Source organism: Cinclus cinclus, chromosome 7, assembly GCF_963662255.1.
Source record: "Cinclus cinclus chromosome 7, bCinCin1.1, whole genome shotgun sequence".
NCBI classification, from domain to species: Eukaryota; Metazoa; Chordata; class Aves; order Passeriformes; family Cinclidae; genus Cinclus; species Cinclus cinclus.
In genome coordinates, this window is record NC_085052.1 from 27,076,220 (window position 1) to 27,610,335 (window position 534,116).

Genomic DNA, 534,116 nt, shown 5'->3' on the forward strand with positions numbered 1-534,116 from the left:
CTTGAACATCAGAGCTGAGCAGTGCAGTCCTGGAAGTGTCATTCTGGGAGAGGGAGATGTTGTCTGAAGCTTACCATAAACACACTAGGGAAAAACCACCTGTCACCTCCTCGTGGGATTAAAATTATTGATTGGTTTCTCCTTATCTTGTGCCATGCTTGACTCACTTACTCAGCAAGAATTTTCCAGCTGAGCTTTCCAGCTTGGAGCAGGTCTCGAGCTGGGAGCTGCTGGGACGGATGAGGAAACTCAGGTGAGCCTGCTGGAGATTGCCCTGGGATCCCATAGGATCGGTGCTTGTATCTTGCAGTGGTTTTGGGGCAGTTCAATCAGTGGGATGATGAGAAGTGTGAGTGTGTGTGATGCTGATGTGCTTCAGGCTGGAGCTGGGATAGTTCTGGACAGCTCACGGTGCCTGGCAGCCAATGCCACGCTGGGGGGATAAAGAGGGCAGGAAGGAAAGCTGTATCATTAGATTTGTTGTCACCAGAATATTTGCTCTGTGAAATTCAGCCCTGACCATGAGTGCTGATAAGAGAGGTCACCTGGAGCAAGTCTAAGTGACCACTTGGCTCTCTCCTGATGTCGTTTTTCACTGCAACCTTTTCAGGACCATAAGTGCTCATTCCAGCCGATGTTTCTTGCAGGTTGATTGTTTCCAGGGCACATTCCCTGGAATATGAGGAAAAGGAGGCAGGAGCTTTACCAGAGGGGGCAAATGTTAGGAAAATCAGACGCTCTGTCTCATTCTTGCCTTTCTAATCACAGGATAATCACAGACTCTCAGACTGGTGCGGGTTGGGAGGGACCTTGAAGCTGAGATTCCTAACTGATGTTTATTATGGTAACAGTGTTATCTTCTGACACCCTCTGAGCTTCAGCATCTCCTTCAGCCACTAAGAGAACACAGGACCTGGTGAAATATTGTGGGGTTTATTCCCAGATCTCTTCAGAAGGGTGAGCAAAGTGTCTTGGGAAGCACAGGGTCGGGAATTTGGGCGCTCTCCCTGTCTTGTCAGGGGGTGATTGCTGCCAGTAGGAGATAACATTTTTGTCAACGATTTAAGCTGAAAAGTAAATCTCCATTTCCCATCCTTCTCGGTGCTGCTGCAATCTCTGACACTGGGATGGGGGACACAGACAGGTCTCTGAGGGTGGGATGTGAGCTCTGGGTGGGATGTGCCCCTCGCTGGGATGTCCCACTGGCTCCTTTCTGCACCCACAGTGCCCCCACCATGCGTGGAAAGAAGTCCAGGTGCTCCTTCTCCCGGCTGGAGGTGATCCTGATCGTGTGCCTGGTGCTGATGATCGCCCTGACCGTGGTGCTCCTGGTCCTGCACTTCTTCAACAAAGACACCGATGGCAAGTGGAGCTATCCCAGCCCCTCCAAGCCCAGGGGGTGCCCAGGGCAGGATTTAAATTAGAGGGGAACAGGTGGAGGTCTCCAGGCCACTGCTGAGCTGTCACCACCACCTCTGCTCGTGGTCCTTTCATCCAACCGCAGCAGCAGGAGCAGGGACCCCCAGAGCAGCAGCTCTCTGGGCATGGATGCACAGCCTTGGGGATGGCTGAGGTTGGCTTCAGGGATCCATCCATTCCTTCCATCCTCCCTTCCCTCTCTCTGCCTTCTCAGGACCCCCTGCTCCCAGGATTTGACCTAGGGGCTTTACAAGCCCTTCACACCCCGCTGATGCCTCCAACCCCATTCCCAGGCACAGGGCACGAGGGTGTAGGGAGCTGGACTCAACATCTCATCAGTGGGACCTTCCAACTTCTAGATTTGGGTCTCAGATTGGATGTCGTTCACATTTGAGGCTCAAAACTTCATGTTTTTAGAATTTTGCCCAGGTGATTTTCCTCTGTGTCAGAGCTCTTGGGGGGGAGGGAGGGGGGAGAGGAGGAGGAGGAGGAGTTCTAAGAGGGTGACCCAGTTGGCTGGTGTCATTTTAAATGACAGAAATGGCATCAGTCTGTGGCCAGTGTGTTTCCCTTCTCCTCTGTTTCAACTGATACCCCAGGAAAGGCCAGGCTGAGAAGATGGAGCATCCCCTGATCCTAAAGCCCTGCCTTGGGCACCAGCAGCTGCCTGGGGAGGGCTCTGGGAACAGAGCAAGCACACAGAAATATTTCATATCTTCCCACAGCGTTGTCTCAGCCTCCAGTGATTTGTGGCTTTGAGATTTCCTGAGATGCAGATAACCTTTCTGACTCATTATGATTTGGTAGCACTCAATGGCTTTTCTTCCATGGGTTTGTCCCGCCTGGAAGGATTTCTGCACCTTCCTGGTGGCTGGGCTGAGACATGATCTCCTTTGGGAGAACTTTTCCTCACCATTTGCCTGGAAATCACTGCTCAGAACTGCTTTTCCCTTCTCGGATCTTCAGTTGGATCTGCTGTGATTTTCTCTGGGGAGGACCAGGGCACCAGCACTGGACACAGGATGTGTTGGATGTGCCCTTCTCTCTTCCCTAGTGCTCCTGACACACCATCCCTCTTTTCTTGACACTGCTGAGCTGAATTTTCTGTGTGAAACAACACTGGGATCTGGTTCCCAGTTCTCTTTGGCCTCTTTTGTCCCTGGTTCTGCTCGTTCATGCCCAATGATCTGCCATTTGTTGTTCTTACAGAGTCCACCAACAACATAGTAGAAGAGGCAAAGTACTTGGTGGGTGTTGGCAGAGCTGACTGCACTGGGCCTGTGGCACAAGTCCCTCTGGTGAGCTGGGGGAATTCCTCATGGGGTTGGTGAAATACTGATTTTTACATCCTTTGTGAGTACTTTTTTTGTACGATTTCTGGTCTAGAGCCTCTGCCTTGCCAAATGTGTGTCACTTTTGAATACAAATTGAAATTTTTCTGGGGTTTGGAGCAAGGTGGGCTGGTGGGAGGTGTCCCTGCCCATGGCAGAGGGATGGAAGGAGATGGCCCTTTCCAAGGGGCCCCTTGAGATGGCCCCTTGAGGCCCCTTCCAAGCCCAACCATTCCATGAGCTGCAGCTCAGAGCTGCTGAATGTGTCCTCCCACCCTTGGGAACTTCTACCCAGGAATATGCACACAGAGGAGTAAGTGGCTCAGTATTTATGATGGAACATCTCTCTTGCAGATGGGATATGCCAACCCTGAGCAGGTGGGTGGGGGGCTCCTCTCACGCCTCTACAGCCGAGCATTCATCGTGGCAGACCCCCAGGACTCCAAACGGGTCGTGTTCGTCAGCGCCGACATTGGAATGGTGTCCCAGAGACTGAGGCTGGAGGTAAGGGGCTGCAAAGGAGGGGCTGACTGCTTGCTTCCTTTGGGATTTCCTCGGGGTGATGCTGTGTCTCTGCTGGAGAAGTGCTTTGGACACCTCAGCAAATGAGGCTGGACTTTGCTCACTCTTCTCTTAGTGGAAGAGTTTCCAGGAGTTCACTGGAACCACAAAAGCATTATCATGGTGCCTCTAATGCAGCAGAGGAGGGAGGGAGGTGCTGGAGAGCTGTGGATCATCCTGGGATTATCTGGGATTCACTTCAGGTTGGATATAAAGGTCTTTTACCAGATATTCCAATTGTGAGGCTCTTTCCAAGCTGACAGCTACAAACACCTCATTGTGCCAGGAAGAAAGAGAAGAGTGAGGATGGGGGATGGATGGTTGGGGTTTTTGCAAGGGCTGGGCACAAATCCCCTTAGCCTTTGTGTAGGAGAAAGGGTTTTTAGGAGTATCTCATTACCCTCAGGTGCTGCAGCAGCTGCGGAGCAAGTACGGGGATCTGTACAGGCAGGACAACGTCATCCTCAGCGGCACCCACACGCACTCCGGCCCCGGAGGGTACTTCCAGTACACCCTGTTCTGGATCACCAGCAAGGGGCTCATCAGGCCAGCCCTCAACTCCATCGTGAATGGCATTGTGAAGGTCGGTGTCACCCTGTTCAATGTGTTCAGCTCTGGCTGAGGTGTTCAGGGTGGCACCTCCGCATGGCACAGCCTGGAACGCCCTTTGGGGTGGGCTCGTGTTTGCCAGTGAAAGCAGCTCAAAAAAGCAGGAGCTTTGAATCCTTTCTTCAGAGGCAGCTGTTGGTAGTTCACAAATGTTGTCATAGTTTTCTGGAATTTTAGATGAGTTCAGAAAAAGTCCCAAACCAACAAGCACTCCCGAACTCCAAGGAAGGGTTGGGGGAATGGACAGGAAGGGAAAGAAAGAGTTTTCCAGATGACCTCCCATGTGCCTTACAGACTGATACTCCCTGTCTTGCTGCTTTGCAGAGCATAGATATTGCCCATGAGAACATGAAGAAAGGAAGGCTCTTTATAAACAGGGGCACAGTAGAAAACAGCCAGATCAACCGGAGCCCCTTCTCCTACCTCGAGAACCCAGAGTCCGAGCGGAACAGGTAAAACCTCCCCAGGAAGGAGAAAATATTAACTGCTTGAAAAGGGCTTGAAAGCTGTAGTTGCCCTCTCCAAGCACAAGGAGTTGGTCAAGGATGTGAGCTTGTGCTTTATTTAACAAATTAAGAGTCAGAGGGCTTTAAAGTACTGTCCTTGGTGCACAAATCTGTGTTATATCCACTCCCTGGAGGAGCAGTGCCTGAGCACAGTGACAGCCACAGCTCTTCCCTCACCTTCCCAGCTGGTTTCAGATGCTTCTCTAAGGCTTTGCTGTGTGCTGGTAGCACCTGGAATGACCTTTTCACATCCTTGTTCAGCCTAGTGGGGATTTAACCTGCCAGAACAGTGCAGAGCACAGCCACAGCCCTGACTCTGACAGGATTTCCCTGCCTTGTTCCCATCCAGGTATTCATCTAACACGGATAAAGAAATGGTGGTGCTGAAGATGGTAGATGAGGATGGACATGAGCTAGGCCTTATCAGGTACTGACCACCAGAGCAGCAGGCTCTTCTCCACACCCTCATTACTTTTTGTAAGAGCGAAGGTGTTCCATTTTACCCCCTTTTTTACATCACTGGCTCCTCCTTGCTCCTTTGAATATAAAAATCCCTGCAAAATAGAATTCCCTGGGTTACTGCAAGAGTCAGTTCAAGTCTGAAGGAGCTCTTGGTGGCCCTGGTGTCAACAGTGAGAAATTCTTGTGACCTCAAGGCTTGGATTGTTACAGCCAAGAGCCCCCCTGGTTAGGAAGGGAAGGATGGGAATCCTGTGCTCTTGTTAACCCATCCCTAAGCACCACGAGTCTGTGCGTGTGTGTTCTCCCAAAGAAAATTCCCACAAATACATAAGATTGAACGGGTCAATTGCTGCTGCATGGAGTGAGCAGAGCATTTTCTGAGTGTGCCTTGTGACCCCTCCCCAGCTGGTTTGCCGTGCACCCGGTGAGCATGAACAACTCCAACCACCTGGTGAACAGTGACAACGTGGGCTACGCCTCCTACCTGTTCGAGCAGGAGAAGAACAAGGGGATGCTCCCCGGAGAGGTGGGAGTGCCCAAAGGAACGGGTGAAACAGGGCTGGGACAGCAGGGCAAACAGAAACACAAGGATGGAGGTGGAGGCTTTGATTTATTTCCTTTTTCCTCTACAGAAGGGAAATTGGAAGGCGTGTTCTCGACTTTCCAAGTTAGTCATCAGTGGCGGTTTTTCAGACTTGAGGAATAACTCACTTTTATTTTGATTAAAATCTGGAGCGGTTGTGGTTGCCCCATCCCTGCAAGTGTTCAAGCCTTGAACAACCTGAGAAGTGTCCCTGCAGTTAGCTCAAATAGTTCTCACCCTGTAAATTGGTCCTGGAAGGAAAAAAATCCTGTACCAAGGTGCTCCAATGACCCATAAACATCTGATCAGCAACATGAGAAGCTGGGGACACACTGGGAAGACCTGAGGTGGAACAGGGGGAGGAGGAACCACTGTCTGCGCACCAAGGTGGTGCGAAGCTCTCCCTAAAATAGCATTGTGTGCACCCAGTTCTTCCCTGCTCTTCCTTGGGATGTGCCTACATTCCCAATCTAGTGCTCCCAGTGACTTTGGGAATAAACCAGATTTTATTGGTGATCACAACAACGTTCCTCTGACCTTGGCAGGGATCCTTTGTGGCTGCCTTTGCCTCATCCAACCTGGGAGATGTGTCCCCCAACACACGGGGACCCTTCTGTGCCAACACGGGTGACTCGTGTGACAACCCCCAGAGCAGCTGTCCCATCGGAGGGGTGAGTGTGACCCCCCTGCCCCACCTTCTGCAGGGCCACCGTGCATGGAGAGGGCACTAAAATAAAATATCACCTCTCTTTGGACTATCCTGGATGCCACTCCCAGGAATTAACTGCGCTTTGTCCCTCACACACCCAATTTTCTGGTCATTCACCCCAAATTTAGTAACCTTGTGCCTAATTTTGATGTGGCCTGCAAGAAGCCCTCAGCTCCCACAGTCTGACCACCACTTAACAGTGCCTGATGCTCTCCATAATCACTGAGCACCAAACAAATTTCCCAACAGGCAGCCATGTGCATGGCCAAGGGTCCCGGGAATGACATGTTTGAGAGCACCAGGATTATAGGGCAAAATATCTACTTGAAAGCAAAGGTAAGGGATACCCTGCTTTCTGAGAGTGTGTGAGTGCTGCTAGCAATTCATGGTCATTTGAGCAACTTGATGAACCTTGTGGATCCCTTCCCTCTGGATATTCTGTATTCTATATTCCATATCCTTTCTCCTATATTCCATATTCTATCTATCTTATACCTGTTTTAGTGAATGTTTGTAGGTTTAAATTACTCTAAAGTTCCTTGGTTTGGTTTTTAATGGGTGAAGGAGCTCTGCAACCGGCTGGTGATGTCTTTGTCCACTGGAATTAAGAGGACCTCAGAGCCTGGGATTTGTTAGGCTTAGGACAGCGTAGGAAATCTTAATGGCATTGAAAAATTTCCTCAGGTGTAATACATCTGATTAGAAACCTGAATTTAGACTGGACAACTCATACTTTTATTTAGATACACCATTGCAGGTGCTGTCCTTTGAAAGTGTTGGCTTGGGGTTTTGGTCACTGGAATATAAGGAGGATGTGCCATCTTATCTTCTCCCCCTCCCTCCCATTCATCTCAAAGGCATCATGATGGGGAAAATCCTCCTGGAAGAGCTCAGAGACACCATCACTCATCACTTGTGTGCCAGTTTGGCATCCCATTCCCAAACTGACACAAATGTGAGGTAAAATGTGTGGCTCAAGCCCCCACAGAGGATGCTCCCCTTGCTCTGCTTGGCCCTAAGGGTTCCCCTTTGTCACCTGTGGGCTCTAAAGCCAACCTGGGCTGAATTTGCTGGTTCCCCTCCTGTGTGATGTGAGTGCAGTGAGTGCAAGGAGAGCTTTGGCAGCATTACAGGGACAGAAGCTTGTAGGAACTGGAGGAAGAGCAGGAGGCTTGGTGGTGGCTTTGTCTTGAGTCACTGTTTCAGAGGCTGTGCCCTCCAGTCACTCCAGGCTGGTCATGCCTCTGTCCCCAGCCAAGAGTGCTGGTGTGTGCATCAAACACAGGGGGAAAATTCTGCTTTTATCTTTAACACCTCAGGATCCTGCCCTTCAAAGGCTCAGTTCCCTCAGTGCCGTCACTTCCTTCCAGGAATGTCATTAAACCTGAATAACTTCTGCCACCCTTCCCTTGTACCAACCCAGGAATGAGGCTGGAAAACCATTCCCTGGAGGGCTGAGTGTGTGTAGTAGATACCTTCACCTGTCAGGGGTGCAGTAAATACAGGGTAGAGTCCCAGCATTTCGAGGCAGTGAGCAGAGCAAAGTGCTTCTTTCTCACAGAAAACATTTTTGCTGCTTGGTCTAAAGATGTGAGAAGGGCTGAGAGGTGGCAACCAGGAGAAGGAAGTTACCACACTGCTGAAATAGGGGCATGTTTCAGCTGTGAAAGAAAAGTGTCCTCCTGCCCCGAGATGGGGAGAGCTTGCACAACTTGGGGCATGCAGGGTGACAGAAACAAAGGGACTTGGGAATACAGAATTGCATTAGTGCCTGGAAGAGACCCCGGGAAGGTGGGATGAGGAAATATCCACACGGCTGTTCCTCAGCGAAGCTGGGCTCCTGACCTCTTGTCCCTCAAGCATTTTTCCCACCTCGTGTGTCCCTTAGGAGCTGTATGAAAAAGCCTCCCAGGAGGTGACAGGACCCCTGATCTCAGCCCACCAGTGGGTGAACATGAGTGATGTGTCCGTGGAGCTGAATGCCACACGCACGGTGAGAGCAGGAGGAAATGTCCTGTTCCTGCAGCAGCACCTGCCACGATGAGGGAAATGGGTTTTCTCTCTTTTTCCTTTTCTTCTCCCCTTCTGATTTAGGTCAAAACCTGTAAACCAGCCCTGGGGCACAGCTTTGCTGCGGGGACTATTGATGGAGTGGGGGCTTTCAACTTCACCCAAGGTAATTTGGGGGCAGATCCCAATGTGGCTTTGTACCAAGAGGGAGGGCATGGGGTATCCCCCAGAGAGACTGAAACCCCTGGAGTCACCTCACAGCATCCACAGGGATGGTTTTTAGGAAGGTGGAGGAAATCCCCTTGCTGGTTTGTCTATGTCCCTTTGGGAAAAGTATATGGCCATGCCTTGGAGAAAGGAGAGCAAGGGATGGGATGGGATGGGATGGGATGGGATGGGATGGGATGGGATGGGATGGGATGGGATGGGATGGGATGGGATGGGATGGGATGGGATGGGATGGGATGGGATGGGATGGGATGGGGAACAGGAAAAAGAAAGGCTTGGTTTGGGACTCTCCTGCTCATTTGTTCTTGTTACCTGAAGGCTGCCAGGATGGGGCTGAGCTGGGCTGAAGCTCAACTCTTCAAGCCACCCCAGGAAAGGGAGGTGGTCAGAGCCCACTGAGGAATATCCTGTCCCAGGGAGCAGGGAGTGCCTGTCTGAGAGCTGCTGGGGCAGCTGAGGAACAGTGTTAAAATACGTTTCCCCCTCTAGGCTCAGTAGAAGGGGACCCATTTTGGGATCAAATCCGGGATCAGCTGCTGGGAGAGCCATCAAACGAAACCAAAGCCTGCCACAAACCCAAGCCCATCCTCTTCAGCACGGGTGAGGTAAGGACACAGCTGTGTGTGCCTGGGGAGTGCAGGGATCACTGAGCTGGGCTGGGATCACTGATCCAAATCCCTCATGGGTTTGTCTGGGGGCTACAGGCAATGTCTGTGATGTCTGGTGAAGAGCAAGGAGGGAGCTCAAGCTGCATGGGCTCTGCAGAGCTGCTGCTCCATTGATCCCAGCCCATGGGACTGGGCATGGCTTGGACTTTGCACTTTCTGAGCTCTCCCCAAATCCTGCTTTTACAACTCTGCTTGGAAATTGCTGCCCCTTTTCCCACCTGATGCTCCCTTGGCACTGAGGCAAAAGTGCTGCTGCCCTGCAGAGGGATCATGTCCAGGGTTCTTTAGAGCATTTAGGCCAGGCCATCTGGATAAGGAAATTCATTGTTATTCCTTTCACCAGCCTCCTTTGAAGCTTCCTTGCTGTCACTTTGTGTTCAGTCAGCTCCTCACCTCAGCTCTCCCCAAAAAAGAGGCCGCAGCTCCTCCCAGCCTTCCTCCTCCATGCAGGATGGTGTTACTGAGAGTAAATCACGCTTTATTCTTATGGCTTTAGCACATCTTAGGGATGCTCTGGCAGGCCCCCTGCTTCTGGTGTGCTTCACAAGCTTTTGCCATTCATGTTTTTGCCCCAAGCAAATTCCTCCTCAGGAAAAAAAACCAACCTTTTCTGGCTTACTGGAATGGGATTTTTTTTCTCCTTATCAGTCCCAATTCTGTCCTTTTTCCATGCAGGTGAGGGGTTTCTGGGTGCTACCCTGACTTTCTTTACCTTTACTTTGACTAAAACTGTCTCTCTGGCAACACCTCATTTAGGTTTTTTTTTTTGTTTGTTTGTTTTTTGTTTTTTTTTTTTTTTTTGCCTTACCCATCCTATCTATCTGTGCTTTATGTGACTCTTATGGTCAGACATCATATGAAGGTAAAACACTTTCTTGTGTGTTTCACAAATAAATTAACTTCAATTTACAAATAAATTCACATATTAAATGTACTTGCCTGGTTGATTACTGTAGGAAGGCAAACACCTCAGCTATTTTTTTTTTCTCCTAAACCAGAATATTTATCTGCACTTTTTTCTCCCCCTCAGATGACTTGGCCCCACCCCTGGCACCCCGACATCGTGGATGTGCAGATCGCTGCCATTGGATCCCTGGCAATCCTTGCTGTCCCCGGGGAGTTCACGTGTGTATTCCCTGGGTCTTGCTCTATTTATTGCACCCAGTTTTCATTCAAACCCCCTGGAGCAGTTATGCCTGCAAGGTAGAAAGGGGGGGTAGGGTCAAAAACTGTCCCAGAAATCAACCTGAGAACGACTGAGATGCACATAGGCTTCCTGCATAATTTTGGTTGTAACAAAATGCAGTTTCAAGGAATCCAAAGGAATTTGTTAACTTTGATTCTGTTTTTGGCACCATGGACACCATAATGATGAATTGCACTGACTGTTGGTGATGCAGTGATGCAAATTTAAATTGGATAATGATTTATCTCTGCTACCTTTATTTCTACCCTGCACTGGGTAGAAATTTCCAGCCCCGCCCTGGCGGCGGTGATGGGTGTGAAATGTTTTGAGGTGTTTTGGTTGAATTTGTGCATTGAGGCTTTAAGGGATGTTGGGCAGTGCTGGAGCTACTGTGGGAATTTCTGGTGGGTGCTGCAAATCCAGCCAGCAATTCCTGCTAAAGCTGGATCCTGCTAAGTAGGATCCCTACTCTCAACAACTCCAGGGGGTCGGGCTGTGCTCCAGGGAACAGGGACAGGACAAGGGGAAACGGCCTCAAGCTGTGCCAGGGGAGGCTCAGGTTGGACAGCAGGAGGAATTTCTCCATGGAAAGGGTGCTCAGGCCTTGGCAGGGGCTGCCCAGGGAGCTTTGGAGTGCCCATCCCTGGAGGTGTCCAAGGAAGGGCTGGACGTGGCACTCAGTGCTCTGGGCTGGGGACAAGGTGGGGATCCCAGCTTGGGCTCCGTGGGCTGGGAGGGCTTTTCCAGCCTCGAGGATCCTGGGGTTCTGTGATTCTGGAGCCTGACTTTGTTCCCTCCATGCCCTAGGACCATGTCTGGACGCAGGCTGAGGGAAGCTGTTAAAAGTGTGAGTTGCTGAGCACGTCTAGAACTTCTCTTTTCTTGAGCCTCCTGGTTTTCCCCTCCTCTCCTCCCAGCTGGGCTCATGGGGCTTGTGTCCCACAGATGTTTCCTTCTCCCATTTTCTTCAGACAGATTTTCCATCTGTTTCCTGACAAGCAGGAGAAATTAATATCCTCCACAAAACACCAGCTGATCGGGTTTCAAGCCATTAAGCCAATTCCACAGGGATTCAGGCACAACTGATGCCAGCAGGAGTTTGACTCTGGGATGGAGGGGTTCAGCTCCTTAATCCCTACCAGGATTTTGCAATATGAGAAAAACTTAAAAAAAAAAAAAGTACTTTTTCCATTTGATTGACACATTCTGGCTGCAGCCTAAATAAAATCCCAATCCCAGATGCTGTCTCCACAATTCACTGGGCCTTTCTCACATTTATATCCCTAATTTTTTAGGAGTATACAGACATCAGCTTCCAAAACCCCCTAGATTTGCTGACATGTGAGGTCATTTGTCCTCTTTTTCTTTGGGGAGTGAATATGAGGCCTTAAAAAAGGCAGATTGCGCTTGTAGGTTTGCATTCCTGAACATCCAGCCCTCCTTCCACCATAACTTTGTATTCTGTCCTGGATGATAATAATACTAATAATACAAATAATACACAGACTACTACTACTAATAATAATAATACCACCAACTAGTAGAACAGTAATAACAATATTAATATAATAATAATAATAATAATAATAATAATAATAATAATAATAACAACAGTATCAGTAATAACAACAGTATAGTGGTGTATTAAGGAATTGTTTCAAGGTAAGGGTTTTATTTCCTTCCTTAGGAATTTGATTCCCATGGGACACGAGGGATGAACGTTGTTATTGCAGGTCTGTGCAACGTCTACACCCACTACATCACCACCTATGAGGAATACCAGGTAAATGTTAAAACTGGGGATTGAATCTGAGTTCAGCTGTTGGCTCTTCATGTGAAATGATGTGTGTTTAGAGGTCTTCTCCTTTGCCACAAAAACAGGCAGGGAGAACTGTGAAGGAAGGTTGGAAGAACTGGGGCTGGAAGGATCCCACCCCAAAAAGTTGGAGGGGGAGGCATCAAGAGCCTTTAAAAGAGGGTAAAAACTGTTCTAACTGGAAGAGCAAACAGGCCCTCCCTGTTTGCAACAGGTTGGGGAATGAGGAGTAACCTGAAATTGCAGCAGAAATATGACGGCGAGTTGTTGGGGCTGTCTCCTTATCAGAAAGGGAGCAAATAACCCCAGTGCTGATCTTGACCTGGGTGGGATGGGATGTACAAACCACTCAGGAGCCCTCCCAGCCCTCCTCTCCCGAATTTGTCCTTTCCAGGTTCAACGATACGAGGCTGCCTCGACCATTTATGGGCCACACACCCTTTCTGCTTACATCCAGCTGTACAGGGGCCTGGCCAAGGCTATTGCTCTGGTAAGCAGCATTTCCTACCTGCTACAGGCTGCTGGGGACATCTAAATCCTGTGCAGTGCTCGTGGCTGCTCCTCACTGAGGCCACCCAGCTGCTGCCCTCCCTCTTCACAATCCACCTTGAGAAACACTACATGGTATGAAAATAATTCCTGTAATGGGGATCTGACACCACTTGAGAAATTCCAGGGGTTTTGTAGCTCTAAGTGTAGGAAATCCGTACCTCCAGCATTTCAGCACAGCCTGAAGTTGCTTCTTTCCTACCAAAAAGAAAAAAAAACTCGGTTGTGTTTTTGGTGTACCTGGTGATGCCCATTATCTCCGTGACTGTGTGAATGGGCAGGAGCGGTGGGCAGGAATATCCTGGGTTATCCTGAGGCTGCATTTAGGAGACCCCAGCAACAGGGCAGCAGGGGTCCTGCAGGGATTGCTCCTGCAGGCAGGGCACAGATGGAGATCCTCTGCTTTGGTTTCACGCTCACTTCATTATTCCTACAATCTGGGCAAGCAGAGGGTGGGAGGCAGAGCCAGAGCAGCGCTGTGGTTCCACAGGGAATTCTGGCTGTCCACGTGGATGTTTAACGAGCACATCTTCCCTCTCCCAGAATGCCACTGAGGAGCTGCCCCGTGGTCCAGAGCCCCCACTTTTCAAGGTGACCAACCTGACCCTGCTGCCTTCTCTCGGCGCAGAGAAGGCGCCGGCCAACAAAACCTTTGGGGATGTGCTGAACGAAGTGAGACAAGAGTATCGAGAGGTGAGAGCTTCAGGGAGTCCCTAAAACCTGTTTGAGAAATTGCCTTTAAATTCTTCTCCCTCACCCCACGAGTCTGTGGTGCCCACAGACCAAGCAGGTCTCATCTCTCTGGTGGGCATGGTTGAGAAAGCAGGGACAGAGCAGTCCCATGCCTATGCCACTGTACTGAGTGGGAATGAAATGGGTGAATAAAGGGGAAAATAAAAGCCCTTCATTCAGCACAAAGCAGATTTCCCCTTCTGCTTCAAAACAAAATAGCAGTTGCTTAAGTAGGCAAATATTGTACAGTGAGTTTTTGCAAACAGCAGTTAGGTCACCTTTGATGCCTCTGCTGTGGAATGGAAACGAAATTAAATAAAAATATCAGAAATGGTTCTGTTTTCAATGCTCAGTATTTAGATAACATGTTCAGAGCAAGGGCTTTCACCTCATTGCTGTCTCCTTATCCCTGCAGTAAGACAGGGAGGCACTCTGAAAAATCTCCCTTATTTCCTCTGTTTTTTTATGTGAAGTGGTGAAGTTTATCCAGGGCAAGTGGAATGGCAAGGCCCAGAGCAGCAGTTCAAAGCACAGATTGTCCCCTTGTTGCAACAAGTGAAATCATATATAATTTAAAACAAGAGCAACAACAAACCAAGCACAATAAAACAACACAGAACCAACCCACCCCTAAATACATCAAATGACCTCTTCAAAGGATGCTCTTAATGTGCTGCTCAGCCTTTAATACAAATCTCAATTTCCACCCCCCAGAAAGAAGTTGCTGAAGTGACTTTTGTGGGTGCAAACCCCAGGAACTCTGCGGAGAATGCGGTAAATGCGATGGAATGATGCTGGAATTGGGGTGCTTGGGATTAATTGATGTTTGGGTAGGATTTTTTCTTTGCTGGAAGACCAGAGGAAGATGTGTGCTTTGGGAATTCACACCACCAGAAAGCTTTTGGGGCAAATAAGTGAATTTGGGCTGTTTGTGATCTCTTTATATTATCGAAGTTGAACCTTATTAGGTGTTAGACTAGGTTGGTTTTCAGGGCAAACCTGGTCTCTAATTTCCATCCTACCACCCTGGTGCTTTATTGTAATAATAAAAAAAAAGAAATTAGAAAAGCACTTAATTAATTCCATCACTCACCTTGCATAGACATTGTCACTGCCCATTCTCTTCCTACAGATAAGTTCTTTGCATCATTTATCAGCTTAAATTTGTGCTTTGGCAGTAAAACACAGCACTTTTGCCAGCAATTCCCACATTTGCCAGTAAAGCATGAGGAAGCACAGTCCCTATCCAGTTTAAAGTGCCACGGAAGGTGGGGCACTGCCTGTAACTTCAGTGTCTGCCTAACTCTGGTATTTTTATTCCAGACTGAGCATAACTTCTTGACAGTGGAGAAATACTCCAACATTTCCAGCAGCTGGCGTGTGGTGCTGAACGACGCCTCCTGGGACACCAGGTGGGTGCCCTGAGCCATTTCCCTGTCCCCCAGAATCCAGGGAGTCATTCCAGTCTAACCTGAAGGGCTTCACTCCAGAGCTCCCAAGCCCAGGCTAGTCTTGGCCCAGCAGGTGATCCTCTTCAGGGAAGGATCAGTTCGTATTTGGGGGGTTAATTTGGCAAAACTGTTGTTCCCCTTGGCTCCAGAATCTGGAATGGAGGTTTGTGAATTTGGGAAAGGGAGGAGGAAGGGCAGGGATTACAGAAGGTTTGTGGTCCAGCTTGCTCCTAGCCCATATCCATCCATCTGGCACACCGTGGGGATGAATAAGATGCCAAAGAGAAAACAGGAGGGACTCACACAGAAAACTGGCCAGATGTGCTGTGCAGCACAGACAGACAACAATTTTTTAAAGTTTGGAAGAAAGAAAAGTTAAGTGTGGAAATGTCAGCCTGCAGGAAAAATACCCACAAAGCAGCAAGGCTGGTGACACTTTTCAGAGCCTTAGGTGCCATCAGCTTCCCAAGAAGGGATCCCTCAAAGCCAGCTGAAAAAAACCCTCGTGTCCAGATGATTTGTGGGGTTTTGAGGCTGAGCATTCTCTGTAGAGTTTTGGGGTTGAGCAGAAAGGCTTTTGCACGAGGAGTCTGTAAAAGAAAATGGGCTTTTGATGTGGAAGTGGCTGCCAGAAGCCTTGAGCTCAGTAATTACAGACTTTTTTTGTGATTTAAGTGAATATTCACCCTCTTGCTTTAGCTCTGCCCCTGCACAGGGACACTTAAAATAACACCTGGGAGTGTCTTCACCTCATTGTGCATAGCGAGCTCCACTGAAACCTGGATTTCCTTTGCTGACTGCAGTTTTGGGCCTGTTTTTCCAGGTTTTACTGGAGCAAAGGATCGGGTGGCCAGAGCAACGTGACCATTGAGTGGCACATCCCAGCTGGCACAGAGCCGGGCGTGTACCGGCTCCGCTACTTCGGGCACTACAAGAAGAGGGTGTTCCCCCTGAGAACCATCACCCTCCCGTTTGAGGGCTCCTCCTCAGCCTTCCAAATCACAACTCCATAGGTCACCCCATGCCCTAAAGGAATGGGCAGCAGGTTCGGTGTCTGGGATGTGCAGGGGTTGGACTTGGATGATTTCTGTGGCTCCCCTCCAACTCCAGCTGATCCCATGATGTTCTGGGAGGGGTTTTTGTGGCTCTGGATGTCACTGCTGCCCCTTGAGATATTCCTTTGATGCACAGAGCTTGGCATCCTGGAAAGTTTTGGCCTTTCCCTGCAGCTGAGTCCCTTCATGGATCCTCAGTCAAGTGGTTCGTGTCCTGGCCAGGCCTGTTTTCAACTGATTCTTATCGTAATAATGATGTAAATTCTTCTTTAGTCATTAAACCTGTGCCTCTTGATGGAGAATAGGCTCTCCCAGAGGGAATTAGATAGAAATCACTAAGGACTGACTTTATGAGCTAAAGCTGTGGGTGAGGCAGCTCTGAACAGACCCCAGCCTGCTTTGTTGGGGCATCAGGAAAGACCCGGGAGGCTCTGGCTGGATGAAGGAAGGGCCACCCAGAGTCACCTGCAGCTGGGTCACCAGGAGGGTTTGTGGTCCCTCTGGAGTTCCCTCTGGAGAACACTGGAGTTCATCCAAGCACAGAATGAAGATACTATTGCAGGGTACAAGGACAGTGCCCAAACCCATTGGCTGAAAGGATTTCGCCACAAAACAGTCCCCAGGAATGTAGAGGATCTTCCCAGGAAGGTTGCAGAGCTACCTGGGCAAAGCCACGACCACCCTGACCCAGTGCTGGTGGCAGGTCCCTCCTGAGCTTCCTCCACCAGCACTGCCATGGGCTGCCATAGGTGGGGACAGCTCCACAGTCCCTAAATCTCTTCTGCCCTATGTAAGATGTAGAACCAGGGACCACAGGGAGAAGAAAATATATTTTGGGTCTGGATTTAGGATTCTTGTAGGGCCTGTCAGCTAAACAACTGTAAATGTTTAATAATGTGTACCAATTTTGTATGCAATCTCCTTAATTCTTCAGAGAATCATCAATCAGATAATTCTGCCTCTCTTTAAAATCAGTAGGAGAGGATGAATTATTCATTTCCAACCAGCTGCAATCAGTCTCAGAGATCCCCATCCGGAGGAGCTCAAAGCAGTCACAATATTAAGTCAGGAAAAAGAGAGAGCTTTGAAAGAACATCACTGGGAGTCAAATCCCTGGAGATGCTCCTGATGTCCTCTCCTAAAAACTCCCCCAGCCACCCCACTAACAGTGGGACTTTTTTTCAGTAGGACATGTTTAGGACATGTAGGATGTGTTTAGGTAAGCCAAGCTGAATTGCACAAAAAAAATTTTACCCTCTAAACCATGAACATCTGACCCCAAAAGAGAGTTTTTAGGAAGCATGGGAGAGGAAGTGTTGAAATCCAGAATTAGGATAGCTGGAGAGTACCTTGTTCCCCAGTGCAGGTCCCCTTGTGAAACACCTCGTGTTTATTTGGCTGTCACCAGCGGGCAGGATTTTAAATTTAGGGGTTTTGGGATTTTCATCATATTTTGAGTGCCGAAAATTCTCTGGGAGAGAATCCCTTGGTTTTATTTGCTCTGGAACAGCATCGTGACTGTTGGCAGGCAGCAACCAGCAGCCCTTCTCTGCTTCTCTGCACGCTTTTTTTGGGATGCTGTGCCTGGATCCAGCAGCCACTAGGTGCCAGTGCTGTTTTACACGAGAACAAGCTCGAGCCAAAGCCTAGAAAAAGAGAATTTTTCAGGAATTTGGGCACCTCGCCAGCTTTTAAATATAGCACTCACTACTCCTCACAGTTGCTTGTCCCTCTCCGGGGCTGCTGCCTCTCAACTTGGAGCCATTTGTGCCCTGCTCGGGAGAAGGGCAGAATTCCACCTTTGTTTTATTTTTGTTGGTGTGGGATATAAACTGCACAGGCTGAGCTCCTGTGCAGGACTCGAGCACGCCACAGCCTCCCTCCTGCACATCCTGTCCCTTCCCAGTTTACCAGCAGAATTAGGAGATGCTAATTTGGGATCTGACCCGAGGTGCTGGGGGAGAGGGGAGAATCCTCTGCTGTCTCAGGGCTTTGGTGCAGGATTTGGGATTTGTTGGATCCTGGGGCTTTTTCCAGCGTCCCACAGAGGGTATTTGTGTGCAGCCTACCTGCAGCTCTCTGGTTTTTAACATCTCCACAAATGGGGTCGGATATACACAAGGTGGGGCTGGGGACTAAGGAATGTCACTCTTCCAATGTTTATTCCTTAAGCAATCCCAGATCTGGGTGGGTGCAATCCTGTGGATAGCGGGAGCCAGGCCATGATGAGTCTCTGGGTATGGAGAGGACTTTGAGGTGTCCAGGGAGAGAGCAGCCCACCCCAAACATCTCCAAAGGACAGGGGCTGTCTAAGCCCCTACCAGCACTTAAAAAAGGACAGCTGAGAACTGGAATTTTATCCAAGACTGAGATTTTGGGGGACACAACAAAGAAGAAGAAGAAGAAGAAGAAGAAGAAGAAGAAGAAACGATCATCCATCCCATCAGAGAACCACGAGTAGCACCCGGGCCAGGCTGACCCCCAGTCAGTGACCAGCAGGGACTGGTGACCCTTGACTGGGATGTCACCTTCAAAGGTCATTTGGTTTGGTTTTTTTTTTCCCCAAAAAGGGGAAATCCAGGTAGGGATATGATGGAGCAATGAGATGAGATGGTCCCTGGGAGATGTAGCTGGGAAAAGGGAGCCATGCAAGCTCCAAGGTGAAGCAGATCCCTTTCAAAGTCACATTATTCTCTGGACTAGGGGGGCTCCAGTGGGACATGAGAGTTTCCCTGCCAGATGTTCCAGGGTCAGGCCAGATCCAAACACAGAGTTGTGTCACTCTCAGAGATGTTTTATTCTCACTCTGCACCTCAGATGAGAGGTCCTGTGCTGTACAGACCTCCCGGAAAGTGGTGGCTGGAAGAAGGGAGATGGAAAATGCAGTTTTTGTACCCCCTGCCTTGCCAGCAGCCAAAGATGTGATCATCTGCTGATTTTTCTGGGCATTGATCTCATCACTTAAACCTTGGACTGGTCTTAGGCTCATTGCTGGAGGGTGGATATGGTTTTTGGCTTTGTCTTGCTCTCCACTGGGAACCCACATCTTTACAAATGGGATATTATGTTTTCTTTAAGTTGGGCTGTGGGCTTGAGATGCCTTGGAAAATCATCCTTGCTTTCCAAAACTGACCAGCCGGCTGGTGCTGACCAAAGAGAGAATCTCAGTTGTGCTGGAGGGAAATATTACAGCACAACAGCAAATTCTCCATTGCCCTGGTTTCAGAGGAAATGAAAGCAGGACATTGGGAAAAGTTAATGAGGGAAAATAATAGAGCTGGTGGAGCTGCCGGAGCCTGGAATACAGCTGACCTCTTTGGAAGAAAAATGTCAAGCTATTTTGGCAAAATCTGTTTTGGACTGGCAGGGAGGCCTTGGCTTGAGTTATCAGTAGCAAGGTACCAGAGCTTCCCCCTTTTCTTGGACTCAGGATCTCTCTGGAAAGGTGCAAAGCCAGAACCCCTCAACCCAGGAATTGCTGTTTCTCAGTCATTTAACTATGATGGTCCTCCAAGGAGGAAGGTGTCATCTTAAAAAAGATTTACCTATCAGTGACCTGACAACAGGCTCTTCTCAAGGTGGGGGCCAATCTCTCACAGCCCTAAATCATGGATCTTCCCATTTACCCCTTACTTTTGCATGGTGTTGTCTCACTTTCGATACAACCTCCCAAAAAGTCTCCACAGGGATCAGGTAAAGAACAATTACCACTGTAATAAAGTCACAGCAAACCCAATTCCTGTAGCACTGACAGGTAAATACTTAGTGACCAAAGAGGTGCCTGGGAAAAGAGGCCAAGAACCCCTGATTTTTCACTCAGAAGTGCAGAAGTAAAAAGCTGCTGATTTTCTGCTGCGTGTGCTTGGCGAAGTTCACCAAAGTGCATGTGGAAAATCCTCCTGGACAGCCTGTGATCCTGCCAGTGTGACCTGGGATCGATGCCTCCAGAGCAAAGTGTGCTCCTGTTTACCAGAGATGTAAAAAAGGACTGCCGCTTGTGTTTAAAAAGTTTTAATGATATTTCAAAGTCCAGTGAATGTCCTCGGATTACTCTAAAATCACACAGTTGCTTCACAGAATTTTGTCCTGGTTCTAATTTCTGATGGATGATTGAGATGCCATTTCTCCCTTCATTCCCTTTAAACATATATGATTGTCCTCCAGTAAATGGAAATTGTGATTTTTTTTGCTACACTTCACAGTGTTAAAACTCTATACAAACCTTGTACTACTCGTACAAAAATAAGTGCTTCATGCACACATTTTTAATACTGCTTCTTGCCCTTTGCTTTGACATCTTTCTGAACTTATATAAATAGCTGAAAAAGCAGACTAAACTTACTGAACGTGGAAAGTGAGAAACACTTCCTGCCAACGGTTTGAGAGACTCTCCTGGCTATCTTCCTCGTTGGCAAACACCACTCAAAGACAGATACAGAAGAGAAAAAAAAAAAAAAGCCACAAAATCCGTAACACTCTCGGTTATTTGGCCCTCTGTGATCAGCTTTGTCCTTTGCTGCGAAGCCAAATGTGACCAGCAGCACCCACAGAGGGTTTGTAATACCTTTAGGGTCACCCTAAAGAGCTACTTTATAAATAGGAGGGGTCTAACAGGACCTCAGACTGTACAGCTTATGGGGTTTGTTCCATTCCGCGGGAAACTGAGTCAGAAGAGGAAACACTTGGTTCCTGCAGTCGCAACCTTGTCACTGACCCTCGTGCCTTGCACAGCTTGGGGGATGCACAGGAGAAGCTCCCCTTTGGAATGGCTTCTACTCTGCCACATCACAGCACCTAAGCCAGGTGAAAAATCTGGGGCCAGATCTGCTGGGTGTTTATCAACCCAGCTGTGAATTCTTCCTCCCAAAAGGGTTTTTTTGGTCCTAGACTGAATAAATTCAAGTTTTCTTAGTGTGCATCACTGCACAGGATTTATGATGTAGGATTCATGTGTTTGCTGTAGTTATCCAGCACTGGATTCCTCCTGTATCTCCATAGCATCACTACTCCTGCCTCGATCCCATGGCAAAAACCAGTGGATAATGCCCCTGCTGTACACCAAAGGATGCTCCCAGCATCCCCAAAGGGTTCAAACACAACACCAACTCTGGTGCTCTCCAAAGTAAGAGCTGCCTTTACTGTTGGCGTGAGCTCTCTTCCAGTAAATTAGTTTTTGCTGGAATCAGAGCAGGCAGCAGCCTTGATATATTGTGTAAAGGCAGGCAGGACTCTTTCCAACCTGGGAAAATGTTCTTTGGATATAATTTTATTCCTGTTGAAGTGCCTGCTATTACTAGGCCATGTCTGTGAGCTCTCATGCTCTAATTAAGTCAAGAATTGGCCTTAATGAATAACACTTTTCTGCTCCTCAGGCTTAAAAGTTTCCTTATTTTTCAGTGAATGTGCCGTTCGATGGGAAGCACATGAAAATACACCGGTATTTGCTGATTTTTTGGATCTGCCTGGGAGGAAGCAAAGTAAGAGGGAAAACTCTGCTGAATTCTTGTGCCCTGCTTTAAAAGTAAAATTAGCACAGAAACCTGTTAAAAATTATCCTCTTGGGCTGGGCAAAAACGTGTAGGATAAATTATTTTTTGCCTTGGCAAAGAAGAATTTCAAAGAGCGTTGAGGTGCCCCATGCTGGTGGCACGGTGGGGATCAGGGGCAGGGAGAGGCAAACCCCCGTGGCCAAGGGGCACCTCTGCTCTGCCTGGCCTGGGAAACTTTGGGGTGGATACAGGAGAATTCCTGGTGCATGGAGGGGTTTTCTGAACCACCCCATCCTTCCCCAGTCCTGGTCACAGCAGCCACGGGACCAACAGTTTTCAGCACAGGTTGTTGCTTGTAAACACACACACAATAGGTGTATAAATATATATACATATAAAAAAAATATATATATATATACACCTGAGAACCTCTCATTTCCCGGGCTGAGCTTTTCCTTTCTAGTGTGAAAATCTGATTTTGCATGATTTTTAAAAATTTCTCTTTCGTCCCCCCTGCTCCTTATCACCTTAACATCCCGTTACAAAACTGAAGACCTACGAGAAACTCCAAGTAAAATGAACCTCAGGCCACAGATTAGCTTAAAATCATGAGGGTGTTGAATTACCAGACTGAGATTGTTTTTTCTTTTCCTTTCTGCCTGTGCTGGGTTTGAGGGAATTTGGTTAAAAGGCTCCGTAGCCGTCACTCCGTGCAGCGACAGCGAAGGCAGGATAGGCTTCGTAGGTCGCATACGTGGCCAAATCTTGTCCCATTGTCACTGCTTGCTTCAGCTGAGTGGCTGTGACAGTGGCAGCTGCGTTGGCAATGGTGTATCCTGAAGGAGAAGAAGAAGGAAACCCCATGGATTAATGAACATGCCTTCAAAACTCACCATTGCCCGGTAGGTTTTGATGGGACAATTTCCACTTGGGACGACTTGGGCAGCAGTGAGCTTGTTAGTGGGAGTAATGTAAATAAATTGAACCATTCATAGGAAAACAAAAGCATTTCCTCACCTGTGATTTGTTAATCACGGTGCTGGAAAAACAGCCCTCTCTGTTGAATATTTTTTCCTCAGGTTTTGATTTTTTTTCTGAGCTAATGGTGCTACAGACAAGTCCCTCCCCCATATGGCAAGAGGAGGGCAAGGAAACAACCTCAAGTAGGGGAAATTTGGCAGGATTCTTGGAGCAAATATAGCTCTGATCCCTTCATAGCCAAAATACAGACAGTTCAGGACAGCCATGGTAGGGAAACTCCCTCCATGCAACAGTAGGGAGAAAATATTTAGGAGATGGGAATTTTTTTTGTTTGTTTTTTTTTTTTCTCATCAGTTTCTAATGGAAAATGTGGTTTCAACACTTCCAAATTTTCCATGGGAAGATGTAAGCATTGCTATTTCAGAATGAATCACTGGGAAAACAGCATCATTTGGGGCTGGTTCCTCTGAAGGCAAGGCATAGCAGCTTGTCAACCAGACCGCAGTGTTTTGTTGTAAAAGAATCAGGAGTTAAGACAAAGCCTAAATTTGAGAAGAGCAGCTGGGGTATCCATCTGATCTGCTGGACAAGGCTCTGCTGTCAAAATACATCTCCCAGGACCCTGTCTGACCAGGTGGGCAATGGGATCAAGTCAAGGTCAGCCAGAGCCAAGGTCCTCTTGGTGGGGGAATGGGAATGTTGGGCAACAGGGAGCACACGTTGCCTCACTGGAGGTGTCACTTTGGGGAAAAAACATGAGGAATTCCTTACAATTTGAGTATTGTGGCTCTCCAGAGTATTTTCTCTGCACCAGCAAAGCCAGGTGCAAGATCTCAAGCAGGAATTGAGAAATCTGGGACTTAAGACATGTCTGCTGCCATCGGGAGAGAAATGAGCTGCAAGCTGGGCAAGGTCTGAGCTGAGCTTTAGCAAGCCCTGACCCAGGACCGGTGTGTTCTGCAAGCAGCAACTTCAGTGCATGTCCATCTGCCAAGCTCCCAAGACAAATAAATAAGGGTGGATGAAAGAAAAGGAGAGATGCTAATTAAGCAGTAAGTGGGGGCTGGATTCAATAAAGAGCCCATTTGGTTTCCACGCTGCGGAAGCTGCACAAGCCCAGACAAATTGATTTTTCTGTGGCTTTTGCGGACTCCTGTGGCAGGAAGCCGGATAGATGTTTTTGCTATTTTTTAATTTTTTTTTCTCTATTTTTTTTAATCCATCCTTGGGACGCTCCAAACAACTCAGTAGTACTGACTAATGCATTCCTCATGTGCAGCTTGGCACATGGTGCTGCCTCTCCATCAGATCTACTGTCATGCTGGAGAGCACGGCAAATGTAATTCCTGTGTTTTCCATGATTTCCCAAGCTGTTTTGGGCAGCTGGAAGAGCTATTGAGTACAAATTCTCAGACTGGGAGAAAAAGCTTCCATGGGGGTGTGAGAGCTGGGATCAGATCCAAACTTTCATGGCTGCGTCATTTCTTTGGCAAGTGAAATCCTAAGTGTTGGTTCACAAGGAGCTGGGGGCTCTGAATTCATCAGCCATGTGTCCTTGCAGGGAGGATGGTCACCTCCATCCTGGTCACATCAGGGCAAGGGAGGGGATTCACCCCAGCTCTGGCACTGGGGACACCAGCTTTGCATCCTGTGTCGTTTCTTGGGCTCCCAGTTGAAGGAGGCATTCACAAACTGGGAGGAGTGGAGGGGACATGTGGAGCCAGGATGGGCCTGTGGATGCTGGGATTCTCTGCCCTTGGACACTGCTCCAACTCCCTTGGACATGGTCCCAGCTTTGGCATTGACCTGAGGGGTCAGGGTTGGAGCAGAGCCCCCCACCTCAGTGCCCCCAGCCTGAGTTGCTCTGGGGTATGGACACAGAAATTTGGGCAGTCCTGGGATAGAGATAAACTGGCACAGGGTGCCCAGAGAAGCTGTGACTGCCCTTGGATTCCTGGAAGTATCTGTGCCCAGGTTGGATGGGTCTTGGAGCAGCCTGTGGTAGTGGAAGGTGTCCCTGCCCATGACAGGGGGCAGAATTATGTGATCTTTAGGGTCCCTCCCAACCCAAAGCAGTCTGGAATTCTCTAATAAAGATGCCAGACACACAAGTAACATGAAACACTGTTGGGGAGCACAGCCAGGCCAGTCCTCAGTGGCCAAAACCCACTTGAAGAATGAAGTCATTCTTCACACCCACAAAGAACCAGCAGGAAAATGGCATTCCAGGAGCCCTTTGCTGCACAGACATGGCCATACCTGGAAAAGCTGGCGCTGCAGGAGGCACCTCTGCCCCCTCCACGGGGATGCCCAGGGTCTGCAGGGTGTATTCTGCTGCGTAGGTCTTGGCCTCGTCGATGTAGGCGCTGAGCTTGGGCGGTGTGAAGGGGTGTCTGTGAGGACAGCACAAAGTTAGCTGGCTTTGCTTTCCCCAGGGCTTTCCTGCGAGATGCTGTGATCCACTTAGAGCTGGCACCATCCCACAGAGCAAATGGAAGCACTGCTTCCCTGTGCTGGTGCATTAACAGAGCTGCTCTCCTCCGAGTGGTCTGGTCCCTCGCTGAGGTTATCGACCCTGGCTCTCATGCTGGACACCACGTCCTTGCAGAGTTTGTTGTGCGTTTTCCATTTAAAACAAAACAAAACAAAACAAAACAAAAAACCCTACTGCATTTTTTCTTTACACTGCCCAGTCTGGGTTTTTCTTTAAAATGCACAGCGAACAGTGGTTTAGGTAAAAAAATGTTTAGAATCATATTAGGAGCTGAAATATCAGCATGTTCCTTCAATTTCTCCACAAGAGCTATCATTTACTTTCTTTTTGTACAAAAAAAAGCACTCTTTTGCCTGATTATGTCTGGCTTTCTGTAATGTTTGCACCAGCAGAGAGAGCACCAAGTATGGCAGACAGCAGTTAATTATACTTTGTGGATGTTTTCCTCCCTGTATTTTTTTTAGAAAAGTATTTATATATATAATTATATAAACATATATGATACATAAATATACATTTAATAAATATTCTAAAATATATTTAATATATTTTTTTAAAATTAAAGGAAATGGAGATCTGTGTGCTTGGGACATTGAGGACAGCTGTTAGGTAAAACATAATTTAAAAAAAACCACCTAAGCCTCAGAAACCTTCCACTAATGACGTACATGGTGGGGCTCTGGCTGGCAAGGGCAGGGATGGTGATTTTGTAGAGGAAGAGCTGTCTTTGATCCTGGCCGATGGCAGAGTGGAGCTGGTACACAGGCTGTCCCCAGTTGTTTTTCTGGCAGATTTCTTCTAAGATCTAGAAGTAAAAAAACAACAAACCTGCATTTGTGCTGGGGTTAATTGCTGTGCAGAAGCCTCCTCACCTAGCTCCAGCCCCTGTGCTGAGCAGCTGCCTTCCCTCAAAGGGTTTTCAAGGAGTCCTGGCAGCTTCCTCAAAGCTTAGCAAAAAATACAAAATGAATGGCAGATAGGACACTGCACTCACCTTGAAGTGTAAGATTCATCTAAATGCTTTACACTTTAAGATCTGATTAATTCCTGAAATTATTCCCTGTTCAGTTGGGCATCTGAGTCCTTTTGCTGATTAGATTATTTCAGAGTGGTTTTCTTTGAATTCTCCTCAGAAGCTCTGTCTCATGGACTTCTGTTTCAGAGGACTAAAGAAACTCGGGTTGCATTCATCTTCTGTGCTCTGCTGCCTCCCTGGCTTAGTGGGTTATAGAGCACGAGAAGTCCAAATAGGCTTCTTTGAAAAAAGAAAAAAGGTTGTGTTTCCATCCAATTAATTCCACGGGCTTCAGCAGGCAATTGCAGCTTTTGAAATGCTGAACCATGTTGCCCTCTGCCTTGGCACAGCTGGTCCCCTGGTAATTGGGAATTGCTGTCCAGAAACACTCCTGCTTTGGCTTGGGATTTGAGGGTTTTTAACCCACTGGCTGTGTGCTGTCCCAGCTGGCATTGGTCACCTTCCATTAAACCAGGTGGCTCTGACCTGGCCTTGAGCATTTCCAGGGATGGGGCAGCCACAGATTCTCTGAAAAACCTGTGCCAGAGCCTCATCCCCATCACAGCTGAGAATTTCCTCCCAAAATTCTATCTCTCCCTGCCCCCTGCCAGGGGTAAGCCATTCCCTGTGTCCTGTCACTCCAGACCCTTGTAAAGTCTCTCTCCATCTTTCTTGCAGCCCTTTCAGGCACTTCAAGGCCACAGTTAGGTCACCCTGAAGTCTTGCTGTGGCTGCCTCATTTACAGCTTACATTCAAATGGATTTAAGACTAAAAGGTAAAATTTAAACCTCGGTGCTGCTTTCAGTTTTGCCACCAGAGCTCCAGCTGAAGTTTAGCATCTTCCAGTATAAAATGCTTCATTATATAGTTCACGTTTCAATTACAATAGTTCATTTTTTCACTGTGGCAATACTTGTTACCTGCTGTCCCAACTCCTTCATACATTGGTTTATAAAAATGAATTTCAGCTGCCCTAAGGCCCTGCAGAACCATTCCAGGGATTTCACACCTCTAGTGGAAGGTGCCCCTACCCATGGCACGAGTTGGTACTAGATGAGCTTTAAGGTCCCTTCCAACCCAAACCATTCTTTGATTCTGTGGTTTGCTGACAAAATAGAGTAAGGGGACTTTTTCAATAGGGAAAAAATCCCACTGGCCAGTTTTCTGGGAGAAAACAAGGATGTTTTAATAAACTTTGGCAAACTGGAGGCTGTGGCAATGGAAGTGTCAAAAGGCAAAGTCATGCTTCAAAATTCAGGGTGCAGTTGGTTTCTTGTGTCACTCTGCCCAATATAAGGACAAAAGAGTTGCTGTCAGAGCTGGATGTTCAGAAACTCAGGGAATTCATTCTGGATTTCTCCTCAGCCCTCACCCATCCATCTGCATCAACTTGCACAAAAAACCCCAAAGAAACCAAAATCAAAAGCCCCCCTGAGCCAGCAGTTTCTGTGCTAGGCTGGGTTATGTCAACACTTCTGCCATAAATGGTTTGAAAATATGCATTATTTTTCTATACATGTGCACTGTTCCCTGGTTGTGGGAAATGGATTTGCAGAGGGTTCGTAGGGCCTGACAGAAGGCTCACACAGTATGCATCTGTATGCAAACCTGGAGATAAGAAATGGTGATTTGGAAATGCCATGGAATAGGCTGAGAGAGAAATGGAGCTAGAAAAATGTTTCAAAGGATGGCTTTGCAAATAAGACTAGATACTTTGGAGAAATGGAACTATGAAAGATGCATTGTAGTAGAACCCACGAGGGGTGATTTTAGATGATTGGCTTTAAGGAATTTTACAGCATGATGTGACAAAAGCTGATAGGCCAAGAAACGCTTACAATGTATTGTAATTAGGAAATAGTTGGCTTCTGATTGTGATGGCGTGAATTATAACATCTGTATTGTCTCACCACTCATATGACATGGAAAATGGAATAAAAGTTTCTTAAAACACGTCTCAGTTGCCCCAACTCTGGGTCAGAAAAGGGCAAAACCCGACAAATTGGTGCCCCGTAATGTAAAGCAAATAACAAATAACTGTCCAACTTGTCAAAAAGCCCCAAAATGATTTTTAAAGTACCGCTATTTGATGACACATAAATCATCACCGGTGAAGCCCCAGGTGATGCATTTTATGCATCAAACCCATGGTGGCTGGGAGTTCCTTGATCCGCAGAGCTTTTATGGCACGACAGCCACGCCCTGGCACTCATGATGATCTTAAAGATCTTCTCCATGCCCAACCATTCCATGATTCCACAAGGCAGCTGGGCATTGCAAGACGCAACTGGTGCCACTGGTTTCTTTGAGGCACAAGAATTTATTTACACAGATGGGGTGAGGAGCCTGCTTTCCCAGCACGACCCTTGGGATACGGACGCTCTCTTTAGCGCACGTACCTGAGGGGCGAGTTTGATCCCCTGGGGCTTTAGCGTGGCGTGGTTCATGGGGGTGAGCTCCATCCCTGGCAGGAGGTCGTAGAGCTTTTCCTCTCCCCTCTTGTCTCCCTTGAGGTGGTATCCACGCCCCAGGCTCGGGAACGCCAGGTAGCCGCGGCCTCCCAGGCCTCGGACGCCTGCAGCCCCTACAGGTACATTCATGTAAATTTCTAGGAATGTAAGAAGGCATTAAACTGAATCAAATCACGGGAAAAAGGACCCTGATTCTTGCTGAAATGGAAAAGTTAGCCCCGCTTGCTGGGAGGATTGGGAAGCAGGCGGGCAGGAGGTCCCAGGTGTGATAACACAGGCTCAACACTGATGCCCTTTCTTGGATAGGTGAGGGGTTTTGGGGGAAAACTGCTTCTTTCTGCCCATTTTTTCTACATTCTCTGGTCAGTTTTGACTTCAGGACAGCTTTTTACAGAGCTTCGTAGCTGGAGGGCAGAGCAGGAACAGCTGGCATCTTTTGTTACCCACCAGCGTAATTTCACCTTGAAGAATTCACAGCCTACACAATTTCATCCCTCTATGAACAAAAATCCTTTTTGGTTTTGCCCCATTACACTTCCACTTTTTATCAGGGAACCCTGCTTGGGAGTCTGGGGAGGCCGTGAGGCAAATTATCACATCTGCTCCTTTCCCAGTGCAACCTTTAGAGGAGGTGGTTCACCTGTGTGGAGAAAAACCTTGAGGAACAAGGGGTATTCCTGCTGCCCTGTCTCCTTCCTCGTGAAGGGACAAAAACTGGCCATCATGATCCTTGCCAGGCCTACCAGGGTGCCACTCAGGGTCCCAGCCTGCTGTGGGACTTGGCTTGGGGACACAAGGCATCATCTTCAGAAGGCAGATCATATTTCTTTGAGTTATTTCTTTGCTAGCCCCAAATTTACATCCCAGCTGACCAAATGATGTCTGTATTGACATTTAATTTGGGGGTACTTGAGTGTGGGGATTTGATTTGGCTCCCAGCAGGGTCACCCAAGAGTTTTCAGAAATACTCTCCTTTATTCATAGATTGAATTGATTGAATTAATTATTATTAAGTTAAAAATCCCCCAAAAGGGGGCCTGTACCTCCCAGAGCACAGAATGGCTTGTTTGATTCCCTACCGTGCACCAGGGCAATGTGACTTCCTTGGAAAACTCAAGGGAGTTTTCCCTTTCCCAAAACTGGCTTTGGGTCAGAAAACACCAGGACTGGTAAATTTTTCCCTTCAACTTTCCTAGCAAAGAGTAGCGGTGGTGGCAGCTGGGAAAGGAAAAGTGTTTTATTTGGTCTTCCCTGCTGGGGCAAAACCAGAAGGATTCATGGGTTATTTACGCTGGACTGAGGGCAATCTAGAAGTCCCTTCCAGGAAAACGTTGTTGTTGTTGTTGTTTTTTTTTCAGCTGGAAGATGTCTTTGGGAAAGACAGAGCCTAAACCCCGTGTTTTCCCATCCCTTCCTGAGTGGGATCCAGGAGCTGGGGCCAAGCCAATATCCCCGACACAACATCCCTGCCCGATGCCCGGAGGAGACGCCTGGGGCGAGAGGAATTACCTCGGACGGAGGGGGGCCGGAGGAGGCTCCTGCTGCCGAGCCCCTTGGCGGCAGGGAAGTGCAGGTTGGGGATGGCCGCGTAGGCCTGGGGTGCGTAGAACACCGGGGCGCCCAGGTAGGCGGTGGAGGGGTCGTACAGGTGGCCCAAGGTGTAGGTGTAGTCGCCCTGCAGCACCGGGGCCCTGCCGCCCGTGCCACGCGTGTACCTCACGTAGCTGTCCTTGTCCACCGGCTTGGCCAGCGTCACCTCGATCGGGGACCCGTCCAGGACCTTGGTGGTGGGGAGAGAGCGCGGCACAAGCACGGGGGTAAGCGGTCAAAGCGCTTGATGGAAACCCCACCTATGGAGGAGCTGCCCCCCGTGTCCTAACAGGATGCGAAGCTGGAGGAAACCACCCCAAAAAAGCCCCGAACCTCTCTCGCACAGGGGGAAGGGATGGGTGAAGGCTTAACCTGGGAGCACCCAGCCCTGTCCCCAGGTGGGAGAGGCTCCTTCAGCAAAGCCTTCAAAAAGCTTCACTTCCCTGCAAAGCCAGCGAGATTCCGTGTGCTCCCGTGGAGAACAGCAGTGGCACTAAAAATAGGAGCGGGGTTAGCACCTCTTTGGGAGAAGCTCCGGATTTACAGTGAATTACATGCAGTGCAAGAAGGGCTAAATTCAGCAGCCTCCTCGCAAATCCGTATCTGAATTTGGAGCAGATGTTTGGGCTGACCTCGTTTGTCCCAGTTTGCCATTCACACGCTGCCCTGACAGTGTTTTTGTTGGCAGTCTGGAACAAGGATGTGAGTGTGAGCCAGGGGGGATCGTAACCCCTCCTTTCCTAGTTCTTCTTTCAGCTTTTCCTGTTTTTTTTCTTTTGGTTTTTTTTTTTCATCTGAGCAGTGAGCTAGAGCCAGGCAAACACTTAGCACAAATACAAGGAGCCAAAATGAATCGTTTGTGTACAACAGAGCTGCTGAAAAACAAATTCAGGAGTATAAAAGCAACCAGCAAAGAGAAAATGGGGATAACACCTCCAGGAGGGTTTTGGAGCTAATAAACCAGGTGGTTTTGTATAATATTCTGTACCCTAGGTGGTTTTGTATAATATTCTGTACCCTAAGCCCCAGGAATTAATATTTACAGCAGCTTTACCTTCCCATTCAAGGCTTTCATGGCCTCCACTGCGTGTTCTCTTTTATTAAAGTGCACAAAGGCATAGTCTCTAATTTTCTTTACTCTCTCCACTGCACCTGTGGAAAACATTGGAATATTATTGGGAAATGGGGATTAGTCAGAAAACAGAGATCTGAAAGAGTGGTTCTGTCAGGTTATCAGCCCCTGGAAAGCAAAGGCTGAGCAAGGGTAGAAGAACAAGAGGTCAGTGTCCCTTCACCTCTTTGGGTATGTATTCCACAGGAAAATCAATATACAATGACTGTAGCATTTCAAGGCAAACTAGAAGGTTTTGGGATCAGGCACCAGTAAGACTCCCATTAAACTGGAGCAGTTTGCTCCTGTCCAAACCATTCTGTTGGACACGACCTTGGGTGTTGTCTCTCCCTTCTGTGACAGACCCATGTGATCCCCATCTCCCTGCTTTTGTATGTGCATTGGAGGCAGCAAAAGTTGATGTCTTTGCCATAAAACAAGGAGGTGTTTCTCCTCGACAGCTAGCTCAGGATGTTCAGGAAGAATGAGCAGCCAGCCCTGCTGAGGACAGAGCAGCCCAGTGCACTGGGATGGGCTGGGACTGATGGGGCAGCAGGTCTCTCCCTAAAAAACAGCCTCTCCCTAGGAAACAACGTTTCCTATGGCAGTGGGGCTTCCCTGGATGCCCCAATTCACCTGGACACAGCCCCAGTCAGGTTCTGCAGCTGAGGGTTGACCCTCCTGGGATTTGGCTTGGGCAGGAGAATCTTTCTTCCAGCCTGAATCTTTCTTACATTCAATTTATCCGAAGTAATTCAAATGTAAATGACTTCTTGTTCTTCTTTCCTAAGTCCATCCCCCACAGTTTTTCCTCTCCCTTGTCAGCTGCTCTGCTGCCAGGAACTGGTACTCTGCACTGAGGAGTCTGTCTCCAAAATAACCCCACCAGTCCTGTTCCCCAAGGCCAAAACCTTCAGCCATTTCTTTAATTCCTCATTCTCCCTGCTCCTGTGTCTTGGGAAGCACAATATCAGCCAGACCAGATTCTTATAAAACCCCCAAAATATCCTTTGAAAACATGTCTAAGGGATGCTGAGCAACTCTTCTGTTGGCTTCTTACCTCCTAAAGCTGAGCAGGTGTACAGGGAAATATCACATTGCCACAAAAAGCACTTACTTAGAAAAATGCAGGAGGAAACAAATTTTTTTGGTGTTCAGGGGGAGTCATTAGGAGCTGCAGAGGGCTAAATGAGCCTGTCCCAGCCTACTGCCCAAGCAGGCTGCATGTTTTGAAATGACACAGGGATGGTAAAATAGCAATTTGTGTCCTTCTGGGGCAGAGGATGATTTTCCTGAATTTATGGGAGTTATATGCTGATGCTTTGTTTACAAGTGGAAGCTTTAATGAACTTGTTGTGTTTTGAATATCCCCCTTCTGCCTCCCAGAGAATATTCCAGGACACCAATCCTGAGCCAAAAATTCTACTCTTCCCTTCTTCTGCCTCAGCTGGGCCAAGCAATGTGATACCCACCCTTGGGTCATCTCCATGAAGAACCCATCCATGGGACATTAAAGAGGGAACATTGTCCCTCCAGCACACTGGGACAGCACAATCTTCCTGCTGGGAACTCTACCAGGCAGGAGGAATTTCGTTGGGATTCCTAGGGAGCAAGGGCAGGGCTTTTCAGAGGGACAGCTCTACAAAAGTCACCAGGCTGTGAATTTGGCACAGATTTAAGGGGTGCTACTTGTACTATATCCCAGCTTGAGGAGCACAAGCAGCATTCCTGGTCCTGTCTGTGGAGCCCTCAGAGATGTGGGAATTGCTGTGTCATGAGGACCTCTGGATAATTTCTTATTGGATGACTTGTTGATGTCAAAACAGCTTCTTAATGCCCTGGATCCAAGGTAATTTCAGCTAAGTAGTGCTGAAATGTGGCTCAATGAGTGAGGCAGAGAACCATGGCTGGTCAATGAATCACTTCAGATCCTTGCTGCCCTTTTTTGATCTCACTAAAACTGAAGTTTTTCCCCCCAAAGCTGGAAGTTTTGCTGCTCTAATGCACCCATTCCTGAATTTATCCACCAAAATAAAAGCTGTCCATTAAAAAAAAATCCAACATGAACACGGAAACGATAAAAGGAAAATGAAAGATGGTGCAGAACTTCTGTTGTTATAGTGGAACACTTCTTAGGAGCAAAGCAGATGACTGTTACCAAAGTGTCAAAAGGCCACAAATGTGTTTCTGGGGAGTGGGAGCTTGTTCAAAGCTCGGGAGCAAAACTGGGTAAATAAAAGAAGGAAACAGTTCAGAGAGATGGATAATATAAATTTAACTCAGGGGTAAAATGGGGTCTGCAACAGCTCGATGGTAGCTAAAAGTATGAGCCAGAAATGCTGGAAGGACACAAGGAAAACTCATGAAGATCCTTGCATTTCAGTCTAGTCCAGAAAAAGGCATGGGCAGAGCAGAAATGAGAAGTTAGTGGAAGAAAAATGAAGCTCTGCAGCGTATTTTAAAAAATTAATAGAAGGAAGCTAACAGGAGTGAGATGAAAGGAGATTTCACATTGCCAGGCATCAGTTCCTAATGCCTAATGGACTGTGTGGCTTGCAGAGAAATGGGTTATTTTTTACTTTGTTGGTTTTGGGTGGAATTTCCTAAAGCTGGAACAACTCAGAAGTAAAATCTCCTTCGAAAGCCAGCAGGATTTTTATTCCCAACTAATCTCCCTGCTTTTCTTGAAAAATCTCACCCTAAGTGCATGTAAGATATGCCACAAAGGAATATTGAATTAAATGGAAAGCACTAATTATTCACCAGTTTACACGAGGACTGGGGGGAATGTATGAAAATGAGTTCAGAATTTAGATAGATCAGATAAAAAGGAGTTGTATTAAACCACTCTATTTTTATCACCATCCCTTGCCACAGAAGAATGCTGAAGTCACCCAGCTGCTCTTGTTAAGAAAGACTAAATGATTCTGAAGCATTTTGATGACACAGGACATCCCCATGCAGCATTCTGAGTCTCTTCCAGTTGCCAATCATCCTCCTTCGTGGTGGCGGTAGCTGGGAATTAAGCAGCCCTTATTGGGATGGCATTTTGGGTGGGAGCCTTCAGCCTCATGACAATTTTTGTGGCATTTCACACGAACATTCCACAGCAGAAACCCAGCTATTTCCATCTCTTGTGGCATTTTAGGAACGCAGAAATATTTCCATTTGCAGCTCTTGTTTAGGTGGCACTGCACCAGCGGGCTCCTACCTGGTTTGATGCTGTTGAACTCCTTCTCTATGGTCTCCTCGGTGGTTGAGAGCATGAGGTTCCTCACGTAGAGGATTTTCACTGAGGACATGGTGTCCTCATCCACCTCCACCTCTGGCTCTGCCCAGTCCACGGCGATGGGGTGTCCCCACAGCTGGATCCTTCCTTTAAGGGAATGGCCATGGTCAGTGCTGGGGGGCTTTGCTTCCTCTCACTCCTGCTCACACTCTAGTACACAACAGAGCAAGCCAAATTCTACAAATGTGACCCACAAAAAGCCTAAAAGCCTTCCTAGCTCAAAGCTAGGTCACACTCAGAATGGCCTCCTGCAAATACCTTTGGAGCTTCCAGATCTGAAAGAAGTGAAAATATAGAATAATTCACTTTAAGCCTGCATTTCCTGGAGTGCTCCCTTATGGGAAGTATTTTAATGCAATTGTAAAAACCCCTTTTGGCCAGCAAAGATTCGTTCCTTCAATACCAGAGCAGGGATCCTGAAATCCCAGCAGGATGGAACGAAACAGCAAAAGCAAGGATGCCTCTTTGTGTGTGTTTGATTTTGTTTGGGTGAAGCTGCAGCAGAAGAAAGGAGGGACACAAAAAGTTCCAATGCATCAAACAGGGTGTGGATGTGGAGGATAAACCCAGGGGTTCTGTATACACTGGGCTGAGCTGCTGAGGGGCAGGGAAGAAAAAGAGCAAATAAATCACATTGCTGAATGCTGATGGTGCAGTTGGGTTGCTGTCCCCACTCCTTGAGGCTCAGCTCCAGATTCAAAGGCACCTGATGCTGAGGCTTTCACTGAACTCGAGGGGAATTGTCAGAAGTCTGTATTTCTTTCTGTCTGGATGCATGTGTTTTACCAAGGTTACCATTTTAGATTTGTCATAAAATTTTGGTTAAGTCGGATTTACAGTTCTGTTGAGCTTATAGAAAATTTTATTGAATCGTTTCAGAGGTGTTAAATTGGTGAATCTATCAAGAACTGCTAGAGTTGATTAGATACTATTATTGATAATAAACCACTATTAGATATTGCTATGAATAATAATCCATTTAGACCTAAATTGTGGAGACAGTCTGAAGCTGAGATTGGCAAGGGGGTTTATTCTGTTGTGACTCAACCCTTGGAATTCTTTACTTTTTCCCTCCTCACCCTTTTGCCTCCCTGGTCTTCACATGAATCATTCTAGATTGCTTTAATCTGATATTTCTTAGCCTGCTTTGTCTGTATAGTAGGTAATAGAGTGACCCTTGCCATCAAACCCTGTCGTGCTTTCACAAATTTATATTAAACCTGCTTTTGCCCAGACCTTGCTGGTGATTCTTTAAGTGACCTAAACCACACATTTGCAGCTGCAGGTACAAAGAAAATCCTGCAAAATACTCTCTGCCATATCTAAAAAGGGATCTCTGCTTGGACAACCCATTGAAGAAGGGGTGGGAGCTCCAAAATGAGAGGGTGAGGATAGAATTTGAAGGCTTATTGGAAGCGTAAATGATCAAACTACATGGAAAGGTGCTGTTCCCTTGTGTGCTGTGTGCTTGAAACTTCAGAAGACTCTGGCTCCTGCTCAGGCCTTTGGAATTCCCTAAACTGTTTACTGAGATGCCCCTAAACTGGAAATGCCTCATGCATGGCACATGTCTGCTCAGGGCTCTGAGTTCCTTCCATCTGTCTCGCTGTCTTTGCCCAGGATTTCAAGTGCTCTGCCTGCTCCTGACCTCCTTTTCCACATAAAAACCATGGAAAAATCATGCTGAAGCACAGAATGTGCTCCCACCATTAGGGAGATGCTTAAACTTGAAGAATAAAATGCAGAATGAAAGGAAAATTGTCAGTGTGACATATCTCCCAACCAAAAAGCAATTCAGTGTTTAAAATCAGGCTCATTTTTTTACACAATAAGAAAAGAGAGAATTCAAGTGACAGGGTATTCCATGTATAAAACAGGTGAAAGAAGGCTGGTGGTTATGAACAAATCTCAAACCCCAAGGTTTGTTGGATGCTTTCACCAGCCAGTGAGCTTTGTTCAACAAAGCAGTGCAGGAGCATAAGAAAGCAAGAGAGAATTGGTGAAATCCCTGCAAATGCACTTAAGTGACTTCTTCACCTAATACCTGCTAAACCTCTCTCTCCTTCACAATGGCCGTTGGCTGTCTCCCAGTGCTGAATTTCATAGATTTACTCTAAAGCAATTCCTCACTCCAAGCTTTTTGGCCAAAATAGCAATTTTCAGTCCATGCTCCAGCCTGAATCTGCTCTTGGATGCTTTCCTAAGTGCCTCTCCCTGAGAGGCCATAAATGAGTCTCTATTTTATGTTTAACCCAAGACAAGCACAGGACCAAGCAGAACTACGTGGATACACACAGCTAAATCCATCTGGCTGGATTTTTAATAAACCCAGGCTCCTGAAGGACGACCACAGTTCATCAGCACGGTGCTGCAGCAGGAGCTGCAGTGGATCCCACACCCCATGGTGTGTTGGGGGACCTCCAGGCTCTGGGTGTCTCTAGCAGAAAACTGCTGTCTGAGGGCAGAAAACCCAGCCACACTCACTTCCTTGGATTCCTGGGTCCCCTGGTGATGCCACCACATGGTGACCCCTCCCCATCCCTGCTAACCTGGGAGCAGCTTCCTCCTGGCCATGGCTGCTGCCCGGTGGCTCTCGTACTCCACGAAAGCAAAGCCCCTGTTTTTGGTTTTGTCGGCTGCACTGGGGTAGACGATGACATCCACGACGCCATCCGTGACCTTCTTCATCTCTGCTAGGATTTCCTCCCTCTTCTTGGTTTTGGGGATGCCCCCCACAAACAGGCGGCAGTTGTCCACGCTGGCACAGACCCCCAGGAGTCTCCCGTTCCTGAAACCACAGAGCTGCTTTGTCAGGAGTCAGGAAACCAGTCTGCCAGTCAGGAGTCAGGAGCCAAGAGAGGGCAAGGTTAAAGCAAAGCCCATCTTCTGTCCCAAAACACAAGGCCAAACACAAGACCTTGGTGCCAACTGTTCTTTGGGATATTCCAGTGGCCTTGCTCGGTGCAAAAGCTGCCACTCTGCTAAATCTGACATCTAAGTCAGGCAGAACAGCTGAAATAAAGAATTGAGGGAGAAACCAAAGCCAAACGGTGCTTTTTCTACTTGAGATTCTCCCTTTCCCTGCCAGCAGGCGACTGCGCCCCCCAACCCAGGTGTCTGTGCTGTCACCAGTGGCTTGTGGCTTCCCAGTCACCTCCTGACTGAAGTTTTGGGGAAAGAAAATCCCTTGTCATGGATAGGCACCACTTGAGGACTCACCAATCCTAACTTTTGTGCAGACCCCAAAATAAAAACTTCCTTTTTTCACCTCTTTGGGAGCAAAGTATCTCTTATGGTCCTGGAGAAGTGCAAAACTTCTTTAGAGGAGTCCTTGGAACCAGGGAAGGAAGTGGAGGAGGTGTGGGTGGATGAAGCCTGATCCTTAAGACCTTCCAACCTCTGCTACAAATGACAGCTCTAAGATCTCTGTGTGCCTTGATCTACTCAAAGAAGTTCACAACCCTTTTTTTTCCTCTCTTTTTTTTTTTGTAATTAAAAAAGCCATCATGGTTTATCCCAAAAGGTTTTTAAGCAAAGGCATCAACTCATCCCACTTTGAACTGGCAAAAAAACATTTACTGTGGTGGAAATCCAACCAACACGTATTGATGGGCCCATCTGTTGTTGATTTCTGGGTGTTTTGTTCCCAATTTTTAGTCACAAACACGAGAGCTTTTTCTGTCCCTCTCTATTAGGAAATGTCACTGTTGTGCCAATTGGTTTCCATCCTATTTCACCATTTTTTTGCAATTGCTCCATCTCCCAGAGCATATCTGCACAACCTGTCACGAGGGAGACTGTGAATAGAATAAATCAACAACAAACAACCTGAGAGGAGCATAATAAACAGTGCTGGTTAGGGGAAAGTTAATTTGATCCAAAGCAGAATATTTTTTTCCAATGTTCAGATAATTTTTTTTTTTTGAGGAATAAATTTCCTGTGAAAAATAATGGCTTTAATGAGCAGTGACTACACAGGGAGACAGGAGGAGATTTCCCCTCAAAACACAGGGATCTAAATAACCTTGCTCTGGGCTGCCAGGAAAAATATCCCTTACATGCCAAAACAGACTGATATATATCATTTAAAGCTGCTTTGAAGGTGTTTGCCCAGCTTACCTGATTTCATAATTATTGAGTGTCTTTATTGCATTCTTGGCCTCCTGTTTATTGGAGAAGGTCACAAAGGCATAGCCCCTGTTGTTGCCATTGAAGTCCATCATCATCCTCATCTCATAGATTTTGCCAATCTGCCAAGTGAGAGATTTGTGAGCGAGGTGGGAGTGGTTTGGACTGGGATTTTAAAGCCCACTCAGTTCCAGTTCCATGGGAAGAGACATTCCATTGACCAGACTGCTCCAAGTCCTGCCCAGCCCGGCCTTGGAATCAGCTCAGTTCAGCCCTGAAATGCAGCTCTGACCATCAATAACTGACCAGCTGCCACCAAGCCTCACCTTTTCACAGAGGGGAATAAGTTCATCCTCAAAGAGGTCTCGGGGCAGTTTCCCAATGAAGATCTCACAGCCCCTCTCTGGTGGAGGGCCATCCCAGCCTGGTGGTGGTCCCCCATATTTCCTCTGCCCATTTTCCTGCCGTGGAGAAGAAAAGAAAGGTTCAGCTATTGATTTTTAAATGTGGATCAAAACAACTCAGTCTCTGGGAATGACCCTTGGGGCAGACACCCTCCATCCCTTCAGCTCCTCATGGATTCAGCAGGGATAACGCAGGGTCCTGCTGCCAAGGCTGGGATACTTCTGAAGTCCCAGTGCAGACAGCCAGGTAAGTCCCTGGAAAATGGAAATCCTCCTGGCTCTGGCAGGGGAATCTCCATGGGCTGTGTGTTAGCTGTGGGCTGGGTAGTGGAACACTTGCAAAATCTGTAACTTCTCTCGATTTTCGTCCAATCTGAGGATGACACCTGCCCACACAGGAGGTTCCTTCCTTCCTTCCTTCCTTCCTTCCTTCCTTCCTTCCTTCCTTCCTTCCTTCCTTCCTTCCTTCCTTCCTTCCTTCCTTCCTTCCTTCCTTCCTTCCTTCCTTCCTCCCTCCCTCCCTCCCTCCCTCCCTCCCTCCCTCCCTCTTCTGTCTCCCTCTTCTGTCTCCCTCTTCTGTCTCTCCAGAGGAGAGGTGCTGGTGCTCCAGTAATTTTTCCATTTTTGGCTCCCTGACCTTTTTTTTTAGTCATTTCCCATTCTGGGATTATTCCAGGAAAGCAAATGCCTTGTACAGATGATTTAAGAGGAATGTAAACAAACAGAGATCCTTACCAGAAAACAGAAATATATCACAAACCCTTTTAGTTTTCTCAAGCCTAGAACAGGCCCTGATTTATCCATTCTCATTTCTGGTTTTCCAATGTTTTCAGCAGTGATGGAGTCCTGGGGACATTTGATTTTATGTCTGAGCTGGTGTGTGAGGGGGACACAGCAAGAAATAAACCCTTTCCTCAATTTCCAGTGGCTTTGCTCATGGTTAGAAGGCAGCCCATGGCATGAGGCTGGAATGAGATGAGCTTTAAGGAACCTCCCAACCCCTACAGCTCCAAAAAAGCCACAGTAAATCTAAGACACACAGAAGTCCCTTATCTCATGGGTCATATAGAGCAGAAAGGCTCCTCAAGGGCACCAAACTCAGCTCCTGGCCTGGTCCTGGAATGTGCTTTTTTACCCAGGAATCTCAGGTTGTGCTTGGGGCTGTTGTGCCCTCTAGTGCCATGCAATACAAGGCAAAGTTCACAGCCTCCACCTGCCTAAAATCCAGTGTTACCAGTTCCTTCCTGCAGAATGCAAGGCCGGTCATGGCAGTGCCCAGTGCTTTCCAAGGCTGAGCTTGTTTTGGTCGTGGTAGCCAAGAAAGGCTTTCTCAGGTGGGTTTGAAGGTCATGCCCAGGCTCCACCTGCCCTAACCTTGGGAGGTTTGGATCTTGGAGACCTTGGAGCCTAAACTGGGAGCAAACCTTGGAGCAGGTGAGGCACCTGCCTCCCATATAGCTGTGCAAGGATCTGCACAAAAGGTGACGTGCTGGACTCCCCAGCTCATCCCTCTCCTGAAACTTTGCTCTGTGGGTTTTTGGTTTTCAGACACCAATCCCAACCTTTCCCAACATTTAACAGTGCTCAGAGTTGTCGTTCCCCACCTTTATTTGTAATTTCCCATTGAGCAAGGAATTCCTTGAGGAATAAAGTCCTGCTTTGGGAAAGAAATTGTAGTGATGGTCAGCACCGATGTGAGAGAGAAACAGGGAAAAAAATAAAGAGCAAGGAATGATTCAGGAGCATGGATTCGCTGCTCACGCCCCCAGAGAAGCTTCAGGATGAAGCTGGATGCTACACAAAAGGACGTGAGTGTGAATTCCTACCTGGATCAAATTATATCCCGTTCGCTGAATTAACGCACGGAGGGCGGCTTCTTTCTGTGTGCCGGTCAATCCATCCCCGGATTTGTGATTTGATTCCATTGGGAATGATTATCAGCAAAAAATCAGGTTAATTAGGGGTGCTCACTGCAATCAAATTTAAGATAAATTAAATCAATTAATATGGCTGGGAGGAGAAAGTCCACCCTTCTGAGAAAATTTACAGGGTTGCTCTTCCTAAATCAGTTATTTTGGAAATAAAACCAAAACAGAACAGCAGAGACCATGGAAAAAGCAGAAATATCCTCCTTGCTGAATGGAAATAAATAGTATTTAAACCCGTAGTCAGATCCTAGGGAGATGCAGAGGGAATTTGTAGACTTTTGGTGGTGTCTCAGGAGGAAAAAATATGTAAGTGCCTTAATTCTGCGCGGAGTACACAACAACAAGTCCTTTAGGCCTGTGTGATGCTGATGCTGGGAAGGCAACCTTGTACCAGCCATGTCCAGCACTCTCTGAGAAACAGGACCTAGCTCCAAATTTGGCCTATTTTTATTTTTGAAAATAAAGAACTGCAGATCTTAGCCCAGCTCAGGGCTGGAACAACCTTGGGTTCAGACATTTTGATTCAGACCTGCAGGTTTAGGTCATGGCTGATTGAAGATTCTTTGGTTTGGTTTGGGTTTGGGCTGAAAACATCATAAAACTGAAATCTGAATCTGACCTGGGCTACACCCTGGGAAAGGGACGTTTACAACATGGATTCACCACTGGTGATTCCCTGTTTATCCTGGATGCTGAGCTTTGAGCTTGTCCAAAATCTGTTTATGTGCTCCAGGCATAAAAACAGGGTCTGTAGGTGCAAGGCTGAGCTTGAAGCCTCAGGCTGATGCTGAGCAGCAGCCAGAGCAAACCCAGTTTCCTCCTCAGGTCCTTGTAGAGCTGGGGTCCAGTGAGACCAAGGACTCCATGCAGGAAAATGCTAAATTGTGTCATCCAACATGGTCGTTATTGCCTAGAATTCCATTTTGTCATAGAAAGGTGGAGGCAAGGAAAGGTGGTGCCTCCCAGGCTTGCCTGGAGAGTAAACAGGGCCAAAAGGGGCTGGGAAGGGTGGGCTGGGGGTGAGGGGGATGAGGCACTCTGGGACAGGATGGTGGTGGGGATGCTGGGCAGAAGGGAAATCCAGAGCAGTAGGAAGGTGCAAGGAAGGTGGAGTGCTGTGCCTGCACCCTGAGCTACTGCCAGATTTTCGGGAGGAGAACCTAAACAATCCCCTTGGTGTGCACAGGGGGAGCACTGCACGTAAAGAAATGCAGGCAAAGAAGTGCAATCTATCCGGTTACGGCTGACTTTCTGAGCGTGTCATGAATCTGCAGAAATAACAGAAAAAGCCTTTTTCCAGGACCCAGCTTTTAACACCGACTCCTTTTTATCGGCTGCTTTTCTGATTTTTATCTTTTCTTTTCTGCAGTTCACTTCGAGAGGAGCCAGGGCTTGGGGCAGCCCACTTTGTCTTTGGCCATCACCTGCCCTGTGCTCCTATGCCTTTGTGCCCTGGAAGTCTAAACCAGCTGCTTTCCATTTTAAATGGATTATTCCCAGTAGCAAAAATGGGGCACGAGCCCAGGTATTTGGAGGATCTAGGTCTCTTGTCACTCAGGCTCTGCCACACCGAGATCCAGAGCCGGTGACTCAAACACTGGCAAACAGGGACACATACCTCTGAAATGCCAGGTTTTGGAGCTGTTTAATGCAGAGGTTGGTGAGGCTCTTCTGAGTTTATTTTACTTTTTCCCTGTGCTCCCAGGTTCACCAGTGGTTTAATTACTACCAATGTGCAGGGGGTGGGACATAGATTATCCAATGTAACAGCTCTCTCCTGTCCCTAATTCCCAAATGAGTGTTTTCTCCAGCAGTTACTGGTTTGTTTTGCCCTTCTGAGGGCAGTAACAAAACCCTGTCGATGTTTGTGGTGTCTGTGCCCTGCTGCCTCCTCCGGACCTGGCGGTCAGCAGGCATGGGGCAGGATTAGCACACTGCTGTGCAAAAACCACTTGGAGCCTTTCCCAGGCTGCTTCAGAAAGAAAAAGTGAGTGTTAAAAAACCCAAACCAAACCAAAAAAAAAAAAAAAAAAAACAAACAAAAAAAAAAAAAAAAAAACCAAACAAAAAAAAAACCCTAGTTAAAACCCAGATTGGTTTTGCATCCTCCCCTGCCTGGGCAGAGACACCCCATACCCACCCTATAGGGGAAAACTCTGTCGCACTGCAAATCTGGCCCCTTATATTCTGCTTTGGGAGCATGCTGGTCTCACCAGGGAATTGAGGGATCAGATTGCAGTTCTCGGTGGGTTAGTGGGTGGGTGGATGCCTGCAGGGCTGCTGCTGTGGATGTGCTTGCACGTGGATCCTTTTGGGGCCACGCACCCTCTCCTGCAGGGAGGAGGGATTTCCAGGAAGGTCTCTCTCCCTCCCGGGGATGATTTCACGCTGAGCAGTGAGCACAAGCCTCGGGGCTGGATGGATGGGAACAGAGCATCTCCCTGGCTGATGCATTTCCAGCGGCAGCAATATCCCTCTCTGCCTTCTGCCTTATTAGATAAGACAGCCGAGCTCTTCGGGGCTCTTCACATAAGGCATCCTGCAAAGATTTCAGGCTCTAGACCAGCATGTCTAGACAATGGTGCACTCCAGGATATGCTGAAGCAATCCACTCGGAATTAGGGAGCAAGAGCATTCAAGGTTGCAATGAAGTTTTAATCACAGCCTGCTGCAGAACCCGGGGTGAGGGGAGCGTTGTTAACAAAGATCTGGCTTTAATCTGTGCCCGGTGCTTCCACACATTCCTGCCTTTGCAGACAGCCCAGCCTGACCCATGGAAACAACCCTGCCCCATGGAAGAGGTGCAGGATGCCCATCTTCAGGGGTGCCCTGGCTCACGTGGAGCTGTGGAGCTGGTCCTGCTGGAAGTGGGGTCCAGCTGGAGACCCCCACCCCAGAGTAGCACTGGCCCCTGCAAGTGCCCAGTCCTGATTCCAAAGGAATCTGCAGGCCCCCACTCCCAATTCCAAAGGAGGCCAGGACTCCTTTGGAACTGAACCCACAGGTGGACAGCCCTGTGCACCATCCATGGTTCGGTAGCCCCAGCTCCGAGCAGTCAACTCACGCCTACTAATTACCAGCCCAGTCACTCACAGGTTATTTATAAACTGAAGAGCTTTCCTCCATCAGTGGGAGGAAGCAGCAGCCCTTCTTTTCTTTGAGGTATAAATCCCAACACAACAAATCCCAAGCCCAGGACATCAGGCTTCCCACCCTGCAGTTTTCCAAGCACTTTTTCTCTCCCTCCTTCCTTCCTGCCTCCCTTGAACCCAGGACATCTAAACACCTTTCCTGGGGCAGGGCACTTTTCCACCTCTGCCACCCAAGGGTCCATCCCATGGAATCACAGAATCATTTAATCTGGAAAAGCCCTCTCAGATCATCTAGTCTTACCATCAACCCACCACCAAACCACGTCCCCAGGTGCCACACCCATTTGTCCATCAGTGCATCCAGATATTTCCAGGGTACTCATCATGGGGAGATGTTTAATTTCTGAAACTTGTGGAATTCCAGCCCTTTCTCCATTTTGCAGGCACCAGCCCCAGCCCTTCCAGCAGTGCCAGCGTGCTGGGATATTTTTTTTTTATCTTAAGGGAGAATTCCTGCCACCCAGAGAAAACACAATTACTTTCTCTCTTTCTCTCTCCTTCTTTGTTCCCCGAGCCAGGAATCAATTAGCAAATCCACCCTCACAGGGGAAAACCCCCCTTCCGTGGCTGCTGATGGAAAATGTGAATGACTGCAGCAAATTCAGGCAGTGCTTTCAGCACTGCTTAAAAAAAGAATCAACCCAGCCACACTAAATAGAAGAAATAGATCTGGAATTCAACCAATTTTGGGGATTTGCCCTTAAAATGGATTGTCATTAACAAGGGCCACCACTCAAAAAATAAAAGGATAAAAGAAAGGAGAGGGGGAAGCTGCATTTTGTTCAGAAATTTAAATTGAAATTAACACCTTTGGAAGTGCAAACTATGCGTATTTCCTATTTCATCCTCAATTTTTGATAAAATTTTGATAATAGCACCAACTTATCATGGTCACAGCATCAAGAAAAGGAAGGTTCTGCTTTTACCTTGTAGCACAGTATCGCCGGGTCTGCTTTTCTTCTCTCCACCTACATTTATTTTAGATTTCTGCTGAAATTCTAAGGCAAGAAAAGGTCCTTTTATACCTTGCAAGCCCACATCAACAAGAAACAAACCTATCATGATACCACCTCTCCATGACTAACGTGGATCCCTCACACCTACTACAGCACATCCTCTGGCTTGGTTCCATCCATCCATCCAGGAACAAGATGAATCCAGAAGATTTTACCCCAGAAACAGCAGAAAAAAGTTGCTTCACTTTTGGGTTATTTGGAAAAGGAGTCTCTTTACTCAAGAGATGTCTCCCATGCTATGGTTTTTGCTGAAGGGGAGTTTGAGGGCAGAGCCTGCCCCTGTGCAGACTTTTTGGGGAGAGTTGGTTCCTGGTTCCATGGAGGAGATAACAAACCCATGTTTATCCCACAGGATCAATACAGACCTGACTGTGCTGAGCCACTTGGACACATGTAATTAAGGTCATTTTGTTTGGTATCTCCTCAGTGCCACTGCTCCTCCTGAAGAATAACAACCTTTGGAAAGACTGGGTAATGATATTCACTCTTTCCCCTAAAACAACTCAAAACCTATTTTCCTCTAGGTTATTGATGTTTTGGGGATTTTTTTTTTCCTTCCCTCCAGGCTCCAAGCAATACATATTCCTTTCTATACATCCATAAACACCAGGTATGCTTCATTTTCTTCCCCAAAACTCGTGCAGCCTTGTGAGCTGCCCCGGTTCCTCACTGAGGGACGGAGTCCGATTGAGCAACGCCGCACGAGGCTTTCATCCCTTGGCTTCCCAGCCTGGGGGGTTGTTTTCCAGATCCAGTGGCTCCACACAAAATGGGAACTCACAGACATTTGCAGGAAGACAGGGCAAATTCAGAGCAGCATGAAGGCGCTGCAGCGCATGAGCCTGGAGAAAACATTTCATGCCTAACCCGCCAAGTTCTTTGGGAATCAGCTTGTCCCTTTGGAATCCCTCTTGGGCACAGCTTTTGCAGCTCTGTTGCCAAATGCATACAAAATGCCCCCAAAAAGCCACTCTGTGATGATGAGCCCGTCCTTCCCTAATGTTTAATTTGCATCCCCATGTTCTGGACACTTTGAAACCATCCTTCCTTCCCTGCCTGCTCCCACCCAAAACTCCTGTTCCACCGGGGGAACGAGCTTGCTAGGAGCATTCTGTGCTAGGCAGAAACTATCCTGGCTAGTAGGAAGGGATTAGGGAGAACTGAGGGGGTTTTAGGAGCAGCTATTGCCTTTGTTATGGAGACGGATCTCTGGCAAAGAGGAGGGACACAAAGTCGGCTGGAAAGGTCTCTAATGATTAAGCCTCAGAAAGTTGCGCTTTAACAAATCCACAGAGAATTATGGCAGGGAAAATCCCTCCTCCCCCTCCACCTTGTCTGGCCTCGTTTTTCGGGCAAGGAGGACAAGCAGAAAACCCCCTCTTTCCATGGCTTTGCCAGGTAGAAACCATGCCAAGGTCCCTGAGGAGCCCTTCCGTGCCCACCCAGCCCATCCCAAACTCAACACCAGCAGTGTGGGGCTGTGTGGGGCCAGCCTGGGGGTCCTGGTCCCCCAGTCCAGCCCTGCTGGAGCGGGGCAGCTCTGGGGTGTGAGCCTGATGCTGGGACGCTGTTGGAGCAGGAGGCTCTCGATGGACCTGCTCCTTCCCAACCCCACCACCAGCCCCTATTTCACACAGCCGTTCCCACACCCCCAAACCTCCCAGCCAGCAGCAGCTTCCTACCTGAGCAGTTTTGGAGGTGGCCCCCCGGGAAAGAGGGCTCCTTGCTTGTGGGGAGTTTGCGACGTGTCACTGCGGTTATTCCCTAATCATCATATCAAACTCCAAAGGTTCAGCAGCCCCGGGCTGCTTTACAGTCCCACGGGTTAAACTTTAACCTGCCCTATCTGCCAGCTCCCCGCAGGCCTTTGACCAGATAGCTGCCTCAGACAGCACCCTCCGGGCCCAGCTTGCCTTAAATTAATGCAGGGCACCAAAGGCAGATCCCAGTTTAAGGGCTGGGATGGTTCTGACACCGGTTTGCCCCGTGCTGAGGCCTTTCCCTGGTTCTGCAGCTCTTCCCAGCAGAGATGCCGGGAGAAGGGACACAGCCTCGTGACACTCTTGGGCTTTACAAGAGGTTTGGGTTTGCTGGGGGATGATGCCAGGACTGATAAATCCCTTTTGGTGGAAAAATTCCTCTTGGTGGCCTAAGCAAAGCAGTGGGTTTGCAGAAATTGCTGCAAAAGAAGTTATCCAAGCAAAGACTCACAGTGAGGATAAGTTTTGGGGAGGGTTTGTTGCGCCCAGAATAGGCTGTGAATAAATCCAGCAGCTACAAATCTCTGCAATGGGTGGCTCCCAGGTGGGGCAGCCTCTGAGTCTGTGGTCCTTGTGCCTCATCTGGCGATGCAACAGCTGAACTGAATGTTTGGCTCTTTCCAAAATCCTTCTGAACCCTCACAGGAATGAAATGGGGTATCACAGGACTTTAGCAGAGGGATTTCATGGGATAATAGAATTGTTAAGTTTTGGAAAAGACCTTTATAATCATCAAGTCAAACCAGCACCACCACCATGCTCACCACTAAACCGTTTTTCTGCTATGATGTGCAAGTTTAGGATCCCAGCATCGGGATCCATCCCTGGAATTGCATCCTGCTGTGGCTGTCTTTGACCTCAGAGCTGGGGGCATGGTTTGCCATCCCAGAGCTGACCCCCACCACATAGATACAGTCCCGGGCTTCATTTGCAGCCCTGTTAAATGAAGCATTTATAATTAGGTGCTGCTGACGCTTCAGGTTTGGAAAAGTGCCATGCCTGTGTTTGCTCAGCTTTAAAAGCATGAGGTATCCCTGAGGGGGGAGATGACAAGACCTGGATCCCTCATGGAGAGCAGCATCTCACTCCCTCCTCCCTGTCAGCATCCTCTGTCTCACCAAGGTGCTGCTTCCATTTCCCGGCCCAAACATGGGATTGCTCCCAAGGAAACATCTGCCGTCTGGTATCCACCTTCCTGCACAAATCAGGGGCTCAAATTCAGGTTTCAAAGAATATAAAACCCCCAAACAAGCCCTTCCCAACCAGTTATGAGCTCCTCTCCCTGAGCACAGCTTGGGATCTGTTGCTTCTCCTGATCTCCAGGGCGGAGCTCGGGAATGAGAGGCAGATGTAACAGTGGATTTTTGCCTTGTCAAAGGGATTCTTCTGCCTTTAGCACGCCATCCTATCCTGTCCTAAGGGACTGGTGGGATTAGATCACTGCGACACACTGGATTTCAGACTGAAGGCTCCCAGCACTTCTGGCTGCACAGGAAAATGAGCTGAAATCATTCAGTGACCAATGAAATGCCTCTGCCCTGGAATTGTGACAGTGGGAGGAGAAAACCAGCTCCATAAAATCGAGAGTCACACACCTTCATGGGCCCAGCACTAAAAAGAACAACGAAAAAGTCTCTCTGGGGGAAATGTGAGGTGTTACCTGAGTGCAGGTAATGGGAACTCTGATGATCTGTCAGCAAGAGGGGATGAAATGCCGGTGGCCATGGCATGGAAATAGGGCACTTTGGGATGGAAAGCCCCTTTTTGGGATAGAAACCAGCTGTGGATTGACCCACAGGTGTAAGGGAAGTATGATAACAGATATGGGCATGGAAAGCCATTCTGATGCCACAGGGTTTGGAATTTCATCATCATTTTTTGAGGTTGTGCAGGAAGGGCAGCTGAGATGCTTTCCTTCCCTGTCTTCCTCTCTCTGCTGCAGATTTTGCTGAGAAGAGGAGAAGTGATCAAAGAGGAGATGTGATTTGTGCTCACGTTTCCTTGAAAGCCTCTCAAGAGGCAGAGTGGAGCAGCCCCAAGAGCAGCAGAACATAATTGTTTCCTTCTCCACAATCACAGCATCAGTGATCTGCCTCCTCCAGGGTTTGCCTCAGCCTGCCAGGTGAGATTAGAGAAAAGCACTTGCAGCTCAGGAAAAATGACACTTGAGTGGTTGTTACCCCTTTGGGTTATTTATTTACTGCCACAAACCTCCTGATCTCCAGCTTTCCCTGGAAGTGCTGCGTGAAGTTTTCCAGGATGTCCAGCAAGGGGTTTATGGCAAATCTCTGTGCCAAGCCCTGCTGGGGATCAGCAGCTGTCCTTTAACATAGCAGTAAAGCCAATAAAAATAACCTTGGTGTCAGGAGGAGCAGGATCAGAGCCCAGCCTTGGAAAAACATGAAAATGGTGATGTTGAGAGCATCTCCTGAGTGCTGTGTTTGCTGGTGGAGACACCCTGGTCAGACAGGGTGATCTGGGTGTGTGGATGCTCTGGTTGGTGACGTTTCCACTGCAGGGACTGCTGAAAGTTGGGGAAGAAATTGGATGTCACCAGAAAACTTTGAATTTTCCCAAGTCAGCTACAGATTTAGAGGGATGTGTATCAGTTATTGGGGAGGGTTTTGTGTGTGTGCAAAGAGAGATTGTTAAACACCATTGCAGTTCATTATAGCTCTCTAAACATTACAGTTCTCCCTTTCCCCCCCTGAATAAATCTGCATGCTGCAATGTTACTGTGCTCTGTAATTAGGAACAATTCAGTTGAAGTCTTAGTGCTTTCCAAAAACAATCCTTTGCTTCAGCAGCCTGACTCACACCCTGCTAGAGAGCTGCTGCTAGGCTGAGAAGGAATTTATAGTGGAGCAAACAGCCTGTGTGCATTTGTATTTAGTGACAGGAAAACCACTTGGTCCTAATTCCAAAACCAATATTAGGTGAAAAAAGAAAAAAAAATTAAAAATGGGCACAAGTGAGGTTTTTGCACCCCTCTTCCTCAAGCTTGGGACTCCCCAGACGCTCGAGTTGCCAGTTTTTCCTTGTTGTGACTGAGACATTTTGGGTTTGTTTGTGCCATGGAGAAGCAGCAGTTGTGTCCAAAGGCTGCTGCCAAAGAAAACAGAATTAATTATAAAAGTTTTGTGTGCCTGTGGCTTCAAGATAAATCTGTGGTCGTAAGTATTCCTTTGATTTAAGATAGTTTGATATGACCTGTGTTTGTGTAAGGCTGATGTTGGGACATGGATCAAATATTGACACTCTGCTGCTCCATAAATGTTCTGCTGTGAGCCCAATGACTTTTGTAAAGCTGTGGTTACAACTCCTTCAGTCTCGGGTGTTTCTCCAATTGCTCTGGATAACAACAGTGTAACTAGTGGGTGTGCAATTCCATCCTTATTCCATAGTGCAATGCCAGCCTGAATTATCACGGCACAGGAACAGGGTCCTGCACCTGCACACAGGAAAGTGGGAGCCAGCAAGCTGAGAAAATGCCCTCATTCCTCATTTGTCTGCTCAATATTGGCTCCTAAAACCCGTGTCCAAAAATAATTGCGAAGAATTGGAGCTGGTGGCAACAGCTTTCCTGCAAACGTGTTCCACATGAGAAGAGTTTGAATCCTGTCCCTGCTGGTGTGTTCTTCCCTTTGGCAAAAAAACTCTTCAAAAGGCATCATCAGACCCAAATACTTGGGAAGTTACATTCCAATATTTTCAGTTCTGCTGACAATTTCCCAACCTGCTTCCTGACTTCTGTCTGTGCAGTTTCTTCATATTAAGACTGTGACCTCCACCTGGTCTCAGGAAAAAACAGGGGCATCATGGGCCTAAAAATACCAGGTGCTTTAGAAATAAGTTGCAAATTTATAAAGCAAAGTCTTCCCATTAAGTATGAAGGCAAAGCCTTGAAGTCACAGGTGTTAAGATTTATGTAGTGCGGCTTAAAAAAAAAATCCTTTCTGCAAAATATTACAGAACCCCAGACTGGTTTGGGTTGGAAAGGACCCTAAAGCTCATCTTGTTCCACAGGCAGGGATGCCTTCCACTCTCCTAGGCTTCTCCAAACCCCATCCAACCTGGCCTTGGGCACTTCCAGCTCTTATTTCTCCTCTAAGTGCATTCAAAAAATTAGAATGTTCTGATAGTAATGGTTTACACTGAACAGAAGTGAAAAGCAGTAATTGGATTTACTGTGCAAATCACTGACAGTAAGTCCTCTAATGCTATTAGGACTCCTTAAAATAATAAACCTCTCTCCCAGCTGAAACCAAAGCTCCCAAGGCAAATGATTACACTTAAAAGCCAGATTATTATTGTTATTGTTATTGTTATTTTGCAGCACCTTTTTGTGGCTTCTGTGTGTGCAGGAGAAAAACCTTGGGCTTTTATCCTTTTTCTTTCTGTTTCAGGACAAATAAGTGGGATGGGAAAGACAAGGACTCACACAGGTCTTTGTTTGTTTTGGAAGGATGCCCTGCACAAGGGTGGCACAAACTCAGTATGCCCTAGCCTGCCTGGCTGCCTACAGCATAAATCCTGATAGATATATTTAATATATCCTACCTGGAAAGGGACAGCTGCTAGGGAGAAGGAAATACCCCAGTGATTGGGTGCAGGTGTAAAGAAAATGGGGTCAAGGCCACTGGTCCAGTTTGTTGGTGGGGGCAAGTGGGGGAGGTAGGAAAAGTGGTATTGATCTGGGGATATAAGGGCACTGATAAGAGAAATGGGAGCAATTTGCATGAGGAACTGGGCGAGTCTGGGCAGGAGAGATAGACAGGAATGAGGCTTTATTTTTGTATATAAATGTGCTTTTAACAAAATTAAAGAGGTGTTATTGGGCCTTGCAGATTTTTCCTCTGCTGGGAGTCCAGGGAGGAAAATAAGATTTTTTTCCAAGCAGCAGGTTGGGACTTGTAAGCCAGGCCTAACCACTAAGCTGAGTCTTTTACCTCTTCTGAGCTTTGGCCACCTGGGGAGGCAAGAGCAAATAGTTTGTGACTTGTTTCCTTCCATGTAGCTTTTGCTTTATTTAACTTGTGTTTTTCATAAAAGCACATTTCATACCTCCTGTGTCAGCCTGGTGGATGCAAGCATTGTGGAATATTTCCCACTTCACTAAGTTTAAAGGGTGGTTGTGTGCTCATGACTCACTGTACCTTTCTAATGTGCAATAACTTTCTTCTGAAAAATGATTCTAAGCACATTGAATCCAGGTGTGTTTTATCATCTTGTGGGATGGCAGAAAAGCACTTGGGACATCCTGCTATTATTAGGGTGAGTACAGAAGTTTATAAAACTGGTACAGAAGCTTTACAAGGGATTCAGGGAAGAAATAATGGCTGGGATCGACTTTGATATCCTGAGTGGGCTTTGTAAGTTTATGAATTAATTGAAAAATTAAATCACAGAAGGGTTGAGTTGGAAAGGATCTTAAAGTTCATCTAGTGCCACCCCCTGCCATGGGCAGGGACACCTTCCACTATCCCAGGCTGCTCCAAGCCCCAAAGTCCAACCTGGCCTTGGACACTTCCAGGGATCCAGGAGCAGCCACAGCTTCTCTGGGCACCCTGTGCCAGGACCTGCCCACCCTCCCAGGGAACAATTCCTTCCCAATATGTGATATAAACATGCCCTCTTATGTCACTTAAAAGCTATTTCTTGTCCTGTTACTCCATGCCCTTGTCAGAAGTCCCTGTCCCTGACTTTCCCTGAGTCAAGAAAAGCAAGTCAGGGTTAACTTTGTTCTTGCTCAGGCAGAGGTGCCATGGAGAAGATCAGGAATGTATGGCCTTGTCCCAAATCACCTCAGGGATGAAGTGTGGGAGGGTGGCTATGGGAAACTGCACAAGGAATTAAAAAAGGCTCCTGTGACCAGAACCTTGAGAAACAATCACTGGGTTCTGAGCATTCTTGGGAAAGTCCTGAGTTGGGAATGGGTGACCAGCTCCTCCAGCTCGTAGGTACAGGAAGAATTACTCACCTACACAAACTGCAGAGGTGCCAAAGTGGGTGCTAAGTGACCCACTGCCCCCCTAAATACAGACTGCTCATGGTGGAGACTTCCACACCTCTGCTTCAGCAGCCTCAAAGTGCTCAGAACCCAAATTAGTGCTGGCCAGGGGCTGGACGTCTTAAAATATTTCCCTAAACCTTGTTCTTTTCCCTGTCTCCGTTCCCCAGTGGGTTGGTGGGTGGTCTGTTTGCTGGCTTTGGGTTTGCTCATGGGTGGCCTTGAGCTGGAAGGGTCGGGGCTGTCATGACAGGGGCTGGTGCAGAGCTGGGATTTGGGGTCGGGGGCCTTGCTGTATCCCGGCTCTGAGGCTCATTTCTCCTTTGGGAGGCTACAAAAAGTAGCTCAGGCTTGAATCATGAGGCTTGGCCCCTCTGCCTGGGCTGAACGTGAACTTCCCTGAGGGTTTGGGTTTGGATCCAGCCAGCGAAATCCTGCTGCTGGAGTTCAGGGAGGTTGCCAAGCTGTCCTAAATTCAGGTGGGTGGTGGAGCTGGATCTTCCCCCCATGAGGCCAAATGTGAACAAAAAAGGGTCTGTGATGCAGGGCAGTGGTGTTTGGTTTGGGATATGTGACTCCTAACCACAAACAGAGTCAATATTTAATAGAAAAGAATGGTAAAATAGTAAAAATAGTAGTTTAAGCAGACTTCGACATAAGTGTAAGGGGTATCTTTTGTCCTTTCAAGTGTTAATTTTATTTTTATTAGTTTTTAAATTAATCTGGGACCCTGGCAGTTTTTGGGGTGTTTCAGTTTGCTGCTCCAAAGGAGCTCTGCCAGCACCATCTTCCAAGCTGCCCTGCAGAGTGAGGGATGGGGGGAATACACTGATTTTGATTGAATGTTTTTAAACAAACCCTTTTCAGCTTGGCCAGACTTGAACCTTCAAATGTTTCCATGTCTTCTGAAAGCCATGTTTCTTTAAATAAAAACTCACACCACCATTCCAGTGGAGAATCCCAGATGGGTTTGGGTGGGAAGGGACCTTAAAGCTCATCCAGTTCCATCCCCTTCCATGGGCAGGGACACCTTCCACTGTCCCAGGCTGCTCCAAGCCCCAAAGTCCAACCTGGCCTTGGACACTTCCAGGGATCCGGGGACAGCCACAGCTTCTCTGGGCACCCTGTACCAGGGCCTGCCCACCCTCACAGCCAGGAATTCCTTCTCAGTCTTTCAGATAAGCTCTGGTGTGGGTGGTGTTGGAGGCACCTTCTCTTTTCTGCGTGATCCTTGCTCTTCCCATCACATCAGATTCCTGCTGCAGATGGGATGGCTTGGGATGGTCTTGCTGGACAAACTAAATTATATAAAAATGCCATCCACCCTCGGAGGTTTCCTGCCCTCAGCACTGCCACCAGCCTGGGCTCAACTTGCCCTGATGTTCTGTCATTTTTTCCAAAGTGTTCCAGCTCTGGCAAGGTGTCATTTTCCCACTGGGAAAAGTGGCTTCTCAGCTTTCTGCTGGAGCTGTCACAAAGAAGATGTCCACCCTTCCTGGAAAACCTTGATAGCAGCACTCAGGTCATCTTCTGCTTTTATTTCCCCTCCCTTGAAAGCAGCCAAACTTCTCCAAAGCTTCATGCAGCTTGAAATTGCTGAAGCCTCTCCAGCACCCGACAACAAATTACAACTGTGAGATAACACACAGCCCTGGGCATTAGCTAGAAATGTCACATTCCAAATATTTAAATTGCTGATTTGTATGTTTGGGAGGAAAAAAAAAACAAAAAAAACCAACCTCCAGATGCCGTGCAATGCATGTATAAATCCTGAATTGTAAATAAATATCCTCCCTGGGAGCTCAGATTTTTTTGGCAGTTTATCAAGCAGTGAGGTTTATGTGGGAATACATTCAGCTGGACTAGAAAGCAATCAGAATATCTCTGGGATTTTGGAGTGGGATGGGGCTCCTTGAGCTGGGCAGGCCTCTTCTAATATTGGTGTCCATGAAAATTGAGAATTGAGAGCATCCAAAGGGACCTCTGGAAGGGAGAGGAGCCAACTTGCATGGAGCAAACTCAAGTTTTTGTCCCATTCATGGCCTGTAAGAGCCAAATCTGTTGTGAGAAGGTCACAGATGAATGAGAGCTGCTTCTCCAGCCTTGGCAGAGAATTCCTGCTGCCCAAGCTTTAGGCCTTTGGACAGCGGCACTGCATTCCCAAGGAGGATGGTTGGTACCTCTGGGATTGCTCAAATAACTCCTTGAAAAGATCAAATGGGGATGCACACAGCGATGCTTCCCAGGCTTCTAACTGAGACAGATGTGACAGAACTTCTCATGCTGGAGGAAAATAAAAATATATCTTTAAAATATCAAGAATCTAGTTAGAATAGGAAAAATGCCTCACACAGACCTGAAGACAGGTTGGACTCTGCTTTGTGCATCTTGGAAATTCCTTTTCACAGGTTCTGACTTCAGTGAAGAGGGGCATGGAGAGGTTTTGTCCCCAGCCTTGAGCAGTTACACGAGGCTGGCTGTAAAACCCCTCCGGGTGAGCTGCCAGCAGCTTTTCCAGGAACACCAGGCTTTGGGACCAGCCCTGCCTATGGGAATGAGCTTGGAAGGCAGGAAAACAAAGTCACTAAAAAATACAGCTGGCTCTGTCACTTTGGTGTTTCCTTTCTTCACCAACACAGCTTTACCTGGGTGGCAAACAGGGACTCTGAAGAGCAATTATCCCTTATTTCCCTTTCCAAAGTGACTGGAATTGTCCCTTGATGGATAAGGTGGTTCCTGGCAGCAGAGCGTGCTTACCTGGCTGTTCCCAGGCTCCAACATGGGGAGCAGGTGATGCAGAAAATGCTCCAGTGCAGAACAAACCAAGCAGAGGAGAATATTAATTTAGATTTTTCCAAAAGGCAGCTGGTTTTGTTGGTTTTGCTCACTGGGTTATGCAGATGCTCCCTTGGTGTTAGGGATTTCTGATGGAGCTGGTGCTTTCAGCTGTGACAGAAGGTATAAAAAAGGTCATAAATACAGCTTTGACTTCAGGTAAACAATAATAAAATATCCCCAAAAGACAGACAAAACTGCTCCTAAAGCCAGCTTGCAGCAATTTCATACTCTATATATGCAAGAGGTTTCAGTAACAGTTCAGTAGCATCAAGAATTCTTCATTTTTCACTGTAAGTATTTCCTAGATTAAAAAATAAAACTCCGGACAATTCCCCAACTCTGTGTAGCCCTGATGGATTTGTACCTCCTGGGATGAATTGAATTGTTATTCACCTGAAATACTTCAGGCTTTACTGCCACAATTAATGTTGACTGAATTTTTTAGCTGTAACTTCCATGGTGTCTTTGCAAACTGGTGAAGTTTCCATTATTTCTCCTCCCCCCAGGACAGTATGAACATGTGGTGAGCAGAACAGGGTGTCACTCCTTACCAAAAAAAGGATTTAATAATGAAAATTCCATTTTTAAGGAACCTAAACCTGAACACCTGTGTTGGGAGAGTTTGTAGGAGCTGAAGATCATCTTGGGATGGTTTCTCTGCTCAGTAGCTTCCAAAGGCAAAAGTCATGGAGGCTGAATGTTGCTTGGGGTTTTAAACTGAAAAATGCATTTAGAAAGAAGAGAGTCCTCGAGGGAATCGAGGTAAAAATAACTGCCAAACGAGGCAAAACTGAGGAGGAAAAGAACATTGATATTCAGTATATTCATTTCTCATGGAGCCTGACGTTAACGCCTCTGCTGGGAAATTACATTATTGTTAAAATGCTGTGGAAATCCAAATAAAGGCTGGGAAGCTACAGGATGTTCTCAGAGGATGCAAGCTTCGCTGGAAGAAAATGAAATAAACAGTTCAGCTCCAACACCTAAATATTGATATAAAGATGTAAAAGTTGAGGAGGCTTCACAGACCAGCACGTGATGGGGATATCCCAGGGCACTGGGCAGGCTTGGAAAGTCAAATATTCTCTCTCCCTGTGAAGCAGTTGGAGTTTGTGTGGTGTCCTAGAAAAGCAGGATGTGAGCCAAGGAATAAAGGAATAGCAACCAAAATAAGAGAATTAGTGACTGGGTTGCGCAGGAGTCGGGCTGCAGCAGCACAGCGAGGAATGGGGTTTAAAAATAGCCTTGCTGATGGGTGCAAAGGCCCCTGGAAGAGCAGCCCTGAGCAGTGGGGGATCCCCATCCTCGGGGATGCCCCCAGACCCTGCTGGGGCCCCTTTCCCTGCTGGGATGGCTGGGAGATGCCAGGGCAGAGTGAGCACGCGTGCTGCCACTTCAGGAGAGCGGCTCCTGGGAGGATCTTCAGGGCAGACAGCGCAGGGCAAGAGCCACTCGTGGGGAAAATCTCCCTGGATTCACTCCCTGAGTTCACGGCTGCTTCCCCCGCGGTCACTCAGGGCTCACATTCCCCTACGGATCCCATGGAGCCGCTCCTGGCCCGGGCCCAGCTCACCCTCGGAGTTGCTCCTGCTCCACGTTCCCTGTGCAGCAAACCAGAATGGGGACCTTTTCCAGCTGCTTTGTCACCCTCCTGATTTTCCAGAGCCGCTTTTGTCATGCCAAGAGTTTCTTGCTGGCGGTTGTGTCGTCACCTCCAAGCTCTGCATCCGAAGGCAGGGCACGAGGATGGAAAAATGGGCTCTGCCTCAAATCCCACTGCCCTAAGAACCCCACAGCCACAGCCTGGCTGCTCTTGGAGCTGATCCAAAGTGAATTTGGAGGGTGCTGAGGAGGAGCAGCCTTTAGTGGCATCGCCTTCCCAAGATAACCATCAGTTGTCACCCAATTTTGGCACCGGACACGACAGCGAGGAGCAGGAAGCTTTTTACATCGGTCACGGATGAGATGCTGAGCATTTTCCAGGAGCATTTCTGTCTGGGAATAGCCAGTGGAAGGCTGCATGGATTTGTGGCTGGCCAGGTGGCTGCCACAGCTGTGCTGTGCTGCTGGATGTCACCCCCTGCCACCGCTGCCATCAGGGGGAAAAGGGGTGGCAAGGATTTGTTCCATGGCTGCAGAGGGGAAATGTTCTGGGGGATGAGTTTTCCTGAAAGGTGGAAGCATTTTTATCATTGATTTGCAACTACCTAGTTTTTTTTTAATATATATTTTTAAAAATGCATAACAATATACACGTGTATATATAAATGTGTAATAACAAAATGTAAAATTTAAAATGTATAGTAATAAATGTATAATGTATAAAATGTATAATAATAGCATATTTCAAAAAACATAGAGAAAGTTCAGAAAAACCTAGATGTGTAATAAGATCATGTGGTGGGATATGACAAAAAAGGAAGTATTTACATGCAATCATCTGTTTATGAGTCTGGCAGAAAGTGATTTTTTTTTTAATGGAGTTGTGACAAAACTCTCCTTTTCTGTTCACATTCACCATTTTTCAAAAATCACCCTGTGCTGAGTGGGAGGGAGGATACAGCCTTAAGAACCACAAATGCAGAGAGGGAAATTCTTCAGGGATAGCAGAGAGGGGGAAAAAAAACCCAGCAGGAATTCAGGCATAGATGTTGAGAGTGTCTAAATTTGGATGCTGGGTTTTTGCAGCCCCAACAGGTCCCACTTGTGTGGTTTATTTTTTTCCCCCCTCTTTATTAAAAAGAAAACTCTTTGCCATCCGTGGTTGGAGGGTCCAGTTGTGGAAGTGCCTCCAAGGGGAGAGTTAATAATATTTATCTAAAACATGCCAGAGCCCACGTGGACTCTGGGAGATTTGGCTAGATAAAACCAGTATAAAATCCCTGCTATCCTGGGAGTTGCTGGAGGAGCTTTTTTTCCCACCAGCCTCTGATGTGAGCAGTTGTGGTGACAGCATGGATGTGACGATACCCTTGTAGTCAAAGGAATATTTTTAGCTTCCTCATTTTCCTTAAGGAAAATGACATCCTGCTTGCAACATTCAGAGGATTATTTTAACTTATATCAATAGGGGAAGAAGTTGAAGCTGTGGGACCATTTCCAGAGCACTACCATAAGCAGCATTGAGGAAAAAATGCCAAAAAGAAAGGGGAGAATATAAGGAAATATTTTCAGCTTACTGCTGCAAGTAAAACATTTAATGTGGGATATTATGGTATTTAACATAATCCTAGAATGGTTTGGGTTGGAAGGAGCCTTAAAGCTTCCACTATCCCAGGCTTCTCCAATCCCTGTCCAGCCTGGCCTTGGACACTTCCAGGGATCCAGGGGCAGCCACAGCTTCTCTGGGCACCCTGTGCCAGGGCCTGCCCACCCTCCCAGGGAACAATTTCTTGCCAATATCCCATCCATCCCTGCCCTGCGGCAGTGGGAAGCCATTCCCTGTGTCCTGTCCCTCCATCCCTTGTCCCCAGTCCCTCTCCATCTCTCCTGGAGCCCCTTTAGGCTCTGGAAGGGGCTCTGAGCTCTCCCTGGAGCCTTCTCTTCTCCAGGTGAACACCCCCAGCTCTGCCAGCCTGGCTCCAGAGCAGAGGGGCTCCATGAACTCATGAAATTTCACAAGCAAAAACTCCTAGATTTGGGTGATTAGAATAATTTCCTCTGACTTACTGCACGTGCAGTGTTATTGTGCTGGAAGGTTTGATGGATTGTAATTAACAGCAGAGAATAAATTCAACCCAGTTTCCCCAGTGGCAGTGGGGTTAGAACTGGATGATCTTTAAGGTCTCCCTTCCAACCCAAATCATTCTGGGATCCTGTGGAAATGCCTCAGCAGCCTCACCCAAAGCTTTCTGCGCTCCAAGGAGTGGTGGATTTCTTGCACACTTCAGTAGCTGCAGGGTGCATAGGACACACAGCACAGACATCCTCACACTGCTTGTGCCCTAAGCCAACTCCAAGGCACTTTTTGAAGGTGTTAACCGGCAAGAAATCCTGTGCCAAGCTCAGAAGGAGCTCAGCACACTGGCTGCTCCATGGCATCATCTCCAAAGGGATCGGGAAGGGTGATTTTTAATATAAATATCATTGTTCCCCTTTAGGGAGTTACTCTGTGAAGAAACAGCTCATATCTGTTAGTAAAGTAGACACTGAGGAGGTGACACAATTTATTAAATTACCTAGTGAAACAGGAACTAAAATGATCACCAAAGAAGGTAACAACACAGAATTAATCCTTCCTTTTTGTGGCCTTACAATGACCTCCCACTGAAATCTTTCGTGCCCATAAGGCAGCTCCATCCCTTGGTAAGCTGCCTTGAGACTTCAGCTGATGTTAAGAGACTGGGGGGGGGGGGGGTGGGGGGGTGGGGAATAGGTTCAGACTTCAGCTACTATTGAAATAAGTCGCAAATAATGAATATTTTCTTTTTTAACATGGTGGGGATTACTGCCTTCCTCCAGCTCCTCCAGCTCACACAGAACTACAACCTCAAGTCCACTCTGCTGCTGCTTCAGAGGCTCTTTGCTTGCAAAAGTGAGTTTGACAGAGAGAATGGAATGGTGGGGGTTGCAGAGGTGGAGTAAAAGGCAGGGTATTGATTTTATAAAAATCCAGCATCACCTTTGGTACTCTGTTAAAGTTACACCAAGGGAGAGCTGGCACGGTTTCCAGCAGGATAATTACAGCCCCAGCCTGAGTAATGTCTGCGTGCTTCAGGCTTGCAGAGCGAGCTGGGATGAGAAATGCAGGCGCTGAGCCTTCCTGGGTTCAATAGCTGGCATATTTTACATATCTGCTGGCTGTAAACTGTTTTCTATAGTGCCTCATAACAGAGGAGCCGTGGGGAGCCAGGAGAACGAGCCCTGGCTGAAGCCGAGAGGTTATTTCCAGCAGCACTTCGTGTTTCACCCCCTCGGAGCATTCACCCTCCAATTTGCAGTCGTGGGAAGGGAGGGGCTCAATCCTTCAGGACATTCTGGGGCCCCTTCCTTATGGATGGGATCGTGCCCTTCCCTTGGATCAACTCCCAGGCTCTCATTGGGCAGGCTTTAAAGCTAAAAATGTGCACTAATGAAAGGGGGGGCAGGCACTGAGCTCTCCTCTGTGGTGACCAGCGACAAGACCCAAGGGAATGGCCTGAAGTTTTATCAGGGGAGGTTTAGGTTGGCTATCAGAACAAGGTTTTTCATCCAGAGGGTGCTTGGGCACAGGAACAGGCTCCTCACATCACCAGCCTGACAGAATTCAAGAAGGATTTGGACAGCACTCTGTCCAAAGACACGTGGTGTGATTCTTGGGGTTGTCCAGTGCAGTGCCAGGAGTTGAATTTGGTGATCCTTGTGATAGCCTCTCAGGATATCCTATGATTCTATAATGAAAAAGTTCTAAAGCCTACACAAAATAAGACCGAGAAAGAAAACCAATCCACAGGTTATGGGGTCACCGTGCCAAAAAGATTTTTCCATACTGTATTGCTTCTCCCACTAGCACCTTTCTCTTTATCATCTTTATTCTTGGCTATATGTCATGAAATTGTTTATGATTGTGGCACTAACAGTTTTGGTTGTGAGTTATGATAACCACGAGATAACATATTTGGATATGAGAATGAGGGGGCTGTAAAGCACTTCCCAGCACTTATAGGAGCTGCCCGGGCTCCAGCCATCTCATCCTCACCAATAACTGCGACCGTCCCTAGATTAACAGGGCGATGTTAACGCCGGGGAGGGTTGGGGTGGGTTTATCCCTAAAAAAGCCGGGACTGTCCGGAGCTCAGCCCGGGGGGCGATGCTGGGGCGGAGTCGCTGCTTGGGTCAGCTCCAGGATCTCCCTCTGTGCCTCTCGATCCACGGGGTGCGAGACACAAATTCCCCTGCTTTCCCGACCTGGGCTCAGTCAGTCTGCGTCTCCCGCTGAGTGCCCCGCTGAGTTTCCCTGCTCCTGGCCGGGCTCTCCGGACATCCTGGTGAGCACAGAGAGGAGAGGGATGTCGCTGCTCCCGTGCCTCGGGGGCGCGCAGTGTCCTTGTCCCTCGGCTTCCAGCCGCTCCTCCTGCTGGCCCCGGGCTTCCCTCGGGCGCTGCCTGTGTGCCAGCCGGGGAGAAGAGCGGGATGTGTGCAGGCTCCCAGCCGGGACAGGGATGCTGCACATCCTGTGGGATGTAGGGGCTGCTGTGCTGCCGGAGCCCCATCCCGCTGTTCCCTGCCGCTCCTGGCTCTCTCGGGCTCCTTGCAGAGGCTTCTCAGGGCCGTGCTGGCGCTTGTTTGCCGGCTGTTTTATCTCTGTGCTTATCTCCAGATGAAGCCGCGGCTGCCTGGGGTTGCACCCGGACCCTGCGCTGGGAGAGTTTCGGGAAGGGCCGATGGATGCGGAGCGCGGCTTTGGCTCGGTGCGGGGGACACGGGGGAGGCTGTGACCCCTCAGGATTCCAGAGCCTCTTGCTCTGCGATTTTGACCTCCCAGGAGCTGACTTTGAAGCTGCAGCAGTTGCTGGTTGTGAAATGGTGACGCTCCTTGTGACTCGCGGAGCTGTCAGCGAGCTTATGGAGCGGGGGCACCAGCTGCTCTTAGTGCCATCTACACACTATATGTTAAAGAAATAGATCGATGTAGCCTTTAATCTAGACCCAAAGTAGATTACCGGGTGTCTTTTCCCTTCTGTGCCTCCCAAGCAGCCGGGATATTAATAATGCCCACGTGCTGAACTCCAACCCCAGAGTGCCAGGGTGGGGAGGCAGCCTGGATCCTGTTTCTGCTGTTCTCTGCTCCAGAGACTGGATTTCCTATAAGCAAAAGCTCTTCTCAAAAGAGAGTTATAGCCCAGTATCTCCAGTTGGGGTCTGGTAATGTGGTGAGGGCTGGGGAGACTCAGAGTTTTGGGGCTGAGGGCAAGAGCGTAGCTTGAAATTCACAGAAAATACAGAATTATCCTTAACTCACAGCATCCTTGGAATTTCCTCTCTGTACTGCTGGCCCCTGAGCAGCAAAACAACCCAAACCAAAAGTGGTGCTCCTAGGGTAAAAACATGGAATTACACAGTTCCAATTAAAGAAGTACTCAGCTGGTTTTTATAAAACTCTGGGGAAAGTTGCATCCTTCTTCTCCTGCATGTGAGATTGTTGTAGGACAAAAACCTGTATTTTGGAGCAGTCAGGTGGCTGCTGCTTGATAGAGATGTCTCTGCTTCCCTCATTCAGGAAGGCCAGAGGTTTGGGAATGGCAGCAGCTTGGTCAACATGAGTTTCCCTAGGGATTTGAAACTGCCTCAGGTGTTGAATAAAGGGCATCCTCCTTTCCTGACTGGGTGTCCTGGCAGAAAGGCCACAAGCCTTTATATTTAAATAGACAGAGGACTCTCACATCCATAATTACATCTATAAACAGAAAAGAAAGATTTTTGTTGATATGAGAACACAAAACTGCCACAGGTGATCACATTTTGAGGAAAAGGTTCCTCTATCACATAAACGTGGATGAACGTGATGGTTGTGCAGCTGAAATTGTTAAATGAATAATACAAACCCATTCTGTCTCATTCCCAGGGGAGTATTTTTATCCCTACATTAAGATACTCTTCACCCCAATTTTGTTTCTACACAAATTAATATTCTCCTGGGAAAAACACAGTCTGTAAAATCAGTGATGAAAAACAACAACCAACCCACTGCCCTACACATATGCAAAGAACTAAGAAAACCCTGAGAATTTGCCCAATGAAAATAAAAATCCCAAAATGAAGCTTTGAAGCACCTCAGAATTAAAACACACCAGGATATTATCATTCTGCCTTTAAAATGAACAAACTACCTAAAGCTGCTCCTCTCTGTGGAGCAAAAGGTTCTCAAGTCCATAATTAAAAACACAAATAGAAAATAAGGAACTGTACTGATAAGAGACTTTTTCTTCCTTCCCTACCAAAGAGGTTTTTTTTAAAAAAAACAAACCTCACCTCCAAAATCATAATTTGCCTTAAAAATAGAGATTAGGGAGTTACCACTCTACCATGAACCCTCCAATGTGGAAGAAGCAGCTACAGGTCCAACTGCTCTGTGACTCCAAGACCTGGTTGTCTTGAACCATCAGTATTTATTTAATTTAATTAAACGCTTCATTAAAACCTTAATTGCAAAACATGGCAGGATGAATAACTGTGCTCGACACCTACGTGGGATGAAGGTTTCCCATCCCCAAGGGATTTGCCCACCTTCATCTTCCTCAAAGCCAACTGAAGTTGCTCTAACTTTATTCCCAGCCAGGTGTGAGGGATCCTGGTTTTCCTCCTCCTGAAGCCAAGGGAAGGCACCAGAAGCCCGAGGTGAGAATCGAGGGTGGTTCCTGCATTTTCTGTTTCCACCCGAGGCCACACGTGCTCTATCCAGGCGTTTTCCACCCTGAGCCTTTCTCTTTCCCTCTGGCTGCTTTGGCAGACATTCCTTCTCACTACTGATGGTTTTCTGCTACTCATTCAAGGCACTTTGACAAGAGAAATACAGAATTGCTTTCCAGGCTGTCTCTGGGACAGGTTCCGTGGTGCCAGAGAGACAGGCAGATTCCTCCCCAGGAGCCAGCTGTGCTTGATCCCAAGGGGAGCCACCCCCCCAGAGTCTTTTCCTTCTCTGATGATTTTTTCCCTCCTTTGGCTGGAGGGAGATGTTATTGTGTTGTGGGCTGGAATTTTCTCTGTCTCACCAATGATTTTGGTCCTGGTTTTCTCCAGCTGCGACTGTCAGGGTCGGTCACCACCCTTGTGTGACCCGAGGTTAAGGCTCGGGGACTTGGGGGGAGTGGTGTTATCCCACCTAAGAGCTCGCCCTTTTCCTCCACGTGCTTCCCAGCTGGTCTTTCAGAGCCAGCCAACCATTCCTACCATTCCAACAGGACGGACCCGACAGATCAGGCCCAGAGCAGTACCATTAGGATGGGAATTCTTTATTTGGGATCCGTGGCGAATCACAGACTGGTCTCAACGAGCCACGGCCAGGCGTATGGATGCCACTCGGTGCCCTCGGCGGGATCCTGGAGTACCATCAAAACCCCGATCCCTGGCGTGTGTCCCTGTGCCGCTCTCTGGGGATGCTGTGCCCGTTTGGTCCCGAGCCGCTCGGGCTGTGCCCGGGTGCAGGAGCCGCGGCACGCCCGGAGCAGCCTGCGGAGCAAGGAGAGCCGCTGCCGGGATCCCGGGGGCTCCGGTCCTCCGGGGGCGGCTGGGGCTGTGCCGGGGAGCGGCACCGGGAGCTCTGTCTGCGTCTCCCGATCCACGAACAGCGGGGCGCGCCGCTCCCGGGCCGGGCTCTCGGTCTGGGTGTCTCGATCCGTGCGCTCGGCAGCATCCGAGCGCTCGGGCGTCGGGGGCTCTGTCTGGGTGAGCCGGTGGACCACGGGCGGCTCCGTCTCGGTCGAGGTGGGCGTCGGGGATGTGGAGGGCACCGCCGGGGATCTCTCCGGCGCGGCCTTGCCCGAGCAAGCCACGCAGCTCCTCAGGCGGCGGCACTGCCCGCGGGCGGCGGTGTTGGCCGGCGGCGGCAGCGGGACGGGGCTGCACCCGCGGGAGCGCTGCCCCGGGCCCCGCACCAGCCTGCTCGAGCTGGGGCGGCTCCCAGCGCCCTTGGAGCTCTGCTGGAGGCGGGAATGCAGCGAGGACCTGTCCCCACGGCCGGGCGGAGCCGGGCTCTGGGGCTGCAGCACCTGGAGGTGAGAGGAGAAAGAGACGCGGGAGGCGTGGGATGGAGACGGCTGAGTCGGGGCGATGCCGGCCCCATCCCCGCCGGTCCCTCCAGCCCCATCTTTCAGCAAGAGCCTCTCGGACGGCTGAGGGCCGAGCGTGCCCTTCTCCATGGGCTTTCTCTGTCAGCTATCCCGGCGAGCCGCAGCCTCCGGAGCGCGGTGCCCTGCGCTGCTGGAGGGCACAGCACGGCATGCTCCTTAAACAGCCCCGGGACCCGCAGTGCCACACGGGCCCTGGTGCGTCTCAAGGCGTCACGTTGTGTCACAGTGGCCCCATGACAACCCGAGGCACGGGTGTCACAGTGGCACCCGTGACACCCGGGCACCGCCAGCCCCCTCTGTGACACAGCCCCGGGCAGGGGCAGGACCGGGCAGGGGCAGGCCCTGCGTTCCGCTCCTGGACGCTTTGTCCCGATGGGAGCGTGCGGGGATCCCACCGCATCCCGGACAGCGGAGCGGGGGCGCTCCCGCGGCTGTTTGAGCATCCCCGTTCCGTTCCCGAGCTCCCGGGAAGGGCCGGACTGTCCCGAAATCTCCGCCCTGCTCTGCTCGGTCATGCTGCCCACGAGGTGGCGCTCTCTGCCTGCTAATAAGGCCCAATGAACTCATTTAATAATTGTTAATTAGCTCCCCCTCCCACCCCAGGACTGCCTGAGCCCTTGGCCGCAGGGATGCTTCCAGTGTGAGGACGGGACAGCTCCGAGCTCGGGGGTTTCCAGCCACACGTGAAAGGCTGGAGGCACAGACACAAGAGTGCAACAACACCCCACCACCCCCACCTCCTTAAAAGACAGAAACGCTGCTAACTGATTTTTCAAACTTTAATTTAATACTCCATCGACACAGCCTTGTCCTCCAGCTCAGTTGCTTTGCTCTCCCTTTCCTCTGCCCTAGCAGACCAGGGAGTCTGTCCCTAAAGGCGTGGCACAAGATTCCATGGGTTGGGACGTGGACCCTGCGTGGGTCCTGGGTGCCCGAGTGCCCAAGGCCTGGCTGTGGGGGGTGGGAAAAACCCCCTCCCCTTCAGCAAGGGACTCCTGAAATCCTTCCTTGGAAACAAGACTGGTTTGGGAGAGAAACGTGATAGAGGAGCTGATGGTGCCCTTTGCCAGCCGGCATTAAAAATTCATGCGCGTGATGGGCTCTTCCAAATAAGTCCAGGAAGGATGAGTTCCTCCCTGCCAGGACATGCTGGCAAAGCACTCCGACTGCCTCCCCGCTCAGGTGCCGCCAGGGCCCCGATGTCTGTGCCCGGGGACGGGCTCTGCACCCTCAGGGTGTGGGGCACAGGCTATCCGTGCACGTTGGGACGAGGGACACCGCGTGTCTGGAAAGCTGCGTGTCCCACAGGAGGGTGAGGGTTGTGCTGGGGGGTGACCTGGAGGGTGGGGAGCAAGGAAACCTGGTGGGAAGGGGTGTGGATGCAGGTAGCCGAGAGGGTGGATGTGGGGACGGATGCTGGGTGGGATGTGCGGTGTCCAGGCCGTGAGGTAATACACGGGATAATCTGGACAGGGAAGGATGGAGGGAGGTGTGCAAGGTGCCCAGGTTCCATGCCAAGGTGGGGTACCCAGGAGGGACCAGCAGAGGAGTGCTGAGGGTAACGCAGCCTGGAAAGTGGGGAGAGGAGAGAGGTGGGACGCCGAGCTCCTTGGGAGAGACGGGATGGGATGCAGAGCTCCCGGGATGGAGAGCCGCGGTGCTGAGTTCCCGAAGCGGGGGGAATGGGATGCTGTGCTCCCGGAGGGCGGGAGGCGGGCCGGGATGCTGAACTGCTGGGGATGCTGAGCAGCCGGGGATGCTGAGCAGACAGGGATGCTGAGCAGCCGGGGATGCTGAGCAGCCGGGGATGCTGAGCAGCCGGGGGCCGGGCCGGGCGGGCCGGGGGGCGGCTCCACGTGGCTCATTAGCAGGAGGCAATTTAATATTTATGAAGTGTTCTTGTTTGAATCCCAAGTCTTCGGCTCCAGTTACAAGGAGCTGCGTCACCCTGCGATCACATGGTAATTGTTGCTATTTCCAGGATCCCAGCCTCGCAGAGTAGCACAAGAGCTCTTTCCCCTTTTCTTGTCCTTTTTCCCCCTCCGCCTTTTCCCTTGTTCGCCGCTGTTTTCGGGGCGGTTTTTGCTGTCCCCTCGGCCGGCTCGGCGCTGGCCGGCGGGCGCGGGGCGATGCCGGGGCCGCTGCTGTGAGCCGGGGCGGGCGCAGCCGCTCCCCCGCCCCTGCCCTGCCCTGACCGGGAGCCGCTCCATGAGAGCGGGACCGGCCCGGCTCCCCCAAAATGACCGAGCTGGAAGGGGACTTCACCAAGCTGCTGCTGCTGAAGGAGGAGCGGATCAAGGAGCTGGAGCGGCGCCTGGGGGAGAAGGACGAGGAGATCCAGGAGCTGCGGCGGCGGCTGCACAAATGCCAGTCCGTGCTGCCGGCCCCCAGCCCGCACATCGGGCCCCGCACCACCCGGGCGCAGGGCATCTCGGCCGAGCCGCAGACTTACCGCTCCTTCCACGACCTCCGCCAGGCTTTCCGCAAGTTCACCAAGGCCGAGAGGTAGGGATGGCACCCCCCTTTTTTTTTTCCCCCCGCTCCCGCGAACCCAGTTCCCGAACCGGGACGCCTCGTCCTCCCCGCCTGGGATCGCCGGCGCGGATCGTGCCCGGGGCTTGGAGCGGTTCCGAGCCGCCGGGAAGGAGCCCTGCGGGGGATCGGACAGCCGGGACCTCCATCCCTCCCTCGCTTCGCTCTTTCCTTCCCCGCCGCGGCTCCGCTGCGGCTCCCGGGGGATGCTCGGCCGGAGCGCGGGGGGGCGGCGGTGCCTCCCCGGCGCTGGGAAAAGTTTGCGGCGCGGCCGGGAAGTTGTTCGGTGGCTGCTCGAGAGCCGCCAGCACCCCCGGCAGCCCCGTTCCCGGGGCAGGCGCTTACCCCTCGCCCCGGCCCCTCTTTCCCCACCCCGTGCTCCCCAAAAACGAGCCCACCCGTGCTTTGCCTCCTGTTATCCCGGTGGGACTCGCTGATCCTGGAGGACTTTTTCCACATTAATGATTCCATGATTCCGTTTCCCTGTGCTGCTGTCAGGCACCAATAGAGAGGTTTTTTTTGGGGGGAGTATGGGGTCTGCATCACCCAACCCAGGGTCTCGGGGTTATCCTTCTTCCATACACGTGTGGTAAAACTGGGGGGCATGTGCTGGCTGCTGGGGAGGCTGATGCGATGAAGTTGTGTGTGGCCACAGTGGTGACCCTACTTTGGGCAGAGGCTGTGGCTGGTGCTTCTCGAGCAAGGCATGGCCTCGTGTCCTCTGTGCGGAGTGATTTATTTCAGTGGAGCCATTCCCCACGGGATCTGTGTGAGGGTGTGCATCCACAGCTCTTGCCTCAGCCCACTCCCCAAATGTGCCCAGACCAAACTCCAGCCCTTTCCTCCTCACCTGTCCCCCGCCTCTTGTTAACGAGACTATTGCTCAGAGGAGGAGAACTTGGCTTTGGGCTTTTTTTATTCATTATTATTCTTTTCCCTACCTGTGGTGATTAGTAAAGCAAGCTGCTGTGCCCAGGGAGGTGTGTGAGTGCGAGCTGAGTGTGTCCATTCATCCTTCCTTCCCGGGGGCAGCACATCCCTTTGCGTCCCCTGCCCAAGGCAGAGGCCAGGTGTTGTGGGTGGAGAAGAAACCACGTCCAACTTTTCCTTTTGCTGTTGGTTTTTTTTTTTGGAGGCAGTGATCATCCCGAGCCTCATCTACCATGGGGAAGGTGACAGTGACCTGGTACCTGTGGTGAGGGCAGGGACCCAGCATCCCCACCCTGTGTAATCACTTATTTAGAAGTTGTTAAACCTGCTCATGGCTCTAGCGAGGTTTAGTCCTGGCCTGAGGCTTTCCCGTGCTGTTCCCAGTTTGGGCTGGCAGGCCAGCTGCAGGAAAAGCTGTGCCCATGTGATGCAGTGAAGATCGTTTTTCCCATCCTGCATCATTCCCATCATGTGCAGATGATGTTTCAGTGGGTAGGAAAAACTCCTGGTGGAGCCTGCGGGCAGTTCTAGGCTGGAACTCCATCCCCTGGCATCCCCCCATGCCTCAGCCTCGCTCGTGGTAGCCATGACAATGGTAACCAAGCCAGTCTGGGATTGCTTTTGGGTTTTAATTCTTAATTATTCCTTTAATTCTGCTTAATTCTTCTCCCGTCTCGTTGCTGGGAGAGCGGCGGGTGGCTCCATGGTGTGCTGAGCACGCCGCACCCACAACCTCCCTTTTCCCCCCGTTTTCACCCCAAATCCATCCCCACCATGGGCCAGATCAAGGTGTGCTTTCAATGGGCAGCGTCTGGGTCCTTGGTGCAGCTCCAGGGTGCTGTTCTGGGATCAGGGAGCAAAGGGCTGTGCAGCGAGGCCTGTGCCAAGAGCATGACGAGCTTTTCCTGCTCCCGATGCCGGCCCGAGGCAGGAATGGCTCTGCCTCGTGCCAGCTCCCCTCGGTGTGCCCGGGGCTTTCTCTGGCTCTGGCATCTCAGAACTGCTGACAGCACTCGGCTGATTTATTTATGGGGGAGCTCACGTACCTCCAACAGCCTGTGCTCCTGGGACAGCAGCAGCATCCCAGCTCTCCATCCCACAGGTCCTCAGCTCCCTGGGAGGCTGAGGATGGGGAACACCTCTTTTCCAAAACCCACAGACAACTTCCAGACCATAAAACTCCCAAGACGATGTTCAGTCCCGCTTGTTTTCAACTGCACACCAACAGAAACCTTTTTACCTGGGATCAACCTCCAAAGACTTTCTCATCTGTGAAGATAAAGATGCAGTTATTGACAATATAATTGGATTTATTTATTGTGTGTAATATACTCCAACATGTAAAACTGTCAAGGAGTTGAAAGCAGCAAACTGTGGGATGACAGGAACTCAAACAAGGATAAATCCCAGCTGAAAGCCGAGAATGGAGTTGGTTTAAATATGTTGTGCCTCTTGTGATGCACCCCTGTCATGTACAGAGAGGCTTGCAGAGATCCAAAGAACGGGGATGTGTAAACAGAAAGGTGGTGAAAGATGTGTTACCTTTGGTCTGGAAGTGTACTTTTATGCTGTTGCTCCTTCTGATAACACGAAAATATACATTTCAATGGCAGAAAGCATTGCTGGGTCGCTGGCCAGGTGCATAGAGCTATCCATGTAACTATATCCAACCTGTAAATTAGATTTTCTTTCAAAATAGCCGCTTTCTGTGCCTGTCTTCAAAATAATTCCTGCCTTTAGTTCCTTGATCCATTCTTGCCAGCAGAGATTTGGGTTGAGAGCGGAGCCACTCTTCTTGTAAATGATTCCTTAATTTATTTACGGTCAGTGAGTTTTGATTCAGTTTTTACCCACAGCCAGTGAGTGTTTCGGATCACACAAAGCCTCAGGGCTGTCTGATCCAACACCTGCCAGTCCCTTATGGCAACACAAAGAAGGAAAAACAGTTTGTCCCTGTTTTTCCTGGCAGGGTGGGAGCCATCCGTGGATGATGCAGCAACCCAGGCACTTTGCTAAAGTGATGCCCAGTTGCTAAGCAAAAGCACTGCAGATGATCGATGATGCAAAAAGTAAATGCTGAGGTGTGGCAAAGCCAGGGCTAAGAGCTGGATGAGCCCTGCACACAGGGGTGCTCACCTGTGGTTCCCCAGCACCCAGAGATGCTCTGTGCCCTGGGAGCGATCAGCCTGAGCCCTTATCCCACCTCCAAGTCATCCTCCCTGGAAATTCCAGCGGCGGCCTGCCTTAATTCCGAGGTGCAATGTCTAGTTCCATCTAAGCCCTGCTTATGTGGGGTGAGAAGCCTCCTTCAACCCGGGGGATGGTGCAAAATGACTTTGGGAACTCTGGAATATTTTTGGAATAGCCACTGAATCTTTGCTGAAGCCCTGGCCCTGCAGGCAGTTCCACATTTTGTGTGTGGTTATATTCTAAGCTCCCCAAATCCAGCTTAGACCATGCCATCCCTGGGCTTTTCCATGCCTGTTTCAGTCTGACACAGTGCTGTAGGCTCAGCCTCAGCATCATTTAAGACAGGTGAGTTTTCCCCACCCTGTCCCCAGTAGTTTACCTGTCCTTCTTGGCTCCCTAGCTCTTTCTGCAACTTTTAAATGGATTTCCCCCACCTTTTAACGCATTTTCCTCCCTTTTAAACTTTATTTCAGGAAACATTTGCCACAAGATGGCAGTGGGGGTCTAGCATTTAAGGTGAGGTATTGGGGTGTGTTGTGTTTTCAGCCTCCCAGTCCTGGACCAGTCCTCCTGCCTGTGGTTTTCCAGATAAAATCAGGCATGAATCCTTGTTTCTTCTGCTTCCACCTTCCCTGAGGTGTTGGGGGATACTTTGATGAGGGTGTGTTCACCCAAGGTGTTTAAAGTCAGGATGAAAGGCTTTGGGTCATACTGGGGATGGAGGATTGGAGTGGATCCTCTTGATTTTATGCCGCAAAACCTGGGATAAGCTGGTGTTTGCTGATGGCCGTGGCAGGATCAATCCATCTCTGGGGTTTGGGTGTTGCTCAGGCCAGGACCAGCCATGCCCGGGGTAAAAACCGGCCAGCCTGGGAGGTCTGCAGTCCAAAACTCAAGGCAAAGTCACCTTCAGAGCTGGACTGGGGCTGCCCCAGGCTAAAGCAGAGATGTCCTGCACAGCCCTGCAATTCTCCATCACTTTCCCCCCCATAACACCTTTGTCTCACATCTCCACCACCCCTGGAGCTGCTCTGTTGATGGCCTCCAGCCCCCTGAGCATGGCAAGAGGGACCTTCCCCCTCCCTGGAGCCGAGTCCTTCCTCCCTCAGCCCCTTTCTGGGAACCGAGCTGCCTGCCTGAGTTAATTTAGCCATGATCTCATCAGCTGCCAGCCACTAAAGCGATATCGATCCTGCGCTCAGCCTGCCCGTGAAAAACAACCCAGCTGCTTCCCCACTACCTGGAACCACCCTCCCTCGGGGCCTGGGCAGCCTGGAAAAGGAGCTTTTGCCTCATTTTTTTACTGATGGGAGACCAGACCTGTGGCCAGTGTGTGACACTTCAACCTTTAAGCTGAAGAAGGACAGTTTGGGACTGTCCTCGTGCAATATTTGACACCACTCAGCAGCTGTATCTGAAATAGTTCAAACAGGGAGCTTTTGCTGGATCTGAGTCTGCTGTTTCCCTCTGTAAGGGTCAGCATCGCTTTGCAAAGCTCAAAGGAAGGATAGCAGTGATTTTGCCATTAATTATGAACCTAAAAACACCTCTCTTTCTCATTTACCCATCCTCAGTCCGGTCCATCTGCTCCTGATGCGCTGCAACAGCAAACTCCTTGGATGCTTCATCCCTTGGTGATCCCCACCAAAGATCAGAAGGATTTTATTAGCTGGAATTATATTGGCAGAGGAGGAATTAACACTGTTCTCATTGCTTGTTGTGTTGGGAGTGTGTGGCTGCTCCAAGGGAAGGAAATACTGAGAGAAGTTTGAGAAGAGTTGTTTAATTTTGGGGAGAGCTGGAAAATATTCCAAAGGGAGTGATGGAAGTGGGAGATGGACTCTTTGCTTGGTCCTCTCTGCTTATTTGGATGGAGCAACTTGTGGCATGAAGCAGTGGAGGGTATTGAGTGAAGATGGGGGGGACAAGGGGGTTGTCACTGCAGGGAGAGGTGTGACATCAGCCCCTCGAGAAGTCCAAGGTCAGACAAATAAGCACAGAAGGGCTTTAGAAAGGGAGAGAAGCAACTGTTTATGGTTAATCAATGGAAATAATTTCCTGTCTTTTAATTTTTAATGGGCTGAACTCATTGCTCCCCCCTTCCCGGGGCATCACTTCCCTTTGGTTTATAGGAGACCTGAAAACCGAGCCAGGATGGGGGGAAATTTGGCTCCCAAAGGGCATCAAATGGTGCCTTTCCACTGGGTACAGCTTGGCGTCTGTCTGTCTGTCACCAGCAGCCCTGGTCACCCAATCCACCTTTTCCATCACATCCCTTTGGTGCTTCCTCATGGGCACAGCGGCATCACCGCCAGGGCAGCACAGCAAGAGCAGCTAAACTCAGCTTGCCCTTTCACCTCCTCCAAAAATAGCACAAAACAGGTACTAGTTTATATATAAACATCTGATTTTTTTTTAAAAATGATTAATTTATATATAAATATGATTTTTTTAAAATTGATTATTTGACGTGATCCCTGATCCCAGTGAAAAAAGGAAGGGCAAGCTGGCAGGATTATAATTTTTCCAGGTGGTTCGGGATGAAAACTTGGGTTCTTTGTCTTTGCTGTGTGTTTCTCAGGTCTGGCCCGAGGAAGGGCACACACATCCCAAGACTGCCCTCAGCAGGAGCAGGAAAGGCCGGGCTGGGCAGGGATTGAGGCAGTGCCCATCCCTGGCTGACGCAGGCTCCGTCCCAGCGGCGTCATCCCAAATTCTTCCATGGGCCTATTTTTAAATGCCTCAAGTCAAGAGAGGTTTTTGGAGCCTCCCTTGGGGCACCAAACCACAGGCCCAGAGATTTCAGGGCAGCTGCCAAATCCCCATGTCCCCCACCTTCCCTCTGCCTGGAGCTCTGCTTCCCAATCCCTGAAAACCTGGTTACATGTGAATTCTAAACCTCAGCTGTGCTCCCAGGCAAGGCCACCAGAAAGTGCTTTTCCCCCCTGGATCTTCGGTGTGAGTGGATTTATAAAAATATAAAAAGCTGGGAACCAGGATTGTGTTGTTTTTCTGCAGCAGCTTGTGGACATCTCTTGGTTTGGAGGAGAGAAAGGGTCCTGTGTTCCTCTTGCTGCCACATTTTTAAAAGTGGCACTTGGATGTGGTGGTGTAAAACTGCTTGGTCTCACGCTTCATTTGGCCTCTTTTATAATTTCTGTCAGATTCTTTAAAATAATTTTTGTCAGTATTTTTGTATCCTTTCCCTCAGAATTTTGGTGTCACTTTTGTCAGAATTGTTCTGTCATTTTTGTCAGGATCATCCCTCATGATGGAAAAGGTAATTCTCCAGTGAAAATCCCCCCGGGTGGTGAAGTCTTATCAGAGTAAAATGGGACAGAAAGGACTAAAATAAAACTCTGGGTGCTTCTTTCCTAATGAGAAACTTCAGGAAAAAGCCTTCCCAAGGTTTCCACTTGGTTGTGGAGTTGCTGCAGGTCCTGGAAAATCTCTGACAGAGCTTGGCAAGGAGCTTCCTGAGGAGCTTTCCCCTCTGCCATGACCTCCTGAGTGGAAAAGATGAGGATTGCTTTTTTTTTTTTTTCCAAACAGATTTTTTTTCTGTGTCCTGCTCAGGGGTGTTCTTGGAGCATTTTTGTTCTGTTAGTAATAAAACCCTGTAGTCATAAATGAGAAAGAAGATGTTAAAAAAGGAGGGAGGGAGGCTAAGCTCAGGCCCAAGGGTAGTGGCAGGAGCTGGGATAATCCCGGGGATCCACAAGGATATATGATTGAAATAATTTTAAATGGAAAATTCAGTTTTTTGGATTTAATTCATGTTGGGGGCTGAGCCTGAGTGTTGTGGGAATTGCTACAGGAGAGGGGGAAAAGCTCTCCAGTAATGGGATCAATTCTCTTCTGTTTGACTCAAAGGAGTGTAAATAGATTTGGCAGCGATTTTCTTGGTGATTCCTGGTTTTGAGACATTTTAAGGTGTAAAATGGGGTGAAAGCATCCAACTCGTAGCAGTCAATCAATGACAGACTGGTGGGGTGATGGAACACTCAAACAGCAGCTACAGGGGGAGAAAACAAAGAATTATTTAACATAAAATTCCCAGAAGGAGACTGTGCAGGTGGGAAGCTGGTTCAGGAGAAATATCTTAATATTTGGGGTTTCTGGCACAAAGTTTGCACTAAAGGAGGCTGTGGTTGATTGATTGATTGATTGATTGCAGCAAGCACAGCAGGATGGGAATTCTGAGTTGTTTTCATTTGCATTTTAATCTTTCTTGGGAGTTTCTGTAAAATTCTCCCAGGATTTCAAGTGACCAATTAGTATAAAAATTCTGCTTAAAAAAAAAAAAAAAAAAGAAATTCTATTGAGCTGTTTGTAGTATGGGACCAGATCCAAAATCTCAGAATTCCACTTTCTATTTATGTATCTGCACTGTATTGCCAATATTGAACTTTTTAAAACTCTTTAATCCTTCCATTTCTGAGGAGCTGTGCTCTGTGTTATTTTTCCTGTAGTGTGTGGAAGTGGGAAGGATACCTGGGAGTAATTCCTTGAGACCCCAAAGAACTCCACCCAAATCCTCTGAGTGGCTCAACATGGAATACTGGTGCCTGCAATTACTAAGCCAAAATTCAACTTTTAAGGCCTGGAATTGGTGGGAATAGCAGGAAGTTGTCCCTTAAAAATGCCTCCCAGAGGTGGATTCCAGCTTGGCTATTTGTAATGAATCTTGGAAATGACTGTGGAGCAGGAAAGATGCAGGGAGAGACATCTGGGCACTTGATAGACTTCCTAAAAATGTATCTTTTAAAAAAATCAGGAAGCTGGAAGGAATAAATACATCCAGTGTCCGCTCTTGCTCCAGCCCATGGTATTTTTGTTTTGACATTCAAAAGAAAATAAATCCAAACTTGTAAAAATACAGAAAGGTTCTGAAGGTTTGGAAAGGCAGAATGGAGAAAAGCTGGGAAGGAGCTCTCTGGGAAGGTGGGAAAAACATTGGCAAGTTGCTTCATCTGGGATAATTTGGCAGCACCAGGGCTGTATCTCCAAGGTGGTTTTGCTTCCCATCTGCCAGCCCACCCAAACCAGTCAGGGATTCTGCTTTTTCTGCATTTGATGTTTACCCTTTTAATAAAGCCTTGGGGGCATTTCTGATGCCATTTCAGCCTGCATGGAGGCAGGAAAAACAAAATCCCCAAACCAACTCGTAGAGGGAAAATTTTCATGGAATGACACTGAGAGTGTATTTTATCAATAGACAGCAGCCACCTCCTTGGCTGCTTTATTTCTCTCTTCTCTGTAGTTCAGAAAAGGACTGTTCAATGTTTAAAAAAAATAAAATACTAAAATGAAAGCAGCATAAAAGCTGGTGGTTTGTGGGATTTTTTTTTCTCCCTCCATTGATTTTCATGCTACTTTATGGAATCTGTGTCAAGTAAAGGGTGAAATCTCTGCTTTCCCTTTCATCCCATAATGCAAGGCTGGGCTCTCCCTGCCAGGAGCACAGTTCTCACTTTGATCTGCAGGTTTATCACCACATGTCCCATCCAGGGAAAAGGCTGCAGTGCCTTTTGGGAAGCACGGACTGGAGCAGTTGGTCTCCCCTGCAGAAACCCTGACATTTTAAATTTTCTTCCCCATATTTCTCAGCACTGCTGGGGCAGAGGGACTTGAAGATGGATTGAGATTTATCCCTCCCCTCCATGACATTAAAATAACCACTTAAAAATAGAAGAATTTCAAAGTGTTTTATCTTTTGATAGGAGGACGCTCGTGGCAACTTCAACCAGAAACTTGTTCTTCCATGGGAAGATGCTGGAAAAATATAGGCTGAGCTGGTGTGGGTATTATGAATATTAAATTTTTTATTCCATTATTCTATATGTTTGGAGGCAGAAAAGCAAAAAAGGAAGTGGAAATGATATTGTGGATCAACTGAAGGCTGGCTTTAGGGAAATTTTGGGGTCTGATTAATCTCTCCTGAGTCTGTGCAGTCAAATCCATCCTAAAGCATCAGTTGCAGAGACTGTTTGATTTTGGGACAATTGTGTCTCACATGTGCAGCTCCTCCTGCTGCTGCTGCTCATTAGATTGGGCCCTAAATTGTAGTTTCTACTCTGAGATTAAAAGCAGGTACAGCTGATTCCCATCTTTTATGTTGGGCTGGTTGATTTCTATTTTGGGGAACCTTCTCCTTCTCCTCCTCCTCCTTCTCCTTCTTCTTTTTTTTCTTCTTTTTCTCCTTCTTTTCTTCTTCTTCTTTTTCTCCTTCTTTTCTTCTTCTTCTTTTTCTCCTTCTTCTCTTCTTCTTCTCCTCCTTCTCCTCCTCTTCTTTCTCCTTCTCCTTCTCCTTCGTTTTGTTGCCAAATATTCAGTAGCTAAAAATCAACCCTCTTTTAAAAGCTTTAAATCAAATGGAAAACACAGGGGGGAGCTTCCCATGGAATGATGTCACGAATCTCCCCAGCCAGCATTTCTGTGATGGCTCCTGCCCCGGCAGCACATGAAAAAGTCCACTGGAGCTGCTTTCCCCTACAGTGACTCCTTTCCTGACCCTGCTCCGAGCCTCCGATTCCCTGGGAACTGGAAGCAGCAGCTCCTTGCGTGGGTGTTGTGCTCATTCTGTTCCCATTGTGAGGGAGAACACGGAGCTGATAAATCCCTGCATCCCTATTCCAGCCTGCAGGAAGTTGGGCTGTAAATCCGGAGCCTAACCCTGGCTTGGGGAAGGAGATTTCAAATAACATTTGTGGCCACTTTAGAGCCCTTCTGGTGGGGCTGGGAGGTGCTGGGTGGCAGAGGAGGAATGGGACGTGCTTCACCTCCTAAATGGGAGTCTCAGGAGGTCAGCAGAGCTGGCTTTGCTCATCCAGCCCCATTTGCAGATGGAGGTTTTGTTTTCACTGCTGCATTTCTATCATTAATAAAATCACCCCCTTCCCATCCCAGCTCAAAGCAGCCTTTTAATTGCATTGCATGGCTGCAAATCCTTTTTTTCAGCCCAATTTGCAGGTGTTTTAATAAAACTTGCTAAGCTCATTGCACAAGATCTGTTTTCCACAGGGCCCTATGGATTGCTATTTGTGGTCTCACCTTAATTTTCCCAGTAATTAAATGGAGGCTCACACATCCCAAAGGATATGCAGGTTTTGATGTCAGGCTGACACAATTACCTGTGGGATTTAGTTTACCTGCTAAAATCCTGGTGGAGTGTTCGCTTTTCCCTGGCTCTCCAAAATGTGTTTTTTTCTTTTTATATTCCAGAAGTCAGCACAGATCTAGAGCAAACTCAGGGACCCTCTGGCCCACCTTTTGTTGAAAATTAAAAAAACCCCGGTATGTAAAGACCTGAACCACTGTATTTTCTAGTATTTTGGTTGTCAGTATTAATGTCCTGCTCTATGTTTTATCTGTTCAGGTGCTGACCCATAAGATCATTTTTTTATCCAGGGATTTGCCCAGTATTTTCCTTCCTAAGGCAGCTGTGACCATGAGTTTACTGCCCCATCATGTGACTCTTCTTGTCCCCTTCAATTAATGGAATGAAGTAGGATTTGGGCAATTTTAGTGTGATGTTGGTGGGCTGGAGGTTTTTCTTTCCAGCCCATGCTGCCTCAGCCAGGCTGTGCTAACACTTCCATTTAATTATACAAAATTATTCCTTATTTTATTTTGTTTTGTTTTGTTTTAACTCCTTTCCTCTCAGTCTGAGGTGCCTGGCCCTGGGAGCAGGGGTGGTTTTTCCTGGAAAACACCAGGATTGCCACGAGTCTCTTACTGAGGACATTAGGATGTTCTGGTGAGGTTTCTTCTGCCCTTTTCTCTCTGCTGGTCTCATCCCAAGTGCTTGTCTCCCCTTCAGTCCACATCCTAGGGGGCAGATTTAAGGAACAGGATTTGAGAGAAAAGCTGAGGTGCTGCTCCTGCCTACAGCAAAAACTGCTCGAGCCTGATACTCCCCTAGTGAAACTATGAAGGGAATGATTTCCAAGTGTGGGGGAAGCATTTTCCACTGACATTATCTCCGTTTAGCCTTCAGACCCAACACAAGGATAATGGGATAATTACAGCCCAATTTGATGTGCTCAGGCATCGCTTTCACTACAGACAAATGTTCCTGGATAAAGGAAATGTCATCCCATTACTGGCTGATCTTTAAAACCTCGAGTTGCTCACTCACTTTTGCCTTCCCAAATCCAGTTTCCACACGTACACATCCCCAGCCATATCCAGGGTAGTGACTGTGTTCATCAGGTCAATAAAGCAGGCCTGGACACTCAAAGAAATGAGAATTTACTGGTCTCTGACCAATAAAGGTGTCCAGGAGGTTAAACACAGATTTGTCTTTTTAAGTGGGCTTCCATTCAGGAGCACTGGAGGGAAAACCAGGCTGGAAATGAGGAATGGTGCAGGTTTGTTTGGGACTTGGAGCTTTGGCATCTCCCCAGTAAGATCAAGCCCTGTGTGGAATTTTATTGCGCTGCACAACTCCCTTATAGGAGGGGGAAGCCTGGGAGCTCGGGCTCTGCTCCCAGGGAACAGGGACAGGATGAGGAAATGGCCCCAAGTTGCTCCAGAGGGGGTTTAGATGGGATATCAGGGAAAATTCCTTCACCAAAAGGTTGGTCAGGCCTTGGGAGGGGCTGCCCAGGGAAGTGGTGGAGTCACAGCCCTGGGAGTGTTCCAAAAGTCTGCATGTGGAAGCTGGGAACACGAGTTAGAGGTGGCCTTGGCAGTGCTGGGGAATAGTTGGACTTGATCTCAGAGGGGTTTTCCAACCTTTAGGATTCTTTGTGGAGCATGAGCCACCAAGCCTTAAAAACCCCACCATGATGGTAAAAGAATTGTCAAACCTGGGCTTCTTCTCCCGCTTTTTCTGCGTCGCCAACCTCTCCCTAATTTTTCAGTTCAAAAGAGCTTGGCAAAGTAGTTGGCGGTGCAAGAAAAGAAAGGGTTTGGAACCATGTGGGAGGACCAGGGCTGGATTGGGTCTTGTCAGAGCATTAATTTAAATTCAGCGTAAGGCTGTGCTGACAGATGGACTTCATGCCACCTCCCTCCTGGCTGTGGCTTCTGGGAGGGAAAGGAGATCTGGGAGAAAATTGCAGCTTTAACACTTGGATTATTTCAGCTTTATCTTCCACGTGGCTGGAAATATTTGATGCTTAAGGCAGTAACAGAGCCATGCCTTGGGGTAAAGCCCTGACAAAATGCAGGGGACAACCCTCAGCTTAATGCTGGGAAGTGGTTAAAAAAAGCTCCCAAAAACTTATGCCTCAGTTGCCAGGGAATAGAGAGAGGGAAAAGCTGCAGGGCTGCACAGCCCCCCGGCTTTCCTGGGAATGAAAAAACTCTTTCAGCTTTGCCTTCCCACCCTCTGCCCTCGTAAAGGGCCTCACAGAGCAGAGATCTTTATCCAGAAAGTTTGAATCAGGGTTGTACAGGCAGTGGTGGTGCCCTGTGGGTAACCACAGCACCCTCCAGGAGCTGCCCATGGAGCTGGAGGTCACCCTGGGGAGGCTGAAAGGGATTTTTATAGGAGAAACCCCGGGGAAGGATTCCTGGGGGGAGGCTGCCAAACCCCCAAACCCAGTGGAAAGGAGGGGAGAAGCCTCTCCTGTGTGCTGGCACGCAGGGCTTGGCCGTGGAAAATATCTTGGCACAGCTCTTTGGGACTGGAGGGGGTGTGGGGTGGCTGCGCTGGCAGCAGAGACTCCAGAGGGGGAAAATTTGGGGATAAACATACTTGGGCAGGAAAAAGCTGTGTGGTTTGGGGGTTTTAGAGCATAAATCTGCTCAGCTGGGGTGGTGATGGGTGCTGGAGGTGGCACTGCTAACCTGGAGCTGCAGGTGGAGGTGTGGGTGAGCCGCCCTTTCCCAGGGATTTCGTGCACCTGGATATTTGTCCTTGTTCAGAATAGGTGCCTCAGTTTTCACGTGAATTTACCCATCTTCCAGTCCTTATAAAGCCTTTTGCTGCTCCTCCAAAATTGCCACTTGATACTGAACATTTAATCAGTTATAGCATCGATATAATGTAAAATAAGATTTTTATTCTGTTTTTTTTCCCATAAGCCCATTCTGCCCTTGACAAATACGAGCTCCCAGGTATTTGTTTACCTTCTTCAGCACCATCTCCAGCTGCATCCTTTGCCACAGGGGGATTTTAACACTCTGAAAAAGCAGTTCAGCTTCAGCCCTCAGGAGTTACAGCTCCTTCTTGGCCTCTGGCTGTATCCTGTCCTTTGAGTTCATGGTTTCCTACTCACACACCGGGCAAACTTCACTCTCTGGGTGTGTGTGGGGCTGTTTCTTTACCAAGGCCCCACTAAAGCAGAGGATGGAGGTGGAAAGGCTCTTCCCAGCAGGAGGGGAGCTCCAGCCTGGCTTTTCTGGCAGTCTACAGGTGGGGTGGACCGTGTTTTTTGGATACCCATTTTAAGGTTGTAGGGACCTAAACCCAGCACTCTGATTGCCAGGAGGGCAAATCGTGGCAGACATTATAGAGGAGGAATGTCTGTGCCTTGCACTGTTCTCCTTTCCAACACATTCCATCAGGGAGCTGAAATGAAAGGAAAAGGTGTTTTTTTTCCTCCCCCCCCCCCAGATTCCTTTGATGTCACTGGCATCCCCTATAAATCAAGTGCTGGACGTGGGGAGATTTAAAAGAGGATATTTTTTATGGTGGCTAAATGCAACCCATTCCCATTTTCCCTGCTGTGATCCCCGGGATAAAGCAGAGCTTGGCCTGGTGGGGCAGGGCTTGGCTCTGCCTGACAGGTCCAGTCGCTGGCACTGATTGCCAGCATCTCCTTCGGAAGAGCTCCAGGCCATAAATAATTAATACCTGCTGAATTATTCACGCTGGACCTGCAGCAGATGAATGCAGCGAGATGACCAGGCTGAGAATGAGTAATTATGTTAATTAACCCGTGCAGCTCACTGGAGTTGCAGTTACCTTCATCCTTCTTTCGGGCTGCTGCAATTTTTCAGGAACAGAAATGAGATGAAATGAAACAAACTGAAGCTGCACTTAGAAGAGATGGGTTAAACCGTGTGGTTTCAATGATCAGCAGACGAGCTGTGCTCTAATTCAGATGGATTTATGTTCCAGCAACCCTCTGTTCCTTAAGGGGGAAAACAGGTACATTTTTTAAAGCTTTAATCACTACTCTCTGCAAGAACTTGAAGATGTTTCTGCAGATTTAGTAGTGTGATGTGCCAGTCTCTTGTTTTTATTTCCTGTGTCTTGCTGAAGAGGAAGAAAAGTTAGAGGTAAAAATAAAAAATATTTAAAACCCATTAGTGTAATGAAATGAATCCTAATAATGCTCTACAAATTGAAAGCTTAATTTTGCAAACACATCAGTTGCCATTCAGTGGCCAGCAAAACCTGAGTTCATGTTGAAAAGCTTTTCTGGCAAAAAGCAAAAAAAGAATTTAGTTACAAGTGGAGAATATTTCCATTTCCCCATTGCTCTTGTGTTGATAATAAGCATTGCTGTGCACTGTGAATAATTAGATGAACCCTATTGGAATTGGGTTAATGAGAGAGAAGTTTAAGGAAGGCCTGAGATTTTTCCCAAGCTGACATGGAAAGGATCTGCTTTGAACTCTGCCTCTCATCAAGGAATTATCCAGGTGATGTGAATTCTCCACTGAAAAGCTCCAAACCTGCTCCAGCTGTGAGGGTTTTGATAAAACCTTTAAATAGGAGAAGTGTGGGGGAAGAGGGGTGTAGAGTCTGTGGTTTCTCCTCTTTTTCTACGAGCAGAGATGACAGTGTGGCTCTTCGATGTTTTGGGGTTCCCACCTCCAATTTCATCTCCTGGTAGGAATTTTATACTACTAAAGAATTGGGTACTAGGAGGTTTCACCTGAGGATTGATTTATTTTCCTGAATTGCTTAATCTGCTTGGGTTTGGTTTGCCTTTTAAAAACTTTATTTACTACCTGTCCTGGTTATTCCCTCCAAAAATACAGAGACACTTGAGGGACAAAAAGCATATTTACTTAAATTCCCTATTCTATTGGGGCTCCTGGGTTGATTATTTTTCCCATAATTTACCCCTCCGTGCTCAGCATTTGGTGTTCTGGTGCCCAATCAATACTGATCCTGCCTGGAAATTGTATTCATGGTTTTTAAAATCAGCGTTTGCTTGTAAAGCTTGACTTTATCTGTAGATCTGAGCAGTTTTGCAAGTCAGGGTTTGTTGTAGGGGTTTGGGGAGGTGATGGATTAACTGCAATTGCAGTGAAATATTTGTGGTATTAGCATGAGCTGTTTAAGTTTAATCGACTTTTCTGGGAGTTTGCAAGAAAATATGAATGGAGAGTAGACAGAGCCAGACTCCTGAAAATGGGATAACTTAGAATTCAAAGAAATGAGACAAAATGTGGAAACGTGCCCCCTTTATTTTTTTAGATTGGCCATTAATACTAAAAAAAAAAAAAAAATGGGGATGTTTGGGTCTGTGTGTCCTGAATTTTGTGTGTGCTCAGAGTGGTTGGGAGTTGAGCCAGGAATGGGTGCAAATCAATGCTTTAATGTCCATTACTGCATCGAATCATTGATTCCAACTTGCAACAGATCCATCTTTTGCATCTCTTTGAGGGGGAACAAATACATAGTATTGTTTACCATACCACAGGAATGGTAAAGAAAACCCATCCAAAACGTCGTGTCTGCAGGCAGAGTTGTTATAGCTCCAAAATAATTTGTTTATTGGGCAAAATGAATATTAAGCAGAAACAGGCTGTGAGACTGATTGCAGTAAGGGACCTACAGACAGTGCTGTGGGTTTATAAATGCTGGCTTTATATAAATAAGCCCCTTAAGATGCCACGTGTTCACTTTTTGGGGAGTTATAATGGGTAACTCGAGAAAAAGTTGTGGTAGCCCCTTTCAGGGAAACCGAATAGATCAATGTGTTAAAGCCAGGCTTGAGCAATAGTGTTGCTAACTTTTTTACTGCCATGACTGGTTTTGACTGTTATATTTCATTTGGATTGCTTTGGTTTTTTTATTTTATTTTTTTTTATGTATTCGGTAGTATTTCTGGTTTGGTTTTTTCTTCTTCTTTTTTTTTTTTTTTTTTTGGGGGGGGGGTGGTTTCTCGTGGCGGTGTCTCCCGCCCAAGTGCTTGGTGCGAGGCTGCAGCAGGAGTAGGGCAGCAGAGGGCGGCCGTACTCCTTGTGTTCGTGCTCCCTCCTCCCGAGAGAAACGGGGATAAAAAGTAGGGGAAAAGGGAAGAATGTGGGGAATGCTGTGCCTGGCCGAGCTGCCGGCCATGTAAGGGAGCAGAGCCGGCCGGCACCCACTGGGGAGGTGGCACAGGAGCCGCGTCATGCCCAAAGCATCAGCTGCGAACTCTGCCTGTGCTGACAGCCCTGGCTCGGAAGCAAGAGGAGAAAGGGAAACAGCGGGTGCAAAAGCAAAAATCAAGCGGTTTTTGTGTGTGGAGAGGGAGCAGGGCTGCTTTGGAAGCGGGCGCTCCTGCTCAGGGAGCAGGGATCTGGAATGCGTTGCCTTCCTGCTGCACAGTGCAGGGTTTGTGCCTCGGAGCGATGCTGATCCTTCCCGATGTGCAGGAGATGGGTTTGGACACTGGGCTTTGTGTGCTGGGATTGCAGGAACTCGGGAAGGGGGAAAGGGCCCTGTTGCTTGAGGCAGGTTGCTCAAGGAAAGCAGAGGTGATGAAGCTGCAATACAAACTGTTCTTGCAGAGAAATCATCTGATGCCAGCACAGGAGGGACCTGGAGCTGCTGGAGTGAGTCCAGGGGAGCCACCAGGATGATCGGACAGATGGAGCAGCTGTGCTGGCAGAGCTAGGATTGTACAGCCTGGAGACGAGAAGCTTTGGGGTGACCCAGTTCTGGCCTTCCAGGGCCTAAAGGGGCTACAGGGAAGAGTGAGAGAGATTTGGGACAATGTACAGAGGGACAGGACACAGGGAATGGCTTCCCACTGCCAGAGGGTAGAGTTAGATGCGATATTGGGATGGAGTTGTTTCCTGGGAGGGTGGGCAGGCCCTGGCACAGGGTGCCCAGAGAAGCTGTGTGGCTGTCCCTGGAAGTGTCCAAGGCCAGGTTAGACTTTGGGACTTGGAGCAGTCTGGGATAGTGGAAGGTGTCCCTGCCCATGGCAGATGTGGCACTGGATGGATGGGCTTTAACATTCCTTTGAACCCAAACCCTTCTGTGATTATATAAAAGATCAATACCAGCCTAGGAATCATGCTTTTCTTGACCACAGATAAACAGACTCAAACCACTTTGCCTTTGCAGCAGCATTGCTTCCAGGAGGTTTTTTTTTTTTTCCGTTTAGGTTTGAGGGAGCTCCCAGTAGTTGGTAACACAATTCCCAGAAGTGGCAATTGTGCTGTTTTCCACACAAACGAAAGACTGGGAGCTGGTGGGGAAGAGATGCACATTGGAACCTTCCTGGCATGTTTGAATACTCTGCCATGGAGAGGGGTTAAGGTCAGAGGAAAAGCAGCTGGGAATGGAACTAGAGTGAGGAAAACCAGGGCAGGTGAGGAGGTAGAGCAGTGCCAGCCAGGAGGGAGCCCTGCAACTCAGCCAGGGGTTTGGCTGCTGCTCTGCAGCAGAAATGGAGGAAAGGTGAGGATAAAAGCTCTGCCCATCCCCTGACTCACCCAGGGCACTCAGCTGAGTGATGTTGGCAGTGCTGAGGAAATCAGGCGAGTGCTGGTCTCTAATGCTCTGATGAGTAGAGCAATCAGTCCCTGTAAACACTGACAGAGAAAACGGTGAATATAAACATTTTACACACTCTGAGCCCAACTTGATGGAGTTCCCCCAAGCATAAATAAGAAATCACTGTAGAAGTCAGTGGAGCGCTGTAAAACCTTTGTGAGGCCTGATGTGAGCCCTGTTTGCAGATTGTGCCTGGATGATTCATGGATATTTCCTTGGTACTGTAACAAGCCAGGCCCTCTGTGGGGTGCAGCCATTGATTCTGAGTCTTAAATGATCACAGGGCTTAGCTCCTGTGGACAGAGCTTTTCGGGAAATGTTCGCGGAGAGGAAGGGTTTAACATTGCTGGAATTGTGGCCACAAACACCTGTAGATCCCTAAATAAGAATCTGGTGCTACAGTGGAATATTTGCAGTTGCTCAGGACATGCAAATGTCAAGGACTTCAGGATAAATTCTAGCACAAATTTTATTTTCAAAAAGGAAGGCAGCTCTCAGTGCAACTTTAAACACCAGCCTGTTCTCCAGGCACGTAAACCCCGGATTTAAATATGTGGTTTGTTTATTATTATAAATACATGAAACAGCCAAATAATATTTTTTAATAACCAGAGGAATTAAACAGATTGTATAAAGAGACAGAGCACTTGTTCTCAATGCATCATGAAATAATGATGCATTGGTAACATAGTGGTTATTTTCATATCGGGGAGCGGAATTTGTGTTTGTTTCTAAACCAATTTCAAATACAGATGAATTGTTTTGAAGGCTGGATAAATCAACCCAACAGACCAAGGCAATTATGGGAGGTGAGTGGTGCATTACTGGTGAGGAGAGATAAGAAACACTGCAGGGTCTGAAAGGGTGAGCAGAGGGAGCACCTGGAATTGCAAATGCTTGGGGCTGCTGAGAGGTTTGTCACCGTGAAACCCCTGAAGTGGAGGAATCAAACAGCCTCAAAATGAGGCTGGCAAAATGAGCTGCTATCAATTAATATTTGGGGGAGGTGGGGAATGAGCCTCTTGCTGTTCTCACCTTCCTGAGGATTTTGCTTTCCACCTCTTGCAGCCAGAGCACTGTGACTAAAACAATGAGCAAGGTGCACAAGGCAGTGCTGGTCAGAGAGGAGAAAAGCTGAAACTGAGGAGTTCAGCTGTGATTGTGTCGTGTTTTAAAAGGAAGCAGTGAAGAATTGCAGCTGTCTCGAGGAACAAATCTAATTTTTGGTGAGCCCAAGTTTTTCCCAGCATCTGACAAGAACCAGTACTCTGGCAGAGTTGGGATTGTTCAGCCTGGAGAGGTGAAGCTTTGGAGTGACCTCACTGTGACCTTCTAATGCTTGAAGGAGCTACAGGAAGCATGGAGAGAGACTCTTTACAAGGGATGGAGGGACAGGACACAGGGAATGGCTTCCCACTGCCGCAGGGCAGGGATGGATGGGATATTGGCAAGAAATTGTTCCCTGGGAGGGTGGGCAGGCCCTGGCACAGGGTGCCCAGAGAAGCTGTGGCTGCCCCTGGATCCCTGGAAGTGTCCAAGGCCAGGCTGGATTTTGGGGCTTGGAGCAGCCTGGGATAGTGGAATGTGTCCCAGTCCACGGCAGAGGGTGAAATGAGCTGTGATTTAAGGTTCCTTCCCACCCAAACCCTTCTGTGTTTCCAGGGGTGCCCTAGGAGCTGTTGTTGCTTGTTGGAGTCCCACATAAAGACAAGCCAAGAGGTGATTTTGTGTGGAAAAGGTGTAGAACAGATGCAATCCCAGGAGGAATGCATGAGGAGCAGTGAAGGTCACAGGGTCACTGAGTATGGGCTGTCCCCAGTGGTTCAGCTCTGGCTGGTGAGAAGTGGAAGGAAGCTGGCCTGGCTATCCCAGCCATCCCCCTGTGGAAATCAGCCCCAGCACATGGCTCCCACCTTCCTTTAACTGTTTTAACTTCCCCAAGTCCAACAGAGATGTGTGTGGGAGCAGAAGGAACCTGTTTTCCCAGCAACATCAACTGAGTTGATGTTTTTTTACAGACTTTACCTCCGTTGCATCCTGGATCTTGTGGCTCCATGACTAAATCTGCTGCCTTACATTTCATTTAATTGGTCCCTGGGTTCATTTACTGGCTGCTTATGGCTGAAAGCAAGAGGAAAACTGCATTTTCCAGAGCCTGCCTTGTCTGAATGCTGCTTTTGCTCTACATAGTCAGTGCCCCAGGACTGCTGGGAGAAGCAGAGCATGGGCAGTGTCTAATTGTGGTAACTGCGAAGAGCACTGTGTGTTTATTTTGGCATCTTGCAGAATGAGTTTCTGCTTAATCCGAGCCTAAGGAGACTTCCTAAGGCAGCTGAATCGTTTAGTAGTTGTTTCTGGCTTAATTCAGCCCAGAGGAAGAAGTGTTTTAGCTCTGCTTGTGTGTCTGATCGTGCTGGGCAGTCCAGCTTTTCCTGGAAAATGGGAAAAATGAACCAGTCACTTGAGGTGTGTCTGGACAGGAGGGATCAGGATCGTGGCACTGGTTCCTGCGGGAGGGATTGGAACTGTGTGCATGGTCCTCCCTGGAGAAAGCCTGGCCCCAAGGATGTCATTCAGGCTGAGGATGTGAAAAGTGCTCCCAGGAATCTCATAGCATTCCCTTAGCCCTGAAGGGCTGCGGGGACACACAGCTACCATGTGTACCCAGCTGGGGGGATGAGCTGCTGAAAAGCCAATGTTCTGTGGACTCAAGGGAGAAAAACTTCCTGCTTTTGGAAGGTTTTTGGAAGGCAGAGGTTTCTGTAGACATGTGGAGAGAGATGGTGGGAATAGGGTCTTGTTAGTGGGGAAAAGAGGTCAGAGGCTGGTTTTAGTTGCTCTGATGGAAGGAACAAGCTTTGACGGGCTTGTTGGTCTTCTGACTACCTAGAATGATTTTTTTTTTTTTTTTTGGTGCCATTTTTCTGTAGAACTTGTAATGAGATGAGTGATACTCGTGTTGTTTCAGCTCTGTAGCCCGTCCAGCAGGAAGTGCAACCCAGGCTTTGCTCCAGCCTGGTAAAAAAAAATGTGGGGAGGGAGATCGCTCACCTTGTACTTACAGGAAGTGCTTTGTGCCATCTCCTCCTACCAGGCCAAGAGCCCACAAAGGAGAATTTAAATCTTCAGTGTGATGTGACGTGTTTGAAACCACTGTGTTCCTGGAGAATCCTCTGCTATTCCATGCTCCCAATGTTTCCTCCTTCAGCTTTGCATGGCACAAACATTAATTTTGGTGCTCTGTGTGTCCCTAATGTGATATAAAAAGCTAAATGCATTACAACTGCAGAACAGCACAGTGTTATTTTTTTTCCTTCGGCTTCTTCTGCAGTGAGAAATTTTTTGGTTCCATTAATAAGCCTTGTGGTATTTTTCTTTTCCTTCTCTTGCACTCTACCCCAGATTCATCCTGGGAGGATTTCCTAGGCAGGCTGGAATGGCTGCATGCTCTTCACACCTCTCTGTTTCTTACTGAGCATGACAAGAACTGATACCCTAAAGGAAAGTCATCAGGATAATCCAGTTTAGATGTTGATTCCAGCACACAGGAATCAATGGGGTTTGAATGACAGTGCTCAGAGCTGGATATCTCCATCCCTTTGTGGGGAGGAACAAATGGCTTTCAGTTTTGTTTTAGAGGCTCTGGAAAGGACCAAAACAGGGAGGAGGAACATCCAGTGTCATAACAAAATAGCTCTTGTTTTCTTAGAGAGAAAAAAGGCTGAAGCACTCCCCAGATATTCAATTCCTGTTCCTTGGTCTTAGCGAGGCTGCTTTGACACAGTAACTTCAGCTTCATCTCCATCCCTGGGGGCTGAATTAGTTCCCAGGTGGCCCCTTTAAAACTGTAGGGACCTGTGGCCCCAGAAGGAGCGGTCAGAAGCACTTCGGGGCAAAAGGAATAGCCAGATGTGCCTTAGGGAGGAGTTGGGTGTGCCCATGTTTCAGTAGGTGGCACTCTTTGCTCTGCCTTAGGGACTGCTGTGGGTTTGGGGGACGTGGTGGAATAGCAGGTGGCATTCCATGGATGAGATGTGGCGAGTCTCAGGTGTGACTACACCTCCAGGTGCTTTCTGCAAGGGTTCAGCTGCTGTGTTGCCTTCCTCGAAATTTTCCTTTATTTTTGTTGTTCCTTCTCAACCTAAGGCTGTTTCTGTGACTGTGCAGGTAAGGAAGGAATTTGATTGTGTGTCAGTGGAGGGCAGAGCCCTGCAGGTCACACACCTCTCCCAACCTGCATGAAACCCCCACCAGCAGGATAATCCATCACAAAATCCAGCTGGTTCAACTTCCTGCCACGGGCTGATCTGCTCCTGCAGATATTTTTGGAAAAGAGTAGAGTGGATTAGGCAGGGAACAAACACCACATCCAGGAGGAGGAAAATGTTTATGTATGTGATCAGTGGTGCATGTCCAGCCTTTGTCTGTGCTGTCCTGGCTGGCTGGAGCAAGGTGACATTTGCCCATCAGGGACTGCGCCAGCTCCCTGGGCCTTGTCTAGGGAATCCAGGGAGGTGTTTGCAGGATAGACAGTGTTCAAATACGGTGTCAGCTTGGAAAATGGCAGCTGAGTGGGTGCATTTGGTGACAGATGATCCCTGAAAAGGTTCAGAAGCAGAAGCTATCAAAACCCCGGAGCTGTGCAGAGAGGAAATATTGTGAGTGCAGCAGAGAAGAAAAACATCCCTGTTCTGTGTGATTCCCACCAGCCAGCCCTGGTGTGCCGTGCTATCTGTGCTATGGGACAGATGTCTGCAGATGATTTTTGTTTGTTTGTTTGTGGTTTTTTTTTTGTTTGTTTGTTTTTTTTTTTTTTTCCCCACTTGACATCCAGGCATGCTCTGGCAGTGGAGGGAGCAGGGAAAGGTTTTGGGAAGTTCATAGCCAAAGGTTTCCTTAAACTGTGAACAGCTTCACCCTGTCTTCCCAACACCAAGCCAGTTGGTGCATTCCTGCCATTCTTCTCCCCAAAGCTGTTTCTTTCCATTCCCTGGATCGAGCAGACAAAGCAGCTGTTCTGTTGAGCTTGAGATTTTTTTTTTTTTAACTGGGAGCTTTAAATTGAAAGGAATAGGACCAAAGGATTTATTTTTATTGGAGTGGGATGGTACCTTGGGATCCCTGAGATCACACACCAGGATCTGTGCTGGCTGCATGGTTTATGTGCTCTGGTTCCTTTGGGAGAGCAGGGAATAGCCAGAAACTGGCAAGTGTCGGCTGCCTTCCCGCGGCAGAGCTCTGCTGTAGGTTTGTGAAGCCCTTTGGGCTGCTTTGGCCTCATCTTTAACCCAGGGAACACCAGCCTTGGACTTGACAGCTACAGGTTATGGTCCCAAATCTAAACCTGGGCCATAAAAGTCTCTCTTGAGACCCCCAAAGGGTCTCATGAAAATCTGTTTCCCACTTGGAAATAAATATATATTTTAGATACACTCAGCTAAATTCCTTGACAGCTTTATGTGCCATAATTTCCTCATGGTTTTCTGTGGATCCTTTCTGTTCTGGAGCACTTGTTGTCTTAGTCTGGAGCTGTGCCCCTCTCATAGAAACAAAGTAATGTTATTTTACTGCTTGTCACTGATAAATTATGCACCGGTTTTCCTCAGGGCTGAGATTCTTTTGAAGCCTGGTGGGCTTCAGGTAACTGTATCACTTCTTCCAGCTGCAGACTTCACTTCTGCAGGGGAGGAAAGCAATAAAACTTAGTGTGTCAGCGGAATGCTGTTAAAATATTTTATTTATCACTGATTCCCAGTTTGCAGGCAGCAGGAATGCATCTGTTTAATGCCTGTTGTCTTTAAAATGGAAATGTTCAGCAGATATTTGGTACTTTTGTTCCCAGTAAATTATATGAGATAGAAATAGGGGGAATAGACAGTAAAAAATACTGTTTGGACTTAAACCCGTGGAAACAACCAGGGGACTTTGCTTTGTGCCTGGCACAAATATATCAAGGGGACTGAAAACTGAAGAGTTTTGCATAACCCAATTTCCCCTTTTCATGTGTGTCTCGAAAAATACAGCATCAAATGCACCAAGAACCTGCAAAACCTCGTGTCTGTGAGCAGAGGCCAGGCCCTTTTCAGCAGCAGCATGGAGCAGTTCTAATTTCTCATCTGTTCTTTTTTATAAATTTATTTTATAAAGACCAGCTGCAGGTTGAAAGCTGGAGCCAGCAATGGGGGGGGGGGGGGGGGTAAGGCCAAGTCCCATAAGCAGGAGCTCAGTCCCATAAGCAGGGGCTGGATGTTTGGCACTCCCAGCTCATGCCTGGCATGGGAGGTCCAGACACAAACACATAGGTGCCACCCACCTCCACAAAACATATTAAGGGCTGCATCCTCCTCTTCCCCAAATCCTTCCCAAAGAGGGAACAGAAGCAGCTGCTGAAAACCTCTGAGCATGAAACTGTGCCTGGTGCCCCAGTGCTGCAGCAGCTGGTGTGAGGTTCCTGCCTCCAGCTGTGCTCTGGGGCTTTTATTGCTACAGGTGGGGTGATTTTATCAGGACCCCCCCAAAACAGCTCACAGTCTCCTGTTTCATCCCCGTGACCCAAGGCTGTGCTCTCAGGGCGAGCATCGCTGGTCCATCAGAGCCTGGCAAACGGCAGAACCCAGAACCATTTGGCACTGAGGGCTCAGCTGCTGTGGCTCATTTGTTTGATTTTGTTATTTCTGTGCTGCAGCCCCGTGGGCTGTATGGCAGAGGTAGAGCTACACAGAAAACCTGAGTGCACGGAGCAAAACCTCGTGCTCTGGGGAAGTCAGATCAGGTTTGGTAAGGCAGAAACTTAACTTGAGCTTTCACGTGGGTATTTGGGCCAGGCAGAAAATCTCTCAGATTTTAAGTTAGGGGTTTTTTTCGGCTTTTTTTTTTTTTTTTTTAAGTGCTTTGAAAGCCAGATGCCCTGCCTCCAGGCTTTTCTAGTGCAGACAGACTTGACCGATATTCCCATGAAAATCTGGGTTTTTGGAGCCCGGAGCTTGCTGAGGCTTGAGGAGGAGCCATGCCAAACGCTAGCTTGTGCTTCCACTCGGAGAAGACGACAAAAGCCGGCTCTTTAAAAGCAAAGTAAAAGGGGGATAAGTTCTTTAAGGAGAAGCGGCACCTTGACTGGAGCAGAGGGGACGGAGGGAGAGGAGCGGGGCCACGCCGGCAACGGGACGGGAGGGGAGGTGCGCGGTTCGGACCTGTGTGTTGGCAGACGGCCGGGAGCGCAGGCACCGGGAGCTGCTCCCGGCCGGTCCCCTCCCTGTTCGGCAGCCCGCGGGGCGTGGGCGGCGCGGGGCGCGGCGGGGCCGGCGGGAGGGAGCGGGGCGAGCATGTGCATCCTCCCCGCCGCCCCTGCCTCCCTCCCGCCGCCCGCCCGCCTCTCCTTCCTCCCCGCCGCGGGTGTGTTGTGTGTGTGTGCGTGTGTGTGTGTCTCGGCTCCCTCGCTAGCCCGGCCTGACGCAGGCGGATCCACATCGTCCGTGACAACACCCCGGCTCCGGAGCGCCGTGCCGGGGGTCCGGCTGCGGCGGCCCCGCGGGGCCGGGCCGAGCCCAGGGGGGCGGCGGGGGCCGGGGTGGCCCGAGCGCGGGGAGGCGGCCCCGTGGGGGGAAAGTTGCCGGGAGCGGCGAGGGGCGAGTACGGCGGCAGGACCATGGGCACTTTGCGGGATTTACAGTACGCGCTGCAGGAGAAGATCGAGGAGCTGCGGCAGCGGGATGCGCTCATCGACGAGCTGGAGCTGGAGTTGGACCAGAAGGACGAACTGATCCAGAAGCTGCAGAACGAGCTGGACAAGTACCGCTCGGTGATCCGGCCCGCCACGCAGCAGGCGCAGCAGCAGAGCGCCGGCACCTTGCAGGGCGAGCAGCGGACCAAGCGCCAGGCGATCTCGGCCGAGCCCACCGCTTTCGATATCCAGGATCTCAGCCACGTCACCCTCCCCTTCTACCCCAAGAGCCCGCAGTAAGCAGGGGGTCACCCCGCCGCTCAGCCTCCCCTCTCCCGCTCCATCCCCGGCATCGCCGCCGCCCGCCGGGCAGGGACCGGAGCGGAGCTCGGAGCGCGGCATTCCCGCATCCTCCCCGGGTGGCCCCGCGGGGTGGGAAAGTTGCGAGTGCCAGGCTTGCGGGGGTGAAGAGCTGCGGGAGTGAGCGCCGAGGTGCCAGCAGAGGGGGACCGGGGCGTCCCCCGTCCCGGCTGCGGGGAGACCCGGCCGCCCCATCCCGACGGGGCCACGGGGGGATCGCTGCTGCCGGCGGGTCGAACCGGATCGTGTTGTGGGCATGGAGGCTTTCTCACCTCGAGGGTTGCTCTGGGACCCCGCAGGGAGGTATTCCCAGCTGGGAAAGTTGGAGCCCGGCGGGATGGGGTGCGCGGCTCTCCGGGCACAGGTTTGGCGCTTTGGGGAGCGGGGAGCTTATTGCAGTGTCCTGGTGCGCCGGAGGGCGTGCGGGGGGGGGGGAGGGCAGGGAAAGTTGCGGGGATCCTCAGGTGCCGGCGCGCCGGGGGATGCGCTGCCCCGGTTTCACACCTGCCGCAGATTAGGCAAATTAGAGCATCTTTATGGGGAAACGGAGCCCTCGCGGGAGCGAGATCGCTCTCCCTCGCTCAGTGCCTTTTCCTGGCCAATAAATCGCCGTGCCTTTTGGTTCAGCGCTCCTCAAGGGATAAAAAAGGAGGAGGGAAGAGGTGATGAGCGGATGCTCGCCGCGCCGGGCTCCATGTGCGGGGCCGGGGCGCGACCTCCCCGTCGATGGGCAAACCCGCCTCCCCTCCGCGGCCGGCATCTTCCTCATGGAATTATAACCGGGAGCGCTGGCGGATCCCCGGAGCCATCCCGGTAGTGGCGAGCGTGTGGGCTCCGGGATGCGGGCACCCAGCGGAGCCCCGCGGGGGGACTGGGCGGGCGGCGCGGGTGACGGTGCCCGGGCGGGGGTGCCCGGGGCACAGGGACCGTGCCCGGGCAGGGGTGGCGGGGCTCGGGGACCCTGCCGGGGCTGGCCCCGCTCCCCGCGCAGCCTCAGCCCTTTCTCGCCGCCATGGCGGGGCCCCGCCGTCTCCAGGCAACTGCCCGCCCTCAGGGCGGCCGCCATGGCCGGGCCGGGCTGGACCGCCCGTGCCCCTCATACTACCCCACCGCTTCCCATTCCCACAGTCCCCTTCCCGCCTCTCCTCCCCTATTCCCACCGCCACAGATATTTTGCCCTTTTAAGGCGCCTGGCCGCGCGTCCTAAAGGACGTCAGGGGAGGAACGGCGGTGGCGCGGGAAATGGCTCCCCACAGCCCCCAGAAGGAATCGAACAGCCCCCAGAGTGCCCGCCGGGGGCTGTCAGCTGAGGGGAGGCGGCGGTGGATGGGGCCAGGCGGGCCTGTGCAATCCCTGGGGTGTGAGAAGACATCCCACGGTGTTAACTTCTTCTGCGAAAGCAAAGCCCGAACGCCTTGGTTTCCTTCTCGTGTCCTTGCCCCTCGGCGCTCTGCACGTGCAAATGGAGCTCCCAGAACTCCGGGAAGCGCCACAGGTTTCAGCGGAGCCAGTCCACGGCCTCGGTGAAATATGCGGGAAGCCTGGCGAAGCCTTGGATTAATATTTTCCAGCTGGAATTTTTAAATTGTTCCTTGTGTCAATGCAGCCCTGCAGTCTGGTGTGGGGTGTAACACTCCTCTGAGGGGGTGTTTCATATCGATCATCCATGGCCAGTACTCCTAATACTATTTACAGTATTGAAGTCAACTTGTGGCTGCAGGTTGTAGTTGCTCAGGTGGGAATTTCCAGGGGTTTGCAGCAGCCTGGGATAGTGGAAGGTGTCCCTGCCCAAGGCAGGAGGCTGGAATGAGATCTGTATTAGGGTCCCTTCAACCCAAACAGGTCTGTGATTACAAGAAAGGATCCTTGCTAATGGTTTCAGGAGTGTGCGTGGCTCTGGGAAGTGTTGAGTGCTCTTGTGTCAGCCCTAGGAGCCCAGAGCCCAAGATAACTCTTGGTGGTGAGGACCTGGAAATAACAAAATCTGCAAAGAAGGGTTGCATTTTTTCCCCTGTTCACACTGAACCTGGGTGACTCTTGAGGTATTGGCACCCAACGTTTGGTTTTGTCAAGCCACCGGGAAGTGTTCAAAAGGCAGGTGGATGTGGCACTTGGGGATGTTGGTTAGTGGTGGCCTTGGCAGTGGTAGAACAGTTGGACTTGATGATTTTAGTGGTGTTTTCCAACCAAAATGATTCTAAAGTAGTGTCTGGGAGTGGTTTTTTTGTAGTTAGGTGGTGCTGGTTTTGCTCTCCTGCTCTGGCAGAGGTGGCTGGAGATGGTAGGATCAACGTAGCAGTAGATCACAGTAGGTCACAGTAGATACTTGAGGGTCTGTTCTGGTGGAGGCTGTTGTGATGCCACATAGAAGATGCTTGGTTATTGTGGTTGAACTCTGAATGAGTGTAAGACAGCTGGAGAAGGACTTGAGACAGGACACCAGGAATGGCTTCCCACTGCCAGAGGACAGGGTCAGATGGGATATTGGGAAGGAATTGTTCCCTGTGAGGGTGGGCAGGCCCTGGCACAGGGTGCCCAGAGAAGCTGTGGCTGCCTCTGGATCCCTGGAAGCATCCAAGGCCAGGATGGACATTAGGGCTTGGAGCAGCCTGGGACAGTGGAAGGTGTCCCTGTCCATGGCAGGGGGTGGCACTGGATGGGCTTTAAAATCCCTTCCAACCCAAACCATTCTGGAGTTCTATGAATGGCTGTCAAAGTGCGAAAGTAAATTTAGTTGCCTTGTGTGGACAAATTCTGTTAAATCTGCAGGATCTTCCCTTACACACCCTCCTCCCCATTTAGGATGCATATGGTTAAATAAAATTGCTTTTTTAGAGCTGCAAGAGTTTGAGTTGCTGTTGCAGGGTTGGGCTTGTTTTGCCTCTACAATGATTTTAAAAGTGAAGCAGGACTTTATGAGCTGTCATGGGGAGTTAAAATCCATGTAAGGACACATCCAGCTATTTTCTTCTGAGTTACGAGTGAGAGGAATTGGGCTTTAGCATCTTTATCAGTCTCCCTGTTCAAGTAACTTAGAAGCCAGTTATTTAAAGTAAGTGGCTTTTTTCTTCCCGCCCCTCTCAAAGGAAATAACTTGCAAGAAGTGACTGAGTAAGAGGGCACGGGCTGGGGAGGAAGCTTGATGGTTTTCCATGGCAGAAAAAATGCTGTGACAGATCTTTCTCTCCTCTTCATCATCCCAAATTGCTGCTCGTGTTTGTTTTTCCACACCTTTGACCTCTTGAAGGGTATATCCTGGCTGCTAACAGCCTGTCAGCACAGAGGGAATACGGGAGACAGAATTTGTGCCAAACTGCCATTGCAGTTAACATTGTACAGAGCAGCCAAGCAAAGAGAAGCCTTTTCAACCAGCAAGCTGCAACTCTTCCCTCTCCCTGCCTCGTTCTTGCCATGGGAAAACACCCAGGACTTTAATTTTAACAGCCTGCTTTGTTCAGGGATCAGCAACGGCTGTTTGCCTTTTTGGAAGGCTGTGTAATCAGCATGTTTTCTTTTCCAGAAGGGAATAAAAAAAGAAACATAGAAGTAGAACATAGAACAAAGCACGGAGCTTGTGAGTGTGAAGGGCCTGATCTCTTGGCTGAGGTGGTACAAGCTCTGTTGTTAACAGAGACAGCAGCAAAGTGCTGTGTCATTTGTAAGAAATGTTGAGTAAAACAAAAAATAACTTGGTTTGGGGAGTTATCAGACTTCTGGGGAGTCTGCCAAAATCCCAGAGACTCGTTTCTGAGGGGAGGAGCAGCCTGTGAGTTGTATTTAAGAGGTCTCGTTTAAGAAATATAAAATGTTTGGTTGTATAGCCTTAGGGAAAGTACAGCATCCATACAAGAGATTTAACAAAATCCCTGCAATAGCCAGATTGGTTCTTTGAAGGCAAATGTGCACATCCTCTGGAGGCTAGAGGCGTACTTTAAATGATCATAATAGTAATGAAACGCCCAGAAATACTTGAAAAGCACTTTGTATTTAGGGTGCTGGCATGAAATGCTCTTCTGGTGTTTGTCAGTATGCTGCAGTACCCAGGAGCCATTCCTCTAAATACCCCTGAAACCACCCAAACCCCTCAACCCTCCACCCTGTCCTCTTCCTACAGGAATTTGAAGGATGGCTGGTACATAATGAAACCACAGGGAACTAACTGGTGGTTGAGATGATGGGGGGAGGAACTGAGGCACGCTCCTGCAGTAATGGTTTCCTGGAATGTGGGGGAGGAGCTGGGATGGTGGCAGCCTCTTAAGTCCTGTTGCTTTCTGGTGAAGCATCTTGCCCTGAGCAGTCAGTGGAGATGGATGTAATGGTGCAACCTTAATTTTTTTTTTTTTTAGTTTTTTTTTTTTTTGTGTGTCAATCCCCTCTGATGTGTCCAGTGAGCAATTAATTGAACTGCATTTATCATTTGTTGTGAGAGCTGTTAAATGCTGTGGTTGCTTTTATGGGCTCTAATGTCGAATTTATCTGAATATGGTTTAAGCTGATGCTCGATGGACAAAAATCCATTAATGTCAGTGGGGTTTTTCGGTGCGTTTGAAGGGTCAGAATTTTATTGCAATGTGTTGAGCAGTGCTGGGACACCACGGGTGGGGGAGGACCCTTGGTGCTCTGCAGGGATGAGGTTTTGCTGTGAGGGATGATGCTCTCTCTCTGACAGAGCTGTGAACACAGGCAGGGTAGTGCTGGAGCAAGGCAGCCGAGCGTGATTTTCCCATGTTTTGACAGGTCTGGCTCGGCTGTGATGGGGCTCCCCTCTGTGCGCTGGCTGGCTCGTGTGACTCACGCTCAGAGCGGCTTTAATGCCTTGGGAAGTGACAAGGGGACATTGTGACAGCTCAGCTCCTTGAGTAATACATTACAACCCTCTGAGGTTTGGGTTACTTGCAGTAGTGAGGGGTGGCTGTGTGGTGTTAGGCTGTTAAGCACAGAACTACGGTTTTTCTCTGCTGAGGCAGTGTTTTGGGTCATCTCTCAACACGCTTGTTCAGGCTGGTGATGTTTATGCTGAGTGTAAACTCCAGAGGGGTTTGACTCAAAGGAAGATGAAAAACAAATCTCCCAATAAAGCTATTAAAGCCACGTAGTTGTTTTGTCATCTTCTGTCTGGCTCTTGCTGAGACGAGTTTAATTGCAAGATAAAACATCACTGCAATGTCAGTTGTCCTTAGTTCTGTTCAACAAGCAACACAGACTTTCCTGAGTTTTTCTGCTGCTTTTGAAGATTAATTTTAGCAGTGTGGTGTCTGTAAACTGTGTTTTAAAGCAAAGTAGTTCTGTTCAGAAACTGCAGTGACATTTTCTTGGTGGTTATATGCAAAACAACACTGTTCAGCAAGTACAGTAACTCCGAGCTCGCTAACAGCTGGTAATTAACATAGATTCTTTTTTTAATTGTAGTACAGCTCCATACTTTCATTTTTTGCAGGATTAACTTTTTTCCTTTTATCTCTACTACTGGAATAATTATCTATACTTGTCTGAGCTGTGTTACATTCATCCTTAGCTGTACTAACGCTGTAGGTGGAGAGTTTTAAAGTGCTTCAACACAAAATGAGGTCCTCAGACATGATTTCCTTCTCTCCAGACTCTGTGAAAGGATTCCTGAGCTTCAGCATCCCATGTTCCTAAACACAGGATGTGTCTTGTTTCTTAAATTAATTAATAATAATAATAATAATAATAAAGCCAGGTCAGAGTTCTGAAGCTGAGCAGAGAGGGATGTAGTAGCACAGAATGTAGCCTGGCCAGCTGCCTCTGGAAGGAGAGGGGAACTCTGTGAGTCCTGAACTTGCTGAGCACCAGATGGAAAATAGGAGTCAAGGGGAAAATTTCTTTAGAGAGTTAAAAAGGACACAGTGGATTGTTACATATCAGTTTCTGTGGTTATCCTGCTTGAACTAGATGCTGTAGGGTGATAAGAATTACTGAATACAAACATCTTTCTGTGGAAAGGGGTCCAGGAAAGCTGAACTGGAGATGGAGGTGGGTTACTCACTGCCAGCAGTGATGGCCTTTGTTGCTTGTGCTGCTGGTCGTTGCTTTTGGCTTTTCACGGCTTTTCTGGATGCATATGCGTCCAGATGAAGTGTAAATATTTCTGTAAATGTTCTTCATCTGCTGCTTTGTCATTTCTAGAGGGTAAGTGGGGCAGAGAAGTGCCTGACATTCGAGTTTTGTGTAGCTTGTCTTTGTTTTGAAGGGCAGGGAGAACAGGAAAAATCAAAAGTATCTATTGCTATATTGGAGCCTAAACCAAACCATGACGATAATACCTTTCTCCTCTCAGCATCTACAGAAAGTGGTTTGGTCTAAGTCTGCAATCATTTGGGTATGTTCTATATATCCTGACATCCTGAACGCTTGGAATTGCATTCAGGTGCCTTGGAAAAGCTGCTAAAGCCCCTGCCTGACAGGGTTTGTGTCAGGGGAAGCTCCAGCGCATCATGCTCCGAGCAGGAGCACAGGACCAGCGTTTTGCAAGGCTCTTGCAGCCACTGGTTTCCTTGGAAACCAGAGCCTGAGCAGGGAGAGCCAAACTTCAACACCCGTGCCTTCTTTCCAAGTCGAAAATGGGCTGTCAGACTTTTAGAAGTCTCTGGTCTTTGGGCTGTGTTTGGGGCTTGTTCATTAGGAGGAAACTTGAAGTAGGGTATCAGTGAAAAAAAGCTCCTTGTCACGCTGCAACAATTCCGGTCTGGGGAGGTGCTTCTTTCCCGAAATTCCATCCTTTGGTTCGGTCTATGAACACATTTATTGGAGGTGTTTCCTGTCAAACACCCCAGCTGTGTCAGGGAACCTTCACAGCAGCTCTCTGACTTGGGCTTGATGTGGATTTACAAGCTGCCCAGCCCAGGCCAGCTTGTTTTGTGCAGTTAATGTTCTGTGAGGTGGTGGCTTCGGGTGATGTGAACAAAGAGGAGAAATCATAACAGAGTTGCCCGGGTTGATGGAAAATGAAATGGCAGTCTTGTAAGTGCATGCATATTTTGTGTTGAATGTGAAGAGGAAAAAAAAATATATAATGACCTATATGTGTATTTAAGCACATGTAGGAGAGTATTGCATTCATGCAAATACACTTTTATTAGGAGGGAAAACAGTCAGGTTTTAATGTCAGTGCAGTAGAGGCAATTTTGTACAGAACCAGCGGGGCTGTGGGAATGCATCTTGGTCTAGTGGAAGGCGTCACTGCCCATGACCGAGGTGATTTTAAAGGTCCCTTCAAATCCCAAGGTGGAAATGCTGTTGGTTTCTGTGACCACGGAGTATCATTGAGATTCAGGAGCAGAGGAGTAAATAACATGGGTGTGATGGAAATGGAGATCCACTGTTCCCTGCCCCCAGTGGAAGTGGGTCCCTCGGATGTGTCAATGCTTGTTAGGATTTAAACTGCCTACTTGATGTCATTTGTGTGCAGAGATCCGGCGGCTGAGGGGAATTCATTACTGCTCTTGGAGTCCACAGGCTAAATGAGGAAAATAACCTTCTTGGTGGGTGATATTTCTGGTGAATAGAGGAAATCAATGGCCCTGGGACTGCCAGCAGCACATCAGGGCAGTGGCCAAGCACTTCAGGAAGGTGTAGATAAAGCAAATGTGATGCAAATAGTGCCACTCAGCTGTACCTTAAAGCTCGCTGGAAACCTGGCTTCAGCTATAGAGACGCTTTCAAAATCAGGCTCTTGAACTCGGGAGAAATTCCTTTAGGTGAAATGGAAGATCAGGCATCCTGGAAATACAGAGTTAGCCTCCCGGTCTTTGCCTTGAAATTGCAGTATTGCCTAAATTAGTAAAGGTAGGGGGTTTGTGTGAAGCTTAAGGGTGGACATGGTCAGCTGGAGGAGATACATGTCCTGCACCAGATTCTGTGTTTTGTGGTGCGGAGCACTATCCTCTTCTCCCTTTTCTTCTGAGCCATTGGTTACTTCCCTGGGTGTCTTGTTCCTGCTCTTCCTTCTGCCCAAGGTTTTTCTTTCTTCCTATGGATGCTGCTTATTCTCTTCCCTGACAATCCTAAAGCTCTTCATCTACACAGTTGTCCCATCCAGTGGGGTCCTAGACTTTACATCTCTTTTAAAAATCAGCCTCGTTTCCTGTGTGCATCCAGAAGCAGAGAGCCTCCAGTGAATGGAGCACAAGATACCACAAGAAGCTGGATTTTCCTGTCAGTCCAGCTTTTCTGGTGTGCCTTTTCTGTGCAGCTTTTCTGCTCTTCATCTGCCCCACCAGTGATCAGGCAGGGACTGTGCAAGAAATTGGGAGTGGATGGAGCTGGGACAGCTGACCCTGATTGCCCAGTGAGGATTGCATAGGGTGGGACCCAGGATGGATTCCATTTCCTGGGAATGGCTGAACACACACCTGCCCATGGAAAACACAGAATGAATTTACTGTGGCTTTGTTCTACCTGTTGAACTGCCTTTAAATCAACCCATGAGTTTTTTCACTTTTGCCCTTCTGATTGTCTCCCTCATCCCAGCTGGGGAGAGGGCTGTGAGTGTGTGGTGGTGCTGGGATTCCATCTCCATCAGGAATGTCTCAAAGTGTCTGTACCTCCAAAGGGATTGGGACCCAAGGATAGGTCCAAGAGCAGGAACATCTTGAGGCATCAGCAGCTGTGCATGAGGCCATGGATAGGCTCACGGCACAGCAAGTTCATTCCTGGAGGGACTGTGGCTCCTAGAGAAGGCCATGCTGGAACAGGAGCACCTCAGAGTAAGTGTGGCTGTGGAGAAATACACAGGTAAATTCCTGGAGAGACTGGCTGATGGATAAGGTTCCAGCTGGAGCAGGTAGATCCCTAAGGGTGTCTGGATGGTCCAAGCAGGAGTAAGGGGAGGAGTTCACTGCAATGTTCAACGTCACAGTCCGGTCCAAAGGGGCAGGGGTGGAGACAGTAATGGATACACCCTTAAGTAGTTGTATCCCGGGATTTTATGTCACAGGAATTACTGCAGTAGGAATCCTTGGCTGGGAGCAGGGGGAAGGCTTCCCTGCAGTGGCAGTCCCTTCAGTGGCAGCAACTTTGAGCTGTATTGTCATAATGTCCCTCTGCACGCCCTGTGCTGCCTCGGTGACGTCCTTCGTGCCCTGCCCCAGCTCCAGAGGCTTCATGTTAGTGTTTGGCATTGCTTGTCAGCTCTTCGTGTGGCCCAAACAACAGCCAGGTCTCACTGGTGGGGAATATCCAAACCAAGAGTGGGATAAATCTGTTAGAAATGTGGGAGCATGCGTGTGCCTTCGTACACCGCTCGTGTCCGAGTCCTGGAACACAGCTGTGCATCCCAACTTGGCGGGTTATCTACAAACTAACTGGGGTCTGTGTGTAATATCTATTGTTTCTCCTCCTGCCTCCTTGCACATTTAAGTCCTGTTCAGACAGCGATTGCACAAAGGGGAGAACATCTCCTGCTCATCAGATCCGTGATTGCTCTCTGTTGTCCCGGTGGAAGCCCGGCTCTGTGAAGCACAGGAGGGAAACGAAGTGTGGAGAGGAGAAGGCTTTTCTCCATTAGCACTGTGCCCAAACACTCGACTGGGATACCAGGATAGAGCATATTGGGAGAGAGTAAGGCAGGCAGATCCTCCTGTTTTCCCTGACCTTCCATTGTTTGAGGGCACAGCTGGGAGGAAGCCAGAGCTGCTTGAAGTTGGACTGCGATTGAAGTGTCCCTGCTCCTGCTTGGAGGAGGAATGCAGCCGGGACAGCCATGCTTGCACACATTCTGGTGACACTCTGCTGCTTTGTAAGTGACTCTGAGAGGTGTCTCAGAATCACAGCTGTCTTGGCAGGAAGGCTCCTGTGTGTGGCCTTTTTCTGGATCAGTTCTGTGTGGATGCCGTAGGGCAGTCTGGATTCCCAAGGGAACGCTAGCTATCCATCTCATCACCCTCCATTCACACTCTGCTGCGTTTGTTACTGTGCCTGCAGGAGGGTTTCCAGCAGGCACAGCAAGCTGGGATACCTGAGCACAGTGACTGCCAGGACGTTTGTGTTCCGTGTGCTACTGCTATTTGTTGGGATCTGGCACTGGAAAAAGTGACTTTGTGCTCTGTGAGGTGACAGCCCTGACCTCTGCCTGCTTCACCTTCTGTTTTGCAAGTGCTGTTATCTTCTCATCAATCACCCTGCCAGGTGCTTTTTGTCTTGTCCGTGACTAGGAACAAATTATTCCTTCCTTCATAAATCCTCAAGTTTTTCCCCTTAGGAGTTTTGCAAGGATGAGTGTTGGCGTGATCTAGGTAGGCAAAGCAGCTCCAAAAATGAGAGCATCAATCAAATCTCAGCTCTTTGGGTTTGTGCCATTATTCTTGCACAGACAAAACAGGTGTTAGGAATCTTTTCAAATGGTTTCTTAATTTGAAAGCCAAAAAAAAAAAACACCCCTCAAAACTCACTAGTGTGGTGCTAAGAGCATCACTTGGGATGTACAAATCTGGGTTAAGCATTATCTCACTGTTTGCAGCTACAAATGGAGAAACTTCCATAGGTATTGAGGCTGTTTGATTATGCCAAACACTTGGGACACCTGCTGGAAACATGGTAGAGGCAGGGACATGAGTCCATGTCACTCACATGTCACCTCTGGAGCACAGTTGCTCTCCACCTTCTCCTTGCTTTAACTGAAATTCCAGCTGTGAGCCATAAAGGACTTTTTCAGTGGCAGGTTTATTCTATATCCGCATGTTTTTTCAATGTTTCACACCACAAAAGGTTCTTGCTGTGCTCTGTGGTGGGCAAGTGTTATAAGCTGGAGTCACATTGTTTAAGCTGGCTGGGCACAAACATTTGGGCTGTAGGGTTCTGAAGGAGATTCCTGCTTAATAAATACAGCTGAGTAACATTCAGATGATTGTGGCAGTGTTGTTATTGATGGAAAATTCATGAATATGTAGCAACTAAAAGGTAAAGCTCAGTGAAGCTGTGCTGGCAGGGTGCAGAATTTGGAAGGGTGACTTGGGACAGCTGCCTTGGGCATTGGGGCAAAGCAGAAGCTCAGATTAACTGTGGAAAATATGGATGCTTGTGGAATGTACCCAGAATGGAATCTTAACAGGGATTTGGAGTTTTAATATATGCTGGAGGAGCCTTCTGAGGCTTAGGTGCTTCCTGGGGAGCCTTCAGCTCCATTACCTATCCTGATTTCCTTGGTCAGCAGCTGAAATATTTTGTGACTTTGCTCATACTGAAGAAATTATATATCATGGGGAGATAATATTCCATGCTTATTCCAAGCTTCTTAATGGAATTTTTATCAGTTCCACGGAAGAATAGGATGCACAAAAAAGCTGCCTGGCTGTCAGGTTGTTTGCTCTGTGGCTTCTTTAGAGCTGCCTTGGCTTTCTCCGTGTGGCTTCCCAGTTAAATGGTGAGAGCAACCATCCCATCCTAAATTGCAAGTGTCTGCAGCCACCAGGTGACATCAAATCCCTTGGACACTGAGGGACAGGCAGGGTGGGACTGCAGGATGCGGGCCCTGACCATCCTTTGCTGATGCTTCAGACCCACTGCTGGCACATCTCTCACTGCTCAACACCTGCCTTTTTTTTTTTCTTTCCACCAATATCTGCTTGTTTCAAACCTGTCTTGTGCTCAGAATACCTAAAAGCTGGGTTTTTTTCTTAATGTGTTTGGGTTGGGGAGCCTGAGATTGCTCAGCCACAGCTACTTGGTGCCCTGACACCATTTTCTCTGGGATTGCTTTGTCGACTCAAGTGCACTTTGCTGCAATACAAACATTGAGGATAAAAGGCAGCCACCTCAGCAAATCAGTGTGAAAGCACTGCAGGAGAAGTGTAGATGTGTATTTTGGTGTTTTGGTCTTTTTTAGAGTCAAGACCTCTCCTTCTGCCCCTGGCCTGTGTGTTTTAAGGAGTATCTGAGGTGCAAAGAGGGCTTTTAAAAGTTAAATCAGTTGTCTGTTTGTGGACTCATCTGAAGGGTAAATCAGATGCTGCATTGACAGGTGAGTCAATGAGATTTGAGTGAATCTGGGGAAAAAAAAAAAATCAGTCATGGATCCTTTGAAACCTCTCCTGGGAGAAAAGCCAGGGAGAGTTGGGGATTCAGCCTGGAAAAGAAGGCTCTGGATGGACTTAGAGCCCCTTCCAGTGCCTGAAGACGTGCCAAGACAGTTGGAGAAGGACTGGGGACAAGGGATGGAGGGCCAGGACAGAGGGAATAGCTTCCCACTGCCAGAGGGCAGGGATAGATGGGATATTGGGAAGGAATTGTTCCCTGTGAGGTTGGGCAGGTCCTGGCACAGGGTGCCCAGAGAAGCTGTGGCTGCCCCTGGATCTCTGGCAGTGTCCAAGGCCAGACTGGTTGGGGTTTGGAGCAGCCTGGAATAGTGGAAGGTGTCTCTGCCCATGGCAGGGGGTGGAATGAAATGGGCGTTAAGGTCCCTTCCCACCCAAACCATTCTGGGGTTCTATGGTCCCACTCTAATTTTCGTAATGAAACAAATTTTCCTCTACATGCTGCAGGTGTCCCTACAGGTGTGCAGTCCTATTAAAAAAACACAAAAAAAACCCCAAAACACCTTGAAAATGCTCTGGAGGGTTATAACGCTTTTTTAAACAAGAATCTCAAAATGCCCAATCTTGTTTTTGATTAGTGTCCATGAAGGCTTTTCTGTGCAGCAGCCTCTGCTCTGAATGCAGCTTGTTGAGAAACCTCTCTTTTAGCAGCAGCTGGGTTGTGTGGAATGAAAGAATTAATTTACCTGGTGTGGAATGAAATAATTAATTAGCCTGTGGCCAGCCTGGAAGAGCAGCCACATGATGTGTCCTGTGTGATTTATCAGGGGCTTGATTCCTGGCCAGGCATGGCTGACCTGAGCTCCTTTGTGTAAGGCTAAGGTGAAAAGCTCCTTCTTTCTGTTGGGGCTTTAGGAGAAAACTGAATTTTCATACCCAAGACTCAGGAGAGTGGTCACACGCACATAGTGGCAGAAATTTCTGCTGAGGAACAAAAGCAAATTCCTCATCAGAGAATGCAATCAAGTGGTGATGCTGCAGCTGGTTCCTTGCAGCCTCTGCAGGCAGACAAAATAGCAATGTAGTAGAGAGAAAATGTTTGCTGAGTTAACTGGGCTATATTTAGGTGCCAAATAAACAGATTTCTGCTTTTGACCCTCCCCCTCACACCCTCAAAACTGCTTCTTGGGCTGTCTGCAAATGTCTTGGCTGTTGGTGGTTTCTGTTCCCTGCAAGAATGATGGGGAGCAGTAGGGGAGGGACATCTGTCCCAGCTGAACATGGAAAAGGTGAGTGCTGGGCACACAGTCCCCATCTCCATCCTTGTTCCCTTCCCAGTGCTTCCTTAGCACTGTCTGCACAGGCTGGCTGAGCTACAAAACCCTGAACCCCCCAAACTCTTCTCCATGGGGGCCCTTGGGAATTGCATGGAATTCAACCAGGCTGGGTGCTGGTGCTGCCCCTGAGTCAGGGCAAACCCTGGGATCAATCCAGGCTGGGGATGAGCAGCTGGAGAAGGACCTGGGGGTGCTGTGGGTGAGAGCTGGGACCCAGAACCCTCCCGTGCCCTGAGCTGAGCCCCAGTGTGGGCAGCAGGGGAGGGGGGGATTCTGCCCCTGTGCTCAGGTGAGAACCCACCTGCAGAGCTGCCCCAGCCCTGGGGCCCAGCACAGGAGGGACCTGGAGCTGCTGGACAGAGCCCAGAGGAGGCTCCAGGATGATCAGAGGGATGGAGCAGCTCTGCTGGGAGGAAAGGCTGGGACAGCTGGGATTGTTCAGCCTGGAAAGGAGAAGCTTTGGGGTGACCCAGTTGTGGCCTAGACACATGGAGAGGGTCTTCAGAAGTGTTGGAGTGATAAGAGGGAATGGCTTCCCACTGCCAGAGGGCAGGGTCAGATGGGATGTTGGCAAGGACTTGTTCCTTGGGAGGGTGGGCAGGCCCTGGCACAGGGTGCCCGGAGAAGCTGTGGCTGCCCCTGGATCCCTGGAAGTGTCCAAGGCCAGGCAGGACTTTGGGGCTTGGAGCCACCTGGGATAGTGGAAGGCGTCCCTGCCCGTGGCAGGGGAGGCACTGGATGAGCTTTAAGGTCTCTTCCAACATGACCTGTTCTGGAATTCTGTGACTGCTGTGGCCTTTTTAATCCATATAAAGCAGGAGCTGAAAAACCAGCATCTTCCCTTCCATGCTGCATTTTGCATCCCACTTTCCCCTTGCAGCAGGCTCTTTTCCTGGCACTGCTGTTGGGACTGATTGTACAGTTAGCCCTTTATTCGTGTGTGCATAAATTTGACTTCTTTTAAAGGAAGCAGCTCCTGTAATCGCCTTGCCAGAACAGATTAGGAGAGGGAGTGTGCAGATCACAACACTCCTCTGCTGCCTTTGACGATGAGAATTTCTTCAGTCTGCTTGAAGTGCTGCTTGCAGCCTCAGGGGTGGCCAGAGAGCAGTAGGAAGTTCATTTATTCCTTTATTTTCTCCTCTTCAGACATGCTTATGCTGTTCATGGTTTTTTGCCTCCTAATTTATGACAGGTTGGGGAGTTGAGGGCACCCAGTGTTGTATCCGAGGAGGAGAGACTCGTGGTCAGCACAAGGTTTGCTCTGCCCATCTCTTCAGGCTTTGATCTGTCTGGCTTTCAGTGCTGATGAGTTCTTCTATCCCAGAGAATGCCTTAACTATAATTGCTTCATAAGCATGAGCACTTGGTGATTAGAAATTACTTTTCGTTCCTGATTAAATAGCAAGGCGCAGTCTTTAACAAAAACAGGACACTTAAAGTTCCAGTTTTCTCATTTAAGGGACATTGATTTTCACAGGCCAAAAGCTTTTCTCAAATTTCCACCTGAAGAACAAATGTTAATGCAGATATAGGTTAATGACGGGTTTGTTTAAGGCTTTATTTTCCCAGTAACCCGAGAGTAAATCAAACAGCAGTCTTTAAAATTGGGTTTATGTCTGTTAGAGGTGTGTTAATGTCATGAAGAGTTTGGAATGGTTAAAGCTCAGGTTAGAAACTTTTAAGTGTTTGTTTTTTTGTGTGTGTGTGTGTTTTTTGGTTTTTTTTTGTTTTTTTTTTCTCTAAATCTAAAGACTTTGTGGAGCCCAGCTTGATTGCTGGGGGACAGAGCTGGTCACTTGAGGTTTCTGCTGCTGAGCTTCCAGCTTGCAGTGCTGGACATGTCTGTCCAGAAAATGGAATTAGAACACCTTCAGTGAATAATTCTGCATGGCACTTCTTTGTCCTGCCTTTACAGACTTCTCTGAGCTGCTCTGGGGGAGAATATAATAAGCAGCCTCGGGAGATCCCTTGCTCTGTTTTTGGTTGTGTTCTTTCTCTCAGCCACCCACCAACCCACAGTGGAGGTCATCAAACACAAAATACCATCAAGAATTCAGGTTCCTATGCAGGTCCAGCTGAGGAATGCCTGCTGTACTGTGCTTGCAGTGCAAGGCACAGCATTCAGCTGGGAATGCTGTGATTGGGATGGGCTTCAATGGGATTTCTGTGTTTCCTCCTTGGTTTGCTGTGCTCCTGGGGGCCTGCCTGGGCTTTGTGCAGTGCCAGCAGCTCCACAGGTACTGTTACCTCGGATTTAAACTGTCTGCCCCATCTTGCTGTGCCATAATCACCACTCTGACCACTAAAAACCTGTTTATTTAAGTGGATATATAAGTGGATAAAGATTAAACCAGTCTGCTGCTTCTCACAGAACTGAGGGGGGTTTGAGCACTGGCAGCTCTTGAATCCTTGTCTGACCTCATGTGAAATTCATGTGGAAGTAGTACCAGTCCCTCAGGACATCATTCCAGTACAGGAAGATGGCAGGGATATGTCTGAAGGCAACGTTTTTTGTCCAGGTTAAGCCTCTTAAACCTTGTTTAAAACATTCCTCAGCCCCAACCCCCTTTGCTGTTCCTGGCAGCTTTTCTCCCTGCCCACAAGATAATGCCAGGCTTTTTCCTGGTGTGACAGCCAAGCAGGATTTATGGCTGTGGCTTATCCAAACAACCTGTAAAAGTGTTATAGGGTGTTTAAAAAATAATAGTTGTTATAATTCAAGTGAGGAACAAACACTTGCATTCTCCTCTGTGTACGCAGACATTAACAGAGAATGGAGGGGGGAAGAGATGTTGTTGGGAGAAATTTCTTTTTCTCTCTGAAAGGGGCTGTTTAAATGAAATATTCTGTTTTAATAACACGGAGATGTTAAGGCTCTGCCGACTGCACACAATTTACTTGACCTTTATAAATAGAACAGCCTTGTCTCTCTATTGGAAAACAAACAAACAAAAAAACCCCCACCCTGAATGCAGCATGCAGATTTATTAACCAGCACAGAGAAGAGTTGTTAGATTTTATTCCTTGAGCGGGAATGCAAATTGTCCAAGTAGGATTTGGAGAGAATAGCACCACATACACCAGCTTTTTGGGATGATTGCCAAAAAAAGAGAAAGAGGTAGATCCATGAAACTGGCAGGTGGAAAGCCCCAGGATGAACACTGACCCACACAGGGCTGCTTTTCTTTGGGTTTGAGTATTCCATTTAGCTCTGGCTGCTGTTGCTATTTGGGAGAACAGATTTAAAAAAAAATAAATTCAGATTTTAAAAAAGAATGGTCAAAGTTGTGCTGTTTTCTCCCTGACTTGAAAGGCTGGAATGTTAGTTTCCTTAAACTCACTAAAGGAAGGCGTGTTTTCCAAGAATTCCAGTGCCAGTTAATTTCATTGTTTAGTGTTTAACACAGGCTTGGGCTGATCTTTCCAATCACTTGTGCTCCTGAATATATATTAGCATTTATGTCAAACCACTTGTTCCTGCTTCGGACTTTAAAAAAGAATTGTTATCTTTTAAATGCACTTAAATTTCAAATGACGTTTTTTGGGCCTGTTGGGATTAAACTGGCTCTGAATTACTTCAGTTCCCTGCAGTAGTTCCTGTTTCCTCCACAGAAATAACTGCTCCTTGGCAGGCACGTTTTCTCCATCTCTTTTTAGCTCTTTCTGTGTATTCCTTAATGTAAATATTTCCTCAACGCAGTCTGCAGAGCATGGAACAGACTCAGAACGTGGAAGGGTTGTAGCAGTGCTTTTCAGAAAGTGAACAAGGTTTCTGTACTAGTCCTGTGAAATATTTGGGACAGAGGGAAAGGACTGTTTCCCTACAAACCCACATGTGCTGTATTGGAAGAAACACAATTTCTATCTCCTTGTGATGCACTGATGTCCTGTTATGCTATTTTTGTGGGTTTTTTTCCCTTCATTATCATGGAATCACTGAAGGGTTTGGGTGGGAAGGGACATCAAAGCCCATCTCATTCGACCCATGCCATGGCAGGGACACCTTCCACTGTCCCAGGCTGCTCCAAGCCCCAAAGTCCAGCCTGGCCTTGGACACTTCCAGGGATCCAGGGGCAGCCACAGCTTCTCTGGGCACCCTGTGCCAGGGCCTGCCCACCCTCTCAGGGAAGGATTTCTTCCCAGTATCCCACCAAATCTGCTGCAAGGCACATCTGCTATTTCCCTCCTCTTTTCCTCCTCTGCCACATTAAACCCTTGGGGTCCTTCTGGCTCCTTGCAGCTTCTTTCCAACTATTTCTCCTGGTCTGGGGCTCAGCTTTCTTATCTATTTTGGCTGATATTTGTTCAACTGCCCCATGGGAGCAGTGAAATAGCAAGGGGCAGGGGAAGCAGGAGGAGAGAAAGCGTTTGGGAGGATGGTGGAAGGAAAGGAAAGAGAAATTCATGGTGCTCTGCACCAGCAGTGTCAAATGAGGCACTCGGACAGAAAAGGAAGATGAGCCAGAGTTGCTGCAATGGGAGCAAGCATTTTGGAGTTGGGAGATGGTGTGGGAAGGTGATGAGATATGAGGGTGGTGGAAGAGGGGAGAGTTAAGTGCAGGATAGTAATGCAAGGGAAGGAAAGCAATCTCAGTAGTACATTATGGGAGCACATTTTGTTTTCTGCTCATGTGATGCAGATAAAAGTAACTTAATTCTCTGCCCTCCTCTGGCGTATTGTTTCTGTCACAGTTCTTAGCCTTGAGATGTTGTTCTTCTCTGTGGTGCCCTATTTGGAATTTTCCTATGAACCAAAAGTTTTCTGTTGAGGACCTGGACAGCAGCGTGGCAGCACATTTGAACTGTAAATTTTGGGCTTTTTTGGCTTGCTGAGGAAGACAGACGAGCCATATTCCTTAATGCCTGTTACTGTCTGTCCTCCAGAAACAAGTGCTGCTCCTGTTTCCCCTTGAAATGGCCCTGCTTGGAAAGGGGAGAGCTTTCCCTTGGGAAAACCTCAGTGGATCCCATGCTGGCATTCTGGCTTGGCAGGCTGTAACACCAGGAGGTCACAGGCACTCCTAAAAGACCACAGTGAGCGATCTCCATAACTTGCTCAGGGTTTGGAATGTGAACCCTTTGACAAACAGCTCAGGGAGCTGGGAAAGGGGTTCAGGCTGGAGAAAAGGAGGCTCAGGGGGGACCTTGTGGCTCTGCACAACTCCCTGACAGGAGGGGACAGCCAGGGGGGCTCGGGCTGTGCTCCAGGGAACAGGGACAGGACAAGGGGAAACGGCCTCAAGCTGTGCCAGGGGAGGCTCAGGTTGGACAGCAGGAGGAATTTCTCCATGGAAAGGGTGCTCAGGCCTTGGCAGGGGCTGCCCAGGGAGCTTTGGAGTGCCCATCCCTGGAGGTGTCCAAGGAAGGGCTGGACGTGGCACTCAGTGCTCTGGGCTGGGGACAAGGTGGGGATCAGGCACAGCTTGGGCTGGATGACCCTGGAGAGGGCTTTTCCAGCCTAACTGGTTCTGTGATTTTCCCAGTCTCCATGCCATTCCTTAGCTGTCCTTAAGCAGCACCTTTTGTATTGCTGCATCCTTATTTTACCTCTGTATGTCTATTCCCATTAGGATTCTTGGAGGACAAGAGATGCCATGAATGTGAGGTTACTGCTTGTTCAAAAATATCCTCCCATTTGCCAGAAATAAGACGTTTTCCCTTCAGTACCTTTCCACTCTGAAATTCCTGGAAACATTCAGTGCCTCTGGAGGAGAGTTATTTTGATCAAAGAAAAGGGCTGTTTCCTAAATTCTTTAAATTCAGAGCTCTTCATAATTCCCTTGCTTTCTATCAGAATTTGGTGCCTTCTTTCTCCTAGAACATTTGTCACTATTATTCTTCAAAACAATTCCTTTAAGTTCTCTCTGTCTTGTGTTTATATATGGCTGGGTGATTGCAGGTATCCCTGGAGTTTTTCTCATATAGTTTATGGGAATTAGGGAAATTTCTCCAACCCACCACCAATTTCCCCCTGTAGATCGTTCTTTACTATCTGAGATTTTATGAAGACCTTGAAAGCCCTGAGACCGGAGCTTTCCATGCCTGGGGTTGTGTTTTTTTGTGTTGTGATTTTTTTTTTAATAATTTTTAATTTTTTTTTTTTTTGTGAGAGGATTTCTATGGAGGTGTTTGCCTTGTGCTGCTCTCATTCCTGTTGTGCTGGACATCCCTGCTGTGGCATCTCCCCTCCATGAGGACAGTGATGAGGACTGTGTCCTCCTGCTTCAGAGTTTGGGTTCTTTTTCTGGTTATAGCCAAAGGCAACATCACAACCATGGGATTCTTAGTGGAATTCCTAAAACAAGATGAGCAAGAGCATTTCCAAGCAAAAGCCTTGTTTTGTTTTAGTACCACAGAGCCGTTTGGGCTGGAAAAGCCCTCCCAGCCCACGGAGCCCAAGCTGGGATCCCCACCTTGTCCCCAGCCCAGAGCACTGAGTGCCACGTCCAGCCCTTCCTTGGACACCTCCAGGGATGGGCACTCCAAAGCTCCCTGGGCAGCCCCTGCCAAGGCCTGAGCACCCTTTCCATGGAGAAATTCCTCCTGCTGTCCAACCTGAGCCTCCCCTGGCACAGCTTGAGGCCGTTTCCCCTTGTCCTGTCCCTGTTCTCTGGATTCCTGTCAGGGAGTTGTGGAGAGCAGTTGTTGTTGGCATATTCTTCAAAACTCAGCGGAATTGTCACAGTCAATGCTCATTCAAGTCGAAATAGGAATGAGAAAATATTTGGAATGTGCCAACCTCTCCCCCACTTGCCTTTGAGCAGAAGGAAGGCAGCAGCAGCACTGCCCTGTTCCCATCCCCATCCTCCTGCTTTTCCACAGATACGTCCTGAGCTTCCTGCTGCTGGTCTTTCTCCAGTTAAATGCTATCAAGTTGTGTGGCTGCTCAGAGTTCATCTTGCCTGCCACAAGGTGCTTGTCCTGCTCTAATCTGGTTTATTGGCAGGCTAGACAGAGCCTGCAGGATGTGCTCCCACAGCTGTATCCTGGAGTGACCCTTCTGGGAGGAGGCACATTTTGCCCTTCCATCCCCCCCAGCTTCTCCTTGGTGCTTGGCAGTGGGGAATTATTTAGGTAGTGCCACACATTTTGCAAATATTTATGTCCCAAAGCCTGCTTGTAAATGTCAGGCCTCCCGCTGACTTGTGAAGTAGGAAGAAATAGCTCTCCCTAAAATCCCTGAGAATATTTATTGGAAGACTGAGGCTCTAAGCACTGTCTGCATTCCACTGCCACACACCTATGGCATTTCAGCTAGGGACTTCTACAGGCTGGAGAGAGCTGATGGAACTTCTCTGGTGATAGTCCCATCCATCACACGTGCTGGGTGAATCAGAGTGAGGGATGTGAAATCTCTGTTGCTTTTCTCCCCTCCCCATCCATCACAATTCCTGTGAATCTCCCTCCTGAACTTTCACTGGAACACCTCTCTATCTCCTTGGCTGTGACAGCATTCCCAGCAGATGTGTTTATATCAGGGAGGAGCAAAATGCTTTTTCAGAGCACATCCATCTCTCCTGGCCCACGGTGCATTTGGAGGAGCTCCTGACGTGTTCTCAGCCTCTAATCCAGGAGAGCAGAGTGAGCTGTCTCTGCTCAGAGGATCCCTAATTGGATTTCTGCATCTATGTAAATTAGGTTATCATCCCCTTGGCAGATTTCCTGCCTATTGTACCAGGGTGAAGCCATCTCTGCGGTGGCCATCAATAATTCCTTCTCCAGGGAATGGGTGCAGCTCACTGTCCATGCCTTCATTTATCCCCAGGGAGCCACACAGACCTCCAAAGGCACTGATAAAGTTGGGAGAACTGTTGGAGTTGCCATTTAGCTGCACTGCTCATCCCTGCCTTCAGTCAGGGGTCACTGCATGGAGCTGCCAGGACTGGAAGCCCACATGGATAATGGTTTGATGGATGGAAAAACTCCTGCATTTCAACTCCATGGTTCTTTTCAAGATGGAGTGTCGTGACCTTCAGGATGTGTTGTCTGGGTCTCTGTGACTCCATCTTGCTCGCCGAGCTCCTTCTGGAGGAGTTTGGGTTGTTTCTGGGTCCCTGAGTGTGGAGACATATGGGGACATATGTTTTCTCTGCTATTTTTGTAGGTGCAAGAAGCCTCCAGCACAGCTGTGCTGGATGTGAGCGCTGAAACTGTGAAATGCACGGGGTAACACCCTTCAAAAATCTGCTTGGTTTTAGTCAGGCAGCCCTGAGAGACATCCATCCCCCTTCACCATCACTTTGCTGCATGTTCTGGAAGAATTTCTCCATGGAAAGGGTGCTCAGGCCTTGGCAGGGGCTGCCCAGGGAGCTTTGGAGTGCCCATCCCTGGAGGTGTCCAAGGAAGGGCTGGACGTGGCACTCAGTGCTCTGGGCTGGGGACAAGGTGGGGATCACAGTTTGGACTGGATGGCCTTAGAGATCTTTTCCAATCTGGACGCTTCTCTGATTTTGTGTTTTCACCTCTCATTAGCTGCCCAAAGCTGCTGCTGTTTGCTTCAGGTAATCAGGGAGCTGCTTAATCCTGCTCGGAGGGCTTGGTAGTGGTTTCTCAAAATGCAGCTCATGTGGGAGTTCCTTGGAGCTGTCAGAGAGTGCAGGAGGAGGCAAACTGTGCTGGCAAGAGCCAACTTCTTCTTCTGCCTGATCTTGCCAACATTTCTGGTGTCTAAAGCTGGGGCTTTGTAGGATGCAAATTAAGAGCCTAAAAAAGGGCGGTAAATTAAGATCTGTGGGGTGAGACACATTAAAATGCAAGTTAACCAAATCTTGCCTACAGTATTTTTATACCAACAACAATTTTCAGCGTAGGTGAAAGGGGATTTGAATATTTTTTTTTTTGCTAAAATGATTTTTCTTTTTAAATGTTGAGTGCCAGAATATGATATAATGAACAGCAGTGTACTGATATATTTAGAAATCCTAAGTGGAGCTGTCTGAGCAAGATTCTCTGCAGAGCAGTTTGATTCTGCAACTCTAAGTTGTACTGAAGTGCAGGAAAACCTGGAAATGTGGAAGGTGCTTTTCTGGCTTACAGGTTTAGGTCAGGGCAGAATTGCCTAACCTCTTTTTAAATTGGCAGTTTGGTTAAAAATCTTAGTGGACTCCTGTGAAGAACATTCTTCCATCCAGCTATTTAGGAGCAGCCTCGCTGAAGATGCTTAAGATCCTGCTCAGAAATTTCCTCTAAAACCCGAAGATGGGCTGTGGGTTGTGAGTTGTGGGAAAAGGAAGCACTGTAATGAAAATCCAAGAGTGTATTTAAAGGCCTTCATGTTACTCAGTCCCAGACTTGAATCCTACTCTTATTTCCAGTTATTGAGACAAAAATAGCTCTCTGGAGTTATATTTAAAATTCCCTTGAAGGAACATCTAAAGTGGGCTTTATCCAGAGCCAAAACAAACAGCTAATTCAGAGTTATCAGCTGTTAATGGCATTAGAGTCCAAACAAGCCCCAGACCTTACCCATAGGTCCGAGCTTTTCTCTCCTGCCCTGCTCCTCACAGTGAGCCATGAAAAGATCCTTTTGTTCCCTTGCAGATTTTAGGATCTGAAGGCATTATCCAGCCTCCAGGAAGTGCCCTGTGCTAGAGGTTTGCTCCTGCTCCGGGAGCTTTGGCACTAAAGGCACTCATGGAGAACCCTCCACCTCGCCTTGGCACCAAGAATTTCACTTTAGTTGCAAAAGCAGCTTTGCTGAAGGGTGCGGGCTTCAAGCTGGTGATTGAGGGATTAAATAATCATCCTGGAAGTTCTGTTTCCTACCTCTGGTTATTAGATGGGAACTTAGGAGCTGACAACAATCCATAACCCAGCGTGCTGGGCAGAGAGAAGTGCCAGGAACTGGTTTGGACTGCTATCTCTTGATGATGCTTATTCTGGTATCACTGGAGGCTTTGTGGTTCTCAGCTGCCAGTTTGGAACCTCTGGATGTGTGGTCAGGCCACAGATGAGTTATGTAGATATTTCAATGTAAGGGGGACACTGAGCTGTTGGAGCAACTCCTGAAATTGCTGAGGGGACTGGAGCAGCTTCCTTCTGGAACCAGACTGGGAGAGCTGGGAGTGCTCAGCCTGGGGAAGGGAAGGTTGTGTGGAGACCTCACAGCTCCTTGCAGGGTCTGAAGGGATTCAGGGAAGCTGGAGAGGGACCCTGCATCAGGAACTGGAGTGCCAGGACAAGGGGGAGTGGGTTCTGGGAATGCCAGAGAGGAAATTCAGGTTCCACAGATAGAATAAACTCTTCCCTGGGAGGGTGGAGATGCCTGGCACAGAGAAGCTGTGGCTGCCCCTGGGATCCCTGGAAGTGTCTGAGGCCAGTCTGGATGGGGCTTGGAGCAGCCTGGGATAGTGGAAGATGTTTGGGACAGCTCAAAGGGGGTGGAGAGAGGTGATTTTAACGTCCTTTCCAACCCAAACCACTTGGGATTCTATTCCAGAGCAGAGCCGAGCGTGTGTTTTAGTCTTGCCTACTCTTTGTACTATACAAGGGCTTAAAACAGAGTTAGCAGCTCTACAAATACAAAATTTGAGCAAAAAGCTTCCCCAACCTTGCTGGAAACTTGCAGCCTTTGCTTTTTGCCATTTGGAATGGACATCCCCTTTGTAAACCGAGGTGTGTCTGGGGACAGCTTAAAACAAAATATCTGTCTGATGCTTGTTGCCGTGTCATGTGTTCGTATCCTGCTGGATAGTTTCAGGGAAGCTGGAGCAGGAGCAATCCTTGGCTGTGTTTTCCCTTTTTAAGGAAGGTTGTTTTTTTTATTTTCTTTTTCCATGGCCACATTTTGTAGAAGTAAACACTTTTAAACATTTCACAGTGTGGATTTTAAACAGACGTTTGTTGTAGGGAATTGGCTGGATTCTTGTGTCCCATGTCAGATTTGGGAGCAAAGGCTGCAGTTTTTGTTTTTTTTTTTTAATTTTATTTTCCATACTTATCTCTGACATCAGCTTAATTCCTTGGACAGGGATATGTAAGGTTCCAAAATATAGTGCTTTTGGGCATGAGTTTCTACAAATAATTTGGATTTTTACAACAGCGATGACCCAGCCCAAAAGGTGCCACTGATTGTAGTAGCTTTGGAGCAGGGTTTATTGTGTGAGTAAAGGAGTCCTCCCAGGGCCCTGCATTTTGACTGCTGTAAACTTGAGGTGTCTCTGTCTACTTGGTCAAGTTCCTGTGGATGTTTCCCTCCTAAATATGGAGATTTAGGTTATTAGTAGTATTTGTTAATTCCTGATGGGTGAAACTCCTGAAAAAAATACTCCTTCCTCCCATTAGTATTGACATATTGAAAAGTTTTGCTTGAAAGTTTGAGATGGAGACAGCTAAAGAAATGGTCTTGCTTATTTTTTTCACGCCAGCGTGTGCTTTTTCTTCCCTTTTTGTGCAGGCATCTTCCAGCCTGTCCAACCAGTACATTGCTTTTCATTTTCCTTACTGGTAGTTTCAAATGGTTTTGCTGCAAAGCTGTGGTGCTGAACACCCTAGAATTCAGAATTGTGTCACTAATCCTTGAATTTAACTCTTAATTTCTTCTGTTTTTCCTTATCCACCTCTGTTTAATCAGCTCTCGCCAGCAGCAGATTTCCAGGGGAATGATTCCTGGGTAGCTCCCCTTGACCCTGAGGTTCCTGCAGGCTCCATTGCAAACTGGGGCTTCACCAGTACAGGCTGTGGTGGGAGGATTTGGTTTCTGGAAGCCTCCCTGGAGGGGTCTGTCAGAAGTTTTTCTATCTGCTCCTAAATTCTTCCCTTCCTTAAAGCCAGTAAGTGGCTTTTCACATTGAAATAAGCCCTTTTGGGATGAAGAATAACTTTGTATTCTAATATTTACTGTACATGCCAGAAGGGACAAACCCAGTGTAGGGAACACAGCTTTTGTTGCTTTGAGGGAAGAGCCTGGGTTGAGCATTTATTGTGCTCCTTGGAAAATGGGAATTCCTGTCGAGGTAACAACAGACTGTGCTGCAGGGTTGGGTATTTTACTGTGCATTGCAAAGCACCATGGATTAATTCGGGCTGCAGAGCATCCCAGAAAGGATTGGGGTGGAAGGGACCTTAAAGCCCACCCAGTGCCACCCCTGCCATGGGCAGGAACACCTTCCACTTGGAGCCAGTGTGCTCCAAGCCCTGTCCAACCTGGCCTTGGATGCTTCCAGGGATTCAGGGGCAGTCACACCTTTTCTGGGAATTCTATTCCAGCCCCTCCTCACCCTCCCAGGAAACAATTCCTTCCCAATATCCCATCTAACCCTGCCCTCTGGCAGTGGGAAGCCATCCCCCCTTGTCTTGTCCCTTCATCTCTTGTCCCAAATCCCTCTCCAGCTCTCCTGGAGACATTTTAGGCACTGGCAGGGGCTTTGAGGTCTCCCTGGAGCCCTTCCTTCTCCAGGCTGAACAATCCCAGCTGTCCCAGCCTTTCTTCCCAGCAGAGCTGCTCCATCCCTCTGATCATCCTGGAGCCTCCTCTGGGCTCTGTCCAGCAGCTCCAGGTCCCTCCTGTGCTGGGCCCCAGGGCTGGGGCAGCTCTGCAGGTGGGGTCTCACCTGAGCACAGGGGCACAGGGGCAGAATCCCCCCTCTCTCAAGCTCCCCACACTGCTAGGGATGCATTTCCGGAGTTTTGTTTCCCATCTGCTACAAACCAGCATTTTTATTTATCTCCGGCGTTTGTGCCAATGGATGTTCATAGCAGGGTTTGAAATTCAGCATTTTATGGCCACTGCAAACCTCTAACGTAAGGCTTTCCACAGCTCAACACAGCTTCTGTTTGCTGGGACTGAAAACTAAATTTCTTTGTCTTGTTGGGGATGCTGGTGGCTGGCTGTGGTCGGGCTGGGGGAGCAGAGCACGCCCAGTACAGCACTGGAGGTGTGTGCATGGACACCCCTCTGTGTGCTTTGCTCCTGAGAGGCAGCACCACCAGGTTTTTATGCATTAAGTGTATTTGTAGGCAACTTGTTAAGGTTCTTTTTGCATGACTTCTGCAAATTCAAATGCAATTAGCTTCTTCCTCCTGTTGCCTTATTAATTACCGTGATGGACCTAAACTGATTTGGGACAGGATGTATCACAGAGGATTGTGCCCTCTTTTTAAACTCTTCATCAAGTCTCCAGCACATTTGGTCATTAATCTTTCAGGAAAACAGGGATGGCTTGGTGCCAGGCTGCTTGCTCTGGAGAGGAAAGATGGCAATAACTGCTTTCTACTCTGAGTGACCCTCTGAAGGCAGAGACATTCACTCCAGTGCTAAGTAAATATTCATGGAAATCCTCCTCCTTCAGACAGCTCATTTAGAAACAGTCCTTCTGCCTTACAAATATTGTAGGTTACTTTGTTTGTGTGTTGTTCCTATTAGAAACCTGAACCAGAAAGTACAGAAGAAATTCTGGTGGAAAATACGACGTAATGGAACAGCTTTATCTTGTTTAAAGCACTTACAATGGCAAGAGTGTGATTTCCAACCATTTGAAATACTTTTTATGCTGTATTATTGGGTAGATTCTTGTATTCATATGTGTGGGATAGCTGCTATTTTGAAATTATTGTGATGATTAAGGAATGGCTTGGTTTGGAGAAGCATTTGTTGTGGAATAATTGGGAACTAGGAGTTAATTCATGTGCTCCGAGGTTCATGTGTTTCTGGGCTGGTGACAAGGTGTGGATTGAGCACAGGTTGGACTTGATGGTTTGGGAGGGCTTTTCTCACCTGGGATTGTACATAAGAAAAAACACACACACACAAAAAAAGCCTATTTATCTGAAATGGCACCTGTGAATTACAGGGAAATAAAAGCTAATAATAATAATAATAAAATAATATTGAAGTTGCTGAAGGCCTGGCATGTGCGAGTGTGTGGGACTGGCAAGCCACAATGCATGAATAATTTTTCTGAATTATTAAGAATGACGAATATTCTCTCGCAGGGAACAATAGAGGAGCTCTGCTTGTAGCTCTGACATTGTATTTTTAGCACCAACTCATTTTCAAGTATATCAAACTCAGCTTTTTTTCTTACTTGACTCTAAAAGATGGATGGAATATTTCCTGCTGGAAGGGTTTGGAGCTCCCAAACTATGGAGGGTGGTTTAATCTGTGGTGGGAGGGGTGGAAGGAGATGATTTTTAAGGTTATTTCCAACCCAAAGCAGTCTGGGATTCTGTGAAATGCTCTCATATGTAAGCAGCTGGTTTTCAAGGCAGTTTTGCTCCTCCAGCAAGCCCTGTTTAAGGGCAGCTGGAGGTGCTTTTCTCCCAGGCTTTGTAGTCAAAGTCTCATCTTAACCAATTATCCCTACTAATAAAGCCTATTTTGCTCACATTCAAGCATGACTGAGTTATTATCCAGCCCTTTCCATGTGGCTATTTAATTTTAGGATGCTCAGATGTGGCAGAGATGAAGCTGTGTTTCATTGATGTCCCAGCCAGCGTGTTTTCCTTCATGATGGTGTATTTTGTGGGGTGGTTAAAAGGGTTTGGATGACTTGGAGACCCCTGAGCTTGCTCTGATATTCCTGTGTTGAGGACAGTGACTGAATTAGGTGGTTCGGATGTTTTCTTACCCACCTGAGATAATATTACATTAATATTGATAATAATATAATATTGATAATATTACTAAGCTCTTGAATTCCCTAGATTTATTCATGTTGGCTCTGTTTCACTGGTCTTCCCCCCAGCTGGAATCATAAAGGCTGAAAAAGACCTTTAAGCTCATTGAGGCCAACTAAGTTTTCCTGTTCCTTCGCTGCTGTTTGGACCGAATTTCTCAACTCCTTCTCAAATCCTTTCACATGTTCAGTTCCAGTAAGGAGAGCATTTTTTGTGCTGAGGATCTCTGCATCCAGAGGGAAGTTTGACTTGGGCCAGGAATTCCCCACAGTCTTTTTTGGGTACTATTGCAGCAACTCCACTTGAAAGCTTGACTTTATCAAGGAGAAATGAAGTAAATTTGGAGCCTTGGAATGAAATAAATACCTGGAATTGGAGTGCAGGTTGCCACAATGAACACAAAAGCTTTAATTAGGCTTTCTTTGGTGGGCAGTTAGGCAACACTAATAAAGAGCTCGTTGTTAAGAGGATTTGGGGTGGCTGAGACCAGAAGAGCAGTCAAGAGCTGAATGGGGGCACAGCAGGGAAAGCATCCTCTGGTTTGGCACAGGAGGTGGGATGAGGAAATGGGACAGCACCTGGTCAGCCTTACAAATCCCCAGCTTTGCTGGAAGGAAGGCATCCCCCAGGTGCAGGCTTTCCTGGGGGTCCTTCTTTGCACCCAGGAAGGGCTGGAGTGGCAGTCAGGGATTGGTGTGAAGGCAGATTCTGACTCTCAGGAGTGGTTTTGTGGCACCTCCTCCTTGGGCAGGCTGGTCCTGTCCCCTCCTGCCCTTCAGCAGGGTCACTTCTGGTAGCCTCTGGTGTCCAGTGGAATGAGCAGTGTTCAAATAGCCTCGAAACCCTCAAAGGAATAAAAAGAATCTTAAACATCACCGAGCTGGTTCTGCGGTGGGTAGAACCCTGAGAAGCTTCTAACCCTGTGCCAGGACTGTGATATCCCCAAGGCTGGGCTGGTTTGGGTCTCCTCAAGTCCCACTCTGGCTCTTTGTCAAGAAGACATGACCCCTTAAAGTGTTTTTCTTTGAAAACTTTGCTTCCTATTCATCTTTCCCTTAGCTAAACCCCTCCTGACTGCCCAGGCTCTGCAGAGAGCTGCTGGCTGTGAACAGCTCAGCCCCCAGGGTGAGGAATGAAGGAGCTGCTGTCCAGCTTGGAGGTGTTTTAGGAGCTTTAGTTTTGGTCTAGATCAGGATTTAAAATTCTCAGTTGTCCGCCTGCACAAGTGGACACTTTAGAAATTTTGTGCCAAATGTCTCCTGTAGTGATTATAATATAAATACTCAGAGAATCTGTGCAGTGTTACCATTTGGTGTGCTCCAGTTTGTGTAGTTAATAGGAAATATAATAAACGAAGTTATAAATCTGTTACCTTCTTGTTTGTGCTCCCTTTCAGTTTTGTGTATGGAAGATATTCCAAGTAGCTGTGTTATTGTAGATGTGAAACTTGTAGCTAAAAGAGGATTTTGCAGCTCCACAAGATCTATTTTTATTTCAGTGCTGGATGTATCTAAAGCTTATTTACAAAAAATATTTGCAAGCTCACATCTCTGTAATTTTTTTCTTTGACTTGTCTGCACATTTTTAGGGAACACACTAATTTTTTTTTTTAAATTTATTTGTGCCCCAGGTCCAAGGAGCTAATAAAGGAAGCAATCCTTGACAATGACTTCATGAAGAACCTGGAATTGTCCCAGATCCAGGAGATTGTGGATTGTATGTACCCCGTGGAGTATGGCAAGGACAGCTGCATCATCAAGGAGGGAGATGTGGGTTCTCTGGTCTACGTCATGGAAGGTAGGGTTAGGAAAAATCTTATTTATTCCTTTTTTTCAACACTTAAGAGACAAAAACTTTCATGGGAAAAACGGTTTCAGAGAAAGAGGCTGTCTAAATATGGTTGCTTAAAAATTGTGTGGACTGCTTTTGCCTGGAAAATTATGCCTGGATTTGCATGCCTGCCTGGCTAGAGAAAGGATGTGAAAGCTGTTAACCCTGCATTGGAATAAACCTTCCCTAAGCAGAGCTCCTGCACTTGGAGGCAATGGTTTGCTGGATAAATGAGGATTTTAACAGAAGGAATGATGATATGGAGATCAGAAGTGGCCGTGGAACAGGGAGAACATGGTCACAGCCTCCTCCCAGGTGTAAATGTTGGTGGTACAGCACATGGGGCTGTCCACAGGAGCTGTGCTTGGGAGGATGGAAAATGGTGCTGGTGCATCACCTGTGCTGGAGCACATCTGCTTTGTCACAGGATGTACTGGGCTTCTCAGGGAACACCAGAGCAGGGTGGGCTCACCTTTGGAAACATCTTCTAACAGATGTTGCCAATGCCCTGCCTTTCCAAATCCCAGCTCCTTGTGCTTGGCATCGTCTTCTTTCCAGGTTCTCTCACTCTCCACGTGTTAAATTGAGCATATTTCGTGTATATTTGTGCTTTTTATTTTTAAGGAAGTGAGTGTCAGCTGTCAGAGCTACTGAGCTGGAGCAAACCTTATGTGCATCCAGCATCCCTGTCCTCAGAGTGGCTGATGCTGAGGGAAATATCCCTGTTTTCCTTCCTGATGTGATTTGGTACCACAGTGTATAAATGCGTATCAAATTCTTCTTGCTCCTCACCAGAACTGTCTGGTGTACTCAAACATTTTGGCCAGATAACACCTAAGGAGAGTGGAGGTTTTTCACTTGCCCGTCTATATTTTAATATCTTAAATCATTCTTTTAAACAAAAATCTTTCCAAGGCAGTAAGCCATCCTTTAAACAAGTTTTCTTGCCAAATTCCTCATGCTGTATAGTTGCAAATACTCCTCACTGGTTTCCAGTCAGGAAAACAACTTGAAGCTTCTGTCCTTTTAAGGTTAAGTCCTTTCTCAAGGCGCAGGTTTAATTCCTCTGGTTTTTCACAGTTCTGAATTTTGCACATTGAAATGTTTTTTTTCTGTAAATTATGTGTTTCCACTCCCAGCACTGCATGGAAGGATTCAAGGTTTTCAGCCCTCTGAATACAGAGACTACTTTGAGGTGCAGAATCTGTTCTGTTGATGATAAAAAACTGCTTTAAAATAATCCTTGAATAATATTTTCTTCCTAGTGGAAACGTGGAGGATTTGCACTGTGCAGTTCTGTGCTTGCTTCCCAAATTCCCCCCATACCAAAGGTTTGCTCATAGGGTGTTTGCTGCCTGGTTGCTTTTGGGATGTTGTGCTCAATGCTGTCCCTTGAAAAAGCCCCTAAGAACAGGACATGTCAGGGTGTGTTTATCTCCTGCTCAGCCTCTTCCCACTCCCTGGAGAGGATTTCGGTGGGGAATTAGGGGCAGAACTGTTTCCAGCATGGTTTGGGGTACTGAGCACACCTTGGTACTCAGATAACCCTTTACTGCTGATAGATTTTATTGTATTTATGGTTATTATTTATCAGATGGCCATATGGTGATGAGTATGCAACAAATGTGTGTCAAAAACAAATTTTGTGATTTTTTGTTTTGGGCACTTGAGGTTTTCCATGTTCTCCTGGCAGCCCTGTGTGTGTGAGGGCATGACTTGGCTCTTCCCTTGGCTTTGTAACTTAATTTAAGATTATTTAGATAGCTCCCTAAATATGCATAATGCTTTGTAAACCCAATTATGGAGAGTTTATAGTCTATGTTTAGACATAATGCAATGAGTGATGATGAAGTCCTGGAAATGGGAGAGGACATTATCAAATAGGTTGGGCTATAGTTATGAGAGCTCATTTTGTGAGCCTCATTCTGTGTCCTCTCAATTATTAACACAATAAACCCAAATAAAAACTCTGTTCTTTGCAAAACTCACTTGAGAGACCCATCTTTAAGTATTACTTAAGAGGTGTTTTTCTCAAAAATCAAATAAATGCCATCCTCCTTCAATTAATTCCTTTTTCATTACCTTCTTGGGCTCTTGCTCTTCTTTGAGCTTTTTGAGTCTAAAAAACTAGAGTTTTGCTTCAGGAGCTAAACTTGAAATTTCTCAGCGAGTGGAATCCTGAATTTAGAGCTTCTTTGCTTTTAATAAATCTAATAAGCTTTTTATTTGTATTCTGGGGTGACTTTAGCCACAGTATGTGTCTTGCTGACCACATTCCCACCTCTAGAGATATGAGGGCCCCTGATTCAGGCTTTCAGGTGCTGGCCCCACCACATCCTATTCTTTAAAACACTATTTCTCTGGCTTCACCCTGCCTGTGCTGTTCCTCCAGCTCTCTGAGAACATTCTTTGATTCCCTTGTGTTCAAAAAGTAGGAAGAAACCCCTTCAACTGTTCCTTACTAACTGAAATGGGTCAAGAGATGCCCTAAACCTTGAGCAACACCAAAAAATTTCCTTTACAGCTGTGCTTTGAAGGTGGGAATGAATGTATTTGTGATGTGACAAGTATCCATCAGGGGCTGAAATTGCTGGCAGCATTAAACATCCCTGCTGTGCCCACCTCCAGCAGGCATATTCCTCCAGACTGTGAGACTGGCAATGAAAAGGGGGATGAGTGATGCTCTGCCTTAAACTACTCCACATTGGAACTCTCAGCTCTGCTGGGGAAACAATTGTGAGAGGAAAAGTAACTTATTTATTGGATATATTCCCTTTCCTGGGAGAAATTTTGCTGCTCTGAGAGTGGTTCAGCAGATTATTTGTCTTCAAACTGAGTGTTTTTAGAGCCAAAAAAAAGTTCTTGTTAATTAATCACAAATGAGTCTGCTACCTCCATTTATTTTTCATGAAGGGAAAAAACCTAAACATTTTCCAAGCGTTAGTTTTGCAGGTTTGCATTTGCTGACTTCACAACATTCCTAAAATTTTGCTAAAAACACTTTTTATATGGCAGCCTGGAGAGGTATTTTCAGAGAGCTCCACCTCAGGTCTGGGTGGTGTTGACAGGCTGGAGCTGTGTGTGGGTGGTTAATAATAATTAATGATATTAAAGGATAAATGTGATGTTCCACCTCCGACTCCAAATGTTTCCTCTGGCTGAGCCAGTCAGCTGCAGGCTGTCAGGTTGGATTAGGGCAGGAAGATCCTGTGGAGAAATCAGGTGACAAGGTCCAGGTTTGAGGCTCTCCTGGGAATAAACAGATATTTTTTTTTTTTTAGGAAATGTAGTAATAGGTGTAAAGAGTCCTCCCTTGAGAGTGGGTGCCATTCCCGTGAAGCATGGAAGAAACAATTCAGTGACCCAGGGGGAAGGGGGAATTCCTTGGATTAGCTTGTTTGTGGCTCATGGTTTTGTACTGGCAGTGGGTGCTGCAAATGAATTCTGAGGCTGCACCTCTGCGCACACCTGGAGAACCCCAGGGAAGACAAACCCCTGTGTGCTTCTGCTTCTACAGGCATGAAAAGGGTAGAAGCAGCTTTTTAAGGACCATGCTGAGAACCAGCCTACACTTCCCCCAGCCCCTGTTCCAGTAGTTTTCCCTGTCCTCTTAAATTTCCTTTTATTTTTGTCTTCAGTTGTGGGGATTTGTCTTTTATTTTTAAAGGTGACTTAGTCCCTTGCTTCCTTCTCAGTAGCTCCTCCAAAGGAAGGATGTAATTGTGATTTCCCACGGGAATGTGAGTTTCTGGGAGTCTTGGGAAGCAGTGAATTCCTAGAAGCTGCGGGGTCTGCCACGGCATGGAGCTGGGTGGGATAAGGGAAGACAAACAAATTACATAGACAAATGGGAGGCCATGGCAGCCCTTCCATGGGGCCTCAGAGGGGTGAAATGCTCCTCTGGGAGGCTCCAGGGGTTTTTCCTGTTGAATCCAAAGCAACATGGATGTTGTCTGTGTTCCCCCAGCCATCACCTCGCTGCCTTCTGCCTGCACAGCCTCTGCCCCAAGGATTCACCCTCAGTGTGATGGCACTGACACTTCTCCCTTTCCACATCTCCCTTTTCCCTCCTGTTGGCTTTTCCTACCTGGCCAGTCCCCTGCTTTCTCCCCAGGGTCACTGCAGGCTCTCGGATGCTCCGTGCAGTCATCCCCAGTGCTGTGTTCAGTCTTTGTGTCACCTCCCTCTGACCCTTCTTTCCTCTCTTTTTATGGCTCTGGTTACAAGGACTAATTCCCTGGTAGGGTCTTGTGAGTCAGATCCTGCTCTTTTCAGGGAAAGGGCTTGGTGGGACTGATACTTTGAAGTGAAAAAATTGCAGAGAGCACAGACCTGTTTTGGATTTAAGGAGCATAAATGATCCTATAAATAAATAAGGATAATATAAATAAGGAGCATAAATGATCCGAGGGTTGGAGCAGCTCTGCCAGGAGAGCTGGGGGTGGTGACCTGGAGAAGAGAAGGTTCCAGGGAGACCTGTGCCTGAAGGGGCTCCAGGAGAGCTGGAGAGGGAGTTGGGACAGGACACAGGGAATGGCTTCCCACTGCCAGGGGGAAGGGATAGATGGGATATTGGGAGGGAATTGCTCCCTGGGAGGGTGGGGAGGCCCTGGCACAGGGTGTGACTGAACTCTGTGTGTGCCTAGGGTGTTCTGGGTCACTGGCATGTTCTGGCATCACATGGGGAGAGATGGAGCTGAGCCCCTGCAGGTTGGATTTTCCTGGCTGCACAGTGTGGTGTGTCCTGTGTGCCAAAATACTGTCCTTGCTAGGCTTCCTCTGGGAAAGTCCTTCCTTTCTGGTGTAGGACCAGCCAGTTTTGAATGCTTTTATCTAGTATATTCCTGATAATGTTGCTAATTCCCATTTCTCTGCATCTTCCAGGGGCACTGTGCAGGGTAATAACAACAGCATCCATTGCAGTTGGGGGTTTTCCAACACAATTGAGGCTGTTCTGCCTCTCAGAGCAGGTGTTTTGGATCCCCCCTGAGCCTCCAAAGCTCCTCTGGAAGGGGTCTGGATCTGCTGTCCCAAGCAGATATCCAGGACAGCATCTCTTTGCACGGGTGCTGGCTCTGGAGATTGGTGGGGAGCATTTGCTCAGTGTCCAGAGGAGCTCGGTGTGGCAAGGAATCAATTAGAAATTACAGCAACGTGGGAATTTCTGCACAATGAATCACTGTCCTCCAAGGAGCCTGTCTTTCCCAGAACTTCCCATGGGGTTTGGGAAAATGTCCTGGGAGATGTGGCAGCAGCGTCTTTGCTCTCCTCTTCCATGCTTTCATCTGCTTTTGTACTATTCATTTTTGTTTCCTTCATCCTGGTATTAGAGGGTTGGGCAGGAGTCAGGGTCTTTTCCTCTGCTTCTCTCTGGAATCCTGCAGGCTTCATGGATTTCCTACCTCTTGGAGAAATTGGGTTGTCCTGCCATATCCGAGGCAATGGAATGAAAATCTTCTACTTATCAGCTTGTTATTTTAATTTTATGGTGTCTTAATAATTAACTCTTCCAAGAGTATTATTTACCCTTATTAGTGATGGAGAATTAAACATCTCTTGTACTTATTTCATGAAATGTTCATGAGATGAAATGGGATATGAAAGGATGATTGGGCTCATGACAGATGTGGTTTGATATTGTGGATACAGCAGTTATTTTTAAAGCTGCAGAACTAAAACTTAGCACTTAAAATACGATAAGAAATAATGGTGAAGCCATCACTTTTCAGCAAGGAAAACATAACCTTTGATTAACTGAGCCAATATTTGGTAGAGAGGAGAAGAAAATGGAATCCAAACTGGGACTGATGACTTCAGACTTCCCGAATTTGTGAAGGTGTTGCCAGACTAGCAGGGGACAGGAGGGACTGGAGAGTATTTGATGATTTATACAGATGTAAATCCCCCAAACAGATAAGTGTGGTGTGTCTGTCCTCAGCCAAGCCCTGCTGCCAGCACAAATCCCCATTGGAATTGGAAGAGAGGGGCCTGCTGGCAGGTTCTTCTGCAGGGCTGTAGAAGTTTGAGTGTCGAGCTGACCTGAGAATTCCTTTCATTCTCCTAGTGAATGCTTGGCTTTCTTTGGGATCGGCTCCCATTCACAGTGATTTATTCCTCTTGCCATCTAATCATTACCTGAGCCTCTCTGAGTCTTTCTGCAGTGTGGTACTGACACAAAACTTGGGCAGCCTTGGCAAAAGCTGAAAGAATTCATCGCTGGGGAGGAGTACGCTGAGTTTATCAAACAGATAAATTATTCTGTAAATGCTTTCCTACAACCTGGTTCATCCCCAGGCTGCCAGATATCCATCTTCCCCTCTCCAGGGAAAACAGTGGATAGGTGTAGCCTCTTCTAAAACAGTTCCTACTGGATGACAAATGTAATTATAGAAGATTTGTCCTCCACATAAGATCATAGCTGATGTGCCATTTATTTTGTACTGCTCAGCAGTTATGCAAAGTTTGCTTTGTGGTCAAGGGGGTTTTATTTACCATAGAAATTGGGACGATAAAGCCCCATTCATTTTATTAATAATAGCTGATGGAAAAGGAGGCACAAATGCCTTTCTTGTCCCCCCCACTGTTCTGTGACTCCCTTTTGTTGTGGCTCCCACAAGTGAAATGTGAAATAAAAGGACTTTTCAGCCCAGCAGTGAACATGGAGGAGCCTGGATCCTGACCTTTGGCTGTGCCACTTCAACTCCAGGGCTCTGTAACTCAGGCTGTGCGTGCAGATAGAAAAATTCCGGTGTTAGAATGCAAACTGTCATTAAAGGACCAGCAAAGGGAAGGCTCCCTTTGGGTGGGCTCCACTGGCTTTGGATTCCTTGTTTGCTTGGAAAACTCATCTACAAAAATAATCAGACCATGGGAGCCCTGTGCCCTTTGTTCCTGCTCTTGGCTGTGGGGAGAGAGCTCAAAATCACCAATTTTGGGAAGGGGATGGAGAGAGAGGCGGGGTCAGAATTGCACAAATACAGAATAGCCTGAGCTGGAAGGATCCCATCAGGATCAGCTCCTGATTCGTCTGGAGTCCTGCAGTTTCCTTATCCCAAAGAGTTGTCAAGCAGTGTCTTCATCATTGCTATTCCAGGCAGGAATGGGTGAAATGGGGGAAACCATTCCCCTTGGTCCTAGGGAGCTTGTCCATGTTCCTTAAAACACTTCACCTTGGTTGAACATCTCTTCACCCCAGGGGAAGCTCTTGAGAACATTTTTTCCCATTTTCTTCTTCATTGAGGTTTCTTCTCCTTTTTATTGGCGGGAAAAACCTCCCATGGATTTTTGTGGCCAAGGCTTTGTGCAGCACAGAAGTTTGACAGAGAAAGGTCTGAGGATAAATCCAAACAAAAGGATAAAACCGGGAGGGATGGGGGGAGATGTTTGCATTGCATTATTTGGCAAAGTTGTCTGATTTTTCCTGTGCTTTGATGTGTGGGGGTCCTGATCTGCAACTTCTTTGCAGCCCTGGCAGATGGGTTCGGGGAAAAATGAGAATTCTGCTCTTAGGAAACAAATCAAAATGCCAGATCAATGTTTGCACTGTATTTATCTAAAATAATGGAAATTACAGTGTATCCCAGCAGCTGCTGCTCCTTGCACATCCAGGCACAGATGATAATTAAATGCAATCAGAACACGTTGGATTTAAGATGGAAAAACTAATAAAAATAAGATGTTTGCCATCCTTGTGCTAAATGTTTTCATAACCTCTCGGTTCTGACTGCAAAAGCTATTTTCTGGAGCTACCAGGACATGAAATAACAGTGGGTGAGCTTTCTCATATTCTAAGTATGCAGCAGTAGGGACTGGAGATGCTGCAGATCTGGAAAAGCAATAATCCTGGGGTAGTTCTGCAGCCCCATCCTTCCAGTGGAGCTCCACAGGGGACTCTCTATCACTGCTGGGACTCTGTAAACTCTTATCTTGGAGTAGGAGGTAACTTGAAGTCACTTTCTGCCTGGACTGTGGGGCTTTTTTTAATTTTTACTGGTAGTGATGTGTAACTTCACAGGCTTCCTAAAGTTAATTTTATTTTGTGTTGTTTGTTGTTCTTCTGCTCCTAGCTTTTTCCTCTCATTACTTTTTTTTGCGGGGGATGGAGAGGTCCAGGAGCTTTTAAAAAGTCATTGTTTATAACTGTGTGAAATCTGACTTAAATGAGGGGTTTTTTTTCCCCAGAGTTTTCAGCCCTAAACACTGTGTTCTATTGCCCTGTTATCTTGTTACAGTTTCTCCCCTCAGAAAAGGGAAGTCCAGTTGTAATGTGGATTAAAGATGTGCAGTGGGGAATGAGGAACTGGCTATGGCAAAGCCCTGCTGCCTCAGGATCATGGGACAAGTCAGGGTGGGAGGGACATCTGGTGCCACATCCCTGCTCCAGCAGGGTCATCCCAGAGCACTTGGCAGAGGATTGTATCCATTGAAAACTCAATAATGTAGGAATTTACTGCAGGCATCCCTGCAAAAAATATTCCTAAGGATTATGGAACCATTTGTGCCCCAAACCTGTAATCCATGGTGGGGGGGGGGGGGGAACAAGATGAGCTTTAAAGTCTCTCCCAACCCAAAATTTAGGATATATTTGGCAGAAATAAGATGAAAAACTGACATCACCGCTGAAATGTAAGTTTTCCAGTAATCCCTGGAGATTTGCAGTAACCCATGGGGTAAAAATTCCATATTGCCTGAGGAAAATCTCCAAGTGTCAGGTCCCAGGATAGAGTTTTTTTTACAGCCGGCTGGTCAACATGTCCTGAAATGAGAACCAGCTCCAGAGATCTCTATTTAACACTGCTCTCCTGTGTTCAAATTTGGACTGAATAATACCATGGAAGATAATTTTTCGGTAAAGCAAGGAATGTTTTTGTTCCCAGTTGGTACAAGATAAGAGAAGGAGATGTCCTTGGGAATGTTCATCTGGAGGGAACAAGTGGACCTGCTGCAATGATGAATGAAAAGAAAGGAAGTTTATTTTCTGCTTTCCACCAGCAGCCTCTGCTTATTATAATTTGTCAGCTCTCTCCAGGACATTGTTTTCCTTCTTGGAAAAAACAGGCCTTTTTCACAGGCCCCACTTGGCTGAACATATTTAACACTGCTGAACTTACTTTGCTCATCATTGCTGTTGGGAGGATCATTTATTTCCTGCTCTTGTGCTCTGTCAACTGGAACAAAAAGCATTTGGGTTTCTTCAGGAGTTTTGGGAAGATCAAGGGACTGGGGAATGTTGAGAAGTTGCAACAGCTTCTTGGGCTGCTTTGTCTTTTAAATTTTAATGGTAATCTCAGTTTCCTGTCTTACTTTGGCAAATCCTAGATCCCAGGGCTGGGAGGGATTCTAAAGAACATCTCATTCCCTGCCAGGGGCAGGGACACCTACCCCTTGCCCAGGTTGCTCCAACCTGCCCTTGAACATTTCCAGGCAAGCTTCTGATTTAGCTGACAAAAAAAAAAAGCAGGGCTGGAGCTCTTTCTCTGTCTTCCTGGTCCTCAGATTTGCTTCCCAGTTCCGCAGCCGGGTGATTTCCATGTGTTAGCATTCCGAGCCAGGTCCTTGGGTGACACAAACCAGCACAGCCCCATCTGTCACCGAGCTGCTGTCTCCATGCTCCGTTTAATGTTGTTATTTACCAGAGGAAGATGAGCAGTAAGTGAAACCTTTCCTTCATGCTCTGGCCTCAAACAAGGCGTCTGAAAAACAGAATGAGAGCTGGGGCCAAAGCAGAACATAAAATCTCACAGTAAATGAAGGCTGATGGGAGGCAATGGAGTGTGGAATGGTATATGGATGTGGGGACTTCCACCGAGGACTGTTCAGTGCTGATCAGGCCAAGGCAGGGAAGAGTATGGGAAGGGACCTCAAAGGGACATCTTCCACTATCCCAGGTGGCTCCAAGCCCCAAAGTCCAGCCTGGCCTTGGATGCTTCCAGGGATCCAGGGGCAGCCACAGCTTCTCTGGGCACCCTGTGCCAGGGCCTGCCCACCCTCCCAGGGAACAATTCCTTCCGAATATCCCATCCATCCCTGCCCTCTGGCAGTGGGAAGCCATTCCCTGTGTTCTGTCCCTTCATCTCTTGTCCATAGTCTCTCTCTTCATCTTTCTTGTTGGCTCCTTCAGGCACTGGAAGGCCACAATTGGGTCGCTCCAAAGCTTCTCCTCTCCAGGCTGAACAATCCCAGCTGTCCCAGCCTTTCCTCCCAGCAGAGCTGCTCCATCCCTCTGATCATCCTGGAGCCTCCTCTGGGCTCTGTCCAGCAGCTCCAGGTCCCTCCTGTGCTGGGCCCCATGGAATGGATAAATCCCATTCTTTAGGGTTACCGATCTCTAAATAGGTTAAGGGTTAAAAACTCTCTCTGGTCTTTTGTTCCCCCTGAGTAAGTGATGGAAATGATCTGTTTTTTAACACAGTTTTAATTTTCTCAACCCTACAAGTCAGAATTGGCACTTGGGAGGCGTTTCCAGAACTGTGCATTGTGCTGCAGTGCACAGCAAGAAGAGGTGCTGGGGATTTATTTCCCTGTCTGGAGATGAGTTATAAGTACATTCACCACATTATGCAGATCAGCTGTCAGACTGTGGGATATCTGCATCAGGAATGGCTCTGATGCCAGAATAGAAATCAGGGAATATTCACTCCAATATTACAAATTAGTGATTTTAAGAGCTCCATAAGGAGTAGAAAGAATGAGTGCTTTTAAAAGCTAATAATAAACAAGTTAATGCAGTGACAGTGCTGTGGGAGTGACGAGCATCAGTGTTAAGGTTTCTGAGAGTCCTGTCAGACTGATTTGGATTGTCCTGTGTTTATTCAGGATGTTATTCCCCATAATGGAGAGGTCCCGGCACAGAGAAGTTGTGTATTCCCAATCCCTGGAAGTGTCCAAGGCCAGTCTGGACAAGGCCTTAAAGCTCATCCAGTTCCACCTTCTGCCCTGGACAGGGACAGCTTCCACCACAGCAGGCTGCTCTGTATTATGCAGAAAGGGAATAGGGAATGGAAATATGCCAAGGGTGAAGGGATTTCTTCCATTTAGGAATTAGGATGCACCAGCAGACCCAAACAAGCAACAAGTCCTAAGAGAAAAAAAATATTTTCCTTTTTTTTTTTTTTTTTCCCCAGCGGTGAAAGACAGGATACAAATTTGACATAAACAATTCCTTAGGAAATGTAGACAGTTTTACATTTCAAGTATGATTCCCTTCCTAAGGGAATGTGTAATTTTATTAATTTGATTTAGCTGTTTCCTTCCATGGCATTTGTTCTGTCAGCTTTGCTATATACAGGATATTTGGAATATATCCCTGGTGGCCTGGGAGACCTTGTGCCCCTTCATCCCTGGATGTCCTTCCTGATCCCTGGAAAACTTTGAAGCATGGAAAAGGTACCTGTTAAAGAACCAGAAGGATTCACTGAATCTTGGTGTGCATTAAAAGCTACCATGTTTCTTTTGAAAGAAATGCTTCCCCAACATCCCCGCTCTGGTTCAGCCTAGTGATTACCACAAAAACCTGGCCAGAACAGGTTGGGAGCAGCTGCAAACGGAACTGTTCAACATCACAGATTCATATCAGGCTCTAATGAGGCAAAAATTAGCTCTCCCCATGGCAGATGATTGCTAATGTGCTGGAATATTGCTGCTGCTGCTGTCTCCAGCCTGCTTGTAATTCTAACATCATCCTCTCACATGGGCTGCACTGGGAACTGGGAGAACGCCCTGGTGGGGCTCAAGTTCTTCAGGACACCAATGTCAGTCAGAGAAGAGAGAACTGGGTTTGTTAAATGGCTGAGTTTTTCCAAAATCAGGTACTGCTACCTCGTGTCACATCTCCAGTGGTTCAATCCAATTCCCTTAGTGTTTTAACAGGGAAACCTTGCACCTTTTCTGTGCCTGATGGTGATCTGGGTACAAAGGTTTGCTGGAATGCCTTGGTGCTGCCTGGAGAAATGGACACCCCAGCTCCTCCTCAGGGCCTTCCATCACAAACACAGCCTGAAAACTGGTCTTTGCTGGGAGAAAACAACACCTAAATTTATTATCTGGTGAAGAAATTAAACTTGAATGATTTGTTTGTTAATGAAGGTGATTAAAACAAAGTGTCTCAGCTTTTTCCTTGCTTGTTCTCTGGTGGGATGTTCAGGTAGAACATCTGGCTGGGAAAGCCTCAAGTCATCCAGCAGGGAAGCTGAGTGATTTTTCCTCCAGCTCATATTAGATAGGGCTAAAAGTCCCAGTTGTAGGGAGTCTGAAGAGTTGCTGATGGAGTATTGAGAACACTTCCACCCCTCAGGCCCCACATCCCCTTGGCTGTCTAATGGCATCATAAAAAACCAAAAGGACACAACTGGGACATAAGGATCTTCCTGGTAAATGGGAACATGAACACTGCTTGTTACACTCTTGGACAGAAATGGCTCACTATGTTCCTTTTTTTTACAGAACTTTCACCTTTCTGTGTGTGATTTAGGACTTGGGATTAAAACTTCATCCAGAGCTAAGGGCCACTTCTGGAAGCATAAGAAGTACTTGCCTCTTGTCTTTGCTGTGGGAAGTTCAGCTGGAGGGACTCTGCTAGTTAAAAATATTGATAATAAATCAAGGCTAAGTGAATTTGAAATTCCAGATGTGCCAGGCTCCTGTCCTGGAGCAAGTCTGGGTGGAAGCACCTCCAGAACCTCTGCTCTTTGGTTAAATGATTTTTCTGTGTCTTTGACAAGATCTGTTTTTCACTTGCAGCTTTCCTGAATGACCTCCTGATCAGTTTGGCACACAGTCCTTCCTGTGTGGTTTGTCTTGGTCTCAATCCCAAATTTCTTGATGTTTTTGGGATCTGCTTTGTTAAGGACTTTCCCCATACAACAACCCAAGTACTGTGTGTGGAAATGAAATGCTTGTAGCTGATAAAATGAGGGGGTTTTTGTGGTGTTTACCAAAGTTAGACCTAATTCTTACAAGGGAAGAGCAGCCAGATTCTGTTGTTGACAAGCTTTAACCGAGGTCCTGCAGGGGATTTTTTTTCCAATCCTTCCTATTTTCTTCCTTCTGTCATTGTTACAAGTCACCCCCTGAGCTGTTGTTGCTAAGCTGCCCTAAGAATTTGCATTCCCAGGCAGTCTGAAACTCTCCTACTCTCAAGCAAAACCTCAGCAAGAAGCAATTCCATAACCTAAAATATGGGCTGAAAACAGCCACTGGTGTGCTTGGCCTATAATTTGTGCCAGGGAACAACTCCAGAGGAATCCATTTTTGAGGATGTGCGGAATTCTCCCCTCAGCTCTCCTGTGCAGGTTAATAACCTCAAAAATCGTTTCGTTTCACAGCCACCACTGCCAAGGATCCCAGGGTGGGCAGGGGAAGGGAATACTGGCCTCAGTAAAAGGCAGTTTAGGTTTGTCTTTCAAAAAATATCGATTCCTGCACTGTGGGAACCTGGGGAATGGAGTAACAGTGTGTGGGATTTGTGTCTCAGTGAATGGGGGAAACTGATCAGCAAACAGATAAAGCCATTGAGGAAAAGCAGCACAGACAGACAGAAAGGGTTTTATTGACTACTGGAATGGAATGGCAGAGTGGTTGTGCTAATAAAGTTATTTTACCTGCTTGGGGCACAAATGAAGGCAGGGTTTGGAGGAGGAGAAGTTTCCCTGTTAGAGGAAGCATGGGGATATGGAGTCTGTGCTCCATGTGGATGCCCAGCCTTGGGATGAGCTGTAAACCTGCCCAAACCATGGAGTAAACCCTGAGCAGGATGAAAGAGGAGCACTCAGTGCTGTGAACAAGCCAATTATTACCTGGACAAGCAGGTTGAGGCTGAGTCTCCAAGGCAGAGTCTGACAGGATTTGGCAGAGTGACAAAATCTGAGGAATTATATGGGGTTTTTTTGTGGGTCTCCCCAGCACTCTCAGCCTGGAAAAGCACAGCATATTCCTAAAGAGCCAGGTTACACCTCCAAAGGAACAAAACAAACCCCAATTGTCCTGGTTGGGAAGCGACATTTATTTTTAGAAGCCCCCAGGTTCCATGCAGACATTAATGATGAATTAATCTGCTCAGGTGATCAGTATTCAAAGCAGCTGTTCCCAGTAGGCTGCACACCAACAATGAGTCAGTGCCTCCCTTTGTTGAATATTCCAAAGTGTATTCATATTGGGCAATTCCATAATCATCAGTAATCCAGGTTAAAAACCATCCCGTTTGTTTTGGTGTGCTTTACAGACTGAACCCTGTGGAAGGGATCAGTGGCTAAAGGTTTTTTTTTTTTTTGCACTTCCAAGTCTTACTTGCTTGGAAAGAAATCCCATTTTCTGCTCTGGACTTGTACTCCATTATCTTCGCTTCCTTTTCTGTGTGATGGAATGTGGGCCAGGTGGTGTTTAAAGGACATTTGGGTGCTGGAACACCCCTCTGACTGTGTCATGCTTTTCTCCTTCATCCTTCCTTCCTTCCTTCCCAATCCATTCCCTCATGGCTTTGCACCTGCCGGGTCTCACCTGGGGAGCAGCTCCTGAGGAGATGCAGGTTCTGGTTTTCCATAGCGTAGATGCCAGTATCTGCCTCCCTTTTTGGATACACCAATATTTCACATGATTGCTGTTCCAAGCTCGGGGAGATCGCTCAGCACCTCATTTATTTTGGATCCAGTCAGCCATCCCTTCCTCAGATGAATTACATTTGCCCACAGGAGTCCCTTTTCCTTCAACCTGAAAATATTTTCTGTCATTCTTGATCTGCTTCATAATTTTCAGTGGGTCAGGAAACAACCCTTTCATTTAGAGGGAGAAAATACAGGTGCAGAAAGACATTTTCTCTTTTCCCAGCTATTTGTAGGTGATACAGGAGACTGGCTTTGAAAATATTGTCAAGCTTAAAAATGCCTCCATCTTTCATGTGTAGGAAAGAAAACCTGTCTGTGACCTTTTAAGTGCCTTTGTTTACTTTTTGGAAGGTACTTCAAAGAAAAAGCAAGATTTAAGAGAAATTTGCTACTTAATGGGTCGATAAAGTATCCGATAAGGTGAGACTGCTGCTTTCCCAGCCCAAAATAAATCAGCACACACCAGCCTTGCACCTGAAAAGCTCTGGAGAGCAGCTATGAAAAAATATGACTTGGTGGGTGATTGTTCTGGGCTGTCTGGTGACGTCCCCAAGTCATGACTGTGTCCTTCCAAGCACGGCAGCCACGTCACTGCTGTGATTCATCCCAGAGCCTCCAATGTTTCTGGCTAACATGGGCATGGTTTGTTTTCACGACATCAGTGCAATTTGTAGAGGTGTTTAATAGCTGATTCAGTTCTGATTTGGCAGCAATTGCAGCCTTTCAGACGTTTAGGATAGCTGGGTTTATGTCCTTTCAACAAAAAAACACCCTGAACAATACCAACCCCCAAAAACTTGTGGTAAGAACATTTCTGAGCTGTTGTTTTTAAATGGATTTGTGTATTGAATATGATCTAGCAGAGAATCTGTGCTTTGCTCGTGTGTGATGGAGATAAAGCAGTCAGACATTATTGGGCTGTTTATTATGGGTTTGTTTTTCTGGAAGATGCTCGTTTTCAGCTTCTCAGAAAACACGGCCTCCTCTCTTGCGTATTAACTGAAACTGAGTGGATTTTGCTGCCAGCAGAGAGGCTGCTGAGCTGCCTGCAGGTCTGGGGGGAAGGAATGGCAAACATCTCATCCTTGTGGAGATCACATTGGCTGGAGGTCCTTGAGGAGGGCAGAGGAAGCTGAGATCATGTTTGTACAATGAAGTCCTTATCCCCTTTCTTCTTTATCGCTCTAAAATACCTGTGACTTTGGAAGCATCATCTGGAGAAAATACTTGGCTACTGATCTGGACATGAGGCAAGAAGGTCATCATTCCTGCCAAACAGCTTCTCAGCATCCCTCAGAAAGGGAGGAGCTGGAGTTTCCTGCAGCACTTTGCACATGTGTCATGTCTGGAGAGCTTGATTGCATCTGCAGGCCATGCTGGGCATCTCTGAGCTCTGGGGAATGGCTGGGGCTGCATAGTTGCACACCCCAAACATGTAGAACTCACTGCCCCTGGATCTCTGGAATTGTTCAAGGCCAGGCTAGACAGGGCTTGGAGCAGCCTAGGATATAGTGGAAGGTGTCCCTGCAGGGCTGGGGTGAGGATGGACTTTAAAGTCTCTTCCAACCCAAACCATTCTGGGATTTTCTCCTAATTGTATCATTCTGTACCAGGTTGGTAAAAAGTGTCTGGAATTTGGAAGGAGGGGTGTCAGGAATGCATTTGGGGTAAGCAGCCAGAGTACAGTCAGAAGTCGCCAGAGTGGATGTGCTGAGTTCATCAGCAGTGCTGGGCAGCTGGAAAACCTTGGCTTTGCCAGGAATGAAATCCACACCTTAGTACAGGAGCAGAGCAAGGAGCTCTCTGATCTTGCTGATTCTGCCTACCTCTATTTTAACCTCCCTGCCATTTCTCTGAGTTATCCCAAGTGCTGATGGAACCAGGCCTTGTCACCTGAAGTTGTGCTTGGGACACTTGTGCCAGGTGGCTTTGCTGCACTCAGGGACAAGTGTGGGGTTTGGATCATCCTCACACTGCCGTGGATAAGACCTCCTGTGTTAAATCGTATTTCACACTGTACTTGTGAAACCTCAGAGTTTTGATCTGGTCAAACTTTGAGGCCAAGGCATCCAAGGAACAATTTCTCCTTCCCTCCTGCCGTTCCCAGCAGCTCTTTGGCACACCAGCTGTTATCCCCTGAGCCAGCCAGCCCTTAGCATGCAAGGCCAGCAGTTGTGGCTGGAAATTGGTGTGTTCTTCACTCCTCACAGCACTCAAGACAATGATCTCATCAAGCTCAGGGAGGATGGATGAGGCAGTGTGGAGAGATGGAGGCCAAAATAGCATCTTCATCCTGACAGACACTCTGGAGTGGACTTGATAACCCTGGAGTGGGGAGAGCAGGGAGCCGAGCAGCTGGAGAGCTGCACTGCAGAGGCTTTGTGCTGATGGAAGTCTCACCCATTTCAGACTTACTTGGAGTGAAATGAGAGCCTTGCTAACTGCCTAAAGTGTTCGTGTGAGAGTTGCACGGAAATTCCCTGTGTGGGGCCCAGAGACAGTTCTGTGATTGGGACAAACCCCAGGAGAACCAGGGCATGGCCCCAGCCTTACACTGCACCTTCACACCAGGTGTCTGGTGAAGCTTCCCATTAAATATTTAGTTCCTGATTATTTTGTAAAGCAGGCCTTTTAAAATTTCTGCCATCATGATTTGAACCAGGTTACTCAGGTTTTTGTCTGGTCTGACACCTCTTCTAATGAATTTTTTGTTGTAACTCAGTGTCCATGTGGTGAGTTTCATTGTATTTGCACTAAGCTGCTGATATTTGCATTTGAATTGATTTTCCGGGTCTGTCCAAACTTTCTAATTTTCAATTTCCCAATTCTTTTGCAGTAAGAGCTAGTCAGATGAATAAAAGATGAAAAATTTCCTGGCTGTTCTGTACCCTTACAGATACAGCATTTCTAAGCAAAGAAAAGTCAGCAGTGCTTTTGCACTTTCATTTTTGCTCTTCAAATAACTCCAGAGTCCAGAAATGACAGGACAGGGCACAAAGTAGGGTCCAGTACTGAAGACAGCTGGAGTAGCTAAGGAAAATCAGGAATTTGGGGGCAAGGATGACACTTCTGTCTGTGTATCAGCCTGAGATGTTGTGTCCCACACAAATCTGAGTCAAACAACCTCTGTTTCTCTAAGTTCCGGAGGGTTTGAATGACAAAGCTCCTTTTGTTCCGTTCCATTTTGATCCGGTCAAACTTGGAGGAGGAAAGCCAAGGGAAGATATTGGTTGTGCTGAGTGAAAACGTTTGTGCCAGACTGCTCTGGGTGCTTGGAGCTTTGCTCAGTAGCTGGATGCTCCAAGCAGGTATTTTGGTAATCTGTAGGAGATGTGATTGTTTAATTGAAGAAACGAGACTGCAACACATCCTGGGGGATAAGAGAGGCTGTGCTGCCATTCTTCCCTCACAAGGAAAGGCTGAGGGAGCTGGGGCTGTCCAGCCTGGAGAGGAGCCCCAGCTGAGAGGGGCCCTCAGCCCTGGGTGTCCCTGTGTGCAGGGAGGGCTCCGAGCAGGGCCCGGGCTCTGCTGCGGGGGCCCAGCAATGGCACCAGAGCCACGGGCAGGGACTGAGCCCAGCAATTCCCCCTGCACAGGAGGCACAACTTCTTCCCTGGGCACTGCCCAGCCCTGAACAGATTGCCCACAGAGGCTCTGGGCTCTCCTCCCTGGGGCTGTTCCAGAGCTGTGTGCACACAATGCTGTGCCCTGGGCTCTGGGATGGCCCTGCTGGAGCACGGACGTGACACCAGATGCCCACGGAGCTCCCTCCAGCCTGAGCCATCCTGGGATCCTGTGACTGTGTTTGTGCCTAGGCTTTGCCAGCTCAGCAGCACTGGGAATTTCTAGGAAATCCAGCCCAGCAGTCAGTAATTGAGGTAGTTAAGGAGCAGTAATGGGGTCTCCAGTGGCCAGAGGGGCTGTTTGGTGGTGGAGTTTTATGGATATGTCTCCCTCAAAGCTCCCATTACTTCTTGCATTGTTTTCCTTCATTCCAAATAACTTCTCATCTGACTTCCTTAAGTAAATGTGGGTTGATTTAATCGCCTCTTCCCTGTGTCCACCTTCTGCACCAACTGAGGTTACCTGTTGCAGTCCAATTAAGTCCAGGATTTTAGAGCCTGTGCCTCCTCCTATTTGGTTCTGCTGAGGCAAAGCTCAGTAATTCACAACCTAGTAGCTTCTTTTCCTTTAATGGAAGATTTAATTTGGAAATTAGGGAATGATTCTTCCCCCAAAGGGTAGTGGGGCACTGAAGAGCTTCCCCAGGGAATGGGCACAGCCCTGAGGCTGCCAGAGCTCCAGGAGCATTTGGACACTGCTCCCAGGGATGCCCAGGGTGGGATTGTTGGGGTGTCTGGCCAGGAGTGGGATTGGATGATCCTTGGGGATCCCTTCTAGTGCAGGATATTCTGTATTCTATAACCAAAAGAAAGCACAGGAATGAACAGAGAGAGACTCTGTATCCTCACTTGACTCCTAAAAAAAGCTTTTGGATCCTCAGGTTCTGATTATTCTGTTACTGTGGCTGCAGGTTTTTTCTCCTTGAAAACTGGTTTCCTATCAGTAAATTTTATTTCCCCAGTGGATTTGCTTTTTCTAGGCTCTGGAATTTTTGAAAGGTGTGATTCCATGCAGCATGGATGGAACATCCTTTTTACCTCTCCAGTTACCTTGTCCTGGAAAATTGGAGGGGACCTTGATGCACATCAAACAGTGCCTGCGTTTTTGGATTTCATCTTTGGCATTTGGATTTTGCCCAGGCATAAATGGAATAACCTTTGGGCTACGAGTGGTTTTCTGTGTGAAATGAAAGCAGGCTCATTTTCCACAGGACCTAAAATCATTTCCCCACGAGTTCTAATTAAGCAGTGTTTGCACTTGAAATCAGGACTGTTTATAGGAAATTAATGTTTTCAAATGTGATTAAAAAGCAAATAGTTGAATATAATCTCTGCAAACTAATGAAAAAGAATAAAGCAGAATGGTTTAAACCAGCTTTGTTTACACTCCAGAATCACTCTGTGTGCACATTCACTGCTGGCTACACTTTTCCAAATCTAATTGCTCCTTTTTTTCCTCCTGGAATAGCTGATAATCAGTTTTACGTGTGAAGAAAAATAGTGGTTTAAAAAAACAAAAAAACAACAAAACCAAAATGTTTTATTTGAAAGAAGAGTATCACCATGATGTGTTTTAAGGGAAGCTGAGTGATTCCCACTTCTCCTGAAGCTCAGCCAGCTGCCTGAATCTCCATCCTGGCACTTGTCTTATTGGGGTTAATGTTCCAAGACCTCGCAAAGGAGCTCTGCTGTTTCACTCCCTCATTTTTTTCCCTTCCTGGAACAGAAGGAGCAGCACTTGGGCCTCTTGCAAAGTGAAACCAGAGCCCTGCTGCTCTCCTGCAGTTGATACTTTTGTTTGTGGAAGGGGTCACAGACCTCCAGTGTTTTCTGTGTTCCTCATCCCTCTGGTTTTTTTGCACCTCCTGACAAAGGCCAAGCCTCAAATCTGAGGTGGACAGGGCAAATGAGCTTAATGGATCAGATTTTTAGGGGAATCTGAGGCACATAATTATGTCTTTATTATCTTAGATTTATTTAGTGGAGTGTGCAACTCTCTCTGTCCTTGGGAGTGAGGTTTATGGTTGCTGGAAAAGGCAAGAACAATCCTTGAGTGATACTAGTTACAGCAGGGTTTCCTTGCTGAGAGTTCATTTTCCTCCATGAAAGGAGCTTTAATTCTCTCTCTTTGAAACCAATCTGCACTTGATGCCTTTTACTGGAAAAAGGGAAGCAGCCAGCAGTGGGAAGAGGATATAGCTCCAGTGGTAATACAGAGAAAATGGACTTTTTTGGGGGAAACTGGCAGATAGTTCAGTTTTCTTCTAGAATTGAATAAAGCAGGAAACACCCCAGCAAAATGCTGCAGATCCCCTGCAATTCTTACAATAAAAGTGACCATCTGTGAGCTGTAAGGTTTCATAACACTAAATAATTAACTCAAGCAAATTAGCTCAAATTCTCATTCATCAGAACAACAGGGAAGAAAAGGGTTATTGAAAAAATCCTAAAATCAGTATTTTCCAGCATCCTTAGAGCAGGGGCATATTGTGAATTTGTTTGCTTTGATGTTTTTTATAAGCACAAAAATATTTTATAAGCACAAAAAAAAAAATCCCTAAGTTTCCAAGCTCTGAAGGAAAAGTTGTTTTCATCTCTTGCTTGTCTGCGGTGTGTGTGCCAGGTCATCAGGCACTGCTCTTCTCATCACCTCACTGAGTCAAATCCTTTCTGAAAAGGTTTCCTTGCACTCAGTTTTGACTGGGCTAATTCTCTCCTCCTCAGGATGTCTCTGTATTTCCTTCTGACTGCTGAGCACAAGAAATGGCACATGAGAGAGAGTCACTGTGGGATGCAGGCAGCAGCCAGAGAACTCCATCCTGTTGGGATGTGCAGATCACAGAATTCCAGACCTGTATGGGTGGGAAGGGACTTAAATCCCATCCAGTGCCATCCCCCTTCCATGGGCACGAGCACCTTCCACTATCCCAGGCTGCTCCAAGCCCAGTCCTTGGACACTTCCAGGGATCCAGGGGCAGCCACAGCTTCTCTGGGCACCCTGTGCCAGGGCCTGCCCACCCTCCCAGGGAACAATTCTTTCCCAAAATCCCATCCATCCCTGCCCTCTGGCAGTGGGAAGCCATTCCCTGTGTCCTGGCACCATGTCCCTTGTCCAAAGTCTCCATGTTTTGTGTAGCTCCTTCAGGCACTGGAAGGCCACAGCTGGGTCACCCCAGCAGTTCTCCTCTCCAGGGTGAACAATCAGGACTATTGCAAGGCCAGGTTGGACAGGGCTTGGTGCAGCCTGGGGTATTGGAAGGTGTCCTTGCCCATGGCAGGGACATGACTGGATGGGCTTTCAGGTCCCTTCCCACCCAAACCAATCTGGGATTTCCTCTGCCTGTTCTTCATTAACCAGTAACCTCTAAGTGCAAGTTGGAAAAAGGAAAATATAATTAAAAAAAACAATAAAAACAAGCAAATATTTGTTTTTCCAGAGTTACAGGAGTGTTGGGATGTGTGTGGCAGAGAGAGCAACAGCCAGGATTGGGTTGTAGGAGCAGGGGAAACTTGGCTGAAGGGTGTGCAGGAAGGATGGCTGCTGCCCACAGAGGAGAGGCAGCCTGGGGAGATGACTTTTGTCAGCAGGCAGTTCCTGCTGGGATGGCTATGGCTGCTCTGGAATTCCTGTAGCCTCCTGGACTGAGGCAGCCCCAGTGCCTGCCACAGTGATGTTTCCCAGAGCCCTGAGACTTGTTTGAACAGAGCAGGAGTATTTCCTGTGGGATTGATCTGGGAATGCTCAGACAGCAAGGGGGCTGCTCTGCTTGGAGGTTTGCAGTCCTTCTGTTGGTTTAGAGGGGGAAAATGAGGAGGAGCTGGACACAATCAAGCTGTGCCTGTGCTTTTCCTTCCCGCTGCTACTGCCCAGCCCAGGCGTCATTTTTGGCAGCACCACTTCTGATTACCTTCCTATAATTCACAATAACTAATTGCTATCAGGAAAAATAATATTGGTGAAAAGGAGGCAGCTCTTCTGTTAAAAAACTCACAGGGGTTGCTCTGCTTCCAGTTCAGAAGAGTCAGAAACCCTTCAGGAATTGTGGCACTTCAGGTGATCATTGTGTCTGGATTGCACCCAATGGCAGCTTTAATTTCCTTGGATTTCTGCTTACCCCGAGTATTAAACAGCACGAGATTTTGGATGTTTGCAAGGGGGATTTGACTTTGGAATTTCCTTTATGGCTTTTCCTGTCTTGGAGGTCTGTTGATCTTTTTTTTGGTGGGTGCAGAGCTTTGCACACCAGGCCTGGCAGTTGTGTTTGGTTTCTGACTGGGGGTCGAGGTAGCCATGGAGAAATGATGTGAGCACTGTATGGTCCCTTTTTGCCCTCCTTTTCCTGGCTAAGAAGCTTTCTGTTGTGCTGTCAGGATAAGAGATGTCCTGTTTCAGTGGTGGAATTGTTTGCTCTTGGTTTATGCAGCACTTCTAGGGATAAATATTAAAAATGTCATTTTTTTCCACTGCTGCTGTGTACCACTTCATGAAATCGATGAAGTTCATCTTTCCCAGTGTCATCTTCTAACTAGGTATTAAACTGCTGTGTAGTACTGGAATGTTACGGGGTTGCTAAGATGCTGTATTTTTAGAAATTCATGCTTATATCTTCCTGTGTGACAGGGGACTGCTGCTAATACCAGAAATGAAGAACCCAGCCCAATGTTTTTATTTGCACTGTGAAAGTAATGGCAATGTTTTGAGAGATGATTGCTTTTTCCCAAGGAGCTCTTTCCTGAGCCATCCTGACTCTAAACGCAGCTGTTGGGAAGAAAGGAGCCCTATCCCACTTCAAACCAGAGCAGTGGGAGCACTGTGAGAGCTCCTTGGGAAACGCTGATTTGTTTAGAACAGAGGCTCTGCAGGAGTTGGGGAGTGGCAAACAGAAGCCTCTTGCTGGTCCTCGTCAGCCGGGGATGGGGGAACTCCCATCTCCTTTGTGTCTGCGGGGTCTTCTCAGGCCCAGAGTGCAGGCAATTCCCAGCTGGAGCTGTCACAAGAGCTCCATCTGCTGCAGGAGCTGTTGCTGCTGGTGGCCTCCAGCTGGGACATCAGCTCTGCTTTATTCTGGTATGTAGCAGGAGCTGTGGGCATGGCTGGAGGAGCTGGGGAGGTAAAACCACCTGGCCTGCTGTGGCTCATCCAGCTGCTCCAGGTGCCCCTCTCCCTACAAAAGGCTGCTCTCACCAGGAAAGGCTATCCCTGGGAGAGCCTCCAACCCTTCAAAGATGGCATTCCAGCAGAGATCAACCACCCATTGAAGATCCTCAGGCCGTTGGAGGCCCGCCATCATGCCAGGAACCTCTTCTGCCTCTGATGGCCTCCAAACCTCCGATCCCACCCTGGATTTGAGCCTCCCTCCTTCCAACAGCCTCCCTTCCCTGGGAACCCCCATCCCTGCAGTGCCTGTAAACAGGCTCCATTTCCACAGAGAGCCCCCAGCCCCTCAAAGCCTGCAAAGATGCTTCGTTCCCTCCAAGTGCCTTCCCCCCACTCAGAACATCGCTCCTGGGAGCCTCTGTTCCTCCAGGAGTCTCAGGAAGTCCTGTGGGCCTGTAAAACATGAGGGGCCATGGACAGCTCTTCCTGCTGTCTTGGAGATCAACAACAACAGGGGGATCGACACCACTGGTGCACCCCTGATGAACATGGATGTTCCCAGGGAAAGCTGGGAAGCAGGAATGGGAGCCCAGCCCGATCCAGGGAAGCATTCCCAGGAGCAGGTGGCAGAAGAACAAGTGTCCTGCAGCCACCGGTGTCCACCCCGGGACTCCCAGGAAGCTGCGGCTGAGCCAGCCGGGAACAGCCTGAGCTTGGTGGAGGAGATGAACCCCGGGAGACCAGGGAAGTTCACCCATCTCCAGGAGACTGCCCCAAGAAGGGCACTGGGCTCCAGGAGAATGTTTGTGATGACAGGTGAGGACTTGTAAGTAGGATTAGCGTTAAATAAATTAGGATTTCTGCACAGAGCTGAGTGTTCCTACTGCTCTGGGTTTGACTGGGATAGGGTTCCTTTCTCCCCAGGAAGTGGCTCAGCGCTGGGTTTGGATTCAGACTGGGAATTCTGTAGGTAACAGCTGGAAGGTTTGGTTGCTGCTGAGCAGGCCTTGGGGACTCTACTTGGGGCAGTTAATGTCCCCTTCTGTGCCAGCGTGGAGGTGACAGAGAGGTGGACAGGCCTCTGTCCAGACTGACCAGAGGGATATTCCAGCCTATAGAACTCCCTGCTGAGTCTGGAAGGTGGGCAAGCTGGGGACAGGAGAGGGCGTTCACTGCAGGGATGGGCTGGGCAGGTGTCGATGGTCACCTCACAAACAGGGAACAGAGACAAGGCTGGGGTGTTTAACGCATTCTTGGCCTCCATCTTCAACACCCATTCCTCCATTCCCAGTGGAAAACATGGATTGTCCTGTGGGAAACTGCAGAGTCCTTGAGAGGGCAAGCCCCGCTCAGCAGCAACCAAACCATCCGTGTGTGATCCACAGCACTGGATGCACAGCGCTGGCAGGATATTTTTCAGTCACAGAATCCACTTCAGCCTGTCCCCACGATCTGCAGTTCCCAGCCAGAGGTTAGGAAAGCAGCGGGTAAAGGGCAGAGTGCTTGTGTTCCCTTGCTGTCCCTCTGGGCCCTGGATGCAGAGATTTGCTGTGACAAGCCCAGCTAGTTTATTCAGTATGTGTGTATTGCTGTTAGGATGAATTTTAGCTGGATTTTAGCCTTGGTTCTTGCCTGGCTCAGAGAGCTCTCTCTCCTGTTTGGGGTGAGTTGGGAGTTACACAAAACGGTTAAGACAGGATGGGAAATGTTTAATAGTCTCCAAAGCAGTACAGGTTTCTGCTCTTCTTGCTGTCTTTTTCCACCCACAAAGTGAGGTTTTGGTAAAAGTCTGCAAAGTAGCAGCTGCCTAGAAATGGGTGAGTTCAGGTAGCCTGGAGGTCTGCAGACCTTGAGGGAATGGAGGCTGTGGGAGAGGCAGAGGCTTTCTGCAGGATCTGCAGCTGCTTCCAGGGTCAGGCAGGATGGATGTGGCTGTTCCACAGTGTTGGGAGAGCTCTGTAGAGGAGATGTTTCCAAAGGTTTCCATGTTTACCTGGACTGGAGGTTCTGTGTCCATAGTGGGGCTCCATGGCCAGTGTTGCATGTCACTCCACCGAATTCCAGGGTGGCTCAGGCTGGAGGGAGCTCCGTGGGCATCTGGTGTCACGTCCGTGCTCCAGCAGGGCCATCCCAGAGCCCAGGGCACAGCATTGTGTGCACACAGCTCTGGAACAGCCCCAGGGAGGAGAGCCCAGAGCCTCTGTGGGCAATCTGTTCAGGGCTGGGCAGTGCCCAGGGAAGAAGTTGTGCCTCCTGTGCAGGGGGAATTGCTGGGCTCAGTCCCTGCCCGTGGCTCTGGTGCCATTGCTGGGCCCCCGCAGCAGAGCCCGGGCCCTGCTCGGAGCCCTCCCTGCACACAGGGACACCCAGGGCTGAGGGCCCCTCTCAGCTGGGGCTCCTCTCCAGGCTGGACAGCCCCAGCTCCCTCAGCCTTTCCTGGGCACCGAGATGCTCCAGGCCCTTCCTCAGCGCCGCAGCCTCCGCTGGCCCCGCTCCAGGAGCTCCTGTCCCCGCTGTGCTGAGGAGCCCAGACTGTCTGGTTTGGGAGCAAGGCACTCCACTTCTAGTTGTAGCCCCAGGATTAACCTCCTCTTTCTATTTCTTTCAATTGCTGAGTTATTACCAGACTTCAGGAGCTGGACTTCATTTTTATCGACCTTACTTAGCCTAAGCCAGGCCTGAATCCCCAGAGGACACAGTAAATATCAAACTCGGGGTCGTTCAGAGTAAGCCTTGCTTTGCCTCGTGCTTGGATGGGCTAGCTCAGCCTGTCCTAAATCTGTTCCAGTTTGTGTAAATATTTGCAGCCAGACCTCCCCTTCCACCCACTGCAATCCTGTGTCTCTCTAATATGTGTCACCTTCGACTCTGTCTGCTGATCCCTGTTGGTTTTTCTGATATTTAAAAGCTCAGCTGGAGCAGAGTGACCTTCAGGCAGCACCACTCAGGGATGACCTTCCTTACACTTCCCTTTCTACTTGCAGCAAAGAGAAGTTTATAATCTGTTTTTTTTGTTTTTTTGTTTTTGTGTGTTTGTGTCAGGAGATCTTTTCAGGAAGAATCCTGCAGATTACAATTCTGAGAAGGATATTATTAGATTTTTGAACAGCAAGAAATTTACTTTAAATCTGAGAGCAAATAAAATATAAGGTTCTGCTCTGGACCTCACTTTCAGTAGCCCAGGGCAGTGGTGGAATTGCCATCCCTGGAGGGATGTACATATTCCCAGTGCCTCTCTCCCAGTCCTGTTTAAAGAATTGTAGATTAAGAAAAAAAATCCCCAAACCTTAACCATTATCGTGAAGTGTTTCAGAAAGGTGGAAAAAGCTTAATTCAGGATAAACATTTGTTGTACAATAAAGTTTCAGCACCAAGTGGTATAAAAATGCCTTTTGGAGCCTGTTAAAACGAGGAGTGGTGTTTCCCATCAGAAACAACATTTTGATTAAACATTCTCTGATCTGGTGCTGTGATGCTACACTTCCCATGCTTAGTTCTAAAAAGGTTAAAGGAAACATCAAGAGCAAAATTCTCCTTTTTTTGTCCCTCTTTTGTAAAGAAGAACTACTGTAAGTACAGTAGGCTCTGACACACAGCCAGTTTGAAATACCTTGTTCTTGTTTAGGTCTCGTTTCTAGCTAAATACATTTATCACAAGACATGAAGTATTCCCCAAGTGACTCTTGCTCTTAAAATACTCTTCAGCAAAGGTCAGCTTAGCCTCTCACAGCATCATTTTAGAGGAGAACATGACCATGCATTTTTCAGCTTGTCTTCCCAAATCCATCTGGAAGCCTCTCCAAGCAGATCATCGGCTGAACATGTGAAAATATGTCCCAAGTTTCCCTGAGGATTTTAACTGAGGCACTGAAACAGGGAAAAAAATTTTGACTTGGTCTACAGCTGATAGAAATGAGCCTGGATTCCTTGGCTCCAGCCCAGCTCCTTGGATTTATCCTAGCTGCGGATGCAGAGGATGTGGAGGAAGTTATTTCACTGAATTGACTGTTTTGTCAAAAAGATTAACCTGAAACATTTCCACCATTTCAGAGCAAATCTCTGTTGCCAGCACTGGAAAGGGTTTCATTCATCAGGACATGATTAATGAGGGCTGGCAGCTCCACACAGGAATTAGGATTTTTTTTTTTGGGTACAAATCTGATATGATTGAAGTTGGGCTGAGTTGTTTTGTAGGCACATTTTGGAAGCTGAGAGCACTTTGAGTAACTAATTCCTTCAGCTGGAGATTGCCTCTTGTAATTTATGATGGGGCAGGTTTAACCTGAGCATTTTTATGGATTGCGCTGCAAAGTACATAAATGCAACGTAATAGATTGAAAAAGCTGTGGAGCTGCAGGATGGGTGAGGGTGTGTTGGGAATATGAATAATGGACCAGATAGTCCTTAAGGTCCCTTCCCACTCAAACCGTCCTGGAATTCCATGATCAGTGGAATCAAAAACCTTACAGCAAAACAGAAATACACCATTTGAGTTAAACAGGAAAATTCAATTCATCAATTTCCTTTTCTGCTTTTTGGGGCCTTTTTTCCCCCTGTAATGTTTAATGGTTCTGGATGGTTTTCATTCAACAATAAGTGCAGGGAGAATTGATTTTGCTTCATTTATGTAGCAGGAGCTGTTTGTTCATATGATTCTTTCATGTGCTTTCTGGAATACCATATGTGCTGCTGCAAGCCAGCAAGAAGTGCAGGGATTTTAGCTGTGTAAAAAAGATTTGAAGATATCTCATCTGTATCTCAGCACTTAAAAAGGAATTGTTTAAATGTACAGGTTAGAAATACGTATTTTCTGTCTGTAATTGATTTCCTCTTGACATGTGCCCATTTGTCAGCTGAAAGGGAGAATTTTTATTCCTGTTAGCAGGAATCAGTCCAGACTTGGTGCTGTCTCTGTCAAGCACTGAGTGGGAGGGGAATGGGGACACAGTTTGTGAAATGTCACGGGTGTAAACACATCCTCCTGAGCCTCAGGCACAGGAGCAGCCAGCACATGGATTTTCTTCAGGCAGGGGGAGGCTGGCAGGTACTTCTGATAGAATTATCCAACCAGAAGAGTGTTTTCAATCCAGAGAGGCCAAAACATGGCAATATTTTCTTAAATTTGTAGCCGTGTCTGGTTTATCTTGATCATTTAGCCGCAGTTTGTCCTCCTGAATGTAATGCTTGTGTCTTCTGACCCTCCACGAAGTGCTTTAAATTCAGGCTTTTGCTGGCTTCTTCAACTTTGTCTCGTTTGACTCTTTCCTTGCTCTTACTTTAAACTTCTGAAGTTTTTTTTTTGCAAGCCCAGAGGGCTCAGTGAGGCTGCTCAGGGTGGGTTGAGAAGGTGCTCATTTTACAAAGAAAAGAGCTGCTGGTTATTTGTTTTACCTGTCAGCAAACAAAATGCAGGTAGAAGAACTGAGTTGTCTTAGCCTCTGCTGAGAGCTGGAATACAAGGAATTTTACAGGCAAAGAGTGGAGAAGCTGACCTGGTTTCACTGCAGAATAAAATTGGAAAGCACAGAGGAAAAAGCAACAGAAGTTGGAGGCTCACATCTCCAAAAGCCACCAAGCAGATTGCAGCACGAGAGTTTAGATTTGTTAAGGATTGTCTGAGGCTCTGGGAATTGTCCCTGCTTTAGACATTTGATATTTCTCTCAATATCATGTTAATGAAGCTGGGAAAGTGCCCTTTTTAAGGCTACTTTTCTTCAGAAGGTCTAAATAAAAGTCACCATCTGCTACCAAATCACTGCAGAAAAACAAGTCTCCCTCTAATCTCAATTCCTCTCTAAGCCTTGAGGTCGTGCTGGTAATTGCTGACATTCCCAGAGCTCCTGTGTAAATTTTACCGTAATTTCACCAAAAGTTGTCCCAAATTCTTTGCCATGAGAAGCTGGGAAGGTGTTTGAGGAGTTCAGCAGTGGGGGCACAGAGTGCTTTTATCTAAGGAATTCCCTTTTAAAAGCTGAGCAGAGGAATAAACTATTTTTCTGGGAGCAGGAATAATATGGCAGTTGTAGAGCTGGGGCATCACAGGCGTTCCAGGCTTCCTGATGGAGTTTGTTACCATTTTCTGGAGCTCCTCTGCACTTTGGATTTTGGTGATGTCAAATCTCTCAGCCACTGCCTTGGAGCATATTGAAACCCATCTTGGCTTGGGTTTTGACACAATTTTTCAGTATTTCCTGGTGTCTGCTGACCTTTCTCAGGGCTGCTTGGAATGGGAAGTCAATCCTGTCCTTCTCTGTAAGAAAATTAAATGGTTGTTTGCCTTAACTGGCAGGAATTTGCAACTGGCACCGGGAGCCTGCCCGCTGCACACAGATGATTTTTGCTGCTTCCCTGCTGGAAAACAACTGGGTAACTGTCATCTCCTTAAACTCCTCTGTAATTTGGAGAGCTGCTGTGCCAGCTGCCAAAGCCTGACTGGTGGTTTTAATGGAATACTCTTTCCCTGGCATCCAGATTGATGCAGAAACAGGGCAGCAACCACGGCACAAAAACACAGAAGTATGAAAGGAAAGCTTTGTCCACTGATGAGGCTTCAGAAGGTAAAACCACAGTGTTTCCGCTGTAAAAATCACATTTTGGATGAGTTTTTTGGCTGTTTTCTGAGCCAGTTGCACATCCATAGGTAACAGCAGGGCAGCTGTGGTGAGGAGACTGTTTGAAGGGAGCAGAAGGAATAACTGTGATGTGTCTGATATCGCTGAAACACGGTGGGATGACTGCAGGAAGGGTGCTGGAGCTCATGGAGATGACACATCCCATTGCTCTTTCAAAGCAATGTTTATTAGTGCTGGAGAAAGGGAAGGGACAGGCCCTGGGAGTCTCAGAGTGGGCCCTGTGTGGGGTGCAGACAGTTCTGTGGGATGTGGGAGAGGGAATCGTCGGCACTTTGGGGTGGTGGGAAGGGGCCGCTGAGCTCTGAGAAAATCCACGGCAGCGTAGAGGTTTTCCTTTTGTTAATTTTAGATTCTGTGTCTGTGTTTGCAGTCCTGAAGTTTCCTTTTTTATGTTTCACTCGAACTGGGAGTGATTCAGAGTTGCTGATGAGCTTAGATTGAAGGAGGCTTTAGAAATAATGAGGGATTTCCCCCCCTGTCCTTGCTAGGAGGTTTTTCTGTTGTGCCAAACTGCTGGGGTGGCCTGAGGAAAGGCTTGGACTCCCAGTATCTCCAGTGTCTGTCATCCATCCTGGACAAGGGGAAGAAAAATTTCTTCATCCCTCCAATCCTAGTACATCTCTGGTCCTTATGGTCACTAATTAGTGGAAAGCCAAATAAGGATCAGCCAAGTCAAGCAAGGTGAGGTGGATTTCCATCCCTTGCTCCCTGGGTTCTTGCTCCAGGCACAACCAGAGCAGGGATGTTTGGAGAGACTCTGGGCTCTCCATCCCAGGGGTTTTCCAGGGTTTAACAGCTCAAAGCCAGTCCAGGTGAGGTGGTATAGAAAGGAGAGTTTTGGAGCAGGGGTAGGGGAAAAACCCTGGAGTGCTGTTTTGGGAAGCACCTGCCAGCTGAAGGGCTCCATTTCCTGCTTCCTCCCCAAACTCCTTTGGAAGTTGGGATCCAGACATGGACTGGGATAAGAATAAGACATCACTGGTGGTTCACCCCATGGGGAATGCTGCAGTAGCTGGATAACCCCTACAAAAGTAAATATGGCTGTATTATATTTCAGGGTTTCTTGGGAATGTATTATGTGAGACAGGAAAAAATTACGTTCGGCAGGGTGGGAATTTTTTCCATGTCTCCTTTGTTGACATTTCTTCCAAAGTTTGGGTACTGCTATGATCAGCAGTTTCCTATGGGAAAAAATGGGAACAGAACATGGCTCTGGCATAAGAAAGAAAAATAAAGAAGAAGAAGAAGAAGAACTGCCTTATTTGTTACTTAATGCCTACGAAAGTGATTAATGAGTGAGTACAAATCCAGAAAATATATGTTCTGGAGCCTCCAAACTTACTGCAGACTGATTTAGGAATTCAGTGTTGTAGTTTCCATGCCAGAAATCAAATATTCCACAGGAGTTTCGTCCCTGAGCTGAATTTACTGAGCACAATGTATTAAAAAGCTCAAGTCCAAGCATTATCTCACTCTCTGAGAAAAAAAGCCTCCTATTCTCATTCCGTGTCTCCAAGGACCCCTTGCTTCAGTTAATTTTTAAGGTCACTGAGATTAATTCATTTGCATTCCCAGTCAAAAATGCCATAAATTGTTTGATCAAACCCTGCTTTTTTATTTTTTGTCGGTCTTCCCACTCGTTTTATGTAATCTCAATTTGGTATTTTTGGAAATCAGGCCTGCCTGGCCGTGTCTTGCACTGATATCATCTCACGGTGGAAGTCTCCAGGGATTCAGGGTCTCAGAAACCCAAACAGGCAGAGCCAGTTTGTCCCTAAAGGAACAATTTTCATGTAGGGAGTGTCCCTATTTCCCTAGATGTTACAGATTTTGATTCTAATTACCAGTCTTGGAGAAAGGCATTTAGGAATATTTCCTGTTGATCTCCGTGTCACCATCCATTTCCCAGCAAAATGTGTGTTTTCCTGCAAACCTCAAAGACTGGGATTGGAAAACAGTTGCTTTAATAATGGCTTTGCCCAGCACTGCCTGAAATACTATTGTAAATAGTGTTGGTGTAACAAATTTTGTGAGGAGAAAAAATTTCCTCAGAGGTCTGCAGTTGGAACAGGGCAGCTAATAGTAAAGTTTATGGAAGTATGGAATCGTGGAGTGGTTTGGGTTGAGAGGGACCTTAAGCTCACCCAGTTGCAGCCATAGGCAGGGACACCTCCCATGGACCAGGTTGTTCCTGGTCCAGCCTGGCCTTGGACACTTCCAGGGATCCAGGGGCAGCCACAGCTTCTCTGGGCACCCTGTGCCAGGGCCTGCCCACCCTCCCAGGGAACAATTCCTTCCCAATATCCCATCCATCCCTGCCCTCTGGCAGTGGGAACAATTCCCTGTGTCCTAGCACTCAAGGTCCTCATCCACAGTTCCTCTTTATCTTCCTTGTAGGCTCCCTTCAGGCACTCCTTTCTCCTCTTTGTTTGGTATCCTAAAAACCTCATCCTGGGAGGAACAATCCCCAGGAGTTCCAGGTGTGGGTAATTGTGGAAATGCAATTACAGAGGCAGAGAAAAGCAGGACTGAGCTGCTCAGGGTTGCTGCCAGCTGCTGGAACCATGGAAATCACCCCAGGAAATCAACCCCTCCTCTGCAGAAAGGCAGCAGGAGCACAACCTGGTGCTGAATAAGGGCTGAACTCCTCAGTTCTCTGCCTCACACAGTGAAGGACAGGTTGGAGAGCTGGGTTACAAACCCCAGGGACTGGGATATATTTAGGAATAGTGGTTTTGGTGTGGCAGTCAGGAGACAATGGTTCATTCTGTCTTTTGTTTTGATGATGGAGGACTTGTCTGCAGTGGGAGCTGGCTGAGTGCGGGCTCTGCTCCTCCCCTGTGGCCTCTGGCTCTTGGCTATTTTCTTTTATTACTTCTGGAGAGAAAAATCACAGTGGCTTTTTCAGTCAGAGTGAGGGCAGAACTCACTGCAGCCTTTCAGGGCCTGGAAAAACAGCGGTGGCACTTCTTATATAGGCACAGAGAGACAGGACAAAGTTTGAACTACAGAGGGGAGATTCGGGGGAGATACTGGGAAGGAATTGTTCCCAGTGAGGAATTGCTCCCTGTGAGGCCCTGGCACAGGGTGCCCAGAGAAGCTGTGGCTTCCCCTGGATCCCTGGAAATGTCCAAGGCCAGGCTGGACCAGGAACAACCTGGGATAGTGGAAGGTGTCCCTGCCCATGGCAGGGATCCCAAACCAGTGTGGGATTCTGTGTCTGCAGATCCCAGAAGTGGCAGCAGAGCCCCACCCCAAAAGCTTACACCCAAATCCGGTGTAATTAGGAATTAAAGGCAATTTCCTGCTAGGGACACTGAGGCAGTGACTGCTGGAAGTGCCCAGGACCCACTTCCCAGATGCCAGGCTTGTTTTGCAAGCTGTGGAAGGAGCTCGGTTGCCTTGGGCCATCCCTTCCCCAAGCACTGTCACAGCAAACACGGCTGCTCTAATTGCTGGGGCTCAGCTACCTCTTGTTTCTCCATTAAAGTTTAATAGCAGTGTGATTTAAGCAGGAATTCACCATGGATGTCTCAGCTGTCCTTCCCTCCTCTGGTTTTATATGGAATTTTTTCCATGACTTGTCCAGGGGAAGAACAGTTTGACTGCAATGTGAATCCAGACAAATTTTGGCAGGCGGCTCTGTGAAAAGGGCATTTGAAAACCTGGAAGCCTTTAGGTATGCAGCTCTTTAAAGTGATGGAATACGTTGAGTAACAACTTCTACTTTGTGGTTTCTTGGCTTGCTCGTTTTTGGTTTTTTTTTCTTTAAGAAATGATAGATTTTATTGTGCTGTGCATTTATCTTGGTGAATTCTTTTGTCCTTAGTTGGCATATTTCTAAATCTTGCTTTTCTTCTTATATTACATATGGAAGAATTCTCAGTTAGGAAGCAGGGCTATATATGGAATATACTCACCAAAAGGAAAATAAACCCAAACTGAAAATCCTTTGTTGAAAGTTTAAAGTCTGGATCCAAGGGAAACACAGCAGTTTCTGTATGAAGGGACTGCTATAATGTGAATGTTATAATAAATATAATAAAACATACACATCTGTGGTCGCCTGGAGGATTTCTGCTGCAGAGGAACTCTAATGACAGACAGATGTTTTACCACAAGTTCTTTCAGATCTGGTTCAAAAGCTGAGTTTCCATTGTTGCTTCTCCTTCCCTGAACCAACAGAAATGTGTTTTATCGTGGTGCCAAAACTGGTTGCAAAGGCTGCTGGCAGTTCCCAGGAATCAGATCCCATTTTGCTCCTTGCCTTTGGCAGTGACCTGTAGACTTGCCATGGTATTTTTCACTGCCATAAAAGGATTTTTCATATTTTTTTATATAATCCCCTCATAACTCCTCCTTTAAAGGGTGTGTGAAATTGGATCTTTTAAATTAATGTGTGGGGTTTTCATCCAGCAGAGGTGCAGATGGCAGTATCAGACTGCAGCTGAGGGTGTGAGTAGAACCACAGGATATCCTGACCTGGGAGGGACCCTCAGGGATCATCCTCATCCCAACAATCCCACCCTGTGCATCCCTGGCAGTGCTGTCCAAACCCTCCTGGAGCTCTGGCAGCCTCGGGGCTGTGCCCATTCCCTGGGGAGCCCGGGCAGTGCCCAGCACCCTCTGGGAGAGGGAAGAACCTTGCCCTGATCTCCAGCCTAAACCCTGCCCTGGCACAGCTCCACAAGCAGAGAGAACTCGTTTGTAAAGTCCTTGTAAAGCTGGAGAAACAGAGCAAAAATGCAGTGGCTCATTAAAATCCAGCACTGGGATTGTTGGGTTTTATCAGGGCAGTGTTTCCCACCTGGGATGAATTCGCTGGGAGATGCTACAGGAGGAATAAAAGAAACTGGCTGTTCTCGCAGCCGTGATTTTGTGGCTGCTTATGCAATCTGAGACCTTCAGTGCAGAATCAATTATGAAGAAAAAAACCAGGCACCAGGCAAGGCAAACATTATTGCTTTAGAGCTGTTTCATTATGGATCGATGGCCCAATGTCTCTGCTGTCATCCTTTTCCTCCTCATACCCTGCTCCGATGAACATGGGGAAATCCAGGAAGATTCCTTGTTCCTAAACGTTCCATCCCTGCTGGCATGCTGGAATTTGCCTGGTTAAATTTGGTTTATAATTAAAATACAAGATTTTTCAATGGAGTTTTGTGCCATATTGTAGAATTTTGTTTTTAAATAACAAAAGCACCGTTGCGCTTTCGTGGAGCTCTAGCTCTGTTCGTTATTTGGGAATAATTCCAGATATTGGGCTGTTACCTAAACCTTCAGGGAGGAAGACTCAAGGGCAGAGTATTGTGTCCCACATCTGGATGGCTAAAGTGATTTTACTTTAATTTGCGTGGATGATTTTATTTTTGACATTTCAACCAGCAGAATTGTTTCTGTCAAAGCCTCTCTGAGGATCGAAAATCTTTACCAAGGAGATTGTGTGGAATTGTTTTGACTGGAGGTTCTCAGGGAAAAGCTCAAATATTTTGGCTTGTTATTTCCAAGGGTTGGTTTTGAGATAGCTGCCCTCACCTTTTGGGTTTGGCTTTTATTTCACTGGGAATCTCTTAATACAAAATGACTTTCAAAAGGAATGTAAAGCTGGGTTAAGAGGCTCAGATTTCTAGAAATGTCCATTGATCCTTTAGATGGCCAAAGAGGAAATTGATTGGGGAAGGCGCCAGAGAGACCCTTTCAATATTGGAAGGTTTTAAGAAGTCTCCTGCTGGGTGTTTGCAGAAGGGGACATGCTGAAAATCAGATTAATTTGTGAAGTCTTGGCATGAGCAGAGTGTGGCACAGCGGAGCACCTTGGGACTTGCCTGGTTTTCCCTACTTCTTGATGCCTTCAAGGCTTTTGGTGATTTATTCAGAATTCTAACTCCATCCTTCTCCAGCCTGTTGTTTTTCACTTTTGTGGCATGCTTGGAATGTCTTGTTGTTTTAATAAATTGCCTAAGCGCAAAAACAAGCCCTGCTTGGGTATTTCTGTTATCATTTCTCTGTGCTTCAGCAGACACTTGCTTTAGTCCAAAAAATATGAGGTAATTGGCAAATACATTGAGATGCTACAGGAAGTGTTTATTTGTATGATAGATACAAATGGTTTGGACAATTTGGTTCCTCATCGTGGTGGTAGGAAATGATATCCTCGCATCTTATTGAAATAATTCAATACAGTTTGCCAAAGGAGGTGTGGATGAGTCTCCCCTGCGAAGGTATTGACGTCTTTAATGCGCCTTTATGGTTCTAAGAATGAAGCAGACAGGGAGAAAAACCCTCTCTTTAGTGTGTTTTGCATTCTGTGGAGGTAATTGAAAGAGTTGGAGAACTCTGGTTTTCATTAGAAGGGAAAGAAATTCCAATTTATTGAATCATTTCTGTTTGCAGGTTTATGAAATAGCTTATTTGTTCAGGCAAATGCCAAGAGGCATCTGCAGCTCTGATAACCTGAGACATTAACTCTGCACAGACATTATTTTTGCTTACAGTCAGGAGAATAGAAAGTTGACAGGGAAATAATGTGTTTTAATGAAGTATTCATCACTTCTCCCCATTTTTCATCATTAAAACATCCATTTCAATTTAGAAATGGACCTGGGAAGTCATGAAATCTCTCATGCAGAACAGATGGTTTACAGTGCAGATTCAAGCTGTTCCTAAACATCAGTCTGTGTATTTTAAGCAATTAACTGCTTTTTCTGGAGGTACAATGGGTCAATTCCTTTTTTCTTTTGGAATGGCAGAGGTGAGTTTACCAGAGTGATTAAGCTCATATTTTGTTTTCAACCAGCTAAATGAAGCTTATATTTAAAATACTACATTTGATTAAAAACAAGGGGTATTATTTTGGTAGATTTTGGGGTAGGTCAGAAGGATTTTGGGGCATTTCTGTGGTTCTCTTTTCCTAACTAACGAGGGTTTCTTGAGGTTCCTTTGTGGGCCACAGTCACAATGGAGTTTTCAATCCAAGTCCCGTGTTTTTCTGGATGAGATTATCTTCCTGCTTCCTCTGGAGGTGGGAGGACAGGGTATGATTGCACAGTGTTTCTGTGCTGGTGTTAATTAGCTCGTTAATTTGTTGGGATGCTCGTTGTGGTTGCATTTAACATATGGCTGTGTTTGGCAGAGATGTGACCTGGAGAAGCTGGTGTGTATGTGTATCTTTATTATATATATTTATATTTATTGCCTTTTTATTCATCTCATCTGATGGAGCATTTGAGGGTCACTAATGAGATTTTATGAGGTACATGGAGAGGGAATTTTAAATGGGCCACGAGCGACAGGAGAAGGAGGAATGATTTTAAACAGAGGGCAGGGATAGATGGGATGTTGGGAAGGAATTGTTCCCTGGGAGGGTGGGCAGGCCCTGGCACAGGGTGCCCAGAGAAGCTGTGGCTGCCCCTGGATCCCTGGAAATGTCTCAAGTCCCAAAGCAAGGACTGCCTACAGAAGGTGTGATTTTCATGGAACTGGAGCAGGTGCCAGCTATTGGATTTGCTCCTGATTGGAGCTTTTAGAGGGGGGGATTCCTTTTCCCTTTGTGTGCTTGCTGTGATCCAACACATACCCTGGGAAACACTCAGCAGTGCATTTCATTCTCCAAGATAATCCTTTCAGGAGCATTCCTAAACTTTCCTGTGAGACTTTAGGGCTTCCTAATAATATAGAATCACGGGTTCATTGGAGGGTTGCAAGGGACCTTAAATACCCTTGAATCCCACCCCTGCTGTGGACAGGGACACTTTCCACTATCCCAGGGTGCTCCAAGCCCCAGTGTCCAACCTGGCCTTGGACACTTCCAGGGATTCAGGGGCAGGCACAACTTCTCTGGGCACCCTGTGCCAGGGCCTGCCCACCCTCCCAGGGAACAATTCCTTCCCAATATCCCATCTGACCCTGCCCTCTGGCAGTGGGAAGCCATTCCCTGTGTCCTGGCGCTCCAGGTCCTTGTGAAAAATTCCTCTCCAGTCTTCGTGTAAACCCCCTTTAGGTACTGGAGGGATCTGAGATGCCTGGGATCTGCTTGGAATCTTTTACAGTTGTGAGATCTTTACATCTTTGATCCGTGACACCTTTTAAATTTGCCACACTGCAGGACTGGCTTCACTTGATGTGTGGGTGAATATCACTGCATCCAGTGTGGGATTTGGCCCAAGATGGATAAAGTCCTGTATTTTGGGAGTGCTGGGGATCAGCTTCCAGGTTACAAAGGTTTACATGGTGGATGCTGCAGCCAGAGCGATTTCAAAGCTTCCAACTCTGCACATTTTTTAATTGAAAATCTGCAGAGGTACTTTGTATTCCATGTCCATCAGCTCCAAGGAGATTAAATATGTTTTTTGAGTATTGCAGAGAGTGTGACCTCACTGGATTGCAGGATCTTTCTCGGGTGCAGTATTGAACAGGGTGATGCCTTCACTGCAGGCCAGGAGCACTTTCCTGTGGATTAACCATGGATAAACCATGGATAGATGCTGGTGCTGTGCTCTCCCATTGTCTGTGCAGGATCAGCCCTGGGAGTTGACATGGAGCTCATAAAGGAAGTTGTCTCAACATCCAACTCTTCCCAGAGAACCCCAACAGCTCCCTGTGAAACCCAAAGTTTAGGCAGGCTGGCATCTTTGTACCCTAGAAAAGCCAATATTTCACATGGTTTATTAGCCTTTTCTCTTTTCCCAGCACTGCTCCTGTCTGACAGGCTCCAAATCCAAGGGATTTCAAAGGGTTTCTGCCAGCATCTCCCTCAGCAGTGTCCCCCAGGCATGGCCAGGGTGGGGGCTCCAAAAGGGGGCTGCTCCCTGTGCTTCTCTTCTTTCCTCTCAGAACCCCAAACATTTCCATTCCTGCTTACCAGAATTGACAGCTGAATAGGTTAATAAATTTTGAAAAGTATATTAAATGAGGTTTTGTGTTTGGGCCAGAGCTGTGGGACCTGTGATGAACGAAATTAAAAACATTAGGGAGCTCTGATCACAATTATGAAATGGTGAATTATGAATGGAATTATGAAATGGTTGGGGTTGGAAGGGCCTTAAAGGTCACCTTCCATCTCCTGCTGTGGGCAGGGATGCCACTCACTGAATCAGGTGGCTCCAAGCCCCATCCAACATGGCTGTGGACACTTCCAGGGAAAAGGCATCCACAACCTTTCTGGACAACATCTTAAGAGCAGTACTTGGTATGCCAGAGGAAAAACAAAAGCGTTTTGAAGTGTTTTACAGTTGTACACAGAGAAATGCGAATGTGGGGAAAGTGTCAGATCATATATTCCCATTCTGCTGGTGGAGGGAAGGAGCCCTTAAATTCCTGCACATGTCACCTGTAATAAGTGCAACAGTCAGAAATATCAGTGTGGACAGTGCCCACAGCTCAGAAGGAAAATCAAATTCAGCCTCCCCTTGGTTTTCAGCTTCCTGAATGCCACTGAGGCTTCTAAGCAAGAAAATGATGGATTGTTGCTTTAGTTGACATATTGCTGGGATTATTTCAGGTGATTTGCTGGGAAGGTGATGTTTTTTTCCCTTGGCTTTGAGCATTTTGTTGCATTCCTGGGCTGAAAGAAAAGGCCGTGCTGAAGAAGAGCTGAAAATACAGCTCTGTAAAGATTGGACATGCTGGTGTGGCATCTCAGCAATTAGTCACGACCCAAATGAAATAAATACCAAATCCAAACCAGCCAGAAATAGGCACCAGGTAAAAGCCACATTCACATTCCATTTCCATTCTTTGAATTGCTCCAACTGGCTTAAAAAAAATCCTGGGAGCATTAGGCAGAAGGCCCAGAGAGGGGCAGGAATGTCACATCATTTGTGGATATTTCTGTGTGCTAATAAGCCAGTAGCCTTACTAGCTGAAATACCATCCCAGTACATCAAATATCCATTTTCCAGCCAAGGAAAAAAGGCATCTACACATGTTAACTGCTGTCACCTTGTAAGTTTTGATTAAAAGATGTAGAACAATCAGCACCAAACAAAGTGTGAGCACCAAACCGCCTTCTCAACTTACTGCACTCAGAATTTCCAAATGTATTTCACTTTTCTAAGAAATACTTAAAAAAATTTATTTATTGCCCTGGTGGCTTCAAACTCTGCAGGGAAATGGTGTAGTCACCATCCCCAAGCTGTGGGGATGTGACACTTGGGGACATGGTTTAGTGGTGGTGGTGCTGGTTGGACTTCATGACCTTGGAGGTCTTTTCCAACCTTAATGATTCTGTGATTCTTTACAGTTATTTTTAATATTTTCACCTGGAAACCTAAAGCGTTTCCACATTTTTCTTGGAAAATAACAATGAATTCAGAAATCATTGGATTTGCAAAAACAATTTGCTTTTTTGAAGTCCAAAGCTTACTAGATTTTAGAATACTAGAAAATGGTATTTTGTGAGGGGCTATACTGAACACAGAGACACTGAGCTGTCCTTTTCCATCTCTTCTCCTCCACGAGCTCCAGGCTTGGATGTTCCTCCAAGGACTGGATTTTTGCCTCAACGTTTCAATCCCAAAAGGGATTATTTAATGGCTGAGTGGCCATGGATTTTAAAGCTCAAAACATGAAATACAAGTTGCAGAACTCGTGGAGGGCACAGACTGTGGGGTGGGAGAAGGTCCCTCCTTGTTGGGTCACAGCTCCTGAAGGTTCCTGCTGTGCTTTTCTGATCCTTTCTAATGAAACATTCCAGCTGCCCAAAGGGGTTTGTGGTCTGATGCAGCATTTCCAGCCTCAGGGAAGGTGGGACAGCAGAAGCTCTGCTCTGCTGTTAGGAAGGTTTGAAATCAGAGCTTGGAATAGAGAGAAAGAGGTATGGCTCTTTCCCTCTGCACCATGTTCCAAGTGCCAATGCCAGCAGCAGCCCCAGACGCACCAATGTGAGTGAAAAAAAGGTGAATTTTAAGTATTTTTGGGCCTTCTGGCCAAAAGTATAAGGTGAATTTTAAGTATTTTTGGGCCTTCAGTCACAGAGTTCAGCAAAGACGAGGCAAACCCCAGCTGGCACAGCAGAGCCAAGAGGACATTTCAAAGTGGTGAGGGGGTTATTAAATCATGGAGTCACTGAAAGAGCTATGTTTGCACACCCCCAATGGGATTATTTTGTCCAGATAAGGCAGTTTAAATAGTAAAAATTACAGGAATAATTTCTTTTAATAGTGAACTTTTGGGGTTAAAAAGTCTTTATTTGTGTTGCTTCTAAACATCCCTGCTATGAACACCTCCCTAATAAAAGTCTGAGAGAAGGGCAGTGTGTTCTCACTGAGGAGAAGTGACAGGGACAGGGATAGTTTTGGGGTAAATTTGGCAGTTTTGGCTACCTAGTGGCTGTCTCTGTTGCTTCCAGGCTGTTCAGCTCCCAGTAACACCCACCAGCTGAGATGTCTATCATTGTCATTAATGTGTTAACCCACAGCGAGTATAGAACAGTAGAAAATGATAAAAATTATATTTTTTAATAGATTTGAAATCAGCTCTTTGTGTCACCAGTTCCTGTTCCTGCAGGGAAGCTCTGGGAAGGTGATTTTTCTGCCAGGGTCAAGCTTGGGTTTCCTCATTCCAGACCTACCTGATGAGTTTTGTGTCTTCTGGTGCAATGGGAAAAGCAGGACAGAGCCTTGCACAACAAAATCACAGAATTCCAGCCTGGTTTGGGCTGGAAGGGACCTTAAATACCTCCAGTGCCATGGGTAGAGACACCTTCCACTCTCCAAGATTGCTTCAAGCCTCGTCCAACCTGGCCTTGGACACTTCCAGGGATCCAGGGGCAGCCACAGCTTCTCTGGGCACCCTGTGCCAGGGCCTGCCCACCTTCCCAGGGAACAATCCCATCCCAATATCCCACCCATCCCTGCCCTCTGGCAGTGGAAGCCATTCCCTGTGTCCTGTCCCTCCATCCCTTGTCCCAAGTCCATCTCCAACTCTCCTGGAGTCCCTTTAGGAACTGGAAGGGGCTCTGAGGTCTCCTTGGAACCTTTTCCAGGTGAACACCTCCAGCCCTCCCAGCCTGTCAGACTCCCTGGCTTCCCCGTTCCTGGTCACTCCAGACAAATCCTATGTTGGAGGTGTGTGGGAAATGCCTCTGCACTGGGAATGAGCAGGACCCATGTCTGGCTGGGGTTTCATCCCCTCCTCTGCACAGAGGTGCTGGGTACTCACACCCAGCTCATCCTCCTGCCTCTGGAGATACTTGGACTGTCTTCCCCACCCTTTCCTGGCAAGCAGGACAGGGATATAAATTTCCTCTGTGCTTTGGAATGGGTGGAGCTTCTGCACTGTTTAATCCTGCAGCTCCAAGGGTGTCTCTGGCCTTCTGAGCCCATGGGTGACATTAATTAATGTGACACTGTGGCCCTGCTGTCCCCATCAGTGGTTTCAGAGGGTTGGTGACTGCAGGGAGGAGCCAGCAGGGCCCTTCCTAAGCTCTCCTTTCTGGGAGCCCTTCATTTCAGGAGCACACATTGGGATGGCAGGATGGAATCCCGGCAGCAGAAACCGTGTTGCAGAGGAAGATTTCTCTCATTTTCAGGCCTTTTCTGTGCGTTTGGAAATGTTGATGCACAACATCTTGGCTAACCCAGTGTGGTGCAGCAGCAGCAGGGCTTGAAGGGTGTGAGGGTGGCTCTGGGCTTGGTATCGAATCTTTACTTATCACTCCTGTTCTATGAAGGTGTGAGCCTGTGCAAGGTCACCGTCCTCAGACTGAGCAAATCCCCATACCCTTGGATGCTTTAAGGACATTAAACCCTGTTTTTTTGCCAGCTTTTCCTGTAAGATCATTGTGCAGAGGAGTGTTTTTCCTGGGTATTTTGTATGTCCGAGGTGACTCTGAGTTGAATTCCTCCCTTGAAATTGTTCCTGCGTCTTGTTTTATTGGTGGAAATAAAAAGCAATGCGCTGTTTACACCTTGGCAAAAACATGAGGAATAGAGGAAATCTTGCAAGAAAGCTTTTTCTCTTAGTGTTTCCAGTCTGGGGTGAAGATCAAAGGGGCCTTGAGCTCTTGGATGCACATCTGTATGAAACCAGTCCTCTGAACCAGCTGAGATTTTCAGAACACTGCTTAACTGGAAATATTTATTGTTCTAAGGGGGAAAAAAAATCCCCAGGAGTTTACTTGTAAGTGACTATTTTCCAAAAGAAATATTCCCCAGCTGAAAAAGTGGGGCATGAAAATGACTTCCACACTAAGGCATGAATTTATTGTTTTTTTCCCATCTTCTTAACCCCGCAGAGGCCTCATGAGCCAGTTACACACATATTTTTCCTTCCTTTAAAAGCTTTGCTAAAACTCAGGGTATTGTAGGGATGGGTAGGAACTGGAGTTGGCTCTTGTATTGAAAATGTGACCGCTTTTCTTTTGTTCCCTTTAAAAAGCACTGAGAGCTGCAAGTTGGCTCCTCCCCTGCTCTGTTCCCTGGAGGGACAGCCATGGTCCCAGATAAAGGATCAGAGAATCCCAAACTGAGATTGGAAGGGACCTTAAAGCCCATCCAGTGCCACCATGGGCAGGGGCACCTTCCACTATCCCAGGCTTCTCCAAACCCCATCCAACCTGGCCTTGGACACTTCCAGGGATGGGAATTGCCCACCTTGGCTGAGTTGAGGGTTCAGGGATGGCTCTTGGAAGTGTGATGAGTTCCAGATGCTGCTGGGAGAGCAGAGCAGTGCAGCTGATGAAGATGCCCTTTGCTCCCTAGTCCCGGGATAAGAGAGCAAATCCTGTGGATCCCTCTCAGTGTTGATCAGGAGCATGGTACAATTGCTCTGCTCACCTTCACTCTGACACTCTGATTAAGTTATAAACTTGTGGAGGCAGGGAAGCTCAGGCAGGTGTTTAGATCTGACTGAGATTTCCCCTTGTGGGTTCCCTGCCCCATAGCAATCCTGGCAGCCTTTTCCCTGGCATCCCTTGTGTGCCCATACGCGGAGCAGAGCCTTTGATCCACACTGCTGACAGGACCTGCGTGTGTGAAATTCTTCATTTCCCTTCTCCTCCCAAAAAAACAAGAACCAGAAGCAAAGAGCTGGCCTTAGGCTGCTTAGGGATTTGAAGATATCAGACAGGATATGAATTTTCACGCCAGCAGTTTGCTGGAAGCAAGTGGAAGTGAGACAGGAGCATTAAATGCTGGAGCTCAGCTCCTCCTCTTTGGCAAACTGTTGTAAAACGAGTCCCTAGAAACATGTTTGTACTTTTGCCTATTGGAGATGAGGGGTTGAAGTCCTGTTTTTGAAAATGTGCAAATGATCTGGGAGCATGGGGAACTTTTAAAAACCCATTCTGTGTGTCAGGCAACTTTTGGGGTGCATGGGATGTACTTCCCGGGGTTTGTCACAGCTGCTGATTCCTAGAAAATGTGGGAATCCTTCCTTGCTGAGAACTGTGGTTTGCTTTTCCTATCAGTGCTGGCTCCCTGGGCTTTATTTAGGGGATGGAGCCTTCTCCGTGGCCAGAAAATGGAGGTTGATTTTTTTTCTGAAGTGTTTGAAGTTGGATTGATCTTGGATTACAGCCCTGGGATGGCTCAAGCCTTGCAGGGTTTTGGTGCTGTAACTTAACGTGTATGATTAGGTTGAGTTAATCATTCAAAACACATCTCAAAGGACTAAACACTGTAAGTGCTTGGAGAAGCCTTTTCAAGCTCAAAAAGGCCTCACTTGGTCCATCTGGATTTTTTTTTTCCATGGAGCTTGCTGTGTTTTATTCTCTCTGGTCCTTCCAAGCTGGGTGAGGTGATGCCAGGCTGAGAAGACGCGCAGTTGTTTTAGTGGAAAACTTGGGCTCTTGCTGTGTGGTGTTTCTTGGGGATAGTTCAGGCTGACCTGGACAGATCCATCCGAGGGAAAACGAAGGGAATTTCCGAGAAGTGTCTGTGGAAAATTCCTGGAGATGCTGCAAGAACATGGGGCAGAAAGGGAGCAGGGAGCATGGAAACAATCTTTTGAATGAGTTTAACACAAAACTGATGGCAAACCCTCAGACATCAGGATGTCTAACTGAATAAATACCTGGAAGCTGCACAGGGAGCATCCCTTGGAACAGACCTGGGTATATAATGGTGAACTTTTGAGAGCTCATTTATGCACACAGGGTAGGGGTCTCCCAGGAGAAAGCTGTTTTTGTGGATTCAGCTTTTCTTGACATGAATATGCATTGCCATGAAGTCAGCTCTGCCATGAGGTCGGCCCTAGGCAGCTGCCCAAGGTTCCTGAGCTGGAATTGCACCTTTCTTGTGCTCCCCAGAGCTGCTGAGTGCAGGAGTCTCCCTTGCTGGGACTTTGGCAAGGGAAGGAAAACTGGAGCAAGTGGAGTGTCTGGCTGTGCTGTTGTGCTTTCACTGCCTGTTTGTGCCATTATTTTCCATGGCATTGCCACTGTGTGGGTCCATGGGGGTGGAATGTGGGTGGGATATTCTTTTCCACATCAGGAGCAAAGCTTTGCTTGTCGTGCTGCTACTGCCTTCAGCTGACTTGTCCCGAATACTTGTGAGGACCTGCACACAAATTGCCCAGATTTGCCACATGTCACCCCTTGCTGAGCTCATTAAGGCAATTCCCTTCACTAAGCTGAAAATCTGCCCCAAAAGGTCCCTCAAGGCTTTGTTTTACACTTGGGGACATTCCCAGCAGCCTGTGAGGGAGATGCGTGGATGAGCCTGAAGTGTTGCTGAGCTGATAAAGCCGGGACAGCCTGGGCAGGTGCAGCTGCCTGGGGGGATGTCAGCAGCTCCAGGGGTGCTCCAGCTCCTCACTGGACACAGGCTCACCCCTGCCAGCTCATAGGTGTCCTGGAAAGGTGTAAGGGTGGTTCTGTTTGATGGGCTATTATTCTTGTGAGAGCTACAGCCAAATGTCTCTTGAGGCAAATACATGGAAGAACTGTGTCAGGTTTCTTCAGCAGGTCCTGGTCTCTGGCAGGTTTGATGTGGGTCAGCAGTGCCCTGCAGCCAGAGGGACATCCCTGTCCTTGGGGCAATTTGGATACCACAGTACAGAAAACATCTAAAGTTGTCCTTCCAGGGTGACCAAAGGAGGGACATGGGGATGGGGAAGGGTCTAGAGGGGCTGCATGAGGAGCAGCTGGGGTCACTGGGTTTGTTCAGCTGGAGGGGTCTGAGGTCAGACCTCACCAAGGGCTTCAACTCTGCTCCCTGGGATAGGGACAGGACCCAGGGAATGGCTGGAGCTGGGCCAGGAGGGTTTAGGTTGGAGATCAGGGCAAGGTTCTTCCCTCTCCCAGAGGGTGCTGGGCACTGCCCGGGCTCCCCAGGGAATGGGCACAGCCCCGAGGCTGCCAGAGCTCCAGGAGGGTTTGGACAGCGCTGCCAGGGATGCACAGGGTGGGATTGTTGGGGTGTCTGGGCAGGAACAGGGGCTGGATCAATGGTCCCTGTGAATCCCTTCCAGCTCAGGTTATTCCGTAATTCTACAATTCTTTCTCTGATGTGTGACCCTCCAGAACTTCAGTGGCTGCTGAGCCTGTATCCCCCTCATTGCCTGGAGAAGCACACAATCCACGTGGGCACAGCTTCCAGTCCTTTCCACAGAGCTGTGTTAGCTTTTCAGGTCAGCAAAGTAAAATAATAACTCTATGTGGAGTTTTTGGGTGCCTCCAAATGAGGTGGCACACCAGCAGTGCTCCCTGAGCATCCCACTGGATTCTGGTATGGACTGCCTCATGCTGGTATTGAGTAGAGCACAATACTCCAGCGATCCAACTAGTAGGAGATGACAGCAGGAGCATTTACCCAGTGCCTGGGTGTGGGGATGTGTCTCTGCACACACAGGCTCTGTCCTAGGGGTAGCAGGGAATTGTGTTTCGGATTTCATGGAGCTCTTCCTTTTTCTCCTCAGGAAATAGCAAATTGCAATGCAAATTGCTTGGCAATTGATTCTCAGCCAAATCAATTTCTGAAGGGAATTTTGTTATTCTAACAGTCTCTAATGCACAGCCAGTATTAAAGGTTAAGAACTTGAAGGAAAAAAAACAGGAAAATTGAGACTAGAACTCCATTACTGAGGTATTCACCTCCTTCCGTGCAGGAAAAGCACAAGTCCTAATGCTTTCACAAGGTGCTGGTGATGATTTCCAGTAGATCAGAGTGTAATTAAATCAATTTTCTATTAATGTGCTTTAATCGTTAAGAAAAGCTCATTAGGCATCTTTTCATCCTGTGTCAGCAGCATCTTGTTTGGGGTAAGACCTGAGGATCCAAGGCTTACAACAGATGATTATAATCAGCCTGTAATCCAGCTCTGAGCTGTGTTAAAGTATTGATTTGTTACAAAAACAACCCCAAAACATGTCCTACAATTGAAACCTTGACACTATTGCCTGCAATTGCTGAAACACAGCTCCTCTTTAAGGAACTGAGCTCCCCAGGCTGCTCCTGGGTCCTTCCTGCCACAGATCCTCTGCCTCAAGGAGCCCTGGCACAATACTGAGTGACTCAGGATCAGTGACAGGGGATGGTCATGGTGCCCTTGGGGTGAAAACAGGCTTTTACTAAACATTCCCTTTCTCTGAAGTGTTGCTGTGTAGAAATTCAGTGTGAAAATGGTTTACTTTGCCTAGGAATGGCTGATTTTCCACTCTCATGGGGGGGTGGTTTGCTCTGTGCCTGTGAACTAGGGCCGATTTTTAAAGAGGTTTAAGAGTTAATCACCCAGTCCCTAGGAAATTTGGGAGGGGAGATTTAGGCAAAAACCACGTGGACCTGGAATTGTAAAAAGAAATATTTAGAGCTTGACTCTGGGACTGATTTAGTAGATTTTAGTAATGTTCCAATATAAATTTGCAGGCTGAAAGCAGCTCTTGTGTGGCTGAGGAATGGTTTTGGGGCAGGACAGGGAGGATGGAGCTGTTTCCCTGGAAAAGCTGGGGAGGAGGGGATAAACCACATGTGAGAGAGGAAAACAAATCAGGTAGAGCTGCTGGAACGATGATGAGGATGGAGCAGCAGCCTGCGAAGGCTGGGACACTGCTGGTGAATCAGGAATAGCCTCAGGGTTTATGGTGGAGAAGGGACACCACTGGCAACAGGACAGTGGGAATCTGGGCACAGTTTTGGTCAGGCTGGGAAAAGAGACTCCTCAGTTAATTAAAGCTGAGGGTGACAAGGCAAGAGTTCATCTTTTCATCTCTCCTTCCCTCTCCAGGTGCTCCCAGCAGTCAGAATTCAGAGAGGAGTGTCCAAACGGGAGCGGGGTGGGAGAACTGTCCGTGCATGTTCTTCAGAAATGAATTCACAGTGAACTCTTTGTTCGGGGAAAAAGGAAGGCACAGGGTACAAAGGAATAGATTTAAATTAAGAAAATGCAAAGGGCCATTTCAGCAGGTGCAGTCTCATTTCTGCAGGACAGGCAGGTGGCCAGGGGACAGTCAGAGCACAAAAGCCCCTCTCAGCTGGACAGGTCACGGGCTGTCTGCAGAGGTGGTGCTGCAGACACAAAAAGGAAGGATTTAACTCCTGGATTTAATAGAAAATAAAGCAGCAGGACTCTGCAGTGGGCTCATGAGATGGGAGCAGGGAGGGCAGAGAACACAGGATCAGCAGGAGGCTTTCATTACCCTCTGTGTGCTGTGGGGAAAGGGCACATTTGGGATTAATCACAGGAAGATGGAATAGTGTGGGTTGTAGTGGAGACCTTGAGAGCTCCCCAGGCTGGCACTGCTGCTCAAAGCAGGGTGATGTTCACGTGAGGTCCAGTTTCTCTCTGGAATTTTGAGAATCTCCTCACCTCAAGTGCTGGGGAAAGTTTGGGCACCACAGTAAAAAAGAGATCTAAATGTGTCAGAGGATGATCAAAGGAGGGATACAGGGATGGGGAAGGGTCTGGAGGGGCCACGTGAGGAGTGGCTTGGGGCACTGGGTTTGCAGCAATTATGGGGGAGACAGTTTGGGACTTGGTGACTGAAATTTGCTCTCAGCACAAAATGTTTTCCACGGGGCAGAGATGAACAGCTCAGCTTTGCCACAGAGAGGGGCTTTGGCATCACTGCAGGTGAGAAACCATCAGTTTAATTCCCTGTATCAAAGCTGGAAGCGTTCTGTGACAAAGAAGAGGTGCCCAGGTTCCTGTGTGTGGCATGTGCTGCTGTCACAGTGTCTGGGCTGTGTGTGCAGCCCCAGAGGGGACCAGGTGGCACTCCACAGGCTGGGCCAGGGCACAGCAAGAACTCTGCCACAGAAATGGGATTTATGACCGCCCTGCCAGAGCACCTGAGGCTCTGAATGCCAACCCTGAACCTGCACAAAGCTTTGTGACAGCCCAGCAGCTGTGATCCAGGGTCTGTGGGCACTGAGCCTTCACAGAGAGGGCTCTGCTCAGCCTCTGAGCTCTGTCTCCCCTGCTTTCTGTTTGTTAACAAGCAGAACATTTTTACTTGCCTGCTGAAGCTCTTCCAGTGAATTTCCTGATATTTTTTTATTTTGCTAAAGCCTCTTATTTATAACAGCACCTGTATGACCATTTTGTTAAACATCTCCTGAGGTCTAATGACAAACTTGTTGGTTTTCCTTCAAATCAGAGCAGTGCATGAATTTAGTGTGCTGTGGGAGAGAAACATTTGTCACCTAAATGAGCTGGTTTGGAGCTTCCTTTCTAAAAATCAGACCCTTTGTGGCACCGAAAGCATCAGCATCTGCCTTGCTGTGTATCTGGGGATCTTCTACCTCTGCTGTGCCCAGCTCTGGGCCCTCCTGGCCACAGAGCCCTGGAGGGGCTGGAGCGTGTCCAGGGAAGGGAACGGAGCTGAGGAAGGGGCTGGAGCCCCAGGAGGGGCTGAGGGAGCTGGGAAAGGGGCTCAGGCTGGAGAAGAGGAGGCTCAGGGGGGACCTTGTGGCTCTGCACAACTCCCTGACAGGAGGGGACAGCCAGGGGGGGTCGGGCTGTGCTCCAGGGAACAGGGACAGGACAAGGGGAAACGGCCTCAAGCTGTGCCAGGGGAGGCTCAGGTTGGACAGCAGGAGGAATTTCTCCATGGAAAGGATGTCAAAACATTGGAAGAGGCTCCCCAGGGCAATGGTGGAGTGCCCATCCCTGCAAGTGTTCAAAAAACAGGGAGATGTTACACTTGGGTATGTGATTTATTGGTCAAGATGCTGTTCTGTCAAAGGCTGAACTTGGTCATCTTGGAGGTCTTCTCCAACCTTGATGGTTCCATGATTCTCTGTGGGAATAGCTGGTGATTTCGCAGTGTGTGTTTTTCCCCCAGTGGAGGTAACTGAGCTCAGTCCCTGAATTTGCCATTCTGGGCAGTGGCAGCAGTGGTTTAGTTTATTAAATTCAATTCACTTTGCTGCTGCTGGCTCAGGTCCTGCCTTCCCACAGACAGCACTGCAGGAATCCAGCTCTGCAAACACCAATTAAAAGGACAGTGGAAGGCACAGTAATTATAGGAATACTGTAAAACCCCAACATTTGGCTTGGCTGTTTGCTACTTGCTGCTGCCTCTACCCTGCAGACAAATACCGGGGTGGCTGCTGAGGAGCTGAGCAGAAGCAGGTTGGGATGTTAAGAGCTCATTAAAATGAAGCAGTGTTTGCCTCGGTAACAGCTCCTGTGTTCCCATCTGTCTGTGGGCTCCTTTCCCCCTCCACTTTCCCCGGCAGCAGCCCTGACCTTGCTGTGCCCCCTTGGGAAGGCTCACTTGAAAAACCAGCTCACAAAAGTCTCCTGGCAGAGCATTTTGTGCTGTTTAACACTTTGCCCATGTTGTTTGCAGAGTCAAATGTTTGTCTGGCATTGCTGGGGGTGGGCTCAGTGCTGCAGCACGGAATTTTGGAATGATTTGTGATGGAAAAGACCTTAAAGCTCATCCCATCCCATGGACAGGGACACCTTCGACTATCCCAGGGAGCTCCAAGCCCCAAAGTCCAACCTGGCCTTGGACCCTTCCAGGGATCCAGGGGCAGCCACAGCTTCTCTGGGCACCCTGTGCCAGGGCCTGCCCACCCTCCCAGGGAACAATTCCTTCCCAATATCCCATCCATCCCTGCCTTCTGGCACTGGGAAGCCATTCCCTGTTCCTGGTACTCCATCCCTTATAAAGAGTCTCTCTCTCCATCTGTCCTGTAGCTCCTCCAAGCCCTAGAAGGCCACAATTTGGTCACCCCAAAGCTCTTCCTCGCCAGGCTGAACAACCCCAGCTGTCCCAGCCTTTCCTCCCAGCAGAGCTGCTCCATCCCTCTGATCATCCTGGAGCCTCCTCTCCAGCAGCTCCAGGTCCTTCCAGCAGAGCAGAGCTGAGGAGCAAAGCTCTGTAGGTTTTGATTTGTTTCTTTAAGAGGAGAAATCGGAATCTGTTGACAGCCTTAGATAATCCTTTCTTATCTTTAAAGACATAACAAGAAGCTCACCTCTAAATTAGGGATATAAGCGTGTATAGGATCCCAGACTGGTTTGGTTTAGAAGGGAACAGTCCCAGAAAAGGCTTTTACAAGTTGTAGAACTCTCAAACTTTTCCCCCCATGGGTTGAAAGCATTTTATTGTATCTTAAATGATGCAATGAACATATTGTGGAGACAGAGATCAGGGTTTTTTTTTTTGCTTTTTTTCACTGAGGTGGTTTAAAAGAAAGGATCACCTGAAGAAGCATGTCAGATTAATTGCCAGACATAATTGCATTATGGCAGAGAAAAGAGTTGCCCCTGAATTCAAGGCCACCATTTCTGATATCTGCAGTGCCTGGAATTGTTTTAATTTAGTGTAAAGTTTTGTTCAGCTTCAAAGAGCTCTTATTTTCACAAAACTTTATTTAGTGGGGAATGCAAGACAGAGATATTTCCAGCTTAACCAGCAGAGATGGGGATTTGTGTGCTGTTCAAGGACAGCTTTTTCACTGCAATGAGAGTAGATAAGATCCAGCTGGTAGCACCAATAATAGCAATTTTTTAATTTCAGAGAGCCAGGCCTATCTCTCTGTTTCATTAATGATCTGTGCTGCTTAAATCCAGCAAGGACAATGAGCAAAAGGGCCACATTCCGTGTTTGTCTCCCATCTCTGGTTTTGGGCTACAGCTCCCCAGCTGCTGTCCTGACATGGAGAATCATGGACTATCCTGACTGGGAAGGGACCTACACTGTCAAAGTTATCAGCAAAACCACACTTTAATATTAATTTGCAAAAGCACAGCCAAGTTGGAGGGCAAGGATTGTTCTGCTCCTTTCTGTGTGGATAATGTGGCTAAAGGAAAACCAAGTTAGAGTAGAGTTATGGTGGTGGATACAGAGCTCAAAAGGTGAGGGGAGATGGCCTCAAGCTTTGCCAGGGGAGACTTGAGGCTGGATATCAGCAGGAATTTCTTCGTGGAAAGGGTGGTCAGGCCTTAGCAGTGGCTGCCCATGGAGTGGTGGAGTCGTAGTCCCTGGAGACATTCAAAAAATGAGTAAATGTAGCATTCAGTGCTCTGGGTGTGCTGGAATTTGGTCAAAAAGTTGAATTTGGTAATCTTGGAGGGCTTTTCCAGCCTTGGTGATTCTGGGATTTTATGATCTTTTCTTCAGACTGAATTTGACCTGTGTGTGCATCTCAGAACTTACAGGAGCAACATCCAGAGTCTCTCTCCCAGCAATCTACTGGATAATTTCACTTCTGAGGAGGTTTCTTGGTGATACTGAGAGCCCCAGTGTCCTTCACTGTGATTTATTTCTATTGTTGAACACCTAGAATTTAAAGTCACAGGATCCCAGGATGGCTCAGGCTGAAGGGAGCTCCGTGGGCATCTGGTGTCACGTCCGTGCTCCAGCAGGGCCATCCCAGAGCCCAGGGCACAGCATTGTGTGCACACAGCTCTGGAACAGCCCCAGGGAGGAGAGCCCAGAGCCTCTGTGGGCAATCTGTTCAGGGCTGGGCAGTGCCCAGGGAAGAAGTTGTGCCTCCTGTGCAGGGGGAATTGCTGGGCTCAGTCCCTGCTCGTTCCTCCATGGTGGCTCCACTGGTTAAAGTCATCAGACAGTGAAGCCTGTTTGTCTTTGAGTGTTTTATGAGCACCTTTTGCCATCTGAGCAAATTCTATTGATGCTTCAGTTCTGTAGCTTAGTTAAAGCTCTTAGTGATGCCTATTCCCTATTTTAATTTTTTCATCACAAAACCAAGCCTTTTTGCTGATCTGGGCCTGAAGCATGGCGGGGAGATGGGAGCCTGTTGGTGTTCTGTGCAAAAGTTGGACCAAGGAGCATTGCTCTGTTTAAAAATTCCCTCACGCTCCCCTGGCTTTGAATGCTAATCAGGACCCAAGATGTGAGGAGATAATGTTCCTGCCTGGGCTCGGGAATTTGCTGTAGGGAAGGAGGAAAACAGCAGCGTGGAAAATTGCACAGTGGCAGCGAGGGCTGAGCATTCCTCACTCTGCACTTAACACATGCTGAACACAAATTTTAGGGCTGTTGCATGCCCTCAGCCTCAGCTTTGGTGTAAATACAAATCTTTCTCTGGAAAGAACCATTCCAGGGCATTTCCTCTGCTGCTTTGTGTTACAGAAGTGTTTCCAGAATGCGAAGGAAGTGAAGATAAGGATTCTGAAAGGACACTGTGCATGAAAGGGAGAACAGAAAATTCATAGGGATGGCATGACAGAGGGGAGGGAATCAACTTCTTTATACAGAATAAATAATGGACTCATAGAATCGTTTTACAATCACCGAGTTCAGTTATCCACCAGCACCATCTTCACCACTAACTAACCCACGTCCCCAAGTGCCACATCCACACATCTTGGGAACACTTCCAGGCATGGGGACTCCACCACTGCCCTGAGCACAAATATCCAGGTTTACCTGTTGGCCAGGAAAAGCTTTACAGGTTGGGCTTAGAATGCTCGCTTCAAGTTTGCTTGATTAAAGACTGCACAAATGAGTTTGATTTTCCTGTGTTGGTGTGTTTGTTCCCTTACTTGTTCAGTTTATATAGTCTAAGGCCAGAGGCCATCCTGTAGCCTTGTCTCTTCTCTTCCCATTTTGGTGAAAGAAGAGGTGCCTGGCATGATATTTTATTGCTTACTACTTTCTAAGGGTTGCTGATGTTCCTACTAAAACAATTTTGGTTGAGGCAAAGCCCCTTTTTTCCTCACCCTCCATCCATAGCAACATTCCTGGCCATGCCTCTGAGCTGGGACAGAGCTGAGGGGATGATTTTAAGTCCTAAGTGGAAAATCTTATTTGTTGGACTCAGCCACAGCTCCTGGTGAGTCCAGACTCCAGAGGGTGATGCTCGAATTTCAGCTCAATGCTGCAGGAGCCTGTTTAGGGGCCTGAGGTTAGAGACCTCCTCAATAATCATCCAGATTCATTTTTCCAAGCATTCCCCTCTAGAAGCTGATATTTAAATCCCCAGGTGTGTGTGCAATGTGATTACTGAGATAAGAGTATACAAGAAAAGAAAGCCTCAGCTACATCACTGATATGGTTTTTTCCCCTTTAACACATCCCATTCAGCCAGAATTTGCTTTGAGTTATCAAGCAAAGCATTTCAGCCTGTAATTGCTGTGTAGGGATCAGAGGGGCAGATTTTTTTCTGGAGATGAGTGGAGGAGCTTTTATATTCCTGGAGAGGCTGTGGCTCCTGAGCTCCCCTGACATCAGCTGTGGACTTGTATTTGTGGTATTTTCTCTATGGCTCTGTGTCTTTCAAAACTGAATCCATGGGATGGGAGGGATGAAGGTGTTCGAAGGGTCCTTCCAAAGCAGGAAGATGATTTTTGCTTCTTGGTTGTGCTGCCCTGTGGAAGTTCTCCAGAGCAGCCTCTTGGCGCAGGTGTTTTTTAGTGGATTTTAATGACACTGAGTTGGATTTAATCTGGAGAACTGCTGAATGGAACCTGGAGATGAACCAGTGACATCTTGGCCTCAAACCCTGGGAATATTTTTATATATATATACATACATACACATACATATTTTTATATATATATATATATATATATAAATCCATAATCCCCTTCAAAGGAATTCTTCCATGCTCTTCACTGGCCAGGATGGGTTTCCTATGATTGTGTCTCCCTGCAAAAGGAGTGGGTGCTTTGGCTGCTCCGTCAGGGGGATGGGCCTCCCACTTCCAGCTGTGCCAGTGCTGGTGGCACTGGGAGATGGGAGAATGCTGCTTTCACTGTGGGATATTGAGGGATACAGCTGGTATGGGATGGTGAGGAATATACCTGGTGAGGGATGGTGAGGAGCAGACATCTTTCCTGTATCCTGGGGAAGCCACCTTCAGCACTAGGAAGAAGGAAAAGTCCATTTAAAAGATGTTTTTTGATTTTTTTTCTGCTGCTGTTTAGGATTTGCATTTTTTTATTTTTGCGTGGGCTCACAAAAAAGGAGTTCATTACCATGGGCTCACAAAATAAAAATTCATTGGGTAGTGATGCTGTTATAAAACATTTTATTTTCACCTTTTGCTTTGTCTGGCTCCATCTTCAGAGAGAAACAAGCGGGTGCTGCTCTTCTGGCCCTGCAGTCACCATGTTGTGGTGTGGTTTTCTTACTCCTCCACACTGCTCTGCTGCCCACACAATCTGATAATATGGAATGGATTATTTCCAGCATTTTAAATTTTGTGGAGACTTAAAGAATCCAAAGGATCTGCTTCTAATCTGAAGGAATCTACAGGGAAGCTGGAGAGGGATTCTGTGTCAGGAACTGGAGTGACAGGATAAGGAGAATGGCTTCACACAGAAAGAGGGGAAATTTAGATAGGATATTGGGAAGGAATTGTTCCCTGTGAGGATGAGGAGACCCTGGCACAGATTCTCAGAAAGCTGTGGCTGCCCCTGGATCCCTGGAAGTGTCCAAGGCCAGGCTGGACAGGGCTTGGAGCAGCCTGGGATAGTAGAAGGTGTCCCTGCACATGGCAGGGGTGGCACCGAATGGGCTTTAAGGTCCCTTCCCAAACCACTGTGGGATTCCAAGTTTCTCCCTGCTGGATGTAAGGTACACACATGATGATTTCAAACACAAAAGAGGTTTAAGCTGTACTCATGAAGCATTTTGTGGGTATTTGGAGGGAACATAACTTGGCATCTGGTGTAACTTTGCACCCACCCACCTGCTTGAGCACAGACAGGCTGGGGGACGGCAGGGATCGTTTGGAGTCTCTGCCTCGCTTTTTCCAAAAATATTCACTTGCTTTGGCCTCTCCATGGTGCAGAGTTGCATCCTAGCTGGTGGCTGCTTTCCTTACACACAGCGAGGTTTGTGTGCTCCAGTCCCTCAGTGAGCGGGGAAATCTCAGTGTCCATTCCTTTCCTGCAGAAATTCTTGTCTTGTTCATAAATCCTGTTCGTAGATTTAATTTGGTGAATCTGCACCTCGAGGCCTGTCTCCAGCTCTGGGCCCTCCTGGCCAGAGAGCCCTGGAGGGGCTGGAGCGTGTCCAGGGAAGGGAACGGAGCTGGGGAAGGGGCTGGAGCCCCAGGAGGGGCTGAGGGAGCTGGGAAAGGGGCTCAGGCTGGAGAAAAGGAGGCTCAGGGGGGACCTTGTGGCTCTGCACAACTCCCTGACAGGAGGGGACAGCCAGGGGGGGTCGGGCTGTGCTCCAGGGAACAGGGACAGGACAAGGGGAAACGGCCTCAAGCTGTGCCAGGGGAGGCTCAGGTTGGACAGCAGGAGGAATTTCTCCATGGAAAGGGTGCTCAGGCCTTGGCAGGGGCTGCCCAGGGAGCTTTGGAGTGCCCATCCCTGGAGGTGTCCAAGGAAGGGCTGGACGTGGCACTCAGTGCTCTGGGCTGGGGACAAGGTGGGGATCCCAGCTTGGGCTCTGTGGGCTGGGAGGGCTTTTCCAGCCTCAGGGACTCTGGGATTCTGTCACTCCTGTGGCTGTGATGTGTGGGAAGTCTGGGAGTTGCCTGTGCACATCCATCCACACTGAGCACAGCCCTGGCTTTGGGATGTTTATTCCACCTGTATTAAATCAATTTATTCCCCAAATAAATGACCTAAGGCTGTCCTTAGGCATGGGAAAGTATCTGAATATGCAGTGCATGCTCAGGGAGGCTGGAATCACATCAGCTGCCTCTGCAGGATGTTAGCAGGAGCTCACAGAGAAATTCCACACTTCTGGGGGGACTCTTTGGCTGCCTGGTGCCAAGCAGCAGTACAGCAAAGGATGTTCGGGGCAGATTAAAGAGGGGGGGAAAAATAGGCTCTTTATGTGAACTAGAGCAAGGATTTATTCCATGGAAATCCAGAGCAAACCTTCAGAAATATTGATTTCTCAGTTTTGAATAGTAACAAAAGGGTCCTTCATTATTTGTGAAAACAAAAGAAAACCCTCCAGTCAAAAGTTGATTTTTTTGAATCATAGAAATCAGTGATCATTCCTGTAGCTTTGTTCTTATGTGGTGTAATGCTTTTTCTTTCATTAAACCACCAAAACAAGGCAATGTTTTCATAGCTTTGTTGGCCTGCCAGACAAACCCTTCAGTAGCCCAGGTCTGATCAGCCTGTATCCACCCCATCTCCGTGGGGAGAGGCAAATCTTGCATTCCTTCTTACAATTCTCCTTTTTTTCCATTGAAATGTTTCACTGACACAACACAAAAAGCCTGATTTTTTCAAAAAGCTGCTAAAAAAAGGATGGCTTGAGCAGTGACTGGGCAGGAGTTAGGGTGCTTAATTTCTGTTTTCTCTGGGTGTGCAATGAGCTCTGTGTCCTTGGGGGTTCCTGATCAGAGGTGGGAAGTGGCTTTTGGCTTCTCGCACATCCCGGAGCCCTTTTCCCACCAGCACTCTTTAAACCATGTGGATTTCTGGTTTGGAATAATTCTGCAGCCCAAGGCATCTGCTGTACTTGAGGAAGGTTAACATACAAGGGATTAGAGACAAAGGTCAAATCTAGATTAATTTTCTCCAGATTCTGGAGGAAAAAAGTAATTTTCCTCCCGTTTTCTCCCTGGAGGAGAGTGCAGATCAAATTGCATCACACAGAAGCTGTTTGCTTTTCCCTGGCTCGGGGGAGAGCAGGGTCCTGCTGAGGGCAGAGGGTTTTCCTTGACCCTGAGCTCTGGGGCTGGGGCTGTGGGGATTCTCTGCTCCCTCTTGGGGGCATCCCAAATGTCCCTACACTCTCTGCTGGCTCACCCTCCATTTTCATCCTCCAGGGATCGCAGAATTCCAGAGTGTTTTGGGAAAGGATCTTAAAGAGGATTTGCCATGGTCAGAGACACCTTCCACTGTCCCAGGCTGCTCCAGCCTGGCCTTGGACACTTCCAGGGATCCAGGGGCAGCCACAGCTTCTCTGGGCACTCTGTGCCAGGGCATCCCCACTCTCCCAGGGAACAATTCCTGATATCCCATCTAACCCTGCCCTCTGGCAGTGGGAAGCCATTCCCTCTGTCTTGGCACTCCAGACTCTTGTCCAAAACCTCTCTCCATATTTCTTGTAGCTCCTGGAAGGCCACAATTTGCTCACCCCAGAGTTTCTCCTCTCCAGGCTGAACAATCCCAGCTCTGCCAGCTTTTCGTCCCAGCAGAGCTGCTCCATCCCTCTGATCACCTTGGTCAAACGTGATCCTTTAAATCCCAGGAATCAGAGGCTTTGCTCTGCTCTCACTGTTCAGAAAAGACGTTTCCTCATGATGGTTAATCTGCAGAAATGTGCTTTTGTTTATCAGCTCTGCTCTGTGTCCAGCAATGTGTTCCTGCTGTGCTCGAGGAGTTGCTGATGTCTCAGTGTGTCCATGCCCTCGATTATCCCTCAGTCCTCGGGCAGGAGCTGTTTCCAGCCCCCTGGATCCGCAGCACGAGGCACTAAGACAGCTGAAGAGACACGCTCCATTAGCAGCTGAGATTTGCTGATCCCTCTTAAATTGCTTTCTAAAGAGTTTTCATTTCATTGTTTTTGTTTTTGTCTGCCAAAGGGCATAGTGAGGAAAGTCTTTCCTGTTGGCATTTCCCACTGGTTTGTCTCTGCTGAACTGGGCAGGGGTTGGGAAAGGGCCTTCAGAGCACAACGAGGCTCAGTTTTGGCTGCAGGGAAGCCCCAGGGAAGTTCTAACACCAACCTGAGGAAGGTTTGCATTGGACTGAGGCCCTCAGCACGGGAAAGATGCAGATCTTGGAGCAGATCCACAAAGATTCCTGAGGGGTGGAGCAGCTCTGCTGGGAGAGTTGGGATTGTTCAGCCTAGAGAGAAGAAACTTTGGGGTGACCAAATTGTGGCTTTCCAGTACCTGGAAGAGGAAACATGGAGAGAGACTCTTTCCAAGGGATGGAGTACCAGGACACAGGGAATGGCTTCCCAGTGCCAGAAGGCAGGGATAGCTGGGATATTGGGAAGGAATTGTTCCCTGGCAGGGTGGGCAGGCCCTGGCACAGGGTGCCCAGAGAAGCTGTGGCTGCCCCTGGATCCCTGGAAGGGTCCAAGGCCAGGCTGGACTTTGGGGTTTGGAGCAGCCTGGGATAGTGGAAGGTATTGGGTGGAGACTGGATGATCTTTACATGTCCCTCCCACCCAAACCATTCCATGATTCTGTGTTTTTATGGATGTGTGAGATGAGGTGGAGACCACCTTCACTTGATAGGATCTCACAGTTCATTCCTTAGGACTAGGGGCATCCTCCTGGCTGGATCTTCTCTGTCTGTATCTTCCCTAAACATTTGGATTGTCATTGGTGACCCGAATGTCCGGGGTTGTCCCCTCCTGTCTCTCTCCATCCTCTAGTTACACTGAGGGAGTCCAAGAATCCAGCATAAAAAAAGCTGTAAAACAGCTGGATTTCTGATTTCTGTTGCATAAAGTGCAGTTTCTACAAGAAAAATCCCAGTTTTCCCTGGCATTCCTCTCATTTTTCAAGTAGTCCTGAGCATGTGGGCAAGAGCACCAGGAGTCTCTTGTCACATCACTCTTCCTCATTGCTTAGATCCAGGGGAAAAAAACATTTTTGCAGCTCTGCTGCTTTGCTTTTATTTTTCAATATTTTCAGACAGGAATATTGCATCCTTAGCTGGTGTGTGAAGGTGAGGGAAATAAACCCAGAGAGGAGCGTGAGGGGAATTCAGTAATTTCAGGCTGTAAAAGTTTTTGTGTGGCTCTATCCTCACCTTTTGGAGGACTGAAGAAAATCCTGGAGTAATCCTGGCTTTTATGTTGGAGGGGTGTGAGATGGGGGCAGTTGTCCACAGAAATCTAAGGAATTAGCCCCATTTTTATAGCTGCTTTCTGATTTTTTGGGTGTTGCTTTTTTTGCCTAAAATTGATGCTTTTTCAAGCAAAATCACAGAATTCCTGAGGCTGGAAAAGATCTCCCAGAGTCCAACGTGTGCCTGATTCCCCCCTTTTTTTTGGTGGGGTTTTTAGTGGGTTGTTGCAGGAATGAGCTGAATCCACATGGGAACTGTACTCAAAGAAATATCAGGCTGGGTGAAAAATTAATCAGAAATAATGACATATAATTTATTAATAAGTTGAATCAGCAGCAAGAAGCTCTTGAATGAATATCTTGACCACAGGTTTGTGTAAATCCATATCTACTCCCACAATATCCCCAGGAAAACATCTATAATTTGGAATTATTGTAGTTATTTTTCCATTAATGCAGCCAGGTAGTTATTTGATCCCTTTGACAAAGGAAAATATGCTTGGCAAAATGATTTGGAGATGGAAATACACTGGCATTTTTTATTCTTGGGAGATAAGTGGCTCATGCTCTTGTTTCCACCTCAGCTTTTGTTGGAGGTGCTGTACAATGTGGAGGAAAACAACCCCAAAATCCTTTCATTTCCCAGGGCTGATTTCCTGAAGTGTTGCTGCAAAGATTTTTTTTTTTTTCCTCTCTTTTCATCTCTTTTCTTAAAAACCTGAGATAGCCAAACCTTTGTAATCTTCTCTGTTTCCCTGCAAATGAGAGCAGCACTGGGGTGGCTTTTTTTGGTAAGTGAATTTCTTTGTCTACACTCTGAGACAAAGTCCCAAGGAAAGACCAGAATTCCATCTGAGAAAGAGCCACAATAAATTTATTGTTGCAGGATCAAAATTTCCCCGTGTCTATAAATAATAAACAGCCAGAAAGGTAACAGAGATTTCTATAGGATCTTTAAATATCTCTAGGAAGATCCTGGCAAGTTTTCTAATGCATTTTCCTTCTTTAAATTGAAATAAATACATTTTATAATTGCAAGCTCTGTGCCAGAGCTGTACAAAAATGCGCAGGGAAACATGAACACAGCTTTCAGCTTGTTGTAGGTTCCTAATTCCTGTGGTATGAGGCAACAAATTCCATGAAATGTGTGTTCCATGTAGCAGAGACATCCGTGGTAACTCTTGTTTTTAATTCAATTAATGTTTAATGAAGGCTGTTAAAACTTCTTTGTGAGTTAAATTGGAAAAACCACACCAATACCCACCTCGCTTTGAACTGGAACATTATAGTTATGGGGAAGCTGAGGAATTTAAAAACATCCCTCTTTTTCATGAGCTGGATGAAACAGCAGCAGTCAGAAGGTCGGGAATATTTCCTAAATCCTGTGGGGAGGAAGCTGATCCCACCTGTGCCCAGAGACAGGAAAAGCCCTGGAAAGGCTGGAACTGATGGTTCAGACAGAGCTGAGATGCTCTCCCCAGAATTCCCAGATGTTCTCCCAGGGAACATTTTAATTCTGGAATGTTCTCATCCTAATAACTTCTGTGCTCTTATTCCAGCTGGAATGGAAAGCAAGTTTTGGAATTTGGGATTTGTCAGCTGCATTCCTTGGAGGAGATTCTACTGCTGTTGAATAGATTTGGGTTCATTTCACCTGAATCAAACAAAATGTTCAAAATTCTGGGCAAGTCCTGAGGAGGATTTGGGAAGAGCCTTGTTCTCCCCACCTGTGACTTTTCCATCCTTTTGGGGGTTCCATCCCACAGTCAGGCCCCCAAAACACAGTTGGTTATTTTAAAAGCACTGTTTGATAATTATATAACTCATTTTTAACAGGACTTGGTATCATATGGTCAGGGCCTGGAGGAACAGGGCAAGGGAATGACTTCAGGCTGGAAGAGGATAGGGATGGATGGGATCTTGGGAAGGAATTGTTCCCTCTGAAGGTGAGGAGCTCTGGAATGGATTTCCCAGAGATGCTGTGGCTGCCCCTGGAAGTGCCCAAGGCCAGGTTGGAGCAACCTGGATAGTGGGAGGTGCCCCCACCCTGGCACTGGGTGACTTCCAAGGTCTCTTCCAACCCAAACTATTCCCTGATTCCAGGATTTAGGTCCAATCTCATTTTCCAAGCTCCCACAGAGGTTACTGAGTATGAACTTCCCAAATTTCCCTTCTTGCTGCGCTGGGGGGTGTGGGAGTTTTATTTCTGGCTGAGCTTGAAGTGCCTTTCCTCAGAGATCTTTGCTTTTCCTCTCCTTTTCTGACCAAGCTCCAGGCAAGGTGAGGTGGAATTGCCTTCTTGGGACACATTTGGAGACTGCAAAAATCCTAATTTTTTGTCCCAGTGAGACTTACAGATGGGAAGTTTTCCTAATTTTTGAGTCATTGCTGCATTTGTTTCAAGACCACCAACCTTGGATTTAATAAATAATTGAGAGCAATTAATGAAGTTTTCCATGGAAGAAGATATTGGGGATATATATTGTTTGAAAGATTTTTGGGACATGAAGAATCCAGGATTTAAAATATTGTCATGATTTCTGTTGCTGGAATTCTCTGTTTAGAGAAAGGAAGGTGCAGCAAAGTTTAGATTTTCCTTTTTTATTCCCTTTCTTTCAGTAATAGCTGATATGGAAAAGCAAAGCTCAAACTTCCAGGGTAGAATTCTAATTTTCTATTAAACAGGAACTGAAATCATCAAATTAAAATGCTTTTCTTTGAAAAGCAGCTCTTATTGCTGAAATAAAAGCTTCTAATTTGTTTTCCTGACAGCAAACGCAGAGCTTTCACTTTGATCTTTGGATCTGCAAGTCCTTTTCCAGGAGATTTTTTTTTCATTTAATAACATTTTTTTCTCCCCACACTGCTTTAAAAGAAAAAAAAAAAAGGAGGGGGAGGAGGGGGGAAGACTGTGCTGGGAGAAAAATCCTGAATTTTGGAGGTGAGCTTTCCATTTTTAATGAGATATTCCAGGGGCTGTGTAAGGGATGGAGGCAGAAGGAAGGAAAACATAGAAGCACTTTTCAGGTGAGAGTCATTGCAAGAAGCTTTTGGGTTGATTAAACAAAATGAAGTTGCTGGTGAGTTGGCAACACACAGGAGATTTTTTGGGGGTTTAATTCTGTGTATTCTACAAATTTCAGGGATCTGGTCTATGTTTTGGATAGCTCTTCACTTGGAATTCAATGGATAATCACAGGAATATGGCTCAGGAGGAGAAGTTCACCCCTTTCTCAGATTTTCCTATCGGCTAGGTTTGCTAGGTTTTTTCCTTGTTTATTTGTTGGCAGCATTCATGAAAGTGTCATTTTTTCAAGTCCCTCAGTGGTGGGAATTGAAGGATGGGAATGCATGGATGGAATGGGGTGTGTAGGGAAAAGCTGGCGAGGTGGGATCTGATAGGAGATAACAGGGCTGGGAGAGCTTTTGCTTTTATATTTTAGAATTTCACACAAAAGTTTCTGAAGGAAACTGCAGATCAGCGCTGACAGTGTGAATAAATAGTTTTTCCAGGAGAAAAGGAGTTTATTTGTTTGTTCCAAACTATTTGGGAGCAATTGCTGCATGTGACCACGTAAGAAAACAGTTTTCATTCCACTTGTGTAAATAACAGCTTCTGAAACTTAAGTTTTCCTGGGTTTTTATGAAAATCACTACTCCCCTTATGCCTTTTAGATGGGCTGAGTGGGGAATGTCCATCAATATATGGGAATATTCTCAGAAGTGGAGTTGGCTGTGTGATAGAAAAGGAAGGTGCTCCCTGGCAGGAGGGGTTTGGCATCTCCCTTTATTAAAAACAACAAATAATAAATGTTTTCCATGATGAATCCAAGAATGTGTGGAACTCATGGATGGCCTGAATATGCCATGTTGTCCCAGTCCCATAATTTCTCACCAAAACACAGCAAGAAGCACAAATCAAAATCTCTCTTGTGGGTGCTCTCTCCCTGTGTTGTTCCAGCTCTGTTTGATGGGGATTAGGGGAAGGTTGCCTTTCCCAACAGATCATCTGCCAGGGGCACAGACACTCCAAGAAACCCTGAATTTGCCTCTCTGCATGAGAGGTGAAATCTTGTATATGCCACAGTTTCACTTGTTCTTTTTTCTCCCCTTTGCTCAAATGCATAGGAATTACTTGGAAGTCGGAATTTTTGCTGAGAGCTAAAACATGGTTGGGTTCTTAATTATGATTTTTTTTCCTCCCCTCTCTCCATTTTGCTGCTGAACAGCCCTCAGTGCTCTGGCATGTGGCTGTTAAGTGGCTTTCAAAGACGCCTTCTCCTCCTTCATTTGCTCAGGAATAATTTTCCTCTGCTTCTGAGGTGCCTGGGATTGATTTTGAACAGCCTGGGATCCGTGGGAAAGTGTTGGATTATTCCCACTTTCTTCTAGCATTCCTCTTGCTTTTTCTTTCCAGTTGTGTGGTAGAGAACGGGATTAACCCCAGATATTCACTTTTTCATTAAATCCCATGAGGGCTTTTCAGAAATCCATCTGGGGAGCTGGATATCCATTGGAATTCTTCCTTTAGCTGGGCCATCAAGATGGGAAGCATGGGATCAGTTTGTGCCTGATTTTCTTTGGGAATTCCTAGTGGCAGCACTTGGCAGCAAAGATGAAAGCTCTGCAGGTAGGAACACACAGCAACTGCTCCCAGATTGTTTGACACCACCACAACACTGCTGGGAATTTAGTCCAAATGTGTTTCTTGTCAAAAGCTTCCCCTTTTTTTTCCACTGAGGAGCATGGGAATGCTTGGTTTATTGAAAAATAAGAATATATAATAAGAATATAAAATTCTTTCCAGAAGGTGAAGCTGCAGAGCAAAACCCCACGCTGGTTTTACACAGTGGAATGTTCTGCTGTGATGGAAATTGGGACTGGCCTTTGGTTTCAGTTCAGGGAGTGCACTGAAAATTGGGGGGGCAGCTCTTGCCCAGTTTGTCCAGCTGGAGAGAAATTCCCAATCCCATTGAGTGCTGGATATACACTGGGAATACTTCTGGGCCTTTTGTTCATGTAAGAATTTATCTGATTTCTATCTCTGAAATGTCACTGGCACATCAAACCCTGGGATGTTCAGCCAAAGGAAGCTGGAATTTTGTTTTATTTTCATGGTGACAGCCACTGTCACTGAAGCTAAAGTCAATCCAGCTGGTTTCTCTTGCACAACCTCCACCTTCACATGAGGAAGAATTTCTTCCCATGAAGGTGGCAGAGCCCTGGAACAGCTGCCCAGGCACATTGTAGAGTCTCCCTCTCTGGATTGGAACTGTTCTGGTTTGCTCTGTTGTGATGGAAAATAGGTTAAACCTTTGGTTTCAGTTCAAGGAGTGCACTGAAAAGTGGGGGGCAGCTCCTGCCCAGTTTGTCCAGTTGGAGAGGAATTCCCAGTCCCAGTGCTGGAAATACACCAGGGATACTCCTGTGCTTTTTGTTCTTGGGAGCAACAGAGCATGTGAGAATTTATCTGATTTCTGCCTTCAAAATGTCACTTGCACATCAACCCGTGGGATGTTCAGCCAAAAGAAACTGGAAATTTGTTTTATTTGCACGGTGACAGCCACTGTCACTGCAGCTAAAGTCAATCCAGCTCATTTGTCTTGCACAACCTCCACATACGGAAATTTTTTCCATGAGCCTTGGAACAGCTTCCTTGGGTTTGGAGTATACTCCTTGGTATGGAGTCTCCCTCTCTGGATTCCTTCCAAGCCCACCTGGAAGTGCTCCTGTGTCACCTGCTCCGGGTGACCCTGCCTGGACAAGGGCTTGGACTGGACCATCTCCAGAGGTCCCTTCCAACCCAGCTCTCCTGTGATTCTGGGGAATTAAGCATAGATGAAACCACATTCCTTTTAAACCCAGGGAAATCCAGTTCTCTAAGGTTACCATTTCATAAGATCCAAGTCTTTAATCCTGTGATGATTCCCAGTGTTTCCAGTCCTGCAGCTTGGCCTCAGTACAAGACTTTTGCCTTCAGTTCCTGCTGATGAATTTCCTTATCACAGGCTCAAGCAAAAGAAATCCCACAGTTTCATCCTGCATCTTTGGTAACTGTTGATGCAACCCATGTGGTCTTTTGCCACGAGGAATTACCAGAGCAAATTTTTCCTTCCTTTGCTGTGGAAATACTGACTTTTCTCCAAGATGGTGTGGTTCTTGCTGCAGCAGCACCTGGGCATGTGAAAGGGGTTTTGATTGCAGAATCCTACAATGACTGCACTGTTCAAACCTGCTCTGGCTGCTGAATCCAAGCCTTGCTCAGGAAAGGCTGCAGCAGCCTCCTGGAGAGCCTGAATAAAACCCTCTTTGCTTGACTGTGAAATAAGCAGAGCAAATTTCAGAAATGCCCTTTAGCCCTATTTGTTTTTGTTCTAAAGTTGATTTAGGTGTATACATAGAAGAGACCATATCATTCGTTTGCCAGTGAAAACCCCATAAGCCAGCCCAGTTGGAAGGCTTTCCTCGTTGTGTGAGTGTCTCAGTGTAGGTGGAAAAAAGTCTGGACTTAAAATATGTAATTAGTTCAAGAAGAAGGGATGATTATTTCTGGCAAGAGGTAAATAAAGGCCTTGTTATTTCAAGGTATCTTTCTTTGCAGGTAATAAAAGCATTGGGTTTGCGTGCTTTGGGGTAAAGGCAATGATGAATTTTGTTGGAAATGTGTGGGTTTGCAACAGCAGCAATCCCAGGCTGGTTTGGGTTGGAAGGGACCTTAAAGCCCATCCAGTGCCACCCCTGCCATGGGCAGGGACACCTTCTACTGTCCCCCTGGATCCCTGGCCAAGTGTCCAAGGCCAGGTTGGAGCAGCCACAGCTTCTCTGGGCACCCTGTGCCAGGGCCTGCCCACCCTCCCAGGGAACAATTCCTTCCCAATATCCCATCCATCCCTGCCCTCTGGCAGTGGGAAGCCATTCCCAGTGTTCTGGCACTCTATCCCTTGTCCCAAGTCCCTCTCCAGCTCTCCTTTCTCCTTCAGGCACTGGAAATCACCCAAAGCCAGGAATGTCTTGTGTAAAGTGAGGGTGTTAGAGAGCTGCTTCTTTTCTCTATTCCCTTTCTTTGAGAGGCCTCAGGATGCTTGGGAGCACTTTGTGTTTGCTGGGAAGGAAACTGAGGGCTCTAGAAGTGTCTGGGTCTGGCTGGGAAACCCTTGGAAGCTGCACTGCTGGTGAAAGGGAGCATTAGGCAGCTATTTCCCTCAAGTGTGATCTCAATTTGCCTAAAGTACTTTTTTTTTCTCTCTGTCAGAGATACTGCTGGAAATGTTCATTATCTAAGGCAGTGTGAGCCCTCATTGGTGTCCCTGCTCTCTGGTGTCTAGATATATTTTAGCTCCATTCATTCTCTTAAACACTCAATTTCCACATGGACAGTTCTGCTGGGAAGTGTCTGCAGACCACACTTCATTAATTGGTCTGCTTATATTGTAATGAGGATCAACAGTTCTGAGGGCAGGAGATCCCTTCCCTTCTCTTCTGAAGGCACTGGGTGTGTTCCTGCTGTGTCCTACTGCTTCAGCTCCTCAGAGATGGTGCTACCCATGCTCCTGGGAGCTGTGGAAGTAAATCACACAGTTCTCTGAAAGGAATAAAATAAAGTAATCAAACCAAAAAATCCTGTCTCCTCAGCTTCACCAGCATCTTCCTGTAGTGTTTTAGAGCAAAAGGGTGCTAACACTTCCCACAGCTTTGAGGCCCCTTTCCCCACTGCCTGATGGAGCTGGTTTGGCAGGGTTTGGCCTCAGTTTGGGTCTCTGCAGAGTCACAGACATTTTAGAGGTGTGGGATTGTAAATTTGGGTGTTTTATTGGCAGCTGTGTCAGTTTGGCACATGGGAAGATAAAGGCACAGAAGGACATCTCCAGGCAATGTGTTTGAATCACTTCACAGTATCCCAGGATACTGTGTTTGGAAGCAGCTTTGCAAATGTCAGGATCAGACGGGCTCCAGCTGGGCTTAAGGACTCCAGCTAGGGTTAAGGACTCCAGCTAGGCTTAAGAGCTCCAGCTAGGGTTTAAGGCTAAAGCTAGGGTTAAGTTCTCCAGTGAGGGTTATGGGCTCCAGCTAGGGTTAAGGGCTCCAGTTGGGCTTAAGTGCTCCAGGTAGGGTTAAGGTCTCCAGGTAGGGTTAAGGTCTCAGGGTAGGGTTACAGCCTCCAGGCAGGTTTAAGGGCTCTAGCTAGGTTTGAAGCTTCCTGCAAGGGTTAAGCTCTCCAGCAAGGGTTATGGCATCCAGCAAGGGTTTAGGGCCCCAGATAGCATTAAGGGCTCCAGCTAGGGTTAAAGCTTCCAGCAAGGGTTGAGGGCTCCAGGTAGGGTTAAGGGCTCCAGCTAGGGTTATGGCATCCAACTAAGGTTGAAGCTTCCAGTGAGGGTTTAGCTCTCCAGAAGGGTTATGGCATCAAGCTAGGGTTAAGGGCTCCACCTAGGCTGAAGGGCTCCACCTAGGCTGAAGGGCTCCACCTAGGCTGAAGGGCTCCAGGTAGGGTTAAGGGCTCCAGGTAGGGTTAAGGGCTCCAAATAGGCTCAAGGGCTCCACCTAGGGTTAGGCCTCCACCTAGGCTAAGGGCTCCAGCTAGGACTAAGGGCTCCAGCTAGGGGTAAAGGCTCCAGCCAGGGTTTTGGGCTCCAGCTAGGCTTAAGGGCTCTAGCTAGGGTTTAGACCTCCAGCCTAGGGTTAAGTGCTCCAGCTAAGGTTTAAGCTTCCAGCTAGAGATAAGGGCTCCAGCTAGGGCTAGAGGCTCCAGCTAGGGTTATAGTTTCCATTAAGGGTTAAGGGCTCCAACTAGGGTTAAGGGGTCTAGCTAGGGTTAAGTGCTCCAGCGAGGGTTATGAGCTCCAGCTAGGTTTTAGGACTCCAGCTAGGGTTAAGTCCTCCATCTAGGCTAAAGGGCTCCAGCTAGGGTTAAGTCCTCCATCTAGGCTAAAGGGCTCCAGCTAGGGTTAAGTCCTTCATCTAGGCTAAAGGGCTCCAGCTAGGGTTAAGTCCTCCATCTAGGCTAAAGGGCTCCAGCTAGGGTTAAGTCCTTCATCTAGGCTAAAGGGCTCCAGCTAGGGTTAAGTCCTCCATCTAGGCTAAAGGGCTCCAGCTAGGGTTAAGTCCTCCATCTAGGCTAAAGGGCTCCAGCTAGGGTTAAGTCCTTCATCTAGGCTAAAGGGCTCCAGCTAGGATTAAGTGCTCCAGCTAGGGTTAAGTCCTCCGTCTAGGCTAAAGGGCTCCAGCTAGAGTTACAGGCTCCAGGGAGGGTCATGCTGATCTGTTTCTCCTAGGAGATAACTGTTGCAAGGAAGAAAACATTAATGCAAAATGTCATCTCAAAGTAGACTTTCACTCCATGGAAATAATACACAGAATGGACATTTTTTGGGGGGGAATTTGGTTGTTCTGGCTTTCCTGACTATGGAGTGGAGTGTGCAAGTGAACTCCATTGGCTGCAGTCAGCAGTGCTGCCCCAGGAGGGCTTCTCCTGCACTGGAGATCTTGGGTGAGAAACTGAGGAATCTTTAATTTCCATCCCAAATCTTCTCCCAGCTCCTGGGGCTACCATGCAGGACATTTCCACAGGGAAATCTGGGAGGAGCTCTGAGCCCCCAGCAGCAGGAGTGGGGTAGGAAATGCTGAACAGCTTTAGCAATTACCAGTTCTGAATCAGCCAAGAAATGAGAGTTAACACCATCTATATTTCAAAAAGTACCAAGGGACCCTTAATGAGACATCAGGCTCTCTTCTCATCCTGCAAACAGCTCTTCCCAGCACTGCTGCTGCTTCCCAGCTGCTGCTTCCCAGAAGATTGAAAGGGAGAAATCCAATTTCCTGGGTTACAAATGCCGTCCCCTGCAAGAGCAGAGAGGTTTAGCAGGCACCACCTCTGAGATTTGTATCTGTGGAACCTTTTCTTTGGAGAGGCTGGTGTGCATAATAAATAAATTAATAAGTAGCAAAGAACAAAAAAGCTGAATATTGGGCTGGCTGGGTTGATTGTTGTGTTCCCAAACATTTTGGAGGTGCTGGTTGAGCCTGCTGGGTTTGAGATGTGCATTTAATTCCCATTCAGCTTTGCAGCAACAGCCAATTCCCATTTCCTGCTCCTCTTCCCTGGGCTTTTTCCCACAGGCAGCAGTGTTGGCTGCAGGTTTTTATCGCACTTCAGCTAAAAGCTGATGGAAAAACACAAGGGAGAGACTCTCCCAGAGCACAAGAACTGTTAAAATTGCATTTTCCACTCCTTTTTGTCCTGCCCTTGTCCAGCAGGGCTGGAGAGGCATCCCTGAGCCCTACTGGAGGCTGCAGATATCCAAACCCACTCCACGAGGATGTGTTTAGGTGTTATCATTCTCTCCTTTCCTGTCACTTTGCCTCCATCATAATCTTTTTTTGTTGGAGACAGAAGAGATGAGAGATTTTCCCCATGGCTTGTGCAGCTGAGGAGGTTCTGCCACAGACCAAGAGCAATTTTTGGTGCACTTGGCACCTGCCACTGAATCAAAGTGACCTGGAGGGAATCCATGATTTAATAACACAACTCATCTTTGACATTTCCATTCTTTTTCATTATTTTTTTGTTGCTTGTGTGATTCCATGAGTTGATCTCGTTGGTTTTTTACTAAAATATCTCCTCACTGGGTGGGGACTGGGACTGACACTTGATCATCAAACCCAGCAGGGTTGTAGGCAGGTTTTGCCCCTCAGTCATAATAAATGTCATGTTCAGTCAGAATTAAAGTGGGATTATAGAAAGCCTTTGGATGAAGGTTGGAGCGTTTCCTTCATCTATCTGGTATTGCAATAAAATAATGATTGAAAACAGGTAAATCCTCCTTGACAAATGGAATAAAACATGATCCATCACCTTTGATTCACCTGCTCTTGTACACATGGGCTTCAAATCAAATTCCTTTGTATTTGCAAGTGCTTCCAGCAGTGATACGGAAATTTTTGAGGAAACCCAGCAAACTGTGATTATTTCAAAGGAAATTTCTGTATTTCTGCAGTGTTGCTCTCACAGAATTGAGTCTGAAAACATCTCAAGCCTTTAAATCCATGGAGTGCCCAGGATGAGGTTTGCATGAACCTGTTTGATTCTTCAGTGACTTAAACCCCACACATTGATATTCCTGGAATAAAGAGGCGCGCCCCAGGAACAATGCCTGGTGATTTTTGGGAATGGTTTTCCTCTTAAAATATCTTAGAGACCCGAGGTTAATTGCCTAACCCCACTTCCTAAAGAAGGGGGAAACTGAAAGGATTTTCACCAGCCTCTGGAACAAGCACTGAACAAAATACTCAGAGTGTTGCAGATTTTATTGCCCAATGTTCAGGGGAAGAGAAAAGTGTTTGAGTCCTGGAAAAAGCTGGGGAAGGTTCTGTGTGTCCATGGGGAGGGCAGGTACAGCTCTGCCTGACGAGGAAATTAAAAGGGAGATTCCTGCAAAGATCTGCAATGGGGTGGTTGGGTGGTGCTGAGCTTCTGGGCCAATATTAATACAAAAATAGGATGAAAATAATCACCAGAGGTGACTTTTCCACACACTTCATGATGGTTTTTCCTTTAATTTCACTGCTGAAAGCTTTTCCATGAGTGTTTTATCCAGAATGACAGATCCTGTTTGGATTTACTATTTAGTGTGTGCTTAAATTAATAGCAGCCCAGTGACATGAGTTAATTACATTTTAAACCATTATTAATGTCCTCTAAAGGGAAACAGCTCCTCTGCATTAAATTCTGCTGCTTAACTGCTCCTTGGCTGGTGGAGATGGGCTCCTCTGGGAAGTCCAGCAGTGGGTTTGGGATGCTTTAAATTGGAATTTTGTTGTTTCCTGTTGTTTTACTTCCATTAACATCCAGTGGATGTTTGGGCTGTGCAGCTTTTAGTAGCCAAGAAATTTCTGCCATGTTCTTCTGGGACAGGACTTTTCATTCAGATTTCCAACACTGGGTTTTCTTTTAAAAGCTGTTTGTTCCCATCAGCATGTGATAAATAAGATAAGGAGGCACTTGCCATGTTTTAGCATCTTCTTCTGTTTTCTGCTCAGAGGTGACTGACACATTTTTCCTTTCCTTATTTTTCTCCTTCTCTTTGCTGTCCTGCAGTAAATTACTGTAATCCAGTGTAGGGCTGTATTGAATCACAGCCCTGTAAGGAGCTGGATAAGGCAGAGGAGGAGACGAGTACTTTGGGTTTCAAAGCCTATAAATCCCTGGGGAAAAAAGATCCTGAGCTCCAGTGAGGAATGGTTTTCTTACTTTAACAGAGTAAAACTGCCTGGAAAACCATCCCAAAAAATGGCTCAAGGGAAGGGTTATTTTCAGGGAAATAGCCTTCTTGAAGCACTTCCTCATTCTTCTTTTTCCAGGAGGAAAGGAGGTTCCTCAGTGCTAAGGAAACATCTAAACTTGTCTGCTCTTGGGAGCATTGTGGCCCTCCCAAATGAGCCTCAGGAATTTCCTTGATGCTGCTGCAGCGTGTTCCTCACCTCGAGGCTTTAATATCTGCCATCTGTCACTGTGCTTTGCTCTGATTTCTCTTAAATGAGGAGAAAAAGGCAGCCACCAAAAGGATCAGTGGCTTTTATTGTTATTAATCACATCTGTGGAATCAAAAACAACAGAGGAGCTGCGCTGTGCAGGGGGGTTGAGAGGAGAGCCTCACACTGAGGTAGCAGCAGGTGGGAGAGGGAATATGGGACTGAGAGAGGGAATATGGGACTGAGAGAAGGAATGCAGGGCTGAGAGAGGGAATATGGGACTGAGAGAAGGAATATGGGACTGAGAGAAGGAATGCAGGGCTAAGAGAGGGAATATGGGACTGAGAATGGGAAATAGGACTGACAGAGGGAATATGGGACTGAGAAAGAGAATTTGGGACTGAGAATAGGAATGCAGGACTGGGAGAGGGAATGCAGGACTGGGAGAGAGTATACAGGACTGAGAGGGAATGCAGGACTTACTTTGGGCATTGGATGATGTGTGGAGGCTGCAGATTTTAGTTGGCCTGGCCTACTCTGTCAAGAAAAGGATGGTGCAAAGCAGGGAGCCATCCCAACTCTTGGAAGCAGCACAGGACATGGTGTCCATCACCCCCCACATATGTGTGAGCACAAAGCAGTCTCTCAACATTCGGGCACATTGAACAGAGTGAGGAGAGGGTGTTTTAGATCCACTGCAAACTCTGGCCAATGGATCCTATGTAATTCCCTGGCTCCGGCCGTTTCCCAGGCAACCAGCACACAGTTCCAGCACTAAACAGCAACATAACTGCACCCTGCCCCTTCCATAAAAATACTGGCAGAGGGCACATGGGCCATGTGAGAAATGGTGTGGCAGGATCAGTTTATTGAGCAGATGGACTGCTTGGAGTCAGAGCCGGCGGGACATGGAGCAGGGATGTCCCTGTGCCATGAGCACAAGGGCAGGGATGTCACCATGGGAGCCACAGGCCACCCAGCCCTGTCCTTGTGGGCATGAAACGTTCTGCTGAGTTGTTTTCATAGCCCGTGTGTGGTATTTATATATATATATTTGGATATATTTAAGGTAAAGAGAATAATCTCAAGCAGTTGGAGGTAGAACAGATGGCAGTGGCTGCTTTCTCGGGTGGTGTTTCCTGGCACTTCCAAAATGGCCAATGCAGACCTTTGTCAGCAGCTTCTGCTAAGGGCAATGGCACGTGGGAGGCTTGTCGCTGTTCCCACAGCTTGGAATGGGATATTTCTCCATGGCTTTATTCCTCTGGCACTCGTCCTTGCTGGCTGAGTGAATTTGGGGTGCTAAGAGTGGGCCCAGTAGTGGCATCTCTTATTTAGCTCCTCAGGGTGTTACTACTGCTCTTCCCCATGTGGGTAGGAAAAGCCAGCTCTTGTCTTCCTCACAGGATCCCAGGATGGCTCAGGCTGGAGGGAGCTCCGTGGGCATCTGGTGTCACGTCCGTGCTCCAGCAGGGCCATCCCAGAGCCCAGGGCACAGCACTGTGTGCACACAGCTCTGGAACAGCCCCAGGGAGGAGAGCCCAGAGCCTCTGTGGGCAATCTGTTCAGGGCTGGGCAGTGCCCAGGGAAGAAGTTGTGCCTCCTGTGCAGGGGGAATTGCTGGGCTCAGTCCCTGCCCGTGGCTCTGGTGCCATTGCTGGGCCCCCGCAGCAGAGCCCGGGCCCTGCTCGGAGCCCTCCCTGCACACAGGGACACCCAGGGCTGAGGGCCCCTCTCAGCTGGGGCTCCTCTCCAGGCTGGACAGCCCCAGCTCCCTCAGCCTTTCCTGGGCACCGAGATGCTCCAGGCCCTGTTCCCTGTTGAAATTGTATTACTGTGGTAGCACCGGATGTGGGAAATAACTCCCTTGTTTTAAGGGTAGCATTTTCTTCTAGGAGTGAATTAAGCCTCATCTCCTGGGCAATTTATCTTTGTCACAGGGCAAGGTCCTGTCTTGACACCCTGCCCGGGCAGGTGATGAATCATTGCAGTCCCAGCAGCATCCCAGGGATGTTGGTGCCTGTGCTCCGAGCCCTCGGCAGTGAATGGAGCACTCATTTATCCCTGGATTCTGACAGCTGGAAACCTGCGTGCCTCTGCTGCCGCTGGCTCTGTGAGGCCACACGGAGCTAATGAAGTGACAAGGAATGGGGACAGCTTGGCCACAGCAGGAAATGTCCTGCGGGTTGGATTGGTGGCAGCATGGGGAAGCCGTGAGTGCCAGACCTGTGGCATGACAGCGAGGGGACAGTGGGGACAGTGTCTGTCCTGCTGCTGTGACACCTCAGGAGAGGCTGCCATCAGCAGGGCCTGGGCTGAGGGACACCTGCGAACGTTCATCTTGGAATCCCAGAATCCCAGTTTGGGTTGGAAGGGATTTAAAGCTCATCCATTGCCACCCCCTGCCATAGGCAGGAACTATCCCAGGCTGCTCCACGTCCTGTCTAGTCTGGCCTTGGACACTTCCAGGGATAGGGAGTCTGAAACCTCCCTGGGTGACTTCTCAGGAACACTGGCTTTTCTCCCTGCCAGCTTTTCTGTTTCCCTGGAGAAGAAGCTTGTCAGATCCACCTGGGAGGAGAAATGCTCCAGAAAATACTCCGGAGGAAACGGATCATGCACGCACTTATTCCAGGAGAGGTTTTATCTGTTTATTCCTCCTGGAGAGCTCCAGTAAAATTTATTGAGGGTAATGGATCCCCAGAGCACTAATGAAGGCCATCAGTGAGACTTTGGGCTCTGTAACTGCTGCTTTTTGTCTGCCTGAGCTTGTGCTTGGCAGCAGGGGGTGGATTGCCTTTAAACACATGATCGATCAACTTAAGCAGCCTCCTTGACAGCACCTTCATTATTTTTTTCTCAGTCAGATCATTTTCTGTTATTAAAAAGAAGAGTAACAAGTAGGTTGGAAAATGTTTGCTCATAGCCTCTCTTTTTGAGAGTTTCTTGTGCAGTTTTTGCCTTAAACAGGAAATATTTGTCTTTTCTACAATTTGTTGGTTGGTGGTGTTTGATACCTGTATTGGTTTAGAATCTCAGAATGGTTTGGGTTGGAAGGAATTCCAAAGCCCATCCAGTGCCACCCCTGCCATGGGCAGGGACACCTTCCACTATCCCAGGCTGCTCCAAGCCCCATCCAGCCTGGCCTTGGACACTTCTAGGTCAGGCTGGAGACTCTGACATGAGATGATCTTTGATATTTACTGGCATCTCTGTTTTTCATTAGCCTGTTCTCCTACGTTACTGAATCTATATTCCCTTTCTATTAGTTTTCCCCAGATTTCCTATAAGGCCACTTACCAAGTTCTGGGGCTGTATCTCTGAGGTGGGAAGGTGGAGGGTGGAGATTCCTGCCTAGGAGGTGCTGTCTGGCCCTGAGGAGGACAGGGATAAATGGAATTGAGAGGCACCACAACTGGTTTCCTTCATTTCCAGAGTGGGGGAACGCTTCATGTCCAGAGGAAGTCCACATGGGAGAGGCTAGGGCTAAGTTTTGGGAGTGATGCTGTTCTGAGGCTGAGCCATTTGCTCTACAGGTGTGCCCATCCATCCCTGTGGGTTTCCCAAATGCAGGAGAAGCTGGCAGTGGGAGGCAGGGCTATGTTTGTCCCTCTGGCAAAGGCCAGGACAAGGGGGAGGATTAGTCACAGTCCTGTGAGTCTCGGGGACAGCTGCTGTGCTTTTTGGCTTTTTGGAAATGCAAAGGTCCCTGGCCACTCTCTCCTGCAGAGATTTGCCATTTCCTTCAGCTTCATCCAGTGGGGAATTAGCCTTGAGATGAGTGATTTGGGGAAGAGATGGCAGGGGGAAATGACTGGAAAAATACAGGAACCAAAAGTGAAGCAAGGTGGGAACACAGGCACTGCAGTTTTTGTTTGCTTAGTTCAGCTTCTCCTTTTCCAGTTTTGCTTTAAGGATTCACTGGGATTTCCCTCACACATCCCTGGCTGGCTCTTGCCATCCTCCCCTGTGCTGTCTGGCAGGTGCTGGGATGGGTTTTCCTTTGGAAAGCTTCAGCTAGTGTCCCTCCAAAGCCTGTGGCTCCCTAGCAGTGTGTGATCTTGGCCTGCTCACATCCCTGAAAGCCTGGCTTGATGGAGCAGCCAGAACTGGCAGGTTGTGTCCCCGGAGCTGAAGGGCAGCTATTGTGCTTTAAAAAGCCTTTTACAAATGCTCTGGACCCCGGGTGCCAGCCGGAGAACTGGAACATCAGTTTCTAGGTAAATTATTTCTGCTCCCCGAGTCTTCGCAGCAGCCACTTGGCAGGCAATTAACCTGACAATAGGATATGGGAGAGATATGGTGAAGGGGGTGAGAATTGGACATTGGGAAGATTTCTAAATTGCTTTTCAAACCAGTGCCTTCATTCCCTGCTCTGCAGTGGCTGTTGTCAGCCAGGGGAGGGGGTGTTTGGCACCTCCTCATCCCCAGATAGGCTTTGAGGTATAGCTCAGCCTTTTAAGCCCCACACTTTGAGCCACTGAGGGTCCTGTGCCAGCTCTCAGTGCTCAGCTGGAGAGCCCTTCCAGCTCCAGGCAGCTCTGGGGGGTTTGGATCTCTCTCAGTCTGGGGGTGTGAAACAGTGGGTTTGGAAGAGCAGGTAATTTGTCACGCAGGTACCTGCTGTCATTACCTGCTGCAGGGGACTTGTGGAGCAGAAGCTCCATTTTCCTTTGGAGAGGTGAGTCAGGGATGCTGGAACAGGCTCTGGGTACTGCTGAGCCAGGGATCACCAGGGATCGGGACAGGAGCTGGGTAGAACCATGTAGGTCTGATCATGGAATCATAGAATGGTTTGGGGTGGAAGGGATTTAAAGCTCATCCCATTCCACCACCTGCTGTGGGCAGGGACACCTTCCACTCTTCCAGTCTGCTCCAAGCCCCTACCAGCCTGGCCTTGGACACTTCCAGGGATCCAGGGGCAGCCACAGCTTCTCTGGGCACCCTGTGCCAGGGCCTGACCACCCTCCCAGAGAAGGATTCCTTCCTCACATCTCCTCTGACCTGATCTCTTCAGTTTTGTCCCATTATCCCAAGTTTTGGGTTTTCTTTTTCCTTATAGCATCTCTCTAAAGGAATGGACTGAGCAGGGAGGGGTTTGTGCCCCCAGCACCCTCAGTCAGTGCTGCCTCGAGGATCTCACGTTTGCTCTTTGTGGGGCTGTTTTGAAGTCGAGGAGCTGACAAGGTAGGCACATCTGGGGCTGGCAAACCTCTGATCTTGTTCTTGCATCCAGTCAAAAATCAGAGAGGTGACTTATCCTGAGAGATTTAGGCTGGAATCAGAATGTTTTCCTTGTGAGCCCCGCAGAAATGAAAGGTTTCTGACAGGGAGGCTGGTTCCATCTCAACTGAAGTTCAAAGCACTGAGTGGGAGTTGTGCATACTGCGAGCCCTGTAAATATAGGATCCCTGCTTGTGCTTTGACAGCTTATTTCTTATATCCTAAAGGAATGTCACCCGCTTCCCAGGAACCCATTTTGCCTAAGTTGGAACACCTGGAATAGATATGACAGTGAATGGCAGCATTGTAATAAGTTACAAGTGGCTTTTTGATGTGGGCACTGGAGAGCCTGTGCCAAAATGGCAGGAAATTTTCTGGCATGGGCTTGGGGAAAGCTTGGAAGGGAAAATCCTGCAGCTGTGTCCATCCCTGGAAGTGTCCCAGGTCAGGCTGGGTGGGGCTTGGAGCATCCTGGGATAGTGGCAGGTGTCCTTGCCCATGGAAGAGGGTGGAATGGGATGGACTTTAAGGTCCTTCCCACCCAAACCACACTGGGATTCTGGGATTCAATCAGCTGTATGTCAGCTGAGTGGTGTGGTTGGAAAAAGGCCGTGTGATTCCCTGGGCTGTATCTGTGTGTGGTCCTGGTCTGTGCTGGAATTTACCCTATACCAGTGATCATAAAATGCACTTTGGAAGGGAAGGTTTTATTCCCCTGCTCCATTTCCCTAAGCTCATGGACAGAAATCATAATTTTATTTCTTTCTTTTTGAACCTGCCCTCTCTCCAGCCCATGCCCTTGTTCCTGGGTGAAGCCCATCTGTGTTTTGGTGCTTCTCCTGTGGCCAGCTTGAAATCCAAAGGTCATTCAGACACACTGATCATCACTTCAAGCATTTTGTTTGATCGAGTCAGGTGAAAAAGTTTGATTTATCACAGGTTTATGGGGAGAAAAACGCTGCAAGATGTTGCTGCTCTTGGCTTTGGCTGAGCCTGTTGGGTTTAAGGCTTGTGGTTTTAAGGACCTGGTTCATGGCAACATTTGAAAAAGCTGCTGGGTGCTCTGCAGTAATAAAAAAGACAGAAAATGAGTAATTTTCAGGTAATTTGAGGGCTGGTTTAATTGTTTCTTCACTTTTCCATGTGTTTTGAGGTCAGAGAACCCATTGCTGCCCAGAGCTCTGGGTATCACTGACACAGGGTCTCTGAAGTGGCAGCAGCCACTGTCCCCTGAACATCCAGGAGTTCCTCAACTGGGTGTAATTGCCTGTAATTAGCTGAGCTAAAATTAATCAGGGACAAAAAAGGGATTTTTTTTGTCTTTCTGTGTCTACCTATTACTTTCTAAGGCTGTTTTAGGTTTAAACACAGCAATTAAAAGAGTAATAATTCAAATTTTTTGGTTGATGAAGATGAAAATAAATAAAGAAAATGCTGCTAATGTTATTAATTAAATCAGCATTTATTGCAATAAAGAAGTCATTGTCTTGTTTGATCAACTCGTCAGTGCATCAACCATGAGGAATCCACTTGGAATTTTGGCATTTTTATGTTCCACTCTTCAGAGCACAATGAAAAGAGAGGTATTCCATGGATTCCTTCACGCCAGTTTCATCACTGGTCTCATTTTCAGGGTTTTGCCCAAATACAGAGCAAATCCCTGTGGCTGGAGCTGGGATGGAGCTCCTGAACGTGGGGCAGAGCTGGAACCTGCAGGCTCCCTGGGTTGGGCTCTGTCTGTGCTCCCCTGGCAGGACACCAGCACTTGGGAGTTCCTTGGCAGGAATTCCTGGTGTTCCTGGCATGCCCATGCCCAGCAGAGGCAGAGCTGGGGTTTCTTTGCTTTGCAGACCTCAGGGAGGGATTTCCTGAGGAGTCAGGGACTGTGGAGATGCAGACCTGAATTTCTGTGTTGGTGTACCCTCCCAGGAGATTTTTCTCATTCCCTTTATTTATGGCCCCTGTCTCCCACACTGAGATTTCTCTCCTCGCTGGTCTCATCAATCCCTGGGAGTACATTCATCCATCTCATTTCAGGGGACAGCTTCTGTCTGTTACAAAATACTTCTTTATCTTTCCCCTGCAAGGGCAGCCATGCAGGTACCCACTTTTGTTTCCCACATGCTTCCACAGGATCCTTCACCACTTCAAATCCAGAGGAAAACGTGTATGAGACAGCAGGGAAGCAGTTTGATAGGGAGTGCAATAGGATGGCATTTAAAGTCCCTTCAAACCCAAACCATTCTGGAATTCTGTGATTCAAGGAAAACTCTTGGTTCTGTTTAAGAGGGGAAATAAAATACTTCCCAGGTCTGCATCTCCAGGTACAGTGCTGGGATGTGCTTGGCTCCAGAATTGGGAATTCCGGTCAAATTCCTTGAGCTCATTTCTTGGATACCCTGAAGAGTGACAAACAGCCTTAGAAAAAGAGAAGCTGGCTGGGTTTTATTGCAGACACTGCTTTTTTTCCTTTACCTCATGGGGCTGTTTGTCACCAGCCAAAGGAAGGAATGGAAGGGCTTGATTTGTGGGTGCCTCTTTGCCTGAATTCCCAATGGTTTTATTATCTCGGAAAAGTGAGAGGATGGAGAGGGAGGTGAGAGAATCCCTGCATGGTACAGGGAACGTCTCAGCCAGCCTGAGGCAGTTCCAGTGCTCACAAAATCCTTCAGGAAGATGAAACATGTGTTTTTTAATTCCTGCTTGTGACCAGACTGCTGGTTTGGAGTCTGAAAAACAATTTTCTGCTAGGCCAGGCTGGACGGGGCTTGGAGCAGCCTGGGATAGGGGAAGGTGTCCCATGGCAGGAGGTGGGATGCGGTGAGCTTTAAAGTCCCTTCCAACCCAAAATAATCCATTGAGTCCATGATTTTTCAGCTCTAATGGGAATAGAAGCCATGGAAAGGTTCTGACAGGTTTGGCCAAGGTTTGAGTCTTCTGCTGTATTCAGTTCCTTCTGTATTTAATACACAATTAAAAAAATTCCTCTTGTATCCATGAATTACAGGGGACAATCAGCCTTGTCATGCAGGGCTCTTAACTGGGGGGTTGGGATTTGTGAATTATTACTAATGTGTAGTTAACAAAATAAAGCAGAAATATGATTTTTTAAAATCAAAACTTCTCCTTTAGTCATATTTTGGAAGAAATTTAGGTCAAATAGCTTAGCTAGGAAACAGTCTGGGGTGCTCTGCAGTGGTCTTTGGTGCTCTAAGGTGGCAAAACCTTTCACAGCTGGGGATGGAGGATGAAATTTTGGCATTGTAGTAGATGAAGGTCCACTTCAGGCAGCAGAATAGCAAAACAGCCATTATGTATGCTCTCCTTTAATGTATATCCTGGTATTGATTACAACATATGCTCTGCACACACAATATTTACTGAGCTGGCAGCTTCTCCAAATGGGGCTTTGGAAAATTCTCCAAATGGGAAAGCAACAAAAATTAAAAACATATTTTAGCTGTCGTGTTGACTAAAACACACTTGATTGTCAAACAGAGGTAGGGTTTGCCAGAGAAAACCAGCCCAGGCTCTGAAGGTTGGTGCTTCCTGCCAGCAAAGTGCTCGTTCTGTAAAACTTGTGCTGCTGCTTTAGGAACAAGACAAAATATTCCCTCGGCTTTCAGAACTGCTTCACATCTATATTAGCAAGTTTTCCGCACAAGCTGTGTCTGCCCCTGGATCCCTGGAAGTGTCCAAGGCCGGGTTGGATGGGGCTTAGAGCATCTGGGATAGTGGAAGGGGTGGGAATAGCATGATTTTTAAGGGGTGATGGCACTGGATGGGTTTTGAGGTGCCTTCCAACCCAAACTGTTCCATGATTTTCTGATCCCCTTAACCTTCTTTTTTCTCTGACCTGGTTTGCTGCACTGAAAAAATCATCATGGGGCTTGCCCCAAAAGATCTGGAGATGTCAGTGGAGTGTTAGATGTCAGTAAAACCTGGAACTGGTGGAGGCTGCTGCCCCTGGTTCCTCATTGCTGTCAAGGCAGCCCTTGCTCACTTCAGTTCTTCCTGTGCTTCCCACTGGCAAACCCAGCAGGACTTCTGACAATGGAAAACCAGTAAAATAACAAAATGTGAGGGCTTAGGAATTTGTGTTTCATTAATAAGGGTGCAAAACGAACCCCCCAGTGAAGGGCTGCCTATGCAGGATTTCCTCATTTCCATCTGATTTGTGCAGCTCCAGCTCTGACTTTTAGGAATTGGCACACACAAATTGGGAAAGGTGAACTGGTAATTGTGGTTGTTAATGTGCCACTTAGATGTGTATCACTTCACAGCCACCCCGCCTTGGTTTTTACTTTTTTTTTTTTTTTTCCCGGTTAGGGAGAGCCATTGCACAGAATTTGTGTTTGATAAAAATGGTACTCCCTATTTTTTCTCCTTAAATCGTGATTTGTCATCAGCTGGAACAGGCAGAGCTCTTGGGGGTTTGAGAATTGCTCTGTGTGAGACTTGTGTCTCCTATTGCCCCTCATACTTCCAAGGATAACTCCTGCCTTTCAGGCTCTGTCATCAAAAATGTTCCTTGTGGTGATGTTTGCTGTGGCCGAATTTGGCAGAGCAGCTATTTTGCAAATCCCATTCTCATCCTTTCTCAGTTGGTGCTGGCACAGAGGTTCAAGTGTGTTGCAGACACACAATTCCCACCCTTGTGACTGTGGTGGGAATTACATCTCCATAAAACTGGGAAAAGAAACCAAAAACAAAACAACAAAGGAAAAGTTCAGTACACCTGCAGCTCCTCATACCCATTCCTCTGGCTGGGCAATTTGTACTGTGGTTTATTTGATGTGGTGGTGTTCAGTCAAGAATTCAATGTTCTTGGAGGTCTTTTCCAACCTTAATGGTAATTCCTTTGGAAAAATGCGGCACTGTCACTGTGTGGGCAGCAGTGGAAAGAAGGGCTCAAATGCAGCCATAGCTCTGTGTCACTGGTGGTTTGGTGCTGGCACTGGGCAGGCTTCAAACCCAAACCCTGCTCCAAACCTTTGTCCAAACCCTAACCCTGGCCCTTTCCCCCTCCTCCTCAGGGCCTGAATCATATTTTGTTGCTTTTCTGTCTCAGCAGCCCTTGTGTGTAAATGCTCCCAGACAGCAGAACCATGGCAGAGATCAACCTGCAGCCTAAACTTCCTTTTTCCTGCTGTTCCCTGAATAAGAAAGTGCAAAGCCTATTGGGATCCTTTCCTTAAGAGCAGCTTTTAACCAGAAGCCCCTTCACACTACACAAATTTGGCTTTGATTTTCACCCCCCCCCCCCCCCCCCACTATCAGCAGTGTTTTCAGTCCTGCAGTGCTGTTGCAGGGCTGTGGTGTGGGATTAGCTGGGGGATCAGTGACTCTCTAAGTGCCAGGTGAATCATGGCAAATTGGAGTGTGCCTGAAAAGCCGCGTTCCAGCTCTGAGCAGGGCTTGGAGAGTGCTGCATTAACCTCTGAGTGGTGGAGGGCAGTCTGGGAAAACAGCTCTCTATGTAGCCGTACTCTCTTCTTTAGTTGCTATAATAATTTCTCTCTGCTCCAGATAGGCTCTATGAATCAAAAAACTTGGTTATCCTGGTTACTCATTCATTATCCGAAGAGCTTGGCTCTGGGAGTTAAAGAATTTGGCACTGGTAGCTTTTAATATGAGAGCTGGGTGTAATTAGACCCATCACACTACAAGCAGGGGCCATGCCTGAGGCTGCAGGAAGGATCCCAAGCTCTCAGATCCATTCCTCTGGTATTTCCTCTGTATTTCTCCCAAAGTTTGTCTTGAGTGGAAGCTGCTGTACCTTCCAGTACCACATCCAACCTGGCCTATACACTTCCAGGGATCCAGTGGCAGCCATAGCTTCTTCTGGGCAACCTTCCCACCCTGACAGGGAAGGATTCTTTCCCAACTTCTCCAAATTTCTCCATGTCACTTGCTGTGGGGGCTGTCCTGTGCCCTCTTGTACACTTCTGAGCAAGAAACTTCTTGTTCCTCCCAGATGATGGGATGGCAGTGCCACATTTGTATCTGCTCCCATAAAACCTGGCTGGCTGGCTGTACTTGGATCTGACGAGTTTTTGTGGACGTGGGACTGAGTTTTCTCTGCTCAATTACCTGGGAAAAATAAATGTTAAGTGCTCATGCTCAATTAAACTGGGACAACAAACTGTTGGCAGAGTGCTGTTGAAGTTCTCAAGTCAAACACAAATCCCTGCCTTTGGGCTCTGGGTGGCCTCACCTGCAGGAAAAATCTTCTCTGCCCTGGTGCTGCCTCTGGCCAAAGCTGAAATCCAGGTTTCCTGTGTCCCAGTTTGACCCAAAATGCCACGATTCAGGTTGGGACACAAGTCCTGTGACTTCCCAGCAGGACAGTCCCCTACCAGCACACCAAGCAGGGTGGGAGACATAGCCTGGGATAGATCCAACAAGTCAATCCAGCTCTTAAATTTCTCTTCCTAAATGTCCCTGCCCATGCAGTCCCAGCCCTCTGGGACTTGCTGCTTCCATCTGCAGCTTTCCACCCTTTCCCATAGCCTAAGGGAGAATATCCACAGTGGGGCTGGACATGCTTAGCTCCTGCTCGGCAGATTTTGGGGTTGCATGGCCGATCCGTAAATTAAATCTCTGGGATGAACCAGGTCAGAAATGAACCAAACTCCCAGAATGATAGGCACATTTTGGGGTTGTATGTCCAATCTATGGGTTAAGTCTCTGGGATGAGCCAGGCTGATAAATGAACCCAAAACCTTGGGAGAAAAGGCAGGTGTAACAATTCCAGTAGGAAATGGGTTAAGTAAAAATCAGTGGTAGGTTACAACTCTAGTGGTAGGTTACAACTCTGCAGTATTGTTGCAACAAATTCAGGTGCTCTGAAGAGCTGCTTGTAGAGAGGACATGCAGGGACAAACTGTGAGTAAACAGTGTGTAAATAGTGAGTTAATGTGCTCCCCCCTGTCAGCAGCTTTGTGGCAACCCTCAGAAATGATCGGTAATAAATTGCTCTTAATTGGCTCCTAAATGTAAGGAAATCATCAGCCCTCGTTTGCTATTTTAAGTAATAAATTAGAAGTGTAACAGTGACCTTGATTCTATAAGCCATCCCTGCCCTTGGAGTTATGTGCTCAGCACAGATAAAAGACAGAAAATCAGGGTGGACTGGGATGAAGTTTGGCTCCTCGGAATGCATTGACGTTAACAAATCTTGGCTGAGCAGCTCCACGATCGAGAGAGGTAAAACAATCTGTGCCTGCTGCTGTGGAACTATTTGTTATTTTCCCCCTCAATGGGGTTCATGTTCCTGATGCTGATCAGGAGTTCGTAGCTCTTGTTCTGCAATGGAGTTTCAATTGCTTCCGAATTCTGTTCCTGTCAGTGTGTGTGGGGGAGATAAGAGTCCGTGGAGGCGGAGCAGTAAATCTTCCATGACTTCCTTTCCTACTGAAAGACCCTGGAAAAAAAGCAAATATTGGCATTTGTAACAAAATCTTCCAGGTTTCAAATTTTAATGCAAACTTAATTTTGTTATAAAACCTTCCAGACAACTCCTTGTTCGGCCTTTTGCTCCCTCAGCTCTTGCCTGTTCTTCCCTGAAGTGGAATTTAAGGGAATTGGATATATCCATGTGTGGCTTTTAATGGATTTAATTGCACAAAGGCAATTGCAATTGTGGGAAAAACAGAGCCACTGGAATCCAAGGAGAGGCCTTTCCTCCTTGCTGGGAAATAGGGATGGAACAGGTGCATCAAATTAAGCACATTATGCCTTTATTTCACAGCATTCCTGCTTTCCAAATTGCCCAGAAACACAATTATCCAACTAAGGAAAATATAGACAATGACATTTAATTTGGGTAAGCGTATAATGAACGCCTCAGAATTTTGCCTCTCATGCTTTTTAAACCTTCAAAGAAGAGCCTGGAACTGAGGATGTGGAATGGGGGAAAGGTTTTTCAGGTAAAGAGGGGAATTTATTGAGAAATTGTTGTGCCCTGTTACTTGTCTGCAAACCAGCGGTGTTTAGGATATGCCCAGAGTTCAGAGTCAGATTTTAAATTCCCAGTTTCCCGAGGCTGCTGTGTTCCACTGCCCACCCCTGCTCCTTCCCAGCTCCTCCTCTCTGGTACTTTGGGCACATCCAAACACTTTGAATGCAAAGCACAGCAAATGGGAGGGCCTCAGGTGTCCTGTGGGGTAAAGGATCCTCGGAGATTCTCCCATCACTTCTACCTCTGGAGAGATGGAAGAGGAGGAGAGAGACAGAAAAATGCTTTTTCTTTGTGATCCAAAATGAACCAAATAATGGAGATGGGCTGGCAGAGCTGGGGGTGTTCACCTGGAGAAGAGAAGGATCCAGGGAGAGCTCAGAGCCCCTTCCAGTGCCTAAAGGAATTCTAGGAGAGCTGGAGAGGGACTTGGGACAAGGGTAGAGTGCCAGAACACCAGGAATGGCTTCCCACTGCCAGAGGACAGGGATGGATGGGATATTGGGAAGGAATTGTTCCCTGGGAGGGTGGGCAAGCCCTGGCACAGGGTGCCCAGAGAAGCTGTGGCTGCCCCTGGATCCCTGGAAGTGCCCAAGGCCAGGTTGGACAGGGATTGGAGCAACCTGGGACAGTGGAAGGTGTCCCTGCCCATGGCAGGGGGTGGGAACAGGAGGATTTTTAAGATCCAACCCAAACCACTTTGAGATTCTGTGAAGATACAAAGGAATATTTCTGCTTCTTTTCCTCCTGTGAACTGCAGTGCTCCATTTATGATCTCCCCTGTGAGCAGCTGTTTGCCTCCTCCTTTGGGATAATCAACCTTTCCAGCACCGTTTGGGGGGTCAATGGACCCCACCCTGGGATACAGCCCGGATAGCCTGGGGTGTACTCTTTTATTTTCTCAGCAGGAGAAGGCCCCTGCCTCCATGGATGGATGGATGGATGAATGGATTGCTGGCAGTGCTGGCTCCCTGCTGGCGGAGCTCCAGAGTTTCTGGGGCTGAGGGTTCCATGGGCCAGGGACCTAGCAAATCCTGCCTTGTGACATTTCTCTGCTAGAATAAATCCCTGGGTTCCAGCAGCTCTGGCAGTCACTCACCTTTGCCTTCTGGAGCCCTTGGGATTTGATGAATCCCTTTCTCCCATCTTACAGTTTCCACAACAAGCTGCTCTGTGGGAGCAGGCAAAGAGGGAAGAAGAGGGATCTCAGCTCACACCTTATTTGTGAGCAGCAGGAGGGTGTCACCCTGAGGTGGTGTTTGATGGTGACATTGATGATGGTGGAGATTTGTTCCTGAGTGGTGACGTGAGAAGTGACCCTGTGACTGCTGAGCTGGGAAAGGGGCTCAGGCTGGAGAAAAGGAGGCTCAGGGGGGACCTTGTGGCTCTGCACAACTCCCTGACAGGAGGGGACAGCCAGGGGGGGTCGGGCTGTGCTCCAGGGAACAGGGACAGGACAAGGGGAAACAGCCTCAAGCTGTGCCAGGGGAGGCTCAGGTTGGACAGCAGGAGGAATTTCTCCATGGAAAGGGTGCTCAGGCCTTGGCAGGGGCTGCCCAGGGAGCTTTGGAGTGCCCATCCCTGGAGGTGTCCAAGGAAGGGCTGGACGTGGCACTCAGTGCTCTGGGCTGGGGACAAGGTGGGGATCCCAGCTTGGGCTCCATGAGCTGGGAGGGCTTTTCCAGCCTCAAGGATCCTGGGGTCCTGGTATTTTACACTCCAGCCTGCTCAGACTGGCATTTCTGGGTGTGTTTGTGGTTTGCATAACCTCCTCCTCCTGGGGCATGATTTTGCTGGACTATCCATACAGGTGCGTGTATTCTTTATTTTTCTCCTGCTGTTTTTCTTTCCTGTTTGAATCTTGCCATGTCAAAGTATCCAAAGTAATGTTTCCTCTCCAAATATAAATCTAAATCCACCAGGCAGGCTGGTAGACAGAGTGCTGGCAGGTAGGAGGACTACCTTCCCTTTACATGTGAAACCATCAAATATGTGGGGCTGTGCTTTTGAGTTCCCAAAGATGCCTGGAAGTGCCTGTTAGATGGGATGTTTTCCCTCCTCCCAGTGCAAGTGGGTAGTTAATGCAAGAAAGCAGCTTGTCTTCTTGGATAGGCTGGGCCTAAATCTTTAGTGCTTAATTGTACAATTTGTATCTGTTGTCACAGCCATCATTTGCTGTTCCCAGGCTTTCCATGAGGGATGAGAGAGATGAATCCTGGTGCTTTCTGCCATTGGCAAGGTAGATGCTGAGCAACACAATGAACGTGTCCTCCCTGTGGGACCTCAGAGGTTTATGGGATCTGTGCCTTGGGAGAGTGTTCTCTAGGTGATCCTTCCTTTAATCCTGATCTCTGGGATGGATTATCTGCCAAGGAATAATGAACCAGCCTTCAGCCCCGGTGACATCCCCTTTCCTCAGCAGCAGGTGGGCAGCCAGCATCCTTGGGAGAGCTGTTCCAGGCTCAGCTGGACCCTCAGGTAGGTCCTGGCACAGTCAGGTCCTCTGACAAGTGGCAGTCAGGCAGGTGGATTAAAAACTTTAATTTAGCAGGTGCAGATCCTGCCCCAGTCCCCGATGTGCTCGTGCCATGCATTTCCCTGTGGTGGCTGTGCTGCTCTTGTGGCTGGGGAAGGCTGGAGGGGACAGAGGGAGGCTGGAGGAGCAGCTGAGAGCTGAGAGGTTTGTTCTGTCAGCCAGCTCTGTCTCCTTGTTAATGGCTCAGCAGGACACGGCTGGCTCGGCTCAGACCTCGCCTTTTCAGCTGGCAGCACAACAAGCTCCCTCCCTGCAGCTCCTCTGGCACCGAGCCTGTCCTTACTGACAGTCAGAAAGTGGGAGCAGGAGCCATCCAGACCCGTGTCCTGCTCCGGGCACGGAGTCACTGTCCTGGCTTTTCCCTGTGGGAATTGTGAGATGTGTGATGCACCTCTCCCCATCCAGACTCCATCTGTGTGGTGCTGTGGGGGGTGGCAGGAGGAGCATTGGCAGCAGGTCAGGGAGGGATCCTGCCCCTGTGGCCAGCCCTGGAGGCACCTCTGGAGTGCTGTGTCCAGCTCTGGATCCTCAGCACAGCGGGGACAGGAGCTCCTGGAGCGGGGCCAGCGGAGGCTGCGGCGCTGAGGAAGGGCCTGGAGCATCTCGGTGCCCAGGAAAGGCTGAGGGAGCTGGGGCTGTCCAGCCTGGAGAGGAGCCCCAGCTGAGAGGGGCCCTCAGCCCTGGGTGTCCCTGTGTGCAGGGAGGGCTCCGAGCAGGGCCCGGGCTCTGCTGCGGGGGCCCAGCAATGGCACCAGAGCCACGGGCAGGGACTGAGCCCAGCAATTCCCCCTGCACAGGAGGCACAACTTCTTCCCTGGGCACTGCCCAGCCCTGAACAGATTGCCCACAGAGGCTCTGGGCTCTCCTCCCTGGCAGCAGGAGGGTTTCTGGTTGGTTACTCTTGGTTATAACCTGTTTTACCCAGCAAAAGTTCTCAACTGCGTGTGGGGCCTTTTACAGTCAAATTTGCCAAGGCCAAAGCTTAAGGATGGAGCAACAACTCATCAACTACAATAGTGCTATTTTTCATTTTCCATCTGCAAGGGGTAAATCGTGTTGGGGAGGTGATATTCAATCATGAGACCATCACTTGGAAAGGGGCTTGCTCATCCGGAGCATGATGAATTGATTTTTGGGGAGGACAGCTTTCTCCCATGGCTGAGTTTGGAGTATCCTCACAGGGTTTCACTTTGAGAGACTTTGTACCTCTTTGATGACAAATACAAAGCAGATTATCATCTGAATTTATGGATCTGCAGTGTTGTGCAAGTCACAGTTTCACTGTCCTTTAGTGTTTAATAGAATATTACGTGCTTGATATTAAAAACCTGTAGAAATGTCAGGGCAATTCCAGGTTGTAGAAGAAACGTGGTCACTTGGAGGAGTAAAAAAAAAGCTTTATGTAAACTGCATGATTGAAGTTAATATGTCGTCTTGGAAAAGAATTGGGAGCTGGTTCTTGAAAATACAGTGAAAAGGAGTAAATCACCTCCCTGAGAGAAGAAATCCATGTGAAAGTTCAGTGTTGGGACCCTCTTTGCTTTTTGTCCTCCTCCTCTCATCTCCCTCTGCACTCAGAGAGAAAAGAAGATAAAGGAGATGAGTTTTGTGGGTGGTTGTGTTTCTTTTCAGAAGTTCTCATCCATAACCTTTCCAGCTCTTTTGTGGATTGTTGTCCTTAAGTGATGTTCCCTTCTACAATTCCAGCCTTCAGTCTCCTGTGGACTTTGATTTTATAATTGTGAGCATTCACCCAGGCCCTGCTGCCCTGATGTGTTTAGCAGAGATTAATTAGGGATTGGTTCTTGCAGCTCTCCTGATTTTCACACCCAAAGCACTCTTTGAGCCCTGCTCATCCTGTCCTTCCTCTTCTCATGCCTTCTTAGGAAGGCGTGGTGGAGATTGTGAAAAGTTTAGCAAGGAGAGGAAGAAAAAAAGTTTGTGTGTGTTTGCATCCTTGCTGGGGACAAATTCCTGCTGGGCAGGGTGATGAAGCAGCTCTCCTATGGGGAAAGGCTGGGAGAGCTGGGGGTGTTCACCTGGAGAAGGCTCCAGGGAGAGATCAGAGCCCCTTCTAGAGCCTAAAGGAACTCTAGGAGAGCTGGAGAGGGACTGGGGACAAGGGATGGAGGGACAGGACATGGGAATGGCTTCCCACTGCCAGAGGGCATGGATGGATGGGATATTGGGATGGAATTGTTCCCTGGGAGTGTGGGGAGGCACCACAGGGTGCCCAGAGAAGCTGTGGATGTCCCTGGATCCCTGGCAGTGTCCAAGGCCAGGCTGGACACTGGGGCTTGGAGCAACCTGGGACACTGGAAGGTGTCTCTGCCCATGGCAGGGGTGACACTGGATGGGCTTTAAGGTCCCTTCCAAACCAGGACTGTGTTGGATTGTGGATTGATTTTGGGATTCAGCTTCTCAAGTGGTGTGAGGAAGCAGCCATTGTGGGAATGGAGGAGGCAGGCAGTATTCCAGCCCTGGGCTGCAAGTGTGAAAACAGGTTATTGGCATGTGAAAATAATTCTAAACAGGCCAAACCCGTTTCCCATCCAAACTCCAAACTCCTACCCTGATTTTGTTGGCCAGGGCACTGGTACTTGATAAATTTGGCTTTAATCTTTGGCCCTTGCACTTTTGATGTTCCAGGATTACTAGAACTTCCTGGCCTGCTGAGGAAAAGTCTCATCAGGGCACCTTGTCGCACGAAGCCACTGCCTGTGAGCTGAGAAATTTTTTGCAGGCAGATGATCAGATCTGGGTGCTTTTGTTTTCTGCACACCCAGAGAGAGCAATACCAGAATTTTTCCCCCCCTTTTCCACAGTGAAGACTGGTGACAGAGCTCAGAAGCAAATGGGACTTGTCACTCTGTATTCCCTCCATCATCAGAAGCTGATTTCTGGTGCTCTCTCATGTCGCAGACAGTAATAAATCACATTTTCTGAGCCCAGCCAACGTGCTGATTTGCAAACATGAAGTAGCAGCTCATAAGAGAATGCATTTCACATTTTTAGGGAGTAGACATTGCATTAACCTGGAGTGGTGCAAATTGCAGCGGCAGCAAATGAAATGAAGCTTTGCTACTTGAAAGTTCAGTGTAGACTTGATGTATGCAAAAGTAATTAAAACTCAATTTGTTGTGTTTTCAGAAGAGACTTCAAACACATTTGACAGAGAAATCACGTCCCTTTATATCACAAGGTGTTTCCAATCTTGTCATTTGCCCATTTGTCAGCTTGGATTTAGAATGAGAGCTCATACTTCCAAATAGTTTTTTGCTCAGGCACTGATCACCCAGCAAGACTCATAAGAATAAATAATTGTTCCTACCTGCATTTTCCAAGTGTATGCTCCCCAAGATTGTAATGAATGGGTCCAAACTTCCTCACAGCCCTTTGTCTTTTGTTTGAACAAATCAAAGAGCACCTGCTATGCTGATTTCCATCCCTAGGGATATCTAGTCCCAAAAATGCCACTTCCCCCTGCACAAGGGTTTCTTTTCGGAAGTGTCTTTTTGCTTCAGAAATTCTGAGCAGCCTCCTGGGCTGATGTATCCCTGACAGCACAGGGCAGGCTTTGCTGGGGTGTGTTTTACACACTGCTGTGGGGGTGGCACTGTTGGGTTTTCCAGAGAAGTGCAAAAGTGAAAAGCAGCTCTGGTGAAATCAATATTTGAAGGAGGATTTTTGTGTGCTCACAACTGGCCTGGTCCTGCCCTGCCTGAGGCAGGAATGAGATGATCTTTAAGGTCCCTTCCCACCCAAACTATCCTGGGATTCTCTGATTTAGTGTGGTTTAAGCCCTGGTTTCTTGCCTCAGAGCTGCCACCCTCATTCTCAGCTGATGGCGTTTGATTATCTGAACAAACAGCCACTGGATGATAAATTCTCCTTTTCACTCTCTCTCATAATCAAGACTTGATTTTACGTATTTGGTTTTTTCCCCCTTCTTCCTGTTTTTTATTCTTTGAATCAAATAACCTCCTACGGTTCATAGCACAGGTGTTTTTCTCCAAATTACTGATTCCCCAGCATTGTCCTAACCACTTCCACCATTCCCTTTCTCTGCTGTCTGGAGCGAGGTTTTCCCTATGTGGCCTCCAGGAAAACTCAGCTCCATATTTTAGCAAAGGCAAGACAGAACAATTCTGTTTCACCCAACCTGTCTCCCATCCTTTCCCTGTTTCCCAGTGAACTCTGGATTTTTGGAGTTCTGTGGAAGGAAACAGCCCTTGAAAAGCTCTGGGAGACACCTCAAAGAGCCATTTGTAGGACAAACAGAGAGGGAATTAGGGCAATAAAGGAGCAGAATCTTTTAAAGCAGTGAAATCATTATTACATAGGTGTCCTTGTTTCCATGTTGTGGTGGAGCCTGAACCCTCCAGGCATGTGAGGGTCTCCAAGGAATCCCTACTTTGTTTACTGCTGACACTTTTCTCATATTCCTGCTTCTCTTCTTGACTGTTCTGGATGCTTTATGATACAATTGGCATTTTTTAATAAAATTTGGGTTGAGCCGCTGATGTTACTTTCCCATCTCTTCCTAGAAGAAAACAACTCTGAACTGTCCTTTCCCCACAGGATGCTTTGGAGGTCTTAAATCAGAGTTAGGTGCAAAGTGGACTAAATATTGGGGTGGAATAAGGAAATCACAGGCATCCATCTCCCTGGAAAGCTACAGTATAAAATGGAAAGGGGAGTAGCTCCTGAGGGCTCTGCCTGCACCTTTCTTTCCCAGTGGAGAAGCTTAAATAGGGTTATTCACTGTGCTGTGAAGGTGGTTGGGAATCTGAGCAGAGCTCCTCTTGGAGGAGAATTATTTTTGTTAAATGGGAAAGGATTTGTTTTCCGAAGAAATCGTTCCCTTACTGCCTTCAGGGGAGAAAAAGCAGAGTGAAATTCTGAAGTGCCTGTTCTGTGAGGAGCACTTTGCTGTCAGAAACCTGTGAAGTTTTATTGACCAGCTATTCAAAACCCCTCGTGCCTGGACAAGGAATGAAAGCACCAAAGTGCTGCTGCTTCTGTGTAACTCGGAGCCGAGCTCATTGCAGGTGTCAGGTGAAAACACTGATTTAGTGAACATCTTCTCCTGCTGCATCCGAGTCACTCCAGTGAAAGCTCTGCCTGCCCAGCCTTCCCTGCCAGCTCCTTCAGCCTCATCCCAGGCGTTTATTTACTGGGAAAATGTGTAAAATAGGGGAGAGAGGAGCTGTGCTGTGAGAACATGAGACCTGGAATGGTAAATGTGGATTTGCATTCACTTGGAGTAGTGTGAGAGAAGGGTTTGGCTCTGTGTTCAAACACTGTGGGCTGGAAGGACCAAATAAATCCTAATCCCCAGGTGTCCCTCAGGTGGATTTACCAATCTTCTCATGTTATTTACCACAGGACGGAGTTGTGAGCACGTGCAACATCACTAAGGATGAAGTGGGCTTAAAAAGTATTATGACATTGGAGCATTTGGCTAAAATTTGGTTAAATAACCGCACCCCACACGGTCATTGTGGTGTGGCTTGAAGGAGGGAGAGACATACCTGGTTGTTGCAGAACCTCTCCTCCTTCAAGGACCTGGCTGGAGGCAGAGGCTGGAAAAGAGATTCAGGATTTGCCCTGAGGAGTTTTTGTGGGATTTCCTTGCAGAGCTGTTGATGTTAGGCACTGAGCTGAGGAATATGTTCCAGGCAGATTGATATGTGGGTGTGCACCTGCAGAACATTGTCAAATATTATGGGTGTGTAAATTTTAATCAATATTAATCTTTTATTTCTGTGAGTTGCAGCTTCTCTAGGAAGTGGATGTCTCAGGGTTTTTAAATATATCTGTTCTTTTATCGCTGCCTTTCAAGCACGTCATTATTCTGGGTGAAAAGGGAAAGAAGGGAATGGGTTTGTGCTGTTTTAAAGGATCTCAGCCTCTGGGTTTGGTCTGTTATCTTTTGATATGAGACTAGAGTGACTACATGTCCCAGTATCACTTACCAGTCACATATCAAAAGTGATTTTTCACTTAATTGAAGGACAAATTAAAACAGACTCCTCAGTTCCTCTGTTTTATTTGTTTCTATCTTCAACTTTTGGGGTTTTGGTTGTTGGGTTTTTTTTTTTTAACATTAGAATCATTAACATTTTGGTTAACATAGAATCATTTCGGTTGGAAAAGCCCTCCAAGACTGAGTCCAGCCATTAACCCAGCACTGCCAAGGCACCTCTAATCCATGTCCCAGATGCTACCATCCCCATGGCTTTTCAACACTTCCAGGGATGATGATTCCACCTCTTCCATCAGCCACTTTCAATGCCTGACCACCCTTCTTGTGAAGAAATATTTCCCAAAATCCAATTTCAGCCTTCCTTGGGGCAACTTAAAGCTGTTTTCTCTTGTGCTGAAATTCTTCCAAACGATTTTTAAAAGCCAGGAAATGGAAGTGAGAGCTCTGAAAAGCAAGGGAGGAGGTTTGCAACTGGGAAATAAATTTGGATGGCAGGATCTAACAGCTGTTTGAGGCAGGTGAGCAAAATATGTCTTTTCTCAGTGTATTCCACTGGGAACATCTCAGTGTTTTAGGGGGATAACTTTAACCAAGTGTCTTAGAAGGGCTGTGAAAATGAAACAAATCAGGGTTTTGTTCACAAAAGACTTTGAGTACCAAAAAAGGGTCAGTTTGCACTCATGGAATTGGAGCTGTAATTCCAGGTTAAGAGGTGCCGAATCAAAATTTGGGACAAACACTGCAGCTCCGCAGGGCAGGCTGTGTCCTTCCACAGAATGCTTGGGGGAAAAGCAGTTTGCATTTGGGTTTGTTTGCTTTTGAGATTGAAACTCCTTATTTATCAAGGTAAGAGTGAGGCAAATTAGACTGGCATACCCTGAGGGGTATTTGAGCTTTTCAGTATTTTATCCAGGGTGTATATGATACTCATCCCTTCTCTCTGATCACTTTTTGTTCACATCTGGGCTTCAGAAGGACTGGGATAAGGGAGTGTGTGTGAGGATAAGTTGCCAGCATCTCTCACTCTCTGCAGATCTTCTTGAATTTCAGCGTAACTCCCTGAGTTCCTCAAAAATCAAACTGAGCAAACCACGCCTTCTGTTGCTTTCCCCAAGGATCCCAGATTTCACTCTCCCTCCTTTTTTCAGCCTCCTGATGGATGAGTCAGGCAGAGCTGTTCATTTTCTGGGAGCTGTCCAGCTGATGGGGAGAGTGTGGGATCAGTGCTCATTCTGGGGTGACACAACCCTCTGTGTGCCTTTATGCTGAAGGAAATCTTACACCAGGCAAAATGCCTGCGAGTCACACACAAGAATCAAGGTTGTGCTGGAGTTCTGGAGGTCACCTCTCCATAACCCTGAGCAGGGATCTATACTGCAGTTGGAAAGATCTTGGAAAACCAGGATAAATATATGTCTGTGTATATATTTTTCAATGTTTTATATGGTTTTTGAGGATGTGCATCTCTCCTTGAGAGTGGGTCCAGTCCACCTGTAATAAAAAAATAGTAACCATCATCCTCATCATCTTAAGAGAAAAAAAAATCCAAACTCAGAAAGGAGGTGCCTGGAAAAACCCATTTATTTTGCTTTGGCTGCAGAGTTTTCTTGTGTAAGTCACAGAAGTAGATACTTAGGAGTGCCCATCCCTGTGCAGGTAGAACTTTTCTTCTGGGAGAATTAATTCCAATTAACTCCACTTCTCCTTTCAATGGGCATGTCAGGAATGGGGGAATTGGGCACAGCTTGGATTGGAAGATCCTGGAGGATTTTTTCCAACCTAAATGGCTCTGGGATCTCCACAGGCTGCCACTGTGGCTCTCAGAGCTCTGTGCCTTCCTCTCATCTGGCTTTTAGTCCCTACCTTTAAAGCCCAGGGGAAGTTTCTTTATCCTTTTTTCAGCTGCTCTCAGTTCTCCCAGCCCCTCTCTGCCCCCCGGCTGCTGTTACAGATTTCAGCAATCACCTTTCTTTCCATTCCCTGCTTTTCAAAATGCTCCTGCAGCCGGGGTGGAAACTGGGATGGAGTTCTGCTCTTATCTCCAGTAATCCTTTCTCTGGAGTGTGCCTTGATTTAAATCCAAGAGGTGTTACTGAAGTCACCGCTTCAGGCTGTACACATGGTGCATGTTGATTCATGGCTTCAAGCCCAGTTTCAAAACTATTTCTTAAAAGCCCGTGTTAAAAAGCAGTTTTAAGATGTCATTTTTTTAGTAGCAGGTCCCTGCTAGGGAGGTGGGGCCAGCTTGGTAAATACTTTTTGTTTTTGGGGGCACCTGGGCATGGGTTTGTGCTGGTGTCAGACTCTTCTAAATAAATTTTGGCACTGGAAATCCCTCCCCAGCAAGAGGATTTCCAGGGTCTGGTTTGGGGGACACTGTCCCAGTGACTTCCCCATTTCCATCACACTGGGACTGCCCCAGTTCCATCACACTGGGACTGGGACTGCCCCAGTTCCATCACACTGGGACTGCCTCCCCTAGAGGGTTTGAGAGGAGGTAAAATCAGTTTGTTCAACTCCAGATGCATTTGCTGAAGGGACTTGTAGTGTCACCAGTTACAGCTGGAGGTTTGAGAGTCAAAAATCAGGTCTTGCTTCATAGTCCTTCCTCTTGGGTTTTATCCAACAAGGGTAAAGCTCACTGGAGGGTTTTTGGGAATGGGATACGGATGAGGCTCTGCAGGGTCATCAGTCTGCAGGCTGCTCCATGTTCAGTTCCTTTCCATTTGCACAACTCTAAAAGGCTGAGCTTTAAACTCCTGCTGCAGGTGCCAGCTTAAAACAAAATAAGATTGGAAAACACTATCAGAATTTATTTGGCTTTTCCCAGGGAGATATCTGAGGAAAAATGCTACTTTCTGCATATTCAAAGTACTTTTGAAACAATTTGCAGTGGGAAAACAACTTGAAATCTGGAAAAATATGCATTATTTATTTTTCTTTCCTCACTGATATTGTAGTTATTCTGTCAGAACTTTCCTGAGTTTGAGTGAGGGAGAAACCTGTCAGGGCTTATATTTCCTGCATGCACAGGGGCTTGTCACTGTGTTGAAGGGTAACTTGTGCTTCATCTCAGGTGCCATTTTTGAAATATATTCAGCCTTATTCAGGAAAATCTGCAGATCCAAAGCGATATTTCCTAAAGAAAACTTTCTGCAAACAATCATTCCTCAGTTTTCAGAGCAGAGCTTGAATAGCATCCAGCAAATCAAGCTGCAGTCCAAGTGTGAAACAGGCACAGATGAAATCAAATATTGAATAGTCATTCATGAATCCTGCACCAAATTGAGGGAATCCTCCTGCCACCCTTCCTGGCATTTTTGGAGTTGTGGGATGAAATTTATATCCTAGGAATACATGAGCTTGTGCTGAACACTGCTTTTATTACATTCCTCATTTTCACTGGAAGTTCTCTATTTTGTATTTTTTGTATTTTTTATTTTGCAGTTTTCAACCTGGCATGGGAATGTGATGAATAATTAGTTCTTTCATGGGAGAGCCAGCCTTTTTTGTCTCTTTAAAGGTCCAGGACTTGAAGAGGGCCCAGTAATGTGAATAATACTAAAATCCATTGCTCTTATCCTTATTCGAAAGGCACTGCTGGGATAGGCAACTGAAAATAAGGAATTATTATGAAACAAACTGAAAATAAAGAATAAGACACCCTTTGGGTGTCTCCTGGGTATGGAGAAATACAAGGTAGGAATGTCTCTGGCTCATTCCTACTGTTAAAGCCTTTACTGGACTACAGAAGAAACTCTCTTATTGTACAGAAATCCACTTGGGGTTCTCAGATACTCCCTTGGATATTCTTGCAACTTTACAATTCAGATTTGTTTGGATTTGGGAGTTGTGGAAGAATTTGGCTTGAAGTAGCAGGTGTCCTTTCCTCTGTGACAGGAGGAAAAAGGGAGAGCTGATAATGCATTGCAAAAATTTAGTCTTTTATATAAATTACACACAGGCTGACAAGTTCCTCTGGTCAACTTAATCTGTTTTCTTCTGTGCCCAGAAAGAGAAAACGACTTTATTTATTGGTGGAAAAATTATCCTCCTGATTGAGAGAGTCACATGAGTGCCATTTACTTTGTCCTTCCATTCATTTGAGGGACATGGATGCAGTTCAGCCAGAGATTTCATGTTTCATTGGGTGTACTCAGAGTGACAAACCCCCTGATGTCCCCATCAAAACAAAACCTCAGTGCTTTGCTGGTGGTATTGTAGGGGACAAAATGGATCCTGCTTTGTTCTTAAGTGCTTCATTCATCTGTATTTTTCCTCTTCTGTGGTTAAAATGATCCCTGTTTAACTGGGCATCCTGGGAGGTTATTCAGGAATCTACCAGAGCACAGGCCCTGGCACAGGTTCACCATCCCTGGAAGTGTCCAAGGGCAGGTTTTGGATCACCCTGGGATAGTGGGAGGTGTCCCTGCCCATTTCAGGGGTGGCACTATATGAGCTTAAACATCCCTTCCAAACCATTCTATGATTTTCCATGTATAGATGATTTTCCAGGAATTATTTCCATGATTCCTGAAGCTGGGATGGAGATACACCAGGAGTAATTCAGTGTCAGCCTATTTTAAGAAAGCTGTGACCAAAAAAAAAAAAAAAAAACAAAACAAAAAAACCCAAACAAATCCCCTAAATCCTGACTTTAGTTTTAATATTGTAAATATCCCTCATTCTGAAGTGTAACACCTCGAACGAGGGGAAGATTCCCAGGGGGTGGGGCACAACCCCCATGAATAATTCCATGACTAATGTGGACCATTATCAGTTTGTGTTTCCAAACAAACACCAGTGTTAGCACATCTTCATCGGACCTCCGAGCAGCCACTTTGCAATTAAAACTTTAATTGCCCCACAATTAAATTTCCAACTACAGTGTAATTAGCACGAGGACTTTAATTTGGAAAAGTGAGCCTAAGGCTCAGGGATGTGTGCTGGGGACCAGGGCAGCAAGGGAAGCTGTTTCCACTTGGATTTCGTGGAATATCCCCAAGCATCGTTGTTGAAGTCCAACTCCTAGGAGTTTTTCTCCATAAGAAAAGCTTAATTTCATGAAGTTTTAGTGAACCTCCCAGAAATGTTGCAAAGCAACAGTGTGAGGTGAGGTGAGGCTCTGGCACAGGTTGCCCAAAGTGGCTGTGGCTGCCCCATCCTTGGAAGTGTCCAAGGATAAAGAACCAAGGGACTGAGACTTGGGGGGGAGTCTGCAGAACGCAAAATATTTTTGAGTTCTGCGTGGTTCAAGGGATTTTTGGAGGTATTTCTGTTGGGAGCAGGCTGGTAGCTTGTGGAGGCATTGATCTCTTTTATTGACCCTTAACTCTGGTCATGTTCTCATGTTCATCCTGGAAAGGGAATGGCTGGAGCCCTTGGAACTGGGGAGCTGAAGACACTGAGATTTTTACTTTAAGCTCTATTTGAAAAATCATATGCATTGCCCATTGCTATGGAATATCTTCTTACAGCTGACAGAAAAGTGCATTGCTTGTATGCCAGCTAAAACTCCCCAAAATCAGCTCAAGCTGTAAATTAACTATAATGCCGAATTCAATAATGCTCAATATTTAGACTGAAATGCAGCATTTTCTGATTTCTCCTACCCGGAGAGAAGCATCTCTTGCATTATTTAGTGTTTTTGTCTGATGGAGATGCCAAGGCAAGCTGCAGATGTATCTCCATTACTTGATCAATATTGTGTTGTATTTCATTTGGTTCCTGTATCTGGTTGATACAATCTGAAATGATACAGAACAATTTGTTTGCTCCATGGAAAACTGCACTGTATAGGCTGGCAGGTAGGAAAAGAAAATAGGAAAAAAAATCCTACAGCAGTCCTTTGACCTTTTAATTCCATGAGAGGTGAATTTTGCTCATGGTCTGGACATCTTGTGGTGAGGTGTTTAATGTTTCAGATTGCAAGAGCACATTAATTACCAATCCACAGAGCATAGTTTTATGTAGTCTTGCCAATACTGCAATATTGTGCTGGGAAATCTTCTCGATACTTTTAAAAGAAGTATTTTAATTTCAGCAGCAATATGTTTCTTGTGCTCCTCAACACTTGGGAATAACATGATCCCATCTCTGCATTACTGCTCAGAATTGTCCATCTTTCTTTGGAACCCATGAGCCAAAAGTTAGGTGCAGTCATTCCCTTTGCAGGTTTTTGTTGTAGAGCTTTATCCATCAGAGCTTTTTGCAGAAAAAGATGCTGAAACTCAATTCTATTTAACAAAAAATTATATTCTTCAAAATAACTTAGGAATCTCTGAAGTGTGTGAGACCAGTAAAGGTTGATATTGCTCATTCTTGAGATAAACACCTATTTTTGTGCTTCTTGTTAGATTGATACTTAATATGAAGAAATGAATCAATAAATTTTATGACTGTAAAAATAGTCATAAAAATTAACCTGTAATGAAGATATTTGGATCCCCCCCCAACCCTGTTTCTGTATTACAGAAAACACTGCCACCATTTTACACTTCCACAGCCCAGGTAACATTTAGGTCATAATATTTACGAAACAGCCACTTTCAGCTTGATAAACAGTCATATTTTCCAACCTAAAGGAGTCTGTGTTTCAATTCTCTGATTGTATTCCATGATCCCTGAAGCTATTTCCCAGTTTGGGGTGTCAGGGGAGGATTTTTAGTGGCTGCTAGGATTCGAAACCTTTGCTCTTTTTCCTCACCCTTCCTTTTTTTGGCAGGAATAATCCTGTGGCCCCCTCACATCTGTCCCCTTTTGTTTCCCTTCTCCTGGCTCTTATTTTTCAAATCTTGGTTTTCAGACCCTCCAATAGTTAAAACATTGGTAAATTCCAACCTCCCAGGTTGGTCCTGAGCTCCTTTCTTTCCATCCAACCTGGGATTTTAACCTGTCCTCACACATCCCTTCCCAGCATGGTGAAGGTAAACTGATAAATCAGATTTCCCCTCATAAAATGAGATATTCAGAAAGGCAAGGGGTGGAGAGATGAGAATTAAATAATATCCACGGGTCAGAGTAATTTTCTCTTCAATAATAGTTCTGTTATTCATGGATGAGTGTTCTCAGGGATTACTTTCTCAGAGAAAATGAGCAAAATTACACCACCGTTTTCATCTGTGGTGTTAAAGACCTAAATCTGTTCCTTTTTGGACACAAAAATTGGGGGATATTTTACCTGAAAGTGTAAGAGGTGAAACAAAGTTCACATTGAGTTTAGTGTACTGTAAGTATGTCCTGACTGTACAGATGCTCTATTAAAAAACACTCAAGTCCTGAAAGTTTCTGCATGCAACAGTTGTTTTTTAACCTTTTTCTGAGGATATGTGCTCTCCTTCATAATATCTCTATAATAATTTAATTAATAATTTAATTATTATAATAATCAATTAATTAATTATAATTTAATATAAATTAATATTTAATATTTTATGATAATAATTTAATTTCTTTTGAAGGAGTTGTAGGGCTCTGGTGTTTTTTGTTTGGAGTATGAATCCCAGGATAGTTTGGGATGGAAGAGACCTTAAAGCTCATCCTGTTCCACCCCATGCCATGGCCAAGGACACCTTTCACTATCCTTGGTTGCTCCAAGCCCCATCCAACCTGGCCTGTAATCAATTACATTTAAAAAGTTAAATCTAAAAAAACCATTAATCTTAATTTTAAAATGTCTGCATTTATTTAATTGCCCTTTCAAAAATGGTCTTTTTCTCTTTTTTTCTCACAGATGGGAAGGTTGAAGTAACAAAAGAGGGAGTGAAGCTCTGCACCATGGGACCTGGTAAAGTTTTTGGGGAGTTAGCCATCCTCTACAACTGCACCCGGACAGCTACTGTCAAAAGTAAGAGCATTTTGGATGTTTTTTTCTTCTCTTCACTTGCCAGTTGCAGCCTCTTTAAATGTCTCACTTTCTCAGTGAACTCAAGTCTTTAGGGCATGGATTTTTGTGTGGAATTTAGCCACTCTGTGTGAAGAAGATGCAGAGGAAATGCTTCGTTCAGTCACTCAGGTTGGTCCTAGCCCATGCAGAGGAGCCTGAAGGTTATACCACAGTTTTCCTTACAATTCCTGCTGAATCTCATGATGATTATTTTCTTACTGCTTAGAAGAACCTTTCTGACCTGTGTAAGTCTTCAAGGGAAACTCAGTAAGCCAAGCTTAGTTTTTGTTCAGGACAAGTCACTGTTTTCCCACTAAACTGATTAAAATAAATCAGGAAAAAAACAACCTCTGGATGGCACTTGACCCCCTGCTCTAAACTCCTCAGCACTTCTCGTGTTATCTGTTTTCTTTTATGAATGTTCTGGGCAAAGGTTTGGCTTGCACAATTAAGCAGAGGAAATAAATCACATTGTCATGTACAAGTTAAATAGGTTTTTGTTAAAATTCAGATGCAGAGTTGAGACCTGGGATAGGATATCACAGTCCTCCTTGATCTTGAAGACAAGAGTTTATGGTGGTGTCGGAGGCAGAGAGAGATTATAAATAGTTGTGTGGTTTTATGGTGCTGTGGGGGAGGAGTCAGAAGGGCACAGAGTAATCCAAACAAGAGGTACAAACTTGAATAATACAAACCAGTGGTATTTTTGTGCCAGAATAATGAGCCGTGTGAGTCCCTGCTCAGAAGAAAGTCTTTTCCAACTACCTAATTGTGCTTCAAAACGAGAGAAAGGAAAAGAACAAGTGGGCAGGAATGAGAAAGCAGGAAGAGATAAGTGGATTATTTTCTGCAGGATGTGCTGATCTCTGTAGGGCTGAAGGACATGACTGATGTTCTCTGTTCTCACCTGTGAAAACCTTGCCTTTACATAAGTGCTGGGTACTTCAGGTGATGGTGAGAAATTCAGAGAAGCAGCAGGTTTGTGTGATAAATACAGCTGGGGAGGGGTGGAAGGAGAAGAGAGGAAGGTCACATCCTAGAAAAGGCAGTGGGAGGAGGATGGCTGTTGTTTAGTTCCCCTTAGGAATGCAGAGCTAAAAGGCACCTGGTCCTCCACTCCGAGTGGAATCCCCCAAAACCACTCTGCTCCTCTGGCCATCCTCACGTGGCTGTGCAAGGGACTCCCCCAGGGAACTATACCCCTCTGTCAGTTTTCCTCTTACTGCCTTTTCCACTTTTCAGGCTCCCCTCCTGAGCAAATTTCCAGTCCCAAATCCCTTTGTCCTGGTTAAACTGGGGGCAGGTGTAAGGTCACTACTCAGAGAGTCCTTGCCTCAGGGAAGAGGAGTCTGTCCTTGTTTTTCCTCTGGTCCTTTCCCAGCAGCATTGTGTAATTAGAGTTCTGCTGGGTTTTTAATCTCTTTCCCAGGGAGGGACTTTGAGGAATTTTCTCTCTTGCTAGTGCAGTTGGGGTTCAGTACAGTTGGGGTTCTGATGAGCTTGGGGAGCTGCTGCAGGTCGCCCTCACTGAGCTGAGGGTGTGGAGGTGTTCACATCCTCTCAAGGCATGGCATTGACACAGCTTCGAGCAGCATGTTCCTTTGGGAAATGAGCAATCAATGTGGTAAATCCCTAGAAAGGTGAGTGGTGGTAAATACTCGGTTAAGCCTGGGGATAACTTGGATCATTCCAAGGTTTATTCTGGGAGAAATGAAATTGGTGACTGCAGTGAGAACAGACACTCAGTCAACACTGGTGGTGCAGAAGTGTCAGGGAGCATCATCCAGCTCCCATCTGGAGAAACACTCAAGGCTTCCCAGTTTTCAGGAGAGAGCTTTCCATCATCTCCAGAGCGAAAGGAGTGTGTTTTGATGTGCCTGCCTGTACTTCATTACAAGGACATTAAGTGCTGATTTCTGAGGATGAAGTTGCAGCATGGGCTGAGTGAAGGATGGATTTATGGGGGTGTGGAGCTCAGCGTTGCAGCTGGGCCACAATGAGGTGTCAGCTGAGTTGACATCTCCTGCTGGAACTGGGTTTTATGTGTACCCTGGCTTTGGTTTGTAAATAATAAAGATTTTAGTGTCATTACTCACTGTTAGTCTACACGGGATCTTCAGCTCGTGCTCGCTCTGCAGGAGCAAACTTCAAATATAAATCACTGGAGGAAGGGCTTTGTCTTTGTAACAGAATTTAGGAGATGTCAAAATTTAATGATTCTGATCTGACTCCTGTATCATAACAACCTCTTTAAGAAAGGCAGTCCAGGGCTTTTAAAAGCCTGCCCTGGGATCACTATAAACATATTTTTTCCCTATTATTGCAATTTTAAATAAAAGCAGGGTGGGTTTGAGTTCAAACAGGGCCTGGGAAGAACCCAAACCCTTGGGTGTTGAGAAGCACCAGGAAAGGCAGGAAGGCATCTCCTGACATGTGGCCTTCTTTTAAGATGAATGTACAGTTTTTGACATCTGGTTTTTGTTTGGTTATTCTGCAGTGTTTATTCTGCTTTACATTTCCAGATATTAGCGAGGGTTTTGGGGACTTTTTGGTTTGTTTTTTCTTCTTCTGGTAGAAACTGGTCAGTCTGCTCTAAGTATGGAATTGTAAAGGCTTTCTGACTCCCTGATGTTCACAGATCACCTTCCATTGCACACTCAGTGAAATCCCAATCAACAGCTAATTTCTCCCTCTCTCTGTATTGATATCCAGAGTTCTCAAGTGCCTGCATGCAAGCCTGGATGCTGCTTGCAATTCAAAGCAGAACCATTGAGTTTTCTCCCTGATTCCAACAAATGATTAGGTTCAGAATGAGGAAAATACCACTTGTTATGGCTACATCTAAAATGATGTCTCTGATCCTCTGTTTTTAGAGACATGGTTGGAAAAAAAAAGAGCTATAAGAGGTCAGCAAAAAAAAGAAAAAACAGACAGAAGTACCCTCAGCTGAATTCAGGTTGTGTTTCAAACATTGTGATTCTTCATTTTGATAACAGAAAATATATGAGAAGAAGTGAAATTATTCTGCTGTTAATATTGTGCAGAAGTGCTCATTCCTCTTAAATAATAATGTATGGAGCAGAGTTTTACAGCTGATGTAGGGTGGATTTTGTGGAAGTAGCAGATTTTCTGTCCTCTAAGAATGTTCTGCTTATTTTAGAAGTGGTCTTAACACTTGAAATGGATTCTCTTGGAGGCAAAATTCAAATAAAACCATTCCCTATAAACATTTCCGTACGAGGCTGGTGATTTCAGAGGAGTTACACTCCACACCAGCCCGTGTTTTCAGGAGAACTATTAAAAAAAAAAAAAAAAAAAAAGCAAGCAGAGGCTGAAGTTATTAAACTCTAAATTATGTAAATCCTTTTGCTGGCCCTCAAAAGGCAGCACAAGAGTCCCTCAAGCTGCTGTGCTTGCCAGCTGCACTAATTGTACAAAACCCAGCACGGCACAGAGGGATTAAGGCGGGAGCTCAGCCATTCCTTGCCAAGCCTGGATGAGTTTGAATTTTTCACTGCTGTTTTTTGTTTTAATGGAGTCCTGTGCCCTGCTCACTGCAGCCTCAGGAATGACAGAACTTTACGAGGAGCTTGGTAACACGGACAATTGGGGAGATAAAATAAGGCAGCAGTGAGTTGCCAATTAAAACTGCAGAGACTCGTTAAAAGCCTTGCAGAAGGATGTTACCTTCAGATGTTCTCCTCCAACAATCACAGGAGCCAGGGTAAAGTTTGTCCAGTTCTCCTTAAAACACACTTTAGAAGGAAGTTGACTTTAGATACTCAACTGTTTGATTAAAATCTCTCTGATATTACATGGAGATAAGAAACCCGGGATGGCCCAGCCAGTCTGGTGTGCCTGATGGGAGATAAATGGAATATAAATGGATATATCCTGGGAGAAAGTAATTTAAACTCACCCTTCCACTGCCTGTATTTTTCTGTGACCCTTACAAATTTTTCAAGTAATGTGACAAAATGGGATTGGATTATTCCTCCAAGGGGACGATAATGAGAATATGATGTTGAGGACAATGGACAAGGTGTAGCAGGAGTTTTTTTCCCCTCTTCTTCTTCAGGAGCATCTTCAGGATAGCATCTCTGTGGCTCTGGTGATACAGGCATAGGTATGGGTGATCCTAACTAAAATATTTACTGAGGGACAGATTAATCCAAGAGAAATAGGGAAAACAGAATGAAAAATTAATTTACCTCCTGGGATCATTGCGTACTTGAAATATCCCCAGGTGTGTTGAATAAGGTTGCCTAGAGAAGCTGTGGTTGCTTCTGGATCCCTGGCAGTGTCCAAGGCCACGTTGGACACTGGAGCTTGGAGCAGCCTGGGATAATGGAAGGTGTCCCTGCCCATGGCAGGGGATGGCACTGGATGGGCTTTGAGGTCCCATCCAATCCAAACCAGTCTGGGATTCCAGGATTCACAAGATTTTTCAGGCTTTACTTCCTATCCCGTTCTCTACAGCTTTAAAGAAGTGCTGAACAGGTGGACAGCCACAGCTTTTCTGGGCACCCTGTGCCAGGGCCTGCCCACCCTCCCAGGGAACAATTCCATCCCAATATCCCATCCATCCCTGCCCTCTGGCACTGGGAAGTCATTCTCTGTGTCCTCTTCCTCCCTCCCTTGTTCCAAGTCCCTCTCCAGCTCTCCTGGTGTCCCTTCAGGCCCTGGCAGGGTCTCTGAGGTCCCCCTGGATCCTTCTCCAGGAGAACACCTGGAGGTTCTGGCATCAGGGGCAGCTTTAAGACAGGGTATTTATTTATGGGGAAAACTTTCAGTGTTAAATCCATGTCTAAAAACTCTATAGACCTGTATGGCCAAGCAGATGGAAGTAACAATAAATAACAAAGACTTGTTTGTTGTGTCTGATACAGAAGGAGGATGCCAGGGAAATGAAATGCTTCTGTTGGAATACTTGTGGAAATAATTTTGTTGATATTTTTCACATTGATTTAATTGCAGAGCAGAATGAGCTGAGATTCCCATCACTTAAACACGGTTATAAGGAGATGATGACTTTCTCTGTGCAACCCTTGAAAAATTAGTTAATATTAACAGCAGATGTCAGATAATTAATTCATAAAAGCTCCCATTTCATCCCTTTTTATAGATGTCACCGAAAATGTTGCTGATGTTTGAAATATGGCCAGAGCAGCTCTGAGAAATGAGGTGACTGAACTTTGCTGTCAACAGTAAAGCTTTGCTTTGGGCAGAGTTTGATAAACAAGGGGATGCAATGGAATATTTGCCCTAAATATTAATTTTTGGACTCAGTGTGTTTTCCCAGATTAAAATGCAACAGACAGCACAGGGGCTGGATTTGCCCCACATGATATAAAATTTCTCATTCTAGACTATTTTTTTGTAGTAATTGGAGAGCAAAAGGCCACTTGGCACCAAGACAGACCCAGAACTGATCAATTTGTGTTTCAGAACCAAAGCAGCCACTGCCATCTGTTCTCTAAAGCCACTTTTAGAAGCTCCTTGATGACATGAAATCACCCCAAGCTGCCTTTCCCACTGTCCATAAATGCAGTTTGTAAAGATTATTTTGCCCATTGTAATTCAATGTTTCTTTCTCAGAGACACTGGATTAATTTAAACATTTGATTGATTCTACTGGAGCAGTTGTGCTTCCCTGTATCTCAAGTCCATCACTTCCAATGAACTTCCATTAAGGGAATCATAGAACAAGCTCCCTAAAATAAGCTCAAATATGGTCCAATTCAGTAAAAGTTACTCAATTTTTATTGCTTTCAACCAGGGGATAGCAGCACCATCTCCACTGGCTGATCTCTTTGGATCATGAGGATCCTGCTGCCTCTGCTTTTCAGACAGCAACAGGCTTCAGGTCTCTCCAGCCCACATGGAACAGGAGGATTTTTTCCAGTGTTAAACCTACTATAGATTTCATTGATGAATTATTTTAATTATTATCCCCCCACATCTTTCGTAGTACTGTAGGGTTACTGTGAGAAAAAAAATGTGTGTGAACACCAATACAAAAATGATTCTTTAAAATTCTCCACAGGTATAATGTTGGTGAAGATTTCCTTGTTTTCCAGTCCTTTTTAGCTATGGCAAGGTTCAGAACAAGGCAGGGCAGCCTTGGGATTGGGCTGGATCAATGGAAAGCATCTTCCCCTTGTGTCTGAACATCCCTGGAGGGGATGGAGGAAAGGAGACAAAATCAGGGGAAATCAGAGAATTCCAGAATGCTTGGGGTTGGAAGGGATCTTAAAACTCATCCCATTCCATCTCCTGCCGTGAGCAGGGACACCTTCCACTCTCCCAGGGAGCTCCAAGCCCCAAAGTCCAACCTGACCTTGGACACTGCCAAGGATCCAGGAGCAGCCCCAGCTTCTCTGGGCACCCTGTGCCAGGGCCTGCCCACCCTCCCAGGGAAAAAGTCCTTCCCAATATCCCATCCATCCCTGCCCTCTGGCAGTGGAAGCCATTCCCTGTGTCCTGTCCCTCCATCCCTTGTCCCCAGTCCCTCTCCAGCTCTCTTGGTTCCCCCTTTAGGCTCTGGAGGGGGCTCTGAGTTGTCTCTGGAGCCTTCTCTTCTCCAGGTGAACACCTCCCGCTCTCCCAGCCTGGCTCCAGAGCAGAGGAGCTCCAGCCCTAGGAGCATCTCCATGGCCTCCCCTGGATTTGCTCCAGCAGCTTCAGGTCCTTTTTTTATTGGGGACCTTCAAGCTGGAGGCAGCTCTGCAGGCAGGGTCTCACCTGAGTGGGGCAGAGGGGGAAAATAAAATCCCAGAATAAAGGGCTGGGCTGCTCCTTGAGCCAGGAAGCTGAGCCTAAACCAAACAGAGCCAATATGGAGGCTCCTGCCTTTCCAAGCTGAGCTCCTCTGATCTCCGTGCTGATGTGTTCTGGGGGAGTGAAGGACCCTTGAAGGTTTTTAAGGGCACGAAGGTGACTTTGCACAGGAGGACTTCACCCTCATCTGCTGCCAGCCTTGCAGTTGTAGTTGCTTTGCAGACAGCTCCTGTGTTGATAAAAGGAAATCTCTTCATTATGCAGCATTCAGCATTCCACCCTTACTGCTGCTACTCCTGCCATGCTTTGATTGCCTCCTGCTTTGATAGCCCTTGGTGTCTGTCTCCATTTCAGGGATGTTGTTTGAAGTGGAATTTTTTACATGGCCCAGGCAGTTGTGGGGAGATGTTTCAAGTGTGGAGAAGGCTTTTTAGGGCAGCTCAAGCCTTCCTCTGCCACAGCTCTGTATGACTGCTCTGATATGTCAGTTTAAAATAGTGATTAATGCCACACATGAGTTACACTTCCTAAAAGAGGCAGAATTCTGGAGAGGAGCTGAAAATCCCAATGTATTTTCTTCTCATCAGACTCCTGGATTTTTCACCTGTTAATGCTCTGGGACAAAACATCTGACATCTCCTCCATGGTATTGACCTTGTGACCTTAAATCAATTTGCTCGTGGCAATGATGCAGTAATAATCAAAATGATGTAATAATAATAATTCCAGTAATAATAACAATTTTCATGATAGAATCATAGAGGCTGGAAAAGACTTTCAGGATCATTGATCCTGATCTGTCCCCAGCCCAGAGCACTGAGTGCCACGTCCAGCCCTTCCTTGGACACCTCCAGGGATGGGCACTCCAAAGCTCCCTGGGCAGCCCCTGCCAAGGCCTGAGCACCCTTTCCATGGAGAAATTCCTCCTGCTGTCCAACCTGAGCCTCCCCTGGCACAGCTTGAGGCCGTTTCCCCTTGTCCTGTCCCTGTTCCCTGGAGCACAGCCCGACCCCCCCTGGCTGTCCCCTCCTGTCAGGGAGTTGTGCAGAGCCACAAGGTCCCCCCTGAGCCTCCTTTTCTCCAGCCTGAGTCCCTTTCCCAGCTCCCTAAGACTGCCAGTATTTGCTCAAGTTTGGGATGCTGAGGAGGGCTGTAGTTTGCTTGCATTTATCTGCTCTGAAGTTCCCTGGCAAAGATGGATTTCATATTATTTAAGTGCCAGCGTTAAAGGCATTTGGATACCAAATAAATTGACAAAACTGCAGATAGGCTTTTTAATTATTAAAAAAACGGCCACCAAACAAGTTGTCTGTATTGCACGTTTGAAAAACTCATTATATTTCATGAATTGCATCTTCTCTGGGAATGGACTTGGAATGGGAGAGCTTTTATTTATCTTTAGGCTGCAATAAAACCCATCCAGACGACAGAAATGTTGACAACTGCATTCACTCCTCTGAAGTTATTTGCAAAACCCTTTACTCTAGAATATCAAAGTCAGCAGTGTTTGAAATGGTTTGGTGAAGCTCTGCCCTTTGCAGCCTTTACCTGACACCCAGCTGGAGGAAATGAGATTTAAATTGTGTCTCTTTTTTAATTTACTGCAGGAATGAGGTGCGTGGGAAGAGTCTCAGCTACGTTTTGTTAGTTCTTTGTTTTTTCAGTGTAGTCCATGGCCTCTGTACACAGCAGAAGGCATAGGTGCCATCCTAAAGCTGTCTTCTCTTTTCCTCTTAACATGTCCTGGACACCCTGGATTGGTTTTTTTTGATGGGAATTGAGGTGAACTCCAGACATCTGAAGTGATCTGACAGCACTGGGAGCTAAGTGCAGAGATCTGAACAAGGCAAAATCCTGGCTGCCTTTGAAGGAATAGAATTGTATTTATTTCTTGTGTTTGTTTTTCAGCTCTGAGGTTACTCTGCCTGACTTATCTGTAGTAGAGGGCAGGAGCAGAGGCTGATTGAATTCACACAATGCACCCGACTTGGAGCCCGTCTTTTAAACTTGGATTTTCTTTAACTGATGAAGGTCACAGGAGCTGCCTGGAGTGGGATGAATTGCTTGAGTGGGTGTGAAAATGCCACATGGTGGGTTTGTCCATGTCACCAGCCCCTTTTCCAAAGGGCTTTGCCCACATACACCTGAGTGCCCACAGCAGGGACACTGCTGGGATGTGCCTCTCCTGCCTCCCTGGCCCATTTCCTCCTTGGGAAGGTACATTCTCCAATTTAAGGATGTTTAACATCTGATTAGATCCTGTGTTCCCTGTTTGAGGAGTCTCTTGGATCTCTTCAGAGTCCTCCTTGTTCTTTGAATTTCTTCGGCCTCTGATTTCGTAATCCTTCATCATTTCTGAGAGATCCCAAACACAGATTTATTGTTGTCAGATACTCTCTGCTAACAGAGCACAGTTGGCTTTGTTCTTGGGGAAATGAAGGGAATTTAGGTGAGTTTAGCTGACTAAAGGAAGCAGATGAAGTGCTTTGTGTGTGAAGGAGAAATTTAGGTGCTCTGCCTGTGGTAATCAGACACCTCTCTTGATGCTGGGCTTGTGTTGGTTGGGAAGGACCTCAGGAAAACTTCTTCAGCCTTCCTCTGGAAGAGGGACTGCCAGGCACCTGTGGCTTTGTCCAGCAGGCCTTGGCACTCTGGAGGTGCCCTGTCCCAGAGGGACACCTTCTAGGAAAAGAAGTTCTCCTTCATGTCCAACCTAAAACTCTCAAACTGAATCTCCTGAGCATTGTCCCAAGTTAGGAGGGAAGTTTGGCAGTGGCAGCTCTGTAAGTGCCCTCCTGGGAGGTGTGGGGGGGTCAGGAATCCAGATGGACAAGCAGTGTCCATCTCCTGTTATTCCAGTTATTATTCCAGTGCACACCTCTGTGTCCAGGGGCACAGGAGCTGCTTTGGGAAGATGTCTGGGTTAAACATTACCCCCCATACATGCTAAAACTCCTGCTTTGGGTGATTTTTGGCCTCTGAGTGCAGAGAAGAGTGCACTTTTCCCTACAGCTGGATAACCACTGGCAGGAGGGAGGGGAGCTCATGGAATGGGGAAGTGTGATAGAGAGGGAGAGTGCTCAGGGCTGCTGCACTAGTGATGACAGAACAGGGAAAAGTGCTTAAATTCCTCTTTTTTCTGCATTGTGGTGTTTGGGGAAGATTTAAGTTTCAAAGTGCTCTCCTGCCTTCAGATTTGGAGCTGTTTGGACACGGCCCAGTTTGAGTGGGGACATCAGAGCTCATCCCCATTGTCCCACCTTTCCCAGGGGGATGGCATTTCCTTTTATTGGAGGGAGAAATACACCTGGAGTGAAGCTCACAGTTTCAGATTGAGTTGAGATTTCTGCTTTGTTCTGGAAGCTTGATTTTGGATAAGCTCTCCTACCCTTTAGCACCCAGGTGTCTGGAAAACTGGGAAAATTTGAATTACATGCCTGAGATTGGAAACTTCCTGAGAAAGGGCTGGTTTATCCCATATAATCAGCACTCTACGGGGACTCTTGGCTGTAAATGCAAGTAATAATTATTTGTGTGCCATTGCTGATGACAGCTTTGTGATTGAACAAAAACAATCTGTGCCTGCCCCATCCCTGGAAGTGTCCCAAGGCCATGCTGAATGGTCTTGGAGTCTTAAAGGGAATTTAAAAAAAAAAAACATTCTCAAAATGAAGGATTTTGAATCTTCAGAGAGTCAAATACTTCAGTGTTGGTTGGGATTTTTTTTATTTGGCTGCACAAACATTTGCCTGCTTCAAATGAATTGTAAAAGCTTTATGGTGTTTGCTTAATCGCTGGTGCGATTTTAATTGTTGCTTGACAAACATTGTAATATCTAAAAAGACTCAGTAATTCCCCAGCTTTATGGAGCACTGGGAAAGGAGATAATCTTGTTTTGGCTGCTGCTACTGTAGAGTTTTTTTGAGTTTTAAAGAATTCCTTCTTCCAGGTCCAGGAAGAAGATGATGGTTGTATTTAACAGCTAATATTCAACTCCTGGTTCATTACTAAAATAATCCCCCTTAATTATGGGCTAATGTAATGCTTCATCACTCTATCAGCTACTGCAAGAAACTGGGAGGCTCCCAGGCTTTGGTGTGCCCTCATTTCCTCCTCATTATTAACAAAAGTATGGCAAGACATCAGTGATAATGTATTTTCCCCTAATTAACCCCATGCAAATGTATTTGCTTCCAGGATTGCCATAAATATTTGCGTGGAATGAGCTTGCAGGCAGGTCTGGGATGGGATACACAGGATGCTCATACACTGCTGTGGTGCTTCTCCCACATCCTGACAATCCAGAGCCCCAGGAGCAGCTGGCAAGGCAGGCTGTTCTTCAGCTTCTCTTGGAGCATGGCATTTTGGCAGGAGAAGAGCAGAGATGTGCTGCACTGTTTCCAGTGGGAATGAGAATATATTCTATATCTTTTCAATGGGAATATATAAACAATAGATGCAAACCCAGGCATGTAATCAAGCAGGCTCATTAGCACAGTACCCCCTGGGGTAGCTTTAATGTCTGTTTTAATGACTTTGTCATTAGAGTCTAGAAAATAGTGGTTCCATTCGTGCTGGATTAATGGTGGGCGCTCCTGAATCCTGCACTCTGGGGTGGCTTCCCAAATGAATTGGTGTATCTCTAGCACATGGATGTGTTTATCACAGAGATGCTCTGGTGCTAATCTATCACCCAGTAAAAGCCCAGACTTCAATGGGTTTGTGATGGCTGTGGCTTTTTCTTTCATTTTAATGAAATCTCAGATTAGTTTGGGTTGGAAGGGACATTAAATCCCATCCATTCCCACCACCCTGCCATGGGCAGGGACACCTTTCACTGTCCCAGGCTGCTCCAAGCTCTAAAGTCCATCCTGGCCTTGGACATTTCCAGGGATTCAGGGGCAGCCACAGCTTCTCTGGACATCCTGTGGTGCCTCCCCACCCTCCCAGGGAGCAATTCCTCCCCAGTATCCCATAAATCTCACCTCATTTAATTCAGAACCCTTCCCCTTGTCCCATCACTATCTAACCATGGAAATAGTCCCTCTCTTTTTTATAAACTTCCTTTGCTACTGGAAGGTGCTTAAGGTCTCCCTGGAGACCTTAACTTCTCTGTGATGGAAAGATGGGGAGGTGGCAGAGATCCATTGAAAATGTGCACTTTTAAATTCCTCTGGGGAAGTTTTACAGCTGAGATCAACCAGGAAGACTGAGCAGTTTCTCAGGCAGTGAGTTTTTTTGGAGGGTGGTAAATTTGGAGGAACCAATCTTAATCTTCCAACTTAGTTTGCAAATTAAGTCTTCTTTTCTGAGAACAAAAGTAATGTTATGAAAGCATCTTTATAAACAGTTTGTAATTGCTTTAATCTGATAAAGGCAAAGTGTTCCCTGCTTTGCAGGAAAGCGTCCTCTAATACTAGTTTATCCTTCAACAGCATAAGAAAGAAATGATTCCTTGTGGAAAGAAACAGTCATTTCCATATTCCATTTCTCTTTTTTTAATGTTCTATCGTAGCTAATGAGCTGCTGTGGGTTTTTGTGCGCCATGAACATTCTGAATTCATTGTGTGCCTGCTCTCAGCCCTCACATTAGGACTGGAACAACATTAATGTCTTTTAATCACAGCTGTAATTCCTGCTGCAGTGGGGTGTTACAGCTCTGGGTGTGCTGGGAACGAAGAGCTGATGCACAGTTTTGTGAATTCCTCCAAACCCAAATGTTCCGGGCTGTTGGAGATGTGCACAAATTATCCTCCACAAATAAAATGTCCTTGTTGGTCTAATTCTTGAGTCCCCAGTGCTTTGATGATGGGATGGGAACAGGCATTGGTGGCTTTGTGAGCTTGTGTGTGTTCCAGCCTGGGAATAGGGTGAAGCCCTCCCGTTGGAAGCACTTCAGAGCTCCATCTCCATCTAGGAAGAGTTAATCTTGGTGAAACATTATTTAATCTCTGCAAGCTGCTGAGGTTTGAGGCTGATGTCATAGCTACGCGAGTATCATGGAATCCCAGAATGGTTTGGGTGGGAATGGACCTTAAAGTCCATCCATTCCCACTCCCTGACATGGGCAGGGACACCTTCCAGTATCCCAGGCTGCTCCAAGCCCCAAAATTCAACCTGACCTTGGACACTGCCAAGGATCCAGGAGCAGCCACAGCTTCTCTGGGCACCCTGTGCCAGGGCCTGCCCACCCTCCCAGGGAACAATTCCTTCCCAATATCCCATCCATCCCTGCCCTCTGGCAGTAAGAAGCCATTCCCCCTTGCCACTCCATTCCTTGTAAAGAGTTTCTCTCTCCGTCTTTCTTGTTGGCTCCTTCAGGCACTGGAAGGCCACAATTTGCTCATCCCAGAGTTTCTCCTCTCCAGGCTGAACAATCCCAGCTGTCCCAGCCTTTCGTCCCAGCAGAGCTGCTTCATCCCTCTGATCATCCTGGAGCCTCCTCTGGACTCTGTCCAGCAGCTCCAGGTCCCTCCTGTGCTGGGGACAGCCGTGTGTCACAGGAGTGTCAGTAGTGAGGGAGCAGCAGGACGCACATTCCATGCTGGCAAGGCCAACAGGAGTGATTTGTCACTGGGATCTCTGTCTCCACAAGGTTTGCTTAACAAAAGAGGGGAAATATTCCTAATCCCCAAGGTTCTACTGTGGCTTTGAGTTGAGGGATGTGCTGGTCTTGTTATACCCTAAACTCAGTTCAGCTGCCTGATGCCATTTAGAAATTCCAGCATCTGATACATTCCACAGTGCATGGGAAACACCCCAAAAATCCTGGGGACTCCAGCTGGGGCTGAAAGCCATGGTCACTCAACTCCACATTTTCTGAAATTAGGAATTTTAGGCTGTAAAGGTTAATGACATTTAGAGTCAGCCTCTGCCAGCCCTCCTGAGGAGAGTGGCCTGTGTGGGAGACCTTTTGTGGATGAATTTCATTGTAATTTTGCAGCCTCTCTAACTTATTTTCCCTAAATATTTGTCAAGTTGCATGTAATATTTCTGGAATATGGAAGGCATTAACCTTTATTAACCACTGCAGAGACTGAAACTCGTAAAGACTGACGGGATAATTAAGGCAACATCTCGGGGTGACTTCACTGCTCCTCAAACTCCATTAATTCTTATGACAGTGATGAATTTCAGTGCAGGAATAATTAGTTTTTCTCACTGTATGGAAAAAACATTCTGTGAATCATTGCTGTAAATTCACTCTTTCTGAGTCCAAAGACATCTGAACTCATCAATGACCCTGCAGTTATTTCCGTGTCCCAAGAGATTTATGTGTATTGGAATGGCAAAGATTCCACAAGCTGGGACAAACAGCACAGCAGGATGTGTAAACTCCTCCTCTCATGACCCCTGTGAGGGAATTCTGAATGGCTTGGGATAGACTGGGCTTTCCCCATTGCATTTATATCCTGCTGGAGTTAATCCTGGCCACTTATTAAATGTTCAGGCCTTGGATAACGAAGGTGTGATTTCCAGATGAGGCTTTGGGAATGGATCCATTGGGAAAGGCTAGTTCAGCTTCTCCCTGCTCTCTCTGGGAACTGTTCTGATCAGTATTAAAAGCTGATTGTCATGTCCATGCAATTAATCCTTTCAAAGCTATGGGTAGTTCATGGAATCATGGTATATCCTGAGCTGGAAGGACCCACAGGATCATCCAGTCCAGCTCCTGGTCCTGTACAGACACCCCAACAATACCACTTTGTCCAAACACTCCTTGACACCTTTGGGGTTTGCATCCAGTTTGGAGCAACATCTTTTGCTCCTGTTACTTTTGCCTGCAGTTTCCAAGCCCATGTGAGGTGTGTGTTGGAAATAGAAGGGATGGGTCCTGGGGAAGAAGGATTTTAAGACCTGTGGAGAGATTCCATGAGGCACAGGAGAGCCTTGGAGCTGCCACAAGTTTGAGCCAACAACAACAAAGGTTTTTCCCCGTCTGGAATAAGCCTGTAAACCTCCAAGGTGATGCAATGCAATTCCAGATTGTTTTTGTCAGAGGAAAGAATTCCTTGCTGATAAAATCCTGTGGATGGTTTATCTTGGCATATAGGGAGAGGATGGTCCTGTTTTAAATCTTGTACACTGATGTTATGTGATTATTTTATGTTTTGTGCTGAGAAATTTAGGTTTGTACTGGGAAAGTTTGGCTTGTTCAGCCTGGGGAAGAGAGGGTCTGAGGCTGCCCCTGGATCCCTGGAAGTGCCCAAGGCCAGGTTGGACAGGACTTGGAGCCCCCTGGCATAGTGGAAAGGTGTCCCTTGGAGGGATGAGATAGGCTTTAAGATCCTTTCCTGCTCCAGCCTTTCTCTGATCCAATAATTTATATATAATATAAACCCATACCTTTTTGCCTACGCAGCTCTGATTTTTAAAAACAATTTTCTAGTTTGAATTGCTTTTCCTAAACTCTCTGCAAAGCCTCTGTTTATAAAGCAGATATTAAAATGGGCTGAAAATTGTCTGGTCACAAAGTCAATGCTCTCAATTCCCATGCAAATGGTTCATTTTGTTCTTTAAACTGTTATTAACACACATTGGTCTGTGAATGTTTATATGCAACGGGAATTCAACAAGTTCTGGGAAGGAACTGGAATCCAAGAGGTTTCAGTAAAATTGTCGAGTGCAGATTTCACAGTAGATTTGGTTAAAACCATTTTTCCCCATTTAGTTTGTCACTAATCGCTGCTTTCACTAATTACTTTTTTTTTGTCTTGAACAACTACTTGGAACAGCTTCACAAAAGCCAATGTGTTGTGTTCATCATGCAAAATATGCCACGACCAATTACACTGCATGAGCCCATATATTTAAAATACAATAAATCATCACAACACAGACCAGAATTTATTTCTCTGAGTGCACATAGAAATCAATCCACGATTTTCTTAAGGTGGTTTTATGGCTGTGCCAACTTCCTGTGTCATAGCATCATTTCCTGGTAAGGGGGAATGGATTCAAACTGAAAGAGAATGTGTTTAAGTTGGGTATTGGGAAGGAATTGTTCCCTGTGAGGGTGGGGAGGCCCTCCACAGGTTGCCTAGAGAAGCTGTGGCTGCCCCTGGATCTCTGGAAGTGCCCAAGACCAGGCTGGAGGAACCTGGGATAGTGGAAGGTGTCCCTGCCCCTGTCAGGGGTGGAACTGGCTGAGCTTTAAGGTCCCTTCCAACCCAAACCATTCTGGGATTCTGTCATTCTAAATCTGCTTGTGCCTTATATTTTCAGCAATGGGAATGGTGTCTTGTGAGGCAACAGGAAAATGAAGATGTGAGAGGAAAAAAAGGAACAGAGAGGGTCATGTGAATGAGTTTGTTAATGAGAGATGGATTTTCCCTGTGCTCTGTGTCAAGGTTGCCAGCCTGCCCCTGTAACAGACCCTCTCTGTCACCCTCACACGTGCAGATCCGTGCTTGCCTTCATGGTTTAATTCTTTAGCTTTGCATTCAGCATCTTTCCAAATGATTCCAGTGATTCATTTGGCGATGACAAATTCCATATTTTTATCTATTTTATCCTAGCTGCTGGGATAACTGCTGGGAGCAGAAGAGGCTGCAGCCAGTGATGCACAAAGGGGAGGAGCCCAGCCTGGAGGCCAGAGCCCCCCAGTGACTTTGATGGTTTTATGCTGTTAGCAGATAAATTGTAAAATGATCCCAATGAGACAGGACTGACTGGTGAGCTCCTGATCCCAGGGCAAACAATATTCTGGACTGTGGGAATTCCCCTGCTTTTATCTCTCCCTTTTACACATGGTTGTAGCAGATTCTTTATTTGCCAGAGCATCTGGACACTTCCACCTGGTTTGGCACATGGTGGGAAGCCTAGTTTGTTTAGCCAGTGAGTTATTTAGTTATGATTAGTTTATTTAGTTTTATCTGTCCTCCTGTTGGAGATGTGTGCACAGGAAGGAAGCAGTGGAAATAGGGTCATCCAGACCTGGAGTGACAGGAAAGAACATGCAGTTTCCCAAGAACTTTCAGGAGAAAGCAGAGCAAGAAGTTATTTGAGAAGGAGACCTAAATATTTCAAATGTCTTTTTCATGTCTTTTTCATACATTTAGGACAAGAGGCTCAAATCATGAATAGGAGTGTGGCTCTGAATCCCCTTTGGAGATTGACATCCCCCAGGGAATTCCTGTGTGTGGGCACTGAAGGTCCCTGGTGGGATGTGTGGAAATGAGCCACAGATCAGCCTCTCCAGTGGGGCGTTACAAAAGAAAAGAAATAAAAGTAACATAAAGAAAGGTGGGATGGAGCAGAATTCCTGCTTCATTTGATGTTGTCCCCATGTCCCAGGAGAATGTCCCAGCTTTTGCTCCCTGGCCACCCAGGGGTTCCTCTGTGGCTTCGTCCTTGTGTTTGAGTGCAGCAGTTTTAGCTCCATCTGCCACGAGGGACTCCAGAGGGATGGAACATCTTCGCCGGGAGGCAAGGCTGGGAGAGCTGGGATTGTTCAGACTGGACAAGCTTTTGGGTCACCTCACTGCGGCTTTCCAGTGCCTGAAGGAGCTACAGGAAAGATGGAGAGAGACTCTGTACAAGGGATGGAGGGACAGGACACAGGGAATGGCATCCCACTGCCAGAGAGCAGGGTCAGATGGGATATTGGGAAGGAATTGTTCCCTGGGACGGAGGCCCTGTGGTGTCTGCCCCCGAATCCCTGGAAGGGTCCAAGGCCAGGCTGGATGGGGCTTGGAGCAGCCTGGGAGAGTGAAAGGTGTCCCTGCCCATGGCAGGGGGTGGCACTGGCTTTAAAGGTCCCTTCCCACCTAAACCATTCTGGGATTCCATGACTTTTCCTGGCTGAGGCCGGTGGTGAGTGGCTGGGTGTCCCACTGGGCTCAGGTGACAATGTGACCTGGCTGTGGCCCTGAGGACCAGGACAGAAGATCCACCCTGGAGCACACTTGATTTGCACAGAGAATCAGCCACTTCCTGGTAGAACCCAATAATGCCGTTGATCCATGGTGATCCATAGTGATTGATAGTGATCCATGATGATCCATGGTGATTGACAGTGATCCATGGTGATCCATGATGATTGACAGTGGTGATTGACAGTGATCCATGATGATCCATGGTGATCCAAGCTGTGATGTCCTTTAGAAGCCCTGATCTTGTTGTTCAGCACATGAATGAGGTTTTGGGGACATGGAGCAGCAGATCCAGGATCTCCCCAGCTGAGAAAGCTCTGTCCACCTTCCCCTAGTTATGTCAGTCTGGGAATTAAATTTCCATGAAGAAAATAGGCAAAATTTCCATTCCTGTTCAGTTCATCTCCAGTGGCTTTAGTTCACCTGATTTCTTCTTTTTTACCTCAGCTCTTTTAATCCTGCTCATTAAGTAGTTCATTAGTTGCACTGATCCCTCAGTTAATCTGTTATCAAAAAAAGATAATTGAATTTAACTTCCCAGCACAGCCCACCTTTAGATGGATAAAATTCTAGGCTAATGACTTGGTTTGCTTCTATTAATTTTAAGAATTCCCTATAATTAGGCTGAGAATATTCTTCTGTTGACATGAGATCTAAAATATTGCTCATCCCAGGGAAATATTTTTCAAATATTGCAAATAAATGTGGTGGTAGAAAACAGAAGTGTGTTGAAATAGGAGGAGTTTTGCTTGGTTTGAAGGCAGCTTGGGAAGAGAAATAATTTATGGAATGTTTTGGAATTTCCATCCCTATATTGCTGAGAAATAGGGCTGTATTTAGAGGTTTTGCAGTAAAGATAATAATAAGGAGGAGAGAATTGCCCCTAAACAATTGCTTCCAACAGTAAAAGTCTTTGGGAATGCAACAACCTTTGGTGTGGGGACTTTATATTGCTCAAAGTATTTCCATTGCAGGCAGGTAACAGCAGACGAGGGGATTCTGATGAGTAAATGTCTTGATAAATGAGTGATAGACTGAATGAATGAATGAATTAACGAGCAGCTTTAACCCTGTGTTAGTCCCTATGGGGTGACCCAGATGATTTGGGGAAGAAGGCAGGAGGGGAGCAGGTCAGGATTCTGCAGCTTGGATTTTGTGGAGCTGTGTGGAGTTGTTTCACTAAGAATAACTTACAGCCCCTCACAAGCTGAATATTTGCAAATAATTTCAGCTTCCCCAGCAGCTGGCTGTTGAAATCGCTCATGGAAGATTCAGAAATCTCGCTTAAGATGTTTAGTGGGCTGTCCTGTGAAATCAGTGGAGCTGCACAGAATAGAACATGAAGTGTTGTATAATCCTGTTTGCTGAGGAGAGGACAAAGCCCAGAGCCTAAAGCAATCCAAATACAGACCTGGGTTTCTTTCGTTGTCTCCCATCTCCAGTAACAATTGCAATTGCAGGATCTTGGAATGATTTGGCTTGGAAAGGACCTTCAAACTCATCCAGTCCCACCCCTTGCATGAACAAGGACGTTTTCCATTATCCCAGGCTGCCATCCAACCTGGCCTTGAACTTTTATATGTTGGAAAAGAGATGAAAGAGGGAAAAGCATCCTAAAGTTTTTGTTGATTAATGCAGCGTGCTTTTCCCTTCCACAGGCTTTTTACAGGCATATCCTGCTGGATGGGCTTCCATTTCTGTGCAGCACCCAGGGAATAGGAGTCACTTGCCATCCTAAATTTGATAGGCTTGCTCCATCTGTACATGATGGTTTTTACAGCAAAATGAGAGTGTGGGGCTTTCCCAGATTTTCCAAGCTCACCGTTTGGAAATAAAAAGTCTTGGTAAGGACTTTTCTACTTAAGATACTTATTTTTAGGAAAAAATTCCTTGTATCCTCCTGGAGGACAGTGATGGGTCTTTGATTTTTTTTTTTTTTTTTATTTCCCAGGAAGCAGATGGGTAAAACAATTCCTGAATCTGAAAGTTTAACATTTTTTAAATGGAAGGAGTGCAGTAAGAAGGGTGATACATTTTGGGCAAGTAATACCTGTATTTTTTTGGGAAATACTTCCTGGCTGCCATTCATTCAAATGGCGTGGACAGGTGTGGATGAGTCAATCCCTTACATCAGAAATGGGCTTTAAAATGGAAAGGCAGCTTTGCCACAGGAATATCACCCTCAAAGGAAACATTCTTTTTCCCTGTAGGAAATGAATCCGAAATTAAAAAAGCTAGGAGCAAGGCAAATGCACCCCTAGTTTAGCACCCCTGGGCCATTCTAACAATGGTTGTGCAGAGCAATATTCACAAATCAAGGTTTGCAGCAGGAAGTACCAAGTTTTTATTTGCAGTCATGCCTTTGTTCAAGTGGTGCTGGGAAAGAAATGGAATTCTCTCATGGGGCTTGCACGTCACAGCTCATTTGTGCTGCTGTGGAAGAAGTGCCAGCTCTTGTCCTACATTCTTCCATGGGCAGGGACAGAGCCAGAAGCTCTGGGGACACATCATTCCTCCCGCAGCTTTGGACAAGGGATGGAGGGACAGGACACAGGGAATGGCTTCCCACTGCCAGAGGGCAGGGATGGATGGGATATGGGGAAAGAATTGTTCCCTGGGAGGGTGGGCAGGCCCTGGCACAGGGTGCCCAGAGAAGCTGTGGCTGCCCCTGGATCCCTGGAAGTGTCCAAGGCCAGGTTGGACTTTGGGACTTGGAGCAGCCTGGGATAGTAGGAGGTGTCCCTGCCCATGGCAGGGGTGGGATAGATGATCTTTAATTCCTTTCCAACCCAAACCAGTCTGGGAGTCTCAGTTACACCTGGAACACACACAGGCCATATTCATGGTTCTCCCAGGTGATAATATCCCCCTAACAATAAATAATAAAGAACTGATGGAAATGGTGGGATGTGAAGTAGGAAAAGCCCATCTCCTCTTCTGTTTTTGCTTCCATAGAGGCACCTCCTGTCCCTGTCAGTGTCTTTCAGTCACCAGTGATGTTAAATGCAGTATTTGTGCCTTTCACAGGAAAATGGGACAATTCCCAGGGAGATCTGGAGCTCTTATTAGAAAGTATCCTTTATTAGAAAGCATATCAATAGAGGAATGGGGAATGAGAGGACATCTCTATTTATACTATTCACTATATTCTTTGATCATTAGATGCTCTGTAACTCCATCTCTAGCCCTCTCAAGTGGCATCATAAAATTAATTGGTTACCTCTGGAAAGAGGCAGAGCTCAGGCATGGAGTGTTTGACAGCTGGGAATCTCAAGATGCAGCGGGAATGCAAAACAGTTCTGCTTTCCATCTCCAAGCAGGCTCTGGGAGTGTGAGATCCATGAGGGATGTCAAGGATGCCAGCAGCACCAGGAGGGGCTGAGGGAGCTGGGAAAGGGGCTCAGGCTGGAGAAAAGGAGGCTCAGGGGGGACCTTGTGGCTCTGCACAACTCCCTGACAGGAGGGGACAGCCAGGGGGGGTCGGGCTGTGCTCCAGGGAACAGGGACAGGACAAGGGGAAACGGCCTCAAGCTGTGCCAGGGGAGGCTCAGGTTGGACAGCAGGAGGAATTTCTCCATGGAAAGGGTGCTCAGGCCTTGGCAGGGGCTGCCCAGGGAGCTTTGGAGTGCCCATCCCTGGAGGTGTTCAGAAGATGTGTGGATATGGCACTTGAGAACATGGCTTAGCTGTGGGCATCAGGCAGTGCTGGGTCAGTTGTTGGACATGATGACCTGGGGGGGCTTTTCCAACCTTCCTGATTCCATGAAGAGCACGGTGCCTGTGCGGCTGCTCTGCTGGGAATGATCCACGCCTTTCCCTCCAAGCAGTCCTGGAGGATCTTGCACTGAACCTATTAAAACAATCCAGCCTTGACCTGAAAGTGCCATTTCCAGAACTTAATCCCTTGGGAATTGTGTGCTGGCTGTTTCTGACTTGGAATGTTGATGTCGCTATTAAATCAAACCACTGCATTACCTGATCAGATTCAGCGTGTTCCTCTTCCCACAGAAGTGGGAGGCAGCTCTGCTGCTGAAAAAAAAGAGGGAAAAACCCTCTTGTTGGCTACAGAAGAGATGTCAGGAAGCTATTCCTGAGGGGTCTGTTTTCTTAAGAAATATATAATTTCTCCGGTTACTTCTAGCACGAGGGTGACCTCCCTGTGCTCACATTAACAAATTAATTAGAGGAGCCCCAGCGATGCCACTTGTCACAATTATGCTGAGGAGCTTAAAATGTGCAAACCTCCCCAAATTAATTGCAAAGCTATTTCATATATGAGCAGCTCAAATTAATCATTAACCTAATCATTTTTATTCCAACGTTATTTCTTTGTTAAGAACGAGGCATTTTAATTGGATAATGAGGTGCCAGTGCCACTCAGGAATTGTGCATTCCCCAAGCTGATGGGATGGAAGGGAGTTTATGCAAGGAGCAGGGCAGATGCTGCTCCAAATGTGTCCACATTTTATTCTGATGAATTCTTCGTTTATTTCCAGCTGGCTTTGGAGTTTCTAGAGCAGTTTCTGTGTGCTGTCATTTCCCCATTTGATATTGCCATCACCTAATTCTTGTAAGCCCTGAAAGTGATGCTCACACCCCTGGGCAAGACCCAACCTCGTGTTCCAGCCCTCCTCTGGCAGCAAAAGGAAAAAGGAGCAAGGTGTGCATGAGAGATTAATGAAATCCTGAGGATGAGAATGAGATTACCAAATCCTGAGGATGGGAATAACTAGATTTTTCCAGAAGAAATGAAGGCTTTCTCCTCAGAAACCTAGAAAATATTGTTGGAAGCACACTGAGATAACATATATTTAATAGAGTTGCCAGATAGCTTGTTTTTAGGAGCCTGCTTTTCCCATAAAAGAATTTTAATTTTTTAGAAGAAAGCATGGGAAAAGGAAGAATACTATGGTGTTTTCTACCCTGCAGGAGAATAATTCATAGAAATAAAGAAGCCTCCATAACATGTTGAAAATATGTTTGATTTCCAAACACAAACTGCCCAAAATGGGAGCTGCTTTTCCTCTGCCTTTGCTGCAACCCACCCCAAACACACAGTGCTGAAGCACCACTGGAATTGTTTCCTCCAGACTGAAACATTGGGAGGGGAAAATAACTGGAAGGCTGAGAACTGGGATTGTTCAGCCTGGAGAAGAGAAACTCTGGGGTGAAATAATTGTGGCCTTTCAGTGCCTGAAGGAGACACGGAGAGAGACTATTTGCAAGGGATGAAGTGTCAGGACAAAGGGGAATGGCTTCAAACTGACAGAGGATTGGATCCAGGTTGGATATTGGGAAGGAATTGTTCCCTGGGAGGGTGGGCAGGCCCTGGCACAGGGTGCCCAGAGAAGCTGTGGCTGCCCCTGGATCCCTGGAAGTGTCCAAGGCCAGGCTGGAAGGGGCTTGGAGCAGCCTGGGATAGTGGGAGGTGTCCCTGTCCGTGGCAGGTAATGAGCTTTAAGGTGTCTTCCATCCCAAAGCTTCCTGGGATTCTGGGATTTCCCCTCCTCATCAGAGGGGTTGGAATTCGAGGTATGATTTCAATCAGGTTCCTCCTTTCCTGCCCTGTGCTCCAGCATCTCCTCTGCATTCCTCTGCATTAGCCCCATCCTCATCCCCATTCCCTGTATTGCCATTCCCACACCTGGCCTTGCCTCCCTTCCTGCTCTTGGATGCAATCATTGCCCTCTGGAGCCCATGAAAAAGGAATAAACTAGGTGGGTAATTATTTCCCTGCCTGCTGGCAGATGTAGGTTAAATGGATGAACTCAGTTCCCAAGTGAAGTCCTTACATCCCTGATAACTGGAGAGGGATGTCCACCCTCCCACTGCATTCCCACATGGCTTTGCATGATCTTTTCTGCCAGGTGTTAGCTCATTTATATAGGAAATCAGCCCAAATCTGCAGCATGTCAAAATATTGTTTAAGACAGAGGAGCAGAAATATGGTGGATTTTATTAGGAGTTGAGGGGTTAAATAGGGCTTTAAAAAAATCCAGTGTCCTCTCCTGGTGAATACCTGGATTGGTTTGGGTATTGAGCATGTTAAGCATGTGCTTTTGTAATCCCCAACCTTACACTTTGCTCTAGGAGGAGAAGAGGGAATATCACTGCAAAACAGTTTGTCTGTCAGCTGTTGTCACCAAAAGAGTGAAAGAAATCAGGATTTCGTTGAATGCCTAAATCACTGACATCTCTGTGGGGTTGCCTATTAAATTTCAGCACCTTTAATCCAAAACCTGATACTTTTGTCATGGAAAGAGGGATTTTCCAGGCTGCTTTTAGGTTTCCTGGAGCCCCTGGCTCTAGGACTCAGCTGCAGCACAAACAGGATGCTTGCAGCATTTTGAGGTGGTATTTTCTTGGTGTTGTAGGGTTTTCTTTCCCCTCACACCCTCAGTGGTTGTGTCCCCCCAGTCCTGCCCTCTTGGAAGAGAGTCCTGCACGTGACGCCTTGTGTGCCCTGTGACATTGGGGTGGAACATGTGTGATGTGCTTTATCATTTCATTTGCTTAATATAATGTGATATTAACTCAAATTCTCTGCTAACACCACGTCAGGGCTCTCCCCTGCACCGAGGCAACACTACTGCAGGAGCAGCTTTGGTGACTTTTCCCTTGTGCTGCCTTCACATCATCTCCACTCCTAATTAGAAACAGAGGCTGTTAATTAAATATTTCCCCAGTGTTTAATTAAATATTTGTCCGGTGCCTGTGAGCAAAGCGTGAACCTGCTCCGAGATAACAGGGTTTGTTTTTGCTCAGTGGGACAGAGCTTGTATCTCCCCAGGAACCCTTGGGATATTTGGAAGCTGCTGCTCTTTGTGTGTGCATGGAAAGCAGCTGGACTGTGCATAGACACCCAGAGGAGGTGGGTGTACCTCCAGAGAGGTGGGTGTACCTCCAGAGGAGGTGGGTGTGTGCAGCCCAATATCATCTCTGGGCTGAGATCAGTCAGCTCTACTGGCAGGGAGCCACAGAGGGGGAGCCTCAGCCCCTCTATGGAGCTGGGAACAGAGACAGCATCCACATGAGAGCTCCTACTCCTGGAAAAACAGCCTTTGTTTTCCACTGAGAGATGGATAGATAACAGCAAGAGGGGAGAGTGAAGGCTGGTGATCACTCTGTGTCATCGCTGAAGGAATCCTCATTTCCATTTCTATCGTTGGTATCACAGAATTCCAGAATGGTTTGAGTGGGAAAGGACCTCAAAGCCCATCCCATTCCACCCCCTGCCATGGGCAGGGACACCTTCCACTGTCCCAGGCTGCTCCAAGTCCCAAAGTCCAACCTGGCCTTGGACACTTCCAGTGATCCAGGGGCAGCCACAGCTTCTCTGGGCACCCTGTGCCAGGGCCTGACCACCCTCCCAGGGAACAATTCTTTCCCAATATCCCACCTGATCCTGCCCTCTGGCAGTGGGAAGCCATTCCTTGTGTCCTGTCCCTCCCATCCCTTGTCCCCAGTGCCTCTCCAGCTCTCCTGGAGCCTCTTTAGGCTCTGGAAGGGGCTCTGAGCTCTCCCTGGAGCCTTCTCCTCTCCAGGCTGAACAATCCCAGCTGTCCCAGCCTTTCCTCCCAGCAGAGCTGCTCCATCCCTCTGATCATCCTGGAGCCTCCTCTGGGCTCTGTCCAGCAGCTCCAGGTCCCTCCTGTGCTGGGCCCCAGGGCTGGGGCAGCTCTGCAGGTGGAGTCTCACCTGAGCACAGGGGCACAGGGGCACAGGGGCAGAGTCCCCCCCTCCCCTGCTGCCCATGCTGCTTTTTTGGTGGATTCCCTGCAATTCCCTCCTGTGCTGCTGCAGGACAGTTCTCAGGAGCTCAGGGATTTGGTTTGATCAGGACTGTTGGAGGAAACAGGGAATTACAAATCCAGGCGTTTCTCCCTCAAGGTGCTTAACCAGGGGATGAGTAGTCTGGAGCTCCCCCAAATCCCCAGCCCCTTTTTACTCCTCCAGCCCCCTCTGTAATTACTGCTTTGCTCCTTCAAGTTGCTTTCCAGATTTTTGCTGTTTTAGAAGAATTGTTGAGGTTTAGCCACTGCCTTGCACACCAGATGGCTTTCTTTCTTTTTTTTTTTTTTTTGTTATTAATTCCAGTAATTTCTCTGTTGTTGCTCCTCACTGCTCTATTGCTGCCACATAACACTTTTCTGGTGTTATTAAGTTTTGCAGAAAGAACAGTGGGGAAGAAATCCACAACTCAAGGAGTTGAAAATAAACCAACTTCCCCCCCACCCCCAGTAAAATTAAGAACTCTGGAACATAATATTTTCTTTTCCATTAAAGACCCATTTTTAAAGTACTGCAGAAAATGCTCCTTTTTCCACTCTGTGACTTCACAGATGAAGCTCTGACATATAAAATAATTTTGCATTTTCCCCTATCTAATGAGAAGGGGTAATTGATTACACAGGGGCCAGGACTTTGATAGCACTGCTGGTGGTGGAAATGTTTGGAAAGAGGTTTGGGATGACAGTCCAAGGTTTTTCCAGTGGTTTGCCTGGGGTGCCCTTTCCAGGGACTCCTGGGAAGTGCTTGGCTCCCTGGCCCTGCCCAGCATCGCTTGGGCTGGAATGAAAAGATCATTGCTTGGACAAGGGAAATCTTCCTTAGACATTTTCTTCTGCATCCCTAAATGAATTCCCCAACTGTATCTCAAATTTTTACTGGTTGTAACTCAGAGAAACAAAAGAAATCCAATCTCTGAACATTTTCAAACAGCTCAAGGGTGTAGTGACAGCAAGATGTGGCAGGAGGGAAGGATTTTGGGATAGCCATGCTTTGTTCAGTGGTAGTGACTGACTCACCTCTTCTGCTGTAGAACTGTGTTTTATACCTGAAATCCACGGGGTCCCAGTGCTGATGGGTTATTTTGCCATCTTTTAGCCAGCCAAGTGAGATGCCAGGGAGCTGGCACCAGCTGCTGCCTCTGGAAGTGCTGGCTGATGCTGGAGTGGGACTCATTTTACTGGAGGAGTCAGGGCATTGTGGCTGGGTGCCTGTGACTGGCACAGCTCAAAAACCTGTGAGTTTTGATGATTTCAGCACTTTTTTATATTCATCTCCAGAGGAGCTATTTTCAAGGGCCATTTGTGATTTCTCCAGGGTGTGAGGATGGAATCAGCAGCATGTCCCTCCTCTGCCTGCAGGGGAACAAGGTGCTAAATGTCATTTCTGCAGTGGCTCAGCTGCCAGGAGCTGTGTCTGTGGGGTCCCTGCTATGTCTGCAGCTGCAATTCGCAGTGTTCTGTCTGTGTGTGACCCACAAACCACAGCCATGCTCTCTCTGGGGCTGTCTCCACTTCTCCTCTGCCTCATGCTGGAGTAGTGGAAGCTCATAAATCAGTGTCACTGGGAGTATTCCTGATCCCCACATCACTTCTGCTTGCTGCTGTTTCATCCAGGCACGGCTGGAGGCAGAGAGTAGCTTCTGGTCTGTAGCTTTGCAGCATTTTCAGTGCCATTCCTGGCTTTTTTTCAGTCATCAGCTGCAGATCAAAGTTACTGGAATCATGGAATGTGCTGAGTTGGATGGGATCCCTAAGGATCATCATCCCCTGTTCCTGCCCAGACACCCCAACAATCCCACCCTGTGCATCCCTGGCAGTGCTGTCCAAACCCTCCTGGAGCTCTGGCAGCCTCGGGGCTGTGCCCATTCCCTGGGGAGCCCGGGCAGTGCCCAGCACCCTCTGGGAGAGGGAAGAACCTTGCCCTGATCTCCAACCTAAACCCTCCTGGCCCAGCTCCAGCCATTCCCTGGGTCCTGTCCCTATCCCAGGGAGCAGAGTTTGGAGCTGCCCTGGGATAGGGCTGCAGATCCCAGTGAGTCTCCCCTCAGTCTCCCTTGGGTACTCCAAAGTTTTTTTGTGTATGGAACAGGCTAGGATAGGTTATCCTAACAAGGCTCCCAGCATCCCTGATGTGGCAAGAACAGCTCTGGCAGTGCCTGGGGGATGAGCAGGTCAGGGGTGCAGCCCCTCATGAGTTGCTGTGACTTGGAGCCAGCACATGGCTCATTCCTTATGTCCTGGCTCTGTGGCTGCTCAGAGAAACTGTGGCCCCTGGGTCCCTGATGTGTCCAAGGCCAGGTTGGAGAGGGCTTGGAGCAGCCTGGGATAGTGGAAAGTGTCCCGTGTTGGAATGTTGGAATGAGATGGAATTTTAAGGTCCCTTTTAATCCAAACCCTTCTGGGATTCCATGATCAGTTTAGCTTCAAAGAATTCCGAGTATCAGACGGCGACTGTGTCCTTCCTCCTCTGCTCCCTGTGAATTTCAGTGCCAAACCACAGACCCAGGGATATTTTTATGGAGCATGTGGCAGGAATTTACCCAGGAACGTGGTAGCTTTTAGTGCATCTCTTCCTGTGTGTATCCAATCTTGGAAAACTGCTGGCAGGAGGACTTTGCATGATTGTGTTTTAGTTGGGAGCAGCTTTCCAAGAAGTGATTCCTTACAAAATGATGAAGGATGATCCCTTGGACTGGATGCCAGCCTCTTAAGCTCCTCTCCTGGCTCTCACTGTGGTTGGCTTTGGCAAAACCCCTCCTTCCTGGGCTGTTTTGATAAAATGAGATAATTTGTCAGTGTTTGTAGAGTGCTTTGGGGACTTCAATTTTCATGCTTCAGCAACTGGCTGAGGTGACTTCAGTCAAAAGTGGGTTTATCTGCAGAGTATTAAATAAAATTTGTCTCATTAAGGCCAGCCTTTCTCTTGTTTTCCCAAAAATTATGCTGGCAACTGCAGCTTTATCTCATCACCAGTACAGGGCAATAATTGCTTTGGAAATTATACTTTTCCTCCTTTTAGTGTCAGTTTCCTCATAGTTTCTGGGAGAAATCCTTCCTCTTCCCCACACAATAACTTTCCCTGGTTCTGCATGGAGCACCCACTCCTGTTCCAGCCCACAAAACTTTCCCAGCTATTTTTGTCCTGGGGAATCCTCAGTCCTTCCCCCCAAAGCACATGAAACTTAATTTTTTTTAGATGTACAAGAGCCAATCCCTGTTTTTCAAAGCTTCCCACTGCTATTTGGGCAGACCTTGGGAGGTATCCCAGAGAGGAAACCTCAGACTGAAGATGCCAAGTTCTTCTGACAAAGTTTGAGTGCATTTTCAGTAGTTAAGTTTTTCATTAGAGTCCCATTGGCTGAAACCTTCCTTGAAAAGATGATGGTGATGGAGCTTAGTGGGAAAAAGGTGATTTTCTACAAATGGGGCGAAGAGGATCTTTAAATTTTGGTGGGTATTTTTTTTTATGGTTTGTTTTGGTTTGGTTTTTTATGCTTTAATTTTTAATCCATTAACAGTTTTTCAGAGTCAGAACCCAATATTGTGGGTTTGAAATATTTTTAAAGCCTCTGCCTTGATTTTGTTCCCAATTGCTGCTACTTTGAAACGCTTGTGGCTCTACATAAAAGGCTCCTGTGGGTGATAAAAGGGATTATCTGCAGAAATGTGGTTATTGTGTTTGTAATTATGCTGTCATCAAAGCCTTGTCACGCTTGAGCAGGCGTGAATTCAGGGTTCATGTCCAGAACTGGTTGTTTTTCCACTCATGCTCCGGGGAGGTTGTTTTTATTTTAGGTATCTCCTTGCTCATCTCAAACCCTTCTGTCACCAGACCCTACAATAAAGTCACAGAACTGTGGGGCTGCAGAGTCTGGGGTTAAGGACAACATTTGATCTTCCCTGGGCAAGAAAACAAAAAGTTCCTTCATGGTCCTTCAAAATTCCAGTGAAAAGACTTTGTTTTGTTGTTCAGCACCCAAACAGGACCATCCTGTACCCACAGGTGTCCTTTGGCCACCTCAGCCTCTCTTGATGCCACCTCTGGAGATCTCCATGCCCAAGGTTAATGCAGAGGGAACGCAAGATCCAGCTTTAACCCTTGCCTGGTTCCTTTGGCATCATCCCACAGGAATTTTTAAGGGATCTTGGACTTTCCAGAAGGGGTTGTGGGGTGTCAAGTCAGATATTAGGAAATATTTCTTTGTGGAAAACTTGGTCAGACATTGGAAGGGGCTGCCTGTGAAGGTGATGGAGTCCCCATTCCTGGAATTGTTCAAAAGCCATGTGGGATGTGGCACCTGGGGACATGGATTAGAGGTGGCCTTGACAGTGCTGGTTGGACTCTAGTCTCAGAGGGCTTTTCCATCCTAAAGGATTCTGTGATTCCGTGATGTGGTGAAGGAATTTCTTTGGTCTGAGCATCCACCTGGATGAATTTCGAAGAGCTGAAGAAAATCCTGGGACTGTTTTGGCTCCTTAAAACCATCCTGCAGTGTGGTTTTTTTAGGGAGTGAATTTCTGTAGTTGGATCCCAGATAATTCCCATGAAGGGAGGATAGGGTAAGTAAGAAATATTTATTAAAAATCCAGATGAGTGAGATGATTTTCAACTCCTGGTTTTCAATTCCCAGAGCTTTCACTAAGTGCCTGGGTGCTTCATCACAGTACAAAAATTTATAGGATTTAGCACTGTTGTAATGACAACATGATTTGTGCTTCCTCCTAAATGGAAGCAGCAATTTATTCCTTGGGGTAAGGGGGAAACCAAACAAACTAGGAAGAAAATAACAGATTAAAGGCTGAAAATCATATATTTGTGTGCATCAGCCTCAAATAGATGGGCTTATAAGAGGGTGTAATGCTCCATGGATAGTTTTGTCCTGCAACTTCTAGCTGGGATCAGCTGCAGTTGGTTCAGCAGCTGAAAAAGCTGGGAAGCTCAAAGGAAAAAGAGAAGGGGGGGAAAGCAGATTAACAAAATTATTTTTTGAATGAACACAAGATTAACCCTTGAACTCCCTGTTTTCATGCTGGATTTCAAAGACAGAAACAACACAGCCATTCCTCTGAAGCAGCAAGAAACCCCTCAGCTTTATCCCTCCATAACTGTCTATTTTTTGGTGCCATTTATAAATAGGTTTCTTTAAACAGAGGTAGATTTTTTTTCTGCCTTCCTTTGTAACCTGTGGGGAATTTTGGGAGATCGATTTCTCGCAAAGGAGGTGGTGCAACCACAGGTGCATGCAGGTACTTTACAACTTGGGTGACCTGTTACCAAAAAATGTGGAAGCAGCATCCTGTGAGCAGTTTTCCAGATCTGTAAATTGTAGGATTTTGTGGAGGAAATTCCATTTGTAAATCTTTCTAACTCACATAATTGCCATAAATCTTAAAACCTCCTTTTTTTTTTTTTTCTCTCCTGCAAGTAGGTGAGTTTGTACCAGTAGAGAAAATTGCCTCAAAATCATCCTTGGTCTCTGGTGTGGTCTGTGTCAAATGTCAAATTAGTGGAGAAACCTAATTATGCCTCTGCTCTAATTACATCAGCACAACCTCACATGTCCTCAGGAGCCATTGTCCCAACCCCCCATTTCCAGGGCAAGTCTGGCAGCTTATCCAGGCTTTTGACACTCCCAGTGGGGATGTTAATTCCAGGAGATCTTTCACGGCTGGAGGTGTGAGGACAAACTATCCAACATCAGAAAAAACTTAAGACATAAAAACTCAGCTTTTTTTTATCCCAGTGGAGTATGTTGGGATGTGCATGTCTGACAGAGCCAGGAGTGACCATGAGAACTTGGGTGGGAACAGGATGATTTGTAAGGTCCCCTCATCCTAAATCATTCTGGGATCCTCTCGCTGAGCTCATCTAAAACTGTCATCAATGCCAGACCTTTTACTAATAAACCCCCATCAGAAATACATTATTGTATCTATTGTATGTTTTCATTAATATGAAGATTTCCCAAGCTCCTGCAGGATTTCCCTTTCTACTGCTGGAAATCCAAAGCGCCCCTAGGCTGTTTAGCCAACCCCAGGTGAAAATATCACCTGGCTTTGATGGGTGTTAATATTTAGGAGTAGGAGAGAGGGAATGCACCTGGCATGGAAAGGAAAGGAGAAAGGAGAAGGTGTCAGGTGAATTTGCCAGGACCTGTCAGCATTCCATGAACTGGTTTGCAGAATTAACAACAGCTTCAGATGAAACTATCTGCTTGAAATTAAGACAAATCTGGACTAAATATGCAAATAAGCTGCAACAGCTGGTGAGACCTTTGTGGGGGTGCTTCAGTGGTGCTCAGAAATTCCTGCACATCTGGAGGAGGATGTGTGGCAGATGGTATTGCTCAAGGCTTGGGAACAATTCCTGTCTAAAGTAGTGGTTATTTTATTTAATTCCCAGCTGAACCTAGCACAAAACAGACTGTGGGATCATCATAGCATGCTAAAAGAACAAAGGATTTGGGAAAAAGGAGGAAATGCTGCACCCAGCCAGCCTGGGAAGTGGATACTGCATCCACGTAGGGAGTGTGGGAAGTTTGGCATTTGAGCCACAGCACTTGGTTAAATTCTAAAACAAAGCCAGTCCATGGCTCAGGCAGGTGCCACCTTTGGAGTTCAATAATTAGATTTAATTAGAAATCCAGGTTCTTATGGTCAGTTGTTAGTGCTGCTTCTAGGAATACAATGGGGAGGAATTTCTGTAGCCAAAGGAAAAACGGAGTGGCCAAACTTCTTGTATCACCTACAGCCACCCAAAGACCTTCTGTCTGCAAAGTAATTCACGGAATCATGGAATATCCTGAGCTGGGAGAAACCCTCAGGGATCATCCAGCTCATGGCCCTGCACAGCCACCCCAACAATCCCACTCTGTGCGTCCTTGGAAGTGTTGTCCAAACTTAATTGCTCTGGATCTGATTAATCAGGAGCATTGCAAACCAAGGGGATAAACTGTTTTAAGTGCGTTTTCTGTCACTATTTTTACACCTTTGTTCCTTGAAAATGGTTCTGCAGGGTTACCCTTCTTTTTAGAGCCAGTAGCAATAAAAGCATTCCTTGTGCAGTACTGGAGATTCCTTGCCGTTCATTGAGAAAGCAGGGTGTGCCAGTGGAATTCTTAATTTCCTGTGCTAGCACCCAACTTCACCTGTCATTTGTTGATTTGGAATTTTCAGGAATTTGGTAAGATTTTTAGGGACTCAGGGTAGTTTTTTAGCTGAGCACCACATGAAATTCCCTGTTGAATTGATTGAAGGAGTATGATGCACGTGAAGATATTTGAATGCTCATGAGCCTTTTTAATTACAAATAATGGCCCAGATTTGTAGCTGTCAGTTACATGACAGGTTAAAGGTGTGAATTGTAAAAATTGGCAAAATAATATTTTATTATTCTTGTGAATGAACAGCTACACCTGATTCAACACTAATATTTATAACTTAAATAAATATTTGTAACTTAAGTAGGAGTGGATTGGAATATAAAAACAATACAAGAGAAGTGCTAAAATTAAAAACACACTCCTTTATTGTAAAATTGCTATTCCATTTTAGGTTGTCAGTCTTTTCTCCCTGTGGCAGAACTTCTCCCTGTTATTCTCCTTTCTCTTTTTGGCAAACACAGGTGGTTTGCACCTTGTGGGGTTTGAGTACAAAGCCTCTTCCTTGAGTGCCTTATCAGGCAGACCCATCCCTGCTTTCCACACTCTTAATTCCTGTCTCACATCCTGGGCTGCATTTTGGGTCAGGATTTTCATTTGTCAGAGAAGGCAAGGAGTACATGAAAGAGAATCCTGTGAATCCTTTTAGCCATGGGAGGATGTGTCCTTTTAGGGCAGGAGTGGGATAACCCATGAAATGTTTTTTCCTGTTATCTCCACAAGAACCTGGGGACAGGAACCTTTGTCCCGTTACTGGGATGCAGCATCCATAGACAGGCACCCTCTGAGCTCCTGTTCACAGCTTTACAGGTCCTGGAAAGTGCCTTTTAATTCCAGCTTGGACAAAAGCAGAGGAAATAATAAGTCCAAAACAATTTCTTGTCCCCTGTGGGCATTGGGAATGGGAGCTGCTGAAAATCCTGCTTCTCTTGGCCAGCTCTAAATGAGATTTGCCCCCTCCAGCACTGATTTTTTTGATAAAAATTGATGTCAGTTCTCTTCAAATATTGCTGGGAATGGCCAGTGTCACCTTAATCCCTGCTCATGGGCGGCCCTGCTGGATTGTTTTTGGGCTGGTGAAGTGTGAAAGGGCTGAGCCAGGAGTTTCCCACCCCAATGTGTCCTTGTCCCAGCCAGGCTGTGCTGCCCCATCCCACAGGAGCACTCAGGAGCTCCCACTCCAGCTTCCCTTACCCCTCACCCTCCCCAGGAGTTCAAGCACTGTTCCAGGTCTGTGTGGAGCTCTCCTTCAGGGATGAACTGCCCTTGATCCTGGAGAGGATTAAGCCCCAGTGGACCCAAAGGACTTTAACTTTCCACCAAGAGCTGCCACAGGTGGATGGGGCAGGGCTCAACATGCCCCTGGATGAGCACCCTGCTCCTTGCAGGCTTTGCAGAGACCTCCTTGTCTCATTTTTGATGTCTTGGTCTGGCACAAGTTTCTTTGGCAAAGAGATTTTCTCCCTAGGCCTGGCTGCCTGGAGTTCTTCCCGCTTGTCAATCAATTAATTAATCCCTGCACTTTGAGGTGCAATATTCAGGTGGCAGATTGAAGCAGCAGGAAGATGGGAAGGCCCTTGGAATGCTTAGAGGTAGACCCTTGGAGCCAGACATAGGGACAGAGGTGGCCTTGGATTGTGCCATGGTTATTTTGCTGTACCAGGAGCTTGAAATTTGAGACAGGGGGTGCAATCTCAGGTGAGGTCACAGCAGGGCTTGAGCAGTTAGAGAAAGAAAAACACCTTCTGTTTATAAATCAGACATGGAAATATTTTATGTTTTTTTTTTTCTCACTGGGGTGATAACACTTATTTTCTTGGTTTTGGAATGGCAAAGAAACCAGATGTATGCCACTACTTTGGGGTAATTTTGACACAGAGGGAGCTGGGAAAGGGGCTCAGGCTGGAGAAAAGGAGGCTCAGGGGGGACCTTGTGGCTCTGCACAACTCCCTGACAGGAGGGGACAGCCAGGGGGGGTCGGGCTGTGCTCCAGGGAACAGGGACAGGACAAGGGGAAACGGCCTCAAGCTGTGCCAGGGGAGGCTCAGGTTGGACAGCAGGAGGAATTTCTCCATGGAAAGGGTGCTCAGGCCTTGGCAGGGGCTGCCCAGGGAGCTTTGGAGTGCCCATCCCTGGAGGTCTTCAGAAGATGTGTGGATGTGGCACTTGGGGACAGTGATGGCTTTGGCAGTGCAGGGTCAGTTGTTGATGACCTTGGGGGGCTTTTCCAGCCTCAGCAGTTCCATGATCCTTGGATTCCCTGGTGGCTGTGGGTGAGCTCTGATCACCTGCCCAGTTCCTGCCTCCACCTGGGTTGAACACAGCAGCGCACATGGATCCATCGGCATTTTTCCTTTTCCCAATGTGAACTCCCTCAGGGAAGGCAGCTGAGCAGCAGGAGCTGTGTGTCACCACAGGGTGACGTGGAGACGAGCTGGTCTGTCAAGTGAGGTGACTCAAACAAACCTCATCCCTCCTGTGATGCCCTTTTCCTTGAGACATCGTTTGCATTCTGAGTGCCGGCAAACTCCCAGCCAGGAGAGGTATGGGATGGTGTGAATCCATTAAACAGCAGCTCTGGCCACAGTGCCAGGGACTGGTGAGCAATTAAGGAGCAGGGCTCCCGTGGGGAGCTGCAGCCTGCTGGAAATGCTCAGGAGCTTGGCTGTGCTGAGGTTGTTTCCTCACGGGGATAGGGATGGGTTATTTCCCCTCTGATGCTGTTTATCCACAAACAGCAATAAATAAGGATTGCTTCTCCCAGGAGGCAAACTCAAGGAAGAGTTTCAGCACGAAAATGTGTTGGTGCTGTTACTGCTGTAGTGATTATTAATGTGTCTCAGTCTGGATGGGGCATTATCCCTGGTTTTTCCATGTTTTTGGGATGCAGTGCCTTTCCCTGTTGGAGGGACCAACACCAACGTTAGGGGATTTATGGGTTTCCCATAAGTGCCAGGCTGGTGATTCCTGAAGGAGATCAGTAGAGTGAAGGGTGGGCAGGCCCTGGCACAGGGTGCCCAGAGAAGCTGTGGCTGCCCCTGGATCCCTGGAAGTGTCCAAGGCCAGGTTGGACTTTGGGGCTTGGAGCAGTCTGGGACAGTGGAAGGTGTCCCTGTCCATGGCAGGGATGGCACTGGATGAGCTTTAAGGTCCCTCCCAAACCAAACCTGGCATTCTGTGGTTCTGTGAATGTGTTGTTGACCAAATTCCTGCAACCCCCCAAATTTCAATAGTAAAAAGCAGCAAATGGAGTTGGCTGAGACTCCCCATCCTAAAACTCAGCCTGGACTAGTGAGAATGTGCTGCCTTGCAGTATTTCTTGTGTTTTGTAACTGCTTTAGAAATGCTTTGACAATATTTGCTCTAAATTAGAGTCTTCAATGATTTTGACCATGAGACAAATTTAATTTATGGCTTTTTTCCCTCCCAAGTTGCTTTGTCCTAACAAGTTCTAGCAGTGCATGAAGGGTTTTTCATTTACATGATACTTTTCTGTTTCATCAAGTGCTTTGCTCCCACTCTGATGGTGCCTGCAGCAATCCTGAAATGTGCCAATAATGGTGTTTTAGCAGAGTAATGAAATGCAGATAAACAAAGGGACTTCTGCAGGATACAGATCCAGTCAGTGGCAAACGGGTTGGGGTAGTACCAGTGTCTTTTGTTGTCCTGGAAGATTTGGGACAACCAGAACAGGCTTTGTGTTCGTCTAGACATGTGCTGGTTTGGAATCAAAATACCTGGAAGTCCCTGGACGTTTTAATTCACATGTGCCCCAAAATTATTCTCAAAATTTATTAATAAAGGACCCCACTCAACTCCACTTCATTACCAAAAGTGATACTCAGTGCAGTGTGGTGTTTAAAGAGCTGACTTTTGATGTGTACAAAAAACTCTGTATGTGGACTCCCAGAAGAAAATTTGGAATTGTAATAAATTCAGGAAACATCCTTTTCCCTGCCTGAAGTGAAGCCAATGGTATGTATAGGATCCTGTGACTAGAGCAGATGTTTTCTGCAGGAATATACAGCTCCTCTGCTGCAGAATTTTCCCCAGAGAGATATTTCTTTTATTTGGTGATATTTTCAGTGGGATAATGGGGCAGCCCTTGCTTTTGTGCTTTCCGTAGCCAGACCCTCCTGTGGAGTCTGAAATTCAGAGGAAATTTGGTTTAGAAATAGAGATTGGAATGAAAAATTTACTTTTTGGCTTGTGGAAAATGCAAGAGAAAGGGTTTTGTTAAATGATCCCCAAAGAGAGGAGAGCTGGAATTGTGCATCCAGAGAAGAGAAAGCTCCAGGAAGACCTCAGAGCCCATTCCAGTGCCTAAAGAGGTTCAAGGAGAGCTGGAGAGGGACTTGGGACAAGGGATGGATGGACAGGACCCAGGGAATTATGGCTTAGATGCAGAATGTGACCTCTTGGACCCAGATGCTCCTTGTGACTTCTTTTCATTTTTAATTCCAAAAATACAGGGAATCCAAGAGTCAGGCTGAAAAGAACTTCAGACCATTGAGTCCAGCCATTGCCCAGCATTGCCAAGGCCACCACTGACCATGTCCCCACATGGCACATCCACATGGCTGGCTTTAAATCCCTGCAGGGATGGGGGGTCCACCATTGCCCTGGGCAGGACAGCCCTTTCCAGGAGAAACTTCCTTACTATCCAACCTAAACTTGCCCTGGCACAGCTGAGGCTGTTCCTCTTGTCCTTTCCCTTGTTCCCTGGGAGAGCAGAGTCTGCTCTCTGGGCAGCACCTCCACATTCCTTAAAAAGGTTCCCCAAAACTCTTTGAGGTTTATAATTTACCAGAGGGATTTTGAGTTTTCCTGCCATTTCTGGGGTAATGTTTGTTTGTGCAGTTGCCCATTTTCCCGTTTTGCATCAGCTCTGTGTCTGTAACACCCAAACATGGAGGTGCCGGCAGCTCTGGAATCACTGCTGTTCCCTGGCTTAGATCCACATTGCAGCCCTTTCCCTTGGAGAGCAGCAGCTTGCTGAGCACACAGATGGGTGGCATCATCATTAATGATGGAGCTGCCGTGTAATTAAAGATGCCTTTGACTCCAGGAACGCGGGCAGGCATTGGAATGTTGGCATTGGAGCTCTTCAGCCTTGCTGGAGGAGCTGCAGCCAATTCACCCTGGAGGGGATGGGCAGCAAAATGGGGACTGAGTCCACCCCTGGACTCACCGGGGAGCCACACCAACACCACAGGACAAGGATTGCTTTGTGCACATCTCGTTTGCTTTCCTCCTCCCGCAGCGGGATTTTCATGTCCTGGGAAATCTCCAGGGGATGGACCCAGTTGTGGCCTTCCAGCACCTGGAGAAAGATGGAGAGATTTATAAAGCCTGGACTGCCAGGACAAGGGGAGTGGCTTCAAACTGAAAGAGATTTAAGGTTAGATGGGATATTGGGAAGGAATTCCTGGCTGTAAGGGTGGGCAGCCCCTGGCTCAGGGTGTCCAGAGAAGCTGTGGCTGCCCCTGGATCCCTGGAAGTGTCCAAGGCCAGGCTGGACTTTGGGGTTTGGAGTAGCCTGGGTTAGTGGAAGGTGTCCCTGCCCATGGTACTGCATGGGAACAATTTCAGGTCTTTTCCAACCCAAGCCATCCCATGATTGTGTGAAAAATTACTGTATTTTTACAAGCCTGAAGCTGCACTGCTTCCGTTTCCCTTGATTTTCTATACTTGGAAAATGTCTTTCTAGGAACTCGTATTTCCAGACTAAGGCCTCTCTCATTTTTGTCATTTCCACAGGCCTTACCAATATCTCATCTATTTTCTGGCACTCCAAAATCACCTGATCTCCTCTTCACCTGTTGGCAGAAGGCTGGGCTGATTCATTGCTTTTGAGCATAGTTTCCTTATACCCCCATTATTCCAAATGAAAAGGGCTATTTGGGATCCCTGGCTATTTGAGAGGGATGCAGGCAGGCCCTGAACCTGCTTGGCTGTGATTCCTTTGGTAAAGGGACCAAAAATAGAATTTTAAGTATTTCAAAATATTCAGCAGTTCATGGAGTTAAATGGCTTTTTTTTTTTTTTTTTGGTCCTTGCGTACAGACAGGCACAGTAGTACTTTTGGGGAATCTGCTGATGCTTAGTCCAAGTAAAGATGGGAAAATGATTGGAATTTGTGGAGAAAAAAAAAGAAAGAACGACTGTAAACCCTTCCTTATTCCAGAGCCATCCCTAAATGAACCCCTGGCACCACACACCTGGGAACCTCCCGAATTAAGACTGAAATTTTAATACAGATTCAGGGGGATTTTTGGGAAAAGTGAATTTCCAATATCCTGGAAGTGTTAGCAGCAGCAATAAATCCCTGCCATTGCATTCCCTTACCCATCTGCATCAGCCACAGTTGGTTTGCATTCCTGGGATGATTCCATCATCCTGGATTCATTGTTATTTGACAGGATGATGCTGCCAAGGGAGGGAAGGTTATTCCCAGCACTTTTCAAACCAGAATACACAGGACTTTGGGACACTGATACCATCTTTATGATTCAGCATTACAGTGAAATCCTGACTGTAATTGACTGTTCTCCATCCAAAATCTGTCCCAGGCTGCAAAGTTTTCCCAACATTGTGGTTCCTTAGGAGTTCTCCAGCACTGCTTCGGAGTTGGTGACATGAGCACCCCTTTCCCTGGGATCCACAATCAGCCCACAGATCAGTCCCACAAGTAATTGCTTCATTAAATTCTTGCCAGTGTTTCTTGCTTTGCCAAAAGGCAAAGTGCTCCTTCCTTTTAATAAGAGCTCATTATTATATTGGGGTGTTTATAAAAATGCAAAGGAGACAGAGAAAGCTTTAAAAGCAATTACTGGGAACGTTTTTGTTGCTATAACGACGAGAGGCAGCTCTTGATGAGCCATCAGATCCTTAATGTTGTTAAAAAGTTTAGTTGCCATGACAACGGAATGCAGTTTTTATATCCTTGACTGATAGTTTTGCTTTTTCCCCCTGTTTTTGGAGCAGCAGCCTGGGTTGGATTTTTGGAGTGTGAAATATTAAACACACTCAAACAGGAAATAGGAAGTGGAGTACATGGGGATGGATCCTCTGCTTTCCTTTGTATTTTAAATTTGTTTGTTAAATAACTGTTGGGAACAGGGAAACTTCTGGAAGTCTTGGAGGAGACAGGCTTTGATCCCTAGAGATATTCTTTGAAATGCAGGGATAGATGGATATTGGTAAGGAATTGTTCCATGGGAGGGCAGAGCAGCTGTGGCTGCCCCTGGATCCCTGGAAGCGTCCAAGGCCAGGTTGGACTTTGGGGCTTGGAGCAGTCTGGGATAGTGGAATGGGAATCCCTGCCCATGGCAGGGGGTAGGATGAGATTTCAGTTCAGAGTGAGATAAGAGGAAAAGCAGATCCTGGAAAAATGCTTAGTGCTGTAGGAATGTTTATGCCAGTGTGGGACAGCTTTTCCCAGCCAATCCCAAGAGACTGGTAGCAAATAAATGAATAAGGCCAAACAAATAATTTCTTCCAATTGTTTTTGTTTAATCCCCCCACGGAGCTGTTGCTGCACCCTGGGCCTGGCTGGATTTCCCCATCACATTCCCCCATCCCCTCTCTCTGCCAATTCTTGTTTTCCAGCTGCCGGATCACGCCAGGCTCTGGGATTACTGTGGCAGCCAGGGAAGGATGCTCAGGCTTTTCCCTTAATGAGCTGTCACCCCTCATCACTGTTAGCTGGGAAATACAGGGAAGGTTTGGGATGAATGCTGCTGGGGCTGGGGGTGTGTTCCCAGGAAGGGCTTGCTCATCCCAGAATTTCAGCCTTCTCATGGTGAGGGGAAAGCAACTGGAATTAGAAATGAGTTGCTGAGAGAGGGAGATTCACCCCAAAAAATGGTGTAAGGAAATAAAGATCAATTTATATGTGTCTAAAGTAAAAATGTAAATGGGTAGATGCAGTATTTTAATGTTATAATAATATAGAATTGTAAACACATATAAATGGAGAGAAGCTTTGGATAAAGGCCTGGAGTGCCAGGACACAGGGAATTGCTTCCCACTGCCAAAGGGCAGGGATAGATGGGATATTGGGAAGGAATTGTTCCCTGTGAAGGTGATGAGGCTCTGGCACAGGGCAACCAGAGAAGCTGTGGCTGCCCCTGGATCCCTGGAAGTGTCCAAGGCCAGGTTGTGCATTTGGAATAAAGGCAAGGAATTAGTGGGAAGAGGTGAAAATGGCAGGAATTGCCCTTTGTCCTGCTCCAGTGTTCATTTGCAGAGCAGCATCTGGATTAAAAACCCCAGTCCTGAAGTGCCCTTGCTGCTGTCCCTGATTTGTCCCAAGTTTTGGAGATCCTCATCCTTGTTCCCCCTGCCAGGAGCAGGATTTTGCCAAAGCAAACCTCCAGTGGGGCAGCCCAGACGCCAGAGGAGAGAGTTTTTGGGATGTGTGGATGAGGGAAGGATGAAAGTAGCTCTCTGCAGGAAGGGCACAGGGGGTCACCGAGTCCTCGTCCGCTTTGAGTCACTGGGGAGCACTTCGAGGAGAGATCCCAAGGAAGACAAGGAGCAGCCCCATTATCCCGTATCAGCTCCGGGGAGGGATTCTGCAGGGCACAGATAACAGCTCGGAGCTGTTCCTGAGGGATTCCAGCAGAGTGGGAGCAGCACGGAACTCCGGAGCCGGAGCAGTGGCCAGCCCTATCTCCTTCTCCTCGTGTGATTATCTGGGATGTGCTCAGGGAGCAGAGCTCCAGGAGCAGCTCTCCAGCCCCCATCCCAGCCTCTCCTGCAGCACAGGGCCATGCAAGCTGGGAAATGAATCCAGTTTGGAAATGAATCTGTTTAAATCACGCTGCAGTTTAAGAACACTCTGCTCATTAGCTCAGTGTCTGTGATTAGTGCTTATTACCTATGCTTAAATCCCTCTTTTTCCCTTCTTCCCTCTGATTTCCTGGTAATTTAGCATGTTGCTTTGTTTTCTTAAAGCACTGAGGAGAACAGAGAGATGAGAGAGGAGGAGCACATCTGAGTTGCCCAAAACCAAACCAGAATTTCTCCTGAAATCCAACTGCCAAAGTCTCAGCCCCACCTTTCCCAAAATTTAACACTGTGGAGCAAAAAGCAGTGTATCCGAGTGTCTGCCTGCATCCGTCTCCTCTCCCTCCAGGTGTGGGGTTTTTACAACGTTTTCTGCTATAAATTACACCCCAAAATAGTAGAACTCCCTATTTGCAGCTGGGCTTGAGGATTTTAATTTTTTTTGCTGTCTTAAAGTTACATTTAGCTGGGCTGCAGAATCTGTTTTGGAGATGTATTCCATAGTAGAAATTATTTTAGGCATTTCTTTATTTAGCATTTCCTCTTTACAAGCAAAGACTTTGCCCTGTGTAAATTCTGCTACATTTCCTTGATAGTGAAATATTTTACTTCCATATGTAGATTTTCTTGAATTCAATCTGGCTATTTCACAGGTTGTTCCAACAAAATTTCCAGGGGAAGAAAAGTTAATTTGTGCCAGGTTGTGTTTTGGTGTTTTTTTTGTTTGTTTGTTTGTTTGTTTTTTGTGTTGTCTGTTTAAATTGGAAAGTTTAGGAATTATTATTTTCACCCAGCTCCCAAACAACAGATTCACTATCCCTGTTCTGCTTGCATTAATCAGTCAGTCCATAATTTGAGGTGTAAACAAGACATTCCATAGTGATAATCCTAATTTTCTCTCCCCTTCCTGGTGAGGCTGAATTGCTCTTGGATCCTTTGTGGGTTGTTGATGGAGCAGGGATGTTTTGGAATACTTAGTGGGATTTAGGGAATTACCTGCAACACCTTCAAAAGCCCCCTGGGAATCACTGACCAAGCTCTACCTGTGTTTATGATCACTGGGCTGCACTTCAGCCCTGATAAATTCCAATTGGGAATTTTCTGTGTGTCAGCACTGGAGGAGCTGGAGAGCAGGGATGAAGGCTGGGATTTATGCTGGGTAGCAGGAGTTCTGCCCAGAGGTGCAGTTTGTTCCCTCTGTGATCGAGATAATTTTGAAAACTCCAGTGTCCGTGCTAAGGTCATTCCCACAAGGAATGGTTTTCCATGACGACCTTTGTGTGCTGGAGATCTGTACCAAAACCCCTCCCAGGTGAGGTGGTGTGGATAAGCCCCATGTCCTGCAGCTGGTGTTTGATGCAGGGAACTTGTGGCTTCCTGAAAAGGCCAATCTGAGTGAAATCCCTTCTCCACTTCAGGGCGGTCCACTGAATTCTTCCCTCCAGGAGGGTGGGAGTGGAAATGGTCAATATTTTCTGCACTGGGAAAAAAAATTCCACACAAATTAGCCAAGACATCGAGGTGCTGGGAGTGAGGAGGGGCTGAGGGAGCTGGGAAAGGGGCTCAGGCTGGAGAAAAGGAGGCTCAGGGGGGACCTTGTGGCTCTGCACAACTCCCTGACAGGAGGGGACAGCCAGGGGGGGTCGGGCTGTGCTCCAGGGAACAGGGACAGGACAAGGGGAAACGGCCTCAAGCTGTGCCAGGGGAGGCTCAGGTTGGACAGCAGGAGGAATTTCTCCATGGAAAGGGTGCTCAGGCCTTGGCAGGGGCTGCCCAGGGAGCTTTGGAGTGCCCATCCAAGGAACGGGGCACTTGGGGACAAGAATTAGGGCTGGGCTTGGCAGTGCTGGGGGAATGGTTGGACTCCGTGGTCCTAAAGGTCTTCCTTTTGCAAGGAAAAACATTGCACCCTGTAATCAAAGAACACACAGGACCTTGAATCAAGAAAGGGTTTCCCCTAAAAAAGAGGGTGTGATAATCTGAGATCAAAGGAGTGCAAAGCCTTAGAGACATTTTAGTGGAACTCTTCCATGTTAAACAGGGGTGAGGAGCAGGGCAGCTCCCTTGCAGAGCATCCCACATCCCACCATTCCAGAAGGACAAATCCCTGCCCCATCTGGGAATTGTGGATTATTTCTTGCTGGGAATTTCTCCCAGACCCTTTCCAAGCTGCTGGGAACAGATGCTTGTCAACATCCCCCCTCTCTGCTGACAGCTTGTCAGCAGATGTTCATTTTTCCCCCCACAAATGATTCATTTTCATCTAAACGATAGAAACAGCTCAGAAGTAAAGCCTTGCTAGGTCCCATGAATTATTTAAAAATCATTTCAGATGTCAAAACTCTAGTTACAGTTCTTTGCAGTTCCCTGGTGACTCTGGAGTCATCACTCTTGAAAAATAACCCAAATTATATTTAATAATTGAATAGCATCTACTTTGGTGCTTCTCTATCAACTCTTGGATTGACGTTTAATGCTCGTTAGAAGGTGCTTGGGGTTGTTTAATTCTCTATCATGCCAAGAGTTCTGTACAGGAACATGTTGATTTTAATTGCATTTAGATTTGATTACAAAAAACAGTAAATCACTCAGAAAGGGTCAGATTGTTCCATTTGGCCTCAAGCTGTTTTGCTTTTTACAGCATATATTTTATGTGGAAATCTGGTTCTGTGTGTAAGAGGAGTTCTGAAACAGAACTAATGCAAGGTGAAAACCAAGGCAGAGTTGTAAAGTTTGTAACTGTGACAAAACATTTTCAGAGCAAATGTCAAAATTCTACTTTTTTATTTCATTTCATGACAAATAATAAATCTTATTGAGCCCTCTCTATTGCCAAAAAAATGTACCACATCCCATATTGTATGGATAGAAAATAATTCCTGTATTCTGCATGATTTTTTTCCCATCCCCTTCTCCCTCTTTTGTCTCTGGGATTCAGTAGTGGAACATTTTATTTTTAGTTAATTTGAGCCAGAACCTCAAATACTGCTTAATTGGGTGGAAATTAATGACCCAGAAAGGACCTAAATGTCATCTGCTGTGGGAATGGTGAGGGCCTGGAATGGATTTCCCAGAGAAACGTGGCTGCCCCTGGATCCCTGGAAATGTTCCAGGCCAGGTTGGACAGAGCTTGTAGCAGCCTGGGAGAGTGGAATGTCCCTGCCCATGGCTGGGAGATGAGCTTTGAGGTCCTTTCCATACCCAGATCCAAGGCAAAATCCAGCATTTTCCAAGGCAGAGATGCCCTGAGAGCTTGAGGATCAAGTGCAATCCTGGCATTTTATATCCCAGTTTTTGATGCGTTTAAGAGGCAGAGGAGCCATGTGCACAATTCTGTAGTTCCAAAAGGAACTTGCTCCAGCAGGAGTTGAATTATTTAGAATTTATGACATGAATTCCTTGCCTTTAGACTTTTCAGCTAAAAAATGATGGCCTGCAGTGAGTGTACATCCATCCCAGTAACAAACCAGTGCCAGAGGAGGGGGGAGCACCAGGGAGTGACATGGAAATTCCATGTAAATTCAGTTGTGTTTGCACAGGGAGGTGCTTTGTGGAATGAAGACTGGAAATAAAGAGCTGGGACAACAAACCAACTGTTTGGAATCAGTGCTAATCATATTTACATTTAATCGTTCCAGGACTTTAATGGATTTGGGAGGTTTTGCAAGAAAGATTCCGACTAATCCTGAACCTTCAGAAATTTGTTATTTTCAGTGCAGGGTTTTAATAAGTCAGGTTAAAGTAATAAAATCCCAGAGTGGTTTGGGTTGGAGGGACCCTAAATCCCATCCCAGCCCCTGCCATGGGCAGGGACACCTTCCCTTATCCCAGGTGGCTCCAAGCCCTGTCCAGGTTTGGAAATATGGGCATGGAGTTAAATGGGTGGCAGAATTGAGCTGGGACTGATACCAAGCCCTTGGGTTTGCCTAAAGGTGGGAAAACTCTGCTCCAACAATTTTCGTGCCCTAAATATTCCACGTTTTTTGCTGCCTGTGGGGCAGATGGGATTTCCTTCTATCCTTCATGGATTTGATGTGTTTGAGAGCCTCAGTGTGGCTCCATCCTTTACACAGGGGTTTGTTTTTAGAATGTTTCAGGAGGTGTGGACTCCAAAGACACAGGGAGAACAATCCGTGGGCGAGGCACTAATCTGGGATAACTCCAGCAGAGCCTGGAGAGATGGAACTGCTGACCTGGAAAACAGGTTTAGGATTAGGAAATGACAACTTGGTGGGGTGTCCTGAAGGCAAAGGGAGAGGAAAATGGAGCTGTTTAATGGCAGCACAAATGGGGTGAGGATAGATCAGTCTTGACTCCTTTTCGTGTGGATCATCATAGGAAAATCAGGAGACGTGGGATGGGCATTCCTTGGATGAGGTGTGGGGAGAAAACAGATATTTTTGCAATTACAGGAGGCCTGGGAATTGATACCTAGAAGGTGCTCAAAAATGTCTTTATGATCTGCACAAGTCCTGGGGAGGAGGACAGGGATGGACAAAATCTTTTATTGTTTGGAGGCAGGAAAACGTGAGTCCTGAGAATTTTGTGTGAGGGAATTTTGGAGTCACTCTGGATTTACAGCCCAGTGGGACCTCTCTTGGAAGTTGGGACCAGTGAGAGGCTTGGCATTAAAATCAGATCATCAGGAAAGAATGAGGGAAAGATTTTGGCATCATCTGTAGACTTAATTTATTATTATAAAACCTCTTAAACAGAATTGCAATATAGGTGCAGGAGTAGAGGAAAGTAGAGGAAAGTAGAGGGTGAGACTAAAAGTAGTGTATATTCAGCAAGGTGTGAAAGTTCATTCATCATTTTGGTCACACCTTCACCTGCAGAACAGGGGAGTGCATAAAAAAGTAAATTACTTTCTATTTCCTCACTTAATTGGCTGTTGAGCACAAATTTCACCTTTAAAACAAGGAGTCCTGTGTTGTTGATTTTTAGTATTTTTGTTGTTGTTATTTTATAAGAAATGCTGTCTGTTGATAGGCTGGGTTGAGGTTTGGGCCTTTAGCCCTGGGGTGTGGGAGAGCTGCCTGAGGGATGCAGCCCAGATTTGTCATGGGTATTTCAGGACAGAGGTAGAGCCCTCGCTCTGATTTAAAGGAGTCTGTGCTGCAATTGGATTACGGGTCCCATTTAAGTTAATAAAATCAGGGAAATGTGGAATTAAGGTGATTATTGGAATTGGTGGGTCTGCCTTACCAGGAAAAGCACAATTCCTGGAGGAGGAGATGAGCCCTGAGCTAAGCTGCCACAGGGAGCTGCTCAAAATACCAGGATTTCATGGAAATATATCCATGATTTCCTCCTGTACATATATAAATGTACAACTACATGGATATATAAATAAAATATAAATTGCTGCTTCAGAGCCAGGTCGGATGGGGCTCTGAGAAGCTTGATTCTGGTGGAATCCTTGTCCAAGGCAGGGATTGGAATTGGATGGAAAATTCATGCTGGTGTTGTTTTTCCCAGATGTGCCACATGGTCATGGCCTCTGTTGTTACCCTGATCTCACTCCTCGGGTAAAATGCACTCAGCAGGAAAAGAATTGGATTTATAGATGCCGAATATGACATCAATTACCTTTAATAGTCCACAGATCAAATTTAAAGGTACTTGAACTCAGTATTTCTTAGCTGGGGGTGAGGTTGTGATGGGTTGGAAGTGTCCGGTGATGAAAACTGGTGCATATCTTGTACCAGACCCCAGGAAATCTCATCATTAAATCCCCCACTGGAGATAAAACCAGGACAGGGCCTTCCATCCAGAAGAAAAGAGAGTTTTGCTGAAATGAAGTTGTCCTAATCCCAATCCATTAAATAACTGCCTAATTTTTGGGTCAACTTAAATCCCCTATACTCTTGGGTTCCTCTACCTGAAATTCCATAGAATTCAAATTTAAGTTGTGGTGTCTCATGGAATTTAGGATTCACTCTTGACACCTTTAATCACTTTTTAGAAAAAAGCTGAGGAACAGCATTTTTAATCAGAAAATCAATCCCCAGGGCATGCCTTACAAGTTATATTTAATATACTAATAACCACTGACACAGCAATAGATTAAAATCCTTCTGTTTTAGCTGGGAATTGTGGTTGTTTTCACTTGTAGGAGCAATTCCAGCAGGAAAAAGTGGTGCCAGGGTGTTGGGCAGGCTGGAGATCTTAATCCAGGAAGGATTGGGATCATCAGGGCTGAGGCTGAGTATCCTCCACCTCTGCTGACTCCAGAAAGCATCAAGGGGTGTTGGAACACAGGGTTGTACCCATGGCATGACGGCCTTTTCCAAAGTAATCCTGGGGATTTACTTGCCATGGAATCATAGAATGGTTTGGGTTGGAAGGGACCTTAAAATTCATCCAGTTCCACCCCCTGGCATGGGGGCTCCAGGAGAGCTGGAGAGGTACCTGGGACAAGAGATGGAGGGACAGGACACAGGGAATGGCTTCCCAGTGCCAGAGGGCAGGGATGGATGGGATATTGGGATGGAATTGTTCCCTGGGAGGGTGGGCAGGCCCTGGCACAGGGTGCCCAGAGAAGCTGTGGCTGCCCCTGGATCCCTGGAAGTGTCCAAGACCAGGCTGGACAGGACTTGGAGCAGCCTGGGACAGTGGGAGCTGTCCCTGCCCATGGCAGGAGGTGGGAATGGATGGGTTTAAAAATCCCTTCCAACCCAAACCTTTCTGTGGCCCTGGGATTCAATTGGGCCTGTGTTTTGCCTGGAAATCAGAACAACCTGGACAAGTTTCAAGGCAGGGAATGAGTACCTGGGATATTTGTATGCTAATAATGAGGAATAAACAATCTATTGGGAGGCTGAGTATGTAATCAGTGTTATGGCTTAATTACACCACAGAGCTCGCTGGGATAATTTGCATTCCTGGGAAATTGATAGAGAAGGATGCAGCTTTTTGAGGAGAGCTGAGGAAGGGCTGACATGTGGATTACAGAGGTTTTCCAGATATGCCAGTGTGTGATATTTGTGTAACAATCACAGAATCCCAGGAGGGTTTGGGTTGGAAAGGACTTGTGGGGCTCAGGTACCACCCAACCCCTGAGGGATTCCTGTGGGAGAACCTCTCGGGCTATTTTGTGTTTCATGTTGTAGGGATTTGAGATTTCAGGTCACAGCTGACAGAGTTTGGGGTCAATCCAAACCCAGACTCCTGGCATGAGTAAGAAATTTATGACCTTGGAGTGATTTTTGATTGATTCTCAGATTAGGTCGTTGGATGCGACACTGGCAAAAAGTAGTGATGTGGCCTCAAGTCCATATCCTTAGTATTTTTAATGAGATCTGCACATTTAGCTGGATTCAAATGAGCTCAGGAAGAACCAGTTCAGTTGCTGACAACTATTGGTGTATTTGTACAACTGGAGCTTTTCCTTTAAGTGATGGAGTTTTTCCTTTTAGACATTGTCCCACTTGGAGCATCTTCATCACCCCCAGCCCCCATAGCTGCTTTTTAATTACTTTTTAAAATATATTTAAAATATACATTGGAATATAGCTGTGGCTGCCCCTGGATCCCTGGAAGTGTCCAAGGCCAGGTTGAACTTTGGGGCCTGGAACAACCTGGGATAGTGGAAGGTGTCCCTGCCCGTGGCAGGGGTGGCACTGGAGGAGCTTTTAGGTCCCTTCCCACCCAAACCATTCCATGATGCTGGTAATAGAGATTGTGGTGATATTTTATAGGCAGAAGATTTTAGATAATTTTGTCGCCATGCCATAGGACATCTCCAGCAAGTTGTGTATTCTGAGCTGCTCAGAAATGTGCAAAACCCAGAAATATTTCATGTTCTTACTCTTCCCTTGCATTTCACATTTGGAGAGGATCCACAGAAAATCTGTATCCTAATGTAGGTGTCTCACCTTTGGTCCATGTCTCCTGTTTGTGAAGCCTGGTTCCAGGAATAAGGGCTAGGGAATAAACATAGGATTAAATACTTAAGGTGGGAATGAGGTTGGTGATTTTAATAAGGCTCTGTCCTGCACCCAGTGCAGAAATGTTTCCAAATGCAGCTTTGTCAGGGAATAGGCAGCAAAAGCAAATCCCATCTGATTTTTTTTTAAGGATTTGGCCTTTTCCAAGCCCGTCAGAAGGAGGCTGTAGCTCCCTTGGAACCTCCAGAAGACCTGGACCAGACCCCTCCCTCCAGAGCCAGATGCCCCTCATCTTCCTCCCCTGCCCTTTTCCGTGCTCCTCTGTGCTCTCCTTCAGCCTCCTGGCAAAGTGGTTGGGTGTGGGATTGGAGGGAGGGACCACAGCAGGATTTTCTTCTTGGTTGGTGTTCCTTTTCCCAATCCCTTTGTCTTTTTGACTGTGCTGAACAAGATGCTGGTGATTGAGAAGCCCTTGTGTGGTGACTCCTGCCCAGCCACAACACCCTTGTGTCTGTGGGCAGGCTCAGCTCTCCCCTCCAGCATCATTTTCCATCCCTCAGCCCCAAATCCTGCTTGATTTGTGTGTTCTGCAGTGTCCAGCAGCTCCTCTTTGGCTTTTACCTCCAGCAGGTTTTACATCAATTTGATCCCCTTTCCCTCACCCTCCCCTTCCCCTTCTCTTCCAGAGCATGTTGGACAGCAGGAATCCCCCGGCACGTTCTGGGATTCTTGGGTGCCTTGTGTCTTTAACCCTCCTGAGTTTCCCTAAGAGCCTTTATGAAGAGACCGTGTCAAAATCCCCCTGAAATGCTCACGAGAGTGATTCCAGCCCTTCCCCAGGATGAGTTTGGGGAACCAAGGGCCTGATTTCCTATTCTTACACTCAGCAAGAGTAGCAGTGACCCCCCAGATATATTCATATCTAAGTTTTACTGATTTGTGTGCTTCCAGACATCAGATCGAGCACTGGGCAATTATCTTGAAGCCTCTGGGAGTCAGCATTTCCCACCTGTATTTTTACCTTTATTGCACAGTGAGGGACACATGCTGAAATAATCCTGTGAGAAGCCCTGAGTTCAGGTCTATCAAAGCCAGTACAATTCCATGTTGGGATTCCTTGCAATCCCTTATCCCAGGTATTCCCTGGAAGTCCTTCCTGCTCCCTCTTTGGCTCCTTTTTCTCCTGGCTGAAGGCAGGATGGTCAGGGAGCTCCTCAGGGCTGGGCCAGTGGGGTCTGTTCCTGATCCAGCCTTTTTGCCCTCACTGCCTCTCCTTTGTAGCCTTGTTTTAAAACCTGGCATCCCCGACCCTGCAGGTTCTCTTGGAAAAGGTTTTACTCTCAGACTTCTGCCTGATTCTCCCCAGAAATCTCTCTTGGGTCCCTCACCACGGGTTTGTCTCTGTTTTTCCCTCATCCAGATACAATCATAACTTAAAAATATTTTTTTTCCTTCTCACCCTTTCCTGCAGCTTTTTTATTAATCCATTTCATGTCATTTTGGGGATATCTGGTATATATTTCTTCCAAAATTCTCATGGATGCAATGAGATGCTTTCAATGCCACCACTAACTTTTACTTTCCCTTTTCTTTGCTCTTTTTCATTTCCTTTCAATCTTCCTCAGTTCCCTCGTAATTAGTTTTATATTTAAGGCTGACCATGGGGTGAAAGTTTGGAGTTTGCATTTTCATGGGGACTGAATTGGAGTATTTTCAGCAGAGAGCAGATCTGAAGCAGTTCTTTGGGGAATTGCTATTTGGGTTCAAGGCTGCTTTAAGGATGAGTCAGTTTGGGGTAAAAAAGGATCCAACTGAAGTCACTCAGTAATTCTGACTGGGCAGTTTCCCACATGTCTTGTCCTGTGCCACAGAGTCCTTCTCAGTGAATTTTGCTGAGAATTTTCAGCTTAAAATAAGACTTTGAAGCTTATATATATATATCTATATCTTAATTTATGGATTTTCCAGCACTTATGCCTGCCCTTGGTTCTGGTTCCACTCCCCATCGTTGTGTGATTGATTTAAATGCAGCTTCCTTTAAATGGCAGTTCATTATTGGCTGTTTTTCCTGTCTTTTTAAGGCAATGGAGTTTTCAAACCCCTCATTCCTCTGGAATATTTAGTTCTGAATATACTTTTCCACTCTGGTGAGCTGACCTTGTTCATTGTTGTAGAAATCTGTATGACAAAATCTTACTTTTTGTGGAGGAGAAAGTACAATCCAAGCTCCAAATTAAAAGCAACTTCTCAAAATTCCCAGACCTCAGTAAATGAACTGGAGCTGCCTTCAACTCCGTGCTATTAAAACTCGATTAAAATCAGCCAGTTCTGCTGGAATTCCCACTGGAATTCCTACGGAGGATCCATGTTTAATAAGCTTTCCAGCTCCTCTCCAAAGAACACAAAAACCAAAAAGTTTTAAAGTGATAAAAATGAACATTAAGGATGAAATTCTCCCTGGACAAAATCACTGAGGCCCAGTAGGCACCCACCTTATCCTAACAGAAGCATGGGAAGGAAGAACTATGGAAAACCTTCTGGTTTTGGGATTGTTGCTGCTTCTCTGGCTTTGTCTCAGCTCAGTGTGATTTCATCCTTCGTGTCAGAGCTGGAAGATTTGCAGAGAACAAATTATTCCTCAATAAAGGCCTCATTCAGTCAGTTGTGGATTATTTTGGTTTTAGGATCTGAGCCACAGGCCAACGAACACGTGGAATCCCAGAGAGCTGCAAGCACATAAATAAAGCAGCTGGAATCTGCTCCCTTGTTGTCTTTACATATTTTTCTATCTATATATTCATTTCTGTGCTGCTTTGGAGCCTGTTCAGCACATCCTGTGTGTGACAGGATCAGAATCTTGAGGCATAAGTACCTTACAATCCCCTGAGTCAGGAGAAATAAGCGCTTGAAACATTGTGAGAGGTTAAATGTGCAGCGACAGGCAGAATTTAATGTTAGTGCAGAAACCACACAGGGGATGATTTCAGGGTTTGCAGGGAGGATGAAATTCCTGTTCCCATAAGGGTTGCAAGGCTGCTGGATCTGGTTGCTGAAGCACCTGAAGGAGGTGTGATGCCCCCTCTCTGTTTAATAAGAGCTCAAAGCTCCTGGTGTTAGCGGAGAAATTAATCCCAGGATCCCTGAGGCTCCCAGCCCACGGAGCCCAAGCTGGGATCCCCACCTTGTCCCCAGCCCAGAGCACTGAGTGCCACGTCCAGCCCTTCCTTGGACACCTCCAGGGATGGGCACTCCAAAGCTCCCTGGGCAGCCCCTGCCAAGGCCTGAGCACCCTTTCCATGGAGAAATTCCTCCTGCTGTCCAACCTGAGCCTCCCCTGGCACAGCTTGAGGCCGTTTCCCCTTGTCCTGTCCCTGTTCCCTGGAGCACAGCCCGACCCCCCCTGGCTGTCCCCTCCTGTCAGGGAGTTGTGCAGAGCCACAAGGTCCCCCCTGAGCCTCCTTTTCTCCAGCCTGAGCCCCTTTCCCAGCTCCCTCAGCCCCTCCTGGGGCTCCAGCCCCTTCCCCAACTCCGTTCCCCTCCCTGGACACGCTCCAGCCCCTCCAGGGCTCTCCTGAATTCCCTGGGATTGCTCTGCCTGTGTGGCTGGATAGGCTGAACTGCTTGAATTGCTGGAAAGGAGCTGCAAATGTGGATTCTGTGTGGATTAGGGGAGTAGATCCTCCTCAGTGTCCATCATCTCCCACTTCCATCTCCCATCCTGAAAACAGGGCAGACACAGAACCATCAGTGCCATGTGCTGAAGTTCAGGAGCAAGGCCAGGCTGGATGGGGCTTGGAGCAGCCTGGGACAGTGGAAGGTGTCCCTGCCCATGGCACAGGGATGGCACTGGATGGCATTTAAGATCCCCTTCAATTCAAACCATCCTGAGATTCTGCGATCCCATCTGCAACGGTCTCTCCTATCTCTGCCTGTCCCAGGTTTACCTCAGTTTCTCTTCTTTATCTAAATTTACATCAAGCTATCCTGAGCTTTATCTAAGCCCATTTTCCCTGTGAGGGCCACCTCTCCTTTGTTTGCTCCTTCCCACCTTGTCCTTCCCAACTCCAATCAACCAGATCCAGCTTTAATCCATATTTTATACCTCCACACTTGTTAGCTCAGTCTTTCATGTCTTTTTTTTCCCCAACAGCTGAGCTCACTGCTGGCTCTCAAAAAACAAGAGCTCCTGAACAGCAGCACTGGCATGTAATTTTCTCTGAAATCCATGAGGAAGTTTTCCAGGGAAGGCAGATTTCAGTGCATTTTAACCACGTTCACTGCTGTCTTTGGGATGAAGCAGCAAATGTTGTGTGGCTTATGGAAACTGGTTGCTGGCTGGGGACTGCAGACATTTCAAAATAATTAATAAATGTTATTAGAGGAAGGAAAAAAGCTGCTCAATATTCCATTTTCAATGTGATTTCTGAGCATTCCAGCGGAGACACCAACTACCACAGTGACTGTTCACTTAACAGCATTTTCCACCTGAGTCAGAACCATCTGGAATGATGGAATGATGCTTCTGCATATCAGGAAGGCATTTTTATTTGACATATATATTAAGCAAGAGCCAGAGCAGCGTTATGCCCCCTGAACAACTTCTGTAAATGTGTGGGGAATATTTTTATTCCAGCTGTCCCTTGCAGTATTTACTGAAACCCCACGAATTTCCCTGATGGAATACATGGTGTTATTTCTGTTGGTATTATGGATTTAATGGTTCAGAAAAGCAGCTCCTCATGAATCCCATTAAACACTCTGCCAGCCAGGGAAATCCAGCCTTCACCTGCACTCTGATAGGGTGGTTTGAGGAGCAAGCTTTGGGGGCTCAGGACAAGGGGGCAGAGTTTTTCTCAAAGTTGATGTGCTTCTACCTCTGAGGGAAGAACTGGGGTCCCCTCTCCCAGGCAGGCAGGTGGGATCTGCATTCTGAGTGGGAAGGGATCCGTAGGGATTATCCAGCCCAGCTCCTGGCCCTGCCCAGACCCCCCAGCAATCCCATCCTCTGTCTGGGAGTGTTGTCCAAGCACTCCTGGAGCTCTGGTAGCCTCCGTGGGGCCTTTGGATGTCTTGTGGAAATAAAAGTGGAAACCTCCCTGTGCTGCTGTGGCACAGGGAGTGAGTCCACCCTGGCATTTGGGGGGGGGAGTTCATCTCCCAGAGGAAACAAACCAAGCAAAAAGAAGAATTTCCAATTCTTTCTGTGTACCCTAGTCCTGTTTTCCCAGCCCTGGGAAAGCCCATGGCAGAAACCACCTGCAGCAAATGTTGCCCTAATTGCTTTATACCCCCCTTTCCCTTGGCAGAGAAGTTCCAGGTATTTATATATTAATTTTTCTCTCTCTTTTTGCCTGTAAATAGCTGGACTTCAGCTGGATTCTAGTGCTTTTTGCACTGCCATTGGCTCTGTTCAGGGTTTAGTGGTGGATCTGGGTTCTTGGTTGGATTCGATGTTCCTTGAGGTCTTCTCCAGCCCGAGTGATTCCTGATCCCATGATTTGAGGATTCCATCTGCCTCCCAGTTTGGGTTGGAGCAGCAAACTGGTGTTGATGGGGGTGCCCTTCTTGTCACCCACTCTCTATGTGTTGCTTTGCCCCAGCAAAGGGTTTGCCACACTGGTTTGGTTTTGGTGGAGAAACTCCTCCCAGAGCTCCCACCAGGTGTGATCCAAGTGCTTCTGGATCCAGACCCGCTCCTGGCACCCTACAAAGTCTTCCCATATTGACTTCTGGAGTAGACACCTCAAAAAGGCTCTGAAGTGACAGGAGTGCCACCCTGGGGTGTCTGAACAGTTCCCTCCTGTGATATTTTAAAATTGCCCTTCTCCCTTTCCCTGCTCCTCAGGACTTGGTGCTGCTGCTGCTCTTTGTGCAGCCTGTGGTGGTCCACAGGTCTCCAAGTCCAGGAGCCAGGAAAATCCCAGAGATGAGCTCATTTCAGGAAAAGATGGATGCAGAGTTGGGAATAAAAAGCCAATGGGCTAAAACACATCTGGATGTCAATTCTGACAAAATATTGGGGCTACACCGGAGCAGAACTGAATTAGAATTGTAGAATCCATAAGGTTGGAAAAGACCTCTGAGCAAAGCCAGGTTGGACAGGGCTTGGAGCACCCTGGGATAGTGGAAGGTGTCCCAGCCCTTGGCAGAGTTGGGACTGGAGGGGATTTAAGATCCTTCCAACCCAAACCAGTCTGGGAATCTTGATGATCCTGTTATCCCAGATCTTCTCTTGGGGTGGGATCTCCTTGGATTTGGGATTTGTTTGATAGAGGAAGTCCCCAAGCCACAGCTTTTCCCCAGGGCACGCACAAACCCTGGGCAGTGGATTGATGCAGCCCCTGCTCTGCACCTTCTCCATGCAATTTAAGCACAGCAAAACGTTTAGGACAGACCTTTACAGTCCAGGGATAGCAGCACAGGGATTTTACAGGATGGGACAGGTTTCTATCCACTGTGGAAAACAGAGAATGCTCAGGAGAGAAAAATCTGAGCAGAGGTTATTTAGTCATTGTGTAGGAAATGCTGCTCTTGGGAAATAAAGAAAGCATTGAAACACAAGAAATTACTGCAAAGTTCATTTAGCTAAGTACCTCTTTTTAATCACACCAAGAGAAGCTTTTGTGTCATTGGGGTTTTGAGCTGCTTCATGTTCCCAGTGTGCTGCCAAGCCCCGGTTTAACTGCTCTGTGTTGCTCAAAATATTGGGATTGCAGCTCAAAGCTGGAAGTTTAGCTTTGTTTGCAGATAACAGCAGTGGATTAATTTTGTTTGATGTTAAATTTCAGGTTGATGGGTAGCATTTTTCAGGAAATGTGCAGCTGAGTGTGGGGCAATGAGACAAAATCTGCACTCCTACTGCTCTTCTTGGACAAGCTGTGCTGGCTGAGGTTTATTCCAGACTAGTTTGGGTTGGGAGCTCAAATCCCATCCATTCCCACTCCTGCCATGGGCAGGGACACCTTCCACTGTTCCAGGCTGCTCCAAGCCCCATCCAGGCTGGCCTGGGACACTTCCAGGGATCCAGGGGCAGCCACAGCTTCTCTGGGCACCCTGTGCCAGGGCCTGACCACCCTCACAGGGAAGGATTTCTCCCTCTTATCTCATCTAAATCTGGTTTATGTAAGAAACTTTAGTGAATTTTGATTTAAATGGAGAAAAGGTCTGATTAATACAATGACATTTTAGGCTTGGAGAGAAAATAGAAGGTCAAGGAGAAGTGGCATTAGGAGTTTGAATAGTTGGGTTTAAAACATGCCACAGCTTTTCTGTGAGATAATTTTCCTTGTAGCCTCTGAAGGGTGTGTGGTTTTTCCCTCTGTCCCTTTTCCTCAATGTCTTTTTCCTGGTGAGAACAAATCTCAGCTGGAGAAGGGGAGCCTCAGCCCTGGAGCCTCTTGGACAAGGGACAAGAAATTGTCCCTGGGGTGCACAAGCATCTCAGTGTTGTGATTATATCCATTTTCTTCCTGTCATTTCTGTGGAGGGGATTGTGGGGTTCAACTTCACTGCTCTTACAGTCCCAGAATAAATAATTCCACTGCTTTATTTATTTATTTAGTTAGTTCAAAACTCCTTCATTTCTCTGCATGTTCTTTTGCTTAGCAGAATCATTCTGCTCATAGCATCCTGTAAAAAGCAATTTTTCACATTGCTTTACACCCAGACAGCTGCAGTTTCTATTTCAGCATTTTAGTGGCCATCACTTCAGAGTACATTTTAATTTTGTCCCATCCAAAGCCCAGGGGAGCAGCTTGGAGCCCCAGCAGCAAAATAATTTCAAGCCATGCAGTTGAACTAGAAAAGAAGTAAAAGCTACAAAGCAGCTCTAAAAGCAGAGGTGAATATTCCCTCTGGAAACTCTGGAGCTGAGTGCCTGGGGTGCTGTTCCACAGTTCCAGCCCAGGGGTGGCTGCACTGGAGGGGAGGATCCCTGCAGAGGGAATGGCAGCCTGGGGATCCCCTCAGCTCCCCCAGCAAAGTCCCTGCGCTGGGACCTGTGTAGGGAGGCAGCTCTGGTTTGGGATCAGCACTGGGGTGTTTGGGAGTGGTTCTGGAGGGAAAACAAACTGCACTTCTCTCACATCACTCCTCCTGCTTCTTCTCCTGCTGCTTCTTCTGCCTCATCTCTTCCTTCTCCTTCTCCTTCTCCTTCTCCTCCTCCTCCTCCTTCTCCTTCTCCTTCTCCTTTATGCCAAGTGCCACTTCAATTAAACTTTTCAATAACTAATTTCCACCATGCTGGAAAGAGTGTTCCAGGTCAGTTATTTGCACCCAGTGCAGGTATTTATGGCACTTTCCTTGTTCTTCTGGTTGTTACTCATGAATTAAAGCATCAGAATTATAAATAAGAGTGTCTGGCTGGGAAAATGGATTTCCACCTGGCATCCTGCTGCTCTCCCTGCTCCACTGAGCTTTATGGCAAGTTGGCCATTGGAGCCACTTCTGTAGCTAAATAGTCCAGGACCATCTGGAAACAAAAAGGGGGGGAAAACATTAAAACACTGGTTTGTTTGGAGATATGATAGTTAGTTTTGCTGCATGTGAGCAGCTCTTTAAAAAAGAGTTTTCCTTCCAACTCCCTTCTGGATGACTCAGAGCTGGGAATAGATTTCCTGGACCTGGGTGATGTTTTTCCCTAGGGAAAAAACAATGGATGAGGGTAAACTGTGTATTTTAGATGTTTTGGTTTCAAGATCTGTTGCAGAGCTCTGAGAGAGCCCCTGGGGTGAGGAGAGAGGAAAGGGTCTCCTCACTTGGTGCAGTCCTACTCTGGGGTCCTCAGAACAAGAAGGACACAGGTGTTGGAATGAATCCAGAGGAGGCCATGGAAATGCTCCAAGGGCTGGAATCCCTCTGCTCTGGAGCCAGGCTGGCAGAGCTGGGGGTGTTCACCTGGATAAGGCTCCAGGGAGAGCTCAGAGCCCCTTCCAGAGCCTAAAGGGGCTCCAGGAGAGCTGGAGAGGGACTGGGGACAAGGGATGGAGGGACAGGACACAGGGAATGGCTCCCCACTGCCAGAGGGCAGGGATGGATGGGATATTGGGATGGAATTGTTCCCTGGGAGGGTGGGCAGGCCCTGGCACAGGGTGCCCAGAGAAGCTGTGGCTGTTCCTGGATCCCTGGAAGTGTCCAAGGCCAGGCTGGGTGTGGTTTGGAGCAACCTGGGATAGTGGAAGGTGTCCTTGTTGGAGACTGGATGATCTTTAAGGTCCCTTCCAACCCAAGCCATTCCATGATTCAGTGATTCATGAGAAACCAAACAGCTTGCAGATACTTGTATCATCTTCCCAGAATCTTCCATGAGGCTCTTGCTACTGTTCCTGCTCAAATTCAGGCCCCACAAGTGCTGCCACCTGGAATTCTTGCTGCTTTTAGGACCTTCCACCCCTCCCCACCCCAACCCCCCCACCATCACAAAGTCCCATGCACCTTCTTCCTGCCTTTCTTTCTCTGCAAGCAGCAGAGCAATACCTGCCTTCCCAGAGTGCAGTTCCTGCCCCACCTGCATTCCAGGACTCTGGTTTCCATGCTGGGGTTTCTCCTTGAGCTATTTTTTAGTTGCCTTTTTAGTGCTGTTCTTCCTGTTCCCCTTTTAATGGTCCCCCACATCAACTTCTCCCTTTATCAACACCTCCCTTTCCAACCCGGGGCCATGTTGAGATCCCCTCTTTAATTGGAAATATTAATTTTCCTTGGGATTGGAGCTCCTGTAGACAACGAGCTAGAACTGATTTGTGATCTCTTTTAAATCTGAATTTATTACTTTGCTCATTTCCCTTTCCTGGTACTTTTTCCATGCTTCTGGAATGCCAGTGAGCCGATTTGTCCCAGGCTGAATCTCCACCTTCCAGGAGAGATTTGTGTTGTTTTCCTTCCCCAAAGAGCTGGAGACATTTCCCCTCACCCCATTTTGCATTCAGTGAACTAAATGAGTTCTTTAATTTGAGACTTCTGACCTGCCTGAGAGCATTTTTGGCTTTCCATTAATCTCCCCTCAAACATGTCGCTCTCCATCACATTCCAAATAGGATTTGGGAGTATTTCTTGTGGCCTCCAGCTGGTTCTTCCTGAATTATTTCAGCTTTCAGTGTTCAGGACTGAGGAAGGTTGCTGAAGTAGCATGGGTGCTCGTGCTTGTACAAGGGTTAATTAAAAACCTGGGCAAACCTCTGTGTTGTAGGATGTGAGAAGGGCAGACCTCCATTGGTACAGCTGGGAAGAATAAGAGGTGACACAGAAAGGTTATGTAAAATAACAGTTTGCAAAGAGCAAATCAGGATGGGTAATTAGCAGGGGTTGTAGTACAAGTGGTTTGAAATTCCAAGGAAAATACCTGATGTAATTGAACACTTCCATAATTAATCTCTGCCACCACTTCTCATTAAGGCTGAGGAGATTGGAGGCAGCAGAAGAGGATGAAGAGATTTGGGGGAGACAGCACAGATTGGGAACAATGTTAGAGAAAAACAAATGCCAGGGAAACATCAGGGGCCTTCAATTGATCAAATCACCCAGGGTGAGGTGAATAATTCATCAGGAGTTTTCTGGGACATGTTGAGACAGGAGGCTGGATTACTCCAACAAAAATCCTAGGATCCTACACAGTACCTGCTCCAGCTGATTGTGCTTAGCCCTAGCTGCCAGATGTTGTCACATCTGTTTAATAGTGTTAAATTCAATAGTTTCAGGTGCCTTTTTAATACTCTATTTAATTTATATTTGTATTTAATATTCCAGTAGTTTTGTTCAAGAGCAGAGTTTGGTAATAACAATTGCCCTCCGTTTCTTTCTTTGAGCTTACATGATCTTCTGCAGGCACGTGTCATTCCTAAGCAAACCTTGCACACTTCCTTGGAATCTTGGGGTTCCTGGAGCTAATTGGAGTGAAAACAGAGCTCCCTGGACGTCCCATGTCCTTCCTGCTTCCTTTCCTCCTCACAAAACCTGCATTTATTATTTGGCACCTCTGAGACCAGGGAATGAGCGAGCAGCCCAAACATTCCAGGCATGGGACCTTGGACACTTCCAGGGATCCAGGGGCAGCCACAGCTTCTCTGGGCACCCTGTGCCAGGGCCTGCCCACCCTCCCAGGGAACAATTCCTTCCCAAAATCCCATCTGACCCCATCCTCTGGCACTGGGAGGTTTTCTCTGTCTCTGCATTTATCTTTGGCCAAATTAAAATGACTCCTTCCCTACTGACAAAACCTCCCTGGGGAATAATGGGAAAAGACCTACTGGAAAATGGGATATCAGGATGGAGTCATCTTTGTCCCAGTGCTGTTGGTGGGACTGAAACATCTGGGAATAAAGGAATTATTCCTGCTCCAGCTGTTGGATTCTTCCTCTCCATCACTATGCTCTATTCTGGAGTCTGCTGGAGCTTCCCTCATGATTCCCAGATTGTTTGGTGGGATAAAGCAATTCTATGTGCTCCTCCTGTTTACTTAAATGTGCTTTTATCATCATTTCATACCTTAAACTGCAGGGACCAGAAATAGCTGGAAATGGCTGTGTTTCCCTCATGGTAATTTCCACAATATTCGCTGCAAAACCCAACCCAAGTGGGAGGATGGTTAAATAGGAGTGGAAATTTGATGTTTTGCCGACCCAAAAAAGCCCTGAGGACACAAAGTTGTGGCTGTTTCTTTGCCTGAGGCACATAAACAAACAATTTTTGGGATAAAACAGCCCAAAAGCCAAAGTGAGCTGACGAATTCCAGATGGGGGTACAAGGGAATATTAATTTTTAGGTCTGGTAACACTGCCAGCAGCACTTGGGCTGAAGATGATTCACCTGGTGATCCTTGAAAAAACTTGGGAAGGCTTCAATGAGCACATAAAAACTTGGGAAGATTCTGAAAGAATGCAGGGCCATGTAAATGTTGCATTTCATTTTGGAAATGATGCCCCTGCTGGCTGCTCTGATTTCAAGGATTTTTTAATATTCAGGACTTCCCCACCTATCTAACATAAAACATATCATACTAAATAATATCCACAGTATTTAGGCGGCTCTTCTGTAAATATTTAACTTAAAACTTTGCACTTCCCCCCCTTATTTCACTGCCTTTGCACGTGAGGAAGGGAAAAAGGAGCTGATGATCTTTAGCCACTGGATGCACAAGAAGAAAACCAACCAAAAACAAAAACAAAAAAAAACAACCAAAAGAAAAAAAAAAGCAAAGCAGCCCAAACTTGGTCTTTTGGCCGGCTGGGGATATGATGGAAGTATTGAAAATAAAGCGAATTAAGGCCTGGAGAGGTTCAATAATGAATGATCCCTGTTATTTAGAGATTTAGGGCTGTTCAGCCTGGAAAAGAGAAGGCTCTGGACGTGGATGAGCCACCTGGAACATATCCCACATTTTGGGCTGGACTCTGCACCCCTCTATTCACTCCCTTCAATTGGGATATATTTTCATGTGTTCCCAGGTAAATAAATAGGAAGAAAAGTTTGGAAATAGCTCTTTTTGGAAAAGGAGTTTGAAATTGTTCATTGAGTTTTTAACTTTGCTTTAATCATGCATGCTGATGGTGAGAGGGGTTTGATTCATTTACTGAAATAATTGATTTAGATAATCTCAGTCAGCTTCAATCAGAAATTAGGGCTTAACCACGGCAAGCATTTCAATTTTAAACTTCAATGATAACATCTCCACCCCCATCCACTTCTGACCCAGGAAATCCTGATACTTTTGCCTCAGTTCTTCCCTGTTTCTTCAGCAGCATTTGCTTTGTCTTCAGCCCTTGAATCACAGCAGAAGTCTGTCATAAATCATAATTCTCATTGATTTGTTGTTTCAATGTGCAATCCAAATATTCTGCAGTGCCCAGTCCCCCCACCTGGAGAGCTCCTACAACTGCAGCCAGATAGAAATCAGTTTTGGGCATCCCTGCCCAAACTCCTGGTGGTTTTTGGATGAGCTGTGAGTTTGTTGTGTGCTTTTTCAAAGATCAAACAGAGCCCCAGCTATGGCATTTTGCTGGGAAAAAGTGTAAAAAAGGCAATGAGCTTTAATTGTAGCATCACTGCAGCAGAGCAGCTCTGATTGAAGGATGATGTTTTAAATTATTGAGTAAGGAAACTCCTGTTGCAAACACATCTGCTTCCATCATTTTGTTTCTCATATTCCTTTCTGGTTGTGCCTCCCGCAGTCAGGGAATGAGATATTTTTTATTTTACTTCCAGCATCCAACACGGGCTCTGTAGAGAGTGATGGGCCAAGAAATCTCAGTCTGTGTCTGTTCTAATTCCCAGTAGATGTTGACTTTGCAGGACACTTCCCAATGTTACATTTTTCATCTCAGGGCACTCCTAAACAGATAATTTTGAAGTCTTTAAGATCATCAAATCCCACAGAACTCCTCCTGTTTCTTCAGCACCGACAGGGGGTTTCAGCACAACAGGAGATGCTGCTCATGTTGATTATAAGGGTCCTACTGACATTTAAATCTCTACCCTGATTAGCCTTTAGTAAAGCAGCTGTTTGTCATTAAGGCAGGAGAAAGGAGAATATAAGGTGTGATTAGTGGTTTAATAAATGCAGAAGTGCATTGTCTGCACTTCACCAAGTTCCTGGGCTGCATGGACCTTGGGGGGGAGCTGGTATATGAATTTATTAAAATATATAGGATATTATAGTGTGTTATGGCTATAAAATAAGATAATAGCTCCTCTCCACAGCTCCTGATGGGGGGGTCAGGCTGTGCTGCAGGGAACAGGGACAGGACAAGGGGAAACGGCCTCAAGCTGTGCCAGGGAAGGCTCAGGTTGGACAGCAGGAGGAATTTCTCCATGGAAAGGGTGCTCAGGTCTTGGCAGGGGCTGCCCAGGGAGCTTTGGAGTGCCCATCCCTGGAGGTGTCACTTGGATTATAAAATTAAAAATGCTTCTCCAAGAGAATTTCCATGTTGAAAACTAGGAGAGGCTTTAAAGGCTGTTCTGCTGTGCAATTCAAGAAGAAATCCTTCAGTTTGCACTTTGAAGGTTTTCCATCTTGCAAATGCAGTTAGGGATAAAAACTTATTAAGGGGGAGGTTTAGGAATTGAAGGACCAGCAAATCAAAGCATATTCATTTCATGGATCTTATCAGCGAGAGTATTTGTAAATATTTTGCTGAAAGCCTCTTTGCTTCGTGGTGTTTTCCGCGGTCAAATTGGGGGTATGGGGATGGAGTTTATTGCATTTACTCTGTGAAAAAAGAGAAATTAATATGAGTGTAGAGGTCTTGAGGATAATTTTAATCAAACTGTTTCTCTAAAGAGAAGCCCTATTATAAACTGTATATATTCAAGCACTTATGGTTAATGCAAATGTCTAAGGCACAGCTGAGATGAAAACTGGACCTTTTGGGGTTCTACTCTCTACTTCATACACTGCTTTTTCCCTGTTTTTACAATGGAATTTTGCCTCTAAAGAATAGGATGTGATATTTGGTGAGTAACTCAGAAGTCCTGGAATTCAGCAGGGACCCGAGAAGTAAAGCTGGAAAAGAATGGCTCAAAACCTCCCCGGCTGGGAGGTGTTTCATTATCAGGGTGTAACAGGGCTTGGGTCTGGACATTTTCCTTGAGGTCAAGGAGGAGTTTGGGAGCAGGATGAAACCTCAGTGGATTTTGCTGGATAACACACGAAGAACGTCCCAAAATCACTCAGGTTGTGACAAACTGACCCCGAATCCTTGCTCACCTTTGGCCTTCCTTGATTTCTCCTCCTCTCACAGCTGCTTTCAGGCCATCTTTCCAAAACCCCACATGTAGCTCCTAAAGCAGGATTTTCCCAATCCTTTCAGTGCATGCTTTCATGTGCAGTGGCTGAGTTTCCTGGTTTGCAGCGTTCCCCATTCCTGTGCTTTCTCACCAATGACATCGTTTTCCTCTGCAGTTCACAACAGGAATCTGGACATTTTTTGCTAATCACATTTTCCCCTTGTCTTGTTTTTTTTTCCAGCTCTCGTAAATGTGAAACTTTGGGCTATTGATCGGCAATGTTTTCAAACAATAATGATGAGGACTGGCCTCATCAAGCATACTGAGTATATGGAATTTTTGAAAAGGTATGGCACTTGTTTATTTATCCAAAAAATCCCATGAAACTGCCACCCTCTCTTGCCTTATTTTTTTCATGAGTGCAGTATTTGATTTGTTTCCTTCTCATCTCTTTTGGTTTTAATGATGATGATTATTATTCTGATGATTTTTCTTTGCTGTTTGCCCATCCTCCTGAGAGGAGGGGGAGCTTTGCTGTGGGGGAGCTTCATTCCTGTTGTGAGTTATTCATTGGCAAAGATTCCCAGAGCCAAGGAGTGAGAGACAAGCTACCATGTGAGTCATTCAAAGTGTGTCAGAAAAGACACATTTTTACAAAAAAACCCCACCTTTTCAAGGGAAAAATCTGGGGTTTAAACTTGTTCAGGTCCATTTGGGATGTGTCCTTGTGCTTCTGGAAGTAAAATGGGAGTTTCTAGAAAAGCAGAGCTTTAGGTTGATGTAAAATGCAGGTTGGATGAAAAACATAAAAACAGACAAAATTTTCACTCATTCAGTTGATTTTCCCAAAGGTTCCTTTGGTTCCTTCAGTTCCTTCAGAGATTTAAGCCTTGGAAAGGATCAATAATGAATAATCCTGGTTATCTGGGGAGCTGGGGGTGTTCACCTGGAGAAGAGAAGGCTCCAGGGAGAGCTCAGAGCCCTTTCCAGAGCTTAAAGGGGCTCCAGGAGAGCTGGAGAGGGACTGGGGACAAGGGATGGAGGGACAGGACACAGGGAATGGCTTCCCACTGCCAGAGGGCAGGGATGGATGGGATATTGGGAAGGAATTGTTCCCTGGGAGGGTGGGCAGGCCCTGGCACAGGGTGCCCAGAGAAGCTGTGGCTGTCCCTGGATCCCTGGAAGTGTCCAATGCCAGGTTGGACTTTGGGACTTGGAGCACCTGGGATATTGGAAGGTGTCCCTGCCCATGGCAGGGGGGGATGGGCCTTAATGTCCCTTCCCACCCAAACCATTCCATGATTTCATGAAATCCAGTGCCACAGTGCAAGGAACAGATGAGTTTCATGTCACCATAGGGATGGAAATGTCACCAAATTGTAGGGAAGGGAAGGCCCAGGCCACTGTGAGGTTTTCAGCCATCCCAGTGCTACTTAGACATTACTAAGATGTTACTACACCAGGCTTGTCCATGTTCTTTATTGGAGAAGAAAAGGACTCAGGGAAAAGGAAATAATAACAAGAAGAATACTATTAATGATAAATGTTAATAATGCTGTCATTAATAAAATGTTAGTTTATACAAGTAGATATATTAGTAAAATGTGTATTATATGCTATGTATAATAGAAATATACATATATATATATATATCTATATATATATATATTATATCTACATGATTCATTGGATCTTTTATGTTTGAAAACCCCTCTAAGATCATTGAGTCCAGCCATTCCCCCAGCACTGCCAAGGCCACCACTGACCATGTCCCCAAGTGCCACATCCACATGGCTTTAAATCCCTGCAGGAATGGAGACTCCACCACCTCCTGGGCAGCTGTGCCAGTGCCTGACCACCCTTTCCAGGAAGAATTTTTCCCAATATCCCATCTAAAGCTGCCCTGGCCCAGCCTAAGGTTGTTCATCTTTCCCTTGGACTCACTCCCTGGGAGCAGGGGGTGAGCACACTCTGATCTCCAGAGAACCAGGAAGGTGATCCCATGGGATTGATGCCCTGGGATGAGGATGGCTGCAGCACAGCCCAGCCAGGGGCAGGAAATTCATCCAAGCTGGGGCTTGTTCTGGGAACAGAGTCCTGCCCAACTCACTCTCCCAGTCCCTGGCTGGGTGGAGATCCCAGCTCCCAGCCCCTCTCTGTGGGCTGGAATTCCACTGGGCTCATTTCAGTCAGGAATGGAAATACTCCTGGGAAAAGAATGAAACTTGGGTACTTGGCCAGGCGTCCCAGCCTTTGCTGAGGTGAGGGATTCCCTGGAGGGATTCCAGTGCTGGAAAAGTGTGGCTGAGCTTTTTCCAGGTGTCTCTGTTGATGATTATCAACACGCCAGCTCAGGAGGGGAAACAGAATCTGCTGCTGCATTTTAGGGCTTTAAAACCCATCAATTCCAGCATTAACAAGCCTTTCCAAACCCTGGAATGAGTGTGGGATCATCTCTGGGGTGGGAGCTGCCAGAGCAGGTCCCATGCTCACATTGAGCTTTTAAGCTCTGAGCTTTAGTAGGGATTTTTCAGAAGATTGTCGAGATTAATTTGGATTCACGTCCTGCAGAGCCTGCCCAACTTTAATTTTAAAGCAAATTATGTGAGGAGGAAACCAAGGAGTATTTCCTCACTTTGTGGCTCTGCTGCTTGAACACAACCTGTGGTTCATTAGAAAAGCCTAAGGCAAGCAAATATTTATTTTTAAAAATCTAGCCGTTTGAATTTAGGAAAAGGTTTTCTTCCTCTTGGAGCACCTGTAGGAAGGTTCTTAAAAAATGTTACTTCCCATTGTGTCTTCCACTTGGGCTCTGGGCATCTTCAGCTGTCTCAAGTTTAAATCCCATATGGAACATTAAATGCTCATTTTTAGATCCCATTTGCTACATTAAATGCTCATTTTAAAATCCCATTTGCTACATTAAATGCTCATTTTTAAAGATGCTTTCCTTTAAAATGTTTCTAAGGAAAACCAGCATAAATCCTGAAAAGAAGGAACTTGTTGGTTGTTGACTTTATTAGTTGCTTTGGGGGGGGGTTGATTTTTGGTTTTATTTTCCATTCCTTAATTAATGTATGAATGCAAATGCTCTTGTTAAGGAATAAATGGAATAAAAAATAAAGGTTTGAATGGTGGCTGCTTATAGAAAAGTCAGTGGGGTTGGACAAGATTTTCTTTTATCACCATCTCCACCAACAGATTTTCATGTGTGACCAAGGCACAGCCAAAATTAAACTTTTAGGGGTGAAATGAGGCTGTTCATTTAGGCTTTTTTTATTATTTTTTTTTATTCTTATTTATCCTGCTGAAAATAAATGCAGCTGGATTTCCAGGGCTCCCTGGGAATATTACCCAATGGCATTGTGGGTTTGTCAGTGTTTTCCCCAGCAGGAACATCCTGTTGGCACAGGGCAGCTGCTGCTCCTTAGGGGCCACCCTTGGGTGCCAATCCTTGCTTCTGAAGGCCAGGAGAAAACCATAAAGCCAGGAAAAATCCATTTCCTGGCTAAAAAATCCAGGAGTGACCCAAAGTGTCCTGGGCTGGATCAGTGTATCCTGCCGTGCTCCAAGGACTAGTACACTAAGAGAAGTTGGGATAACTCCCCTGATATAAAACAACTCTTCTGGAGCAAGCAGCACGTGAATGTCCTCGTTCTCCTGCTTTTTGTGTGTAACTGAATCGATTTGTCCTTACCCAAGTGCAGTGAGATCACAGCTGTGCTAAATGCTGCTCTACCTCTGACTGCAATATTCATTGTTCTGGGCTTACAGTGATTTCTTTCTCAAGCCAGTCCTAAAAATCATTCCATTTAATTAAAATAAGAATATTTCACTTAAGGAAGAAACTATTTATTAAATAAATTTGTCCGGGGAGTAAAAGTTGAGGGGAAAACCTTTTGCTGTGGGAAGAATTTCCTGCTAAACATAAAAGTTTCAAGACCAAAATGCCTTGAATGAGCAAATATTGCAATTTTTTTCTTCCCAAGAAAGGTGTCATAAATGAAAAAAGCTTCCTTCATTTAAAAGAGACCACAGGTTCTGGTCTGTGGGGTAAACTCCAGCTCCTCCAAGGCCCTGGAAGCAGTCAGGAAAGCTGGTGAGGGATGTTTGGTGTCACCTTGGAGGCAGGATTGAGCTTTAGGGGTGGATACTGGGGGGGAAGTTCCTGCTTACACACACAGCCTTGAATCCTAGGAATGAAAAAAATTCCTGGGCAGGCAGGGAAAGGATTCCTAGGAGGATGGATGTGAGAAACTGCAGAGGGTGGGGATACCCCCCCCAGGAGATCTCTGGACATCCTTGCACATCCCAGGGTCATCCATGAATTGTGAACCCAGCCTGTCTTCCAGTTTTTGTGGGATTTCAGTCCCCTGCATGGGAAAGAAGCTCTGGGAACGGCCTCACCTCTTGCCTGCCTGGTGTATTTGTTTTTTACCACGATTTGAAATTCAGGCTGTACTGGGGACATTGAGGGCATGGCCAGAAAAGTGGCTGAGCAGGATTTGCTGTTCCATGGTGCACGGGCAGGCACTGGAGCAGAACTGAAAGGATGCTCCATGGGATCAAACTGTCCATCCCTTCTGCCCTTTAACAGGAAAAATTGTCTTTCTTGTCTTGTGGAGAAGGCCAGGCTCAGGTTTTTCTGGAAATGCTTTTTGTGATGAATATTTTCAATCGCCACAATCCAGTCTCTCTAACTCCTTGTGAATGCTGGGAATGGGTAGGAGAGGGCTGGGGCAGGGGCAAGCACTGCTCAGTAATAGAAGTTTAATGTTTGCCATACAGATTTTAAACTAAGGAAAATCTTTATTGGAAAAAATGCACCAGAAGGAAAAGGGAGAAGAAGGGGGAAGGAGGCAGAAGGGTCAGGTACCTGCTGATTCAGAGCATGATAGCAGGCGAGGATTAATTCCCTCACTTCTGGTGTCAACTGGGCTTGAAATGTTGGTTAATACACATTGGAATAAGACAATATATCATTTTAATATTGATAATTTGTAGAATTAAAGAATGGATTGGGTTGGAAGGGACATTGAAGATCAACACATCTCTTCCCCTGCCATGACTGGGGACACCTTCCACTATCCCAGACTGCTCCAAGCCATGTCCAGCCTGGCCTTGGACATTTCCAGGGATCCAGGGGCAGCCACAGCTTCTCTGGGCACCCTGTGCCAGGGCCTGCCCACCCTCCCAGGGAACAATTCCTTCCCAACATCCCATCCAAGTCCTCCCTCTTTGCACAGAGTTGTTCCTTGGCACGGTGGAGGGACAACCCCAGTGTGACTCCACGGGATGTGCTCTACTGTCACATTCTGCAGGATCTGCAGTTTGACACCAAATCATTTACCCCAGGCAGGTCACAGGCAGTGACTTCACTCCCACACTGCATCCATGGGATCCCAGGTCAGGTGGGTTCAGCTCCCTGACAGGAGGGGACAGCCAGGGGGGGTCGGGCTGTGCTCCAGGGAACAGGGACAGGACAAGGGGAAACGGCCTCAAGCTGTGCCAGGGGAGGCTCAGGTTGGACAGCAGGAGGAATTTCTCCATGGAAAGGGTGCTCAGGCCTTGGCAGGGACTGCCCAGGGAGCTTTGGAGTGCCCATCCCTGGAGGTGTCCAAGGAAGGGCTGGACGTGGCACTCAGTGCTCTGGGCTGGGGACAAGGTGGGGATCCCAGCTTGGGCTCCATGGGCTGGGAGGGCTTTTCCAGCCTCGGTGATCCTGGGATTCCTTGGGGCAATTTTGGGCTGTGCAGGAATGCTGAATTGCCCCCTACAGTGGGAAGGAGCTGATTACAGGGACCAGAGGGTGCACCACTGGGTAGCCTGGGAATGAGACCTCAGGATCCCTGAGGATTTTGCAGTGTTTAGTCTACTTTCCCAGTTTTGTTTTCCTTCTTTTCTTTCATTCACCTCAGAGTTTACTTGGTGAAGTAAACTCTAATTTGCTGGCAGACTGCTGTGCTCTGTGAGATGATGTCTTTGCATTTCCAAGGAGAATGGAACCACGAATGTCCTTCCCCCCATTTTTTTTAACTATGTCAGCAAGGAAAAAACACCTTCAGGGACCCACTTGTGATCTCCAGAGGCACAAAGCCTGGTTTTGGGTTTAAGTTGCTGCCTTCTACTCTTAGATTATTCTATTGTAATGGTTCTATTGAGAATTTGAAAAGATGATGCCAAGGAATTAAATCCTGGACTTTTTCTTCCATTTTTTATCCTTGAAAAATAATTGTGCTTATTTTTACTTGTTATTTTGATTTTCAAATCCTTTTTTTTTAAGATGAGTGCTGCCTTTTCTTTTTTTTAAGATGAGTGCTGCCTTTTCTTTTTTTTTTTTTTTCTTTTTGCCATCATTTATTCATTCTGCCCACAACGAGAATCACATTTTACTTTTCAACACCTGCAGCATGGATCTCAGGTACAGATGGAACAACAGGGTGGAATCACTGGTAAGCCAAGTGTTCCTCTTGATGCAAACAGGATCCAATCCTCAGTCAGCACAGTGGTGCTTCAGAACCTTCAGGGGTGGTTCCATCCCACATCCTGCGTGTTCAGGGAAAGCAAATTCCTCTTGTCAGGAATTTTGCATCAAGTTAAGCCAAATCCTGGCTCGTGGCCCAGGAGGACAGTGGAATTCTGAGCTCCAGGCTGTGACAGGACTTCAGATTGTGTTTTCTGCAGCTCTTCACAGCTCAGTGCAGAACATTAGGCACAACTGGAGATTTATTGAGGTGTTAGGGTTTGTTTGAAGTCACTCATCCTTCCCAAATTATCATTTGGGATTGAAATATTGATGGCTGTGCATAGCAAAAGGATTGTTTTGTTTTGCTTACTAAAATGTAGAGAAAAGTGGAGTGATGGGAGGGATTGGAGTGAAAGACTGGGGCTTCTTACTGTCACTATTAAAGTAGATGCAATTATTAAATATTTTGATCACATTATTGAGTGACTAGAAATGCAGGGCTGTGAAAGGTGGTGTGATCTCCAAGTCAGGATCTGCAGCTGCACCCTGCATGGCTTCCTTCAGGTTTCCCTCAGAAGGGAAAGGAGGCAGCCCAAAATAGTGGGATGAGACTTGTTTGGGTGTTATTTTGCTGATTTTGGTGACAATCTCTGGAGCTGTGACCTATCAGCTCTAGAAAATGCTCATGGCAGCTGTTCAATCCCTTGCTGGGGCAGAGGAGAGAGGAACAGCCATGCTTAGTGTTTAAGTATTAAAAATTATGACTTGTGGGGAATCGTAAAGGATGAAACATCTGGAGGTGGAATCAACTGGCTTAACCCCTTAATTTATAAACCAATCCTGAAACTGTTGGAAAATATCAAGTGGTTTGATGTTCATCCCTGTCCCTCTCTGTTATGGCCACAGATGTCCCCAGATAGTTGTGCTCCTCTCATGCCCCACACACAACATCCCTCAGAGTGCCACCAGGGTTCCTGAAGAGTTTAAGAACCTCCAGCTCCTTCTCAGTGATCAGTATTGGATTACAAATCCTTCATCAATGGATTGGAAATCAAGATGAAGGCATAAGCACAGGTTCAGGACTTATTGCACCCGACTCTCTCAGCCTCAGCAAGGGATACTCACTTTAACCAAGATAACATGATTTGGAGATCCAGGTCTGTTCCTTAACCTTCTTTCTGAAGTTTCCCCATACCCATTAAACTCTCCTTCCTCTGGGCTCCAGAGGTGTTTTGGGAGCTCTTGGACAGTGTGTAGCCATTTGATAATCACAGGTATTTCAGAGCTCGTCCTGGTGCCTGACACTTCTCATAAAAAGCCATTTACTCCCCTATCCAGCCCATTATCACCCAGACAGGGCCTATTCTTGTGTCCATTTTCATGCTCAGATAACAAATAGAGCCCTCCCAAAGCAGCTGATAGTCTCCTCTCCTCAGAGGAGAAGGATTTCAGCAGGACCAGGAGTCTGCTTGGAAATATTTTGCTTTTTGCTCAGACCAAGTAAAGAACACTTCATACAGGGGCAGAAATGCAGCTGGAGGCTTCCAAACTCCGTTTCCTTTGCCTGGCTCGTAATCACATCGGCTCCTGTGTGATAAGAGGATTATTGTCTTTATCAATAGGATTATTTTTCAAATGAGGGAGGAACCTGAGCATTTCTTGACAGGTTAGAGGCTGAAGTTCAGCTTCTGTCTCGTGTTTTTCCATCTCTTCTAAGAAGAAATATCTGAATTTCACTGCAACATCCTGGATTGCATCTTATTAGCCATGGAAGTCCATGGAAGAGAAATGCTCCTGTGGGAATGTTGGGTCTGCCAGGGTCAGAGATGCCTTTGGGTGGTGTTTGCTGGGATTTCTTCTCCTTGCTAAAGTGTTCATTGTCTTGGGTGTATAGTGGAAAACCAGCTGAGGTCTCTGGTACAATATTCTAGAGAATTCCAAATGAAACTGGGCTAAAATATGTTAAAATCCATGGAATGTTAGGGAGAGAAAGTAATGGGAAAAGGGCCTTTTTTTGCAGAGCTGGTGGAAAAGTTTGAGCCAAGCCTAATTACAAGGAGGAGGTCTCAGGCTTCATGTTTGAAAACTCTGTCTCCAAACTGCCCTTGGAAAACTCTGGAGTGTGCCTGCAAATCCACAATGCCAAGCAAAGCCTTCTGGAGGAGTGTTAATTTGATGGAAAATGCAGCTTTGGGGCTGAATACATCCTTTCCAGACAGTTTCAGAAATGAAAAATTTCATCTCTCTGGGTGCTGGATTCCTTGCAGGATGAAGAGGCTCTGAGGAAGAGGGCAGAGCAGTGGGTGGTGTTGGCTTGGGATGGGGACACTGTTGCCTGGAAGCTGAGCATGGATGTGATGGATGCATGGATGATTAAATGGGCTGGAATTTGGCAGGGCTGGCAGACCTGGAAAGGGGTAATTAATGGCCTTGGTGTTTAACTGGTCCCAGGGAAAAGCAGAGGGTGCTGGGGCCCGTGAGGCAGATGCTCCACATCTCCTCTCATGCTGCTCAAGGCAACACCTCCAGGGCTCTGTCCAGTTCTGGGCCTCCCCCAGCTCCCTCCTGGGGCTCCAGCCCCTTCCCCAGCTTCGCTCCCTTCCCTGGACATGCTCCAGCCCTTAGTCACAAAGAGCCCGAAATTAAACTTCTGAGGGATGCACTTGAGGACCTCACAGTGCTGAGAGGGCTCATAGGGAGTGTTTAATGTTTGATAAGTTTCTCAGCTGTCCCTTCCAGCTGATCCCTGAATTCCTGCCCATGATGACAGCATTCCCAAAGTTTCCAAGCCTCAGGTTTGAGTGGAGGTAGAAAACCTCAGATCCTGACGGGAATTGCAGTGTCCATAAATACTTAGTAGTTAACTTGGAATCCTCCTATTTTCATGAAGGATTCATTGAAGATTCAATTTGCTGTGAAGCTCTTTAGGGATTTTAGTGGGTTTTTAGTGCAGTCACCCAGGATTTTGCACATCCAGAACTTCAGCCTTGTTGAGAACAGCCTCTGCCATGGGTGCTTTCTCCTGGCACCAATTGCCAGAGACTTCAGTAATGTGGTGGTGGCTAAAAAAACACTTTGGGTTCTGTCAGAAAGGGGGATTTAGAAACACAGCTCTGAAATGAATTCCCTGGCCTGAAACATGAGTGGAAGTTCAGTTGCCGTGACCGGGGAAGAGTGGCAAACTTGGGATAACTGCAATTGTGCCCACAGAGCAATGGAGTGCTTGTGTGGTGCCAATTCTTTTAAGAAATAAGTGACCGTGGGACAAGAGAAATATCAACAACTCCTTCACTGGCCATGGCCACCTTCATGTCATGGGCTCAGTAAAAAACACCATGGCAAAAGCCAAGGAAAGGTGTTAGTCTCAATTAGACGTGGTCTAATTGGCGGTAATTGGCTGAAAATCAGAAAGCTCCAGTGCAAATTTGATGCTGTCACTTAAATCCACTTAGATTAGGAAGAGGAGGGGTTTTCTCCCTGCTGGAAAAGGCTGGCTGTGAATTCTGGAGAGAAGGACAGTGAATAACCCACCCCAGCAGTGTGGTTTGTAATCCAATATTCGTATCCAAGGCTGCAGCCTTCATTCCATCTTTCCTTAAGGATGGTTGACAGTTATCCCATTGCCCAGCTAAGCCAGCTGTGGGTGAGCAGCAAACTGATGGAAAAATGGAAATTGATGTGCCACTTGTCCCTGAAAATTTTTTATTTTTTATTTCATTATGATAAACTGTCATGAAAAATGCATTTCAATAAGAACAAAAATTTCATTAGGAATCGGATGAGCTGTCACTTTAGTTAACTCTTAACAAACACAGAGTCCTTAGATGTATGTTGGGATGAGGATGGTGTGATCCTGGTGTGCTGATTGGAATCCTCTGGGGAGGGAGATGAGGCCAAGCCTCTGTTTGTTCAGGCAAAACCAAAATAGCACAGGCTGGCTCTGAGGAGCTTTGAAAATAAAGGGAATTATTTCTTCCCCTGAAGAGGGAGTGTCAAATGCATCAATTCACCCAGACCCTTTTGACAGAGGGATTTTAATGTTTGTCAGTGATCTGGGCGAAACAGTTGCTGAGTGCAGCTAAATCATGTCCCATATACCAACAACAAAAACAAAAAAAAAAAAGCCCCAAATCAAGATGAAAAATAGGGACAATCTTTGGAGCCACCTTGTTGCAGCAGAGGGCTCGGGAGGCACCTCTGCACTGTGAACTGTGGGAGAGTCTGAAGGCCAAACTCAGTAAAGATCCGGGCACAATTCCAAACTAAAAACTCATTAACTCCAGCCCTGTGTTGGCTTGACCTCTGGGATGTGCGTGAGGACACCCCTGGATGCGCCTTGGCAGGGAATTGGGAGCTAATTTTGGCCTTGACATTACAGAATGATGCTGCTGGAGACAAAGCCCTGGCTCAGGAAAAGCTGCTGCTTCACTGTTTGGGTGCAATGCGAGGTGTGAGGGAAATACTGTTGCAATATTTCCTTACATTCACAGGATAACAGCAATGATTCATGAGGAAACGGGATAGTTCCTGTATTTAGGTTGTGTTTAGGTTGGATCTCTGCAGAATGTGCAGGCTGGAGGATGTTTAAATGTGGGATTAATGCAGTGACTTGGTTTCTATACAATCTATATCCTGTGTGTTGCTGTCTTGGAATTATTTGTTTCACGTGCCTGCAGCCTGGTGAGCTCATCATGGCTAATCTGGCAGGTAAAGCAAGAAATTTGGCTTAAAAAAGTATTTTAAATGATTCTTAAGATGGTTTAGGAATCTTTCTTTGTTTAGAGTGACAGGTTCATTCCTGGTTTTTTTCCTGGAGAAAACCTCTACAACCATCCGTAATTACTGGTGGAGCAAAGGGAGGGTGTCAGATCGTTCCTTATTGACATTTTTTCCCTCTCAGAGTTTAATTATCTCTGCTTTTAGTTATTTGCTCTCTTTTAATCTCACTGGGGTTATCTCTGTGTGGTGACAGAGCTGCACCCAGCTGGATAAGAGCAGTGAGGACGTGGTGGACATGGTTTTAGAGGATGATGGATGGTGGTGGCTCCTCCAGCTTGTCCTCCTCCCTGGCCAGCTGCTGGAGTGGCTTTTGTATCCCTCTGTGATTTACATCATTCCAAATATTCCACCTGTCCTCTGGAATTTGGGACAAAGTAAGCAATAAGTGAAGGTGATGGGGTTTATTCTCCTCCTTAAATAACCCAGGGCAAGAAATTGGACTTGGATTTTAAAAGGCAAAAAATTCCCACTTTGCAGTTTGTTCTGACATGAAGCATTTACCAGGAAGAAACTCGTGGGGAATGTCGTAGAGGTGGGATTTACATCTGTTTCATCCAAAAGCTGTCATTTCCAAACCAAAACCAAACCATATTTGAATTAAAACTCATCAAGAGTTGCTCAGGAAAGCCAAAAATATTTGTTCCAATATTTGTTACAATGGTCACACAATTTTGGCCATTCCAAAGCTACTCTTGGATACTCCCACAGTTTGCCAAGTGGATTTGTTTGGAAGATGTGTAAATTGGGTAAATTCTTATTTCTGTGCTTGAAGATTAGAAAGGATTCTGTGTGTGCACATCTCCGGTCATCTCTCCTGAGTGAAATGCATGTCCTTTACCTGGTAGTTCCTGTGTTTTGTCTCAGCAGAGCCCTGGAAAGATGAGGCACAATACCTTTAATGTGACCACAAAATGCTATTTAGATGTGCATCTCATTTTGTGGAATGTCTGGAGACCTGCAGGCTGCCTTCCCCACACTAGCAGTGCTTTCCCCTCATGAAGATATAGAAATATTGATCTAAAAATAGGCAGTAATTAGCACAAAAGATGTTAGAGAAAGTAGCCCCTGGCACTGTTGATAGGGGATCTTGTTCAGAAGCTGTTGTTGAGCATGAAATCACCACTGAGTAAAATGAACTGATTTGATCACTAAATGCCCACAGATTATAAATTTGGTGAATTGATTATTCACTCTTTTGTGCCTCTAACTCCCAGTGACTCTCGTTGTGTCACAGGAAATTCTCAATGATGGGAGCCACCATGCCTGGGGCAGGAGTTTGGTTCTGGAGCTGAGAAGCACAAGGGAAAGGCTTTTAATCACTGTCATGTCCCCCTTTATTGAATGGGAAGAGTTAAATTTGTGTTGATTTGAGGAAAACAGAGAATGTGGCTTCTCTGGGAGCTTCCAGTTGAATTCAAACTGGGAGGAAGTGCAGGAACCTTCGCCAAAGTGGAGAGGAATGGAGTGCTGCCCTTTTTTCCATCTGTTTTGAGACAGAAATTAGGGACTCGTGTCTGGGAGTTCAAGTTCTTTTCTCACTCTTGAGCTGCGCTGAACCTGCTGCACAGGGTGGGATGGCTGGAATCCCTGGAAATGCTCAAGGCCAGGTTGGATGGGGCTTGGAGCACCCTGGGAGAGTGAAAGGTGCCCCTGCTCATGGCAGGGGTGGTAAAGGATGGGCTTTGAGATCCATCCCTCCCAACCCAAACCATTCCATAGATTTCTGATTCCATGACCAAGGCTGGACCCTAGGACTGTGGTAACCAAAGTAAATCAATTCTGATGTGGGAAAAGGAAGAATTTGTAACAGGAATAGGAATTCGCTCCTCTGAAAAATTAATTTTGTGTGAGCAAAAAGATGGGTTTTAATTTCTGTGTCCGGACTCAATTTGGAGAAGCCTCTGGGGAATCTGGAGAGGAGTTAATGACTCACAGTGTGCCTAATTACCTGTAAAGTCACTTTGTGCTGAGCAGACAAAAAGTAAGAGTTGGGCAGAGTGTGTTGAAAGTTCATTAGCCAAGACAAAAATGAAAGAGGAGAGGAAAAAGCACTGTGGCACCACAGGTGTCAATGAAAAGTCCAGAAAAAAAAGGTGGATTTTTATAGAATCATAGAACCCCAGAAAGAATTTAGTTAGAAGGGCCTCAAAGCCCATCTGCTGCCACCTCATGCCATGTGCAGGGACACTTTCCACTGTTCCAGGCTGCTCCAAGCCCTGTCCAACCTGGCCTTGGACACTGCCAATGATCCAGGGACAGCCACAGCTTCTCTGGGCACCCCGTGCCAGGGCCTGCCCACCCTCCCAGGGAACAATTCCTTCCCAATATCCCATCTGACCCTGCCCTCTGGCAGTGGAAAACCCTTAGAAGGAAAAGGACAAGGGCAGCAGCTGCCTTGGCTGAGTTTTCCAAAGACCTGTGCACGACGAAGCCAGGGATGAGTTTCTGGGCCATAAATAAATGTGGAAATTCTGTCCTGAGTGGGAAGCAACTTAAAACAGTCATAAATGCTCATCAGAAAAGGAGTCACATAGATAATGTGTCTGCCTGGGTAGGATCACCAACATGGAATGGTGGTTTTGGTTTGTTTTTATTTCAGGGAGTTAATGCTGCTTTCACACAGGAGCCACGCTGTTTTAATACTGGTACAGATCCCATTTTTGAAACAAACCTTAGTCATGCTACTAATGGGAGCATTTTCTCTTCAGCACTTTAAAAAGTTCTCTAAATGATCCCATTTATGCTCTGATACCTTAATGTTTTTATGTCCAGGCAGAGACCAGTCTGGTTTTCCTGCACTGGGTCCATTTGCACATCATAATGATCATTTTATGCATTTGTCCTCTCCTTGCATGGGATGAATTTTTAATGTGCAGGCAGAGGGTGACATTTTTATTGCTTTTACGGGCATCAGGAATGCATTTTAAATTCAATTATGTGCTGTCTCTGGAAATACCACACAAGTGACTTGCCAATAAAAACGTCTCGTGGATTACTGGAAACTAACAGGGACAGTAATCACTGGAGTGACTTCACTGGGCCAATTTTTGTCACTCCAGAAAATACAAGTTAATGCATATTAGGAGGAATAATTCAAGCTTCATATAGACACTGATAAACCAGCATAATTATTTCTGGAAGGAGATGAAAAGAGTTCCTGCAGCTCAGTGGAGACAAACTCATTGGGTGCACCAGCAGCTTGATATGCAATTAAAAATTGGTGTTTTAAAGGGTGGGGGAAGTCAGAAAAGGGCATTCCATGCACCGAACACGAGCTCAAAGAACTTGCAGGAGCTCTGCTGTTGAATTGAGCTGGAGATGAAGACAAATCAGGCTTAAGCTGAAGTGTCCTCAGAGGGATGGTAAAAACTCCTGAAGTTGTTAATAATTGAGCAAATTCCAGCTGACCTGCCGTGAATCACTGTTCTGTTAAGCTGCTGACAAGGAGGGGGAGCAGAACCAGCTGGCCAGAGCACACCAGGAATCAATCAGAATCTGGTTTAACAAGAAAATCCAAACCGCTGGAAAACTGGGAAGATAAAATTCAAAGGAAGTTGGGATCTGCGAGTGTACATCCCCTAGGGATTTGTAATGCCTTGTGGGGAGATAAAGGGTGATATTAAAAATAAAACAATGTCACTTGAAACAAGTAATTACAGTGTAAGTCCTTCTCCAGGGGAGGTAAATGCAGGAAGAATCAGCATTAGCTTCCAGGGCATGGAATAACGGAGGGGTTCATGTTTGCAGGGATCAAACATGCTCCAAACCCTCCTTTAAAGCAGCTGAGCTTGAGCTGATCCCACCACCACCCCAGAGAAATCTGAAGGGAGCAGATGGCCTGTCCAACACAGCTTCTACTCCTCTGCAGCTGTAGGATGGGAGATGCTCAGCAGCTCCTGGATCCTCTGAGGATCCTCTGAAGAAACCAGGACTGCAATCCATGACCTGGATTTTCCTGTCTGGGCTAATGGGATTTACCCTTCCAAACAACACCAGGAATCCAGGACCTTCTATTCCCCTGTGTTTCAGTTTCCAGGTTAAACCAATGTTTCAGTAAATCCCAGTCCTTCACAAAGTGCTCCCAGCACTGTCTCTGTGAGGTTTTAGATCTAAGGGATAATGGATAAGGGACAGTGTCCCCGAGCCTCTGAGCTCCACTAAAGCCCCCACTGAATTTTGGTTGGAAAAAGGTAAAAGCACCTCTTGATAAGAAAATATCCAACCTTCTGTCCTTGACTCCCTCATGGACAGAGCTCTGTCCCACCTGGTGCTGTTCCTGTCCTTTCCTAATTGCTGGGAATGGGGGAATGAGACAAAAAACTCAGTTTATGGGGTTTCTAAATCCACTGGACTTTGCCTTCCTTCACCTGTAGATGATCTTTGCCACCTGATCATCCTCCCACGTGGGTAATAACCGCTTTGAATCCATATTAAGTGACAAATAAGTTATTCCAGTGACACTTAATGAGATTTTTGGGGGATGTTATTGGGAACAACCTTGTCTGTTTTAAATCAATCCTTGTGTGCCCATTCTGGTGCTGCTGCCCTGATCTACGTGTCTGGTCCAAAACTAAGCTGTTGAATACATGTGGGCCTTTAAAGGGAATTTTAGACATTAATCACCCCAGAAGAGTAAACTGAGTCATCTGCAAATGTGTGGAATCACCATCAATAAATCAGCAATGACAGGCAACCAAGACTGGATTTATGGAAGTGCTTTAAACACCTGTTGCTGGCTCCTTTTAACAGTATTTTGATATCTGTCAATGAGTCAGATTTTAATCTCAAGTTTTCCTTCTAAACACATTGAATGGTGGTTTTAATCAAGATGAAATGTGGCCTTGCATAAATCAATGTACAGAAAATAAAATCTGCAAGTCAGCCATAATTGTATCATGGTGACCTTCTTTCAATGAAAAAATGAAATAAAATAAAGCTGACTGGTATAAATTATATTTTAAAATAATTTTTGATGGGGTGTTGGAGCCACTGTTGGATGAGAATGGGAATAGCCAGGCTCTTGGACGGTGCTGTAGGAAAAGAGGTAGGGCAGAATATCCTGGATTACAGAGCTCAGAGCAAAAACTCAGCACCATAAACAGGTTCACCTTTTGGATCCATCTTCCTTGTCTTTTCCCCTTTTCTGACCTCCTCATGGACTAATTTGGGGTCAGGTTTCCCTTCTGTTTTCTTCGTGTGTGCCACAGAAATCCTGGAATTCTGTCCAGCCTTTTATTATTTCTCTGTCCAAATGTCAAGCAGGGAGCCCACAGATATTCTCAACCACTCCAGTCTCAGGATTGTCTTCATCACTTTTGGAACAGGATAGGACAAAAAGGTTTGGAGGTTCAACCGCGGGCCGAGGGAATGACGGAGCAGGGTGCTGGAGGAATTTCCTTCCTGGGATACAGAGATAACCCCATCACATGCTGACCTTTTGTCATCTGTTGAACAGCAATTAATTAAGCAAATTGGTGGAATATAGTGAAGTTTTCATGTTGCAGTGGAGAAAACAATGGAAAAGAAGAAATGCTGGAGAGAGCAAACTGAAACATCTGTTGGGAATCAAGTGGGGATGGATCCAATGCATGTTGGATCCAAAGGAAAAGTCCCCAGGAATTTCCATCTAATGGCAGGACAGGGGCTGTTCCGTGGATCAAGTGACCCTTGGCTGGTCAGTACTGCTGGTGACCACTGACCAGAAGGTTCCTCCCCTTTTCCAAGCTGCTTTGGACTTGGAACGTTGCACTTTCCCCTCACAGATCATCTGAACGCGAGATGCTACAGCTGGAAGCTTGGATGTCCTGCTCCCAACAGGACTGGGATGAGCCTGGGTGTAGGATCAAGAACTGAGAGTTGGATTTGGGGTCACCAGCCCCAGATGGGCTGTGCTTGGAGAAGAAGCCAGGACTGGGATGAGCCTGGGTGTAGGATCAAGAACTGAGAGTTGGATTTGGGGTCACCAGCCCCAGATGGGCTGTGCTTGGAGAAGAAGCCAGGACTGGGATGAGCCTGGGTGTAGGATCAAGAACTGAGAGTTGGATTTGGGGTCACCAGCCCCAGATGGGCTGTGCTGGGAGACAAAGCCAGGACTGGGATGAGCCTGGGTGTAGGATCAAGAATCAAGGGGTTGGATTTGGGATCACCATCTCTAGATGGGCTGTGCTTCTTGGATAAGAAGCCAGCGCTGGCATGAGCCTTGGTATAGCATCAAGAACTGAGGTTTGGATTTGGGATCACCAGCCCCAGATGGGCTGTGCTTGGATAAGAAGCCAGCACTGGGATGTGCCTGGTTGTAAGATCAAGAATTGGGATCGGTTTTGGGATCACTATCCCCAGATGGGCTGTGCTGGGAGAGGAAGCTGGGACTGGGATAAGTCAATAGGATCAAGAATTGAAGGTTTGATTTGGGATCACCAGCCTAGGAGAGGAAGTCGAGAAGGTTTGACAGCAGCAGAACAGAATTGTATGGAATTATTGCAATTGGCTTCCCAATTTATTTGTTTATTTGTTTATTTGTTTATTTGTTTATTTGGGTTTTTTTTGTTTTATTGACCATTATGCTGCTCTCCTGTCTCTAAAATTCCCAAGATTATATTTTCATAAACAATTGGATTTTTGAGCAGTGTGTGGAATCTGGAAGGCTTTATTTGATTATTTCTCCAATACAGCCAGGCTCCTTGAAAATCCTCAACCTTTAATTCATTTCCCGCTGCAGAGGCTTTGCTGTGAATAGGAAGTTTTGGTCTCCAAGATGTAAAGGGAGAATCAAGAGCATTGTAAAGTCTGGGGTTAAATCATCCTTCTCATTTCTTTAATTCAGTAAAGGACTCAGGCTTATCCTGAAAAAAGGGATGTCCCAGCTATGGCTTTAAAGATATTTAGGATTCTGTGCAGGTAATAAATCACAAGGAAGGGGGTTTTGCCCATTCATGGGTTGGGATCACAGAATTGGGCTGGTTAGGATGTCCTGGGAGTCTTGCTAGGGATCCCAGGGGTTGGCACAGCACTGGTTGTTTGTGGGAAGGTCTCAAATGCCTCTGAGGTGGATTTTCATGGGGCCAATCCCAGGATTTCATCCCAGTGTGGTTGTGATGGGTTCTCACCATGAAAGGAACAAAATTCTTTGGATTTTGGTACCATTTTTGTGGCTTATTTCTCTGGGGGTAACTAAGTCATTCTTGGAAGTCTGTTCTCATTGGTGATCTCAGAAGCGATCCTCTGGTGATCACTCAGAAGGGATTTTTCTTTGAAAATTTCTGTCCCTCCATAAATCATCTCAGATGTATCAGCCAGAGTGAGGAGCTCAAGGCTGCTCCCAAACCCAGTGTCTGGAATGTGGTGATGCTACCAACCACGGAGTCACCCCTGCTAACTCCCTGCTAACCTAGGAATGTGTTGGGCAGGATATCCATGTTTTAAAATCCTTCTCATGGTAACGAAAAACAAAAGAAGGAAGATATTTAGGTGCTTTCATGCTTTGTGAATTGTGAAGATTCACTCAACAGCTGTGTCAGGGAGCAATTAAAAAAAATAAATCAAATATTACACAGGATCCCAGGATGGCTCAGGCTGAAGGGAGCCCCGTGAGCATCTGGTGTCACGTCCGTGCTCCAGCAGGGCCATCCCAGAGCCCAGGGCACAGCACTGTGTGCACACAGCTCTGGAACAGCCCCAGGGAGGAGAGCCCAGAGCCTCTGTGGGCAATCTGTTCAGGGCTGGGCAGTGCCCAGGGAAGAAGTTGTGCCTCCTGTGCAGGGGGAATTGCTGGGCTCAGTCCCTGCCCGTGGCTCTGGTGCCATTGCTGGGCCCCCGCAGCAGAGCCCGGGCCCTGCTCGGAGCCCTCCCTGCACACAGGGACACCCAGGGCTGAGGGCCCCTCTCAGCTGGGGCTCCTCTCCAGGCTGGACAGCCCCAGCTCCCTCAGCCTTTCCTGGGCACCGAGATGCTCCAGGCCCTTCCTCAGCGCCGCAGCCTCCGCTGGCCCCGCTCCAGGAGCTCCCTGTTCCTTTCGGGACACTTTGCTTTGGGGAAGTTGCCCCGGAGAAGGTGAAAAACTGGTGATTCAGAGGATGTTAAAAACATTTACTGCTTATCTTTCTTTTGTATACATGTAATTCTGAAGGCAGAAAATGATGGTGATCTCTGTGTTATGTTCATTTAATGGGGGTGGTTAAAAGGAGGACACAGCGTTCCTCCAGCAAACAGGGCTGTGCTTGGAAAGGGTGTCAGTGGCTCCATGAAAAAGATATGATTATGAAGCTGTCAAGTGCAGCAGAGAGCTCTTAGACACAAGACTCCTGCCTTCATTCAATCTTGGATATGATGTAAATACCCAATTTAGGGGAAAGAGAAACAACAGACTGCATGCAAATGCCACTTGTCCCTTATTTACACTCACTGTGATTTTGACACATTGATCAATGTTAAGGATCTCTTTTGAGGCACACCTTGAAATCAGTCTCAAAAATATTTTGTTTCTACCTTGTGTGAGGTAATGGTCTTTGTTGGACTTCATTCTGGTGCTCCAGGGTTGCAAGGCCAGGCTGGATGGGGCTTGGAACATGCTGGGATAGTGGAAAGTGTCCCTGCCCATGGCACAGGGTGGCACTGGATGAGCTGCAAGGTCCCTCCCAACCCAAACCATCCTGGGATTCTGTGGTTCAATCAAGAAGCAGGAAATTGGCTTGGTGCACCCATTCTGGCTGGGTCTGTCCAGAGGTTGAATGCTGAGATTTTATTTCCCATGAAACACCCTAGACAAAGGGGAAAAAAATGCAGGAGAGAAACTCCTTGACAGCAAATGTTTTGAAGAGGTAATTACAGTGCAAGCCAAAGACAATTTAATTTCAGCTGTATTGTGAATGCAGGATCATAAAAACAGTGTTCAGGGCTGTGAGGCTTTGCATGACAGCTTTTATCTTTAATCACCAGTGTATTTATATCAAACACAGTGTGGCCAGAAGGAACAGGGCAGTGATTGTCCCTCTGTGCTTGCCCTGCTGAGGGACCTTGAGGGCTGTGTCCAGTTCTGAGCCCTCCTGGCCACAGAGCCCTGGAGGGGCTGGAGCGTGTCCAGGGAAGGGAACAGAGCTGGGGAAGGGGCTGGAGCCCCAGGAGGGCTGAGGGAGCTGGGAAAGGGGCTCAGGCTGGAGAAAAGGAGGCTCAGGGGGGACCTTGTGGCTCTGCACAACTCCCTGACAGGAGGGGACAGCCAGGGGGGGTCGGGCTGTGCTCCAGGGAACAGGGACAGGACAAGGGGAAACGGCCTCAAGCTGTGCCAGGGGAGGCTCAGGTTGGACAGCAGGAGGAATTTCTCCATGGAAAGGGTGCTCAGGCCTTGGCAGGGGCTGCCCAGGGAGCTTTGGAGTGCCCATCCCTGGAGGTGTCCAAGGAAGGGCTGGACGTGGCACTCCGTGCTCTGGGCTGGGGACAAGGTGGGGATCCCAGCTTGGGCTCCATGGGCTGGGAGGGCTTTTCCAGCCTCAGGGATCCTCAGATTTTGTGATACAACATTGTTGGAAAAGCTGGGTGAGTTGGAAGATAGAAAAGTTCTTCTTTGGGACCGCAGGTAGAATTTGATTTGCAAATATGAAGAAATGCCACCTGCTAGATGCAAAATTATCCCATAACATCCTTCAAGGATTCCAGCAGGAGCAGGTTCCCTCTGTAAAGTGGCTCAGGAGCAGCAGAGTGAACCCTGTGCCTGGAGATGAACAACCAGAACTGTACTTGCCCAAACTTCACTTCGGTTCCCAGAGTGGCTGCTGCTTCTGCTGAGCCTTTGTAGCTCTTAGGGAGCAATTGTCCTTTTAAATATGAATCATCCTGAGTGAATTCATGTGCAATGGGAGGAGGGGGTTCACATACCTGCTATGTTCACATACCTGCTAATTACTCTCCCTCCCTTTCATGCTGACAGCAACAATGGAACTTTTCTTTTAAATCAGTCCCATCTCTCCAGCAGCTGCCAAAGGCGATGCAGTAGGAGGGATCTCTGAAAATGAAGCCCTGTCAGGGAGAGGCAGGGATTGACAGGAGCAAGGCAAAATACTCCTCCAGAGTTCGTGCTCTGCCTATTGCAGACAAACAGAGCCTGGACCAAAAGAGAGTTCCTGTAAGTGTCCAAAAAGCACAGAGGTGTGGTGGAGAGGGACGTGGGTTAATGATGGACATGGCAATGTTGGACTCTGGTCTTGTAGGTCTTTCCAGCCTTAGTGATTCGGATCCTTTTGAGATCATTTCCCATCCCCCTCAGGGAAACTGGGAGTCCTGGTCTGGTGATATCAGCAGATCCCTTGGTATCCTTGGTATCCCTTCAGCACAAGAGGGAAAAATGCAATTCTTGGTACTTCCTTTACTTCAGTATTTGCTCATCAGGGATAAGATCAGTTCTGCTTCTCTCCCGTTTTCCTGTGTAGTAGGGCTTAGGAAATAACCAGTCCCCTGAAAACAAATGTCCCACAACCTCCTTTCAGGATTTTATTTCCCTGATAAGGGCTGTGTAATGAGTGGCAGGGCCTTCAAACTGTAGCTGTTCCATTTTCACCCTCTCCAAAATGAGTAATTGTGGATTATTTGCTTCCTGTGTGGCTTTAGCACACCAAACAAATCATCTGCAGCACCTGCAGAACAAATCTCTTCTCTCTTTCTGAGACTTCTGTTCCATGAGCTGCTTCCAAGGCCAACCCAAATTGAAATTAATGGGAATGTGAGTGGCTGTCACCCTCCCTGTCCCTTTCTCCTGGTCCTCTGATATTCTTTGAGCTGTGTCCTTTTCTGGGCCCTCACAGCCAGAGTCCTAGAGAGGCTGGAGCATGTCCAGGGAAAGGAACAGAGCTGGGGAAAGCTCAGGTTGGACAGCAGGAGGAGTTTCTCCATGGAAAGGGTGCTCAGGCCTTGGCAGGGGCTGCCCAGGGAGCTTTGGAGTGCCCATCCCTGGAGGTGTCCAAGGAAGGGCTGGATGTGGCACTCAGTGCTCTGGGCTGGGGACAAGGTGGGAGTGGGTCACAGGTTGGATTCAAAGGGCTGGGAGGGATTTTCCCATTTCAGTGACTCCATGAATCCAAGCAATGCATATGGGAAATTGCTACAGGAAAACCAGCCTTGACTTAGCAATTACCTGAGTGACTGGGGAAGGACTGAGATTTTTGGATAAATTAATTAATTACCACCTTTCCTGAAATTAATTTCTGCCACTTCTTTTGTGGGTACTATGAATGAAAATAACCAGCAGTTGATGCTCCAGATAATATTTATTAATCTGGCAGAAAAGAGGAATTATTTTGATGCAGCAGTTTGCAACACAGAAGGAATGGACCTGTGAGGGCACCCTGGCACAGGGTGCCCAGAGAAGCTGTGGCTGCCCCTGGATCCCTTGTAAGTGTCCAAGGTCAGGTTGGACAGAGGTTGGAGCAGCCTGGGATAGTGAGAGGTGTCCCTGCCCATGGCAGGGGGTGGCACTGGATGGGCTTTAAGGTCCCTTCCAACCCCACCCACTCTGATTCTATGAAATTATGCCAGGACCATGATCCCGATGCAGCCAGCATTCCCTCCCTGACACAACTGGGAGCCCAGTGGGAAGCTGCCTATATAGCTTGAGTTGTCCAAAATACCATTTTGTGGTGATATCCCAAATCAAGGATCAGCTTGGGCTGATCAAATGTAGCCTGAGATCTTTTAGAGCTGAGACAGAGCTGTAGGAGCATCCCAAGTGTGCTAAGCAAGGACATCTGCATTTTTCAGCCTTCATGTCAGTTGGGTGCCAAAAGAGAAGTTCAAAGGAGCACAGCCTTGATTTCCTTTTACTGGAGCATTGGAGTCTGGAGCTCTGCTTACCCAAGGCATGGAGCAGTGACAACAACTGCTCAACAATTGTGATTGTGCCAAGCAGCAATAAAAGAGAGGTTTTGTTCCAGGCTTAACCCAGAAAAAACATCTGCCACTGACCTGGATGAGCACCCTCACTGAACACCCTTCAAAAGTTTGGGAATGTGTCTTGAAAGGGGTTTAGAGAATGAATGGTTGCTTTTATATGCTGGAGGCAGAGCAGAGCCAGGAGCCCTGCGAGTTGTGGTGTCCGTGTCAGAAGATAAATGTCCTGTCGGAGCTGGCAGCGCTGCCACCCAGCGCGTCTGAGGCTGCGAGCAACGCCTTGGGACACAGCCAGCACTGCTTGGAAGCACTTGCTGCTTCCCCCAAGAGCCATCCCGTGGGATGGATCACAGGCACGAATCAAAGTGTGGTTAATGGGGATGTTGTTTCTACCTGGAATTGGAGAGCAGCTTGGTGACTGTGTCCCCAGGGACGGGGCCACGACCTTTTCTACTTCCTTTGGGTTGAGCATATTGCTGCTCCTCCGTGGGGACGGGGATTCAATCCATGGATGCTTTAGCACAGCTGTTCTCCTTGAGTTTGGCAGCTGGTGCTGGGCACGTTGAGCTCTCTGGGAAAATGTATCATGTTTGGAGCCAGGCAGAATCACTCCAGACAGGGAGCAATTCCCCACGGGAAATTCTCCTGGGTCCAGGAACTGCCAACCCTACACAGTGTTCCATGGCTGAGCAGTGGGGGATGCAGCCAGGAAAATGTCACCTCTCCTCCTTCTCCTGCTCAGTGTCCAGGGTGCAGGGGCAGGGTGGCTGGAGAAGGTTCCTTATCCTGTTCCCTGTGATGGCAGTCACACACGCCTGATAAAATGTTCGTTTGTGGATGGATTGAAATCATCCAGCTTATTGCATTTTCTGTTAAAACTCAGATTCCTGGAGCTAGGGGCCTGCTTTGCCTCCTTGTTTGATACCTCTGTAGGGTGGCCTAGATCCTCCTGTGGATCCTGGGCTGTACTTTTACCAGGGGATCCTATCAAATAGGCATAAATAATTTGATATACGTACTTTTTAACACCCATACCACCTTCAAGAACTTTGAGGAGCAGAGGGTGTGCAGGTGAGCAGGAGGTCAGTTGTGAATAGCTCTATTCTATCCCCAGCTGGATTCCATAACCTCATCCAGGGGGTGGATTCAGGGCAGGTGGAGAAATTACTCATTAAATGGAATAAGCAGCAGCTGGAGAAAGTCCCTTGTAAGGACTGGGTAAGCAGAGTAGAAGGAGCATCATAGTGCTGGGAGAGGTTGGTGGGCTGCTCTTGTTTTTTCTACAATTGAATCACAGTCATTAAACTGGAAAAAATTTCCAAGATAATCAAGTCCAGCTTTTCCTGGGCAAAGTGGGAGGTGGTTGTGGAAGAAGAGGAACAAGTGAAATCCTTCACTTGTGCTGCAGGTAGGGAGAAAGGTCCCAAGTTTCAAACTTTGCTGAAGTCTGTCAGTGTTGCATACCAGAATATCTGTTTTGCTAGCTGTAGTGTTGTTACTGCCTGGAATGGGTGTTTAAAAATCATTATTGATGGGGTTTAAGGAGCAGTGGGAGGAGAACTTGTTGGAGAAAGTCTGTGTTAGTTTGACCCTGCTTTGTTGGGCAGAACAATTGTTCTTTGAAAACCTGCAACAGCGTTTGCTGCAATTTTTTCTACCCTAAATACATCCCAGCTCAAGGGCTGTATGTTTGCCCTTCTATAATTTCAGCCTTTTTCACACAGGTGTAGAAAGGGAAATACAGTTTTCCTGCCTCTTGTTGTGGTGATCAAAGATTCCCCAGGAGGTTTTTTTTGCTCCCTTTTGGCTCTGGTCCTGTGTGTTTTCCCACTTGGAGCAATTTGCAGCTCAGCTGTTTTGCTCAAGGCTTTCCCTGGAGAGCTGAGGCTCCGTTTGCCTTTCAGGGTAAGTACCCACCTGGAAATAATCATGGAAACATTCTTTTTGTACACAAGTCCTTCAATAATCCAGGCAGTTCTTGGAGGGAATCAAGACTCTGTTTGATGAATTCATTTAATACTGTCCTGTGGAGAGCAGAGGGGGATTTTTATTGACCTGGAGAATCAAGTCTTGCTATCTTCTTATCAAAGAAACTCAAATATTTGGTTGTTTTGTCACTTCTGGTTGTTCAGGGGAATTCTGGCCTGCGATAAACCCCCCTAAATCTGGGATATTAATGGTGTAATTCCATGATGTGTTGGTGTTCATTTTGTCAACAAATTGCTTTTCCTGTGATTTGCTCTATTGCAGAGTTGAAGGTTTAGGCTTTTCTTATGGTACAAGTTGGAATTTATTAAGAACTTAGGGTCTATTTTACTGGTTTTTTTATAGATTTGGTCTATAATAGACATCTTTAACTACCCTCCCTTGGATTTCACAGGCATAATTATCCATTTAAAAATGCCCTGTGGTGGGTTCCCCCCCAGTTTGGGAGTTAAAAGGTGCAACCACACTGAAATCTGACCACTTGTCCAAGGCTGTTATTTTCTCCTGTAAGTTCATTCCTCATTTAGGAATGCTGGAATTGATGTAATGAACTTTCATTTTATGCTTAGGCCTGGCTGTCACAGAATTCCTGTCCAGTTGTTTGCTTGCTCCTGTTACATGTGTGTCCATGTGCTCCCAGTAATAAAAGTGCTCTTCCTAAGGGGAAAAAAAAAAAACATCTGTTATTGACAGCAGGAAAGGTGATATTTTTTCTGCATTTATTTTCCCAGGTTTGTCTTGTTATCATTAAATAGATTCAACTGAAACTATTTTTTTTAATTAAAAAGAAGGGTAAATGATAAGACAATAATTTCAGTTGGAAAAGACATTAAAGATCAAGTCCAGCTGTTCCCTCAGCACTGTTGAGCCCCACACTGACCCATATCCCCAAGTTCCATTGTTATTCAACCATTCCAGGGATGCTGATTTTAACTGAGCAGCCCCTACCAAGGCCTGAGCACCCTTTCCATGGAGAAATTCCTCCTGCTGTCCAACCTGAGCCTCCCCTGGCACAGCTTGAGGCCGTTTCCCCTTGTCCTGTCCCTGTTCCCTGGAGCACAGCCCGACCCCCCCTGGCTGTCCCCTCCTGTCAGGGAGTTGTGCAGAGCCACAAGGTCCCCCCTGAGCCTCCTTTTCTCCTTAAAACCCATCCAGTGCCACCCCCTGCTACGGGCAGAGATACCTTCCACTGTCCCAGGCTGCTCCAATCCCCGAAGTCCAACCTGGCCTTGGACACTTTCAGGGATCCAGGGGCAGCCACAGATTCTTTGGCCATGGCTGGGCATTTTGGGTTAAATTTTTGTAGTGTCTGTGTGTTTCCTTCAGCATTACCTGGGAATATTGATGGATCTCAGGTTTTTATGGAAAAGAGAGGATGAGAAACCAGAATACTTCAAATCACAGGCTGGCTGAGGATGGGAGGGACATCTGGAGGTCCTCTGGTTCAGGTTGCCCTGGACCATGTCCTGATGGCTTTTTGTTCTTTCTAAGGAAGACTATTCTGCAGTCTCCCTGGGTGGGCTGTAAGTCAGTAGAGATACAGCTTCAAAGTCAGGATACTCCCTGGAGGTTTGGATACCCAAACTGTGCCCCCATCCTCTTCCACACTGATTTAGGTGCAGTCCTGTGGACCCTGGGTCAGGGGGCTCTTCATGGATGCATCATCTTCTCATCCCAGTGTGGCCTGGGCAGCCTTTGCTGAGGGAATTGCTACCAAACAAGTGGCAAAGTTGCCTTTTTTGGCCAAGGAAAAGCCACAAATTTGGCTGTACAACTGCCAGGGAAGTGTTTAGAAACTCCCCAGGGGCTTGGATGGTGGCTCGGTGCATCAGAGCTCTGTGCTCTGCCCTCTGCCATCCAGGTGTGGTTTTACTCTTATCTGGGGCTGCTTGGAGCTGATCTTCCTTACCCATTTTTGTGTTGCATTTTATTTCTGGGGTGCTAAAGCACACCAGGAAGGAAAATTGACTGAGTAGGTTTGTGGCACACAGGAATTCCAGTGGATCCTGCATGGATCCCTAGTTGATTACCAGCTTTAGGGGTGGCTCTCCAGACGTTTATTCCAGTGGTCTCCCATCATCACCAAATCTATCCTGGCTGCTAGAAAAGGAGCAGCTTTCCATGATAGCTTTTTCCTGTTCAGCCCCAGAGCATGAAGAAGGAAATCTCAGGAGGGCAGAGGGGAGGAAAGCAGCTAGATCTGTGCTCTGTGTAAAGGGATCCATTAACTGAGGTTTCTTTTGTATTGCAGCGTTCCCACATTCCAGAGCCTTCCAGAGGAGATCCTCAGTAAGCTTGCAGATGTCCTGGAAGAGGTAAGTGCTTTGAATATTGGGGCTTCATGAGCTCAGAACATTCTGCTGGTGGTATCCAGCCTCTTCTTTTTCCCCAAAGAGGAGCACCCCAGTTTGGCAGCCATTGAGGCCATGAGAGGAGTTGTGGGGGAAAATGAATCCAGTTTTGAATGGGGTTTATATATTTTTTAATTTACTTTTTATCCAGCGGGGGAATGAATCAGTCATTTTCTGTGGTATCCAGAAGGGAATGAGCTTCTCCAGCCCTTGGGGGAGTTGTGGGGAAGAGGGGAATGTGAAAATCTGGTCTCATTTCAGATTTGATGGGACACTTATGTTGGAGGGTATTTTTAAAGGTGTCATGGGAAGAGTTCCAGCAGTGTTGAGATGTTGGGATGGAGATGGAATTGGCCTTTGCCTGCCTGGCTGTAACTGGAGTCTCATCAGGGTCAGTCTTTTAATAAGAAGTCTATTTAAAACAACAAAGAAATCACCCACAAAACACCAACTGGAGAAAAACCCTACACCGCCCGCCCCCTCCCCCCCCCCCCCAAAATGCAAAAAATACCTGAACCTGCACCCTACCAAAAAAAAAAAAAAACCCCAAACCCCCCCAACCTTGCCCCATAAGCAGATGTATAATATTTGGGTTGCATCAGTTTCCCCCCCTATTTTATTCCCATGATGCTCCCTTCTGGGCCTGAGGAATTCAATATCCCAGAAAGTCATTAACAAGCCCTTCCAAAAGGTGATTTAACTGCAAGAAATGTGTGTGTTGCAGTAATTTATTTCATTACTGCATGCTTGTCTTCATCCACTCCTCTCCATCAGGGAAGATGTTCCTGTGGATTTGGAGGAAAAGTGCTGCTGACATCAGAGTTTATTTGAATTCTTTTTTTCCTGAGCTTTGTTGGGCTGTTGTTTCCTTCTCTGCCTTTTTATTTAATGCCTAGATAAATTTTGTGGCTCCAACAAATCAGCTGTTTGTCACCCCGAATAATTGCATAGTCACAGATAAGCTTTATTCCTTTTACTGCCAGGGAATGCTCTGATTTAGGGAAAAAAAAGGATATGCATTTCCCTCTGTTGTAAATTCCATCTGCCTATCTCAAAACCCCACTCCCAACCAGAATTTGCTTGGATCACATCACCAGCATTAAGCTCCTTATCATGAGTTAAGGAGGAAAATAAAGTCCATAAAATTTTTCCAGAGACACTTCAAGTTTTGTGGCAGGGGGGAAGAAAATTGTTAGTATCAGTGAAGAAATGAAGCATTAAAGCAGCATTTGTGGGGAATAAATCTGTTTTTTTTAGGGTAAATGCTCCCAGTTTTCTGCTTGGAATCAGCGTTATTTCCTCTGGTTTGCCTTGGATTGAATAGGCTGTGTTTTGCATGAATTAAAGATAGTCACACTCAGATCTGTATATTTAAATATAAAGTCCCACCTGGCTACAGCCCTTTCTGTAGATTACACGTCTGAAGTGTTGGAAAACTATTCTGGAACATGAGGTTGTTAATATTACATGGAAAAACATGTCTGGTGACTCACACAGGGATTATCTGAGAGTGGCCAGTAATTTCAAGTTTTATGGATAATTTCACTTAGCAAATGGGATTAAAATCCTGAAGGGAGTGGGATGGGGAGTCTGTTCCTGGCATGGCTGAGGAGTGGGACAAGCTTTTGGTGGGCATGGGCAGCACTCAGAGATCTGGGCTGGCATTTCCTCCTTGCTCTCATTTTCCTAATTCATTTTTTGGGGGTTCTGTGGCACAAAATCAGGATTTGTTTCCTGTCCTTAAGCGGTGTCACATTCTGGTAGTGTTTTTCCTCTTTAAGGTGATTCCCTATGGTATTCAAATGTAAAACTTGTAGGATTTCCATCTCAAATCAGGTGTTCAGATAGTGATAGATGTAGTTAAGGTTCCTTGACCTCTTCTCTGAAGTCACTTCCAGGTGCTCATGATTTTGTAATTTTCCATTTGATCTCAAATTCTTCATTATGCCTACAGATGATTCTTCTAAATTTTGTTCCCCAACTGAAAATTCCTATTCATGTTTCAAAGAAGGATCCCTTTTGCCTGGATGTCAGGGATGGAGCTGTTACCTGCTTGAACATCTGTCCCAGATCCACTGGGACAGATTGGGCTGGATTTTCAGGGAAGGGGCAGGAGGAAGGAATTCATACAGCCAGGGGGAGCTGAAGTAACTAATCCCAGACTGGTTTGGGTGGAAGGGACATTAGGAATCATACCATTCTACCTCATGCCATTGGCAGGGACACCTCCCATTGTCCCAAGGTGCTCCAAGTCCCAAAGTCCAACCTGGCCTTGGACACTGCCAGGGATCCAGGGGCAGCCACAGCTTCTCTGGGTACCCTGTGCCTGCCCACCCTCCCAGGGAACAATTCCTTCCCAATATCCCATCTGACCCTGCCCTCTGGCAGTGGGAAGCCATTCCCTGTGTCCTGTCCCTCCATCCTTTGTCCCCAGTCCCTCTCCAGCTCTTCTGGAGCCCCTTTAGGCTCTGGAAGGGGCTCTGAGCTCTCCCTGGAGCCTTCTCTTCTCCAGGAGAACACCCCCAGCTCTGCCAGCCTGGCTCCAGCCCTTGGAGCAGCTCTGTGGCCTCCTCTGGATTCACTCCAGCAGTTCCATGTGCTGCTGGTGCCCCAGACAGAATCATCTGAGATTTAAAGTTCTGTGTTTGCAAATGTACAGGAGGAGATTGTATTAAGATCTTGTTGGCATTTTCAACCCAGGCCTTTTCATCTGCATTTCCTAATCCTGTGCCCTCGCTGTTCCTTCGCTGTTTGGGATTTAGCCTGGTAATCCATGGAGGATGTTGTGTGTGGGAATCTGAGCAGCTGGAGTGAGAGACAGCAACAAAGACAAGGCTTTGATTTGCTTACAAAACCCTGCAGATCACATTTTGTGCAGATAATTTCAGGTCTAAACTATGTCATGTGGATTTGCCTCATTGCTGTGTATACAGTACTCGAGACAGCTTTGACATTTGTGTGTGTGTATATTTATAGGTTGTTGCTGGATGTATAGGAATTTAAAGTGTTCCAGGCCAGGCTGGACAGGGCTTGGAGCAGCCTGGGATGGTGGAAGGTGTCCTTGTCTGTGGCACAGGGATGGATTTCAAAGTCCCTTCCAACCCAAACCATTCCAGGATTTTCTGACCATACGTTATATCCCATTGAAGTATATAATATTTATCTATCATAGTTGGGGTGTAAATAGATATTTAAATATAAATATGGCTAATTGCCCTAAATCCAGCTGTAGAGCCCTTCATTTGCTCATCTTGGATTAATAGGAGAGCAGCTACAGCTTGGAAGTGCTGGGAATGCCATTTCCACATCTCCTAGCGTGCATTTTGGGAGTTCTTTTACTGGAAATGTTAATATTCAGAGTTTTAATTTATTTGAATGCACTACTGAGATCCAAGTGCCAGTGATGTTTCTTCCAGTCCCAAGCAGCCTGGCCTTGGCTCCCAGTGAATCCCTGGACAAACAGCAGAGCCAAAAAGAGGGGAGAGGCAGAGAAATGTGCTGAACCACACAGGCAGAGGCTGCCAGAGATGGAAACTCTTCCTGCCACTCTGGGTGCTGAAATCTGGGATCCCAGCTCCTGTCTGCAGCCACTTCAGCAGCTCCCTTGGTGTGCTGAGTGTTGCTTGCCAGCCTTTGTCTTTTTTCTTCCTTTTATTTTAATTCTGATGAAAGACTGAATTTCAAAAGGCACAAATGTTAAAAAAATAACCCAAAATTCTTCCCTGTTGCTCGTGGAGCTCCTGTTGTGGCTTCTGGTGGAGAGTGTGGTCTTGGAGGAGAGATGTCATGGCTTAATTCAGCTTTAAGAGCTGTCCTGGGCCTTCCTGCAGAGATGCCAAGCATCCTTCCTGGTCCACACTGCCCAATTAGTATGGATCAGAAGGCCTTGGAATGCCTCTGGTTAATCAACAGAGGCTGAACACAGTCCTGGCTTTGTGGGATTGTGTAGCAACAGTGAATAGAAGAGGGAAAATGTGCAGAATTAATTAGCTTTCCATAGAATCAGTTTATTTAGGAGTGAGGATGGCTCTTGGATAAAGGGAACCAAGTCCCTGGTCTGTCCTACAGGCTCTGCCAGCACCAAGGCAGGTATTGATGTGATACAGAGCCAGAAATCAGATTTGAGAGAGAATTCAAACTAAACAGGGAAGAGTAAAAGGTTTTGATTAAGAAAAAAGTATGTTAATGTTATGAATTATATTTATTAAAAAAAGATTTATCAAAGGAAGCACTCTGGGGAGTGTTCATTGGAGCAGCTGTGGGATAGGGTAATGCTGCCTGGGGGGGGTATCAAATCAGCTTCAGTCACAACTGACTCCATCACAAATGGGTAAATTTTTTCCAATTTTGATGAAGTGCATCTGCAAAGCTGTAGTTCCATGAATTTTTCAAATGGTGCTCGTGAGAACATAGCTTTGGGTTTGCAGGTGCACCAGAAAGTAAAAGCATTTTGGGGAAAATAAAAGGCATTAGAAAATAAAATGCAGCTGAAAAAACTGGGGTGCAGGAATATAAAACAGTCAGTGGCAAGAGCTACTCTAGCTTTGGATTGGGATGAAATGCATTGTTTGGAGTTAAGTTTTCCTTTTGGCGTTCTTTAATGTGGGCATGGACCACATGAAGGGAATTAAAAATAATTTCCTGCTTGTGTTAGCACAGGAAAGGAGTTCAGTATTCCCTGGTTTCTGTGGATTCTTGTCAGAAGTGTTGTTGTCCCTGTGTGTGTTTATTGCCCATCCTCTGTTCTCCTGCAGTGGTAGAAATGGGCAGGATTTAGGGTTTTTCTTCCATGGTTCTACAAAACTTGTTGTTAGAAGGTGATACCAGTAGAGCTTTGGGACTCGGATTACTTCCTAGTGTCCCAACATCCCATCCATCCCTGCCCTCTGGCAGTGGGAAGCCATTCCCATGTCCTGTCCCTCCACCCCTTGTCCCCAGTCCCTCTCCAGCTCTCCTAGAGTTCCTTTAGGCTCTAGAAGGGGCTCTGAGCTCTCCCTGGAGCTTTCTCCAGGTGAACACCCCCAGCTCTCCCAGCGTGGCTCCAGCCCTGAGAGCATCTCCATGGCCTCCTCTGGATACACTCCAGAAGCTCCACATCCCAGATCAGACACCCCACTGCAGGTGGGGCCTCACCAGAGGGGTGGAAAATCTATTGCCATTTCTTCCCATCTGATTTGATATCAAATCCCTCAATTTTTTTTTCCCAATAAAATCCTTGTGCTAGGCACATGGCAAGGCATTTCCTGGAGTTCCATGCTCTTTGGCACATGTAGGAACTTCAGGTCTTGACCTGGTTGGTGTTTGTGTTGGGTGCAAGGAGCTGCTTTTGGCCTTTGCCAAATGCAGTTTTCAGGCAGGGAATGGTGTTCTTTTGAACTGAGATTTGTGAGATGAATTTAGAAGCCTCCTCTCAAGAAGCAGCTTTTGCTCAGGCTGAAAATCCCAGTGGAATCAGAGAGATCTTTTTCCAGAGGCTTTCCATGTGAAGCTGGGATACCTCTGGGGACAGGGGAGGTTTATTAGCATCTCATTTACTGTCAGAAGTTCCCCCAGCCCTTGTCTCTGGGCTCCTTTACTCAACGCCAAGCAGAGGAGCTGGGTTGTTGGTTTTCTTTCAAGTGCATGTGGTAAAATCCTCTGGAGTTAGGCCAAAGCACCCCAGCTAGGGAATTATATTCCTTCAGCTGTCCAAAGCACATGGATTCATGGAAATCTCCACGACAATCCCAAGTACACTCAGAAGGATGGGAGTTGCAAGATTTTCTCAGCTGTTGGATAAGAAATTCTTCCCTGAAAGGGTGGACAGGGTGCCCAGAGCAGCTGTGGCTGCCCCTGGATCCCTGGAAGTGTCCAAGGCCAGGCTGGACTCTGGGGCTTGGGACAGTGGAAGGGTGTCCCTGTCCATGGCAGGGGGTGCAATGAGATCATCTTTAATGTTTCCAACCCAAACCATGCTTTCTCTAAGAGAGTTCTACCATTCCCTATTTTCCAGCTGCACTTTTCCTGCTTTTTCCCTTTTTTTTGGCACCTACTTCTCCTCAGTCAACCTCCCAGTGATGGAAAATCCCACTCCAGCAGTGCCATGGTTGCCAGCAGGACATGTAGCAAAGGCAATGTCGAACAGAAAAAACTTCCCCAAATTTGCTTTGTCCCAGGATTTTCTTTCTCTAATTTGTTATTATTGATGGCAATAGTGCATTGAGTCGATGATAAGGTTTTCAGGAGGTCACTAATAAAATGCTAATTTTTGAAGCTACCCCTCTCATCTTATGCAGGTGTTGGGATTTAAATATTCCCTGTTTCCAGTTGGATTAAACCTAGCTGAGAGATATTTTTATGCTCTCTAAGCAGATTCTTCAGCTGATCTGTCATAGTTATGAAAGAAAGGAAAAAAGAAAAACAAAACATTTTTTGCTGTATTCTTAGATATTTTCCAGAGTTTTACAGATATGAAAGAAAGGATTTAAGCAAATCCATAATTTATTATTTGCCCTGGTGGTTTTGCCAGCTCTATTAGAGACACACAGGATGGATGTGGATTTTTTTTCATGGCACCGGAGACAACAGAGGAGTCGCCGGGGACAGCTCAGGAGCTCCAAGCTATCTGTTCCCTGATCCAGCCTTGTTCCTAATTTCCCAGTATCTGTTTGTTTACTGTTTCCAGAGGCTCTACAGCAACACTGAAGCAAGGAACTCATGGCATCTGCTTTTCCAGCCATTTTCTTTGTTGCAGACAGGTTGGGGCCGATGGGTTGTTGGTTGTCCTTCACTTCCTGGGTGGAGAAAATCCAGTCAATCAATTTTGACTGAAATTTAGTTAAAATTTGGACATTGGGAGGCTTTTGCTGTAGTGGAAGTGGCTCAACTCGAGCCCCTCTTCCCAAGCAGTGCAGCTGACAGCCTGGGCCAAGTGATTTTTGGGATGGATCTCCCCATGGGTGAGGTTCCTGTTTTGTGCTGAGGGCTTTTCTTTCAGTGCTGCATTCTTTGTGAGAAGCTTGGAAGGAGGCTCTCTGGTCTTTGGGCATCTCCTCCTGGGAATTGATTCAGCAGTTTCCAAAATTGTGTAATTCTCACCCATGTATCCCTACTTACAGACAATTTTGGTGGGAATGACCCCCAGAATGAAAATCCAGCCTGATGCTTACTCGAAAATATTCCATAATTTCCACCCTTCAAGCCAAGTTAACACAGGCAATGCTTTTTTATCTGTAAAAACAGGGTAAAAATACAGTCTGCAATTATATTAAGGAAAACCCAAATATCAATTACCCTGATGAGTGTTTTCCCTTTGATGACAACGTTTTCTCTGCTGGATTTTCCCATAGTGTTGCCCACAGTGACACCTGCTGGAATCTGGGACAAGGTTGGCTTGCAGGCCCTCCTGAGTGAGTCCTGCCAGGGATTAATTAGGAAAATAATCAAAGGAACAGTCCCTTTGATCATGGAGACACCTGTGCGCCCCCCCCCACCCCCCCCAAGGAATGGCCAGTAGGCTTAGAATGCTGGGAATATCAGCTGGAGACCCTCCATCAATGGGATCAATCATTAAAACCCAGCTTTAAAGCAAAGGTAAGATGGGAAGATCATCTTCCCATCCTCAGACCACCTCAAAAGATGGCTGTGTCCTTTTCCAGGTAATTTATTTCCCTTGGGAAATGGGATTGCTAACATTTGAGGGTTTGTGCCAGTCTGGTTTTAGACATCCCCTCAGAGGCCTCCTGGGTTGTAGTAATAGGAATTGAAAAGTGTCCTCATGATAGTAAAAGCCATTTCTTAGTCCATGGAATAGGAGGCATAGGATATCCTAAACTATAACCACAAGACCAAGGCAGGGAGGAGCATTCAGACTGGAGTTACTGGTGAGGTAAAATGGGTATGGTTTTATTTCCATGCTGCAGCACACACATTGCAGAAAAAACTTATTTTTTAACACCCTGTGACTCTTGTGCATAACAGGGAATATCCCATGAGGCTTTCCAAGTGGAATTCCTCACTGTAGGGTCAGATCCCAAGGGACTGGTGAGGTGCCTGGGGGATTGCAGGGCTCCCTCTGGGATATTTATCAGTCTCTAGGACAGAACGCTTGGTGACAGCTCTGTCCCTGTCCATTCCTGGTGGAAAGGGGATGTTGTTCTGCTGGAGAGGCTTTAGGTTTGACTGGGAATGAGAAGAAAGAGGGTTTGAGGCTTGCTTTTGTGTTTCAGAGGATTAATTGATCTGGATGGTTCCTTCTGGTTCCAAATGGGCATGAAATGCAAACCTACATTCCTGACCTTCAGAATTTCTTCTCATTAGAAGTTTTCTGGAATTATGGGAAGAAGAACGTGGGACTGCCCTTATTTCCCACCCCTGGCAGTGTCCAAGACCAGGTTGGACAGGGCTTGGAGCAACCTGGGATAGTAGAAAGTGTCCTTGCCTATGGAACTGGATGAGTTTTAAGGTCCTTCCAAGCCAAATCATCGTGGGATTGTGTGCCTGGATTTGGGAGCCAAACAGAGGGGTTTGGGTGCAGAACTTCAGCAGTTGTGGAAGAGGGACGGAAATTTCCACCATTTGTGTTAACTCCAGCTTGGAGGTGACCTTTTGGTGTCTTTTTTTTTTTTTTTTTTTTTTTTTTTTTTTTTTTTTTTTTTTTTTTTTTTTGGAGCATCCCCATGAGAGGTTTGTGTTTCCCTTGGAGGAAGCGTTGGACTGGGGCTGATTCCCAGCGGATCCTGGCCCGTGTTGTGGCGGTGAAGGAAGGACAAGTTCCGTGCCATTGGAATTGGTGATGGATATCTGATGGAAATCGATGATTGAGCTTCCATTAGGAAAATCCTGTGGTCAAAATGTAGGGAAATTAAATAGGCTCCCAGAGAAATCCACCTCTAAAATGCAGACTGGGATCAGGAAGGGTTTGTTTCTCCAAGTTCTTTCCAACCTCAAGACTCATTCCAGGTTTCTACACCCTCTGATACAATTTTAAGCAGCCAATACCATTTAGACAGCGTGAATTGCTGGATATAGCCCATACCTTGTGGGTAATCCGGGATTTGTGACTGACAAATGAATCCTGTGCTATCCATGGATGCTTTGGGGCTGGAAAAAGGTGTGGCAAATCCTGCTCCTCGAGTCAGAATGTGCACACTGAGAACTCCAGGTGGGATTTACAGGTGTCTTGAAGGTATAAGGTCACCCCTTCCTTACTTCTACTCAAGTGGAAATATTAGAAATATTAAAAATATTCAGACCCATTGTGGCTATTCCCATTAAAAAAAAGGGAAAAATTTGAGGGACTGGTGAAGGAACAGCAAAGGAAATAAGTATTTTTGTGAAAATTCTTTTTTTTCCATTATTTACTTGCAGTCAGTTCTCAGAGATGTGATGTGGGCAAAGACACAAACTGGATTTGCTGGGGGATGCTATGCTCCATATCCCTGGTTTTTTTTGGGCTGTGTTTTTGTTGTTGTTGTTTGTTTTGTTGTTTTTTGTTTGTGTTTTGTTTTTGTTTGCTTTGTTTTTTTTTTTTCCCCAGCATCTCCCCAAAGCCCCTGCCTGAGGCACTAAGGAGCACTTGGAGCCCTTTCCTGACTCCTTTGATTTTCCAGCAGTGCCAGATGTACCCTGTCTGGAATGAAATCTGAGCTGCTGTCACCCTGCCATGGCACACGGGGGCTCCCATGCTCATCCCCCAGTTCTCCCAGTACATCCCAGAGCCCAGCTGGGTGTTGGGAGCTCACCCACACTCAGCACAGCTCAATTTTCCTCCAAAAAAAAGAGGGAGAAATTCCCACTCTTCCCCATTCCAAACTACTTCTATTCTGGGAGGGCTGAAACTCTGCTTTATTGGGATGATCCTAGTCTGGGTTTTTCACCTGGAGGTCATGGAGAACAGGGAACTTTGTGTTTCAGGCGCTCTTCCTGTGTTCAACATGAATCTTGTGCAAAAAAAAAAAAAAAAAGGCTTTAATAACACAAAATGAACAGAAAATGGAAATAAGAGACTCTGGTGATTTATAGACAAGTGAGGGGGGGAAACAGCTCCTTACTGGGAAACCTGAGGCTGCTGCTGGAATAGGAAAGGAGGCTCCTCTGTGAGCAGAAGAGATGAGCTCTGCCCCTCCCATCCTGTGATTTCTATCCTCTGGGAGAGGGGGGAAGTGGGAATAATGTGGCTGTTGCTGTCTTGAGCTGCTGCTATCCCAGGATTTTCCCTGTGTGGGATGGGATCCCATCTCCATTGGGGTCACGCTCTGCTTGTAAATCCAAATGGCCATTTCCCCAATTCCTGCAGAGAAAAACCACACAAAGTAGAATCCAGAGTTTTAAAAAGTCCTGGTGAAGGAATTTCAGGATCATTGTGCCCTTGCCTGATAAGGAAAGGGTCAGCTGTGCCTCGTGCAAAAAAAATATGACCTAGATTACATTTCCCAGCCTTGTCCTGGATTTCTTTTCAGGATTGATACAAGAGATGCTCCCAAAAAATCTTCTCTAAAGCACAAAATAGTTGGGGAAAGCCCAGTATTTCTGAGTGGGGTCATTGCATCAGAGATTGATGGAGGTGGTGCTGCTGCAGAGTCAGTTCCTGATGTGCTTCATCCTTCAGATATCTCAACTTTCACCATCTTCTGAATTTAGGATGTGATTTTTATTTTTTACTCACACCTTCTTCTTTTTTTACCAGTTGTCCAAAATCCTGGAATAAGTTGGAGGTGGTGAAAAGGTCCTTTAAAATTTTCCTCCAAGCAAAGCTGAAATAGGCTTACGCTGCTCTAGCCATTTCAATTTCAGCAGCAGAGAGTCTATTAAACAGTAAAAAACCCTGATTTGTGCACTTGGAGATGAGATATTTTGCATTTCTATTGTAAAATGCAGGTTTTATCCCAATTTTCTAAATTCTCTTGTCAGGGAGGTAGTGGCAACCCAGGTGAGGGGCTCAACGCAGCTTCTTTTCCATTGGGAGAAGTTGTTATTGATGTTTCAAAAAATGAGATTTCAGCTTTTTCCAGTTTATACACAGAGTGAAAGTTTGCTTGCTTCTTTAATAAATATATTTGGGGCAAACATTTGATCTTATGGAAGTGTGGTTCACTTCCAGAATTCCTTGTTGTTCAGACTGGGAAAAGAGGCTGAGTTTTTGTCATGTGGGTTGATAAAACTCTGCCATTTTTGTACCTTTTGGTGAGTTGATGAGAGAAATCGAGGGAAAAGGAGAATATTTTCTAGCAACAGCCAAAATCCATGGGGATATAACAGGGAGTATGAACTGAGTGTTTAATTCATGTGCCAAACTGAGGGCTGGTTGTCACTTGCACAGAACCATTGAAGTGGAAGCAACTGGTGAATTCAGGGGTTTAAATTGGGAAAAATGACCTGTTCAAGTAAAAGTGTGTTAGAGGATGGCTAAATCCAATGTTTTCCATGATTTCCCTTCCAGTAAAGTTGGTTTCCAGTGGTAATTTGAAGTGCACTTTCATAGGGAGATGTAGAGTCTCCTCTTTGGACTAGACCACAAAAAGCAAATATATTTCATAGCAGGTGACTGGAAAAGTGACTGAATATTTTGAATTAATGTGCATTTTTTTTTTTTTTATTCCTTGTGATCGACTCTGAAATTAGTTTGGATCCTGGTGGCAATGCTAATACCTGTGAAGAATAAGTATGTGAAATTTGGAGAAAATGAAGGAAAAGAAATGAAACAAATGTGTTGATTTAAGTTGTTTACTTCCAGTTTCATTTTGGAAAGGAATTGATTCCCATTCTAATAACTGTGGAACAGACCTGTAGATTTAGGGAGGGCAATGGGATTTCTACACACACTCTTCCATTATTAGGAGGGAAACCAAATCAGAGCTATTTAAGAAAGGATTGAAGTGCAGCTCTTTTCTTGAAATTCAGTGAAATTTAATTAAACCCCCACGGACTTGAGCCTCTGGTGATTGGAGAGAGGTTTTCTGGTGCAGTGCCATTGTGGGGTTCTTTTTCTGGCTGGATTTCCTCAGAGTTCCTGTGTTTTAATGTCCAAAGGAAGCTGGGAATGTAATGGAATTATAGAGATTTCAGTCCTGCAAAAGCCTAAAATTACATGTATGTGACTGGCCCAGAGCACACAAATATCCTTACTTAGATTTTACTTGTATTTTCATTTTTGCTGAATTTTGCTGTTTGCTAATTTTTACTTGGGGGACTGATGAATTGATTCCACTCTGTTGCCTGGGGATCCTTTTTCTAATTACTGATTCTCAGCTAATAATCTGCATTTCACAGTCATTATCCTTGAATCTGGTATTATTTAAATTCCCAAGCAAAGCTTTTTGGTGTTTTGACCCCAATTTGTAGCTTGATCTGTGGCCAAATACCACTACAGCCTTTTACCCAACTAGTTTGTCTCCCCTGGGAATAAATCCTACTTTTTGCCATGTCTGTTCATCTTGTTTTCCTGGAAATCTTGTTGCTAAAGCTACACTTTCGTTTCTCCTGACCCCATGTTGCTCTCACCCTCTGTCATCACTGTGCTCTCTTAATCCTTGAACTCTGAGTTCTCCCTCTTGATCTTTGAGGTTGATCTTGACCTTTTGCTTTCTTTACCCCCTCTTTATCTCTGAACTTCCCATCTTTCTCAGCAGCCTCTCCCCATTTCTCAACCCCCTCAAATTCCTGTTTCTTCTTAGCAAACGGTCCTTAAAAAAAGAGAAAAGTTTGAAGCACAAGAAATCCTCACCCACATAGGCGAGCTTCTGCTCTTCAGCCAGAGCTAAGGGCATTCCAGGAATGGCAGAAGGAAAGGGCCAGGAGCTCCTCCCATCTCGTGCACCTTCCCTTTGGAAAGCTGGAACCTGGGCCAGGATTTGCCAAACATGGTCCCACCTTGTTGCCTTTTAATTATCCTGAAAATTGCACTCAGCGAGTGTTGGGCTGAAGTCCAGTAGAATGTAAAATAAAGGGGATAAAATGACAGTCAAAGGGCAGTGTCATGTTTTCCATGATGAGGAGATGAAACCATTGAGGTTTAGCCCTAGTTCATGTCCTTCTCCTTAGTGCTGTTTGGTTTAAGGGACTTCTGAGATGAGCCATGTTTGTCCTGTGGCAAACCTAATAAATCCTATTTGACAGCTCACAAATGCTCCTATTTATCTGCTGTTAATTAGCATGAGGAGAGTTTGTGAAGGTTGGGTGTTCTGGTGTAAAGACCTTGACTTTGATGGTGTAAAAGGAAACCAAACTGCTCAGCTGTGTGCTCTGGGTCATGGAAATGCCAGAGACGTGGAGCTGCTGCTTCTTTCCATGAGAAAAGTCAACCTTCAGGCAGCTTCTGAATTATCACAACAGTAGTGTCTTGTTTACAGCTCAATGCAAAGGACTTGAATTCCTGGTGGAAATTCAGCCTGGGTTTCAGGACCAGCAGTTTCACCTGAGTAGTTGTTGGAGCTTTGGTTAGACTTGGAAAAAGCACAGTTTGGAGATGGCCTTTTGCTTTGAATTGGAATGTGTTGAGTTTCTCTCTTCCACAGTTTCCATTTGTGTAACTTTATTCCCATCTCCCATTTTGTCCCAGCAGCTCAGCTGGGAGAGGGCTGGGTCCAGCTCAGTTTGTGGAGGTTTTTTTGCGTTTGGGACACTGAAATGGGAGAGGGTGTTGAGAAAAAGGAAGAGCAGAAGGATGCCAGCCCTATCTCCTTCCCTCCTGCTCACTCTCAGCACACCACAGGGAAATGCAGAACAGATGCCAAACACCAAAAGAAACAACCAGAAATTAAAGCCATCATTTAACCAAAGAACTTCAAATTAGGAACATTTCTCACATTTTTGCACTTCAGGAACAGCAGGGCCCTGTTGTTTATCCCCTTTGGTTTACCCATTTCATTGAGTATCCCATGGATTAGGTGGAGGCTGTGCTTGCTTTGACTTCAATGAAATAATTGTTGTACATCCTTTTTTGCTGTCTCCATATATCCTTTTAGATTACTTTTCCCTGGAGCAATCCCTGTTCCTGAGCCCTCAGAAACACAGATTATATCTTGATATAATACAGATTTTTGTCTTGATATGACCTTCAAAAGGGACAGATGAACTCACTGTAGGGAGTTATCTCTTAAATCATAGTTTAGTTTTAAGCAGTTACTCTTGGACCAGGCAGTTGGATCAATAATCCCCATGTGTTCCAACTATATCCAACCCTAGAATTCCAGGATTTGTATTATTATAAAAATGCAAATTTGTATTATGGTATTATTTCAGAAACTGTGCTATGTCCATGCACATAGGAGGTGTATTAAAAACCTTGCTCAGGGATGGTTTTCCAGGAACTGAAAGCAATCCATAGAGTGCAGAAGGCCCCACAATTGGAGAAGACATCCAGAGTGTCCAGCTCATTCCCAGGAGTGTTTTCCTCACCACTGTCACGGCCCATTAAGGAGCCACAGTGAATCAGTGCAGAGAAAATATTTCCCAAAAGGACTGGATAGGGAGACAGGCTCTTGTCACTATCACACAAGAGTTTTTGCTCTAAAGTACATACTCAGAGTGCTGGTGGGAGATAGAAGAGCTGTATCTTTAAGGAGGAAGAGTAAGTTTGTAATCCATCAGTATGAAAAGCAAAAAAAAATGCTGCAGGACATTGTAGCTCAGTTAGAGCCAGCTGAGTGAAAATCACAGCATCATGGAATGGTTTGGGTTGGGAGGGACCTTTAAATCCCATCCAGTGCCACCCCCTGCCATGGGCAGGGACACCTTCCACTATCCCAGGGAGCTCCAAGCCCCTTCCAGCCTGGCCTTGGACACTTCCAGGGATCCAGGGGCAGCCACAGCTTCTCTGGGCACCCTGTGCCAGGGCCTGCCCACCCTCCCAGGGAACAATTCCTTCCCAACATCCCATCTGACCCTGTCCTATGGCAGTGGGAAGCCATTCCCCCTTGTCCTGTCCCTCCAGACTCTTGACAATAGTCTCTTTCCATCTTTCTTGTAGTCTCCCTTCAGGTACTGGAAGGCCACAGTTAGGTCCCCTTCCTCATCTCCTTTCTCAATTCTGTGCTCCATGATTATTATGGAATTAAGGGCATGAGTTAACCTTCTCTTCCCCTCATCACTGTGTTTTCCTCATGCTTTAATTTCCCACTTGTTGTTTTCTAGTTAAGTTGCTGCTTGGGTATTGAGATGTCTTAAGTGTAAAAAATTAAGGATAAATGAGGAGAGTACCCCAAAAGCATAATCGTCCTCTCTGGCTATTTCATGCAGTGGCATTTTTAGATAATCCCTGAGAGTAGGACACACTGTAAAACCAGGCAAACAAATCTGTGTGATTCTTAAGGAGTACAGTACAGCAGACTGATATTTACCCGCTTGGTTTTGCAGCAGTTTTGGGGAATAAATATATTTTTCCATTTTGTTTTGTTTGTATACTTGTTGTCATTTTAGGAAGTTTAAGGCAACAAATCCTAAACACGAAAAGTAAAAACTCTAAAAGATCCTTCTGTTTGGAGTTTTGCTGACAGATCTGTGAATATTTTTTAAAACACCAGCAAAGCAATATATTTAGGTTATTTTTATTTTATTTTAAAAACACCCTGGATGCAATGGGTGGGACATGGAGAACTGTCCTCAATGCTGTGTTGCCATCAATGGTTTCTGTGGTGCAAACCCAGCTCCAGTTTTGAAATCCTTGTTTCAAAGCCATCTTTGTGCCTCTGCTCCCCTGAGGGGACCTTTGGCGCCATAGGTCACGGAGCATTCCAAACACCCTGTTTCCCACCTTTCCCCAAACATTCTCAGCATAAACACAGCGGTCATCTGCATCCAGGTGGAGGAAAAAGGAGGTTTTTCCTCAAGTTTAAGCTGTTGGGTTGGTCTCCAGAGCAGAGGTTTCCCTGTGAGGCCTGGTCCAGCTCAGACATCTCCTTTTCAGTCAAGGTTTCCCCACAAGGCCTGGTCAGCTCTCAAACCTTTCATTTTCAGTCACTGTTTCTCTGCGAGGCCTAATTGAGGTTTCGTTGTGAGGCTGAGTCAAAGTTTCTCCATGAGGCTTGAATGGGATCTCAAATGTTTTGTTTTTAGTCAATCTTCTCCATGAGGCCTAATAGAGGATTTTCCCTGAGACCTGGTAAAGGTTTCCCCACAAGGCCTGGTCCAGCTCTCAACCATCTCATTTTTAGTTGAGGTTTCTCCATGAGGCCTGGGTGGGCTCTCAAACATCTTGATTTTAGTCAGGGTTTCTCTATGAGGAGTGGTTGGGCTCTCAGTTATCTCAATTTTAGTCAAGGTTTCTCCACGAGGCCTAATTGGAATTTCTTCACAAGGCCTGGTTGGATCTCAAACACCTCATTTTTAGTTGAGGTGTCTCCATGAGGCCTGGGTGGGCTCTCAAAGATCTTGATTTTAGTCATGGTTTCTTCATGAGGCCTGGGCAGACTCTCAGACGTCTCAATTTTAGTCGAGGTTTCTTCATGAGGCCTGAATGGGCTCTCAGACATCTCATTTTTTTATGGTATTTGGGAGCAAGAGCTCCAGTTGAAGTTTGTGACTGATCAACCAGGCTCAAAGTCCTCAGCCAGATGTGAAGGTGTGAAGTTGCAAAGGTGATGTTATTTTGTGTGGTGGGTGAGATGTGCCCTGGTGTGTTTGAGACAAAGAAATTAATCACACATTAACTGTTCTGAGATGGATGGATTGGGGTGGTCACTGAAATATGGTTTGTACATTGCTTTGGGTCCTGTGTCTGTGGGAGATTTTCATCCTGGGGAGCACTGGGATTTAAAAAAAGAGTTCATTGGCAAAATTTGGTACTATTGGGCCCCACTGTTACTAATTTTGTCCGTTTTCAATATAATCTGGTCTCATAAAAATCCAGTCACTCCTGAAGAGAACTTGCATTGATTGGGTATTTATCCACCCAAAGAAACGTCCATGTCCACTCATTGACATGCTGCATGGGATGAGGGATTTCATAAAACAGGATAGTTGCCTTTTTTAGAGCATAAACTGACTCGATCATGAGATTGGTAGTTGTCCTGTGAGGTGCTTGGAGCAGGTCATGGAGACCTATCCATGTCTTATCCTCTCAAACCTGCTGAGTGAGCATTCTTCCCCCCCAGCCCCTCCCTTTGGTGCTGGGATATTTTTGATCATTTTAAGTACAATGGGCAATAGAAGTAAAAGAAAAAAAAACTAGTATTTCTATATAACTCCTCTTACTGGATAAACAGGCATCTCCATGGGAGGTAGTTGATGGAGGACTTCAAAGGGAGGAAGAGCTTCACCTTTGCTCATTTAGGTTGGAAGTGCTATTTTGCGAAAGATTTCAGCTTCTGTGTATGCTGAGGGACAGGACAAGGGGAAACGGCCTCAAGCTGTGCCAGGGGAGGCTCAGGTTGGACAGCAGGAGGAATTTCTCCATGGAAAGGGTGCTCAGGCCTTGGCAGGGGCTGCCCAGGGAGCTTTGGAGTGCCCATCCCTGGAGGTGTCCAAGGAAGGGCTGGACGTGGCACTCAGTGCTCTGGGCTGGGGACAAGGTGGGGATCCCAGCTTGGGCTCCATGGGCTGGGAGGGCTTTTCCAACCTCAGTCATTCCGTGATTCTGTGAACCTTGGCCAAAGTGCTTCTTCACAGATCTTTGATGGTACCAGAGGTGCCTGAGGAAGTATTGCTGCCTCTCAAGTGGGGCTAAAAGTAAGAGCCTTGTCTTTATTTCCACTTCCATGTGCCCTGAGCGAGCTCTTGGGCACATTGCCTGCCCAGGCTGGTGTCCTGAGACTGGACAGATAGCAAGAATTCCATCAGAAGGGCGGAGCACATGGATTTGTTAGAAAACAAGGATTTATGAACCGGAGTGTTGTTAAAGGATGGGAAGGATGGGTTGATTCAAGCACAAAGAATTGCTAGCAGAATCAGCTGTGCAATAAATGTCTTGGAATACATAAACATGAGGATGTGGGTGGCAGGAAGGACATGGAAAGAGGTGCCAGTGAGGAGCAGGTCAAGCAAAAGTGAAAGCTCTGGGCACTCAAGGAAGGACTAGAGGGATGTGATTGGAATGTTGGAATAAGGGCTTGGATGAGATTAGCACTCAGTTTAAAACAGAAGGGATAAAATACACTGAAATGAGAGACAGTTTTAGGTGCTTCGAGGCTCAAATTTGTGCTCCTTCCATTCCTTTGGCTGAATTCTGGGTGGGAACTTTGGGAAGACTCATGGATTGGAAAGAGCCATGTGTGGGAATGGTTGGGTGGAATTTATGGGTTGGAAGATTGGAAGAACGTGTGGGTGGGAATTGGTTACAGCAACAGGACTGAGACTCAGTTCTGCAGTGGCTGGTGCTGGTGGTAGCTGGTGAGCAGGACCAAGAAATGGCCTTTTAGGGAGCAGGCTTATAATGTGAAATTGCCCAGAAATAATGTAAAAATTATTAATATGGATTACCTGTTGTAAATTTGGAAGCCATTAGCCCAGTATTTTCATTAATTAGATTTTTGGGTGCCTACAAGATTCTGCTTGAAGGAGTGTGATCCCAACACCTCCTAAAATCAGGCCCTTCCAAGGAATTGCACTCTGGGTGGTCAAAAACATGCACCTTAAATCTGGTCTCCAGAAACCCAACATAAGCAGTAAAACTCTGCAAGTTTGTGTCCCGATATCCTCCACACTTTCTTTTTTTTTTTTTTTTTTGTCTTTCTTCCGACTCTGACACATGAAAATGGGAAAAGCTGGGGGTTCTGCTATCAGTCTGTAAATGATAAAAAGGTTGGGGTGTAAAGATTAATAAACTCAACACAACACCCTTGAAAGAAAACATCTCCAGCTTAACCAAATTTGAGGATTTGGATTAATTCTCCTGTTTTAGCTCCAGTCCTTGCTGGTTTATACATACTTTGGCATTAGAAGATCTGATGGTGAGTGCAGGGCATTTCTGAGGTGATTTTGTCCCACATTTGGACTGCAATAGAATACCCAATACCTCCTGCTCTCCTGGTCATCTTTGAAAAATCCAGTAGACATTAATCCCAAGGGAGATGCAGGAGAGGTTGGATGGGAAGCTCGTGGCATCCCCCAGCCTGCTGTTGGTTGAATTTGCAGGGGCAAAGCATCTGGGATGAAAATTCCAAGGTTGGGGGGGGGGGGGGGTGTCTAAATATAATTTGAAAGTCTTGGTTTAGAAAATACTTGGGGTTTTTTGGTGATATATAAATGCACATTGCTTTTGATGGGGTGACACAAGGGATGAAAATATCCTAACAAGTTTAGATGCCAGCATTGATAAGTTGTGACATAAATTTAACAAGGATTATTCCACAAAACAAGGCAAAAATGGGCAGATTAAACTACTGTAATAACAGGAGAAAAGCAAAACTTATTTGCTGAATAAAACCCTTGCTAGCAAAGCTGGAAGACCATAATAACCAAAACAAAAAAAAAGAAGGGAAAGAAAATTTTTACACCAGACTTCTTATTGCAGTTTAGTTCATGTAGCATATTCCCTGTTGGAAATTCCTCTGTCTCGTTGACATGCTGAAATGGATTTAGGCTGTGAGGATAATTCATCTTGGTACAGGCTGGCATCAGCACAGCCAGAAGAAAAATGGGCAAGCCACAAATGCTTCCAGTTTATTTATTCTATTCCTTACCATGGGACAATCTTTAAGTTGCAGCCAGTGTCAGGGTGGGACAGAAGTGGTCCAGAGTGATGTTCTTGCAAAGCTGCCACAATGTGGGCTGGAGAACAGGCTTTGCTTTTATTTGTTCATCTTCATTTGGTTCCTTTTCCTCTTGCAGACTCACTACGAGAGTGGAGAGTACATCATCCGCCAAGGGGCTCGAGGAGACACCTTCTTTATAATCAGCAAAGGAAAGGTGAGTTCACAGCTTCCCAGGGCAAGGGGCACCCAAAATCCCACTCCAGCCTCTCTTTCTCCCCTGTTGAGGCACAAATGTGTCACTGCTTGACATTTAATGGAACTCCTTGGCTGGGTCAGGAAGGAAGAGTGGCCTGAAGGGCTGAAAATGAAATCCCCTGCTCGTATGCACCAGTGCTCCCAGGGAACACTTTGGGGTGGAAACTGTTGTTGAGTCACTGGGTAAATGACCACAAAACTAATTTTTTTTAAAATAAATCCTACAATACTTCATGATCATCCCTCAATACTCCATAAACATTCCCCTTCCAAGGCCAGCTTCCAGGCTTCATTCCCATGGCTCTCTCTTCCAGGCTTCTCCAAATAATAAAAAGGCAGGGATGTCTGAGATCTCTCCATGGGGCAAAAAATAGTTTAAGTTTCTTTTCCACTGCTCACAGGGAAAATATTTTTGATCTCCTCTTTTGCCATAAAATGCTGATGGGATTTTATAGACCAAGTTTTTTCCTTCTATTCAACAATTATTTATAATTTTTTAGCCTGCCTAATACACTTGAGAAACACTTGGCTTCTTTCCATGTAGCAGGATGTAGATTTTGGAGGGAATACACAATGATTTCAAACTGCCAACTCATTTTCCTCCATCATCTTCTACTTTCTGGGAGCCAGTCTTCATTGCAAGGCAAAAAATGGTCTTTTTCACATTGATAAGAATGTAATGGAGAAGTTTTTGAAATGAAGTTAATCATAGCCTGCAGAATTCCTAGTTTGTTGGTTTCATGCCCTTTCACTTCCCTTCACTCAGAAATAGTATTCCTTCTTTTCCCAGGGAAAGAACAATCATGAGCCAAGCTTGAAATAATTTTTCTTATGCCCTTTTTATCATGGGAAAAAAAATATTTGGATTATGCATCTCCCTCCCATGCCAAGTGTTTAGAGCCATGTTGGCCACTGGGGCTTTTGCCTCACTTGGTCAGGTGGATCCCATCCCTTCCCAGCAGTACAGAATCCTGGAACAGCCTGGGTGGAAGAAACCTTGAAGCTCATCTAGTGCCACCCCCTGCCATGGGGGGGGACACCTTCATCCCAGGGTGCTCCAACTCCCATCCAGTCTGGCCTTGGACACTTCCAGGGATCCAGGGGCAGCCTCCTCACCCTCCCAGGGAACAATTCCTTCCCAGTATCCCATCCATCCCTGCCCTCTGGCAGTGGGAAGCCATTCCCTGTGTCCTGTCCCTCCATCCCTTGTCCCCAGTCCCTCTCCAGCTCTCCTGGAGCCCCTTTAGGCTCTGGAAAGGGCTCTGAGCTCTCCCTGGATCCTTCACCTCTCCAGATGAACACCCCCAGCTCTCCCAGCCTGGCTCCAGAGGGGCTCCAGTACTGGGAACAGCTCCATGGCTCCTCTGGACTCAGTCCAACATGTCAGTCTACAAAGAAATGTAAAAACCAAATCCCAACCCTCACCCAGATGATGGAGAAGATCTCCCATGGCCTTGGCCATTGCTCCAGAGCCCTGGACTCCTCCTGGAGCAGAACCTTGGCTTTGTCCCTGGCTTATGCTCCTTTATCTTGCTGTGACAGCTGCTGGCCAGGAAAATGGAACTAAAATAAAACAAGGCATGGAGACTTGCTAAAAAATTCCCAGACGCTCAGCTGGAGCCTGATGGCTTGACAGAAATTCCCACAGGGCTAGTTAAATCCTGCCCAGTTTTCTCTTCCAAGCTTATTGCTTTGGAAAAGAGATACCAGTGGTGGATGGATAGTTGGAGCTGGAGAGAGTTTAATTTTAATGCCTGGTTTAGGTTGGATGTAATAATTATTCCATGGTAAGGATACAGCCTGGGATAGAGCCTCAGCAGTGAAACATGGAATAAGCGACAATAAAATACAGGATTTTAGAGTCAGTGTGGGCTGCCTGGCACCTGCTGAAGCTGGAGCACATCACCTCCCATGTCCTGTGGTAAAACTTGACCCAGGCAGCTCAGTAAGCCAGGAGAATGCTGGCACCAGGTCCTGTTCCTGGGAGCACACCTGCAGTGTCTGCAGTCAGCGAGAGCAGGATCAGAGAGAGCTCCTTAGGGAATGTCTGTCTTGCCTGTCATGTCAGAGTGTCTGGAGTGACACAGAATCATGGAATTGTGTGGATTGAAAGGACCTTAAAGCCCATCCAGTGCCACTCCCTGCCATGGGCAAGGACACCTTCCACTATCCCAGGCTGCTCCAAGCCCCTTCCAGCCTGGCCTTGGGCACTTCCAGGGATCCAGGGGCAGCCACAACTTCTCTGGGCACCCTGTGCCAGGGCCTGCCCACCCTCCCAGGGAGCAATTCCTTCCCAATATCCCATCTATCCCTGCCCTCTGGCACTGGGAAGCCATTCCATGTGTCCTGTCACTCCATCCTTTGTCCCAAATCCCTCTCCAACTCTCTTGTACCTTTAGGCCCTGGAATTCTGCTCTAAGGTCTCCCTGGAGCCTTCTCTTCTCCAGGCTGAAGAGAATGGAGATAATTTTTTATTCCCCTTCTTCCCTGTCAGCTCCATCTACTTCACTTGGCCTCACTCCTGAGCTCCTTTAGTGTATTGTTTTTGCTTTCTCAAGTCCTACCAAGCAGAAATCAAAGTGATTTCCAAGCATGCTGTATGCCGGAATCTGTGGAATAATAATGGGTGGAAATATTCCCTTTTGTTTTGGAAGTGCTGCAGCTCCATCCCTTGCCTTTATCCAGAGGCTGCATGGGCCTTGCTGTGCCATTTTCCACCTTTTTCCCTTTAAAATCTGCAATGTGGCACCAGTTTAATACAGGTTCCCCACTGGAGGCTGGCTCAGAGCTTTGAACCTTGTAGAAGTCACACTGTCCTAATCCCTGAACACTCTTTACCTGGGATCAGTGGAAGTCATGGGAAAAGGGCTGAAATCTGCATTGAAGTTCCCTCTGTCCAGGGGTGTTCCTGGCTCATCCATCCCACATTCCCTGCCCTTCCATGAGTCAGTGCAGGTGTTCAGTGCTGTGTGCTGGTCATTTGCCTCTCAAACCCACTGGTTCTGCCACCTCTTAAAGAGCTGGGAGAAGGTGCAGGCCACAAGTGTAAATTTAATTGGGAAATTACACCAGAATATCACTGAATCCAAAAGGATGTGCCTGACATCCCACTTTTTGTCTTTGGGAATTTCCACGTGCAAAAGCTCTGGTTAAAAAGATGGAAAGATTTGATTTCTGCTCCGGCTGGAGTTGTCTCTCTGAACTGGGGAGAGCGCAGAGCAACACTTCATCCTGCAGTGCTCCAAACTGGTTCATTTCATTCGTGTCCAAATGGTGGTGATTTGTGTTATTCCTGTCCCTTCAGGGAACTTGGGAGTGCTGGGAATCTTGTGGAACAAAGCTAACAGAAGCTTAGGCTGTGCGTCTGATACATGCACGGCAAATTTTTGGAATTTCATTTTCCTGTGACTGTGCTTGTGCAGCCAACTCCACATTTAGAGTGAAAAACATTCCAAGAAGTCCAAAGCTGTGTGGTTTTGCAGGAGTAGTAGAAAAAAAAAATCACTGCTCATTTTCTTGGATGGTTGGTTGGCACTGTCAAGTGAAGAGTGGAGGACTCTGGGGAATTACATGGCTCCCAGAGGAGCCTTTCCTGAGAGATCCAGGAGGTGACAAATTCCCCTCTGAACAAAGCTGTTTGAGTTGTTAATGAAGAATTCCCTGAATCCTGTGGGGTTTTGGCTTTTCCACAGGTGAACGTTACCCGGGAGGACTCTCCCAGTGAAGATCCCGTCTTTCTCCGCACTCTGGGGAAGGGGGATTGGTTTGGAGAAAAAGCCCTCCAAGGGTAAGTGCTCCTTATGAAGTAGTTCTTTCTCCAGGATTTTTGAGGCTTTCAGGTGGTTCTGACCATTTGGGAAGAGATTGGAAGTTGATTTATTCTTTTGGAGTCACTGGATTAGTCTTAAAAGGAGGTCTCACCTCAGTAGGAAATGGGCTTGTTCAGCACTTGGGCAGCCAAATGCAGATCTTCCCTTGCTTGAGGACACCAAAAATTAGTTTACCTTTGTGCTTCCTTCCCCAAACATCCATTGAAAGCTCAGAGTTTGAATTTTGCCACTCTGGAGTGTTATTCCTTTATGGAAAAGGATAATCACGGTCATTCTGATGGGGTGGATGGTTGAAAGCAGGGCAGTTTGGGGGGTTTAAATTGCCATGCTGTATTTATATGGGCTTTTGGGGGCGGAAATTGGATGTGAGTGAGCACTTTTATATAAACATTTTTCTTTAGGGATGAGCTAAAAGGAGAGAGGCTGCAAATCCATATTCAACAGGTGTTTATTATAAAAATAGGCCTAATTAAGGCAAGAATTCAGGACATTCATTCATCATCATGGACAAACATATTTTCCTAGGGTCTTATTGGGTTGCCAGAGCTCTTGGGCTTTTTTTGGGATGCTGTGGTAAAATGGTCAATCCCTCCTCTACCACCCTTCTCCCAAATAAAAGGTGACAGAATATTTGGAGGCTGAATTTCCTGGCCCTTCTTGACAGCCAGAGATGTATCGAGCACAAATCTCAAGTCTGTGAATCTGTACCTTAATTACAAAATATTGTGGTTATTGAAGAAATTCCTGATTTTGATTCCATTCCTGCACAGCCCTGGTGACATGGAACATCCTCATGGTGGGAGTTCCTTGGCATTTCAAATACAGTGGTTAATTTACAATATTTGGCTGCACATATTTGAATATTCAGTATAGAAATGGAAACTTAATTATTGAGACGGCGTTCTCAGCATGCAGGGAAAGCACAATCCTGCCATCCCTGGAAGTGTCCAAAGCCAGGTCAGATGGGGCTTGGAGCAGCCTGGGACAGTGGAAGGTGTCCCTGCCCATGGCAGGGGTGGCAGTGGATGGGCTTTAAGGTCCCTTCCAACCCAACCATTCTGTGGTCTTTTTTTTTTTTTTTTTTTTTTTTTGCCAGAGAGGTGAATTCCTCCAGAACTATCCCTCCAGTTTGCTGATAATTGCTGGAGTCTTACAGGGAGATTTAAATGGAGTAATGTGAAAATATTGTAATTTGGTAGCTCAATAAATTGCTAATTAATGAGTTTCTGTCAGGATTGTGTGAGACATCCCTGTTTGGCCACTTGGGAATCTTTCAGGAAGATTCCACTGCTGTAGAATACAGCTATGGCTGATAGCTTGAGATAAAATGAAATTTTTATTCTATTTTATTTCCTTTTTAATCTTTGATTAATTTTTAAGAACTTTACCAGGGCCTTAGCAATACTTGAAATTCCAGAATAGTTTGGAGTGGAATGAAGCTTACAGACCAAGGGATACTTTATTAAAACCTGGTATTTCTTGTGAGTAGAATAAAACAACAACTACAAATAATTTCTTCATTAGGATAGAAAATAATGCAGAAATGCAGCCCAGCACAAGCTGGGATAACAAATCCCTCCCAGCAATATGTCCCTGACAGAGCCATCAGGGGCTGATGTGCATTATCCCATTTTCCACGCTCACAGCAGATGGCACCCATTAGTTCCCAGTACCCCATTGCACATCAGCAGAGCAAGTCATGAAATGATGATCCACATCTTCTCCCAGCCCCCTTGTACCTTCCTGGCTAATTGGAGGCAGCAGATGGATCATTTGCCGTCTAGCATGATATAATTTAGGGTGCTCCACAATCAGGTGTTGTTTTCTTCATTGGAAAGAAAATATATCATAGGTCTGGTTACAATAATTATTTCTATCAGCAGGGAAATAAAATCTCTTCAAATCAGCACGGGGAGATAACTCAATGCATCTCAGGTGCTAAACTCAGTAATAAACCAATGTGAATAACTCAGTGTGGCTCAGGTACTAAAACTAGCTGATAAATTAGGGGGCGCTGCCTTTCTGGCCTCACACAGCTGGATCTTGCTCAAGAACATCTGGAGAACACCACAGCCCCTTCCAGAGGGATGTTTTGGGAACAGCCATTTATCCCATTGGATGGAAAACCTGATTTAAGCCTGAGGCAGGGACTCTTGAACCAGAAAATGATGGGGGAAAAAAAAAGGTCAGAGAGCAAATCTTTAGGAAAATGAGGGTTCTGAGTATCCTGGGATAGTGGAAGGTGTTCCTGCTCAAGGCAGAGGGTGGAATGGGATGGGCTTCCAACTCAAACCAGTCTGGGATTCCATGAATGCCTCCGTCCTGTCGTAAATTCCATTATATATTGGATTTACGCAGGGCTAGTGGTTTGAGTGATGTGGGGTTCATCTGGTTTTGGGATTCAGGAGGAGTTCTGGACCCAGAGCAGTGAAACAGGGCAGGCAGCTGATGTTTGGAGAGGAGATGATGGAGCAGAAGAGGGAGGGGTTTGATAGAAATATTCATAGTTCAAAATGCATTCATTATGCCTTCATAATGCTTTGACCAAACTGACCAAGTCTTGAGGGATTTTAAGGTGAGTGCTTTGCTTTTTTAAAAAGGGGTCCCTAAATACTCCTGGGCAATGGCAAAAGAGGAAGAATATGGGTGACTAGCCCAAGCTGAAGTTGAGTCAGGGCCTCCGTAACATGTGTGTGTCCACTGGATTTATTTATGTATAAATATAAAGGTGAGGGTGTATCCTACTGAGAAAAGCAACGGGAATGTGGATGATTTAAACCTACAGAAATAGCACAAAGTTATAATAAACATATTCCATGATACAGCATGAAAAGAGCAGCTGGCTTTAAGGCTGTTTTATTGAATTTCTATGAGGAGATTTTAAATCCTATTTTATTCTGAAAACTGCTGAGTTTGTTCATTTGCCCATATGGGCTATCCTGGAAAATAAGAAAGTTATTTGCTCTGTTGGAAAGGATCTGGGGGACACCGAGCTGTCCCTGAGGCAGCAGAGTGTCCTGGGGATCCCGGGGGACACCGAGCTGTCCCTGAGGCAGCAGAGTGTCCTGGGGATCCCGGGGGACACCGAGCTGTCCCTGGGGCAGCAGAGTGTCCTGGGGCCAAGGAGGCCAATGGGACGCTGGGGGCAGCAGGAGGAGCATTGGCAGCAGGTCAGGGAGGGATCCTGCCCCTGTGGCCAGCCCTGGAGGCACCTCTGGAGTGCTGTGTCCAGCTCTGGATCCTCAGCACAGCAGGGACAGGAGCTCCTGGAGCGGGGCCAGCGGAGGCTGCGGCGCTGAGGAAGGGCCTGGAGCATCTCGGTGCCCAGGAAAGGCTGAGGGAGCTGGGGCTGTCCAGCCTGGAGAGGAGCCCCAGCTGAGAGGGGCCCTCAGCCCTGGGTGTCCCTGTGTGCAGGGAGGGCTCCGAGCAGGGCCCGGGCTCTGCTGCGGGGGCCCAGCAATGGCACCAGAGCCACGGGCAGGGACTGAGCCCAGCAATTCCCCCTGCACAGGAGGCACAACTTCTTCCCTGGGCACTGCCCAGCCCTGAACAGATTGCCCACAGAGGCTCTGGGCTCTCCTCCCTGGGGCTGTTCCAGAGCTGTGTGCACACAGTGCTGTGCCCTGGGCTCTGGGATGGCCCTGCTGGAGCACGGACGTGACACCAGATGCCCACGGAGCTCCCTCCAGCCTGAGCCACTCTGTTTCTTGTATGAATTATTTTAATGCACGGCATATGGAAAAGGTGTGGGAATTTGTGAAGCTGTCCCCCCCACCATGGTCATGGCAGGTGAGGTCATAGATGGAACTGCTGGAGGAAGCTCCTGTTTGACACCAAGAATCCCCAGGAAAAGAGTGGCCTTCACTTATCCTGCTGCTTTGGAAAGACTAAAATGCCCATTTTTTGATTGCTTCTTCGCAAAATGTGATTGTGGTGTGTAGGAGGAGGAAGAAATTGTGGACTTTGGGTTGTGCACGAGGTGCTGTGCTCTGGTGAACCCAGCAGTGATAACTGAGCTGTTGGGACTGATTTATACCTGTTTTTTTGTTACATTCTCGATGATCTGAAAATGAAATGGTGGTAGCTGTTCCTCATGGGGCAACACATCTACTTCCAAGAAAATTTGTGCTATTTCCCATTTACATCTCCACCTCTGGTAGTTATTTTCCCTAAGTTACAGAAATTAGCTCTCCTCTACCTGCCCCAAATCCCTGGGGCAATGATTTGTGCCTTGATAATTTCCTGGTACAATAAGACAATATCCACGGGTGTGGGTAAGAATGTCAATGGGCCAGTTTCTGTGCTGACTATTCCAAAAACCTGATACTGTATTTCCCACCTGGGATAGTGGGAGTTGCTGGGATGGATGTTGACATCAGAGAAGAGAAAAGCATGGCAATGCACATGGGAAATATCAAATCAGGAGTATTCCAATCAGGATTGCATCTGGTGATGTCAGAGCTCTCTTTATTCAGGAGTTAATGTTGGAGCTGAATTTAATGCCAAAAGCTTTTTAAAAAGCTGAGAACAAGACATCAGTAAAAGTAGGACTTTGTTTCTTTTTCTTATAGAGGCTTTTTTCTTGAGTCAGACCCCAAAATTAATTGGGCTTTTTATTAATTCTCCAGGAGGTGCTGGGATCACCCTGTTCCTGCTTCTCTGCTCTCTGCTCTAATTCCCACTTTCCTTTGTGTCCTTCAGTGATGCCATTGCTGGACTGACCTGGCCTTTCCCTTGCTCTTTTTCCCAGAGAATAACTGAGAAACTAATTTTTTCTTTCAAAACTGCATAACCCAAACCTGGAAGCCTTTGGGATGCCCCACCTTGCTGCCGTACTCTCTCTTTTCTTGTCCTCTCCAGCTTTTTTCAGGTTTCTTGGCTGTCCTGGAAAGGAGCCCCTTTCCCTTTCCGCTCTTCACTTTTCCCTTTTTCTTTTTTCTTTTTCCCTTTCCCTTTCCCCTGCAGCTTTTATGGGATGAATCCTCTTCCAGTGTCCTTGAACAGAACTCCCCAGAAATAATGAGGGTTATATCCCATTTTCATGGGACACCTTCCTTGCCATCCCCTGCTCCCACTAAAACCTTCCCATCTGTTGCCCTGTGAACCTCATTGTCCTGAATTTTCCAGGAAAAGGAGAGTGGATTGGAGGATTGGAAATATTTATCACTCTGGCACATAGAGGCAGGCACAAGTGTAGATGTGGCAGGAGTTTAATGTCATGGTAATATTTCCAGAGAGATATATATGAATAAAATATATATTTATTCTATAGGATAAAAATAGGAAAATACCATTGCAATTCCTATTTCTTGAGGGAGAAACACAGCTCCTTCTATTGCAATCCACATGTTTTTGGGAAAAGACATCCAACCACCAAAAAGTGTTGGGAAAGGGCTTGAGAAACAGCAAAATTCTGATGTAGGAAAGCAGATGGAATTTGTGATGAGAAAGGGCTGGGGAAATGGGCTGTGTGGTGGAAGGACAATGAGGGAAGCTTCCCTCCTGGGGGATGGCAGGAAGAGAACCTCCTCTTGGAATGAAGCCGTTCCTTGGTACCAATACTAAGACATTTCCTATTCCCATCGCAGCCCAGTTTGGAAGTGTAGAAGAGGGAATTAAAAGCGTTCATGGGGTAGGAATGCAGTCCAGGATAGTGCAGTTTTCCAGCCAGGAGCTCCATGGAGATGGAGATGTACCCATATGTAGAGGTCACCATAAAATGGAAGCAGTTCTTCAAGTGTTAATGTGCAGGAGAATGAATAAAAACATCCCCAGAAGAATGAATAAACCCAACCTTCTAGCTCTGGCAAGTTGGGAAGCATTTTTGCCACCCCTGTTGCTAAATAAAAGGGTTTTTTTCCCCATAAATCCAGGGTGTTTCTCCCCTGTTTCCCAACACCTGTGCTCTCTGTGTATCCCATGGCCTGTGGATCCAACACATGGTCTCCAAGGACTGGCAGGAATTTTTGTCACCCATTATCCCAGATACTTTATACACTGCTTGCAAGCACTGGGTGATCTCGGAAGATCTTTTGACTTTATTTGCCTTTCCCTGCCAGGGAGGTGGGAGCGCTGATGGATTTAGGTCCGTTGCCCAGAGGTGCAGGAAGCTTTTCCAGGCTTTGGGAAAGCTCTTGGCAATTCTCTGAGACCAAACCCTCCCAGAGGCTTTGGATGAGAGCTCCAAAGCTGGGACAGCTGCAAGGGGGGAGCCAAAGTGACACCAGGATGGTGTCACCATCTGCTCCCCTCAGGCTGGAGCTCCTCCTGCAGGGATGTCTTGGAGAGGTGGCAGCTGGGCCTTGGATCAGGTTGATCTCCTGAGGGCAGCCCATGGCAGAAATTCAATTAAATGGTGGAAAACATGGCCCTACACTTTCCAGGCTGTTGTTGCTGTGGCCTGGCGTCAACACCCTTGGCTCCAGCACAGATGGAGGGGGTTTTGCAAAATTGTGGCATTTGCAACAGGCTCTTTGTAATTTGTTTAATTCCAATATTTCAAGCTTGATGGATTTGCTTCCCTTTCTCCAAGTCAGGCCCTTCTCCCAGGTACCAAGCAATAGAAGAGGAAATGTCCAGGGGAGGTTCAGACTGAACATTAGCAAGAATTTCTGCACCAAAAGGGTTGTAAAGCATTGGAACAGAATTGCCAGGGAAGTTGTAGAATCCCTGAAAATCATAATCCTGACATGGTCTGGAAGCGTCCAAGGCTTGGAGCACCCTGGGATAGTGGAGGGTATCCCTGCACATGTCAGAAGACGATCTTTAAGGTCCCAACCCAAACCATTCCAGAATTCTGTGCTGGTTTCCATGATTCTGGGCCTTCCCTCTCTGCCCGTTTTTTGCCAATATATGAAGGAATGAGCTGGAAAGGACCAGAGGGCAGAGCAAGATGTGATGGCTCTCTTGCTTGGGAGCACTGCACTGGGACTCCTGAGGAGCAGTTTGTTTTCTGCTTTTCCAGTAGGAATGAATTGATATTATTGGCTCTTCCTGGCTAAAATCACAATACAGAATGGATTCTACCAAAGCTCCATCTAACGTGGCATTTCCAGCACCCAGAATTAATTGCTGACCAACATCCTGAGCCAGAGCTGCAGCTTTGATCAGTTTTGATCCTTGCTGGGTTGACTGTCCTCAGGCAGTTTTAAAATCTTCCTTCTCCTCCTGCACACTTTAAAGTGTGGTGCTAATTGCCACAGAAGGTTGGGGCTTTTGATGGCACTTGTTTGGGTTTTTTGTTTGTTTGTTGGTTTTTTGTTGTTGGGGTTTTTTGTTGTTGTTGTTTTTTTGTTTGTTTGTTTGTTTTTGTTTTTTTTTATGAGCCATCTGCTGCCTGAGGCAATTCCTCCTCAGATGTGCAATTGACTTGTTGAGTTTTAGGGTCTGTTGTCTGAGATTATACATGTGGCAACAAGCTGGGTGAAGCCAATTTTCCTCTGCTGTCTTTACATTTTCTGGCACATTTAGTGACTTGTAAAGATTTCTGGAAGGTGTCCCTGCCCATGGTAAGGCAGCTGGAAGTACATGATCTGTAAAATCCCTTCCAACTCAAACCATTCTGGGATCTTCTGAACTCAGCCCTGCTTTTTCATGATAAGAACCACAGTTATAGAAAAGAAAATTCCGTGTTTTAAAACTCTTGCAATATGTTTCTATATAAATATCATGTACATAAAAAATTATATTTATATAAAGGTTTGGAGTTGTACCTCAGCACCTGCAGTGCAATTCCATGTTCCGACAAACAGTTCAGTTTATAATCTCAGGGTTTTTCCTAATTTTTGTGCAATTTTAAGCTGGTACCACTTTAGGCTGGTCAAATAGATCCTCATGGAAACACCTCAGGTTCTGAAGGGATGGAGATGGTCAGGAATGAAAGGCTGGTGCACAGAAATTCACCTCTTTTTTTTTTTTATTTATTTTCTAAGGGGAAAAAAAACCCTAATATCAGAATCATGGGTGGTTTGGGTGGGAAGGGACCTTAAAGATTCAAAATTCCACCCCTGTCCCTGGTCAGGGACACTTCTCACTATCCCAGGCTGCTCCAAGCCCCAAAGTCCAACCTGGCCTTGGACACTTCCAGGGATCCAGGGGCAGCCACAGCTTCTCTGGGCACCCTGTGCCAGGGCCTGCCCACCCTCACAAGGAACAATTCCTTCCCAATATCTCACCTAAATTTCCGCTATGTCTGTTGGAAAACATTCTCCTTTGTCCTGTCACTCCATCCTTTGTCTAAAATCTTTCTCCATCTTTCCTGTTGTCCTCTTCAGGCACTGCAAGGACACAGTGAGGTCACCCCAAAGCTTACCTTCTCTAGGCTGAACAATCCCAATTCTGTCAGCCTTTTAATATCTGTCTTTAAAATATTTTTATCAACCCAAAATCTCCCTGAGGGAAAAAGAACCATTAGGAGATAAGGTCCTTTGCAACCCAAACCTTTGTAGGAGTCTAAAAAAATCAAAATTTTACTACTCTTCTTCCCCTCACAAAAAGGGCATAAATAACATTAATTTGTGTGAGGAAGTTACACTCAGAGCCAACTTGATGACTCAGATGTAGTTAGTAAATAATCAAGTGGTTTGGAGTCTTAAAGACAATTGCTGATTTAGAAAATCAGAGCTTATGAATTGTTCTTGCTTTTCTCCAACTGAGTCATAGCCCAGGAACTCAAATAGTTGTTTGTTTTTTTTTTTCCTTTAAAGATGTTATCTAAAGAGCAGAGAAAATATTCCTCCAGCTGAGGTAAAAAAACCCAAAACAATAATCATAAAAATATATGTCTAATGTTGGGCAAGCTGAGTGTGCCAGATGGAGGAAGAAAGGCAGAATTCCAGGGGTTTGGAGCAAAGCAGCACTACAGAAGGTCTGTAGTTACCCATATATTTGCTTTTGCTGCAATTAATGTTTCCAAGTATTTTTCCAATGTATTCTTCCCCCATGTTCCTTCAGAGCCTGAAAAAAAAAATTGCTGCAATAAGGAATGCATAGGAAATAATAAATATTATTGCTATTTATTAGCTAAGAAAGCTGCTGGAGCACCATTCACATCAAAATAATATGGTTTTAATTTATATAATCTTTTAAATAGCACACTTTAGGGGATTTATTTTTCTGTCTGAAGAGGGATGAGTGGAATGGGTAGGGATGGAAGAGATTTCAGGGGTCACATCTGGTTCTTGCTTCCTGGAAAGAGCAAAACCCTGGGATTGCACTTTGTTTTTCCCATCTGGAGGTGTGAAACAGCCTGGCAGAGCTGAAGGCTCCTAACTCTTCCCTTTTCCCTCTTTTCATGATTTTTTGCAGGCAATTTCTATGTTGAGCAAAAAAAAATTGAAACAATGGGGAGAAAAAATTACCGCGTAATTTTTGTCCTGCAGTAATACTTTGCTGTCAATAATAACCATCAACTATTAGATCCAAATGTTTTATCCTAGAATTTCAAAATGAGGATGTTTGTGTCAAAGTGATGGTTTATGACAAATGTTTCTAGTTGGGGAAAAAAATCCATGCTGTAAAATAAATGTATTTTTAATGAGAGCAGTGAAAAATCCCTGTACAAGCATTCCGGTGAGGAACTCACACATTTTTCCTGGGAAAATGCTTCCATCAAAATACTCCCACCAGCTCTGTTCAAATTTGTAAGCATTAAGTAGAACTGAGGAATGCAGCAGTGAATTTGAATTCTCTTGACTTCCTTTAAAAAAAAAAAAAACCAAATAAATGAAGATGCCTATGAGGGATGCAGGAGCAGAAATTAATTCATGGGATGTAGACAGCATAATCCATGTTAGCAATCCCTCGGAGCAGGTTTACAACAAGATGGAATCAAAGAGGGGAAAAGAGAGCAAAAAATGGGATATCTGCTTCAATTTATAGCTCAGTATACTCAGCACCTTGTGATATGGCTCCTGTTCAAATTTCCTTTTGTACCCAGGATGGATTTGGGTTTGTATGTCAGGCTTTGGAGCTCCATTTAAAATTCCTGTAATTTATCAATTTTTCAAAATTGAGGGAGTTTTCTGTACAGTAACCTGGAATAGGGATGCAGGGTGCACTCATTTGGTGATAATTATGAGGCACCGTTGTAATTAAATGTTAAGGTCTGCATTTTATAAATAATCAAATGTTCTCTATTAGAGTCATATTAAAATAATTCCACCTCTAAAATGCAGAATAATATCAGCTCATGGCTCGGATATTGCCTGCTGTAATTTAACACAAAGGGACCAAAGGAAACAGCCTCAGGTTGCACCAGGGGAGGTTTAGGTTGGATATAAAGGGACGTTTCTCCACCAAAATGTTGTCAGTCACTGGGACAGGCACCTATGGCAGTGGTGGGATCAGCATTCCTGGAGGGATTTAAGGGATGTATGCAGGTGGCACTTGGGGACATGTGGAAGTGGAGAAAGACCATTCAGTGCCACCCCTGCCATGGGCAGGGATACCTTTCACTATTCCAAGGTATTCCAAGCCCTGGCCAGCCTGGCCTTGGACACCTCCAGGGATCCAGGGGCAGCCACAGCTTCTCTGGGCACCCTGTGCCAGGGCCTACCCACCCTCCCAGGGTAGGGTTTATTCCCAATATCCCATAAATTTCCCCTTTGTCAGTGTGAAGCCATTCCCCTTGTCCTGTCCCTCCCATTCCTTGTTCCCAGTGACTCTCCAGCTCTCTTGGAGCCTCTTTAGGCACTGGAGGGAGCTCAGTCAGTGATACCAACCTGAGAACAACATAGGAATAATCCTGATTTATTTATGTTTGCTGTTCTCCTCATCCTCTCTCCATAAACACCCAGAGTTTCATAGGCTGAGTGCTATTCCTGTCCTGTATATATTCCTATTTCTTTACAGCCATCACTCTACCAAGCCTCTGCTTTGAATTTAATGAATATTAACATCAATTCTAAGTGTCAGTGCAGGTCTTTTACACATGTCCAGACTTGGCACAGGGGCTGTTTATGCTGTTGATGGTAGATCAGGCTCTAACAACTCCACTTTCAGTGGCAGCCTCTGATCTCACTTTGAGTTGCCCTGGCTATTGATGAAAAAGATACACTTAAGCTTTTAATTCCTTGATGCATTCCAGAAGATTCCTGTTGTCCCTCCCTGTCCATGTCCCTGTCCCTGCCCCTGTGGTGTCACTGTGATTTCAAAGTGGGGGCTGGAGCCAGCCTGGCCACTGAGATCTTGGGGAGCAGCAAGGCTGGCTGGGAATACCCACCCTGAGAGGGGTAACATTTAAAAGTAATAAACAGTTATCCCTTATTATCACTACCCACATTTGGGTGTTAATTTAGGTGAGGGCACAGCCTGAGCTTGGCTCTTGTGAGAGGTAGTGCTCCCTTGACAGCACCAGGATTGGTGTGAGGAGCTGGGGTTACCTTTGAGGTTGGCTCCCAGAACTGGGGTTTTGGGATGGTTTTGCTCTTAGGAGAGCCTGCTTTTTTCTTGTGAAGTTCATGTGAGGGAGACCCAGGGTCCCTTTTTTCTGAACACAGAGGGTTGGGATTGTTTGTTTAGGAGTGCTGCCCTTAGGGCTTAATGACCCACTCACATTTTGTTAGGCTGAACCATATTGCCATCGGTCCTCCTGATGATGCCTTGGAGTGGCTACCTGGAACAGAGGCTAGACAAGATTAAAAGATTAAGAGAATAAGAATATGCATTTATCGAAGGCCTTCAGTAGATACACCTTGAGCAGTCAAAAGCCTCCAAGAGGGGCTACACTCAAGATGGACAATGGTCAGGAGTTTTTCAGGCAGATACAAGTTTGGGCCATTTACATATCAGGGGTTAATCCTCCACCTACAACTTTAGATAATGAAGTCATATACCCCCAGTCCACTTCCCCCCTAATTCACTTTTGTTTATACTTTTTGGGGACTGAGGCTGTTGGGTGTCCTTGGATCTCAGGCCTGGGAGGACTGTTTTGTCTGACCAAAATGTGAAGACAGTAACTAACACTTTATATGGAGTTTAGAGTTATGCACTAATGCAGTACAGGATTTGAAAATATAAAGGCTAAAATCTTGAAGCATCGCTCCAAATCTCCACTGGAGGCTCAAACTTCCCATTCCAGGGAATTTAAGAGGTGAAACATCTCCAGCTGTGCCAGCTGTGTGGGAGAGTGTGTGAACAGATCCGACCCTCTGCTGGACAGCTCCTTCCTTAACCAGCAGAGCTGGGACACTGCCAACCCCTCCCACAGCGTTGGGATGAGGGTTGGGCACTGGGACACTCCATGGACAATGCTGGTGATTTCCAGCCAGACACCCTTAATGGACATGGGAGTTGCAGGCACTGCTGATGAGTGTAGGTGAGAGAGCACCCTCAACACTGGAATTAACCTTTGATTTCCTGGGATTTTTGGGACAGACAGGACCATGCTGCCTTCTCCATGAGTTATCTGCTTTATTAAAGTCTGGCCATTACACTGATGGACATCTGGCCAGTGGAGAGCCCATGCAGCCCCTGCTCCTCTGGGACCTCCCCTTCCCATGGCCCATCTTCCTGTTCCAGTCCTGCAGCAGCTGATTCTTTGCAGGTTCAAGGCACCAAACCTCCTCTGTCTTCTTTGTTCTGCACACACAAGGTCCTTATCCCCAGATCCACTTGTTCTTGTGCTGGCAGGAATCCTGCAGCAGGCTGATTTCCTTAATTATGATTGTTGTCTTCCCCCTTCTGCTATCTCTCCAGCTCAGCAGCAGTCTCCCATCTGTCTTTTCATTCCCTGACCATCACTTGTCAGATTTTTGTCTACATTCTCTACCCTCTTTTCCAAAGAGAAAATGGACAAGTTATTGTTCTCCTGAGATGCTGTCACATCACAGAATCAGAATCACAGAATCACTATGGAAGAGATTTTCAAGATCATTGAGTCCAACTCATGCCCTAACTAAACCATGGCACCGAGTGCCCACATCCAATCTTTTTTTTAACACATCCAGGGATGGTGACTCCACCACTTCCCTGGACAGACAATTCCAGTACTTTATCATTCTTTCCATATTTTCTTTCCGATATTTTTCCTAGTATACAACCTATATTTCCCTTGGTGCAGTTTAAGGCCGTGTCCTCTCGTTCTGTTAGTTGCTGCCTGGAGAAGGAGACCGACCCCCACCTGACCACTACCACCTTTCAGGGAGCTGTTGAGAGTGATAAGGTCACCTCTGAGTCTCCTTTTCTCCAGGCTGAACAACCCCAGCTCCCTCAGCCATTCCTCAAAGGGTTTGTGTTCCAAGCCCCTCACCAGCCTCTTTGCCCTCCTCTGGATGTGCTCAAGTGTCTCATCATCTTTCCTAAACTGAGGGGCCCAGAACTGGACACAGCACTCAAGGTGTGGCCTCACCAGTGCTGAGCACAGGGAAACAATGACCTCCCTGCTCCCTCTGGCCACACCATTCCTGATCCAGGCCGGGGCCATTGGCCTCTTGGCCACCAGGGCACACTGCTGGCTCATGTTCAGTCAGCTGTCAACCATTACCCCAGGTCCCTTTCTGCCTGGGCACACCATCCCCAGCCTATAGCATTGCAGGGGGTTACGGTGGCCAAAATGCTGGACTTGGCACTTGGAGTTATTAAACTGCATCTTATTCGACTCTGCCCATCCATCCAACCGGTCCAGGTCTCTCTGCAGAGCCCTCCTACCTTCCAACAGATTGACACGTGCTCCCAGCTTGGTGTCATCTACAAATTTCCCGATGGAGGGCTCAATCCCCTCATCCAGATCATCAATGAGGATACTAAAGAGGACTGGCCCCAGCACTGACCCCTGGGGGACACCACTGGTGACTGGCCACCAGCTGGATGCTGCACTGTTCACCACCACTCCCTGGCCATCCAGTCAGTTCTTAACCCAGTGAAGAGTGCTCCTGTCCAAGCCGTGAGCTGTCAGTTTTTCCAGGGAATGCCGTGGGACACAGTGGCAAAGGCCCTGCTGAAGTCCAGGTACACAACATCCACAGCCTTACCTGCATCCACCAGGTGGGTCACCAGGTCATAAAAGGAGATCAGGCTGGTCAAGCATGACCTGCCCTTCCTAAAGCCAGGCTGGCTGGGTCTGATACCCTGGCCATCCTGTAGGTGCCATGTGATGGCACTCAGGATGATCTGCTCCATAACTTTACTAGGTACTGAGGTCAGGCTGACTGGCCTGTGATTACCAGGATCCTCCTTCCAGTCCTTCTTGTGGATGGGTGCCACACACTGGCCAGCTTCCAGCCGTCTGGAACCTCACCAGTGAGCCAGGACTGTTGGGAAATGATGGGGAGAGGCTTTGCAGTGCATCTGCCAGCTCCCTCATCACCCTGGGGTGGATCCCATCCCATAGATTTATGAACATCCCAGCAGCTCAGCAGTTCTCTGACTGCCTTCTCCTGGATAACGGGGACATTCTGCTCCCTGACACCATCTGCCGTCCCAGGAGGACAGTTGTCCTGAGGACAAGCCATCATCCCACTAAACACTGAGGCAAAGGAGGTGTTAAGCACTTCCATCCTCTCCTCATCTGCAGTTACTAAGTTCCCTCCTACATCCAGTAGAAAACAAAGGTTTGTCTTACCCTTTCTTTTACCATGAATATATTTGTAAAAACATTTTTAATTATCCTTTACAAAAGTTGCCAAATTAAGTTCAAGCTGAGCTTTGGCCTCCCTAATTTTTTTTCCTACGTGCCTTAGCAGCCCCATTAAATATTTCCTGAGAGACCTAACCCTCCTTCCAAAGATGATACAGCCTTTTTTTATTCCTAAATTCCTTTGAAATCTCGTTGCCCATCCAGGCTGGATGTTTGCCTCCTCAACTCATCTTTCAGCACACAAGGATAGTCTGTTTCTGCACTGTCAAGATCTCTGTTTTGAAGCACCACATGTCCCACCACAAATCTGTCCTGCTCTGGGATGCAAAAGTAATTCTCTTCTGGTCTCTTCTTGGAGTGATCTTCATGGTCCCCATTGCCTACAATCCTTCTTTTACTATTTCCCTTCATTTCCTTCTCTCTTTTGGATCTTTTCCCTCACCAGATGAACACACTTTGGGCTCTGAGTTCTGAGCTGCTGCCCCATTTTCCTCTCTCCTTACCATCAGTATTATTTATTGTATGGAAAGCTGTCAGGATTTCTTCTCTCACAGTTTTACAGCATCATCAAGTCATGATTTGGGCTGGAGGGGGCTCACAGAGGGCACCTGGCACAACTCCAGCCCTAAAGAGCTCTGATTAGAGCATCTATCTGAATGGATGGATTTGACTGTTATTTCTTTTTCCTTTCGTTTCTTCATGTTTTGGCCAATCAGCTCAATTGTTGGTCTTTAAGTATAGCCATTCCTAAGTATTCATAAAAAAATCCCAAGACCACCAATCCATTTTTGGATTTGAAGAGTTGTCACTGCAATTCAGAGCTGCCCACTATAGCCTTCTCTTGGCATACCCAACTTCCTTCTTACATGTGGTGGAAGAGTTGTGTTGATTCTCCAGCCTCCACATGGGGATTTCAGGTGTTTGTTTCCTCCTTTTTGTCTTTCTTTTTGGTGTTTTTTTCCTCTCTTCAATGAACTTTCAGCTCATTTCCTCTGTCCTGATGTCTCACAGCTCATTTCTGGACTTGTCTCTCTCCTAATAAGAGAGTTCCCTATATAGAAAGTCTCAAGATTTCCATATGGCAAAACCCTCCAGAGGTTTTATGGCTGGACACTGTGAGGCTGCTCTGGAATTGCTGTTATCCATCAGGATAGCTTTGACCCTTCTCTTTGGACCCTGACTCCTCAGTTTTCTTGCCTCAAACCCCATCTCTTTTTCCCTCCATGACCTGCCCCCATACAACCTCTCCACTGGTGATTTTGGCAACCCTCACCCATTTATTGCACTCTAAAAGATATCCTGGGGCTTCTTCCAAATGCTCCCAAGCCTTGGAGAAGATCCCAATAAATACCCATAGTGCTACCCAGGCTTTGAGACCCCCTAGAAGGTGCAGATTTGCTGACAATAATTACATTTCATGTATTTATTTCTTTAAATTGATGTTTTTCACTGATGTCTCTGTAGGCTTTTGCTGTTTGAAGCAAGGTGTCAGTGATTGTCCCAGGAATTTCACCACAGATAGTCCCAAATCCAACAGGAGGGATGGGAATCATTGAGCTACGTGCCTTGGATGGAACAGATATTTTTCAGAGGTTTAGCTGTGTTTATATTAAATTACAAAAAAAAAGGAAAATGTTCATTTAAGACTACTAAAGCTGTGGGCAGCCTTCATCTCAATTTAATCTCGGGTTTGTTCAGGCTGAAAAAGTGGTTTAGGGTTATGTGGCAGAACTTCTCTAACGAAGCAATTTCATTCTGGTTGCTGAAGGGGCTGGCAGAGATTTAAATTCATCAAAATTTTTTATATTTAGTTTTTTTTTCCCCTCATCCCTTGGGTTTGTAAAATCCAGTTCATGATTCCTGCAGTGTGAAGCTCTAAATGACCCATTCTTAAGACACCTGCTAAATTCCATTGTGTTCACAGTCAGCCTGTAGTTAAACGAACAGTTGGCATTTGTAGAATTGAGAAGAAACTGGAAGGTTTTAGAGTTTTATATAAACCATGGTCTAATAAAGATGAAAATTACTTCTACAGGAGGCTACTCAGCATTTGTCCTAGGTGCTGGTTTATTTTCTCATCCTGTAGTATAATTTTGGATAAAAAATATTTGGGAACTTCACCCCCAATAAATTGTGTTAAAATATGATATTAGAATTCTAGGGCTGTGATGGTGACAGGGAATATCAGAATCCTGGAATGTTTGGTTTGGAAGGGGCATCAAGGATCATCCAGTTCCACCCCCTGCCATGTCACAGACACCTTCCACTGTCCCAGGCTGCCCCAAGCCCCATCCAACCTGGCCTTGGACACTTGCAGGGATCCAGGGGCAGCCACAGCTTCTCTGGGAAGGATTCACACCACCCACCTTCACAGGGAAGGATTTCATTGTAATAAATGAGATTTTGGTCCTGGATTGAAGCCTTCCAAACCATCTTTAGCCTTCTACAGCTGAATGGGTGGGAAAACATTTTTTTCCCAGAGGGAAAAAAATAAAGGAAATCAAATCAGGGAGAGAAAAAAGGGATGTGAAGTTCCTGGGCAGGAAGTTTCAGGACTGTCCTGTAGACTGAAAGGACTCGGCTCTTCCATGGTGCTGCAGCTCCTCTACACCCTTGGCTGCAGCACTGGGCAGGGGCATCTTCTCCATGCTGAAAGGACAGGGATTAGGCAAGGTGAAACTTGCTGGCAATATTTAGGAGTTCAGTGGAGTGGAGGGAATGTGTCAGGCCATAAGGAGGCTGGCAGACATTGCACTAATGACATCCAAGCCTTTTTGCAGAAGCTGCAGAGTAAATCTTACGTTAAACAACCAGCATGTGATCCCAGTTCCCCACTGCTGGTGAAGCCTTCCCTGGATTTTTACATCCTGACCTTTTAACATCCTGATCTTGGACACTTTGAAAACTTTGTAAAAGGAGGTGGAATTTGAAAGCCAATATTGTTCTTTTCTGAAGCTGGGTATTTCCAACACCTCCCATTTCCACAGGTTAATGCAGTGCTTGTAAGAATGGCTCTGGATGGGATTTTCTCTCCTGCCTTGCATCTGAAATTAGCATCTGAAATTCTCCCAGTGCTCTCTTCAACCTTTTTGGGATAAATCTGCCTGAAGGAAAACTGAGGTGGAACAAAAAGGTGTTTGGTTCTTGTTCTTAAGGGGCGTGGAACTGGGGCTGTGGTAAAAACCACAATCTGGGACATTTACAAATGAATTTGATTTGCCAGAGGGAGTGGGGAAGTGTGGGCAGGAAATATAGAAAAAAATCAGCTAAATATTGGCCAAAAGAGTTCCAAAGGTCCCCTCTCCAACCTCCTGCTCCAAGCAGGGATGTCCCAACTCCTGGAGCAAAGTCATAATTCCCTTGTCTAGCCTAATCTTAAAGCTCTCCAAGGAAGAAGCATCACCTATTGCACTGCTCCAAGTTTTCCTGAAGTTTTCCATCATGTCCCAGCTAAACCTCCTAAATGACAACTTGGAGCTGCTTAAAAAAACTTCCTGGGGGAATAAATCCCAAGAAAAGTAATTCAAACTAAGGAATCTGGGATGTAACAGAGATTACTGCCACTGTTTGCTTCAAAAAGCTCCTGAGCCCAGTCTTTCTTGTCAGGAAAATGGAATATATCTAATGTCCATGGATTTGGGGGTGTCCACAAGAGTACAGGATTAATCCATAGACATTGCTTTATGTTTTTTAATCTTCTGTCATGTGTCCTATCTGGACGTGGCTGTTAGAGACTTGGAGAAATAATAAATAAGAAATAATTAGGCAGTTTGGGCGAGATCCCTCCACCTGGGAAACTTGGGAGAGCTGAAACTCTTTGGAATGCTGAAGAAGTCAGAACCTTTTGCACTGATGGTTTATTGTCCTGCTGCGAAAAAAAAAAAAAAAGAAAAATTCAGATTTTAAACTCACCCCCAGCATGTCCTTGAGCAACGTCACATATTTTATGGATAAAGCTCCCTAAGCAGGACATCTCCCAGGAATGCAGGCTCATTTAGGAAATGTTTTATCATTTGGAAGCTCTTGATGAAAGGCCTGTAATAAAGTTTTGGAGTTAACCTTGTAGCCTTATTTCTCCTTTTATGGCTGCAGAAGATACTTTTCCCATGTGGAGATTCCAGATTAAGGATAGTGAGAGAGTGGAAGAGGAGGATTTTGATTGCCAGGAGCTTTGAAGTCATAATGGGACAATGACCCTGTGTTCCTACTGGAGTTCAGGAGAAGCATTGGATCACTTCTCAGTTTGGAGGATCTACATTTTCCATACAAGCCCAAGTTGTTACCAGTATCCAGGGCTTGGAGAGGGATGAGGCAGCCATGGGAAGGAAAGGGACTTGGATTCTTCAAATCCCAGAATGGCTTAGCTTGGAAGGAGCATTAAGCATTCAAAATTCCACCCCCTGCCATGGACAGGGACACCTTCCACTGTCCCAGGCTGCTCCAAGCCCTGTCCAACCTGGCCTGGGACACTTCCAGGGATCCAGGGGCAGCCACAGCTTCTCTGTGTACCCTGTGCCAGGGCCTGCCCACCCTCCCAGGGAAGGAGATGACAAGGCGGGGGTTGGTTTATCAATGGTCTTGGAGGTCTTCTTATTCCCTCCTTGAGTTAGTCTCTTAACTTATTAATTAATATTAAACTGTGGTTGCTGAGTCCTTAATGAAGAAAATGTGTCAAGGACCATTTCATGTGGCTCTGGATGCTGAATTCTGTTGTTGTTGAATTCCTCTTCTTTTTAGAGGAAAATAATGCAAATAAATGTTGTCCTCTTTATCTGTGCCAGTTCCCTGGGGTTTTGGCATTTCCTGGGTCTTTGGCTTTGCCTGGCTTTGAATGATGTGATCAAGGCTGGCAGATAAGTTCCCTGTGCAGGGTAGGTTTGTCTGCAAGGCACCAGTTTCTAGAAACTCTTCTGATTTGTTCAAGGTTTAATTGATTTGTCTTTGAATGGGATAATTAACATTTAATGTATCTTAAAGATGCTCTTGTTTCCTGCTGGCTGATTAAAACAGCAATGGATGGGATCTAGTAGGGTTTTATTTCACTTTAATGAAAAAGTGGTCATTTTGTACCCCTGGGTTGTTTCACTTGGGGAATATAATTAATTACAGACTAGTGAGACTCTGGTTCATTAAAATAATTCTGAATAAATTACACAAGTAATTGGGTTGAATCATTAATGGGTTTGGCAGGCAAGGAGGTTCTACCAGCCCAGTGTGTCACTCAGATTTGGGTTTATCTGTCACTTCAGACTAAACTCAAGACACAGTTTACCTAAAAATACGAGTTTTAATTCCTATAGAATATTCCTAAAAGTGTGTTTGCTCTTCCCTGCCTTTCTCAGCTGCTGGAAACACTGTAATAAGTTATATCAATATCATTGAGGGTTTCCTGGGAGCAATGGGAATGGTGAGCCCACTGGAAATGTTTTTACCATAAGCAGAGAGGGATTTCAGAGCACTGCTCCCACCTCAGTAGTGGGAAACCCTGGTGGGACACAGTGACTCCCTCCAGGGATTAAAACTGCATGTGGCACCTGGGGTTGGGGTTTAGGGGAGGACTGGGCACTCTTGAGTGGATGTCTGGACTCAGTGATCCTAGAGGACTTTTCCAAAGATTCTGTGATTCCTTGCTTGTCCTGATGCTGGCAGATCCAGCCATGGTGGGATGGGTACAGTTACAGGGGTTTGAAACAGATTCCATGCAGGACTTGGAAGCAAAGGATAGGGGATGAGATACTCATCTCTTTCAGCCTTAGAAGTCAGCAACAATAAGGATTTCAGCTGAATATGGGAATACCTGCAGCGCATCTCCTCCCTGTGTTGTGGCAGCTCTTGGATTTAACTGGAATTCCCTTCCAAGGCAGGTGGATTTCCCAAGGGGTGGCAGAAATGGAGTTTCTGTGCCCAGAGAAAAGGCAGAGCAGGGGCTGTGACAGAAGGCAGCCCACAGGTACTGGAAAGGGCTCCAGGAGACCTCAAAGCTTCTTCCAGAGCCTAAAGGGGCTCCAAGAGAGCTGGAGAGGGACTGGGGACAAGGGATGGAGGGACAGGACACAGGGAATGGCTTCCACTGCCAGAGGGCAGGGATGGATGGGATACTGGAAAGGAATTGTTCCCTGGGAGGGTGGGCAGGCCCTGGCACAGGGTGCCCGGAGAAGCTGTGGCTGCCCCTGGATCCCTGGAAGTGTCCAAGGCCAGGTTGGACTTTGGGGCTTGGAGCAGCCTGGGGTAGGGGAAGGTGTCCCTGCCCATGGCAGGGGATGGGATGAGCAGATCCTTAATGGCCCTCCCAACACAAACCATTCCATGATTCTCTGAATTCCAAGTGTTCCCACCCCAGCACTGCCAATAATCGCCCTGTTTGCCTGAAAGACTCAGAAAACCTCAGAGGAATTAACAGAAGGTGGAATTTTTGTTATGCTGAAATGGGATTTGTGAAATGGATCCTCCTGGCTGTGGGCAGATGTTTCAGGAAAGGCTATTTTTTTTTTTGAAGTCTGAACACCTGGATGGAAACTGAGCTGAAGTGCCACTTGGCACAGGTGTTCAGGCAAACATCCCAAATCCATCTGCCACCTTCCCTTGGCACTCCAGCTTCTGGAAGTTCCAGTCTAACTTTGGCTCCTGGCTGATCACCAGCTTAGAGAGAGCCACAGGGAATTGTGTTCCCTTGGGGTTTGCTACCTCTGAGTTGTGGATCTGGAAAGTGCTATTTGTCAGAAAATAAATAGTTATTATTTTCTTTATATATTGTACATATAGGGAATATCAACCCCAAATATAAATCCTAGAATGGTTTGAGCAGGAAAGAACCTTAAAGCCCACCCAGTACCACCCCCTGCCATGGGCGGGGACACCTTCCACTGTCCCAGGGTTCTCCAATCCCCATGCAGCCTGGCCTTGGACATTTAAACAGTGGGATCCTTCCTTGAAACACACATTTGGAATGTGAACACTCCCAGAAGGCAGAAGCTTTTATCTGAAACTTCACTTTGTCCTGAAAACACCAAAATTCCCCTTTTTAGAAAACTAGTTGAGGAGGAATTTGATTCCCACAGAGACACTGACATCCCAAGGACATCCAGTGCTGCTTTCTGCCAAGCCTGAAAGACCCATGGGAATATTAATGTCAGAATATTTATTAGCAAAATATAATTCTTAATTTCCAGGTGATCTTCACGGACTATTCCAGTGCTGTTTTTCAAAATCCAGGGCTGTAACTCAGCCTCATGTCTGGACTTTTTTCCCCATATATATTTTATTTAAGCTTTGAGTTTTATTTCCTCTTTTGACAGACATTTTATTTTATAAAAACCCTTTTAATCCCTAAACAAATTTCCATAACTTCTTGCCCATATTAGCACTGGAATTGGTTTAGTGCAGACCCTCCCATGGAGGAGGAGCACTTTTGCTCCTGATTTTTAGTGCTGTAAGTCCTTCCTGTGCTGAATGGCCTCAGATTCAGATGTGTTGGAATTCATCCCAATTTGTTCTTAAATATCTGCTTGCCTCATAGAAGTGATAAAAGCAAGACAAGGTTTCTTGAAGGGTCATCGTGGCTTGAAATTTTGAGTATAATAACTGCTGAGTGCTGAATCTTCCACCTTCATATTTGGGTGTTCAGCAACACCTGCCGTATAAAACCCCTATAAAATCACCTAGAAGTTGTCCTCAGAGCAGTGAAATCCTTTGTGGCAGGGTAGGACATGTCTACCAGAAGGAGAGAAGCTGCTCTGCAGCACAAAAGAGGTGGAGATGTCGAGGTCAGCAAGTATCACTGCCATAAATACATTTTTGGGATATTCAGAGCCGTAGCAGCATCCATCAACACACCACCAGCAGTGGGAGATAAGCCTGGGAATGGGGATCCATCCCTTTCCTCCCAGGAATCTGCTGGGTGACAACCCTAAATTGCTGTCCTAACATTGCTTTTGTACTCCCAGCACCATAATCCCCTGTAGATCACCCCCACCAGGGCCAGGAATTAATTTCTTTCCATGCCAGTTGGATTCCTTGAGTAGGTTTCTCACAGCAAGCCCAGTAACCGTGAGAATTAGTTTGGTTTTGGCACATGAAACCTTGATTATTTATTTATTTTTACTAAATCAGGAATAGGCAGGTGGTTTTTGCATCTCCCCCTGTTGCAACTATAGGCTAAGATGCAGGTGAAGTTTTAGAAATTATTACAAATAAAAGTAATTATTAGAATTATTGGAAATCATTGCAAATAAAAGTAACAAAGCTTTTAAAAGACATTTTTAAGTCTCCAGGTAGGCAAATCCCTCATTTAAAGGACAGAAGATGACCAAATTTGGGTACTACTCCTCAGAATACCCAATAAAGCTGATTCTTATCTCCCACCTGAAAGTCATGGTGTGATCAGAAAATACCCAATAAAATAAAAGTGAAGATGGAGATGCCGGGCTTTGAGCTCTTATTGCTAAATTCAAGCTAATAATGGATTTTTCCCATTTTTCCCCCCTATCTGACATATCTTGTCCTAAATGCTTTAAATCAACCTTATTAAGAATATTGTAACAAGGTCAAGTGTACAGTGCTGGAAGATGGGAAAATGCATTAAAGAAGTCAAATAGCAGCAAATTAGGAACCTCTGGATAGCCCTGTGGCATAATTTAAAACTCACCAGGGAAGACCTCATTTTTAATTTCTGAAAACCATCATTAACACCATTCTCAGCTGATCTCAGCACTCATCTCCTGAGGTCCCACAGGACAGGAGGTTTCTGCCAGGGGCCCTCCCAAGCAGCAGCAGGTTCTGCAGAGCAGCCACCAAGGACCAGGCACTGACCCACCTGCTCTGGGTGGTCCTTTGAGGTTCTCCAGTTTCTTGAGCCAAGAAATGGGGTTTTATCCTCATTTTTGGGAAAGGGAATAGTGAACACCAGGAAACAACTGGATGTGGCTGTGTCCATGGGGGTCACAGAATGGTTTGGACTGGAAGGAACCTGAAAGCCCATCCAGTGCCACCCCTGCCATGGGCAAGGACACCTTCCACTGTCCCAGGCTGCTTCAAACTCCAATGTCCAACCTGGCCTTGGACACTTCCAGGGATCCACAGCTTCTCTGGGAATCTGTGTCAGGGCCTGCCCACCCTCCCAGGGAAGGATTTGACTAAATGGGGATCAACCAAAGACTGGACTTGATGACTTTGTAGTTCTTCTCCAAATTTAATGGATTCTGTGATCCATGTCTGCATCAATCACCTGGATCTGCCTGATTTCCATGGGGGAAAACCACCCCACGCAGACCAAAGTTTGGCTTTCCAACCTTTCATCTTCCTGAGAACCAAACATCCATTTGCCATTGGTTTTGATATAAAAATACATCATGGGGATTAATAAACACAGCGTGCTCTACTAAACTTTTATAGATTTTAATGTGAAAGTAATAAAAGGTGCCATTGGAAAAAGCTGCACTTGAAAAGCCATTTCATAAAAAATCTTGTAAAAATCCCATCAGGCATTAAAATCTCACTTCCTAAAAGGGAATGAAATGCAAGAGGAGGGATTTGACTCCAAGGTACCCCAGTTTGAGGGCATGTAGCAAAAACCCCGTGTGATTTAAGCTTCATGGATATTGGGAAAACAGAACATTTCTTAGAGAACAACAATTTAGCTCGTTGAGCTTTAAAAATACTATTTTACTGATTTCATATGCAATATAAGCAAAATGTACAACTTTCCAAATAGAAAATATACCAGCTCCCTCTAATGCTTTGTTTTATGCCTTATGAGCATGTTGTTGGCACTTACTGACTGCTCCTAAAATATATTTCTACTCCTAGTGGCTCCAGCCTAAAGGTTAAACCCTGCCAAGGGTTGTACAACAAGAATAAAATAAAATAAAATAAAATAAAATAAAATAAAATAAAATAAAATAAAATAAAATAAAATAAAATAAAATAAAATAAAATAAAATAAAAGGAGCCCTTTGTGATAATTGACTGGAATTTTCATGAAGCTGAGGCCTCAGGTCTTTCAAGGTTCTGTTGGTCAAGGAAATTCTGCTCTGTCTTTACTGCACTGAGAGTTCTAAAAGTAAAAAAACTCCCAGGTGCTGCTCCTCAGATTCTACCAGCTGGGAAAAAAGGAAGCTCAGGAGGGACCTTCTGGCTCTTGCTGACAGGAGGGGGCAGCCAGGGAGGGTTGGGCTCTGCTCCCAGGGAACAGGGACAGGACAACAGGAAATGGCCTCAAATTGCACCAGAAGAGGTTTAGGATGGATATTAGGAAAAATTCCTTTACAGAAAGGGCTGTCAAACATTGGAACTGACTGCCCAGGGCAGGGGTGGAGTCCATATCCAAGGGATTGGGAGCAGTGGGAGCTATGGGAGCTCCTGTTGGAGCAGGACTACAAGCAGCTTTGGGGATGCAGGAAGGTAAAAAAAAAGCAAAACAATGGGAATTACCTCAAATATTTTTAGTTTTAGGGCAAAATATGGCAGCCTAAGGTAAAACCATGAGACAAAGGCTGAAGTATAAACTTATCTCTTTTTACATTGAGTTGTTGACAGCTTGTCAAAAGCAAAATTGTTGTAACTTCCCATTGTGGTGAGGTTGGCTGTAAATTCCAAGGAGAAATACAGATCTATGCATTTCATCCCTTAAAGAACGTCCTGGTATTTCCAGTGGTGTGGTGACATACCTGGGAATGTTTAGGAACGTGGACATTATTGCCACCTAACTCCACCGTGGGGTTAAGGAGCTGAAAAGGGCACGCGAGGTCTCTTGATGGGATTTTTGGCCCTTGTCCACAGCCAAGGATCTCCTGAGGGCTCCCAAATCCTCACTGCTTGGATTTCCACAGCCGAGAGCCCCGCAGCAGCTGTGACCTTTGTGCAGGTGTCGAGATCTGGGCTGGGGGAGCTGTAAAATACCAGGGGGTGACACAGAGCTGGGAGCTGGAGGGGATGAGACGTGTCCAGGGGAAATGCTGGAGCAGCCAGGACCATGGAGCGCTTGGAGAGCGACTCCACGGATGAGAAATGCAGCTTTTCGGGAAGCAGCTCCGAGGAGGAAAGGGATGAAGGCCAGGGAATGTCCGAGTCAGTCCTCTCCTCTCCTCTCCTCTCCTCTCCTCTCCTCTCCTCTCCTCTCCTCTCCTCTCCTCTCCTCTCCTCTCCTCTCCTCTCCTCTCCTCTCCTCTCCTCTCCTCTCCTCTCCTCTCCTCTCCTCTCCTCTCCTCTCCTCTCCTCTCCTCTCCTCTCCTCTCCTCTCCTCTCCTCTCCTCTCCTCTCCTCTCCTCTCCTCTCCTCTCCTCTCCTCTCCTCTCCTCTCCTCTCCTCTCCTCTCCTCTCCTCTCCCACAAGGGGTGGTGGGCACTGCCATGAATGAATGAATTGTTAATAAGTTGTGCTTTATACATTGCACTTCTAATAGCTGTTTGTGCTGTTAAAATAGTTACTTGTGTTTAATGCACTTGTAGTAATTAACTACCTGTTGCATTTAATGCAGTATTTACTTTTCACTTGTCATAATTCCTTGTTGCGCTGCTAGCAGTTATTTTGCCTTTAAAGCTGTGCATTTACTGGGAGTAACCTCTGAGGTATTTAATATTTTGCACTGGTAGTAATTAGTTGTTTCATGTATTTGCTAGTAATTAGTTTTCCATTTAATGCTGTGCGCTGCGAGTAATTACCTTTGTTTTTAATGATCTGCACTTGTAGTAATTGTTTCAGTTAATACCAGGCTTACTTGTTGCATTTAATGCAGTGAACTTGCAGTAACTTCTGCATTTAATATCTTGTAGTGGTTACTTTTCCCTTCAATGCTGTGCATTTACCAGTAGTAACTTCTGGGTTTAATGCTTTACACTTGTAGTAATTATTACATTCAGTGTGCCCTTATAGTAATTACTTTTGCTTTTGGTGCAGTTCATGTGTAGCAATTTCTTGTTGCAGTTAATGCCATGCACTTGTAGTAATTCCTTCTGCATATAATGTTGTGCACTTACTAGTGGTTAATTTTCCATTGAATGTTGTGCAGCAGCAGGAATTACTTTTGGAATTGTAATTACTACTGGTTGCACTTAATACCATGCACTTGTAACAGTAACTTCTGTGCTGAAGTCTGTGCACTTGTAGTAAATATTTGTTGTATTTAATGCCACCTACTTGTAGTATTTACTCTCTTATTTAATCCTGGGCACTTGCTGGTAGTTTCCCTTGCCTTTAATCCCCTTTTAGTAATTTCTTTCCCAATTAATGCCTTGCACTTGGAGTTTTTCATGCCATGCACTTCCAAGGTTTCATTGGCCTTTAATGCCATGAATTTCTGTACCTCCCTGTGCTGCAGCTGCTGGCCAAAGTCACCTTCTAGAAAAACATGGATTAATAGAAGATAACAGAAATTACAGCAGTCCCTTGTGCATCTGAATACATAATTCTAAATTTTGTTGAAAATGTTTGAACTGAGGCCGCCACCAATTTTATTGTATTTTCCTGGTCTGTAATCATCTAAATACAAAACAGTAACCAAATCATGTCTGTGATCCATAAATTTAAAGGGATAAATGTCTTTTTGTGGCAGCTGGGGTAATGGGACAAATGTGTTGAGTTTTAATGAGAATTAGTGAACACCAGCAAGTTTGAATTCTCATTTTAATGGATCAATATATTGGCAAAACTGGCTACAGCAACTTAATGAGGAATTTAATATTATCTGTCCTTATCCTCTCTGTATTTACCAAAGTTTTAGGAGTTAATACAGATAATTATCCACTGCTATTACTCTGCTTCTTTCTCCCTGCTTTAAATTAGCACAATGTGATTTATCAGTGGGATAAATTAGCACAAATGCACACTTAATTCCAGGCCAAATAGACTCAGAGTCAGCATTCCAGCACAGGCTGGAATATTAATGTTCTTCCCTTGTATTTCTGCTTGCTCTGCTCTAAAGGTATGAACATGAAGAGAGCTCCAAAGCAATTAAAGTTAATTAATGATGGCCTCAAAGGGAGAGTGCATATGCATCACCTTTTTTTAACTATATTCCTGCTTTAATACCTCCAGTCTTTAAATGGGATTTATTTTTATAACTAACAGCACCTGTAAATCTAATTTTCTGCTGCACTGGAAGCATGGAGTGATGCTCCAACCTAAATGAATGAAGGGTGTTTAGAAGAGAGGTCTCTCTTGCCTGTAAGCCACTTACCCTTGGAACATGGAAAGGTTGGAGGGCATTGGGATAAAGTGAACCCAGAAAATGCAGCACTGACTCTACTGGAACACAAATCAAACTGCTTAAAATGAATTAAAATGGTATTTTTATTAGTCTTGGAATTTTAATCTTTTATTAGCCTATATGGATGATGAAAACAGTAAGGAAAAGCTGTGAAAGCCAGAAATTTGTCCTCAAAAGTGCTTGAAGGATCCTGTATGTTGGAAATCAGATTGTCATGGAAATAACCGAGGAAATGTGTTTTTTTTTCTTGCAGGGAAGATGTCAGAACAGCCAATGTCATCGCAGCTGAAGCAGTCACTTGTCTGGTCATAGACAGAGAGTAAGTTCCTCCTTCTGCATGGGGCTGGGGGGTAGCTCCAATTTAAACATTTCCCAGAGCTTAACAAGAGCCTTGGATCATCTTCTCCAGAGAGGCCTCCTAATTGGGGGTGATAAAGTCACAGATGTGTCCTTGATGAGTGGAGGAAAGGTGCCCCTAAATCAACCAGACAAAACTCAATAGTGACATCTGGAATCACAGGAAGTCCAAAGGGAAATAAAGGAGGAGCTGGAATTATTGTGGAAAGGTGTTACAGTGGGACAGAGGTGGAGTTCACATGCTGAAAAGCATCAGCTTCTGGAAAATGTTGGAGCAGGGTGTTATCCCAGTCCATGTGGGGATGGAGAATCCTTGGGAGAAGGCCACAGTCCTGCTGGGAGCTCTGTGGCTCAGTGAGATACAGGAGATCAGAAGTGTAAAATAATAATTTGTACAGGAAGCTTGAGAGAATTAAGGGGGAATAATCCAGAAAAAAACCCATGCCTGGATGCTTCAGTGCTGCAAATCCAGCTGCTCTCTGCAGTTACTGGGAATGGGATTAAAAAAATTATACAAAAATGGCATAAAATGACATAAAAACATGACCCCTGGGCTGGTTTTCCTGTTGTGAAGCGCTGGCTCCAACCAGCAAAAGGCATGGATGCACCCTCATGGGAATCTTTCCATGGGAATGTGGTATGGATCTGTGAAACCCACAGAGAGGGTGAATAGGCATTGGCTTTTCACTGCCTCCCCCAGCACAGGAGCTCCAAGAAACCTGAAGGAAGGAGCCAGAAACTATGGAATAATGAGAAAAAATTACTGATGTTGAAAAGGAAATCCATTGAATTTCTGAAGTATGTGGGACCCACCTCTGGGCCAGGAGCTTTCAGAGCAGTGTGGATTGTTGGGGTGTCTGGGCAGGGCCAAGAGCTGCACCCATGATCCCTGTGGATCCCTAGAAGCAGATCTGGAGCCCTTCTTGTGTTCTGGTGAGAGATGGGATTCTGTGCTCTTTTAGGGCTGATCTCCATCCCCTCAATCCTGCTGTGACACAAGTGGTTTGTGTTGAGTTATCTCACAGGCCTCCATTTATGGAAATCCAGTGTTCTGTAAAGGCTGAGCTGGGGAATAGCTTCAGAAATCCTGATAAGTTCTGATTTATGTTAATTCATTATTAAGTGCAAAACCCATTCAACACAGGTGGGAACACCTGAGAGCTCCTTTCTCAACCTGGTATGCAAAACACCCACATGCCCTTCTCGTGCTGTGGGGCAAAGAGAGGAAGAAGAATTTGATTATTTAACAAGATAATGTTTTAATAGTCTTTATGCTTTCAATAACTAGATAATTTAGCAATCATTAATTCAGAGAAATAAAAAGCAACAAGTAATTTATGCTTTTTATTTTTACACTAGTGCAACAGATATTTTTGGTTTGCACTGTGAGAGTTAAAAACCCCAAATAATTCAAGTCACTAATTCCTGCTAATTTCCCAGGCTGTTCCTTTCCTTGTCTCCTGTGCCTTGTCCTCAGCATACAATGCCCTTGAATCAGTAAGGAAGTACAAGTTAAATTTAAACTGATGAAGCTGTGGTAAATCTACTCCAGAGATTCTATTAACACTCTGCAATTAGCAGAGTAACACTATTTATAAAATTCTTATTTATAGTGCAAGAGAAGTGACCCTATTGATAACCCTATTTATAGTTCAGAGCAGACTGTCCTGTGTTCTGGCCTGTTCTGAATTTTGTGTCCCAGCTCTTCTTTAGGCTGTTATTTTATAGGAATGACAACAGCAGGAGCAAAATTTCACATGGAGATAAACTACCAGGACTTGTGGCAATTTGGGAAATTGGTGAGGAAAAAGAACCATTCTTTTATTTCCAGATAGAACAAATTTTACACCTTTTGGGTTGTTGTGGTGGATGCGAACGTTGAGTGACACAGAAGGCAGCAGTGGGAGCAGGGAGTGGGTGTTCCCTGCAGCTGGAATCTGTTCAGTGACACAAGTCACTGAAGCTGCCAAATATTTCCTTTTCCCAGACAAGCTCTTTGCCTAATCAGATGGAACCACTGAAGCAGCAATTTCCATGCTCTGTGGGTGTTCCCATCTGAAGCAGCTCAGCAAAACTGGTGTTGGAGTTTCGAAAAACAAGTGATGGGAAAAGACCTTTTCCTTAACATGTGGAATTCCTGGAGAATTCCAGTCTCAGTGACCAGCATCACCCACTGGAATTATCTGCAGCAAGGTAATTCTTCCAAATTCCTTGTGAAAGGCTTCCAAAAGCATCCAAAAAATGTCCCAGAGGCCACACTCCCATCTCATTAACAAAGAGAGTCACACCTTGGTGCCACAGGAAGTTATTCCTAAGGAAGGTATGAGCCTGGTCTGGATTTGCCAATATTCCCAGAAATTTTAGGGCTGGTTTAGCTGCTGCAGAGTTTGTAGTTTAGGGGTGAATAATATGGGAAACTTTCATCACAGGGATGAGCCAGGAGCTCTGGGCAAGTTGGGTTTGAGAAGGGAATTGCTTGAGCATGAAAAGAGGGAATGCTTTACCTTAAAGGATCTCTGGAATTTATAAAATATGTATGAAGTGGCTACAGGGCTGAAGCAACCGGAGTCAGAAATACCATGAGGAAAGCTCATGATGGGTCTTTAATTACCAGATCATGTTGGTGCTGCCTTGTTTTTTAATTTCCTTGTGGAACTGGAAGAGGGCTCTTCCAGCTCCAAATACACCCCAAAGACTCCCCAAAAGTAGTACAGCTATTTTTGCCAACCTAGGAAGATGTACTTCGCAAAGTGCATTTCCAGCATCCTTTTCTGGCATAGGAATGAGTAAAATCCTGATCTGATAATGACAACAACCTGCAGGAAGCATTTGATGCATCCCATGGACTTTGTTCCCACTTGTCCTTGTCCTGAAAATATTTTTTATGAAAAGCATTGGTGTTTTTTCCAGTTTGCAGTTGTGTTTTTGAGTCACTTATTTTACTGGAATAATGAGTTTCAGTGGGATTTGGTCCTTAATGGTCTTCATCCTTCCCTGTGAAGGTGGGGAGGCCCTAGCACAGATTCCCAGAGAAGCTTTGGATGCCTCTGGATCCCTGGAAGTGTCCCAGGCTGGGCTGGCTGGGGCTTGCATCACCCTGGGATGATGGAAGATGTCCCTGCAGGGAAGGTGTCCATGGCAGGTGTGGGAAAGGATGGGCTTTAAGGTCACTTCCAACTCAAACTTTTCTAGGAATTCTATGCTTTTCACTGGGAGGACCATTCATTTTGGTCCCCCAAGGAAGAAGACTGCCAGGAAAAAGAAAAAAACAAAAAAATGTGTACTCCTACCTGGTCAGGTGTATTTGAAAGAAAGAACTTGGAATTCAGAAAGAAAAAATACCAAGGAATTTCCCATTATCTTCAAAATTTCAACACAGAAGAGGAGGTACTGTAATCCAGTGGAGAAAATGGAGTGAGAGGGTGACAAGGCTGAGGAAAGGCGGGTGGCAGCCCTGTAAGGGACCACAGCACGGAGCAAGCTCTGTGCTCAAACCCTCTGGTGAGTTGGAATTGAGTTATCCAGTGTTCTCCCTGCCAGCCACAGAGCACAGACCCAACCATGGGCTTACAGAATTGGCTGGGAAACCTCAACAAAATCCACGCAGCCTTCATGGGAATTGTGAAAAAATAAAAAAAAATTATAAATAAAAAGAAGGCCAGCTGGATATCTGACCATCTGAGGGAATTTGGAGAAGTCTTTGGATACTTCAAGAGCCACACAACTCATTGCAGCCCCACCATTTCCTGCTGCTCAAACCTCCAATCTGGGGACACACATTAATATTTTACAGCACTTCTCAGATGGATTTTGGGCATTTTTATTTCAAAGTGCTTTTTTTTGTTTGCTTGTTTTGTTTTTAACAATTCATGGACTTTCTGTGTTTAGGACTTGCCTTGACCCTACAAGATCAAGGTTGTTGTTAATGAAGTTTTTCCTGTGGTGACACTGCAGGAATTCATCCTCTGGGGAACAAAAGTTACTATGGGAGCTGCTCAATGGTATTACCTCCAAATTGTTCTGAGCTTGGCCTTGTCAGAACTCATCCTGCTGAATTTCCAGGCACCTTGGAGGGGTTATTAGATTTGTTCCAGAAGTACAGTTGGGGAAAAGTTAACAAATATGTGCTGGATTTGATGGATTGGTCCTTTAGGCAGTTATCTGTGAAAGGTCTTCTGATAAAAATGGTGCAGTCACGCCTTGAGCATCTGTTCTCTGGATCAGTTTGAATGAAGATGCACAGGCAGACTTTACTTGCATCCCCTTTGTGTGGACAGAAAACAAGAGGCAAAGGCTTCAAACTCATTCCTGACGTTTGCATCATCACTGGCGCCCTCAGGGACAAGTTGGTGCAACTTTATAATTTTTTTTTTTTTTACACCTACCTCTTGAAACTAAGAAAGTATTTGAAAGTGTTCATGGCTGCTCCTGAACTGTCGGAATATTTACACTGAGATTGATTCGAGTTCATCTTTTATTTATATGGGATTTTTTTCCTCTCCATATAATTTATTTATGGCACCAACGATGTTTTCCTGGAGCTTGGAGAATTAGCAACACTGTGGGTGTTGGGAGGACAAAATTGCCTCATGCAAATGGAGAGAGAGGAGTTGATGGATCAGAGCCAGGAAAACTCAGGGCACAGCTGCTGCTGACAGAGAGTTACAGAACTACCTGGAATTTACACTGAATGCTGTTTTTCCAGCTTCTTATCTTCTTCAGCTGCACATATCAAGAATGCAATTTTTAATTAAGGCAACGTTTTAAATATTTCAGCTATTTTCTGCTTTTTCCACTTTGCATTTCCCATTTTTGTCTGTGTTTCAGAGCCTGGGTTTGGTTTTTATCAGGGGGAGCTCTGAGGTGTCAACAAAGGTTATTGGATCAGCCCTCCTGGCAAGAGAAATTGGAGAAAAATGAAATAAAAGAGTATTATCCTGGCATGACTGACCCCATATAAGCTGAACTGAGCTCTTTCAGTGGAGATTTTAGGGTTTGCTGCTTTGCTGTTTCTCCCAGTCGGAGCGAAGTTTATCCATGGAGAAAATTGGTTATGAGGAGAGAATAGAAAAAAAGAAGAGAAAAGGCCATGAGGAGAAAAAAAATATCTGAGCAATTTCTGATTGAATTCTGGGGGAGGTTGGAACTGAGCTGAGACTTCAACAACGTTGAGATGGGCAGTACAAAAGGGACTCAAGTGAACTTTGATAGATTGCCCAGTGCCAAGTCTGGCTTAAAATTTTTAATAAAAATTAAGGGGTTTAGAGAAACTGTTGTTACTTCTTTCAGTGACTTTTTCTTCTTTGCTGTTTCACTAGAAAAGATTTACTGGCATGGCCAAAAAAAGGGTTTTTTTTAACCCTGCCACATTTTCCTAAACAAACCAAGCCTAAATTACAATTCAGGCCCTGGTGATGTCTTATGGCTTTCCATGATGGTGTTACTGTGTTAATTAATTGCCTAAATACCTGCTTGGGGTGCAATTTGGCATTAACACACCAATCGTGCTTTGCTCTCACTGTCACCTTGCAAAGTTTGGCTTCATCCTGTGGCACATTCCCAGCAACAGGAAGGTAAAACTTGAGATGTTGAAGGAGCTGAGTTGTTCCTGCTCTCACTGCTGAGCAAGGAATTTGGGTTTGAAAAGTTAATCCCATTATTAACACATCCTAATATTAAAAATATTAGTAATTACCAGGCTGGTTAAAAACCACTAACACGAGTTTATGTGAGAGCAAAGGGATTGGTGCCTTCTCTTCATTAATGAATTAATTAATTTGCTTTCCCCATGCTGCATAAACGATTTCCTTGATTATATGATTTAAAACATAATAAACTAAGTTGAGTGGAAGACTGGGGAAATTGGTGTGGGCTGAGGGCCTTTCCTGAGCTGTAATTCTCAGCAGAGAATCCCAGGATGGCTCAGGCTGGAGGGAGCTCCGTGGGCATCTGGTGTCACGTCCGTGCTCCAGCAGGGCCATCCCAGAGCCCAGGGCACAGCATTGTGTGCACACAGCTCTGGAACAGCCCCAGGGAGGAGAATTCTCCTGGAAAAGCTCTTAGAGCAGCTCCAGATCCAAACCCCCTCTCCCAGTTGTCACCTCCTGCCCCACAGTGATGGGGAAAATCCAGCTTTTTCCAATAGGATAAGTGTGCCTCCCTTGGTTCTGCTGTATGTGCTATCTCCTGTCTCCACACATCTGTGGGGTACATTCCATAGGGTCAGGCATCTCCTGAAGGACCCTCTTGGGACTGTCAGTGTTTCTGAGCTGGCCGGGGTCCCACCGTTCCCATCCCAGGAACACGGAGTCTCCCCGGCTCCCCCCGTGCCTGGCAGGACATTGCATTCCCCAGCTACTCTGGATTTTCCTCACCTGCTCAGTGCCATTAATTCTCTTTGATCCTACAAATCCTCCTTGAGAAAGGGCCATATTAAATGTCCCCTCCTTGTTCCTTAAGTCAGAATTGCAGCCCTCAATGGGGATTTTAGGTTTTTTCTGTCTTTTTTTTTTCAATGTTTCCATTCATTTTTTCACCAACTTAGAGCAATTCCTGTTCTTCAGCTTCATGTTTCGTGCCTCAGAATTGCAGGATTTTCATTTGTGAGGCTGTGACCTTAAGGCAGAGATCAGTTGAGAGGCTCTGGTTTGCAGCAGTTCATATTTTCAAATTTTTCTTCCTTGAAAAAGGACATGTGACAGACCCACTGGGAATACTGGAATTGGATAGTAGAAAGTAACTTTTCACCTGGAATATTTTTGTTTGAAGGCATTCACTGATTTCAGTTATTAATTTCTAGTTTTGCATGGAATCCCAGAATAGTTTGGGATGGAAGGGATATTAAGGATCATCCAGTTCCACCTCTCCCATGGGCAGGGACACCTTCCATTGTCCCAGGTGGCTCCAAGCCCCAGTGTCCAGCCTGGCCTTGGACACTTCCAGGGATCCAGGGGCAGCCACAGCTTCTCTGGGCACCCTGTGCCAGGGCCTGCCCACCCTCCCAGGGAACAATTCCTTCCCAATATCCAACCTGAATTCCCTCTCTTTCAGTTTGTACCCCCTTTGATGCGTTTTTGGATGCCTTTTCTCTAAAGATGAGAAAGCTGGGTTCCACAAATGAAAATTTCCCTCTGGAAGCAGAGAGATTTACAGGGTTCCTGGTTGGAGGACAGGGATGTGATGGTTGAGGTGCCACCACCAGCCACACTGGCACATTTACTCTGAAACTTCTGCTGGAGGGTGAAAACCTTCAGCAGCTGTTTCAGTGGGCTGGATAAATAATTTTGGATTTTCTTGGTGTTGGCTTCTGCATCTCCAGCATTTCTGAGGTCTGGGCCTGGTGTGTTACTGGCATTGAGATCCAGCCCTGAATGCTGCCAAACAACCAGACTGGATTTCTTGGCTCCCAGGTGGAATCTCTTAAGGTTCAGTGGTGGACCTGGCACTGCTGGTGGGACTGGATGATTTTCAGGGTGCTTTCCAACCTTAGTGTTTCTATGATTTTTCCTTTCAAAGTGTCCCTTTGTCTTTACAGCTCCTTCAAGCACCTGATTGGGGGCCTGGACGATGTCTCCAACAAAGCCTATGAGGATGCAGAAGCAAAAGCAAAGTAAGTGCTCAGCATCAAGTCTCAAACTTGTGTTTGTTGGTGGTGCACCACTGGAATTCCCAGAAAACCCCTCCTTGTTCTCCATGCAATAATACCAAACAGCTTAAAAAGGACAGATTCCTCCTCTGGATGGAGGGATTTTCCTCCTTGTGTCTCCCTGGTTCTCCCCATGAATATGGAGATGGGTCTTCTCTGGTCAGTGCCCAAGGCCAGGTTGTCCCAAGGTCCTGCTAATCACAGTACTTGAATCCAGTGCATCTTCCAGAAATCCTCTTGAAATACTGTGAGGTGAGAAACTCTGGATCTTGGAAAGGCACTTGAGGGAATTGTTGTTGAAGGCATTTCATTTCTTTAGAGAACTCTGACCTTTCTGAGATGCTTTCCAAAGTCAAACATGTTTTGAGAGAAAGGATGGGCAGTGGAATTTTTCTTTTGGAGATAAAAACTGCAGCTGCCTTGATGTGAAGCAATGTATTCATCTGAAGTCCACAATAAATATTCATTCCTTTCAGAAGGGACCTGTAGAGTATTAGATTAAAATATTTTTTTAAAACCTCACTTTTTATTCATTTTCGAGCTACAGTTTGATTTTAATCTGTAATCTTTGAGATCTGATTCTGTCCCAATGATTCAGTTTTTTCAAGAGGATCCTGTTCTGCTTTGGGAGATGCTCAATATCAACCAAACACAATTCAAAGACAGAAGTCATTGAAAAGAAAATTAAATTTCCTCTATACAAAATTTCTTTACTCTTCCTCCCTCTCAATTATTTTGCTTTACGGGGGTTTTTCTTCATAGCACATTAAGGAAGGGGAAAAGTGTTTTCTCAAAGTCAAATGCTCCAAGTGACTGCCTAAATTGCAGATTCCAATTAAGTTATACATAGAAACTTCTCATTAAACCAGAGGGGTTGGAATGGTGTCTGCTAAAGGTATTGGGCACCTCTTGGAGGGAAAGTGAGAATTCCCAATTAAATATTTATTAAAAATAACTCTTGGTTTGTTTCAGAAATGAAGATCCATCTCAAAAATCTTCAGTTTGTGAGCAAAACTTGTTAATCCTGCAAAATACCCACAGATTTCTCTTATCTTTGAGTGATATTTGAAATATTGTATTTAATTAGTTTTAGGGTATTAAAACGGTTGCATTTTAGATTGGAATAACATTTCCCTGCCTCAGATCAAATGTAAGCTACCTTCTTAAAAAGAAATTTCAGTGAAAAGGTTAAATTCCCTAAATTCTTGTTGACCCAATTAAAAAGGTGGGAGACTACCAGCTTCCTTTACCATCTCCCAAAAAAGGGGATTTGGGGTATGGAATGCTTCAGACAGATGGTCCCACGTATCCCAGGGCCATCCAGTTACTATTTTATATTAATTTTGAGTGTTCCTATTTAGGTTATATTGATTTCCATCAGAGCAGAAGGGAAGAAACATTGGAAATAAAACTGGGGAATTTTAGACTGGGTCATAAATGATGTCAAGGTCACAGAAGTTTTTTGAAGGTGTCACCACAACCCATCGGCACCAAGAAAAATGTGCCCTTCCCACATCTATAATTTTAACCTCTATTCTTGAGTATCCCAGGAGCACTGGGGATGCAGGTTGAGGAGATTTTGAGGATAGTTTGGAGAATTTTAGGATCTGCTGTACAATATGGGGGAAGCTGCAGTTTTGGACCTCTTTGGAAGAAACTCTCCCTTTTGGAAGCCACTGGGTTTTGACCTTCACATTTTTGCACTTTTAGCTTTTCCAGTCCTTTCCTTCTAATGCCAAGCATTTCATCCCAATGGAAGAAGGGCAAGGCCCTGCTGATGGAGGAATTGTTCCCTAAAAGGCTGAACCAATTAATTTTGATGGCAACTTTTTAATCTTCAAAGTCAGAAGTCCGTGCTGGAGCCCTGTCATTTCAGAGCAGGGGTGACAGTGACATTATTGTCACATCTTGACATTTTGCTTCAGACAGAGCAGGAGGGATCAGCATTGTCTGCCTGGAAAAACATCAGGAAAACAGAATGCCCTATTGAAAAATAGAGTATTTAACAGTCAAATTCCATATTCCTGTTTGCTGGGCTCCTTGAAAACCAGCAGAAAGATGGATAGAGGAGGGAAAAATTGTAAAGTTGCTTGGAGAGAGACCCCAGAAGAACTGTGAACCCTTCCAGAAAGTTTTCATGTTCCAGAGTTACCTCACGAGGCAAAACTCCTTGGGAGAAAAGTCTCCTTGGCAGCAAGTTTAACCTGGATCCCTTTCCAAGCAGCAGTTAATTAGCTCCAGCTAATTGTCCTTCAAGGGTTTATTTATTTTCGAAGGGAGGTTTGTGGTAGGGAACATAAAACGAGGCAGGTTTGTGAGGCTTTACACAAACCCCATGGAATGTTTTTGCTTGTCTTTTTTTAGCTCACATCTCCTTTTCAGAGCTCTTTGCCAGATGGGAAAACGCTTTGGGATGCATCTCCCATGGATCAAGTGGATCAGGATGACCAAGGCCAGCTTGGGCAGGACTGGTCTAGTGGGAGGTGGAAGAGGTTGGAATGAGATGGGCTTTGAGGTCCCTTCCAACCCAAACCATTCCAGGACTGTAAATGACTACAAAATTAGTGGCATTGGGTTTTTTTCTCACTTCCATGCTGGAGCACATCTCTGGAGTCACAGAGCTCAGGGCATGGCCGGGAGGATGTCAAGCAGAAGTTACAGGCCTGGAATATCTTTCCATGTATCCATCTGTCCTCCAGGCCTAGAGGAACTGAACTATTTATTGAGTTTATTCTTATTTTAAGGGCACTTTCCTGCTTTTTGTCAGCTTGGGGTTGGCAGTTCCCTTTAATCTCCATCCTTTGTGTTCCCTCTCTTAAATCAGCAATTGCAGACATGTCATCTGTGAGACCAAGATTTTAATTGTAGGCTATAATTTTAATTATAGGGTAGTGCAGACTATAATATGAATTACAATATTCTACTCCTCGAATTTATTCAAATGACTTAATGAATTAATTAACTAATGAATATTAGAGTTGCCTCCTGAAAGGGGAAGGAGAAAGGCAAATTTACTTCACACTCTGAGGAAATGTGAGTCCAGAAAAGCAGCGCTCATTTCCCAGTGCCAGGCCCAGCCACACTGGCATTTAGGGCATGAAGGAGATGCCCAAATAATCAGAATTATCTCAGTGTAGGTTGCATCTCCTTCCAGATGGAGCCACTCCAGCAGCTTCCATAAATCCAGGAGGACACAGGAGAGTAGTTTCTGCTGCAGCTGGTAGTGCCAAGTGGGGCAAGGTTCAGTGACCCCCTTTGCTCCAGGCACACCAATCCTTCCTGCTGGGCTCTTCCCAACCCAGGAACTCCTGAAATTTATCCTGTGCATTTACTGAATGCTCACCAGGATTGGAGGGGTTCCTCTCTAGGTGGTACCACCTTTCCACAGCACAGCCACACCAACGAGGTGACCCTCACCACCCAACTGGGCCAGCTGCCAGAGCTCCCTGGCTGTGCTCAGCCCCCAGAAGCACTGTCCCAGTGTTCCCATCACATTCCCAGCTGGTTCCCAGTGCCGATGTCCTGTGGCAGCAGGGCTTGGGATTACTACCCAGCTGCAGCCTGGACTGTGCTGTTGTTCCAGGCTCTCTGCAGGTAGAAGTTGTTCTGGCTGCACTTTCCCCTTGTTTTTTTTTTTTTTTTTTTTTCCTTTCCCATTCCAGCTGTGTTGCAGCCCTGGAGGAATGTCTAGATACTCACAGCCAAACTTGGCTGCTTTTCCCAGGGTCTGAGAGGACAGGGAACTTTATTTAGTGTGTGATGCCTTCCCGTGTCCTTGCAACTCCTGTCCCAGAGTCCTTCATCTGTCTGGAGCTGTGTTTTAATGAAGAGCTTCATTAACAGTTCGACTCAAAGATCTGAGAGCTCTTTTCCAGCCTGAATGATTCTATCCAAACCTTTTGTTTTTGTCCCCTTTCTCAGTCCTTGTGATGTCCCTTTTCTCACCTTACACCCTCTCTCTCACTCCATTTATTAATAAAAAATCATCCCAGGAGTTGACTTAGTTTTGCTGCAGAGGGTGGTTATTAATATTTTTTCATTTTATATACCTATGGAAATTAAACAAAGATATCTAAGACAAAGAAAGGAAAAGAAATAAAGGGTAAGAGGAGAGAGAGGAGAGGATAGATGCCACCACCCATGGATCCAGAAATGAGACTTGGTTGTTGCAACTTTGATATCTATGGGCCAAAGTGATGGTCACAGTCTTATCTACTGAGGGTGAGGAAACATCTCCATATACATACTGAGGCTGGATTGGCCCATCTTCTCTGTAAAGAGGAGCAGAAACCAGCTTTCCTTCATGGAAACTCCTGTTTTGGTGTGATGGAAAATCTTGGGAAAGCTTTGCCTGCAGATGCTGCTTCTTCAGGGCTCTGTCCAACCTGCTGGGCTGGACATCCAGCCAGCCCTGGCGTTCTGTGGCTAGAACAACCCTGGGCATTAGAGAAGGATGGTTTTATTTTGTTTGAAAATACAGCTGAGATAAGCCAAGAAAGACTTTAAACCCTGCCAGGAAGGAAATGGGCAGAATTAGGGTTCTAAAATGGGAGCTGCCAGTTAAAGAGGATGGCTTAGTGAGGGTGTGACTTGGGGCCAGGCTGGAAAACTTTGCCTGAAATAATCCACCAAAGCATTGAATGTCATTTTTTCCTGCAAGAGACAGTATTTGCTGGCTTTGCAGAGTCAGGGAGCTGTGCTCAGGGGCTCCATCCCCCTCTGTGTCCCTTGTTCCCTGAATTAGGGACCATCTGGGAAGCAGCTTTTGCCTCGGCTATCCATGGTGCCAGACTGGGGAGAAATCCCACAGGATGTGCAAAAAGCTGGCAAAAGGCTCCTCAGGGCTATAAAAAGCAGAGGTTGCAGTAATTTCTTTTAAGCTGTGTAAATAATTAAAACCCTTCTCCTCCCTGGTGAGGGCTATGTGGAAGCAATAACTGATCATTGATACCCATTCACTTTGTGTAAGCTGGAACATTTGCTGTTCAGAAAAACTGATGGAGAGTTTTGCTCTTCCCAACATTCAGCCTTAAATAATTTGTCATTCCATCCGGAAGCCACTGGCAGTTTGTATCCAGCTCTATCAGATTTTCCTGATCGCTGTAGTAAATAAGGGGTGGAATTAGCAAACATCTCAGAAATAATTTGAAAATGTGAGAGCCCAGCAAGAGACTACGCAGGGTGATGTCCCTAAGTGAAGGTAAATGCTGAATGTGACTTTGTTGTTTGAGGGGGAGTTCCTGTTTGCTTGCAGACTCGAATTATTCACACAGAGACCACACCAGGCAGACTTGGTGGCTGCTTCCCTCTGGAGAAAGAGCACTGGGAATGCTCTGTCACCCACCAGGGTTATGCGAAATGACCTTTGAAAGCCAGGTTGTTTTATTTAGGTAATAATCTCTGTGCTCTCCCCCTTGCTCATCTGACCTTTGGATGTGATAATGAGCTGGGGCAGATGTCACGTGGAATCCTTGGGGTGGAAAAGTCAGGGCCTCTGAAGTGGACTGCTCTTCCAGCACCTGGCTGCATTTGTTTATGGAATTGGGGCTCTCCTCTTTGTTTTATGGAACTAGGGCTCTCCTGAGAAAGCAAAACTGCAGCAGAAATCATCCTTAGGATAACAAATTCCAGAGGGAGCAGAAATGCAATGCGGATGCCACCATGTGCGTGGCCATTCCAGCTGCATGTGGTGGGAGCACTTGATGGTTTGGGCCTTGGAAATATCAACCATTCCTGTGGCACGGATGGGAATCTTTCTCTCAGGAGCTGCTGAGAATACTTTGCTAATCTCAGCGCTTGGAGCTCCGTGCAATGCCGGGTCAGTGCTTTAACCAGAAACCTTGGCCAGCTTTGGGGGGGGAGTCCAGGCAAAGGCAGCGTTAAAACATTTCCCTGCACCCTGGTGGTGCAAAATGGTTGTCCAGCACATTTTGGAGCTGTCCCGAGGATTTATCGAAATGGCTTTTAAGGATTACACCTCTGCAAGTTGGGCTATTTCTGTCTCACTATTATCTGCTGACTTAAATAACAGGGAGGCACTTGAACAAAATGTCATACAAATAAAACTGAGTGATTCTGCTGCTGCAGGGAGCCAGTGGTTTTGGAACTGATGGAAGCAGGTGTGGGGACATTTGTGGCTTTCCCAGCACTGCGATTCCCTGCCAGTCCAGTTCTGCTTGGCTGTACCTCAGCAGCTCCTATGAGCTCAGACCTCACTTTTATATCCGAGAGTTTGTAAGGGGAAGGAGAGAAGGAGATGTAGAGCCAGTGAGAGATAAAGGGCAGGTATGTTGCTGGTGCTGGCACACAGGGAAGGTTTGGCAGGAAAATGTTTCCTTCAGAGGGAAGCACCAGGGCAGGAGGTGGGACAGCATTGTCTCCCTGCTGTCAAATTGTCTCAGCAGGGCTGGCAATGGTGTTGTCAGATAAAGAAGTTTCTTCCCATTCACCCAAAAAACTTCCCATGCCAGGATTTATGGGAGTAGCTCCAAGGTTTGGAAATGCTGGTTGTTTTAACTGCAGGGCTATGGGAAGGAGTAGAGGGTGGAGGTTCCTCTTTCAAAATGAGTGAATATTCATGGTTCTCCCTGCAAACATTAGTGAGTGTGGTACCTGAAAACTGTCCAGCGAATTCAGCTGACCCCAGGACACAAATTGTGTCACATTGGAAGATGAAATTCAATCACCCAACTGTGAAATGGAAGAATTTAATCCCATTTTAAGTGAAAAACCGAATGCAGCCTTAACTCCAAAGCTGCTGCCAACGCCTCCATCTCACCCACAGCTGAGGCACCAAAACAAACTGTTTTTATTCCTCCCTGCAGAAAACAATCACTTTTCCTGAGGGCTCAAATTGCTTTCCATACATAGCTTCCAGTCTAAATGTAGTCCCCATTCCACGCAGGATTTCTATCCTCATCTCATCCTTACCTGGGAAGCACCTGGGGAACCCTTTCCATGCTTAATGGGACTCCAGGAGAGCTGGAGAGGGACATTGGACAAGGGATGGAGTGCCAGGACAAGGAGGAATGGCTTCCCACTGCTAGAGGACAGGGTTAGATGGGATTTTGGGAAGAAATTGTTCCCTGGGAGGGTGGGCAGGCCCTGGCACAGGGTGCCCAGAGAAGCTGTGGCTGCCCCTGGATCCCTGGCAGTGTCCAAGGCCAGGCTGGACACTGGGACTTGGAGCAGCCTGGGATAGTGGAAGGTGTCCCTGCCCATGGCAGAGGTGGTGCTGGATGATCCTTAACATCCCTCCTATTCCAAACCATTCTGGGGTACTACGAAAGGATTCCAGGATGGGTCTCAGCATTCCCTGCTCTCAGCTGTGGGATGCACAGGATGTGATGCCCCCATCTTTGGGATCACCAGGAAGGTCGCAGCCTCCCATTACAGTAATATATGCCATTACACCAAGTAATGAAAGTTTATTTTAAAAAAAATAAATCCTGAAGCTTCCAATATTATTTATGGATGCTAAGAAACTGCCACCATGTGATATTATTAATTATCCCATGAGCTTGTTTGCAGCACTTGGAATGCTGGAATGGTTTAGGTTGGAAGAGACCTTAAAACCCATCCAGTTCCATGGGCAGGGACACCTTCCACTAATCCCAGGTTGCTCCAAGTCCATTCAACTTGGCCTTGCACCGGATTTAGGGTATCCCAAACTCCACACTGGGAAGTGCACTTGATTTTCCTGGCTGTGCTCTGCTCCACTTACATTGATTTGCCCTCAGCTGCATTTGCTCCATTTTCTCAGTGCTTCACTGAATGCTCCATGAAATGATTTGCTAAGTGCTGAGTTCTAAATCTTTAAATCATTTGAAAAAAATGTACAGAAAAAAAAAAAGGAAAAATTGTTCTCGTGATTTAGCTGATCCCACAGCTTCTGCAGAGGTATAAAAAGATGAAACATCAGAAATATAGATAAGATGACGCTGTGAGTATGTGTGATAGCTCAGTGCCTGTAAACCTTGAAAGAGGAGATGAAAGCCTGATCTGGTCCATTATGTTGGACATTAATGTGAAACTACCTGGAGGTTTTTAATGGAGCTTTTATTATTAAATTTCTAATGTGATTTAAAAGCCCTTCACTCATGGCTGTATTTAAAATTATTTTAGTGATGACAGTGAGGTGTTTCTGGCTCTGTCTGCTTGGTAAAGCAACACAGGCAGATGTGTTTGAGCCCTGTCTTTGCTATCTCTTGGTTTCCTGTCATTTTCCTGTACAATTGTTGGGTTGTTCTGTAGAAAACATCAAATAACATCATTTATTGATCGCAGAGCGAGGGATTAGAGTGATACCATGAGCTCCAAAGCGTGCAATTGGAATCTGCTCAACTGTTGATGATCTGTGTTAAACAACCGTGCCATACCTCCCCCAACCCCTCCAGAGCTCCAGGCCCTGGTGCTGGTCTTAGTCTCAGACTAAATCTCGGAGCTGGGTGCATTTCCATCCCAAGATGCTTCCTCAGCAAGGTGCATTCCTCACACAGGGATCGTTATTCCTTCAACCCTTTGGAGGCTGCTCCTGTGCAGGAGCGATCTCATTCCTCTTGGAGGGCAGCATGGAATTCCCATGGCTTGGAGCTCTTTGAGGAGCCTGAGATGGGAGTGGGGCTGGCAGCAGACCAGACCAGGGCTGGGACTCTTGGAGCATGCAGAGAAATTGCCAGGGAGTCCTTGCAGGTGCTTGGCACGAATTTTAAAAGCTGCCATTCGGCCGCTTTGAAACATCAGCTGTGCCCTTAAATTCCCCCACTTCCAGTTCCCAGTCATTTCCTACACCCAGAGAGGGCGTGCCTGGAGTTCAGCTTTGAAAGCTGTTTTACCAACCCCACTGCTCCAAATCAGCTGTTTTAATAATGATGCAGGAGCTGAGTTGTCATATTTTTGCATCTGGGTCAGATGCAGACATGAAAATATTTAAGAGTTGAGCAAGAGCTTAGTTAGGACGTGACCTCCTGCTTGGAAAAACAGTGGATCCAGGAGAAAATGCTGCTCCAAGGCTTTTGCTCCCTGCTGCTCACACGTGCCCTTGCTAAGTATTGAAGCTGACATTTAAAGCAAAAATGATTTGCTCTCATATTTTATAGTTGCAAAGGGTAAAGTCCTGCAGGAGTGAGCCTTGCGCCAGTCACAGACCACACTCAGCACTTCCCAAAGTCCCCTGAAAATTAAATCTCATCGACTGCTTTTCTTGCAACCAGCTAAAACTCCGGTCATTTGAACCTCCTTTTACTGAGCTTGGGAAATGCAGCAGCAAAATGAAGAATACTTCCTCTTGTTTCTATTTGTGTTTCAACCTCTCCATTGTTTCTCAGGCAGGCAGGTTTTTATCAGTGCCTCGTTATCCAGGACAGCTCCTTGGAAATGGAAAAACCACTCAGACTTCTTATGAGAGACAGGGGAGGTGTAAAGGCTGGCAACAAGTAGTGCTGTATCTTCCCTTTCCTGGTGGGTTGGTGATGGTTTGAGGTGTGAGTCTCTCCACTCAAGTGTCCTTTTCTGTGAATCTGTTTGCATGGCTTCAAGCATTTTGCAACATTGTTTTAAACATGGCTAGGGGAAATAAATTCAAATATTTGTTTGACCTGCAGCATCTCCTGTGCCATTATACAGAGGAGCTGAGCATAGGAAAACTGAGCTTGGGGGGTGCCAGGGGCTACATCGCTCAAAAACTCAATAGGAGCTGCTCCAGTGAATTCCCCTTTTGAGTCAGTGAGTGTTGGATGGCACAGCCTGTCTTGGAAATTAAAATAATTGCATACACCTCAGGTATTTGAAAGTTTTCCTAATTTTCCCCAAGTTTCAGTGGATGGAATTGCTTAGAAAAAGAACATTTCTAGTAGAGGGCATCACTGCTTCTGCTGCAGGGGCTCAGGAGAGGCTGATCTGTGTCACCCCTTCAGAGAAGGCACAACTGGGGTACCCAAAGATAAACACTCCTGGAATATTTGTAAATGGCACTGGAAGTGTCTCTAGAAAAAAAAAAATATTCAATTGTGTTTTATTATGGCCTTCTAAAAACTCTCCAGGGCTTGGAATAGTTTATAGTCCCAATACTATCTCTCTTCCATTTTCAGTGTTCTTGTTGGGAAGAATCCTACTGTGATGTTGGAATCAAATTGATAATTTCAAAGTGATAATTTTAAATCAACTTAATAATTTTTCTGAAGTCCTTCATCTTTAAAAAACCCTTTCACTATTAAAAACTAAAATTATCCAGGACCACTTTCAAGACATATCCAAAAGCATCCAGCCCACTCTTTCATCAGAAACCAATTTTTACAGTGCTTTGTACAGAAAACTTCAATCCTTGTGCCAATACCCATTTAAAATTATGAAGTCCACCTGAGAAGGTCCTAAATTAGTGCTTGTTGCCCCATTCCCACATTGCAAAGCTCCAGTGTTGAGATATGAAAATCTGGAGTGACTTGGGGTGACTTGGGGGAGTCAGGATCAGACCTGTGAACGAGGAACTGGGATTTTGCTGGCTCCAAAACAGAATAATCCAGAAAACAGATCAGTTTCCAGAAGAGAGATTGATCCTTTCCCAGTGCCTGGGAATTACCTTTTGTGTGCCATCTTTTTATTTGATAAGGTGCAGCCTTCTCTGGCTCTGCTGTTAGAAAAGCCCAGTACCCATTAGTGGTATTTATTTGTCTAATAAAACACAACATTACCAGCTTGGACCTGTTCATTTGTATTTTACACTTCTGCTCTTTACTCTCAGTTTCTATGGGAACCTGGGCTGTTACAGCAGTGGGGAATAAAGAGATGAGAAGTCTTGGGAAACACAACTCTGTTTCTCCATTGAATTGCCAGGCACAAACATTCAGCTTAGAGCCAGATAAACTGGGAAGGGAACAATCAAAGCAGGAGAGTTGATAATCATCAAGACCTCCTTGCTGAGACATCTCAGTTATGCTTTTCTACTTGGAAAATCCAGGTGTGATGCTGGAAAGTTGGGATTGAGGAGGAGACAACAGGTTGTGGTGCTTGGCTTTTTGGCTATTTTAGTGCAGAGTGCTCCAGTGCAACTAAAATTTTATCAAACCCCTCTCTTTTTGGTGTAATTAATTACAGCTGATGAGGTGGAAATGTGATTCATGTACAATTCTGTACATTACTCCAGGTCACCCATTCCAGGGGATTCTTTAGGATCTGCTGTTTCTCTCAGTGGTTAATGCAGATGAGCTGAAATAAAGAGCAGGAAATAATTAGGAAGATCCTCTTAAGGACATTCTTTGCAACACCATGATGTGAATTCTGGACAAGATGCTGGACTGAGGCTTGGGCTCGATGATCTGACAAATCTTTTCCAACCTAAATGATTCTGTATTTGCATTTCAACCTGACTTGGAAGGATGTGGGTACAATGCCCTGAATACAGAGTGTCAGCAAGGTGAAGATGAATTTTACATCTTCCAAGAGGTCTGTGTTTAAAATTCAGCAGATTTGGTGAGGATATAAACAACAAAAAGGCTTTTAAAACAGTTGGCCCAGAGCAGCTGTGGCTACCCCTGGATCCCTGGAAGTGTCCAAGGCCAGGCTGGACAGGGCTTGGAGCAGCCTGGGATAGTGGAAGATGTCCCTTCCCATGGCTGGGGTGGCACTGGATGGGCTTTAAAGTGTCTTCCAAAACATTCCATGATCCTGGGATTTCAACAGAGTCACTTGCTCAACACCAGCAGAACCTTTGATGTTGGAGGCTCCAGGAGAACAGCTTTTTTTCACAACCCTTGGACTGAAATTGGCTCATCCTCCCATCCCTGAATCCAAGGGGGGGCTTTGGAGCCCTGGCATCTTTGGAAATACCACAGCTGCTGTCAGAGGGCCTCACATAGAAAGCCTTAAAACCCACTCTGTTAAAAAATAAACAGAGAACCACATATTTTGTGCCTTAATAAGCTAAAACATTGGCACCTACTTAAAAAGCCAATTTTGATTTAGTCCTGAGGGATGCAGACATTCCTAATCCCCACATGTCTTACAAAGGAGCTCTGCCCCTCCTGCCTTGCTGCTGTTAATCAGGCTGAGGTGCCTGACAGGAAAATCTCACAGATTTCTATTTGTTTGGCACAGAGCTTAGTTCAGGCCTCCCCTGATTCATTTTCAGTCAAAGGGAAGCTCATTTGAAACCTCCACTGCTAATTCCAGGAAAGGAAGAAGGCATTAAGGCTCTCCTGGGAGTTTCAAGTGACAGCAGAGCCATTAGCAGAGGGGAAGTGCAGGAAGATGATCTTTATCAGAAACCACATGTTAAGCTGTATAGTTCAACCCCAGGAATCACTGTTTACCCCTTAGTTAAGGATTGTTTTATTACAATAAAAATAAATGTTTCTGGGTCTCTCATCCTCTCCGTGAGCAGCAGGTAGAGTTTGGGTGTTTCCTAAAGATGCTAAAAGAGACAGGAGTAAAACTTACTTGTAAAGGAAGAGATGATCCCCTTTAAAAATAGAAATGGGCTTTTGGAAAGGTTTTGTGTAGACTGACCACTGGAGAAGTGAAGGCCTTTATAAAGAGTCTGTCTCCATCTTTCTTGGGGAATCTTTCAGGCCCTGGAAAGCCACAATTAGAGCTTCTCCTCTCCAGGCTGAACAATCCCAGCTCTCCCAGCCTTTCCTCCCAGTAGAGCTGCTCCATCCCTCTGATCATCCTGGTGCCTCCTCTGGACTTTGTCCAGCAGCTCAAATCCTTGCTGTGGTCTGGGTTTTGTCTGTAATGCTCACAAAAAGGGATCATCTCCTTGAGGGGGGCTGACATTTCTGCTGAAAAGGCACAAGGAGGGTGGGTTTGGTGTTCAATGTTCTGCTTCTTCTTGTGACACCTTTCCAGGAGCTCCTGCAAACCCACCAAACCTCCAGAGGCTGCAAGGGTATTCCAGGGAATATCACCACATGCTTGCTCTGCTTCTTCACATGCTTTCTGTTCTCCTAGGGAGAAAAACGGGCCTTTGACCTGATCCCAGGCATCTCACAGGTGACCTGTTCCAGGGTAAATCTCCAGTGTGTCTTCATTTTCCACACCTGGAAATGGATCTAAAGAGAGAAAACTAATTAACCAGAATTCATAAAAAAGCAGGTCTGACACCGTCTTGCTCTCTCCCATCTTCTGGAAAGAACTGGCAGAGAAGGAGCCCAGGTGGGAAGAGCTTCACCTGAAGAATTATTTCCCCTGTAAGGAGCTAACACTGGGTCTTTATAACCTAGAATTAGGCTGTAAAAGTCAGGTACTTAAATGTGGAAAAGAGTTCCTAGAGCAGGGTGTGTTCTCCATTATCCCAGATGTTAAACATTCAAATAGTCCAACCCCCCCTGGATTTTACTGAAATTGTGTCTCCCTTTACTAAATATGTCTTGAAAATGCTGAATTGTGGGTAATTTTCAGGCTGGAGAGTCCCATCTTGCTCAGTCATGACTCCTGTGGTGCTGTAGTTTGTATAAAGCCAGGCTGTTTTGCTGATGCTTTCCTGGTGATCCCTGCCATTCCATCCTTCTTTCGCCCATCAGCAAGGAGTTGATGCTTTCCTGGGTTTGTCTACAGAGGAATCATCATCCCAGACCCTATTTTTGGCTTTAGAAGTTTGGGTTATTTTTTTCTATCTCTGTTTCATTTCATCTTTATTGGAAAAGCACTGAGGTGATTCTGCCAGGCCCTTCCCAACGTCCTTCGGTAGCTCGTTCATTCACTCTGTTTCTTTTCTGCTGCTCTGAGTGGCTGAATGTTCACAGAAACTGCCTAGGAACCTTTATCCATCTGAATTTTGACTCCATCCAGCAGCAGCAGCCCCAGCCTCAGGGTCACAGGTGGTGGCCTCCTTCTCTCCAGAGCAGTTATTTCTCCATGAGAAGACCTCTCCTTTTGTCTCCTGTCAGCTTCGTGTCTTTAATGGCATTTGCTGGGGAACATTCTGAGAGAACTTTTGGAAACCACATGAACTCTGTCGAGCAGATCAACCTTAAGTGTGACCACTTCAGGAACCTGCATATGTCCCATTGTGGGACACAATAAATCAATTTTATTCTACTCTTGATGAGAGTTTTCACAAATAAAGACACAGACAATACAAGCCAGAGGTCCCCATGTCAGCTCTGCAAGACTGTCACAGAACCCCAGGAATCCCTGAGGCTGGAAAAGCCCTCCCAGCCCATGGAGCCCAAGCTGGGATCCCCACCTTGTCCCCAGCCCAGAGCACGGAGTGCCACGTCCAGCCCTTCCTTGGACACCTCCAGGGATGGGCACTCCAAAGCTCCCTGGGCAGCCCCTGCCAAGGCCTGAGCACCCTTTCCATGGAGAAATTCCTCCTGCTGTCCAACCTGAGCCTCCCCTGGCACAGCTTGAGGCCGTTTCCCCTTGTCCTGTCCCTGTTCCCTGGAGCACAGCCCGACCCCCCCTGGCTGTCCCCTCCTGTCAGGGAGTTGTGCAGAGCCACAAGGTCCCCCCTGAGCCTCCTTTTCTCCAGCCTGAGCCCCTTTCCCAGCTCCCTCAGCCCTCCTGGGGCTCCAGCCCCTTCCCCAGCTCCATTCCCTTCCCTGGACACGCTCCAGCCCCTCCAGGGCTCTGTGGCCAGGAGAGCCCAGAGCTGGGCACGGCCCTCGAGGTCCCTCAGCAGGGCCAGCCCAGGGGATGAGCCCTGTCCTGGGTCAGTGGCCACCCCACGGCTGGCACAGCCCAGGGGCTGTTGGCCTCGTGCCCCCCCTGGGCACCCCTGGGCTCCTGTCCAGCCGCTGGCACGGCACCCCCAGGGCCTTTCCCGACGGGCCCTTTCCAGCCCCTCTTCCCCGGCCTGGAGCTGCAGGGCTTGGGGTGACCCCAGGGCAGGACCTGGCACTCGGCCTTGCTGAACCTCAGCCCATGGATCCAGGCTGTCCTGATCCCTCTGCAGAGCTTCCTGCCCTCCAGCACATCCACACTCCCAGCCAGAAATATTTTGAAAAGTTTTGTTGTCTCCTGAGGAAGCAGTGAGGGTGTAAATCTCCTGCTCCATGCAAATGTATGGAATTCCAGTATATCTTGCTACCGACAGAAAAATTATGTCAAGAAATTAGAGGACCCTGGAGAGCTGCAGTTGATGCATGGAGGCAGAGGGACACTGGGAACAAACTGTGAATGCTGCAGTTATTTGATGAAAATAATTAGGTTGTTTTGAGAAAACAAAGCTGATCCATGAAAGCAGGATAGAAACCAAATGAGAGTGTGGAAGAGCACACAAAGGTCCCCAAAGGCTGGGCCTTCCCAGGGCTGTTTAAGGGTGTGTGGCAATGGAAACGTGGGATATTCCTGCCCTCCAGTGGAAGTATGGGAAAGTGCTGGATAAGAGATGGGAACCTTCAAAGGAACACTAAGAAACTCTCAGGAATCTCCTTGCTTTTGATCCGCTGTCCTCTGGTGTTGTGTACCAGAACTCTTGGTCCCCTCTGCGTTCCCATCCCAGACCTTCTGCTGTGCCTGTGTCCCATTGGATTTTCGAGAGCTGGGGCAAGATTCCAGTGCTGAGAACGTGGCTTGGAGCGGTTTTGGGGGAGCACTCATCTGTGCAAGTTCAGCTCCTGGGATGGCACAAGCCCTTCTCCAAACCAAGCTGAGAGCATGGGAGGTGTATTAGGAAATATTGTGCTCCATCAGAAAAGCAGGGATGATGTTGAACTGCTGGGATGAATAGGATTTGGTGCCTGGATTCCACAAATGAGCCAGCTTGCATCCTTTTCCCAGCCAAGGAGTTACCTGATGTAAAAAACCCTGGGAGTTTAGTTGATTTTTTTTTTTGGTTCCTTGTTTTTCTAATCCCTTCCTGATTAGCACAGAATAATATTCCAGTGTTGTCAGAGCACTTGGGAATTTCTCCTGCAGTGAATTTTGGCACAGCAGCAGCAGAGGAGAGAGAACTCTGTTTTTGCCTGGCTGCCATGTGTCAAATAAATAAATGCCTGATAAGAACTTCCTTTTATCTGGTCAAGACAAGCTGTAAGATTGAGCAGCTCCTGTCTCACCATGTCAGACACAAACAGATTCCAGGGCAGGCTGGGGAACACAGCTCTGGGCTTTAATGCTCTTACATGCTCCAAGGAGGGGTCTTGAGTTTCCCAGTTTATCCCAGTTCTGTGAAGATCTGTTGGAAGTGCCTCAGTGCATCCAGCTGGGTCCTGTCTCTGCCTGTGCCCTGCAGCAGAAGTCTAGAGCTGAGAGAAGAGCAAAGAGGCGATTATTGATTTGTTAACTGGGACTCGGGCACTTCCTGCTGTCGATAGACTTGAGCATTCCTTGGTGGGTTTCTCTTCCCTGAATCTGCACAGCTGCTTTCCGAGGCACACCCTGACCTTTTCAACCTTGATCATCTCCTGCCAGAGTTGTCTTTTCCCCTAGCCCAGAATCCCGTCCAGATCCATGCTCCTCACCATCCCTTTCTGGTACCTTTTCCAGCCTTACTCCCTAGCTTCTGAGGTGAGGGCAAGAAAGGTGGATGAATGACCATCACCACCTGCTTATGCAGGATTTTCCCCCTCACTTCATTCCTACAGGATTTCAAGTGTAGGTATTAACTTGTCCCTCGGTGTTTGATTCCTTGTTCGGTTTTTCACCTTGGGCTTTTGTTTGCTGGTTTTGGTGATTTCATATCCTTAACCAATGCTATCATTTTGCTTCTTCTCCCTGTTTTTCCAGTTCATCTCTAAAGATATTCAACAGGAAGGATTTGAGCACTGCTGGCCTCCCTCCATTAGGAAAATGACCCATGCATTTCCTATTTTCAACTTCTTTTGTTTCAGTCAATGCACAGACCCTTCTTCTTATATCCTTTCTGTAAGAGCCTTTCAAACCTTGTCAGATGCTGTTAGGAAATCCAAGCCAACTGTATCCAGCAGATCTCTCCTCCCCATGTGCCTGGGGACTCCTTCAAAGAGCTCCAGTGGGCTTGGGAAGCGCCTTGGCTCTTCCCCAAAGAACTCAAATTTATCCATGTGTCAAGTGCTTCTGTTAGGACAGATGTTGGGTTTAGGGGACCAAAGGGCTCTGGATCCCATCAAAAAGCCACTTCCATCATGGAGGTCACACAGAAGTGCTGGGGGAGGCCCATCTGGTCCCTTGGTTGACTTGGGTCCCCTCCTGACACTTCAGTGGGGTTCCCCTGGAGCTTCTCTGGGAAGAAAGATGTGCTGGGAAGGTCTCCCCACACTGAGCCCAGGGGTAAAAAGTGCACAGAGCATCTCTCACATGGCTTTGTTCTCCTTGGAGGGCTCTTTCCAGAGGGTCTCTGTAGGGTCTCTACAGCCCATGGTCAGGCTTGTGCTGCTGCTGTGGTCAGGAAGGGTTTTTTATTTGGTTGGAAGCCTTTTGAAGTTGTTATTTTCCTTTTTTCTTCTGTCTTATGGTGTTTTTCCTTTCAACTGGACATGATTTGGGTTTTTTCTCTTTCCTCTTTCTTGGTTTGTTTGAAATGACTTCATATTTGACGGGTGCTCTTGCTTTTAATATCCTGGATCCTGCTGCCACTCAGCCGCTCCAAATTCCTCTCCCAGAGAGGCTCCCAGCCTCTCCCAGATCCACACTGGCTGTGTTTGCTGTGTCCAGATCTCCGTGTAGCACTGCTGAGATGTAATTCTCATCAGCTCTTTCAGCTGCAATTCTAATTTCCTTTTGTGACTTTTTAAGTGGTGCTTTTATATGAAACCTCTCTCTAGCCATATGAGGTTATAGCACATCATGGTTTTTCTCTTACAAGGAGGTTCTTCTAAGGGCAGACTTTGAATTTGGCCTGGCTTATCTTTTCTTGTCTATCATGGGGTTGTGGCTGCCCAGTCCCTGGAAGTGTCCAAGGCCAGGTTGGACAGGGCTTGGAGCAAGTGGAAGTTGTCCCTGCCCATTGCATGATAATTTTAAGGTCTCTTACAACCCAAACCAGCCACCCTTGCTCATCCCTTGGGTGGCCAGAAATCTCATCTCTCCTTCCTTGCTTACACTGGAATTTCCACCTACAGTTGATCTTGATAATTTGTTTTGTTAACCTGATTTAGCACAATAAATTGCTCTTTTTTTTTTCTCAGGACAGGCTGTTTGGTGTGGCCTTCCTGCCTCCAGCTTCTTCTGGGCATTTCTGTCATCCCAGAGATGGCCCTGACATTCCCCTGTGCCAAAATAACCTTCCTGAGAGCTGAGACCTCCTAATTCTCCTGTTCTTCACCCTTAGACCTTTCTTGGATGTTTGTGCACATACAGGTTCTTTGTTTCTCCTGCTTCTCCAGATTTTTCTCCAAAAGGACCTTTCATTCTTCTGCCTTTTCCTGACTTTTGCCAGGTAAAGGTTAATTGTGTGGAGGTTTTGAACTCTTCCTGTCTTTGAAGAGTCCATGCCATGTGGAGCCAAAAGGACCTGCATGGCCAAACCGTTGATTTTGCTTTCCAAAGTGATGCTCACACAAAAAGCAAAATCTCAGCAGGTAACTCAAATTAGAAGTGGGTTTGGAGCAAGGAGGTCCCAGGATGGGGTCGGTTATGTGGAACCCAGGTTCAGTGAGCTCCTCCCACCTTTCCATCTGTCTGCCAGAGTGAACAAGGGGAGCACCAAACGCCTCTTTGTGTACACATGTGATTGCTTTTTGAGGGAAAATATGCTTCCTGCCTGCTCCCACTTTGCAAGCAGCACTTATGTGATATTCCCCTCATTCCTACCTTCCTCTTTTCCCAAGTAAATTAGGATGGAAAATGTGAGATGGAACAGCTTCCACTAGCAGTGTTGGCAAGGCTGGAGTGCTCCAGCATTGGCCAGAGTGATAAATCCTTCAGGGTTTTGCGAGGATGCTTTGGAAAGCTTGGTCCTGAGACTCCTGTGCAATTAGAGGCTCTCCCTGATGATCTGTGGGAATTGGGGGCAGCCTCTAGAGTAAGAAGACATCATTCACCCACCTACTACAGCAATGCCTCCAGATCTTGTCACATATGAATCCCCTTTGAGCAAGGGGAATGCAGATCCTGCACCTGGGCAGGAACAACCTCAGGCACCAGTGCAAGGTGGGGGGAACCTGCTGGAGCAGCTCTGGGGAAGGACGTGGGGGACACCGAGCTGTCCCTGAGGCAGCAGAGTGTCCTGGGGATCCCGGGGGACACCGAGCTGTCCCTGAGGCAGCAGAGTGTCCTGGGGCCAAGGAGGCCAATGGGACGCTGGGGGCAGCAGGAGGAGCATTGGCAGCAGGTCAGGGAGGGATCCTGCCCCTGTGGCCAGCCCTGGAGGCACCTCTGGAGTGCTGTGTCCAGCTCTGGATCCTCAGCACAGCGGGGACAGGAGCTCCTGGAGCGGGGCCAGCGGAGGCTGCGGCGCTGAGGAAGGGCCTGGAGCATCTCGGTGCCCAGGAAAGGCTGAGGGAGCTGGGGCTGTCCAGCCTGGAGAGGAGCCCCAGCTGAGAGGGGCCCTCAGCCCTGGGTGTCCCTGTGTGCAGGGAGGGCTCCGAGCAGGGCCCGGGCTCTGCTGCGGGGGCCCAGCAATGGCACCAGAGCCACGGGCAGGGACTGAGCCCAGCAATTCCCCCTGCACAGGAGGCACAACTTCTTCCCTGGGCACTGCCCAGCCCTGAACAGATTGCCCACAGAGGCTCTGGGCTCTCCTCCCTGGGGCTGTTCCAGAGCTGTGTGCACACAATGCTGTGCCCTGGGCTCTGGGATGGCCCTGCTGGAGCACGGACGTGACACCAGATGCCCACGGAGCTCCCTCCAGCCTGAGCCATCCTGGGATCCTGTGATTTGGAAGAGGCTGCAGAAACAGAGAAGAGAAGGCTCTGAGAAGACCTCAGAGCCCCTTCCTGTGCCTAAAGGGGCTCCCGGAGAGCTGAAGAGGGACTTGGAACAAGGGATGGAGGGACAGGACACAGGGAATGGCTTCCCACTGCCAGAGAGGAGGAATAGAGGGCATATTGGGAAGGAATTTTTCCCTGGAAGGGTGGACAGGCCCTGGCACAGGGTGCCCAGAGAAGCTGTGGCTGCCCCTGGATCCTGGAATTATCCAGAGCCAGGCTGGACTTTGGTGCTTGGAGCAGCCTGGGATTGTGGAAGGTGTCCCTGCCCATGGCAGGCGGTGGGACTGGATGGAGTCCCTTCCATCCCAAACCATTCTGTGCTTCCATGAAATGCCCATCAACAGCCCTTGGAGAAGGAGCAAAAGTTCTCTCAAGGTACAACTCTGCCTTTTAGCAGCTGCCAAGCTGGAATCCCTCTTGCAAGGGATTTTCTCCCAGAGGATTTGGACCATTGTACAAAAGAATTGAGGACAAAACACTGACAGAGCTGTCTGAAACCCCTGGGACTTGAACAAATGCACAGTAAGTGGTGAACACAGTGAGTTGGACAAATAAATGTGTCTGACATCATCAATTTATTGATCTGTTCCCCACATTCCTTAAAAAATTTAAGAGGAGAAAGCTGCAACCGGATCCTTTTAACATTAGCATCGCTGTTGCCATGGTGACCTTTCCCCAGCAGGTCCTGCCTGGAGACTGGAGGCAAAAGGGCTCCTTGGAGTTGCCATGCTCAGCTGAACCACTTTGGGGGTGCTGAGACCTAATTAGCACTTTGCAATTAGCTGGGGAGATTTCTTAGAGCACAACTGTGATTTGAGCAATTTCAAGCTGTAATTAGACCAAGCTTTCTTTGAGATCATGTCTGGCTTTCCAAGGGTGGAGTTGAGGCTCTTTCCCAATGAATCACAACAACTTTCCCTAAAATGCCTTTGGTGTTGTTCAATGGTACCTTGGAATCCAGTTTGGTAGCTGGGATTTATTACCCTTGCAGAGTTAATTTGGAATTTTTATGCAAAATTCTTCTTTTCCTGAGTATCCACAGCAGCCTGGGTTCCCCTTGGTGCTTTCCAAAGGAAAAAATCCCCAAGGGGTCTGTAGGCATTGCCTCTGAATTCAGTCAGAAAAGTGAAAGGAAAAACCCTTGATACCTTCTTTTCCAGAGATTTTATTGTCCATAGAGCCGAACTGTTGAATGTGAAGCTAATGAGGAGAAAAGGGGGAATTCAGAGAATTGTTTCCTTCCTGACCAAAATACTCCTTTTTTCCCCGTTATAAATTATGCAGGAGCATTAAAGATCACTGTGGGAGGTTTATTCCTCACTGTCTTTGTATTATTCCTTTAGGAGTTGGGGGATGAGTGCTCCTATAAAAATGCTGCTGAGTCTGGGGGTTTAAACCAAAATTTGCCCTTGGAATCCATGATTTGAGTATGAATTTATTTGGCTGTTGATAAATAACATTTTACTGCTCTTCCATTTTATATCAAATGTTCTGTTCATTGGAATGAAATGAGGTTGTTGAGGTCCGAGCACAGCACTTGAGGTGCCATGAGAGGTCTTCTGCTTTTCCTTAGGATTTTGTTCACTGAACCAGCATAGAATGTGATATGAGGCATTTCTTTAGCCTCCAGCTAAAATAATCCAGAGTTAAAACAAGAGACCAGGAAAAGGGGAGGGAAAAGAGAAGGAACAACCCCCATCCTTAAGCAATATCCTTTAATACTGCACAGAACAGGAAACACCACCAGAGGAAGGAATACTCCACATCCTCCCTCCACCCCTTTTAATTAAAATGGATTAAAATCTGGGGGGTTTAATCAGACTATTCTGCAGGGTGTCTTGTTTGAACTATTTCAGGACATTTTGGCATGAGGACTCATACAATGTTTTACCCTGAGCTGAATCCAGCACTTCCCAGTGAAGGAGGTGGGGAGAGTCCTGTTGGAAGCATGGGGCTGTTTCCTTAGGAGATCAGGATGAACATGTGCATCTGGAAAACAAATACACATTTCCATGGTGACCTCCCTGTGACTTCCAGACAATATCAGGGACTGTGCTCCCTAAAATCCCTCCTTGTGCTCTCCAGAGAGCACTTAGGCTCAGATCTCTACAGAGTTCCCATCAGCTGGCATTTTATATACTTGCTAAAAAAAGCCAAAAAGGCTCTTCCACCAAAATTGTGGATTTTTCTGGCCCATCAGCATCTTGTGGATGTGTAATGGACAATTCCACAATGTGGGTGCTGGAATCGGAGAGTGGAGGGTTGGGATTTTAGGAGTTCAGACTCCTGGGGGCTGTTGTGAGCTTTAATGGGAGTGCTGCACTTCTCTGTGTTACTAGAGGACAGGATCCCACATGAATATCTGGGGGAAAAAGGGTGAAATTTTCATTTGAAGGGGTTTTCTCTCAGATGAGGTCCCTCTGTGGGGTGGGAGGCACTGAACCCAGCAGCACAAGGTGTTTAATGAGGTATCACCAGTCTCTTGGCATGTTTAGGGCTTCCACAAAACTCAGAATTTTTTCTGGATTCAGAAAATCCAGACTTTTCAAAGAGCCTGGATGAGGAGAAGCACTTTCTGAGCTGCTTTGGCTGTATTTCAGTGTGTTCATTTACAATTCTGGGTGAGATCTGTACAATATCCAAGTCTTCAAAGCCCCATAATTCCAACAAATCTCTTTGTTTAACTGCTGAACCAACCTGGGATGAGCTCAGCTTGCTGCACAAACAATATTGTGTTTGTGGTGCTGAGCTCTCACTGAAAAGTGATTTGCTTTTAAAAAAGGGGAGGGGACAAATGAACCTGTGATTTTTTTTTTTAACCCTATATTTGTAATTTCAGATCTCCCTCCCCTTCCAGAGGAAGTTAGAGATGCCATGGCTTTAATGTCTGATTTAGCTGCCACTCAAAGCTCACTTCCTATGAGAAAATCTGGAGCAGAGGGTGTGCAATATTCTCCTGATGTGAAAGGCTATGAGTTCAGGTGCTGGGGCATCCAAGAGAAGTTCCCATCCCTGAAAACATGGACTTGAAAAGAAACCAAGCCTTTCTTTTCCATGCAATGGTCCCTGCAGCTGCATCTTCAAACCCAGCGGCACCACCGGCACATGGATTTTAAAAATCCCAAGGAAAAGGCTCTTGGTTTGGATTTTTGAAGGTGTCAGATGTGGAAGGCAGTGAGAAGAGCAGCTAAATTATGAGTTAAAGCCACCTCAGAAGGATGGGCTGGAAGGAGGACATCTGACCTAAGGAATACCTGGGTTATCATTCCCATCTGTTTGCCCTGGATCCATCCACAGATCCATCCTTCCATTCTTTCAGTGTGATTTGCATTTAAAAAGAAAATTGAGAGTAGAAGATGAGTTTGATGTTCTCCTTCTTGGTCTTCCTTGGGGCAGGGCAGCAAATCCTCATCTGGAGATAAATCTGCTCTGAGCAGCCAGGATCAGTGAGTGGCACTGTAGCATCCATCCCTCCGTGGACTGGATTTGTATTAGGGTAGCTAATCCCAGGCAGGATTATTGATGGAGTTATCCTGGAATAAATTTGGGATTTGAATTTGTGAGCGAGCTCATAAATGGCAATAATATGACAAAGCTGGGAATGAACTCAGCTGTTCTGTAATGTTTGTGATGGACAGGAAAACAGGCAAAGGGCTGGGCTCTTCTTTGAAATGCAAGCTTTTCCTGAAAGGATATCTGGGAGGTTCCCAGGTGCATTTGTGCATCCTGAGGGATGGTACACAGAGGAAGGAACACAGAGGCCCTTCCCAAACATTCAGGACATTGTAATTCCCTGCTCTCACTGCCTGCTCTTCTCAAGGGGCAAACACCTCCTTCCAGCTAATCCATGGAGATCTCTGGGTGCTCAAATCCTGGAGAAATCTGGAGTGCGGGTTTGGCCTTCCCCAGCCAGGGTTGGGTTCATGCCCCAGTTATTTTTGCCTTTCCTGCTGCAAAGATTTGTCAAGGAACATCCCCCAGAAGTCCTGACCCAATGGATTGATCTGCAGGCAGTGCTGGATAAGAAGGGTTTGCACCTGGGGTGGGGCCTCTGAGAGGATGAGTGGTGACACACCCCAAAGAAATCGGGATTTGCTCTCAGTGCCTCCCAGGAATTTGCTTCCAGGCATTCCCAGGCTCTGGATCCTGCTGGTTGTGTCCATGCCCTGTGGATGTCCCTGCTCCCCCTTTGTCTCCTGCCTGAGCCCCCTCAAACAGGGTGCAGCTGAAGCTTAGCATGTCATGTGGACAGGACATGAGGTGATTTTGTTTTCGCTTTCAGCTATTCCTAGTTTCCCCATTGCCCCAAATCCCTGGGGAAGATGTGATCCTGAGCTTTTCAGAGTCATTGGAGCCAGCAGGGAAGGGAAGCTGTGGCAGCCCTGCCACCATTTGCTGCACCTGCTCCTCCTTACATCGCTTTCAAGGATGAAGCCTCCTGATGATAGGAATTCCAGCCATGTTCCTGCCACTTCCTATTATTCACCTTCACACAGCATAAATCCAATCTAGGGAGCTTTACACTATTGCAAGGTACCAGGCAGGCAGGGTCCCATGGATAGACCAGACCAAGGTGGGTTATTTCATCCCAGTAAAAGTATGGACAGTCAGATGGAAATTAAGAATAGTCATAGAATTGAAGATGTGGAATTTTTGCTTTCTTTTACACAGATTTTTTTTAACTGCTCCATCAGCTGAAGCAACATTTAATAAGAAATAAATTGTGGCTGCCCCATCTTGGAAGTATTCAAGAAAACATTGGGAGCAACCTGGTCTAGTGGAAGGTGGTAGAAATAATGTGATCATGAACGTCCTTTCCAAGCCAAAATATTCCATGATTCTCTGACCCCTTTGGAATCTCGCTGTATCTTAAAACCATAAGGAGAGGGCTTTTAGTGGGCACAGAAATAAGGTTTCGTTTTGGGATGTATTTCCCTCTTCACCCCACCTGTGGATCTCAGACTCATTTCCCCTGTGTCTCCTTGCAGGCTGGCTCTGATCATCACCATCCAGGTGCTGCAGCTCCACTTTTCCCATTTTTTTGCAGAGATTCCATAATTTCCATCTTCAGAAATGCATTTCCTCACTGACGGATAAAGTAGTAGCCAGGTTGACCAAAAATCCAAATAAAAGGTTGCTTGTTAAACAAAGCTGGTATCTATCAGTGGGGAATGCTCCCAAATTCTGGGTTTATCCCCCAAAACTGGTGGCATTTGCTTGGATCAGGGTGGTTGGTTCCCATTTGGTTGCAATTCCTGTCTGGCTGGCAGCCTGCAGGTGGAGAGGAGCCAAGTTTTCTCTGGAAACGACAGTTTGCTAACAGATGGATGATGTTTCCCAACACGGTTAGGATGGGAATCAGCAGCTACCTCAGCAGAGCTGAGCAGTTGGGTAATTGCAAACCTTTACTCCTCACATTTTCTCATTTTTATCAGCTGCCTGGGTAACATGATTATTTCATTATTTCTGTTGTTCATAGTTTCAGGAGGCAAAGCTTGAAATACCTCTCAGAGCAATCATCATCCTCGGAGGCAGTGGCTCATTTAAACGCTGGGAAACCTCCAGCAGTGTGAGGAGTCACTCATTTCCTCTCCCCTTGGGCACAGCATTGCCCAGATGTTTGGGCTGTAGCTCCTGCACTGCCATTTCGAAGGATTGGCATACTGGAAGATGGAATTTCCTCCTGAGCCCCCTGATTACTCTGGTGTCTTGTAAGTGGTGCTTGTCCCTGCCCAAGAGGAGACTGAGGCAAGTCAGCTCCTCAGGAACAGTTATTTTATTTGGAGTCAGAGAAAGGGAGTGCTGTTCCCAAGCCCCAGCTCTTGCAGAGGAAGTTTCAGGAGGTTTCTGCCACCCAGATTCACAGGAAATCTTGGAGGAGAGCTTGGAGGCTCTGCAGTATGCTCCTGCCTCACTCTGACCTGAACATCTCCTGTGCTGCTCTCCGAGGTCCCACTCTGTTGTCAGCTTCAGGAGTGGCCTGTGAGCTCTGCAAAGGTTGGACTAGTGGCAGTAGGTGACAAAAACCTGCTTCAATAAGCAAAAAGTCCCATTAGGAACACACTGGGAGTTGATTCCTGGTGTCCCACCAGCTCCTGCAAAAAGCTCAGCCTTCATTTTGAAAGCTCTTTATTAAAGAACAGGCTGGTCATTGCTTCTGGATCACACCTTCACTGTATCTTCTCTTTTTGTGCACTTGCAGGTATGATTTTCCAGGAGTTTTGACCTGGGATGAGCAGCACAATTACCAAAATATCCAGGGAAAGGCTCTTTCTTAATTACAGCTATTTCAACTGGGGACCAACAAACCCAGAAATCCCAGTGCAGGAAGTTTAGGCCTCGTGTCTGCACAGCTCCAGTGTGGCACTGAATGTGCCTGTGATGCCACTTGTGCCTCCAAGGTGTCTTCCCAGCACTCTTCTCATCAATTAATTCAGGAATTTGAACTCTTCCAGAGGTCAGAAAAGCATTTGATTATTTGGAAAGTCTCCAAGCACTGGCATAAGGCTGGAGTTTACAATAAAATTGACTTTCTTATTAAAGAGGAATGGCATGAGGTTGTGGCATCTCCAAAGTGGAGAAAAGCACCCTGCCCCAGCACAGGTGGATTTGTACCACAAAGGGATGAGTTATTCCCACCTTATCCTGCACAAGTGGGGTCAGACTGTCCCTATTCTCATCGCACTTCAGTTCTATGGAACTGTCCAGCCCTGAACAGATTGCCCACAGAGGCTCTGGGCTCTCCTCCCTGGGGCTGTTCCAGAGCTGTGTGCACACAATGCTGTGCCCTGGGCTCTGGGATGGCCCTGCTGGAGCAAGGACGTGACACCAGATGTGGTCTTTTCCAGCCTGAGCCATCCTGTGAGTATCCCAGACATTCCTGACTGTTGCAGGTTCTTTATCCTGATCCAGAACGGAACATTTTCCTACAGAAAAATATCAATATATCAACATCTGTATTCCTTAGCACTGCTCTCCTAGTGCCTTGAAAGGGCCTCTTTACTTTGGGAGGTGATAAAACCAAACATCACAGATGTTTTTTACCATCGTTCTGACGAGTGAGGAGCTCGAGCTGCAGAACCTTGGGAGCTTCTGGTCAGGGAGCAGCACGCTCAGCTTCAGGAGTTTGGAAGGAATTCTAAACTTCATGATGAGGATCATACCCCTGGTTTCTGATTTAGTTTGGGAATAATTGTATTTTCATCTTTTTATTGAAGTTATTTATCCTCTGGCTTAGCAGGTTTGGAATGCATAAGACTTGATTTATAGGAATTTGGGGTTTGAGTGGACTTGGACTTTTGTAGCTGGGAATAAAACAGAATTTCAGTGGGACTGTTGTTAGTAGGCATGAGAAGGGCTTGTATGCTGGATTTTACCTGTGTTTTGGTTTCACTGCATATTTTTGGCATTTATTTTGGGGTTTGGAAGCTTGTTGCACTGTATTTAGGAAAAAATGCAACCAATTTGTCTCATCTGCTTTGCTGCACTTGTATATACTCACTACATCCAAGGAGTGTGGCAGAGGGAATTAGCCAAGGGATTTCCAAAAGCAATCCCAAGAATGCAGCAGGTATTTTTCTAATCAAAATAATAGATTTTTTTTACATGTTCCAATGCAAATCTGTAAGATTTCAGCTTCCTTATCCAGGAAGGGTGTCCCTGCCCATGTCAGGGAGGTTGAAATCAGATGGTCTTGAAGTTCCCTTCCAACCCAAGCCATTGTGTGACCCTGGCCCTGAAATTTTACACCTGTTTGTGTGTTGGAAGGAAATCTTCCATGCTGGGGTTTAATCTCCCTGGCAATTAGAAATCATTAAAGGTATTTAACTGCTCTGTACATTCATCATGGAAACGAGAGGCGCTCACTGCTCTGTCACCCCTGAAATGATGGCGCTGCTGTGCTTTGAAAGGGGACATTTAAATCCTTTTTTAGTGCTAGCTCAGCATTCACCTCATGATGAGCACGAAGGGATCAATGAGCAGCTGTGGCACACAAGGTTATCCCAAGTTCACAGTGGGCTCCGTGCTGATTGGCTTCCAGAGTTGGATGCATCAGGAGCAAGGTCAGTGATAGGATCTGGTGACAGCATAAAAAATAAAGCAGAGCTTGACAGCACCCCCTGGGAGAGAATTGTGCTTTATTGCCTCAGATTTGGGACTTCATGGTATGACCTTTCACGTTGCTGGACTTCTATTTGTAGGTTTCCCTTTTCACCTGGAAAATGATGGAGTTTTGCTCTCTGTCCTCCACTGGCATTGAGGTTTTAAGTAGAGCAGGGGAGGTATTTTGAAGGGAACCTGTCAGTAAATCAGTTCATGCTGTTAATGAAATAATCAGGGTCGGAATGTTCCAAAGCTGGCTATGGGAGTGGGATGGTGGCTCATCTTCCCACTGCTGTTACCCTGCCCAAGCAAAGCCTCCAGTGATTATGTCCTACTGTTAATTGCGAGCTATTCCAGCTAAAATGAAGCCCTGCACCCTCCAGGCCTCTCTCCATAATCCAGCCAACTCTTTTCCCTTAAAGTCACCCACAGCCAAAGGTCAGACACGCGCAGGGACTCTCCGGCAGCTGAATGTCACATTTTATGGAGGGGGTGGATCCTGCTCATCCATTTCCCCTCCAAGCCTTTCTAAAAATACCCTAAACTTTATCAAGGAGCTATTTTGGAGGAATTATGGTCATGGATAGGCATGGGAGGCTGATTCTGAGAGGCTTGCATGTGTTGGAGTTGCATGTTCCTTACTCGGGGGCTTGGTGTTGTGGGACAGTTGGCCGTGGGATAAACAGAGAGCATCAGGATTTTGGGACCTCCTGGCTTGGGATGACTGCTCTGAGTGGGTTTATAGGAGGAGAAAAGTGAAGATATCCTTATAGGAATGTTGATCTGTGACTGAAGTCCTTCATTTCAGGCATTTGCAGCTTGTCAGATCTGATTTCATAAAACCTGGCTGAGATTCCTTTCCAGGGACCTTTAGTGATCCTGCCACTTCCAATAAACATTTATAGAAACTTCTGCCAGCCTGTGGACATGAGAAACTCCTAGGAGAGACTTTCATCTTTCAAAAATCCTTAAAGACACCAAAATATTTAAAAGCAAACCCCACCCAGGAGAAGATGGATAGAAAGTGCCCATCTGTAGCCTTGGCAGCTGGATTGTGGTGCCAGGCGTTGGCTTTGCACCCTCAGTAGGGATGTTTGCTATTCCCCCTTGGAAAACCGTGCCCTCCAGAGTCATGCTGGGACTGGGAGCAGCAGAATGCTGAGCTAAAAGCCAATTTTGAGAGCTGAGATGGAAGTGCAGCAGGTAAAGGCTGGCCCATGCTCCCACAGCTTGGGGGCGGCGGCACGCACTGCTCAGGTTTGCACCTCTAAGAAATTTCCATTTTTTCGCCTCAAAACCTCCAGATACGAAGCTGAAGCTGCCTTCTTTGCCAACCTGAAACTGTCGGATTTCAACATCATCGACACCCTGGGAGTCGGAGGTTTCGGGAGAGTGGAGCTGGTAGGTGACCTCTTTGTGTGATGTCCTGAAACAACTGATGTGTTAAAGGCTTTATTCTCTTTGTTATTGCACCCCAATAACCCTGAGAAAAATTATCTGCTGGGATTATATAGTGAAGAAAGTTGACTTATATTTCCTGAGACATAAAAAATGTACTGATAAATGCCTTGCAGTAGTCAAGAAGAATTTATGTCCTAGGCTGAGAGAGGAGCACACATCTCATCTCTCTCTTAAGTGGTTTATAACACTGATTTATGGCCTTTTAAAAACAACATGGAGAATTGGGCAAGGGCTGGGATTGGAAGAGCAATCTAAAATCGTATTTAACCAGATCCAGAGTAACAGTAGAAAGCCTCTCCTAGACATTTTTTATTCAGGTCTAGAGTGGTTGCACTTGGTCGTCCTCAAAGAACATTCAGCACCTGACCCATGACAATGCATCCCAGAGAGGGCCTGGTTTTGTGCAGAACTGTAGAGAAAACACAAAATCCGAGCCTGCTTTTTTTTCTCTGCTTTTTTTTCTCTGCTTGTCTTTGGAGTTCTGTGGTCTCCTTTAAAGCAGAGCCTGAGCAAGGCGTGACCTGTTTGTAGCACCAAGGCAACACAAAACCTTGGAGTAGGAAGAGGGAGTAGGGTTACACCACGGAGGAGCTCCGGACACTGGACACTCGTGCAGAATGTTAGGAACTCCCGCAAGCCTGGGCAGAATGGGAACAGAGTTACTGTTGTCACCACAAAACCTCAGGGAAGCCTCCACTCTGTAGCCCTGTGGGAGCTGAAGGCAGCTGGGAATTAGAAAATGGGGCAAAACTAGGCGTTTTTGATGGTTATTTGTGATGTGAAGACTAAATCTGGTGAGCAGAGCTCAACTTGTTCTTCCCTGTAGTTTATTCCTCACTTTTCCTGGATGGATGTGAAATCCCGAGGTGAGAGCATTTGTGGGAACACTGGTCCCTTCCTGGGGTTTGGGGTTTAACTTGTGATTGTTTTGTTTATGAATATTTAATTTACGAGTATTTTGAAGGAATCACCTGCTGAGGATGCTTTAGAGCAGGAAGTTGTGCTCAACTTTTCTTTTGAAGTCCCTCCATCCTCTCCTGGCACCAGGGATTTGTCTCCTAAATTAACATCTGGCTCCTCCACCCTGTAGTGAGGGACCCACCAGTTTGGGGCTTGGTCTGAGCCTTGTGAAGGTTTGGGGTTCATTTTTAGGGGTTTTGCCAACCTCAGTGTGTTCCTGGGGAGGTGCACAGGTTTGTCTCCTTGAGGGGTGTCCGACAGGACCCTCACCAGTGGCCTGGCCATGGCCAGCTTTAAGGTGACAAAAACTCCACCCTGGTGTGATGTGTGACCCTGGCCCAGGTGAGAGGAAGAGCAGGAGGTACTCTGCCCCTTGAAGGTGTCAGCTCGAGTAAAAATACTCCATTCTGAGAGGATGTTCACACCTCAGAAGCCTCCAAGAAGCCCTGGAGCCACCAGGGGTGAGAAAAACATTCCCAGAGGGTTTTTTCAGGGGTGAGTCTCCCTCTCCTGAGCAGGAAAATGCTGGATAAGCTCAGTTTTTGCAGCTCTTAACTGATACTGAACTGCACACAGATGAAACATATTTAAAAGTGTAGCTCAGCACACCAGATTTTATTGATTTTCTTTATCACAGAAGGAAATTTAGTTATAAAGCCAAAAAAATATTACTTTCGTCAAAGCTGAGCCTGAAATTGCTGCCTCATGCTTCCACATCCTCCATTAAAAATACGGTTTATTACTTCGGGCTAAAAGTGTAAAATATATCGGAGGAATCAGCTCTTTTATTGCCTGGATATGGAAGTGCAGGAATGTTCCTGGAAAACATCCAGCTTTTGTGCTTTCCAGGAGCAAAATGGATCCAAAAAGTGAAGGACGTGGCAAGGAAAAGTGATTTTATAGCTTTGGGCAAGAAGCCTCAGAATGTCACTGCACTTGGAGAGGGCAACTGGTGATGGTTGGGGGAAACTGGAATGGCTGGGGCTGGGATTGGCCAAGAAGGAATAAAATTCCCATTGGATGTGGTTTTCCAGACACCTCTGGGAATGCTGGTGCCTTGGAGAGGTTGGCCTTTCCAGCATCCATGCATAAGGATATAGCTTTTAGGTCAGACAGCCTAAAATATAAATTATTTTCAATTCCACAGGTATTACACATAGAAATCCCCTTTTGTCTTGCTTTTCCAGGCCGTTTTTGTTTTCCATATCTCATTTAAAAAAATCCAAAGCATTAGAATGAGTGTTGTTTTTTGGTGGCTCCCTGGTGCCTCTTCCAATATCCTTATGGATACTCATCTTCATCCCAAACTGGGCTATGTAATCAACTTTTATCTAGGTTTTCCTTGAGGGATAAACCATCCAGGGTTGGATAAACCACAGCAAATGGCAGGAACAGACTTTTTGGGATGCATCCACTCCTTTTTACAGCTCAGCCTCCCAGTTTTATGTCAGCTGAGCATCTTCTGGGATGGCATCCAGGATTAACATTAGGAAAATAGGAATTTCAAGTGCCACTGGGATAGGGAATGTCACATCAGGTGTCAGGGATGGGGGGCAGGTGTCCCCCAGCCCTCAGAAATAATCTCTGCTGACCTTTATTGCTCTCAGCTTTGTTCTTTAATTTCCTTTTCACTCAAGTCCTGTGCTCCTGACCGTCTGCCCCAGGTCAGTTCTTCTGGGTTTAAATCAAGATTATTTCTGACAGCTCTGAAATAAATACATTGGAGTAGCTGAACATCTGGGATTGGAGTCATTTTCCCATGGAATCAGTTTCTGTAGGTGTTGGCTGAGCACAGAGAGACTAAAAATCACATCCTTGCCTTCTGCACTCCTGGCTTCATAGCGGCCCCAAAAAGCAAAATTCCTTTGCAATATGGAGATTTCTAAAGACACAAATTAAAACATGCACATAAAATGTTCCATCCATATATTACGGGCTCTGTACAAAGTGGACACAACAGAATTTTTCAGCTTTATTTGTGTTTTAAGAGAAATTTAGTCCCAGCTTCTGAAGTGCAATTAAGTCTCTTCCAGCCTCCAGCCTGTGTTGTAAACAAAGCCATTAGTGAATTAATTAGGTAATGAGGAAAATCCTGCTGCAATTGTCTTCTGATAGCCTGACAGATGCAGAATGCAGATATTTATTAGCAGAAATTTCCAATTGTGTCCAATTTCCAATTCCCAAGCAAGCTGCTTTTCCTAGTTATTGCAAATTTTTTTTTAGAAAGATCATTTTTCTCTTGGAAATCCCCTAATTTTGGGGCTTAATTGTCAGTGATTGCCTCGCACTGTGCCAGGGGAGGCTCAGGTTGGACAGCAGGAGGAATTTCTCCATGGAAAGGGTGCTCAGGCCTTGGCAGGGACTGCCCAGGGAGCTTTGGAGTGCCCATCCCTGGAGGTGTCCAAGGAAGGGCTGGACGTGGCACTCAGTGCTCTGGGCTGGGGACAAGGTGCGGATCCCAGCTTGGGCTCCGTGGGCTGGGAGGGCTTTTCCAGCATCAGGGATTCCTGGGGTTCTGTCAGGTTTTTTTGCTTTTGCAACAATGGATCTTTTGGTTGCTATGAAGGGGGGAAGATTTGGGGATTTCAGTGAAGGATTTGAGATCAGGCACCCAAGGAAATCCCAAACTCATCTGACAATGCCACTCTTTCTGAGCTCAGCAGAATCCTGGGGATGATCTAATCCTTTTTTTCCCATCACTTCCCAACATTTGCATATTCCCTTCCCATGCATGACCAGTTTACTTTTATCACACAGCCACATGGGCTGGACCACTACAGGGCTGTGTTTCAATTTTCTCTGGATTTTTAATTCTTGTTGAAACTAAATGCATCCTTTGTAGATGGAAAAACATCCTAGGGCTTGTCTGTTCATGGAAAGGGTCTTGGCAAAGTTTGAAAAGATGGGATGTGTTGGGAGCCATCAAATCTGGTCAGAGGCTGGATCAGGATATGAGCTGAGCCAGAGATTTCAGCTCCGGCTGGAGGTAGGAATTGAACATAAAAATAGGTTTTATATTTCCAAACTATTTATATTTATATTTTCTAAATCATTTATATTTGGCAAATCCAAACTGGGAAGCAGAGCAGGATCATATATAGGATTGTTGAAGTTTAGTTCCATTTGATATTTCCAAGACCCCACAGTAGTGAGTTTTTCCATTTCTCATATATCTTAGCCATAGAATCCTTCTTCCTCTGTTTACTTTTCCTTGGAATGATTTTATGCATGAAACCCTTTACATTCCTCACTGCTTTTTAGCCTTTTGCTTCCAGACATTTCTGCAAAATCATTTTTACCTCTGGGCTTTATAGGAATACAGAAATTGTAATATATTTTAATATATTTGCCCAGTATTTGCCCTTTGCTCATAAAAAGCTTGGTTGTGTTTGTTGTCAAGCAACAAAAATCAGTTTCCAGTGCAGGGATCAGGATGTGGAGTTAAAGGGGTTTAGCACAGTTGAGTATTTGATTAAAAATTGTTACATTTGCTTTTTTTAGTATCCTCCTAGTGTATAATTTTGCAAATTATTTTCCTGTAGAGTCCCACAGTGCTCCAATTGGGATAGGAAATTTCACGCTTTCCCAACCAGTGGAATCTGGATTAATAAAAAAATAAGTGAGGTGACTATCATGGACAGTTTCCACCCTGCAGCCCACCTTCAAAATTCAGCCTACAATGTATCTTGTAGACTTCATTTTGATTCCATTATTTTTCTTTCCATCTTCTCCTAAAATCCCAGAATCCCAGGATGGTTTGGGTTGGAAGGGACCTTAAAGATCCAAAATTCCACCCCCTGCCATGGGCAGAAACACCTTCCACTATCCCAGGCTGCTCCAAGCCCTGTCCAGCCTGGCCTTGGACATTTCCAGGGAACTGGGAGCAGACACAACCACCCTGAGCCATGTCCTAGAAGGGGTTTATTTAAGTCTTGACTTACTTTCCAGCCTAACCCAGCACAGTGTGCTCTGTAGCCAACCCTAAATCAATGTTGGGCTTGAGGTAGGGGGTGGGAATCTAATTTGGATATGCAAATGATCATTTCTCTCTAATCTTAGGTCAGGAGAGAGGCTGAATCTGGCTTTAAGGGGATGTGGAAAGTCCCCTAAAAATCCTTATGGATGATTTGGGCTGGAAAAGCCCTCCCAGCCCACGGAGCCCAAGCTGGGATCCGCACCTTGTCCCCAGCCCAGAGCACTGAGTGCCACGTCCAGCCCTTCCTTGGACACCTCCAGGGATGGGCACTCCAAAGCTCCCTGGGCAGCCTCTGCCAAGGCCTGAGCACCCTTTCCATGGAGAAATTCCTCCTGCTGTCCAACCTGAGCCTCCCCTGGCACAGCTTGAGGCCGTTTCCCCTTGTCCTGTCCCTGTTCCCTGGAGCACAGCCCGACCTGCCCTGGCTGGTTATGGGGAATTCTCTTCCATCCTGGGAGAAGAGGGATCCTTTCAGTAGGAAAAGCAGGCTGTCCCCTTTTGCTGGGACAGGAGCAGTCAGCACTCTGTGCATGCAGCAGTTCAGCTGTCAGGATCAGGAGAGCTCAGCTTGCAAACCCTGCTCTCAGCAGCAGCTGCTGCTATTTTTGTTGGTTCCAACAGACCGAGTTGGGAAACAGGGAAAATGCAGGACCTTGGGAATGCCCAGCAAGCAGGAGTACTTGGAATTCAGCTCCCAAAGTGCTGCTGTTGAGTCAGTTTTGACTTTGGGTAATAGCCACATTTCAGCAGAGCATGGATTTGTGGCTCCTGTCTATTGGAAGAATTCCATAGGAAGCAAAATTCCCTTGGAAAAACATCTTTGTTGTTGTGGAGGTTCAGAGAGACAGAGGGAAACTGGTGAGTGGACTCTTCAAAGCCCATCCAGTGCCACCCCTGCCATGGGCAGGGACACCTTCCACACCTTGGACACTGCCAGGGATCCAGGGGCAGCCACAGCTTCTCTGGGCACCCTGTGCCAGGGCCTCCCCCCACCCCAGGAACAATTCCTCCCCAATATCCCATCCATCCCTGCCCTCTGGCAGTGGGATGCCATCCCCTGTGTCATGTCCCTCTACCCCTTGGAAATACCCTGCAATGTTCAGTCAGGGAAATAAATCCTTCTCTGGGGGCTTGTTCTGCATCCTGGTAAATATTTATGAAAGTTTCCACTTTCCCAAGGTCAGCTGGGATTGGATCAACATGGGAATTGCTGAAGTTGCAGACTGTGTATAACGCACATAGGGATGATTTATAGGGAATGCAGGAAGGGAAGAGGAAGGAGAAGAAACACAGATCTCTTTTTTCCCCCTTTTCCATTTAGCTCTGGATTTCATCTCATCAATATGCATTTTCCCAACCAGCCTGAGAAAGCACCAAGGTGTAAAACCATATTTATTTCTGTATAAGTGTTAAAAGCCAGACAAGAATCAGGCCTGGAGTGATCTGGAAACTGCAGAAGTTTAAAACCATAAAGCAAAGGAAGGATTTTGGAGCTGTTCCAACAGGAGGAGCCAGCTGTGATCCTATGAAACAAGGACATGGAAAAGCCAGAGAGGCTGCATCTCTCCTTTTTCCCTGCCTTTCTTTGCCCATAGAATTCCAGATGGTTTGGGTTGGAAGGGACCTTAAAGCCCATCCCATTCCACCCCCTGCCATGGGTAGGGACACCTTCCACTGTATTTATACTTGTATATATTCTATATTTCTATCAGCTGTGCACATATATATATGCACCATATATATAATGCACTTTTTATACCTTTAAGCAAAATAAAAACATTTTTATTCATTTTTTCTTCCACCTTCTGAGCTCAAACCCAAAGTCCTCGTGGTTCCTGTGGGTCCTTGGGCTGGTTTTCCCATCAGGATTGAAGGACAGGATGTCCTTAGCAGCCCCTTCTCATCTTCTCTGGATTAATCCTGTTTGGTGTTTTTAAAATAAAAAAATTCAGGTGACTCCTAGTTGGTTTTTTTTTCAACTTTTGGAATGAGGTTAGGATTGGACATGGGGATATTTTTTGTATTAATTAACACAAGATTAATACTAAAAATTATTATTGGTAAAAGTAATAGAAGTGACCTGGTGTTTCCCACCTTTGCATCATAATATGGTCCTCAAAGTCCCCTCATTTGGCAGAGATCAGAGCAAGGAGAGGGCTCAGGCAGGCTGGAAAAGACAGAAAAACCTCCAGGGCTCATTTTCCAGGTGATCCAAAAAATAGCCCTTAGATTCAGTACCTGGATAGCTCTGGTGCATCAGCACTTTTAATGCAATTTAATCCCTCTGTGGTTTCAAATTCCCACACATCCTCTGCTTTCCAAAGGACCAGGAAAGGAAAATGGATCTGAATTCTCTGAGCCTTGCCTCAATTAATTGCAGCTGTCTGTTCTATATTTAATAAAATAATAATTTAATATATTAATATTAATTGTTTAAATATATTAATATATCTAATATAATAATAATTGCAGCTGCTTTTTCTATATTTAGTATTTGCAGCAGTGAGGAGGTCCTCAAACACCAAATAAACTCCCTGACTTCTTTCTCCTGGAAATTTCCTTCCTTGGACTTACTTGAAAGTGTAGAAAAGCAAGCAACTTCTCCAGGCTCTCCATCCCTGACAAAATAGTAATTTTTTTTTTTTAAAGAGCCTTTTTCATGGGAGACACAAAAATTAGGAGGTCAAAATCCATGGTTTTAAATAAGGGGACACACTGGGGTTTATTCCCAGCACACTTTGTTCTGTGAAATTGGAATTTATTCTCCTGAGCCTCCACCAGGGTTTATTTTCATACTGATGCCTGGTACAGATTAATGTTAGGAAATTAGGAATTTCAAGTGAATTTAGAGTGCAAAATTTTATAATTTTTTTTAATTGTTTGATGCCAAAATCAACCAAGAAATGCTCAATTTTGCTGCTTGGAGCTGCTTTCTTGATTATTTTTATATGTGGACAACGTAACATTAAAAAATACAGGCTGAAAGAGAACAGATGTGATCTGGAGAATCTGATGGGGATTTGCAAAGACTTTGGTGTGAAATAATTTGGGGTGGCAGTGGCAGTCCTTGTCTGTCACTGCATGGACTGGTCCAGTGAGAAGCCAAGAAATCTGGATTCCCACCAAAAAGAAGGAGGGATAAGTTCTCCAAAAGCTTATCCTTAAAATCCAAATTTTAATTATTACTGGTTTTTAAGTTTTGGTAAATTCTGCTCAGCCCAGATTTCACCTTGATTTTCATCAGGTCTTTGATCCCTGTGTGCCACCTCCCTGCTTCCCTGGCTTGATTCAGATGGGGTAATATCCAATATTTCATCCAAACAGTTAAACTGAAGCCATTTATTCAAAATGGGACTTAAAAAAAAAACCAGAAACCAAAACCAAACACCAACCCAAAAGTTCTTTTACCACTTGTAGTTGGCCAAAAATGAAGAATTTCTTTGTACTTTGAGCTATGGTCAAACCAGGATAAGGAATGATGGGGCAGCAGGGATGGGGGAAAATGTTCTGCTTTACTTTATGGGCATTGTTTTGGTCTTTGTGATGTGTTTCTCTGAAAATAAAATGGCAAACACAGAATTCCAGCAAAGATAATAATTAGATGGGTGAATCTCAGTGTGAAAAACAGGATAGCAGGAGCTTTGTAAAAACAAAAGTTTTTATGTGGGCTTGGAAATACTTGTGGCTGTGGGAAAACTGGCATATACATATATATATGTATGTGTAGGTATACGTATATTTTAAAATAGTTTAATGATGAAAACTTTGGGCACAGATGGGTGGCCTCTCATTTATTAGACTTTAAATAATTTGTGCTGGTGGTGTTTGAAACCTCTCTGCCAGCTGAAGACCAACCTGTTGGGATTGATTTCCTTAAGGTCTGTATGTCCTTTGGACCTGAGGCTCCCAGTTTGATTCCTGGGGAGGCTGGGGATACCATCCCTCCTGGTGTTTCCATAGGGATACCACCCCTCCTGGTGTTTCCATGGGGATACCATCCCTCCTGGTGTTTCCATAGGGATACCATCCCTCCTGGTGTTTCCATGGGGATACCATCCCTCCTGGTGTTTCCATGGGGATACCATCCCTCCTGGTGTTTGTTTCCATGGGGATACCATCCCTCCTGGTGTTTGTTTCCATGGGGATACCATCCCTCCTGGTGTTTCCATAGGGATACCACCCCTCCTGGTGTTTCCATGGGGATACCATCCCTCCTGGTGTTTCCATGGGGATACCATCCCTCCTGGTGTTTGTTTCCATGGGGATACCATCCCTCCTGGTGTTTCCATAGGGATACCACCCCTCCTGGTGTTTCCATGGGGATACCATCCCTCCTGGTGTTTCCATGGGGATACCATCCCTCCTGGTGTTTGTTTCCATGGGGATACCATCCCTCCTGGTGTTTCCATAGGGATACCACCCCTCCTGGTGTTTCCATGGGGATACCATCCCTCCTGGTGTTTGTTTCCATGGGGATACCATCCCTCCTGGTGTTTCCATAGGGATACCACCCCTCCTGGTGTTTCCATGGGGATACCATCCCTCCTGGTGTTTCCATGGGGATACCATCCCTCCTGGTGTTTGTTTCCATGGGGATACCATCCCTCCTGGTGTTTCCATGGGGATACCATCCCTCCTGGTGTTTGTTTCCATGGGGATACCATCCCTCCTGGTGTTTCCATAGGGATACCACCCCTCCTGGTGTTTCCATGGGGATACCATCCCTCCTGGTGTTTGTTTCCATGGGGATACCATCCCTCCTGGTGTTTGTTTCCATGGGGATACCATCCCTCCTGGTGTTTCCCTTATCCCTGAACCATGACAGAACAAAGCAGGTGGAGAAGAAACTGTTCAAGTTCAGCATACGGGGCGAAAGTTTGGATAACACTCTTGGGAACATGGTGGGATTATTGAGGTGTCTGTGCAGGGCCAGGAGTTGGACTGAATCATCCTTGAGGGGCTCTTCCAGCTCAGCACATTCCATGGTTCTACAAAGGTGCCATGTCTCATATCCACCCACATTCTTGTCAGCAAAGCAATACAAAACCAGATCTGACACTAAAGAAATTCCGATTGCGTGAGTGCTGCCTCCTAATCATAAAGGCAGGCTGGGTTTCTGACCGGGCTCACTGGCAGCCAAGCTGCTTCCCTCTGGCAGAAGCCAAATTCCTGCAAGGACGCCAAAACAGAAGTTGCAAGATGGCACCTCGTGCCCGACAGGGGAAAGCACCTCACTGGAATATTGTTGCGAGCAGCTGCCAGGGGAATTTAGCAGACTTGGAGGCCTGGGAGGTCAACAACGGGGTTCCTTTGAGAGGGTTGGCCAGCATGGGAAGAGTTGCTGCCTTCCAGCTGGCTTTGGGATAGGGAGCTGTCCCTCGGGATGGCTCAGGGTTCAGAAGTTGCCAGGGTTACCCAGAGAGCAAGCAAACAACTCCTGTCAGCCTCAGCTCAGGGAACCAGGCTAAAAATAGGGGCCAGAGGCTTAAGGTGAAAAGCAAAGCTGTGAGTGGGCAGTGCTGCTGGGAAGCCAGATCTGCTCATCCTCTGCAGGCATCCCAGCTCTGCAATTCCCAGCCAGAGCCAGCACAGTTGGGGTGAGCTGGAGGAAAGGAGTTTGAGGGAGCTGGATGTTAAGTGGCAACATCTCCTGACCCGAGAGCAACACACACATTTGGCTTTTCCCTAAAAATCGTGGCGGTTACACAACTTTTTTAGCAGTGAGCCAAGTAGTTAGAAACCTGGAGAGGCGGGAGGAATTGCTGGAAGGCAGGCAGGTGGGATTGCTGGCAGGGAGGTGGGATTCCAGCGGGCTGTGCCCGGTGTGTAAGCCTGGCCTCTCGTGCCGTGCCCAGGTGCAGCTGAAGAGCGAGGAGGCCAAGACGTTCGCCATGAAGATCCTGAAGAAGCGGCACATCGTGGACACGCGGCAGCAGGAGCACATCCGCTCCGAGAAGCAGATCATGCAGAGCGCCCACTCCGACTTCATCGTCAGGTACCTCCTCCTCCTCCTCCTCCCTCTGCCCTGGGCCCTCGGCATTCCAGGGATCCACACGGGGATCAGCCAGCCAGCATGGAAAAGCCTTCAGCTCTGCTCCTGCAAGGGAATGGAGATGTGGAGCAGGAGGAACGTGCTGGGCAGAGCTCGCTGATGCTGCCGGACAATCCACGTGGAATCCCAGAATGGTTTGGGTTGGAAGGGACCTTAAAGCCCATTCCCATCCCCTGCCATGGGCAGGGACACCTTCTACTGTCCCAGGCTGCTCAAATCCAGCCTGGCCTTGGACACTTCCAGGGATCCAGGGGCAGCCACAGCTTCTCTGGGCACCCTGTGCCAGGGCCTGCCCACCCTCCCAGGGAACAATTCCTTCCCAATATCCCATCTGATCCTGCCCTCTGGCAGTGGGAAGCCATTCCCTGTGTCCCCTGACCCAAGTCCTTTCCAGCTCTCTTGGAGCTCCTTTAGGCACTGGACTCACCATCTAGAATTTATACATACATGTATATACAAATATATATATATATATATATATATATTTATTTATTTATCATGACTTGGCTTTGCCCCTGTTTAATTTTCCTTTTCCTTTTGAATTTCTGAGTTTTCCTTCTCACTAGGGGAAGCTGGAAAGCAGGACTTCATCCTTTGAAATGACACAGGGCCATGACAATGACCAGCTATGTCCAGCATTTCTCTTCATGGAATATTTGACAATTTGAGTTCAGCATCCCTGGATGCTTCATGGGAAAACACATTAAAACCATCTCCCTGCCCCAAACCTAAGCACATCTCCAGGGAATAAAAGGAGTGCCAGGCATTTTTGCTTGTTTCCACCCTAATAACAACATTCCCTGGCTTTTCAAGGACCGTGAGGACAGAAAGGGGGTTCTTTCAATGCCATAGGTCAGCATGGAGCAGTGGATGCTGAGGATCCCTGGAGCCACCTTGAAGGGCATCTAAGCCAAGGCTGCCTCATCCCACCCTCAGAGCTGCCTGGAAAACTTTTCTGCCTTAGGAGATCAGCCCTGCTCCCAGAAATTGCTCAGGAGACAAAACAAACCCGGGGTGAAACCAAACCCCTGGGATGAATCCAAAGGGAAGCACGTGGCCAGGCTGGAGCACTCGGGGTGTTTCCTTCCCAGGCTCATCCCTGGGATTCCTCTGGAGCCCATGGCTTCTCCTGTGATTCATGGGTGACAGCTGGAGCCCAACACTGCCCGGCTGCCATTCCCTTCAGGATGTGCTGTTGGATCCATAAACATTCCTTGTTACCCAGGCTGGAGCCAAATATTCCCTGTGGGCTATTCCAGCCTCTGGATTTTTGGAAGGCTGAGCTGGATGAGAGGGGAAGTGTAGGTCCTGCCAAGTCACCACTCCCAGAAATACCCACTCCTAAAAAAACCCTGAGCCTCTAAACATTTCTTAATGGAGCCACTGATGCTGATGGCTGATAAATGAAATCCTGCTTCATTTCCACTCCTCATCCTTCAGCAGGGAAGCAGAGCAAGGATATTTTACCTGTACATCTTCTCCTTCCATATCCTTCAGTATTTCCCAGCTTTTGCAACAACAACCATCCCTGAACCATATTTACTATCCCATGGAAATACTGCTCTGGGAAGGGACTTTCCAAGTCACAAAACCCAACCTATTACTGGAAAATATTTGATTTATCAAACTTGGTTTCTGCTTTTTCCCCTCTTCTCCTCTTGCCCATCCACAGAGATTTGAAGTTTTCCTATAGTTTCTATCCTGAAATTATTCAACTTGTTTATTGTTTATTCAAAACCTTGTTTATTCAATTTGTTGGACCAGCTGGGAACCTTTTTTTTTTTTTTTTTAGGTGGGGTGCAATGGGCAGAAATTTGAATATTTCAGTGGATTAACTCAGTTTTGAGCTAATGGATGAAAGGTGGGCTTAAAATAATCTTGGAGCAAGGACACAACTTCTGGGATATTAGAATGGGAAAGACAAAATTCCAGAAGAACTTGGTTGTTTTCTTAATTCATTGTGTTTGTTAAAAAGTTTCAGAAGGATAATTAGGTTTGGTTATTAAAATTAATTGAACCAGGCAAAAGGAGCAGGAAAAGCCAAGTGGCACTAAATAAAACTGACTTTTAGATAAACTAAAACTCAAACAGAACAAAATCCTCTGGATTGGATCAGGGGACAAACAAGTACAAGTATTTCAAGGAATAAGGAAATAAGAAGTTATTTAAATATTATGTCATTTAAACTTAATTCTGAAATAATGCCCTTTCATCTGTCTAAACTTTGTTCTTCCATCATAGCTGATAAATGATATTTTTTTTTTAACTGTGCATTTTAGGCCTGATTAAATGGCCACAAAATTTTCAGCGGGGCTGCCTTAATTAAGGAAAGTATTTCAGTAGTATTTAAATTACCAAGCAATTAAAAACATGAAATTATATTTTGGATTCTCAAAGTTTTCTGTAAACTTTAATAGAGATTAAATGTGTATTAAGATAAATATTTTGTCCAAGCAGAAGCAATAAGTAGGGGGATTTTTGTTAAAACCATCAATTTTAGCATTATTTAATGTTCAGTAATAACTGACCATTGGTTTTATACAAATAGAAATTGGTGTCTTCCAAAGGAACCAAATCCTGCAGTGTTTTCCCACTGATCCATCCCACAGCTCTGTCAAAATAATAACTGGGATTAGCAGGGAAGAGCTGGAATCTGCAAAATCCACCTGGTTCCCTTTCCATTGTATGGTGGCATCTCTTGAATTTTTAACTCCTGGAATTTTTAACTCCTGGAATTTTTAACTCCTGGAAACTGCCAGGAATTCAGGAATTGCACCAGGAGTCGCCCTCAGAATTCCTTTCTGCTGCAGAAATTGTTAAAATTATTATCCAAACAGCTGCAAAGAAACCTTCCCTGTGTCCTGCTGGAAGCCTGCATGGATAAAGCCACATGTGGAATAGGAAGTACAAAAGCAGCTGAACATTAAAATCAAGTAAAAAGAAAAATCTCTGTGTTTTTTCACTGTAGTTATTAATTATTAAACACATCTATAAATCCAGTTAATGCAATATCATTGAAAAATCCTGTTGAGCACAGAGCATGGATTTTAAAGTGCAGTTCAGAACTCCAGGATGGGTTCACAAAATCTGGCCCATCCCTTGAAGCAGTTTTGCCTCCACATTTTTTCCTGAGAGGAAGAGGAAGAGCATTTCAGCTTCTTTAAACTCTGTCAGACCAGCAAGTTTAGTGCTTTGATAATGGATTTATTTGTGATTTCCTGGTTGCCACCTGCAGGCTCTACAGAACGTTCAAGGACAGCAAGTACCTGTACATGCTGATGGAGGCCTGCCTGGGGGGAGAGCTCTGGACAATTCTCAGGGACAGGTGAGATGGGACTTGTCCTACAAAGTTGGGTGTTTTAAATGGCAGAATTCCAGCTGGAAGGGTTGGAAAGATCTCAAAGCCCATCCAGTGCCACCCCTGCCATGGGCAGGGACACCTTCCACTACCCCAGGCTGCTCCAAGCCCCATCCAACCTGGCCTTGGACACTTCCAGGGAACCAGGGGCAGCCACAGCTTCTCTGGGCACCCTGTGCCAGGGCCTGCCCACCCTCCCAGGGAACAATCCCATCCCAATATCCCATCCATCCCTGCCCTCTGGCAGTGGGAAGCCATTCCCTGTGTCCTGTCCCTCCATCCCTTGTCCCCAGTCCCTCTCCAGCTCTCTTGGAGCCCCTTTAGGCTCTGGAAGGGGCTCTGAGGTGTCCCTGGAGCCTTCTCTTCTCCAGGAGAACACCCCCAGCTCTCCCAGCCTGGCTTCAAGCAGAGGGGCTCCAGCCCTCAGACCATCTCCATGGCTTCCTCTGGATTTGCTTCAGCAGCTCCAGGTCCTTTTGTTGTCACAATTTTTAAATCACAATTTCCCATCTAGAGCTTTTCCCACCCCTCTGTTTGCAGCCCTCCCTCTGTGAATGTGTGTATCAACTTTCAGCTCTGCCACACTGATAAATAATATCCATTAATATTTCCTGGTGTTTATAGCCCAGCCAAGACCAAGAGCAATGAGCAGGAGGAAATCAAGAGCTGTGCAGGGTCTGTTGGCCCAGATATCCCATATTACACCAGGGCTGCTGATTCCAGTGGGAGGTCAAAATCCACACCTTGCCAGAAGCACTGTTCCATCAGGATGCAGCAGTGACATGGAAAAAAAAATCAGTTAGGAAAGCATGTGATGCCCAAAACCCCACAGTCCCTGCCTGGGTTGGGGGGGGGGGGGGGGTTGACCTTGGAGTGTTTGGGGTTGCTGGGTGCATGTGGGATGTGCCCACAGAGCAGGAAAAGATGCAGGGAATTGTAACTCTGGAATAGGCTAATCACTGGAACAGAATTCCATTAAATTTGGAAAGATTGATCAGAAAGCCAAGATTAAATTGTCTTTAAATCCCCCAGAACAAGTTTTTTCTGTAGTTCTTCCTTTTCCCAGCAGCTTTTTTTTTTCACTGAAACAGGAACTGGAGCAAAGTTAAAAGTTGCTGGGTGGGATTTTTCCTGATCTTGTGTCAGAGCCTGGTAATTCCATCTTTAGTTCTTGGGGACTTAAACTGAGGTTCTGCTGCCATCTAGCTTAGACATCCTTCTGGTCTCAGCCAGCCCCCACAGGCAGGGGGTTGTGGTTTGCTTTGGAAAATTTTGGAAACAAGGATCCAAAGGTGAAATTTGAAATTTGTATTAACTCTTCAAGTCCCAGCAGCTGTGATTTTTCTGCCTTTTGTCTCAGTTAGAAACATTAATACAGAACTTATCTGCACACCTCAAAGGAATTTGAACTCTCAAAACCCAAAGTTGTAATTAGAAAAAAAATACCTTTTTGCTTACAAGACAAGGATTTCAAAGTCTTATTTCTAAATTATAGAATAAACCTTAAAATAGTTTCACATATTGGAGGCAAAGAGGCTTCTTCAAAAATGGAAACTTAGATTGAGATACAAAGGTGAGTTTAACAACAGGAACTCTCCAGGTGTTAAAAAGTAATTTTACTGCCGTGATAAAAGTTTTAACAGCAGAATGAATTCCATGAAGAAGGAAACCACTTCCTAGGGATTCATCTAATGGCTTTGTCCCCTTTTCCCTCCCTCCTTCTCACAGGGGTTCATTCGAGGATTCCACGACCAGGTTTTACACGGCATGCGTCGTGGAAGCCTTTGCCTACTTGCATTCCAAAGGGATCATTTATAGGGACCTCAAGCCAGAGAACCTCATTCTGGATCACCGAGGTTATGCCAAGCTGGTGAGTGCCAAAAAAAATCCACCCAGCTCCCACACAGGTTTTGCCAGAGAGGGTCAGGAGCAAAGTCCCCCCACAGGGTCCATCAGGGGATGCTGAGAGGAGATCAGGGCAAGTTGTTGTCATCACCACCAGGATGTTTTTCTGCCTTCCAGCAGGGCTCAGGGTGTATGGCTAAGCTGAGAAATGCTGATTCTGGCTTGGGATTCAGATCCGTGCTCCTGGAATTCTGAGAAAAGAGCATCAGGAGAAAGCCATCTGGCTGTCTTGGGCAAAAATGACCCCTTTGCCCCAGAACTCATGACAGGCATCCTGCTTTTTAGGGGTACCCCAAATGGCCTGGTGAGAGCATGGAGAGGGGCAGGAGAGAAGAAAGAGTTCCCTTGGTGGGAGATGCTGCAGCACAGGGAGGTGCTGTGGGCCCTTGGGAAGCCACCAGTGAAGAACAGGAGCCCTCAAAGGAGCTGGTCCAGGAGGGGCTGATGGGTCCTGCGAGTCATGGGGGCCAAGAGCTCTGTGTCTTGGTTTGGAGGGTCTTTGGGGTGGGAGCAGCTGGGGACAGTAACTCAGCCCATCATCACAGCCTCGTGGCAGCCTCCACGTGTCACCTACTGAATGACACCAGGATTTGCCCTCTGCAGCATTTCCCTGAGGCTGGGGCTCCTCTGAGGTGGAGGGTGGTAGACGAGGATAGGTGCAGGACTCCCCTTGTCCCATCCCAGGAGCATCTGGGACTGGGTCCCTCACCAGCCCCCAGCTCCTCAGGCACATCTCTGAGCACAGGTGTCCCAGATTCCCCGTGGGCTATGACCGTGTGGGATCCTGACCAGCCCCAGAGGACTCTACTTCCCAGGATAATCTGATTTTCTGTGCTTGCCACTGCTGTGAGGATGCTGCTATAGGGTCACAGGGAGGCTGGTGAGCCCAGCACATCCCAACAGCCAAACTGGGAGGACACTTGTACTGCTTCACTCCTTATGGTGGGAGAGAAAACAAAACTTGGCAGCAGGTGCCTCAATCACAGAATCCCAGATTGGATTGGGTGGGAAGGGATTTAAAGCCCATCCCATTCTACCCCTTCCATGGTCAGGGACACCTTCCCCTATCCCAGGCTGCTCCTGTCCAACCTGGCCTTGGACACTTCCAGGGATCCAGGGACAGCCCCAGCTTCTCTGGGCACCCTGTGCCAGGGCCTGCCCACCCTCCCAGGGAACAATTCCTTCCCAATATCCCATCTATCCCTGCCCTCTCACAGCTTAAAACCATTCCTTGTCCATGTTAATTTAAATTTAAAAGAAAAAAAAAGCAACCTGTGCTGGGAGTGATAGAAAGTTCCAACCCCCAAGAAGCCCTTGGTGCTGGTGTTTGCTTCCCTCGTGGGAATTTTCCCAAGGATAAATCAGCAAAAAAATCACTGTGGTTCCCTGGTCCTGGAACGACCCTTGGTGCTTTAATTAGGAGAAAATTCCCATGAGGAATCCTCCTTTCTGCCTTGCTTCACTTCAAGAGGAGCAGAGCCCACGGCTGACATTCCCTCTGATGCCCTGCCCTGATGCTCTCCTGCCCCTTCCCCCAGGTCGATTTTGGCTTTGCAAAGAAAATAGGATTTGGAAAGAAAACATGGACTTTTTGTGGCACCCCAGAGTACGTAGCCCCCGAGATCATCCTGAACAAAGGTCACGACATTTCGGCAGATTACTGGTCCCTGGGAATCCTGATGTATGAGCTCCTGACTGGCAGGTATGGGCATCGAAATTCATCCCAAGATTTCTGCCCTTGTCACCCTGATGAGGCCAGGGCTGGGGCAGGGCTGGGCCAGGGAGCTCCACGGTGGTTTTTCCACTCAAATTATCTCTTTTTTGGGTCTGAGTGGGATGAACACTATGGGAAAAGATGAGGAGTTTGGCCCTGAATGGTCTGGAAATGATGGGAAAATGGGAAAGGTTTGCACTCAGCTGGGGAGGTTTGGTCCTGAACGGGCTGAACATGGTGGGGAAAGGGGAAGGGTTTGGCCCTGAATGGTCCAGGAAGGATGGGAAAAGGGGAAGGGCTTGCACTCAGCTGGGGAAGTTCCTCACTGCTGGAAAGGAGGAGAGAGATTGGGCACCATCCATCCCTTCCCGTGTTTAATTTGGGATATCACTGCTGCTCTTGACAGTGGTGGTTTCCTGGAGCTTCCTCACCTCATCCCCCAGCACTCACCCCCAGGAGCTGGGGAAGGATCCATCCCCTCCACCTGCCCATCCTTCAGGGCTGGACACACACAACCCCCCATCCATGGAATGCCAATTAATCCCCACTGGAATCAAGTCCCATCACACAAAAATAAACCAGGGAACGATGCTCAGAGCTCCTGCCTTGGGCTGTTGGGATGAAGCTGCCATGGGTAGAAGAGGTATAGCATGGGAAAGTTCTTTTTGGTACTTCCCTGCAGCCAACATCCCTGAATTCCAGAGCTCCTTGAGAAATGGTTAGGATCATGGGATGGGAAGCGAAGCATTCCTGATTGACATCTACCTTTTTTCATCTAGGTATATTTTATCAGACTTCAATGCTGTTTTAAAGACAAAGTTTTTAATCTTTTGTCCTTCCCTGCTCCCTTTGAAGTCCCCCTTTCTCAGGCCCAGACCCCATGAAGACCTATAACATCATATTAAGGGGCATAGACATGATCGAATTTCCAAAGAAGATTGCCAAAAATGCTGCTAATTTAATTAAAAAACTATGCAGGTGAGTGGGTGAAATAATAAAATGAAAAGCCTTGATGTTGTTCACAAAGAAATGATCTGGTCAGAGGGATTTAGGATTTGTTCTTCCTTTTACAGGGACAATCCATCAGAAAGGTTAGGGAATTTGAAAAATGGAGTGAAAGATATCCAAAAGCACAAGTAAGTGTCTTCTCCGGCAGCCATCAGCTCCAACCCCCAGAAAGAGGCATTTCAAACACCTCAGTTGTCTCCTAAAAAAACACTTCCTATCCATAATGTAAATTCCTCCTCCCTTTTGGTCCCATGGGAGTGGTTACATGATGTCTTAGGAGTTTACTGGGATAAGAACACATAAGAGACCCATTCCAGGAACAATTTCTCTCATCCATCTGTGCTGGATCTTTTTTCCCATCCCTAGAGCAGCAGAAATGGATTGGATGGATATTTTTGTGGGAAGGCTCAGGGGTCATTTACCCACCTTGAGCAAACTTGAGGAAAACCACAAGTGGGACATCCTTGAGCATGAAGTTGGGAGTTAACCCAATTCCATAGGGATGAAAGGGCATTATGGATGTCCTGTGGGAGGGATCCACCTTCTGGAAGGGAAAGAGCAGCTTCCATGACACCTGCAGCAAGGAACGGTTCCCATCTGAGTGTTGGCAATTTCAACTTGTATGGTGTCACCATGGGGTTGCTGCACACTCCTCCTTCTTGGTCCCCAAAAAAGATGACAGGAAAAATTCCAAAGGGGTTTGAAGGCAAAGTCTGTGGGAGATAAAACCTGTTTTTTAAGCAATTTTCTTTTCTTTTTTTGCTGCACCTGTCTAACTGTTGGGTTCTTCCCTCCCTTCAGATGGTTTGAAGGCTTTAACTGGGAAGGGTTACGGAAAGGGACACTGACACCTCCCATCATCCCAAGTGTAAGTTTTCCTATCGTTATCTTCTCTTCCATGGCCAATTCCTCAGGGATACTGTGAGCTTTGGGCAGTGGTACATTGGGTTAAGTGGGAATAAAGTGCTTTGTTTCTTCTGGGGATGCTTGAAAAAGTCACTTTAGGCACATTCCCAGCTAAGCCTGCTCTCCAGGCAGGCTCTTCCTTGGAAGGCAGTTTGAGGAGGGCAGAGCCAGGGAGAAATCTGCTCTGTAGCCGGGGATCGAGGCAGGATCACTCACTCCAGCACATTTTCCTCTCTCTCACCTGCTCCACTTGTTTCTGCATCTCCTTTTCCCATTTCTGTGGAAAGCTGCCACTTCCACCCCTTCTCTCAGCTGTGTCCCCTTCCCTCCTTTATTCTCATTTCCTTTGGAAAGGCAAGTGCGATTTGGATGCCATCTTCCTTTTCTTTCACATTAACCTTCCCTTCTGTGTTGTCTTTTGTGCCTGTGCCCCTCTTTCCCCCGCATCCATGTCCTACATGAAAGCAGTGTTGATGTTTAACCGGAGCGGGCGCAGAGGGACAGCTCCGCTCATTTTCCTTTGGAGCAAAGCCCTTCCTTTGATGTCTTTGTGAGCTCTCTGCCCTCAAAGCCCCGCTGCAAAGGGAAACCAAACAGGATTAGCTGGCAGAAATTACCTCGGCCCCTTCTGTCCTGCAGCCTCCCCTCCTTGTTCCAGCTTAATCCCTTGGGATCACCAAGAGAATGCCATTAATGGGGGTTTAATTGCACCCCATTGCTCCGTCCTGCAGCTCCTGCAGCAGGGGCAGGCCCAGCTCCAGGGCTCAATCTGCCATCCCAGAGTTTGCTTAGGGAAAGAGCAGGAGGGTTTCCTATCCCTGCTTTTGCCTTTTGGGATGCAGGAGCTCCTGGAGTCAGTGGGAGAAAGCAGGACTTTGTAAATCTCTCACGTAACAACTCAGAAGTGTTTTAGAGATCAAAGCTGGGTTTGGTTGGGGCTTTTTTCTGTTAACTTCAAGCTACTGGGATGGTTTGGGTTGAAAAGGACCTTTAAGCTCATCCAGTTCCAGCACCTTCCGTAAGCAGGGACATCTTCCACTATCCCAGGTTGCTCCAAGCTCTGTCCCACCCAGCCTTGGCCTATTTTTAATGCCTATTCATTCATCAGCAGAACCACAGTTCAAGTCAGGCAATAAAGTCAAGTTTGCTCCTTCACATCCATTTGCAATTCATGCTTCAGGAATGCAGGATGTCCGTGTAGCCTGAAAAAAAACCCAAAAAACCAGGATGTCTATCTAACTGGTTTTGGTGGATTTTTAGTTTGGTAGGAGCATTTCCAGTACTGCTCTTACCCCACATAGCAAGGCTGACTGGAATAGATGGGAGCATCCTTTGCTCTTCCAGGACAGGTCCAAGTCTGGCCCGAATCCCAAGGTTCAATCCAGCTCATCATGAGCTGTGAATTTTGTCAACCCCAGAGCTGTCAATCCTACTCCAGCTTGTTTTCCACAAGTTTTTTTTGGCCAAGTCTCAACTGCCACTCTGAAAAGGGACCCAAAATACAGCTCTGGCAGCAGACATCCATTTCTCCTTCAATACACCTCTCCTTGTTAGCTGGGAAAGAGCCAGCAGGACCAAACATACAGAATAGTTCCTTTTTCTTTGAAGAAAAAAGGCTTTTCCCAGCTCTTTAACTTTCATTTCTTAGGTGGCACTGCCAGTGAGGCAATAAAAGAACTTTTATTCCACTGGATTTTTGGAAAGATCCCCATTTACAACCTGCTGCTGGGACACTGCTGAGTGTTGATACCACAGCTGGAATCTGTGATTTTACCTCTCCTTAAAAGCTCAGGACTCTTCGAAAGAAGAGCTGAGGAAGCAAAGGGTGAAGGAGCCCCAACAAAGTCAACAGATCCAGATAATCCAAAAGAAACTTAAACCACTAAGATTTTGTAGGGTGGGTTTATTTTTCCAAAATCAGTCCGGTATTCCATAATCCTGTATTTCCTCCAAAATGTGTTCAGCAGCAGGAAAATGCTGATGCAGTTGGGCAGCACATTAAAAGTAGAGCTGGAGCTGGAACTCCTGTCTTTTCCTATGGCTTGCAGCAGCATCCAACATCAAATGTGAATCTCAGGAGGGTTAATAAGGCTGAGTGGGTTGGGGCAACCCCTGAGATCAATCCAGGCTGGATACTGGAAAAAAATATTCCTGTGAGGGGAGGCCCTGGCACAGGGTGCCCAGAGAAGCTGTGGCTGCCCCTGGATCCCTGGAAGTGTCCAAAGCAACGCTGGATGGTGCTTGGAGCAGCCTGGGATAGTGGAAGGTGTCCCTGGCCATGGGAGGGGGTGGAATGGGATGGGCTTTAATGTCCCTTCCCGCTCAAACCATTCCAGAATTCTGGGATTAAATGACTGTCAGTTGGCCCCTGGCTAGGCTCTTCCCAAATGAAAGGACTGAAAACTGCAGCAAGTGTTTTCCTGCTCTGGGTAAAGCTTAAATTGCTAGTAAAGCTTGAATTGCTAGTATGACACTTCTTGTTTTGGGCTGGAGAGTTGCTGGTTTCCTCTTATATTGTTTTTGCTTTTGCTTTTGTTTTATTGTCTTGACTTTATCAAGTTCTCACTGTAAGAAAGTTTCCCTCATGTCACAAAGCAGAAAAACCATAAATTCTATAGCCAGGGCATATTTCAAATGCCCAAAAGAAATGGGCTTGGCCTTCATCCTGGGAAGATGAGTTTCTCTGGAAGGATCCTGAGACTGAGCAATGTCAGGAAACTTAAAGTCAGCAGGGCTCAGCTGAGGATCCTGGAGCCATGGACAGGAAATCCTGGTCTCTGAGGTGGCTTTTTCCAAATCTGTTATGATAACCTTGTGGCAGCGGTAGGAAAACTCAGGAGAGTAGGGGAGCTGGGGGAAATTCCCTAGCAAGAAGCTATGGATGCAGCACTTCCCTGGCTTGATGGAGATTCTCTGGGATGCCCATGGCTGTGGGATGAAGGGGGAATGTCAGCACTGGGATGAACATTCCCTTCTTGTTGCTCTTCCCCCCGCAGGTCGCATCTCCCACGGACACAAGCAACTTCGACAGCTTCCCAGAGGACAGTGATGAGCCACCCCCTGACGACAACTCAGGATGGGACATAGACTTTTAATGTTATTTCTCTTACCTGCTTCTGCCTTGCTGAGGACAGCTTTTCCTGGGACGTGGCTGCCAGCGGAACGGGAAGACCGGAATTGGGGAGGATTCGTGCTCGGGGTCACCATGATGCCTTGATTGATGCTGCTCCAGTAACTCCAGTGGCATTAGGACTTCTTGCTTAGTGACAATAGTGCTCTCCATGTTTTCTGTTGGAACGTGACCTGGCGTGGGCATGGTGGTCCTGACACAGAGCCTTTCTTCGGCACAGGACTCCTCCTCTGTCACCGCAGAGATCCTGGCACACTCTTGATTAGCAGAGTGAGAGATGCGTAGAGTAAGAGGCACTTAATTCCAGCTGCTTTTTCCGTAGGATCAGTAGTAACTTACGAAGTTCTGCAGCTACTCCAGTGCAGGATTTGGGCTATTCCCACCCTCCGAGCTCCGCAGGGCAGTGCCGGAGCCCAGGAGGAGCACGGGCAAAGCACTCCCGTCAAAGCAGTGGGGAATGTGTCCTTTTCCTTTCCTAGCAGTATTCCTGATGAGACTGAATGTTCCCTTTCCTCTTTGTTTTGGAAACATTTTGGCTCAGCCTGGTCAAACAAAAGCACAACTGCTGCAGATGCTGTCAAGGCAGAGTTGGGTCGCTTCCCTCACATGGCAGCACCACCTTTGGGCTTCAGTTCTCCTTTTCCTTGGTACCAATACATGCATGGAAAGAGAAAATCATGGAGTTAATCCATTGCACATCTATTGATCCATTTCACAGTTCCCCAATCACAGTCCTGAGCAAAACAACAGCAGCCCACCAGTCTGATTAGGTATGAAATTAAGGATAACTTTGACCTTTTTAGGCCCAAAGGGAAAAACATGTGATGTCCTTTTGAGATGCTACATCCATTCCTCACCTGGGAAGAAACCTGTCCCTGAACCATGGCAGGAATATGTAGCAGGCTCCGTTCTCCCTGTTCACGATTCCGGGTCTCCATGTCTGCATCTCTTCCATGTTTAAAGAATCTCATTAAAATAGGAATGCTGGGACAGTGTGCTGGCTCTGGTGGAACGTTGTCAGTAATCCTGATGCCTCTCCAGGCTAAAGAGCTCCACAGGAAAGTCAGTGGAATTCAATGGGAAATGGATATTTGAAGATTCCTGTGAGGTCTCCAGCGTGCCAGGTCCATGTGATTGTGATTAACACAGGGATGGCCAAATCCCTATGGAAAAAAATAATTGGGGAAAACAATATCATCAGGATATGCTTTTCCTTTACTTCTAGTCCTTTTCCTTTGCTTTAATTTCCTCCTCTGGTTTATAGGATGCAGCAGAGGGATCCCATCCTGGGTACCCATTTGTTGCATATGCCAAGGACTAAAAGTTTATCCCATTATCCAACAGGAAGCATCAGCTTTAGGTCTCTCTGAGAGACCTTGCCCCCAAAAAAATCACAGAATCAAGGAATGATGGAATGGTTTGGCTTGGAAGGGACCTTAAAGGTCCTCTCATTCCAGCCCCTGCCGTGGGTGAGCAGGTGCTGCCTCCTTTGATCTCAGCTGCCAAGAGCTGACTGTGGAAAGATCAAGTCTTGCTGATGAGAACTTTACCCACATATGACATGGCAATGGTCTGGTTGAGCAGTAAAAATTCCTTCTGTTTGAGCAGTAAAAAGTTCCTTCCCTGGTGCTAAGTCCCATCTCTTTTGCATGCTTTTCATTAAAGGATGTAATCAAAAGGGTATTTTGACAGTGTGGGCCATATCTGCTGTTTAAAGTGAGCTGGGTCGCGTGACACTTTTGAAACCAGTCTGTGGCTCTGGAATTCCCTGTGTTTTCCAAAGGGTGAGACCACATCTCTGGCAGTCACTTCTGCTGTTCTTTAACCATTAAAAATTCATTTGCCTTCAAAATCACAGGGAAAAGGTAGCACCCGCTGGCTTTTCCACCTTTCTCCAAGGGATGGACAGCACTGAGAGCCAAGGCTGAGCACGAGGGCTAAAACATTCACCAGGCATCTTAAACAGGCCTAACAGCCAAATGCTTCCCTCACATCCCCCTGGGTTTTCACTCCACGGGGACAGCTTTCTGTAGGAGTTTGTCCCAGGATGATGACACCTGATGCAATTGGCAGGCAAGGAGGAGAAAGCACCACAAGGATTTGGGTATCCACCTGAAAACATGGCAGGAAGGAGGGACTAGAATGGGCTGAGGAGTTTGGTTTCTTTTTTCCTGTCCCTTTTTCCCTTGTGCCAGGCATGGGAACTGACACCTGCAGCGTGCACTGTGCTGAATCTGAGTTTATTTTGATATCAAACACCTCACTCGACTTCATGGCCTCTCCTGAGCATTAACACTTCGCATATGTAGATGATAAGCCTTCAGTTATAATAATATATTTAAGTTGTTTTATATATATATATCTATATATCTTCAACAAGGGATTGCCTCTGTGTTTCCACCTCCTGTCCTTATTTCTTTGTCTCCTTTCCTGATCTATGGGACAACAGCGTTTTTAGGGAAGGGGGAATTGGCTCCCGTGTTTCCAGAGGGGGCTTTGATTGGTGTTGTAGCTTCTCCTGGAGCTGCAATGCCCACAGCAAACTCTTCTTCAACAACAGGACCACGAGCAGATATTTCTGTAAATAGGTATTTTCGTGTCGATGTTTTGTGGGTCACACAGAACTTTCCGTTCTTTTCCAGTTCCATGGCATTATTCTTTCATATCCTTATTTGTAATGTAATGTTTTTAGGTCGAGGTAGACTTGAATTAATGTCATATTTGTCAGTATGATTAAACTTTCTGTCAGCTGTCCTGTTCACTCACCTGTCCCATAGTTCTAGAACGTCACTGGCTATCTGGCATTGTTGCAAGTGCCTTAAATCCATGGCATCTTATTAAAAAAATAAAAAAAGACAAATTTGGTGTTATGCTGCATGACAAAGACAAACACACCTCAAACTGTCGTCCTTTCTTAGCTTGCTGCGTTTTACAGTTCTTTCTGCTACTGATTTCTAAGCCTTTATTATCTGATCTTGATGAATTACAGAAATGATGACGTCGTTCTCTGATTTCTGTTCAATGTACCAGAGCTGTGTATCTGTTAATGAGATACAGAGTCATTTCTGTGAAATGTATAAATGTGATGTGCGGGTCAAATTAATCTCTGACATCCTAGCAGTCTGTAGACAGGTATTCCTGTTTTGCTAAGCTCTGCAGATCCCACCCATCTTTGCTGTCCCACACAGCCCCCCTTGGGAATCTCCCACCTGGGAAAAATCCACCCTGCCGGTGTTTTCCTCACCTAAAGCCCCGGTGCAAAAATGAGGCTCATTTGCATCACTCAACCAAGCAGGAGCTGTGCTTTTCCCTGCCTCATTCCCTGCATCCACAGGGGTGAGCCCTGGAAGCTCCTCCACGGCTCCCCAGCCCTGACACCGAGACTTGGGCGCTTCTAGGGCTTTCTCAGAAAAAGGGGAAATTCCCATTTGGAGCTGCCTCTCCCGCCAAGTCCCGATTTACGCTGGTTTTACCCTAGCCCTTCGTTTTATACTCTTGATTTTCTCTCCTTCCATGGCAGAGGTTTTGTTTGTTGGGCAGATGTCGGTCATGCCCCGGCCGTCGGCCCTCTTGCACTCTTTGGATGTTGTCTGAGGAGCTTGGGGTATTTTTTTCATAAACTTCCATGGCTTTTGTTTCGCTCTGTACTCCCCCTGCAGCTGTAATTGCCGAGTGCCTGTTGTATACTTTATAGAGTTGAAATAAAAATAATTACTTTTGAACGGCTGTCAGTGGGTTTCTATCAGAACAGGAGCTGAGTTTGGGAGAGATCTTCTGGATGGTGATGAAATGTGGGGCTGCAGGGGTTCTGCTCCCAGAACTGGTTGCCCAGAGCAGCTGTGGCTGCCCCTGGATCCCTGGAAGCATCCAAGGCCAGGCTGGACAGGGCTTGGAGCACTCTGGGATAGTGGAAGGTGTCCCTGCCCATGGCAGGGGTGGCACCGGATGGGCTTTAAGGTCCCTTCCACCTCAAAATCATTCTGTGATTTGATGATGACACGGAGGTGAGCAAAAGCTGGGGGAAAGGAGCAACAAAACCTCCTCTCAGGAGGGAAATAAATGTGATTTATTTCACATTTATTCACAAGGAGGAGCTGGGAATCGTCACCAATCATTTTGCGGGATGCAGCAATGGCAGGTCGAAGTTAATAATGCAGTAAAAAACCCAGGGTGACGTGGCCCTCACCTGAAACTGCCGGGGGAGCACCGAGATTTCGGGGCGAGGCGTGGCGCTCATTATTCCGGGCTAAAAATAGGGAAGGCAGGAGGGGTGGCCGGGCTGTGCCAGGGATGTCTCCCGGCCGTGACTCAGCCGCTGCTGACGGCACCTGCCCGCCGTGCTCCCGAAACCTTCCCAGGCAATTATTAGCCCGGCTTAAGCCATTCGGGGCTGGAACAGCTGATAGTGGATACCGGGATAGCGATACCGGGACAGGGGGGGCGGGAATTGCAGGAATTGCGGCATCCCGAATCCCTCACCCTGGAGATTTTGGGGGAGTTGTTCCGGCTCTTCGTATTCTCATTTAAACCAAGGTGAGAGAAGAAATAAACGGGAGCACGGTGCCGCCGTCGGGAAAAAGCCGGGTTAATTAACGGGGGTTAATTAACGAGAGTTAATTACGGGACAGGGGAGGGGGAGAAGGGCGCGATGGCGTGTTGGGACCGCCAGGGGGCGCCCTAGGGCTGTGCTGCCCCGACGGGGGAGAATGGAATGGGAATGGAATGGGAATGGAATGGAAATGGGAATGGAAATGGGAATGGAATGGAAATGGAATGGAATGGAATGGAATGGAATGGAATGGAATGGAATGGAATGGAATGGAATGGAAATGGGAATGGAAATGGAAATGGGAATGGAATGGAATGGAAATGGGAATGGAATGGAAATGGGAATGGAAATGGGAATGGAATGGAATGGAAATGGGAATGGAAATCAGAATGGAATGGAATGGAATGGAATGGAATGGAAATGGGAATGGAAATGGAAATGGGAATGGAATGGAATGGAAATGGGAATGGAAATGGGAATGGAATGGAATGGAAATGGGAATGGAAATCAGAATGGAATGGAATGGAATGGAATGGAATGGAATGGAATGGAATGGAATGGAATGGAATGGGGGAAATGGAATGGGAATGGGGGAAATGGAATGGGAGTGGAATGGGAATGGGGGCGATGGGGGATGAGGGGGAGAATGGAGGGATGGAGGCAATGGAGGGGAATGAGGGGGGATGGAGGGAGTAGGGGAGGATGGAGGGAATGGGAGGGAATGGGGGAAATGGAGGGGAATGGAATGGGAATGTGGAGAATGGAGGGGATGGAGGGAATGAGGGAGAATGGGGGAGAATGGAGGGATGGAGGGAATGGGGGGCAATGAGGAGAATGGAGGGGAATGGGGGAGAATTGAGAGGAATGGAGGGGAATGGGGGAATGGAGAGGATGGAGGGAATGGGGGAGAAACGAGAGGAATGGGGGGGATTGGGGGAGAATTGGGAGGAATGGAGGAGGGGAAGGGAGGGAATAGAGGGGATGGGAGGGAATGGGGGGCATAGAAAGGGAATTGCGGGGGTACTGGGAAAGGAATGGGGGGGGCGACGCCTTTGATGTCCCCGCATCAAAGGGCCCGGAGCCTCCCCCCACCGACGCTGTCCCCCCCGCCCCGGCTGGGGTCAGGGGAGTAGGGGGAGGACACCGAGAGTCCCGTCGTGTTTCCCCCCCCCGTGTCCCCGCACACCGCCCGGAGCGGGGGGATGCGGAGCAGCCCCTCTCCTTTCCTGCAAGGCTGCGCTGGCGCCAGGAAGGACGCGGGGGAGGCGGCGGGGGGAGACTTAGAGACCAAAGGACCGACTCTGCCATGGGGGGAGGGCGGGGGGGACTCTCTGCACCCACAGCGGCTCCCACCCACTTTGGGGGGTTGCACAAGGAGGAGTGTCCCCCCTTCCCTCTTCCCCGTCCCCTCCGTCGGGCGCGGCCGGCTGGAGACAGCGGCGGCGTCGGGGAGTGCGGAGCATCTGGCCGGGAACCGGGGCGGGGGATGGGGTGGGGGTCTGCCCCGGCCCTTGCGAAACCCCCTCCCGACCAATGCGGGAGCCCTCGGGGCGGGGTGGGGGCGGTTTTGGGGGCTCACGGGCACAGCCCCCCCGGGGAACGCTTTGAAATCCCAGCCGGCGGCCCCCCCGCCCCGAGGGGGCGGGCAGGAGGCAGCCCCGGGGGTATAAAGGCGGCGGAGGAGCGCAGGAGCCGCTGCTCGCGGCTCGGTGCTGCTGCTCGGGGACACAGCGGACACGGGAGGGCACGGGAGGCACCAGGATGCGGGGGCTGGTGGCGCTGCTGGCGGCGCTGAGCTGCGCGGCCCCGGCGGGGCGGGCGGCGGCTCCCGGGGGTGCCCTCAGCTCCAACGCCATCAAGGGACCCCCCCCGGGGGGGGCGGCCGAGGCCAGCGCCGCCCCCGCACCCCCTTTCGACGGCAGCAACAAGGCCCCGCCGGCCGCCACCCGGCAGGTAGGAGACAGCGCGGATGGAGCGGCGGGACACCGGGAATGGTGGGGGGGGGCACACACCGGGAGCGGAGTGGAGCACACACACAGCGGGAATGGAGGGGGCCCATCGGGGATGGAGTTGAGGGACGCCTTTGGGATGTAGGGTGGGACGTCGGGAATGAGGACGCGCTCACCGGGAGATGGAACAGGGGGACACGACCGATGGAGGGGACACCGGGGATAGAAGGGATAGAACAGGAGGGACAGAGCGCAGATGGATGGAGGGGCTGCCCAGGGATAGGGGGACAGCGGGGATAGAGGAGAGCGACGCACCGGGTGATGGGGACACCTCGGGGATGGAGGGTACACCGGGAAAGGGAGGACGTCCCGGGGGTGGAGGCGGGGAAGGACACACGGGAGACGGATGGAGCGGACTCAGCGGGGACGGAGGAAGGGGGACACTCGGGGATGGGAGCGTGGGCCCCTCTGATCCACCCGCCTGCTCTGCTCCCCCCCAGCCTTTCCCGTGCGCCGAGGACGAGGACTGCGGCCCCGAGGAGTTCTGCGGGGGTGCGGCCCGAGGCGGGGGGGCCCCGCTGTGCCTCGGCTGCCGGCGGCGCCGCAAGCGCTGCCTGCGCGATGCCATGTGCTGCCCCGGCATGACCTGCAGCAACGGTGAGGGCAGGGCACGCCTGGGGCTGGGGGCATCGGGAGGGCTCGGGGTCCCACGCGTGCCTGACAGCCGCCCCGCTCCCCCCGCAGGTCTTTGCACGCCCCTGGAGCCGCCCCACGGAGCGGCCGAGCTGGAGGAGACGGGCACTGAGGCGCTGCCCCGACGGACGCCCGCTCCCGCCTGGCTCCCCACGGCCAAAGGTGAGGAGTCCCGGCTGCTGCCGCCCCGCTGTCCCGCTTCAGGCTGCCATCCTTCCCTGCTGTCCCCCGGGCATCAGTCCAGGCCGTCCCCTGGCATCTCTCCGCGATGCCCATCCTTCCCTGCCGTCCCCCGTGGGATCAGTCGGGATGTCCACAGTGTCGGTGTCCCGCACGGGATCAGTCCGGGACGCCCTTTCTGCTCCACCATCTCCCGTGGGGCGGGTCCGGGACGCCTCCCTTTCCCTCCCGTGCCCCGTGGGATCGGCCCGGGATGCGTCCCCAGCCCCACTGACTCCAGAGGATAAACGCGGGATGCCCGGCCTGTCCGTGGGGTGGTTCGGGATGCCCAGCCTGTCCCCGTGTCCCATTAAGAGCGATGCCCGCCGCCCGGCTGAGCATCCCCCGCTGTCCCCACGCAGGCCAGGAGGGTGACATCTGCCTGCGCTCGTCGGACTGCGCGGCCGGGCTGTGCTGCGCCCGCCACTTCTGGTCCAAGATCTGCAAGCCGGTGCTGCGGGAGGGGCAGGTGTGCACCCGGCACCGGCGGAAAGGCACCCACGGCCTGGAGATCTTCCAGCGCTGCCCGTGTGCCGAGGGGCTGGCGTGTCGCCTGCAGCGAGAGCACGGCCCCGCCGACGCGTCCCGCCTGCACACGTGCCAGCGGCACTGAGCGACAGACGGACGGGACGGACAGACTCCGGCCCCGCCGGAGCGAAGGTTGTTTCTCAAGGGAACTACTCCTAAGCGACTTCTTGCAGTACGTTACTGTGTTGTGAATACTCGAGCTGGCACTTAGCTGTACATAACGCCGGGACTTTCAGTGACTTTTCGTGAGTTGTTTTGTGTTTCTCTGAGGGTGCCGCCTGGCGCTCTTCAAGCCGTGACTGTGACTTTGTACACACTGGGTTTTTCACTCTGGCTCGAAGGGATGCCGCCGTCTGCGTGCGAGCGAATAAAAACTCTTTAAATTCACCCTGCGCTGCCTCCACGTCCCTGGGAGGGAGGATGTGCCCGGGGGGAAGAGAGGCAGGGGCGGGGGGTTCATCCCCGGAGTCCCATGGGAAAGGCTGCTGGGTTGGCGCAGTTTATCCAGCCGCTTTTTAGGAACTGTGGTCGTCACTGATGCCCTCTGGCCACCAAACCGAGGAGAGGGAGCGCGGCTGGGGCTCTGGGAAGAGCGCCTGGCAGCAGGATCCCTCTCGCTGGTTTTGGGAGGGAGTGAGGGATCACCGGAGGGGCTGCGCTGGACCAACCACGGGTGCTGCCGATCTCCTTGCTCCACGCACAATAAAGATCTATTTTTTCCCCTTCACTTTGAGGCTTGTTTCTGCGGCTCTTCAGCCTTTTGGGACGGCTTGGAGGGAGGGAAAGCTGCGAGCACGCATTTCCCCCCACCCCTTTAGCTGCCCCCCTGTATCAGGTGGTTGGTTGTGAGTGGGGAGCGTGGGGCTGCTGGGATGCAGGTGCAGTGCTGGCTCTTGCCAGGCTGCCCTCAGCCTCCCTACAACCTAGGGAAGGGGTTTAGGGTGCAAAATCACGGTGGAGCCCTCCCCGAACACCCCAAAAGGGCTTTGCACCCCTGCCTAAATCCAGCACATCCCTCGGGGGCCCTGAGGCCACCGTGTAGGGGAGCATCCCTTAAGTGCTGCCTGCTCGTGGGTGTTTGGTGCTTCCTCTTTAGGGCGTTTAATCCCCTGGAGAACATGGGATTGGGGAATACCAGCCCCACTGCAGCTCTGCCAGGAGCCCGGCAGTGCCGGGAGGTGCTGAACCAAGGCCCCGGGCACAGAAAACGTAAAGCAGGGAGAACAGCCCCAGGGAGAAGCAAATGATCGAAGGATCATTCCCAGCTTTCTTCCAGTTCTGAAACTGGCTGAGAGCAGCCAAAACTCCCCCAAACTGGGCTATAAAACATTGATGGGTTTTAAACCATCTGAACCCGTCCTTTAAGTCTCTCTGGAGCAGCTTCTACTGGAGTCACAGCACCAACTGGGTGTTGAACCAGCTCTGGAAAGAGTTCCTGACCCAGAGGCTGGAGTTTAATGCTTGAAGCATCATTTAAGGCTGTGAAAATTAAAAAAAAAAAATAGAAGTACTTTTAAATGCCATACTAAAAAATTTGGCATGATGTACATAATAATATAATTATTTTATTATCATAATAATGTTATGCCCACTAAGAGTCAATGGCACTGGGTCAATGAAGGGACCTGGCTAAGAAAAGCATCAGGAACTATTTAAAGGGGTTCAGATCTGTCATGAACAGCATCATATTTTATCCCTAAGACATTTAAACCACTGTCATTAGGGTCAGGACTTTTTCTCCAGAGAGTGAGAGGGACCCAAAGAGAGTTTTGACACCTCTGAGGGCAGGGAAAAATACACTTGTGTGGCATTAAACACAATTTCTCATCCTCTTTGGTACAACTTTGTCCTCCACCTTCTTATGTTTTGTTCAGGTTGGCCATCTCCACGCCTGTCCTTGCATGGACCAAAAGTGTTTTGTATGCCTTGACGTTCTTCACTTTCCCAGCCTGGAGAAAGAAAAAAGAGCATTTTTTTAGTAGCCATTCTGAAGCAAGATGAGCTCAGGTCAGCTCTGGTTGCATCTGTGTCCTGTGGTCTGTGCCCAGCAGGATGGATGATACCATAGACATCTCCAGAGTAATTAATGTCGTGGATAGATTCCACAAAAAGAGTGGGTTTGATGGGTTTTATTTGCTCCTCTCCCCCCTTACCACATCTGCAGTCAGGAACTCTTCCCATTTCTGCCCCTTTTGGACTTTCAGGGTTTGTTCTGTAGGTAAATCCAAGAAGCTGCATTTAGTAAATCTAAGAAATTTGATTTAGTAACATCCCTATGGGGGAAAAAAAATCATGAGGATATGACCCCGTGTCTGTTAAGATTAAACAAAAGTTGTTCTTGAAGGGAGGTTATTTTAGTCTTTCCTTAGCCTTGAGCATCCTTTTGTCCCAAAAACCTGAACCCACTTTAGGTCTGCATCATCCTGGGAAGTCAAAATACTCCTGTAGCAGCTCAGGAATAGAGATAAACAGCCCCTGAGCCCTGGAAATGTGGTCACAGGGAGGCAGAAGCCAAGGCTGCTCGTGTGCCCCTTTCCCAGGGGAAAGGCACTGGAAGGTGGGTGGGAGGCAGTGGGAATCCTTGAGGAATAAGGAGGTGGCATCACCACGGTCCCTCCTGGATCCTTCCCCACAGTGACAGATTCTCCTTATCAGAAATGCCTGAATTAATTCCTTGCACACCCCAAACCAACCCAGTAAAAACAACAACAACAAAAAAAGGCTTGTGGGAAGTAGAAAATATAAAACCTGGGGAAAAAATGGAATGTGTGGAGCCTCTCAGTCTGGGCTGGTTGGTGTGTCCAGTCTGGATCTCCTGCTCTGATCCAGAGGGAAGACAGGGAGAAAACTCAGCCTTCAGCTCCTGACACACAAAGTGCATCTCAGGATGCACTTCCTCACCATTCTCCTCCTCTCTAAGGAAATTTTTCCCTCCAAAAAATCAGGAAAAGCCCCTCTATCTTAAGCAAGAGGAGAGTCGATAAAAGAAACAGGTTTTGGTGGGTGAAGAACTTTGGTACCTCTGCTGTACTCGCTGCTCCAGCTGGTAGGGCTGGAAGAGCTTCAGCAAGGTTCTGTGAAGCTCAATGTTAATATTTATAATAATATAAGTATTTATAAATTTAATTTATAATAGTTATAATCATATAAATCTGCAAAACAGTCTCCCATAATGGCTTCTGCTAGAAAAAGACACCTTCCACTGTCCCAGGCTGCTCCAAGCCCCAGTGTCCAACCTGGCCTTGGACACTTCCAGGGATCCAGGGGCAGCCACAGCTTCTCTGGGCACCCTGTGCCAGGGCCTGCCCACCCTCCCAGGGAACAATTCCTTCCCAAAATCCCATCCATCCCTGCCCTCTGGCAGTGGGAAGCCATTCCCACTTGTGCTGTCACTCCCAAATCCCTCTCCATGTCTCCTAGAGCCCCTTTAGGAATTAGAAGGGGCTCTGGGGTCTTTCAGCCCTTTCTGGACTCTTCCTCTGCACCTCTCAGCTAAAAATGCTAAAGCATCATCCCAGACCTCTGAGCCCCGGGATTCCAGTGGCTGGATAAACGCGGATGGTTTGAAGGGAAAACTGAATCCCTCCATGGCTTTCCTGCACTGTGGATGCAGATTCCGAGGAGGTGGATCATCAGACAGCCCCACTCTGCTGCCCTCGGGAACACTCGTGGCACAAAGGAATTAAACTTCCAAGGAGGGAGGATGGGACACAGCACAGTTTTTGTTGTCATCTGGGGAGATTTCAGGGAAGCAAATCCTATTTTCTTCTCATTTCCTTCCTATGTTCTTTCAGAAATCACCTCTCCAAGCTGTTGCACAGAAGCACCCCTTTTGTTTTTGAATAACTGTTTAAAGCCGCAGCTCACACCCTCTCTTCCATCGATATTCACGTCACATTTAAAAGTAAATGCCCCTAAAAAACGCTCGTGTGAGGATTAAAACCTCACACAGTGCAAGAAAGGGTTAGAAAACCCCTCAAATCTACCCGCAGGCATTAAAAGGGAAAAATCCCTCTTTTTTTCTTTTATTTAAATTTTTAATTTTTTTTTTTTTTTTCTCCTCACCTCTCCTAACACAGAGCAGAATCCCGCCCCTTTCTGCTCGGGAAGATGAAAGAGAGGGAGCAGGTGAAAACCTTTGTGGCTGTAAGGCAACACGCGAAACTCCGGGGTGGTTTTGGGGTTTGTTTTCGCGTTTATTTGGGACCGCCTTTTTCTGGGGTGGGGTAGGGTGGGGTGGGATGTTCACCCACCTGCTGGAGCCGCTCTTTGTCCCGAGCCTTTCAACTGCGGGCTCGGCGGAGGGAACCTTGATCTCCCTCGGGAGGGGAAGCGGAGCATCCAGGTGGTCCAGGTGGAAGGTGTGGGGCTGCCCTGCGCTCCTTCAAACGCATCCCCGCTAATCCAAAGGGATGTTTATTCAACACCCCCCCCCTTTTTTTTTTTTTCCTTCCCCCCCCTTAAGTAGCTTTGTTTCCCCTCCCTCGGTGCCTGACTTGTGTCCCTAATTAGCACCTTAAGAGGAGCGAGGATAACCGGGATGCTTAAGGTTCTGGGCAGAGCTTCTAATCCAGTTGGGGCGGAGGGAGGGGATCCATTAGCAGATGATTTTAGGGAGAATGAAGACCATCAGCATTTAAATGGGCACGGGCTGATGAAAGCCTTGGCTTGGCTGCTAGGGCGCGTTAAGCTCCGCTGGGGCTTTTCCCCAAAAATCCCAGGTGTGGGATAAGGGGAGGGAAGCAGCCGGAGGGGAATGGAAGGGTATTGTGGGGTGGGCAGAGTCCGCGTGGGTTTTCCGTGAGGAAGGGGCGCTGTGCCAGTCCGGAAGGGATTTAAGAATTCCACAAGGAGATGGGCGCAGCAAAGGGGTGAAGCTGCTGCAAACCCCAAAACTTTTTTTTTTTTTTTTTTTTAATATATGTTTGGGAGCAAGCCGTGGGAATAGAAGGGTTGTTGCTGTGATGGAAGGAGGGAATGATGCTTCCTATTGGGGCTTTGCAGCTTAGTCACCTTTTATTTTAGTTTTTAATATTGAACCTGTAGTTGACACGTAGTTGGGAATAGATAAATCCGGTGGGGGAAAAAAATGATCACGGAGTTGTTGAAGTTGGCAAAACCTCTAAGAACATCCAATCAAAATCAAAAACAACTCAGAAAATATTGCAGCTCCAGAAGCACAGAACTGTGGAAAACAGGGGATGAGGAGGTGGGAGCACGTTCCCAGGAAAATTTGGCAGCTCCCAGGTGCCAAAGGGAGGGCAGGAGAGGTCTGGGAGGTTGTAAACAATGCTCAGGACATGGCTGAGGGTTATTTTTGTTCTTCCCAATGCAAGGAGGAGCTGGAGTGTGCAGCTCAGAACAAACCCAGTACTCTCCAGGTTGGGCAGCTGGAAATAAATCTCCTGACTGGAGTCACTTGGGGACAAGAGGAATTCATGGAAGATGGAGACTGGAGTGAAGCAACTGGCTAGAAATTTTCTAAATGCTGATTATGGGCACTGGGGAGGATCATCCTGGAAGTGTCTGGAGTTGTGGGATGGTTTATTTAATTATTAATTTAGTTTTTCTTGGATGCTGGCTCCCTAAGGCCTTGTTGAGAAAGTGATCCAGGGGCTGCTGTCAGATCCACAGGGAAGTGTTGGTCTTTATTTATTTCTTCATAATTTTAAACTAAACCCTCCTCTGAAACACATCATTGCTTGAAGATACTCATTTTGAGAGGAAAAAGGATTTTTCTGGTGGGAAGAGTCCGTGTTCATGGCAGGGGCTGGGATGAGGAGATCTCTGAGATCCAACTTCCTTCCTGTGGCAGGACTGGTTCTCCAGCCACTCTTGATAAAAATATTTGATAAAAAAAATACAATTTAAAATTGAAATATCAGTTTTTATTCTGCCTGGCTTAATATTTCTGGGGCTTATGGGATTGGATTTAAGATACACCAATGCCACTACCAAGTAGAGAATTAGATTATTTTTAAGCTTTTCTCCATCCCAAAGCATGGATTTTTATGGCATTAACAGAAGGGCAAAGTGTTAGCAGACACATGCCAATATTGGTTCCCTTTCTCTATTTTGTTTTTGTAATTAATCCTGGGACCCACAAATGAAAGTATTTCCATACAGTATAGATCTTATTTTACTTCTCCATTTTCCATTAATTTATTGGGGGGTGGGAGGAGGTTGTAGCTTCACTGCTAGTCCAGGTTGCTCTTGAAAATGCCAGTTTCCCAATTTGGGAAGAAATGGGACAATCCTGGATGTCTTAGACCTCACCCTTCCATTTCTGAACTTTTAGATTCACACAAAGAACAAGAAATCCGAAGTGTAATGATTTTTATTTAATTTATTTTATCATCTCTCCATTGAGTGGGTTTCCCCAAGGTATGTAAGGATGTCCCTGGTAACTTGTAGTGTCCCCAAGGTGTATTTTGGGGTAGCTCCAATGGGTGGGAGCAGCTCCCTGCAAGTTTGGAGTGGCCCCAAGCTGTGTGAGCAGGTCCCTGATAATTTGGGATGACCCCAAAAGGTGTGAGCAGGTCCCTGCAGGTTTTGGGGTGGCCCCAAGGTGTGTGAGCAGGTCCCTGCAGGTTTGGGGTGGCCCCAAGGTGTGTGAGCAGGTCCCTGCAGGTTTGGGGTGGCCCCAAGGTGTGTGAGCAGGTCCCTGGGGTTTGGGGTGGCCCCAAGCTGCCCATCCCCCTGAGGATGAGCCCATCCTTCCCTATCTCAGTGGCTTTGCCATCCCAGCCCTCTCCTGTTAGGGGGTTTGGGGCCACGCCAGCAGTGCTGCCTGCCCATAAATGACCATCCCAGGAATGCAGCTCCTGCTGGCTGCAGCCCAGCCTGGGCAGGGATGAGTGATGGCAGCAGCCAGCCCAGATCTTGCCCCTATTTGGAGCCCTGCTCCTTGCACCCCACAGCCCAGGGGATGCTCTCGGAGAGGAGGAAAGGGAAGAGCCTGGAGCTGTTTCCTGCCAGAGCTTTATTTCACTCCCACCCACAGGCACCACTTGAGCTCATGGACTTTGAGTTTTCAGCTTACACCACAGAACCTTTCTGCAGAAAACAGCTTTTCAGTTTTAAACCTGTCAGGATTTTTGGGGTGCACCCTGCTTTTGTTGAATAAGAATTCTTTCCTGGAAAGGGTGGTCAGTCCTTGGAAGGGATGTTGTGGAGTGCCCATCCCTGGCGGTGTCCAAGGAAGGGCTGGACGTGGCACTCAGTGCTCTGGGCTGGGGAACAGGGTGGGCATCGGGCACAGCTTGGACTGGATGATCCTGGAAGTCTTTTCCAGCATGATTTTAATGATTCTGACTGAACCCAATGATGATCTCTGGGACCAACACCTTCATTCCTGGGCAATGCTCCTGCTCAACCCCAGCATTGCCCCAGAGCATTTATGGGGATTTTAGGGGAGGTTTGTTCATGCAAGATGGCTCTCCCCTGTTAAGGCAAGGCACTATTACGGGCAATATTGAAATATTTTGTCCGATCATGATATCTTCTAGCTCATCCTTGGCAAGTCAGATGAGGATTTGGGACACCATGAAAACTGTCCCTGTGCCAGTGATCTCCTCTTCTCCCAGGTAATGCCATTCCAGAGCTGGATCTTTTGCCCCAGCAAACATGAATTCCCTCAGAAAGCTGGCAGTGCTCACTGGCCTGTCTGAGTCACCAGGAAGCAGCAGGAAGGGAAGCCTTTGTACCCAGATAATTGCTGTATTTTAACCCCTGCTGTAGGATTTTCTGCTGTCCCAGGAACTTGGGAGCTGGGGACAGCGCAAGTTCCAAGCCACTGAAAGCTGGTAGGGGCTGCAGGGGTCCCACCATGATGAGAGGAGACACTGGCATGGAGAGGTGGGATGGGTTCCTTGAAAAGCCTATTCAGCAATTCCCTGGTTTTGAAACCAAAACCAGCCAGAGTGATCAACAGTGGGGTAAATACCTTTTTTCAGTTCGTGTTTAAATTTTTCTCTCATAATAATTTTGGTTTAGAGATCACATTCTTAAGAAAAACCCAAAACCATTTAACTGTTGGCCAAAGCATTGCATTGGGAACAAAGGCTTCCAGCTGACTTTTTTTTATACATTTAAAAATCTATCAAGGTGGTTCTGGGTTTAGTTTTGGGGGGTTTCTGTCAACTGGGAGCAAGGAACCATCATGGAAGAGTTTGGGTTGGAAGTGACCTCAAATGAGGTCACTCATTTGATCCAGTGCCACCCCTGCCATGGGCAGGAACATCTGTCCCAGATTGCTCCAAATGCCATCCAGCCTGGCCTTGGACACTTCCAGGGGTCCAGGGAAGGAATTCTAGTAGGGCTCCTATTATCCTGCTGCCACCTGCATGGATTTATTTATATCCTGCTGGGTTTATGAATCCTCCTGGTACCACAGCCTTATTTTGAAATGCCCCAAGAGCACTGGGCTGTGCTGAAGAATATCAGTTCCCTCTGAATATCAGTTCTCCCAGGTTTCACTGCTCCTCAAAAGCTGACTTCCATGTGGAATATGCAGCCAGGTGCTGCCCTGGAGGTCACTGTTTGTGACTCAAGTAGCAGCAAAGAAGCAGTGACCAGCCCAAATGCAGGAGCTGCCTGGCACTGGATTTTGTGCTGTTGACAACCCCAGGTCCTGACTGGATTTATTTTTTCCCCCATTTTTGCTGCCTACAGTTCATGTCTCTGCACTGCTGAACTTCCTGGCCTTGGGAAAAGGCCAAGTTCTGCCCTGAGAAGCTCCTGATGGAGCACAGAGTACTGCTCACGTGGCCTTGGGGTGGTGATGCCCCTTGGTGCCAGCCTGGCTGGGCAGCATCCCCCAGATCCCAGGAGGGCTTTGATACCCCCTGGAGTTGGGATCATGCTCCTGATGGTGGATTCCAACTTCTTGTGCCAGAAAAGGCTGAGAAAAACAGGCCTTTTTTACCTGGGCATCTCACTATTTCCTTAGATCTGACTCTCTTCAGTTGTGGATGTAATAAAATAAAAAATTAGTAAAGCAAGAGTCTTTCAAAGCTGGAGTTTTCAGTTTGAACCCTTAGACCTGAGCAAATTTTCCAGCCTAATTCAGAACCTTCACTGTCATTAAAATAGAAAAACTGCAGTCTACATTTGCTTTGATAAGATAAATGTATTTTCCAGGAGTGTGTGGGTAACTCAACCCCAATTTTTCAGTTTATCCCTTAAATCCTGTTGAGCCTCAGACCATCACTTTTGCACATATTTCAGTCTCAATTTCCTCCTTGTCAATGCAGTTTTAATTACTTACCATTCAACACTAGGCACTTCACATCTTCCCCTGTGAAACAAGATAAGGACCATGTGTTTTTCCATTCAGGAGAAGTTCTGAGGTGGATCTTTCCAGGTCTGTATTTTAGGAAGGGCTCTGGTTTGGTTTAGTACTGACTTTGTTTTGCTGCTGAAATAGGATAAATCAGTGTGGGAATTTTTAAACTAAAATTTATGGCTTCTCACTGATGCAAACTCAAATCCCTTCTGGAGTGAGAAGCAAAATTCCTGAAGGAAAATAAAAACCCCACTGTTTTCTTCCCAGCATGACTTGGTGTGCTCGTGAGCTCTTCCCCAGGTTTAGATAAAACAGAGACAAATAGGAAAAATCAGATTTTGCCAAGAACAAGGAGAGCACGGGTTCCTGCTGGGCCTTTGTTTTTGTTTACTTCTTAGGGGTGTTTGAGGGACAGGAGATGATGAGGTCACCGGGAGCACTGGTGGTACAGACAGAACTTTTTAAGGCAGAAGTTGGCACCCTTATCTCCCTCCTTATCTTTACTAGGATGGCTGGGGTGGGGTTTAGTCAGAGCCAGAGCTTCTGTTGCAACCTCGGAGCTCTTGGGCTTCTCCCTCCTTCATCCCTCAGGCTGAGCTGCGTGTTTGGAATCTGCTCCTGTCCGCTCTGGGTTCCAGCACGCATCCATGGGGTTGTGACATTCCCTGCTCTGCCCCGCTGCCCTGTCTCCACCCTTGTGCAGTCACAGACCCAAGGAAGGGACCCACGGGGATCATCCAGCACAGACACCCCAACAATCCCACCCTGTGCATCCCTGGCAGCGCTGTCCAAACCCTCCTGGAGCTCTGGCAGCCTCGGGGCTGTGCCCATTCCCTGGGGAGCCCGGGCAGTGCTCAGCACCCTCTGGGAGAGGGAAGAACCTTGCCCTGATCTCCAACCTAAACCCTCCTGGCCCAGCTCCAGCCATTCCCTGCGTCCTGTCCCTGTCCCAGAGAGCAGAGTTTGGAGCTGCCCACGGGAGGATGTTGAAGACCCCAGAGAGGTCTCTCCTCAGTCTCCCCATCTTCAGCCTGAACAAACCAAGTGACCGCTTGGAAAGCAGTTGGAAAATTTCTTTTCTTGTATTATTGATGGAATTCTGTTCCTTGTTCTTCTTTTTACTTCAACCTTTCTTGGCCCATCAAGCATAGACAAAAATTTCTTCACTTTCAGTATTCTGAGACTGCCTCATCCCAGTCCCACCAGTATTTAGAGTCCAGACATTGAAAACTCCTGACAAATAACCGTTTTCTCTCCTTCCCCTTGCTGGAAGCCTTTCAGAAACTCCAACCTCATGACTTCGTTGTTGTCCTTGGAATCACTTCTTAAATTCCTAGGATCATTCCCATTTCCCCTCACCACTTCTCCCCTAAACTGCCCAGAGAAGAGAGGAGGCTGCTCAGCACCTCATAACCTTCTCTAGTATATTTTATTTTCTGCTACCCCTTTATATGCTCCAGCACAACCAGAATCTCTTGTCACTGCTCTGTATGTAGCAGAGGATGAAGAAAATGTCAGAGGTGACAATAAATGACAATAAAAAGCAGGGGAAATGCATTTCAAGTTGAATGAACACAATTCAGACATGATTTTGGGGTGAAAAGAATGTGTCCTGGTGGTAGAGGGGGACAGCAAGAGACACAGAGTTGTCTAGACCTGACCTCTACCACCCACCCATGTATATTTGGTAAAAAAAATAGCTCTGCCTGCTGCATTTTATTTTTCTCACTGAGGTACACATGGCTCTTAAATAAACATGATTATACCCTACGTGGAGCTGCAGCTCGGGCCAAGCACTAAAAATAGTGGGCAGAAGGGAGAGACTTCAATTAGATGCAGAGTGCTCAACAATTTAACTTCTAATTGGCTTGTGGTTATCCCCCAACTAGGAACCAGCCCTGGTGTGCTGAAAGGATTCGCAGTCTGGCAAAACACGCACTCAAATTGAGTATTTTTTAAAGGGGATTGACCTAAAAAAGAGGTCTGGGTGTTGCACATCGAGGAACTTGTGTGTTCGTGTGCACATTTACCTTCAGCTCAGGGGTAAGGTCTCATCTTGGGTGGGTTGAGCTCCACGTCCTCTCCTCAACTCCAGCCTGGTGGCCCCAACAAAGGTTTTTGGGTTGGATCTGGTTCCTGATTCAGCTCATGGTGCAGAACATCAGGACCAGTGATCAGAGGCTTCTCAAGAACTCCTTGATTTCCACCCTCTGCTCCAGTCCAAGCTCTATTTTCCTTCCAGTTCCCAGCAAGTCTCTTCCATCATCATTCCCTTAATTTTTGCATGCATTTAACTGTTCCTGCTGCCTTAGCCTGGAAGCAGCAGCACACAGTGGCCTCCTCAACATCATGGAGATCATCCATCAGCCTCTGGTATGATCTCCCATTCCCTGTAGCCGGGTGTGGAGTGGGAGGAGGGTGGAAACCCCCTTGAGGGGCTCGATTTTTGGGAGAACAGCAACCCCCAGCTACTGCCCACATGCCATTCCAAGCTTCCAATCCAATTCTGCTCTGGCACACAGCAGGCAAAGCTTTTCCAATGGCTTTGATGGAATAGGAAGGTGGATTACAAGGATTCAAAACTGTACAGAGCTGTCTAGCAAGTAAAGTTCCCTCTGTCTGCATCCATTCCTTTTTTTTTCCTCAGGATATGGGACTAGGATATGGGAATGTGGGAATCCTGCCCTCATTTCCAAGCTACCTGTTCCTTCCCAACTCAAGACCCCCAGAAAAGATCTGCTGTAGTCCCATGATGACCAAGGCTTGGTCTTGTACTTGCGGCTGTGACTTAACAGGAGGAGCATGTGGCAATTTAGGGGAATAAATCTCAATATTTTTAAGTAAAAGTAGCAAGTGTATTCCAGTATAATCCGTGCATTGTTGGAAGGGACATCCCAGGTGTTTTTCCTCATTTCTGCACCTCAGGAGCTGTCTGGGAAAGCTTTCCCAGCCTTTCACTGGGGAAGAGCCCACACAAACTGCAGCGTGTTTTGTGTGCCGAGGCTGAAATGAAATCCATCTCTTGTTCCCAAAGCCAGGTCCCCGCATCCAGCCATTCCTCATTTCCCTGCAGCCAGGAGCATCCCAGAAACCCCTGTGGCCTGAATGGTTTCAACCCTGAATTTTTCAGTGGAATTGGCTCCTGTAATGACCTTGGAATTGGTCCTGTAATGACCTTATCTTCCATATCCACCTGTCCGAGGCTCTCCCACAGTGACAGCAGTGGGGTTTTGGCCATATTTGAACACCAAAAGTGAAACCTAGTCCTGTGGCTTGTGGAGAGGAAAGGGAAGGGTTTGGAATTGTGCTTGAGTTTAGCCAAGGGCTGCTCCCAAACTGAGTAGCGGTGGAGTTCCTGTGAGAAGAAGAAAGAGGAGAATCCTCCTGTGAAGAACAGCTCACGCCTCTGACAGCTCCGGGTGAGGAGGAGGATGATGGTCAAGGATTCAAGGCAGAATTTCAGTCATAAAGTCATGGAAAGCTTTGAGTTGGAAGGGATCTTAAAACTCATTCCAACCCCCCCACTATCCCAGGTTGCTCCAAGTCCTATCCCACCTGGCCTTGGACACTTCCAGGGATCCAGGGGCAGCCACAGCTTCTCTGGGCACCCTGTGCCAGGGCCTGCCCACCTTCCCAGGGAACAATTCCTTCCCAATATCCAACCTAGATTTCCCCTGTGTCAGTCTGAAGCCATTCTCCCTTGCCCTGGCACTCCAGTTCCTGATGATTTGTCCCTCTCCATCGTCCCTGCGTCCCTTCAGGCCCTGGAAGGAGCTGTGAGTTCTCCTCCCAACCTTCTCTTCTCCAGACTGAAGAGCCTCAATTTTATTTATTATATAATTTATTTATTCCAAATAAAACCCCATTTTTAATAACATAGGGTGTGTTTTTTCACTCCAAGTCCAGCTCTTGCTTCATTTACTGTGTCAGGTGTTCCATCACAATTAAATTAAAAAAAAATCCTACCCCCAAAATTAAAAGTTTTTTTCTTTTCTTTTCTTTTCTTTTCTTTTCTTTTCTTTTCTTTTCTTTTCTTTTCTTTTCTTTTCTTTTCTTTTCTTTTCTTTTCTTTTCTTTTCTTTTCTTTTCTTTTCTTTTCTTTTCTTTTCTTTTCTTTTCTTTTCTTTTCTTTTCTTTCCATTCCTTTTCTTTCTCCTTTTCTTTCTCCTTTTCTTTTTCTTTTTCCTTTTCTTTTTCTTTTTCCTTTTCTTTTTCCTTTTCTTTTTCTTTTTCCTTTCCTTTTCTTTTTCCTTTCCTTTCCTTTCCTTTCCTTTCCTTTCCTTTCCTTTCCTTTCCTTTCCTTTCCTTTCCTTTCCTTTCCTTTCCTTTCCTTTCCTTTCCTTTCCTTTCCTTTCCTTTCCTTTCCTTTCCTTTCCTTTCCTTTCCTTTCCTTTCCTTTCCTTTCCTTTCCTTTCCTTTCCTTTCCTTTCCTTTCCTTTCCTTTCCTTTCCTTTCCTTTCCTTTCCTTTCCTTTCCTCTTCAAGAAGAAAACTGACTTAAAGCATAGAAGTGAAATGATGATTACATTAAATCCACCTTGATGAACAGCCAAGGAATGCTTTGAGTCCCAAAAGGTGAGACTGTGGCATCATCAAGCAGCAGGGCCAACACCTTGGGAGCCTCCCATGGGAAATCCTGCTCTTGCCCAGTCTTGCATGTCTGGGCTTGTTGGTTTGTCTCCAACTCCTGGAATTTTAGGAAATAAATGTCCTCTGTTCCACCAATCTATCCTTGCATCACTGCCCAGCATTCAGGAAAAAATTCTACATGGAAAGAGAGGTCAAACAATGGAACTGGGTTGCCCAGGGAAGAGGTGGATTCATTATCCTTGGAAGTGTTCCTGAAATGAATAGAGGTGCTCCTTCATGGTTTAGTTGCCGTGGGGGTGATTTATCAGAGCTTGGGTTGATGGTCTTGGAGTTATTTTCCAACCTTACTGACTCCATAAGTCCCTGATCACCCCTTTTTTTTTTTTTTTGGCAAGTTGAGAAAAGCAAAATATTTCGTTGCACACAACAGGGGCAAGATTGATGTTGAGAAATGTAGATGACCATTCATATTTTGGGGAGGAAATAGTGGAAAACAAAGCTTTTGCTCCATCTGATATGGATTGGATGCCCAAGGGAAGGACTGAAAAACTCTAATCCCAATCCCAATCCTGAGCACCAGCACGGGCCCATCCATCATTCTCCTGGAGTTCCCAGCAGCAGCAGGGCACAGCATGGATCCTCATCCTGTTCTCTGGCAGAATTTCCAGCCCAAAAGGAATTCCTACTGAAATCCTGCTGCATTAACTCCTCTGACAAATGGCCAAGTAGCTGGATAAAAGGAACAGGAAATCCCTACCTGAGCTTTGCCAGCCAAGCTCCAATCTGCTCCAATCATTCTCAATCCCAATTTACAAAAAAACTGGGAGCTGGAGTTAAACACAGCAGGAGGCAAATAGCACAGGGCAGGAGCTGTTGTGGTTTGGAACAACTTTCCCTGTTTATTAGGGAATTGTGGGAGGACTTCTGGGTATTGTGTGTGCCTGGCAGCTCCTGGGAATATTTGTTCAACATTTTTCAGGATCAGCTCCCTGGTAGTGGGTTCCCAGTTCTGCCGGGTACACATGGAATATTTAGGGATGCATGGAAATGAGAGGTTGTGGACGAGCAGATTTCCCCCAGGATCCTTTCATTAAAGCCTGGATGGGCACACACCCAGACTGAATCCCATCATGGAATTTGAGGTATCTGGATCCCAACCCTATCACTGGGGATCCCAAAGACTTGGCCAGCACCCCCAACATTTCAGTCCTGCCTGGATGGGTCATGGAGCATCCCAAAAACTCATCCTGTGTTGTCTCCTTGTGCTTTCCTAGGTGAGTTTGGAGGTGTAAGGAGGAGATTTGGGCTTCCCAGAGTGAATCCCAAAATCACGGAGTAGTTTAGGTGGGAAGGCACCTTAAAGCTCATCCCATTCCCACTCCCTGCCATGGGCAGGGACACCTTCCACTATCCCAGGTTGCTCCAAACCCCAGTGTCCAGCCTGGCCTTGGACTGCCAGGGATCCAGGGGCCACAACAGCCTCGCTGGGCAATGATGGTTGGGGTTTCAGCTATGAAATTCTCTGGATTTAGGCTTTTTTTGTCCTCCACAAATTTCTCCCATGCTGAACCACTACCTGGCACAGGTAATTTTCCTTAAGAGATACCATCCAAGCCCATTTTGGTTTGGGACACATGGAGGTGGGAGGGAGGGGTGGCCATTCCAAGATGGGGTGTGGGATATCTGGCCATGCCCATGGATCTGTGATTTCATGTACTTTCCAAACTAGGGATAGGGGAGAAAGGCTTTTTAAAGAAGATTCTAAGGAGTAGAGTAGGGCACAACACCCCAAGTGTCCTTGGACAATGAACCCCATGGATTTGATCAAATTCCCAACTCAAAATGCAGGTTCCCTGGTATTGAACAGTGAAGGTGGGATGCTGCCTCAGGTACAGAAAAATCCACGATCTGCGGTCAGAAATACAAATTAAATTCCCAAAGGAGATGGTAAACCCTGAGATCAGTCCCAAGCTCCAAATATTTATCGAGAGGAGCTTAAATGTTCCACCACAAGCACCAAAACATCATTCCCCACAAGATGCCTACTTCTTTATTTATTATTTTATTGTGTGATGTGGCCTGAGACATTCATTGCCCTAATATTTCAGGTAGTGCCTTTTTTTCTGACTATTCCAGGATTTTTCCCAAGACCCAGCAGCCAGCAAAATATGTTTGGGTTTTTTTTTTTTTTTTGGGTTCTTACCATAAATATCCTCAGTGCATGGCTCCTGATGTCATGAAGTGATGGATGTGAAACTCGTTGGCATTTCCAAAGTCACGCTCCAGATTCCTGCTTCAATCTGACCCCAAACAGATCGTGGGGATGAGCTGAGCTCTTCCCTTAAGCCTCACTCAACTGCTGTTTGAGATGCTGAACTCATTTATAAATTTGTCAGCAATTTCTAAAACTGGAGGAATCAGAAAATGATGGACAGCTTTGAGGAAGACAGGGAGAGAAACCAATCTGGGGCTATTTTATGCCCGAATTCCCATCACAGCTGCTGCAATTTGATTGTTCCCAGGGCAAAAAGCACCTGGAAATTTCTTTGTAGAGAATAAAAGATGAAAAAATAATGTAGGCAGTCTCCTGGCTGTAATTTGGGCAGCAATCAGTACAAATAAAAGTTATATTTGAGTAAAGGAAGCTGGAAGGGGGAACATGCAGTGGGTCAGGACAGTGCTGGGTGCTGTGAATAGAAATAAAATGATGTTAATAATAAACAGCTCCACTGCTCTTTTAAAGGACTTATTTCTTCAACACATGCAGAAAGTTAAAGTTACAACTCCGTGAAATTTCTGCTGGCTGCATCATCTGTTTATCATTGACTCCCTGGATGCTCGTGGTAAGAATTCCGGCTTTAGGAATAATGTTTGTGGTAGGTGGTCCCTTCAAAGCTGCTCCCTCTCACTGAGACAGTTTGATTTGCTGGGAGAGACTTTGCTCATGCAAAGTTTTCCTTCAACTGCATCCAGTGCCGTGATGAGCCACGGCAAGAGAAACTACTGTGCTGTGATTTCCCTCTCCAGCCACTCAGACACTTTGAAGTGGATTTTTATCTTGATTTTTGGGGCCAGAGAAATTGTTGGGGTTTTTCCTCCCCTCCCCTTTCCTCCATTCCCAAGGGAAAAATAAAACATTTATACACATGCTGATGCTCTATATTTATCAACATAAAAATCTAAATATAGCATTGTTTTCACACCCATTGCTGGGCCTAACCCAGCAGTGAAATAAACACACTTTCTGGTTTCCAAAATTCCATTAAAAAAAAAAGGTTTACAGTTATTATGGCCATTATTATGGTATTAAGGAAGTAATGGAAGTGCTTTCCCTCTGTGTGTTCATCTAAAGGAGGGAGCCTCACATTCTCTTCAATAAACTGCATGGACACTTTCCATCAGGAAGGGATAGAATTAAAAAAGAAAACCAAGGCTGCAAAACAAGAATTTACTCTTATTTTATAAAGATTAACGCCATAAATCAGCATAGCCACTGTCACACAAGCAGACACTTATTTGAGGTGTAGCTGAGCTCACACTGTGGAAGAGATGAGTACAAGCACAAAATGTCAGACAAAATCTTTGAAAAATTACTCAGTTTTGAAACCTTTTTTTCCCCAGTAGTAAAATAAAAAGGGAAAAACAACAGGTTTTTTTGGGTTAATGTTGCACTGCTCTCGAGGCAAAAAATGCTCACAAATAAAACACACGTGGGAACCACTGTGTTTATTCAGCTTCTGCTAAATTCTAGAAATCCATAAGATTCCAAAAGTCCATGAGACTCCAGGCAGTGATTATTCCAAGAGAGGCTAAGAAAGAAGAAGATGGGAAGGAAAAATTCCAGGAAATTGGAAATGGGCAGAAAAAATGGAAATGCCAGGGGAAAATCTGGGATAAAAACATGGACAGGATTTCCCTTGAAATCCATTGCTTCCCACAATTGATGAGCAACTGGAAGAGGCATCACTGGAGAGCAGTGAACTCTCTAACTACAAATCAATGGATGCCATAGGAGATGGATCCAATGTTTTAAATGCCAATTTAAAAAAAAATATTGCTTCTACATTGATTTCTAAATTCTTTTAAAATTGTTTTCCCTTGTCTTTGGTTAAACCACCCTGGAGCTGGTAGGAGAGCTTCAACCTCCTTGGAGAGAGTTTGTGTGCTTCAGAGAGCCCAGAGATGGAGCCCCTAAGTCCGGCCCTAAATCAACCCCAAATCAGCCTCCAAATCAAGCTTAAATCAGCCTCTAAATCAGCCTCTAAATCAACCCTAAATCAGCCTCTAAATCAACCCTAAATCAGCCTCTAAACCGACCCTAAATCAACCTCTAAATCAACCCTAAATCAATCCTAAATCAGCCTCTAAATCAACCCTAAATCAACCTCCAAATCAGCCTCTAAATCAACCCTAAATCAACCTCTAAATCAATCCTAAATCAGCCTCTAAATCAACCCTAAATCAACCTCCAAATCAGCCTCTAAATCAACCCTAAATCAACCTCTAAATCAATCCTAAATCAGCTTCTAAATCAAGTCTAAATCGGCCTCTAAATCAACCCTAAATGAACCCTAAATCATCTTCTAAATCAACCCTAAATGAACCCTAAATCATCCTCTAAACCAACCCTAAATCGGCCTCTAAATCAACCCTAAATCCACCTCTAAATCACCCTCTAAATCAACCCTCAATCAGCCTCTGAATCAGGCCCTAAATCAAGCCCTAAATCCCCCCTTTCCCTGTGTGACCTCCTGACATGAGCAGCACACAGGAAGATGTGGGGTGTGAGCGACAGTCCCGCTCAGCGGTTCCCCGTGGAGATGGGATTTAAGGGCTTGCCCCCCAAAAAATGACATTCAGGATGTCACAGACAAAAAAAGTGAGACACTGCCCTTCATAGCGTCCTTGCCAGGGGGATAAGAGAGCATTGGGATTATCTGCCCATGGCACAGGGTTGGAATGGGATGAGTTTTAAGGTTCATTCCAGCCCAAACCATTCTGTGATTCTGTATTTACAGAATCCTCTGTGATTCTATGATTTTGAAATTCTATATTATTCTAATTTAATCTTATTATTCTCGAGGTTTTAATTTCACATTCACTGCTCCCTGCAGTTGGAATCCACGCGGATTTTCTTGTCCTTCAGCTGGCAGCAGATGGAGAATTCCTTGAGAGCAGCACTCGATGATGGGCAAGGCTGGGAGCAATTCTGGGGTTGTGTGGCCACTCCAAATATTTGGAATTTTACTTCTTTCCCTTTTAAAACCTTGTTGCTTTCTCCCCTGCTGCAGCCCCCACATCCCTCCTCCCTGGAACCCAAGTTTGTGAGCTCTTTCCCAGCAATTTTGGTCTGGAAGGAAGGCAGGAGAAGGAGAATAAATTAGGCAATTCTTCCCTATAGAGCCATTGCCTATGGAAAAGCTGCTCTGTGTCCTGGGATTGCTTTCAGCTGAACCACAGGCTGAAATTACATTGTTCAGAAAAGCAATAGAAAAACAAACCTCAGTTTCTTGGTGGATCTGTTTAATCTTTGGCTGTGCTTCCACTGGGCAGCTATGGGTGAAAAAAAAACTTTTTTTTTTTTTTTAAATGAGAAAAGTCCTGTTTAAAACCAGCAGTGGGCAGAAAACTCTTCTGGGTTGTGGGTGAACATGCACATGGACACACAGCTCCCATTTCCAGCAAAACCCCTGGGGGAGGATCCACTTTATCCCTTGGGAATGGTTTCTCAAGGCCAGGTATGTGCCTCTGAATTTTCCCAGGAAATTCCTGTCAAAGCAGCATCCTTTTCAGCATCCTTTTCCCATCTGGAGCCCCTGAGTGGGGTGGGCTTTTCCTGGTCCTGGGCACGGGGAATTGGCATATTTGGGGTGGATGTTCCCCCCAGCCAGCTCCCAGCGGCGCTTGCTCCCACCCCAGTGCCCACTGCCGGCCTTTCCCGCTCGGATGTTAATGGGATAACGCTGCCAAGGGCTTTGAAGATGAAGGAGAAGCCTGGACAAACAGGGCCAGATAAACACAGCGCTTCATCTCCGAGCAGCACCGAGCCCGGAGCGCTCCCAGCTCTTTTTCCCAGTGTCTCCACACACTGGAGGAAGCCCAGGTCACCGCTGAGCTCTCCTTCCCCCCTTCCCAAGGCAATCCATCCCATTTGATCCGTCCCTGCAGGACGCTGCTGGGAGCACACATGGGCTAATTGAGCAGCATTAACCCAAGTCAAACTATAACCCGCTGGGTAAACATTTCCCTATTGTTCCTGGGGATTAACGTGCTGGGAAGTCATTAATAACCTGGAAGTACATTCCATTTATCTTTGTTTATTAGCTGCTTTTGGCAGACTCCAGGAGCTTCCCCCTGCTCCTGGAGTGTCCTGCTCCGACATCAGCCCAGCTCCAGCCCCTGTAAAGTCAACAATCTGATTTGGTCATTAATCTCCCACTTCAAAAGGGCAGGCAGGAGGTGCAGGAGGAACATCTCACATCTGCTCTTCCACTTGCTGCTTGCTGGGGCTGGCTCCAAATAAAAGCCCGGTCTAGGATCCCCCTGCACTACCTGACCTCGCCAGCATCCCCAAAAACCCTTCAGGAATGTATTTCACCCCTCATTTACTTCCAGGTAACGGGGACTTGAACCCTGAGGAACAGGACTTGGAGATGTTCCACACCTCAAGGAACTACATGAGGTGACCAAATTCCACCCCTACTACCCTAGTCCAGCTCAGGTTTGAGCTAAAGACAATGAACCTCGCTCCAAATTTCAGGTTCCTGGTGGCTCCAGACCCCACCATTGAGTCTGTGGCTGCAGAGGAAGCCCAAGCTCACTGCAGACCTGCCAGGACCTCAGAGGGGAAGGTCCATCAGCACAAAAGCATCACCTCCTCCAACTTGGTGTGGAGTCATTTCTACATTCCTTATGCTGCCTTTTGAACAGATCAGAATCAAAAATTCCACTAGATTTGCAGGAGGAACAAATCGGAATTAGAAAACCCACCGGACTTGCTGGAGGAGCAATTTGCCATGTTGGAAATGCTTAACCCTCTTATTTTTGAGGGACAGTGGACTGAAAACACTGCTGAAATGATTTATTCTTCACTAATTGCATTTTTTTTCCCTGCTGCCGCACATCCAGGACAGGAGTTACTGCAAGGAGGGAAGCAGGAGAAGGCCATGACTGAAGAATTCCTTGTGGTTAAAGACACCTTGGAGCCACCACTGCCAAAGCAAACCCAGCATTGTTTTTCCTGGGCAGGGTTTGCTCTTCATGTTCCAAATATTTGCTACCCAAATAATTTCTTCAAACCACAAATGTAAAATTTTTCCTTCCATGTCCAGAGCCTTTCATTTGCCCTGGGAAAGTCCCCAGCTGCTCTTCTGTGAGAAAACCTTCATTAAAGTGAAAGTTTTGTTAAACTTCATTAAAATTTCAAGAAATTTCCTGGCTTCACCAGGGTATTATTTTGTTTTACCTCTGGGGCTAAAAAGGAAGATACCAATCTGTCTTCTATATCACCTACAAGGACACTTGATTTCGTTGGCCATTTTAAAGAGAGGGGTTATTTTCTTTTATTTCATTTTATATTTTATTTTATTTTATTTTATTTTATTTTATTTTATTTTATTTTATTTTATTTTATTTTTCATTACTTTATGCACCCCAGCTCTTCAGGAGAGGTGATGTGGGGATAGGTGGGTGGGATAAGATCTCTCCTCCTTCCTTTCCTCCTGTTTCTGCTCTTGGCCTGGATGCTTTCCTGATATGGGAGATTAGGTCCCAACCCCTCCAGGCAAGGAGGAACTTCCATGTGCATCTCCCACATCCTAAAAGGATGCTTTAATCAGTGGGATATTGCATAAGGAGAGGGAGGGAGGGAGAGGGAAGATAGAACCTTTTATTTTGCTCTCTTTAGGGCAAAACAAAGCAGCAGTTTCAAGAATTTCAAGCCTTCCTGAGTCCTCCATGTGATGAAACTGCCTGAAAAGACACCTTGATTTCCCTGGACTTTGTAAAACTTTCTGACTTCCATGAATCTTCATCTATTCCTCTCCACATCCCCTGTCTTGGACCTGGCTGCCTGGTTGAGGAAGATCCAACTCCCCAAACATCCCTGGCAGTGTCCAAGGCCAGGTTGGACACTGGGGCTTGGAGCAGCCTGGGATAATGGAAGGTGTCCCTGCCCATGGCAGGGGGTGGGAATGGGATGGGATTTAAGGTCCCTTCCAACCCAAACCATTCTGGGATTCTATGATCAACTCCTTTAATGTATAACTATAAATAAATGTATAGAAATAGGTTTATAATATGTCACACTCTGTGTGTGATTTCCGATGTCACCTTGCATTATCTGAAGTTGTTGCATGTGATGCAGTGCTCACCCACAGTGATGCTGCTCACAGGGATGCGCTCCACTGCGTGTCCAAGGAGAAATTAAAACAGCATTTTAATTAAAAATGATCTAATTTGCTTGTGTAAATGCTCTGTGTGTGTCCACTGCACACAGACCTACCCAATTTTTTGGGGATACCCAAGGAATATCCCTTCCATCGTGGTCAGTATTGCAGTTCAGTTTTAAATATTCTTAAAAATGATGAACGCACTTGTATTTACATGCCTTGGGATGATTTTCCTGTTTTTATTATAAACTCAGGCGGGCGATGGAAAATACAATAAAATACAATAAAATACAATAAAATACAATAAAATACAATAAAATACAATAAAATAAAATAAAATAAAATAAAATAAAATAAAATTGCTGCGTGTCATCTCCATCCTGTCAGAGAAAGCATTCCCTGTCCCGGATGATTTTTTGGGAAATGCCTGTGGGCAGGCACACGGAGCCTCCCATGGCGGTAGTTTAACCATTAAGCTGAGCTCAAGGTGGAGCGGGCTCGGTGCCTAAGGTGAGGGCACCAAGAAAGGAACGCCAGAGCTTTGATCTGGACCAGGTGTTAATTTGGGAGATTTGGGAGCTGTTAGGAAACCAGGGCAGCGCATCCCGCGGGTTTATCAGGGCCGGGATTACCTAGGCTGAGGACAAACAACCTCTGCCGGGACAAACAGGCACATGAAAGTGCCACCCCTTAATGGGGACGCTGGTTTTAATGGGGACTTTCATCTCGGCGGTCCTGAAAGCAACGGGGGATGGAAAAAAAAAAAAAAAAAAAAAAAAAAAAAAAAAAAAAAAAGAAAAGAAAAAAAAATTAGGAAAAAGCGGATTTGGAGCCGGGAGGGAGAAACCACCTGGTGCTCGGGCAAACACCAGGGATGGGTCCTCGAGGTTGTGCTGGGGGATAAAATACAGCGTTTATTTCCAAAGAGTGGGAGGAGAGACGGAGCAAGAGAAGGAAAAGAAAAAATACGAGAAGTAGAGGCAATTTTCCCAGTATCTAATTATCCAAATCCCAGATTTTCCAATGGATGCTCTTCCTTCTCCAACACACCTGACTCCCGCCCTTGAAGACCTCTGTGGTTGCATCCACCACTACTAAACCTTGAAAATGTCACTACGTAAAAGCTGCATTCAAAAACTTCACTTTTAAATAAATGCCCTGTTTGTTTAAGAGGTTGTGGGATGTCATTTTCACAATGAAGGAAAATGCTGGTCCCCGAGGGTAGGATTAATATTGGAATCTGTGAGTTTAACACCTCATGGTTTGCCTTCCTGGCGTGATTTTAAACAACAGACCTTCAATTAAAGGAAAAAAGATGACTTGAATATCCTTTAAAAATAAGCATAACCCATATGTCACCTTTCTTGTGTTGAGGACAAATGTAAAGACCAACAGAATCACTTCTGCTTGCACATTTTCCATCAAACAGCATCTGCTGAGGAGGAAATCCCTCAGCAACCATTTTTTAAGAAGTCACCACTAAAGACCTGACATAGACCTTTTGTTGTTTATGGCACACCACGAGCACACCCATAAGACACAAAATTTCTGGCAGCCCAAAGATTTCTCCAGCTAAACCCCTACTATTTTAGTTTTCCTTCGCTGCCAATCATTTTATCTCCATCCCACACCGCTGGATTGCGACAGGCTGGGAGTGGGAGAAGCAGTCCCGTGAATGTGACACTTCCCAAACGTGCCAGATAAGGTGGGGGGTGCTGGTAGCCCCCGAGGCCACCTCAGTGCCACACTGGGTGGGAAGGAGCACCTCTGCCCTCTCCTGGGGCAGCGCAGCCTTGACGTGGGCTCCATCAGGGTTCCAACCTGGACGTTCAAAACCCTCTTGAAACAGTACAGAAGTTACAAAGATGTGGAAATGTGATCGTGCGGCTCCAAGCTTGGGCACTGAACCTCACCGGGGCTTGGGACTTGCTGCCTTTATCAGGGGGAAATCCAAGAAGGGAATTCGGCACAATTTGGAAGCCCCTCTAAGCCAGCACATTCATCCTTCCCTTTGGATCACCCTGCCCTTTGGCTCATCATCATCCCGCTCTCACTTGTGGTCCAGGCTCCCTTCTTTTATTTTTTTGGCTGCCTCTAATTTGTGGCCATCCAGCAACCACTGATCGAGGCCTGCTGGGCTCAGCCCCCTTGACAGAAGCTGTTCCCTGCCACCACAACCATCCTGGGAAAATCGGGATGGGGATGGAATATTTGCCCTTTGATTGCTTAACAGCATCTGAGAATTCCAGTAATTCCCATAAGACCCCAAGGAATGCAGAGCCAGAGGAGGAAGAGCCGTGCCAGAACCAACTCCTTTTCATTTCTTTGGGGCTGTGGAAAGTGGAGCCAAGGAAAAGCCAGGATAAAGAAGCCCATGGTGTTTTTAATTAGCTGCAAGCCTGGAATGTGGGGGATGATTGTATTTGTTTAATGATGGATAAATATGGAATGGTGTGGGTGGGTGGGTGGGTGCAGGAGATGATCCAGGAGCCTCTAATACACAGGGAATAAAAGGAATGTGTCTGCAGCACGGCCACATCCTTGCTGAGCTCTTCCCAAGGGACACCTCTCTGTGGAAGGCTTGGGACTGGCTCCTTGGGCTTGTTCCAAGCGTGCCAGGGAAGGAGATTTCTTGGAAGACAGCCCTGGCTGTGTCTGTGCTCGCAGAGGGTCACATCTGGAGCAGGATCAGGTGCTTTGCCTGGAGAGATGCCACACAAAGCTCCCATCCCAAGCAAGAATGGGATAAACATGGCACAAGCAGCCCTCGTGGTCAACATCCCTCAGAGAAAGAAATTTGTCCTGGGAACACCTTCCTTCCATATCCCAGCTGCTCCCTGCTGGTCAGTAAAAGGCTCTTAACTCAAAGGACCATAAATCATGGCTTTTTGGTGGTGTTTTGTTCCCAAATTAGTGTGAGCAGGAAGGGTCCTGCCCATCTCTCACTGTGGCTACAGAGGATGGCAAAGCCCAAGCAACCAAGGGCAAAGGATGGGATCTTCTGGGGTCAGTCCATATCTGTTTTCAGATATCTGGAGTGTGAGTAGCAATAATCAAACCTGCTTTTGAACTGTCCTGGGGGACCATTCCCTCCCTCCCGTGGAGCACAGTTGTGTCTCTTTCTCCCAGACCACCATGGAGAGTGGATAATTGGTTTATCCAGAGCTGGGATTCTGCCCTAGGGTGTTTCTAGGGTCTGCTGGAGGCAGAGGAAGCTTTCTGTGTGATTGCAGTGCAGTTAATGAGTGGTTGGTCAGTGGGGGAATACAGCCAGGGTGGAATCCTACACCTGGAATTTCAGCGGGACAGCAGCAGGAGTCTTGCTGGTCATGCTGCCCTCTCTGCCCAGCTGCTCTGGCCTTGAAACATCTCAAACCCCCTGGACGCATCAGTGGGGATGCAGGGTTTGCATGACTTGACTGGGAGCCACCCCCAAAGTATGCCTGGTACAGCTCTGATGCAAAGATGCATGATGAAGAGTCATGAAAATACACTGGAAAACATGCTATTTGGGAATTGAAGTACAGAAGCACTTTGAACTGGAATAAAATATGCTGAAATATGTCCAGAGAAGGGAACGGAGCTGGGGAAGGGGCTGGAGCCCCAGGAGGGGCTGAGGGAGCTGGGAAAGGGGCTCAGCCTGGAGAAAAGGAGTCTCAGGGGGGACCTTGTGGCTCTGCACAACTCCCTGACAGGAACTGTAGTGAGGCAGGGATCAGTCTCTTCTCCCAGGGAGCAAACAGAGAGGAAACAGCCTCAAGTAGTGCCCATGGAATTCAGATGAGATATTAGGGGAAATTTCCTCACCAAAATGATTGTCAAGCACTGGAATGGGCTGCTCATGGCAGTGCTGGTGTCACCATCCCTGGAAGTGTTCAAAAGGGGTGTGGGTGTGGCACCTGGGGACACGGTTCAGTGGTGCTGAGTGAGCAACTGGACTTGATGGTCTCCGGGGCCTTTTCCAACACTAAATGTTGTGTGAAAATGTTTTTCACACACAAATGCATACCAGGTTTAGGGCAGGTTTCTAAAGCTTGGTTACTGATGGGAGGTTCTTTTACCCCTCATAGGACACAGCTACAGTCCGCATAAACTCCACCTAAAACCCTGACCTCCCTCTTCTCACCCCAGCCTGTTTTATCTCCCAACCTGCAGGGCGTCCACACTGAGAAACTGCAGCTCCTGTGACCAGGAATGGTCCAAGCTCCCTATCAGGGCTCCCTGCTATCATCAGCAGGCGGGATGGGAGCCTGGAGCACCAGACAGGCCCTGGGAGCTGCAAATCCCCACCGTGCCTCAGCCTTGCCGAGGTGACCCCGTGGATTTCACCCAGCGCTGCGGATCAAGGAGCTCAGAGCAGCCAAAGGTCCCATCTTGCTGGAAGATGCAACAACTGTGGTTGCAACTCCAGCATCACTTCCCTGCCTCGCTCTGGGCTGATCTAAGCCCCCAGGCTGCAGCCCCAGCCGGGGGGGAGCTGCTCCTTTATTACCCTTTTCCTTTCTGGCGCAGCAGCCAAGGACAAGCCGGAGTGGCGTCCACCGCTGGGGCTCTCTGGAAGCCCCAGCATCTGGAGCTGCAGCTCGTGGCGTCCTTTCAAGAGCGCAGCCAGGCAGCTGCCGAGCACATGTGGGGAGGGAAGGCGCAACCTCTCGCTTCCAGGGATGCTCTAATGAAGCTTCTCGCCCTCGGCAGCTCCCTCCTGGCTGGGGCGGCTTCCTGGAGCCTCTGAGAGCTGCAAGGTCAGGGCTCAGAGAGGAGGCAGCTCCCAGACCAAGGGAGGATTTTATTCTCTTTAAAGGTCACTGAAAGATGGGGATGTTTAGATCTGGGGGTTGTGTTCCAAAGAGTTCAAGCATTGGAGCACAGAATCACGGAGCCAAAGCACGGTTTGGGAGGGAAGTGTCCATCCAGTGCCACCCCCTTCCACTGTCCCAGGCTGCTCCAAGCCCCAAAGTCCAGCCTGGCCTTGGACACTGCCAGGGATCCTGGGGCAGCCACAGCTTCTCTGGGCACCCTGTGCCAGGACCTGCCCACCCTCCCAGGGAACAATTCCTTCCCAATATCCCATCTGACTCTGCCCTTTGTCAGTCTGAACTCATTCCCCCTTGTCCTGGCACTATATTCCTTTATAAAAAGTCCCTCTCAATCTCTCTTCTAGGCCTCCATCAGGTACATTGAAAGCCTGCAAAAATGCTTTGGAGGCCCACAAAAAGTCAAGACTGAACTTTCCTAGCAAGGATTCCACTCTCAGCCTCCTAGGAAATAATTTAGCAGCTTCTGATAGTTTGCTGCCAGCTGGGAAACTCACACAAGTGAACCTACCTGCACAAGTGAGCCTCCATTTGCTGGGTGGGCACAATATTTTTATTTCTTCAACCCACACATTTTCTCCTTACAGCATGGGACATTTTTTAGCCACATAAAGAGTTTGGTCCCAAACAAAAGTTAAGATCTTTCTGGAGATGGAATTATGATGCAGCATAAAAATGATCTCTTCCTATCATTACTGATTTAGGGCAGGAGGTCACCCCTGTCCCCCACAACAGCATCCAGAGATGTGTCACATCCTACATCCACTCCCTCTCACCAGGCATAAATTAAATTCTGCCTCTGGGAGAAGCTCTAGAGTGAGGAATTCTGGTGGAAAAGCAAGGTGCACTTCAGAGGGAGGTTTGGATTTGCTGAGGTTTGAGTTTTTCATGTTTATTGGGCCTGGGAACACATCACTCTTCATTTTCCCCTTTCCTTGGTCATTTTTCCCTGCATCCTGCTTTCCCTCTTCCCCAGCCCTGGAAGGGCAGACCCTGGTGTGGGAAGTGGAGCAGGAGGTGAGCAGTTGCCCTACGGACAGAAATTCCCTGTTTATCTCCCATGCTCGTAGGTCATTCCCCAGAAATAATATCCAACTTCCAAACCTGCACAGGGCCAAGATGGCCCAGCTTTGGGGTGATGGAGAAAACACTGCCTCTGGCTCTGCATCCTGCCAAGGGAGAGGTGGAATTAATCCGTGTTTTCCCTGGAGCAAAGCTGTGTTTTCCCTGGGGAAAATGCCATATTTTCCCTGAGAGCAGTGGGGAAATTTTGCAGAACACAGCTAAGCCTGCGCGGCAGCCGCTGCAGGACGTGGGGTTTGCTCTGCCAAGAAAAATTAAATAATAAATGGGAGGAGGGAAAGCCTGCAGCCTGCTCTCACTTTCACTGATTTAATTCCAACGGTGCTAATTTTGGGAACACCAGCCCTGCCTTGCACGAGTTCCTCCCTGGATCCCCATCCCTCACTGACTGGCTTACAACTCTCTGTTCTCCTGCCCTTCTACCTTCCATGGAAAGGGGGAAAAACAACACCCCCATTCCCAAATTTTTTAACACCCCAAGCCAGCAGAGTTTGGGAGAAGTGCTAGAATGGATGTAAACAGGGAATTACACCCTTCCAGCTGCACGTGGGGTTATAATTACCCGGGAATGCAGCTCGGCCACTGGTGCATCAGATGCGCCACGCTGTCGCCAAATTTGCAGATGTTCAGCCTTACTTTTATTAAGCATGACAATGCCCAGCAGGATCTATTTTCCCTGATTATCCTCAAATGGAGAGGAATATTAAAAGGCAGGATAATTAAAAATAGATGCCTAAACAAAAGGATGTGTCTACAATTCTTTTTCCTAGCGCTTTGAAATAGTTTGAATTTCTCGGCTGGCTCATGTGTACAGGGAAGCCAAAGGATGTCTTAAATTCAGACATATGTCTTCATTCTGTTTAATGTGCCAGAACAAAAACAGAGCTTGAGACCACCATGAATTGATTTGGAAGCGACGGCTCCTCGTTCCACTCTGCCAGACTCCAGGGCAAATTTTGCAGTGAGGATATAATAGCTTCCTACAAGATAAGGGGGGGAGAGGAAAGAGGGATATGGAGCCTATCTGCTGAATTTGGTGTTGTGGATGCTGCATGGGGAGTGTCCCCAGAAATAAACTCTGTATTATTTTTTAAAGCCCACGTGCAGGGGTGTTTTCCAGGAAGGCTTTGCAAGAGGAATTTCCTTAAATCCGCCTGACATTTAAGGCAGGCTCTGAAATAAGCATCCTGCCTTGGGTTTCTTTGGAGGATGAGGATTCAAGGAGAGCAAACAAGCTGATTTGGAGGAGATACAGGCAGTCAGATGGCAAATTAAGGGCCCTGGCACAGGTTGTCCAGAGCAGCTGTGGCTGCCCCATTCCCTGGAAGTGTCCAAGGACAGGGTGGATGGGACCTGGAGCGACCTGGGATAGTGGAAGGGGGTGGAACGGGATGAGCTTTAAGGTCTCAAATCCAAACTCTGCCATGATTCTGTGATTCTAACATAGCACAATTGAGAGCTGGAAAATTCAGGAATTAGTCATGGGAAAAGGGAAACTCAGGCCGTGAAATGGATCTTATGCACAAAAAAGGGCAAAAGGCACAGGTTATCCTTTGCAAACGTGCACAGCTTCAGGATGAAGTAAAGAGAGGCACAGGGTAAGGGGCTGGGAGTGAGCAGTGTCGGGGGAGTGGTGCCTTCAGACCCAGAGACATGGCAGGGATAGCTGGGAAGATGAGGAATGAGGCTCCAGAGGATGGGATTTGGGATAGCTGTGGCTCAGTGGGTGGTGCTGGATGCTGCCTGTGGAGGGAAAGGCAAAGCTCTGACTTGTGTGAATCCACCTCTGACCTGACAATGGCCACCCCCATCCAAATCCAAAGCTAACCCCAAGCCCAAAGCCAAGAATTCAACCTTTGCTCTGTATCTACACACTCCCCAATGTCTGGGCACCACAACTTCTTATTGGATATTTTGGGGCAAGCGAGGAAGGAAAGTTGAGAGAGTGAAGAGGAAAAACCCCAATCCCAAAGCCATCGATCCAGCACAGCCTTGCAGGGACTGGGGTGCCTGGCAGCATCCAGAAGGTCAGGATGGAATGGGCCAAGCTCAGCATGGAGAAGGTTCAGCCATCATTTCCTGAGCTGTAGGATAGGATGGTTTCCTGGGAAGAGATGGGAACTGTGATTTTCCCCCCACATGCAGCTCTGCAAAACCAGACCAAGATTTTCAAATCCTCGCTCATTCAAGTTTCAGATTCTTTTTTTCATCCAACTTCGTGTGGATGAGCTGACGTATCCCACAGTTCCTCCACCCCAGGGAAGCTGAGGGATGTAGCACCAGCTGCAAAAAGTTAAAACCAGCTCAAAAATGCATCTTGATGCCTAAAGCTGAACCCCAAACACTGATCAGGAAAATCCCAAGCCTCCTGCCTGATCTAAAGGGATCAAAATCTTCCAGGCACCTTGGATGTGGTCTGAAATCCCTCCAGACACCGGGACTTAGGCTCAGGGTCTGTATTGCATCTGGAAACTGATGGCAAACGTTCCAGGAGCCCCAGGGAAGGAACTAAGATGGTCCTGTCCCCCAAAACTACCCCAGAATTGTCAAATTTAGCCAAGCACTTGACTTGCTTTTCACTCTTATCTGCAAAGTAGGTTTTATGTGGTAGGTTTCAGGCAGGGCAGTTTCCCATGGAGACAAAACTTGGGCAAGTGGTGGCAGAGGCAGCAGTACAGCCTCAAATCCCAGTTTTTCCTATGGAAGTGCCCAGTGCTGTCATTCCTGGAGGACACCAGTGCCTGTGGGCCCAGTTTTCTGGCTGTGTTTCAATCTGGAGGAGTGCAGCAGCTCCCATATCAGTGGGGTTGCATTAATCTCAGTTTGTGGTTGCCAGTGTTTTCAAGAATCCTACAAAACATCCCAGCAGCACTAGGATTTAAAAGCAGTTTAATGACTTCCCGCTGGCTGGGAATGTCCAGACTCCTGCTGGCTCCTTGGGCTGGGGATGCCCAAAAATGGATTTGTAAATGCATCTACTGTTTGTTTTCTTTCTTCTCCCCACATGGAAATAACCACTGCTCTCCTTTACAGATGCTTTGGGACAATTGGAGGATCCTGTAAAAGCAGAGAGGCTTGGGAAGCAGGGAAATGACCAGCAAGGTGCTGCTGCTCCTGAGAGGAGTCAGATGGTGTCCTGAGCTCCAGCAGCACCAACTGGAAATGTTCCTGCTTCTCCCATGGCAGCGCTGTGTGGGATGATGAGGGGCCTTTCTGCCCCAGGAATAGAGGAAGTGAGGAGAACAAAAAATTAGTTATTCCAGGAGAAAATATAGATCAAGAAGTCAGATTTCCTTGTCGTAAGTCTTATTAAAACACAAGTTTAGTCTTCCTGACACTGCTCTCACTCCAAGCATTTTCCTGGGATCATAAGGGGCTTCTCCAAAATGCTCCCAGGCCTTTCTGGATGGAGGTGTTGGGCTTCAGGGAATTATCCTTGCCCTTTCCTGTGTCTGGGTGTTCAGCAACTCTCCTGGCTTGACCTGCTGGTGAAGCCCTGGGAGTGCAGGGGTGGGTTCAGACTCTCAATTCACAAATAGTCCCTGACCCTCTGGGACACCTTGGTCCCAAAGATGTCCCTGAAGGACCACTTGAGCACAAAGTACTCTTTAAAAAACCCTGGTTGAAGTTCTAAAACTCAGTTTTCAAATCTCCTTTTAAGATCTCTGCCACCTCAAGGTTTGGAGACTTGTTCTCTCCACCTTCCCCTTGTACTTCTTGCAACCTACATGTAAATTAATTGGGTAAGATGTGACTGTCCCAAAGTGTCAGGGATGGGGATGGGGGGGGGGGGGGGGTCGGGGTCATCCTCCCACCCCCACCTTCACCCCACAGGACCCCTCAGTCCAGTCCTATTTGGCACAAAGAAAAATCCATGGATTTACTGTATATTTTTAGTCAATCTGTTGGTACAATCTCTCTCAATTAAAGAGATCAAGGAGGGAAAATAATCCCCAACCCAAACCAAACACAGCCCTTCAAGTTTTGCTTTCTCCCACACTCATTAACTGCTAAACCAACATCTGGATGCTCTACAAATGTGTTATTTAAGGAGAGAGAGTTCCCCAGAAGCATTTATTTGCAGTGTCCTCGTCCCTGTCGCAGAGGGGCTTTGTGACGTGGACTCAGTGGCAGCTCCTTGCATTGAAGTGACTCTTTTGTAGTCCTGGTGTCTGTGCCACGGCCAGGGCCAGCAATTACCACATTAAAAATACTTGTCAGCCTCATTAAGGCACTCTGTCTTGCAACATCCGGCGGGGAGCTCGCTTGGAGCCTGATTTAAAGGAAGGATTGCCTTGCTCAGACAAGGAGGGAGCCTGTGGGATCACCAACACCGTTATCCCTCTCCCTTTCCCTTCGGTGGCCAGGATGGATTTGCTCCAGGAGGAGGGAGGGATGTCTGAGACATCTCTGACTCTGCTGCTGGCACAGCTGAGGTGACGGGGGGTGAAATGCTGTGGCTACTCCAGGGGTGGCCGGCATGCTGCAGGGTTGGGCTTTGGATGCTTTGTCACAACGTGGTGGCATCTCTTTGGGGACCATCACGTCTCACCACCATCACAGCACCAGTGTGGGATGAGGAGATGCAGGGCACGGCCAGCAGGAAGGATGTGAGTTTATGTCCACCAAAAATTACTGGAAAGACCCTGGAGTAGCTCTGGTTGGTGCCTGGGACCTTCCAGACCCGCCTTATGTAAATGTCCATTCCCATGGCAGCCATGAAAACTCCCGAAGGATCTCCAAGCTGAAGGCTGAGTGATGGGATCCATGGAGACATTTGTAGAAGCCTGGGCAGTAAGGAGTTAATCCTAGAATCCCAGGATAGTTTAGGTTGGATGGGACCTTAAAGCTCATCCAATGCCACCCCTGCCATGGGCAGGGACATCTTTCCCTACCCCAGGCTTCTCCAAGCCCTAAAGTCCAACCTGGCCTTGGACACTGCCAGGGATCCAGGGGCAGCCACAGCTGCTCTGGGCATCCACCTCAAAGGCCCCCAACCCATCTCCAGAAAAGTCCAGAAGAATGGACTACAAGTGCTCATTTATTTCCAGGAAGAGCAGGAAACCCAATCCCAGGGTGGGGAGAACATCTGTAAGAAGGTACCCCCCAAAGGTGGGGTGGTAGCCCAGGACCCTGAACACCTGGATCGATGACAGATCCAGGATGGGTGATCTCCTTTCCTCTCCTATCTGGTATCTGCTTTTTCCTCTTCCCGCTTTTCTTTTACTTTTTTGTCCTAGCTATTTTCAGAAAATATGGACAAAAATGACTCCAATTTCCATGCTGAGCGTGCAGTCTGTCAATAAAGCTTAGTGACTTCACTTTCTGCACCCTCTTGGCTTTTGCTGTGCTTTTTCAACCATAGGCACCTACAAATCTTCCCTGTGGGAGTGGGACCTCACAGCCATTAGATAGGTTGTAATCTAAGAGCTTCACTTCCATGTCCTGATCTCCTTCATCACCTCTTGGAGGAGGGTAAAGCAAATCTGGGAAATGGAAATTTGGGGAAATTTGAGGCTCTTAAGAGAGTTCATTACAGAGAAAGCAACAGTGATTTGCAAGACAAGAATTCTCCTGGACATCTTACAAAATGCACCAACAAGCTCAAGGAAACAGTGAGAAAACATTCCATTTCTCCTGGAATGCTGGACCGACATCGTTCTTCAGGGAACACCAGGACAGACAGCTGAGAGGACAGGAGATAATTTACATGGATCAAACCTAACCCAATCCCATGGCTGGGAACACAGCTCCAGCTTGGATTTTACATGGAAATGGAAATACGTGGCTACATCTTCTAATAGGGAGTTTCAAACTAATTAAAACCATGTCAGCTTTGTTATGCTGGAGTTGGGTGGCAGAGGAAAGTCTGGATGGAAACACTGCTGAGAGACTGTGGGAGATGCTGTTGTTCCTGGTTGGTGATATTCTGTTGAAAACCCTGCTGGGGAAGGAAGCAAAGCAATGACCAGACTACAAAATCATGAAAGAGTTTGTAAAGAGTCGTTTATTGAGGAAAAGAGTTGGGAAGAAGAGTTGAAAGCACCAGGGTTTTTTTTCTGGCTTTTCATGTAAAGATGCCACTTGTACAATAAGCACAATTTGTCCAGTAAATAACAGTAATGATGAACAGCAACTCCTCTTTAATTAGTCCTAGGCCACGGGAAGATGTTGCACAGCCTCATGGCCTCATGCTTTCAATTATCTCCGGCCTATGCCATCTCCAGTCAAGCTCTGGTGAGAAATTAGGAAAAGTATGAATGTTGTGTGATTGGATTTTTACTTTCCTTGTTTACCTTTCATTTTGCACACTCCCCCCTCCCCCCCCAACATAAGGGGAAGAACAGAATTCTGCAATACCACTCTCAGGTATTAGGAGAGGTCTGGCTACAGCCAGATGTGCTGCAGGAAGGGATTCCAGTGCTCTTCTTCCTTGATTGAGAATTGGGATTGATCACTCTGGAAAAGAGAAGCTTTGGGATGACCTCACCATGGCCTTCCAAGGCCTGAAAGAGCTGCAAGAAACATGGAGAGAGACTCTTTCCAAGGGATGGAGGGACAGGATGCAGGGAATGGATTCCCAGTGCCAGAAGACAGGGTCAGATGGGATATTGGGAAGGAATTCTTCCCTGGGAGGGTGGGCAGGCCCTGGCACAGGGTGCCCAGAGAAGCTGTGGCTGCCCCTGGATCCCTGGCAGTGTCCAAGGCCAGGTTGGACTTTGGGGCTTGGAGCAGCCTGGGATTGTGGAAAGTGTCCATGCCCATGGCAGGGGTGGCACTGGATGGGCTTTAAGGTCTCTCCAAACCCAAACCATTCCATGATCCCATGATAATCCTGACTGCCAAGTATCCATCCCCCTGTCACTCCCCTTGGAAGCAGCTCTTGGCTCATCTGCAGAGCCAGCACTGAAATCCCAGGGAATGTGAGCTTAGGCAAGGAGATGGTGAGGTTTGAGCATAGCTGCTAAAGCAGAAATTTAACCAATCAATTAATTAATTAAATTTATGAATTTGGGAGCTGCAGTGATGTCACATCCACATCTCCCTGTGTGTCCCTCACAGCGTGGTGTAGCTGCTCCCAATCTGAATCCTGAGTTGCAGTTTTCCTTCTCTTCCCAGCAGCCGCTCCAAGGTCTGCTCCTGATTATCCCCTGAAGGAAGGGTACAGGTTCCTGGAGCAGCTCCAGCCACTGTCAGTGGTCAGCTCGGCAAGACAAAGTACCTTGGAGAGGAAAATGAGCTGTGGGTTAATTATTTTCTGCTCCCATCCCCGGGCTGGGGTTTGGCAGGCAGGACACGAGGGAAGGGAGACGCTCCCAGGAGAGGATCCGTGTCCCCAGGGATCAGGGATGATAAATGGCTTGCAGAGCTGCCTGGGAAAGAAGCGGCGCCTCAGGAAAGCTGTGAATCATCCCCCTGTCTCACTCTGCTTCCACTGGAGTGGCTTCCTCTCTGGAAAAACGTGGCAATTCCTTTGATTTGAGGCGCTGCAAAGAAATGTGTCAGTCCTGGCAGCTCCTGGGACGGGATGGAAGTGGGGATGTGTCCCCCACCCTGCCAGGGTGGCTGCTCCTTGCAGTGGGGCAGGGTGGGATCATCTCCACTGCTGAATTCCAGGGAAAAAAATGTCTTGATCCGTAGTCCAGTTCTGCTGCCTCCCAGATCCTGAAATCACTGATCTTTTTCTGAGCAGGAATGAAAAAAAAAAAAAAAAAAAAAGCCAGGCTGGGCAGGGCTTGGAGAAACCTGGGATAGCAGAACATTTCCCATGGCAGGGGTGGCACTGGATGAGCTTTAAGGTCCCTTCCACGCCAAACCATTCTGGGATTCTGTTATTCTGTCACATTTACCTTGACTATTGCTTGATCCTGAATATGCTTGGTGCCAGTGCTGTGACCAGGGACAGGTTTTAGACTTACTCCAGTTGTCTCCAGGGCTTGGGGAGGAGAAATCCCTGAAAGAAAACCCCTAAGGGTAACTAAGGCAGCCCTGACTGCACCAGGGGAACCTGATGTGCTGTGAATCTTCAGTGGAATCATGAAATCACAGAATCCCAGAATGTTTTGGGTTGGAAAGGATATTGAAGCTCATGCAGTGTCACCCCTGCCATGGGCAGGGAGACGTCCCACAATCCCAGGGTGCTCCAACCTGGCCTTGTGCACTTCCAGGAATCCAGGGACAGCTACTGTCAGTGGATGCACTAAGTAAAAAATATATCCCTAATGGCTTATAGGTATTTATTTTTTTCCAATTTTCTCTGTAAGATGCAACTTTCAGGTACCTGAGCTCCATTCAATTCCATTTAATTCAGTTGGAATGTCTGGGGGACTAAACAGGATAGTGGATGTACTCCATTAGCTCAGTTTTACTTAGTTATGGAAATCAAAACACAGATCACTTAGAGTTTCACTTAAATTCTGACAAACAAGAGGGAGGGAATGTGAGGAATAAACCTGGAGAGAGGATGGAGTGAAAAACACGCCCTTGAGAAGGTGGGGGGGAACTATATATACAGAGGTCAATAAATAGAGCTCCTGTTTGGGCTCTGTCAGAGGTGTCCTGAGCTCCCCAGGGCAGCAAAATATGTTTGTTTTGTGTAACCCCTTGGACAAAAACAATATGATCTGAAATGGTGGTGAAATGCACTTTTCTGCCTTAAATTAGCAGGCAAACTCTGAGAACCGAAACCAGGCTTTTCCAAAGTCACAAAACCTCAAACACCTCAGACCTGAGCTGCAGGACCACTGAAGGGGCTCTTTGATGGTGCAGCCTAAGCTCAGGGTCTTGGGAGGGTGTTAGAAAGGTGAATTTTCATTGAATACATCAGAGGGAGAGAATCAGTGGAAATTTTTGGTGTTCTCCATTGACCATGAAGTTTCAAAAAGAGTCCAGCAGAGCACTGGGCTGTTGAGAGAATTTTGGCTGAGCTTTCTGGCTCTGGAAGTGTAAAAATCCTAGAAGCCCCTTAGGAACAGAGTTTAGGTTTAGACCTATAAACATCTAGCTCAGGCTTAAGCAAACCCCAGCCTTAGCAGGACACATGTAAAACACACCAAGCCCTGAACCAAACCGAAAGAAAACTGCAGACACTGCAAATCATGATAACTGCAAATATAGAATTAGTTGTAACTGCAAGTAGTTGTAATTCTCTCTCATACTTGGTGAGGGTCCAGTCACACTCCATGCAAGAGAGAGTAAATCCCAATTTCCTCTCTCTCCCAGCACTTTTTTCCTTCTTGTTTGCTCATGACACAGTGAAAAGTGAAGGACTTTTTGATATTCTGTGAATTCATTGTGGAAGTAAATCCAGGTTTTATTTCTCTCTTCGTTTCTCTTGAGGAAGATCCAAAAGGACTGGAAAAATTTGCTCATCTCAGACTGAGCCCCCTGCAGTTTTACATGGCTGAAGGAGCTGAATTTGATGGTTTGGAATGAATGAGAGGCTGGGTTTGGGTTGATTGAAAACAAATTGATGGGAATGGGAATTCTAGCTCAGGAGTCACTATTTAACGTTATCTTTAAAATCATGGAATCATGGAAATGGTTTGGCTTGGTAGAAACCTTGAAGATCATCTAATCCACCCCCTGCCACAGGCAGGGACACCTTCCACCATCCCAGGGTGCTCCAAGCCCCAAAGTCCAACCTGGCCTTGGACACTTCCAGTGATCCAGGGGCAGCCACAGCTTCTCTGGGCACCCTGTGCCAGGGCCTGCCCACCCTCCCAGGGAACAATTCCTTCCCAATATCCCATCCATCCCTGCCCTCTGGCAGTGGGAATCCATTCCCCCTTGTCCCATCCCTTGTAATTAGTCTCTATCCACCTGTCTTGTAGCTCTCTTAATGTCTGCTGTAACTTGTCTTTGGAGCTGGCATTTGGTAAAAAACCCATTTTGGAATAAAAAGTGAAGCATTAAAAAAAAAAGGAAAATGTGGGAGAGATCTTGCATTTTCCTGTCCTGTTCAATGACCATAGATTGTTTGGATAAAGTAAAAAATATATTTCTGATGGGATAAAAGGTTCCCACCACAGTATTATGTTTTGTTTTTTTTAAAGTTTATAATGCTTCTTCCAGCATTCCATTAAGCTCTTCTTGCCTGCCTGCTGCTGAAGGTAGGGATTTTCCTCTGGATAGGACATCTTTCCTGAGCCAGCCTAAAAGTGTACTGATAAAATGTCTGTGAAGTCACTGAGCCATTCTCTAAAATCAGTGAAGGAAGTCTACAAGTATTTAAACTATAGTCCAAGCTGCAAAATTATTATTCCTACAAGAAAAGAGAATTATTACTGGAGAGCTTAATGGAACAAACACCCATTTCAGCCATGTGATAAGAAAGTATCTTTTCTCCTTAGAAAAGTTCTGTGGACAAGAGCCACGGGCAGGGACTGAGCCCAGCAATTCCCCCTGCACAGGAGGCACAACTTCTTCCCTGGGCACTGCCCAGCCCTGAACAGATTGCCCACAGAGGCTCTGGGCTCTCCTCCCTGGGGCTGTTCCAGAGCTGTGTGCACACAATGCTGTGCCCTGGGCTCTGGGATGGCCCTGCTGGAGCACGGACGTGACACCAGATGCCCACGGAGCTCCCTCCAGCCTGAGCCATCCTAGGATGCCACCAGATTTCCCAGTAGGAAGAGATGGAAGGCTGGGTGAGGATTTTTCTCCTACTCTGAACATAAAAGTGAGTCACTGCTGGATTCCAGTGATTCCCTTACCTCTTCCATGGAGAATGGGGCCCTCTCACCAGGACACTCTTTAGCTGTTTCCCAGAAGTATTCCTGAAGTTTTGACTCTTCCAGTGAGACAGAACCAGTGCTGGAGGAGGTAGGAGGGAGGCACAAAACTCCCCACAGCAAGGCACGCAAAATCTAACTTGACTTTAACAGGAATAAACCCCGACACTAATTTTGCTGCTTCAGTAGAAATTTAAGTTTGTCCTATAATCCAAGGCTCCTCTCCTGGAGCTGTAATTACCCAAATCATGGTTCATTAATATCCAATAGCAGCACAATTACAGCTGAGGACCTCAGCCTGCTTCCTTAACAGGAGCTTTTGCATTGCAGGCTGAGAATGAGTCAGGTGAAAGCTTTCTTTCTTATGACCTGTCATAAATAAGAGAGCCTTACAATCCATCCCGCAGCCTGGATTTCCACAGACTGCCAGGATCGAGCCCCTTTGATTCCTATTGATGCCAAGGGATTTTTGTGGAAGTCTAATCAAAGGATTGCTGCTTCTAATAAGCTTTAGAAAAGCAGCAAGAAACAAAAACAACCCTGCCTAAGTAGATTTCTCCTACTCTTCATGTTTGCCCCAGCCTTGGATTATTAATTGCTGTGACTGCGATATGCTTTGATTTATTTAAATCAAAGCAGGCTTCTTTGACTCTCAGTTTAACTTTAAATAGACATTGATACAAGACTTAGTGATATAAAGAGCAGCTGGTTTTGATAAATGACATCCGGAGATGCAAGGGACTACTGAACACAGAAATTCCCAAATCTCTGCAGGTTACTGTGCATCATAACACACACATTTATTCTACTCACAACACCCAGAGCAAAATGGAAAAATTCAGGAAAATTTCCTGGACATTGTCAGGAAGTTCCTTGTAATGGTTTATTAAACCTGGGAAATTGAGTCTCACACCTACAAAGCTGCCAGATACTGTTCTGACCCTGAAAAAAATTGTTAATTAATTAATTATGACTAGTCTGTTGAGTCTTCATCCTGAATTTGCTATGGTTAAATGCAAACCCCAAAGGCACAACACTGTGCTTTATTTTAGCCTTGAGCTGCATCAGGGGAGGCTCAGGTTGGACACCAGGAGGAATTTCTCCATGGAAGGGCTGGGGCTGAACTGTGACAGACAGTGAGAGGCCGATGAGCCAGGACAGGTTGTTTTGAAGGCAGGACTACGGTTGAGATTTTGGTGCTGCCTTAATCCACTTGGCTGTTTTGCTGGTGATACTGGGGGGGAAGCTGGGCTAAATGTGGTCTCCTGGCCATACACACAAAAATACAGGATCATTAAGCTGGGGAAAGGCCTCCAAGATGATTGAGTCCAACCACTAACCCATATCCACAAGCACCACATTTCCATGTTTTTCTGCTATTTCCAGGGATAAGGATTCCACAAGGATAGTGATTCTACTGCTGACTCCAGTTCCATTGTTAGTCTTATATTTGCATGTTGAAAAATACTAACCAAACTCACTAAACTTTGATGAAATAAAGACATAAAATTTATACTTCATACACCCAATGTTCCTCTCAACTCCATCTGTTGTTTCTTATATCAAGCCACAGGCTCCCCAGGGAATGGTCACAGCTCCAGGACTGCCAGAGCTCCAGGAGTGTTTGGACAATGCTCTCAGGGACAGGGTGGATTTGTTGGGGTATCTGGGCAGGCCAGGACTTGAAATTGAAGAACCTTGGGGGTCTCTTTCAGCTCAAGATATTCCATGATTCCAAGCAACTGGTTTAAAGGAAAATCATCCAGCAGCCCAGTGAGTGTTTTTGTGAGACGGGCTTGAGACACTTCAGAAGGTGGTGGTAGAAAAGTAGAATGTGGCACCATGATAATGTAATCCCAGGATCCCTGAGGCTGGAAAAGCCCTCCCAGCCCATGGAGCTCAAGCTGGGATCCCCACCTTGTCCCCAGCCCAGAGCACTGAGTGCCACGTCCAGCCCTTCCTTGGACACCTCCAGGGATGGGCACTCCAAAGCTCCCTGGGCAGCCCCTGCCAAGGCCTGAGCACCCTTTCCATGGAGAAATTCCTCCTGCTGTCCAACCTGAGCCTCCCCTGGCACAGCTTGAGGCCGTTTCCCCTTGTCCTGTCCCTGTTCCCTGGAGCACAGCCCGACCCCCCCTGGCTGTCCCCTCCTGTCAGGGAGTTGTGCAGAGCCACAAGGTCCCCCCTGAGCCTCCTTTTCTCCAGCCTGAGCCCCTTTCCCAGCTCCCTCAGCCCCTCCCTGGGGCTCCAGCCCCTTCCCCAGCTCCGTTCCCTTCCCTGGACACGCTCCAGCCCCTCCAGGGCTCTGTGGCCAGGAGGGCCCAGAGCTGGGCACGGCCCTCGAGGTCCCTCAGCAGGGCCAGCCCAGGGACTTGGGCACTTCCCTGGCCAAGCCAGGATGCTGCACTGGGTGTCCATGGTGCTCCCTTCACCTCAGGCAATCACAGCTCCCTGGAGTAAAGGAGCAGTGTCCATCACACAGTGGGCTCCAGCTGGGAGCCCCAACTTCCCAGGAGCTATGGGATCATGGACTGGCCGCAGGGCAGGGATCTCAGAGTGCTCAGAGGAGCTGGACTGTGCCCAAGAGGCCCCAGCACACAATGAGTTACCAGAAGGAGAAAGGCCCTGTGCTCTCCTTATCGACAGAACTTGCTTGTTTTAGGAAACCACGGGAAGTGGAAATCAAATCCAAGATGCCAAAGCAGGCAGAGAGGGACCGGAAAAATTTAGGTGGACTCATGATCAAGGGACACACCTGATGATTGAGGTGTGCCATTGTACTGAGTGGTAAAAGCTCATGGAAGGAAGGAGAAAGGAGGTGGGACACATCCACGGTTATGGACTTTGGCTTTCTAAGCAACCACTGCTCATGCTGAGGATGTGCAAGTGCCTGAAAAGCCAACTCTGGATGGACAGAGGGAATGAATTCCTCCTCTTGGTCTGCCTGCATGCACAGCTGGTGCTTGTCTTATTAAATTGTCATTATCCAAACCCATAGATCTTTCCCCCTTCCATTGTCTTCCCCATATCCTGGGAGTGAGTGAAGAGGAGGGTGGTGGTTGGTCACTGGCCTGGGACAATGCCAGCCTGGCCCCTGACGGCCCCTGTGCCACGCCTCTGTCTCCACAGGAGAGCCCCATGTCCCCAGGACTGTCCCCAGCCACACTGGCCCTGCTGGCTCTACTGCAGTGAGTCCCTGGGCTGAGTTTGAGGTTGGAGTAGGGATAAGGAAGCTCCAGGAACCAGTGAAGCCAGGAAAAAACTTCCAGCTGCTCCTGTTATCCCAATCACTCTGTCCAACATGTGTAGTCACCCAAATCTGTGCCTTGGCTGTAAATATTTGGGATAAGCCATCAGTGCTCATCCAACCTGTGCACTTCCCAGCAGTACTCAGCACTGCCCAAAAGTGTGGGTTTTGCCCAAAACTGTCCCATGGGTAAACACCACAGCAGCTGTATTTCCACAGGGAAAATCCCCTATGGGAAAAAAGAGGCAGAGGAAAGTGGATCTTAACATTAAGAGTGAATTATGATTGTACCTTTTATTTGATCTTTATTTCTTTTAAGCACAACATCTTTTGTTTTTCTTGCTTTCAGGCTCTGACCTGTCCCTCTAAGCAGGTGTCAAGCAGGTGCTCTTCAACCTCACAGCAGGTTTGCAGTCCTGACACCCTACAGCTCCATCCTAATATTGGATATGGAGCCTACAGAAATCCTGACAGTTCCCAGGCAGAGAAACTCAGGGAAAAGGTGGGGATGAGCACCTGTGTCTGTGTTGGTTAGCCCAGGGCATTATGTATTATCAGACAGGCAAGTGTCTGACAACTCCTGTAGCTCATTTTGAGAAGATCTGAAAGCCATGGGATGGGAGATGGATCTGTGTCAGGGAATGCAGGGATGGGTGTAACTCTGTATATCCTTCATTCCTAAAAATGCTCTGGAGATGCAGCATCTGCACAGGCACCCTAAAACTGATGGTCACCTCTTCTGCTGTGATAAACCCAGGGTGGGGGTCTGGTTTGGCTGCACATTTATTAAATGATGGCAAAAATATGGTTTTCTTGCCATATGGCAGCATCCATCTGGAGCAGCCCTCAGGATCCAGCAGGAATCAGGTGAATTCTGGTGGTTCATGGCTCCCTCTGACTGAAATTTAGGGTTGGGGAGGTCCCTGGGGCTCTCAGGCAGCTCCTGATGAAATGCTGGGCTGGGATGGAATGAGGAGAGGAAATGAGCCCCGTTCCACCTAGGAAAAGGCAGGCTGGAGGAAGGGAATGGCTCCTTCAGGTGAGGAATATTGGGATCACTGTGGAATCCCTGAGGGTGGCTGGGACTCAGGTCAGGGGAGCAGATGGAAAGAGCCAGGTGAATTTGCTGGATATTCCATTAGAATCTGGGTGAAGGCTGTGCCATGGGATGCCTTCATCCTGCATGAATTAAGTGACTTCCTTTGACCCAGGATCCCAAAGAGCAACTTCTTCTGACTCAGGAGAGGATAAAAGGGTGGAATCTCCCCAAAACAGAGGCTCTTTGTACCAGTTTGGGCTGAAGGTTTGCACTGGTGGGTGACAGGGTAAAACAGAGAGGGAAGAGGCTCAGTGTGGAGAACATCAGCAATGGACTCAAGTAGAGCAGCACCAGCAGGTCCAAGAAGGGGCAGATACATTTGGGATCAAGTGATCTCCCTGGATCCCAGGGATGGACTCCAGACATGGCCAGGCTCCTGTTCTGGCCCTAAAGAGGATCCCCAGTGGCAGCACCCTGGGTGTGAGCACAGCATTTTCTCCTGTCTCAAAGGGCATCACTCCTTAAGGCTCCCTCATCCTTGGGAATCAGGGATGATTTTTAGTGTCCTTAAATCAAACGTCAATTAATTTGTCTTTTTCTGATCACAGAAAAGATTAACCAGACAATGCTTCTGAAAAAAAAAAAAATGGAGTTTCCTCGTGTGCTTCAAATTCTCTGAGTTTGGAGAAACTTGGAGAAGGGTTTCCTCCTTAGATCCTCTAATTCTTTGTTTCTTATTCATGATGTGTGCACAATAACAGAACACAGACATGAGGCATCAGTTTAACACTAAGCAACATTGTAAGGCCCTTATCAGCCATATATAACCCATTTTACAGGTTATTATATATATATGTATAATATACATATAAAAGTAATGGCAGCTAGAACAGCAGTGAATTAGCTTATGAACCCTAATTATTAATGAAGAACTATAATTATAAATTCTTCTTCTCTGCTTTCACCCTTTTGTACCAAACTTTTTAGCAATAACCCCCCAATTAAATAGAAGGAAATATTTTTTTTTTAAACAGGATTATTGTAACAAGGCTGGTCTTCTGGACACCTTGCAGCATCCAAAACCCTTTAAAAGGGAGAAGTTTCCTACAACAGCAGGATCAGTTTCTTAATGCACATGGCTTTACCCAAGTTCAGCCTGGGGCTGTGAGGGTGTCCCAGCTTGCTAAAACCAAGGGAGGAATAATGGGATCCAAGTCAAACTGTCCTGCAGGGCTCTGTAAACTCGTGTTTATGCAAACACATAAGCAGGTCCTTGCTTTGAGGGTAGAGTTTCTCCAGCTTCATGGCTTTAGATTTCCACACGTTCAAACAAAGAGTAAAAAATCAAACATTTGGCACAGGGCTTTTCCTCAGTGGCTCATGAACAGTGCTTCATGCTGCTTAATCAACAAAAAACAATTAACTCTTCAAGGGCGAGCACGGACTTACTCCTGCTGCCATTTGTATCAGAAGCAACATTTCTCTTTCTCCCAACTTCCATGGAAGCCACAATGGTTCCTCAGTCGTTGAATTACACTGAGGAAGAAAGAGTTCAGAGAATGGTTTCATGGAATGATTTCATGGAACGATTTCATGGAATCATTTTACGGAATGATGTCACAGAATCATTTCACGGAATCATTTCATAGAATCATTAAGACTGGAAAAGATCTTCAAGATCATCAACTCCAGCCATCAGCTCAGCACCACCACCGTATTTTTTGTGTATTTTCTGGTGCTGGTGTTGATGGCAGTGGAATCAACCAGAGAGTGGCAGCTGAAAGGTTCTCCAAAAGGGTTGAAAGAGCTGCCTGGTGTGGGGGACAGGACATCCTAGACCTGGTTACCTGCCAGAGATATCCTACTGGGTCAAATGTTGAGTTGGGAAGGAGGAAATCCCCTGGGTTTGTCTCTCAGCTCCTCCACCGACAAGAGCACCTCCTGCAGTACCCCAGTTGAAATATTTGTCAGTGTACAAGATTCCTGCAATATTGATGAGGCCAAAATCCCAGGACAGGCTCTCTGATGGGCAAAGAATCTTGGCTACGAGGATTTGCTTTGGAGGGTTAGGTCTTCATAGAATTTCTCCTCCCCAAAGCTGCTGTTCTACTCCATCACTGTTAGGGTGACAGACACAGCACTGGGGACAAGGGATTTTCTGTGAGTGTCACCTGAGATCCTGCACACGGGTATGAGTGTCAGGGAAAGACGCTTGGTCCATGGAATAACCTGATTTTCCTAGGGCTACTCTTCATGCTTGCTTTCCTTGTAGCCTGCAGGGCAGACAGGGTAAGTGATCCAAAAACAGGGATGAGAGCAAAGGAGACACAAGGAGACACAAGGAGCATTTTGTGCTCCGAGCCTCCTCCAAGGGAATTCATTGTGGGCTTTCCTGGATCAAAGTTTCTCCCCCACAATCCATTGTAATTTATGTGTGCTGGAGCCATAGAATAATGCTGAGCTCATGTGGTTTGGTACTTAAGTAAACATGTTTGTGGAGTTCCTAATGCATGACAGAAAGGCTGGATCGAAGCTTTTCCTGGGCTAGGAGGAGAAAGGAAAACAGCCATGTGTAAGGAGCAATGCGTGGCACTGAGGAACGAAGGAGAAAGGCTGGGAATCAGGATTTTAGTCTTGGATGAGGAGCTATTTCTTGTGATTATGGAACTGAGGACCAAGCAACCTGGCTTGGGCTCATCCCATTATTCCCGAGCTCATCCAATTATACCCAGGCTCTGGAGCTCCTTCTTTGAAATTTTTACCCTCTTTATTAAAGTCATATTCTGTCTTACAGCTGTAAAATGCACACATCCCAAATGAGGGAAAAACACAGTAAAACGTTTGCCTTAGCTGAAAGAATAAAGTGACAAAAGTGATCTGTCCTGTTGTGGCCAAGATGCAAATTAAATGTTATGACTTGTTTTTCTGTCTAGTGGAGTCTCATTTATTAAATCTGACTGTGCAGCTGGATAATACATCATTAAAATAAAATAATCAATTGCTTTAAATTTTAAAAGATAATTTTATGAGGGTTTTTTTTTTTTGAGTCTTATTTGGGTAGGGGGGTTTATTTAGTTTCAAGGCAACACCAAGACAAATCCCAAGCCCTTGTCACTGGTGGTGTTTGCAGAATGAGCAGGGGGACCATAACAATGGTTTTGTTTGATGTATTTTTAATGTACGTTCTGAAGGATCCTGTCTGATAAAGCATCCTGAGAAATGGACCTTCCCCAGCATTTCCTACCCCAGCACATGGATTTGATCTCCAAATTCAACCACAAGAAGCAAACCACGTGTTAACAGCGTGGGAACACCAGGGAGAGGAACCTTTCTGGCTGTCTTTGGAACACAAGGAAATTTCGGGGTAGTTTCGTCCCACTGACGTCTCTTTCATCAGGGAGACAGATCCCAGAGCTTTTTGGGGATAACAAAAGCAACTGGAAGGAGGAAAATGAGAGGGTGCATGTATGTGAACTGGGATGAGCTGGGAAGTTTTGCAGATATTTCACAGGTTATGAGATGGAGTAGTTGGAGACTCAAATGATGATGAATCCCACAAATTTCCAAGGAGAAACCCAAACTTCCATGGAGTTAGGATAAACACTGGATTACATTTAGGATCCACACATCCAGATGCGAGCAGCACTTGGTCTGGAGCAATGCTGTGATCCTGCCAGCATCCACTCATGCCAGAACTACTCAAGTGAGAGTTTTCTGCAGGAATGAGGATTCCTGACTAGGAAAATAAATTCCCAGGGGGGGCAGGAGGTGACAGAGTGCTCTGGAACATCTTGGATGGCACGGAGAAGAGGAATGGGAGCTGGAATCTCCTGTTCATGCCAGACATGAGACAGAACCAGGAGAAACAAGGTTAAATCAAGCCAAGGAGATGCTTTGCTATATCCCATCCCAAAAAACCCCTGGCGGGACGAGGATGCTGGAGCTCTGCAGGCATTCAAAAGGATCAGGCTGTTTCAAATACAAACTCACCTCGTGGAAAAATAACGTTCCACCTCCAAAACACCAAGGAAAAGGGAAGAGCATCTTGGTGAACTCTCACTGTGTGCTCAGTCTGAGTTTTTGCACTGATGAGGGCAGGAGAGATGGACTTGGCAGATCTGAAGGATCTGGGTTTAGGCTTGGTTTTATCTTTTCTTCTCAGCAGAACTGTAAAACGCAAGTCACAGCTCAGATTTTGCAGGTCAGGGTTAAAGAAAAGATGGTCAGTGATGTCCCAGACAGTGTCCTCCCACTGCCATCCCGATACCAGCTGTGACACGAGACATCTCGTGACAAGATCAAACCTCACAGTTACACAAGAGGAAAATGGGGCTTCCTAAACACACACACACACAAAATATGATCCATTTGCACAACATTTCCCACTGTTGTTGATGGGGCTGATTTCAACAGATGATCATGGAATCTTCTGAGCTGGCAGGGGACCCACAAGGATCACTGATCCAGCCCCTGTTCCTGCCCAGACACCCCAACAATCCCACCCTGTGCATCCCTGGCAGCGCTGTCCAAACCCTCCTGGAGCTCTGGCAGCCTCGGGGCTGTGCCCATTCCCTGGGGAGCCCGGGCAGTGCCCAGCACCCCCTTCTCCCAATATCCACCTGTCCCTCCTCTGACACAACCATCCCCTGGGTCCTGTCTCTGTCGCAGGGAGCAGAGATCAGTTCCACTATAAGAAATAAAAGTTCTCAATTTAAGCACATGCTGATGGTTATTAAGGCACTTAAAATTAAATGTGTGCTCCAGAGCTGCTGCCTGTGCTGAACATTGGGCTTAGGCTGCTCCCCTGAGCTGGGACTGCCCTGATAGTCAGACATGGAACCAGAGAAATGAGGAGCAAGACCCAAAATAGATGCACGCACACACAAAAATGCAGAAAAAGTGTTTCTTTTTATGTCTGTCTGCTGAGTTTAGTGGGCTTTCTTGGCTAAGTCTGAGCTAAATATTACTGAAAATAGCACAGTGCTATAGCTATTTCAAAGCTCTGTCTGTATTTGTTCTGTGCACTGGGTGGGCAGGATGCTCCATTTCATAAATCACTTTCAACGAGACAGTAAGCTATAAAAAGGGAGGGTTTTTTTCCCTTTAGTGTTTTTACTTCTGAGTGTTCTGAAGTGGCACAGGCTGCACACTGGGGAGAGTTCAAAAAATGTGTTCCTTGCTGCTCCACAGATCTTCTCTCACACATGAGAGACCCATGGAGATATTGGGCAGACAGGTCTGGACTTGTAAGTTGACCAGGTCATGCTTAGACTGGGCTAAAATATTTAAAAAAATGTTAAAGAAGGGCAGATTTAGATAAGATATTGGGAAGGAACTCTTCCCTGTGAGAGTGGTGACACAGGAAAGCTGTAGCTTCCATCCCTGGAAGTGTCCAAGGCCAGGTTAGATAGGGCTTGGAGCACCATGGGATAGTGGAAGGTGTCCCTGCCCATGGTAGGGGTGGCACTGAGTGGGCTTTAATGCTGTTCCAACCCAAATAATTTTTTGATTTTTCAGCTTATTCTCATTCCCAGCCCTGTGCAAAGCCCTCCACACGCAGTTTCCAAGGGCCCTTCCAGCCTCAGGAACTCCTGTGGCAGAATAATTACCCGGGAAAGAAAACAGGTGAGTTTTCAGGAGGGTCTCCTGGGACATTTTTGGGCACAGCCAAGCAGGGATGTGCTGCAGGAGGAAACTGTGAGGAAGAGGGGAGAAGCAGGTGGGAGAACCTACTTAATCCAGGCATTTTGCTACGAAGATCCCTCTTTAAACTTTTGGAGTGAGCTTTACACTCCAGAAGGATCCAGCTGCAGGTTAAGTTGCTCCTGGTGGTGGATTTTAGGAACAACAGGATGGGAGAGAGGCAGGGAGTCAATGCCCTCTGCAAGGAAAAGCTGCTGTCTGGTTCAACTCATGGAATTACAACTTTTCCCACAAATACCACAAAAAAAAAAAAAAAAAAAAATGGGGATCTGCACATCAGTATGGAAAATGTGCCCTGGGATTTTGGCACTGGGCAGCTAAAACACCAGACAGGAATAAATGTGTCTGGGGGAGGAGATTTTCTTCTGGGGAAACTCACACAAACAGGGAAGCATGGGAAGGTCACAGCTGATAAAAGTCAGGACCAGCCAAGTCCAGAAAGCCCTCTGGAATCAGCTGCTCCAGCACTGAAACCCTCAGTAAATCAAAGCAGCAATTCCAGCTCCAGCCTTTCCTTGGGCTGCTCTCCCGGCCTTTGGACTGCTTAGCCTTTTCCTACGTTTGGAAAAGTTTTTGGGCTTCCCATCCCTGAAAGTGTCCCAGGCCAAGTTGGAGCAACCTGGGACAGTGGAAAGTGCCCATGGACCTGGATGGGCTTTAAATCCCTTCCAACCCAAACCAGTCTGGGATTTTCTCCATTCTCCTCCTTCCTGACACCACCCCAGCACGTCAGAGACACTGGAGAGAGTTCATGGTGGTGGAGTTCACAGTTCAGGTTTAGATTACTGCTCCACAGAGGAGTAATTATTCAAAAAACCCAAACAAACCCAAGTCCACCCAATATCAGCAAATCCCAGAGCCTTTCCCAACTCTGTGACTCAGATTTCACCCCCTTGTGTTAATTGATCCTGACTTAGGAGACACCATCCAGTGCTGGGAAGGCAGATTAAATATTTTAATTTTCCATGGCAAATATTAGGATGAATCACTAAACCCAGGCTGTGCTCTCTGAGCCTGCAGCATCCCATGCTCAGCATTCCCTTGCTGCTTTTAGCTCCCTGCATTTGTCACGGGACCTCCGTGGATTTGCTGAGTGCTGAAGTTTGTTTTTAAATTCTCTTCCAATCACGGAAACCACACAATAAGTGGAGCCATTGTAGTGTGATTTGCAGAAAATGAGCTATCTGGAAACTAATTCTGGTGGTTCTGCCTTGGCTCAGCTCATGGTGTGTGGCTTTGATCAGAAATAAAATAAAATCTTGGAAAATTAAAGCCAGAAAAATTTGCCCTGAACCAAGAGTCTGAAGTGTAAAAGTGTTGATTGAAGCTGAGTGAGAAATGGCAGAAATCCTCTGGCTTTTCACAGCGTTGAAAACAGTTCAAGGGCAATGTAGCTATTGTTAGTTATTTAATGCCGTAATTTGAGATATATCTATACATTTATTTAGATAAATAGATGGATAGATAGATAGATTTCACATTTAAAACAAAGAAACCTTTGTATGTCACACAACACCATTTCACCTCTTCTGTCTCTTAGACATGGATTTCAGACCCCCAAAGATAGATAAAAATATTTTCCACAGCCAGTGTCTGTTATGACCTTAGTGAGTGAGGTAACAGCCTCTTTTCCACCACCTCCCCAGCATGCTGGAAACATGGATTTACAGCCAGAATTTCCCCATATCTATAAACTCAGATATTCACTGCACTGCCAAGGCTGAGATGTCCTGACTGGAGCACCTCCTCTATGGAGCCAGGATGGGAGAGGATTTACAGCTCTGTGGTTTTTTTGGTTTTTTTTTTTTTTTTTTTTTTTAATGCAGGTAATTTGAGCAGCAAAATTCTCCCATCCCTGGCTCACTGGCAACAACAGCACCTGTAAAACTTAAATTTTTAGTTAAGAAAGCCTCCAAAACTTTGGAGAATTAAGTCAGGGCATACTATGAGAGGAACAAGCTGTCAGGGCTTCACCCAGACCCTTCCTGGAGACAAGGATTGAGTGTGGAAGGTTGCAGATGGATCCAAACCAAGAACCTTGGGGACTGGAAACTGGAAATTAGTCTTGGATAGAACTTGGGTGAGAGATTAAGGATGCAAGCACCAGGAGAGAGCAGCTCTGCACAGGCATGCACATGTTCCACCCAGGAAATGAGGCTGGAAGATACAGAACAACTTCTGGCAGGGCAGGGCAGAGGATTTCAGCTTCTCCCCACATTCTCTGCCCAGGAAAGTCAGAAGGTTGCACTTTTTTTTTTTTTTTTTTTTTTTTTTTTTTTTTTTTTTTTTTTTATGAGCAACTCTGAAATGAAGAAATTTGAGGAGAGAAGCTCCTGGGATATGTCTTCAGGAAAAACACCACCTCTCCCAGGCAGACTCCAAAGGATTTGTGTTTACAAGCTGAGCTTCCCTCTGGCTTAGAGGAATGGGAATACACAGAAAAAGGAGATGCAATGTGTTGTCTCCAGGGTGGAGCTGCTTTTTTAGGCCAGGTTGATAACACCAGGAGAGAAAGGTCTGGCCAGAGGGCCTTGGTCACCTTTAAATCTCTCTTTTACAGCCAGCTTTTACCTTAAAATTCTAAAAACTCTTTCTATGCTTGGTGTGATTTTCTCGTTGAAAGCAAGACTTAAAAACATAAGAGGAAGTTCCTCCTAAATCACCCACCACATAATTCCTCTGGAAATACAGGATTGCTCCAGAAATCTTCACCTTTTGTGCCCAGTGCCCCTTTTCGTTGTTTTAGGGCCTGCCAAGGCAGCAGCTCAGAATGCTTAGCATGGTACTCCATCTCAGGAAGATTCCAGAAAAAAAAAATCTATTTCAGTTCCCATCCCTTTTGCGTGACTGAGTAGCCAATATTTGGTAGTTACAACTCAGTAAGTAGTCACTACTCAGAGAAGCTGTGGCTGCCCCTGGATTCCTGGAAGTGCCCAAGAGCAGCTTGGAGGGGGCTTGGAGCAGCCTGGGATAGTGGAAGGTGTCCCTGTCTATGGCTGTATGAGCTTTAATGTCCATTCCCACCCAAACCATTCTGGGATTCTTGGCTTTTATGACTTTTTTCTTAAGCTCTCGGAAGGATTTGGTTCCCAATTCCCACTAGAAATTGTTAGAAGTTTTGGTTTTGAAAAGCTTTGGTGGAAGTTTATTTCCAGCAGAGATATCTTGTGTAAATATGGGTGTTGAATTATATTCTCTACTTGGGAAGATGAGGGTGATTAGGGGTGTCAAGGTTTTAGGGATACAGGTATTACATGATGTATCACAGAGTCATGGAATGGTTTGGGTTGGAAAAGGCCTAAAGGATCCTCTCATTTCACCCCCTGCCATGGGCTGGGATGCCACTCACTCCACCAAATGTTCATCCTAACAGGTGTTTATTGCCTATCCCCCATTTTTCCTGCATTGAATGACCAAGAAACCTTACAATATTTCACAGCTTGGCTTGGCCATGCTGTGTATTTGTATTTTAAGCAGGACTAAGTATTTGCTGGGGTGAGGAGATGATAACTTTGCCTTCTGCTGGCGTTTTCTTCTGGCCCAAAACACCCATGGAAAGAGCTTGGGAAAGAGTTAAAGCAAATTTAAAGCTGCTGGTGCTGTTGGAAACTGCTCTGGGCTGGAGGAGGGTGGGAGAACCCAGGAAGGTGAAGGTGATGGAGAGATGGGAGAGCTGAGAGACAACACATCCTGGGAAGCACTTCCTGGTGAGCCTGGCTGCAGGGTATAATCAGGCATCTGCTGCTCGTTTGCTGGGTGTTTTTTTAACTCCCATCCCAATCCCCCCAGCCTCTCCTCCTGCCTTGCCTTTTTTTTGCTGGTGAACACTGTCTGTTTGTGTAAGGGGTGTCAGGGGCCTGAAATTGTGGTCCCAACCAGCAATTTGGGTGTGTGGGTGAAAATGAACTGTTGTAGTTGGTTATTTTATGGGCCCAAAATATGGCTGTTAAAAACCCCAACATTCCCCATCTGAGCTTTCTGCATCCAGCCCATAAAATGTCTGGGATGCAGAGACGGGATCCAAGGCGACTTCCTGCCATGAAATTGTGCTTCACTAATGATCACTGCAGCCTGTTTGCTAAACTTGGAGCCCTCTTGTTTTCCCCAAGGGAGATTATGTTGTTTGTCTTGGGGAAAAATAAAAAAAAAAAAAAAGTGTTTGCGTGCTGCAGTTGTGAAGTTTATAGAGCTTCAAAAATTCACCTGACATAGGACTGAGCAGCCAGGTCAGCCTGGGCACAGAAAGCAAAAACAAACAAAAAAACCCAAACTAAAAAAAACCCAAAACAAACAAACAAACAAACAAAAAAAAACAACAAAAAAAAAAACATTGGAAAGCTGTAAGAAAGGACAAGGATAAGGGATAGGAACAATTTAATTCTTAATATTTAAAATTAGTGGTGGAAGTTCATTTATAGGTGGGATTGTCTCTCCTCCCCTCTATTGCCCCTAGGTTTGTTTTTTCTTCCTCATTTCCCAAACACTTCTTTTCTTATAATATTTTTTAAATCCATTAAATGCTGTTTTTTACCTTAGGACAGGTGTTGAGTGAGGAGCTGTCAAACCTCAGGCTTCTAAAAATTCACCCCTGATGCCTTATAACCCAGTTCAGGGTTCAGATGCAGGGTGGAAAAAAAAATACAGAAAAAGAAATTAAACTGAGATGTGATGGAAAAATTAGGAATCAAAATCCAACTGAAAAAAGACCTTTTTCTTTCAGCACCACCATGGTTAGGAATTGTTTTTTAAAGCTGCTTTGAAGAAAAAAGTGTTTTTTAGGTGCCAGTGGAAGACTGATAAAGATGGATTGGAAAGAGGACAGGGCCAGATGAGCCCCTTCATCCCAGGTACCTCAAAGCTGTTGTTTTAGGGCTCCCTAAAAGCCACCCAACCTTTTAATCCTTTGGATAAATCAGGACTTTTCTCCAGCAGGGGAAGAAAATACAGCTCCTGTTTGGCCTTCAGCTCAGGGAGGGTCTGGAGGATCAAAGCTGGGATTTTTGGGATCCTTTTGAACTGCCAGCCAGGGTGATTGGTGTCACACATGCCCGTGACATCCCAAATATCCCCATGGAAGGCACAGTGACAGCGGCCACAGCTGCAGAAAGAAGGAATTTTCTGGACCTGCTCCTATATTTAATGTCACTTTTTGAGTGACATTGCCTCACGTGTGGGACGTGTCAGCCCCACACACAGACTCTGGCTAAGAGAATTCCCTGCTTCCCAGGGTACCAAACGTTTCAGGAATAACAACTTTTACCAGGAACACGAAATTCCGGAGGCACTTTAGGTGGGATTTTTAATTTGGTCACTCCCTCTACTGGAGGTTTTTTGCTTTGGCCTTATGCAGATGGTGATCTCATTAACAACTGATTAATCAGGCTTCACACTGTGGGGTTTTTAATGATTTATTTTTAAAATAACTGCATTTAACCCATTTTTTGGTTGTTGCTTCCAGAGGGAAGGGCTGTCCCTGTGATGAAAACCTGTTGGGATACACACTGAGGGCAGCAGGGGAAGATGGGCCAGGAGAATTCCCTGGAATTTGGGGCTATTTTTCCCCACAGCAGTCTTTAAGCAGCACCTTGTTTTTAGCTTTCCAGTGGCCGCTCCAGGGCTGTCAGGATGTTAATTCAATTTACTACCCGGATTTTGAAGGCACATTCCCCCCCTCCACCTGGAAATGGAGAAAAGGGCACTGCAGGATTTATCCCAGTAGGCTGGACCTTAAGGAGCAGAAGTGATGGGATCACTGTGGGTTTCAGGAACCTATCCCACTCCCATTGCCTAAACCCAGCAGATCCAAGCAGTGCCTTGAAGGCCTTTCAGCAAATCCCTAATATTTAGTTTGGAGGTGGTTCTTTGTAAATGGGAAAAGCCTGGAAAATGGTAAGTAGATGTAATTCCAGCATGCTTGGCTGAGGAGGATTAATAAAACACAGCAATAAAGAGCCCAATAGAATTAATTCTTAACTTCCCTCAGCATATTTGGAGTAGCAGGATGAAATCGATGCAGGAATTTTTCCTGCAATTAAAAATGGAAAGACTGGGGGACGTCACAGAAAGGTTTTATTCCCATCAATCCAAACCCTTGTCAGCAGCAAAGCCGGTGCATGCAGCCCCAGCTTTGTGCTGTTGGGCTGTGTTTAAATTCCTGTTCTTTTGGTGGCTCTGCCTCCAACCTCAGCCCAGCTCAGCAATTGCAGGTCCCCAGCACTGCAGGCTTTTCTTAGCTGGGTTTGGTTAAGCCAGGGCTGTGTTTAAGGCAGGGCCCAGCCCCTGTTTCACAAGGCTGTGCATTCCAAGCCCTCATGTTTTCACATTCCCAGCAGGAATTGCCCAGACTTCTCCCCTGTCTGGGTTTGTTGCTGAGATGCCTGGCACCATTCTTTTGAGATGGAGGTCAGAGATTTGGACAAAATATTCCCTGGGAGGGTGGGGAAGCCCTGGCACAGGCTGGCTATGCAGTCCCCATCCCTGGAAGTGGCCAAGGCCAGGTTGGACAGGACTTGGAGCAGCCTGGGATAGTGGAAGGTGTCCCTGCCCGTGGCAGGGGTGGAACGAGATGGCCTCTGAGGTCCTTCCAACCCAAACCATTCTGGGATTCTCTGATTTTTCAGCCTCTTCTCACTCCCAGCACTGTGCAAAGCCCTCCACAAACAATTTCCAAGGGCACTTCCAGCCTCAGGAGCTCCTGTAGTGGAATCATTGCCCAGGAAAGAAAACAGGTGAGTCAGGGGAGTCTTCTGGGACATTTTTGGGCATGGTCAGGCAGGGATGTGCTGCAGGAGGAAGGCTGTGAGAAGTGAGCAGGTAGGAGAACTTCCTGAGGAGCTGTGGCTGCCCCTGGATCCCTGGAAGAGTCCAAGGCCAGGTTGGACTTTGGGGATGGAGCAGCCTGGGACAGTGGAAGATGTCCCTGCCCATGGCAGGGTGGAAACAAGATGGGCTTTAAGGTCTGTCCCAACCCAAACCATTCCATGGTTTTCTGGAGCAGTTTTTGAGGGGCCAGTGAAGGTTTTCCCAAATCTCTCTTTTTTTTTTTTTTTTTTTTTTTTTTTTTTTTTTTTTTTTTTTTCTGCTGCTCTTGGATCTGCTGGTGTTAAATGGGAGAGGTTCAACCCAAACCTGGGTCACCTCATCAGACAGTGACATATTCAGCCTCTGGCTTCTCCTGAGGACACATCCTCTGGGAGAGGAAAGCCAGGGATCAGCCCCTCACTTCATTCCCATCCTGAATTTAGAGCTCCAGGAACATTTGGACAACACTCCCAGGGATGAACAGGGTGGAATTTTTGAGGTGTCTGTGCAGGGCCAGGGGTTGGGATCAATGATCCCTGTGGGTCTGTCCCAGCTCAGGCAATTCTGTTCCATGATCCTATGATCATTCTGGAATGTCATCCTCCTGGAGGGATAAAAATCCTCTCCTAAACCAGTCCTTTACGTGCAGGCTGTGGAGTTTAATGCAGAAATCAGCAATAATACAAATAAAAAGCCTGGTCTGGGTTGTTCAGCAGCATCAGGGGTCACCACAGAAACCTTTAATCTGTGTGGTTTACTCTGTGTGTCCTGGGTTTATGCCCTTTCTGGGGCAGGGGACACTGCAAATATTGGAGTTTCACAGGAGAAACAGGGAATTCTCGTATTTCTGTGGAATGCAGTGTGTAACCTGCTGTGGAAAGTCTGGGGAGAACAGACAGCATGGGCTTGTCTATGCTCCCATGACCCTTGGTTGAGAGAAATCTCAGAAACTTGAAATACCAGAGAATTTCTAATCAATGAAACAAGAGCTGTTAGCCATGGGAAGTTAAAATTCAAACTTCTGAGCTGAACACTGAGTTGTTCAGAACATCATAAAAAAAAAACCCAAAAGAAACACTGAAAATACTGAGAAATAGAAAAAATTAAAGCAGTGTTCTAAGACACTTAAGGGCATTTCTCGAAGCTGTTGAGTTGATATTTTTGATTGGAGCATCTGACAACCCAAAAGCTCTAAACCTTCCTGAGAAAAAGTGGAATTCTCTTAAACCTTCCTGACAGCCCCAGGGAAACTTTATCCTTGGCATGCTGTGCTTGAATATTTTTGAAAAGTAGGTGGTTAAAGGTGATGAAACAGCATCAGATTTTCCAGCTGTGCCATGATTCTGGCAATATCCCAGAAAAATAACTTCTGGATGAATCAGCGTGAGGAATCCCAGGGCGAAGTCCAGGCCTGCTGTGCAGGAGGAGTTTGTGTGTGACACCAAGCAGGAATTTGGCTGCTTCTCAGCCTGGTTCTCTGCATATTTAGGAGCAAAACATCTAGAATGTGATGCTGGGACCCTGGGAAACACCACTTGTGCTGCTCCAGGCTGGCTACTGCAGCCCTAAAAAAAGCCAGGCAGGGTTTAGATGAGTAGGAAAACCAGGAAAAAATCATGGCACGAGACAGGCTTGCATCAAACTTTCCCCAGAGAGAACAAGGTGAACATCTCCTGCTCTGTCCGGGAGCCTATGGAAGTGGCATCTGAAATCTTGGGAGACAAAAGTTGATTTCTTTTCCTAAATGGGTATAAAATGTCTGAGAGCACATATTGTGTTCAAACAGAATTCCCCACTCCTTGTCCCCAAAATTCTGGTGAATAAAGTAAAACAGCCAGCCCTGGGTTCTGTCCCATAATAATAATAAAAAAAAAAAAACCACCAAAAAAAAAAAAAAAAACCACCAAAAAACAAACAAAAAAACCCCCACAACAAACAAACCCACCAACCAACCAACCAACCATAAAAACAAACAATCAAACAAACAAAAAAAAAAAAACCAAAACCAAAAAAAAACAGGAGAAATTTTTCAAGCTTTCCTCATCTTTTATGACCTAAGTCTACCTGTGGCTAGAGGAAAGATTACAAAAAAAAAAAAAATCAATCAAAATATAATGGAAATAAAATTCCTTGAGGTGTTTGTAATTCCTAGTTATCCACAGGACCCAGGTCAGACACAGATACAAAGCTCAGTTAACACAGGAAATACATTTCCAGGCACATGCAGCCAAAATACTACAGAATAAAGATATTCCGGGGTAAATTTTGATTTTTGGTTCTTTTGGGTTTTTTTTTTCTCCAGATTGCTGAGAACCCCAAACTTTCATGAGTCATGAACAGGCCTAAACCTAAACCTAAACTGGACTTTTCCCCCCCAGAGTGGAACAAACTCCCCACGCTGGGGATTTTCATCTGTGGTTCCTCAATTATAGGATTTTTCAGGCTCTCCCTCATCTGTTCCCAGCTACATCCTGTGATTCCCAAAGATTCTCAATCTGGTCAGCACAACTTCCATGTCCTTATCAGTGACTCATCCGCACACTGGAAGATCTTAAGAGTGAATCACAGCTCCCTGTTTGCCGAATTCCTGCTGCTGCCTGCGGAGGAAGGCTCAGGCTGATGGAGCAGAGCTCAAGGCAAGAGACACTTTGATGTTTCAGGGACTTTAAGAGGGTAGGAATCCTCCAAAAAGAGGATTTAAATCAGTTTATTAAATTACTCTGAGGCTGCTGTCGGGCAGTGACACCTTCAAACTTACCCTTGAATTTTTCAAGCTGCACAAGAGGAGAAATGAAAATGTTTGGTTTTTGAAGCTGGCATTTAAAATATGTTGGAGCAGCTCTCTGTCACATCAGCTCCATGGAGGAAGTGTCACTCAGCACAATGGGCCACAGGCTGCGCCTATAAATTGTCTGAAATCTTCCCTTTCAGCTGTCAGCTGACAAATCCAAATGGGAATTACATAAATACCAGTCCTACATTAAAGCCTGAACACAGGGCTCCTGTCTGCTGACGTCTGAGAGCTCCAAATGCAGCGAAACCACACAGAGTTAATGATAATTGAGATCATATGGGCTTTATCAAAGCTTCCCCCAGAAAAGCAGCTTAAGGGAAAAATCCTTAAATGTGTGTCTTGACCACAGTCTAGCGATCTCCTTCCGCATTGGAGCCTTTAACTAATTTGTTGGGTTAATTACTGAGGCCCAGGAAAGTTTGCAAGAGTGATAACTGCCTATTCTTTGATTGCTGATCATTCCATCCAGTGGTCTTTGGGAATTTAAAATAACCCCCCCAAGTGCAAGATGCGAACCTGGGGATTCAGTCTGTGCCTGACACCGGACTGACAGCCAAAAAAGCAAAGCGGCCCCTGGAACTGCTGTGTCAGGGAGTTCACTGCAGCCTACAGAAAACTGGGATTCCAAATGGGTCTGAAGCGAGATCAAGGAGAGATGAAGGGGGTTCAGAGGCTCGTTAGGTAACTCTGATGAGCCACACTCCCCTACCTTTAATTGGAGGGATGGCGGAGCTCCTGCTCCCCATCCAGCTCCGGCGGAATGACCAGAAGGTCAAACAGGAGGGAGAGGAGGGGGAGGAGGAAGTGGTAATTGAGGAGCCAAGAGATGATTGTGGAAGTGTTCTGAGGAGTCTGTGTGTCTGGCGAGGTGCAGGGACATCCCGCTCCTGCTTCCCAGCCAGACCAGCAATGGCACTGCTGAGTGTGCCCAGCGGCCGCCCAGGCACCAAAGCATGGCCAAGCTTAATTAGCTGTGGTGGTTAATTAGCGATGGTTAATCATCTGTGTTATCTGTGCCAGTGTAACAACAGAGATACTGGCCATCCACACACTCACACCTCGCTTTTCCAGGGATGAGCGGGAATGAGAAGCCAACAGCAAAACCATGGAGTAGTTTAAGGACCTTCCCTTCTTTTCTGACTCTGTTTACAGAAGTGTTTCTCTGTCCCCCCACCATTATTTATAAAATGGAGCATATTTTATAAATGTTCTGCAATAAATCACCGAGGCCAGGCCAGCCACCAGCACAGCTTTTTTGTCCCTGGATCCCTGGAAGTGTCCAAGGCCAGGTTGGACACTGGGGTTTGGAGCAGCCTGGGATAGTGGAAGGTGTCCCTGCCCATGGCAGGGGTGGGAATGTGATGAGATTTAGGGTCCCTTCCAACCCAAACCATTCTGGGATTGTACAGTTCCAAACAGGGGTGGAAGAAGAATTTGGGCAATTAAATTACAGATGAACATGTCTGAGGCACGGAGGAGGTCAGAGACCCCAGAAGACACCACGAGAGCAAAAAAAAAAAAAATGCTGTAGGATGACACAGGAAACTGCAATCCAAGAGAGAGGAATCAGCAGTCTGGGGATGAAAGTTCAGCAAAGAGGGATGAATCCAGAGGAGCATGGACCATGGAATGGGATGAATGAGGAGAATCCACATGGATGAACACATGTGTTCCAGACTGGATCAGCTGTGTGGGGAGACAGAGCCAGGGACTTATGGCAGCTCATGAAGACACTAGATTTATTCCCATGTGGAATATTAAGACTGGGAATGAAGTGTTTGCTCAAGAGAAAACACAGCCTGTTCTCACCCTGCTTTTACAGCAACCCCCATTGCCCATTTCCTGGATTTGAAAGGATTCTCTCAGATTTTTACACCCCAGACTCAGTGAGGCTGGGAAATCCCTCCCAGCCCACGGAGCCCAAGCTGGGATCCTCACCTTGTCCCCAGCCCAGAGCACTGAGTGCCACGTCCAGCCCTTCCTTGGACACCTCCAGGGATGGGCACTCCAAAGCTCCCTGGGCAGCCCCTGCCAAGGCCTGAGCACCCTTTCCATGGAGAGCAACATTTAATTATTTGAAAGCTTCAAGAAAACAGAAGCAGCCTGACAGCTGGAATCCCTCTCCTGTTTGGATGATTTCTTTCCCCTATAGACAAGAAGGATGGAATATACAAGGAAAAAAAAAAGGTGAGTTACTTCAGCTTTTCCAATCAAAGCAATTTCAGTTTTCCACAAGAACACAGTTATTAATATTGAATCTGGCTTTAATGAGGATTTTTTTGGTGGAACAAGTACCTTCAGCACAGCCACAATATGTCTTTATAATGCTGCCTAGCTGCCAAGAAAGACATTACAATTATAAGGGAAATATCTGAAAGTGTCTGTGTGGTATTTTTGGAGTTACATTCAAAAATACAAAGCCACAGCAGTATATCCTTCTAATTCAAATTTAAAGGCAAGAAAATTCAATATTAAGCGCCTTCTCCTGCGCTTTCTCTGCAACTGGTCCAAAATTGATATTCTGCTGAAAAAAAATCAGCTAATGGGTTTTTAAAGTGTGCACAGAACCTTAAAAGGCTTACAGACCTTCCAGCTGTTGGCTTGGGAGCCCTTCTGCTCTGCAGTGCCATCAGAGATGGTGGCAGACACAACACAAGTAGACGTGGAGACCTGGATCAGAACTTGGATAACTGGTCAAAAAGAGAAAAAAAAAAAAAAAAAAAAAAAAAAAAAAAAAAAAAAAAAAATAGTTGCAATGGTATTGAAGAATTGATCTGTGGTCAGAGAATCCCAGAATGGTTTGGGATGGAAGGGGCCCTAAAGATCATCCCATGCCATGGGCAGGAACACCTTCCACTATCCCAGGTGGCTCCAAAATCCAGCCTGGTCTTGGACATTTTTCCAGGGATCCAGGGGCAGCCACAGCTTCTCTGTGCCAGGGCCTGCCCACCCTCCCAGGGAACAATTTCTTCCCAATACCCCATCTGACCCTACCAACCAGTCCATTTCCCACACAGTTCTGTTGGATCCTCCTGAATGCTTTGCCAGGCTAAGATCTGGAATGCCCTTCCCCTAGCCTCTCCTCTACCTCCACTTTTGCTGATTTTTGTGTCTTCCCACAGGAGTTCTTTACTCTGAATGCCCATTTGCATCCAAAGGTAGTTACCCCTCAACTGTGTCTCCCTAAAAAGCTGGGGGGATAAAACTTTATGTCATCACCAAACTTTTCCACCCCATGGTTCTCCCACTTATTTCTTGGTGTATTGAATCCTTCCTCAAATCCTTTAACAACCTGTTGGATGACATAGTTCCAAAGGCTGCATACTCACTCCTGCTCAGTTTTTTTTGTGTCTTTAATTATTCCCCATGTAAATACCTCCCCTCTCATCCCACAGCACCTTTAGTTGCCAAATTCTTATTTGAAACCTGCATTAACTGGGATTTGGACACACATGGGGTTTCCCTGAAAGAACTGAAAAAAATGCAAGACTTAACTTGCTCCCACAGGCACCCCACTGGTTCTTCCAGTGAGCTGAGTTTGTCAAAGCCTCATCTAAACCTGGATTAGAGTTTATTTGATGGGGCACCTTGCCTAGACCTGGCTTTGGAGTTGTAGAAAGAAAATCTACTTTTAAATCACCATATTCCACAACATGTAGTTCCCCTTTGGCAACTGGGGTGACAACAACAGATCTGGGGACATTTGCTGCAGTACAAGAAGACTTAAAGATCCTAAATTACCCTTGCTTTGAGGGGTTGGCATCCCTTAGATATTGTTCAGGTTTTCTGGAAATGGTTCAAAATTGTAATCCCAAGCTCTGCAGCCATTTGTGGGGCTCCAATAAGATGGAACCCTTTTTCTGGCTGGCCCCAGCACTTGTGCAATTAAAATTGGACCAGCATTGCCTTTTTCTTTTCCCCTCCTCATTTAAAGGCACAATCCTTCACCTTCCCTTATCCTCCCTCCCCTCCTGCCCCTGGCAATTTTTTAAAGACCCTGCTCAGCTCTTTGTTGCTTTCCTGGGGAGTACCCATCAATGCCAGCTGTTGAGAACAGGACATAGGGGCTGGAAGCATTTGGGGGCTGCATTTCTGATGTTCAAGCTGAGCCCTGTTGGCTCCAGGCACACAGAGGTCTGGGTGCTGCCGTCACATCTTGTCCACACAGAGCAATCCATGGGAGGAAGGGGATGGGGAATTCTTCTCCCAGATCCATTGGGATCTGTCTGGGAGCTGGTGGGGAGATTTCTTAGGACCTCACAAATGTCGTGCTGGGTCCTAACAACTCGAATGTAGTGGTAGGTGATAAACCAAGTAACATCTGCCGGGGCAAATAGTCCCTACACCCAGCTAGGAGCCATCTCACAAAGAGCTGGTGTGCAAATGGACTTGGTGCAGTTATATTTGACTAATTAACCATATTTGACACCCCTGAGCAGGGAGATGAGAACATCTGGTAACAGCACTCAGCAAGTTAAGGTAACAAGGGCTGATAATCACACAATCATTGTAGGGTTTGGGGTCGGAAGGGACCTGGAAGAACATCTCATCCCACTCCCTGCCATGGACAGGGACACCTTCCATTATCCCAGGGTGTTCCACCCCAAAGTCCAACCTGGCCTTGGACACTTCCAGGGATCCAGGGGCAGCCACAGCTTCTCTGGGCACCCTGTGCCAGGGCCTGCCCACCCTCCCAGGGAACAATTCCCTCAAAAAATCCAAACTAAATTTCCCGCTTTTCAGTGGAACCCATTCCCTGTGTCCTGGCACTCCAGTTCCTGATGCAGGGTCCCTTTCCTGCTCCCCTGTATCCCTTCGGACCCTGCAAGGAGCTGTGAGGTCTCCACGGAACCTTTTCTTCTCTTGACCAGGCTCAGCTCTTAGCCTGACAACTTTCTCACCTCCTTGAGAATTGTTGAAGGTCTCTCTGTGACAGAAATCCTGGGCAGTGAAGTGTCAGATCAAGTTCAACATCGATCCATGGAAAACAAAGTATAAGGGAAACAAAATTCCAACCAACTCAGCATCCTCACAGGGCAGAATTTCTTCCTAATATCTGACCTAAACCTGCCCTCTATCCATGGAAAGCCACTCCCCCTCAGCTCCACACCCCCGTCCAGAGTCCCTCTCTCCCAAAAATATAAAATATTGTAAATGTTAATATCTGCATATAAATTTAGATAGATTCCTTTGGCTCTCCAAAGGATTATGCAGAGCATCCCCCCTGAAGCTCTGCCACCAAGACTTTGTTCAGCTCATCCCCAAATGAATCTGGTGATGTAAGCCTGACTTACGAGGGCTTTGTGCTTGCAGTGTTCTAAATGGACCAGATTTAAATGGATATTCAGTGAGGGAAGTTATTCATTAATGATGTTCCTGTGCCTGAAATCAGGCACAGACTCACAGGCTCCCTGCTTGCCAAGCTTTTGCCATCATGAAATGGCAAACAGGGCTCTAAGAGAGTGGAAATGTAGGATAAAAGGAAAAAAAAAATTGAATTTATGTGGTTTAGCTTAGGTGCTGGAGTAAAACTGAGATGGTTTTCATGATGGAGATGAACATTCTCATCCTTAGCCCTCGTTCAAACACTCTCCTCATGGGGTCCTAAACACAAGGTGGATCAGCTGAATATACTGTCACTCCCTAAGTAGCCTAAAATCCTATCCCATAAGGAAAAAGCAAACATTTTTCCATTATCTCCCTGCTTTCTGCCAGTGACTTGTGCACTCTGTCACCGACAGGATAAAAACTTAGAGGGCTGGATGCCAAGCAGAGGCAGAGACAAAGAATTATCTTTGTAATGCAGGCAGAGCCAGCCAAAGGTGTTTAAATCAGAACAATATGCAGCAGGAATCAGATTTTCTTAAGTGTTTAAATCCCCCGGCAAACAACACCACAACCAAGCCAACCCCCCCAGCAAATACCTGATTTTTTTATCTCGCTGCCCCTCACAAAACTGCCATAAAAATTCAGTCTTCCCTCCCACACAAAGCCATTTGATATCAAACCGGCTCTGGCTGAACTCCTGCTTCCTGTTAGGACCCAAATACTGCCATGACATTGCTTCTGCAAAGACCCAGCCTCATCCCTCTTTTCCATTAATTTGATTAATTGTTTTTCCATTTATATTCTTTGTGATGTTCCTCCAAACACTCCACAAATTATCTTGCCTGTAGAAAGCCAGAAGTTGTTCGGCTTTTTTGCTGGTTTGTTTTTTTGTTGTTTGTTTCCTTTCCCCCCTTCCCTTTTAAACCCGAGTGCAGCTTGGAAAACTTTTAGATCTGCGATTAGTTTTAACTGCTCTGTGTAGACCTGCTGGCACCACCGAGAAGAGGGAGGGCTCCAAGGATGCTCCCGTGTCCCCAGCCAGCACAGAGCCAAAGCCACCCCTATTATTAGTGCTACTGAGCCTACATTTCCCATATTATTAATCATTAAAACCTGGCTCCAAATTCAGGCTGGTCAGGGAGCTCTCCCTGAGCTCATTAACCATGCTGGGCACTCATTTACTTCTCCTGCAACAACCTTTTCCTAATGCACGAGGGGGAAAAATGAAACGCAGGTGATTTTTCTTTTTTTTTTTTTTTTTGGTTGGGGAGGGGTGGGGGGGGGGATCCTGCTTGATCTCCCAAATAGAAGCAGCAGGAGTATTTTGCTTGTCAAGAGGACAGTAATTCTTCAAATCCCCCTCAAGAGATAATGAGTGGCAGCGCGCCGCTTTTGATCTGTCATAATTACGGAATGAAAAGGAGCGGATGCAAAGCTGCTGTGCCACGGGAAGGTCACTCCTTTAAACATGCAGGATTCCCTCTGTGGCTAATCCCAGCTTGTCCCCAACAGCACAGGCTATTTTTAGGCACAGCAGCGGGCCCTATTACACATCCTGGCCCTATAAAAGCAGCGCCTCTCTGGTGCTTCTCCTCTAGGGCAGCTAATGAGTAGGTAGGGAAATGCTGGCTCTGTGCTTTGGGCTTCCATGCTATTCCAAGGAAGGACAGCGGGAATGTCTCCTCTCTGGCGTCAAGCAGTCCCCCCGCAGCATCCAGGCAATTTCAATTATTACAAGGCAATGGTACAAGTATGAAGCCCGGTGCAAAATAAAGTAATTACACTTAATTAGGCAGCCAAAGGGGGGAAAAAAAACCCAAAAAAACAAAAAAAACCCCCAAACAAACAAACAAACAAAAAAAACCCAAAAAAACCAAAAAAACAAGTGATGGCCTGAACCTCATTGCCTTAGATGTAGCCTTTTGTTGGCTCAACACAGGACAGGTAGTGAATGAAACTTCAAAGTGTAAGTGGCTAAATTACTGCTTAATTAGTGGAGGCCTAGTCAAAACACCGCAGAGAAACAATGAAAACAACAAAAAAATGCAAGAAAAAAAATTAACAAACCCTCAATTTTCTGCTGTCAAAGGTATTGAAGCAGAGATACCCATCTCGGAGAGGCTCTGAAATTAAGGATTATTCCATTAAGCTGGTGTTTGTGTTCAAAAGTGAGTTTCTATTAATGCAGGACTCCCCAAAGATGCTGGATCAATCCTGGAGCCTGAGAGCATTCAAAAGGGACCTGGGTGCAAAAAAATTCCCGTTTCACAAATCTCACTGGCCTGGCAAGCTCCAAGTCCACATTTTGACTGCTTTGATTCTCTGATCTCCCCCTCTCAAAGAACCTTCCCTGCAAAGACAGATTTGCCAAGGTCTAGGAACACCGCATTCTCGGGTACAGCCCCTCTCAGTTTTGCTGTTGCTCATCCAGGGTTGCAGAGTTTGCCAGGGAAGCCTCTGATCCTTCCATAAGCTTCCCCCTGCTGTATCACACGAATATGGAAAACAAGAGTGGGTCTGAGTAGCAAATTGAGATGTGTTTTCTGTCACCTCTGGGACAGCAGGGGAGGGGGGGATTCTGCTCCTGTGCCCAGGTGAGACTCCACCTGCAGAGCTGCCCCAGCCCTGGGGCCCAGCACAGGAGGGACCTGGAGCTGCTGGACAGAGCCCAGAGGAGGCTCCAGGATGATCAGAGGGATGAAGCAGCTCTGCTGGGAGGAAAGACTGAGAGAGCTGGGATTGTTCAGCCTGGAGAGGAGAAGCTTTGGGGTGACCTCATTGTGGTCTTCCAGTGCCTGAAGGAGCTGGGAAGAAAGATGGAGAGAGAGACTCTTTAGAAGGAATGGAGTGCCAGGACAAGGGGAACGCCAGAGGGCAGGGATGGGTGGGATATTGGGAAGGAATTGTTCCCTGGGAGGGTGGGCAGGCCCTGGCACAGGGTGCCCAGAGAAGCTGTGGCTGCCCCTGGATCCCTGGCAGTGTCCAAGGCCAGGTTGGACTTTGGGGCTTGGAGCACCCTGGGATAGTGGAAGGTGTCCCTGCCCATGGCAGGGGTGGTACTGGATGAGCTCTAAAATCCCTTCCCTCCCAAACCAGTCTGGGACTCTATGGTGGGTCTCATCCCATTTCTCACACACATCCAACAGTCCCATATCCCCAGAGGTGCTTGGATTTGCAGGAGAATCTGCAGCCAGTAGAGGATTTGTTTCATCTCTCTGCCTGCTCTGGGTTATTTACCAGTGAGAACAGCTGGAAGACAAAATAGCATCTCCTACAAGGATTTCTACCTGGCTCAGCTTTTCTCTCAGGATGATTCTGCCCATTTTAACTGCCCTTCCCACCCCACTTGACTGTCTCTCACACCTTTTTTCCTTTGATTCCCCCTCACTCTCATCTGTCCCTCCTGCTGCTTGACCATCTCTCCTGAGCCAGGCTTTTCATCCCCCTCTGATGAGCTGCTTCACACTCCCCATCCAGACTTGGGACTGAGATCAGAAGCAGCTCAGGAGGAGGTGAGAAGGAGGATCAAAACATGCAACTCCATCTTCCTAAACCCTTTACTTCAGCAGATGTAGAGGGCTAAGATAATTTGTTTTTTGAGGTAGGGAGCTGTGTTGCTCTGTCAGTCTTGTCCATCCCCTCCTCAAACCACAAAAATTACAAACAACTCAAAAAGGCATACATTTTCTGGAAGACTTCTCATCCTCTGATTCCATGTCTCAAAACTGCATCAGGTGTTCATTTTGGAGTAGTAGCTCCCTACCCAGGAATTATTAAACACCAGCTTGTCCCAGAGTTTTTATTTTGTTTGGCATAAGGAGACTGCACTGATGGACTAAACCCACTCCCTCTAAGCTGGGCTTTAATTGAGGAGGTAGATTTTTCCAAGAGCAAGCTGTGCTTTCTATCCACAGACTCAAAACACTCAAAAGCCCCCAGCACTTGAATTTTGGCCCTTTTCCCACAACATTTCTGCATGTGTAGCAGAAGGTTTGGAGATCAGGGCAAGGTTCTTCCCTCTCCCAGAGGGTGCTGGGCACTGCCCGGGCTCCCCAGGGAATGGGCACAGCCCCGAGGCTGCCAGAGCTCCAGGAGGGTTTGGACAGCGCTGCCAGGGATGCACAGGGTGGGATTGTTGGGGTGTCTGCGCTGGATCCACGATCCTGATGGATCCCAGCTCAGGATATTCCGTGAGTGCCACCTAAACCCACCATGCTGAGGTTGGCAGCTTAATTGGGAACGCACAGAGATCGACATTCCAGGGGTGGCTGTCTCCTCAGAGTTTGGGGTTCCGCAAGCAAAACCCAGTTTAGAGAAAAATATTGAGGAAAAAAATTATCTTCCCACTGTCTCCAGCTGAAATTTAACAGCTGTGCTGGAAGTGAGCTCTGGAAGCTGGGAAGCAGCTCCAAGAAAGTTTCCCTCAGTCCCTTGGTTCCAGCAGGGACACCAGAGGGAAGTGCACATAGCCAAACTTCCCAGTGAGATAATGGGATTACTCCAGCTCTTGATCAAGTTGACTTTATCATTAATAAATAATTAAAGAGTTCAATGATTTGGTAAGTTTTGAGTTATTTCATCTCCCTCCCCAGTGCCAACCACTCCCAGTTCTCCCGCTTTGGGCAGGGTACAATGTCCTGCTGTCACTTTTCCCACTGTTCCCCACACTCATATCCATTGGCATTTTCCCCAAAACCTCACCAATCTGCATTTTTGCTGGACAAAACTTTAGAAGTATGCACCTCCTCCCTTTTTCTACCTCTTACTTGGACACTGTTTTCCACAGGGGTGATGCAAAGACATAAAAAATTCACTTTGACATTCCCATGTGGATCTCAGGACAAAACTCAGCAGCTCTAATCTGCTCTGCAAAGGTGAAACACAGACCTACAGGGCACAATATTGTGTGTTCAGGGGGCTTTTTCTGTCTTGAGCTCTCCTGAGCTCCAGCTTTATCTGTTAGGATTTAACTTTTACCAATAGAAGTGTCAGTTCTGGGATAATTCAAGGGCTTCACCAGAATCAATAGGATTTTCATGTGGTTCTCTGCACTGTTCCCTTCTAGGACAGGGTCAGAGTAAAAGTAAAATAGAGAGAGAAGATGGCAAGAAGAAATTCAGCAGAATTTCCCCAGCTTCTGCACCAGATAACCAAGGCATAAAAAGCAGGCATTATCCTGGAATTGGATTTAAATTTAGATTCCTCATATCTTTCAACAAGACATTGAATGGTTATTTTAATTATTTCAGATGAAATGCTACTGGAAATTGTGGGTTCCTGATACAATTCAAATTCAAATGCAGGAAGAGCTCACACATTTCCTTTGCTATGAATGTATTCACTGAGGAACATTTGGCTTGGAAAAAGAGATAAGTTTGGAGAGCTCCATCCCCTTTTCTCTGGAGTCAGTGCAGAAGAAATTCCTGTAGGAATACACCTACTTGCACATTAATACACAGTTACAACATGCTGGGGATGAGGAAAAATCCTGAGGTTGCAACAAAGGATGTTTTTGATGACTCGAGTTTTTTGGAAACTCTCTGGTGGCCAAACCTGGATATCTGGAGGCAATTGCTACGTCACCCACTCACTCTTTTTCCAATGGCATGGAGCCAGGGATTGGTTGCAGATTGCCTTCATTTACTGTCACATTTACGAACAGTTCTAGAGCAGCTGCCTCACTAAACCCTGGGTTTGTCTAAAACCAGACTGAAATACTGACTGTAGCATATTTGGAGTGAAAGAAGTCCTGCAAAAATCAGAAAAATCCCTTAACAATCCTCTCTCAAATCCATGTGTAAAACTACAGGAAGATTTTGTGTGTTTTGTATCTTCAGGCTGCTGTTACAGCAAAGTATTCCCATCACATTCCATAGGATCATGGAATGGTTTGGGTTGGAAGGGACCTTAGAGTTCCAAAATTCCACTCTCTGCCAGGGCAGGGACCCCTTCCACTCTCCCAGGCTGCCCCAAGCCCCAGTGTCCAACCTGGCCTTGGACATTTCCAGGGATCCAGGGGCAGCCACAGCTTCTCTGGGCACCCTGTGCCAGGGCCTGCCCACCCTCCCAGGGAACAATTCCTTCCCAGTATCCCATCTAAATCTGTTCTCTTTCTACTACCTTTGTTTATTACTTCCTAGAGCTAAAGAGAGAAGCCAAGTTGAGAGTCAAATTCCCAGACTGGTCTCCTGAAGGCTCAGGGAGCTTGATGAGACCCAGAATTGCCCACAGTCTCACCACAGCTGATCAGTGACAGATAAATGTGAGGTTCTTCCAGCAGAACCAGTCCTGAGCTCTCACAAGAGCTGATTTTTGCTGCTCTGGGGAGGAGGGCTCAGCAACATCCTCCCTGCCTTGGGAAGGGCAGCAGTGGGGTAGGAATACAGGAGAGGACTAAGGAGACAGACTCCATTCTCTCCAGGGCTTCCAGAGCCTTGGTGAAGGGTGGAGATTCCTTCCCTATCCACAAATTTCCTCCTCCCTCAGTCATTCCCAGCAGCTGGGACATCTCACCTGCCTGGAGACAGCTGCTGGATGAAAGGCAGCAGGGATGGGATTGCTCCTGGCTGAATAACCCACTAATCCCAAAACATGACACAACAAGCCCCTCATTCCCACTTCCCAGTTTCATCTTCCACCTCTCCTCAGGGCATTTGTGGGGCTGAGATAGTCATCCCTGGAGCAGTGCAGCCTTTTCCATGGAGCTCGTGGCTCATTTTCCCAACCACAGCGATTTCACGGCTCAGTTTCCCTTTCCTAACCTTGCTCAGGCTTCTCCTTGTTTTTCATCCCAAGGCTTTCTGGCATGTGCCTCAATTTTCCAGTTGAGAAATGATGGCCTGAGGGCCATCAAAACCACAGCTTGGGCTTTTTTCCTCCCAAGAGCTTAATTCGCTGTCCCATAAATCTCAATATTAAGTAAGTTCAGCAATTATTTGTCCATTTTTATAGGGCTTCACCTGAATCATCTGCACCCATGCACACGCCCAGGGCCAGGGAGGAAGAGTTCCCTGCATGCTGCTGAAAGGTATTTTAATAAAAGCTTCTAAATTGCTTTGTTTTGTTTTGTTTTTTTTTAATTAAACAATATTAGTACATTAATAATGCTTGGTTGTTGGAAAGAAATATGACAGCAGGTTTGTTCTTGGATATTTATAAATGCACTGGAAGATCATGGAATACTGACACGGTTTAGGTTGGAAAAGACCTTAAAGCTCATCTTGTTCCACCCCTGCCACGGGCAGGAACACCAGGACATCCTGGGATAGTGGAAGGTGGCCAGGGGTAGGAACTGAAGGAGCTTGAAGTTTGTTTCCAACATAAACCATTCCCTATTTCATGATTCTACACCCACAGAGTTACTCAGATACCATCAGATTTGGCACAATATAAAACCTCCTCAGAAAGGAGAAAGAGATTTTATGTGAACCTGTTAGAAATAAAAATTATAATAACCTGTCTCTGCCTCAAACACTTTTTTTCTAATTTCCTTAAAAAAGAAAAACTGATAAAAGCAGCCCTTTTCTATAATTTCTGAGCAGAACAGCTCAACTTTTTGGCTGGAAAAGTTGGTGTTCTACCCGATGTTTTTGCTTTGTACCCATGAGGTCTCATCCAGAGTGCAGGATCCTGTATTGCACGACACATTTACTGGAGGCAGCAACCTGCTGGAGTGAGCCCAGAGAGCTGTTCCACCTGGAATAACCTGATTGATCTATTCCAGGTTACTTGGAGAAGGGCTGGACAGGAGATGCACATGATAACCACCCTCAAAGTAATAAAAACCACCAGGAACCAGATCCCTCATTGTGCAGGACCAGGATAAGGAGTAACAAGGAGTTTTAAATAAAGAGGTGAATACTGGGAGAGGTCCAGGAAAGTCTGCAGCCCTCTGCAACTCAGATGTTGCAAGAATTTCACCCACCTACGACTCGGAGAAGATTATTCTTTGATTCTGCAGCCCACTGTGACTCACCTGTTTAACCTTCCTTTACCTCTTCCTAATCTGAATTCCTGAACGTGGGACACCCCACAAGCTGCTTGGAAAGTAGGGCCATGGGAGAAGATGTTTCTGGTGAATCAGAGCTCCTTCAAGCACGGGCCTGTAAAGCAAGAGGGAAGGATGAACAGCTCAGCCTGCCCTGGGAGCAGCCAGCTCAGAGCTCCAACAGCCAGCAGATCACAGAATCATGGAATATCCTGAGCTGGGAGGGATCCATAAGGATCATCTCCCCTGTTCCTGCCCAGACACCCCAACAATCCCACCCTGTGCATCCCTGGCAGCGCTGTCCAAACCCTCCTGGAGCTCTGGCAGCCTCGGGGCTGTGCCCATTCCCTGGGGAGCTCGGGCAGTGCCCAGCACCCTCTGGGAGAGGGAAGAACCTTGCCCTGATCTCCAACCTAAACCCTCCTGGACCAGCTCCAGCCATTCCCTGGGTCCTGTCCCTATCCCAGGGAGCAGAGTTTGGAGCTGCAGCCCCTGGTGAGCTCTGGCCTCAGTCTCCTCCAGTGAACAATCCCAGTGCCCTCAGCCACTCCTTGTATGGCTCTCCCAGACCCTTCCCCATCCCCGTGTCCCTCCTTTAGTTGCTCTCCAATGGATTTGGATCCCTTCATAACCCTCTGTTCTCCTCCCCACCCTGCCTTGCTAAAGCCATCATCCCTAGGGATGGTTTCCTCTGGCAAAGAACTCCAAAGGTTGTCTCTGAGATGCAGCAAAACCCAGGTGTGCTGGGAAGAGAAGCACAGGTGTAGAGGAGTGTAGAGGTGATATTCCCATGGGATTAACCATTACTTCCTCCTTCCCAAGCAGGCTGCAGAGAAGCAGCAAAGTGCCTCCAAAAGATGATTCCAAAGGCGTTTTCCCAAGCTGCTCACACCACACACATCCTTCCCATCACACAGTTCCGTTGAAGGGCTTGTTCTGAATCACCGACAGATTTTATATTTTACCACATCCCAACTGCGGGAAGAAATTCTGCTGGAATTTGGCTGGGATTTATGGAATGACACCAGGATCAAGGTGCTGATAATTCCCTCTGGGACACTTTGTGGCATAGGGGCAGACTCTCTCTTTTGTCATGGCAATATGGAAAGCCAGAATTCAAAGCAGTGGGTTTAGAAATGCTTCTGCAGCCAGGAAAAAGCCAGGTGAAGAAAACAGGCTTTGGGAAATTAAAATATATGTAAGACAATTAGTTTTGAGTATTTGCAAGGGGACAGAGTCCAAACTGTGCCCTTTTAAAATAGTGAGAATACGCAGCTAAATCTTTTTGGAATGCTAACAGCCCTTTTGCATTTCATCTGGCAGGTCCCAGGTGGGTTGCAGACTGATTACCTCAAAATGCACCTGCTCACAGCTGGAGAAGAGTTGTGCATCTCTGGAATACTCAGAGTTTAGGATACCTGATCTTTTAAGTGTACAAAACCATGTAGTCTGCAGAAATGCTGGATAGGAAACAATCTATGAATTCTGCTATTAGTCAGTATTAATTAGCTGCTTCCTGAATTGCAGCAAGGAGCTCATTGCCTTAAACCTACAAAGCTTTTCTTAATTTTGCAGCGCAGTGCAGGAGCTGGATTTTGTAGCTTGAAACACCCTCCTCTTCCCTTTTGCTTTGTTTCCTCCAGTACCTCCCTCTACCTCATGGGTTGTATTTAAGTGATTGCCATACCCTGTCTGCAATATAAAAAAAGTTTGTGGTGTCTGGTTTTCCATTTAATCACAGAATCCCAGGATCCCTGAGGCTGGAAAAGCCCTCCCAGCCCATGGAGCCCAAGCTGGGATCCCCACCTTGTCCCCAGCCCAGAGCACTGAGTGCCACGTCCAGCCCTTCCTTGGACACCTCCAGGGATGGGCACTCCAAAGCTCCCTGGGCAGCCCCTGCCAAGGCCTGAGCACCATTTCCATGGAGAAATTCCTCCTGCTGTCCAACCTGAGCCTCCCCTGGCACAGCTTGAGGCCGTTTCCCCTTGTCCTGTCCCTGTTCCCTGGAGCACAGCCCGACCCCCCCTGGCTGTCCCCTCCTGTCAGGGAGTTGTGCAGAGCCACAAGGTCCCCCCTGAGCCTCCTCTTCTCCAGGCTGAGCCCCTTTCCCAGCTCCCTCAGCCCCTCCTGGGGCTCCAGCCCCTTCCCCAGCTCCGTACCCTTCCCTGGACACGCTCCAGCCCCACAGTGTCATAGTGGGCATCCCAAAATAGTGCAGAGGTGGCCTCCTGCCTAGCAGATGTGGCCACATCTGGGCTTCATCTGTGTCCTCTGGATCAGACTGAGGGCTCTGACCTGTTGTGTGTCCTGACCTCCAAGCTTACAGTGTCCTCTCAATGTTTGATATTTATCTGATACCCATCTCAACCAGAGTGGTTTGGGAATATCCCATCCCACAGGCTCTGTGGGCAGGGGCAGGAGGCTGTGCATTCCCACAGATCTGGGAGCCAGGATGGAGCTGCCATTACCTTTAGTCACAAGTTGTTGTCCAAAGCCAGATTTTAGGCACCAACAGAAACAAATCCAGGGCAAAGCTGGAGACTGGGAAGATCAGGAGTGTGCAGGTTGCTGAATGAACATGGAAATACAGCCATGGGGATATTGGTCAACAAGGTAAATTGCTTTTGGCAGCTGCCAGCCTGCTTGTTGTGCCGTTCCCATTTTACACCACCAGCTCAATCACCTCTGTCAGCCTTACTCAAACACCCCAATTTTCTCTTCCCGGACTTCATCTCTTTTCCTCACACACTTTGCCCAAACAACAGGAATAAATTATTCCATGGGATCTTCACTCTCATTTTCGGACATGACAGCAACAAAGTCACTTTCTCACAGTCTTAGTAATGCACACAGATAAGTTTGAGTTACTGCTGAAGAAAAAACACACACAAACCTTATCTGAGGAGCTGCAGCACCTCTGGAAATCATGAGCTGATCAGCAGCAGTGCTTCAAGTTCCTTGTTTTCCTAGGAGCATTAACATTTAGGTCTTCCTGCCTGAAACATTTGGAAACCCTCGTTAAAAATGTTGTTGGACAAGCCAGGCTCCGCAATGTCTGTTTGGAAATCCATCCCTTACAGCACAGGAAAAACCACACATGGGGCAGAAAGGATAAAAATCGACTTCAAAAGGAGCAACTGAATGTTTCAGCACCACCCCGATCCCCAAGTGGATCAAGCAAATACAGGATGCACCATGATTGTGCTGGAAAAAACAAGGAGCAAGGCATGGCACTGATTAGCAGCTCTGAAGAGGCAGCACAGGGAATTTGTGCTAAGTTTGTGCAGCTTGTGTATAGGTGAGGGGTGGTTAGGGGATGTGCCAGGGGCTGGCAGGACATTCCATGGGGTCAGCCCACCTTCCCAATGACCCCCATTCAGAGTAGCAAGGCTTTTTTACCTCAGATTCCCTTTGCAGAGCAGATTTCTCACCATGACACATCACTGAGCAATAAAGTAGAGTTGTACCAAACTGGATCAAGAAACCATGGAGATTTTGCCCTGGTAGCTGGGGAAAGTGATCACACATCTCTGAATCCTGTTGGAAACACAAACTCTGCAGTTGCTGTTGAAATCTACAGCTCAGCTGATGAGAAGGAAGAGGGAATACCAGATCAGAGATTTATATTTTTCAGAAGGTCATAAGAACATCAGAAAGAGGAGTTTCCTTGTCAGGAACAGACTTGCAGCCTTCAGGGATTGCTGCTTGTCCCACCCCCTGCCATGGGCAGGGACACCTTCCACTGTCCCAGGCTGCTCCAAGCCCCAAAATCCAACCTGGCCTTGGACACTTCCAGTGATCCAGGGGCAGCCACAGCTTCTCTGGGCACCCTGTGCCAGGGCCTGCCCACCCTCCCAGGGAACAATTCCTTCCCAATATCCCATCCATCCCTGCCCTCTGGCAATGGGAAGCCATTCCCTGCATCCATTGTCCTGTCATTCCAGGCCCTTGGAAATAGTCCTTCTACATGTTTCTCCTCAGCTCCCTAAATGTCCTCACAAAGCCACAACACATTCACTGGACAAGAAGGAAGGATGAGCAGCTCAGCCTGCCCTGGGAGCAGCCAGCTCAGAGCTCCAACAGCCAGCAGATCACAGAATCATGGAATGTCCTGAGCTGGGAGGGATCCATAAGGATCATCTCCCCTGTTCCTGCCCAGACACCCCAACAATCCCACCCTGTGCATCCCTGGCAGCGCTGTCCAAACCCTCCTGGAGCTCTGGCAGCCTCGGGGCTGTGCCCATTCCCTGGGGAGCCCGGGCAGTGCCCAGCACCCTCTGGGAGAGGGAAGAACCTTGCCCTGATCTCCAACCTAAACCCTCCTGGCCCAGCTCCATGGCCTTTTGAAGTTTGCTAATTTTCCTCATTGAGAAGGTTTTAGATCATAGAACTGGCATATGAATCCCAAATAATTCCTGAGTTCTGGTTTCATCCTCACAGACTCAGCTGCCTGAGCTGATTGTATTCACCTGGTATTTCTCTATTTGGAACAAAGTTTGTTAGGCTTTTTTTTTTTTTTTTTTCCAAAGGAATTGGAAAGAGAAGAAGCCAACCCTCTGGAGAGCCAGGAGGATTTGTGAGACCTGTGGGCAAACCTTGATTCCTATTTGTCCTCCCTGCACAGGGCACCTCTCTCTTGGGGGACCACTGACCTGCATAATGCCTACAGAATTAGAAAGAGAAATTAGAAATTAAGAAAGAGAATTTAATTTAAAACAGATCCCATTTAAGACTAATTCTGTGGCAAATCCAGCCATGTAGGAAGAATGACTTTGCAAATAGATGACAGTAATTAATGATCAGACTTGATCATCTTAAGGCCTTTTCCATCTTAAACAATTCTATGATCCCTTCCTGGAAAAGCCTTGTTATTAAGAGCTCTTTGATGTTCTGAACACATCCTGATATTAAGATTTTACAAAGAAAAAGTAAAAGTTGGAGAGAAAATAAACTCTTGTTGGAAACAAGACCTAAAGAAACCTTAGGCAAAATATAGAGGTGCTAATGGCTGTATTTCATCAAAGTTAGACTGATAATTAAGTAACAGTGGCTTTTTTCATAATAAGTATTGACTTCACTGACCTGTAGTCACCTACATGTCTGTTTTGAGGCTGGCCACTCATCTTCTGCCATAAAAATTATTTTTATTGATTTTATTAAAATGGGTTTAATCCTTCTTGCCAGCTAAAGCTGTTGAAATTTACTGCTGGCTTGGATCAAGTTGCAATTTTAACTTCCCATTTTATAAAAACTGGACTGCAGCAGTCAGAACTCCTTACTGCTTTCTTTGCATGGCAGGGCAGCAAATTCCTTCATCCCAGAACTGACTGTCAAGATCAAATTTAATCTCAGGAGAAGTAAAGGGCACAACTCAAGTCAGGCACCAGAACAGACCTCTTCTTCCATGTTTTCCTTTTTTCCCTGTGCTCCTTCACCACTACAGTTTCCTGTAAGGACAGGAATTAATCTCCAAATATATTGTCTTCACTGATAATCTTGTAAAAGGTTTCTGCAGTTGGTTTGCAGACAGAACAATTATAATTTTTTAAATGAAGATATCCAATTGTCACAATTCCAGCCTGTAGTTGAGTCCTTTATATAAGTTCTTTTTTTTTTTTTTTTTTTTGGTAGGCTTGTTTCAGGGCCTTCTTAAATTTGCAATTCTACCTGTGATTCATGTATCAAAGACAAACATTTTATAGGAATATTTGAGAATTTTTAAGCAAAGAATATGTTGCTAATCACCCTTAAGGCACAATCACCTGCATGTGGGGAAAGCAGAGTTGGTGCTTTTAGGGTCCTCTAGGATCCATGGAAGTGAGGGCAGCTTGAGCCAAGTGATAACCCTGCAGCCTTCCAGCCAGGAATGGACCTGGGTCCCCAGCACAGGAAGGACATGGAGCTGTTGGAATGAGTCCAGGGGAGGCCATGGAGATGACAAGGAAAGGTTGGGAGAGCTAGGATTGTTCAGCCTGGAGAAGAAAAGTTCTGGTGTGACCTAACTGTGCTTTCCAGTACCTGAAGGGGCTGACAAGAAATGGAGAGAGATTTTGGGCAAGGGATGGAGGGACAGGATGCAGGGAATGGCTTCCCATTGCCGGAGGGCAGGGTCGGATGGGATATTGGGAAGGAATTGTTCCCTGGGAGGGTGGGCAGGCCCTGGCACAGGGTGCCCAGAGAAGCTGTGGCTGTTCCTGGATCCCTGGAAGTGTCCAAGGCCAGGCTGGACTTTGGGGCTTGGAGCAGCCTGGGATAGTGGAAGGTGTCCCTGCCCGTGGCAGGGATGGGCTTTGAGATTCCTTCCAACCCAAACCATTCTGGGATTCTGTGATTCCAGAGCTATTTCTGCCACGTCTCAGTTTTCACACAATCACGGAATGCCGTGCCTTGGAAGGGACACACAGGAATTCCAGCCCCTGCACAGGACCACCCCAAACTTTTTGTGCTGTTTCAGCTGGTACTTCCCTAATCCCCTGCAGTCCTTTCCCATCCCTCCCAGCTTGTTCCAAACCCTCACTCCACACTTTTGCAACATCCCACATTCCCAGTTTTCCCAATCCCCGGGCTGTGCCCACAGCACTGGGATAGCTCCAAGACTGATTTGTTTCAAAATGCTCCTGGAATTTCCATCTTGCCATTCCACATGTTGGCTGCACCCTTAAACTACGACCCTAACTAACTAACTAAGCCTTCCTGAAAGCAGGTTTGTGGCTGTCCACAGCTCTTGCTCCTGTTCCCAAATCCAGTTTGGATACCTCTATTCTGAATGCAGCCATATTCAAGACATGGGATTTGGGGTGAGAAATGGGGAATTTGTCACAGGTCAGAGTAGGGATTGAAACCAGACCACTTCTGAGCATCTAACAGCTGCTCTGGGGACTTCAGGCACACATGGGCTGCTGTTATCCTCAGTGGGACTTTTTGGAAGTGGAAGCTCATTAACATCAGGGCAGGCTGCAGCATCTGGCCACAAGAACATCAATTAGTTGCCTACCAAGTTATCCAGCAGCAAACAAAGGCAGACTTCCAGCACTCAAACCAAATGGGTTTGTAAAAGAAATAGGCTACAAGCTCAGGCAGTCAGTGCCAAGTCAACTCTGTGTTCACCAGGTTTGCTACAAGAACAGAATTTCAGAGGAAATGGAGGTTTGGCTTTCTAACAAAGGAACATCCTTTGGGACCTAAAGAAAGAAAGAAAGAAAGAAAGAAAGAAAGAAAGAAAGAAAGAAAGAAAAAACAAAAAACATTTCCTGTCTGCCACTTCAACTCAGGATGCAGAGCTGGTCTGGAAAAATCTTTATTCCCCCAGAAAGAAATGACACTTCTGTACTTACCCTTACTTGAATCATTGCATCTTTCTGCATCCAATTTCCATCATCTCTGCCTGTGGACAGCTCTGTCGAAGCTGCTATAATTGGAAACAATTCCAAAGGAAACACAGAGGAGTTCCATGGAAGTGGTGCTGTCAGTCAAAAGCATTCCAGCAGCTGGGAGCACCTCAGAAATGTTCCCAAACCTTGGGAGTTAGAGGCACCCAGAGGTGATTTTTAAAAACAGGGGAACTACCCAAGGCAAAAAAGGATTCTGTGGCAAAGGAATGAGCTGGACCTACTCCCAATGAATTCCAGGATTTGAGTTGTTCCTCTTCACTTCCAGCAGAATAATGGAAACTCATCCCTGAAAGAACTAAAATCCACAGCCAAAGCCTTGACTGCAGACATGCTGCTGAAACGACTGCCACAATTTTGGTGCTGAGCTCAATGCACTTCACCCTCACCCCTGTTCTCCAGTTCCTCTTGCTGGCACTGGGATTTTTGGAGAAAAATTCTATCCCAAAGATAGAAAAAAGTGGGATTTTTGGCACTGACTTGAAGCAAAGATAGACCAGCCCCAAACATTGAGATGCCCCAGAGATGTAGCCACAGTTTAAAACCTCTTCATTGCTAAGCATCATCATCATCATCATCATCATCATCATCCAGATTCACTGGCATGCATCAGCTTTTCCTCAGGATGCTGTGTCCCTGCCAAGGTTCCATGGGACATTCCCATGACCAGGGCTTGGGACAGGTGGATGACCAAGAGGATCTTCTGTCCCTCTGCCCAGATGTTCAACATCTGCTGCCCAGGTGCTATAGAAGCAGCAAACCCAAGGACTTCGGGCTGCAGCCACTTGGGATGGCAGCAGCAGAATTCCCAGATGGGCAGCGGAAGCTCTGGAATGCCCAGATGGGCAGCAGCTCATCCCGAGGCAGCCTGGAGCCAGCCCTGACCCTCAGCTTCTCCACACAGTTTCTGCCCAAGGAATATTGGACAACCATTGCCAAACTCCTTGTTTGATAACACAAAAGGGCAGGGACAGCAGAGGATCATGGAAAGAATCATGGAATGGTTTGGGTTGGAAGAGATCTTAAGGCTCATCTCATTCCCACCCTGTGCCATGGGCAGGGACACCTTCCACTGTCCCAGGGTGCTCCAAGCCCTGTCCAACCTGACCTGGAGCACTACAATGAAGAACCAAACTTCTGCCTATCTTGTGGTTTTATTAATGACAGATGCTAATTTAAAACAAAGTAATCAAATGAGGCTTTTAAATGAACTTAAATCAGGTTTAATCTGGTGAACACAGAGCAAACTTGGCATTAGATGTATGAACCTGCAGCCTGTTTCTTTTACAAACCAATCTGGGTTTCTGGAAGGTCTGTCTGTGGGTTTCACATAGCAAATATCAACAGAAAACTCTTTCTAGGCACAATTCCATAGTAAATTCAGTGAAATTTTTCTTAATCACACATAAGCCCGAAGGGATAAAAGCAAACCAGCCCCAGGCTGGCTGGGCAGAAACAGGCTAAACACTGAGAAGGATGTCATCCAAGCAAGAATTTGTTTGGGATGGATTAAAAGCCGCAGAGACTGAAAGAAGATAATTAGTAAAACCCAAAGAAAGCAGAAGGCAGTGGTCAGCAGCTCCCTGCCAAGGAGCAGAGACAGGCTCCCTGTTTGTGCACTGCCTGGAAAAGAAGCACTGGAAGTTGTGAGCATGGAGACAAACTGGATTGTCCAAGGGGATCCAGCAGCAACAGCCCCAGTCCCCCAGGAATTGTGAACCCAAGGTAATGTGTGTAAGGTCTAAAATCAACAGCAGTGACCTCACAAACACCCCTGTAACAGTCCTCTGATTAAATCAGAACCATTCTGCTGCAATTCCAGCTTTTTCACCTTAAAATACCCCCGCCTTTGCTTGGTGGCAACCAGCAGTCCCACTGTGGAGTATGTGGGAAGGCATTCCCAAAGAACAGGGGAAAGGGGAGCAGTTTGTGATTGTGTTTTCACAGTCTTGAAAGAGACCCTCAAAGTTCAGGGATCTGTGGAAAGGTTCCCAGAATGGTTTGGGTTGTGTTGGGTGGGACCTTAAATCCCATCCAGTGCCACCCCCGCCATGGGCAGGGACACCTTCCACTATCCCAGGCTGCTCCAAGCCCCTTCCAGCCTGGCCTTGGACACTTCCAGGGATCCAGGAACAGCCACAGCTTCTCTGGGCACCATGTGCCAGGGCCTGCCCACCCTCCCAGGGAACAATTCCTTCCCAATATCCCATCCATCCCTGCCCTCTGGCACTGGGAAGCCATTCCCCTTGTCCTGTCATCCCAGGCCCTTGGAAATAGTCCCTCTCCATATTTTCCGTGGGTTCCTTCAGGCACTCACCTCTCCCACTCTCTGTACCAGGATGAGATCCCAGGCTATAGCCTGAACCCATACTGGTGCTGGTGGAACAGAATTCCATGAGATATCCATAAGAAACCTGACTCCTGCTTGGCTCTGGGGTGCCCTGGAGAAGCACATCCTGAGGTGTGGTTTGCAGCAGATAAGGAATTTTGATTAATGTTAACTAAAGGCACTCACACCGTGGAGAACCTGTAACATTTGCTGTCTTCACATTATAAAAAAAGAAAGGGAAAAATTGCATTCCAACATCTGATTGTGGACCAGGCAGCTGGAATTTGACTGGGGTTTTGACACATTGGAGTTTCTGTGCCTGATCCTTGGAGAGCTGCTGGATAAACAGAGGTGCTTTGTTAAGAACACACGCAGTCCTTGGAAATCCTTTTGGAAAGGGAGCTGTTCATCTGCCCTTGGAAATCCTCTTGGAAAAGGAGCTGTCCAGGCACACACAGATTCATTCTCACCCCATCCATCCGGGGGACACATCCAGGGATTTAGGAGTGCATCAGCCAAGAAGAATGAAGGGGAGTTTGATGCAGCTCCTGAGGGAATCTGATGATGCAAGAGATGCACTGTTAATGAGCACTTAACTGGAAGCAGCTCGACATGAAAAGCTGATGTCAAGGACTGCAGGAAGCTTTTCCTGCTGATTCACAGGGATCTGGACCTCTGCACCCAGAAACCCTCCTGCACACTGCTCATTAATCCAGCTCCAGCTTGTCCAAGCATCTAGCTGCTTCCAGGAACCAGGAGTTTGGCAAGACTAGGGCTGATGCTTTGGGCTTCTTTATTTTTGTGTAGGGAAGAGGAGAGAGATATTTTCTTTCTCACTACAGTTCTGCAGTTCAACTTCTTTTATTTATCTCGCCCATAAATCAGAGTGATTTGGGGTAGGAAAGACTTTCCATTCAGAAATTGAGGTCCTTATTTAAATCGGTGCTTAAATTGGTGATATTTATTGCTCAAGTGAACTGGAGCTGTTTAGTCCACAAAATCCACTTAATGTAGGACAGACATTTTGTGTATCACCTCCACTTGCAGCCAGAACCTGAAACAGTGCACCTCAAAGCTTAATTTTGACATGGCTATAAAAATCAGGGCAGCTCAGTCAGATTTCTTTCAGAGGCAGTTTGATGGATGCACTTCAGAGCAGAGTTCTGTATTTACCAGAGGGAAAATGAAAAAAAAAAAAAAGGACCATCCAGTGTCACCCTTGCCATGGACAGAGACAACCTCCACTATCCCATGTGGCTCCAAGTCCACCCTTGGACACTTCCAGGGATCCAGGGACAGCCACAGCTTCTCTGGGCACCCTGTGCCAGGGCCTGCCCACCCTCCCAGGGAACAATTCCATCCCAATATCCCATTGAATCCTTCTCTCTTTTGGTTTAAACCCATTCCCGCTTGTCCTGTCACTACAACACTCTTGCCTTTCATATTAAAAAATAGCACAAAATATTTTCTACTTCATTTCTTGCCTCCCTGTTCCCCAAAACAAGAGATTTTGTAATTCTCCATGCTTGGCCCAGAAGACAAAAGTGATAAAAGCAATAGAGTTTGGGCTGAATCCTCTTTTCCAACAGGGAGTGACTGAATAATTGCACTTTATTAAAAAGAAATGAATAAAAAAGAAAGAAAGGGAAGGTTTTGGTGGGTTCTATTCTACCCTGATTGACAATGAAGACCTCAGAGGTCTGAAGGACTTGAAGTTTGCTACAATTTAGGATCACAAATCAGATTTGGCAGCTCTGCCCTAGACCTGAATTTGCTGAGGCAGCTCCCGGAGGATTTTTGCTGCCTGTAAAACACCTCCTCTCTCTCAGCTACCTCCCTCTCCAGCCCCACAAGATCAAAGTATATGGAACAAATGGAACTATTTCTTTACAACTTCAAGGTAAACCTAATTTGCTGTAAAGCTGAAAAAAGCAGTGAGGAGTTGTTCTTCCCTTGGTTTCTGCACCAGGAGCTGGAGGGATGAAGGAAGTGCATCCACACAGGGCAGCAGGAGCTGTGAGGTGGCAAAACTCGGGTCAGATTTCAGGGAATAAAGTAGAATTGGAATTGTGGGCGTTTGCCCTTTGGGACTTCTCATCTCCAGCCAGGATGCAATGAAGATCAAAAGGTCCCTAATCCCAGTTTTTGGCTCAGGGTCAGCCCTGGGAGCCGACAGGTCTGAAGTCAGCTTGAATAAAATGGTTCCTGAGGTCAATTCCTGCACTGGCAGGTTAAGGAAAGGTGGGAGGAGATGGATCACATCTTCGGGATCTGCTGTCCCAGAAAGAAAGCAATTACAGGTGAAGTTGTGGCTAGAGGGTACAGGACATACAGGACCTGGGCTGGGAAAAAACTGGATGAAATGGAGAGAAAATGGGCAAAAAGCCCCACGTGCTGATAAAAAGCATGAAGTGTGAGAGTCAGAGAGCAGGACAGGTGCTGGAAGTTGCTTTTCTTGGCAACTTCTGCTCCTGGCACACCTCAGCTGCTCCAGTCTCATCCTTCTGCCAGGAATACAGAAAAGCCCAACCCCAGATCAGTCCCAGTCACAGCCAATATTCCCAGGACATTAAAGTAAGAAAGAAAACATCCATCAATAAGTCCAAAAGCACAATCCCTGATATTGCTCAGGTCCATACAAGGACTGCCTGGTACTGTGCAGTTTTTGGTCACGATTGAGCCCTTCCCATTTATTCTGCAACAAAAAGTCCTCTTATTCCAGCCCAAATGTGCCGTCAAGGACTCTGGAATAACATTTATACTTTACAGCATTTGGGTTGTGTAAGGGAGGATCTTTTACCTGACATGTTACCAACACAGTATTTTAGACCAAATATGTATTCATGATGGGGAACTTGGATTATCAGGCTTCTTATGGGGCTTGATGCATTTTCATGATCCCCAGGGAATATTTCTCTGTACCAAACACATTTATATTCAACAGGATGGAATTGCTTTTGCATGGAAAAGAGTCCCCCTGTTTGGCCATTTCCTTGGAGAGCTTTGTTTTCAGGTATTACCCAAACAGCATTAACAATGAACATTTGCAAACACACTTCCCAGGACACAACATCCCAGCTCTGGAAAGGTCCACTGGCCTTCCCCAGCTTCACAGGGGATTTTTCAGCACCTTGTACTTGTGGTTTCCTACAGGACATGAGGCCAAAATCCAGATGGATTCAATTACCTGGAAACAACCTCGGTACACTCTGATTCCTCTGGTTGTTTTGCCATGGCTTTATGGAAGGGAAATGTGGAATTAACACACCCCACACCACTTCCAGTCCCGGAATATCGACCATGGCTCAATAGGATGGCTCTGACAGCAAATCCAAGGTCATTCCCATTCCAGCAGGAGCTGGAACAGCAAATCCAGAGAGAAAAGCCTTTAAAAGAGCCCTGCTCAGCTTTGTTTAAAGCCCAGCCAACACTGAGGGAGCAGTTAAACGCACATTTAATCCCTGCTGTGCTGTGTCCTGCTGCTTCAATGCTGTTGGAGTCAATAGGATATTCCTGCCACTTACAGTACTGGGATATTTTAGTGTCCTGGCCTCGCTGGCACACCAGGCACTGGTGGGGTTCTGGAGGAACTCTTTTAGGGCCTTAAAACACAGGTGGGAAAGAACAAAATGCTGCCATGCCTGTAACATTTAAAAACTCTGGGGGTTTTCCTGGTCCTGATATTCAGCATAATTTTCAATGGCAAACATTAATGACAAAAGAAAAATCCTCAAAACATATAAAAATACAATATTTAATTAAATAAGAAATAACTTCTCAGTCAAAGAAATTGCCTCTGTGGGTGGTTTATGGTGCATCATGGTCATAGAGCTGCAGAGTCATGGAATTATTTGGGTGGGAAGGGATTTAAAGTCCATCCAGTGCCACCCCTGCCATGGGCAGGGACCCCTTCCACTATCCCAGGCTGCTCCAAGCCCCATCCAACCTGGCCTTGGACACTTCCAGGGATCCAGGGACAGCCACAGCTTCTCTGGGCACCCCGTGCCAGGTCCTGCCCACCCTCCCAGGGAACAATTCCTTCCCAATGTTCCATCTAAATCTCCTTTTGTAACCTAAACCCCGTCTCCTACCTGGGTTATTTTGCCCATCTGCCTCTTGCTCATTGTTGGTTGCCCTTTCCCACTCCTTCTACATTCCTGTCACGTTTAAGGGTGGGTCATTGTCCTGAGAAATCTAGTATTAGATCCCATCTATCTATAGAGAGATGCTGACACAGTTTGGGATTATTTGAAAGTGGAATGACATTTTTGCCATGGATAAACCAGGAAAAGTCGCTCCAAAAACCTTGAGAAAAGCTCGTTGTGGTGAATCTGGGACCACAGTGAAGGAACTGAGGTCACTCCATACTTCATATATCCAAATATTAAACCACAAACCTACATAAAACCCGAAGTTCACTTCCCCTGAGACGTTTTCCCAGACTGGATCTTACTTGGCATCCTCTCAAAATTATCCTCAGCTTCCAATCTACAGCAGTGGAAAAAGAATTCCAGCACTCTTATCCTTCCACAGCTAGCAGCAGAACACCGAGGAAATTCGGTATTTTAATGCAAATTTTGCACGTTTCATGATCCCCCTCTAGTGACTTTTTTTGGGAATCCCACCACAGCTAAAACTGTGAGGACACAGAACCAGATCTTAGAAATTCACACCTCTTTTAAAGGACAGGGGTGTACAAAACCCAAGGACATTTTTCCAAGGCAATTAAAATTATTTTCAATTGAAAAGGATTCACAAAGTGGAAAGTTCATCCCTCCCAGTTAAGAGAAGCTCATCCCAAGTTTCCCACATCAGCGGTTTGGAATTCCTGTTCCTTTTTTCCCTTGAACACATTTTTTCCTTGGCCTTGGCAGTCACCTTGTGGGGTTACGTAACTCTGTGACACACTTCCCCTGCCCTGATTTTGCAGGTAACCTTCCAACTGTTTTTCCTGGGGGAAAACTTGTTCTGAGCAGGAGGATCAGGTGTGAAACTTCCCAACCCTGGATTTCCTCAGGACAGAAAACTTGACCCAGGAGTCTTTATAAAAACAATATCTTTATGTCCAGACTCCAGAAATAATCTCAGCATGGATGAATTTGGATATAACCCCTCAAAACTACAAATCAGAGTTAATGTCACACTGGTTTGGAGAATTTTATTCTAATTATCAAGCTTATTTTTTTTTTACCAGGGCTTAAATTCACCAGGTGGCTTTAGGTCCATTGACCTCAGTTTTATTTAGATGGCAAAATTCCTCACAGTGGAACTAGTGCATAGGGCAAGAAAGACTACTATGGGATAAGGAGGAACCACCAAACGTCTAGGAAAGCATAATTCCTCACATTAAAATATTCCTAAGTGCATTTTTGAGGGGTGACACCTGAGACCAGGAGCCTGCACAGGACATTCCCAACTCCACAGTGAAGGAATGAACCGTTGAGTTCAAATCTCCATCAGTCTGATGGGGTTGCAAAATTTAATTCTTTTTAATAGCTCAAATACTGCTTAGGTCATCCTGGTAGCCACATCTGACTGAAATATCCCCTGAAATTCCCAAATCCCAGCATGCAATTTCTCTGGAACACAGCAGCTGCCGTTTGCTATGATCTTTGGGATGTTAAGGATTGAATGACTTTTCTGAGGAACATTCTCTGGGAGAACAGCCTCTTCTGACCTTCCCAGATCCAGCTTCAATTCTTGGGATGAGCTGAGGCATTTCAGGGCTGCTGGTCTGGAATCCTGGCCCCAAAGCAAAGGTCTTGACCCAACCCCCCAATGTCTGGGCTTCAACAAAGAAATCCTAAAGCACACATGGAGCATCTGATGTCGCTAGAGGAGGCCAGGAAAACTCCAGCACTCTAATATCAGGGAATGGTTTGGGTTGGAAGGACCTCAAAGTCCATCCAGTGGGCAGGGACACCTTCTACTATCCCAGGCTACTCCAAGCCCTGTCCAGCCTGGCCTGGAGCTGATTTAGTTCATCCCAGGTGCCAGAGCAGGTAAAAGCTGTTTGCACTGCCAGGTGTAGCCTGGGGGGGTATCTTTCAGGTCCATCCCATCCCATCCCATCCCATCCCATCCCATCCCATCCCATCCCATCCCATCCCATCCCATCCCATCCCATCCCATCCCATCCCATCCCATCCCATCCTCTCTAAATCCCTGCACAGAAGCCTCTGGCCATTTTCCCAGACATTTTCCTATCATCCCCATTCCCACTGGTCTGGTTTTATCCCATGCAAGTTGTTCCTCTCTGGTTTTTGCTCATGCTGATATTTTAAGTGACAGACCTGCTCCAGTTTCCCCCCATTTCACTCTGCCCGTGTCGAGGATTTATTCCAGTTCCCTGACACAGGACAGGGAAGCAAATTAACCCTCACTCCAGCATTTGGGGCACTCAGTTCCAGGCTATCCTGCACAATGTTAATTAGACCTGGTTTCACTGGCACAAAATCCCCCTTTTAACTGGGCTAAATTTTTTCCATAGCATTCCTCAATCTCTTTAGCTCTTGGTAAACCCTTTCATCCCCTGTCCCTGCAATCACTGGACTTCTTTGTAAATTATCAGTTCCATCTCAGAGATGGAAAATTTATCTAATTTCTGACTCCAATAATTTCACAGAGGAACTGATGGAGTGATTCTCTTTTGGAATTCTTCCTCAATTGTGTTAGTTCCTTCCAAATGTATTTTCAATTCTAATTTAGTGTTTCTTTTGTGTCTTTCATACCTGTTGTTCCATTTTTTAAATGGTGCAAATTATAACAGAATTTGTCAATTTATTTTGGCATGAGCAGTGATTCCAAAATGACAAATAATTCATCATAAAGTTTAGCACCAAACCTGAGAAGAGCCAGAAGAAATAACTGTGAAATACAGTTAGGACATGGACTATCTGGGATGATTTCCAATCAGATGAATATAGGGAATTCTGCCACATCCATTCCTGGCAAAGGTGCTGCCAACAGGGTCACAAAAACCCAGATTTGTTTGGGTTGGAAGGGACCTTAAAGCTCATGTCATTCCATTGAAGACACTTTCCACTATCCCAGGTTGCTCCAAGCCCCATCCAAGTGATGAAATCCAGGGAGAATTATCCTAAAGACCGGTTAGGAAAGAGGTTTCAACCCCATTTTGCAGCAGATACAGAATAACAGGATGAACAAAGTGAATCCTCTGGTTCAATGGCACAACAGAAAGGGAGAGCACCTTTATCTTCTCCCTTATCCCGAAGATCTGGAGTGATTTCCAAAGAGTTCCACCACTTTCTTGGAGTGCCTTGTGGAATGAACTCTTTTAAAAAAGACTTTTTAAACTACTTGAGCCCACACCTTTGTGATCAAGGGTGTGTAATTGCCAGGTACAAAGGCAGAAACCCCAGGGTTAAATAATTGCTGGACTGTAAAACTGGAGGATTGAATTCTCACTGCAGGAGTGGGAAAGGACCTCTCTGGGAAGGTGGAGCCACCTTCTAGAGACTTCAGCCATCCCACTGATCAAGGGCTGAGGGCACCCACACCCCTGATAAGGAGCTGCCCTTATCAGGGAGCAGTTGCCACCTTTTCCCTGAGATCAAAGGATCCTCTCTTTCATGAAGGAACTGTGAAAATGAGGATCTCAGCCCCACGCGATTTTCTCAGCAGGAAAATCAGTGGATGTTGTGGCAGGAGAACATCCAGCAGCAGCAGGCAGGTGGAGGTGGGACCTGCTGCACCATCACATCCTGGCCATGTCACTGACCCTCTGAGCACACCCTGTCGCATCCTGGGGTTTGGTCCCAGTGAAATCTGTCCTGTGTGATAGGGTGACTCCAAAAAAGCCTCTCCCTACCTGCCCTGGCACTCCTGAGCACCTGGAGGGTTCCTCCTCCCTTTCTCTCCTGCAGTGAAGCTACAAGAGGAGAGATTTTTCCCTTTGCATATCACCTAGTTAGGATGCTCTGCTTGCTCTCCAATCCTGGATTTTCCACCTGGATACTGCCCTGAAAATAGCATCGAACAATTCAGCATCAGTGTTTTTATAATGTAGATTTTCTGTGTGCTTTTTTACCAAAACCCACATTTTACAAATATACACATTCGTCAGTATAATCCCAGTGCAGAGAAATTATGCTGATTAATGTGTGTGCTGAGGTAAAAATAATGGAATTCCAGGATGGTTTGGATTTGAAGAGACCTTTAAAATGATCTCATCCCACCCCCTACCACGGGCAGGGACCCCTTCCACTGTCCCAGGCTGCTCCAAGCCCCAAAATCCAACCTGGCCTTGGACACTTCCAGGGATCCAGGGGCAGCCACAGCTTCTCTGGGCACCCTGTGCCAGGGCCTGCCCACCCTCCCAGGGAACAATTCCTTCCCAATATCCCATCTAAATTTCCCGCTTTTCAGTGGAACCCATTTCCCCTTGTCCTGCCACTCCAGTTCCTGATGCAGGGTCCCTCTCCAGCTTCCCTGAATCCCTTCAGACCCTGCAAGGAGCTGTGAGGTCTCCACACAACCTTCCCTTCTCCAGACTGAACATTCCCAGCTTTCCCTGGCAGCATCCCAACCCGGCTGTGATCATCTGTGATCATCCTGCCCATGGCAGGGGCTGGAATGTGATAATCTTTAAGTTCTCTTCCAATCCAAACTATTCTGGGATTCTCTGCTTCCACGGTCCACCTTTACAGGGGTGGGCAAGGCTTTTATTTATCTGTGCCTCGGTTGCTGTTCTAAGGAACTTTGGAAAAACTCACCCCAGCTCCTGTCTGAGAGCTGAAGGGCAGAGCCCAGTGTGGGGATCTTCACTCCCCAAATCAGAGCTGCCTCCTCTTTGAACTCCTTTTTTTTGTTCCCCTGAGTGCTCTACTCTGCATTTAGTACCCCATGAAATGCCCTTTCCCCCCTGCCTTTAATTAAGTGCAGCGAATGATTTTGCAGCCCAGCTCCCACAAGTTGATTGTCTTGATTAAATTCCTGACCCTGTCAGAACAAATTTGATATTTGCTTTTCAGGAATTATTTCTCACAAGATGCCTTTGATTGGTGTTAATTATGTTGCTGTCAATCTCTCACTGATTGCATCTGCCCAGATCCTTCCAGTCTCCAGCCCAGAGTGGCCCGTTCAGCTTTTCCAACACTAATTTTAATTTATTCCTCCAAAGCTGCTTCAGTGGGGTAAAATTAAACAGAAATCACTCTGAGTTGTGTCAGGGGAATATGAAGGAAAATCTCTTCACTGGAAGGGCTGTCAAGCCCTGGAAAAAAGGCTGCTAAAGGAATTAGAGCCCCCATCCCTGGAGATGTTCCAAGAACGTGTAGATGTGCCCCTGGGGACATGGTTTAGTGGTAGCCCCGGCAGTGCTGGCTGACCTTGGAGAATTTTCCCAACCTTAATGATTCTGTGATTTAATTTTCCTTTCAATTTGCAAGCAATTGTCAAACCAAGGGAGATACAGCCTAAACATGTTGCTCCTTTAAATTATTTTCTCTAAATAATGAAAAAAAACCCCTATCCTGGCAAAAATCTATTTATTGATAAAATGTTCCGTCTAAAGAAAGGAATGCTTAAGTTTAAGGTGTATGAAGATGCTCTGAAAACAGGAAAAAGTAAAAATACCTAGCCAGAGCAGAGCCAAGGGGCAATAATAGGTCAGTGCTAAGAATTTACATTATTGTAAACATAATTCTGTTTTTGTAGCTCCCAGCTCTATATATAACCCTTAATCCCCACATGTAGTGCAAGAAATGCCCCACAAGTAAGAAAATACAGCAGGGTTTAGTGGCAGCAGAGCCAAGATGGGAAGATTTGGAGCTGGGCTGTAATTCCTTAAAGTCAGGAGCAAAACTTCCATGGAATAAACATTCAAACATTGTCCAGATCGTGATAAAATAGCAGGATTTAGGGACAAAGCCTTCTTAATTTTTTTTTTCTGAGACCCTTTTATTTAAAAAAAAGAAATATTTCTAAATATTTCATCAAAACTTTAAAAATGAAATATTTAGAAATATTTAGCACTACCCAAAATCTTCCTACTCCTGTCAAATAAGAGATAGAATTCCTTGGGAAATACTGCAGACTCTGGGATTTTCTGCAGGAAAAAAGAGGACAAAGCTGCTCTCTTCTATATTTTCTATTTCTTTTCTATCCACACTTTTATATTCCCTGTGGAGTATAAAACCCATGTGGAGTGATGGAAACTGGAGACTCAGGAGTTAAGAAAGAGCAGCCAAAATACCTCAGAATATCCAGCTGCAGATCCCATAAAGCTTCCGTGGATGCCAGAGTTATTCCCGAGTGGATTCCTCTGACACACCATGGATACACTCCTTTGCAGCATTTTTTCTCCTGACTTTGCAAAAGAAAAAAGTCAGTTTGTTTATTTGTTCATCCCTATTGCATTGTAAAAAAAAAAAAAGACTTTTTAAAGCTTTGTGGTTAAAAAAAAAAAAAAAAAAAAAGAGAAACTCCTTAAAGTTCTGGTGTTTCAGAGGAAATGAAAAGAACAAGAAAGGCAAAAACCAGAGCAGGACGCTGCTTGTTTTTAATGAACCCACTCATTTGACCATCTGGCCAGTCCTTTTATGGAGAAATCCAAGGTTTTTCCCATGGCTGGTTTTGGGACTGTTCAAAAATAGGCTTCACTTCTGCCTTGCAAGTCAATTATAAATATCTGTGGCAGAATGCACAGCTTTACCAAAAAGTCCTCTCCAGTGGGAAGGAAAAAAAAAAAAAAAAGTTGCAACTCCCACCACATTTTGGGCTTTTTTCTTACCATAATCATGTTAATGCTCATTTAATTATTCAACAAGCAGATAATGCAGCAGTTTCCTAAATACGAGTCCCTCAGGATTGCCCGGGGTGGTTATTGCGGAGATGTTTAAGAGGATTTGAGGCGCTTTCCTGCTTTTTTCCTGTCTTCTGCTGACATCTGCTGGGTCTTGTTCAGACTGCACAAACCCTCCCGGTGACACTGGGGAGGGACAGCCCAGAACATCACAGTTCTGGGCTTTAAGAGGCTTCTAAAAGGATCCCACTCTTCGCTTTTCCCACCAGGATTGTTCTCCTCAGGGCTTTCTTGCTTGGCCCAAAAAAATCCCTGCCCTGCTCCCTAGAACTGACTGGTTTTCCTGGTTTTATTTTGTGTGTTTTGATGGAAAAGGCAGGTGAGGGGGGCTAAGTCACTCCTCAGCTTCCCAACTCCCTACACCTTGATCCTTGATGCTTTCTCCAAAGGCTGTTTCAACTTCCCAAACTGGCTGTATCTCCAAATAAAAGCTAGTTTGGGATTGTTTGGGGTTTTTTAAAGAAAAACAGGAATGTCCTGACTATGTATTTTCACTTTGGAGCAATAAAAATGAAAAATATCTATTCCATAATCCAAATATTTACCAAAAAAAACCCTGCTAAATATAGGGACATATGAGACAACTACCCCAAGCTGTGGCCTGAATAGCTTTTCAGGAACATCCAGGTAAGGATGGAAACTCTTGCATCAAACCAGGTGAGAATATGGGCATTGAGCTCTTGCTCCAAGCACCTCCCACATAGCCTGTGGAGGCATGGGGACGTAAAATTAAAAATCAGGAATAAGAACTTCATACTTCCTGGAAGAGTTCCTGAAAGAGTTCCTCAAATAGTTCCTTAAAGAGCGCTGGAAATAACCCCTGGGAGAGTTCCTGGGAAAGCTCTTCCAAGGGGTATGAAGGAGGTATTCCAGGCTCTTCCAGGAGGTATGAAGGTATAATGCCTGATTCTAGCTCCCCGTGCCTTCACAGACCACGAGGCAGGTGCCCTGAGCAAGAGCTCGATGCCCATATCCCACCAGGAGCTCCCATTCCCACTTGGATGTGCCTTGCAGCTGAATTCTGCACACCTGCCCACAGCTGGGGCACACAGGTGTCCCCCAGGATATGCCAGCACCAAACCTGACCTCCAGGCAGACTCACACCTGCCCTGAGTCCCCAACTCCTCCCTCAATGCTCAAGTGGCTTTGGAAAAATTGTCCCTTGAAGGACACTGGGCTCTGAGTGTCACGGGGGGATCCGGAGCTCTCTTTGGGCTCATGTGCCCCAGGAAAACACACACTGTGCCTCTGGGACACACAGCCTGCTGCTTCCTGAGGCTCCTGCCCTGCGGGGTCAGGAGGTTTTGCAGGAGCATCTCAGAGCTGATGATGGAGAAGGAAATTTTTGTGAGGACATGGAGGGACAGGACAAGGGGGAATGATTTGAGACTGAACAAGAGCCGGGTTAGAAGGGATTTTGAGAAGGAATTGTTCCCTGGGAGGGTGGGCAGGCCCTGGCACAGGGTGTCCAGAGAAGCTGTGGCTGCCTCTGAATCTCTGGAAGTGGCCCAGGCCAGGCTGGACTTTGGGGCTTGGAGCAGCCTGGGATAGTGGAAGGTGTCCCTGCCCAGGGCAGGGTGGAACAGGATGGGCTTTAAGGTCCCATCCATCCCAAATGGGGAAGAATCTGTGATTAAACTTGCAGAGATGGTAGGGAAATTAAAGCAGGTAAAAAATCACAGCGATGCTTTCCTGGCCAGGGCCACAGGGGGGGACTCTCCTACAACTTTATAGGGGGAAGAGTATTTCAAGAGAGAAGCAGAAAAGGAATAAATCAGTCTTACAGCTGAATATGCAAAGTCCATTTTAGGCTTTAAGTTTTTAATATTTTAATCTGTGAAATTCATTAACAGGTATCGGTTTGCTTTCATGTCCAGCTGCTGCTCTGGCTCCTTTCACCTCCTGGTGTGATGCTGCAAATTGTATGTTGCAAATATCCTGTTAATTTTTATTAATGAATTGAAGAGACTTGGTTGATCCAGTTTAGATAAAAATTACAAAGCAAATCCCTGTCAGCTCACAGGTTCTATGTTATACAACCTCTCTGACCAGATTCCAGAGCTGACAGGACCTGGCCAAGGTACACCAAGGGCCAGAGCCAGATGTTGGCAGTGGTGGAAGGTGTAGAGGGTAACAAGATAGATTTGGATTAGGGCAGCAGGGCAGGAAAAAGGGAAAACAACATGGAAAAGTGCTGGGAGAGAGGGAAGAGGTGCATGGCTAGTGCTGGTCAACTTCAGCCAAACAGGGAGTCACATCTGCCTTACAGTAAAGCATTAAAAATATCCAGAAGAAGAACAGAAGCACAGTCTGAAGTTTTTATTAACATGGCCATATTTTGGTGTGGTTTTCTGTACTTTCTGCTAACACCTGCCTGCCTTGAAATCTTGATACAAACATCACTTTCTACTCCCAGACATAGCACACACTGAAAACATTTGGAGTTCTCAGATGTGACCCAGAAAATCAAAAGTTAAAACACAAGCATTGTTCCCTTTTACTCGTAGGAAGTGAATATAAAAGGCACACTAACTCTCAGTTTCTAGGAAGTTAATATAATAGCCAGTAAGTATCACCCTGAATTCCCTGTACAGTGTCTCTCTGTGCTAAAATGCAGAAGAAACCCTTAGCACCTCTAATTGAATCTCAGCTATTGTGCTACTTCATTTAGTGGGAGGCTGTGGGTTTGTGGTGAGAGTCACGACTAAAATGAAACTGAGAATGAGCTGCCAATTCCCACAAAAGTGGAGGTGACCTCGAAGTTCCTTTAAAGGCTTCTCCAAAAAGAAGACATTAACATTCTAATTAGGGCTTCCTTTTAGTGGGGAGACAATTTGTATTGCACTCCTGCCATAATTCTCATTATAAGTGAGCAAATAATTGTTCCTACTCAACACATTAAATTCCTATTATATCTTCAAAACATTATCTAAACCCAAAAGTCAAAGGGTTTGTTTTTTTTTTTTTTTCTGCTGGAGGCCAGCCAGTGCTTGAATTGTTGTGCCAGGAAAAGTGCAACAGTGACAGGCACATCACATCCCACGGCAGATGTGCATAGTGGACAACAGAGACTCATCTTCACCGCCTTTAATGATCCTTTTTGAGGTCCTAGCTCTGTGTGACAGCACAAAAAGAAAGGAATTTGCACCAGGAGCAAAGGAATTTTTTGGATTTCACACGCTCCCAGGATGGGTCCCTCATCCATCCCTCTGTCACCCACTCCTCAGTGACATCAGGCATCCCTAGGACACTCCAGGAATCATGGAATAACCTGGATGTCCATCTGCTTGTGTCCAGCTGGAAGGGACAACAGCTGAATTTTCCTCTTCATCGAAGGCCACAGAAGCATCTCTTTGCTTCCCACTTCCCTCTATCCAGCTGTCAGTTTTCCTGGAGTTAATGAATAAATTTGGAGACTGTGAGTCTTCCTTCGAATATGGATGAAATTGGTCATTTGGTTCAGAAATGATTCTGAATTATCCTGACAGGTGGGTGGACACCACACCCACTTCAGTGCTATTTCCATACAAAATAAATTTGAAAGCAGGAGTGGAATGAGAACATTATTAAATAAAATTTTTAAAAAGAGGACCTCATGTCTTAGGAGAGTTAATTAGTATCTCACACCTGCTGGAAAACTAATTACTGATGGGTTAATTTTGGCCAGGCAGCTGGGAAGTCTCAGTGATGGAAGCACAGTGGGGTTGTGATGCTGCAGGGCAGGAGTCCTTTGCACAGGATCCATGGCTATGGATCACAAGGCTCTCTGCCAAGGCCAACAAGCCCAGTCCAACCTGTAAATAAAGCACTCACTTACAAAAATAACTTGAATTTCTGAATTTCTGAGTTTTTTTCAGGCTGCCTTTGGGATTTAAAGTTATTGTGAAATGTTACTCTGAGATTTTTGGGGATGTCTAAGTGATCCTTGAGGGCTCCTTCCAATTTGGGACCTATGAAGAAATCATTTTGCTTGCTTGGTCTTGGGGATTTTAGTGATCCTCTAAGATCTACGCTAACATTCCTTTCCCTGGATTCAGCCAGGAAGAGTCTGGAAACATGTTCTTAACCAAGACTGTGAAACAAACCTTTCTTTCCTAAGCCTTCTTCAAAAGATAATTTTGCAGCATTTATTCTAATGTAGAGCAGGAAAGAGAACCATGTTCAGTTTGGGGGTTGTATTTTTCTCTTCAGTTCAGCCACACAGAGCCGTACTCAGCTGTAAATAAAATCTCCCCAAGACCTCCTACCTGATCAGATCTTTTTTTTTTTTTCATCATTTCTGTAACAAATAAACCTTTTACAGAAAGATGGAGAAGGATTAAACACCAGTTAAATGCACATTGCTGCTATTTATGATAACAGGCAGATATGCCAGGAGAGGTTTGGAGTCCCAGAATCCCAGGATGCTTCAGGTTGGAAGAGATCTTCACCCCCTGCCATGGGAAGGGACACCTTCCACTGTCCCAGGCTGCTCCAAGCCCCATCCAGCCCAGCCTTGGACACTTCTAAATATGCTCTATTTTTACAGTTTTGGGGCAATAAAATCTAATAAATCATATTAGCACTGGTAAGTGCAAAGGTACAGCTGCTATGGCTGGGTGGGGGCAGTTTTGCAAATTCCAGACATTCCTTTTCCTGATTGTTTGTAAGAACTTGTTTAAAAAAGGGCAGGGTCTTGATATGTGGGCTATCTTGATACCTGTGGAATCACTGTTACAGGTGGCTCTGAAGTGGTAGATTGGCCTAAAATCCCTCTTGAGGAAGCTTCCTGCTTTAGCATGAAAGAAAAGGATGTGAACTGGCCAATTAAAATCCATCCATCTCCCAGAATTCCATAAACCGGCATTGGATATGTTTGTCATGGGCTGGATTTGTGCTGTAGTGGCTGTCACCTACAGCTGGCTCAGCTGAGTGCCCAAGCACAACTTGGCTGCTGAGCCTTGGCCAGGTTTCCCTGCAGATCCCTAGGGATGCAGTGATTCCTTTGGGAGAGGGGTAGAGGTTACCAGGA

General features: G+C 46.8%; 4 protein-coding genes across 6 annotated transcripts; 3 read left to right on the plus strand and 1 right to left on the minus strand.

Annotated features, from left to right (window-relative positions):
- The first annotated feature begins 1,235 nt into the window (after window positions 1–1,235).
- LOC134046120 (putative neutral ceramidase C) lies at window positions 1,236–15,833 on the plus strand. Its single transcript, XM_062496383.1, has 20 exons — window positions 1,236–1,362; window positions 2,629–2,717; window positions 3,105–3,254; window positions 3,718–3,894; window positions 4,245–4,372; window positions 4,776–4,853; window positions 5,294–5,414; window positions 6,017–6,142; window positions 6,430–6,516; window positions 8,069–8,173; window positions 8,275–8,356; window positions 8,908–9,023; window positions 10,117–10,211; window positions 11,080–11,119; window positions 11,960–12,055; window positions 12,483–12,578; window positions 13,181–13,330; window positions 14,084–14,143; window positions 14,693–14,781; window positions 15,644–15,833. Exons 1-20 carry the CDS (start codon window positions 1,236–1,238, stop codon window positions 15,831–15,833), a joined length of 2,202 nt encoding a protein of 733 aa, XP_062352367.1.
- A 6,215-nt stretch (window positions 15,834–22,048) lies between these two features.
- Window positions 22,049–40,773, minus strand: A1CF (APOBEC1 complementation factor). 2 transcript variants are annotated; one of them, XM_062496232.1, is made up of 11 exons: window positions 40,675–40,773; window positions 38,771–38,905; window positions 38,436–38,566; window positions 36,866–37,104; window positions 34,239–34,403; window positions 30,971–31,068; window positions 29,836–30,106; window positions 28,255–28,439; window positions 25,508–25,644; window positions 24,605–24,738; window positions 22,049–22,200 (listed from the first exon to the last, which is right to left on the minus strand). In XM_062496232.1, exons 1-11 carry the CDS (start codon window positions 40,771–40,773, stop codon window positions 22,049–22,051), a joined length of 1,746 nt encoding a protein of 581 aa, XP_062352216.1. The 2 variants fall into 2 exon arrangements, with proteins under 2 accessions (XP_062352216.1, XP_062352215.1); XM_062496231.1 differs by having other exon boundaries at window positions 28,255–28,463.
- A 26,785-nt stretch (window positions 40,774–67,558) lies between these two features.
- Window positions 67,559–428,799, plus strand: PRKG1 (protein kinase cGMP-dependent 1). 2 transcript variants are annotated; one of them, XM_062496175.1, is made up of 18 exons: window positions 67,559–67,824; window positions 123,248–123,414; window positions 225,389–225,502; window positions 289,787–289,892; window positions 316,902–316,965; window positions 336,745–336,822; window positions 340,556–340,650; window positions 368,723–368,788; window positions 376,361–376,435; window positions 405,669–405,765; window positions 416,617–416,756; window positions 420,049–420,138; window positions 421,900–422,041; window positions 423,615–423,778; window positions 424,646–424,768; window positions 424,864–424,926; window positions 425,600–425,666; window positions 428,701–428,799. In XM_062496175.1, exons 1-18 carry the CDS (start codon window positions 67,559–67,561, stop codon window positions 428,797–428,799), a joined length of 2,016 nt encoding a protein of 671 aa, XP_062352159.1. The 2 variants fall into 2 exon arrangements, with proteins under 2 accessions (XP_062352159.1, XP_062352158.1); XM_062496174.1 differs by lacking the exon at window positions 67,559–67,824 and adding an exon at window positions 93,297–93,607.
- Window positions 428,800–435,144: 6,345 nt separating this feature from the next.
- On the plus strand, window positions 435,145–436,857 carry DKK1 (dickkopf WNT signaling pathway inhibitor 1). The gene is made up of 4 exons (XM_062496952.1): window positions 435,145–435,336; window positions 435,833–435,989; window positions 436,077–436,187; window positions 436,607–436,857. Exons 1-4 carry the CDS (start codon window positions 435,145–435,147, stop codon window positions 436,855–436,857), a joined length of 711 nt encoding a protein of 236 aa, XP_062352936.1.
- Window positions 436,858–534,116: the final 97,259 nt, after the last annotated feature.

Excerpts from the sequence above, each read along its gene's own strand:
- LOC134046120 (XM_062496383.1), top strand. The coding sequence starts at position 1,236 with ATGCGTGGAAAGAAGTCCAGGTGCTCCTTCTCCCGGCTGGAGGTGATC. Across the intron at positions 3,255-3,717 it reads CCCAGAGACTGAGGCTGGAG|GTGCTGCAGCAGCTGCGGAG; the intron begins GTAAGGGGCTGC and ends CATTACCCTCAG. Across the intron at positions 14,144-14,692 it reads GGAACTCTGCGGAGAATGCG|ACTGAGCATAACTTCTTGAC; the intron begins GTAAATGCGATG and ends TTTTTATTCCAG.
- A1CF (XM_062496231.1), bottom strand. The coding sequence starts at position 40,773 with ATGGAATCAAATCACAAATCCGGGGATGGATTGACCGGCACACAGAAA. Across the intron at positions 37,105-38,435 it reads CTCAATAATTATGAAATCAG|GAACGGGAGACTCCTGGGGG; the intron begins GTAAGCTGGGCA and ends CTGTGGTTTCAG. Across the intron at positions 25,645-28,254 it reads GGATCAAACTCGCCCCTCAG|ATCTTAGAAGAAATCTGCCA; the intron begins GTACGTGCGCTA and ends TTTTACTTCTAG.
- DKK1 (XM_062496952.1), top strand. The coding sequence starts at position 435,145 with ATGCGGGGGCTGGTGGCGCTGCTGGCGGCGCTGAGCTGCGCGGCCCCG. Across the intron at positions 435,990-436,076 it reads CGGCATGACCTGCAGCAACG|GTCTTTGCACGCCCCTGGAG; the intron begins GTGAGGGCAGGG and ends CTCCCCCCGCAG. Across the intron at positions 436,188-436,606 it reads CTGGCTCCCCACGGCCAAAG|GCCAGGAGGGTGACATCTGC; the intron begins GTGAGGAGTCCC and ends GTCCCCACGCAG.
- PRKG1 (XM_062496174.1), top strand. The coding sequence starts at position 93,297 with ATGGGCACTTTGCGGGATTTACAGTACGCGCTGCAGGAGAAGATCGAG. Across the intron at positions 376,436-405,668 it reads GATGCAGAAGCAAAAGCAAA|ATACGAAGCTGAAGCTGCCT; the intron begins GTAAGTGCTCAG and ends CAAAACCTCCAG. Across the intron at positions 424,927-425,599 it reads AAAGATATCCAAAAGCACAA|ATGGTTTGAAGGCTTTAACT; the intron begins GTAAGTGTCTTC and ends CCCTCCCTTCAG.